We start from the raw sequence: 576716 nt of genomic DNA on the forward strand, positions 1-576716 counted from the left end.
GCCAAGGGACAAGTGTGACCAGGCACAGTACAGGTCTCCTGAGATCACCAAGCCACCCAAGCAAAGACTACTAATTATCGTCCTTCCAGGGGTTGTTTGAGCTACTAGGAGGGGAGTTTTTCCTAAGGTCACAAGCTTGAGAGCCTTTAAAGTTTACTGTTTCTGGAATTTTCTCAACTTACAGAAAAAGAGTTAGAGAAGAAATCCTCCAAGGAAAAGCAGATGAGAGATAGGGAAGATGAAGCATAGCCCTGGAAACATCTTTTTCAAGTTCCTTGAGCCTAGCCACTGCTCTTCAACTGGACATAGTTAGCAAGAATCCCCCTAGTGAAGCAGGCTAGAGGGAAGCTTTGGGGACAGAATTGGAAAGAGGGTTTTTATGTTGGTGTCCATGGAAGAAACAGAACCAACAATGTGGGCCAAATATCAGGCTAAATGGGTCAAATGATGCCAAACCCAGGACAACCCCAGGCAGGGAAAATCAAGAACAAGCCAGAAAACAATATCTAGTCGGGTGAGGTTCATGTAGTTCACCAACTACAGCTGACAGAGGGGTTGAGGACTCTCTAGTTATTCACTATAAAGAAACCAAGTCATCTCCACGCAGGAAATGTGGTGTGAGGGCAACCTGAGATGCAGGTGAAGGGTTAAAATGAAACCGAAGTCGCAGCTAGTGCCTCCGCTGAGATAACCATCATCAATGCTGAGGTATCCTCAATCGCTCCAGACCCCAGCTCCGGCCTCATCACCAAACGTCGTCTTCGTGTCATTTCAGCTGAGTGGAATCTCAGAGCCCTAAAGGAGAAGATGGGGGGAAAGAAGGAGGGAGGGGCTGGTGAGGGGTGCCATGCCCACAGCAATGACAGATGTCCAGAGAACAAGGACAGAAAGGATCTCCTTTGCCATCTATGGCTACTGATATCAGTGACCATGAGAGAAGAGTCACTGCAGCTGGGCCACAGGAATATGCCAGGACTGTGCAGACCCCAGTTGGTTCTGCCCACAGAAGATCCAATACCTCAGAGAATTAGCTGATTTCAACAGAGACTTTCCCAGCCATTGCTCCGTCCCAACCATAATTCTTATAAAAAGCCTCTAAACAGGACATTTAAGGCAACTCCCTTGGGTCCACTCCCAGGTTCACATCAGCAGGTAAATAATAAATACTTCATCTCCTCTGCAGCCACTGTGTCTGTGTTGCATCAATCGGCCTGTGTGCTTCTCACACCCGACCCTATGCCAGCTGTGCCATTCATTCTAGACAGACTTGTCCATTTCTACAGGGTCCCAAGAGATAGGGTGTCCTGGATAGGGTAAGGAGAGTCACCTGTTACTATAAAAAGATTCCTAAGATGTAGATCTTGGCAGGTGGCAGGGTCTTTCTGAGCTCAGGGGTGCATAACTCAAAGACCCAGGTATCAGACAAGAGATCGTCACCACTCACATCAATGATGATGATGATGTTGACGACGATGATGCATACGTGGGCAGCTGACTTCATTACGGGAAATTAACAGAAAGTAGGACATAAATGGGAGAGAAACTGACTAGAGTGGGAGTGGACCTGAGGGAGTTGCCTTAAGGTGTCCTGTTTAGAGGCTTTTTATAAGAATTATGGCTGGGACCAAACAATGGCTGAGGTAGGTTTCTGTTGAAATCAGCTAATTCTCTGAGGTATTGGAGCCTCTGCAGACAGAACCAACCAGGGTCTGCACAGTCTTGGCATATTCCCGTGACCCAGATGCGGACATGATCATGCACTACTCACAGGCTACTCAAGCAGTTAGGGAGTGGCGGTCACACGCTGGTGCCTGTCCTTCCTTTTTCTGACTTGTGCTCTGTTTCCTCTTGGTGTCGGCTGCAGGCTATGAATTAAACTGTGCTGGCTTGTTCTCCTGTTTATGAGGCCAGCTTCTACCTTTCACCATAGGCGCCTACGGAGGGAACTTCCTGCCTGAGCAAGTCAGCTGCATTCTAACCAGTAGATGCCCAATTATATCCTGAGGCTCAGATGGAGCAGGCCAGGTAGCCACTCTCTCCGACCCTCTTAAAATGGTAGAACAGTGGTTTGCCTGGGATGGCCTTCAGAGGTGGGTGGCACAGTCCCCTGAACATCATTGTCTAACTCTGGCCTTGCTCCTTGGTGCAGAGGAGTCTTGCGGGACCCCAAGAGCATCTTGCCTCCCTGTAGAAACCTCCTGAGGCCCCCAAATTAACCATCTTAGAACCCTGCCAGATCACCCATCCTGGTTGGATCTGCCTGCCACCCCAGCTGATCTGCCTGGGACAGCCTGCAGAGACAGGAACCTAGCATAACTGTCCTCTGAGAGTCTCCACCCAGCAGCCAATGGAAAGAGATGCAGAGATTCACACCCAAACATTAGGTGGAGGTTGGGGAGTCTTACAGAAGAGTTGGGAGAAAGATGGAGGGATCTGAAGAGGACAGGGACTCCACAGGAAGACCAACAGAGTCACCTAATCTGGAGCCTTTGGGGGCTCCCAGAGACTGAATCACCAACTAAAGAGTGAGCTCAGGCTAAACTTAGGCCCCTGCATATTAACTTAGGCCCCTGCATGTTAACTTAGGGCCCTGCATTTTAACTTAGGCCCCTGCATATTAACATGTATCAGATGAGCAACTTGTTCTTCCTGCGAGTCCCCCAAACAACTGGAGCAGGGTTGCCCCTAAGTCTGTTGCCTGCCTGTGGGGCCCATGCCCCTAAATGGACAGCCTTGTCTGGCCTAAGAGGAAGAGGATGTGCCTCATCCCACAGGGACTCGATGTGTGTGTGGATGGGTAGGGGGGACAGCCTTGTCTGGCCTAAGTGGAAGAGGATGTGCCTCATCCCACAGGGACTCGATGTGTGTGTGGGTGGGTAGGGGGGAGCTTGACATCCAGAGGGGGGGCTTTCCCTTCTCTTTTGAGGAGGAATGGGGGGGAGAGAACTTGTATGAGGGGGTACTGATAGAAGAAGAAGAGCTGATATTGGGTTGTAAAGGGAATAAATAATAAATAATTTAATTTAATGAATAGTACAACAAGCCAGAATGTTAGAGAACAAACCTGCACATGCCTCCTTGTTTTATAGGTGTCTCACAGAGTACAGAAGTTTATGGGTTTGTGAGAGAGATCTAAACTAAAAACTAGATAGGACATGAAGGGGCCTAAGAGGCAGCAATTGGTCAGCAAGACAGGAGGGAGCTGGAGAGGTGGCCAGTGTTTAAGGACACTTGCTGTTCTTGCAGAGGATCTGGGTTCAGTATTCAGTCCCGACTTGGCAGCTCACAAAGATCTGTAACTCGAGATCTAAAGGATCCAAATACCTCATCTGGCCTCAGTGGGCACCAGGTATGATGTGTGTGCATGCGTGTGTGTGTGTGTGTGTGTGTGTGTGTTGTGTGCTAAACATTCATACATACTAAATAAAATGAATAAATCTTAGGAAAAACAGGGGGTGGGGGTGGGGGGACAGCACCTGTAGCTCTCGTTAAACAAAAACAAAACAAAATGAAGTAAGCCCTGACCAGCAGGAGAACTTGCAGGCCTCTGGGCTGTTAAGTCAATAAGAACACATTGCTGGGAAATGCCAAGACTCTGCAAGATGAGCGAGCATGTTTCTCAAACTGCCTCTTCCCAAAAGTGTTAAGAGAGTGACAGCCACAGCCCCAGGCTCTTGGCAAAGAGGTGGAAGCCTAGGCAGAAGGGCTGCAAGGACACAGCCAGCCCCGCCCCCACCCCTCAGGACAGCTGTCACTCATCAGGGGTCCCTGCTGAGCCTGAGAGTGGTATAGGACCAGTCTGACCCATGCCAGCCCACTTCACTTTGAACTGGCTCAGAGGGAGTGCTGAGGCCCCACTGGGGTCTCCCCAGTCACAGATAAAGAAAATACTCAGAGGGGCTCAGCCCCTCTCTCTGTCCATCCTCAAAACGGACACATTTTGTCTCTCTCTGTTTTCGTGAGTAGGTTGCTATTTTTGTTTTTGGTTCTTTGCCGCAAGCCAAAGACATCAATAACCACAGAGAATCACAAAGGAAAGGAAATCATGATAAATAGTCATGTCCCAGGCTCCAGCCCAAACTCCCAGGGAGAATGTCTCTTAAAATCAGCTCTGAGCTTCAAAACACACATTTCAATTCTAACTGGGAGGGAGGGAAGAAAAAAGGCCTTCTCTACAGACACGGTACAAACGAAAACAGGAACTGAACTCTCTGTATACTTACACCACAGGCCATTCCTGTAGTCCTGAAATCCGTGGGCTTTTTCTCTCCAGCGAAGGAGTAATCAGCCCTGCAGCAGATGCTCACTAGAAACCTTCCCTCCCAAGACTGGCATCACCTACCTGCAGTCAATGTCACTCTAGCACCACTGAGATGCCACTCATGAGACTGGGCCTCTAAAACGTCTGTCTGCCTGGCTAAAGGCTGGAGGCTCCACAATCCCTTCCTTTGGTTCAACTAATTTGCTTGGGGCAGGAGTGTGGGTGAGGAACTTAGAGAACACGTCTCGTGTTCCTTTTATTACAAAAGACATGCTAACAAATCTGAAGGCAGCCTGGAGGTCTCCAGTGCTGGAGTTTCTGTGTGGACTCAGCCAGTGCTGGATCTTCAGCAGCAACCTCTCCTCCCAAGAACAAGACACCCCCTGAAGTAGGAATATATTGTAATTTGTCTTCACTGTCAATTTAATTGAATTTAGAATCACCATGGAAACGCACCCGTGGGTGTTTCTGGAATGGTTTAACTGGAAAGGCAAGACACACCTTGAGCATACTCAAGGTGGGGCCCACAACAGAATCAAAAGAACAGAAGAGAACACCAGCTGAACCCTGGATCCCCATTCTCTGATCCCTGGTCAGTACTGGGGACCAACCTACTCTTAGCGCCATGCCTCTCCACCATGCTGGACTGTGCTCCTCTGAGCTCTGCGCCCAAATTAACTGTCCCTTTCCTAAGGTGCCTCTGGTCAGACCACAGCAATAGGAAAATCAACTGGTGTAAGGTCTCATGGTTCATCAGACGAAGTAGGTGTGTGTGCTGGTTGGCTCTTAGCCACTCGATACAAGCATGGGTTATCTAGAAAGAATCAGTGGAGAAAACATCTTCATCAGAATGATGTGTCTGTAGGACATTTACCTGATTCGTGATTGATTGGTATGGACGGACCTAGTCCAGTGTGAGCGGTCCCACCCTGGGCAGGTGGTTCTGGATGGTATAAGAAAGCAGGGTGAGCAACCGTGGAGAGCAATCCAGGGAGCAGCATTCCTCCGTGGCTTCTGTTTCAGTTCCTGTCTCCAAGATCCTGCTTTTAGTTTCCTCCCCAGGTTGCTTTTGGTCCTGTTTGTTTGTTTGTTTGTTTGATCTCAGTGATGGAAACTGAAGCAGGGGAGTATGTCAGGGGAGGAGAAGAGGTCGGAAAGAACTTGATCTGTGAGGATCTGCTTGTGGGCGTGGCTTTCCTCAGCACTCCATTGAGACTGAAGGTGAAAACCATCAACATTCTGCATCCGGTCCTAAGATGCTTTACGAACCAGACCAAAGACCAAGTACTTTTACCTTACTGTTTTAGACAATTGGGGAATATTATGGGTTATGAGCCACTGGACAAAAACAAACCTAGGTGTATGGATGCGAGTGAGTGGGTGAAACACTATTACAACCTCTTCAACCTTTCCCCACGAAGGAAAACTGTGACACCTACCAGAACTCTCCTGCACAAAGGAGAGCTGGAAGCCAGTAGCATCAAGTCTCTCCTCTCTGGTCTCTCTGTCCCTCCGAGATGACTGGAGGGCTCTCAGCACAGCTGCACATGATGGAGCTGTCTGGTCATGTGGAAAATCACTCCCATTAGGTTGTAAAGAGTCATGGAAACTTACTGTGTTACAGTACAAGAACTGGACCTTTGGGGACTGAGGAATGGAGCAATACTTTTGCAGGACAGCACCTTTGTATGGTTACTGTAGCTGTCAGGCTCCCACCCACTGTCCAGCAAAGCCAGAGACTCACTTTGGAATGCCTTTTCTACCCACATCTCTAGGGACACTCTCTACTCCTGGACCCTATAGCCTACCTGCTCACTCATTCATATAGCACATATACATTTATTGAGCACCTACTGTATTCCAAATAGTGCATTAAGAAGAGACACAAAAAGTAAACAAAACAGACAAACCTTCTCTTCAGAGTTAGCTAGGGAGAAAGGTGTTTTGAGACAGGATCTCACGCAACCTAGGCTAGCTTCCCAATTGCTATGTAGCCAAAGGTTACCTTTGGACTTTTGATCCTCCTGCCTCAGTCTCAGAAGTGCTGAGATGCCAGAGTTAGTGTTTTAAAAGAGAGAGGTGGATGATGTACAAGCGAAGAAAGACATGAACAAGATAATTCTGGATGATTCTTACTAGGATTTTGTTGCTGTTTTGTGGTTTGTTTGTTTGTTTTGTGGTAATACTAAGAATCAAGCCCTGCATGTACCATGAAATGTTCTGCCTCTGAGCTGCATCTCTAGTCCTTATTTTCATGTTTCTTTGTTTGTTTGTGGGCATTTTTCATTTGTTTGTTTGCTTGCTTGCTTAACAAAGGGTCTCACTACATTATCTTGGCTGGCCTGGAACTCATAAAGAGCCACCTGCTTCCCCCTTCCAGATTGCGTTCATTTTGTTTGCTTTGCTCCCATGGATGCATGTAGTGCTCTTAGTGGCCAGAAGAGGGTGTCAGACCCCCGAGTTTGAGGTACAGATGCTTGCAGCCTCCCTATGAGAGCTAGGAACTAACCCTGGGTGCTCTGAAAGTAACAAATTCTCTTAACTACTGAGTCACCTCTCCAGCTCCAAGCTTCTCTTCTTTTTGAGACAAGATATTACTTTGTAGCTCAGACTGGCCTGAAATTCACTGTGCAGCCCAGGATAGTTTCAAACTTATGATCCTCCTGCCTCAACCTCACCGGTAACTAGAATTGCAGGCCTGCTCACTACATCCAGTGCCTCTGCTATGAATTTTCTGAGCAGAAGCAAAACAAACGATGCTCTAGAGAACGATTTGGGAGACATGGTTGCCTACTCTGACCGGGGCTGAGAAAACCTCTGAGGAAAATAGGAACTTCTCGCAGGAGTTAAGGCCTAGAATAAAATCAGGCTTGTGAGCCAGGGCAGGTAAAGGATGTCTCAGCAGAGAAGTGTGGCCTTGGCAAGGCCATCGGACTTTCTTTACAAGGAACAGAAAATCCGTTTCTAAACCTGGTAGGCATATTCAATGGACTTACTTTACTGCTGAGTGGAAAGGAGAGTCATGGAGTGTGAGGAACAAGCGGGATCAGGAGAGCCAATCAGGAGGCCGTTGGAGTACTCATACCAGGTAAGGCACAGCAGCTGCTTTCACAGGCAGTCAGCAGAGGCAACAAAGAATACAGAGTAGCCAGTGAAACAAGATCTTGATATCAAGCCAGTCTCTCAGAGACTGAGGCAGCGGAATGGGAAGTTCAAGACCAGACTGGACTGCAGACTTCAAGGCAAGCCTGAGCAACATAGTGTCTCAATAAGTAAACAATGTGTTTGGATGTTGTTCAGTGGGAGAGACTTGCCTCACACACCTGAGGGCCAGCCCTAGTACCACAGAAAGAAAATAGTATGACTGAAGAGATAGCTCAGAGTTTAAGAGCACTGACTGCTCTTCCAGAGGTTCTGAGTTCAATTCCCAGCAACCACTTGGTGGCTCATAACCACCTATAATGAAATCTGGTGCCCTCGTCTGGGGAGCAGGCATACGTGCATGTAGAATACTGGTGAGGCTGACAGGGAAGAGGAATATGTTAGCGTGAGGAACAGAAGACCAGTGGCCAGCTGCCTGGAATGCTGGGAGTGACTTTGAACCAAGAAGATGGTAAAGTGACAGTTTGATGGGGTGCTGTGTGGATTCTTAACAAGAACAGTTTTGAGGGATCAGTGGAGACAGGAGATTGTACCAAATATGATGAAGACTTCTCATTAAACAGGGAGGTGGAACACGGGCCGGAGTCCCACTCTGTAGTCAGGTACTGAGCATTGGAGAAACGATGTGAGACACAGCATTGGAGGAAGGGTCAAAACTGCTGACCTCTGGCTTTTAACTCTTTCTTACTGTTTTGGGGATCAGAAGCTTATGGCTTCTAGCAATTTAATGCTCTCTTGCTTTTCTGGGGCCAGAAGCTCATGGCTTCTCTTTTGCTCTCCTGAGGCTAAAAGCTGATGGCTTCTGGCAATTGACTCACTGACAGCAGCAGGAGCTTAAGAAAGAAACCGAGTCACTTGTACTATTTAGTCTTTGAGTCTCACTGATCAGGCAAGAGGCTCCAAGTTCATTAACTCTTCATGAGCCAGAGAGAATGGGAAAGAAAGAAAGAGAGAGAGAGAGAGAGAGAGAGAGAGAGAGAGAGAGAGAGAGAGAGAGAGAAAGAAAGAAAGAAAGAAAGAAAGAAAGAAAGAAAGAAAGAAAGAAAGAAAGAAAGAAAGAAAGAAAGAAAGAAAGAAAAGAAGTCAGGCACACACAGACACACACACTACACTGGAAGAAGCAGAAAAGGACTACACCAAACCTCTATTTTTGCTTTCAGCTTTTTTTCTTTTTTCTTTTGGTTTTTTGAGACAGGGCTTCTCTGTGTAGCCCTGGCTGTCCTGGAACTCACTCTGAGGACCAGGCTGGCCTTGAACTCAGAAATCTGCCTGACTCTGCCTCCCAAGTGCTGGGATTAAAGGCGTGCGCCACCACGCCTGGCGCTTTCAGCTTTTTATAGCTTTTTAGACAAAAAGTTCTCTATGAAAGAAAAAAAAAATTACCTCAGATAAAATGTTACACAAACGGGAGCTACAGCAGAATGTAGATTATAAATTTAAAACAGTGTTTCATTCTGTAAGCTCATTAGAAGTTCAAAGCAACAGTTTCATGTGGCCTTGCTTTATCATGGGTACACCTATAGCCTTATCCTTGGACCTGACTTAGAGTGAATATTTTTTTCCTTGATCACAAATCTGTCCCAAGCTTATTTCTCTTAGTGCTGTTTATGATAGCTCCTTATTGCACTCCATATTATGTAGCCTTTACTTGCTACTCTATGAGGAGGGGGTACTTTCTATTCTTGAGTCTAATTTTAATTATGTCTTTCTGGCAAGGCGACTAAAACCACCTCCTTAAACTTTCTTCTTAAAATTATTTGAATCAAATCAGGAATTCCATAAAGTCATTAATACATCTAAACAGCATTATTATATGAACATACATCTTTATATTGATCTGCAGGAAGTTTGCCCAGTAGGGTAGGCTGATGCCCAGGAATCATTAGGCTATGTAACAGTGGCAAGAGAGTCATCTCAGCAGCCAGAAGCAATCCTGGGACAAAGTCTCTGGGAGCTTTGCCTTTCAGAAAACACCTATTGCAGCCATGCAAAATGGTGGGGCCATCTCCAGAAAACTCGCTTGCTTTGCCGTAGCCTTTCCTAGCTGTTCAAACAACCATGGTACCCCATTCATTCCTGACACCCACTAAAGTAAGATAAATGATATTCAATGTGTAAGAGACAAATCGACATACAGATACAGAGGGAAACACAGAGAGAAATACAGAGAGAGACACACAGAGAGACAGACAGACAGACAGACAGACAGAGAGAGACAGAGAGAGAGAGAGACACACACACACACAGAGGGAGGGAGGGAGGGAGGGAGGGAGGGAGGGAAAGAGAGAGGGAGAGAGAGAGAGAGAGAGAGAGAGAGAGAGAGAGAGAGAGAGAGAGAACACCATGATAGTCAAGGAGAGACAGGCAAAGTCTATCTATCATTGTTGAAAGAGTGAGTGGCCAGACAGTGGTGGCTTGAAATCAAAGCAAAGTACAAAGAGACATGCTAACAAGAAATAAACTGGTTCTAACCAGGGCCTGTAAAAGCTGAGCCTCAATAAGAAATGGAACAAAAGGGTAGAAGGGTAGGACCAGAGTCCTCAGAAGGGTGCATAACCCTCCTGAGTCCCTCCCTGGCCTGTCCCTCTGGAGAACTATGCTAGAGGGCAGTAACTTCTTCTCCCACTAATCCAGGGACATTCCAAGATAATCCACACTTAGCACAAGGGAAGGAAAGGGGAGGCACTATGGAAAACAAGGATTAAGTCAAACTTAGAACTGTGTGGTGAGAGTCCATGTTCCCCTATGGGAGCCGACTACCCTCTGAATAGGAGGCTGAGAGGCCAGGGTGACGCTCTCTCACTCAGGGTAGTGATCAGGTTGGACAGTGCTAGCAAAGAAGCTAGTCAAAGAGAGAACGCAGCAGAAGTGGAGGCTGTTAGAGATAAAGCTGCCTTTGGGTCCTGACCTCCAGGCAAGATTGGGGGTTCTTCCCAACTAGGGGCTAAAGGTTGTCCATAGTACCCATCACACATGCACACACAGACACAGACACACATACACACAGACACACATACACACAGACACACATACACACACACACCCACACACATACACACACACACACACACACACACACACACACACACACACACACACATCCTACCTAGAGCAGCCTCTGCTCTCACAACCTGATGATCCCAATAAAGTCCTGTAGGAGCCTTCATTGAGGTCTTCTGCTATGCAGAAGTAGGTGGCTGGGCTACAGAATGTGCCTTTCTTAGAAACTCTAGGATGTTCTGGTAAAGCCCAACTGATCTAGAGGTCCTGAAAAGACAAACTATGGTCCCACCCATGTCACAGGAGCCAAGGGTTTAGAGCAGATCTAGTGTGACCACTACAGGTAGGGACAGTAAAACCCAGAGGTAGTAGGTCGTTTGCCTGAAGCTTCAGTGCTCTGTTCTCAAAAGAACCGGTTAAAGTCAGGCCCTTGATTCCTAGCCCCTAACTCTTCCCACTGCCCACATTTCCTGTTAGTAGCTGTGACTGGCTGGCTGGAAACATGGTGTAGTGTCCAAAAGATTGTTACTGCCAACCTCATTGTCTAAAAGCAAAAACTAAACCACCTGTGATGATTCATCTTTGTCAGTTTGACTCCCTACATTCAGGAGAATGGTCCCCAGAGGCTCGAGTATTTGAATTCTTGGTCCCTATGGAGTGGTACTGTTTAAAAGGATTAGGGCATGTGACATTGTTGGAGGAAGTCATTGGGGGAGAGTCTTAAGGTTTCAAAAAGCCCATCCGAGCCCAGGGTCTCTCTCTCTTCCTGCTGCCTACAGATTCATGTAACTCAGCTCTCGGCTACCTCTCCAGCACCATGTCTGCCTGCACGCCATGATTGCCACCATGACAATAACGGGCTAGACCTCTGAAATGGAAAGCAAGCACCGATTAAATGCTTTCTTTTTATAGAGTTGCTGCGGTCATGGTGCCTCCTCAGAGCACTTGCTGGCAGCAGGGTCTCTTGTCACTGACAGCTTCTAGGGTTTCTCCTCTCTCTGCCTCCTCACCTCTTCTCAAAGGCACACTGGGATTACAGATTGGCACTACTGAGTCCAGTCGACTGGGGACTGCCACAGGTCCTCATGCTTGCATGGCAAGCACTTTACCCACTGAGCCGTCGGCCGCTCCTTTCCCTCCTTAAGCTGCTCTTGTCAAGTATTTTACCACAGCAAAGAGAACAGTGTCTAACTTACTGCCTGCAACTTCAAATTCCTTCCTGGGTCATAAACAGCCTGCTGCCAGCCCAGCCCAGAAGTGTGAGCGCACCCTCACCTCTCCTTCAGAAGCCAGGCATGCCTCCTTCCCCCAAATCCATTTTGCTCATTTGCAAAGTGTGGAACATGGCATGAGAAAGAACGCCGAGGCCCAGGCTCTGGACACGCCTTAGATGTGCGGTTTCTGTAAGGGCTCGGAGTTTTCTTAAATGGATCTGTAAAAATAGCTTTTATTCCCAATTACACATTTGTTTTAATATACACATAAACGGAGGTAGCATTTTACTGCGGTGATCATGTCCCATTGATGCTCCAGGGACATGGCCTGTTCAGTCCTAAATACTCATCTGGCCATACCCAGCTACTAGCAGACCGCCTAATGTCCTTTGTGTGAGAGATGGAGGCTGCGGCATTAGCAGCTCAGGCCAGGGCCCCAGGGGTCCCTGCTGCAGAGTTCAGCTGCCAGCTGTCTGAAGCTCCACAGCAGGCGACAAAATCGTGGGCTCCAGAGAGGTCCCCTTCCTGGACCTCAAACGGTCCTTCCCCACAGTGCTTATCCTCTGGAGTCACAGTAGAGGAAACCTGAGAATTGAAACCCCCTGCTGTGAGGGCTCACAGAGGAACAGCCTGGCTGGCTGACCTCCATAAGTAGTCCCTGGCTGCTTTGAGAACTCAGCATGCTGTGATCATGGCTGTCCCCTGAGATAGGTTGCTGGTTTCTCTCCTTGTTCCCAGAGCAGAGGCCTGGACAGGTAGTCAGGGTCAAGACTGGGGCAGAGAGCCCACTCCCTTTGCTCTCTCTGCCTCCATCCTGGGCCAGAGTCCCTTTTTGTCTCCCTGACCTTGTCCCTGCCCTGGTCCTCATTACTCTCCGCCCTGTGGTGTTACAAGATTCCCTCCTTGGTTTCCATCCCCTTCCACCCTCTGGTTTCCTGTCAGTAAACACAATCTATTCTGGAGTGTAACAACAGGCCAGTATCCCAAATGGACAAGGGCCCCTGAGGACAGGCAGTGGAGCTGGCTATAGCTTTTAGTTTCCAGTCAGGCCTGGGTGGTCCCCCACTGAACTAAAGACACTATCAGCATCTAGTCTGGACTATGCCCTGTGTGAGATTCTAGGGGGTCAGCTTTGGGAAACACACAGCATGGCCCAGTCCCGGAGAGGAGGCAGGCCCAAGAAGCTGAAATGATCATGGTCAGCTGCACACTGAGGCACCTGGAGAATGGACAAGGGGAAGGGAAGGAAAGAAAGGAGAGAGGAAGAAATCAGGATGGCCACCCTGCTATGACCTTGACTCTCCAACATCTCTCTGTGGTATCAATTTCTTTTTTTTTTTTTTTTTTTTTTTTTTTGGTTTTTCGAGACAGGGTTTCTCTGTGTAGCCCTGGCTGTCCTGGCACTCACTTTGTAGACCAGGCTGGCCTCGAACTCAGAAATCCGCCTGCCTCTGCCTCCCGAGTGCTGGGATTAAAGGCGTGGGCCACCACGCCCAGCCTCAATTTCTGATTTGAAGAGAAACTCCCAGTCACAAGATCAACAGACTTCACTTGAGTTCTAGACAGGGAGAGGGATGGGAACAAGACAAGATGAATCCCAAAACTCAGGGACAGCAAGCCAAAGACAGAGATGTCTGTGGATATTTACAAGTGGGAACTGTTAACTGATGTGTAGAAACTCAGTACCATGCAATCTCAGAGACCCACCCAAGCATCCCACAAAGCAAGCTACTTCCCTAGCCTGTGCCCTTGATCCTAGGGGAAGTGATGTGTAAACTGCCTCCCTGGAGGCGGTGCCCGAAGAGCTCCTACTCTAAGTCTTAGATAGTTACCTAACAGATGTCTTTGTACAGACCTCATCCATAAGCAAATTTGATGGCTAGTGTGGTAGTGCACACCCGTGAACCCCAGCGCTGGAGAGGCAGAGGCAAGAGAATTGATGGTTTCAGGCTAGCTTGGAAAACAAAGCAACACTCTGTCTCAACAACAAAATAAAAGCACCACAGATTTTTGGCCTATGTCTATGGTCTTAGTCCTTAGGATGCTGAGGCAGCAAGATCATTTGACTCTAGGATCTCAGTACAAGAAGCCTGGGAAACACAGGGAAACTGTCTCAAACAAACAAGAGAGACAATAAAATCAGAGCTTAGTTAACTAAGACCCTTGGTGCCTATAGCCTGCTGTGCTTGCATGTGGTTCCAGTCTGTCTTCGAGGGCTCTTGTATTCAGTTGGGTCCAAAATATGCTAGGGCAGCTGAGAGGTCAGTCCTTTATGAGGTGGGACCTAGCAGGAGAGACTTAGGTCTCTGGGGGAGCTGCCCTTATAAGAGATTAAGGTAGGTCTTATGGGGCCCCTGGGGTCTCCAGAGAGTTATGAGAATGAGCCTGAGCCCGGCATGGTGGTTCACACCTGGATTCCTAGCACTCAAGAAGCAAAGCAGGAGGATTGCTGTGAGTCTGAGGCCAGCTCTAACTACACAGTGAGTTCCAGGCCATCCTGGGCTACCTTGTGAGACACTATCAAACAGAACAAAAAAGACAAATGAGCTTGGCTCTTAGCCAACCCACTTCTTAATTTAAGATCCAATCCCTTCCTTCCACATGCTCCTCCAGTTGATGCCATCCAATGGGCCCCTCAGTCTTGGACTTCCACCCCAGAATGTGAGCTAACTGCCTATCTTTCCTTTATAGAGTTAGCCTGTCACAGGAAAGCAAGCCTGACTAACACAGTTCCTGACACGATTTTATATCTATCTCTGGCCCTCTCTTACTGTTTTAGTTGTGCCTGGATCCTAATGGTTTCTGAAAGCTAATTTGAAAGTCAAATTCAGAAGACTGGAAGTGTAACAGTCCAACTGTGCTAAGAACAGTACTCAGCTTCTTCAAATGCTGAAAGGACAGCTGGGGTTCATTCAAAGCACATAGGAGCCGAGAGCCTGCAACAAAATGTAAAGGCTGTGGCTTTTTTACAATACTGAGAGCCAGGCATTCGAGATCCACTCCCTCTCCAGAGCCCGCCACCCTCAGAGTTCCTATACTGAATATACCTTTGTAAGACAGGAGTTGGCAAGCTACCCCTGCCAACCAAACCATGCCTGTCAATGGGCTAAAAAAAATGGTTTTTATAGTTTTTTTTTTTTAACAGTTGGAAGGGAGATCAAAAGAAAAGGAAGAGTTAGGGGCTGGGAATGTAGCTCAGTTGACAGACTGCTTACAGGACACTGTGGTTTGAGCCCCAGAACTGCATGAATCATTTAAACCCAGGGTGGTGAACCAATCCAGCTTGTGGGCGGTGGAGGCAGGAGGGTCAAGAGTTCAAGGTCAGGGCTGGAGAGTTGGCTCAGTGGTTAAGAGCACTTGCTGCTCTTCCAAAGGCGCCAGACTGGACTTCTAACACCAATATGGCGACTTACCAATGGTCTGGAACTGCAGTAGCAGGGGATCTGATGCCCTCTTCTGGCCACCTTGGTATGTTTATGGTACAGACAGACACATGCAGGCAAAACATCCATAGACGTAAAATTTTTTTAAAAAATTAAAGAATTCAAGATCATCCTCAATTGCACAAGTTTGAGGCCATGCTGAGCACATGGGATCCTCTCAGGAGGAAAAAAAAAAAAAGGAAAGAAGAAAGGAAATAAAAAAAGAATTTTGCGACCCATGGAAATTCCATGAATTGAAATCAGCCTTCAGGAAGAAGGCTGTTGTGTCCTCTCCGTGTACCCATGAGCCTCTCTGTAGTCACCTCTTCTCCCCCCTCCCCCATGCTTCTGACCCAGACAAATATTCATCTGCTTTCTATCAGTACAAATTTGTTATTCCTTTTCTAAAACTCCAAGTAAATGGAATCACACAGCCTGCACTTTTTGTGTCTGGCTTCCTTCAGTCAGGATAATGTTTTCTGAGATTCACCCATGGTGTATCAATACCAGACAGGACACGTCTGCTTTTGTTTGTGAGGGAAAGGCGGAGTCATGTCAGGTCTGAAGGCACAAATCAGAACTACTCATGACCAGCAGGATAAGAGTTCTTCTAGGTGCGGGCTGTGTGGTCTTCCCTCAGCTCAGGGGCACTTTTTGTCTTAAGGCAGATATTCTACAACCAAACATGTGTTCCACGAGTCAACACATAACCACCATGGTATGAATTTGAACAGGAAAGATTTGGTGGGCAAATATCCAATGCCTCTCACAAGAAATGTCAAGTGTGTGTGTGTGTGTGTGTGTGTTTGATGAAAAAAATGAGAAGAGAAAGTTCTAATAACCTTCAAATACAACTTCAACCACTATAGACTTTTGAGTGGTTATAAATGTATTTGTAGCACTGGGGAGGTAAAGGCAGGCAGATCTCTGTGAGTTCAAGGCCAGCCTTGTCTACATATTGAGCTCCAGGCAAATCATAGACATGCAGCAATACCTTGTCAAAAAAAGTTACTTGGCCGGGCGGTGGCGGTGCACGCCTTTAATCTCAGCACTTGGGAGGCAGGGGCAGGCGGATTTCTGAGTTCGAGGCTAGCCTGGTCTACAGAGTGAGTTCCAGGACAGCCAGGGCTACACAGAGAAACCCTGTCTTGAAAAACCAAAAAAAAAAAAAAAGTTACTTATAAATTTAAAAATTTTTTAAATTATGTGTATGTGTGAGGGTGTCCACGGAGGCCAAAGGTTCAGGGTCCCCCGAGAGCTAGAATTACAGATGTGAGTCGCCTGACAGAGTTACTAAGAACCAAATTCAGGTCCTCTTCAAGAACAGCATGAGCTCCTAACCACTGAGCCACCTCTCTAGCCCCTGCTTGTAAGTTTTGTTTCACCAATTTGTTCAAAGAAAATTCCGTGTCAGTGATGCTCCGGGATATTTTGAAGAATTCACATTGCCATTTCAAGCATGTAATAAGATACTAATAGGTTTGGATTGTAGCAGGCTCATGTTTAGTGGTAAAATAATTGTGATTCTTTCATTTTGACGTTTATACAAATTCAATACCTAAGATTTTCCTTTACTTTGTATTTTAATTATAAGCACAATGGAATCTTTTTCACTACGCCCCATACAGGTACCTCCAGATTCCCTTCAGCTGGCCCCATGTGCCATACCTATATTCTCTTACTCTCTGTGAGCTATGAACTGGAAGCAGTGAGGGTTTACAGGCCCTGAGACCAGGAGAGAAATTTCAGCTCTGACTAGCAAGCTGTCTTGCTAAAGAGGGCCCTCCTGCCCCCTAGTGGTCATTATTGTATATGCCTCTCAAGAGGAAAATGTGATACAGGCATTGTGTCTATCATCCTTGTTACTCGGCATTGTGCTTACCATGGGTCCTGGCTGGGATGAATACCTTCATAGGCATCCTCCCAACATAGCTATCCTGCAGTCCCTGGGGAAGTCGAGCCTACAGCTCCACTCCAGGAATTCCATCTGTCTCTCTCCCTTCATCTTCATTACTACATCATGAGCCAAGTTCCACCCGTGTTAGCCAGTGAGACCACCCTTGATCACTAAACCTCTTCCAAAACCTGAGAGACATTAGGTCCTCAGGAAGGAGAAAGGAGAGAAAACATGGAAAGAATACACCCATCTTTTCAGCAATTTGATGCAAAAAGGCAGACTCTAGGTCTCAGGCACTCAAGGAATTTGGGGTCCTCTTGAAACATAAAAAGGAAAGAGCTATGCTGGACCATAAGCACTTGCCGCACCCTCTTTGTCTAGGCAGAGACACTGCCTTTTCTTCACTAGCCACAAGACAGAACAAGTGGTCACAGAAAGAGAACAACAACAGCAACAACAACAAATACCATCCTGTCTTCAGGTCATAGATAGATAAAGCATTAGTTTCAAGGTATTTATGTATGCTGGGTAGTTTTTTGTCACCTTGACACAAACTAAGGTCACCTGATAAGAGGAAGCCTCAACCGAGAAAAATCCTCCATCAAATTGGACTATAGGCAAGTCTATAGGACACTGCCGGAGTTAATCATTGCTGTGGAAGGATCCAGCCCACTATGAGTAAGGAGACGCTCGGCAGGTGACCCTGGACTGTGTAAGAAGCAAGATGAGTGCATCATGGGAAGCAAGCTGGTAGGCCGCTTTCCTGGATGGTCCCTGCCTCTCCTCCTACTTGAGTTCCTGACCAGACTCCCTCAATGATAAGCTGTGATCAGATTTTGAGTCAAATAAACCCTTCTGGGGTTGATCACATCAACAGAAAACAGGTTAGGATGCTGAGTATTGTTACGAGAAAATTAACAAGTCAAAGTTGATGGTCATGAGTGCACACGGGAAAACTGGGGGACACCCGAATTGCATCTGAAATGAAGACAGTAGCTCCCACTCTGAAAAAAAAAAAAAACCTGAGCAAGCTGTAGAATCTATGGAATGTTCTGGTACTCCGGAACCTCTCATCTTTGCTCTGACACTCTTGGGAGCCTCGGCAGGCCAGAAGCCCCAGACTCCCTATCTCATTCTCCCTCCTCTCCCTGATAGAGCCCCATGTATCTATTGGAGAAGTGACGTCAGAGGTTATGTTAGAACGGGAAAAGGAAACTTGATGCTAGGATGGATGGCAAGGTGTTCAGGGTTTCTTGCTCAACCTTCGTTTCTGAGTGGGGCTCCAGAAGAAGCCCTCCTTGCAGCATCCTCAGCAAGTCCAAGTCTTGGTGTCTACCTAACCCCCCTTCCCTGAACTGTGAGCAGACTTACTTTGGGCCATGTGGTTGGCAACAGTTAGCCAATCTCTTCCTAGCCAGAGATCCCTGTATTAAAACAAGACAAGGGCACCAGTGTCCAGAGGAACTGGCTCTGGTCACATCCTGGAGTTGTGGAGCAGTTGTCGTGGGTCACCAGGATGTTAGTGTCAGGATCCATGAGTCCTATCCAATTGCACAGTGGGCACCTACAAGTGATCCCAGGGACCACTCCTCCATCCAAGGAGATCCGAAGGGGTCATATCCTTGTTACTTTGGTCTTTCAGGACATGAATATTATCCTGGGTTCTCTATCACATATTAAATTTCTGGTTATAAAAAGTCAACAAATGCTAAACTGGCTTATTAAAAAATAAGATGATAAAGGGCAAAAAGGTAGGTCCTGTGATAATTAGCTTCTGGCAAGCCTACATCCAAGGCCACAGAGATGGCTCTCTTCCCTTTCCATCCTTCTCAATTTCACATCTAAGGAAAATGGCTACCGGCAACTCTATGCTTCATCTCCTAGATGCAAGTCCAATGCTCAAATCTTGCAGTTCTCTTTGAGAGACCAGTGTTGATAGCTGGGGAAATAGCTCAATAGCTAAAGCTTTTGCCACACAAGCAGGACAACCTGAGTTCTGTCCCCAGCACCCCTTATGAAAAAGCCAGCCACACTGCTGCAGGCAGGAGAGCTGGCCTCACCCCTCACCTGGGCAAAGCAGGAGAGCTCTCCCTGGTGGTGTGGACTCAGAAGAGCTGGTGGGCTGACCAACTCAGCTACTACCCATGCCCAGATCCAGGGCTTAGAGTTGACCCACCCCAACATTTACCCCATCTAGGCTGCTGAAGAGCATGAAGAGACTGGTCCTTTGGAACCAAAGCAACAGGGTCTCAATGACATAGTGCAACAACAGGATATCCAGGAGGAATCTAGTGAAGATCCAGTATCGATGGTGCAGCAGAAGCCAGAGGCTTCAAACCAGACCAATGACTCATTGCAATGAACATTTGCAAGTGAAGCAAGTGGGAAAAAGGATGTACTATGTGCTACACTGTGACACACTGCACTGGGGATGTACTATGTGATACACTGTGACACACTAATGGGATTTTTTTCCTTTTGGAGGAGGTGGTTACAAGGGCAAAGGGCAGATATGGAGGGACAGGGAGATAACTAAAATTGGGTGAATGATGTGACATTCACAAAGAATCAATAAAAAAAGAAAAGAAAGCCAGCTATGATGCATGCATGTGTAATTTAGTACCATGGAGGTGAAGATGGGTGAATCCCTGAGGTTCCCTGGCCAGTTAGCCCAGCCTATGTGAGATCCGAGCTAATGGGAGATCTGTCTTAAAAACCAAGGAGTTGGGCTGGTGGGATGACCCAACAAGTCAAGGTGCTTGCTGCACAAACTTGGCAGCCTGCGTTTTGATTCCCAGGACCCGTGGAAAGGACGAAGGAGACAACGCCTCAAGTTGTCCTTTGACCTCCACATGTTACAGCATGGCGTATGCACACATGCACACCCCCGAGGGAGATTGAGTGAAGACCGATACTGGAACATGCATGAACCCATCGTCTCTGAACCCATCAATGCCCCCATCAACCAGAACCAGATATGGTCCAGAGCAGAGATCTGGATGCCAAGTAGTCTCTGTCGATATGAATCCAACCCCTGTCCGTGATCTCTCCCAGGTCTCCTTTGATCCCTCCTCTCCTCTTCTCTGGATGCCCCCCCCCAGAGGCCTCTCCACTAACCCTTGTGAAACCTGCTAGCCCTCCCCAGTTCTCAGTGCCACATGCTTGTCACTGTCTCTCACCTCTACTTCCAGAGTCACACTGGAATTCAGGAGTAGGGAGACTGCCTTCAAAAATCTTTGACCCTATAGCTCTAGGCAATCCCAACTCCAAGAGAACCCAAAAGAGTCTCTGGGTACTAGCTTTCCTGCTTGTATATATACCAGCTTGCAGGTGCTGGTGGGGCAGCTGCTGCAGGCTCCCGGTGTGGTATGGATTTAGAAGGCACAGGTCACGATAAAGAGGCATTGGGAAGACAAAATCTCTCTTGCAGTTCTAACCTAGTTGGCTTTGACTGTGGAGGCTGCACTGAGTCTGAGATTTCATTCAATAAGAGATTGAGAGTCGCCAGAAGGCTCCTGGGTAGATGGATAAGAGCCCAGAGATGTGAATGGCTTGGCTCACATCACACAGCGAACAAGGGGCAGGCCCAGAGCCCTCCTGCTCCACACCACCATCTGCCATCCTGGATCCAGAAGCCAGCCCAGGCAGCCATGGTCTCGGCAGGGCCATCTGGGAATCCTGGAGATTATCAACCTCAACTCCATGATGCAGTGGAGCCAAGCCTGCACTCCTGAGCTCTGAGCCAAAGCAGCGGACTGGGGATTAGAATCCTGGATGCAGTGAGACAGAGACAGAGCACCTGGGAAATCTCAGGAAGACTCACACTAGCGCCTGAAATTGAGGTTAGGGAGTTCATTGTTGGTGAATTCTTGCAGGGCAACGCAGAAGAGAAGCAGGCCAGCTCTGTGCTCAGCCACACTTGGCTCTGGGTGAACCCATCCCTGACAAAGCCCAGAGCCCAAAGTAGGGGGAGAGCCAACTAGAGGAAACGGGTGGATGTTGCTGGTTGCCACTAGCTATCTGGACTTGGACTTCCAGGTTCTTAGTATGTTATTGAAAGCACTGAAGAGCACATAACAGCAAAGCAGCAACACGTTTTGTTTGAAGAGACAGTACAGGACACACGACAAGGGAGCACAGGCCACTTTGGCTAGAATGTCCAAAAGAACAGCAAGTTACATTTATGTCCTTTATGAATCCTTTCTATAGGTTCAGGAGGAGATGTTGATTGATAGGGGATGACTGTTCTTTCTGTTTTGATTGGCAAGCACAGATTATGTAAGCCTTTGTTGCCTTGATCATATAGTGGCCAACACTCCATGACGTAAGCCTCTGTTCACTAGGTATGCCCTTTCCTATGATTTATCTGACTTTAATCATATGCAAGCACAATTATGCATAGGCATAAGATAATGAATAGTGGTTTTCCTTGTTTCCCTCAGAGAACCCAGTTTACTTTTCTGTGTATGCATCAAAAATGAGTTTAGGCAGGATGGGACCCTGCCTCCCATTCCCTGATACGTCTTGGTGCATGTCTGAATGAAAATCAGACATTTCCATAGGGTTGTCAAGGAAAAGTGACTCACTCCACTGTCTGCAGATCAATGTGTATGCAGCTCAGTGCAGGGGAGAGTCCCAGATTGCCAAATACATTGAAAGAAGGGTATGGGTATAGATAGCTCAATCCAAGCAGAGTCCCAAGGCTGCTAAGTTTTCCATCTTCCTACATCAGATGTGACCTGCGTCTGGTCTCCAGAGGCCTTGGCAGAGTTCCTGCTAAGCCTGGCCCTTCACTCAGAGCATGGAACTGAATTAAGGCCAGCAACATTGATGCTAGCATCCAAGATGGAGGGAGAGAAGCCATTTGTCTCCTGGTTTAGGCGATCTTGAAACTAGGTTCATGTAAGATAAGCCAGGACATCAGACGGAAGAGCCAGGGTTTCCATGAAAGCAAGAATCTATCTATCCAGATCACCACATATCCCCAGTGTCCACAACACACAGATATGCAACAGGTACCCAATAAACAGCCTAGTCAATTTGTCCCTGTGGGGCAGGGGAGCAATTTTTTTTATGACTCTCACAATGTGCTGCACCATCTTCATATAACAAATGTCAAGTCCACACCTAGTGGCTGATTAAGAACTTACTGTCCTCAGAGCTACTGCCCACCCCAATTAGAACATTTCATTCTTTGCCTCATCAAACATGTTGATGGATACCTTCCCCCGCTCCAAAATAAAATAAAGAACTGGATCAGAGACCAGGACATTTTGGTCTTAAAAACAGCCAACATCTATGAAGGACAGATGTTCACAAGTGCCGTTCAGAACATTCTCACATTGACCCTCCCGTGACTGTCCCCATCTATACATAGTAAGGTAGTTGTGATTGGTCACAGGTCATACAACCATGACTGACAGTGCAGGCATGTAGGTATCTCATGACTGGGATCTCTGAAGACAGTCCTGAGTCTCCTGCAATGTACACAGGAGGCAACATGGTAGAATATCCTGGGATCCTTGGACTCTGAGGTGTTCCTTGCTGACCCTTGAACCACAAATCTTTTTCTAGAACACAGCATTGAATTGCCAGGAAGAGCTTTTCAGTAGAAGTGAGGAGTTAGGAATGCCAAGATGGCAGAAGAGGAAAAAAAAGAGGGGGGTCTTATAAATGGCCAACAGGTGTGTGGGAAAGTGCTTGCCACCACTAATCATCAGGAGAATGTCAATCAAAATTTGAATAGGGTAGATGCTCATACCCTCCAGGGTGGCCAGTATCTAAAAGATTAAAGTCAGCACATGTCAGCATGGAACTGGGTAAAGGAGGGTTCCTTCGCACATAAAGAAAAACTGGTCCAAACACTGTGGGAAACAACAGGGAGAGACCTCCAAAGACTACAGCTAGAGCTGCCATAGCCTCCAGCTTGCCAGCCTCTAGGTACTTACCGAGAGGCGTGGGTCTCCCCATTCAAGAAGGCAGCGGGAGCAGAGACATCGAGGGTGGAGGTGGTAGGGGGTTCACACCTAGACAGCTTGTCAGCAGGCTGATCAACTTTGCTTAGGGTGAGTGAAGGCTTATAAAGATTTGGGAGGCTGAGGGTAGGGACATCCAGGATGGGCAAAGGTCACTGGCTGTGGTCTTCCAGTACCTGGCATACCTCATTAGCATGGGGAAACATTTCAAGAATCTCAGGTGCTGGTTGAACAGGTCTTTTCAGGGGAAAGGGAAGTGATCCTGTAAACTAGTTTATAGGATCAGATAGAGGCAAGCGTAGGGGCTAAGAATCTCCTGGACAAGGTCAGAGAAAGAGGAAAAACCCACTAACGAGGGCGTCTCCCTTTTGCACAGACCTCAGAGACTATCCGGTCATGGTGGACTTTGACCATGAAGGTGTCCAATGTGACATTTTGTTGTATCTCTATATCTAATATATCAATCACCTCACAGTTTACATATTCATTAACTAATTAACATATCCTCCATCTCCAGTCACTCTTTCTCCTCCTTGCAATTTTATTTTAATACCTAAATCCTACTTTCTCAACAAATTTACACTGTAGCATATTGTTATTAGATTTCCCTCTATTTGTCCCATAAAGCCACAACTCTGTACCCTTTGACCCCTCCCCCACTATTCTCACTCGCTTTTCTCCTGCTGCTGTATGTTCATTGATTACATTTGTTTATTCAGAATATGTGTTTATACCATGGGCTCAGTCTCCTCCTTCTACCATACAGGTCCTAGGAATAGAGCTCAGGCCACTAGTCTTGCTGAAAAGCACTCTTAACCAGTTCTATGTGTCCAATTAAAGAAAAGCCTGGGTCCCACATCTAACTGGTATCATGCAACATGTTTTCTTACTTCACTTGTTTGGCTCATTTCATTTAGTTCAATGTCTTCTAAGTTCACCCATGTCATTTCAAATGACAAGATCTCCTTTTAAAATGCTGAAGAATTCCATTCAACATTCACACATACGTGCACACGTGCACACGTTTCTTTATCCAGTCATCTGCGGATGGACACTCAAGTAGTGGTCACGGGCATGCAAGTGTCATTGTGAGGTGATGACTTCACTCCCTCCCTGTGGGAAATCTCTGCTAATTAAGTACCGTCAAGAGACAAGCCCAGGAGCAGAGGACAGCAGGGAGGAAGTGTTCTCTCTGGAAAGTCACGGAAGGTGAGAAGCCTGCAGGGCAACCCCAGTGTGTGTGGGCCCAGGACAAGGTCACCAAAAGGAACCAGCTGTGAGCAACTCTCTTTATGAGTGCAGCCTCCAGGCTACCCTCCTACTTCCCTGTTCCCACTTAGCCTGCCCTTGAGCTCTTGGTGACCTTCAGGTCCTGCTTGTCCCCAGGCCTCTGTGTACAGCACCCCGGCACTCTCTGACTTCCCTGACTTCCATTCCCTATGGGTAATGACTTTTACTCTGAAGGATGTAGGCTGGAAGTTGTTGATTGGGGCCATCCTAGGGGTTAAGCCGGAACCACATAGGAGTTCTTCATCCCTCCTGAAGACTGATGTCACTATCCCAAAAGGACCTCAGCAACAACTCCTAATTCAACACGCTGCACCTGCCACAGCACGGCTCACTCTTGCACTGCTGCCAGACTGGGCTCCAGGGAATCAAGTCCAGTAGGCTCAGATGCCAGCCTGGATATTGCTATAGAGGTAGATCAGTACTTAAATTAGTAGACTCAAGTCTGGGGAGATGGCTCAGCAGTTACGAACACTAGCTGAGTCTTCAGAGGACCCAGGCTCAGTTCCTAGCACCCACGTGACAGCTCACTCGTGTCTGTAACTCCAATTCCAGGGAACCTAGTGCCCTATCCTGATGCCCTCAGGTACCAGGCACACACATGGCTCACATAGGTACATACAGGCAAAATACTCATGCCCGTAACATAAATATATAACTCTTTACACTAGCAGACTTCTGAATAAGGCAGATCACATGCCATCGTGTGGTAGGCCTTGTCTGATGAGCCAACGTCTCTAAGAGCAAAGACTAAGCTTTTTAGAGCAGGAGTTTGGCCTTGAAACTACAACACAGAGACTCCATCTCTGTCCTACTAGCTTGCCCTGAAAACAAGAACTGTCAACTTCCACAGTGACATATGTCAACTCCCTGGAACACATCTCTCCTTGTGAAAATCCCTAGGAGATGTATATAGAGGCATTCTATCTCACCCAGAGATCTATCTGTGTGTGTGTGTGTGTGTGTGTGTGTGTGTGTGTGTCTGTCTGTCTGTCTGTCTGTCTGTCTGTCTGTATGTTTGTATCTGTGTCTGTGTCTCTGTGTGGTGTGTCTGTTTCTGTTTCTCTTTCTTTCTCTCTCTCTCTCTCTGGGTCTCTCTCTCTCTGGGTCTCTCTCTCTCTCTCTCTCACACACACACACACACACACACACACAGGTTCCCTCCCTCTGGATAACCTGAGTAATAATAATACACTCTTTTCTTCTGCTTCATCCATAAACAAGGGTGCAACCTTAGCATCCCTCAGTGGCACGGAGGACTTCGAGGACATCAAGGGCCCTGGGTACCAGGCTGAGCATCTGCTCCTTGCAACCCTTCCAGGAAGAGCCTGACTCATATCCAGTGCTGAGTCTCTTGCAGCCATCGGAGAATGCTACTAGAAAATGGATTTAATTAAAAAAAAAAAAAAAAACAAAGTTGACACTAAGGTCAAGCATCCACATCAAAGATTACATATCAGAACGAGACAGTCACCAAGACCTCGATTTCCATTGCACAGTGACTCACTTGCTCATTCAACAAATCTTTACCGAATGTGTGTATAGGCCAAGCTTTCTTCTAGGAGCTGAGAATGCAGCAACAAAGGAGACAACCGCACTCAAGCAGGAGAGACAGGGAACGTGCAGGCTGAGATCTAATATCTTCTGTGTTGAGAAAAGGCTCTGGAAAGAAACTGAGTCCAGGAGGAGAGTGGACCAAGAGAGGCAGGTGAAGAGGGTCTAGCTGCTGTAAGATGTACAGAGGCTACAGTTCAAGTGACATTTGAAAGGAGATCGGAGGTAGGCCAGGAAGCTCTGAGAGGAAAGCAGCTTCAGAGAGCAGCCAGCGATGGCAGAGCTCCCAAGGGGGCAACGGGGTAAGCGGCAGGAGCCGGCAGAGCCAGGGCAGACCTAGGAGAGAGAGAAGCAACAGAGGCAGGCCAAGCATGGACTGAAGAACAGACACTCAATGTAGGTTCAGGAGAGGTGTCCTAACTATAAAACTCCGAAGAGGAGGTAGTTCAGAGTGTGAGGACCTGAGTTTGAGATCCATCAACAAGAGACAGCTCACAAGAAAGAGAAGAAAGGGAAGGGGTAGGGGTCTCTAGATAGTGATTGAGGGCCCACCATTCCTGAGCTGCAATATGCCCAAAGAAACCCATGGTTAAACTTCCTGCCTCTTTTGTTTTGCCTCATCCCTAGAGGTAGGATTGGCTTTAACCCCAAGGTGAAGTAGTTGAGGATGGGAGGAAGGCCAATGAGGGAGAAGGCCACCAAGAGCCATCTCTGCAAGTTGATGCTGGTATTACTTTTGGTTTTGTTTGTTTGTTTGTTTGTTTGTTTGATTGGCTGATTGGTTGGTACTTTTTTGGTTTTTAAGACAGTTTCACTTTGTAGCCCAGGCTACCCTTGAACTTATTATATAGCCCAGGCTTGCACCCAAACTCTTAGTGACCCTCCTGTCTCCACATCTTACCATCTTTCTATCCCTCCAACAACATTCTATGGCTATTGCCAACACAATTGTCCCTTATCCACCACTGATTCCATATGGTGGGGAGAAGAAAGAGAGAGACCCTGTTCAAGTATCAGGATTACCCACAATCGGAAAGTGGAGCCTTCCTCCCTGAAGAAGTTGCTTGGGGATCTCTGTGTTTAGTAAACAGAGACAAGTAACTAGTCATAAAGGGCTCTGCCACATCCCAGTGTGTCCTCTAAAGCCCAGGATAGGGGCAGCAAGAACCCAGGTCCCTTGTGCTAAGCCCTGAAGCAAATTCAAAGCCCTCAGCAAGAAATTGTTCCTGAGCTGGAAGCCAGAGCTGCACGCTGTGTTCTCCTACCCCTCAAAGTGACGTGCCGCTTCCTTTTCCAATGTCCCCTTTCGGTCTGGAACATGGGGAGGACTATGAGTGCCCCCCCCCCCAACTAGAGCTGGTGACTCAGAGGCCACCTGCATCTATTTTCTAGCTCTGCCTGTGGCATATCCTCTCTTCCTGCTTCCAAGCCGCCAGTGAGCAGTGCCCTCTGCCTGGGCTACATCTGAACACTGAAGCATTCTTTCAGGATTCGTCACTTTCTGAGAGGGCTTACATAAAGAGGAACTGTTTCCAGGACTGAGCAAGGACTCACCAATGGAATTTAGAACAATCCTCGGAAAAGCTAGTCCCCTAGAGAAGGGAAAATTCCCTGCCCTAGCAGACTCATCACTTGCGAGCAGCCCTGAGCCTGCAGGGACCCTCCAAAGGAGAAGAACAGTAGAGAACCCAACCCCTGAACCCTGTGCTCTGGAAGTTTTACAGAGCCTGGATGCTAGGGCTGAGTTTATGGGGATGGAATGAGAAAGCTCTCAATACCCTGCCTCTTCTCGGTAAGCACACATCCCAGCCTGCAGCTCTTTGATACCAACTTCATGTTCCCCCACACTGCTCCCGTCTGCTGGAGATGCTCAGATGCTTCTCAAATGTCTCAAAGACAGCAGCCAAAGCTGATCTCTGAACACTTGGCCCCACTCTGCAAAGATACCCTGTTTGCTATCTCTATCTAATGACTTCAGGTTTGGGCAACCTGGGAGTCAGGCATGAAGCCCCTTGCCCACTAAACTGGACTGCCAGCTCTACACTCAGAAGTGTCTCCCGTGAGATGAGATCAAGCCACCGTCACTTCCCCATAGACTTTGGAGTAAGGACCTTTAGTGGAAACTTCCTGACTGGTACTCACCTCCCCTTAGATTTTACCTCAGCTGTGTCTCCTGCATTCAACCTTCACCCCACTTCATTCGACTCTCTCCCGTGCTATTCTTCAACTGGTCTTTCTATAACATATTTTCTTTACTCCCTCAGAGCCTTAGATTCTTTAAAGAGAGTGTTTCACTATGTAGCTCAGGTTGGTCACAAATACAATGCAGGCAAGGATGACTTTGAACTTCTGAGCCCCTAGCTTCAACCATCTAAGCACTGGGATTTTAGGTGTGGCCTTAACATTTTTTCCCTTCTTTGTGACTGTGTGTATGTTGTTGATTCTCTAGTACAGTTTTCAGATCTCAGGGTCTCCTCCCAGAGAGCTTATGCTGACACCCTCTTGCTCCCTTTTCTCTTCCCTTTATTTCCTACATAGCATTTAGCCAACATAAGGCATATTTTAACAATAATTATATGCTTGCCTGTTTCTTGTCAGTCTTCCCTGCTATCGCTTCTCATGAGCATAGATTGGAAATAGGCACTTCAGAGAGCCCTGGGAGACAGAACCCTGGGGTTCAGGGGAGAGAACAAGATTCCTTGAGGGAAGAGAGCATTTCTCACACAATGTTCCTACTGTCTATCTCAGATCCTGGCAGAGAATTTTCCTGGATGGATGGATGGATGGATGGATGGATGGATGGATGGATGGATGGACAGAAGGGTAGATGGATGGACAAATGGATGGATGGACAGATGGGTGGATAGATGGATGGATGGATGGATGGATGGATGGATGGATGCTGGCTGCCTAGATGGATAGATGATGATGTATAGGTAATGCATGGATGATGGGTGAATGGATAAATGATGGTTGGATGGGATAACTTTAGTTTTGAGCAAAGAGTAATGGAAACCATGCCTAAGAAATGGGGAGTCGTGAGAATAGACTCTACCTACAGGAACCTTGGAGACCCATTTCAGAAATGTGGACAATGTCATTTCAGCCCCTGGATGAGAAAACTCACCCATGAGTGCACTCAGGAAATACCTTCCTGAATGATGAGATGGAAAATGAAAACCAAATGGCTGAGGAATGTGGTCTGTTTCCCTCACTCTTCACTGAGGGCAGAGCTGCTTGTGCTCGGCTGGATCATGGACTGATGAGCTGATGAAGGAAGGATGACCCACAATACTCTGGGACGTGTTTACATGACAGGACTTGGTTTTGCAATATCAGCATACTTCCCTAGAACATCAGGGACAAATTCCAGAGGAGACGACTTGCTATATCCTATCAATTCCCAGTGACTCACACAACCAACCAAAGGAACACAAATGAAAGAGGCAGCTGACTGCTGGGTGCAGACCAACACAATGACAGCTCAACACAATGGAGCAGGCAAGTCATCCTGTATCAAATGATATTAGAATGAGCTCACATGGAACCTTCTAGAATAGTCGGTAAGAGGCAGAGGATGGTGGCTGCCTAAGCTCCACACTACTACACTCACTTAGCATGCCTAGCCCACTCACAAGCTGTAGAACATGGTGAAAGAAATGAGTTATTTTGATGTTTGGGAAATCAAACCCAACACCATCAAGAAAGAGTTGAGAAGGACCCCCCCCCAAGCTAAAATGTTGCTTCTGGTACCAAGAGAAGTGTGTATCAAAAGAGGCAGACAAGTAATTTAGAGGAAGAGATGGTGGTACTGGAGAGTCCCTTGAGGACATCTTTGATGTTTTCTGGAGGAGAGAAGGGATGATGCAGAGAGAAAAGAGAGGTAAACATTGTGTGTAAGCTTCAATAACCTTAGACTTACACAAGGATGCAACAAGATTGGCTTTGCAAAAGAATGTGATTTGTAACAGATGTGAATGCCTTGGTGGCAATAAAGGAGCTATAGCATGCTGGCCCAACTGCTAAGGCAGTGAAGTACAAATTTGGATTATCAGAGAGAATGGGGAATGGTTCCAGAAATTCAGTCTGTGTGCAGGAAGTTCCAGGACCATGGAGAAGATTGGTCCCTCTTAAAGATGGATGTAAAGGCTGCAATAGAAAGAAGACTGGGAGAAGATTCTAGAAGATTGTGTTGGTTGGGAATTTTTGTCAACACCAGCTAGAATCATCTGAGAAGAGAGAACTTCAATTGAGAAAATGCCAATTTTCTCAGATTGGCCTGTGGGTATTTCCTTTCTGAGGATCAATGTGGAAGGGCCAAGCTCACTCATCCAACCATTCCTAGGCACTGAGATGTATAAGAAGCAAACTGAGCAAGTCTGGAGGAGCAAGCTGTTATGTTTCTCCATGGTTTCTAATTCAATCCCTGCCATCAGGTTCCTGCCTTGAGTTTCTGCCCTAGGTTCCTGCCCTGACATCCCTTCATGATGGGCTTCAAACTATAAATTGAAATAAATTCTTTCCTCTTCAAGTTGTTTTCGGTCACGGTATTTTACCAAAACAGTAGAAATCAAACTAGGACACACAAATTGACAAAGAAGTATTAAAAATGGCCAGAAAGAGACCAAGAAGCTCCAAGACCAAGGAGTGGAGCCAGGAGATACTATCATGTTAGGTCAGGGCCATGCTGATCTCATCCAACAGGAAGACTGGGCCATGTGGGTAGACACACACAGCTGACTGGGGCAGTGTGTGTGTCCCTGTAGAGAGTGTCTACTCTTGATGATCAAACCTCAGCCATCATTTGCCCAGGTCTGATTGTCAAACATGGAAGCCTCAAGTCTGTGCCAAATGAAGGTGTGCCAGCATGGTATCTGCCCAGATGGAGCTACATAATCATCTAGTACCAAGTAAAGATCCCATGAGAGGTTCTCTTCTGAGATCCCACCTTTGTTAGAAAACCCCCTCCTCTGGAAAAGGAAGTAGAAGAGACTGGTGAGAGGGTAGGTGGAATCGATGGTCTTTGATCCAAACGGAGAAGAACAGGGACACACTATCGTGGAGGAGCATCTGGGAGCAATGCACATCTTCCTGGATTGGTGTGCTGGTCAGCTTTTGTCAACTTGACACAATCTAGAGACACCTGGAAAGAGGGAACCTTGGTTGAAGAATTGCCTCCATCAGATGGGTATGTCTGTGGGGCATTTTCTTGATTGCTAATCTGTGGAGGACAGCCTTGCCCACTATGGGTGGTGCCACTCTTGGGTGTGTGGTCTTAGAGCAGACAAGAAAGGTAACTGAATAGAAGCCTGGAAGCAAGCCGGTAAGTAGTGATCTTCTTTGACTTCTGCTTTACTTCTTGTCTCTAGAATCCTTCCTTGGCTTCCCTTAATGATGGACTGTAAAATGTAGAAAGAAAAATGCTTTTTTCCCCCAAGTTATTTTTGGTCATAGGTTTTCTCACAGCAACAGAAGACAAACTAAGACAAACGGTGTTCACTGTCCTAACGGAGGAACACCTTGGCCTTATGTGCACGAGTGAGCGAGCTAATCACTGTAACCATCACTTGCTAGTGTGTTGTTCTGCTACAATTACACAAATGTTCTAAAAGTGGAGTGAAGAATGAATGCAAGCATAGAAGCTTTGACTTTGTACAATGTTTTTACTGACTTCATTTATATAGACTTTCATTTCTCTGTGACAGGATACGGGACCGAAGCAGCTTAAAGGAGGAAATATATATTTTGGCTCACAGTTTCAGAGGGCTTCAGTCCACATAGTAGGAAAGGCATGGTAGCATGGCTCAGTTCATGACAATATGGAAACATGTGACAGAGACCATTCACACCAAGGTGGATTAGAAAGCACAGGGCAGCAGGAATCATGGGTAACCTTCAGAGGTTACAGGGCAGCAGGAATCATGGGTAACCTTCAGAGGTTACAATGGTTAATATTCGCTGTTAACGTAGCTGGGTTTCCTTTGTACATTTATTTATTCATATGTAAAAGTGTACGCACATGCATGCATGCCTGTCACCACATATATATGGAGGCCAAAGGACATCATGTGGCAGTCAGCTCTCTCCTTACACCATGTGGGTCCTAGAGACTGAACTCAAGTCCTCAGGCTTGGCAGCAAGCCCCTTTACCCACTAAGCCCTCTCACTGACCACTTAACTATACTTATAATCATCTTAGAAACACCCTTCTCAGTGTGTCTAGAAAGATGTTTCTAGAACAGTTTAACCAAAAAAGGGAAGACCTACCCTAACTATGGGCAGGCAGCACCATACCACGGTCTGCGGTGAGCACCACTGTTCATCTCTGCTTCCTGACTATGGACATGTGACCAGCCACCTCATGTTCCTGCTACTTCCCCTCTGCCATGGACTTCCTCTCAAAGTGTGATCCAAAATATACACTGCCTCCCTTAGCTTGTTTTTTTGTTTTTTTTTTGTTTTTTTTTTTTTGCCAGATATGTCATCACAGTGACAAAATAGTGCAGAGGCCCACCCTGAGTGACCCACGTCTGCCAGGTAGGCCTCAGCTCCTAAAGCTTTCATAGGCTCCAAAGTAGTGTGTGCATCTGGGGAGCAAGCACTCACACTGTGATCCTGTGGGGGAGCTGTTGGTGACTATCTTTTGAGCCAAGCAACCGCCATCTAAGGATTAGCCAAGCTGGGCTGGTGGAATGTTTACACCACCCACGAAAAGAGAGGTAGGAGGGGCCACAAAGTGTAGCCAGCCACTCCCTATTACCTATTGAGTGCACCTCTGCCTTAATTGTACACATCCTTGGGAGGGTCTAGAGTATATGGGGGCTGGAGGGACTCTAGGGGAGAAGGGCTCCACTTGTGCAGCTCTGGGAAAGCCCTCATCCCTACTGGGTAAGGCTTTTCAGGTGTGGTCCCTTGGGGAAGGAGCACCCACACCCCTGTAAGTAACCCCTTACCCGTGTTCTGTAAGGAAGCCAAATACACTCATTGGTTCCCCCAGAGTGAACTTCGGCAGAGGGGTGCCTCAGTTTGTTGTTTGGACCTTAGTTTTAGGAGAAGGTTGGACTTTGCTTACGTCTTCCCCTTGAAAGGAATTTTAGCAACAGAGGACATTTTAGAATCAAACCGTAGCATCAGTGTTCATGGTGAAGTTAAAAATAACAAAGTAAACAGAATGAACTCATGGGACAGGCATGTAGGACTGGATGGAGGGGAAGAGAGTGGAAGGAGCCTCACTGAACCTGAGCTACAAGTCCAGCCCAGCTGCAAACTGCGGGGGCAGACTCTTCAAAGCGCATGTCTGTTTGATATCAGTGCTGTGGTTTAAAACTGAAATGTCTCCCACAGGCTCATGGGTTTGAACACTTGGTTCCCAGCCGGTAGTGCTGTTTAGGGAGGTGATAAAATCTTTGGTACACATAGCCTAGCTGGTGGATATGAGCCTCTTGGGCCCTGCACTGTACATAAGATCTCTATTTCCTGATGTACCGAGATGTGAGCAAGCTGTGCTGTGAGTTCCTACCACCATGGCCTAGGTACTTCAGCCACCATGTTGCCCTTGCTGTGATGGACTGAACCCGGAACCAAGTCAAAGTAAACTTCTCCCATATGCTGCTTCTATCAGGGGATTGCTCACAGTGATAGCAAAGTGACTAATATTGACAGCCAGGCCAATTGGCAGAAGTGACAGAAAGAAACAGGGTCATAGAGCCAGGAGAAGCTACTCCCCTAAGAGGGAGCAGACATAAAGATTGCAGGTGGACATGGGGCCCCAAACTGACTGAATTCAGGAAGGTATAGCCAAGAGCAGGCTGGTGGATGCTTTTCACAGCAAGGTACGGAGGACTTGAGAGCACTCAGTCAGTGCTCCTTACAATGAGTCTTCCAGTGGAATACAGATGGAGCTATGGTCAAGATGGGCTCCAGACTGGAGGTAAGAGTAGCTCTAGCCACAAGGTGCTGGAGAAAGAAAGAAACCGATACAACAAGGTATGCATGCCTAAGACAAGTATCTGAGGGAAATGTTAGCTTTATACCCCACCCCAAGACAGAAAACTAAGAGCAATATCTTGTTCAATGGGTATGGTGGCTTGAATAAGAATGGCTCCCATAGGCTCATAGATTTGAAGGCTTCGTCACCAGGGAGTGGCACTGTTTGAAAGGATTAGGAGGTATGGCCTTTTTGGAGTTGTCTTGTTGGAGGAAGTGTGTCACTAGGAGTGGGCTTTGAGGTTTCTAAAGTCCAAGCCAGGCCCAGTCTCTTTCTCTGCCTGCAGCCTGTGGGCCCAGATGGAGAGTTCTCAGCTACCTCTCCAGCACCATGTCTGTCTGTGTGCTGCCGTGCTCCCACCATGAGGATAATGGACTAAGCCCAAGTTAAATGCTTTTTAAGTAAGTTGTCATGGTTGTGGTGTCTCTTCACAGCAAGAGAAAATGAAAACTTCCGGTTTCAGGATGACTGAAGAGACATGAAGTCCCTTTCCCCTTGGGTCCTTTAGAAGTGAATGTCCTGGCCTGCTTTGGGGATTCTTTTCTCTATCCCCAGAGGAGTAAAGGATTCTCTGCAAACCCCATTCCGTAACTCAAACTCCTTAGTTTGAGCTGAGACTTGGGTGAGGTACCTCCTCACTGCTGGCCCAGCTTTGCCAACAAGATTGAGGGTCCATTCTCACACATGCACCCCGTACCCTGTGAGAGACCACCCTGCCAGGGCCTATGACATATGCTTTCTGATAATTTCCCCAAGGGTCACACTGGCCACACCCTTGGGGTTTGGCTCCCAGCTCGAATTCCGCCAGCAAAATTATCTTTAATCAACGCTGCTCAGTCTACAGCTCCTCCCAGGGGACGGCTGCTAGGCAGCCTGTTTCACAATCACTGGCTCCACATCAGGACCAGAGGAACAGGGTGTAGTGGGAAGAGCACCAGGCTGAGAGGCAGGAGCCCCGAACCAGCCCTCTAGACCCTAACCAAGTAGTCTGTTTCCCTTCGTTATCCCCCTTTCAAAGGGTGAGGCTAGGTGAGAGTGAAGCTGTCTAGAATTGTGTTTTACTCACAAGCAGGTCCTATGAATGAGAACACCCACACCAGCGTGGCGCCTCGGGGTGAGCTCCCCTTAGCCATGTTTATGCATGAGATTCTGAACCTCTACCCACAGCCGATGATGCCTAGACTCTGTCCACACCTCAGATAGGGCCAATGAGCACGTTTCCTCAAGTAATTTGGGATTAAAGAGAGGAGGCTGGGGAGAGGACTCAAACACTGGAGCCATGTTCTCAACTGAACCCTCTGGAGACTTAGAAAACCCACTGCAAGGAATGGGGGTGGAGGGCGGGGAAGTTAACGGGAAAGCCTGGCAGAGGAGGAGGGGCAGAGGGAGTCTAGGAGTTTTCAGTTCTGCATTTCAAGTCTCCCTGAAACCTGGGACCTCTTGAGGGGGGGCACGGGGAGGCGGGGGCACGGGGAGGCATGTATATCCATGCAGAGGCTGAAGGACAATCTAGGCTGCCACTTCTCAGTTGCAGTCTATCTTCTTTTTGAGACGAGGTCTCTCATTGGCTTAGAGCTCACCAATTCATCCAGACCGGCTGGCCAATAGGTTCCAGCGATGTTCCTATCGCTGCAGCCCGCCCCAGTGTTGGACATAAGCTGTTTATGTGGGCACTCAGGATTGGTTCAGGTGCTTAACCTTCAGAGTAGTAACGACCATCTAAGTCATCCCTCCCCCAACCACCCGAGCTGGCTTTTAAAAATGGGTTTGAGGGCTCTGATCCTCCTGGCAACTTCAAGGGAGTGAATATTACCAAGCCTGTGTCATGCTGGTCCTTCTATCTTCCTAGTCCTGCCCCACCAAGCATCTCAGCCCACGTTCCGGTCCTCATTTGCACCCCCCTCCACCCCACACCTCAGCCCAGTGTTTTGGCCACAGTAAGTATTCTGTCAACTCGTGTCAGGTGGAGACAGAGAGAACCTAAAGCCATCATTCGTCTGTGAGGTGTGTTCTTCAGAGCTAGCTAACGACTCCTCCTTCCCTGGGCAAGGTTGTCCACAATGGATCCATGACCCCACGTAAGGCCAGGACTCAACCCCTGATGCAGCCAGCCCACAGCTTCCCAAGTTTTATTTTTATTAACCCAACTGGAAAATTGGACTCCACTCGGGGCTGTGCTGCAAAACAGATGCTGGATCTGGCCTCTGGTTTCCTAGATAAACACATTGCGATAATATGCATCTACCCGTGAAATGCTCTCTGCGGCGGCACGTGGCAGCTCTCCAGAAGAAAGAAAAACAGTGTCAACGCTACATTCGAAGCTTCTCACTCCCCTTCCTGGCCAGAGGCTCCACTGAAGGCTAACGCCCTCCCTGCTGGCTCTTCTTGTCCTCTCCTGCCTCTGGCCAGGAATTTAACAGCTTCTAGAAAGAACACTGGGCTTTACTCTATTCTTGTGTCTCGAACAGGACCTTCCTCTGCTCCCCCACCATGCCCTTTGTGAACTCCAGCCCAGCACAAGGGGACACTATGGACTTCAGTTTGCCAGGGGTGTCTGCCTCCTCCAGGGAAGCTCCCTAAAGTTAGGAACAGAGCCTGGTACATATTGTCATGCAGTGCCCAGAAATGGCCCTGGCACAAGAGAGTGGACAGAGTGGCTAATGTTGCTGAATGAGGGAATAAAAGTGAGTCATGTTAGCTGAAGCCAGTGAGGGAGACACGAGATTCAAGAATGTGCCCTGGGTGTCCTCCAACCTAAGCTGGGTGTGGGGACCAAGGGATTATCACACATCCCAGCCTCCAGAGTGCTATCATCTATACGAGGAAAGGGGATATATTTCCCCTCGTGTCACCCCACTATCCTTGTGAAGGACTCTCACTCGAGTCACCAGAGAGTGGAGGAAACTGTTAGCATAAAACCCCCAACCATGGAGGGCAACTGGTCAGGGAAAAAGAATGGGAGGGCTGTAGCTCAGTGATGGAGAGCTCTTGCCTGGTGTGCAAAGCCTTGGGAAGGTAGGAAAGGGGGCAGGGAAGCCATCACCCCTCACCAGATGCAGACCTTGGACCGGAGCACTAAGCTGGGGAAGGGGGCACGGGGAGAATTACTTGTCTTGTGGCTCCTTCTCTCTGTTTTGAAAGACATCAAGACCTGAGAACATCAGGTTAGGAGACCAAAGGGTCTTGAATGAAGTTGGGATTCAGAAGAAGCCAAGAGGCACACAGAGTAAACATGAGAGAGGTGACAAAGGCCATCTCTCCAAGGCAACTTGGATAGACACTGATGAATGATTGGGTGGGGACATTAAGTGACAGGCAGTGGTATATAGTGGTGCACAGGATGGTAGAAGGGTTACAGCCATTCTCCAGTTTGGCACATCTGAGGACATACAAGCACCTCCAGGAGCACAGAGAGTAGGGGAGAGCAATTGAGAGGAACCAAAGAATCATTCAGAGGCGTGTGCCCCCGACTTGGGTTCAGGTCTTGTCAGTGTTTCCCTGGCTAATGTTCTGGGCCTCTCTGGACCTCAGCTGCCACACCCACAGTGGGGAGTGAAAATCTTGTGCCCAGGGGTGAGGCTTGTGTTGGGAGCTTGAGTACAAGGACTCAAATAGCTGCCAAGGAAATGACAACCCTACCCGACACTGTTACCAGAAATGTCTCCCTTTCACCAACACAACTCAGAACGCGGTGTTGTGTTCTGAGGCCGGCAACATCAGAGAGAGGCATGTGACCACTGTCCCTCACCCAGAAGTATTTGGCCTGAAAAATATGTCGTTATATAGTGAGACAGAGCCCAGATCTCATTCAGGGAGCATAGGGAGGCAGAGCAGGCTCTTCAATAAAAACAAAGACCAGAAGAGGTCCTAGCCAATAAAATGTCATGTGCATACACACACTCAGGTTAAGTTGTGTCCTGTTTTGTGTGGAAGGAGAATTGAGTATTTTATAAATGAAGAAAATCTAGACTTTTGGTTTATATTTAAAAGACAGAAAGTTGACACAATTGTGGCTGCTACAAAGGTCATTTTCAGATGACACACTTTTAGTGAATTTCAGTGAATTTCTGAGTGCCTCCACGGAACAGCAGGATTTCCCTTTGTTCTGACTAAGGACACTTCCTTGAGAGTGATCTGCGGGTCCTGGAGAGCCCTGGGCTGCCCAGATTCTCTGAGAAGTGAGCCTCTTTCCCTGATACCCTTTTCCCTAAAATCCTGGGTCCACCAGAGTTCCCAGTCACTCTTATCCTTTTTCCTCTCTGACAGCAGCCTCGCCTCCTGAGGGCTTACGGCCACTGTGTGTTTATGAATCTTGACATTCTGATGTGCTTACACTTTCCTCCCCTCTGCCTTTCTTTTCCCTCAGCCGCCTCCATGCTTCTTTCCCCTTCGGCTATGCACCAAATTCACTTTGTCCAGGACCCGTCTACTCTTATGGAGACTAGACTGTGAGATGAACCTCGGAAGGAGACAGAGATGAGGTGGACAGAAAACCCCGAGACTCGGGGGCAGGAGCTGAGTCTCAGAAACAGGCTGACGTCGTTCAAGGACAGGAGTGACCTAGAAAGAGAAGCAGAATCCAGAGAAAGGGAGACTGAGACGCTGAGAATTTCCATGAGACTGCAATGCGATTACAATGCCTTAACCTACACAAGAGCTGTGCACATAGAGAATCAAGCCTGCCAGGCTTTTCCTCAAAATTTTAGAAATATAGATGGTCCTGTTCACCTTAAGACTTTTGTTCTGATTTATTTTAGTGTTTTGGGGGTTTTGTTAGTTTGTTTTGTTTTTGTTTTTTAGGTAAGGTCTCTCTGTGTAGTCCTGGATGTCCTAGAATTTGATATGTAGACCAGGCTGGCTCCAAACTCACACATATGTGCCTGCTACAGCACCTCAAGCGCTGGGGTTGGCCCCCACACCTGGCCAATAACATTCCCCTTCATGGGGTCACTCCGTATCTCTACCTCCTATGCTTTCAGATACCTTTGGTCAACCTTAGTCCCCAAACAGAAAATTTCAGAAATAAACAATTCAGAATTTCTAAACATTTTCACAGTATATTGTTCTAATCATTCTACTTTATTGCTGCTATTGTCAATTCACTGTGCCTTTATAAATTAGACTTTGTTGGAGGCATATATGCATGCACATAGAGAGGGGTTGAGTAATACTATCCTCCATTTAAAGCATCCTTGAAATGTCTTGAAATGTAACCCTCTGGGTAAGGGAGTGAGCCTACTAAGCTTTCTTCTAAACTTCTTTGGCTTTGTTCTTTAGTGTTATTTCCATAGTCTGTTTGAATGCTTGTTTTTCTATATGTGTGGAAAGGCATTTCAGCTTAATTCTTTTCTAAGTAGGCACCTATAATAACATCAAATATTGAATATGCCCCACCCATTCTCTACCCCTTGGTCTCTCATTTGAAATACCCACCATGGAGACCAACCTGCTTCTGTACCCTCTATTGTGTTCCATGAAAGTATCTATCTATTCCCATGCCAATCCTACAATGTTTTAAACACTGTTGCTTTATTGTGGATTTTGATACCAAATAGAGCAAATTATTCTTTTTTCAAAATGTTCTTGGCTGGGCTTGTCTACTTTCTATTCCAGATGAACTCCAGAAATCAGCGGTCATAAAAAGTTCAGAAGCCATCAAATACCTTGTTTTCTGAATGTTCCTCCTTTTCCAGTTACTAATCGGATTCTTCTCCTCCCCACCCCCATTTCCTCTGAGCAGCACAACGGGGCATCAGCAAGATCCTCCCTTCACACTGAGAACTGAACACTGACAACTTTCATTTGATAAAATTAGAATCATGCAGAGATGCTATTCTTAGGGTCAGGAATGGGAAGCACAAAGCACTATATTCTGATTAGATGCAATCATTTTTAAATATTTATTGTACTGTTAATTGTATAGATGTGGGTGGATATGTGCATGTGAGTAATAGTGCCTGCAGAAACCAAAGGTTTGGTTCCCCCTGGAGCTGCAGTTGGAAGCAGTTGCAAGCTGCCTGAAATGGGTGCTGGGAATTGAACCCACGTCTTCTAGAAGAGCAAGTGTACAGGCAGAACCACAGAGCCATCTCTCCGAGCTCAGTCATCTTTTTTTTTTCTTATCGAAAAAGAGGATAGCCTGACATGGGGGTTCCTGTCTTTAACAGGCCACTCCAGAGGGAGAGGTAGGCTGATCTCTGTCAGTTCAGAGCCAGCCTGGTCTATGTTGAGAGTCCCAGGTCAGCCAGGACTGTATAGTGAGACACTGTCTTAAAGAAAAAGAGAAGCTATTGACTAGAGGTAGCCAATGCGTCAGTCCCCATGCCCTTCTGCCTCCCATTACCAATGACTTATAGCCAACACACCAGGCACCTGTGAGCTTGGATGGGGCCACTTCAAGCATTGACAAAACTGTGTTTCTGAGGCATCCTGGCTGAGACCCAGGCTCCATCCAAGGACACTTCTCAAGGCGAAGACTGTTTTGTGAGCCATCTGCTAAAAGTGAACAAGCCTCCCCTGGCAGCAGCTGGCCTGGCCACATGCTTTCTTACAGGATGCTTTGCCAGCGTTCCTCTCCTAGTAAGCGAAACAATGGGTGGCTTCATGGGTTTCCTAACCTTTCTTTTCTTTGTCAGTAGGAAGTTTTCCATGCATCCTCACTTCCCGTGCACGTGTTTACAATGCCAGGACAGGGCTCCATTTCCTGTTGGATTTCTCTCTTTTACCTGAGTCACGCTAGACAGCTGGCCACGGACATGGTCATCCTAATTCTGGATTTTTCCGAAACAGCCCAGATTTCAAATATTCTGAACTTTAGCCTTAAGTTGTTAAATACTTGGAATTCTAAGGTTTCCATGCCCAGCTAACCCCTCCTGTATTGCATTAACACTGGGAAATAGCCCAAAACAATTTTGTAAGATGATGTGTCCTTAAAGTTGGTTTGAGTCTGAAAAAAAAATCTGTTATAAAACATTCCTGAACAATGACAAACACATCCCTTGACTGTTTCTAGCTAAGCACTCCAGCTCTTATATTTAGCCAAAGGAATTCTTTATTTGGACTGTGTATTCCTTTTTATACATCATGCCTGTTTAAAAAAAAAAAAAAAAACTTGAATTGAAACTTCCTTATATCAAAATGAATTAGAGAGGGAGGAGGAGGCAGGGGTGGGGGGAAAAAGAAGAAAGAAAGAGAGGGAAAGAGAGGGAGAAAGAATATCGTCTACATCCACAGCACACAAGGTGTCCCAATGGGGATGGTCCAGTCACTGCTGGGAAGTATGGCGCTGTCCACGAGGGAGGTGCTGACGATTAGCTGAAGTTGAACAGGGGCTGCCCTCCAGGGTCCTGAAAGAGTTCCTTCCACACCCCTAGCACCATCCTATCAGAGAAGTGTAAAGTACCACGAGAGCCTAAAACAACTTTCTGTAGCCCCCTTATGCAGCAAACAGGCCTCCAGAGTTCTCTGCAGCTTTCCATACCAGTCAAACCCGGTGTACAGTCAGCCCACATGGGATTCCTCTGAACACTGCAATACCTGCTGTAGATGCTTCTAGAGGGTCTAGAAGTCCCTATAGATGCTCATTCTGGTGAACCCAATAGAAGGCAGGGTCAGCCACTTGAGGATGGAAGGGATGTGTACCTAATCTCTCTCTCTACTTCCTGATGACTTCTTTATTGTTCTGTTTCCATGTCAAGTCTAAGGACATAACAGCCTACCTTTCTTTTCTTCTTACTCGCAGATGTGTAGAAAAAAGATTATTATTTAGAGGGGGAACATTAGCTTAGATGTTTGCAATATAGTGATTCTAAACAAGTTATTTTTCCCTCTAGGCTTGATATCCTCACAAGTGAGGCAAGAAATGCCAGGACTCGGAGTCTTTATGTCCTCCTGTCCTTGAGCCTTCTTTCCTTTGCCCCTCAGTCATATGCCTCCCACTAGTCCAGCAACAGTCTGTCACTCAAGGTCTCCATCACTGAGGACTGCTGTGTGATCTCAGCAGCAGGGTCTAGGGATTGGGTCATTATTTACTGAGATATTGGATGAGTCTAAGGGCCTTTGGCTATGGACAATGTGGAATGTACAAAAGGGAGACCCAAATGTTGTGGGAAATTCGGGAGCGTTGATATTCATTCTCTCTCTCTCTCTCTCTCTCTCTCTCTCTCTCTCTCTCTCTCTCTCTCCCTGCTTTTATAAAAGCATTATGTACCTACTATAAGAAATTCTAACAATATTAAAGTACACAAAGAAAAAGTCTTGAATCTTCAATATAATACCACCCCAAATTAACATAGCTGGCATAAGAAAACATTATTGTGTCTTTCTTTATGTGCATAGACAAGTAGATAGGTGAATAAGAAAGAAAAAGCAAATAATGCATTATGAATGGATGGATGGATATAGTATAAATTGATAGATGAATTAATTGATAAATGAATAGAAGAAATCATAAAGGGATCATACTTTAATTCAGTGGTTCTCAACCTTCCTAATGCTGCCACCCTTTAATACAGTTCCTCATGTTGTGGTGACCCTCAACCCTAAGATTATTTCATTGCTACATCATAACTGTAATTTTACTACTATTATGAATGGTAATGTAAATATCTGATATGAAAGCCCTGTGAAAGAATTGAGTCACTAGATGGATAGATAGATAGATAGATAGATAGATAGATAGATAGATAGATAGATAGATAGATATTGTATATATATATATCAATTGATCTTTATTTAACAGGATTAAAAACACTAAGGTAGCAGAATTTCTTGTCTTTATTTCTTTTCCACAATAAGTGTTTCTTAGCCATCTATGGTAGTGTTTACCTGTGATCCCAACATTCAAGAAGCTGAAGCAAAATTGGAAGTTTGAGACCAGCTTGAGCTACAAGGTAAGAACTTGTCTCAAAACAAAACAACAAGAACAAACTCTATTTAGAATACTAGTTTCAGACTAAAACCCCCTTTTATCTTATTATAATCCAGTTTTAGGCAATATCAATCAGGAAATTAGCACTTTTATACTGCAGCCCATCTCCCCTCCCCCATTTCCCAAGTGCCATGTCTAATATATTTCTTTCCTATTTTTGTCTCTCACTGTGAGTCACTGCCGAGGCATGCGATTGGAATTAAATGGTGCCTATAACAGAGATGCGATGGCATAGATGTGTTGTTATAAACACTAAAGAATACCAATTTTTTTTAAAAAAAAAAAAAGACCATCTTAAAATGTCTCTTGGTTACACAAACATAATAATAAATCAACTATTTATACGGATCACTGACCTAGTGTGCCTAATTACCATGAGTCATGGAGATGATTGCGTAGGATTATCTTCGAGTATTACTGTTTCTTAAATTAAGTTAAGTGAACAGGCAACCTGGGTCGTCTCAAAAGGTCATACGGCATGACGGCATTTGAAATCAACCTCCTCGTGATCTCCTGGGGGAATTCCCGTCGGAGAGGAGGGCAGACTGACCGCACACTATGCCAACCATACTAAGAACTCACTGCCCATCAGACGCATGGTTGAGAACTTTACATATAATGACGCATTTAATCAGCCACCGTTCTGATGAGAAACTTACTTGATTTCCAATTTTAAACATGAAGAAAAAAAGTGGCCGAAGGAACGATCAAGTTCTCATAACTATTGAAGCCTCAACTTCAGACCATAGCAGTGAGTAACAGAGACAGAAACCACATGCTTAATGGTGAGACTGGGCTGTTTTATCTGGGGCAGATGTAAGTATTTATGTGGGTGCATGTGTTTGTGGGTATACATATGCACCCGTGTGTGTGTGTGGCTAGAGCTGGCACTGGGTGGCTTGTTTCATTTATTGAAATAGGGTTTCTCAGTAGACATAAAATTCACAAATTCGGTGAGCCTGACTCAAGGATCCACCTCTCTTCTCTGCTTCCCCAGCACTGAGATCACAAGACATAGGGCACTGCACCCAATTAAAAAACAAAACAAAACAAAACAAAACAAAACAAAAAACATGGGTTCTAGGGAGCTGAACTCAGGATGTCATGCTTGTGTGCACTTCAGCAACTTCCCTGGCTGTGGTAACTTACTGGCTGTGTGGCCTTGAGTTAAGCACTCAACCTCTCTGGGACATAGTATCCTCAGTAAACAAGAGACTAATAAGGGCTTTCTTGCTGTCACCACAACTCCACTGAGTGTGCCTGGGAAGGAGCTTAGTAGATGGCGTCATTATCTTCTTCCCTCCAGAACTCTCAGGGCACAGCCGGTAGTGTTGGTTGGAACACAGTCAGGAATCAGCCCCCATTGATGAGAAAAACACCACCCAAAGCCACAAAAACAAAACAGTTTTCTTGCCAGAACACAGACGGGGAGGACAGCAGTTCCGACGGCCGTGAACCTTCACCAAGTTCAGATTCCGAGTGAAGTCTACCAGGATACTATTTGTTCACATGATGCATTCTCCAACTATGATTTGACAGTAGAAGTCATTTCCTCTGGGCACTACCAAGCGAGCCACTCACTATCATCTGCATTCCTTTGGCCAAGCTTTCTTCTACAGTTCTGGATCAGACATTCCGGGCAAAGCTGAGCCGATAACTTGCCTCTATGGATGTGACACCTGAAAGATCAAAGCCAAAAAAGGGTTCATTGGAAGCCTGAAGAAGGAGGCAGCAGTCCAGTACTAGAAAAGCAGAAAGCCGTGAAGACAGAAGAGTTTATTTCTGGCCCCAACTCAAAGTCAAGACCTTGGATGAGTCCCGTGTCCTCTAGGCAGAAGGGCTTGTTTTCTCATCTATAACACACAGGCTTCCTGGATGCTCTCCCAAGGCCTGGCTAACTCTGCCTCATGCTATTCTGGGAGAGGTGCAGGGTTGACATGATAGCTGTGATTTATCTGGGAGAGTTTTCAGAGAGAGGAATACAAGGAGAACCTAGAGACTACAGACTAAGACGAACTGGAATATGGGAAATCTTGGTGAAGGGCACGTGACAGAAGCAGGGTGATTCATTTACAGGACAAAGACAAGAAGACAGCTCTGGGGTTCATATGCCAACATACACCAAGAGCTGAAGAGGAGAGACAATGTATGAACTCTAACTCAGCAAGTCAGGGTCTTCCTTGATGCAAATGACAGTCTAGGAGGGTAATATGGAAGCCTGCCCTCTCTAAGAAAATGGAGGGGTGAAGGGAGTGAGCAAGTCTGTAAAAACAAAAAAATGGAGGAGGTCTATTATCTATCTATCTATCTATCTATCTATCTATCTATCTATCTATTTATTTATTTATTTATTTGGTGTGTTAGCATGTGCTTCTGTGCATGCATCTCTCTCTCTCTCTCTCTCTCTCTCTCTCTCTCTCTCTCTCACTGTGTGTGTGTTCTCATGTATGCAAATGTATGTGGAGGCTGGTGGTCAATATTGAGTGTCTTCCTTTAATTCCTTCCCTAAGATAGGGTGTGTTAATTACTTTTTGCTATGATAAAATACCATGACTAAAAGCAGCTTAGGGGAGGAAGAGGTCTATTTTTAGCTTCCAGTTATGGAAAGACAGACTCCCATAGCAGAAAAGGAATGAAAAATGTATCAGGAAGCCACACTTTCATCTACACAAAATGGAGTTGGGTAGGGCAATAAACTCTCCAGGTCTGCCCTCAGGGACACACTTCCTCCAGCAAGCACATCCTCATAGAGATACTTCGATCTCCCCCAAACAGCACTGCCATCTGGGAACCAAGCGTTCAAATAAATGAGACTATACAGGATATTTCTCATTCAGACCAGCATATAAGCTGTCTCAATGGATGGGTGGCTCACTACTGATTCAGTTAGTCCGGCTTGTCAGCAAGATCCAGAGATCCTCCCGTCTCTGCCTCCTCAGTGCTACCACACAGGAGAACTGTAAAGTTACACCGTGCATGGCTCTTTGTGTGGATGCTGGGAATGCCAGCTCAGGTCCTCCTGCACTTAGGTCCTGCAAGCTCAGGTCTTCCTGCACACAGGTCCTGCAAGCTCAGGTCCTCCTGCACACAGCAAATACTTTTCTGAATGAAACATTTTCCTAACCCAAGGGCTCACTTTTTAATCTTTGATGGGATAGCATGTCAAAAGGCATGTAGGGGACATGCCTCATGCCCTCTCTAGGGGTTTGGGAAATCCCATTAGCTACCCCATTAGCTAGACAGAAGAGGGACCGCTAAGTATATCTCAGAGTCTTGGAAAGGCATAAGAGCTCCCAAAGTTCTGGCAGTCACATGCTTTCAGAAGTAGGCGACTCCCACCTCATTCCCATACTATTGTCAAGCCTCACGGAGGAGCTTTCTCCGAGAGTCTGGGAGCCCACAGGTGAGCCCCAGGAGAAGAAAAGAGGCCGATGTTCTAAACTGTCAGGTCTTGGGCTGACATCCCTTGTTGGCTTCCTGAGGTTTGCTGCAGTTTTAAGTATAGCTCAGACAGACCAACAGACAGACTGACAGACAGGAGATAGTTCATTTGGAAATTCTCCTTGGCCAAGAAATGATGACCATGTGTGTCCACATGTTGCCAGAACAGTTGGGGTCAGAGCCTTGACTGGCAGCCCTAACAAGCTAGGATCAACTACTTGTCATCAATAGATCAAAAATGGCAGTGAAAAGTGGAGCTTCACTCACTATAACCACAATTGGGAAGATGACAAATAAAAGGATGCAGTGACCACCCCAGTCTTGCGGTCAGGGTTCTAGCATGTGGCTTACATTCTAATAGACAACTATGGGTATGCAGGGTACTAGCATGTGGCTTACATTCTAATAGACAGCTATGGGTGTGCAGACTCAGCAATCCTGGCCCAGGGGTCAGTCTGCCATTGTTTCAACTCCTGGCCATCCTGAAGGTGCTCTGACAAGACGTCACCCCTGTGTGAAATCTCTTCCTGGCAGGCAAGTTCCCCTTCTGGCTGGCACTAGGATTTGGCTCTTCCTTTCTCCAGCATGAGATTCCCGGGGGAAATTCCAGTTCCCTGTGGTCTACTGTTACACCAGTGTGATAGCCAAAGCAAGGGGCACACGTCCGTGGTTGCAGTACTTAGGAGAGAGGGCAGGGCACTCCAGAGTTCAAGGCTATCCTCAGCTACAGAGTGAGTACGAGGCCAGCATGGGCTACATGAGACAACCTAACAAGATAAATATGGGCTGGTTTAACCTCATTCTGATCTTTAGGATTTCCTTCTGTGAATGAAACTGTCAGACAGTTTTATGAAGAGCTGTGTTTAGATTTAGGGATGAGCAAGCAAAGCTAAGACTGTAAGACTCACCCTGGCCCCGAGTCAGCATGGCTCATTTGTTATTTGTAACATCCGTGTTTGACATGTCACTAGGAAAGCATGAATCTTGCAGGCACTTTTGGCTGTATCATTTGTGTTGAAGTTTCTCAGCTCTCTGGCACCATGGGAGAGGCCAATGAGAAGTCCCGCAGAGAATCTCTTTCTTTCCTGTGCCCCCCCCCCACTCCCAGTTTTCTACACTCCTATCCCTCCACAGTTTGAACAGGCACGTCCTTCCATGAATCCCTTGTCCTAGATGATGGTGATTCTCTGGGTCCCCCATATTTATTCTTTAATGTTTACTTGTACAATTCGCACATACACTATAGCATTTATCAATGTGGGGCTGGTGAGATGGTTCATCACGCAATGACTCCAGTCACCAAGCCTGATGACCGAGTTCCATCCCAAGGCCACATGATGGAAGGAGACTATCAGCTTTGTAAAGTTGTCCTCTGAACTACACAAACACACAGCTAAAGCACCTGCATTCCAACATGTATGCATACAATAAATAATGAGCAATGGTTTTTGTTCTGTTTTTTGTTTTATTATTATTATTTATTTATATTTATTTATTTATTTATTTATTTTGTCTTTTCGAGACAGGGTTTCTCTGTATAGCCCTGGCTGTCCTGGAACTCACTTTGTAGACCAGGCCGGCCTCGAACTCAGAAATCCGCCTGCCTCTGCCTCCCGAGTGCTGGGATTAAAGGCGTGCGCCACCACGCCCGGCTGTTTTATTATTTTTTAAGGCAAGTTCCAGGACAAGCCAGGGCTACACAGAGAAACCCTGTCTCAAAAATACAAGACAAAACACACACACAACAACAAATGCTGTAGTCACTTTTTAAAACAGTCTAATAGAATTAAGTATATTCATATTGTCCTTGTTCTAGCTGGTTTTGTGTGTCAACTTGACATAGGCTGGAGTTATCACAGAGAAAGGAGCTTCAGTTGAAGAAATGCCTCCATGAGATCCAGCTGTAAGGTGTTTTCTCAATTAGTGATCAAGAGGGAAGGGCCCCTTGTGGGTGGTACTATCTCTGGGCTGGTAGTCTTGGGTTCTATAAGAAAGCAAGCTGAGCAACCCAGGAGAAGCAAGCCAGTAAGTGACATCCCTCCATGGCTTCTGCATCAGCTCCTGCTTCCTGACCTGCTTGAGTTCCAGTCCTGACATCCTTTGGTGATGAACAGCAATGTGGAAAGTGTAAGATGAATAAACCCTTTCCTCCCCAACTTGTTTCTTGGTCATGGTGTTTGTGCAGGAATAGAAACCCTGACTAAGACAGTCAGTCCTTCACCATCTCTCCTTTCTGCAACTTCATTCAAGTCTTAAAGCGACAGGGTCACCTTCTGTGATTAGACTGACTCCAGGAATTCGACTCCTCTTTGCTCCTGCACAGAGCTGTGCAAAGCTGAAGTGCAAGAGGCTCACACTTGGCCTCAAATGCACCCCACTAATGGCTATTATTAATCACCCACATTTGCTGACTCTGTGGATAAAAGCAGATCAGTGCCCTCAGCCAAGAACCTTGGGCCCAGCCGTGGCAAGGGCTTCCTTCCAGGGGACAGGCCCAGCAAAGGCAAGCTCCAAGCTTCAGGAGTGCACAATATAACACAAGTTAGATGCTCCATGTCAGATGGGGGCACTAGAGTACTGTGCCTTCCAGGGTGGCTGTCACCTACCTGTGTGGACCTTGTTTCCACCTCAGAAGAAGCAAGTTATGTAATGCCTGGCTCTTCACCTGTGAAATTCAAATTAATATCCACTTTACAAAGTTTCCAAAATATCAGGTGCCCGTGTTAATTACTCCAGAGTCAGATGGACAGTAGATACGTTTTGTTAAGTTCAGTTTTAAATGTATTTTATTTATATTTGTGTTTATATTGTATTTATAATATGTTCTATTTATATTTCACAGGATTTGATATTTCATCATATGTTCACCTCTTTGTCATGAAACAAGTCAGCCAATAAAAAGTGTATGTATTCACAGTGTATAGCATGAGGTTTGATCTAAGAGTACACTGTGGAATGGCTACATCAAAGTGAGTTTCATATCAATTACTTTACATTTTCTTTATATTTATATTTACTTTTTTATGTGAAAACTGTCCTAGCGATTTGCAACAATATGTTAACTATAGTCACTGTGGGACTGTGAAAGGCAGCCTGTTTTCTGGTCGAGTGAGACTTGCTCTGGAGACCTGGTAGAAACTCTACAAGGGACAGAACAGTGAGCCATGCTCCCAGACAGACATGCTCCTAGCCTAATACCACAGAGCCCCCAGCTCTATAATCCTGTGACTATCAATCATGTCCCCAAACTCCTGGCACTCTGGCTAGACTTCACCCTCACAGTTACCTGACATAGCCTGGTATGCTCCTCCCCACAGCTACCCTGCAATTGCAAGATAGCCCAGCCCACTATAAAAGGAGCTGCTTGGCCCCTCCTCGCTCTCTTAAGCTCTTACCTCTCTTATTCTCATCTTTAGCTCTCTTTCTCCCCTTCCCTTCCCCCTTCTCTCCACGTGGCCATGGCTGGTTTCTCTCTTTCTCTCTGCCTTTCTACAATAAAGCTCTAAAACCATAGACTGTCCCTGTTCAACAAAACACCCATACTTGAATGATGGAATAGGCTTTCCTCTAAAGAGCCAAGTCTAATCTCCCGCTGTAAGGCCTTCCTGCGCTCCAGACATGGACCGGACCAAGGACTCTCGCCCACGTGGGAACCACTCAATGCCCCCTCTCCCCCTGCCCTCTTCTCTCTTTGGCCCCAGGGCTAACCAAGCTGCCCCCTGGGCCTCCACCTTGTTCTCAGCTCTTCTGCAACATACAGCCAAGACTGAGAACCTCTCATCTCTGGCCTCCATGAGGCCCAGAGACCTCAGGCTTCTCCCTCTCTATCCCCCAAGGACTGAGATTCTGTGGCTTTCTGCAGTCAGATGCCCACCCAGGGCCGCATGGAGAGTATGTAGCGGTCCCCAGAGTCCCCCTGCCCAGAGCACTGGAACTCCGGTGAAACACGGGATTCTCTCCCACCCCTTTATTTCCCCACACCGGGAGCCCCACATAGTCACTATGCAATATATTAGGCCTCTTGAACTTCCTGTGTAGCTGGAGGGAAAAAAAAGGAAACAGGGTCTCACTGTGCAGCCCTGGCTGACCTGACACTCTCTATGTAGAACAGGCTGACTTGCGCTCACAGAGATCCACTTGTCTCCTCCTCCAAAGTGCTGGGATGCGCCATCACACCCTGCTGCAACTGAACTCATACCTTTTGGCCCATATCTGTCTGTCCTTGACATGAAAAGTGCTTAAGCAGAAGGAGGCAGTGCTCACGGTTGTCTAGATGACGGTTTTCTCATGCTCTGCAAGCTACAAGCATAACTGGGGGGGGGGGGGTCTAAACAATAACTCCAGGTTCTCCAGCTTACACTCCGCCTTAACATGGTAAGCTGTCACTCCGGTGGGAGTATCCCACCAGCTGTCTTTGCTTATAATGGATGTATGTGGCTCTGTGGGGCTCTAGTTTCAGAGGCTGGTCTTTCCTGTCAGCCCCATCACTGTCACATGAGACACTGATGATGTCATATAGGCTTTGTCTCTGTGTGTCACACCCAAAGATACTCAGGGGATGTGGCTGTCGTGTCAATGTTTCTTTGTAAAAGAGCTTCGTCTTGTGCTTGAAAATCCTTGAAACACAGGACAGGCTTGAGCAAGTTTCTCGGCTCACCTTGAAGCTGCTGCAGCTGTTGCTCAGTTGGAGTTTTGATACACACACACACACACACACACACACACACACACACACACACAGGCCCTGGGTTCTATCCTCAGCATGGGATAAATTAGGTATGGTTGCAGAATGCTGAAATCCCGTCATTAAGGAGGTAGAGGCAGAAGAACAGAAGTTTGAGGAAATCCTTGGCTACATAGCAATTTCAAGGCCATCCTGGCTCCTGTGAGACATTAGCAAGAAACGAAGGTGTTTTTAAGGGCTAAGCACTAAAATGTGTTACTACTGGTTTTGTTCTCTCCTGAGAGAAGTACTAACCCTGGATAGCTCTTCACAAGGCCATCTGGGAAACCTGGCCTTTGGTACCACCAGCCATGCCAGGGTGGCTAAGTCTATCCCAGAACAAGAGATACATCTGGGCTAAGCAGAGACTTACCATCATTATCCTTCCACACTTTAATGTCCCAAACATAATCTCCCAGCCACGTTCTCTGTATCCTTTGTTTATTGTTATATGATGATTCCTTCTAAACTCAGTAACTTAAAATAACACACATTTATTATGGGGTCAGAAATTCAGGAGTGGCATAGCAGGGTTGTCTAGCACAAGGTCTCTCCTGAGATTGTCATCAAGGGTTAGTTAGACAATCATCAGAGGTTTGTTTGGGTCTGAAGCACCTATCTTAAGATGGTTCACATGGCTTCTTATGACCTGGCTTCCCACAAAGCAAATCATCCAACGTGACAAAGAATGACCAAAACCAACACAGATGTCATTCATCACCCAATCTTGGAAGCCACCACAGCTGTCACACTCCATCACAGCCATCACAGAGGCCAACCCTACCAAATGAAGAGCAGCATGCACAGGGTGTGGGTAAGGAAGAAGAGATGACATGAGCCGCCTTGGATGTCGGCCACTACACACTCTCTACCCTCTCTCCATCTCTACCCTCCAGTCTTGCTTGAGAGGAGCCCACCTTTCTCCATGGTCAAAGAAGAAAGAACTTTAAAGGTCTCAAAATGGGAACTAAGCCCAGGTATGCGTGCTTGAATGATGATAATCAGGTAAAGAAATGGGGAGTGGGAGTGGCGGGCGATAGCGATCAGTGGATAAAACACTTACCACACAAGCATGAGGAGCAGGGTGTCAGGGATCCCAACACCCACATAAAGTCAGGCAGGTACCCTGACCACCCATAACCCCAGCATTCAGGAGGTAGACACAGGATTCCCCCAGGGAAAGCCGAATAGCTAGATTAGTTAGAATTATGAGCTCCTGGTTCAGTGAGAGACTCTGTCTCCATTAATAAGGTGGAGACCAATTAAGGAAGAAACCTGACTTCAGTTTGGGGCACCCATGTGTATCTATACATGTACCTGCAAGAGAAAAAAAAAAAGAGGGAGGAAAGGAGTGAGGGACAGAAGAAGGAAGAGGGGAGGGAGAGAGGAAGAAATTCACTTAGAAGGCCCAGAACCTTTAAGAAAGAAAATCAGCATGATTGTGGGAATAGACAGGAGAGCCAGGTGTGCAGTGGCATTTTGTGAATAGAAATCTCATTATAACAGCAGAGTGGTGTTTTCCTCATCCCTGTCCATACTAGAGGTCAGTTTCACTTATTGTAGGGAGAGCAGCCACCATCTTGAACGACATCCACACCACTGGCAGGAAGAGAGTCCTGGAAGGCCCTGCACTAGCGATGAAATACTCTGGCCCAGGGATGATGCATGTCCCTCCCATGCACAATCCACCAGCCATAAATTGTCACTCTGTCTCCAGCTAGCCACAGGGAGCCAAGAAGAGCAATCCTGTCACGTTCCTGGAAGAGGAGAAAGCTGGAAATAGTTGGCAAACAAGATTCATGACTCGACTCTTCAGCCTAAGAGAGCAAAACAGCAGAGAGGCAAAGGACGGGGTGGAGCTTGGGATTTAAATCATGGGCAGGAGGAGACTTCTGCAAGGCTGTGCTAATTCATTAATAATTCATGAAAACTTTGCCAGTTACTCCCTCTCCCTGGTTATTCTTTACCGCCTTCTCATGCCAGCCCAAAGACTAAAGATCGCCTGAGTACTCTGCCTCAAGTTTGGGGGTCTCCTTTACTTCTTCTCACTCTTTACCCAACACCCCACCCTCAACTCTCCATGGTGAGGGTGACTTGAGGTCACATGCCCCACCAATTTCATCTTCAATGCCACCCAATCTCCCAGGATCCTTAAAGGCAGCCCCCAACCCACTTAACAGAGATGGGCTAACCTCTAAGCCTAGCCTGACTACTGACCCTGGTTCTTAGTAGGCCCAGTTAAGTCAAGCTCACATCAGCCTGAAGACCTGCTGACTCCAATTCTCTCCCTTTTGAGTAGATGCTCAACTCCTAGGAATCTCAAGTACTTACACACACTACTTGGCCCAGTCTCTTTTATCCAGGCCAAAGCATCTATCTCCCCAGAAGGCCTTCCCCAAGAGACCTGAGGGTGGTTGTGACATGGTGCCTTGTAACACAATCTTGTCTTGCTGTAGACTGCATAGGAGCATGCAGTTTTGTTCATGTTCTCATATGTCCTAGCTGCTGTGGTTAGAGCATATTTTGTTATTGTCCAGGCCTAAGGCCTCTATGTGCTCGCTCACACACTAGTAAACATCCATTGTCTATCAGGGGAACCAGGACCATCTAACCCCGATCTTTCATTTTCCAGCCTCCAAGTCAGTGTGACCAAAGTCGCACAGCTAGTGACACGTGAAGGATTCAGACCCCAAATCAGTCAGACTGTAGATGCTGTGGCCTTAGCTTTAGATGGCATCAAGAGAGATGGCAAGGAAAGTTTCCTAGAGTGCCAACGAAAGGATGCGAGGCTCAGGCCTCAGCATCCGGTTTTGTTCACTGAGAGCTGGACAGAAAGGCTGGATAATACAAATTGTTTCAAAAAGCAAGAAAAAGAATTGCAGAGCTGCACAGTCAGGCTACACCAGACCCTCAAACTCCGCGGGTAGACATCCAATTCCTATTTCCCTTGTAGGTGGGGTCCTGCTTTGAGTCTGCCCTGTGATCCTTCTCCTCCGAAGCAGCCATGGAAACAGCCAGAACAAGCCCAGTGCATCCTTGCAACAATCCCTTCAAATCGGCTGCTCTCGGGAACTTCTTGAATCTTCAATACATCCCTGAACGGCGAACCTCGGGAAGTGGGTCCTATTCTCATTGTTTGTAGCTTATGAGAAGCCACGACCAGGACACACATGGTGGCCAGGGGGCAGGCCAGGGCTGCAGAGAGCCAGAGGCGGAAGCCCAGCTGGGAGAACTCCTGCAGGAAGTAGGCGGGGCTTGGGGGAGAGCCTCCATCTGCAAGGAAATCCCCTCCCCTGGGTTCACTCAGAGGACAGTTCAGGTTGAAGCAAAGATGCCAGAGAGCAGGCAGCGAAGCCAGACCCAAAGTGAGGCATAAATGCCAGAGACAACACTGTGAGAGGCAAGAAGAAAGCCAGGAACCAACTGAAGGTCCTGGAGCGAGTCTGCACTCGCTCAGCTTCTCTAGTTCAGGAGAGCAGAGAGGAATTTAATGGGAAGGGAATAATGGGGGGAAAAAAAAAAGCTATTCCATTCATTTTATGAGCTCATCAAAACTCTGATAACAAGACCTGTCAGGAATAGCGCATACACAGGAAGCAACACAGGGAGAAAAAAAAAAAAAAACAACACTTACAAGGTCAATAAAACATGTGGAAAAGAAGCAGCCACAGTAGTGACGATGGGGCTTCCTCTGGTGACTAAAATTAACGGCTTGGGCTGGGGGTGTGGTTCAGTTGATGCAGTGGTCGCCTACCATGCACAAAGCCCTGGGTTTGATCCCCACCATCGCATGCACCCAACAATGTAGCACGCACGGGCCAACACTTGAGAGGTGGAGACAGGATGATCACAAGTTCAAGAGCATCTTCTACTACATAGAAAGTTCAAGGCCAGCCTGGGATCCATGAGATCTTATGTCAAAAGAGGGAGGAGATGCTGGATGGCTCAGCTGGTAAGTTCTTACTTCACAAATTTGAGGAGCAGAGTTTCCAACAACTATGCAAAAGAGCAGATTGATTTAAGCATACGGAGGGAGAGGGCAGTAGATGCAAACAGATCCCTGAACTCATAACCAGCTAGCTTAGCCTAATTGGCAAACTCTAGCTCTCAGGGAGAGACCCGTGTCAAAAACCAAGATGGGGGCTGGAGAGACGGCTCAGCAGTTAAAAGTACTGGCTATTCTTCCACAGGACCCAGTTATGATTCCCAGTACCCACATGGCAGCTCACAACAATTTCTAACTCAAGTGCCAGGAGATCTGATGCCCTCTTCTGGCCTCTCAGGCACCAGGCACACACATGGTACAGAGGAATACATGTAGGCAAAACACTCGTATACATAATATAATAATAATACAAAACATATTACAATGCAGATGGTGCCTAAGGAATGACACTGAAGGCTGGCCTCTGACCTTCATGTGTATTCACACACACATGCACACACATGACTGCACACATACATATACAGGTTTATACAGATCATCAGTATTCAAGCCATCAGATTCACTATCTATAAAATATTGGCTAAAAACCCACATCCATTTCTGTTTGTTTGTTTGTTTTAGATAGCCCAGTATCTCTTGGCATAATAAAGAGTGGTAGTATCTTATTTAAAATTAAAATACAATGAGAAAGAAATAAAAGAAACATTATAGTTTATTCATTAAAATCAGTAACTCAAAAGGATATTAGTTTTGGCGTTATTCCTTAATATTGCTCTGGAAATTAAGACCAACACAATAAAAGAAAACACAAAATAAATAAGATGTATTTTTTTTAAACATGGCATATTAAGGAAACAAAATTGTCAGCCAGATTTTAGTTATCAATGCTGTATATTAAAATCCCAATGTAACTTCTAGAAACAAAATACTCATTAAGGAGATCGTTAAAACTCACTAAGAATAGAACAAACATGAATTAAAACAACAGGATAAAAATGTTAACAATCAACAAGTTTGAGGCCATGGTGAAGATGTGGGTATCTCGGACACTACTAATGGTATCTTAGAGGAAAAGCCAGCTGTCTCTCTTATATTCCTCTAATCCTTTGCAGACACTAGCTGAGTGAGTCACCATTTAGCTCAATTCTGAGAGTTGCTGAACAGAGTTAATGCAGACCCCACAGGTTAAGAGCAAACAGCTTACCTGCACCTCTTCATCCATCAGCTATGGCTTGGGAATACCCACAATTCTCCACTTATTTTCAATAATTTATTACAGTGGCTCAAAAAACTCAAAGCAATAGATTTACTAGTTTATATATAATGACAGATATGACAACAGAGACAGGGAGAGAGGAGTGCTTGGAAGGATATCAGCATGGAGCAGGGCTCAAGGGTATTGGTCTCTACCAAGCTGGTGTGTGCCACCTCTCAGCCTATGGGTACAGTCACACACCCACACAGCCATGTCCATACCTGATGGGTGTTTGTGGGGATCTCCTCACAGAAGCCTGATCAATCTTTCAGTCTGCCTCCAGCTCCTCTTCTCTACCTGGGAAAAGAGGAGTTAGAGCAGAAAATGGCTGGGTCTTTCTGGTGGCCAGCCCTCCTCCAGGAATTCCCCCAAACAGTCATTTTGTTAGAACAAAGATACTTCCAGCACATTTCCAAGGGTCTTAGATCTGCGTTTGAGACTAAAGAACTGTAGATACACATTCCTTGCTACTCCACAGTATTGTGTATTTGTACAGCCAATAGAAAATGTGGCAATACTTTAAAATCATAAATATGCTCCTTTTTAATCTATTAATTTCTCTTTTAGATACTAAATTATGTAATGAATGTATGCAACATGCACAATATTATCCTACTGATAACCTTGGATCCATGTTTTATATGTCATGTACGTACAATGCTATTTCTATCTACTGTTCCTACATTTTAAAAAGTAGAGATGACCTAAACAACCATCAGTAAACGATCTCCATTCAGTGGTACACCATGCATCTGGGCATATATCCAGAAGAAGTTCCACATGCTCCACTATGTTCATAGCAGCCTTATTTATAATAGCCAGAAGCTGGAAAGAACCCAGATGCCCCTCAACAGAAGAATGGATACAAAAAATGTGGTACAGTTACACAATGGAGTACAACTCAGCTATTAAAAACAATGGATTTATGAAATTCTTGGACAAATGGATGTATCTGGAGGACATCATCCTTAGTGAGGTAACCCAATCACAAACGAAGTCTTTAGATATGCACTCACTGATAAGTGGATATTAGCTCAGAAACAGAACACCCAAGATACAATTTGCAAAACAAAGAAAATCAAGGAGAGGGAAGACCAATGGGTGGATATTTCATTCCTCCTTAGAATAGGGAACAAAATCCTCATGAAAGGAGTTACAGAGACAAAGTTTGGAGCTAAGACGAAAGGATGGACTATCCAGAGACTACCCCACCCGGGGATCCACCCATAATCAGCCACAAAAACCCAGACACCATTGCATATGCCAGAAAGATTTTGCTGAAGGGACCTATTATAGCTGTCTCGTATGAGGCTATGCCAGTGCCTGGCAAATACAGAAGTGGATGCTCACAGTCATCTATAAGATGGAACACAGGGCCCCCAATGGAGAAGCTAGAGAAAGCACCCAAGGAGCTGAAGGGGTCTGCAACCCTATAGGTGGAACAACAATATGAACTAACCAGTACCCCCAGAGCTCGTATCTCTAGCTGCATATGTAACAGAAGATGGCCTAGTCAGCCATCACTGGGAAGAGAGGCCCCTTGGAATTGCAAACTTTATATGCCCCCATACAGGGGAATGCCAGGACCAAGAAGTGGGAGTGGGTAGGTAGGGGAGCAGGGCGGGGGGGTGGGGGAGGGTATAGGGAACTTTTGGGATAGCATTTGAAATGTATATAAAGAAAATATCTAATAAGAAATAAATAAAAAAAACATTTTGTGTGTGTGTGTGTGTGTGTGTATGTATGTCCTAGCCTTTACTGGGATGCTGGGGATTTGAACTCAAGCCCTCATATTTGCAAAGCAAATACCCTTACCTACTGGGCTATCTCTCCATCTCTGGTGTTCAATTTTTTAAATATACAAAATTAAACTCAGCAATACTAGGTAAAATCTGTGAGTAATTAACTAACTTCTGCATACTGGTGGATTTTCTGTTTTGAATTATAAACCAACCTCTCATTCCTGGAATAGGCTCCATTTGGTCATAATTTGTGTTCCTTTTCAGATACTATTGCTTCCAATTTACTGGTATTTATTTTAAGAGCACATGAGGATGTTAGTCTTCATTTTTCTTGTAACATCTTTATCTAGCTGTGGGGTCAGGATAAAGCAGACCACTTAGAATAAATCAAGTGAAGACCCTTCTATATTGTTTTAGGTAAGTTTGTGGGTTAATCGTATTCCATTCTAATGCATCATAGACCACCCACTGAGCCGAAACTGTTCACAGTGTTTTCCTTTATAATCCTATAGGGTCTGTTATGATGGCCCTTTTTGCACTTCTAAAGCACCCCCTCCTTTCCTGCCAATGTTATCAGCCTCTTTTCAGTTTTGTTAATTTAGCTATTTTTCTGTTATCATCTATTGCTTTCCACTCTTTCTTTTTTAGATGTATTTATTTATGTAGATGGTTGTTTATCCCTGTGCATACCTATGTACCACACGCATGCTTCTTGCCCGCAGAAGCCAGAAAGGGCATTGGACTCCCTGACACTAGAGTTACAAATGGTTATGAGCCACCATGTGAGGGTTGAAAACCTGGGTCTGTAAGAGCAGCAAGGGCTCTTAACCCTCCAGCCACCTTCTGTGCATTTCACTGTTGGTGAAGATTTTCCATTTTTTTATTTCCAACTTAATCCATCTGCAAGTCCATGTCATTACAACTCCCAAGTTAATTGAGACATACTTATTAATGTGTTCTATTTGGAGACTGTTACACATGGGCTTGCAAAGAATGTGTGCTCTGCCGTAGCTGAGCACTGGTGTTCTGTAATTGTTAAATAGGTCAGTCAGCGATAGTGCTTAATCCTTTGTTTGGATCTTTTTGGTTGGTTGGTTGGTTTTTATTTGGGGGTGTTTTTGGTTTTGTTTGGTCTTTTGAGACAGGTTCTCATTTTGTCCTGGCTGGCCTAAAACTCACTGTGTAGACCAGGCTGGCTTTTAACTCCTAGACATCCATCTGCCTTGACCTCATTATCTGGGATTAAAGGCATTCGCCACCACACCCAGCCCTTTGTTTTAGTTTTAGAGCCCAGGTTGGACTCTAGTTTGGTTCCTTGCTGAGGATGACCTTGCTTCTGTTTTTCCTGCCTCCACCTGCCAAATTGCTGGGCTGCCATGCAGGCTGCAGTGGTAAGGATCAAACCAAGGACCTCCAGGTTTGCTGGCTCTACCAGCTGAGCTGCCCGCCCAGCCTAGGTTCTTAATTCTTCTGGCCCTGTGCTTGCTCTACCCATTCCTAAAAAGGAATGGTAGATCTCCAACTATATTTGTGGTTTGTCCATTTCTGCTTTTGCTTTTGAGCCATCTCCCTAGCTCTCTTTTGTCAGCTTTTGACAAATGTGTTTTGAAGCTCTGTTGGGTGTACGCATTTAAAGTTGTCACTAAGCAATCTGTTCAGTACAGGGCTAAATCCCTCAAAGCTTTCGTAGTTTTTCTTGGCTTGAAATCTATTTTGCTGTGTATTAATATAGCCTTTCCACTTTTCTAATATAATTTAGTGTTTTCAAGGTGTATCTTTTTTTTTTTTTTTTTTTTTAGTTTTAACCCATCTGGGTCTTTAAGTTTAATGTGAGCTTCCTTTTGTAAGTGACACAAAGTTGGTTCTCTGTGGTTTTTATTTTGTTTTGTTAATTCATTTTTAAAGTCAATATACAAAGGAATAGGCTTCACTATGACAATTTTGCATGTGTGTGTCATTGTCCTTGTTCTATTTGTACCTCTTCCCCACTGCCCTCCCCATATACCTCTCTCACTCATTCCCTCCTCTCCCTTCCTCCCAATAAACAGTCTTCTTGTCTGGTTCATATCTCATGTATTCCATTAATGTTTTCCCCTCCCCTTCTTAAAATCTCTTCTTCTCTTCATGTCTTACCCTTTCTGTTTCCATGTCCTACATAGCTACCTACAAGTCCTATCCTCTCAGTGTCTCTCTGTCTCTGTCTCTGTCTCTCTGTGTCTGTGTCTGACTCTATGTCTCTCTCTCTCTATGTCTCTCTCTCTATGTCTCTCTCTCTATGTCTCTCTCTCTCTATGTCTCTCTCTCTATGTCTCTCTCTCTCACTCACTCACTCACTCTGCTACTGCTCCAGAGCCATGCTCTCTGCCATGAAGATGGACTAAGCCTCTGAAACTGTAAGCAAGTCCCCAGTTAAATGCTTTCTATTTATTTATTTGTTTGTTTGTTTTTTACTAGAAATATACATTTATTTAAGTATATCAAATATTTAACATTTTATTTTTATTTTATTTTTATTAGGTATTTTCTTTATTTACATTTCAAATGTTATCCCCTTCCCTAGTTTCCCCTCCAAAAATCCCCTATCCTCTCCCTCCTACCCTTTTTCCCCAACCCACCCACTCCTGCTTCCTGGCCCTGGCATTCCCCTATACTGGGGCATAGAACCTTCACAGGGGTAAGGACCTCTCCTCCCATTTATGACCAACTAGGCCATCCTCAGCTATATATGCAGCTAGAGCCACAAGTCCCATCATGTGTTTTCTTTGATTGGTGGTTTAGTCCCAGGGAGCTCTGGGAGTGCTGGATAGTTCATATTGTTGTTCCTCCCAGGGGGCTGCAAACCCCTTCAGCTTTCTCTTTTTTGAGTAGCATTGGTCTTGGTGTCTTCTCACAGCAATGGAAAAATGATGAAGACATGCAGCAATAAACATGGATATGCAAGTATTCAAGGATGGCCTTGAACTTCTGATCTTTCTGCCATCACCTCCTGGGTGCTGGGATTCTAGCCAGTTTTCTGTGATGCTGGGGATTGAATCTGGGGCCCCATGCATGCTAGGCAAGCACTCTTCCAACTGAGCTACTACTGTCTCACCTTCATCCTTAAAGAATATTCTTTCTGGGTAGACAATTCTAAGTTGGCAGGTTTTCCTGTTAGCCCTTTAAAGATGTTTAAAAAACAAACAAAGAAAACAAAGACGTGTCCTATGGTCCCTCTTATCTTTGTCCCCTGTACATAATGTGTCTTTTGTTTGGCTGAGTTTCATTTTTTTTTCCTGTATCTTTGAGTTCTAGTAGTTTAGTTGTGCTGTTCCTTAGAATGGTTTACTTTATGTCCTTTTTTTTTTTTATCTTACTTGGGGGTTGTTGAACTCTCTGAGTCTGTGGAATTGTATTTTAATCAGATGTAGAAAATTCTCTACCGTGATTTATTCTGTGCCCTCCTTTGGGATTCCAATTATACATACATTATGCCCTTGTTAATGCCCTATATGTGACAGAGGTGGTCACATCTTTCCTGTTTTTTGGTTTTGGTTTTGGTTTTGGTTTTTTCCTCTGTAGTTCAATTTGAATGGCGTCTACTGCTTTATTTTCAAGTTCTACAGTGTCTGGTCTGTTAGTGATGCCCATCCAGAGAATTTGCTCTCTTCCATATTCTTCATGACCTGTTATCTTTGTATTTCCATGGCTCTATTTTTATGTTTCTCACCCCCTTCCTTGTTAAGTTCATTATCATTTAAATCCTCAGGTATTCCTTTCTGATAGTCACATTGTATTTTTAATATCTATGTCTGTTTCTATTAGTACTTTTTCCCTCTGATTATGAATTACACTCTTGCTTCTTCTTGTGAGTAGTAATTTTTTCCTTTTATTGAAACTGCTTTTTTGTCTCACATACTATATCCTGATTGTGGTTTTCCCTTCCTCTACTCCTCTCAGTTCTTCCCTGCCTCCCCTCCTGTTCAGATCCACTTCCTTTCTGCCTCTCCTTAGCAAACAAACAGGCTTCTATAGGATAACCATAAAATAGAATAATAAGATAAAACAAAAACTAGCACTTGAAAATTGAACAGGACAAACAAGCAAAATGAAAAGAGCCCAAGAGAAGACACAAAAAAGCAGAGACCCACTTGTTCATACACTCTGGAATCCCATAAAGGCACAAAAACTGGAAGCCATAATGCTGTAGACCTGTGCAGGCCCTTGTGCATGCTGCTTCAGTCTCTGTGGGTTCATATGAGTTTTGATCCTATTGATTTAGAGGACCTTGTTTCCTTGATCTCCTCCATGCCCCAGAATCTTATACTCTTTCTGCCTCCACTTCTGAAGGGTTCCCTGAGCCCTCAGAAGAGGGAATTGATGGAAACATCCCATTTATGGATGAGCATTTAAGACCTCTCCCTCTCTGCACACCGGTCTGTCTAGGTCTCCGAGTTTGTTCCCATCTGCTGCAGGAGGAAGCTTCTGCATGCTTTGCATGACTAAGCAAGCTGTGAGTGTAACAGAATGTCATTAGGAGTCTTTTTGTTGTTTTGTAAAGCAGTACTATTTGGTTTTACCTTCCATCCCTGGGCTATCTCAGGTTTTTGGTTACCCAAGCAGTGTTGGGTATGGGTTGCATATCCTAGAGTGGACCTTAATTAAGTCAAATCAGTTATTGGTTGGTTGTTCCCACAAGCTTTGTGCCACTGTTGCCCTAGCATATCTTGAAGGCAGAACACCATTATAGAGCAAAGGGTTTGTGGTTGGGTTGAGGGTCATGTCTCTTCGGCAGCGTGCAAAGTGCCTTTCTATACCAAGGATGTTTTTTGAGGGTAGGGATGAAGACTCTGTGTAGACACCAACTGAACCTCTCCATGTTCAGTGAGTTGTGTACCTGTTGTCTTTAGCTGTCAGTTTGTGGAGAGCAACCTATAGTCTTGGCAATAGCCTGGGTTCTAAGATCTGGGAGATTCCCGCTGGACCTCATATACTGAGAACTCAATTATATGTAACCCAGTCCTAGTACAAGAAGCTTCATTTGGTGATGAGAAATGTCCCGATGGAGCTCTGTGTCTCCCATTATTTGGTAATTTCATACAGATCCCCTACATATATGCATATATTTTAGAACGCTTTGAACAGTAATTCTTTTAATGCTGGGCCTTGTGAAGATTGTGTTGTCACATAGTTCCGTTGCTTTCCAATGTCAACAGCTTCAGATCTACAACAGAAAAGGGACATTGGCAAGGGAACTGGTGAAATTAAATAGAGTCTGTAGTTTAATGATAGCATTGCAATGTTGATTTCTTTTTTTTTTTTTTAAGATTTGGATTTGTGCATTTTGTTATGTAATATGCCTCTAAATAGCTTTTAAAATATTGTCTTGAATTGTAAATGTATTTTCGAGTGTTTTAAAATCTTTATATTAACCACAAGATTCTCATAAATACAATTTCACAAAATATTTTTTAAAAGCTCTACAAATGTACTTGGTGAGTGGCTGCAGGAGCCAAGACACAGGCAGGACTGTGGCAGGAGAGCCCAGGCTGGTGCTGGGCTGGGGTGCAGACCTTTAGTGTATGGACGGCAGCATCCTCTCCGAGCACTTCTGCCCTACGAGGTTTGCTGTACACACTGTGCCGTATACCCCGGCACAGTGGCCTCCTCACTTGGGTCTTCTTGGTGGTTCTTATGAACATCATAAGGCATGGTGAATGGTCTGTAAAGCAGTGTTGGCTTCTTAATCTGGAGAGATGCATCATGGTTATGTTTACCATGGATAAGCTAGGTAAAGGCTATATAGGAATTCTGTGTTCTGTCTTTGCAATTTTTCAATAAATCTAAAATTATTCCTGCAAAAGGTTTATGTTATGATTTGTAGGGAAATGGTATATGTGGCTTTGTGTGTGCTCCCCAATGTATGCACATGTGGGGGCCAGGTGGTGACATTGCATGTCTGTCTTTATTGCTCTCTCAATTGTTGTTGTTTGGGCTGTTTTTTTTTTTACAACAGGGTCTTACTGTCCCTTGCTGTCCCAGAAATCACTCTGTAGACCAGGCTGACCTCAAACTCAGAGAGATCTGATGGCCTCTGCCTCCCAGGTGCTGGGATTAAAGGCGTGCACCACTATTACATGGCTGTTGTTTTTAAACAAGGTCTCTAACTGAACCTTACTCTCAATGCTTCAGCTAGACCAGCAAGCCTCTGGGACCCGTGTAACCCCATGCTCCCAGCACTGGGGTAACAAGTGCAGGCCACCACACTTGGCTTTTCGTAAGGGTGCTGGGCATCCAGATTCAGGTCTCCATGCGTGTACAGAAAGCACACCAAGTAATCTCTCCCAGTCCCTCCACCTTATTTTTTTTGAGATAAATTCTCATATTGAACCAGCCCACAGAGGACAACTCTCTCTTGGGAGCCATTTCTGTCTTTCTAGCCTGGGATCTAGGGATGGAATTTAGGTCATCAAGCTTTTGCTTTGGCAGAAGCAGCTGCTTTTATCTCCTGGACCATTCGTTGGCTCTCCCCTGAGGTTTTCTAGTTCTAGTGTGTACTCTGCTCACTAGACATATGCTGTGATGTATTCTGATCTCTTGTTGAGTGGGCCTTCCTGGCACACATATTTGGATTGTCTGTAGGCATGTGATAATACTGTTTATTCCTTTTCTTTACAGGACCTTTCACCCTGATATTTTCTGTTGGTTACATTGATTATAGAAGAGCTAAATAACATTGCTGATTGGGGACGGGGTCAAATAGCCTTTGTAAGCTCACAGGGCTCTTCAGCTGTTTCAGTGTCATGTCAACAATGGCAGCTCACATTCTAAAATTAAAGGATTATTTTTTACAATCATTTTCTTCTGCTGGCTCTTTTCTCCTGCCCCGTGTTGACCTGAGCCTTCTCTTACTTTAGTTTCCTCCGCCTTATCCTATTAATGCTCAAGTCCTCTCCTAGACAGATACTTGACGGATAAGTCCTGTCTCAAACAGTACCCATGGGTCACTCCATCTTGGGAGTTCATGTACAAAGAGGCCGGAGTAGTGAATCCCTTCATGTCTCCTTGCAGCTCTTTGTTCCCATTAGTCCTTGACGTGTGACAAGCCATTCAGCTCTCCCTGCTGCTCTCAAATTGAGCATCTATGCCTTCTGCCTTTCCTCTCATCGTCTCTCAGGCCTGCCTGCTGCCTCCCAGGTGCTGGGATTAATTCTCGATGTCCCACACAGATGTCCATTACATGACTGAAGTTGTTGGTGCCCCCTAGTCTGTTCCCCGCCCCCCCCCAGGTTTGTTGTAAATGTTCCCAGGTGCCTAGTTTTATCAATCAGCTTCTCTGAGTCTTTTATCGTCATTCAAGAACAATCATACATGATGCAGCCCTGTGCCAACAGTACTAGAATTTGAGCATATGCTTGAGTGTGTGTGTGTGTGTGTGTGTGTGTTTGCATGTATGTCACCTTTTAAGTCACACCAGGAAAAGGAAACATTACACACTCTTAAGTAACTTTTATATATTTCATTTGGAATTTAACCGAAGTGATGAGAAAATTGAAAGAAACTGGTGAGTTTTTGAAGGTGGTGAGATGGCTTAGCAGAGAAAGCCCTTGCTGCCAGGTCTGATGACCTCAGCCCCATCCCCAGGACCCTTGTGGTGAAGAAAAGCCCCTACAGGTTATCCTTTGACTTCCATACATGCACAGATAAATAAATACATATGATTTTAACATATATTTTTTAATTGGTCATCTGTGGTTGAGCTGGAGAGATGGCTCAGTAGCTAAGAGCATGCACTTAGAGCTGAGAAGGACTCTAGCTCCCATGTCTCAGGACTCACAACTACCTATAACTCCAGCTCCAGGGGATCTGATACTTTTGGCTGACCCCTCTGCTTATGTGCACATACAATTAAAAATAATAAAATCAATATTTTAAAAATTAATCCATTGAAACAAGGGATTAAATATTGGCAAAATCACACTTTCACTAAATTACTTACTGCATATGTCCATGTTTGACACACTACCTTCACAGTGGCTGTTTTAACACCTCCAGGAGATTCTACTGAATAAAATGTACCAAAAATCAGGTAGCTTCTTATTGTTGAACATGTGCTGCCTCGGTTGATGATGTCATAAGGATCTCTGTGTGCTTGGCTGTTTGCTTAGTTGAATTATTTCCTTATGAGAGAATCCCATGGGTGGGATGACTGGGTCAGGGTAGGAGCATCTCCCTGACTCCAGCAGTTTATAATCTGAAAATGTGTTTTGAGAATTAGTTGTCTTATTACCGGGTAAAGGTCGAGGCTCAGTTGTCAGTGGTGAGGAGGCCACAGGGAAGCCCTGTTTCCCAGCATCACCGCTAATGTGTCCTGTCTCCCAGCTCTCCTTCTCCCCTACTCATTCCATTCAGCTTTCCTCTTTTGGAAACATTGGTGGAGTGCCTGCTGCTCTACAGCAGCCACTGGCATTTCTCTCTGCCTCACTGCAGTAAACCACAACTCTGTCCACTGTTCTGATCAATGACTGGTCCAGCATGTGTGATGCCAAGAGGGCCAGGTCAGAGGTGCACTGGCCTGTTCTTCCTGAGGAGCACGAGGGCACTGAGGCCTGCAGGAAGCTTCCTTGTTTTCCACAGTGTGTCTGATACTGTCTAGGGAGCCCTGGACTCTTCTGCTGGAGAGATCTGGTGTTAGCAATCCATCCCTCTCCATAGGTGGGTATCAGCCCATCCAGGCCTAGCCTTGCGGAGAAAGAGGAGACTCTACGCAATCCCAACTGCACCAGCGGACCCATAAGAGCATCTTACTACTGTTCATTCAATAAACTGCTGATCTAGAAATAACCGCATAGTGAGCCAGTCACAACCTTCTCATTATCTGAACTCAGCCCACACTTAGCCTTCACCCTGATTTCTTTTTTCCTCTGCCTAACTTCCCAAGATCCATAAAAACTAAATCTTGGTCTAAACCCAGACCTTTCAGGTTCAGGTTCTAGCTGTAGTTCCCAGTCTCTGCTTATCCTAGTAGGCATTTCCTCACTTGACAGTTAGATCCCCACTCTACAACCTGTTGAGTTTCTATGTTCGTCACCTAAGACTGAAAATTAAGACTTCGGGAATGTCTCTACTTTGTGCTCCATGGCCAGACCTCCCACTCAGTGAAGCCTGCAATCACAAGCTATCCCAACCTTCCTAGTGTCTGTATAGCCCCTGTCAAAACCAGGTAATTCCTGAGACTATCCATGTTGCCAGTGAGCCTGGATCTGCTTGCTGAGTTAGTAATCACACTGCTTGCAAGGTTAGCAATCCAAGGGCCAGAGAGTAGTAAATATGACTTTTCAGAAGTCAAAGAACAAGCCTACACTCATATCTATCTATTCATAGAGCCTGCAGTTCCTGACTCCTAGGAGGAAATGAGCAGGTGGAATATTAGAGAAGAAATGTAGGAAATTATTCTAAATCAGAAATTCAACAAGTCCTAAGACCTGCAGAACGGAGAAAGAAACTCCGTTTCTTTCTTTCTTTCTTTCTTTCTTTCTTTCTTTCTTTCTTTCTTTCTTTCTTTCTTTCTCTGTTCTTTCCAAAAGAAAGAAAGGCCTGAAACTCGGGAACAAGACAAGTCTTGCCTTCAATACCTGAATTTAAAGTCAGGAAAATAAAATCAGGGGCTGACTTGAGGTGGAGTCCCTAGATCATTGGGCTGAGTTTAGTTAAATAACTGCTTATATTGCCAAACTGTCCCAGTGTCCTGGAGTAGGGACTGGCCAACTGGTGCAGGTCAGGAGCAGGGGTCCAAGGGAAGAAAATATGTGCGAAGATGAGAAAAGATATAAGGGCCAGGTCTGGACTTCACTCTCATCCACTGCTGGGAGAGCCTCTGCATCACTCAAGGCCTCCCCGTATCACAGTGTATCACAGTGTATCACAATATATCACAATGTATCACAAGGGCTACATTATGGCGATGCTCAAAATCTGCATCACAATGGCCCATGGAAGTCTAACACTTCCTGCCATGTTTCTTTCTATAAGACCCAGGACACTTATCTTCTCCTAATGCCAGTTGTTAAGGTTCTTCAAACCTTCTTCCACTTCGGCACATATGAATACACAGAAAATGTTATGTCTTGAATGTGAGATGTCCCCCACAGGCACTGTGTTTGAACACTGAGTCTCCAGCTGGTAGCTCTTTGGAGAGACTGTAGAACCTTTGGACATAGTAGGTTCTATGTTCAACCATTGGCTGGCAGAGGTGGAGCCGCAGAAGCGGAGCTGGAAGGTTGAAGCCTAGACAGGTTGAGAGCTCTGCTTCCTGGATGTGTCATGTGACAAGCCATGGCCACACAATCATAATCTATTCCTGTCACCTTGCCTTCCCCACATGGTAGACTGTGTCTCCTCAAACAGTAAGGCAAAATATGCGCTCCCTCCTTTAAGCTCATTCAGTTGGATATCTGTCACAACAATGAGAAAATGTAACACAGAAAACAGACACTCCCGCTACAGAATGATCACCTTATTCAAAATGGACTACGGAAGACATTTAAAACAGCCTACCTCTTTCAAAAGCATGCCCCTCGCCATGTCAGCTCAGCTGAATCCCAGAACCAAACTAGGAAATCCTGATCTGCCCTGTGCCTTTAAAGGCATTTTATAGACTGCTATTAGAGGCAAGAGGCCCCAAGTTTGGCTTTTATTTGATGAGCCAAAATTGTGCCTGTGACAAGCAGAGAATCTCAATGTTTTCATTGTAAACTGTGTGAACTCCCGAAGCGTTCTCAGGCTGCAAACTGGCCCAACTTGTAACTTCAACCCGAGTGCTGAAGTCACTCAGCGAGCATTCCATGTGGTCCAACTAGGTTAAGCAGGTGAAGAGTGAAACTTCAAGACACATGGATTGTCTCAGACATGAGCTAGTAGGGCAAGACAACACGGGTTTGTTAGTCTCAAGAGTTATATGGGTCAGGAATTACAAAGGGCATGACAAGGACAGATGTTATTTGCTCCGCAGTATCTTGAGGCTCAGCAGCTGGGGATTACCGAATGGCGAATGGCGGGATACAGGAATTAACTGCTGATTCGTTTACTCATCTGTCTAGCATTTGTGCCCCTCCCCCTCTCTCATTTCTTCACAACCCAGTGCCTAGTTTCTATGGTAAGAAGCCTCTAAGATGGTTCCTGCTGGAACTTATGGCCTGTGTGATTCCCTCTCCTGAGTAACTTGCAGCCAACCAATAGAACATGGCCACGTTGAGAGAATTGTTTTTCCATCATTAAATTACAAAAGCTTGTGATGGATTATTTCTCTCCATCACTCTTGCTAGCTTTACCAAAGCAAGCTGCCATACGGGAAAGGCTCTGACAGCCAGTGGGAAATGAGGCCTTCAGTTTAACAAACCATAAAGAATTGAGTCTTCCCTTCAAAGCAAAGTGACCTCGGAAGGGTCTATTCTCCATCTGGACTTTCAGATGGGATTCCCTTCCCCCAGGCCCTTTCAAAATCCTCAGTCACAGTCTTGTAACAGGTCCTGGATCAGAGGATCCAGCGGAACCATGGAAAATTGTGAAAAGATGCTGATGTTTTGCAGTTCGTTCTTTTTATGGAGCAGCAGGTATCTAATACAGGCTCCAAGAATGAATATCCCATAGAAAGCAGGCAGAGGGTCTGGGGAGATAACTCAGTTGGCAAAGCGTTTGCTGTGCAAGTATGAGCACCTGGGTTTGATCCCCAGTACCCATATTATTCAAAAACAAAACAAAACAAAACAAAAAAAAAAGCAAGAGCGACAGAGACAGGAGGACTGAGAAACCGTGTTTCAAAACACAAGGTGGACAGAGCCTGGGGAGCACTAAGGATGACCTCTGGCCTCCACGTACACATGTGGATGCACACACATACAAACATGCACACAAACTTGATGAAGTAATTAATTTAATTTGAAGAACAGGCAGACACTATATCATCACATCACCACTGATGGCCTAGAGTCAGAAATCACATCCAGAGCTGGGCATGTAAGTCAATGGTAGGCATTTGCTAAGTCTACACAAAGTTCTGAGTTCAGTCCCCAGCATGACTGTGCACATACACACACACACACACACACACACATATTCCATAATATTACTTCTCTCAAAGTTACAAACTTGCTGATTCAAGACGATGGGTGGTAGACTCCACCTTTCAAACGTAGTGCACAACGTCAAAGTTTCATCTAAAGCAAGCATGAGGCAGAAGAGTCGCACTGATGATCTTTGGAAAATAACCTCTGTCACATAGTTCTGTGGCCAGTCCTCTAGCCTAGCCTTGTCTGTTCGATGTATACATTTCAAGAATGTTGTGTATTCTTTTGCTATTTTGAAACTGAAGTTTTGTTTATGTTCTTTCTGATTTGTCTCCCCTACATTAAAAAAAAAAAGTTCCAAAATTTCTCAGCATGTCACAACCTAATTGGGAGTTTCCCCTCCTGCAGTCAGAGAGACCTCAGAGCCGTAATTTCCAAGAATGACCATCTAAAATACAGGACTCTCCACTTAAGGAAGACTCTGAATAGATTACAGAATTGCCCTGACTATGTGTGCTGAAATATTCCAACATTGCCCCACAATTCATGCCGGAGGAAAGAAACACACCAGAGGGAGAGGTGGGGGAGACTGGTGGGAGTCAGACCAGACTGACTTTAGCGGGGCCTCTAGCACCCCATCAGCTCCTAGAACATCTGAGGCAGCAGGCACCTCAGAGATCCATCAGTTCACTTCCCATAGGTAACCACAGTGGCAATGTTTAATGAGGCCCAGTGGACAGCAGTCCCCTAACAGTGATAGAGTTGATCTCAGGGCCCTGCAGCAGCCTGAGTCAGACTTCACCACTATAAACTCATACACCTACTGGCTGCACATCACTGCAGCCTGAGTCTCCCCATATTTATTTTCAAAGTTCACAGGCTTTGCCCAAGCTCCCCTGGAGAATTCCTACAAACCCCAGATAGTTCTCCTGCTCTTTCCACCTCTGCCAGCTCTCTGGCTCCATGCTGTAGATTCTTATGTCCAAATACCTGCCTCTCTCAGAATCCAACTTGCCTGAACTTGCCTGCCTGCCCCAGCATGAAGCTGAACAGACTACACCACTTCCCTTTGTGATAACCCACCCTGGGCTGAGACTCAACAATTCGTTAGTAAACAATTGGAGAGGAGAGAATTACAACACAGAGAATCTCACAAGCAAATCCCTCTGTTCAGATTCCCTGGATCCTAGAGTAACCCCGCATTCCTTTCTGCTGTGACCAGACTTGAAGCAAGGGCCAACCACCTCCCAAAAATGGGAATTTTCTTGATTCCCCCAAATCCTGAGGTTCAGGGAAAGGAGATTGCAATTTTTCCACACTCCAACCTATAAGGCCCATCCATATCCCACATCTTTCTTTTTCTGCTTTAGGACTGATCTTGTTCCAGGTGGCCTGAGAACATAAGTGTCCATTTCATGGAAATATCCAACATCTAAAGGATACCAGAGCAGGCATCCAGACACAGAACACCACATTTGTGATACTAACAATCCCCATTAGAGTCAGAGAGGGTTTTTTTTTTTTTTTTTTTTTTTTGTATTCTCTTTCTAACAGGAGTCTGTGATCAGGGTTACCCTGTTCCCCAGTCATGTGCATTTCCTAGCTCCTGTGACTAAAGGATGACTTACCCATAAGAAGATTTCTAAGAACGGGTGATAATGGATTATTTAAATACATACTTGGAAAATAAACCCTGCTCCAAAAAGGAACCTGTCCTGTGTTAACCTGACACAGCCCTGAGTCTCCTGGGAAGAGGGAACCTCAGTTGTAAAATTACCAATTATGGACCCATGACCAAGTGACTGATGATTGACACGGGAGAGCCCAGTCCACTGTGGGTGGCACCATCCCTACGAGGTAGACCTGAGATGGTAAAGGAAGCTAGACAAGCTAGTAATAGCATTCCTCCATGGTTTCTGCTCCAGGTTCCTGTCTTGAGTTCCTGCCTCAATAACAGATTATGATCTGGAAGTGCAAGCTGAAATAACCCTGTCTCTTCCCTCGGATGCTTTTGGTCATAGTGTTTTATTACCGTAACAAAAGAAAACTAGGCCAGGGCCATTTGAAAAAGTCAGCTCTGTAATTCATGTCAACAACTAACCTCATTTTGCAAAGTGAAAAGTTCAGGTTCTTAGAACCAAGTTGTCAGATCATCCTCATTCCAAATTCAGGTTTGGTTTGTTTACTTGCTTTTTGTTTTTCTTATGGCTGAAACAGGAACACAGCCAGGATAGTGTTTGCCCAGCACAGAGTCCTGGATTCAACCCACAGCAGGAAAAACACTGGGTATAGGTTCGTTCACACCTGTAATCCCAGCACTTGGGAAGTAGAAGCAGGAAGGTTAGGAGTTCACGGGTTGCCTTTAAAAATCAAAACAAATCGAGGAGCACAGTGGGGTGTGCCTTTAATGCCAAACTCAGGAGGTAGAGGTAGGCATATCCCTGTGAATTCAAGGCCAGCCTGATCTACAAAACAAGTTCCAAGCCAACCAAGGCTAGACTGTGAGACCCTGCCTCAAGAAGAAGGAAATCAAAGGTTTTTAAATCTAATTTGCATGGACATTTTGGTTTGGATGGTGAATATGTGCATAAAATATATTTCATGCTAAAAGTGTAAAGTCTAATGCAGAGCTCCAGAGCTTCCTTTTGTAATGCCAACCATAACTGTATAAAAAAAGTTCATTAAGTTTATAGACTCGAGTATGGTTAATTTTGATATGTCATGCTTTTATTTACTCATGATTTTTAATAGTAAAGAATAGTATTCCTACAGGAAGCACTTCGTTAGACGCTTCCTCTTTTAGGAGACAAAACAGCTTACAAGTTATAAATAAAGGGGTTATTTTGTTTCACTTTCTCCATCAAGGGGATCCAAAAATCTTATTTTTAATTTATACTACTTTTAATGGGAGCGGGGTGGGGGGAAGGAATATGTGCAAGTTCATGCAGGTGTCTGGAGAGAGGTCTAGAAACCGACATTAAACCCCTTGGAGCAGTTATGGCCTTCTGACATGGAAGCTAGGAACTGAACAGAGATCCCCAGCAAAAGCAACACAGCACAGGCTCTTAACCACTGAACCATTTCTCTAGATCCAAATTCAAATATCTTCAGGTCCAGTCTCACCCACCTACACTTTGTTCCATGTGCTTTCTTTCTGGACAGAGAAAAGTGGGGTTCTGTGGACATCATAATGCAAACAACACCAGTAGAAAGTAGATCCTAGCTACTCTCAGTCTGCTGGCTCCTGCTGTCATGCCAGACCATACTTGATCTGAAAGGAAGTGTCACAGATCACAAAAACACGCGGTGAGCAGACTGGCCAAGTATGCAGTCACCTGCTCCCGTTCAGCTGGAGGCTAAAGCGGACAAACAATAGAGCCACTTTCAAAGTGAACTTCCGTTTCCAGGATGAGAAGGAAACACTGGGACATAAGCTCTTAGGAGACACCTGCGGTGAGCAGGCGCCTGTGCCAAGGAGTGTAAAGAATTAGGAAAGAGAGGACTTGGGAGTCATCACATGGACTTGTCTGTCTCCTAAGCTTTTGGCCTTGGGTCCTCTTGTGCCTGGCTTTGTGCTAAGAGGCAGGCAAATGACTCTCAGTAAGTCAGAGGCTCCTGCCTGCCTGAGCCTCACATTGTAGGGAAAGAGGAATTTGCATTCCTCTGATACAAACCAATTGGACATCCTAATTAAAACATCTATGACAACACTGAGGACATGTGTGCCACTGAGGACAGTGGACTCTGAACTGGCTGTCATTTCCTCGGTTTACTAACAGTAATGTCTGGAAGACCAGGACACCTAGTGTGACCCCTCCAGACCTCTTGTGTAGCTCACCGTCCTCAAGTCATTTTACCCTAGAACGGCTATGCCTTTGAGGCTCAGCCATTGTCAACAGGCAGTGACACAAAGCACCTGCCATTTTTGGCAAAGACCAACTGAGCAAATGCATAACTCAGAAGCCTGTTACAATTTCTGAAAAAAACAAATTACGTCAGCACTTACTCAGGAGTCTCCCAAGCAAGCTAAAGAGTGCTGTCTTTACTGTATGTGTGTGTGTGTGTGTGTGTGTGTGTGTGTGTGTGTGTGTGACGGCTGTGCTCGGGTCTCATGTAATGTGACAGAACTCAACAAAGAGCAAGCGAAGTGGTACAAACATCTCCACAGTGCTTTCCTAGGCTACCCAACACAGTCCTCAGGAAATGGTGTAGCGTGTATTTGGTTGTTTGAGACAGAGTTTCTCTGTGTAGCCCTGGCTGTCCTGGGATTTGGACTGTAGACCAGGCTAGCCTCAAACTCACAGAGATTCATCTGCCTCTGCCTCCTGAATGCTGGGATTAAAGTTTTGTGGCACCACTATCCAGCAAGAGTATACTTTTTAACCCTTTAAATGCTATAGAAAGTATATATATATATATATATATATACATATATATATATACATATACATATATATATAATATATACATACGTATATGATATATTTCACCTTATTTAGCCATTCCACAAAGTACACATATTCAAATACACCGTATTGTACATGATAAAGACAGTCTGCTCTCCATGTCCACATGTTTCATATCTTCAAAGTCAACTGAATACAGATGGGAAATACTGAGGGAAGACAACAAACAAACAAACAAAAAATGGGCGTGGTGGCTCATATCTGTAACGCCAGCTTGGGACGCTGGGGGTGGGGGTGGGGTTGAAGGCAGCCAGAGTTTCACAGTGAGTTCAAGTGAGAAGAGATTGGGCTTAGCAGAATCTGCATCCCCAAGAAAAGCAAAGAAAAAAGAAAAGAAGGGAGGGAGGGAAGGAGGGAGGGAGGGAAGGAGGAACAAATGGAAGAAAGAAAGAAAAATTTTAACTTCATGTATACTGAATATGTACAGACAATCTTGGTTTTATTCCCTAAGCAATAGAGTCTAGCAACTACCTGTGTAATATTTACATCCAACAATGACTTCAAATTAAAAGTCCATAAAGGGCTGTTTTACACAAGTGCTAAAGCGTTTTATGTAAAAGGCTGGGATATGTTTGAAGATGCCATGATGAAACCCATTACATTTTATGCCAGCCTAAACATTTAGTAAATAAATAGGTAAGGGCCATCCAAAGATTTACATCTGTCTGGGAGAATCTTGAACTAAACTCCTGTGGATACCAAGAGGGAGTTATATAATCAAAATTATTTCTCAGTTAAGTAAATCAGAAAAAATTGTTAATCTCCTGTCTCCATTCATTGCCTTCTCGTCCCCTTCCTTCTGCAGTCTTTCTAACTTTCCTGCAGCAGAGTGTCCTACACGCACCCACAGCTTCACCTCCACCTCTCTCTGCTTCTGCGTGGACAAAGCCTCCTTTTTAAAATCATACTTTACTGGGGCTGGAGACACTGCTCAGCAGTTCAGAGCACAAATTGCTCCAGAAAAGGATCCAAGTTAGTTCCTAGAACCCATTTTGGATGGCTACACACTCTGTAAGCTCCGGGGGCTATGGGTGTCTTCTCGGGACTCCACAGACATCTGCACTCATGGGCACAAACTCACAAACATATGCACACATAATTTAAAAATACATAAATATTTTCACATTGCTGTGGGCTGACTTGGTGCTGCTATGTATTCAGATGCTAATACTGGCCCTCAAGATCTGGTGGCAGTCCAGACAAGCACATTCTCACCTACCCCAATGATGTTTGCTTTGTTTCTGACTGGTTAAATAAATGGCTGACAGCCAATTACTGGGGAGAGTAGAGGTAGACAGGGCTTTAGTTCCTTGTAGGGACCACAAAGCGGGGAAGCAGGGAAGGTGGGGGGGGGGAGAATGGCCTGATGAAGTAAATCAGCAGAGACAGGACAACTATTGGCAAGTAACTTGGGGAACATAGCTGGGAAGTAGCCAATCAAGCATAGAAATAAAGTCTAGGGGTAAATTGCCCAGTAACTGTGCTAACGCTGATTAAATAAATCGATAGGACTCTGATTATTGCGGGGCTAGCCAGGTCACAATAACAACTAAGAGGGTTATTACATATCCAACAATGTTATATTACATTTTATTTATTTTGTGTGCATGGCAGGTCAGAGGATGAGCTGAGAGACTAGGTTCTCTCCTCCAACCATGTGGGTCACAGGGACTGGACTCAGGTATTCAGGCTTAGAGACAATTACCTTTACTCTCTGAGCCTTCCTGCTGGTCCAGTACAGTCTCCTCTGTAACTTTCTATATCTCTTGCCAAACCTCACAAACAAAAATATAACACATAGCCGAAACCAAGAATATCCAATTATCCCTCTGGTAGGACCCTTATGGGGCCAGTTTTTTAAAAACACATTCTTTAATAATTAATGGGCAAGAAATCAAATTTGGAGGCACAGGTCAGCAGGAGACACAATAGGCAAAACCATTTCCTTAGATGACTTTCCACGATCCTCAGAGCCACCTATCCTTACACATGGGAAACTGGGCCGAGGGTCAGAGGATCCCACAGAGACAGACACACCAACCCAGAGGCCACAGTCAGTAAGGTGAAGGCAGCTGACTCACTCTAACTAGACTTCAAGCAACTAGCTAACACCTGGAGTCTGAGCATCCCACACACCTGGAGAACCAGAGCAAGAGGCTGGTGGCAAGAGGCAGGCGTCACCTGACAAGATAGGCCTTGAAAGCTAGGCCTACTGACTCATATCCTTAGTCACAGCTGAGGCACGAGGGTGACTGACAATTCGAGGCTAACCTGGAGCTGCACAGTGAGTTCCAGGCCAGCTTAGTCACATATGTGAGACCCAGCCCCAAAAAGCAAAGGAAAAAAGAAGAAACAGAAGACGGTCCTTGGAAACAAGAAAATCTAGCTTCAAATTCCAAGTCAGCCATTTACATGAACCGATTACTTAATTTTCTCTTAGTCTCAGTTTCCTCATTAATAAACTACAGATAAAATTAAAGCTTCTGCCGGGCGTGGTGGCGCACGCCTTTAATCCCAGCACTCGTGAGGCAGAGGCAGGCGGATTTCTGAGTTCGAGGCCAGCCTGGTCTACAAAGTGAGTGCCAGGACAGCCAGGGCTACACAGAGAAACCCTGTCTCGAAAAACCAAAAAAAAAAAAAAAAATTAAAGCTTCTACCCATGGGTAAGCATAGAAACTACCCTTTGACAAAGAATTATCTCATTGCAATAGACATAGCCCGTTACAGAAAAACTACAGCTGATCAAAATGCAGAGTTGGGGAGCTGAGCCCCCACCAATAGATCTATAGCACACCTGCGCCTAAGGCTCAGGGATCAGAGCGGAAGATGTGGTGAGAAGAATGAAAGAACGGGAGGAGCAAGGAGTTTCCTAGAAATGCCAGAGATGTCACACCCATGAAGTCTTAGCAACATGGCTGCCTGACACGATCTGAACGAGGACAACACAAGTAAACATGCAAACATGGAAGAATTCACAAGGCCCCCAGTGCTAGACAAAGAACTACAGGCAACTGAGGAATGCTGAGAGCAAGAGAGAGAGTCTTCCTCAGGGAAGAGCCTCCAAACTGGTTATCCAAGGCCCAGTGGTCAGTCCTGAAAGTAACGTTAGAGACCGAGCAGGTGGCATTTATAAGGTTAGGACTACGTATACAAATATCTAACAACAATTAAAGAAACAAAGGCCAAGAATTTGCGAGAGGGCAGGGAGTGGGTATAAGGGAATGAGTAGAGAGAGAGAAAGGAATGAGGAAAAAAGAAAGAATTATATTATTTTAATTCCAAAACAATTTTTAAATTAAATTGTCCAGGAAGAGACTATGACCAAAGTGCATTACATGTAAGTATGAAAATGTCAAAATGGAACCAATTATTTTGTACAGTTAGTGTATGTAAATTAAAATATAAAGTTCAACCTACCTGACAGACTACAAATATAATACACGCCACGGACACAGGCACAATCCATAAACTGCTCACAGTCCTGTGCCAAACCCCACAGAACGTGGAGGTAGCACAGAGCAAGTAATGCCTTACTTAGTACCCGTTAGTTCATTTACAAGTGTTGTCTGTATTGTTAGGTGCAAAAACTGAAGCAAGGGTGAAGTGATCCCTCGGAAGATAAGTGCTTGCTATGTAAGTCTGCTGTAAAGAGTTTGAGCCTCAGAACCCACGAACGAATGGAAGGAGTCAATTTCACACACTCATGTTCTGACACACACGTGTGCTCACACATGTGTGCTCACACATGCACATGAACAACAAACAAAATAAATTTTAAGAAAAGAAACAAATTGAATCACTCTTGAGAAGAAAAACGACCGAGCAAATATTCAGCCCACTGCCCATCTGAGAATGCCGGAGCCAGGAGACGCAGAGCTGACCCTCAGAGCCTAGAGCTGGTGTAGACTTGTCCTTGAATTCCAGGAAAGAGTTCTGTCATTAAACTCCTTGCTGGCCTCAAGATGATTTGTCTCGGGATTCTAAACCTGCCTGTGCACATCCACCATAAATAAATAAATGTAAAGAAATAATTAATAATTAAACAGGCACATAACTGGATATGTGAAGAAATGTTTATTTTAAGGAGCTCAGTTAATTCCAGAAGTGTGTGTGTATGTGTATTCAAAACATTATGCTGTACATGATAGAGTGCCTGCCTACCCACATGCTCCATATGCAAAGAGTTAACTGGCTACAGATAGAAAATACTCAGGAGAGAAAGCCAGGCATAATAACACATATCTGTAATGGCAGCAGTTGGGAGGCTGAGGCAGGGTGATCTTGAGTTGAAGACTGCCTGGGTGATGGCGTTATCTCCATTTCCTGGCTATTGTGAATGAATATGGTTAAGCAGGGATCTGTGGGGAGGATGTTGATTCCTGTGGGCATACATCAAGGGGTAGCATAGATGACTCATACTGTAGATTTATATTTAGCTTTCTGGGGGTCTCCACACTGCTTTGCAGAGTGACTGGACCATTTTGCAATTTCAACAACAATGAATAAGGGTTCCCTTTTGCCTGTGTCCTCTCCATCACCACTGTTTATTGTTCTATTGATCTTAAACATTCTGACAGGGGTTAAGTGAAACCTCAAGTTATTTTGATTTGTATTTCTCTGATTACTAGACATGATGTATAATTTTTGAGATATTTCTTAGCCATTTTTTCCCTACTTTTGAGAAGTCTCTGTTCAGATACCAGGCCCATTCTTTAACTAAATACTTTGGTTTTGTTAATTTTTGCTTCTTCTTTTGTTGTTGCTTTTTTGAGTTCTTCATATATTCTTGATATTAATCCTGTCTGATGTTACAGCTGACAAGATCCCCATTCTGTGCATACTTCTTTAGCTGTGCAGAGGATTTTGAGTTTTTCGAGGTCCACTCATGAAACTGGTTGTTGGCCTTAATCTTGAGCAACTGGAATCCTATTGAGAACGTTCTTTTTTATGACTACACTGTGCAGGGTACCTTATTCCCAGGATTCTTTTTCTAGTCGTTTGAGTGTCTCGGGTTTGGCCAATTTGGAGTCTGGTTTTGTGCAAGGAGATAGAAACAATTCTAATTTCATTCAGTTTTCCCAGCACTGTCTGTTGAAGATGCTGTCTATGCTCCTGTGGCTTTTTCTTTGTTTGTTATTTGGCATTTTTGTCAAATATTAGATGGCTGCAGCTAAGTGTACATATGTTTGGGTCTTCAGTTTTGTTCCCTTGGTCTACATGTCTGTTCCTGTGTCGGCACCATACTGTTTTTATTACTTACTGTAGCTCTGTAATGTATTTTAAGATCTGGGATGGAAATCCCCCCAGCATGATTCTTCTGGCTATCCAGGGTCTTTTGTGGTTCCATATGAGTAGTTTTTTGTTTGTTTGTTTGTTTTCTGTTTTCATGAAGAATAAAATGGAGGCTTTGATTATAAATGGTTTTTGGTGGAATGGTAATTTTCACTATATTAATTTGCCAATCCATGAGCCATACTCTTTTAAAATTACATTTTATGGGAGTTGAAGAAGTGCTAAGCAGTTAAAAGCATATACTGCTCTTGCAGAGGACCCAAGTTTAGTTCCTAGCACCCACTAAGGGAGGCTCATAACCTATAACTCCAGCTCCAGGGCATCCCACAGCCTCTTCTGACCTCTTCCTAAACTCATATACACTAATCCACACACAGATACACATAGTTTAAAAATAAATAGATCTTGGGCTGGACAGATGGCTCAAGAGTTAAGAGTTCTGGGCTATTCTTCCAGAGTGCCAGGCTTCAATTCCTAGCACCCATATGGCAGCTCATAACTGCTGCTAACTCCAGTTACAGGGGATCTTATGCCTTTTTCTGGCCTCTACAGACACCAAGTACACACAAGGTATCCAGACATACATTCGGCAAAAACATCCATACACATAAAATAAGTAATAAAAAATTTAAAAATAGATCTTTTTATTAAAACTGCATTTCAATGACCTATTTTGTAGGTATGAGAGACAATACAAAGATACAAGAGTGTAACAGTGTATAAATGGAGCTGTGACACAAAAGGCACAGCTCGTACCTCAACAGGAAGAAGGCTTAAGTTTATTCTGGACCCAAATTTGAGTGACAGAGACCCAGAAAATATGCAGATAAGTCACCCCAGGTCTCATGTTGCACACAGATCCACGTTTGTGTTTTATAGTAGCAGAATAAAGAATACCCTAAGTAAGAACAATTTTAAAATACACCGTCAGGCTCATCAACTGGGCAGTGGGGAAGTCTCTAGATGGGGAAGTCTCTCCCTCAGGTCTCAGATGCCCTCTGATGACATCCTTAGCTTCAGGATTGGTGGAAGCTCATGGTCTGCTAAGATAACTGATTGCTTTTATCTGTTAATCACCGGATGCTACGTCCCACCACATAGGTGAACAAGGAAATGGCTAAGGAAATGGTGAGCAAAAGGCTACAGCTACCCCTGGGATAGGGCACAGTTCGGCTCTGGGCTGCAACATTTCCATCTCTCTATACCACTGCAGCTATAATCAGTCAAACTTTGCAGGCCCAGCTTCTTTCTGGAGACTCTCCTTCGTAGAGGTCCGAGGACAACTAGAGGGAATGGGTACCCTCCATCTACCATTGTGAGTCCCAGGGATTAAACTCTGTTTCTCAGGCCTGGCAGCAAGTGCCTTCACCCACTGAGTTATTTTGCTGGCCAGGCCAATGCCCACTGAGTAATCTTGCTAGCCTGGTAGACAGCCTCCTTGTCATTTCCTCCATATTGAAAGGTATGCTGGTAAGTTTACATCAAGTTGACTTAAACTTTAGTCATTTGGGAAGAACAAACCTGAATGGAGAAAATACTCCTACCAGATTGGCCTGTGGGCAAACCTGTGGTATGTTTTCTTAATTGATGATTCTTGTGGGTGTTCCTCCAGGTCACTGTGGACAGTGCCACCCTGGAATGGGATGATAATCTTGGGTGCTGTAAGAAAGCAGGCTCTGCAAGCCATGAGCATCAAGCCACTGTGCAGTACTCCTACATACCCCTGCTTCAGATCCTGCCAGGAGTTCTTGCCATGACTTTCTGGATGGTGGACGATAGGATGTAAGCAGAAATACCCTTTCCTCCCCAAGTGCTTTTGGTTATGGTGTTTCATCACAATAGAAACCCTAACAAAGACACAGAAACAGAGGAGAACAAGGAAAGGTAAATCAAGAGATGATGGCATCTTGTTCCCAGAACACATTGTTAGGAGAAAGAGTGGAAAGGCTCACAGTTTGGTTTCTAAACAGGATGAGCAGTAAAGAAAGGAGGATCATGTGGCCAATAAAATAGCTGCAGGGTCTGTTCAGTGGACTTCCAGCCTCTGGTCTCTCCCATCCAGCAGGGATAAAGCTGGCACTTACCCTTAATACTCAGCTAAAATCAAGACTGTCTGGTGACCCCTCAAGCACGACCCTCATGAGCCTTGGGTTTAAATTCATTATTTAACAGGTAGATGGCAACTCTCCAGATGTAGGGAATGTGGAAGAGCAGCAATGACTGTAGTACACAGTAGGGTGTGTTTCCTGTAGACTCTGCTGCTCTCAGAGGTGGCCATTTTTACTTGTGAGAAGTTAGGTTCGGGATCAGCGTATCCCGCAGAGACGAAGACGTGGAACACAGGAGAAAAAAGTCAGCCCAGGAGTAGCTGACATATCCCAGTTAGGCCTCAAGGAGCCATCCAGAACCCTAGGATCTGAGATAAAAGTATATACCCCAACTCTGGAAGAAGATGAGAGAGAGGCAGAGAGGTGGGGAGAGGGAGAGAGGAAGAGAGGAAGAGGAAGAGACAAAAAGACAGAGAAACAGACAGAGACAGACAGACAGACAGACAGACAGAGACAAAGAGACAGAGACAGACTGAGAGAAACAGAGAGGGAGGGAGACAGAGAGAGTCAGAGAGTCAGACACAGAGAGTCAGAGACAGAGAGAGAGAGACAGAGAGAGAGATACAGGGAGAGAGAGACAGAGTATATGTGGGCCAAGTGTCACATCACAAGAACAGCCCTTGGGAATCAGGTGCGATGGTTCACTAACAAAAGGACATCTGCAACCTCAACAGAGGCACCAGGAATGTTGAGAGACTAGCCTGTGGCTACATAGTGAGTGTGAGGTCACTAGCCTGTGGCTGCATAGTGAGTGTGAGGTCACTAGCCTGTGGCTACATTAGTGAGTAATGAGACCCACCTTTAGAAAGAAAAGTGAGAGCTCGGACAGCCCTGGAGAGCTGGAGAGAGTGTATGCTAAAGTTTAGGTCAGATGCTCACATGACTAAGTTACTTCATTTTCTGAGTCTTAGTTTCCTCATATATAAAATAGGTATGAGGCAGAGGCAGGCCGGTCTCTGAGTTTGAAGCCAGCCTGGTCTACATAGTGAGTTCCAGGACAGCCAGAGCAAATAGTGAGTTCCTGTCTCAAAAAAAATTAGTTTCCAAGAGAGTAATATAATCAAGGAATGTTTTATATGTGTATGAGTGTCTCATGATGAAGCTCACTATTCTGTAAAATTAATGTATGTCAGGTAAAATGTAAAATTGAGCTCACTTTATAAGACTGTAAAAATAACATATGCATATATACAACTCACAAAATCATCAAACCCAGAGTTGTGCCAAATTGCACAGTATATATGTCGTAGCACATAATAAGTGATAAGTAGATATTACTTGTTTATTAATTTATATTTCTTCTTATTATTATCAGAACATTGAAACAAAAGCCGGTGATGTGGCTTGGAAGACAAACTGATCGCTGTGCAGGACTGAGGGCCTGGGCAGGCCAGTATTTGAGCTGATTTGACTGGAATTCTGTTCCTTGACATTAATGAATCCTAACTCAACACAGTAGACCCCACCAGACTCAAGTCATACAGGCTGTCGATGATGCTCTTCTACAGAGATTTCTATAGGTGAGAGTGTTGCTCAGTTAGACGTATGAGGGTCTGGGTACCACCCTCAGCACCACGGGGACTGAACACCAGGAGGTATTGTTCCTGTTTCTAAGAGCTTGGAAGGTAGAGTCAGAGGGATCAGAAGTTCAATGCCATTCTCAGCCAACCTGGGCTCCATGAGACCTTGTCCCCCCAAAAAGAATAAAAGAACAGAGAACCATTGATATGCTTTAGCAGATAGAGACACTTAATGACCCAACTTTGATAACCTGAGTCCAGCACCTGGATCCCAAAGTGCAAGGAGAGAAACGAGTCTGAAAGCTGTTCTCTAATTTCCACTTTCCTATGACTCATACATATACATAAAGACTAAATAAACAATTCAAGATATGTAAGTCAAATAAACCCTTTTCTCCTGAAGTTGCTTTGGTCATCATAGCACCTGTTTCAAACTAGGACATCCTGTTTCAAAAAAAAAAAAAATGAAGAAAGAGAGCTCTTTGTTTCCTGTTGATTCACTGGTCTGAGGAGTCCCAAGAGGCTTCACATATGTGTCAATGTGCCACGTCTGAATTCCTGCCTTGTCACTAAGACCTTGAGAGCAGCAAAACCTAAAGTGGCGGCAACAAGAATCCAAAAAGAATGCCCAGTGGATTACTAAAAGCAATAGTTAAAAAAAAAAAAAACAAAAAAAACAACTCATCTCTCTGTCTTTGATTCTTGGACCCATAAAAACTGGTGATGGGAAATAGAGCAATGTGCAGGAGTCTAATTTAGAACATATGTTACATCCTAGAGGACAGTGCTCCAACACTGTAAGGTGCTCTCAGGAGTCGAGGAAACATAGCAAGCTCAATGAATTCCATGAGTGTGAGACCTTTGCCACACTCCACTCACCGTGAGTTCCCTCGTCAGAAGCAGGGTTCTGTCCATAACACCTATACATCCCTGAACAGGGTTCTGTCCATAACACCTATACATCCCTGAACAGGGTTCTGTCCATAACACCTATACATCCCTGAACAGTGGTTTTGGAGGAACTGCTCTGAACTGTAGCCAAAGTGCTTTGTCCAGTGGGAGTGACATCTGTCCCTCCATGATGGAAGACCATTTGTAAGCAGCTTCTCGCCAGTTAACTAAGCCGTGTGCCTCTGAGTGGATGTTCACTTCTGGCCTCCTGTTAATCAGCAGTGATTGGAAAATCCACGTAGCTGAGCCTCTGGACAACTTGTGGGACCTTCTGTTTATCGGCCCAAGACCAGGGTGGCCAGAGGAAAAGATAAGGAAACAGGTCACCCGATCTACCTGCTTATTGAGCCGCCCTTTTGAGAGGTTACTGTTTGATGACCATCCACATCTTCACGTTTCTTTTTTAACACAGAGATTTCTGCCCACAGACTGCTTTCTCGGATCTCCTAGTCATCTCCAATCATGAGCCATGACTGTCCAGCCAAGCCGTTATCTGCTACCCCTAATTCAATATAGATCCATACTGCAACTGAGAGGATTTCCGTCACCTGTGTCATTCAAAGCCACTTCTGGGTAATGCCACGAATATTACACACAACTGCCTTGAGACAGGCCCTAGGGTCTCTCCTCACCATCTAACCTGTTATACAAAACTAATAGACCACAGATGTAACCCCGAGGAAGAGGCATTGGTACCCTTTGCTTATGAAATTACTTATACATTCAGGACTTACATGAGCCTGATTCGGGTATAGCATTTCCATTTAATGATGGAATGCTGTTGTAAATGGCCAACTTTATGCCTTGAAGGACCAGACAGCACCCAGCTCACAATGGGGAATTTAGACCCTGTGATAACTTGGTGACTTATAATCAAGCATCAACAGTCGTCCTTCAAAACACTTCTGCCATAGAGAGCTGTTATCACTACAGGATGTACACATGAGAAGACAAGCCCACAAAGATGCCCACACACCATAAAGTGAACAACTTGGATACCTGGGGATTTGTTTGTTTGTTTGGAGGGGAGGGTGATTGGCTGGTTGGTTTCGTTTGGGTTGAGTTTTGATTTTTTTTTTTTTTTGAGGGTTGTGAACTTCATTGAGAGTGAGGATTTGAATCCACCATCCACTATAGTTAGTCATTATCTTACTATATTCCTTTATCATAATTGCTATGTAAAGACATACCAGCCTCTTTAGAAACTATGTGCAAATTAGTTACCAAAAAGATGCTGTTTCCAGATGTGAAGGAGCACTGTGCTAAACCAATAGGTATTGCCTACGCAGACCTTGCCCTTACCAAGCTATGTGCTTCCCTCTAGAGTGGGATGCAGATTAACAGATTTAATTATAATACAGTCTTATGAAAAGCAAGAAAAGAAAAAAGTCAAGTCCTATAACAATATATGGATGGAGCAGGGCATGGTGGCACATGGCTGTAAATCCCATCACTTTGGAGGCAGAGGCAGGCTAATATCTGTGAGTTTGCGGCTAGCCTGGTCTACAAACTGAGTTCCAGGACAGCCAAGGCTATAAACAGAGAAATCCTGTCTGAGGGAGGTCGGGAGGGGGATACAAACAACAACAAAATTAGAGTCTTCTCTCTGGGTATGGTGGAGAACACATTTAATCCCGCCACTCAGGAGGCAGAGACAGGCAGATCTGGATGAGTTCAAGGTCAGCCTGATCTACAGAAACAGATCTTTTCAAAAAATAAAAAGGGGAGCTTTCCTTTTTTGAGGAAATTATATTTGCATTGAGATTAGAAGGTTCAAGTAGGAAGCAGGCAGATAAAGTGGGCCAGGGTGAACAAAAGAGGCGAGAGGCATAAATGTGGTTAGAACAAAGAGCCAGTGCCAGGGCCCTGACGTGACTGTCTGCACCGAAAGTGCGGCCCTTAGAAGGTAAAAGAAGAGAGGGCCGGGGATGAGGTTAGGTGACTAAGCTGTGTTTGTCCAGAGAACAACGGTCACTGAAGTTTCAAGGACAAAGTCAGTGTCACAGTGTCATCTTTTATGATGTTTCTGTGGCTGGCAGGGTTGTAGCAAACGACATAGAGGAAAGTGGATGGCTTGATAGGTCACTGCTAAAATTGGCTACTGCCCACAGTGGCTCACATCTATAAAGCCAAGCACTTGGGAGGCTGAGAGGCGGGGAGCACTGTAAGTTCAAGGCCTGCCTGGTTTACACAGTGAGTTCCACGACAGCCAAGGCTATATAAGGAGACCTTAGTGCAATTAATTAATGAATTAATTAATTGACAAATAGCTATAAATTTAAAACACTTGAAGTAGACGATTAAATTCTATCAGTGAATTAATGTTATTGTGCTATTTTAGGGTGCAAAATACACCCTGGGAAATGGAGTCTGGTTGCTAAAACATTGGCATTTCCCAGGTATTCTTGAGGTTTATAGAGATAGAAAACTGAAGTCAGTCTTGTCCCAGTTTTTCCAAGCCAGGTGCCAATGACACTTCTCTGGTCTCACTTGAACAGCTCCTGGAAGGATTTTTGGAATAGAAAAAAAAAAATATATATATATATATATATGTATTTTTCTACAGTTTCTTAGAGTGTTCCTAGAAGTCGAAGCCAAGCTCTTTGGAAGTAGAAGAACCCATAGTCTTCAACTGTTTCAGCAGAGTTGTGAGCTGTATCCAGCCAGGAAAGGCAAGAAAACACTCAGAGCCACAAGCACTGGCTTAACCGACAGGTCCAGGAAAGAGTTACAGAGATAAAGTTTGGAGCTGTGAAGAAAGGATGGACCATCTAAAGACTGCCATATCCAGGGATCCATCCCATAATCAGCTTCCAAACGCTGACACCATTGCATACACTAGCAAGATTTTGCTGAAAGGACCCAGATAGAGCTGTTTCTTGTGAGACAATGCTGGGGCCTAGCAAACACAGACGTGGATGCTCACAGTCAGCTATTGGATGGATCACAGGGCCCCCAATGGAGGAGCTAGAGAAAGTACCCAAGGAGCTAAAGGGAACTGCAACCCCATAGGTGGATCATTATTATGAACTAACCAGTACCCCAGAGCTCTTGTCTCTAGCTGCATTTGTATCAAAAGATGGCCTAGTCGGCCATCACTGAAAAGAGAGGCCCATTGGACTTGCCAACTTTATATGCCCCAGTACAGGGGAATGCCAGGGCCAAGGGGTGGGGGTGGGTGGGTGGGGGACTGGGGGGGGAGTGTATTGGGGACTTTTTGGATAGCATTGGAAATGTAATTGAGGAAAATACATAATAAAAAAAAAAAAAAACGACAGGTCCTTGGTATGCGTTGTACGTTAGAATTGGCAGAGGTTTAGTTAGGTCTGGTCATCAGAAATTCCAGAGTGAGCTAAGCAACAGGGACTCATTTGAAAATTTCCACTGGCTGTTCTAGTGGGAAGCTCAGAGTGAGAGTCTGTTTACTAGCTTAAAAAGATAAAGACTCTATGGTGTGTGTGTGTGTGTGTGTGTGTGTGTGTGTACACTCGCACTCGCCCATGCACAGGTGTGCATATTCCCAAGTGTGTGCATTTATGTAAGTAGGTCATAGGTCAACATCAGGTGTCTTATTCAGTCATTCTTCAACCTTATTTTTTTAGGCAGAGTCTTTCACTGAACCTGGAGCTCTTTGATTCAACTAGACTGGCCAGCAAACTCCAGGAATCTTCTTCCTGTCTGTCTGCCCCTCCAGGGCTAGGATTATAGGTACACACAGTCTATTTAGCTATGTACGTGAGCAATAAGAATCCAAATTCAGATCCTTGTGCTTTGATAGCCAGCGCTTTGCCAATGGAACCATCTCCCCAGTCAAATGCTTTTCTCTTTGGAAAAACAAACAAACAAACAAAAAACAAAAAGGAATGAGTGACCTAGAACAGCGTAGTTGTTAACAGACATCACTGGGGCGTCAGGATCCCCTCTGTATGTGTTCCTCGCCACCCTGAGCTTTCAACTTTCCCCGATCTTGGTCACAGGACAGCTCCTGCTCCAAGCGCTGCGTTGAAATGAAGCTCCACGCTGGCAAAAGGTAGCAACAGCGACTTCTGCTCCTCGCTGACCTTTGCCACTCTGTGCAGAAGTGGAAACCTGCACGGATGGAGGCTACCAGCTTCCCCAGCTGTGCCACACAGCCATCTCCGCTGGAATGGAGTCTGGGCACTTGTCCATGCTGCAGCCCCTGTAGCAGGCAGGGGAGGAGGCAGTAGCTGTAAACGCTCTTCACTGAGCCAATATACAGTGTCAGCCAAGAGCAAGGGGATTACGTTTTAAAGAAAATGTAAAAATAATGCTGTAACTGTAAGACATATAATACCTGGGAGCACTTTCATCCCTACCTCACTCTGTACCACTTTATTTCCCATTTATATGACGCTATCCAAGCCCCAAATCCCGGCTACTTTTCCTGAGGTTGTATTATTTGGTTAATGCAGCTGCCTCTTCAAATCCCAATTTTTCATTTGAGTAGAAAAGCAGCAGTCATTAGCCTCAGCCTGGAGAATGGAATTACCACAAAATCCTCCCCACAAAGTCCTGGCCTCTTTCTGTCTCATGGTCTCCAAAATAAATTTTCATTTCTCTGCTGACCCGAAGTTCACATTCAATTATTTACTGCCAAGGGTTTGAATTACTGCAAATGCGCCCCTTGGGTCTAACCCAGTTGAATCCATTATCAGAGACCCCTGCATGATCTCTAGATTGGGAATTACTCCTCTCCCGATCTCCACTCAGAAATGAAGACTCATAGTTTCCAGCTTCGTCCTGGGCAAGAATACCTTGCTGCCCCCGGGTACCACTGTGACCTCATCAAGCTCCCTCCCAAACCCCTGTATCCATGTCTGTATCCATTACTTTCCTGGTCCTGTGATGAGACACAATGGCCAATGCAGCTTATACAAGAAAGTTTATTTGGGCTTGTGGTTCCAAAGGGACAATAGTCCATCGTGGTAGGGAGACATGACAGGGAACAGAGAGAGCACCCTGGGAATGTCATGAGGCTTCCAAACCTCAAAGCTGGCCCACAGTGACACACTTCCTTCAGCAAAGCCACACTTCCTAAGCATACCCAAACAGCGCCACCAACTGTGGACTGAATATTCAAACATCTGAATCTATAGGGAAAATTCTCATTTAAATTTTCTATACCTCCTCAAGTAAACAATAGGACTTACATGAGTCAAATAAATAAATAAGAAGAACTGGAAGCTAAGCACTATTTGCTCTGTTTCCTGTGCATCCACAAATCTCCTTTAATAAAGATAGAAGAGAATTGAGGCACAGATGTCCAGCGGAACATGAGGGTGTAAGAGCTGGGAGTTGGTGAGATGAGCGGTTAAGAGCACTGCTTGGGGATGACTCAGGTTCAATTCCCAACACCCACAAAGCAGCTCAAAACTGTCTGACGCAAGTCCCAGGAGATCCAACGCCCTCTTCCATCATCCTTGGGTGCTTCAAACACAGACATACATTTAAGCAACACATAAAGTACAAATAATAAAATATTTTTTTAAAAAAAAATGGGCTGGACAGATAGCTCAGAGGTTAAGAGCACTAACTGCTCTTTCAGAGGTCCTGAGTTCAATTCCCAGCAACCACATGATGGCTCACAACCATCTGTAATGGGATCCGATGCCCTCTTCTGGTGTGTCTGACAGGTGAGCGTACTCATATACATAAAATAAATAAATCCTAAAAAAATAATAAATAAATAAAAATTTAAAAAATAATTTAAGTCTTGTTTGATGGACACACATAAGTCCACTCCTCATTAACTGTGGCAATCTGAGAATAAAATAAAAATATGACTTAGGAACCAAGCATGGTGGTACATACCTTTAATTCCAGCATTGAAGAGACTTGCAGATCGCTGAGTTCAAGGCTAGCCTGGTCGATATATCAAGTTCCACATCAACCAGGGCTAGAGAAAAATATCAAAAGAGTAAAAAAGTCTTAAAAATAGTAATAAAGTGTGTAGAGCTTGCTTACAAGACTGGTGGCCTGAATTCAATGCCCAGACCTTCATGGTAGAAGAAGAAAACCAATACCCAAAGGTTGTCCTCTGACCTTCATGCATGTGTTCATACACACACACACACACACACACACACACACACACACTCCAAACTAACAAATAATTAAATTAAATAAAGTGAGGGCTAGAGAGCCAACTAAGAGGCTAAGAGCACAGACTGTTCTTCCTGAGGACATGGTTCAATTCTCAGCACCCACAGGACACTCACAGTCATCCATAACCTCCAGTCCCAGGGAGAGCCAACACCCTTGACTGCCTCTTCAGCATTGCATGTACATGGTACCTATTCAGGCAAACACACACACACACATAAATATAATTTTTAAAATGATAAAATAAAGTGTATACATTTTAAAAGCACCTACAACATAGAGCAAACTCTGAGGTTAGACTTGTTAAATCCATTCTTTCTCATTTTTAAAGCTTTATTTATTTATGTATGTATTTTATGTATATGAGTGCTCTGTCTTCAAGTATGCCTGTACTGTCAGAAGAGGGCACCAAATCCCATGGTGGTTGTGAGCCACCATGTGGTTTCTGGGATTTGAACTCAGGACTTCTGGAAGAACAGCTAGTGCTCTTGACTGCTGAGCCATCTCTAAGCCCGAATCCACTCTCTTGTCATGAGCTGATGAGAGTCTACTTGGCATTGTTCCTTAAACTAAGTAGAGATGAAATCAAAAGCACAGACTTTCCATAGAAATTCTCTGTATAAATGTCCTCTGGTTTTATTTTTCCCATCATAGGTAGTATTTTAACTTTGTCTCTGAAGCTGCTGACTTGTTTCTCCTCCTCTTCTGCCTCTCCCTCCTCCATCCCCCCTCCTCCTCTCCATCCTCCTTTCCCCCCTCCTCCTCTCCATCCTCCTCTTCCTCTTCCTCTTCTTTTAGTATTAAGAATCAAACCCAAGGCCCCTCACAAGCTAGGTAAACCATAACTACACCCCAGCCCCCGCTCCATTTTTACATTTTGATTGAAAGCAACAACAACAACAACAACAAGAGGTCAAGTACAATGACGCACGCCTTGTAACGCCTGTACTTGGGAGGCAGAGGAAGGAGGATCACTGAGAGTTCAAGACCAACCTGGACTATACTAAATGGTCCTCATCGAATCACAGGACAGTTTATGCTACAGGATGGACTACATCCTGTACTAGGGCTACATCCTGTGGCACAGGCTACAGGATAAGACTCTATCTCACCAATAAAGTAAAATGACTACGAAGAATACTAGGAAACCAAGGGAGTCTGGCTGGAATGAGTCTTGGCTCCCTTTTGTAAATATATGGTTGAGGTTGATGAGTCATGAGATTCAATTTAATTCAACAAAATTTTATTGAGCATCTACCATGTGCAAGGTATTGGGTCAGGGCCAAAATTCCAGCGGTAGAAACATCAAGGGCAGTGTAACTTGATCTCATTAAAGTACCACAATGCCTCGCTGGAGCCAGAGATGGCAGAGCTCCAGGGGACAAACGGCATAAGACTATTATGAGAAAGCTGGGCGTGGTGACACACACCTTTAATCCCAGCACTCGGGAGGCAGAGGCAGGTGGATTTCTGAGTTTGAGGCCAGCCTGGTCTACAGAGTGAGTTCCAGGACAGCCAGGGCTACACAGGAAACCCTGTCTCAAAAAACCAAAAAAGAAAAAAAAAAAGACTATTATGAAGTGGGTTTCCAGCTTCTTTCTGGATCTCTTTCCCCACAGAGGCTGATGCATTCTGTGTCCCTCACAGATGCCTGCCATGTGACAGTCACCTGTCTCACCCAGCCCCGGCTTACATTTTCATAGACTGGCTTGACTAAGGAAGGAAGGAAGGAAGGAAGGAAGGAAGGAAGGAAGAAAGAAAGAAAGAAAGAAAGAAAGAAAGAAAGAAAGAAAGAAAGAAAGAAAGGCCAGCACAAGGTTTGTCTTAGCTGCTAGATAAAGAAGCAAGATGTAAGCTGGCCTGTGATTCATTGAGGACCATTTGTAAAACGTCTGTCCTTAGCTAACAAAAAACCTCAAGAGCACAGATTCACAGGGATTCCTGGCTTGGTAGCTATTCATGTAAAAAATAAATAAATAAAATAAATAAAACAACCAGGCTTTTAATTGACCACAGATTCATTCTGAGGCATTAATGGAATGTGGCTGATAAAAACAAAAGCTAGGTCAATTCTTGAACACAGCCATAAATCTACTGTGCAGATAAGAGGGTGGCAGTTTGATCCTGTTCTAGGCAGACCACACTGGAGCTCCACTTCCACACTAAGGCATTCATCTCCCTGTTGGAACGTGGCACTCTTGACCCATATATTTCTATTTACAATGATCTGTTTTCCAGAAGTGTATGTGCACTCATAGACAAGTGCCATGGCGTGCACCAGAGGTCAGAGAACTTGTAAGAGTCATTTTCTCCTTCCACCACTGTGGATTAAATTCGAGTCATTAGACTTGGCTCAAAGCATCTTTACCCACTGTCCCATCTCACTGTCCCTCCACCGTCGCCCCACCCCCCACTAGACCCCATTTTTTGTGAAATGTTTTCTTACACACTTTTCCCATCTTCTAGCATATTCTTTAAAACACTATATGTGAGAAGACAAATGAGCTCTTTACTCCCCCATACAAAGGGGGATAACAAAGTTTCCCTATCAAGAAACCCGGTTCCTTCCTGAAAATTCCATCATGCTGGCTGAATTAACTTATTCTGTTATTGTAGTCTCCTCTCCTTGGGAACCTGGGCTTAAATCTCAAAGTCACACACTGACTGAAAATCTGATTTTCAACTGTTATGTGTACTCTAATTTCCCACTCCTTAATTTTAACTAAGTATGTTGTTCTTCTCAGATTCCTAGTCTGAGAAGAACTATTCCTGCAAAGGCATAAAAGACCGGTCGTACCAAACTCCTGTAGGAATCTAAACCTACCATTTCATCTGAGACCTATGAGCAAAGACGTTACCAGAGCAAAACTGTAGAAGTTTCTCTCTGCCCCTCCAGTAAATAGTTCTTTCCTGGCCAGGGATCCATCTCAACTCTCACTTCCCCTTCCATCCCAGTCCTGATGAGAAGGGAGGGTTGGGGGAACACTGAAGGGAGGGGGAGGAAAATGAAAACAGAAAGAGAGGAAGGAGCCAGGCCTGGGATCCTGCCCCTAATCTCAGCATCAAGAGATGGAAGCAGCAGATTACATAAGGAGGCCCTGTCAAAGACTAAAAACAAAAAGGGGGCAGGCTCAGATGGTTAAGAGCACCAGGTGCTCTTCCAGAGGACCTGGGGTGGGTTCCCAGCACCTATGTGGTAGCTCAAGACTATCTGTAACTCCAGCTTGAGGAGATCTGCTGCCCTCTTCTGGCCTCGGAGGGCATTCACATGGTGCTGATGTGTGTGGGCTAAACATCCACATGCATAAGATAAAAATAAATTTCACAAACACCTAAAATAGCCTAAGGAAGGAAGGGTCTATTTTTGCTCACAGTTCGAAAGTACAGTCCATTGTGGTGAGGAAGTGGATGGTGTCACAGCACAGAACAGCTGGTCACATTGCACCTAAGTCAGGAAGCAGAGAGAGGAGTGCCATGGCCGGGCTCAGCGGTTTTCCTCCTTATTAGTCAGTCTAGACCTGAGCCCAAAGGATGGTGCTGCTCAAATGCAGAGTGGAAGCCACCAAGTCAACCCTCTACAAAGCTGGGGTTAACTTTGAATTCACATATCACACTGTATCCTACAGGGCTCAGTAAATGTCTCTATTGCCTACAATGTTATGCCCAGAACACTTCATTATAAGTCGGTTCTGGGTCCGTTCAGTGGTATGGGATAGCCTGGGAATGTTGCCACAAAGTATAACATTGTTCCTCCTGAGGAATAGTCTTCCAGATACCAAAGGACAGATTTGCAAACAGCATTCTGGAGTGCAGCCCCGTGCACTGCTGGGAACTGCCTTTGCCCGACTTGTTTACTTGGGAAGAACTCCTCTGGACTTTGACCCCTGCAGCTGCCTGGAAGGAGGTAACCTGGCTTTAGCCAATCCAGGGTGCGGCCCGGCCAGGAGCAAAGTAAAGCTGGTAGCTACTGCTGCATACTAAGACTCCCGCAATGCCACAGCTTGAGGTTGGGGGGAGGGCAGACTGTTCAGAGGTCTGCAGCATTGAGGAACTCACAGGGAGGGCACCAGTTTCCTCCCCACACTTGAAGGTGGTGGAAGAGAGAGACAAAGTTGACTCACTTGAAGATGAGAGGCATCTGCAGTTTTCAAGGACTACTGAGGAAAACCCTTCCTCTAAGCAGCTGCCCCGTCTCACTGCTGCTGAATTCCTCCCACAGGCAGCAATGGGTTTGAGTGTCAATGGCCTGCCCGAGCCACACTGGCCTTGAAGATTCCTAAGAGCTATTTTGAGTGATTTCACTGCTCGTGGTCCTGGCAAACTTATCCATTTTCAGACAATATTTAGATTCTGAGGTAAGTGTGAACTAGATAATGACCTTTCAAGCCATGGCACGATGTTCTGTTTAAAGCTTTCGTTTCTTCCTCAGAGCAACTACAAAGTCCTCTGACCCTTCTGCATGGCCTCCTGGAGATTTCCCTAAGGTTCTGCGCACACTCCTGTGCTGCGCGTGTGCAGAAGGTGGGGGTGGGGTCGTAATGACTGAGGGAAAAATCTTCACGTGTCTTGGGACCTGAGGAACCAAATTGAACTTCTGAGATGCATAGTACCAAGGCATGGTCTGAGGCATTTCATGTTCTCTGGATGTTTTTAAGGCTGGCCTCAAAATACATGTGAGCATAGAGCAGCCGTCCCACAGTGAGTGTAACTAGTAGTTGGCTGGCTATGGCTGAAACAATGGGCTATCTGCAACTTTACTTTTAGGTGACTCATCAGAAAAGCTATTTTAGACAGTCTGTAGCGAGTAAGATTACATTTGTTCTAAGAGAAACAGACCTAAGGGACCAAAGGCTAATTGCAAAAGTGCTCTTTTTCAGCTCAGAGAAGCCTTGCTGTATTTTCTTGACAGCATCTTAGTTACCAGACACAACAGAAGGCATAAAAGCTGGTATCAAAAACAATGGGAGACAATCATGCCCTGACGCCACCTGGCACAAAGCGCACCACTTGCTCATCAAAAGGCAAGCTTGTTGAAGAAACAACGGCCTTGTCCTCATCATAGAGCCTACACATGCCCTTGTGTGGGAACTCAGGCTGAGGCTATGGTGGCCTTGTGACCTGCCAATTGGTTGTCCAACCTTCTGATCATCTGGAGTTCTCTCAGCAGTTGCTATCCCCTCTCTCTCCACCAACTCAGAGTGAAGGAGCGGGTAGGACTTTCTGGCAGGAACTTTGAGCATAGGCTGAGTCTTCTGGGGTGAGCAAGAGCACAGCAGACACAAGAGATGGTGGGTGGGCTCCCACAGTCCTCCAAGCAATCCCAGTAAGCATTTAGCTTATTATTCACTAAACAGTTGTTTCCCTGCCTGAAGATGAGAAGTGAAATGATCCAGGATCTTCTAGAACTAAGAGCTGTCAAGAGTATCCCAAGAGGAAGGAAAAGCTGAAACCATTACCCCAGACCTGCAAGGGTTTTCCTCTGTCTTGGGTCCCCTCACTTTCCATTGCTGAGATCACATCAGCCCCCGAGAGGAAATATTGCTTTAGTGACTGGCCTCTTGCCATGACTGAGCCAGGCTAGAACATTCCCAAAGCCTTTACACAACCCTAGAGAAGAACAACTGGACATAAACAAGAAAATGCATGAAACATAAACACAACACAGGCTTGTGAACCACAGTAACAGGGCAAGACTCGGGAGGAAGGAATTTTGCGTGTTAGGAGTTTTTGTGAATTTATCAAGAGCCATACTTACTCTTAAGCAGTGCATCTGTATTTTGAAGCCTCTACAGTGTACCTTTTGTCTCCTCGTCACACTCTAGTATGTACGCTTTGTATACCATGAGCTGTTCATCTGAGTAATTCTGAGAAGCCTTCCTCCTACTCCTTCCTCCCTTCCCCCACCCCCACCCCTACCTCCTCCAGGATTTCTGCAGATGAGTGCATAGGTGATCAGCTCAGTCATTCAATAAATGTGGGCCTAAGTGGGGCTGTGGCGCAAGACACTGAGTAATGAACCATCGCATACCTGGTCTTATCAGGCACAGTCTGATACGAGAAACTCTCAAGGGTCATTTCCTTAATACTTTATGTCATCTAAAAACTATCAGATTTGACTTTAAAAAACAAAAAACAAATTTAGCCGGGCATGGTGGAGCACGCCTTTAATCCCAGCACTCGGGAGGCAAAGGCAGGCAGATTTCTGAGTTCGAGGCCAGCCTGGTCTACAAAGTGAGTTCCAGGACAGCCAGCGCTATACAGAGAGACCCTGCCTCGAAAAAAAAAAAAAAAAAAAAAAAAAAAAACAGATTTATATGAAAATCCATCTAACAGGCTCGTTAATCTCTGCCAATAAAAAAAAAATCACTAAAGAATTCCCAAAGGCAATAATGATAACAGAAAGAAGTGTGCGTGTGAGTACATCTTCCCGAAGACAGCAAAGAGGAAAATCCCGCTTTCTAGAACTGTCAAGACAGGTGATGTCTGTCCTCTGTGCCTGCAATCAGATGACTAAGAGCCCCTGTCAGACCCATCCAAGCTTATGACTCTTAATTCTTTACCATTATCTCTACATCTAACCTGAGCTCAGAGTCTCTCACCTAACAGTATTATCTGCACTTCCTTGGGGATGCCACTTCCTCAATCTGCCTCAGCTTCCTCAAAGAAGACAAAGATAAGACATCTGATGACGTCACAAGTAAATGTGAGCTGAAGCCGGCTGGCCAGCTCTACTAGGAAGAGCATTTCCACTTCCGGGGCAGGGCAGGGGGTACTTACGAGGAATACTATCCATTGATACGTCCTTCAGAGAACAGTCTATGCAGGAACCAGCCTTCAATTATGCTCATATGACATCACTGTCCCATGAGGAAGATACTCAAATTCTTAAGGGTTGGATCTTGCTCAAGGGCCCTGTAGGTCCTCCCTGGGTTCAGGGAGTCTCACCAAACTTATTCTACTAGATGGGGCAGACAGCCATTGAACTAACTTAAAAGACAGCAAGCACCCATGGGACCCTACAATTTATTCTAGCACACAGCAGACCTGCTGGTACAGAACTATGTAAACATACATTTCACAGCCCCCAAATTCCTCAAGGCACTTGGCAAAGATCAACTGATACACATGCCTAGACTAATTCCAATAATGTATTCCAAAGGAAACAGCAGGTGGCAGCAGAGGGTTACAGTTTTTCACTCTTTGGCATGGCATGAGAACAGAGTGTCGGGGCATAATCACATCTGAGTCACCACACTGGCCTAGAGATGGCTCGCCACCATTTTGTCATGTGAGTAGTGTAGAGTCCTCTCCAGTGGGCTCTGTGCATTTTAAAAAGAGACTCTCCCAAAAGCCCCAGTCCAAAGCCAGAAGTTTTCCTGGTTTCTGTGAGCCGAGCAGGGCAGGGACTGCCGGCAGGATTGTCCAGATCACTCCAGCTCTAGCTATGCATCTTTCATAGCCTGTGACCCAATGTCAGGGCATTTTAGTTCATGGCTTCCTCACAAAGGAGAGGCCCTCAAAGAACGGTGAAGTAGCGGAGCGCCTGACAAGTGAGTTTCCACAGCAGTGTTTTTGCTCCATTATGTTATCCAAAGCTAGAACGTGGGGGCTGAGAAAGGGAATTAATAGAACCTAAAGCTGAGGTACCTGGCAAGTTAGAGACCTCAGAAAGTCCCATCACAGCCAGCAGCTGCTGTAGCACTGGGCTCATGGGCTGACAGAGTTATGATCACTCCCCCCCTTGGCCCCGTATCTTCCTTGCCTTACGTAGTGCTAGTGTGCATGTTGCATCTGGAAGGTTTGCATTTAGTGCTGTGCTGGATCTTGCAGGCCAATCCTTTGCTGAACTGCTTTGCAGGACAAGTAAGTGACTGGAGCCTGCCAGGTAGCTCAGTGGATAAGACTACTTGCTACCAAACTTGAGGACTTGAGTTTAATTAATCCCTGGGACCCACAGGATTAAAGAAGGAGAGAACCAACTTCCACCTATTGTGTTCTGACCTCTACATGCACACCGTGGCATGCACACATGCAGCACTCACATGTGAGCAGACAGACAGACAGACACACACACACACACACACACACATTCACTCACACATGAAATACAAGCATTGTGAGCGGTCAGTTTATTTCATTACAAAATGGTGCTCTAGTCGGGCTCCTTAGAAACGCTTGGATTTAGCTGCTCTGTTTCCATCAAAAAATAGACTGAAACACTTATCTTTTAGAGGAGGGTAGAGGGATGGAGGGGAAGATGAAGGAGGAGGGAGGGATGAAGGGGAAGATGGAGGAGGAGGGAGGGATGAAGGGGAAGATGGAGGATTTTGCTCTTTGGTAAAATGAACAAAAATTACTAAAGAAAAAAAAATTGGAAATCTGGTTCCTAAAATCCTAACAGATCTTGCAAACAGATGTACTTGTGGGTTTTCTTTCTGAAAGTTAACAGAAAACTGAGCCTTGGCCCTTTACAAGTTACATAACTGAACTTGCAGCATCCACCACTCCTGGGAGAGCCTCCGGAAAGGTGGTGTGGCAGATGGGGACAATATTCTGTGACTTAATGTGTGACTTCAACTGCAGATGTATGAGCTGGGTTTACTTTCCTACAGAAAACATAATCCTGGGACTGGCTGGGAGTGTGGCTCAGTGCCTGCCTAGGCTGTCAGTCACCAGCAATGTGCCCTGGTGTTACCGAAGTCGTGGCACATTCTTGCCATTCCAGTACCAGGGATGTGGAGGCAGAAAGATGAGAACTGGAAGGTCATCTTCCACTATATGGTGAGCTCAAGGCCAATCTGAACTACACAAGATCCTGTCAAGAAAGAGAATGAGAGCGGGACAGAGGAAGGAGGGGAGGGGAAAGCAGACAGGCAATGTTACCTTATTCTGCCGTCTTCAGGATGAACCTCTCAGCTTTCTTCATGGAAAGGGTCATGCCAATTTATCAGCTAAGGAAAACATTATACTAATCCTTTGAATGTAATAAACAATATCTTTTGGAGAAATACTCCAGAACTCATATCAACATTTAATTTCCCTCTGTGTGTATGTTCAACTACACAAACATGATGTTAAATCATTTAATGCAGGGAATTGACAGCACGGAGAAAACATTTGGGTGGACTGTCTGGAGTTGCCATCAGCAGCTTTAATTATGACCCACTGCTCTTGGGTCCTGAAAGAGCCAGAAAATGACATCTGTGTGCCAAAATATTCATTAGAATTCCCTTCTCGGTCATTGTTCAGAAAGAAAAGTTCCCTTCTGGCCCCCATCTTTGGTATTTTAAGAGGGATCGTTAAGATGCCAGATTTTTTTTTTTCAAGGATCTGTCAGAAAGCAAGATTGTGTGCATACCTTGTATTTCACATTAGGAAACATCTTGGAAGGGTCAAATGTCCCTTGCTCTCATTCTGTTACCAGGAGAAAGAATGGGTTTTGCAGCCTTGAAATTAACTGGTCTTCTCTGTCCAGGCCTCTTTTTCCAAGCTGTGCTGTCTTGAAATAACTGGGTCTTGTAAGCTTCAGAACTGGACGTTCTGGGGAGCACGTATCCAGAGGAACTGCTTAGAAAAGATGGCTGTGTTACTGGGCCTCTTTGATGTTCATCTTTCCCTGAATAAAATACCTTAGAATATTGGAGTTGGGGGTGGAACGTTAGAGATCCTCAAGTCTGGCTCCTTGTATAAATTATCTGAGCTAAACCAGTTTATCCACTGCTTCAGCTTTCTGTGCTGGGTTGGAGAAAGAGCAGGTATGGACTAGAAGGATGGCTCAGTGGGTTAAGAGCACTTGCTGAGTTCAGATTCCAGGAAGCTTGTGGAAAGTCTGTGCTGGGAAAGTGCGAGGTGACAGGATAGCAGTGGGGACGTGGGGACTTGCTGACTCCCAGCATAGCTCCTGGCTCAGAGAGAGACCCTGTCTCAAGAGACCAAGGAACATAAACACAACAAGGTACCTAAAGACTCCCTCTGGCTTCCATGTGTGTGCCAGGCACATGCACCTGCATACGTGTGGGCATATAACACACACACACTCTTACGCACAAACTCACAAACACACACACACTTACACACTCTCATACGTACCTAATCACATACACGTACTCACACACATGTACACTCACTCACTCACACACACATACTCTCTCACACATGCACACTCACACATACTCACATACTCTCTCACGCACTCACACACACACACTCACACACACACATACAAACGAACAGATGCTTTTTGTTTTACACGAGGACATCCTTAATTGTTCCTATTTTTAAAAGTTGCCAGTTAATGAGCATTGACTGTGCTGCCAGCCAGGGGTTGAAGCTTCCATTCACCTTGGATCATTCATCCTCACAAGCCTATAAGGTAAATATGATTACCCCAGCTTTATAGCTAATGAAATAGAGACTGAAGCTTAACAGATTGGCCCACAATTACAGGGCTGGGAGGAGGGAGAGTCGGTGTGCAAATTCAAGGTTGCCTAACTTCAAAGCCCAGGTCCTTTACTGTCCCCTCTCCTGCCTGCCAAATGAAACAAGACCAGAGTATAAATTGGCCAGACTCTCTTGGACTCTCACATCACTTCAATGCTTCAAATAATGAGGTGAGTGAAGAACCCTCCGTGGTGATAAGGCAGCGAGGGCTGCCTGTCTAAGCAGCAGGATCTTAGAGACCCGGCTCTGTCCCACTATCAGCTTGTCACGTCTGACCTGACAATTTATTTCTAAAGCTTCCCAGCTTTTAGCCAGAGGCTGCTGGCTCAGTGTTGATAATTTGTCTATCGTGTGATAAAGAACTGGTGGAGGGAATTTGGAATGGATACTTATTTGGAAGAAAAATAATAGTTTGGAGGACATTTTTGTTGTTGGCCTTTCCCCCCCCTCAATCAAGGTCATACAGGGCTGGAGAGCCAATGTGGTCTGAATTAGGGATTCTGGCTGTTGACTGCAGTGGCATAGAAGTCTACATGTGTCACGGGGGTCACTGCCTGGAAAGACCAGCCTCCCACTTTGAGGGGGGAAAAAACCTTTGACATTTCAGAAAAATTAACAAAGTTAATTTACAGTCAGGATGTTGTACATTAAATCAAAGAACAGAAATGGAGCCTTCAGGAAGGAACTCTGTTCACCGACTGTTAATGGAACGTATAGGTGCAAAAGCAAACCAGTTTCCGCCTCTAGGAAGAAATCGTATGCTTGAAGCAGCTGTGGATGGATAACCTGTTTGGTCCATCTCTCACATTCTCCTCTTTGCAGATAAGGCCTCCGAATCCCTCTGTGAGCAGGTATGTACAAGGCCAAGGTGACATAACAAAATGCATCTCCATGACTAGTTGTTTTGATGTCAGTAACTCATTCCCTATACACTCCAATCCACACCAACATCCTCTCTTGTCTGGACCATCCCAACAGCAATCATGCCCAGGACAAGACCCAGCACAAAGTAGATGCAAAAACTATAACGTTATTGAGTGAGTGAATGAAATCCAAAGGCTGGGGAGGTAGCTCAGTGGGTGAAATGCTCGTGATACAAGCATAGACCTGAGTTCAGATTCCCAGCTCTCATATAAATAGCACTGTGTGTGCCTGGAATCTCAGGGCTGAGAGAGTAGAGATGGGAGGGTCCCTGGGGCTTCCTGGTCAGCCAGGCCATGAACCCATGAATTCCAGGTTCAGTAAGAGACTCTGTTTCAGAAAATAAGGTAAAGACAATAGAGGAAGACACTGGACAGCAACAGGAGGAAGGGGGAGGCGGAGGGCTCGTGGTATACACACATGGACACAGGTATACATGGACACACACACACACAGATTCTTTTAAACCTGAATCAGTGACCCTGTCACATAACTGGCTGAGACCTGGCCACAGTACTATGTCTCTGAGGTGGTAGCCACGCCCTGTTCCTGCAAATACCTTCAACAAGTATTGGCTTGTTGGAACCACAAGGCAATACTCAAGACTGGTAGATAAAGCAGTGGAACTGTTTTCTTGTGGCTCTGCAGGCTGGATGTCCCTTCTTGGCTTACAGGTAGCCAACTTCTCTCTGTGTTCTTAGAGACCGGTCTTCTTGAGAAGACAGAAAATCCCAGCATGGTGGCCCACATCCGTAATCCCAGCACTCAGGAGTCCAAAACAAGTGAATCTTAAATTCAAGGCCCCAAAAAGAAATAAGAAGATATAAGTTAAATTGCCCATATCCACACTTATCCTATTTTTTATTCTTTATAAACATTCGTGTGTTTGTTTGTTTTAATTTTATGTGTATGAGTATTTACCTACATGTATGTATGTGCACCAGATTCACGCCTGGTGCCTCTAGGGGTGAGGCAGAAGAGGGCATCAGAGTCTCTGGCACTGGAGTTACAGCTATTTCTGAGCCATCCATCTGTAAATGGATGCTGGAGACTGAACCCTGGTTAGAAGAAGAAGAAGAAGAAGAAGAAGAAGAAGAAGAAGAAGAAGAAGAAGAAGAAGAAGAAGAAGAAGAAGAAGAAGAAGAAGAAGAAGAGGGGGAGGGGGAGGGGGAGGGGGAGGGGGAGGGGGAGGGGGAGGGGAAGGGGAAGGAGGTTTTAACTGCTGACTCATCGCTTTAGCCCTCTTCATTTTTCTGAGTTTCCCGTCAAAGTCCTGTCCTCAGATTCTGGGAGTTAAGAGCTGAATGAGCACAGCTCAGCCCACAATATGCAAGTAATTCTTTTTCTGAATTCCAAGCTGGATTTCTTTGGTGTGTGTTCTTCTAGAAGGCATTCTCTCATTCTTTTTATGTATTTTTTATTTATTTACTATTTGGGTTTTGATGTTTTGATTTTTGCAGTGGGTTCTCAGTAGCTATCCCAGGCTGGCCTTGAACCCACAATCTTCCAGCCTGAGGCTCAGAACTACCTTGCCCTGATAGTTGCCATTCTTGGTGCCCTGTTGAAGGCTGCAGCTCCTGGATGCCCACACGGGCCATCAGCACACCTGTCTTGTGTTACCTCCTTGCCAGCTGGCTTGCTTCCCCTTGCTACAGCTTGTCCTCACTCCAAGCACCTGCCCTTCTGGCCGCTATTAACCCTTCTATTTCGGGCTGTTCCATTGGATGCATCACTAAGCCTAAAACAAATAAACCAACCAACTCTTGTTCTACATCTGCCTGGGACCCATTTTTGGAACTGTGGAAGAACAACAATGTGTGAACTGAGCAATGTGGAGTGGCCTCGAGAGATAAATGATACGCACACAAGTAGTGGCACCGTGCCCCGCCCAGAGAGCATCTAGTTCAATTATCTTGGCATGGCGTTCCTATCAGGAGTTTCTGCAAAGCTCCTCATGTGTTTTTAATAGGTGTAAGAGGTTAAGGATCACTGCTCTAACTGGCGTCCATCAGATTGAGACAAAAGGTTACTCAGTAGGCTCACTGCAGAAGCAACGGAAGACTGGGGGTCCAGGACAATGTGTGACAGGTTAAGTGAACCTCCCCAAGCTCAGTGTTACCCTAACACAGAGGTAGGTGACCATCTCTTTGGTCTATGCTTTGTTATAACAAGTTGGGGTTATCTCATGAGTGTCGTTTGTAATGTGGAGCAATCTGAATGGGAGGTGGAGGGTTGGGCTCAGCAATAACTCTGGATCCGGGCAGGGATCATCTGCGCTGAAGCAGGACCTGCAAGAGGCTGTGGATGGCAGTCTTCCCACAGTCAAGGGAACACAGCTGACAGGATTCTGGGTCAGAACAGCTAGACCCATTTAGATGGCCAGAGTGACTGTGGGCATGTGACTGCCCTTCCCCTGCACTACCCCCTCACACTCCCCCCCCCCGCCCCGGCCCCCACAGGGAGCTGGACTGAGCTGCCATATCTATGCTCCTCACTCTAACCGCTGTTCCGTCTCTCCACCCCTCCACCTCCCACCACCCCCTAGGTCCGCAGAGGACTGGGTGAGGGGCCCAATGCACTTTCCCATCTGCCTCTTTTCCTCGTGGATGAAGCCTGAGCCCTGGTGCTTCCGGCTTCTCCTTTTGATTCTGAAGAGGCCTTTTCTACTCTCAACAAAACCCGCCTCTCTGCGAGTAAAAAGCTTTGACTTTCAAACTATTGCTTTTGATGTGGGCTTCAAGAGGCTGTTTAAAAAGCCAGAAAACTGAACGTTGACCGGTTCAGTTCAGGCTGACTCTTTCTCCTTGCATTCCGGTTGTACCAATCTTAATTCTCCTGGAGGCGATGCTGCTGACTTACTAGGGGAAAGGTCAAGTGGAAAAAGTGTAGCATGGAAAAGCAGGAGGAACGACATTGCAAGATTCTTTCTATGTAAGAAATACTGCAACACTGGTACAATGTGCCACCTGCCCCACCCATGCCCGGCAGGCCAGGCTGTCCCTGCCCAGGCCTCACTGTCGGAGTAGAGGCAACTCCAGAACTGTCTGTGTTCTAAACGCTCTGAATCATACTTATGAATACATTGTTTTCTTCTAGAAATCAGTGGCATGAAAACAAAGGGTTGGCTCTACATTAAGAAGCTGTCAGAGATTGAACAGTTTTGTTTGGTATCTGTTTGGAACAAATCAGTCAAATGCATTTTGGAGACAAATTTGATTATAGACTGACTATAAGATGGTAGCTCAGAATTACTGCTTAGGCTAAGTGGTGGTTATGTAAGAGGACTTTTTTCAGGAGGGATGTATAATGAGAGTCAGGGTAAAAGGATACAAAGTAGCAGAGGGAAGAATAGAGGAAGCAACAGAAGGGACCTCTGAAAAGAACAGGGGAGAAAGAACCAAGAATATATAAATCATAATAATTGTTAGATTGTTTTGATCCAGGATCACAACATGTAGCCCTGGCTAGCCATGAGCAAGCAGCCCTTCTGCCTCAGTCTCCCAAGTATGGGATGATAAACAGGCCAGTGTCACCACAACCAGCGTTACTTGCTGGGTCTTAATAATATACAAAAAAAAAATCTTCATTTTATCATCTCTATCTTTGTCACGAGTTTGAACAGTTTCAGAGTAAGCTTCCAAATATTGCTATGCTAGTGCAGGAAATGACAAACCGAGCAACAGAAAAGAACGAAAGGAAAAGAAAGATTCAAATATTTACTCTTTGAGACGTTATCCTGGTACTCATCTACAAGCCGATGAACTTTTTCCTCAAATAAAACCTGACACTGAAGCCCCAACATGTAAAACAGAAAATGAATTGGAGCTGTCCCCCTGGAAGCTGGAGAAAGAGGCTGGAGTGGTCTCCCATTGTCACCCCAGAGAACTTCCGACTTCACTCTGGAGGCCGTGCAAAACAGCTTTGCAAGCTGTGTCTTATTTCACATGCATGCTGAGCAACTGGCTGACAGTTGGGAGAAAGAATAAAGTTAAATCCCTGCCTCTCATCATAAACAAAACAAACTCCATTACATTCAAATGTTTAAGGAATGAAAAAAATCATGACATTATTAAAAGAGAAGTGGGTGCTCTAAAATATGTCGGCCGGCCATTGAAGATATAGATTATGAAGGTGGCAGGGGAGCACTATCAGGTACACACATGGATGCATGAGCCAGTCGGCGGTAGCACACAGTCTTTTCCCAGCCCTGGGGGGGGGGCAGTGGCAGGTAGATCTCTCAGAGTTCCAAGCAACCCAGTCCTGCCTGTCTATAAATAAATAAATAAATGATACATCATAATTATTCAATAACAAATTCATAGCTGTATCACTTTGCTTGGCTTTACATCACCAAGTATGGCTGCCATCACTTGGTAGACAAAGCCTTAAAGGACAAACACAGTTGTTTTATTCCAATCTCAGTTGTTAATCTTAACTCGAATTCCACAGTTATACTACACACACACACACACACACACACACACACACACACACACTTAATGTTACAGAACAGCAAATGAAGGGTTAAAGGGACAACAGGACTCTGATGACCTTAGTGAAACACCCCAGAGCCAATGTAAAGAGCTGTGTCACCCTGTCACAAAGCTGATTCAGCACAGAGCTGCAGCTCTGAGCCTGGCATTCAGGAGCTCCTTCTGGACACGTGCACTAATAGGTTAAAGACAGGCGATGGGTGTGGTTCCCCAGGTCTAGGTGTTCCTCTTGCTACAAGAACCAGGTGTGGGGATGCATCCTCAGTTGATCTAGTGTTTTTGGTAAGTTCACAAGTCTGTTTTGTTTTGGGGTTTTTTTTGTTTTTCTGGTAGGGATTTGACAGCTTCATTTCTTGGATTCACCTGAATAACTTCATAGGTGGCAGTATTTTCTGCATGTTAATGTTATTTATAAGCCTTTGCCTCATTCTTTGTGCCAGTTGTTTGCTTGCACAAACAAGATACAGAATCATTGTGTTTAACTCAAACTGCAGCTGACTGCTGTTTATAAATGGAGCCCTTTGAGGTAAGACACAACCTGAATGCTACTGTTCCATACAATAGAGGGTAGTTGGAGCAGGACATAGTCTCATCTCCATAGATGGAAAAAGTTATTTATGTTTTAAATACATACACATACACACACACACACACCCGTACCTGTCTCAAAAAGAAGCAAACAGGCTCTGTGGAGTGACTACCTCAGTCTAGTACACAGTCACCATAGATCAAACTTTAAGAAAATGAACCAGAAAGTTCACATTGTAATAGGAAATGAAGCGTGAAGAAGAGTCAGCTGACAGTAACTGTGCCATTAGAACAAGATTATAAATTAAGTATTTCTTAAAAATACTCACCAAATAAAGGGCAATATCGAAACCAAGAGGGTCCGTGACATGGATCAGTGGGTGAAAGCTCTGTACAAGCCTGGCCCCCTAAGCCCTCCCCACGAACCCCCAGTCTACAGTGAAAGGAGAGAACCAACTCCCAACAGTGCCCCTCTGCCCCCACCTGTGTGCCCACATCCACATGCAGGAATCATATACATTTTTTTTTTTAAATAGGGTCTCTATGTAACCCTGATTGGCTTGGGAACTCATAGAGATTGTCCCACCTCTGCCCCTCCCAACCCCCAATCATTTTGCTTCAAATTATTTATCCTAAAAAACCAAGTCACGAAATGATCCAAAAATAAATGTAAAAGGATGCCCATTAGGAGCGTTTTTAATAGCAAAAAAAAAAAAAAAATGTAGGGAGATTCTGTTGTGTAACAGCAGAGAGGAGCGGTTCAATGAATTCTGATGGTTTTTGTCTAATGAGGTGCCATGCAGGAAGTGAAAATGATGCTGTATAGAGATGTGTTTATTGGCACTGAGAGATGTCCAAGATACACAGATGGGGGAGGGGAGGGGGCAGCAAGCAATATGCAAACAGGATCCCACTGCTTTTTAAATTGCCTAGCTCATTAGGCAAAGTTCACATAACCAATAAATAAGTAAATGTGGGCACACTAAAACCCACTAGGAATGGGTTGTGGGAATGGAAGCAGTATTACATTTGGCTCTAGATCTTTATTTGCAGTGCTGAGGACCGACCCCTGAACCTCAAACATGCCAGGCAAGGGTGTTGTCAGTGTTCATCACATCTCCAGCTCTGAGCAAAAGCAGGAGAGAGGATTCATGCTGTGTCCGTAAGGGTCTCCAGGGAAACAGAGTTAGCACAGGATGATGGACGCATGGGTATTTGGTATAGGAATTGGCTCATATAATTATGGAAGCTGAGAAGTTCCAAGATCTGCTATCTGCAAGTGGAGGAACCTGGAAAGCCAAAGGTATAATTTATCCTGAGCCCAAAAACCCAGGAATCAGAAGCATTGAGGGTGTGCCTCCCAGTCTTCGGGGATGGTGTGCTAAGGCCTGGAGGCTGAAGGTCCAAGGCTAGGAGTCCAGTATCTTTGACTGGGAGGAAATGGGACACCCAGAAGAGAGAGGAATCCCCCCTCCCCTGCACTTTCTTGTCCTATTACCAGTCTCAACAGACCAGAAGATGGCTGCTGACTTTGGTGAGGGTGACTCTCCTTTGCTAAATCTGCTAATTCAAATGCTAATCTCCTCTAGGAACACCCTCAATGACACACCTAGAAATAATGTTTTACCAGCTAGCTGGGCATCCCATAACCCAGCCAAACTGACATATATAGTTAACCATCACATATACCAGGGTTAGTAAAATCATGGGGAGATGAGAAGCCTCACACACTCCTGTAAGATGAGAAACCGGTACAAGGCCACATCCAATGCAGTTCCTGCAATTTAGCATCATCTGCATGCCAAAGCCTCCTGACTCAGTGGTGAAAATTCTGGATACAGCTGAAGAAGAAGTCATGGAACTGGATGGATGCTCTTCTACAGGTTTCTGTGGCAGAGGCAAGGCAAGTATCCTTCACCAAGAGACAGGAACGGGCCCATGAGATGGTTCAAGCGGTAAAGACACTTGTCACTGGGACTGACTTCTTCAGTTTGAGGCTGGGACACATATAGTCCCAGGAAGAAGGGAAAGAGCCATCCACTGAAAGTTTTCTCCTGATCTCCACAAGTGTGTGTGTGGCTGTATGCCACACACACCTACACACACACACACACATCCCCAAATAATAATAGTAAGTAATAATAGTTAACAAATTTAGATAGTTAATATGTTTAAGCCATATGCAAAAAATAATAATAATAAGAGGGGGCTGGAGAGATGGCTCAGTGGTTAAGAGCTCTTGTTGCTCTTTCAGAGGACCCTGGTTCAGTTCCCAGCACCCACATCAGGTGGCTATGAGCCACCTGTCTCTCTAACTGCAGGGGATCAATTGCTTTCTGGCCTCAGTAGCCATCCGCATGGATATGACACACATAGACCAGGACATGTGACATTCATGCACAAAGACACAAGGAGTAAACTTAAAAACGTAGTTTTGTTAAAGAGAGGAAAAGCAAAATGTCATAGAATTTCTTATGCGTGTTGAGTGATAAAACCGGGAAACAACAAAAATGGAACACATTAGATCCATATGTTAAACATGTAGGTGTAAAATAGAACACAATAGATCCCATATGTTAAACACGTAGGTGTAACATGGTGCATTTTACAATCCCACTTGCACATGTATGTATATCAAACATTTTAAGGAAAGCTGTTGTGTAGGGGTTCACACCTGAAGTCCAGTGCTCAGGAGGTGGAGGCAGGAGGATCAGGAGTTCAAGGCCAGTCTTGGCTACATAGCAAGTTAGCATTCAAAAATAAAAGAGGGCTGCCATCAAGGGTTCAAGAAAGAGTATGAAAATTAATATATGTTATACATAACATAATGTATGCTATATATAATAACATATATATTACAAGAGAGAAGCGGTTACAAAGACTGGTAGTGACAACTTGCCTTAAACTGACAAGTGTGTTTAATCCAGGTCTCCCCACGTAGGAGTTGCATTCGTAAAAGAATGTGTCTGTGTATTAGATATATATGTCTATGTGTCTATAACATAGGTGTCTCTGATGTACTAACGTGTCTAAAAAAGTAGAGACTAAAATACTGATAATAATGGCTGGGGATGAAGATAAAGGTGAGCCTTTGCAATGCCGAATAAATACTACATAATAAGTCAAATACTTCTGCTGTTAGATAAATGTATAACAGTCTACTAAAGCTCAGCTGCCTGTGTGGCCAGTCATTTTATTGTTTTTCCAAAATGTTCCAAAATAGCTCTGGAACAAGACCAGTGGGACCACCAGATATCTATCTAGCCTCACCCTTCTTCCCATGCACATCAAGACGAACCCTCCAATCCAGCTTTGGCAAAACCTTCCCTGGAACTCAGGATAACAGGGCCTCCTGCTCCTCCGCTGGGGAAAGGAGGGGTGGCTCCCTGAGAGTCAGACTCGGAACCTCCTTTCAAAAGCTGCCTTGGATAGCAGATGCCAAAACAAAAGGTCCCACCTCAAGGGTGGAAATGCTATTTGCGGCTTTGTAGACACAGGTGTTCTTCCAGGCGACTGGAGAACTACAGTGCAGGACTGTGCACAGCCAGGAATAGCTTCTCAGAAGGCCCTTCTCTCAGAAGCCAGCTCCAGAGGCCTCAGTGTATGTTCTAACTATATTTGGCAATGCAAACCAAAGAGGCCAGTAGCCTAGCTCAGGATGAGGAAAGCCATTCCTGATTTATGATCCTTGCTTCCAAGGAAGACCAGGAATTCCAAACTCACTTTGTTTCTTTCCTTTGTGCTTATTGAGCTCAGCGCTGAAGCAATTCCCCTTCCCCATCCTCCTAGCCCCCATGGAAAGCTCTCGGAATCACAGGTGGGTGCAAATCACCTACTGACGCCATCCTCAGAGTTAGAGGACATCCGGAGACATCTGGCCTGAGAATCTAAAGGTTACAATGATCTCGTTTTACTCCCTATGTCTTCATAGCATCGAAATAGCCTGTAGCACTTGGGTGCATAGCCACGTTCCACTACTCACTGTGTGACCTTGCCTGGGTTACTTCACGTCTCTGAAGTTCAGCTTCCTTATCTAGTAATAGAGATAATAACACCTCCTTCAGAAAGCTACTGTAGGAACTTGGTGAGATAAGGTATATAAAGTGGCTAGAAGAATAGTTGACACCAAGCAAGAACTAAAAAAAGAACTGGTTTCTGTCTCACCCCATCTCTCCTTTCCACCCTTAGCTGTTCAGACAACCTGTTGGTGCTGAGCTTTGAAGAAACCGTCTGGTACCCTTGGTTGATTATAAATGGGTGATACCATTCCCACAGCCAGCAACAGTAGCTACAGATTAAAAAAAAAAAAAAAAAAGAACTGTGACTATTTCTTAGCTGTGGACAGGTTCAAATCAGCTCACAAAATGACTCAACACCGTTGATAAATGATGTGTTCTTGGCATCAGGAGGCCCTATCCCGATAACCTTCAGCACCTTATGAAAAAAAAAAAAAAATCCCGAAGGCCAGTTGAACAGCCTCCAGAGAAGGGCCCAAGGCTTTGTGGTGACCTTTAGTTAATCCCAAGTGCTCTAACAGGCTGGTCATAAGAGGGTCTCTGTCTGCTCAGAAATGTCTCAAGTCACAGGTTTAGCAATAGGAACGACTCCAGCAAAGCAGCTGTCTGGTTCCTCTCCGGGCTGAACCACCACAGTTCTATTTGCCTTGAATTCCCTGAGGTCATAAGACTCCCTCAGACGAAGGCTAGATGCCTGTTCCCAGCTGCCCCTAAGCCGGTGCCCAACCTGTCTTTGGCAGCTTTGTCTGGTAGGTTGAAGTTCTGCCAGAGTAAGGTTTTGGCTGGAGGACTCTGTGGCTACGGGGACAAACCTTGGCTTAAAGAAAGAACTCGAGTGAGTGGCTTTGAGCCTGTCGGTGAGGCCGAGGTGGTCTCTGCTCTTAGCAGTTTCCGCAACCCCTTCAGACCCCCCCCCCAACCCCCAACCCACGGACACAGCAGTTGCAACTTCTGATCATTTCCTCTTTCATGCATGCCCTGTGCCTCTTCAGTGCCTGGCAAAGTTCCATGTGAATACTTAGCAAGAAGTCCTTGTGGCCGGGATGGTCTGTGCTGCATTTATGATCTACTGGGGCTGGGCGCTCCAGGAAATTGTTAAGATCAAATAGGACATGGAACTAGATGGGACTGATACTTCCTACAGCCAGAGGCGAGTCTATGTGCTATAGGCGGTTTTCTTCTGAAGCAGGAGCCTCAGAAGAAAGCAGGTTGTGTGTAGACTCAGACCCAGGACCAGTGCATTTCATTGTGTATATAGGCTTCTGTAAGGAAGAAAACATCTAGCCCCACGGTCTGGGTCCTGAAATGCCCTCCCCAAACACTTCCATCCTCCAAACCAAACTGCTTCCAGAAACCCTAAACTAGCTGGAGGTACAGGCAATTCAGCATGTCCAAACGGCTAGCAAAACTTTCAGGAAAGCATAATAATTGGTCTTCAGGGATTGGCTGAGTGAGTCAATTGGCCGGGCCTCCTAGCTAGACAGGTACATGGCGTCACCTTAGCTTCCTAATCTAATAGTCCCTGTGCTCTGGGCCTTCAAGCTTAGAGTCTAGCATTCCTCACCGGATACGGAGGTGACTGAACGCACGGAGGAAGGAAAGAGGGAGAGAAGGCTAGATAGAAGTGAAGGCAGCATGAAAAAGGCTTGGGAAAGAGGAAGGAAGAGGAGAACTGGAAGGAGAGACGAACAATGAAGGTCTCAGGCCCTCGGAGGCGCACGGTTCCGGCTGCACGTCCATCCGCCCGCCTCCGGCCAGCAGCTGCTCTCTGCGCAGCGTGTGGGCGCTGAGTCACTGTCCCTGCACAGCAAGCCCGCGTGCAGGTCGGGGAAGGGGGGAGAAGACGGAGGGAGGGGAGCCCAGTTGGCATCTGCAAACTGCTTTTCCCCCCCTTTCTTTCCTCTTTCATTAAGACTATGTGCTGACTCCCACGTAGAAGAACTTATTAAACCGCACGTACTACTCTACCGCTCTTTGGGGGAAGCACGCATGGTGGCCAGCAGGGGGCGCTACAGCCCCGCTTATGGACGCCAGGGCCCTGTGAAGACTTGGGCTGCTAGCTGAGGGTTTCCCAGAGCTGCTGTGCGAACGTTTTGCGGGTCTCCCTACCCCCCTCCCCGGTAGCTTTTAACACCCACAGTTGGAGCATAAACTCTCTACTTACAAAGCCTTATATATCAGTTTAAGTCTCCAAAGAGCGCCTTAGCTCAGATCCGTGAGCAACCCTATAAAATTGGGAGTATATTGCGCAACTTAAGGAGCCCAGGCTCGCCTATTAGGGCTCACCCTACCCTACCCGGTCTGGTTGCCATGCAAGGAGGTGAACTCGGGTGTCTCAGAGAACTCTTGACTCCCTCCCAGGACACGCGCTTTGTGCATCCACATGGACACCAAGCCATGACAGAACTCAAGACAGGTAAGCCCTGCATAGAGAGGTTGCTTTGCACCCACAATGCAGTTCAATCTCCCCAAAACAAGAAACAGAATCTCAGCACTTCCAGGCCGACCCAAGCCCAGACCACCATCCTTCCCCAAATGCATGAACGGAGAATGAATCAGCATTGAGACAGTTTATTGGTTTGCTTTTTCCCAGATCACATATTTTATGTAAATAGATTATAGGAAACACAATGTTTTTTCTTCATCCACAGGCGATAATCAGGCGCTCTCCACCTTACACACACACACACACACACACACACACACACACGGAACCAAACAACCTTACACCTTGCTGAGACATTCACGTCTTAAAATAGGGGAAGGTGACAATATAATCACTTTAAAATGCCCTTAATACAATATATAACGTACAAAAATATCTCTATATATTTGAAGTTACAAAAAAAAAAAAAACCTTGACAGCAACAAACTTAAATACTATAGTTACCTTTGGCTGGACAACAAGCATTGCACGTTCCTCGCTAGGTTTTGGAAAGTTCAAGTAGTAATGAGGCTTATGCCCCGTGAGAAACCAGTTTATGAGCGGGCAAGGCAGTGGCTCAGACCCCTGCCCGGAGAGTATCAGCCTGTAAGTCTCGGTTTCTGGTATGAGCCTGGCTTGATCTTGGGTTCCTCTGCCTCCCCTAGGGGCAGCCAGGCAGATCTCTGCAGGATTGTCTCAGTCCGCCCCGGTGCGAAGTTCTCTGATTCCGCAGGCGCCAACGGGATACTCGCCCGACTGTTCAATGCTGTCACCCGCACCTATATCCTAAAGAGTCTGGAGATGTGCGCCCAGGGGCCTGAGGCTGTGTGTGTCTGCTCCTGGGAGGACTCCACAGTCCGGGACCGGAGGACCTCCAGCAGGGAACGCCGGCGCCGGCGGCCATAGCCTTGAGGGCTGATCTTGTTTCTGGGAGCCATGCCGTCCTTGTCTTTGTCTGTTAGCTGGTAGATCTGGTGGGCCAATTTCTGAAATGTGCAGGTCCCGAAGCGGCATCCATTGCTGCGGGAACCCTGGTTCATGCTCTGGCGGTAGCGTTTGACACGAATGCGGGCTTCGCTCTGATTGCTGCGAAGAAGGAAGGACACCTCATCAACCGGGGCTTTGGTCCCAACCACCTGGGACCGGAGCCATGCAGTACCCGAGGGACCTGGAACCTGTTCCCTCCGCCAGAGCCTCAGCTGCAGTGCAGCCAGGACAATCCCCGGGGTCAGAGTAGTGGAGAGGGCACATCCTCTGCAGAGAACATAATTACCTGGCTTGTAGGGGGCCAGTTGTGTTCTGCTCGTCCAGGAACGGATCAAGAGTCTGGGTAGGAACTGTGGTCTCATCAGCGAGCCCGGTAGGGTAGCTGCTGGATGCTTGTAGTTCCCTCTTCCCACGACTTAGCGCCCACTTATTCCACCTAGAAAACACAAGCAGATGCGTTTGGCCTAAGTTCAAGTGATGTCCCAGCCAGCTCCACTCCCTTTGTAACACCTCCAGACCATCTCTCAGTTTTCACTCATTGCCAGGTATTCAAAGTGAAGAAAGAAAGCACGGCCCAAACTCACTTCTTTCGGAACTGCGAGGGAGTGTCTGGCCCTGCGGTGTCCGCGCCTAGGAAAGCGAGTGAACCCAATAACATCAGGGTGATGGAAACCAGCTTCATTCTGTGGCGATGCTCTGATACCCTGGAAAGGAACAAGACGCCGAGTGTGAGCAACCGGGCCAGCAGCACGATCCCCTCAGCACGCGAAGGGTGGCGGCAGGACGGGGAGCCGCTTGGCAACGCTCTTCCTGGCTCAGCTGCTTATCTCCCCCCTGGCGCAGAGAAACACCGAAGATTTTTGCGCTGGCCGGGTGGGTGACAAGCAAGGCAAAGGAAGCCATTGCGAAGTGCCAGGCTTCCAGAGGTTTCCAACTAAAGTCCCAGGATCTCAGCCCAAGGAGGAGGGGGATCTCAGAAGAGCTCCAGCCCTGCGCATGAGCTAGACCTGGGATATGAGGTGTTCTCTACAGTGGATACCCTAAAGTGGGTTGTTCCCCCTTGTCCAGCGCTGCAAGTTTTGGGGCTTTGGCAAAGCCGTCCCCCTCCCTAACATGTTGGAGGCCAGCGGTTCCTACCTGGTGAAGGGGTGCGTTGTCAAGCACTTGAAGCAGAAAGAAGTCCTTCTGACAGTAGCAAAACCCCAAAGTCCAAGATTGACTGCGATGAGAAGCCGAGAAACCAGGAGCGGGATCGGTAACGCTGGAGTTGCTCTGTCTAGTGTCACCAAGAAACCACTGACTTGTGAGCACCAGCTCCAGCGTCTTATAAGCGCTCAGGGGCGGACGGTGGGCGTGGTCAGATTTGCCCTGGAGTCCTCCCTCTCCAGCGCGCTTGCTTCTAAAACCAGACCTGCCCTGCAGCTTGCCTGTGGGTATGGGGGTAGGGGTAAGAGGTCCCCTGTGGCCAGGCGTCTCAGAGATCCACTCTGAGCGATTAGACTGGAGCAGGACTTCCCTTGCCCTAATTTCCCAGCATAGAGTTCAAACAGTGAGAAGGGAAGGGGAACCAGAACAACTCGGGTTGAGGGAATCGTTTGCCCATAATGTCTACAACCCAGAGTGCTGATCTGAGCTTCCTGGACAGTGCTACAAGAACCGGGAGACGGGTGGGACACATGGATAACCAAAACTTGGGGAGCTGTGACCTCAAATGGACCGCGCCCCCTGCCGGCTTAGCACCTGACTGAGCCTCGACCCCCATCTGTGCCGGCAGGGTACACCTGGAAGGGAAAGGCTCAGTCTCCAGTGACTGGGACTGAGGGGTTTCTCGATAGACTAGCCAGTACGGATTTCGTAATACGGGCAGAACTGGGAACAGCTGAATTGGAAATTGGGGTTTGGAGAGGGTAGTTATCTCAAGATTCAGAACTCACATTCCTATTTGGAAATACAGGAATAGCCAAAATTAGGGAGAGAGATAGTTTTGTTTTCTTCCTTGTGATACTATTATCCCTTATAAGGCTATGACCTGCGAGTCGGCCTGACTGCCTTCATTCATCCATTATAAACGTGAGGATTGACTGGCTGGGAGCACACGAATGCCTCACATATGTTAATCACTTTACAGTTGACAAATCCCAGCCAGATCCCAGTCGCTTTTGATCTCTACACTCCTGAGCTGGTGTTCTCTTGAATTAAAGTGAAGTGCGGAGAGAGTAAGTATATTGCCCAGTCACACTAAAGGTTGGGAAGCTGTAGAGTCTGAACTCAAAAGACTGGGGCACAGCGGCTTGGTTTTCTAACTGGGGTCACCATTTTCATCAGGTGGGGGGAGGGGGGGAATGCCGGCCCCGGCCTAGCCCAGAGATATGTGCTAATTCACGATGAATCAGTTCGAACACGTTTGCCTCGGGCTGGTGCTCTTCACAGATCCTTGAGTTCACTTTCTTCCCTTCTAGGGCCAAACTGGGCGACAGGCGTAGCTCTGCATGCAGGTCTCCCGGAAGGTCCCGAAGCTAAAGACATGACCTACAGCCATCTCCTAGCCCCCAGCCCTGGTGATGTGGACACAGACAACTCACGTCCTCTTCCTGGCGACCTCGGCAGATCTCCCAGCGTCCTACCTTATCTGCCTTTAAGTGTTAGACCGGCTAGGCATTCCTGGCTCGCGGACCTTGCTCACAGTGCAGACTGTGCTGAGCACTGCTGGTTCAGCCCGCTTGTCACCCTCCAGACAGCCAAGGACATTGCACCTGGGGGAGAAATGGCCGCGCCGAGATTACTTATCCTCCTAAAACTGCAAAACTGAGTTCCCCCTTGGGCAGGGGACAGATTCCCAGGTTCTGCTTCTGGTAGGGGCTTGGGACACGGATGTTGAAAGGCCTGCAGTTAGGCGAACTGGCCCGCCTTAGGGCCTTCTGGGCCGTGGGACAGTCACCGCAGCAGCCCTGGCCAGTGGCTAGCCTGTCTGCACCAAGCAGCACAGGTAAGACAGAGCGCTGCGTGGGTTCCCAGGAACCCTAGAACTTGACCATAGTTTTTTCTCGCTTCTGTCCCTTTCTGTACCCTTCCTTTCATTTCATCCCCGGATTGTCGGTTGACACCGCGCGGCTGTCAGTCTCTTTGAAGATGCGACATACCAGTTGCCAACTTGTGGCCCGGACCACATCAGGTTTTACTTTCATTTCCCTGGCCCAGTCTGTCCAAGTCAAGGGCAGCCCAGCATTGGCCTGCAGACAGGGCAAGTCTCGTGAGCTGGACTCCTTGGCTCTAGTCTCTACCAGCCTTGGGGGTGGGGAGGTCTGTCTGAAGAAAATCCTGCCGCCTGGGCTGGACCTCGTTGCCTCCTCGCTTCCTCTTTGAGGAAACTCAGTGACCTGAGGTTAGCTCTAGCTTGGGACAGGATCGCCAAATATGTTCTTAGCCGACACTTTATTATTATTATTATTGTTGTTGTTGTTATTAAGATAGGGTCCCCTGTAGCCAGGCTGGCCTAAAACTAACTGGCTAGAAGATGACCTTGAACTTTTGATCTTTCTGTTTCACCTCTAATCAACTGAGCTATACCCCAAATCCCTCAAAATTCTTTTTAAGCCATAGGTGGCTTCAACAAGGAAGCCAACAGAACCCAAAGGTTGAAGGAGGGACTCCCTGGCTTTGGCTCCACCGAGCTCCTGTGTGGCGCCAGTAAAAGGTGCTGTGCCAAGAATCCCCACCTGAGAGCCTTGGCACGCGCCTTATCAGACTGGGTGCTCTTCGCCGTGGTGGCACTTAAGAGATTGTTGCCTGAGAACCAAGCCAATTCTTTTTTTAGGTGAGATCTCAGACTGGCAACTTGGAGAACGTGGTTAGAAAAATCTTAGAAAGCATGTGTATGATTGTGGTTTGCGTGGGTGGGGAACCTCTGCCAATGTGCTCCCCAAAGTGCTAAAGGGCGTAAACGGGGAAATAGATGAGGAATTCACCATGTCTGGGTATGTACTTCACCCTTCCTGTGAAAATGAGTGGCCTTGCTTAATCACCAGGACAGGAGGAAAGGAGATCACTAGAACAAATTTTGGATTCAAGGTCTAGAAACAAGGCAGCAGGGGTTCTTTCCACGATGCTTTTGCGCCCATTCAAGTTCAGTGATTATAAATTCACATTGAATGAGAAAGGAAGGAAGGCAGATGGAGGGAGGGAGCTGGGTGGGAGAGGAGATAGAGAGGGAATGGGGGGGGGGGATTCAGGATCAAGTGTGGGGAGGGGCAGGGGGATGGCCAGATGGCCATGAAAATGAAAGGAAGTCTGCAGCTGACAGGGGTGGGAAGTGGAGGACATCTCCAGGAAGAGACAGAGACCTGGGAGAAGGGAGACACCCAAGAATCAATGCGGGTGACCTTAGCTGTGACTTACAGCATTGGGGACATGAAACCTGAAGAGGGAGGCCACCTCCTGTGGCCAGGTAGGAACCCCAATGGAGGGATAGGGACAGCATTCCACCACAAAACTTTTGACCCCAAATTTATCCTGTCTAAAAGGACAGGGGATGGAGCAGAGACCGAGGGATGGCCAACCAATAACTGGCCATCTTTAGACCCATCCTGTGGACAAGCACCAATCCCTTGCACTAATAATGTTACCCTGTTTTACTTGCAGACGGGAGTCTAGCGTGGCTGTTTCTGAGAGGCTCCACCCAGCTGCTGACTCAGACAGTTGCAGACACCCACAGCCAAACAGTGGATGGAGCTTGGAGACTCTTATGGAAGAATAGGAGGAAGGATTGTGGCCCCTAAGGGGATAGGAACTCCACAGAAAGACCAACAGAATCATCTAACCTGAAAACCCTTGGAGCTCTCAGAGTCTGAATCATCAACAAAAGAGCATACATGGACTGGATCCAGGTCTCCCCTCACATATGTAACAGATGGGCAGCTTGGCCTTCATGTGGATCCCAAACAACTGGAGTGGGGACCATCCCAAAAGCTGTTGCCTGTATGTGGGATATGTTCTACTAGCTGGGCTGCCTTGTCTGGCCTCAGAAGGAGATGATGTGTCTAGTCTCACAAAGACTTGATATGCCTGGGTGGGGTGATACCCAGAGGGGTTCCTACCCACTCAGAGGAGAAGGGAAGGAAGGTGGGGGAAGGATTATAGGAGGGGATGACCTGGAGGGGGGACAGTGAGCAGACCGTAAAGTGAATAAGTAAGAAAAAGTAATAATAAATAAAATTTAAGAATTGTTGGGATTAAAAAAAGGAACGAAGGAAGGAAGGAAGGAAGGAAGGAAGGAAGGAAGGAAGGAAGGAAAGAAAGAAAGAAAGAGAAAGAAAGAAAGAAAGAAAGAAAGAAAGAAAGAAAGAGAAAGAAAGAAGGAAGGAAGGAAGGAAGAAAGAAAGGAGGAAGGAAGGAAGGAAGAAAGAAAGAAAGAAAGAAAGAAAGAAAGAAAGAAAGAGAAAGGAGGAAGGAAGGGAGGGAGGAAGAAAGAAAGAAAGAAAGAAAGAAAGAAAGAAAGAAAAGAAAGGAAGAAAAAGAAAGAAAGGAGGAAGGAAGGAAGGAAGGAAGAAAGAAAGAAAGAAAGAAAGAAAGAAAGGAAAGAAAGAAAGAAAGAAAAAGAAAGGAGGAAGGAAGGAAGGAAGGAAGGAAGAAAGAAAGAAAGAAAGAAAGAAAGAAAGAAAGAAAGAAAGAAAGAAAGAAAGAAAGATGTTTGAAAGATGTTTAAAACCTTTCTGGCAAGAAAACAGAAAGACAATCCTGGTTAATGAAGAGTCACTCTGTGTGTGTGTGTGTGCCCAAGAATTCTTAAGTTGTATTGGTGTGTACATCTTGTCCTCATATATATAATCATATATATACACTATATATATATTTCAAAAGCTTGCTGAATAATGGCATTTCAATGTCTTCCTCACATTCCAACTGAATTATTTTTAGGCCCTAAATCTGAACTTAATTCTTTGCAATATTTGGAGGTTTTGTTTTAAACTGTGGTTTTATTTTTTTTTTAATTACAGTATATACACAGTCCCTAACACTAGGGTCATTATACTCAGGTCTTTAGAAAAGTAATGAGAAACAATAAATAATACTAATGACGTTAGTGAGTAACACAAGAGCAACTGAGTGCACTGCACAGTGTTCTCAGATGCCTCTTTTCAGACAGGAAATTTTATGATGCACTTTTATTCATGAGGCACAAATGCCTGTTGAGCTTAGGGCTTGTTTACAACATTCTCTTGAAAACAAGGTTCAAGTTGCATCCTAAAGTCATAATACCAAGTGGTTTACAAAGAAGACACAATCAGCTTTGCAGACTTGGTCTCCTAGGAATAAGTAAGGCAGGATGCAAAGCCCAGGGCATTTTCCAGGAATCTGACTTCTCATAGGACCTAATGAAAATATAGATTCTTTCCAGAAAATGAATGTGCACATAAAACCAACTAAGTATAAAGTGGGTAAACAATGAATATCAGAAGATGGACCAGGTTAAAAACTAACACCACATAATAACTCTGTCTGTAATTTCTCTCTCATGTGCAGTGGCAGAAACAGGAAGCTTAGTATCCCCTGTCTCTAAGGCAGATCATAAAGAAAAGTAATGCGTTTGCTTCTCTTCCTCCTCCTCCTCCTCTTCCTCCTCCTCCTTTACTCCATGTATGTGAAGCAAATGCTCTACCACCAATCTGTATTCCTAACTTCTGTACAAAACAGGCAAATAGAGATAGCCTTTGCACATGATAGGGCCAGACGCTAAACGTCACTAAACTTTAAAGAAAGTAACTTGTTATGGGATAATTGCAAGAGAATACAGACAAGGCAACAGGCATAGAGAAGGCTATCCTACTAACACAGGCTAGAGAAGGCTAGCCTACTAACCTCAGGAACAGAACGAGATAAACAGACTCCAGGAGAAATTTATTACAGATGGGACAATGATTGGGATTTGCAAATAAAATGCCACCACCTCCTATCCTCTAGGTGGGAATTCTGTATTGCTATCAGATTGTGAAGACCTTGTTAAAGGCATGCAATGCTTAAAAGGCTATTTGCCCTTTCCTAGATGGGAACTGTTTGTGAATTAGGTACCCAATACTGTGCTGAGTCTTGAACACACAGTAGCGATACATGCAAGCAATTCTTTCTCTCTCTAAGCTTACAGTCTTGCGAGTAATCCACCATAAACAAACATATAGACCATGCATAAAAATGAATACATCAATATAAATCCCACTGAGTCACCTAAAGAAAAGCAAGAGGGACCTAACCGCGGCCCCCCCTACCCAGATGGAAGGAAGTACATACGTAAGCAATAGCCCAGGGGTGAGAACATTTCAGTTCAGTAGAGAAAGTGAAAAGAGGTGAATTGTCTGGATTATACTAGGGAAGAAGAGAGGAATAAAAAGAGATTAAGCAGAGGTGCTGAAGAGATGGCTCAGTTCATGCATTTTAGAGAGGACCTGGGGTCAGTTCCTAGCTTGTCCATGGTGGCTGACAATCTTCTGAGCTTCTGTTCCAGGTCATCTGTCTCCTTATGACATCCTGGGGTATAAACCACACATATGGTGCTCTTATATACACTCAAGTAAAACACTCATATCATTCATATACAGAAAGACAGAAATAAATAAACCTTTTTTTTTTTTTTTTAAACAGAGGTCATAAAGGAAGTGTGGCAACACATGTCTGTAGATGGAACATTTGGAAGGTCAAGAATTCAACAAGATGAAACTGAAACCCTGTCTCAAAACCCACCATCCCCCACAAGAATCCGGTACCTGGGATGCACTGGGACTCTGAGAGCTATGGACAAGTGTAGGTATAGAATGAAAATGACGCCCATAGGCTCATATGTTTGTAAACTGAGTCCCCACTTGGTGAGACTGCTTTGAAAAATTAGGAGGTGTGGCCTTGTGGAAGAAGATGCCTGTGTCACTATGGGTGAGCTTTGAGGTTTTAAAAGCCCACACCATTCCCAGTTAGCTTTTTGCCTCCTGCTTGTAGATCAGAATGTAAGCTCTCAGCTAGTGCTGTAGTGCTGTGCCTGCCTGCCTGCCCGCCTGCTGCCGTGGCCCCTGCCATCGTGGTCATGGGCTTTCCCTCTCAAACTCCAGCTACCCAAGCAACTGTGATTTCTATACGTTGCCTTGGTCATGATATCTTAGCACAGTGATAAAAGGTAACTAAGGGGCTGGTGAGATGGCTCAGTGGGTAAGAGCACCCGACTGCTCTTCCGAAGGTCCAGAGTTCTAATCCCAGCAACCACATGGTGGCTCACAACCATCCGTAACAAGATCTGGCGCCCTCTTCTGGAGTGTCTGAAGACAGCTACAGTGTACTTACATATAATAAATAAATTAAAAAAAAAAAAAAAAAGGTAACTAAGACAGGGAGTTTGAAAACGGGAGAAATGATTTGATACATACTTATCCCAAAGATCCTTTTGTCCTGAAAAACTAATAATAAGATTTCAGAAATTTAAAAAAAGAATCCATTTTACAAACAAAAATTTAAAAGATAGTTTTGAATGTTGGGCATGATCATACACTCCTGTAATTCTGACACTCAGGAGATTGAGGTAGGAGGATTGTGAGCTTGGGCTAAACAGTGAGATCATCTCAAGAATAATGACAACCACCACCAAAGGTTATTTGACGGCTGCAGCTCAGAGGCACAGCATGCACTGAAATGCACAAGGCTCTGGGTCCTATCATCAGCTCCAAAATACCAGCCGCAAAAGTGGAATATCAACTTGACAGTGAATGTGGTGGATGGGCTAGAGAACAGGAAGGGAAGAGGATGGTAGCCCCTGGGATACATTAGTGTGCACCTGACCTCCTCACGGTCCACAACCCCCACCCTCCTCCGGTGTGCGCACACACTGCACCAACACAGCCAGCTTTGTGGAAAGGCACCCTGCCCAGGTTCATGGGACTGTCTGTACTCAGAAGAGCCTGCCCTTCTTTTAATTTCCCCCTGAAGCTCTTTTTCAAAGTCTTAACTTTTGAAAGTCCTTCACTTTCGTTTTGCACTGGACTCTGAGAAATTATGTAGCCAAGGCTTGTTTAGCAAACATGCAATCTAAGTAAAAGCAGCCTGTAAAACCTCACAGTACCTATTTATACTGCAGCCACTGCAGTCACGGGTACTCCCAATGAAGGTCAAGATTCAATGCGCTAGGGCACACTCCGTCAGCCATCTCTGAACTTCTCTTCCCTGCACCCCAAACATAGTTCAAAGTGAAAACAGTGGGCTTAGTACACAAATTTAATTTTAAGACAGGGTCAATAGCCTGCTTTTACCTTTAGGTTTTATATATAGGGGCTTGGGATGTAGCTCAGTTGCTAAAGTGCTTGCCTTATATACATGAGACCTTGAGTTTAGTTCACACCTGTAATCCCACCAAAGAGGGATAACCAAGAGGATCAGAGGTTCAAGGTCATTGCTGAGTGCTTGGCAAGTTTGAGGCTAGCCTGGGATACACGAAACCTGATTTTTTTTTTTTTTTCCGAGACAGGGTTTCTCTGTGTAGCCCTGGCTGTCCTGGCACTCACTTTGTAGACCAGGCTGGCCTCGAACTCAGAAATCCGCCTGCCTCTGCCTCCCAAGTGCTGGGATTAAAGGCGTGCGCCACCACGCCCGGCTGAAACCTGATCTTTTTAAAAACATTATATATATATATATATATGTGTGTGTGTGTGTGTTTTCCATATATATTTTACACACATGGACTCAGTGAACAGAGAACCAGGTAAGGATGATATTATACCTATCAAGATGGGAGATGACAATGGTGTGCGGGTGAGGTGGATACGTGGAAGGAGGAGCAGGAAGACTGAATGATGAACTGAACATGAGGCTGAGAAAGACTGACTGGTATCAAGGCTAGCAGTCATTAAGACTCTTGCTGAGGCAACTGCGTGGTTAGAGATGTGGCAATGGATCAGGGAATTTTCCTCTGCTCGCTGCAGCTCTCAGTCTCCTTTTGTTATGGGTTACTAGAGGCAATTTGAAGGGGCCCCTGGTCGTGCCTGCAAGGACATATGGTCAAATTCAACTTTCATACTGCCTCCCTGAACTGTAGTGGCTAACCACCGGAAGCACTTGAAATGACTGTACAGTTAAACCACTCACCCCCACCACAACCCACTGGAGGTGTACCAGGGTGAGAAATCTTCCTCACTTGTAATCGGCTCCATTTTGTCCTCTAAGGCAAAGTGTGAGACTGTCATCTGTCTCACAGCTCTGCCTCTTCCACCCTTGCAGCTCCCAGCCTTCAGCCAAACAAATCTGGGCTTGCTTTGCTCTCTCTCTTGGTAGTGAAAGGTGGTGGTAGTTATCTTAGGGGATGGGATGGCCTTCAGCCAACCGCAGCAATCACGCTGCTGCCTTGTCCGGGCTTATCAGTTTCAGCAGCCTGGCAGCTGTTGGGTGAGAAAGCTAAGTAGCTTCAGTGACTGCTAACTGTGTTCACGTGTGGATAGGAACATGTTCACGTGTGGATAGGAACACGTTCACGTGTGGATAAACACATAGCATCTTCAGGCTTTTACCTCCGGATGGGGTGGGGGAACCTCATTTACAAAACAGCCATTTAAGTGTCCACCAGTCTACCTAAGACCTTTGTTTGTTTATCTGTTTGTTTGTTTTTCAAGGCAGGTTTTTTTCTGTGTAGCCCTGGCTGTCCTGGAACTCACTCTGTAGACCAGGTTGGCCTCGAACTCAGAAATCTGCCTGCTTCTGCCTCCCAAGTGCTGGGATTAAAGGTGTGCGCCAATACTGCCCAGCCACAACCTTAATTGAATTAATATACCTGGGAAGGTAGTGCTTGATTCTAGGTTTGGAAAAAAACTTTGATAAAAAAAAAAAAAGGATTAAACTTGCAGGGTGAGAATGTAGCTTTGTAGAAGGAACAGTGATACCTCAGGTTTTATGCCTGTTGTCAGAACAAAACCACCAATATTTGCAAATGGAATTTAAACAACACACATTTAAAAAGAAAAAAAGTAAATGGGGGCTGGGGATCTGGCTCAGTGGTTAGAAGAACTTGATTTTCATCCAGGGAACTAGGTCAGTTCCCAGAAGCCATGCTGGGTAGCTCTGACACCCTCTTCTGGTCAGCATAGGCACACATATACATATGTTCATACACAGAGAGACACAGAGACACACACACAGACACACACACACACAGATACACACACTAAACATAGATCTAAAAAAAGGGTAAAATAGGAACCCTACCATTACAAAGTCATATCAAAATGAATCAAAGGCCCAAATATAAGAGCTATAATTGTGGATTGCTTACATAGAAGTAGAACTTCATGATCTTAAATTCAATAATGGATTCTTAGATATGACACAAAAGTCATAGAAAACCAATGAAAAAGTTTGGACTTTATCAAAGTTGAATACTTTCGAAAGCCAAACAACAAGATCAAGGCTATGACATGACGGCCTTCAGAATATCTGTAGAATTACATTTGATAGGGATCTCACCCTTCGAGTATACAAACACAACAAAACCAAATAGGGCTGGGCCTGGGTCGTGGCTCAAAAGAACAGAGCTTGCCTAGCATTGGGGAAGCCAAGGGTTAGACCCTCAGTAGGGTGAGGTGAGGGTGTGGTTAGGCAAAGGACTTGAATAGACATTTCTCCAAAGAAGAGTCTGAAATGGCTGATGTACACAGGAAAATATGCTCAACATCATGAGTCACTAAAGAAATAAAAATCAAGAGGACAGGAAGACATTCACCCATCTAGGCCTGGTGGTTAATCCCATGCTGCTAACCCCAGTACTGGGGGGTGGGAGTTAGGCAGGAGGACCTAGAGTTCAAGGGCAATCAATCTAGGTCACAGATTAGTGAGGTCTCTAGTGAGACCTTGTCTCAAGAGCAACAACAAGGGTTAATAATTCATACCTATTTTTCCAAGTAGTGATGGCACACACACACCTTTAATCCTAGTACTCATGAGTGTGAGGCAGACAGATCTCTGAGTCTGAGGTCAGCCTGGTCTACAGAGTGAGATCCAGGACAGCCAGGGCTACACAGAGAAACCCTGCCTCAAAAAGCAAGCAAGCAAACAAACAAAAAACAAAACAAAACAACAAACAACACCCCAAACAAACAAATAATCCGTACCTATTAAGATGTTTATAATATTAAAAAAAAACAAAACAGGAAAACAAGTGTTGACAAAGATATAAAGTTAAAATCCTTGATCAGTGCTGAGAGGTAAGATCACAAAGCCATTGTGGAAAACAGTTGGTGGTTCCTCAAAATTAAACAGAGAATTAGCACATGTAATTCAGTACTGTCCAGTAGTGCTGTTCCTAAGGATATTTACCAATGGAATTGCAAATTGACATTCACATACTTTCTATACATGGTCATAGTGCCAGTACCCATAAAGTAGAAACAATGCCCCAACCTACCAGTGGATAGGTAAAACATGGGTCACACAGACAGTGGAGGGTTATTTAGCAGTAAGGGGAATGTAGGACTTATGCTCCAATGTAATACTAGGCAGTACTGACAATAAAGTAGGGTTGGAACAAGAAAACAATAAAGCAAACAGGATTCTTAGACACAAAATGGCATATACTTTATAATTCAAGTTATAGGAAGTATCTACAATGGGCAAACTTATAGAATCCGAAAGTAATGGGGTTATAGCCAGGACCTAGGGAGACAAATAGTTATGTCTGTTTAATGGATTTTGGGTGAAGAAAATGTTTGAAACTAGACAGATGTGGTCATTGTCCACAAGGTATTAAATATTTTTAATATTTTATGTGTATGGATGCTTGGATGTTTGTGTGCCACATGCATGCCTGCTGCTGGAGGAAGCCAGAAGAGGGTATGGGATCCTGTGCAAATGGAGTCACACATGGTTGTGAACTGTCCCTGTGGATGTTGGGAATCAAATCTGGTCCCCTGGAAGGGCAGGCAGCACAGGTCTCTCAACTGCCGAATCATCTTTCCAGACCTTATCCCAAATTAAAAAAAAAAAAAAAAAAGTAAAATTGAGGGAACAAATCCCCACAATAATAATTTATATGGAATCCATCCCCTACCCTACCAGCTGTAATCAAGGCAGTTCCAGGAGGACACCGCTGACAGAATAGGGAAGGACTTTCTACCATGGCTGTTAAGCAGTGGAATGGCAGCCTGTAGAGGAAGTGCGATTACTCTTTACTGAAAAAGTGGAGGAAGAGCTCCCAGGGAAGTTACCGGGAAAGTTTCTCTATGAGGTGTGGCAGGTTGTTTTGTTTGCTTTCATTATTTTGAAAGCTAACCTAGTTTTCATCACTGCAGGTATGCCGATTCCTTCTGACTAGAAGCTGATTACAAAGGAGGTCCCGAGTTAAAGTACCCCTTCCCTTTCAATTCTTCTAGCATAGCCCAACCCTCTCAGACACGTGCTGAAAGGTCTGGCCTTTTGCTGTCGATATAGCTTAACGGTAGCAGGCTGGCCCAGCATGTAAGAGGCCCTAAGTTCAATTTCCAACGCGGAAGCGGGAAAGGGGAACGCTGGCCCAGAAGAGAGAACTAGTCAGAGCAGCTGAGACTATGACCCTTTGGACTCTGAGTTCACAGCTCCAGGCACTAGCTTTCTACTGGTCTTTGGCAGAGGGCGTGTGTTGCACTAGGCACGTTAGAACCTACTACGTACAATCTATAGAAGGATCAAACCCTCAGTGAACGATGGCTTCACGATCACTTCTAAACCACAGGTTCTGAAAACTTCATAGTTCAAATACATACACTACTACTAAAATTTCATGATCATTAAGAAGTAACAAAGTTTTTTTAAAAAAAAGTGACAAAGTAAACTCATCCAAGTGTGCCAACCAAATTAGAAAACATCGGTAGGAGATATTTCTTAAAAACGCAATCGACTTGAATGCTCTAGTCTAGACTGGACAAAGAGCCCTATGAATTCATTCTGAGGAGTGTTTGCAGTAGAGCAACTTGAAGTTAACACCTGCTTCAGTCTGAAAAGTCCTGAGACAGTGAAAAAGGCAGTGAAAGTCAGGCGGGCGGGGCTCCCCGGGGAGAGACCGGCCCATTTTAGGAGGATCCCGGGGATGCCCCTGTTCCTAGGTGGAATAACTCCCTGGAGCACTCAGAGGAAAGCCCAAGCTGACCGCCCCCAGCCCAGGCAGCCCTGAAACCAGAGGCGCCTCTGAAGATTGCGCAAGTCTTTTCCTCCCCAGCCTGCTCGGTGGCATGTTTCTAAAATTCCCATCTGCACAACATAAACAGGAAACGTGCAGCAAAAAGCCTTGGCGGTGCAAATTCCAAGCTTCCAGCCGAGGGCGGGAGAATTTCATCCGTGCTGCCGGTGGCAGCAAGCAGCAGCAAAGAACAAACTTTCCAAGTGACCCCGCACCCCTCCATCCCCTTTTCCCCCAACTGCAAAAGGGAGATGGCGGAAGGAAGGACCCCTGCTCCAGGAAAATAAAGAACCGGGCGGGGGTGGGGGGCGTTGAGGCAGCAGCTGGGCCTCTAAGCGCCGGGCCTCGGTGGCGGCGCGTGGCCAGGCCGCGCCGGGCCGCCCACCTCGCGAGCCGCGTGTCCGAGCGGCCTCCGGGCGCCGCGTGGGTTCGCGGACGCCGGGCACCGGGTCGTCGAGCCCTCTCGGGTGGGGCGGGGGAGGGGCGGGCGCGAGGCGCGGCGCAGGCGCAGTGAGCGCCTCGGTTGTCAAACATGGCTGAAGCGCCGCTGCTACCGCTACAGCCGCCGAAGGGAAAATGCTGAGCTCGCCCGGGCCGGGTGGGCGGCGGCGGCGGCGAGGGCGGCGACGGGAACCCGCTTCCCGGGCGCGGCGGCGGCGGTCATGGCCCGGCTGGCCGACTACTTCATTGTGGTAGGCTACGACCACGAGAAGCCAGGTAAGGGTGTGGGGCGGGCGCCGCCCCCGGGCTTCGCCTCCGCCCCCGGCAGCCGTCCAGTGGGCTCGGCGGGGCCGGGCGTCGCGGCTGGGAGGCGGGGAGGCGGGAGGGCCGGGTCCCGCGGTGGAGGAGCTGCGGGTCGACTGGTGTCGGCCTTCGCGGCGCGGCCGAGCCTGGCTGCGGTGGGCGTGTGTGAGGGAACCGTCGGGCGGCGGTGGCGGGGCTAGGCCGCGGCGGTGCGGCCGGGGACTGGCGGGCCGGACCCGTGGCGAGCCTGCCCGCGCGCCGCCACGCGCTTCTGCGGAGGCGGCTGGCACCCGGGACCGCGCCCTCGTGCCGGTGGAGTTGGGAGGGCGGGAGCACACTGTACGAGGCTCCTAGGGATACACCGTGTCCTGCATCCTGAATAGGAGTGACGCTGGGGGCAGTCCTCCCGGAAAGGAAGTGCCGAGAGTCCAGCGCTGCCTCCCGCCGGCCCGGGGTGTGTGTGGGGGGAGGGGGAGGTTGGACATCCCGGCCGAACGCCGGTACTTGGATAGGCCAAAGGATCCGAGCACTTAGAAACATTTCTAGGAAAATTGTTTCAGGACGTATGTGTCGGCATTCCGGAATGAAAGGACTCTGCTAAGTAGAGAGCCGGGCGACCACTGCAGGTGCTCTCTCTCACTTAGCTCTCACGTGTTTTGATTGTTCTCTTTTTTTTTTTCGTCCGAGAATTTTTCACAAGGAACAGTTTGGCAGATAGGTTGCTTTTTACACTTGGGTGGACTAGCACAACCAGAAGTGTACAGGGTTCATGCACGTTTATTTTCGTAATTGTATCTCTTTGTGTTGCTGTTTATAGATAAGCGGGATGTGCTAATAAGGTTATTGTAGAGCAGGGGAAGCTCCAGTCTCGCACTTGCAAGGGATTTTAGAGACCAGCGCTCCATCCCCTTCCATGTCCCCGAGGTGCTTAGGTTGTGCTTTGCTGATGTTAGTCGTTGGTAGCACCAGCATACCATTGTTCTGCCCACCTCTTTTTATTATTTATCCCTAAGGATTTATTTCAGAGATGGGAGCCTTCACATTCTTTTCTCACCACTACCTAATTGAGGTCAATTAAGAGAAGCAGGCTCTTGCTGGGCAAGCCTGGAGACCTGAGCCATGAAAAGGTGCCAGGCAAGAACTGATTGCCCAGAGTTGTCCTCTGACCTTCCTGGGTGTGCCCTGGCATGCATGCCCACTCCCACCATGAAGATACACAATAAATAAAAGGAGAAGACGTTGGGCTGTATTTGGAGAATCTTCTGGCTGCTCCAAAATGCCCTGTCCTTTCTTAGAAAATTTTCAGTCTCTTACCAAGGTGACATAGTCTGTCAGTCTGCTAAGATTGCCAGTGTGCAGAATCAGTTTTGTTTTTCACCTTGTTCCATTTTTAGTTACATTGTTCTTCACCCACAATAATTTTATTTTATCTTTTTTTTTTTTTTTTCTGAGACAGGGTTTCTCTACAGAGCCCTGACTGTCCTGGAATTCCTATGTAGACCAGGCTGGCCTTGAACTCACAGATATTTGCCCTCCTCCCACACCCACAACAATTTTGAAACAGTAACAAACTTGAAAAAGTTGTAAGTATGATACATAATTATTGTTGTTTTATTTTATTTTTCTGACATTTTGAGAGGAAGCTGCTGCCCTTATGCTCCTTCACTCAGAATGGTTTATCGTGAATTTTATACAAACAGGAACATTGGTCTACACAATGGCAGTGCAGTTGTCAAAATAGGAAATTCAGGACTGGAGAGATGGCCCAGAGGTTAAGAGCCCTGGCTGCTCTTCAGAGGTCCTGAGTTCAATTCCCAGCAACCACATAGTGGCTCACAACCATCTGTAAAGGGCTCTGATACCCTCTTCTGGTGTGTCTGAAGACAGCTACAGTGTACTCACATACATAAAATAGATAAATAATTCTTTACAAAATAGGAAATTCATGCTGACCCAGTATTTTACTTAATTTGGGTTTTGTTGATCATGCTATTAATTTCATAGTTGGTGAAAGTAATACAGTTAAGTGCTGCAGCGTTTCATTATCTTTTTAGTCTCTCAGTATGGATCAGTCCCTTCACCTTCTTCATGGTCTTGTCACTTTTGATGGCCGTAGGTCAGTACTTTTGTTGTGCTGGGTACATATGCTTGGGCCAGTGTATGACGGCAGTGTGCTCACTGTGTCTTGTCAGGGAGTACATACTTCACCTTAGATTGTAATCAGCATCTGCCAGGCTTGCCTACTAACAGAGGTCGTGCTCTGAGCTCCCACTTAGAGTTACTCCTTTATGAGGTAACCTCCTCACTCTCATTTTTTTTTTTTTTGCATTTTTTATAAAGATTTATTTATTTCATGCATGTGAGTACACTGTGGCTCTCTTCAGACACACGAGAAGAGTGCATTGGATCCCCTTTACTGTGGTTACTGGGAGTTGAACTCAGGACCTCTGGAAGAGTAGTCAGTGCTCTTAACCACTGAGCCATCTCTCCAGCCCAGTTTCTTTGCATGTTAATGCTGCAGGCAAGTTTGCTCCTCCTGCTTTGACCCAGGGTCTCTGACAGGATGTGCTGGGCTTGGCCCTCAGTGAGCCCCACTTCTATCCTTTGGCTACTAAGACTACTGTTCTTCCCACACCGAGCAAAGGGAAGATTTCTTTCTTTCCTTTTAAAAATGAAACCCAGAATATGGCATAAGTTATAATCTCAAGTATGATACACTTTTTCTGTTATATTTTTGTATAATTTGTATTTTATTCAAGCGTATTTTTTTGTGCCAAAAATTTATGGTAACAGCTGAGTGGTTTTAAGCAACTATATACACTGGTGTAGTCACCGCCACAATCAAGATATAGAACATTTCCTTCTCTATAAAAAGTCTTCTTATGCCTTTTTGCAGTCTGTTTCCTCCCTAGCCTCGGGTGGTTGCAGATCTGCTTTCTGTCTGTATGTTTTTGTCTTTCTAGAGTGGCACATTAATAGAATCAGACAGTTTTTTTTTGAATGTTTGGCTTATTTTCTACTTAGATTCATCACTGAGATTTATCCATGTTGTAGTGATTAGTAATTGTCTCCTTTCACTGCTCCCCTTTCCCTTCGATGCTGAGTATCGAGCCCAGGATCTCAGCCATGCTAAGCATGTACTCTACCATTGACCTATACTCACTGATGAACTGTTCAGTTCCTTTCCTTTCTTCCCCTTTCCCTCTCTCCTTGTAGCTCAGACTCACCTCAAACTTATGATGTAGTTAAGGATGACCTTGAACTTCTCCTCCTCCTGCCTCTATCTCCAATGCTATGATTATAGGTGTGTACCCTCATGCCTTGTTTATGTGGTGCTAGAAATGGAGTCTGGGGCTTCCTACATGGTAAGCAAGCACTCTTATCAATCGAGCTATGTTCCCAGCCCCAGGCATACATTGCTTCTTTATATTGCTGTGTGTGTGTTCATTCATTCCTCAGTTGGAAGACTGAAAAATTCTTAAATCATGGGCAAGTATCTGCAAGTTTATATGAAATCGTCAGTGTGTTTTCCAAACTACCTGAGCTGTATAGGATAAAAATCTACAAAGTGGTTTTTTAAACTATAAGTGAAGAATCAATCTAATTTATTTTCTAACCTTTATTATACAACTACCTTTGGGAGTTAATATGGCTTTATTAATCCAACTCTCTCTAAAAGCTAATCAGATTATAATAATATGATGCTTATGTGTAGTGATATGAAATTTGTGTGTTTAATACCAGAGTGTTTCTTTTTTTTTTTAATATTTATTTATTTATTTAATGTATGTGAGTACACTGTTGCTGTTTTCAGACACACCAGAAGAGGTCATCCCATCCCATTACAGATGGTTGTGATCTGTAATGTGGTTGCTGGGAATTGAACTCAGGACCTCTGGAAGAGCAGTCAGTGCTCTTAACTACTGAGCCATCTCTCCAGCTCCAGAGTGTTTCTGGTATTATTCAACCAGTATATTACTATTATTTTTAAAGTGTCTTTGCCATTAAGAATAATTTTAGTTGAATTATTTTTAATTAAAATATTTTTCCTTTATTTATTTCACATGTGTACATGTGAAAATCAGAGGACAGTTTTCCAGAGTTCATTTTCTACTTCTAGCATGTGGGTTCCTGGGATGAAATTTAGGTCATTAGGCTTGCCAGCAAGAGCCTATACTTGCTGAGCCATATTGCTGACCTCAGATTTTTCCCTCCCTCCCTCCCTCCCTCCCTTCCTTCCTTCCTTCCTTCCTTCCTTCCTTCCTTCCTTCCTCTCTTCCTCTCTTCCTCTCTTTTCTTCTTTCTTTCTTTCTTTCTTTCTTTCTTTCTCCTTCCTTCCTTCCTTCCTTCCTTCCTTCCTTCCTTCCTTCCTTCCTTCCTTCTGAGACAGAGTCTCACTATGTAGCCCTAGATGTCCTGGAACTATCTATGTAGATGAAACTGACCTCAAAAACTCATAGAGACCCACTTGTTTCTGCCTCTTAAGTGCTGGGATTAAAGGACAGACAGACAGACAGACACACACACACACACACACACACACACACACACGCACACACGTAAAAATGGGGAAATCTGAGGAAGAATGGTGGTTTCTTATATGAGACCAGCATCCTAACAGTGATACTGTACTTACTGTAAGGATGCAACTTGTCTATTGAGGGAAATGAGGTAAAGGGGTCCATGGTGCTTGCTATTCCTTTAACTGTTGGTAAGTCTACAACTGTGTCAACCTAAAAAGTCCAGAAACTGTAAAGAAGATAAAATATACCTTTAGTATCTTTATTTTTTTAACATTGATGAGATAAAGAAGTTCTTAGTCTATACAATTTCAGAAAAACATAATTTTCAATAATAGAATTATATTCCTGAGGATCAACTTCATTGACTTTGTTATTATTGGACACTTGCTGTTTTCAGGACATGTGCTTTTTATGCTAATGCTACCATTTATAAGAACAGCTTAAAATCACTTTTTTATGACAGTTTGATTTTGATAATTCATTATTTAAGACTATATTTTTCAGGCATAGTGAGATGACTCAGTTGGTAACGTGCTTGTTGTACAATCATGAGAGCCTAATCCCTAGCACCACATAGAAATAGTGAGGCTCAGTGGTGTGATGCACAGCATCTGAATCCAGTGCTGCGGAGGCAGATACAGGAACATTCCTGGCACTTCCTGGCCAGATGGTTTAGCAGAATCAGTGTGCCTCAGGCTTAGTGAGAAGCCCTGTGTAAAGAAAGTCAGTGGATAGCAATTGAGGAAGACGCCATGTTCACCTCTGGACTCCACAATCACACACATTATTCTCCCCCCTCCCACACCTTCATTTTACAACTTTGTGTTTGGATGATGGTGGAATAATTAGGAAGTATAATTTGTCTGTACCCTTTTCTTACCATAAAAGTAAATTTGAGTTCTAAGTTAATTCTTCATATGCTCTTGTTTTGATTTTTTGTTCTACTGTTTTAGGAATAATCCATCTAGGGATGCAGTTTAGTGACAGAGCTTTGATCTGTATGCACAAGGTCCTAAAGCTTAAGAATTGGTACAGGCAGCCGGGTGTGGTGGCGCAGCCTTTAATCCCAGCACTTGGTAGGCAGGGGCAGGCATATTTCTGAGTTCAAGGCCAGCCTGGTCTACAAAGTGAGTTCCAGGACAGCCAGGGCTATGCAGAGAAACCCTGTCTCAAAAACACCAAAAAAAAAAAAAAAAAAAAGAATTGGTACAGGCAAAAATGAATTCAGAAATTATTTATCTAGATGCTATTAAACTAGATTAATTTTAGGTTTGATATTCATTTAAAAGTTATGTATATTTTTAAAAATCAATCTGCCTTAATGTATTAGAGAAAGTATTTGAAATGCTTTGTAAGTTAAACAATGTATTTCATGTGAAATAAACAAAAGATAAATTTTACATAAGTGAAATATATTTTGAGACTGACTGAATTTGTGTATGTGTGAATACCATGGTGTATGTCTAGAGGTCAGAGGACAGCTTCCTGGAATGTGCTCTCCCCTACAAAGAATGTTCTGGAGATTAAACTTAGATCATCAGACTTGGTGGCACCTTCTGGGCCATCTCACTGGCTTCAAAAATGTGATTTCTTGAGACGCAAGAAGTAACAGAAATGTGGCTCAAGAGGCAGTGAGCTGGAGCTGGAATGACCAGTGAGGGAACTCAGGAGCACTTGATGTGGAAAGAGGGTGTGGATGCTTGAGTCAGAAAGCTGAAATTAGTAAAACTTCATGAGAAATTATGGTGAGAGCTGATGTGACAATAGTAGTTGCGAATTACAGAGCTTCTAACCTGAGTAACTGGTGCATAGTGCAAGGGGGTAGAAATACTGAACTTAATTTTGGATATGCTAAATATGACTGTCTTTAATCAAGATAGAACTGTTATTTGGGTATTTAAATACGTGGGCCGGGAGTAAGACAAGTGAAGATTAGACATTTATCTGGCAGTTATCAATAGCCAGGTGTTTGTCAGGCAGGAAGAAAAGAATGCATAACTTTTGAGCAAAATTACATACAGGGTGTGGGGAAGTGGCTGTCATTTCAGTTGAGAATTTAACACTGCTCCCCTGACTCCTTATGAGAGTCTTGTCTTGGGTAATTACAGCTGCTTTCATTACGATTCTATAATACCGTCCAAGTGAAGTGTGAAAAGACAGAGCAAATAGAGGCTAAGCACAAAGGTCCAGGGGTCAGCTGCAGAGATGGCTCAGTGGTTAAGAGCACTGACTGTTCTTCTAGAGGTCCAGAGTTTAATTCCCAGCAACCACATGGTGGCTCACAACCATCTGTAACAGGATCTGATGCCTTCTTCTGGTGTTTCTGAAGATAGCGACAGTGTATTCACATACATACAATAAATAAATCTTAAAAAGGTAAAAAAGGTCCAGGAGTCATGAGAGCAGATAGAGCTGTGGCAATTGTATAGATGTGCTCAGAAGGTTGACACAGATGGGAATACATGACCAGGGACCAGGGGACAGGGGTCAGGCTTTGGGGAACACCATTGCTTAGGGGATGAAAAGAACAGGAGCAACAGAGGGCATGGTGTGTTTGGAAGAGATACCCAGCATTCCCTAATAGATGCTATTTTACTTGTAGGTGGTGCGAGCCCTCATTTTTGTCTGGTTACCTGACTGTGCAGAAGAGAAAGATTGTTTTAAATTTTTTTAAAAAGAGATTTATTTATGTTTCATGTGTACTTTTTTTTTTGGCGTGTGTGTGTGTGTGTGTGTGTGTGTGTGTGTGTGTGCGCTCGTGCGCGTGTGTGCGCAGTGTCTGTGGAGGCCAGAAGAGGGCATCAGATCTTCTAGAAGCTGTTAGTTGGGTGCTGGGCATGTCCTGTCTATGTCCTTTGGAAGAACAGTCTGTATTGTTTGTTTGTTTTTTAGAAACAGGGTTTCTCTGTGTATCCTTGGCTGTATTGGAACTCACTCTGTAGACCAAGCTGGCCTCAAACTCAGAGATCTGCCTGTTTCTGCCTCCAGAGTGCTGGGATTAGATCATTCACCACCACACCTGGCTTAATTCTGTTTCTTAATGATGTATTACATAATAGCTAGAAGTTAGTTTTCCACCACTGGTGCTGCTATAATAGTATAAGTTTGGTGGTTTAAAACAACAGGTGTTTATTCCTTTATAATTTTGGTGGGTGGCTCTGCAGTGGAGGTGTCGGAAGGTGCCTTCCTTTGAGGGCTTCTAGGGAAGAGTATCCATCTCGTCTGGTTTTTGATGACCCCCAGTGTTCTGCAGCTTATGGAACCATTCTATTTTTTACCCTCTCTTCACTTGGCTTTCTTTGTTTGAATCTTTTTCCTTTTTTTCATGAAAACAATTTCTTTGTTCAGCCTGGTGTACATGTCTGTAATCCCAACTACTCAGGAGGCAGAGGCAGGAGGAGGCAGGAGGAGGCAGGAGGAGGCAGGAGGAGGCAGGAGGAGGCAGGAGGAGGCAGGAGGAGGCAGGAGGAGGCAGGGAGGTGGCAAGTTCCAGGCTTTTATGAGTTAAGGAAAGAGTTCAAGGCCTGACCGGGCAACTTATTCTCAGAAAAACAAACAGACAGACAGACAGACAAGCAAACAGACAAACAAACAAATAGAAATAGAATAATGGCTGTGTCTGTCGCTGAACAGTGAAGCACCTGCCAAGCATGTTTGAGGCCCCAGGTTGGATTCTCAGTTCTGGGTGTTGGAAGGGATTAGGGGGCCTTGTTTGCTTCTTTTCCTCTCCTCTCCTCTCCTCTCCTCTCCTCTCCTCTCCTCTCCTCTCCTCTCCTCTCCTCTCCTCTCCTCTCCTCTCCTCTCCTCTCCCCTCCCTTCCCCTCTCCTCCTCTCCCATCCCTCCCTTCCTTCCCTCCCTTCCTTCCTTCCTTCCTTCCTTCCTTCCTTCCTTCTTTTTTCTTCCCTGAACTAGGGATCGAACCTAGGAAAACACATTCTCCACCCACCTCTTTCACCTCCCTCCCCTCCCTCCTTTGAGGGCTAAGTAAAGTTCTAACCCTGAGCTTTATGTCCAGCCCTGTTTTTTCTTTAGCCAAAGACGTATGATGGCTAATTCTGCTTGTCAGGTTGACTGGCCTGGGAAAAAGGAACCTTAACTGAAGACTTGCTTCCATCAGATCGGCCTGTGGGCATTGTGTATTGGGAGAGGGGCGCATTTTAGAATGCAAATTGATGTAGGAGGGCCCAGTCCATTGTGGATGGTAGCATTCTTGTGGCAGGTAGGCTTGGGCTGTATAAAACGAACAAGCTAGTGAGTGGTGTTCCTTCATGGTTTCTGCTTCAGTCCCTGCTTTGAGTTCTTGCCCTGGCTTCCATGGTTGTGATTGTAAGCCATATAAACCCTTTCCTAAATTACTTTTGGGCAGTGTTGTATCACAGCAACAGAGAAACACCCGGACAACATTAAAGTGTACATAGAAAAAGAGTGAAGTGACATGAGTAAAACAGGTCTGTTGTACAAGGTGTGCTCTGCCTTAGGAGAGAAAAGCACAAGACCTACCTAACCCAGTGTTTAGTATTTACCAAAACCAGAGTAGCTCTCTGTGTATTCTGTAAGTAGAAATCAGAAGTAGGTGCCATGTCCGCCAGGATGCTCAGAGAGTAAACACTATATTTAGAGTTGAAGTCTAGGGAATATGAGATCCAGAAAAGGGACCTTTGGTAGACCTGATAATGGAATGTTCTGCTGGCCCCATGTGGGGTCTAGATACTGTCAGACATGTTGAAATATATGATTTTTGCCATATGGTAACAGACAATAGAGTAAGTAGGCTAATATCCCCTTAAGAGACCCCATCCTGGAGAGGAGCAAAGCTAGACCTGATTTGTTTTGCATCTTATTTAAGTAGTGTATTGGCAAAACCTTAACAGAGAAAGTTGACGACTTATGCTGTGTACTTCTTTACAATGTGACAGGTACTTTCTGGTTCTTTGGATAACATGAAACACCAGGCCTCTAAAGTTGACAGTGTTAGGAAAGCCCCTGCTTGGAAAAGCCTGGCTTGACCTCAGGGCTTCAGTTCCATTTCTTCAGTGATCTTGTAGAGTAATACATTCTTTAATTCTGTCTCCCTGAGTCACATAATCTTCCCTATATTTTCTGAGGCAGTGCTGAAGCAAGGCTGGAACACTGAAATGCGATTTTCTAAATGGTAAAACAAGGGTAATGCCGCTCGAGAATACCTTTCAAGTAGTTTCCTAGTTTGCTAGGTCTAGCTTTGCTCCTTTCTAGGATGGGGTCTTTTAAGGGGATATTAGCCTACTTACTCTATTGTCTGTTACCATATGGCAAAAATCATATATTTCAACATGTCTGACGGTATCTAGACCCCACATGGGGCCAGCAGAACATTCCATTATTGTCAGGTCTATCTAAGGCCCCTTTTCTGGATCTCCTATTCTGGTCAAAGAACAGTCTGGTTTTTGGATAGTTGTTGTTAGACGTATTCCTGAAGAGAGATTTCATTCCCTACTCTTTCTGCAGTCCCTGGGATTGAACCAGGGCCTTGTGCATGCCAGGCAAGAGCTTTGTCACTGAGCTGTACCTCCAGCCCCGATTCCTTACTCTTAACAGTACCAGCTGGGATATCAGAAAGTTAACAGTAAAAGGGACTCACAAATACAGTGGGATGGGATGGGACATCTTTGTTTTTGTACCTGTTTGCCACCCATTGTCCCAACACTGAGAAAACCCTGGTGTTCTCTGGCAGCATGCTCACAACTTCCACGTGCAGATCGCAGTTCAGCTGAGCAATCATAATGGTTCCTATTTTAAAAGGAAAAATAAGCTTTATGAAACTATGAATTTACATTTGTTTTTAACTGATTTAATCTTTTCTGTTTTAATTTTAATCTGAAAAAATAATGATACCATTTTATTACTCTGTATGCATGAAATTAGTTGATGAAGTTTTATAAAACAGTAGCTTGAATCTAGAAGCATCTAGATGGTGGAATGATTGGTTTGTGTGGCTAAATTGCAATGTTTTTGGAAAGCTAACATATCTTTTCTGCTTTACTCCTGTAAAGCAGGGGGAAAAATGCATGTTGTTTTTTTTTTCTTCTCTTTTTTTGCTTAAAAAAGTTTAAGCAAAAATTAAGCAGAATAGTTAGGCCAAAACAAAGCATTCTCTTATTTTCATAGTGCATAGATTTATTGTAGGGGCTTTTTTTTTTTTTTTTAAAGATTTATTTATTTATTATATGTAAGTACACTGTAGCTGTCTTCAGACACTCCAGAAGAGGGCGCCAGATCTCGTTACGGATGGTTGTGAGCCACCATGTGGTTGCTGGGAGTTGAACTCTGGACCTTCGGAAGAGCAGTCGGGTGCTCTTACCCACTGAGCCATCTCACCAGCCCCTGTAGGGGCTATTTTAAATGTATAATTCTACACTTCATCTTATCCAAAAGGTTCAGAAGCAATGTTAAATATATAATTCTGATGAAATAGTGTGATAAAGTCACTGTTTACCAGGGATTGTTTGTACTTGTGGTCATGAGGTTTGAAACTATTGAAGACATTGTTAAGAGACTCAGAGAAGTTGGGTGAATAGTTGATAATGGTCGGTAAGTAAGCCTCAGCTGGAGCCTTGCTGTCCTTCTAAGGAGTTAAGATTGCACACTCTGGTTTTGCTAGAATCATTGCCTTTATTTATTTATTTATTTATTTATTTATTTTTCTTATGGTCATGGCTCTCCCAGTGGAGATTGAGAGCAGTATACATTGTACCGCTGACATTTTAAAAGATCTTTTTTGAGATTTTTGTGTGCATTCATATATATGTAAACCCAAATATATATGCTTGTAATATATACATTTGTATGCACATAAATGTGTATTTTTACTTCTTATAAAACAAGGTCATAGAATCTGCTCCTTTATGCAGTTCATACTAACTGCATACTTAATACCTACTTTTGACATTGTATATATTATACAACAGCATTAAGTTTTATTAGCTAAGTGTCTGATTATCATTTAAAAGCTAGAAAGTAGCTGGGCGGTGGTAGTGCATGCCTTTAATCCCAGCACTTGGTAGGCAGAGGCAGGTGGATTTCTGAGTTCGAGGCCAGCCTGGTCTACAAAGTGAGTTCCAGGACAGCCAGGGCTACACAGAGAAACCCTGTCTTGAAAAACCAAAAACCAACCAACCAACCAACCAAACAACAACAAAAAAGATAGAAAGTTTAGGTCTAATGAAGTTGAAAATGTGGGGTAAACCCGTGTGGTCTGAGTTTGATTTCTAGTTTTGTCTCTAAATACTGCTGGCCTTAGACAGGTTAGCTAATTGATTCTGTTTCTGCATCTACAAATGAGGTAATAGTGACTATTAGTATTTACGTCCTAGATTTGCTGTAAAGAATAGTGAGTTAATTTTTGTAAGTTCTTAAAACCATGTCTGTAGCGCAATTATAGTGTAAGTATTCATTCATAGAAATGGAACTGCTGGGTCAAATGATAAGTGTTTCACATGGAAATCAATGTTTATGCCTAGCATTGCTGGTTTAGGGAGCTTGTATGTGGCCTCAGGCAGTGTTAATCCTTGTTGTATAGTGCTGTCCTCTGACCACAACAGATAACTGTTTTTATCAGAGCAGATATGACTACTAAAACCCCCTAAGATGAGTCTTCTTGACTGTTGAGGTTCTCTCAGAGGACACGGAATATGGTGCGGGTCATTGGGGCCTTCCAGAGATTCTTGCTGTTCACTTCTGCATATTGCAGTAGTGATATGTGATTCTACCCTAATTGCATGGTATATTCTGAAGTGCAAGTGTGTATGTATATAAATATAGAGACCATGTAAGGTTAGCTGAAGGTGGAATTCCATCTGTGTAGCTATGGGGTAAGACTTTTGGCATTGTTGGCTGCTTTGGGGTCACCCATGCTTTCTGTAAGTCAGCTCAGTAAACCCACGCGCTCCTCAAGTTGGACTTTGGTGGAGTAGTCCTTCGGTTTGTCATTGGTGCTCTATAATGGGGGGTTGACATCTCTTTGCCTCCCCAGAGAAAGAATTCCTTGCAACAAATGCTAAGGATGGTTATTTCCATCCTTAGGTTTCTTCTTTTGGAACAAGCAAAGATTCTTTCTTTGTACTGGCATGACAGTAATACTAGGATGAGACTGCCAAGGAATATTCTCCCTGATACATTTCAGGACTCTGAATAATTACAGAACCTAAGTCAGAATGAAAATGGACACAGATTTTTGGAAATATCTTTTATACATTTAGTTCCAGTTGTGTCTGAAAACCAAAAGAATATTTTCAATAGTTTTTAGGTCTACTCTAAAATATCATCCAGAAAGATTATGCTAATTTAGCAGTATAGGAATATGCCTATTTTCTTTGTGGAGATTTTAATTAGGCAAACAAAACCTACCACTTAATAGGAGCTAGTGGGTAAGCAATAGCATAGAAAACTTGGATTTCATAAAGAGGAGGACAATAAGTTTTTGGTTCAAGATCAGACTTTATATTTAATTCATATTTATGTTGGAAACATTAAAAAAATCAGTATTTGCGGTCGGGTGGTGGTGGCGGCGGCACACACCTTCACATCCATCACTTGGCAGGGTAGAGGTGGACAGATCTCTATGAATTTGAGGCCAGCCTGGGCTACACAGAGAAACCCTGCCTCGAAAAAAATGTAAAAAAATAAACAAAAATTGGTTTTTGCCTTTGGTCTTCATTGTAATACAAAGGGCTTTTGTAAACAGAAATATGAATTATGAAAAAGTCAAAGTCTTGGCCTAATTTATTTAGATTGCCAAGAGAGGACATGGTCCAGATATATCCAGTATTTTCTGACTAAAGAAATTCGAGAAATTGGAAAAAAACAACCCCAATTCTTTCAACAGAGTTCCTGTTATTATTTTAGCAGACTGATTATTGAGTAGATAGCTGTAGACCTTTCTTTTCAGTGATTTGTTTAACAGATTAACAGGCAGAACTTTTATCTTTCCTGGTGAAGAAATGCGTGTTTCCACTGAAGAGACCATTACACACATGTCAGGTTCTCCTTTGACCTGAGCTTGGTTGCTCTTTGTGTACTTTATTAGTTGACTTAAAGAAAACATAGCTTGTTTGTAAACTTGAAATCTCAAGTAACTTCTCTGCCTGCCAAATATTCTATTATAATATTCACTTAAAATACATAGTTAAGATTTGTAATGAAAAATTATTTAAAGAAAATGATTAGTTTCAGAGAAATTTTTTAAGTGAAAAAAAACAAACCCCACCCTGCTTGTGGGCAGTGATGTCTCCTTGCAGGTGCAGTGCATCTTTTGTATTGTTCTCAGCCAGAGCTAAATGTTAGTAACATTCAGAGAGAACTCGAGTTTCAGAGCAAACTTGGAAAATAACAGTGAGGGTGGAAAGTAGCAGTTAGGACTGGAGTGGATTTTATGGATGCTTTATGTAATTGTCCCACATGGTCTGCCCTGGAATTTGAAAAGAATGTTACTTGTTTTCATCTTGAGACAGATGTTCCACCAAATGATTTTAGCTCAAGTCAACACAAACCCATAGCATGTTAGAGGTAGTAAAACTTTTTTCTCTTTTGAAATAAGAAGAAACAACAAAATTTGGTTTAAATAGTGAAAAACAGAGGAATTTTGGAAATACAAGTTAGTTATTGCCAAATACAACAGCAACAAAAACTGTATTCTCAGAATGCTGTCTCATATACCAATTGCATGTCTGAGAATTTGACTGCAGAAAACGGAAGGACATGTGAAGAGTAAATATAGCATTGGGTTAAGTTGTCACAATGTGAATTAGATTACAGAATATCCGTTTTTTTTTTTAGTCTTCTTTAAATGTGTGAAAGATGGACTGCATAGCTCCAACTAGAAATGCACAGTATCAAATACTGTATAGACTAACTGGTCTACGTTAGTTACAATTTTACAACCGCTATGTAGGTGAAGATAATGAGACTTGAAACCATTAAATAACTTGCTCAAGATTTTATAGCTGGTACTGGTGATATCAATAACAACTCCTGCAGCTCACCCCCACCAAGACTTGTGTTTACCACTCATCCCTGTTGCTATCTTCCCATGGGCAGTCAAGGTTTTGAATTTTTTTCTCCTTTTTAAATTATTTATTTATTTTTATTTATATTTGAGTACACTGTAGCTGTCTTCAGACATATAGCAGAAGAGTGCATCAGACCCCATTACAGATGGTTGTGAGCCATCATGTGGTTGCTGGGAATTGAACTCAGTACCTTTGGAAGAGCAGTCAGTGCTGTTAACCTCTGAACCATCTCTCCAGACCAAGGTTCTGAATTCCTGCCACATACTGATTTTACTCATCCTAGACTATCAAAGGATATATACTTGACATATACTTGACATATACTTGTTTTTTTTGCAAGATTTCTTTCACTCAACTTTCCCCCTTTTCGATATATCCATTTTTATTAGAATTTTGTCTTTGCTTCTTTTGTATTATTTTATTGTATGAATAAGTGAGTTTTGCTTATCCATTTTTTGACAGACAACTGAAATGCTATAGTGACTATTTTGGCATTTTGTTTTCTTTTAAAAAAACACAGGGGTCTGGAGAGAAGGCTCAGACTGCTGACTGCTCTTCCAGAGATCCTGAGTTCAATTCTCAGCAACCATCATCTATAATGGGATCCAATGCCCTCTATTGGTGTGTCTGAAAACAGCTACAGTGTACTCATATACATAAAATAAATAAATAAATTTTATAACACACAGAGTCGGGGGGCGGGGAGAGAAGAAAGAGGAGGAGGAAGAGGAGAAGGGGAGGAGGAGGAGGAAGAGGAGGAAAAGGAGAAGGAAGAGGAGGAGGCAGCAGAAGAAATTGTAAGAATATATTTTCATTTCAATTTCAGGCATGGGAGATGGGGCTGCTTTAGACTGTCCACAGCAGCTGACTATGATTTGCCTCATGCTTTAGCAGGGACATGATTTTGCCAGCTGCAGATAGTTTCTGCAACTGTGTGACATTTGGAATTCTGGTGGTTTTCAGAGGGTATTGTAACGCTAGGGCCCGGAGAGACTGTGTGAATTGTCGGTTAGTTGCTGTTGGTCACTGTTGGTTGCAGTTTGTTAAGTAGCTGTGAGCAAAGAAGAAAGAAGAAGAAATTAGATATCCTGACTGGGAAGATCAAACTTGGCCCAAGGAATTTGAGGCACCTAACCAGCAGGAAGTAGTCTAATGATAATGTCGCCCCCTTTCCTTTTTGTGTTAGGGGATTGATAGGGTGGGGAATGGTGAAAGAAAGAAAAGCCCTCAAAGTAGCAAAAAACTGGTTATAAACTGCTTTTAGTATTTGGCTAAAATGAATTTTAAAATCTTGCTTTTTTAAAAAAAGATTTATTTATTTATTATTATATGTAAGTACACTGTAGCTGTCTTCAGACACCCCAGAAGAGGATGTCAGATCTCAGTATGGATGGTTGTGAGCCACCATCTAGTTGCTGAAATTTGAACTCAGGACCTTCAGAAGAGCAGTCAGTGCTCTTAACCGCTGAACTCTCTCTCCAGCCCTAAAAATCTTGCTTTTAATATTTTTTCTGTGAAACAAAACGTTTTCGATTTCTCCTGAGTAACTTGTCCATTGAATTTCTGGTCTTAGCCACTGTAGGTTTCTTTTGATAAGAAATGGCCATGTCTTTCCCAGAGTAGTTAGTTATATGCCATTTTATACAGTATATAATAAGAGTTGTAGCAACAGTATCATCTCATCAGAATATGCTTGATAGGCTTTAGCAATTCTGAAATGCACACTAGCATCTCATTTGCTTTTAAATTTCTAGATTTCTCTTAGGGTTAATTGTGTTAGTAATTTGTAAGACTTGATTGCCACTTTATTACGGAATTGTTACTTTGTAAGTGGTACTCCCCAAATATTGGTTGTTTTCTCCCATATCAAAGTATTCCTTAGTGTTCAGAAAATTAACTTCTCAAAGATGCATAATAGTTTAGTCTTATTGAAACAACAACAATGTAGATTAACTTTATTAGCACATAATGGGTGATTGGGGGCATATTCGTTAAGAAATTGTGGACTTTAAAATTTTTATAAAATTTCTAAAGTTGAACTAATTTTTTTCTTTTTGCTGTCAAGTAGAATTTGAGTTATTCCAACGAAAAGAGGATAAAACATAATTTACAAAAATAATGTCTTTAATTCCAGTCCCGGGGGATCTGATGCCTTCTTGCCTCAGTGGAAATTGAACTTATAAGTACACATAAGCACACATCAGGCACACAAACACATAGTTAAAAATAAAATCAGTCTTTGAAAGATAATTATAAATTATCCTTATTAAGTAAATAGCTATTTGTATATATGGAGTAAATTTAGTATGAATTGGATATTTTTAGAGTTAAGAGCAGTGAGTGCTAATATGATTACTTGTCTGAGGTATTGAAATTATTATTAAAAGGCTTTTATAGAAGCTACCTGCTTTGTATTTCTTTTGTTTGTTTGTTTGTTTTTTGTTTTTTTGTTTTTTTTCGAGACAGGGTTCTCTGTGTAGTCCTGGCTGTCCTGGAACTTACTCTGTAGACCAGGCTGGCCTTGAACTCAGAAATCTAACTGCCTCTGCCTCCCAAGTGCTAGGATTAAAGGCGTATACCACTATGCCCGGCTGTATTTCTTGTTACTATAAAAGTCTGTATATACCAAATATAATCATCTTAGAATAAATAATTTCTTATTTTATAAAGGTTTAGTTTTTCTTTAAAATTATTTATGTTGTGTGAGCTCTAGTTACTTACTATATACTAAATATTCTACCATTGAGCTGTATCCCCAGCCCTAATGAGCTCATGATCACAGGTATTTCACTGATGACTGTTTTAAGAAACATTACATTAGTGTGTGGCATAAATGTTCTTCTGGGAAGGGAAGGGAGGTAGGATTAGTTAATGTTACAAAGTACATCTGGCTGTCATTGACAGTGTACTATGCTTGTTGAAACCTGGGCCCTCCCCTCATGCCTGTTTGGCTTGAATTCCACCTGTGTTGTTTATTAAGCGTGATAATGGGTGAGAACTTTTCCTTTCAAAGCTTCAGTTTGCAATCTGTGGACTTTTCTGTCAAGAGATTTAGCTCAGAGCCTGACATGACAAATAATTTTAAAACAGTATGAATTTCTGCTAGAAATTTGTTCCTACTGGAAAATGTTTGGGTGTAGCAGGGCATTATTCTGTAACAGGAAGTCTTCTCTTATGTGTCAGACTTTATCTTAAGATGAATATGGAATAAATATGAGGCCAAAGAAGAATCTGAGTTCAGAGTATGATTTGGTTGGTGGATGGGAGCCCATTATATTTTCTTTTGTTTCAAATTATAATTTAAATTATTTGTTAGAGCAAATGATATGCCATGAAAACATGCCAGAAACATATACCCTTATAATTATTATCTCTAATATATATTGTTTTTAATTAATACAATATCTTATTGTGATATTTTCATATATAATTTGTTTCTGTTAGTCTTCTCCCACTTTTCTCATTTGTCTCCCCTTTTATCCTTGTGCCTTCAATAGTCCCTTTTCTACTTTTAATTTATTTTTGAGAAACAGTCTCATTATATAACTCTGCCTTGCTGGGAACTTGCTATGTAGACCAAGCAGCTGGTCTCCAACTCATAGAGACCTGCCCACCACTGTCTCCTGAGTGGTGGAATTAAAGGCATTCTCCACCACACCTGGCTTCCTGTGCACTTTTATGTTGCATGTGTTCTGTCACCCTTCTCCCCTTTCCTTAAGGCTATTATGTTTTTTTATGCCCAGCATTAGAACTTAAGGGAGATATAAAGAATAAGTTTACTGTTTGGGATCTGTTAAGAGTTTACGGGTGTGGGGTGACAATAGAAGATTATGCTCTAGAGTGAGTTGGCTAGAGTTTTAAGCCTTTTATCTAATAATGTTTGTTTTATAATCCAAATGTATATGTGGATAAACTTTGAGACTGAGCTACAACCATAGTCCATCTCTGAAAAATGCAGTTACAAGATCTTGTATCAGTTGTTACGTTCTGCCAGTTCTTCATGCATTGTATGCTTTTTTTTTTTTTTTTTGACATGTTCTCTTGGTGGTCTTAAAATATGCCAAGAAGACTGTACTGGCTGTCTAGTATGTAAGTCCTAGGGCTTCTTTCTCTGCCTCCTCAGCACTGGATTATAAATGCATGCCACTTTGCCTGGCTTTAAAAAAAAGTACAGGTTCTGGGCATTGAACTCGGGCCCCTGGTATGTTTATTTTTTAGACAGGGTCTTACTGTGTATTCCTTGCTGATTTGGAACTCACCATGTGGACCAACCAGGCTGACCTTAAACTCTCAGAGATTTGCCTGCCTCTGAGCATTATGTCATGCTGGTTTTGATACCGTTAAGAGAAGCTCTTTACCTGGTAAGCAAGTTATCTCCCTAGTCCTTTGTTACACTTTTTATAGGTCCTCTCTGTTTAGTCCCGGGACCATGATAGGGACCACCACCAGTGATGTATAAGTAAGCCAGTTGCTTTTAAATTGGCCTGATTCGAGAACCCTTACAAAAATAAGTTAACTTTGATCATCTTTAGAGAAGTTGAATGCCAGCCTGCAGAGAAGGCAGTAAGCCAACACCACAGAACAGTAGAAACCCTGTAGTAGAGAGAGCAGTCGTGTTAGAAAGTCAAACATGACTGCTGTCAGGAAGCTGTGACAAGGATCAGCTAATGTTTCTATTGGAAGACTAGATTTCTTTTATCCTGACGAATTTTCCTATTCAGTGACACTTAGTTATGGCGACCATGTATGTCAGGATTTCTTTGCTGTGAAGGGGCAACATGATCAAGGCAACTATTGTAAAGGAAAACATTTAACTGGGGCTTACAGAGGTTCAGTCCATTATCATCATGGCGGGAAGCATGGCAGCATGCAGGCAGACTTGGTGCTGGAAGAGCTGATTCTACATCTTGGTCCACAGGCCGCAGAAGGGAACTGCCTCACTGGGTGGAGCTTGAGCTTAGGCGACCTCAAAGCCCACCTACACAGTGCCTGCTCCACACCTACTCCAATAAGGCCACACCTCCTAATAGTGCCACTCCATATGACCATGCATTGAAATGAAACACATGAATCTATGAGGGCCAAACCTATTCAAACCACCACACCATGACACTCCTTTACATATTCTTCACCGTGTGTGTGTGTGTGTGTGTGTGTGTGTGTGTGTGTGTGTGTGGGCAGGCTGGAACCCAGGCCAATGTATCTCATAGGCAAGTGCTCTAACCCTGACCTATAAACCCCACTGTCAGGTTTTTATACAGTAGCATGTGACTGTGCTTGTAGCTCTTAGCAAGTGGAAGTAACTCATCCTGCGTATTGCTAATAATTCATTTCTTTAATTTCAAAAAATCTCTTAGTTGACAAGATTGGGCTAACTGAATAGGCTATATGGGACTAGCTGGGACTTTGCTTTGTGGCATTGTTGACCTGGGCGTGTCTGAAGTCTGTCTGTCTGTCTTTCTTTCTTTCTTTCTTTCTTTCTTTCTTTCTTTCTTTCTTTCTAGTGTAATCACTTCATAATTGGAGTAAAGAGAGCTGTGTTGCTCTTACCCATTGAGCCATCTCACCAGCCCCAGATTTATTTTTTAATTCATTGTTTAAAAAAGATTTTATTTTTTTAAATGTATGAGTACACTGTCGCTGTCCTCAGACATACCAGAAGAGGGCATCAGATCCTATTACATATGTTTGTGAGTCACTATATGGTTGTTGGTAATTGAACTCAGGACCTCTGGAAGAGCAGTTAGTACTCTTAACCACTGAGCCATCTAGCCCTTTAATTCATTTTGAATTGACACATAAAAATTACATTTATCAAGTTCAATATGATATTCTGAAATGTGTCATGTAGAATGGCTAAGTTATGATGCTTAACATATATTACTTTACTTACCTTTTTTTTTTTTTTTGGTGGTGAGGACACTTAAAATCTATCATTTCAATGATATAATCAATTTTTATTTAAAGGAATAGAGAGATTGCTTAACGGTTAAGAATTCATTCTACTGTTTCAAAGATTCTCAGTGCCCATGTTCGTGGCTTACTGCCTCTTGTAACTCTAGTTCCAGAGGATCCAATGGCTTCATTAGGTACCCACACACACGTGCACAAACCTACACACACACACACACACTCTCTCTCTCTCTCTTAAAAATAAGATAAATCTTTAAATTTTTATTACATTTTTTCTTTGATAATTTTATTTATGTACATACCAAATTTGGGCATCTTAACCCTTCTGCTATCTTCTCTTATCTTCCAACTTCCTCTGAACCTTTGTTTTTAATAAGCCTCTTCCCATCTTGATGTCTTTTCTTGTTTTTGACCCACTGAGTTAATTATGGTTGCTTCCATAAACATAGATTAGAGTTATTTCCTGGAACATAGGCAAGTCATAAGTGACTGAAAAAAAAATGACACCCTTTCCCCAGCCCGAGTTAATGGCCATTGTCTCTCACTGAGGGGTGAAGAGATTTCTGGAGCCCCTTCCCAGTGCATGTTGAATGATGATACCGGTCTTGTGCAGGTAAGCACAGTAGCGGTGAGTTTCTGAGTATAATGGCTGCATCATGTCAGAAGGCACTGTTTCACAGCAGGCCTCCCCAGCTGCTGTCTCTATGACGTTCCTGAGACTTGAAAGCAGTGATCTACATACACTTTTTATTGTCAGGCACTCGACACTCAACTTATTCTCTGTACTTGGCACTAACAGCTGTGTGTGGGCACTAACAGCTGTCTACTGTAAAATGTTTCTATGATGAAGCTGAGAGCAAGTCTATGGATATAGACACATATTTCAGAGGCAGTTTCATACCATGTCCATTTAGCAAAATTACAGTAAGTAGGTTGTCCTTAGAGCCTGTGACTTCTCCAGCTATGGGCTTTTCACCAGATTCAAAGTATCAGAAATGAATTATTTTATGTGGAGGAGACCTCAGAAAGGAATCCCACCCACTTCAATAGTATTTTATTTTATTTTATTTTATTTTTATGGTAGGCTGGGCTTGAACTTTTTGTGTAGAATGATCTTGAACTCTTGATTCTCCCACCTTATCCTTCCAAATGTCAGGATTACAGGCATGTACCACCACACTTGGCCTCCTTTAGCGACTTTCAAATATACAATACATTGTTTCAACTCAAGAAGACACGATATACAATGAATCTGTTAAACGTTTTCTCTTTCATTTGACCAACATGTCAATACCTTCTACTTCTCAGTCGTCATTAATCATCCTTTCATTTTCTGCTTCTCTGAACTCATCCTTTTCTATGTGAGTACATTTATAGTATTTTTCGTTCTGGGCCTAGCTTATTTCATTTCACATAGCTACCAGATTGATCTCCATTGTTGCTCATGAGGATTTCCTTCTTTTTTAAAGCCAAATTTAATTCCAGCCCACCTCTCCCACCACTGCTGTCTTCTGCTCATTTGTTGGTGGACACTTAGGTTGGTCCCCTCCCGCCGCTGTGGTGAGTATGGCGAGGTGGAAATGAGAGTGAGATAGTCTTCATTTCCTTTAGATCCACACTCAGTGGCTGCATTGGTGAGTCATAGTGTATTTATTTTTATTTCTGGTTGCTTTTTGTATTGGCAGGGGTTGACCAGGGCTTCCTGTGTTCCAGGGCAAGTGATGTTCTCCAAAGTTGTATCCTCAGTCCTATTATTTTTTATTTTTTGAGAAACTGAAATTGTTTTTATTGTCTATCTATAAAAAGTTCCCAAATTATCTTGCTTCAATCCCATTTTTCAACTTAAAAATTTCTCTTGAAAACATAAAATGCCTGGTTTCAGGGCATTTCTTATATTGGATCCTGTTTCTCTGTGTCCAAAAGAGATGATTGTAGCTTATTTAGGAAAAAGAATCTCAAGTCATACATGTAAAATAATTATAGTTGTAAAACCAAAGTTAAAATAGAGTAAAGATAGACCACCAAAATAGATTTTTGTGTTCAGTGATTAAGTGGTAGGATCACTTTTTTTTCTATTTGACAAATTCTATGTAGGTTTTGTAATTCTAAATGTTATGTACTTCCATGTTTTATTTGTAAATTTAAAGATCTGATAGAAGCAGTGTTAGGATAACTTCAAAATGAAGCCTATGAGGTATTGAATTGTATTGAGTTTGTAGTAGTGTGTGTGTATATATATATATATATATATATATATATATATATATATATATATATATATATATGGGTTTATATTGCAAGGTCTGACAAGGCCCTTGGTTCAGTTCCCAGCATGACATGCACAAGCGAGATGTCTATTTTAGAAACGAAGAGTGTAGTTTTTTTGGAATTAATTTTTTGAAACTTTAAAAAATATTGAAGAAAATAACACCTAAAATATGACCAAGTATTATCTGTGAGCTGGTAAAGGTAGATATTGAAAGGATCTACAAATGGCCAGGGGCAGCCATAGAAACTTGTCAGAGAGAAGAGGCACACAAGAGAATAGGGTAGAGGAGACCAGAGTCTGGACTGAAGCTTGGTAGCAAAAATAACAGGAAAAAGGAAGGCACCTGTTTTTGGACAAACGTGCCCTGGAGGATGTTGGGAAAGTGGAGCCTTTCTACTTCTGTTTGCTTTGGTTTCTCTTTTATGAGAATTAGACTAAACGGAGTAAAAACTTACTCTTTTAGTTATTACATGTACTAGTTGCATATGTTTTTCTTATTCATTGCATAAAAATTTTATTAATGCAAATCAGTAAAAAACAGGACACTAATGGCCAGTTGCTTTGTCTTTTTCTTGGGACTGTGTTTGTTTTGGAAGTTCTGTGTAAATAAATGTAGATCTTTTAGAAACCTTTATTAAATGATAGCATGTATAGCGAAAAGTATACAAATTGCACAGCCCAGTAAATGATGCCAAAATGCAGACACTGTGCAGTCATCTCTTGGGTTAAGAAATAGATGATTATCAAGTATCCTACAAGCTTTCATTATGCTCCATTCCAATGGTAAACATTTAGCCTCTCTAAAGATACAGGGTGGAAAGTGATTTTACCACAACGACAGGATTAGCTATTCTATATTTATAAATAATGAATTATTAATAATGAATTCTTGAATACATTAATGAAATTCCAAGAATAGGCATGCACATCTCCTTAGATTTTGAATCAGTCTTAATGCTGCTTCAGCTCAGAGCAGTGTCAGAAAGTGATATGGAAGTGAATGTGTGATAAAGTAGTAGAGAGGAGCCAAGAGAAAGTTAAACTGATGGGTTGGCCTGTTTCTCCTTTCCAACAGAAATCTACTTCTGTAGAGCTTCCTTGTGACCAATTTTAAAGCCAGTGAAGTAAGAGAAAATTATGTTTTTGTTCTAGGCTGAGACATCTAAGAGATATTATCCCACCATATTCTTTCTTTCACTAGCCTGTAGCTACACATTTACTTTCTTCTCCAGCCAACACAGAGGTGGTTCCTTCTGTTTTACAGATGTAATGAGGGATAGAGGATGGTTCCTTTCAGATGACATTTGAATAAAATAAGTAGGGGACTTTGATTTCCAAGAATTTTGAAGATGGATACATAGTAACTGTACATATCCATGGGGTAAAATATGTTGTTTTCTTTTGTTTTTTTTGAGATGGGTTCTCTGTGAAACCCTGGCTGTCCTGGAACTGGCTCTGTAGACCAGGTTGGCCTCAAACTCAGAGACCTGCCTGCCTCTGCCTTCTGAGAACTGGGATTAAAGGTGTGAACCACCGTGCCTAGTTCAGTATGATGCTTTGGTAACTTATATACTTGTGTGATCATTGAATCAGGGTAATTAACATATTGTTAACTCAGAAATTTACCCTTATTTATTTATTTATTTGATCATTGATTTAGTGGACTACGGGGGGGAGGGGGGGGAGTTGGGTGGGAGATAATTTGTGTTCGGTTTTAGAGTCCTGTGTTTACAGCATCAAAATAAAGGGTAAAACTTAAGATCTAAAAAAAAAAGTAAAAAATTTTCTTTTTCTGTGTTTTTTAAAAATATAATCATACAGTATTTGCTAAATAACTTCTTCTCATGAGTACCTAAGGAAGAATCTAACAACTTGTAATTGGAAAAACAGATATTTATAGAAGTATTAGAGTTATTGTCCTTGGAGAGTAAAGCACTGAGGTGAGTTAGGAGTTTGAATTTTCTTTGAATAAAGCAGGGTAAGACACATCTTCTCAACACTATGGGACCTGAGAGTCTTAGGTAATCCAAGATGGTGCTCTGAAGGAAAGACTGTGGAATCCATGGGAAGAACTTACCACAGCAGTGTAATAAAGCTGTTCTTTGCCATTAGTTGGGAGATGGTTTGGAAGATTTTGCTTTGGGCCAGAAAGCTGAGGCTGAATACTAATTTTTCCTTCCTTGCAGTTAATCTTGAATTCTTTCGTGAAAAAGAAATCTAAGTGATTCATTTTTTAAAAAGTTTATTCATTTATTATATGTATATGAGTGCACTATATAGCTGTCTTCAGACACACTAGAAGAGGGCATCGGATCACATTACAGATAACTGTGAGCCATCATGTGCTTGCAGGGAATTGAATTTAGGACCTCTGGAAGAGCAGCCAGTGCTTTTAACTGCTGATCCATCTCCTCGCCCCCTAAATGATTCATTTTGTTGCCTGACATACTAATTATTATTTTTAAAGTACATTTATATATTTATTCATTTTAAAGATGTATTTGTGTATATGTGAACGTGTGTTATGTGTGTTTGTCAGTGCTCGTGGAGGTCATAAGAGTGTCAGATCTTCTGGGAGTTACAGGTGGTTGTGAGCCATTTAAAATGGATGCTGGTATCCAAACTCTGGTCTTAGAGAATATCTTACTCATTGAACTATCTTTTCAGCCCCTGTAAATTATTTTGGCTAGAAAAATTTCCAGGGACTAAGAAAATGTGAATTAAATAGACACTTTGTAGTTAGAGTTCCTAGTGTAAGATTATGAGAGGTGAGTTACTCAAGGCTCGGATAGCTCTTACACAATGTTTAGAACATAATACTTTAAAATGTAAATATAAATAGATCTGTCAACTATGATCAAAATGGACAGAGTTGATAAAAAATGTAAGGTTACTTTGTAAGCAAAATTTTAAAGAATTAAAATTGATGTATCAGCATTGACACATAGAAAGAAATAACATAATAGAGTAAGTTGAAAGAGGAAGAGAAGTTGTAAAAGCAGCTCTTCAGAGGTAGGTAGCTTCTTGGGTGAAATATCTGCTTAAAGGAGATTGCAGCAGTTAAGAGCACTTGCTGTTTCTGCATAGGACCTAATTTCAGTTCCCAAAACCTACCTGCTGGCTTTTTTTCTTTATTAAAGAATTTAATTTTATTTTTTATTAATATGTATTTTTTACTTATTCACTTTACATGCTGCTTACTGACCCCTGACACTCACAATCTTTCCCCAGTACTCCTGGACCCTTCTTCTCTGAGACCATGAGGGCCAGCTATCTTAGGACCTTCCTTCTACCAAAGCCAGGTTACCCTGTCCTGGGGAAATGTGCTGAGGTTGCTGGTAATGGATGCCTGCTGTTTGGCTTTCTTCTTGCTTCACTTTGCTAGCTTTGGGAAGTTCATGTAGAATTGTCCTTGAACTTGCTACTTCATCCAGATGGTCCAAAAGAATCACTGGTTTTGTTAACATTCTTTTTTTAAAAAAACTAGATATTTTCTTTATTTACATTTCAAATGGTATCCCCTTTCCTAGTTTTCTCTCTGAAAACCCCTATCCCTTTCCCCCTCCCCTGCTCACCAACCCACCCACTCCCTCTTCCTGGCCCTGGCTGCCCCCTATACTGGGACATATAACTTTCCCAGGGCCAAGGGCCTTTCCTCCTATTGATGACCGTAGGCCATCCTCTGCTACATATGCAGCTAGAGCCATGAGTCCCACCATGAGTTTTCTTTGGTTGGTGATTTAGTCCCCTCTCCCTACCTATTCAATACAGTACTTGAAGCCCTAGCCATAGCAATTAGACAACAAAAGGAGATCAAAGGGATACAAATTGGAAAAGGAAGAAGTCAAAATATCACTATTTTCAGATGATAATGATAGTATACATAAGTGACCCCAAAATTCCACCAGAGAACTCCTAAACCTGATAAACAACTTCAGTGAAATAGCTGGTTATAAAATTAACTCAAACAAATCAGTGGCCTTTCTCTAAACAAAGGATAAACAGACTGAGAAAGAAATTAGGGAAACAACACCCTTCACAGTAGTCACAAATAATATAAAACACCTTGGTGTGACTCTAACTAAGGAAGTAGAAGATCTGTATGACAAGAACTTCAAGTCTCTGAAGAAAGAATTCGAAGAAGATCTCAGAAGATGGAAAGATCTCCCATGCTCATGGATTGACAGGATTAATAAAGAAAAAAATGGCCTTCTTGCGGAAAGCAGTCTACAGATTCAATGCAATCCCCATCAAACTTCCAACTCAATTCTTTACAGAGTTAGAAAGGTCAATTTGCAAATTCATCTGGAATAACAAAAAACCTAGGATAGCAAAAACTATTCTCAACAATAAAAGAACCTTTGGTGGAATCACCAAGCCTGACCTCAAGCTGTACTACAGAGCGATTGTGATAAAAAACTGCATGGTACTGGTACAGTGACAGACAGGTAGATCAATGGAATAGAATTGAAGACCCAGAAATGAGCCTACACACCTATGGTCATTTGATATTTGACAAAGGAGCTAAAACCGTCCAGTGGAAAATAGACAGCATTTTCAACAAATGGTGTTGGCTCAACTAGTGTTCAGCATGTAGAAGAATGCAAATCTATCCATTCTTATCTCCCAGTACAAAGCTCAAGTTTAAGTAAATCAAGGACCTCCACATAAAACCAGAGACACTTATAGAGGAGAAAGTGGGGAAGAGCCTCGGACATGCTCGCTTAAAATCAACTGTTACTACAATTCCAAGGGATGTGATGCCCTCTTTTGGCCTCTTAGGGCTCCTGCTCAGTGCACATAAATTCAGGGCAGTACACACACACACACCCATGCTCACACAGAGAAATAAAATAGAAAATGCAGTTGTGTGGATTATTTATGTTTTCAGCATATGTTTTCTATACCACAGATAACACCTCTAATCCTGTACAACTGCGGTTTCCTAGATGAAAAGCATGTTCTCCCGGTCATTCTGGGGCTGCTTTTTTTTTTTTTTTTTTTTTTTTAATTCTTTTTGATCATGCAAATTTCTCTTCAGCCCTGAGAATCCTTGTCTGAATGGCATTAAACATTTTTGAAACATTACTAATTGACCCCTTTAAATTTTGCCAGTAAGTTTGTAGTAACAGGATATATGAGTGTTTCCTTGCTGCTGCTGTTTTTCGGTGGTCCTGGAGTTTGATTCCAAGGTGTTGCATATGCTACGCAAAGCACATGCTCTGCCGGTCTCGGTTAAAATCACAGTTGGCAGATGGTGTTATTCAGTTTGATATTTGCCAACTTTAATAAGTGGTATCATATCTTATTTTTATTATAAATGTTTCAGTCTAGAATGATGAAATGTTTCTGCAGGTCATGCAATAGTTTCCCTTGGGATGGTAGAAGTCATTTGCACACAGCATACACACTTTCATGATAAATGGATGTACTGCTGAGGGTTTTTTTATTTTAATGTGTATGTGTGTGCATTTCTGTGAATGTATACCACATGTGTGTGGGTACCTGCAGAGTCCAGAAGAAGGTTGCCTGATCCTTTGGCTGGAGTTAGGTGGGTGGTAAATCCCTTCCCCCCTAAGTACCTGGAATAAAACTCAGGTTCTCAGCAAGAGCAGCAGGCACCCTCAAATGCTGAGCCATCTTTCAAGCCTCTGAAGAGTGTTTTTATATAATTAGGTAACTGAAGCAAGAACCCCGCATCTCCCCCTCTTTCTTTCTCTCTATCCCAATAGTAAAGTCATTGTTATCTAGAACTCCCACAGAGATAATAAAAGAGTAAAAATAGAATACTTATTAGGAAATAAATTTCTATTTATAATAGCACAAATGCAAGCTGTGTGAGCAGTCTTTAGGAACAGAGAGTACTTTTGTTTTGGATTTCGATGTTTACTAGCTTCTCAGGAACACATTTCTGCTACTTAACTGCTTTTTTGATAGAAAGTTGGGTTTTCAAAATGTGATATCTATTAATAAATACAGCATAATTTCATGTTCCATTTGGGGATTTTATGAAATGGAGATGTTTTTATTTTATTAAATTATATATTGTTGATAATATTATCTTTCTTTCTCTTTTTTTCCCCTTGTATGCTAGGAATCAAATTCAGGTCTTGAATGTACTAAGCAAGTACTCTTCATTGAGCTGTATCCCTAGCCTTGATAATATTCTTGGACTAATTTGCCTTAAAATTTATTTTTGATTTGGTTCTTTTGGAAGAGTTCTAGTTATTAGTGTTTTTTTTTTAATTTTTGAGTTTAAAATTTTCACTTTTTTTCTGAGTAACATAATTTTCATCCTAAGTAACATAGATTTGCATAAGGAAATATTTTTATTTTCTCTCTTTTATCTATCTATCTATCTATCTACTTATTTATTTACTTACTTACTTATACTTTTTATTGATTCTTTGTGAGTTTTACATCATGCACCACTGTCCCACCATCTCCCCATCCCTTTGTATCTGCCCTCTGTCCTTACAACCTCTCCAGCAAAAGAAAATTAAAAAACAACAATAAAAACAAACTAAACAAAGCATAGAAAACATCTTGTTGTGGCAGTTGTAGTGTGTCACGGTGTGTTATACTGTATACACTTTCATTCACACATGTTTACTTGCAAATATTGCACTGAGTCATCAGTTTGGTTCTAAGCATCTGGTTTTTGCTATACTGTTAATACTGGATCCTCACTGGGATTCCTCTCAGGTATCTTGTTACCTGTGTCATGGAGATTCTGCAGCTTTGGATCTGTAGGACTGCCTCTTTTACACACTCCAGCAATTCATAGTTGAGGTAGATTTAGGAGTGGGCCAACTCAATGCCCTGGATGTAGGCCTGGGTGGTAGCTGAGCTGCTCAATACCCCAGCTCTCCCACACCAGCACCACCAGGGCAAGCTGTCCAGCACTGTCCCAGCTAGCTCACCCAATGTAGCAGTCTGCTAGGCTAGACTCTCCAGCTCCTTGGGGTCAGCTCTTTGGACTGCCTCAGGTGAGAGGGGTCAAGTGTATCCCTCCTCCCCTGCTCACACCCTGCACAGGCAGGTGGCAGGGCGAGTTTTTCTGAGATCACACCTTTGGGGCTGGCTTACTAATTATCATCCCCACCAGGCCAGCTCTACTGTGTTGCCCAGGTGAGGTACCAGGCCCACATTAGTACTGCAGCTGATGAGGGGCAGGGGCAGATCCAGTTCTCCTGTTCTCATGACCCTGATTCCATGTGCACGTGGCAAGGGACAAGGTAGGGGGAACATATCACTTCTCATCACAACACCTCACTAGATGAGTGGCAGGGCTGGCTCTCCGGAGCTCACGCCTCCTGGGGCAGTTCACCATTGAGTCCCAGCCACCAGAGTCAGCTCTGTTGTGCTGCCCAGGCCAGGTGTAGGGCCTGCTCTCCCAAGTGCTGTGTGTGAGAGGTGTGGTTAGCACACCCACTGAGGGGCAGGGCCAGCTCTGCACAGCCCTTGAACATCTATGTGATCCCAAGTGGCTGCCCAGGCCAGAGACACCTGCATGGTCTTCAGTGGTAATCTGAACCACAGGTACTAACACAGACCCTGGCTGCTTCATGGCCACGGACCCGGATATGGTCCTCAGTGGCGGCATGGACTTTACCATGGCATCAGGTGGCGGGCCAGGATACTTACAACAGGCTTTTTTCTCTCCACTTGGTGTCTCCAAGTCCTCCTCTCTTCATGATGATCAGCTGTCCCACTTCTCCTTCTCTTCCGTCTGTCCACCACATATCTTGGACATTGTAGTGCCCCTGCTTCAGGTAGCCCACATAACTGGTGGGCCTCTGGGTATCTTCCACCCATCTGTGCCTTGAGGCGTGGAGGTAGGCAGGCCTCTGGGTGTTGTTCTCTGGGTGTTGTTCTCTGTGTGGCATGGTGGCAGGTGGGTCTCCAGGTGCCCTCTGCCTGCCTGTGCTGAAAAAAAAAAATCTCCAGGCATTCGTTTATTAAATCAATTTGTTGTTGTTGTTTTGTTTTGTTTTGCTTTTTTGAGACAGGGTTTCTCTGTATAGCCTTGGCTGTCCTAGAACTCACTTTGTAGACCAGGCTGGCCTCAAACTTAGAAATCTGCCTGCCTCTGCCTCTCAAGTGCTGGGATTAAAGGCGTGGGCCACCACTGTCCAGGTAAATCAATTTTTTTAAATACCTTTCTTGTCCCAAGATGGTAAACTAAGTCACATAAACTCTTTTAAATGGAGCACTGTTTTTGAGATGCTGGAAAAACCCACTTGGGATTTCAGCTAAATAAAAGTTTTGTTTAGCACCGTCAGTGTTCTTGTTCTATTGGTTCTAAGGTATCCTGGTAAGCCATGCCAGTGTGGTCACTGTTCTTGCAGAGCTGTGTTACTATAGGGTTTCAGATGACAAAAGCAATGCAACCCAGAACAAAAGCACCATGATTCCAGCTTATGACATGTGCTATAATGTTGGAAAAACTGACTGTTGACAGTCTTCAGGATAGACACTGAGGAAGTAACATCGATATGTGAGTGTGTAAACTGGACCAGTTGCTTGGACAAAAAGAATAATGTGTTCCAGTGGAACAAATGAGTGCCGGATCACACTGATAGTGCTAGACTAGTAAGGGGATTTGTACTTTACTCAAAATGCAATAAGAAGCCAAGAAATGAGTTTATAGGGATTGGAGAGAGAGCTCAAGCTGCTTAAGAGCACTTGCTGCTCATAAAGAAGACAGATACCCAGCTTATGACTGCTAGTAACTTCAGCTCCAGAGTGATTCCTATCTTCTTGGCCCCCATGTGCATATACAGACATAGGCCTGTACATATAAATAAAAAATAAAATACATTTTAAGAAAGAAATGATAGTGTTATCATCTAATTTATTCTAAAAATCTAGATAAGAAAGGAAAGACTAGTAATGAGGTAAGAAATGTTGGAGACCTGACCTAGTGAGGATGGTAGAGACCAGAAGTCAATAGATTTGAAATATAGTTAGGAAAGAAATGTGAGGACTTGACAAGTGTAGTTCTGTAATTCTACCATTTAGGGAAGCTGATATGGAAGGACTATAGGTTTGAGGTTTGAGGACAGCCTGTCCTATAGGTGAGACCTTGTTTTTAAGGTAGTTGAGGAGACAACTCAGTGGGTAAGAGTTGTTTGCTGTGCATACATAAGGACTGACCTGAGTTTGAATCCTTAGCACCCAAGTCAAAAGTTAGGCACGACAATGCTGTGGCCCAGAATTAAGAGATGGGGTTGGGGAGGAGGATCCTGGGAGCTCCAGCCAGGTTAGCCAAAAGGATAAGCTTCAGGTTCAGCAAGAGACCCTGTCTAAGGCAATAAGGGAGAGGGTGCTAGAAGAAGGTACCCAGTGTTCTGCTTGTGGGCACATAGAGGCACATATCTGTATATTTACATGTGGGCACCCCTCCCTGCCACATGACCACACAGTTGGGATTGATTATTAAATAACTGGAAGGAAGCAAACATCATTGATGTCTGTATTATACTTTGTTAATTTTATACTCAGTAAATAAAAATATTCAATGAACACTGTATATCTACTAACTTGGTTTTTATTTTCTTTGGTTTCATAGTGAAGATTTTAAAATGCAGTTTTAGAGGTAAAATTATTGTGGCTGGAATGGACATACAGGAACACTGATAAAGAAGACATCCCCGAAAATACAGCATTAATGAATAAAATTAAAATTATGGAAACCATTCATTGCTAAAAGACCCTGTCTTGAACACTTAATACATAAATGACTTAAAGAATATGTGCTCAAACATTTTTTATATTTTCTATTTTCCTGAGAATCTGAATTTCTATCTGATATCATTTTCTTTCAATTTAAGACTCTGTTAACAATTTTGTGTAGGTCTGCAACTTGTTGGAGGTCTACCCTCAGACTTTTTTTTTTTTAACTTTCTCTCTTCTTCATATTTAACAATTTTATCAATTTACTTATTGACTATTGGCAGTGACTTTTTGGTGTTGTTGGTTTTTCAATACAGGCTTGTTGTTGTTTTGTAGCTTTGATTGTCTTAGGACTAGTTCTGTAGATCAGGCTGGCCTTGAACTCAGAGAGATCCATGCTGGGATTAAAAGTGTGCATCACGACCACCTGGCAGTTTAGTCTCTCTTAAACTAAGCTCACCAGTGAATCTTAAAATTTTAGACAGCGTCATGTTTTGGTTCTATTTTTCTATTTTCTTATGTTTTGCTTTCATTCAAGTTTTCATTTTATTATTTTGGTAGCAGTGTATAGAATATGGATAAATGGGACACAGGAAAACCAAATCAGGCAAGAAATCATGAAGTTCTAATAGGCGATACATGTATGTATGTACGTATATGTATGTATATCTATATATATTATTTATTATGTGAGTGCACGTACATATAAGTATAGGTGCCTATGGATTTCAGAAGGAGCGTGTCAGAGCTCCTGGAGCTAGAGTCATACATAGTTGTAAGCTACCCAGTATGGGTGCTGGGAACTGAACTGAACATGTATCTTTTCAAGATCTATTCTTGCCATATAGTCTATAAGAGCCTCAAACTTAGTGCATAGCTAACATGGTCTTGAATTTGCTATTTCCCTGCCCAAGCCTCCTGGGTGATAATGCATCTGATATTCTTTTCTACTTCTTTTTTTTTTTTTTTTAATACGAAAAGGGTGTGTTTATTATAACTGTATTGACTCCATGGGCCGCCTGAGTAGCTTCAAACATTGCAAATTCATGATTTTATCTTAAGAAAAGAACACAAAAGAAAACACAGAAGCTCCTGGTTCTCCAGCAAGCTCAGAGGAGAATATCTGTCCATGACATTTCCAGCTTCTAGGAGGTAACTGGGTCTTTTCAAATTCCATTTTTATGACCTCCCTTTTCTAGGATCAAAGCCCCCAGTGTGACATTTTTTACATCTCTCTCTCTCTCTCTCTCTCTCTCTCTCTCTCTCTCTCTCTCCTTTCTTCTGAGGCTCTGGTGTCATGTGGCCACCGGCTGATGCTGACTCCTCCTGCACAACTTTTATAATGAGCTGTGGCTCCATGGGACTCACCAGGCTACCCAGGATCTCAAGCTTGTTAACCGGGTCCAGAGCCAGGGCCCTTTGCCATAGAAAACCACATTCATATCTAACTTCCATCAGGCAGTAGGCATGATTTGGAAGCCTATTTTAGCCAACTACAATACTTTGTGTTTGCTTACTTTTGTTTGTTTATTTATTTATTTATTTACTTCTTAATCCCTTTAAATGTTCTGATTCTGAGCTATTTTTTTCTACTGTTATTTTTATCACCTCTGGTTAGACACTGTATTACGGACTAATTCTATGACTAGAAAAAAATCACTCAATTCTTTTCTAGAGGATATATCATACAGGAATAGGAAATTTTAAATTACGGTCTTGTTTGTTTGTTTGTTTGTTCTGTTTTTTTTTTTTTCAAGATAAGACTTTTCTAGGTTGCTCTGGCAGTTCTGGAATTTGCTTTGTAGACAAGACTGGCCTCAAACTCAGTGATTTGAACACCCCCCTCTGCCGCCAGAGTGCTGGGACTAAAGGCATGCACCACCATGCCCCATAATTACAGTCTTTAAAAGTTGAAAATCAGCGAGGTTAAAGAAGGAATAGACGTTTTATTTGTTATTCCCCTTGTCCCAAATTCACATGTTTTAGAGCTTTCTAGGTTTTGTTAGAGATAATATAACTGATTTTTTCCTGCCTTGTCGATTTTGAGGAAGGTATTATTGCAGCATAAGAAAGTTCTTGACTTCAGGGCACAAGGTGATAGGAAATCTATCTATCTATCTTTCTGTCTTTCTTTCTAAGATTTATTTATTATTATACATAAGTACACTGTAGCTGTCTTCAGACACCAGAAGAGGATGTAAGATCTCATCATGGGTGGTTGAGAGCCACCATGTGGTTGCTGGGATTTGAACTCTGTACCTTTGGAAGAGCAGTCAGTGCTCTTACCCACTGAGCCATCTCACCAGGCCCAGGAAACATTTCTAAAAGAAGTTGACACTTGAATTGACTCTTGTAAAATCTCTAAGAGTTAACTTGGTGTTGGGAAGCTAGGATATGGGTAAAGAGGAAAGTTTATAAAAGGGACAATATATTCAAAGGTGAATTAATGACAGATTGGGGGAGCTGTAAACATGGTTTTGAATGTAGAGCTTTGAAGCATGCAAGATAATTAGGTTCACATTATTAGGAAGTCTATCTTGAATATGATGAGAAATTAGTTAACTGAAATAACATGAATTACAAATTATAGTAGTGTTTGGGGAAAATAATTGGGAAGGGTTGACAGGGAAGTCCAGAAGAGTACAATAGGGAGACATTGTAATTCATGCAAGAAATGGTAAGGAAATTTTATAGTTCAAAATGATAATGCATTTATAGTCGCTGCTGGTTCCTGAAGGCCAGAAGGTCATGCTAGTATGGACCGAGAGACCAGTGGAATGGTTGTGAGTTAACAGCTTGTGTGGTGCTGTCCTGATGGTGGTGGTTCTCAGTCATATGCTCACAGCAGCTTCCTTTTCAGCAGCTTCCAGTATTGGTGGTGGTAGTTTTTATGATTTTGGCAGAGACAAGTGGTTCTGTGGAGTTGTTTCTCAGAAGTTACTCACTCTGGGGCCCTCCTCTTCGCTTTTCCTAGTGAACTTGTGAGCTTGTAAGGTTTTTGTAGTAAGTTCACTTTTGCTTAGGTTATTTACACTGGATCTGATCCTGTGTTAATACTCTTTTTTAAATTTTTTTATTAGATATTTTCTTCATTTACATTTCAAATGTTATCCCAAAAGTCCCCTATACCCTACCCACGCCCTGCTCCCCAACCCACCCACTCCCACTTCTTGGTCCTGGTGTTCCCCTATACTGGGGCATATAAAGTTTGCAAGACCAAGGGCCTCTCCTCCCATTGATGGCTGACTAGGCCATCTTCTGCTACATATACAGCTAGAGACACGAGCTCCGGGGGGTACTGGTTAGTTCATATTGTTGTTCCTCCTATAGGGTTGCAGACCCCTTCAGCTCCTTGGGTACTTTTTCTAGCTCCTCCATTGGGGGCCCTGTGTTCCATCCTATAGATGACTGTGAGCATCCACTTCTGTAGCAAGATTTTGCTGAAAGGACCCTGATATAGCTGTCTCCTGTGAGGCTTTGCCAGTGTTAATACTCTAAATTGATCTTAACCAGCGCTGATTTATGGGCTACAGATGGGTCACTGGTAATTCGCCTTTGGCTCTTAGTGGTAAATGTTACTTAAGTTTTCATCTGTGGTCACCTGAAATAAAGTACTGGCTAAAGCAAAGCTTCGGTGGACTGAGTAGTGATATATTTTGGGAGATACAGGATTATAAGGATCATGTGAGGATTGTGGTTTTTAACTCTACAGCAGAGTTTAAAAGTGATTTTTTTCTCTAAGATATTTAGAAATCTTTGGTGACATTTTTGGTTATCATCATGGAGGGGAGAGAGTATAATTGGATCTGGTGTATAGAGAACCAGGATGTTGCTGAGTAATCCTGTTTCCTTTTCTCTCTCACAGCAGTTATCTGACCCAGACTGTCAGTAGTACTGAGTCTGAGAAACTCTGGTTTCAAGAAAACCAGTTTCTTTAAAAGGGTCACAGTTTTTAAATCATGACTGGCTATTGTTAGAGAACTAAGGAATTCTGTCTTTAGCCTAAAACTATCTTTTATATCATATAAGTCTTGTAACTATCAGAGTTAGACTGAAGTTACTCAACTAGAATATAGAATGAGCTCAGAAATTTGTCAGACTCTTTAGATTTATAAGGTGGGTCACCTTATAAATAAAAAAAGAGTGAGATTTCAAGAATTGGATTGCTAGGAATTTGGAATATTTGGATGACTTTAGGTTTCTTTTGAGACAGTGTCTTATAGTAGCCTAAGCTATCCTCAGGCTCATTATATAAATCAATGTTGGGCTTGAATTCTTGACACTCCCTACGTCCTGCCTCCACCTTCCAAGTGCTAAGGTTATAGGTGAATACTACACCTGGCTAACTAGGTATTCTGAATCTGTAATTTTTTTTTTTTATTACTCCTTGCCTGCTTTTCTTACTTGATTCTGTTGCTGTGGCAAATGTCATGGACAAAAGCCACTTAGGAGAGGAAAGGTTCATTTCAGTTTACACTTCGCAGTAATAGTTCCTCACTAAGGGAAATTGGGATGGGAACCATGAAGGATGGCTACTTAATGGCTTATTTGTTGACTCTTGCTTAGCTAGTTTTTTTCCAGAACCACCTGCATAGGAATGATGCTGCCCATAGTGGACTAGTCTCTCTCATATCAATCATAAATCAAGACAATCTCTCACAGACTCTGTCATAGGCTGGTATGATCAAGACAGTTCTTTAATTGAGGTTCCCTCCTTCTAGGTGACACTAAATTGTGTCAGGGGACCAGCAGAAGAAACATCCTATCTTCCATAACTGAAAGAGTGGGTTCGCTTAGCCTAAAGGTGCCATAGTGGCCTCACTCCCCCCACCCCCCTTTCTTCACAATATGGTCTTGATATGTATACAGCCCAACTTGGCCTCAGAGTCACTGTGTAGCTCAGCCTGGCTTTGAACTTGTGATTCTCTTGTTTTAGTTTGCCAAGTACTGAAATTATAGATGTCTACCATCACATTTGGCATGGCCTTGCTTTTTAAAATCACAGCCATTTCATTGTCACTTCACCTCTTGGCTTTCAGAACAGCTAAAGTCAGTCTCATTGATGAAAGACAAGTTTTATGTATTGCAGTATAATTTTACTAATTTATATTAGCAGACCCCCCCAGGAAATATATATAAAAGGAGGAATCTGATCTTATTGGGTGAATTTATTAATACAAGCTACCCTATACAGTTTCAGATTTAGTACTTATTCAAACAGTTCAAACTGTTTCAAATTGTCTGCTTGTTTGTTTGACAGACAATTTCATTCTTGATCTACACTGAATAAAATTGAGATACCACCTGGGTATGGTGGTACATGCCAATAATACTGGGTATGGTGGTACATGCCAATAATACTGGGTATGGTGGTACATGCCAATAATACTGGGTATGGTGGTACATGCCAATAATACTGGGTATGGTGGTACATGCCAATAATACTGGGTATGATGGTACATGCCAATAATACTGGGTATGGTGGTACATGCCAATAATCTCAGCATACAGGAAACTAAGACAGAAGGGTCACATGTTTGAGGCCAGCCTAGGTTACATAGCATGACTGTTGTCTCAGGAAACAAATGGGGAGTTGAATAGATAGACTGCTTCTAGCATGGCTGGTACCCGAGACTTGATCCCCAGTGCCACATGCGCCACACATAGTGGCACATATATGCAGTCTCGGCACTTTGGAGGCATAGGAGGATTATAAATCCAAGTTTATCCTAGGTGACATACTATGTCGGAGGTTAGTTTGGAGTGCATGAGATCCTGTCTCAAAGCACAAGGAAACGGCGAATACTGAAGTGGGAGATTTGTTAGGTTAGGAAGGCCGTAGGCTGGAATTATGTGAAACCGGCTTCCTTGGTTTCTGGCCATACTGAATGAATGATGCTTAGTGTAATTCTGTCATCTATCACAAATGTTCTCTGCTACTTTTAAGAAGGTACAGTTGTGAGGGAACTACTGTCATCCTTAAAAAGTGCTGTTGGGATTGTCTTCTCTGGCCTTGGGGTGAGTGTGAAAAATTCTGCTGTATTCAATTGAATCCTGCAATATAAGCAAGGCAGGAATAAGTTACCTGGTGCACAAATGGTCAGAGTTCTGAGAACTGACATGAAAGGAAGCTCTCTAAGGCCTTATTTGGTTGGATAACAGAGTACAAATACAACCAGAACATCTCAAGTTTGAAGACTATAGGCTTTCTGTCACTGTGATGGAATTACCCAGCTTTGTGTCTTGTTATTACTTCACAGATCTAGAACTCCTTGAAGAAAGGAGACAAAGTATTTTAAGGAGAGACTGTTAAGATATTACAATTAAGTAAATCAATCTTCTTTATCACTTTGTGTGAACAGAAGGGACTTTTGGTCATATACAAGAAAAATACTTAAACCTCTCAAAGATTATTAGAATTGGAACTAATCCTATTTCCAGTGACTAAGGATCAATGTATTCCAGCAATAGGCTGAGAGCTTGCAGTAGTCAGATTCAGACTGCAGCTTGGCCTTGGCCTTCGCAGTAGCCTAATGGAGCCATAAATTCATTGTGTAATGAAAGATTCTTAGTGCATACTTAGAATAGATAGATTTAAAGCCGAGAGAATCTCAGTTGTCCTCTAACTTCCGGATTAAGAGTCACTGTGGTCTGAAGAGTAAAGTGTTAACAGTCTGGTGTTTCATTTTACACCCTTAATCACAGAAATCAATCCTGTGTTGAAGATGTGAAAGGTTTAAATTTCATTTAACTTCTGCTTTGCTAATACAGAAAATACATTTCTTTACCCGCCCCGATCTGCCCCCTATCTTCTCACCCCCCCCCAAGTCTGGCCCCCACTCCAAGCCCCACCCACTCCTGACTTATTTATTTATTTTATGTATATGAGTACAACATTGCTCTCTTCAGACACTAGAAGAAGGAATCCGATCTCATTATAGATGGTTGCTGGGAATTGAACTCAGGACCTCTGGAAGAGCAGCCAGTGCTCTTAACTGCTGAACCATCTCTCCAACCCTAGAAGATACATTTTTGTAGAGACTTTTAAACTTGTACTACTCCTGTTGCTTGTTCCACATATAACCTCTTGGCTAGAAATAGATTCTAGTACCTGGTAATCGGATCAAGCATATTAATTAACAGAGTCTCAGAAATAGCCAACAGTGTACTACATCAACACTATATTGTCTCCATGGCTAGAGTAGCTTTTTGGTTCTTTGCCATAATTTAATCTACAGGAATTTTGTTTGTTCACCATCCAGTAGTTTACTACAGTGGTTCCCTATAGAATGACATCATGTTGATGCATAAGACTTTCTGACAGAAAATCAATAAGCACTTAGATCTTTTGTAAAGACATAGCTGATAGTAGGACATACATTCCATAAAAAAATGTAAGAACATTACACCTTAGTGATTTTTTTTGAGGTTACAATGTTTTGGGTTATGATAAGATATATTTCTGAAGTATAAACTACTTTATCTTACTTGTATTTCCTAATGTCCAGATATAGTAATTGGCTGGTTTTGTTAGCTTCAGAGTTAGCATATTAAAGTATATCACCTTAACCACTTTACTGATAATCCACAAAGCTACCATTGGGTTGCTCTGATAGGAGAGTAGCAGTTTTGAGCTTATTCATTTTAGAGATAATTTCTTTGAAAAGAATTATTAGCTTGATGTTATACCTAATACAGAACAAAAGTCCAAATACTACATATGAGTGATAGGAACTACCCATGCAGGACAAAGTTGACAGTTTCTGCTGTCACATAGAAATGATACACATGGGACTGAGCAAAATGTGAGGGTTTGAGAGCTCACGTACATTGAATAAGCAAGAAGGCCTGTCAGCACTGCCAGTCCTCTCGCACCCCACCTCCCATGGCTTTATGTCTGAAGAGTTCACTATGTACTTGGCTAATGGTTCTGTATGCTGTGTTGACACTTGCCAACTTAAGATTCTGATAGAAATTGCCGAGTGCCTCCTAATAATCTATTCTTTTATCTTTAGACCCAAAACTTTTTACCCCTCCAACACAGCTGTTAGTCAACCAATAGACTTCCTTGGAAGTGACTGTGATCATATGACTGGGTTTAGATCTGTGATATCTGTAAGCAATTTGCTTTTCCAGAAATTTCTTAAGTAATAATTGTCTTCTCAGTTTCTACGTGAAACAAAGCTAGGCCTGGACATGTTGTAGCGGTTACAGGAGGGGGGGATTGTAAATTCTAGGCTAGCCTGGGCAACTTGTGAAATCCTTGGTTAAGCCACTTCCAAACCTCCTAACACACTCCCCTTTGATATTCCTGAGTTATTATTTACTAAAACCCATATTCCATCTTGGCTGCCCTGGACCCAGACCTGCAGCCCTCTCTGGCTGAGTTCCCCAACACCTACATGGTTACTATGTTCTCTTTTCGGCATACCTCAGGCCTGGCTTCTACTCTTTTCCTGCCATGGTGGCTACCTCTCTTCCTGCTCCTTCCTCAGTCCCTTGCCTGGGAATCCTAAAGTGCGAACTCTGTCTCCCTACCCAGCCATTGGCTGCCAACAACCTTATTAACCAATCAAAACCAAGTAGGGGCAGGGTCCCTCAGCATCTTATGCTCGGGATGTGCAGATTCTTGTGCAATTTTGGGGACCTAATTAACATAATACATACAGCGTGAGACCAAATACGTACCAGTAGAGGATTAGAAGTGCAAGGTCATCTTAGACTACATAGGGAGGTTGGAGGCAAGCCTGGCTACTTGGGCCTCTTGTGGAGGAGGAGGAACAGGAAGAGGAGGAGGACAAAGAGGAGGAGGAGGAGGAGAAAAGAGAAATAAAAAGAAAAAAAGAACAGGGATTAGTTTTGAGACAAGATTTTTGTTGGCTCTATTTAAATATTTGTTGCTGAATCCACATTCTGTGGATTAATGGCCAGATTTATCCAATATGGCTCTGGAGGGAAGATTGTGACCAGAAGATAGATATTAGTTTAAAAGAATTTTCCTCCCATGAAATGAAATTAATGCCTACTACTCATAAAACATGAGTCTGGAAGTTGGGGGTAGTAGTGGCAGCAGTGACACACACCATTAATTCCAGCTCTTGGGCAACAGAAGCAGGTGGATCTCTGAGTTCAAGGCCAGCTTGGTCTACAGAGTGAGTTCTAGGATAGTCAGAGCTACACAAGAGAAACCCTGTGTCGAAAAACCAAAAAGGAAAAAACGAAAGTCTGGAAAGGTAATGGTTCCATGGTTAAGAACACTGGCTGCTCTTCCAGATTCCCCAGGTTCAATTCCCAGCACCCACATGGTGGCTTACAACCATCTGTGACCTCAGTTTCAGGATATCCACTGTCTTCTTCTAGACTCCACTGGTACTGGCACCAGGTTTGTGTGTAGTACATAGACATATATGTAGGAAAAACACCCATACACATAAAATTAGAAAACAGTATTAACAAATAATCTTCTCAAGAAGCTGTATCAAATTACTATAAATATAAACCTCACATATATTGTAAATTTAATATTGTAAAATTGGGAATTTTAAAACAACAGGGATTCAGTTTCTTAGGGTTTTAAAGGCTTGGGTATCAAAGTTAAGATCTAAGTAAGGTTAGATTTTTCCAGAGAACTGAGGGGAGGGTCAGTTCCATGTGCAAATCCTGCCTTGGAACATGGCTACTGGGAGGCCTTGGCATTTTTTGGCTTGTAGTTTTATTATTCCAGTCTTTGCTTTTCATCTTCATGTGGCATTTCCCCCATGTTTGTATGTGTTTCTGATTTTTCTTCTTATGACACCAGTCATTGGAGTTGGGTCCACTCTAATCCAGCATGACATCATCTTAACTAATTATATCTGCAAAGACATTGTTTTCAAATAAAGTTTGATGTCAGTATTTAGGTAATTGTGGATAGATAATTCAACCTAGTATACCAAACAACAAAATACATGCTATGTATATTCTGGGAGTCTAAAGTTATTCAAATTAATCTAAACATAACTACCTTGTAATTATAATACAGAAGGTACATATGGAAAAACACTAGGGGTTGGGGGAGAGAAATATGCTCCTTAAGCTTTAATGGCCAGGGTTCTCTTTCTGGTTTATATTCACCTATATTCAGTGCCACTTACTGAACTACTGTGGTCTTTTGCAATTTGGAACTATCATAATAAAGCCTACTATGAGTGTGTATCTTTGTTTTTTCATTTCTTTTGAGTGATATGGCTGTATCACACAGTATATCTATGATTAGCTTAAAAATTCTTCTTCGAAGTATGACAGACATACTGGACAATACCATATCACAATACTTGGTGAATTTTGCTAAGTGAACATACTTATGTAATCAGAGTACAGATATAGAAACACAACACTGACCAACACATTAGAAACCTCTTACCCCTTCCAATCATTAGCATCCACTGACGGATTCTTTTAGCATTTTTTTCTAGTAGAATATAATAATTTTTCTTCTTTAACATAGGGGTGGGAGCATATTCTCCTTTGTCTTGTGCAAGGATATCATTATTTAAATTTATTGTCTAGGAGATAAGAAACTTCTGTTTAGCCAGCTGAACAAATTGATGACCTAACAGATTCAGCTTCTAGTACACAGAACAGACAACCAATTGAAAGAAGTGATGGTTTCATTTAAAAAAAATTGTCTAATGAAAGTATAGTTTTACCAAACATCATTTACCAAATATAAAACACTGTTTATGGCTGGTGTGTGTGTGTGTGTGTGTGTGTGTTAAGTGGTAGAATATGCACTTATATCTGTAAAGTACCAGGTTCTTTCTGTATCACCTATCCCTGGAAAACACAATGAAATACTGCATTAGTAAATTTTTGTTGCTTTGATAAAACTTTGATAAAAGCAACTTGAAGGAAGAAAGGGTTTATTTGAGCTTGTGGATCTATAGGGATTGTGCCCCTCATTTTGGCAATGGCATAGCAACAGGAGCAAGCTGGCTGATAACATTTTACCAGACACAGGAAGCAGAGAGAATAAGTGGGTCCAGGTTTCAAAGCTAGCCGCCTCAGTAACTCACTTCCTCCAGCAATGCTCTTTCTCCTTAAAGGATTCTATAACCTTCTTAAATCAAGTGTTCAGATGCGTGAGACTATGGAGGACAGCTCTCAGTCAAACGCTAGGGGACATCTTTGAATATTGATTTTGTTTTGTTTGAGACAGGATCTCACTGTGTAGCCTTGGCTGTCCTGGAGCATGCTATGTAGACCAGGCTGGCCTCGACTCACAGAAATCTGTCTGTCTGGCTTAGCCTCCTGAGTGCTGGGATTAGAGGCCTGCTGCTTTATTGTTAAGAAGAAACACAGAAGTCATTTTAGTTTTGTGTTATTGCTTTGTTATTTACAATATTTTAATTTTGAACAATTTGGATACAAAGAAGAGATATAAATAGAATTTTCACATTTTTCTTGTCAAAACTGATAAATTAAGATTAGTTGATTATTAGGAATGGTATTAATTATAGATTGTATTTAGATTTTTAACAGTTTTTGATATCTTTTAGTTTAGGATGCAAGTCAAGACTAGATTTTCAATTATCTTTATGCCTTCTTAGTGTCTACTGACCTATGAGTGTGACAGCCTTAGTATGGGCTTTGTTTTGCAGTTCTGAAGAATATGCACTGGTTGTGTGTGTGTGTGTGCATGCATGTGTGTGTGCGCGCGCGCGCACATGCATCTTAGTCACTATTCTATTGCTGTGAAGAGCCACCATGATCAAGTTAGCTCTTATAAAAGAAAGCATTTAATTGGACTCTTGCTTACAGTTTTAGAGGTTTAGTTCATTATTATCATGGAAGGGCACATGGTGACATGCAGGGAGACACTGAGAGCTACTACATCCTGATCCATAAGCAGAGAAAGTGAGACTAGACCTGCCATAGACTTTTGAAACCTCAAAGCCCATCCCCACTTAATGCATTTCCTCCAACAAGGCCATGCCTCTTAATCCTTCTAATCTTTTCAAGTAGTGCCACTCCCTTGTGACTAAGCATTTAAGTCTATGACCCTCTGGGGTTATTCTTACTCAAACCACTACAGTTGGTGTGTGCGCAGGTGTTGGGGGTACTTGTGGAGACTAGAGTTCCACATCAGGAGGTTCTTGAATTACTTTCCACCTTATCTTTTGAGACAGGATGATGTCTTAATGAATCTGGAGTTTACTAATTTGCTGGACAGGCTGGTCAGCAAGCCGCAGGGATCCTCCCGTCTCAGCTTCCCCAATCTTGTGGTTACAGAAGCAGCAACATGCTTCGGGGGATCGGGCTCTGGGGATTGTACTCAGGTTGTTATGTTTACACAGCGAGGACTTTACCCGGGAGCCATCTCTTCAGCACCTAGTTAAGCATTTTTAAGACTATCTCTCAGTTTAGTTTGTTTGATATTTTCTAGTGATTAGATCAGGGCTATGGTTTGGGGATTGTTATTAGATGTTTCATTTGCTTTTCATTGCCTCAGAGGCTACACAGTCAGTGACATCACTGAAAAGGTTGGTCTTTTTCACTAGGTTAAGATTAGTGTGTGTAAGGTTTCTCAGCTGTTGCTACTGTTTTCCTCCTCTTAGGGCTTATTATTTGGAAACAAGTCTTTAAATTCAGCCTTTTCTCAAGGGAGGAACATTAAAATTATGGTTGATATCCTGAAGGGCAAATATATATGCATGAATTCTGTGCGGAACATTTATGCTCTCTTTGTCCATATTTGTTCATCTAATTATTTACTTACATACCTATGTATGTATGTATGTATGTATATTCGTATGTATGTTCTTTCTGCCTCGGCCTTCTGTGTATTTGGGTATCAGCACCTACCACTGTGCTGGCTTCCATATTAAAATTAATGCTTTAGTTTTTGACACTATAAGATTCTCCGATACTTGGACTTAGTTCTGGAATCACCTGTTTCTCCAAGTCTTATCTTTCACTGGAGAGAAACGCTTAGAAATCATGATCTAGCTATTCAGTATATACTTAATTTTATTCTTTTCTTCTCTGTTCTTTTTTTGAGACAGGATTTTATGTAGCTAAGAGTAGGCCACAGTCACTACATTGCTGAGCGATGACCTTAAACTACTGATCCTCTTTCTGCTACCTTTCAGATGCTGGTATTACAGGTATATGCTATCATTCCCAGTTTATTTGGTGCTAGGGATTGAAGTCAGGGGTATGTGCACATCAGGCAATAGTTCTTCCGGTTACCGATAGAGTAATTTTCCCTTCCCTAAGTGAGCTGGGCTTCCACTGTCAACATTTGTCTTGACCTTCTGGGCTTCTGAACTCTAAAGAAAATGGCCAGTTAAATTCTCCTCAGCATCCATGGGCTTTTGTAAAGTTTCAGAATCTTCCATATTCCTCCACAAACTAGATGTAAAGGTCTAAAAACCACCTGGTCACGTTTGTCACAGCAACACTTCTGCTTTTGATAACAGTTTTCTGTATTATTTACCTTTCCTGTTGATTGTGTCAGGCAGTTTTATGTGTCACAGATTGTGTCACACAGCAGCTGTATTAGTGAGGGTGTAGCAGGATATTTGATGACACTTTGAACCCCGGTTGGCTGAGGCAGAAAGGAACCATGAACCTGCCAACGTTAAGGTGGACAGTGTAGGGAGAATTGTCATTAATAATGAAAGAGCTAGCAATCTCAAAGAGCATTTAAAAGTTCTAATAAGTGATAATGTCTCTGTTGTGACAAAGTGTAAGTATAAATATATGTAATTTATAGAGAAATATTGTTCATATTGTTTTATTTACTAGACAAACCTGTTTCTAGTTGTGGTGTGGTTCAGCCCTTAGCACAGATTTTTAATCCTTTTGGCTGGAATACAGACACACCTTTAGTACACACCTTTAATCCCAAATGATAAAGGTAAAATTAGTTTGTTGAAGAAAGCACCCATGTTTGAAAGTGATGCCTAATTGAGTGGCAGACAAAGTGATGAATCAGAGACAGATTTGACAGAATAGGGTATGCTCAACTCGCACGAGAAGAGAGAGGAAGGGGAAGAGGGGAAAGGAAGGAGATGAGAGAGGAGGAGGTGCAGGGTGTGTGCTAGTTTTACTGGGAGAGTTTTACAGAGACAGGTTGAAGAGAGAACAAGCGAGACACAGGTGAAGACAGAAGAAGCCAGAGAATGAGAAGGAGCCAGAAGATTAGAACATATTGCTAAAGTTAGTAATAAGTCAAGCAGAGCAGTTCAGGAGAGGCTGAGAGAGAAGCCAGATTGAGTCAGTTTGGAGTCAGTTTGGAGAGGAGTTTGAGCCAGAACAGCTGAATTGATTGAGCCAGCCAGAGTTCAGAAATAACAAGGTGAGCTTATTCAGCAGTAAGTCTCAGAGGCTGAAAACATTCTAGGCCTATATAAGATTGCATGGAGGCTAGGAGCTTCCAGGAGTTGGCCTAGGTTAGCAAATGGAGCCAGTGAGCCTCAGAGACAATTAATTCAAATAAAAGATATTCAAATAAAAGCCTTTGGAGGTCACTCTCCTTTAACCACCATAGTCAACCAAGAACATTGAACTCTTACTGGTCATGCAGACATGCATAAAAAATAGTAGTAATTTTGTTGAAATAAAAAGTAAAAACGCAGACTAACAAGATAACTCATCCGGTAAAGGTGCTTGCTGTCAACCCTGCTGACCTGAAGAAAGTCTCAATGAGGGATGTGTGCATGTCAGGTTGGCCTTTAGCGTGTCAGTTATCTTGAGATGGGAAAGCCCACCCACTGTTGGTGGTACCATTCCCAAGGCAGTGGATTCTGAACTGTATAAGGACTGAAAAACGTGAGCTGAGCACAAGCATGTATGCATTCATTGCTTTCTGTTCCTGATGATGGATGTAATATGACCAACTCCCTGAAGCCGACTTCTCTGCTGTGATGGACTGTAACCTGGAGCTGTGGGCGAAAAGAAATCTGTTCTTCCTGAAACAGCTTTGGTCAGGGTATTTTATCACATCAACACAAATGGAGCCAAGACGGCTATCATAACTTCCGAATCCATGGTTGCAAATTCTGATCATTAAGAATTTCATTGAGCTCTTCCGGTCAGAAAAGCACCGGGGCAGCTGGGGCGCAGGGTCTGCTGACACTCGCCAGCTACCCACAACACCCGCCACAGGATCTTAAGACTTCTGGTGAGTGGAGCACAGCTTCTGCTCCAATCCAATTGCGCAGGACCTGAGACTGCATTAGTTAGGGAAGCAGAAACCGGCCTGAGTAGGACCACAGGCCTCATCCGGCTGGATCAGCGCCGGGGTAGCGGGAGCGCAGGGTTGCCTGACACCCACCAGCTAGCCACGACCCCCGCCGCAGGATTTTGGGACTGCTGGTGAGTGGAACACAGCTTCTGCTCCAATCCAATTGCCCGGGACCTGAGACTGCATTAGTTAGGGAAGCAGAAACCGGCCTGAGTAGGGCCACAGGCCTCATCCGGCTGGCGCCTGGGTAGCGGTAGCGCAGGGTTGCCTGACACCCGCCAGCTACCCACGACCCCCGCCACAGGATTTTGGGACTGCTGGTGAGTGGAACACAGCTTCTGTTCCAGTCCAATCACGCGGGACCTGAGACTGCGCTGGTTGGGGAGAGAGAAATCCAGCCTACATAGGGCCACAACCCTCTTCCGGTCAGAAAAGCACCGGGGCAGCTGGGGCACAGGGTCTGCTGACACTCGCCAGCTACCCACAACACCCGCCACAGGATCTTAAAACTTCTGGTGAGTGGAGCACAGCTTCTGCTCCAATCCAAGTGCTCGGGACCTGAGACTGCTCTGGTTGGGGAGAGAGAAATCCGGCCTGAGTAGGGCCACAGGCCTCATCCGGCCAGATCAGCGCCGGGGTAGCGGGAGAGCAGGGTTGCCTGACACCCGCCAGCTACCCACGACCCCCGCCGCAGGATTTTGGGACTGCTGGTGAGTGGAACACAGCTTCTGCTCCAATCTTTAAACAGTGACAACGACAACAACTAACCCCAGAGATTACCAGATGGCGAAAGGTAAACGTAATAATCTTACTAACAGAAACCAAGACCACTCACCATCATCAGAACCCAGCACCCCCACTTTGCCCAGTCCAGGGCACCCCAACACACCGGAAAAGCTAGACACGGATTTAAAAGCATATCTCCTGATGATGATAGAGGACTTCAAGAAGGACTTTAATAACACACTTAAAGAAATGCAGGAGAACACTGCTAAACAGGCAGAAGACAATAAAGAGGAAGCACAAAAATCCCTTAAAGAATTGCAGGAGAACACTGCTAAAGAGTTACAAATCCTTAAAGAAAAACAGGATAACATAATCAAACAGGTAGAAGTCCTTACAGAAAAACAGGAAAACACATCCAAACAGATGATGGAAATGAACAAAACCATACTAGACCTAAAAAGGGAAGTAGACACAATAAAGAAAACCCAAAATGAGGCAACACTGGAGATAGAAACCCTAGGAAAGAAATCTGGAACCATAGATACGAGCATCAGCAATAGAATACAAGAGATGGAAGAGAGAATCTCAGGTGCAGAAGATTCCATAGAGAACATCGGCACAACAATCAAGGAAAATGAAAAATGCAAAAAGATCCTAACTCAAAACATCCAAGAAATACAGGACGCAATGAGAAGACCAAACCTACGGATAATAGGAGTGGATGAGAATGAAGATTTTCAACTCAAAGGACCAGCAAACATCTTCAACAAAATTATAGAAGAAAACTTCCCAAATCTAAAGAAAGAGATGCCCATGAACATACAAGAAGCCTACAGAACTCCAAATAGACTGGACCAGAAAAGAAATACCTCCCGACACATTATAATCAGAACAACAAATGCTCTAAATAAAGATAGAATACTAAAAGCAGTAAGAGAAAAAGGCCAAGTAACATATAAAGGCAAGCCTATCAGAATTACACCAGATTTTTCACCAGAGACTATGAAAGCCAGAAGATCCTGGACGGATGTTATACAGACACTAAAAGAACACAAATTCCAGCCCAGGCTACTATACCCAGCCAAACTCTCAATTAACATAGATGGAGAAACCAAAGTATTCCACGACAAAACCAAATTCACACATTATCTCTCCACGAATCCAGCCCTTCAAAGGATAATAACAGAAAAAAACCAATACAAGGACAGGAACCACGCCCTAGAAACAACAAGAAGGTAATCCCTCAACAAGCCTAAAAGAAGACAGCCACAAGAACAAAATGCCAACTTTAACAACAATAATAACAGGAAACAACAATTACTTTTCCTTAATATCTCTTAATATCAATGGACTCAACTCCCCGATAAAAAGACATAGACTAACAAACTGGCTACACAAACAAGACCCAACATTTTGCTGCTTACAGGAAACTCATCTCAGAGAAAAGGATAGACACTACCTCAGAATGAAAGGCTGGAAAACAATTTTCCAAGCAAATGGCATGAAGAAACAAGCTGGAGTAGCCATTCTAATATCTGATAAGATTGACTTCCAACCCAAAGTCATTAAAAAAGACAGGGAGGGACACTTCATACTCATCAAAGGTAAAATCCTCCAAGAGGAACTATCAATCCTGAATATCTATGCTCCAAATACAAAGGCAGCCACATTCATTAAAGAAACTTTAGTAAAGCTCAAAGCACACATTGCACCTCATACAATAATAGTGGGAGACTTCAACACACCACTTTCACCAATGGACAGATCATGGAAACAGAAACTAAACAGGGACACAGTGAAACTAACAGAAATTATGAATCAAATGGATCTGGCAGATATCTACAGAACATTCTATCCTAAAACAAAAGGATATACCTTCTTCTCAGCACCTCATGGTACCTTCTCCAAAATTGACCACATAATTGGTCACAAAGCAGGCCTCAACAGATATAAAAATATTGAAATTGTCCCATGCATCCTATCAGATCACCATGGACTAAGGCTGATCTTCAATAACAAAATAAATAATAGAAAGCCAACCTTCACGTGGAAACTGAACAACACTCTTCTCAATGATACCTTGGTCAAGGAAGGAATAAAGAAAGAAATTAAGGACTTTTTAGAGTTCAATGAAAATGAAGCCACAACATACCCAAACTTATGGGACGCAATGAAAGCATTTCTAAGAGGAAAACTCATAGCTCTGAGTGCCTCCAAAAGGAAACTAGAGAGAGCACACATTAGCAGCTTGACAACACACCTAAAAGCACTAGAACAAAAGGAAGCAAATTCACCCAAGAGGAGTAGACGGCAGGAAATAATCAAACTCAGGGGTGAAATCAACCAAGTGGAAACAAGAAAAACTATTCAAAGAATCAACCAATCAAGGAGCTGGTTCTTTGAGAAAATCAACAAGATAGATAAACCCTTAGCCAGACTCACTAGAGGGCACAGGGAAAGCATCCTAATTAACAAAATCAGAAATGAAAAAGGAGACATAACAACAGATCCTGAAGACATCCAAAACACCATCAGATCCTTCTGCCAAAGGCTATACTCAACAAAACTGGAGAACCTGGATGAAATGGAGAAGTTCCTAGACAGATACCAGGTATCAAAGTTGAATCAAGATCAGGTTAATGATCTAAACAGCCCTATATCCCCCAAAGAAATAGAAGCAGTCATTAATAGTCTCCCAACTAAAAAAAGCCCAGGACCAGATGGGTTTAGTGCAGAGTTCTATCAGACCTTCAAAGAAGATCTAATCCCAGTTCTTCACAAACTATTCCACAAAATAGAAACAGAAGGTACTCTACCCAACTCATTCTATGAAGCCACAATTACTCTGATACCTAAACCACAAAAAGACCCAACAAAGATAGAAAACTTCAGACCAATATCCCTTATGAATATTGATGCAAAAATCCTCAATAAAGTTCTTGCTAACCGAATCCAAGAACACATCAAAACAATCATCCATCCTGACCAAGTAGGTTTCATCCCAGGGATGCAGGGATGGTTCAATATACGGAAATCCATCAACGTAATCCAGTATATAAACAAACTCAAAGACAAAAACCACATGGTCATCTCGTTAGATGCGGAAAAAGCATTTGACAAGATCCAACACCCATTCATGATAAAAGTCTTGGAAAGATCAGGAATTCAAGGCCCATACCTAAACATGATAAAAGCAATCTACAGCAAACCAGTAGCCAACATCAAAGTAAATGGTCAGAAGCTTGAAGCAATCCCTCTAAAATCAGGGACTAGACAAGGCTGTCCACTTTCTCCATACCTATTCAACATTGTACTTGAAGTCCTAGCCAGAGCAATTTGACAACAAAAGGAGATCAAAGGGATACAAATTGGAAAAGATGAAGTCAAAATATCACTTTTTGCAGATGATATGATAGTATATATAAGTGACCCTAAAAATTCCACCAGAGAACTCCTAAGCCTGATAAACAGCTTCGGTGAAGTAGCTGGATATAAAATTAACTCAAACAAATCAATGGCCTTTCTCTACACAAAGAATAAACAGGCTGAGAAAGAAATTAGGGAAACAACACCCTTCTCAATAGTCACAAATAATATAAAATATCTTGGCGTGACTCTAACTAAGGAAGTGAAAGATCTGTATAATAAAAACTTCAAGTCTCTGAAGAAAGAAATTCTAGAAGATCTCAGAAGATGGAAAGATCTCCCATGCTCATGGATTGGCAGGATCAACATTGTAAAAATGGCTATCTTGCCAAAAGCAATCTACAGATTCAATGCAATCCCCATCAAAATTCCAAATCAATTCTTCAACGAATTAGAAAGTGCAATCTGCAAATTCATCTGGAATAACAAAAAACCTAGGATAGCAAAAACTCTTCTCAAGGATAAAAGAACCTCTCGTGGAATCACCATGCAGGACCTAAAGCTCTACTACAGAGCAATTGTGATAAAAACTGCATGGTACTGGTATAGTGACAGACAAACAGACCAATGGAATAGAATTGAAGACCCAGAAATGAACCCACACACCTACGGTCACTTGATCTTCGACAAGGGAGCTAAAAACATCCAGTGGAAGAAAGACAGCATTTTCAACAAATGGTGCTGGCACAACTGGTTGTTAACATGTAGAAGAATGCGAATCGATCCATTCCTATCTCCTTGTACTAAGGTCAAGTCTAAGTGGATCAAGGAACTTCACATAAAACCAGAGACACTGAAACTTATAGAGGAGAAAGTGGGGAAAAGCCTTGAAGATATGGGCACAGGGGAAAAATTCTTGAATAGAACAGTAATTACTTGTGCTGTAAGATCGAGAATTGACAAGTGGGACCTCATGAAACTACAAAGCTTCTGCAAGGCTAAAGACACCATCAATAAGACAAAAAAACCACCAACAGATTGGGAAAGGATCTTCACCTATCCTAAATCAGATAAGGGACTAATATCCAATATATATAAAGAACTCAAGAAGGTGGACTCCAGAAAGTCAAATAACCCCATTAAAAAATGGGGCTCAGAACTGAACAAAGAATTCTCACCTGAGGAATACCGAATGGCAGAGAAACACCTGAAAAAATGTTCAACATCCTTAATCATCAGGGAAATGCAAATCAAAACAACCCTGAGATTCCACCTCACACCAGTAAGAATGGCTAAGATCAAAAATTCAGGTGACAGCAGATGCTGGCGAGGATGTGGAGAAAGAGGAACACTCCTCCATTGTTGGTGGGATTGCAAGCTTGTGCAACCACTCTGGAAATCAGTCTGGCAGTTCCTCAGAAAATTGGACATAGTACTACCGGAGGATCCAGCAATACCTCTCCTGGGCATATATCCAGAAGATGTCCCAACCGGTAAAAAGGACACATGCTTCACTATGTTCATAGCAGCCCTATTTATAATAGCCAGAAGCTGGAAAGAACCCAGATGTCCCTCAACAGAGGAATGGATACAGAAATTATGGTACATTTACACAATGGAGTACTACTCAGGTATTAAAAAGAATGAATTTATGAAATTCCTAGCCAAATGGATGGACCTGGAGGGCATCATTTTGAGTGAAGTAACACAATCACAAAAGAACTCACACAATATGTATTCACTGATAAGTGGATATTAGCCCAAAACTTAGGATACCCAAGATATAAGATACAATTTGCTAAACGCATGAAACTCAAGAAGAATGAAGACCAAAGTGTGGACACTGTGCACCTTCTTAGAATTGGGAACAAAACACCCAGGGAAGGAGTTACAGAGACAAAGTTCGTAGCTGTGAGGAAAGGATGGACCATTTAGAGACTGCCGTATCCAGGGTTCCATCCCATAATCAGCTTCTAAACGCTGACACCATTGCATACACTAGCAAGATTTTGCTGAAAGGACCCAAATATAGCTGTCTCTTGTGAGACGATGCCGGGGCCTAGCAAACACAGGAGTGGATGTTCACAGTCAGCTATTGGATGTATCACAGGGCTCCCAATGGAGAAGCTAGAGAAAGTACCCAAGGAGCTAAAGGGATCTGCAACCCTATTGTTGGAACAACATGATGTACTAACCAGAACCCCGGAGCTCTTGTCTCTAGCTGCATATGTATCGAAAGATGGCCTAGTCGGCCATCAATGGAAAGAGAGGCCCATTGGACTTGCAAACTTTATATGCCCCAATATAGGGGAATGCCAGGGCCAAAAGAATGGGAATGGGTGGGTAGGGAAGTGGGGGGCGCTATGGGGGACTTTTGGGATAGTATTGGAAATGTAATTGAGGAAAATATGTAATAAAAATATTAAAAAAAAAAAAAGAATTTCATTGAGTCCAGGCATTCTTGCCATTGTAAGCATGCTCTCTCCCATTCCAGGCATTCCTCCAAGAAAATTACCAGGCTTTCCCATCAGGAAGGCCACCTGGAAAGGAGCCATACTGACCTCCTGATCACCATCTGCTGCTTCCTGCCCTTGAGCTTTTTAATGCTCTTCTTTAGTTCTGTTTCTTTATTCTCTCACTTCATGTTTTCATTCTCACTATTTTCATGGTCAGCATGCATTTGAAATTATTTCAGCTTTGTACTGGCGTCTCACCTTTAACCTAGTTTATAAGCAAAGTGAAAAACATAGGTTTCTTCTTCCCAGTGGCCAGGAGTGTGTAGCTGGGATGAATTGGAGTTTTATTTCAGTGGCTCCATCAAAATATCAAATGGTAGTGTTTGGCTTCTGTAATTTGATGAAGATAGTAGCTCTCTAATCATATGGAATAGCTGGGTGAAGATTTAGCTTGGTAGCATCTGTAAACAATCTATTCCTACCTGTTGGTGACTTCTTGTTTTTATCATCACTTAGGGTTTCCGTAATAGCTCCTCTTCCTTTTTAAAGTATTTGCTTGATCCATCATCTTGGTTGCCTCTGCATTTTTATCTCCCATTTTTTTTTGAGGACTCAATATGTTTGGCTCAATTATTATTGACAATCAATTATGGTTGAAAATCATGATTGCTGGTTTCTAAATACCATTCCTGTCTTTGTAGTTTCTTCTTTTCAGTATCTTTTTCTCTTAATATTTTGTTAGCTTTATGAAGAACAGGGCAGTACTTTACCTCGCATACTCTGCACTTCCTCACGAAATGCATTTTATTTGTGTGCACAGCACACTCAGATTGTGCATACACATTTACATGAAAGCTGTATTAGTTGGGGTTCTGTAGAGGAACAGATGCAATTGGATATATATATTTAAAAGAGTATTTATTAGATGCCTTGCGCTATACAGTCAGTGTAGTCTAACCATCACTGTCTCACACCAGAAAGTGTGAGAATTCACTAGTTACTCAGTCTATGAGGCTGGGTGTCTCTGGAGTCTCAATCTGGTGATGGTCTGAAGGCTTTCTGGAGAGAGACTGTCTTCAATCGACAATGGGAGCTTGAAGCAGCTGACTTTAATATTGTCAGAGGAATCAGCGGCGACACGTACAGGTTAAATGAACTCTCCGGAAAGAGTTACGAGCAAACAAGAAACAAGAATCCTGAGCTAGAGATGCCTCAGTGGTCAGGAGTGCTTGCTGTTCTTCTGGAATTTGAATCTCACGTCCATGTCTCACAATTGCCTGTAACTGCCTCTAGGGGATCTGATGCTCTCCACTGGACTCCACAGGCTCCTGCACACACATGGTATGCACACATGCACACACAAAAACCTCAAAAGAAAAAAGAGACAGCAAAAAATAACTTACCCTTTTCATCCTTATTATCTGAGCCACTCCCCAGAAGGTGCTGTCCACAGTTAGGGTTGTTCTTGCACTCAAAACAATCGGACAGACGTGCTCAAATGGAGGCTCTCCGATGCTAGGTTTTTCCAAGTTGATAATTAGAACTAACCATCACAGGCTGGTAACAGCTCACCAGCTGAACATTCATGATTGGAGGCAATAGCTATGGGCCCTCCTCAGAGGGTTGCCATTAGGTCCTGGCTCAGCATGATCACTGAGAAAAGGCCACTGCTAAGGTGAATAGATAAGAATCTCTGCCACAGCTCCCTCCTCTAATTATATATATATATCAATACCACATTATCTTTATTGTAGTAACATTATAGTAAGTCTTGTAATTGTCCTGATGTAGTTTTTAAAAGTATTTTTGACTATTTAAACCTTTTGCAATTTCATAAAATATTATAATCACCTTCTCAGTAAAAAACAAGTTTATTTCAATTTAATTACTTCATTCATATATGCTGGCAATTGAATCTATGTCCTTGCATATTCTAAACAAGCATTCACCACTGAGCTATGTCTCATGCCTCCTACTGAAAGTTTGATTAGGAATCCATTGAATCATTGTTTTGGATGGGATAAATTGTCATGTGGGTAATGGGAATTGAACCCAGGTCCTCTGTAAGAAATGTAAGTGCTCCTTAACCACCGAGTCATTGCTTCAGCCTCTAAAGCTGATAGTTTTACTGAAACTCCATTTATGATAATTGCTTTCTGTGGCAATTCATTCTGTTGTGTGTGTGTACACATACACAAGGAGGTCAGAGGTTCACATCGTGCATTATCTCAATTATCCTTCACTCTGTGTGTGTGTGTGTGTGTGTGTGTGTGTGTGTGTGTTGTTTTGGATCGAGTCTCTTACTCAACCTTAATGTTACCAGTTAAGGTTAGTCAGGAAGCTCCAAGGATGTCCTCTGTTTTTACCTTTCCAGTGCTAGAATTACAGGCATCGACTGATTTGGATTTTTATATGGATGCTGGATATTTGAACTTTGTCCTTTCTTTGTATTAACTCAAAAACATACACTTTGCCTTGGTTCTTCCCCAGTATATCTTCTCTATATCAACTATTTGAACAAAGTTATCATGTATTTCTCACCTTTCTTTTTATGATTTTCTTAAAGAGATCATCATTTTATTTAGTTGTTCCCAGATTAACAGATTGAGAGAGTTTGATCAAGCAAGGTGCCTCTTAGTGTGTGGTTTGGTTTGTACTCCAATGACAAAAATCCAGACCCATACTGTGTTAAGGAATGGAGGAGTATATTAAGTAGAGCTTAGCTGTTTGCTGTGAGGTGCCATTGTGCTTCCAGAAGTTAGTGGAGGAGATAGAGCCTGGAGAGCTAGGCAGTCTCTGATGGCATTTGTTCTCTTCCTACATGTCTGGTTTGCTCCCGTGACAAACCTCTGTGTAGACTACTGCTTCTGCCTTTACTTTCACATGTAAACTCCTGTAGTTGCCTGAAGTCTTGTTTTGTTTTGTTTTGTTTTTCTTTTTTCTTTTCTTTAGTGCTGGAGATTGAAGCCAATGACTTACTTGTACATATTAAGCAAGCACTCTCCTGAATTACATCACCAGCTCATATATGAGCTTTATTGAATAGATCCTTTCCTTTTCCTTTTCCTTTTCCTTTTTCCTTTCCTTTCCTTTCCTTCCTCTTTCTTTCTTTCTTTCTTTCTTTCTTTCTTTCTTTCTTTCTTTCTTTCTACTTATTTATTTAAACAGAACAACAACAAAACAGGGGTTTGCTGTGTAGCCCTGGCTGGCCTGGAATTTGTGGTATAGACTAGGCTAGTTTTGAATTCACAAAAATCTGCCTACCTATGCCTCTAACAAAGATTAAAGGTGTGATACACCTAGCCCCCAAAAATTGTTCATGAAACCCATGTTTATAAAATTTCCACTCCTTTCTTTCCCACAACTCCTCCTGTCTCTCCACTCCCTTTTATATATCTTTTTAGCTATACATCTTCTTTAAGGTGTTTTCTTCTGTTAAAAAATTGCTAGAATAGGAATTTGATTATATAAGCTATCTTTTAAATCCAGGTAATTCTAGTAATACATTTCTTGACAGTTTATAGGTACCCTACACATATAATAATTCTATTAATTTATTCAACAAATATCTTACTAAGTACCTAATACATTATAGAAACTATGAGTAGTATCTGAGCAAAGCCGCTCAAATTATTGATCTCATTTTCATAAAGTGAGACAGACAAGAAACAGTAACCATAGTTACATGTTAGTGATTACTCAGGATGAGAGATGAACGGTATAAACTGTGTTACTGAACACAACTACTGCCCTGTGTAGATGTGGACAGATGGATATTATAGGTATTTAGATAACCACTGATTTAATTGTTTAGATAACTATATCACAAAAGAATATAATTTTGTGAATTATATATTAGAATAGCATTTCTCAGTTTAAGATTTTGTAATCAAGCAGAATATGTATGCATTGCAAGCATATAGAAAGCACTCACATCAGGTGGTAAAATCAATGAATACTAAATATAGTTTTTCTTTTTCCATTAATTTATTTATTTGCTTTACATCCTGATTGCAACCCCCACCCCTTCCCAGCCTCCCTTCTCAGGGCTCCCCTATCACTCCTCTGCCTTACCTCTGAGAACCAGCCCGTCCTGGCACATCAAGTCACTGTAGGACGAGGCACATCCTCACCCACTGAGGCCAGACACCAGAGCCCTGTTAGGGGAGCAGGATCCACAGGCAGGCAACAGAGTCGGCACAAGCCACTGCTCCATTTGTTTGGGGACCCACATGAAGACCAAGCTGCACATCTGCTACATATGTGTGGAGGCCTAGGTCCAGCCCTTATATGCTTTTGGTTGGTGGTAGCCATATGTATATGGAGGGAGGGAAGGAGAGAGAAGAGTATTAATTTTTCAACCCAGTTAACCCGTATTTATTGCTCAGTTCTTTAAAGATGTTCATCTTCCTCATAGCCATTAGCACCGTAGTATTTAGTAGCCGTAGTGTGTTTGGCACCTTAAAGGTAATTTGTTAAGGCTAGAATGGCTACTTTGCCAAGGGTTGAGGGCTGTTTGGTTTATCTTCTGATACTTGGTAATCTTTGTGGCTGGCCTACACATCCCCACAGCTCTACCATGAAAGAGGCTTACCAAATGTAAGAGAAAGAAAACAGTCTGTCTGAGCCATATTGTGTCACTTCTAAATTCGTTTGGCTCGTTTGTCTTGTATCCAGTTGTAGTCTTTTCATAGAAGACCATTTGAAACATTCCATTGTCTTTATGAGCTTCTTGTCCCTCAGTTCTTTTAAAAGAGATACAGACTCCTTGTTGTCATAGTTTTGCACTTTTTGTTAGGTTAGGAGAGTAGGAACTGGAAAGGAAAGCAGAGACCTGGATAAATGACAACTTCCTCCCTTTTCCGTTTTGTGTGGGTACAGTATTTGTCTGCTAAGCACTGCTTCACTGAAGGAGTTGGTAGTCTTCTCTTGAGGAATTTTTCCCTTTCTCTGTCTTGTTATCCTGACTCATTTAATAGGTAGTCAAAATAAGAGTAACTTCTGCAGTTACTTTAATTGACATGACCTACTTCTCTTGTGGACATAAAATCTGTCAATCAATCTTCCCTTCTCTATAAAAAATGGCATGTCAGCATTTTTCAATACAATCAACACTACCCATGTGATGGTTATCACAACTTAAATTTACACTTGGTTAGTAAGTTTAAACATTCAGAAGAACTCACAAATCAAACAAATCAGAAGGTATTTATTTACTTTTTAAAGGTGAATTCTTACGTTCTTCAAATGTCACTAATGACAGCACAATTTACACATTTGATACTTGGAAAGCAAGTCATTACAGCTCTTTCTTGGGGGGGGGGCAGCAAAGTTCTTTGTGTAGTTCTGGTTAGCCTTGAATTTGTATTCTTCCTGCTTCCATTTCAGCAATGCTGCAGTTGAAGGCATTTACTACTTACTTGGCTTCTTTGTATATTTTGCTTATCATAAAAGATTTACCCACTGTGATTTTATATTTTCTAACCAAATTTTTGTCTTCAAATAATAACAAGTCTTAACACTCATAGTTCACATTTTCATGTGCATTAATATCTGTGTCAGCATGTCAGACTAAGCCAGCATGTTATTGAAACACTATATATTATGAAATCAGTAAATGATATGTTGCTTTTGGAGAGATTTTGAAAGTCACACTCTATCAAGGAGGAACTTTTCTCTTTCAAACTGTACATAATTAAAACAAATTCATATTAATTAACCAGCTAATTATTCCAATGCTGGGGATTGAAAAGCAGGGTTTAGGGATATGGGTCAGTGGGATAGTATTTGACTGGTATGTGAGAGGCAACCAGGTTCAATCACCCAGGACTTTGGGGGAGGATATAAAAATCAACTTAGATCTAGCATGGATTTTAATCTCCAGTTGTCTTATAGATTATATCCCTAAAGTTCATTTCTTTGATGTCACAGGCTAATTTTATAACAACTGATTTATAGATTGTGGTTTTAACCTTGAGATATTTGGCAATGTCTGGAAACATTCCATTCTTGGTTGTAACGATTTCCTTGTTCCTGGGGAGATGGTGAGTGCTTGTTCCAGTGAATTGGAGCTGAGGGTGCTGCTAAACATACCACAGTACTCCAGGTGGCACTCTTCTTACCTCACACACCAAATTACCCCGCCCAAGATGTCACTGTACTGTACTGAGAAGCTCTGCCTAGACTGTGGTAAGGTTTCAGGCTAGACTAAAAAATGAACATGTGCTTCTAACCAATAGTTGAAATTTGGTGCTAACAGTACCTTTCCATTTATCATTTAAAACTACTTTTGTTGGGACATAGGTGGCCACCATGATATGTAAATGCCTAGCTTTTCATGTGTCAGCGCTTCTCTGACAGTCCATGCTAGTTTCGGGGTTGTCTGCTATTTCAAGTATTATGTTTAGAAGCACACATCTATTTTTCTTAAAACTTGAAATATTTACTCTGTCAATTTACTCAAGTCTTTTGGAAAAAGTAGTAGTATACTAAGTATTCACTCAGGTTTTATATATCTAATAAGTGATTCATTTTGCTCTCTCTCTCTCAGCAGGGCCAGGAGAAGGTCTGGGGAAAATAATTCAGAGATTCCCACAGCAGGACTGGGATGACACGCCTTTCCCACAGGGAATTGAATTGGTAAGTTGGTGCCTTTATCCTGATGTCTTTTTTTTAATTGCTACTTTTTAGCTTTTACTATAATATTTTTCCTATGTAATAATTTTATTTCATTCTATTGTTAGGAATAATTTATTGCATGAATTATGGACTGTCTGCTATGCTGTTCTTTTCCCCATTCAGTGTGCTTGCCGGCATTACAGATTAGTGATCCTGATGTATCCAAAAGCACAAGTCCTCTTACTCTTTAAAAATGTTGGGTTTTTAAAAGATTTTTGTTTTGTTGTGTGTGTTTTGCCTGCATGTGTGTATGGGTACCACATGTGTGCCTGGTGCCCACAGAAGTCAGAAGAAGGTAGAAGATCCCTTGAAACTGGAGTTATGGCTAGTGTGATCTACCATGTGGATGCTCTACTGAACTGCTGAGTGATCTCTCCAGGTCCTCTGATTCTTTTTTTTAAGATTTATTTATTTATTATATGTAAGCACATTGTAGTTGTTTTCAGACACCACAGAAGAGGGCATCAGATCTCATTACGGATGGTTGTGAGCCACCATGTGGTTGCTGGGATTTGAACTCACGACCTTCAGAAGAGCAGTCGATGCTCTTAACCGCTGAGCCATCTCTCCAGCCCCCGGTCCTCTGATTCTTTAAGAGAAACCTTAGTACAGTAACTTTTGCTTCAACCAGAAAAGTATCTTTGCTTTTCAACTTTCCACCTTACTGTTTGTCTTAGTTTACTGCTGTGATGAGGCACCTTGACCAAGACAACTTTGATAAAGGATAACATTTAATTGGGACTGGCTTATAGTTTCAGTTCAGTCCATTATAATCATGGTGGGAAGCATGGCAGCATCCAGGCAAACATTGTGCTAGAGAAGGAGCTGAGAGTTCTATGTCTTGACAGAAAAGCAGCCTGGAGGGGGACTCTCATTCACAGTGGGCAGAGCTTAAGCTTCAGAGCCCTCCCCCACAGTGTCACACCTACTCTAACAAGACCACACCTTGAAATAGTGCTACTTTCCTTGGGCCAAGCATATTCAAATCGTCACACTCTTTCAATCCTAGAACTCATGAAGGAGAGGCAGGTGAATCACTGTGAGTTTGAGGCCAGACTGATTTACATGGACAGTTCCAGCATAGGCAGGTCTTCCGGGTAAAGAATATGTCTCAAAAGGTAAAGTCACACACACACACACACACACACACACACACACCATTCTTTAAATGATATGGTAGTCAAGAATACAGACTCTTGAACATAAGCCTGAGCTTAAGGCCTACCTGCATGGTATGACTTTTGACTAGTTAATTTTTTTAACCTCAGATTCTTCATCTGTGAAATGGGGTTAATAGATATGCTTATATCATAGTCCTATTATAGAGATGAAATAGGAAAAATAGGAAAAAGGCTTCTGGCCTTCTGGCTAGACTCCTCCTCACAGTTACCTAGCAACAGCAAGATAACAAGCCCACTTATAAGAGGGGCTGCTTGGCCCATCCTCACTCTCTTAAGCTTTTACTTTTCTTACTCTCTCTCTAAGCTTTTACCTCTCTAAGCCTTCACCTTTATTTCTCTCTTTCACTCTTTCCCTTCCCTCTTCTCTCCTCTTGGCCATGGCTGGTCTCTCTCTCTCTCTCTCTCTCTCTCTCTCTCTCTCTCTCTTTCTAACTTTCCCCTGCCTTTCTACAATAAAGCCCTAAAACCATAGACCGTCTCTGTTCATCAAGGCCCTCTGTGTTTGGACGATGGGATAGGCTTTCTTCTAACGAGCTGCTTCTAACCTCCCATCAGAAGGCCTTCCTGTGCTCCAGCCTCAGACCAGACTAAGGACGCTCACCTGTGTGGGAACCATCCAGCTCCCCTTCTCCCCCTGACCTCTCTTCCTTTCCCCTCTGGGCTGGGTGTTGTCCAGGGGCCTCTATTCTGTTCTCAGCTCCTCTGACATATCCATCGTGGAATGCCAGAGACTGAGAACCTGGTACCAGGAGCTGTCCCTTGTCCACACCCCTGCCATGTGGGGTCAGTGGCTTCACATAGCCAGATGCCTACCCGGGGTCTCGTGGAAAGTGTCTGCCAGTCCTCCCGCATCCTCCTGCCCAGAGCACAGGAACTCTGGCTGGACGTGGGCTCTCTACCCCTCCATCCCCATTCCCCTACACCCACAGCCCCACACCCTCACACCCAGCCTACATAGTTGTTTTCATTGTTTATAATTGCTGTTTGTTTCATATATCTTAGCACCTCTTTCAGAGGAAAAATAGTTATTTTTTCATATTTTTATTTTATATGTATAAGTGTTTTGCCTGCCTGTATGTATATGCACCATATGCATTCCTGGTACTTAGGAAAACTGAGAGAGGGCATCATATTACCTGGAACTGGAGTTACAGAGGATTGTAACTGAATTCAGTTGTAATTGAATCACCACGTGGGTGCTAGGAGTTGTACTTAGGTCCTTTGCAAAAGGAGCCAGTGCTCCGTAACCACTGTTCTCTCTCTAGTCCCTGAATTGATTCTCTCCTCATTAGCATGGTTTAGAAATGTCCATTAGGAATAAAACAGGTTGCAAATGTTGTTTTCTTACTGCAGCTGAGGTAATGAGGACTTTTAAGCTCACCCTATAATGAAGGACGGTGCTTTTGTAGTGGGTAGAAAGGAGAGGTTTAAATTTTGGCTTTGAAGATGGGGAAGGATGTGAGTGACCAAGGAAAGTAACTTCTTGGAGTGCCCCTTGCATTTCTTCCTCTTCTGTCCCATGTGCTTCCTCAAGTGGGCTTACTATCTGAATAAGCAGGCATTTGTACCACAAATGTTTTAGACTGTTTCAGCATGCCTTTTAGTGTTGACTAAAAGGGGAAATTTTGGGGTCTTGATAAATTTCCTTTGAATTTTTGTCTTTGTTCACATGAAAATATGTGTATAGATTGCTGCCTTTTTGTAGTATGAATGATGAAACCTTCACAAGTTTCTAGAGCAACATATATTGGTAGGCCAAAGAGATTGTGGATTGGGGTAGAGAGTTTTCTAGGACCAAGAAAGGATACTTTTATATTTTATAAATCAAGGGGACAGATAAATATGTGATACATCTGGTATTTTTTTCTAGCAGTAAGGGAGAGACAAACTGATTTTACTATTTAGTAAATGTATTGTGTGTGTGTGTGTGTATGTGTGTGTATGTATGTGTGTGTGTGAGAGAGAGAGAGAGAGAGAGAGAGACAGACAGACAGACAGACAGACAGAGAGGGAGGGTGAGGGAGGGAGGGAGGGAGGGAGAGAAACCCAAAGAAAAGCACAGTTCTGTGTTGAAATGTCAGTACAATGGCAGATGGAGGTGTATACTACTGATTTAGTGGAATGGAGGTCCACACTACAGGTAAACAGAAGTCACCACCCAAGACCTTTCTATGTGACTTCTTGGCTGAGTCCTGCCATAGCATTTCAGAACTTTGGAGAGCAGCTAATACTTTAGGAATGTTTAGTGTGTTGCACGTGTGTGCCTCAGTGCTCATGTGGAGGTCAGAGGGCAACTTTTCAGGAGGAAGTTCTCGCCTACCCTGATCTGGAGGCAGGGTTTCCCTTCTTGTGGCTGCAGCCCTGCATACTCCAAGCTTTTTAGCCCTTGACCTTCCTGCCATTTCTCCTATCTCAGTCTCCAGTTCACAGTCATAGTAAATTGTGCTGTAATTGTAAGTGTGTGCTACCACATCTGGCTTTTTATCTAGGTGCTAGGGATCAAATTCAGATCATCAGGTTCACATGGCATGCACTTTTACCCACTGAGCCATCCCCACAACCCCACTGGTTTCTTATTCTTTAACATTTTTTTTTATACTTAAGAGTAACTTTGATTTGTTAGTGTCTGTACTTACAAAGTAAATTTAACTTACAAATATTGAAGCTCATTTTAAAAACTGAATAAACTTCTGTTAATCTTTGATAAAAGTGTTGAACTATTATTAATTATTGTCTTATGCTATCCTTGCATAAATTAGATATATGATTCTGTACATGAACAGCAGTAACTTGTGTTGCAGAATATTTGATCTCATTGTGAACCCTGAAATTGTGTTATTTACTGGAAAACCCTGTTTCTAATTGTGGTGTGACTCTGCCCTTAGCACATACCTTTAATCCCTCTGGTTGGAATAGAGACACACCCATAGTATATACCTTTAATTCCCAACAATGAAGGTAAAGTTAGTTTGTAGGAGGAAGCTCCCATGTTTGAAAGTGATGTCTAATTGAGTGGCAGGCAAAGTGACAAATCAGAGAAAATTTTGACAGAATAGGATATTCCAAACTTCCAGGAGAAGAGACAGGAAAGAGAGTCTACTTCAGAGTAGTGCAGAAAGAAAGGAGGTGGCAGCTTTACTGGGACAATCGTACAGAGACAGATTGCAGAGAGAAAACAAGCTAGACACAGGTGAAGACAGAATGAGAAGGAACCAGAAGATTAGAACAGATTGCTAGAGTTAATGTGAATGATTCAGCAGAATCTGAGAGAAGTTAGATTGAATCATTTTTAAGTTTGTAGAGTTTGAGCCAGAACACCCGAGTTGAACCAGCCAGTCAGAGCTCAGAAAGAATTAGAAAGGGTGAACTTATTCAGCAGTAAGTCTCAGAGGCTGAAAACATTCTAGGCCTAGATTGTACAGAGGCAGGAAGGTTCCAAGACTAGGCCTAGGTTGGCAGACTGAGGCAGTAAGCTTTGGAGATGACAATAACTTCAGGTGAATAAAAGTTAAATTTCACAAACTTGTGTAACTGATATACTGTATGATTGTAACTCTTAATAGTAAAAAGAAAGATATATGTCAAAAGTAGTCTATCTCAGTTTCTAAGTTTGTTTGTCCAGGGTGATAGTCCCTTTCCTGATGATACATATGAAAAAAACCTTCATAGCATTTCTAAGTTAGAGTGACATTGAGCATGTAGCTTTAAGGTTACTATCTAGCAGTTATAAATTCTTGGGGAACTCATGAAAACTAGATGATTGGTGCTAGTGTATTAATTTACAAATTAGTAAGATGAGGCTTAGGAAGTTTACATCATTTCAACAAAGTCTATCAGGTAGGATGCAACAAAGCTAGTATTTAATGCCAGTCTTGTTAATTAGTTTCAGTCAAGGCATAGTGTTTTGGAAGTGACATTTTTAAACTATGGTTGTATTTGTGTTCTAGTGGAAATGCTGGATCTGAAAGAAAGATAATGTTGAAGAAGAAAAGGAGGTTTATTTAACTCATAGCTTTGGAAATTGAAAGTCCAAACAGAGTAGTGTGAAGTGCTGTGGTGGACATACATGCAGGAGCGAGCAGTAGGCACAGAGGGAATCAGAGATACTGGGCAATCTGTTTTTTATAACAACTCCTTCATAAGAACTACAAGGGAGTCTTCTGGGAAATACATCTTCCCTCCATTGACCTTTATAAACACTGTTCTGCCCTACTGTGAAAGTCTTACTACTGCCTTCCAGACAAGGTCTTACTCACAGTGAGCCCTTGGGAGACAGCTGGATTATATCCAAAACATAGCTCTTGCTATTGAATAGATACCAGCTTCTTACCTTATTTAAGGACAAATATAGGATCAGAGCACATTATTTAATTTTTTTGTTGCTATCTCTACTTCTCATGTAGCACATACATGATGTATTTAAATTCTAAATGAAAGATTGCATGTTCAACCTGAATGCTAAACTTTCATAATTCCCAAAGGGTTTTACACATTTACTCACTATTAATTAAATTTCCAATGTAGAGGATGCTGAATTTATTCTTTCCATTTTTTTTTTTCATAAAGAATTTGTCTTCTGTGTAGAGATGATGAGTTTTAATTTGGATAGATTTAAAAATAAAAAATATGAAAATAAGCTAAACCGAACATAATAACTGCTTTTCCACTTCTGGGATATTTTTGTCTTTTCTTGTGCTTTTTAGGTATGCACAAAGCCACAGACGGTCATATAAATAAAGTTGAAAGTTAAATTTAGTGACTGTATTTCAAAGAACATTAGAGAATTGTTTTTTCAGAGGAATTCTATGGCTAACAATCTATTTAAAATTATAGGGACAAATATTTTTATTGGCTGGGTCTTGAGCATCAGAAAAATAGCATTGTTTTGGCACTAGCTCCCTTTTAAGATGCCTTGCTTGTGAATTGAATCTTTTTATATTGTAATTCAGAAAATTCACTATAATAGTTACAGAAACTTTTACTCGGTATTGTAGTGTATCTCATTTTCTTTGAGGAGTAAAGGGTTTGAAAAATTGTGGCTTGAAAAGTAAGCAACCAAAATTTCTAAATTTGAACCTTTGGAGAAATTAATTCAGTTATTAAAATTATTCCCCAGTGATTTGACTAATATAAATTTTGTGTTCTATAAGTATACACTGGAGAAAGAGAGAAATAAAATCCATATTCAACATTCTGCAGCTGTAACATAGAAGTAATCAGTGTGCAATGCTCCTGGAGGGCAGAAGAGCAAGTAAATTCTGAGTGAATATCTGAGTATTGATGTTGTTGGCCAGGGAATATAAAAAGGAATATAAGCCAATTTTAATGTTCTCTTCTTCTTGTGAAGAAATAAGCATGATGGAAGAATGAGACCTTACAGTATCTCGGAGTTAGAGTTTACCAAGATTTGGAGTTATAACTTCTTCATCAAAGAAAATATAGTGTAGTAGGCAAACATATGTAGGTTCTTGCTTGTAGGTATAAAGAGCTAGCTGTGCAAATCATTATTTAGAATAAAAATAGGTGGATAATATGACTGAAAGGAGATTTGAAAAATACAGGAAACAACTTTAAAGAATTATAAAATACAGTCTGGTTTCATGTAAACCATGTGTGTTAAGGGTGGATGTTGGGTGATAAATGTGATGTCAGAAGTGGTTCAGATTTTGATGTGAACTATGTGTAGCAGGACAGGATACTTGATTTGTTTAGAATCAGGTGCAGAAAGAGGAAGACATGGCTTCCTTTTACATGTCTTAACATGTAAAAGGCATGTTAAGACATGTAAAAGGCCTACAGAAATAATTTAAGAGTTTACGGCAAATACATATGGAGTGTAAGCGGGTAGGAAGAAGTGGTAGTAGCTCATTTTGTTTTGTTTTCCACTCCCCTTTTTTCTTTGAAGTAATAAAAAACATGACAGGGAACCTAATGATGTCTAGGTGGTGCATCTAGGTAGTTCATCCTTTCTGTAAGAATCTCTTAAGAAAAGATTATAACCCCTCTTTGTGATCAGCGTCTCCCATGTCTACAGATTTCTAAAGCCATTTGCTTATCCTGTACTAGAATTTCAGTTCTTCTCAGTTCTGCTTAAGGAGTACTGTTAATCATTTGTGCCAGAGGATATCTTTTCCTGTTGTCAGCTGTTTCAGTATTGCTCTCAGACCTCCTTTTGGCAGAGCTTTGTTGTCATGTTGGATCCAACTGAACCTGATGCTTTGAAGCCGTAGAGTAGTTGCTGAGAAAGATGCAGAACTACATAGGCCGGGCCCACTATCACTTCGTGTTGTTTTTAATCAGCCTTCTCATTTGTTGTGGGACCACGTCGCTGAGTCTCTCACGCAGTTGCCATCATTTCATCTTTGTGGCCATTCTGCACTTGGACACTCTCAGTTCTTTTCTTTACTTTTCCATTGATCTGAACTCTGTGACCAGAGTCTGACCTAAAAGTAAAATCTGGACATTGTAATGGCTTGCCATGGTGATTTTTTTTCCTTTTACATATATTAGGGATAATAACAGGATAGCTAGGAACAGATTTTTCCATTTTCAGAATGAAGTTCTTGGGTCATTTTGGCCATCAACAGTTCATCTCATGGGAGTCTAAAAGAAAGCATGGGGTAAGGGTGGGCTCAGGGTTATACCCGAAGGCAGTGTATCTATCACTTATTCTTTTGGTCAGAAGTCAGTCATACCTTTAGCTGTAGTAAAGGATAACAGATAAAACCTAGATATATGCTTTGAACTAATTTAATTTAGTCCTTGTGGTATGAGGCTCTTGAGTTATATTTTGTATAATAAACCATTAAATGTATTCAAACTATTTTTATGAGTTCTGTGAATTACCCCAACAGATTATTAAGTGTGAGGCAGTGTATTGCAGGACCTTGAATTTGTGGGTAGATGTGAGGGTAGCCTTGATGCCCTGTTTGTGGCTGGCCTTTAAAATGGGTCTTTTGGGCCCGAGCCCTTGACTTTTGAGTCTGTGCTAACTCTGGATAATAAAGTATTAAGTTAAATGATTGGGTACATTATTGGTGTCAGAATTGGTATTGGTAAACACACGTTGGACATCAGAGAAAGCATAGTACAGTCTTCATCCTATTACATATAGTCTGTTTGAGTTTTCTTTTTCTATGTGTTTTGAAAGAGGCTCATGTAACACAAATTGGCCTCAAAGTTGCCCCATAGCTAAGGATAACGTTACACTCCTGATCCTCTTGCCACTATCCCAAGTGTTGGGATTCTAGATATATCCACTCTGCGCGGCTGTGTATTTTCTTACTCTTAGCTCCATTGACGTGTCATCTTCGCTCTGCGAGTCCTGTATGCTTGATTCCTAGTTGTGCTTTTCTCCTTTCTGCATGTCACCATACCCGAAACCCAGTCATATTGGTTACATGTCTCAGTGAGAGTTCATTCATATTTTAGTCTCGCTAGTAGTAGGTTTCCAGTGCAGATGAGTTCTGATAATAGTCTGAAAATGTGAATCAAAGGTAACTCCTGCCTAATTTTACTTAAAGCACCTTTCCCTAATTTTAAAACTAAAATTAGAGTAATTATTTAATTAAACTGGAATGTTTTTTAATTAAACCGGAATGTTTTCCGAGAGTAAGTGGAATTGGGAGGAATGCTTGAACTGGGACTATTCTGAACAAATAGATTATGGCTACTTGTATACACAGTTGTACATATATATGTGTGTGTGTGTGTCATTCATGGTAAAGATTGGAAATTACACAAATCCATTAGTAGAGACTTGTTTAATTAGGATTGCCAACTGTTAATTGTCAGATTATAACACCACTGTTATGAAGAAGAAACTATGGCATAAAATCTATAGAGGGCTACAAATCTAGGACAAGATTTACTATTTCATTAGTGAAATGAAATAAAAACCATTGTATGTAGTAGCCATGCCTACCATTAAAATTATTATTATTATTACTATTGACAATGATGATGTTTCAATGTCTGTGTGTGTGTTTGTGTATGGCTATGTATACATGAGTGCAACTCTAACACTTGGAGGTTAGAGTTGTTAGATCTCCTGGAGCTGGAATTATAGGCAATTGTGCTAGGAACTGAACTCGTCTTTGAAAGAGCACTCTTAACTGAGCCATCTTTCCAGCCCCCATGGCTACTGTCAAAACTTCAAAAATTAGAAATGCCAGCTGGGCAGGCGAGGTGGCGCACGCCTTTAATCCCAGCACTTGGGAGGCAGAAGCAGGTGGATTTCTAAGTTCGAGGCCAGCTTGGTCTACAAAGTGAGTTCCAGGATAGCCAGGGCTATACAGAGAAACCTTGTCTCAAAAAACCAATAAACAAACAAACAAACAAATAAGAAATAAAAAAGAAATGTCAGCTTGGGGGAAATTGAAATCTGGTGCACTGTTGGTGGGAATGTTAGACAATGCCACCATTGTGGGAACAGTTTAGCAGCTCTTCAGTAAAGTGAGATCACTTTGTGAGCCAGCAGTTCCATTTCTGGGTGTGTTCAAAAGAACTGAAACCAAGGAATCAGATGTTTGTACTTATAAGTCCCGTAACAGTGGTGCTCACAGTATCCCCAAAGTGAAAGGAGCACAAAAGTGTCCAGAGGCAGATGGATAAATGAACACTTAGTAGGACAGTGGAATATTATTCAGTCACAAATATGAAAGTTTGATAAAAGCATCAGTGGACCCTGAAAACATTGTGCAGTGGGAAACAAGTGAGTCACTAAAAGACAAATACTATATAATTTCCATTTATAGGTGGCATTTAGAGTAGCCAAATTTATACAAACAGTAAGTAAAATGAAGGTTTCCATGGGTAGGAAAAGATGAAAAGAAAAAGTAAATTGTTTTCAGTCAGAGATTTTCAGCATTGCAAGATTGAAAAGAGTTGTAGAAATTGCTGTCCAGTAATGTGTATGTGCCACCACTACAAAACTGTACCTGTAAAAATGGGTTAGATGGTTGGTTTCATGTTCCATGTTTTACTAGTTACTTTTAAAAGTGTGTGATGTAGAGTTTATGTATAGACCTAAGATAGTGTCTAACACAGTGTAAGGCACTGGAGACGTGTGTCTTCAGACAGTATGGCAGACGGGCAAGACAGTTTGTAACTGTTTTGAGAGAACAAACCTGTGTTTATACTACCTTGTTTCAAGATACACAATAAAGCTTCATAGTCAACAGGGTTTGGCAATGGCTTGGAGATAGACGTGTGTTAATAGATCAGGGAACAGCGCAAATCAGTTTCCACGGTTTCCAGGAGTGATGTGGTTGTGGAGGAGACAGGATAGATAAACAGGAGTACAACTGAGTATCCATCTGAACAAGTGATCTTGATCTGCTTTTAAACTGTATAGAGAAATAGATTTATAACCCATTATAGACTCAGTGTAAAAGCCAAAGTTATAACTTTAAAAATAAAACTATAAGCATTTTATGACCTTCTAAAATTAGGTCAGGATTTTAAAAAGTACATCTAAGACATGACAATGCTGTTTCTCTGGTGTATTTGAAAACTTTTGAAAATATTATATACAGAATGGTGGTTAATCAGATAAGATGAAGCCTTATTTTGTTTTGTAAGTTTCTCTTGGTCCCGTAAGTTCTTTGGAGGCTAATTGGACCTTCTGTAGTTGGTCATCTACTTTTAGTGAGCAGGAGGGTATCAAAAGTAGGTGGACTCAGAACACTTGATCAGCAGCCCACTAAGAACTTAGAGCTGAGTTTTCTAAGGAACTTAATATCATCTGCCCAATACTGGATCTTCTGCAATCTGGGATTTTGTGTGTATCACTATTGTAGATGGTGGCAACTTAGACATTAAAAACATATGTGAAATACCTTACAATATGAAACAAAGGACTCTGGTAGTTTACATATCAATTATAATGTGTTCATGTATATACACATAGATAGCAATCACTTGCTTACAGGAGACACTATTCAGAGATAGTCTGAGCTCTCTAGTTCACATATACTATTTCCAAAGGCATCTACCTAGTGATATTTGTATACTGACATCCTGTGCACCGTGTGAAACATGCTTCCTTATTTGTTGGGGTTTGTACTGTTATTTAGAGATTCATGTGTGCCATTTTTAGTTATTGGGTATTACAGTTCATAGTAATATAATGTGAACTAATTTAAGGACTTAGAATGACTTACAAATGTGTTGGTTTAAGAAAAAGAAGTATTTGGTGGCCTCTAGTGGTGACACCTATGTGTCTGTGAAAAGTCAGTGATCTCGATATACAAGATTTTATAGGGAGGATCACTAAAGTGGCAGGAGAAACACATATGTACATTTATTGGAACAATTTTTTGTTTTTGAGAACTTAAAATTTATGAGTCAGTTATAAATTTATCAGTGATATGGCTATATCAGTTACAATGATTATCAATTAATGATCATTACTTTTCATTTTTTTCAAGAAAAGACTTGAAATTTCCTTCCTTCCCTTCTCCTCCCCCTTACTTTCTTTCCATTCAATAAAATTTTGCTTTGCGTTCTAGACAGGCCTTAGTTTGAAGTCTTCCTGCTTCAGCTTGCTCAGTGGTGGGATTGCAGATGTGTACCACCCTGCTGGGCTTCATAATGCATCTTAATCAGGAAGTATTTCTCTGTATATTTACTTCATGTTTAGTTTTGCATTGCATTGTAATGTGCCAGTGATGGGAGTAACAGGGATACTTTCTGAGACCTTAGAAATAATGTAAGCTACAAAGAGGCATGTATCTTATATATTAATCATGAACATAAATAGGCCTTGGTAGAGTTTATGCCCTTGGATGGGTAATTGTGACTAGCTTAAAGGTAATCTAAGTTTGTTTAAGACTATCTATAATCTGGGCCATATATGGGAATTTAGATATATCATGTCAAAAGTGAGAAATTTATATAAAGTCAATATTTGGAAAGCCAAGGAGAACATAGACACTTTTAGGACAATTAAATGTGAAATTAATTTCTGTTTATTCTAAGTATTATCCATTGAAATCTAGAGAGATTTAATAGCTTGTCCCTGTGCCATATAGCTATTTGCTAGTTGCTAAGATAATAAAACTGTGATCTTTTGACCTCATTAAAAGTAAAATATTTTCCATGTGCCCAGCATACACACATTGCTGAGGTTGGCCTATGTGTGTTGGACACTCACTAATAGATGGAGCAAGCTGACTTTTAATTACTTTTGTTAAAAGCAAAACTAATCTTAAATTCTTCTTCTTTTTTTTTTTTTTTTTTTTTTTTTGGTTTTTCGAGACAGGGTTTCTCAGTGTAGCCTTGGCTGTCCTGGGACTCACTTTGTAGACCAGGCTGGCCTTGAACTCAGAAATTCACCTGCCTCTGCCTCCCAAGTGGCTGCTTACTCTTCAGAGGACCGAGTTTGGTCCCTAGTACCACATGGTGGCTCACAGCTACCGGAACTTTAGTTTCTGAGCATCTGACACCCTCTTCCAGATTCTGTGGGCACCAGATAGGTACATAATACATAGACATACATTTAGATAGTACACCCATACACATAAAATAATAAATAATAATAAGAACAGTAGTGGGAAAGCATTTTATTATTAAATTTTGAAGACCAATGAGATATTTACAGAGTTGGTGGTTCCAAGTTAGTTTTATTTTCCAAGATAGACCTCATTTACAAACGCTATCCATAGGGTTTGTGGACTGGGGAATTATGGCACCAATAGGGCTCTAAATAAACAAGTTAGATTTTACAATTGAGATTATAACTGACTGAAAGACTTCACTAAGGGTAGTACAACCTTAGTATTTCCTTCAGTTTAGAGCTATGTACTTAGTTTAGAACCAGAAATAACCTGTCAAAAAATCTGAGTGGTTAATGCTATTCATTTTTTAATCAAGTGTGGTTTCCATTATTTGAATTTCACTGGACATTGATGGCTTTTCCACATATTTCTGAGCTCTGATAATCAAAATGAGTTGGAATTCTGGGTTCTTAAAGTCTTTATATGTTTTTTAATTAAACATTTTTATATAATGTATTTTGATCATATTTTCCCTTCCTCTAATTCCTCCCAGATTCCACCCACCTTCCCTTTCACCTGAGAGACAAAGAGAGAGAGATAGATGAGAATCAAAACAAAAACCCAATAAGACCCCCGGAAAAAGTCAAGGTAGCAAAAAGCAACCTCCAAAAGGCCATTGAGTTTGTTTTGTGTTGGCCAACTACTCCTAGTCATGGGGCTGCCCCTGGAGTGTGATTGATATGTTCAATGATACTCTATTGGTGAAAACTAATTTTCCCTTTGCCTGCAGGTTTCAGGTGAAAATAGCTTCATGGTTAGTAGGAGTGGGACTTGTTCTGTTTCTTTTTGGGGGAACTTGTTTCTTTTCTTTTTTCTTTTTTTTAAGTTTTATTACATTATGATGAGAAATAATACATATTTCAATTTATCTGAATTTGTTAACATTTAAAAACATATTGAGTGAAGTAACACAATCACAAAAGAACTCACACAATATGTATTCACTGATAAGTGGATATTAGCCCAAAACTTAGGATACCCAAGATATGAGATACAATTTGCTAAACGCATGAAACTCAAGAAGAATGAAGACCAAAGTGTGGACACTGTGCCCCTTCTTAGAATTAGGAACAAAACACCTAGGGAAGGAGTTACAGAGACAAAGTTCGTAGCTGTGATGAAAGGATGGACCATTTAGAGACTGCCGTATCCAGGGATCCATCCCATAAGCAGCTTCTAAACGCTGACACCATTGCATACACTAGCAAGATTTTGCTGAAAGGACCCAAATATAGCTGTCTCTTGTGAGACGATGCCGGGGCCTAGCAAACACAGGAGTGGATGTTCACAGTCAGCTATTGGATGTATCACAGGGCTCCCTATGGAGAAGCTAGAGAAAGTACCCAAGGAGCTAAAGGGATCTGCAACCCTATTGTTGGAACAACATGATGTACTAACCAGAACCCCGGAGCTCTTGTCTCTAGCTGCATATGTATCGAAAGATGGTCTAGTCGGCCATCAATGGAAAGAGAGGCCCATTGGACTTGCAAACTTTATATGCCCCAATATAGGGGAATGCCAGGGCCAAAAGAATGGGAATGGGTGGGTAGGGAAGTGGGGGGCGCTATGGGGGACTTTTGGGATAACATTGGAAATGTAATTGAGGAAAATATGTAATAAAAATATTAAAAATTAAAAAAAAAATAAAAACATATTTTGAGTAAATAGATTTGCATCACATTCTTCTTTCCCTTTTGTACCCCAACTCCTCTCAGAGACCCCCTTCAATACCTGCCATACCTTTCGTTTATCATATTCTTTAAAATTTATAAAATATTATAACAATAAAAATGAGTATTATAAAAGTTGTTTGATATAAGACAATCAATTGAACAGTCTTATGTAGATGCTTGTCTATAGCAATACTGAAAATACATACGTTTTTCTCTATAAATTTTAAATAACTCCAAATGTATTAACTATGATATTTTAAAATAAATATATCACCATTAGTTTTTTTTAGTGAATATAACTAGATAAAGTTTGTTTGTTTTATTTTTAGTAGAGCTTAAAATCTTGGCTCTTACTGGGGTACAAACTCAAATTAAGAACAATTTTTGGACATTGGAGTTCATTGTAATAAGGCTGTACTTCAATGTCCCTCACATCACCAAAGAATTTTACCTCCATGGTAGCTAAGCTAAGAGTTGACAGTTCTGCCTCACCAAGGAATGAATTGTAGGCACCATTTTTGGATACAGATTTTCTGCTATGGTCAAAGCTATTTGACTTGAGTCTTCATTCTCAGCCCACAAGGAACAGGTTACATTTGTTTAAGAAATGGTGTGAGTATTGAGATGGTCTATCCATGAAGTCATTCATCAACTGTTTCAATGAATAATGGTTCTGCTTGGAGGGTGGCACAGACGATAGGTGAGGGTGAGATTCTAATTCGTTGGCTGTGATGATTTTGAAAAGCACTCATCTCGGAGTAAGAGTAACTTATAAAGTCCTCTTTTTCAAAATTGATACAATAATTATAAATATCAAGCAAAGCATTCAGTTTCACTCTTTGCTGTTCTCTTACAAGCTACCTCCCAAATTAATTGTCTACGTTTCTTTTGACTATGTAAATAATTTTGAAATAAGCTCTTCTGAAAACCACAGTATAGTGTAAAAACATCAAATAAACAATCCTACTAATAGAGAGGCAGAGATAGGAGAAGCATGATTTCAAGACCATTATGTGGCACACAGCAAGACCCTGTCATGTACAAACAAGCAGAAAGTGTATATGGATTGTACAATACTGGACATATTTCTCCAATTACCATATTAGAGAGACCACTGGATGACAGCCAACAAATTTCCGATTCCTCATATTTTTGAATTTCAGTCGATTAGGATATGTTGGTAATATTAATTTTCATATTAAGAGATATTAAGGAAAAGTGATTGTTACTTCCTGTTATTTTTGTTGTTAGAGGTGGAATTATGTTTGTGTGGGTTTGCTGAAAGATTACTTTCTTGCTTTTTCTAGGGTGTAGATTCACTCCTTGTGTTGGTATTTTCCATCTATTTTCCTTTGTAGGGCTGGATTTGTGGAAAGATATTGTGTAAATTTGGTTTTGTCATGGAATATCTTGTTTTCTCCGTCTATGGTAATTGAGAGTTTTTCTGGGTATAGTAGCCTGGGCTGGTATTTCTGTTCTCTTAGGGTCTGTATGACATCTGCCCAGGATCCTCTGGCTTTCATAGTCTCTGGTGAGAAGTCTGGTGTAATTCTGATAGGTCTGCCTTTATATGTTTGTTACTTGATACTTTTCCCTTACTGCTTTTAAAATTCTTTCTTTGTTTAGAGCATTTGGTGTTTTGATTATTATGTGATGGGAGGAATTTTTTTTCTGGTCCAATCTATTTGGAGTTCTATATGCTTCTTTTATGTTCATGGGCATCTCTTTCTTTAGGTTACGGAAGTTTTCTTCTATAATTTTGTTGAAGATATTTATTGGGCCTTTAAGTTGGAAATCTTTGCTCTCTTCTATACCTATTATCCTTAGGTTTGGTCTTCTCATTGTGTCCTGGATTTCCTGTATGTTTTGGGTTAGGAGCTTTTTGCTTTTTTTGTTTTCTTTTACTGTTTTTTCCTGGTGTGACCAAGGTTCTTTGATCCTGTGATCCTGGGCGTGTTAAACTGCCAGGAGTGGAGCTGCCTCTGGGTGATGTGGGACTGGCTAAGGAGTTTGCACCCAAGGTCTGCTCAGGGCATCGGCCCAGACAGACCAAAAGGAACCTGTGCCACTGGTCTGGTGGAGTTCCTGTGTGCCTGGGTTCCGCTGGTCACAGTTACTCCAGGTGTTGGGACAGATGTTGTGCCCTCCTCACCTCTGTTCCTATGATCCTGGGCCTGTTCAACGTGTTTCTTTATACAGCCAGTTTGCATGCTTTTTGTTCTTTTGTTTTGGTTTGGTTTTTGTTGTTTCATGGATGTGGGATACTGATATTTGCTGTGTAAATGTTTACATTTGTTTAAAAAAAATCTTTTTTGGATTGTTTCATTCAAGGGTCAGTTGCTCTCCTTATCTCTTCTGACTAGTTTTGGCTTGACGTCTACTTTGCCAGATATAAGCTACAGTTATAGAGCTATATCTATGTCGCTACAATTGTCTGTTTATGGCTTCTGTTTGCTTAGTAAGTTGGTTTTCCTCCATCAACAGTCAGATTTTGGGGGCGTCTTTGGTAGCTAAATTTGTTTCTTAAAGACAGTACAGTACATAGTTGGTTCTTATTTCTTTAAAAAATTTTTAAAAAGTTAAAAATTTCATTTTGATAATATTCATCTCAATTCTTCCCCCCTCCTTCTGGGGGGTGGTGTTTGAGACAGGGTTTCTCTGTGTAGCCCTGGCTGTCCTGGAACTCACTTAGGATGAGACCAGGATGGCCTCGAACTCAGAAATCCGCCTGCCTCTGCCTCCCAAGTGCTGGGATTAAAGGCATGCGCCACCACTGCCCGGCCCACCTCTTCCCCTTAATGCTTTCTATATCTACCTCAACTTTCTGTCTGCTCCAATTTGGTGTACTTAAAAAACAAAACAAAACAATAACCCACTGGCAATACTTCTAGATGTGGGGCCATCCAGTGGAGCATGGTTAACTTACCAGGAACTGTCCCTCAAAGAAAACTGATTCTTCCTCTTCCAGAAGCCGTTAGCTCTAGCTTCCCAGTTAGGGATAGGAGCCCATGAGCCCCTTCCCTCTCCATGGTAGAGTGTTGACTGACTTAATCTTCTTCAGGTCTTTTGTAGGCACCTACAGATGGTTTGAGTTTATGAGTGAAGCAGCTCTACATCTCCAGAAGATAGTATTTCACTGTGGTCTTTCCCTCAACCTCTTGCTTTTAGTTTTTCTGCACTGGCTTCTGTCATGACTGCTGACCCTGGGGGTGGGTGTGATATAGATGTCCCACATCCGATTGAGCACTCACTCACTCACTCTCTGTACTTTTACCAGTCATGAGTTTCTGTGTCCATTGCTATCCACTGCCCAGAGAAGCTTCTCTGAGGAAGTCTAGGAGTTATACTGATCCACTGGTAGAGATAAATGCTTTTAGAGGGTATTTTAATACTTTGTCCATTTAGCAAAATAATAAATAATAGGTTTATGCTTGGGACCTGTGATATCCTCAGCCATGGATGGGTTCTCACCCAGGTTTATGGTATTAGATAAGTGTTTCTTCCTGTGGAGCAGCCTTAAATATAGTATGGTTACCTCCATAACATTCATGCCCCCTATTGTAACTATGATTATATTTTGGCAAGCTAGTCATTATACAATTTACAGCTGGGATAGTCTGTTGATGTTTCTTTTCTTTTAACTAAAGAATAAAAAGGTGACTGGTAAGTTATGATGCGGCTACTTATTTTTGATAGACATTTTTCTGAAGGTCCTTTTTATAATAGAGTGTGCTTAGCCTAGAGGGATGGAAAAACAAAAACAAAAACAAAACAGATGTGTCAGGGCTGGGGAGGTGACTCAACAGTTAAGAGTACTGGCTGCTCTTCCAGAGGACCTGGTTCAATTCCCAGCACCTACATATTGGTTAGTAGCCATCTGTAACTCCAATTCCAGGGCATCTGATGCTCTCTTCTGGGCTTCTGTGGGATTCAGGCGTGCACAGACACACATGCAAGAAAACACCATGTTTTCTTTCTGCTTCTGTTTGCTTAATAAGTTGATTTTCATCCATCAACAGTCAGTTTTTTGGGTAGCTAAATTTGTTACTTGAAGACACCCAGGTGACTTTCCTGCCTTTGCCTACCATTTTGATGTATGAGTGCTGACATGACACATGTTCACCATTGCATCTGGCTTTTTTTTTTTAATCCAACTTGGGTTCCAAGCATATAATTCAGGTTATCAAGCCTTTGAAGCATGGCTTTTACCTAAGACATCTATCGCTCTGCCCCTATAAATATTTATTACTAAGAACTGCAGGTCCTAAATGTTGTATGTAGCATTAGCTTTTCTGAAACTTACTAAGGCAGAGAGTAGAATACGGACATTTCTCTTAAGTATGTATGGTGGTTTGAATGAGAATGGCCCCATAGGCTTCTGTGTTTGAATGTTTGCTCCCCAATTGGTGGAACTATGGGGACGGTATCTTAGTGTTTCTGTTGCTGTGATGAAACACCATGACCAAAGCAACTTGGGGAGAAAAGGGTTTATTTGGCTTATATATCGTGACTCTTAGTCTGAGAGAAGCCAGAGCAGGAACTCCCACTGTGTGGAAACCTGGAGTTGATGTGAAAGCCATGGACCAGTGCTTATTGGCTTGCTCCCCATGGCCTGCTCAGCTGATTTCTTTAGCACCTGCATGCAACCTCTAGCCTGGGCTAGCATCATCCACAGTGGGCTCCGCTTTCCACATCAATCAATAATTTTAAAAATGCCCTTGTCTATAGTCTGATCTTAGTGGTAATTTCTCAATCGAGATTCCTTCTTCTAAGATGACTCCAGAGCTTCTACCACTCTTTTTGATTCTATAATCTCTATATTATTTCTCTTAATGGTGTTAAATACATTCCATACACTTTTGGGTTTTTTGTTCATATATATTTTTTTCTCTTCTTACTCAAATGTTCTGTTTTGAAGTTCACAGTTTGTTTTAGTCGATCTAGTTGGGTGTTACATTTTTACACTTTTATTCATTTTTTATTCATTGTATTCCTTTTTCTTATTTTTTATTTTTTGGTTTTTCGAGACAGGGTTTCTCTGTGTAGCCCTGGCTGCCCTGGAACTCATTCTGTAGACCAGGCTGGCCTCAAACTCAGAAATCCATCTGCCTCTGCCTCCCAAGTGCTGGGATTAAAGGCATGTACCACCACTGCCTGGCTTTCATTGTATTGTTTAATTGTAAATTTTTGGGGTGTGAGAGACAGTCTCCTCAGGAATCCCACTGTGGTTTAGATTTAGATTTTCCCAGTAGCTAAGGATGTTGCAGAGTGTTTCCTTTAGAGTGTCTAGTTCATTTGCCTGTTAGTTGATTGGATTATTTTCCTTTGTTTCTAAAGTTCTTTGTTAATAGCTGACAAGGTTTCCTCCATTCTGTTTTCTCATCCCTCTTGTAACAGTGGATCATAGGCTTAAATGAGAATCCAAAAGTATACTTTATGTTTTCCTCTTTGGGTGTTTTAGCTATTTTTTCAATAAGCCGTGCTGTTCTTACTGATTTTTCTCTTCTGTCTTAATAATCATTTTATTCATTTCTAATCTCTGTTTCTCTACTCCTGGTTATGTTAGAGTTAATTTGTTGGTCATTTTCCAGCTTTTTTATAAGGGTGGAAGCTGAAGTTATTATCTTGAGACCTTTATTATAAATAATATAAGCTAATCTTCAAGTACAGTTTTAATTCAGTCTTTCAAGCTTTAATAAGTTGTTTTTATTCCACTAAAATGTTTATAAATCTGCAGTTTGAATTTTCTTTTCTTCCATGTATTATTTAGAGTTATTTTCAAGGGTCTTAAAATTATTTTTTAGAGCCCTTTCTTTCATAGTTTTTTTAATTTAATTCCATTGTGGTCAGAGAATGCAGTATGTGACCTAAATTATTTCCTTGTTTCTTTACTGGGCTTCTGGGATAAAACATTTTTTTCTAGCTTTTTTTTTTTTTTTTTTTTTGTGGCCTAGAATATGGTCTACCTTGGCTTCTATTGTGTTTCTCTTGGTGATTACAACACCTATCAAGTATTGTACTTGTTTGTTTTTGTCTCTTTTCTGGTTAGCTTTATTTTGACTACCTTAGGTAGAATTTATTATTTTAATACATTTTTCTTATTAGTTTTTCATTTCATTTTTTATTATTTTCTTCATTTACATTTCAAATGCTATCCTGAAAGTCCCCTATACCCTCCCCCCGCCCTGCTCCCCAACCCACCCACTCCCACTTCCTGGCCCTGGCATTCCCCTGTACTGGGGCATATGATCTTCGCAAGACCAAGGGCCTCTCCTCCACTGATGGTCGACTAGGCCATCCTCTGGAACATCTTCTGGATATATGCCCAGGAGAGGTATTGCTGGATCTTCCGGTAGTACTTTGTCCAATTTTCTGAGGAACCACCAGACTGATATCCAGAGTGGTTGTGTTTTACAAATTGTATCTTATATCTTGGGTATTCTAAGTTTCTGGGCTAATATCCACTTATCAGTGAGTACATATCATGTGAGTTCTTTTGTGATTGGGTTACCTCACTCAGGATGATGCCCTCCAAGTCCAACCATTTGCCTAGGAATTTCATAAATTCATTGTTTTTAATAGCTGAGTAGTACTCCCTTGTGTAAATGTACCACATTTTCTGTATCCATTCCTCTGTTGAGGGGCATCTGGGTTCTTTCCAGCTTCTGGCTATTATAAATAAGGCTGCTATGAACATAGTGGAGCATGTGTCCTTCTTACCATTTGGAACATCTTCTGGATATATGCCCAGGAGAGGTATTGCGGGATCCTCCGTCAGTACTATGTCCAATTTTCTGAGGAACCGCCAGACTGATTTCCAGAGTGGTTGTACAAGCTTGCAATCCCACCAACAATGGAGGAGTGTTCCTCTTTCTCCACATCCTTGCCAGCATCTGCTGCCACCTGAATTTTTGATCTTAGCCATTCTGACTGTTGTGAGGTGGAATCTCAGGGTTGTTTTGATTTGCATTTCTCTGATGATTAAGGATGCTGAACATTTTTTCGGGTGCTTCTCAGCCATTTGGTATTCCTCAGGTGAGAATTCTTTGTTTAGCTCTGAGCCCCATTTTTAATGGGGTTATTTGATTTTCTGGAGTCCACCTTCTTGAGTTCTTTATATATATTAGATATTAGTCCCCTATCTGATTTAGGATAGGTAAAGATCCTTTCCCAATCTGTTGGTGGCCTTTTTGTCTTATTGATGGTGTCTTTTACCTTACAGAAGCTTTGCAGTTTCATGAGGTCCCATTTGTCAATTCTCGATCGTACAGCACAAGCCATTGCTGTTCTATTCAGGAATTTTTCCCCTGTGCCTATATCTTGAAGGCTTTTCCCCACTTTCTCCTCTATAAGTTTCAGTGTCTCTGGTTTTATGTGGAGTTCCTTGATCCACTTAGATTTGACCTAGTACAAGGAGATAGGAATGGATCAATTCGCATTCTTCTACATGATAACCGCCAGTTGTACCAGCACCATTTGTTGAAAATGCTGTCTTTTTTCCACTGGATGGTTTTTTCTCCCTTGTCAAAGATCAAGTGACCATAGGTGTGTGGGTTCATTTCTGGGTCTTCAATCCTATTCCATTGGTCTACTTGTCTGTCGCTATACCAGTACCATGCAGTTTTTATCACAATTGCTCTGTAGTACAGCTTTAGGTCAGGCATGGTGATTCCTCCAGAGGTTCTTTTATCCTTGAGAAGAGTTTTTGCTATCCTAGGTTTTTTGTTATTCCAGATGAATTTTAATTAAAATATAATGATATCACTTTCCCCTTTTTTGTTTTTTCCTTACCTCCAACTTCGTTGAGAACCCCCACCCAACTCTCAAATGATAGCCTCTTTCTGTGATTATTATCGTTATATATACATATATAAATAGTAAAACATATAAAAATACAACTTCTGAGTTTCTTTTTGTTGTTTCAATTTACTGTTTTAGATCTAACCATTTGTTTTGGATAACCAATTATGGGGCTCATTCCTGGGAGAGGGTAATTCGCCCTGTCTGAGTGCCAAGGGGCAGGAACAAGTGAGATTTTCTCCCTGTATAGCAGCATATCTAATGATACTGTCTTTATTCATGCTTTGTTTATGCAGTCGTTTTTCAGAGAAACAGTCTTATAGCAGACTTTCTAGTGTTCTGAGTTTTATTCCCTCCCCCGCCCACCATGAAATCTTCTTTTCCTTTAGCATTGCTTCCCTTTCACTGATAGCAGACTTGCCATTCTTAAACCAGTTACATTCTACCACCCCTCCCCTTTTCCCTAAAGCTCAAGTGAAGTTCCATTCTCTACCATGGCATCAAAGTCTGTCATTACTGGCATCCAAATTCTTCTCTCAAACACCAGCTTGTGGTATTTAAACAGTCTGTTTTCCACCATGAAGACCTTGGTAGTCTCCCCCTTCTGGCTTCTGTCTCCTATGAAACAATTCCTTTCTCTTGCAGTTTCTTTTGTGTCCCTTTCTCGCTTTTAAAAATAATCAAGCAAACAAAATTGGCCCACATTGGCCAATTTTCATATCTGTGGAACTCTTTTTTTCATTCCATCACTTAGAATCTACTTCATTGTTCATTGTTCATATTTCTCCTGTTTTTGGTTTTGGTATCATTCTTGTCACTGAGTGTTTTTCTGTTAAACATTTTATTACATAACAGACACTATTTTTTCATTTCTCAGTTGTGAGAAATTAAGGTAATATATTTTCTAACTAATAAATTCATCTGTAATCTAGCAATGCAGTGCATGGATTAAGCTAGTGATACTGAAATTATCAAAATTTTTTATGTTTTAAATTGCATGTTAAGATACACACACAGCCACTAGTATGCATGCAGAAGTCATAATGACTCGTAGAAGTTTGTGCTTTTCTACTATGTGGGTTCCAGAGGTTAAACTTAGGACACCAGGCCTGGTGACACATTCCTTTACCCACAAAGCCATCTTGCTGATCCTTAAGTTATATTTTAGATTAGAATACATTTAAGATTATAGATTCTGTACAGCATTATGGATTATTCTTACCAATAGAATACCTAGCTTGCTCAGTTTTACTAAGATTGAAGAATTAATCAAGGACTGAATTTGACCTATCTATAAAAGTAATGAACTGTAGAAATGACACTAAAAATAGTTTGAATGATTTTATAAAACTATGTACTCCCAGTGAAGGCAGATGTGTAGTAGTCACTTAGTATTGCTTAGTTGAAATGACATTATGATTTAGGAGCATGCACATAGTGACAGTAGCGAACCTTAATATGAAGAGGAGTGCAGACTTCCTCTAAAGTTAGAAGTTTCTTCTGTGATACCCACAGCTGTCTTGCCCATGATTTTATTTTTAAGCCTTCAAGTTAAATTAAGAAGCAGCATCAAGTATCTAGCAGATAATCATACTTCTTTTAAATAACCTAAAAACTTCTCATTGTTGCAAAATTATGTTTCTTTATACTTTTTGATAAAAATGGGAAATGTATTTTACATGATTTTTATGCTTTGTCCACCTTGTTGATTGGCAGTTCCCCGTTCTGTACTCTGTTATCTAGATAGAATTGTTAATGGGTGTTGCTGTGTGTGTAGCAGTGTTTGGATAAAAACTTACTGTTTGAAAAGATTTTTTGGAGTGTGGTATTCTTTTGAGTTTTATTGAACTTTCAAGGAAGGGAATCCCTGTCAGAGATAGCAGTGAATATATGGAATCACGGCTTTTCTCCCAGTAGAAAAGAAGGATCCAAGGAAGGAGTGTCCGAGTGAGCAGAGAAGTGCAGGGTGTCCATGGATGCTCAGCCTTTGCATAGCTGGGTTACTTGTACCATATTACAGGCATTTAGAGCACTCACAGAAATAGTTATATTCTTTTGGCTCCTTGAAAGTTAGGACAATGTATTTAAGAATGTGAGGTTGGTGATAACATGTAAATGTGTTTTCCTCTAAGGAAAATAAGTGTCAACCTTTAGCATGGAGAGTTGGGAGGAACCCTTTAGCTATGTAGGAGTGTTACAAGAAATGCTGACTGGTGTTTCTGTAATGATTTCACCCCAATTCCAGGAGGTTTAAGTCATGTGTGATTATTAGGTAATTGCTCCAGTCCTGCCTTTGCCCTTACTTGGCCATGCAGCCTCCCATTGCATGCCTGTTCTTGCTTGTATTTGTCAGTTGACCTTCTCACACAGACTGGGGAGGGGGACCCCAAACCCCACACACAAGGAAATGCCTTCATCTCATGTCTGCCATACTCTAGGAAAGCCTTTTAGAGACTTCTTTGAAGTGCTTAAATCTGTGCTAGTCCTTGAGTTGCACAGCAGGGCATTTCCTTTAAGGAAGAGCTAAAGCAGGTGAAGATTGGTTTCTAGGTGGAGCATTGCTAGCAGAACAGCTTAAAAACTAGCTGGAGTTCCATTCCGTAAAGTAGACTGAATGACCGAAGAAAGAAAGATATATTGAAAAATGTATGACAGACATGAGATGAAGACATTTTGTTGTGTGTGGGATTTGTGGAGGTTCCCTTCTACCCCCACCCCTGGTCTATGTGAAAAGGTCAATTGGCAAATGTTTCACAAACCAGTCAGCTTTTCTGTTTGTTTTCTAGGGCATATAAATGTATATGTTGCATTTATGTATGTATTAGGTTCCCCTAATCTGGAAGATGATCATATGATTTTTTTCTTGTCAGTAGACTATGAACAGAAGTCAAAGATAAAGTATGGTTTTGATTTTTGTTTTTCTTGTCCTGATATTTTCAATGCTAGGTCTGATAGGATTTTTGGACCTTGATTCCGCCAAATGACCAAATAAAAAGTATTTGCAATAATTGTTCCCTACCCAGTGTGAATTACTGACTGGTTTAAGGAAGGAAAGTGAGAGTTGCATTATTCGTCAGACTAGTGAACTTCATACTATTTTATATAGCAAAGTAATACTGTGTTTTATATCAATATATAAACTGGTGTTGCAGTTTAATAATGCTGTTGGTGCTTATTGGAAATAGCACTTCTCATTTACTTGTGGTATATTAGGTACTTTTACCATCTTCTTTCACCCTTTATGGTTAGTTACTTATTGGAAGTAAATGTTGTTATCTGTATTTCGGAGAATTGGAATCCAAAGTTCAGGAGATTAATAATTATAATTAACTTGGCCTAGTAATGCTATTTATTGCATTATTTTATTATAACTACTTGTTCAATTTCATTTTTTTTTTTTTTTTTTTTTTTTATTTTTTTTTTTTGGTTTTTCAAGACAGGGTTTCTCTGTGTAGTTCTGGCTGTCCTGGAACTCACTTTGTAGACCAGGCTGGCCTCGAACTCAGAAATCCACCTGCCTCTGCCTCCCGAGTGCTGGGATTAAAGGCGTGCGCCACCACGCCCGGCTCAATTTCATTTTTCTAGACTGTAGTATTTTAGGAAGCAACATCATCTGTAATTCACTGTTGTATATTATTAGTGGCTATAATAGCCTGCAGTAGTTCCAGAATAAATATTGAACAGATGGATCAGTGACATTAGCACAGAGGAGGCTATAAAGGAATGCATCAGTTAGTAAGTTTACTAGGGAATCTCAATCAAATCAAAGATTTTATTAAGTAATAATGACAAATACTGAATAAATCAGAACTTAATTCTGCTTAGGAATCATTTGTGAAGACTTTTTCCTAGATATAAGGTTTATTTAATTAAGGTAACATGTAGTATTTTAAAACAATGGCCTTGCTGGATATGGTGGCGCACGCCTTTAATCCCAGCACTCGGGAGGCAGAGACAGGTGGATTTCTGAGTTTGAGGCTAGCCTGGTCTACAAAGTGAGTTCCAGGACAGCCAGGGCTATACAGAGAAACCCTGTGTCAACCCCCCCCCCAAAAAAAAAAAACCAATGGCCTTGAAGTTCTTTGACTTTTTTTTTCCCAAGATATACCTTTTTTTTCTTTCTTTATCTGCCTGTGGCAAAAGAACATAAACTTTTGAGGCTAATTCATAAATAGTGATACAGATGTCTCTTGTCCTTGGAGTAGTTACATTGGAATCCTTTAACCACATGTTTATCAGTTTAGTTTCTTATCAGCCACTTCAAAAGAAAGGTCTGTTATGGCTCATGGTTTCAGGGGACATAGTCCATCTCCCCTGACCTCAGTACAGCAATTTGAAGAGAATTAAAATACTTTTAATGATTTATTTTAATTATGTGTTCTTGAGTGCATCTCTGTGTAGGTAGTGCATGAGAATGTATATACCCACAGGCCCACAGAAGCACAAGATTTCTGCCCCGACCCCCCTTTCATTTGTTTTTCGAGATAGGGTCTGTCTGTCTTTGCAGTCCTGGAACTCAGTTTATAGACCAGGCTGACCTCGAGCTCAGAGATCCACCTCCTCTGCCTCTCAAGTGCTGGGACTAAAGGTGTGTGCCACCACCCAACTGGCACAAGATTTCTTGAAGCTGGAGTTACAAGTGGATATGAGCTGTCTGATGTGAATGCTGGGAACTGAACTTACATCCTCTATAATAGAACTGTATTTGCTCTTAACCCTGAGCCATCTTTCCAGTCCTGAGAATTAAAATGTTACTAATATTGATGTATCAGTGCATGAACTCAAAGCTTTCTGTTCATTTAGATCTCCAATAATTGTTTTGTTGATATTCTGCAACCTTGTTAATGTCACTTATCAGTTCTAGTAACTTATTTTTGTTGTTCTTTTTAAATTTTTATTTGATAACTTCCATTCATATTTAGAAAATACTTGAGCTTTTCAAATAATAATATCACATTTGTGACTATGCAAACATACCCTTTGTGTATATAAAATTATTGTTTTGTGCAGAAGCAGTATTTTAAGGTATCTCTATGATTAAATAATAATGTTTGTTTTACTATTATATAAATATGACTTGGTGCTTTTAGTACTTTTATGGGTTATTTCATAGCAGTGTAGTAACTAGTGCTACTTTTGGGGGGAGTTATGTTTCATGAAGGTTATATTTCAAGGGATCTCTCTGCTGTACTTTGCCTTTTATGGCATAAATCAACATACTTGATTGACATTGACAATTCCTAATTAATAACAGAAAATTATCACCAAATAATATTTTATGAATACTTCTTAAAAATTAGGGATGCTTTACATCAAGCCTCCTGACTTTGTTGATAGGATATTTCATGTTTGGATATATGTTTGTTGTATACTTTATATAATAGTTACTACCTTTGTGAAGCCTCAATGTGCAGTAACCCCTAAGCATACTGGTTATTACACATGCTGTCTTTACAGTGTAAGGTAGCACCTTTCTTTTATTTATTTATTTATTTATTTATTTATTTATTTATTTATTATATGTAAGTACACTGAAGGTGTCTTCAGACACACCAGTCAGATCTTCTTATGGATGGTTGTGAGCCACCATGTGGTTGCTGGGACTTGAACTCAGGACCTTCAGAAGAGCAGTCGGGTGGTCTTACCTGCTGAGCCATCTCACCAGCCCCGCACCTTTCTTTAGACTATGATTCCTATTATTCTTTTGGAGTCATCATTGCTTATGAGCAGTTTGAAGAGAAATTCTGAGTATGAATCTTCCTCAAACTTTCACTAATGTATTATATTGGTTATTATAATCAGTCTACAAGTTTAATACATTTTGTGGGAACATGTTGATAATCTGGTTTTATAGGATTATGACTAGTGATTTGTATTTATAAATCACCAAAAATAATACCTATAAAGAACAGTGATTTCATATCCACTACATTAGGTCCTACTTTTTTTTGAGAAATAACAAAGCATAACTTTTGGTATTTGGGTAGATAGAGAATATTTTGGGTCAATAATACTAACTTTGAAGTGTAAGGATGTTCTTAGAATTTGTGACTTCTGTGTTATATGGGAGACTTTTCTTTTTTTTAAAGATTTGTTTATTAATTATATGTAAGTATACTGTAGCTGTTTCAGACACTCCAGAAGAGGGCTCCAGATCTCGTTACGGATGGTTGTGAGCCACCATGTGGTTGCTGGGATTTGAACTCAGGACCTCTGGAAGAGCAGTCAGTGCTCTTAACCACTGAGCCATCTCTCCAGCCCCCACAGGGGACTTTTCTACTTCGATCTTGATCATTTGTTAAGCTTTGCATTTGTTTCACATTGTAGGAAGATTTCATAGCATAGTTCCTTTAAATTCTGAAAAAGCCAAAGGTAAACAGAAATTTGTGTATAAATGGCGGGTGTCAGTAAGTAGTTAATTAAGTTCTGTCATTTTATGTTTTAGAATTGTTTATCTAGATCAAGTTGTTTTGCTAAGAGAAATGTCGAAAGTGTTCAGAGATAGTCTTGTTTATACGTGTGACATATGTTACTCTTTTACAACTAATGATTCCCACATTTGCTTTTCCAGACTTCACTGTTAGTAGTAAGAGGAGTTGAGGCTGAAATCGTGAAGGACTTATATTTCTAAGAGCAGGTGCAGAGTTGGCAAAGTTTAAAAATTAAAGAGGATGGTTCATACTTCCTAGCTGAGTGTCACATCTAATGTTCCAAGAAGTGATATTTGGGCGTAGAAACTTAATGGCATAGTTTCTTGGTGAATGTAAGTTTTGTATAAGGGTGATGGGAACTGCTTTTAAGGTTATACTTGAAATGACACATCTGTCAGAAATCTTGTTGGAGAGCTGGATAGGTGTGTCACTGTGATTTCATTTTTCTCGTCTGTGTGTATGTGTGTGTGTGTGTGTGTGTACGTGTGTGCATGTGGCATGTAGAGGCCAGACAACAATCTTGAGTCCCATCCTCAGGAATGCCACATACCTTTTTGAGACAGGGTCTATTTTGTCCTGGAGCTCACCAAATAGGCTAAACTGAGCTGGCCACCAAGTCCCAGGATCCTCCTACTGCTTGTGCTAGATATGGAATTAAGTATATTAAGTGTATATTTCATATGCCATTGACACACACACTAAATATATGTGTGTGTATATACACATATGCACACCCACATTATACATTCATTCATTCATTCTACTGACACAAGTATGTACAGGTATAGCTCTCTGACTTATGACAAAGGTGCAAATGCAGTGTTCCTAGGAACAGGAGCCAAGAGCAATTGGACATCAGTAGACACCCCTACTCCCTCCAAGGCTTACTCCTAAAATACATGATTTGTACAAAAATAACTCAAAATGGACCTTAGATTGATTTTCAAAATGTAAAACTATTTAACATTTAGGAGAATCAGAATATCTTTGGGAACTAAAACTTCGAGAATTCTTTGATATACAAAACACATAGTCTGTAAAAGTAAAAAATGGTTAAATTTCAACTTACCTAAATAAGTAAGTAAGTAAGTAAATAAATAAATAAGCAACCTTTGTCCTAAAATATCCTATGATGAGGAAAAAACAGCTAGGATAAAATAGTGCAAATCATATACCTAACAAAAGACTTAGAAATACATTAAAAACTAAACATTAACTTTAAACAATAATAATAGAACATTCTATTTAGAAAATGAATATTTCTGTCTCCCCATTCATTTATTTTTTCTTTGTGGTAAAAGCATCCAGTCTTTCCTGAGGCGAGCACTCTTTGGAGTCCAGCTGAGATCACAAATCATGTGACAGAGGCTTGAACAGAATCTCTTTTTGATTGGTTACTGAGTTTCAGTAGCAGTATTTGGGCAGCTAGCAGGTATACCCAGTGTAGAGATTGATCTTGTGAGAGACTGGGGCTCATCATGATGGACGATGTCCCAAAGAATTTCCCCATAAGAAGTTAGCAAATGTTGAAGGGCCCCACACATCGCTTTGTTAGACAAGAAGGGGTAACTGTTAGAAAGCTCCCAATGATAAAGGTCTGGAGCAGGCTTTGAGACATGGCATCAGCCCTAATCCCTGCCTGCCCTCAGACCATGCCATTCCTCCTTCCCTGTTCCTTCAACTGAGACCTGGCTTGTTACTTCCTTTTGCCCTTTCAACAGATCAAGGGAGCAAAATATTCTCTACCAGTCTGGAAGGTTAAACTGAGATGAGCTCTACTGTGGCATACTATTTAGCAACAAGAAGTAATGTGAAGTCTTGATATACTCAACAATTTGTGTGGATCTCAGGACATTCTTAAAATCTCAAAGAAATATTGTGTATGCATCTATTTATTAAGCTTTTTCAAAACAATATAGAGGCTGTCAGCAAAATAATAGTTGCCAAGCAACCATAAATGTATAGCACAAGGCAGAGCTGCCGGGTAATGAAATAGTCATATTTTTTCATTGTGGTGATCATTATACAAATATATGCATGTAATAAAATGACATTCAAGTGTATGCACACATTACATTAGTATCCTTTTTCTGATTATGATGGTAAAAATTAACCACCGGGGAGAACACAGTATCTATCTCATTGTTATCTTTGTTAGCTTGCTAAGACTCTGTAGTTATTTCAATTATATTGAAATTTAACCATATTAATTTTTTCTAACTCCTTACTTTAGTATACTTGATTAAAGAAGCTATCTTTAATCAAGATAGCAGTAGGCATGGTTACTGTTAATAAGGTATTTTTTGAAAAGCTATTTTGGTATACTTCCCAGAAAATTAGAAACTAAATAATTTTTAGTCTGAGTTCAAATCCTTTTGGAAGTCAAATGGTTTACAATTAATTAATCAAGAAATCAACTTAATCAAGAAAATTAAGGAGGATCAAATTAGATTTTGAACTTCTGTTTTATGCATAATTTAAATTCTTAGTTTTCTGCAGTGTGTGAGTGTAGTGAATGATTATGTGGTTAATTAAAAGTTGCTGGATCTATGGGAGAAAGGAGAGCCATTACAAAGAAACAACCCATTTTCTCATGATATTTTACTTCTAAGAAAATTGTAGGAAAGGAGTAGAACAAAGTACTTCATGGTGAATAAGAATGCTTGGTCTGTAGTCAGCTTGTTTGGGCACTGTCTGTTTAGTTCAGGTAGTGAGGAATTCCTCTCTTCACAGCTAAATTAGATTAGGTAAGAAAGAAGAAACATTTATTCATATGATATGATTAGCAATTATAGTTTAAAAATATTTCCTCTACCTTTTAAACTGATAAAATGTTTATAACTTTCTAAATTCATTATCTTTATTTTCATTTCTTTATTTTTCTTCAGTTGTTGTTTTGTTTTTCAAAGCAGGGTTTCACTGTGTAGCCCTGGCTGTCCTGGCTTTCCTGCTCTGTAGACCAGGCTAGTCTCCAACTCACAGAGATCCCTCTACCTCTGCATTCTGAGTGTTGGGATTAAAGTGTGCACCACCAGCACCTAGCACTAAGTTCACTATCTTGTTGAGCATGGTTTTCATACAATGTATAAGTTAATCTTATTAACGTAAGATTCTATAGTCATTTCAATTTTTTATTAAAATTAAAATAAACAAAAGCTATTTCTGATTTTCATTCTAAAATCAGTTTAGGAGTTTGAGTTTAAAACTGTAGTTATATCTTGTGCACAGTTATTAAAGTTTTTAACCAGAATGTGATTTCTTAACATGTGTTCCTGGGATTAGAATGTGGTATAAAATAGGCACGTGGTGAAGCAGATGTGCTTTCTGTAGTAAGCTTTGTTTAAAAAAAAGAAAAAAGGTTCAATCTCTGCTTTTCACTTTCTGGATTGCAGAATCAACTTTAAAAACATCTGGGCCAGTTCTTTAACATGAACTACTTTTACTTTGTTAATTTATTGAGTCGGTCTTTGAATAGTGGGTTTGTGCAGTTATGTCTCTGCCACAGTCTGGGATATATGCTCTCTGTGTGGCCATAGGAAAACTAGATAGACACAGTCCCCGAATTCCTAGGTAGGAAGGGTCTCTTAGGGAAGGTAGCTGGAGAACTGGCAAACAAGCAAGTGATGTTTAAATCATGCCATTTTGGAAAATTTCTTACCAGTGTGCTATATATTTATCAAAATTACAAGTTTTATTTGTAGTTTAACTTACTAGAAACGTGCTCAGCACTACTTATACTAGAGAGTATCAGATGTCACTGTAGCAACACTGAGAAACTGCGCTCTTTAGTTCCCTTTTGCAGTAGAGAGAGTGAGGTTCTTGTTATCCGCACTCATGTTATGATGGAGCAGGACTGTTACTTTGTTTGTTTTGTTTTTGTACTGAATTACTGATTGTGGAGCTTGAACTCTTGGTTATTTTGTATCTCTTACATATTACATATTAATGTACTGACTTAGACACATGCACCCAATATGTAAAATAATGTATAAATGAGAGGCAGCTAGATGACAGATATCTGGAAAACCCTGTCCTATAAGAGCAACACTTTTAGGAAAAAAAAAAAAAGGTAAATAAGAAAGTGATACACACTGAGGCCAAAATCTTGAACAGACCCTGGGCTTATTTCTCAGCACCCACCTGGTGGCTCACTACCAACCTTTCCTATCTCCAGTTCCAAGGGATTCAATACCCTCTTCTCTCTTTCATGGCCATTGCACACATGCAGTATACATATGTACATGCAAGCACTTACGTGTAGACATAAAATTAAAGAAAAACACTGAAAAAGGGAGCAGGACATGGACAGGGCTGTCTCTTTTAGAATTAAATAATTCTTTGGTGGCTTTGAGTTCCCAAGTTTGATAAAGTGTAATCTCTTTTCATTTATTTTATTTTTTTAAATTGGAAGACCTTTTAAAAAATAATTATTTATTATATATATATATGAGTACACCGTAGCTATCTTCAGACACATAAGAAGAGGGCTTCAGATCCTGTTATAGATGGTTGTGAGCCACCATGTGGTTGCTGAGAATTGAACTCAGGACCTCTGGAAGAGCAATCAGTGCTCTTAACTACTGAACCATCTTTTCAGTTCCCTCTTTTCATTTATAAGTTGTATGAGTGTGTGCTGAGTATGTGTGTGTGTGTGTGTTTGTGTGCATACATGAGATTTTACTGGGGATTAAACCCAAAGCCTTATATAGCTAAACAAACACTGCCACTGGGGCATAAATCCCACCCATTAAAGTCCCAATTTTTAGAAAGCACAGTAAAATAATAATATGTGAAGATTTTGGCCATCAAAGTGGTCATGCTATAAAATTTCTATAACTAAATGTTGGTATCTGCTTTAATGATGAGGTTTTAAATTAATAACAAGTGTATTTATTGGTGTTTCTTATAATAACAAACTACCTAAAACTTTCTCAGTAGTCTTAATTTATATGCTCAGATCTGTGAAAAAAAAATGAAATAAATTTATCTAGAAAGCTCTCCGAGAATATGTTAATGGAAGAAAGCAAGATGCAAACAGATCAATCCCTGCACTCCGGACGCAGGGACAGGCAGATCTCAGTGAGTTTGAGGCCAGCCAGGTCTGCACACAGAGTTCTAGGACAACTGGAGTTCCACAATGAGACCCTGTCTCAACACAGAACACAACTTTGTTTGTATTTGTGAATAGTTTAGAAGAATCTGGGAACTATGTTTTTGCTTTTACTTTGCTTTTTGTGTGAGGTTTTTGTTTTGTTTTTAGTTTTTCAAGTAAGGATAAATTATTACAATTTCTGTGGGTTTTTTCCCCATATAACTTCAAATAAGTATCATAATCTCTTCAAAGTGTCTAACTATGAGAAACTATGAATCTACCCGGGTAAGGCGCAGTCTTTCAGTTTTTCTCAACTGCTATAATTTGCTTCTGAAATGACTGCCCAAAGCCCGTGTGTTAAGTAAGGGTTTTCTCTATAGTAGGGTAACACTGGGAGGTGGTAGGACCTTTAAGAAAGTAGGCTGGTATGGTGGCTTCTAATCACTGACAGCGTGCCCTTGCAGGAGACTGTCGGGCCCTGGTCTCTTCCTCTGCCTCCCTTTTGCTTCCTGCTCATGAAACGAGACTTTTGCCCTGCCATGTACGTCCTGCTGTGAGTTGTTTGACCGTGGGCCCAAAAGAATTATGGACTGAAGATTCTAAATTTTTGAGTCAAAACAAACTATAGGTTGGTGGTGTAGGGTATCTGGCATAGTAACAGAAAGCTATCACACCTACTAATCTTAAGGAGAAAATACAAGTAATTATAATGTAACTACTACTACTTAGTAAACTACTTAGAAAGCAGGAAAGAAGTTTTACTCAACTCTATTGCATATATGTATGAGCTGGTCCCCATGTTTCCATTCTTACTCTCATTTCTTTTCATCAGACTCTTCGTTGAGTGTCTCTTTAGAAGATACTCTGATTCATCTTGAATTTCAGTAGGTAAAATAACAGGAGAATCCAGCTATTGAATAGTGAGACTATCTGGGAGGGATAAAGCAATAGTAATGTGCTGAGTCACGAAAGAGTTGCTATGGCAGAAAACAGAAAAAAAGGCGTAGACAGGGTAGAGGTGTATGTGTGTAACTGCAAAAGCACACACCTTATAAGTCATGTACATTCCTAAGACTGCATATTACAGTGTTTCACCATTAGTAGCTAAAGTATTCCTCAGGAGTATTAGGACTCATCATCTGCTTTAACAATTGATGCTTACAATAAGTTGTGAGTGTGTAGCTATGAAGGTCGGGCCTAACCTACTTTGTTTGCTAAGACTTCATGTCTTTGTTCTTAGCCTTTACCTAAATGCGTTTGTTGTGAACTCTGGTGTCATTTGCATTTGCTATAATTTAATGTAAGATAATAGTATCTATTGATTTAGAGGCAGCCACAGTTTCTCCTCTGAAGGAAACCAAGTCCCCTTTAAAAAAGAATTGTGATACTTAATTTTACTCTTTTTGGTTTGCTTATTTGATCTAATTTTAGAACTTGGGCTCTTTGCCACATAGTTAAGAGTGGTGAATAAGTGATAGGTTGGAAAATTCTTTTTTTTTTTGATTTTTAATATTTTTATTACATATTTTCCTCAATTACATTTCCAATGCTATACCAAAAGTCTCCCATAGCGCCCCCCACTTCCCTACCCACCCATTCCCATTCTTTTGGCCCTGGCATTCCTCTATATTGGGGCATATAAAGTTTGCAAGTCCAATGGGCCTCTCTTTACATTGATGGCCGACTAGGCCATCTTTCGATACATATGCAGCTAGAGACAAGAGCTCCGGGGTTCTGGTTAGTACATCATGTTGTTCCAACAATAGGGTTGCAGATCCCTTTAGCTCCTTGGGTACTTTCTCTAGCTTCTCCATTGGGAGCCCTGTGATACATCCAATAGCTGACTGTGAACATCCACTCCTGTGTTTGCTAGGCCCCGGCATCTTCTCACAAGAGACGGCTATATTTGGGTCCTTTCAGCAAAATCTTGCTAGTGTATGCAATGGTGTCAGCGTTTAGAAGCTGATTATGGGATGGATCCCTGGATACGGCAGTCTCTAAATGGTCCATCCTTTCATCACAGCTACGAACTTTGTCTCTGTAACTCCTTCCCTGGGTATTTTGTTCCCAATTCCAAGAAGGTGCACAGTGTCCACACTTTGGTCTTCATTCTTCTTGAGTTTCATGCGTTTAGCAAATTGTATCTTATATCTTGGGTATCCTAAGTTTTGGGCTAATATCCACTTATCAGTGAATACATATTGTGTGAGTTCTTTTGTGATTGTGTTACTTCACTCAAGATGATGCCTTCCAGGTCCATCCATTTGGCTATGAATTTCATAAATTCATTCTTTTTAATAGCTGAGTAGTACTCCATTGTGTAAATGTACCATAATTTCTGTATCCATTCCTCTGCTGAGGGACATCTCGGTTCTTTCCAGCTTCTGGCTATTATAAATAGGGCTGCTATGAACATAGTGGAGCATGTGTCCTTTTTACCGGTTGGGACATCTTCTGGATATATGCCCAGGAGAGGTATTGCTGGATCCTCCGGTAGTACTATGTCCAATTTTCTGAGGAACCGCCAGACTGATTTCCAGAGTGGTTGTACAAGCTTGCAATCCCACCAACAATGGAGGAGTGTTCCTCTTTCTCCACATCCTCGCCAGCATCTGCTGTCACCTGAATTTTTTATCTTAGCCATTCTGACTGGTGTGAGGTGGAATCTCAGGGTTGTTTTGATTTGCATTTCCCTGATGATTAAGGATGTTGAACATTTTTTCAGGTGTTTCTCTGCCATTCGGTATTCCTCAGGTGAGAATTCTTTGTTCAGTTCTGAGCCCCATTTTTTAATGGGGTTATTTGACTTTCTGGAGTCCACCTTCTTGAGTTCTTTATATATATTGGATATTAGTCCCTTATCTGATTTAGGATAGGTGAAGATCCTTTCCCAATCTGTTGGTGGTTTTTTTGTCTTATTGATGGTGTCTTTAGCCTTGCAGAAGCTTTGTAGTTTCATGAGGTCCCACTTGTCAATTCTCGATCTTACAGCACAAGCCATTACTGTTCTATTCAGGAATTTTTCCCCTGTGCCCATATCTTCAAGGCTTTTTCCCACTTTCTCCTCTATAAGTTTCAGTGTCTCTGGTTTTATGTGAAGTTCCTTGATCCACTTAGACTTGACCTTAGTACAAGGAGATAGGAATGGATCGATTCGCATTCTTCTACATGTTAACAACCAGTTGTGCCAGCACCATTTGTTGAAAATGCTGTCTTTCTTCCACTGGATGTTTTTAGCTCCCTTGTCGAAGATCAAGTGACCATAGGTGTGTGGGTTCATTTCTGGGTCTTCAATTCTATTCCATTGGTCTATTTGTCTGTCACTATACCAGTACCATGCAGTTTTTATCACAATTGCTCAGTAGTAAAGCTTTAGGTCCGGCATGGTGATTCCACGAGAGGTTCTTTTATCCTTGAGAAGAGTTTTTGCTATCCTAGGTTTTTTGTTATTCCAGATGAATTTGCAGATTGCACTTTCTAATTCGTTGAAGAATTGATTTGGAATTTTGATGGGGATTGCATTGAATCTGTAGATTGCTTTTGGCAAGATAGCCATTTTTACAATGTTGATCCTGCCAATCCATGAGCATGGGAGATCTTTCCATCTTCTGAGATCTTCTATAATTTCTTTCTTCAGAGACTTGAAGTTTTTATTATACAGATCTTTCACTTCCTTAGTTAGAGTCACGCCAAGATATTTTATATTATTTGTGACTATTGAGAAGGGTGTTGTTTCCCTAATTTCTTTCTCAGCCTGTTTATTCTTTGTGTAGAGAAAGGCCATTGATTTGTTTGAGTTAATTTTATATCCAGCTACTTCACCGAAGCTGTTTATCAGGCTTAGGAGTTCTCTGGTGGAATTTTTAGGGTCACTTATATATACTATCATATCATCTGCAAAAAGTGATATTTTGACTTCATCTTTTCCAATTTGTATCCCTTTGATCTCCTTTTGTTGTCAAATTGCTCTGGCTAGGACTTCAAGTACAATGTTGAATAGGTATGGAGAAAGTGGACAGCCTTGTCTAGTCCCTGATTTTAGAGGGATTGTTTCAAGCTTCTGACCATTTACTTTGATGTTGGCTACTGGTTTGCTGTAGATTGCTTTTATCATGTTTAGGTATGGGCCTTGAATTCCTGATCTTTCCAAGACTTTTATCATGAATGGGTGTTGGATCTTGTCAAATGCTTTTTCCGCATCTAACGAGATGACCATGTGGTTTTTGTCTTTGAGTTTGTTTATATACTGGATTACGTTGATGGATTTCCGTATATTGAACCATCCCTGCATCCCTGGGATGAAACCTACTTGGTCAGGATGGATGATTGTTTTGATGTGTTCTTTGATTCGGTTAGCAAGAACTTTATTGAGGATTTTTGCATCAATATTCATAAGAGATATTGGTCTGAAGTTTTCTATCTTTGTTGGGTCTTTTTGTGGTTTAGGTATCAGAGTAATTGTGGCTTCATAGAATGAGTTGGGTAGAGTACCTTCTGTTTCTATTTTGTGGAATAGTTTGTGAAGAACTGGGATTAGATCTTCTTTGAAGGTCTGATAGAACTCTGCACTAAACCCATCTGGTCCTGGGCTTTTTTTAGTTGGGAGACTATTAATGACTGCTTCTATTTCTTTGGGGGATATAGGGCTGTTTAGATCATTAACCTGATCTTGATTCAACTTTGGTACCTGGTATCTGTCTAGGAACTTCTCCATTTCATCCAGGTTCTCCAGTTTTGTTGAGTATAGCCTTTGGTAGAAGGATCTGATGGTGTTTTGGATGTCTTCAGGATCTGTTGTTATGTCTCCTTTTTCATTTCCGATTTTGTTAATTAGGATGCTTTCCCTGTGCCCTCTAGTGAGTCTGGCTAAGGGTTTATCTATCTTGTTGATTTTCTCAAAGAACCAGCTCCTTGATTGGTTGATTCTTTGAATAGTTTTTCTTGTTTCCACTTGGTTGATTTCACCCCTGAGTTTGATTATTTCCTGCCATCTACTCCTCTTGGGTGAATTTGCTTCCTTTTGTTCTAGTGCTTTTAGGTGTGTTGTCAAGCTGCTAATGTGTGCTCTCTCTAGTTTCCTTTTGGAGGCACTCAGAGCTATGAGTTTTCCTCTTAGAAATGCTTTCATTGCGTCCCATAAGTTTGGGTATGATGTGGCTTCATTTTCATTGATCTCTAAAAAGTCCTTAATTTCTTTCTTTATTCCTTCCTTGACCAAGCTATCATTGAGAAGAGTGTTGTTCAGTTTCCACGTGAAGGTTGGCTTTCTATTATTTATTTTGTTATTGAAGATCAGCTTTAGTCCATGGTGGTCTGATAGGATGCATGGGACAATTTCAATATTTTTGTATCTGTTGAGGCCTGTTTTGTGACCAATTATGTGGTCAATTTTGGAGAAGGTGCCATGAGGTGCTGACAAGAAGGTATATCCTTTTGTTTTAGGATAGAATGTTCTGTAGATATCTGCCAGATCCATTTGATTCATAATTTCTCTTAGTTTCTCTGTGTCCCTGTTTAGTTTCTGTTTCCATGATCTGTCCATTGGTGAAAGTGGTGTGTTGAAGTCTCCCACTATTATTGTATGAGGTGCAATGTGTGCTTTGAGATTTACTAAAGTTTCTTTAATGAATGTGGCTGCCTTTGTATTTGGAGCATAGATATTCAGGATTGATAGTTCCTCTTGGAGGATTTTACCTTTGATGAGTATGAAGTGTCCCTCCCTGTCTTTTTTAATGACTTTGGGTTGGAAGTCAATCTTATCAGATATTAGAATGGCTACTCCAGCTTGTTTCTTCATACCATTTGCTTGGAAAATTGTTTTCCAGCCTTTCATTCTGAGGTAGTGTCTATCTTTTTCTCTGAGATGAGTTTCCTGTAAGCAGCAAAATGTTGGGTCTTGTTTGTGTAGCCAGTTTGTTAGTCTATGTCTTTTTATCGGGGAGTTGAGTCCATTGATATTAAGAGATATTAAGAAAAAGTAATTGTTTCCTGTTATTTTTGTTGTTAAAGTTGGCATTCTGTTCTTGTGGCTGTCTTCTTTTAGGTTTGTTGAGGGATTACCTTCTTGTTGTTTCTAGGGCGTGGTTCCTGTCCTTGTATTGGTTTTTTTCTGTTATTATCCTTTGAAGGGCTGGATTCGTGGAGAGATAATGTGTGAATTTGGTTTTGTCGTGGAATACTTTGGTTTCTCCATCTATGTTAATTGAGAGTTTGGCTGGGTATAGTAGCCTGGGCTGGAATTTGTGTTCTTTTAGTGTCTGTATAACATCCGTCCAGGATCTTCTGGATTTCATAGTCTCTGGTGAAAAATCTGGTGTAATTCTGATAGGCTTGCCTTTATATGTTACTTGGCCTTTTTCTCTTACTGCTTTTAGTATTCTATCTTTATTTAGAGCATTTGTTGTTCTGATTATTATGTGTCAGGAGGTATTTCTTTTCTGGTCCAGTCTATTTGGAGTTCTGTAGGCTTCTTGTATGTTCATGGGCATCTCTTTCTTTAGATTTGGGAAGTTTTCTTCTATAATTTTGTTGAAGATGTTTGCTGGTCCTTTGAGTTGAAAATCTTCATTCTCATCCACTCCTATTATCCATAGGTTTGGTCTTCTCATTGTGTCCTGTATTTCTTGGATGTTTTGAGTTAGGATCTTTTTGCGTTTTACATTTTCCTTGATTGTTGTGCCGATGTTCTCTATGGAATCTTCTGCACCTGAGATTCTCTCTTCCATCTCTTGTATTCTGTTGCTGATACTCGTATCTATGGTTCCAGATTTCTTTCCTAGGGTTTCTATCTCCAGTGTTGCCTCATTTTGGGTTTTCTTTATTGTGTCTACTTCCCTTTTTAGGTCTAGTATGGTTTTGTTCATTTCCATCATCTGTTTGGATGTGTTCTCCTGTTTTTCATTAAGGACTTCTACCTGTTTGATTAGGTTATCCTGTTTTTCTTTAAGGATTTGTAACTCTTTAGCAGTGTTCTCCTGCAATTCTTTAAGGGATTTTTGTGCTTCCTCTTTATTGTCTTCTACCTGTTTACCAGTGTTCCTTTGTATTTCTTTAAGTGTGTTATTAAAGTCCTTCTTGAAGTCCTCTATCATCATCAGGAGATATGCTTTTAAATCCGTGTCTAGCTTTTCCGGTGTGTTGGGGTGCCCTGGACTGGGCGAAGTGGGAGTGCTGGGTTCTGATGATGGTGAGTGGTCTTGGTTTCTGTTAGTAAGATTATTACGTTTATTTTTCGCCATCTGGTAATCTCTGGGGTTAGTTGTTGTCGTTGTCACTGTTTAAAGATTGGAGCAGAAGCTGTGTTCCACTCACCAGCAGTCTCAAAATCCTGTGGCGGGGGTTGTGGGTAGCTGGCGGTACCCCGGTGTAGGTCCAGCCGGAAGAGTCCTGTGGTCCTACTCAGGCTGGTTTTCTGCTTCCCTAACTAATGCAGTCTCAGGTCCCGCGTGCAATTGGATTGGAGCAGAAGCTGTGCTCCACTCACCAGAAGTCTTAAGATCCTGTGGTGGGTGTTGTGGGTAGCTGGCGAGTGTCAGCCGACCCTGCGCCCTAGCTACCCCTGTGCTTTTCTGACCGGAAGAGGCTTGTGGCCCTACCGGAAAATTCTCATGATTCAAATACTGAGCGGCTTTCAGTGCTTTTTTTTGAGTTGTAACTTTATATTCTAAAATATCAGAGAAATAGAGCTTATTCTTCAGACCTGCAAGAAAGCTCTTGGTTTATGAAAATACATAGTCTTGGAGCATTGTTGGATGCTTTATGATTATTTTTTAATTAAGTAGTCAAAGTCTGGTAAAAGGTCAGCTACTAATCATGCTTAAAATTGACTGTGAGGTAGCCAGGACAGTCTGATGTATAGCCAAGGCTTAATGCTTTTCCTCCCCTTCTCATTACCTTTTGGTGGGAGGAAAGGAAAAAAAAAAACCTTTCCTAATCGAAACAGAGTTGGCATGTGTATGTGTGTGTGTCTGTGTGTGTGTGGTGTGTGTCAAAATGTTTCCATATTTGTGTTAAATCTTTCCATAAGGACAAGTTGGCTGAATGAATACTGGTAATAAAAGGGGAAACTAAGAGATTTCAGAGAAGGAAGTATGCAGTCTGAGCAAACCAGGTCAACTTGAAAACTGTCTGTTCCACATGTATTTCACCCATTGGCTCTCTGTGTATGTATTTCATTTCTGTGAGCCAGTTCCATATCAGCTGCTGGATGATACCATCTGTCAGTTGGTGAATGATACTTATTGATGTTGCTTATTAGCATTATGAAAACAATTTCATTGCATTGCAAGAAATTAAATATCTATAGTTTACTTGTTGTTTCCAGTTTAGACATTAGATTTGAAGTCAGTGAATCTTTTAAATAAAACAAAAGAAAAAAAACCCTCAAGAAACCTAAGCTGCATTGTTGGGGGTCTTTAAGGATGTACAACAGTGTGCATACTTATACTTTGTGGCCATTAATTATAAATATACTCACTGCAAAAGACAAGGGGAAGAGATATGCTCAGTCTTTGTCATATAAAGTTTAGAAAACATCTCAAATCAGAGAATTAGGCAGAGACCACAGATTTATGTAGTTAAGTATATTATTAATACAGCCACTTTAATTTTGAGCCTAGGATTTCCCTCTTAAGCATGTAACATTATTCCCTTATGACAGTGTACATCCCTGACCATTGCAGAGTATCTGCTGGCAGGATATGAACTTGAAAGAGCTGGTTGTTCTTTTTTAGTAGCCTTTGCCCCCCTGCAGATGTGACTTTAACAGAGGAAGGAGTATGTGCGTGCGTGTGTGCGTGCGTGCGTGTGTGTGTGTGTGTGTGTGTGTGTGTGTGTGTTTGTGTGTGTGTCTTGCTCCCAGGAGTAGCAGAAATAAAAAACAGTCATTTGTTAAAGTAATTTACATATAGAACTTGAATAACTGCTTAAAAGTATAATGGCTTGGGAAGCCAAGGCAGGAGAATTGTGAGTTTAAAATCATTCTGAGCAGTTATAAAACCACCTTTAAAATTTTTATTATTTCTATTCTAGAAATTAAAAGTAACTTGTTCAAGCATCATTTCCGACTTTATAGGAAACAGACTTTTAGTTTGGTTAAAACTGGAGGATGAAGATTGGTGGTGATGGTCTTACCCGCATGGCATTAGTCACTGGACGCATGGTCTAAGCAACTATTTCCTATAGAGTGGGAAACAGTTTTGTAAATACTTTCTTCTAAAGCACAGATCAGAAACATACATTTTCTGATTACATTTCAAGGTTTGATATTAAACCAGAACTTAGTTTCATTGTGCTAAGATTTTTTAAAGATTAGTATTTTGTTGAAGAATTTGAGTCCTGTCCTGCCTACTGCTTGACTTACGTATGCATGTTGTTGATGTTGTTATACTTGAGTCCCTATTGTAATCTGGAATGCAAAAAGAACTTCCAGGAAGGACATAATCTTACTTTAAAAATGTACAAATAGGAATAGAGTCATCAGTCAGTGACTAAGGATAGCTGAATTCAGTTTACTGATGTTAAAGTTGTCTAATGTCCTGTGCTTCAGTGTAACTAACATTTGGCACTCAGTATCTGTAACTGTGTTGAAGGGAAAGGAAAGGTGAATTCTAACAGTGAGTCAGAGCAGCAATTGAAAGAGGCTTTGTTTGTTTCTTTAATTGTTTTGTAATAAGATCAGTTGTTTCAGTGAATAACAGTTGTAGAGGAACTGCACGTTGCACATTGCTTTTCAAGATGAAAATTCTTCTCATTCATCATGAATTCCAGAAAGAGGACTTTTGACCAGAAGTATTATATTCCTTCCTTCCTTCCTTCCTTCCCTTTTTTTGTTTGTTAGTGTAAACTAAATACTTTTCATTCTTTAGACATTCTGTAGCATCACAGCTTCCCTTTCATCCTGAGAGGAGTCCTGGTGTGTGGTTATTGTTAGGGCAAGCTGTCTTGTAAGGCTGTTTCACCAAGTTCAAATAGATCTTTGTAGTTCTGTCTAAGAGGTAGTAGGTCACCAGTCCTTGTCCACTCTTCCCCTCTCAATAATCTTGAATTGCTTGTTCATGTGTCAATACTGTGAAAACAAAACTCTCCCCAACTGAGCTTTGAACTCGCTGAACTGCTTTGTCACTCTTTGTTTGAGGATTTTATTTAATTTCTCTAAGATTGAGTTTCCTGTCTTTAAAGCCTCCCTTCCCCTCCTCTGCTGCTCTCCTCCTCTTTGCTGCCTTTCCCCTGCCCCTCCCATCTAGTCTCTCCTCCTTTACCATCACCTCTCCAACCCTTTTCATTCTTTCATGCAGTATATTGAACCTACGACCTCTTGTCAGCCAGCTAGCTTTTTCTCATTAAGCCATACTCAAGCCCTAAAAACTCCTCCACTTGTAATTCAGTTTCTCTCCTCTGATGGAGAAAAGATGGACACTTTCTACATTCCTAAGGCTTTTAAAATCTATTAGGGAAAAGTTGTTTAGAAAGGGATAGGTGCATGCCGTTGTGTAACTGTGTAATAGTGTCTCTGCTCTGCTAAGAACTCAAAACGTATTTGAATGAATTAAGTCTGAAGGCTGATTAGGATTTTTTCCACTATGGAGACACAGACACTGGTAGTGAGCAGACCAAAGCAAAGTAGTAGGAAAGATGGAAACTTGCTCAAAGAGGCAAGAGCTGACTGGATCAGGGAGCTCAGGCAGGGACTCGGGGGTAGTTGCGATGGAAATTGCCATTTTCTAAATTTATGAAGCCAGGTAGTGGAGGCTTTAAAGTTGTGAGGTATCTGTATTTTAAGTAGGAGGCAATAAGAAACAATTGTAATTAAAAAAAAATTACTCTTAACCACTGAGTCATCTCTCCAGCCTGAAACCATTGTAATTTATTTGCTTGTTTTCTTAAAGGAAGACTGGGTTCAACTATGATACCCTTGAACTACTGCTCCTCTTGTCTCTACTTTCCACGTGCTAAGATTATAGGCATGTATTATACCCAGACACAAGAAAGTAACACACTGTGTTGAAACTTTTTGGGGATAGGTTTGGAAAATACATTTTGGGTTTTTTAAAATTGATTTGTAATCATCTCCCGGCATTGTTAATCAGTAACCAGTTATTAAAGATTTCACACTTTCTACTGCATTTATCTGCCTTACATAGTATATGGCCAGCTACTTTATATGTGTAGTAGTATTTTATGTTTGAGTCTGTTTAATACATTTTATATATTATAAAATATAAATTATTTTAGATATAAATTATAAAATATATACTGTATAATATAATAATTATTTTCTGTATGACTGTGTAATGTATTTTTAATAAATATAAATATTTTTATTCAAAGTTATGTACAAATGAATATTTTGTGTGTAGTTGTGTTTGCTGTGATGTATTGTTGTCTATCTAATGTCAGTTTGTTTATCATAAATTGGAAAAACAATGTGACTGTAGAAATATCAGAGTGAAAAATATGTCTTAGAATCAAAGCTATATGGTATTTTTGTAAATAACTTCAACAGCATCAGGGTCTAGAATAGTCGGAGTCTCAATTAACATTACTTGTGAATAGTTGAAGCAATAAAAAAGGTAGGAAGAGTTTTAGGCTTTAATACTTAAAATTAGCCAGAAACAACAAGAATAGTTACTAAGAGAAAATCAAATCTGTGTATTCCTAATAATCATTTAGTGAAATGTAGTTTTTTTTTTTAATTTCATTTCATCCATTTATTTGTTTGTGCGTGAGTGTGTGTGTGTGTGTGTGTGTGTGTGTGTGACTTGATAGTTTCTTACCTCAGATTGTATGTCTTAAACTGGGGTATAAACCATGCTTATCCTCCTCCCCCACCCCCATTCCCAGGGTAGTTGTAAGAAACAAGTGAAAGACACTGTATTTTAAGTTGACTTAAAGGATTATATAAATTTGTATTTCTCAAATGCATTTTTCCATTATTTCCTCTGCTATGTTTTGAATGTGTACTCTGAAGTCCTGAGGACCCAGACCCTCTGGAATGAATTGGCTCTGTTATCAAGGGAGACTCTGTGGGAGTGGACATGGGCCCACTTTCTGTCTGTCCTAACCCTTTGCTCCTGTACTTTGCCATGCACCTTTGTGAGACGTGTTGCTTCTAATTCTTAATCCTTTGCCTTTGAGAAGTAAATTTCTCAAGCAATCAGGAAAATAAACACAAGAAGTAGAACTAATAATAATAAAATAATAAATAACAACAAATAAGTAGAGCACAAATTCATTTAGAATGATTGTAGATAAATATTACAGAGACATAAGATAAAAAGTAAGAGTTATTAAGGACAATGAAGGCAGAATGAGAAGAGAGGGGTCAGTTTATGTCTTATAGTTCTGTTCTTCAAAGAAAAATAAACACCTTATTACATGAGCTATGGAGGACAGCTTATTACATGAGCTATGGAGGACAGCTTATTTGCCTTTCCAGGCTCTGATCTTGCTCAGAAAGATGCTACGCTAGCTCCTTGCCCTCAGGCACGTAGCCCTCTGCACTGCCACACTGGCCCAGACTTGCTGCAGTGCAGGACAGAGGCTGGCCCTGTTGGAACTTCCTCACCAGATCCACTGACCTTGACATTCTTTTCCTTTCCATCATATTTCTTGTTAATTTTGGTTGTTTTCTTGTTTAAAAGCCCTTCCTCCTCAAGCATTAGCACCATCTCTCCTTAGCCCAAGGGCAGTGTATATAATGGGACTCTACCACTATTAGCAGGGTGTCCTGTCAATGAGCATAATATGGTTCTTCACCAGGTGTTGATGCAGGCCAGCTTGTCACTGAATACATTGTACACTGTGATCCTTGGGTTGTTTGGTTTTTAGCTCAACACACAGAGCCCTAGGAGAAGTTTCCCGCATCCAATCTCAGGGCATGATATTTTTTGTCTCCTCAAACTCAGACTGTATGTGTGATACAGGCCAGTCTTAGTAGTGTTGGCAGCTCGAGCTCACACTGCTGGTTCTTGTGGTGTGGAGGTGCTTTCTTTTGTTCCCAGTTTGTGGTGCTGGTGTTGTCCCAAGAGATGTCCATTGCTTGACACTGGCTGGAAAGGGAAAGAGCAGAGCTTCCCAGTCTTGTTTTTAGAACACAGCCTTTTTTTCTTATAGGAATTCTTGATCCACAAATGAAAGGATCTAAAAAAGATACACACGATATTTTTCCAAAGGTGAAGAAAAACAAAGAGTTGTCAGGTAGAATCCCCCCAAAAGATAAATAATTATACATTATAATTTGTTATAGCTAATATTTATTTATAGGTAATTATGTTCCAAGTACCCTAACATGTATTACCTCATTTAATTTTCTTCTGTAATTTTCTTTATAGAGAGCAGATAGGTATCTGCTGCTTTGTTCTTTTTTAAGCATTTATCTTATGTATATAAATACACTATTGCTCTCTTCATGCACACTAGAAGACAGTGTCAGATCCCATTACAGATGGTTGTGAGCTACCATGTGGTTGCTGGGAATTGAATTTGGGGGACCTCTGGAAGAGCAGTTAGTGCTCATAACCATTGAGACATCTCTCCAGCCCATTCTGTAACCTTTTAGATAAAGCACTGCCTTTCTTCCTATTTCAAAATTGAGTGGACTGAAGTTCACATAAACTAAATAATTTACGTAAGGCCTCACAACTAGGATTTAAAGTATATATTTTCTCCCAGTACTAGGAATTCAGAGCAAGACTGTACACTTGCTAGACAAGCAGGCTATGATTAGCTGTATCTCTAAGGTCATTTAAAAAAACAAACAAACAAACAAAAGCCCTACAAACAAACCAACAAACCAAACCAAACCAAACCAACCAAACTCACCACTACCAATAAAAAGTTCTACTTTGAGACAGTGTCTCACTAAGTTACCTGAGTGCTCTTGAACTCACTCTGAATTTATAGCCTTACTCCCTAAGTAGCTGGGATTGCAAGCTACGTTACTAGGCTTGATTTAACACTTTTAGAGTTGGGCAGTTTTCTTCATCAAAGGGATTAAACATGAAGAGAAATACATTAGTATTGTGAAGAAAGTTTTAAAAATTATGATAGTGGCTTCTTTGAACAGATTTAGTTTAAGAATATGAAAAATTCATGTGGCATTTAAGATTCTTTTTTAGAAATAAAAGGAAGTGGGAAAGAACTAGAACCATGAATGAGGGAGAGGCATTAGTACGGAAACCCAGAGTAAGAGAAGCACTAGGAGACATTTGACTTGGCAACTTCACAAAAATTTTAATTGGTAATTCACCAGCATTTCACACCAAATGTTGCTGAAAGTGAAAAGTGAAATAAGTTTTCAAGCAGTGCTTGTCATGACTACTACTGACTCCAAGGAGAGCGGCCTTCACAGAGTCAGTCGGCTCACTCACTCACTCAGTTCTGCATCTTTGCCATATTTGAATCTCATTAAATATTTGACCAAGAAATGAATCAAGTAATACTTTAACTTATGTTTTTAAAATATTTATTAGTTATAGTCTTTATTATTTAACTTAACAAAATTTTAGTAGTGATATAATAAATGAAAAAACTTTTAATATTTGTTTTAAGGTTTGGTTTCTGGAAATACTTATAAGACTGAAATAAAATATACTTGATTATAAAAGTGTAATACTGAAAACATGCTTTAGAGAGCGCTCTCACAAAAACAGCAGTGCTTTGTAAGATTAAAGAGAGTTTAGAAGTGGCTGGTGATAGAGTTCACACAGCAGAGCGCTTGGCTTGCATATGGGAAGCTCTTGGTTCAAGCCCAGCACTAATATAAAAGCAATAATAATTAAAAAAGAGGAAAACTCTCTCCATTTCTGTTTTTTCTTAATAGTTACAAATTTAATGGTTTTTTAATTTTGTTTTCAACATCCTTAATAGGCATTTTTATAAGGAACAATCTCATAATTTTTGAAAAATTGTAGTTTTATAGCAGATTAAAATAATTTTGCTTTCCTGATTTTACCTTTCTTTTTTTCTTTTCACTTTTTTGTTCTATTTTTTGAGCACTACAGATTTTATTTTCCCCAGAGATGTTTTTGCTAATGGATATAGGTTAGTTAGCCTGTAGCTCTTCTCCTCTGTTGTTGAATGGGTGGTTTTCACTTAGCTGTATTTTTTTTCATGAATATAAATCATGGAAAAGCTAGATGTGTTTGAGAAATTAGGATTTAATCTTTTTTTTTTTTTAATTTATTTATTTATTATATGTAAGTACACTGTAGCTGTCTTCAGATACACCATAAGAGGGAGTCAGATGGTTGTGAGCCACCATGTGGTTGGCTGGGATTTGAACTCTGGACCTTCGGAAGAGCAGTCGGGTGCTCTTACCCACTGAGCCATCTCACCAGCCCCTAGGATTTAATCTTAACATATATGAAATGTGACACTTTAGTTCATGGCTAGTCTCATTCAGGTTTAGCTTCTTAAAATTAGAAGCTTTATGCAATTCAGAGTAAGTTTTGTCATTCAAATTCAAAGTAAACTTTAGTAAAATTTGTAATTGGTTTCTTTTAAATAAGTAGATTTTTTTTTTTGGCCCTGGATAAAAATTTTCATTTCTTTTAAAGTATTTAAAAACATTTAATTATATACCTGTGTGTATGTTCAGGTATCTGCCAATGGAAGAAGAAGACCTTGACTCTCCTAAAGCTAGATTTACAGGAAGTTTCAGCTGATGGACACAGGTGCTGGGAACCAGAGTTGGGTCTTCTGCACGAGAGAGATGTTCTTTTAACTGCTGAGCCATCTCTCCAGTCTCTAGAATTTCTTTTCAATTAATTAAAAAAAATTATTATGGTGTGTTTATGTGGTATATGAATGTGATTACCTAGTGTGGTATATGCATTCTCTTTTGCTCTCATGGGTTCTGGGGGCTGAACACGCATCATCAGGCTTACATAAAAGCTCTTACTCCTGGGCCACTCAATGGACCCTCGGCAGCGTAATTCCTCATTCTCCTCTTCTGCGTTTTTCCTTTGTATTTTTAATCGTGAAAAGAAAACATCTGAAATAGATCTCTTTAACTAAATTTTGTTCTTTCTTTGTATAAAATCTAATCACAATTATATCTTTCAACAGAATTATTCCTAGCAAACCTATTATAACAGGACCAAGGAACTCAGTGTATCCACTTTCATTCTCATTTACCAAGAAAAAATTTTACTTCATAATTACTATGAGGGAAGGAAAAGGAAAGGAGAGAGAAGTATGAATTCCCACAGAACTCTCACAGCTCTCAGGGTCTTCCCAGACGCTTAATATTAGGATTTAATTATGCACTGGAAAATCTGCTCCAACACAAAATATTATATATTATATTATTATTGTTGTTTTTATTGGTACAACCGAAAAAAGTTATGCATTCAGTACATATGGTGTGAAAGAAATAAATTCTTATTCATTATGGTATGGGGAAAAATCCACTGTATTGTGATTTGAGTACTATACAGTTTTACAAAAGCCCAAGACCTGAATTCTTGCTTATTACTCTACAGTTATTGTAATAACTGGTTCTTAGCATCCATGTCCACCAAGGAATCATCCTCCCTCTTTAAATTAAACACATGATCACTTCTAAAATACCTCCTTCCTGGGGAAGTCTTTACCCTTAATTTAGAATTTGAATAATTTGTTTTACTAAATTAGGTATTACTGAAAAATCATTTAAAATAATTTTGGATTAAAGTTAAAATAAGCTGTTAAATTTAAAACAATCATTTTATGCCAAGATAAGTTAAATTTAAAGTCCTTATTAAATAATTGAGAACAATTGTACAGAAATAAAGCCAGTGTAATATGCTTGTAAAGATCTTAATGCCTTAATAATTTACAGTGGCACATGGGTTGCCAGTCTTTCTTAGTGGAATAGGTAATTTTCATTTAAAATAGGAATTAAGGTTAAATTTACCTGTTCACAGTTCTTATAACTAAATTTATTTATGTATCACTTCAGGATAAAACAACATCTCAAGAAGCTCATCTGCTTTCTTGACTTTTGTTAAATATTTAAGAGGATCTATTAAATATTCGAAAGATTTCTGATGGAAGCAGCAAATATAAATGTCCAAGGCCCGGAGAGAGAACTCTGTGGTTAAGAGAGCTTGCTGCTCTTTCAGAGGACCATGGTTTGATTCCCTGCAGCTCAAAACAGTCTCAGTTTCAGGGGATCTGATGCTTTCCTCTGACCTTTGGGTACACCAGGCACACAGTCATCCAGGCAGGCAAAACACCCATACATATAAAGTAATACCTATATATGTACGTACACACACACACTACACATACGTACTATGTTCCTAAAGATCACTATTGTTGTTGAGTCCTTAATATGTTGGAAATTGGATTTTGTGATACTAAATTTTAATTTTAGGACTTGTGCCATTGGCATTTTAAAGTATTATAAAACTTTAGGATCATGAAATTATATTTTCTTAAATTTTATTGTGGTCATTAATTTACCACTGTGGATTCATTTTTCTTTGTACATAAGAATTTACCTTGAATCCTCAAGTCATGGCATCTAATTAAAACTGAAGGTATATATTTCTCCTTAATTTCTAGTAAAGGTAAGCGTTATTTAAAACAATTTCTGTTGTGATTAAAATAGCTACTGAACACAGAAATGATAAATTGTGTAAAGTTGATGAAGTTATATTCACTGTTAATATAGTGACTGTAAGTATTTCTCCTTTAGTGTCTAGTAAGTGTCACCTTAGAGTGGTGGAAGACTGAAGATCTGTAGGATTTCCTCTTTGCCAGTGTATTTTTAAGTAGAGAGATGTTTTATTTATCTTCATATTTATAAAATACATCTGGAGAATAAAATCACATCTGGCTCATGGATTTCCTCCATGGAGATGTTCCAAATTCAGTGTCAAGATTAGAGCTTATACTCATGGGTTTGCAGAATCTCGTGTGGAATTTGAAGTATTTTGTTTGGAAGTAGTTGGGGGAAACAATTGATTCAAATGTTTTTGTTGAGTTCTAATTTTAGATGTATTTCTCCCTCATTAAAATTAAAAACACTTTGTGCTTTACAGTATAATCAAGGCACATTCATAGTATAAACACTGTTTACATTTGACAAGCTGTTTTAGATGATAATTCTCAACCTTGTTTTATGACAGAGAGAGAAATTAAATTGTTAAACTTACCAGAATGTGATCATTGGTAACCATAAACACGATTAGAGGTTTATTCCTCATGCATAGTGTGTAGTCTCAATTATTCTGTTACACTTCCTTGATGCTCTCTTCCAAAGCAGCAACAGTCGCTTTTTAATTGTTGTGTTCTAAATGTCTTCCCAAATGACATGAATAATTTGAATTCTCAGAATATGATGATTGCACATAGTGTTTTAGTCTCTTACAATGGCTGACAAACATCTTTGTGCTGAACAGAATCAGTCCCCGGAGTAGCATAAAGTAGAAGCATTTATGGGCTCAGTCCAAGAAGCATGCGATCTAAAAATAATATTGTCAAACTTTTATGAATTATTTGTCTTATGCATTGAGATTGCCAGATCCAACTGCTAGTCATGGGAGTTAAACTTGATACACTGGAACAAATGGGTGTTGCTTAGTAAATCTCCTCATCAAAGATGCTTGATCTTTCTCAAAGATTGTTTTTTGGTCCTTTAAAGTGATATATTTTTAACATGAAACAGCACCATAAAGTTTATTAATAAATTACACTTATTTGCTTTACTGTGTTTAACTTAGCTTTCAATGGAATAGGAGACATGCATTTTTCACATGTGTTTAATTTAGCAGTTTCTAAACAATACAGCAGGAATTTTTGTGTTTTAGCAGATTTTCCAGTGCATTATTAAATCCTAATTATTAAGCGTCTGGGAAGAGACCCTGAGAGCTGTGAGAGTTCTGTGGGAGTTCATACTTCTCTCTCCTTTCCTTTTCCTTCCCTCATAGTAATTATGAGGCAAAAATTTTTCTTGGTAAATGAGAATGAAAGTGGATACACTGAGTTCCTTGGTCCTGTGTGTGCTTGTTTTAAAGTCTGATTTGGTGTTCTCTTTTAAAAGTTTTCTATTTGCCTTGGCAACTTTGCTGGATGTTCTGTCACTTCTTGGTTTTGCTTAGCCAACCTTCCCTGTCTACAAGCATCATGTGGTAGTTAGCACAGGCAGTTGTGTGAGTTCGTGCTTCTGGGGTTCACTGACTGCACAAGCATTCACCAAGAATCCATGTATGTCACTTTGGGGACAGACATTAAGCTTTCTAATTTAAATTGCCTTCCTTTTTGGGGTAGCCACTGTCAGTCTGTCACTCATTGAATTTATAACTATATTGTTCTCTTGTTTCTCAACTCCAACCCTTTGTGGTGGGGAGGGGTATTGCTTGTAGCCCAGGCTATCATCCTGAAATTCATACTCCTACTAACTCAGTGTCCTGAGTGCTGGGGTCATAGATTCCTCTGTTTCTACATGTTAAAAAAAAAAGAAGTTATTTATTTATTTTGGGTTTGGTTTGGTTTGGTTTTGAGTTTAAATTGCTTGCTTAGTGTTAGCATCACTCATGGTTGCATTTTAAAATTTCAATATGAGAAATGATGGTGTTCTTATTGCAAAGAATACACTTTAGTAACGTGTATTTCGTTCCATTTTGTTTTTGAGATAGGGTCTCTCTTCATAGGTCTAGCTGTCTTGAAACTCTCTAAACTGGTCTCAAACTCACAGAGATCCATCTGCCACTGCTTCACAAGTGCTGGGGATTAAAGGTACCAAACTCACTTTAGCAACTTCTAATGTGTTTATATCCATGAAGCTGTTACTATAATCATGATAATGGACCAAAAATTTACTCATGCCTTTCTATGATCCTTTCTTCTAATCACTTCCTGACCCTGACGACCACCAGTAAGTCTGATGTATCTCCCCATAACCTTAACATGAGCCATATTTGGAAAATAGAGTGTGCAAATGTCATTAAGTGTAAAGACAGATAATCCTTGATTAGCATGTGTCTTTGTCCATGTTCGATTGCTGTGAAAAGACACCACGACCAAGGCAATGCTTATTAAAGAAAGCATTTAATTGAGGGGGTTTGATTACAATTTCAGAGGTTAGTCCATTACCATCCTGACAGGGAGCATGGTGGCAGACAGGCAGGCAGGGTGCTTGAGAAGTAGCTGAGAGCTTTACATCCTGGTCCACAGGTCAGGTGGGGTGGGGTTGGGGAGGGGTAGTAGGGAGGCCCTCACTGGGCCTGGCATAGGCTTTTGAAGCTTCAAAGCCCACCCCTATTGGTATATTTTCTTCATCAAGGCCACATCTACTAATCTTTCTAATCCTTTCAAAGAGTTCCACTCCCTGGTGACTAAGCATGCAAGTATATGAGCCTATGGCGGGGGTTGGGAAGGGGCATTCTCCTTCAAACCACCAGTAAGAGACTTAAATACAGTTAAAAATATCTTTTGAAGAGGAGAGATAATGAGATTGATGGAGGTAGAGATTAAAGTAAGACATCACAAGCCAGAAAATCTCAAGAATTATTGGCAACCATACAAGTGAGTGGCAGAAAGCCTCCAGAATGTATGCCAGCAACCTTTTTTTGGACTTTGGGCCATTAGAAAAATAACAGAATAATTGTCTATTGTGGCAAACCACTGAATTTGTCTAAATTGTCACAATAGCCCTGTGAGCTAATGCAAGATCAATTTGTAGCCAGGTATGATGGTATACACCTTTAATCCCATCACCTAGGAGGCATAAAGCAGATATCTCTGAATTTCAGGACACATTGGTTTGCAGAGAGAGTTCCAGGCCAGTCAGGACTATAACAGTGAGACCCTGTCTCAAAACATTTTTTTTTTAATTTTTATATTTGGGCCAGTAGGATATTTCAGCAAGAAAAGGTGTCTGCTGCCAAGCATGACAGATTTTGAGACCCATATGGAAGAATGAAAGAAACAACTTCAAAAGTTTTTCTCTGACCTATACATATGCAATATGGAATGTTATACTACAAACACAGCCTAAATAAATAAATAAGTAAAATGAAAAACCTTGACGTCTAGGGAGCTGGCATACCAGTTAAGAGCTCTTCCAAAGGGCCTGAGTTCAGTTCCCAGTTCTCATTACTGTTGCTTACATTTGTTTATAACTCTAGTTCCAGGAAACCAGTGCTGTCTCTGGCTTTGTCTTGTGCCAGGTATACATGTGGTACACAAACATACATGCTGGTACTCAAGTGTATACATAAAATAAAAATAAATCTAAAAACATAAAAACTAATGTTATTGTAAGTATTCTACAGTTCTTTTTGTTTTCTGTTAAGGACTAATAAATATTAAAACAATTAGTTAAAAAAATCAGTAACTCCAGTTTATTTTATACAGCATTTAAATAAAAGACTAGGTAGTGATCAGAAAGGTGACTCAGTAAATACATTTGCTTACTATACAAGCTTGATGATTGGAGTTTGATCCCTGAAACTCATATAAAGTCGAGAGAACCAATTCTATAGGGTTGTCTACTGATCTCCACTCATGTGAGTTAGCATGTGCATGATTCCCCCATAATATACTTACACAGACACACAATAATAATTTTTTAAAGGCTAATGTATTGAAATTAATTATTTGTATGTTGGGCATGTAATCTATTGTGTTGCCAGGGAAGTGTTAGTGATCCCCCAAACACACACAGAACCCAATCTGATGCAACTCACAGCAGAGTCTTTATTCTATTAAAGCTAGCTCGCCACCCCTCCCCCCATGCACCACCATCACGCAGGACAGTTTTGGGGGTGGGGGAAGCCCAAATGTCTGTGGGGCATGGCTTTATAGTAAGCAGCAAGCAGGGAATACATGTGCAAGCATCTAATTGGAAAGCTCCTGTGGTCTTGAACATAATTGGCTGTTGCTGGGAGTGGTATCACAAACTTAATTTCTGCTCTCCTCTGCATTGGTGGTCATTAGGTAGAAGGTAGGCTTGTAACTTGGGGTGCAGGTTTATTGGGAGAATAACCTGGAGACACTGGTCTTGTTGAGGGTGTAACCTGGAAACTCAGCTCTTGTTGGGGATTAGCTTAGAGACTGGAGCTAGGCTCAGGTTCTGTTGGCAGACAACTTGGAATCTAATGCTAGATACCAGCCTGTTAGTCTACCTGAGTTCAAACGTAGGTCAGGTTCTCTAAAATGAAGTCTGAACTTAAAAGCTTTGACATCTCACTATAAGGATTAATTTTATGATATCAATAACCCAAAGAATTGGAACAGAAATCTAAAAGAGTAGAGACTTTGTACATTATTTAGGTTAAGCTTGTATAAATTAAAATTAGAATGTAAATATTTATGCTATTGTAATGTCTCCAACAACCAATTTTAAGCGCCCCTTAAAGGCGCCACTTGCTAATGTTATTACTAGTGATTAAAGTTTAGCACATAAATTTGGGGGTTATCATCACAGTTAGAATAGTGGGGTCTGGAGAGAGCAGAAACAACCAAATGCTGCATGTGTGCTGGTCCTTTTTTATTTTTTCTTCCTCAAGGCATCTTTATAGTACATATCCAGTCTCCCTCCCTCCCCAGTTTTAGGTAGTACTTCCTATATTCATGTTAGAATTTATTGAGTTTTTTATAAAATAGTTTTCTTAGGTGTAAGAGATGGTGAAGTTGGTACAAGGACTTGAAGTTCGAATCTTAATGACCTGACTTTGATCTGTGGATCTCATGGTGTTAGGGAAAATAGCTGGCTTCCATAGATGTCCTCTGATCTCCACATGGACATGCCCAAGCTCCCCCCTTGGTCATAAAAATAATTGCTATTATAAAGATAATAACATTTTTAGGAAGTTTAAAATAATGACTAGGTGAATCAGAAGCTCAGCATTCCTTTGCATGATACACTGTTGAGCTGCCTGCCATTTGAGCAGGAAGGCAGGACATTTCATGACTTGCCTTGTGTGTGTGTGTGTGTGTGTGTGTGTGTGTGTGTGTGGACTGCAAATACTTTGTTCTCAGCCTTGAACAGTTCATCTTATGTGACCCTTTCTTCACAAGGCTTGTGAGAAACAATGTAATAATAGTATTACAAATGCATTATGGGATACATAACCAGTGATTTAAATTTAAATAACTGACTCTTGATACATTAATAGATATAACTAAGAGCTTTATGCTTATTTTCTTCTTTCTTTCTTTCTTTCTTTCTTTCTTTCTTTCTTTCTTTTTTTTTGGAAATCAGAACCTTGACTTATAAGAACAGTGTAGTTCAACAACTGAACATATATATTTCTATCAAAAGAAGAAAATTCAGACTCACCTGAAGTTTTTATTAAATTATAGTTTTAATCTTAAACCTATGCTGATATGTAAGATTGGTGATAAATTAGCTGACATTTAGAAAAATGTAATTCATCTGGATGAAAAATATTAGCATTTATTTAAAATACTTATATTAACAGGGGAATTATCTTCATTGTTGAATCAGTGCAGCATAGTTTATAACTCCTGGTTCAGTTTACTTTTGAAATAGTTCACTGTTTAAAGTAATTTAAGCAGTGGTAGCTTAAAGTAAAGGTAACACTTACTTGTTGAGGTGCCTGCCTCTGCTCTTAGCCTGATACTTTACTTCTCAGATTTTGCATGTGTTTTTTTTTTTTTTTTTAAACTGGGGACATTTTGTTCAACTGTGAAATATTGTTCTTTAAGCCTAGAATTAGATAACAGTAAGTAGATTTTCAGTCTTTGTGACTGTTGATATAATTCCTTAAGATAAAAATTTGTGTCTTTTAAAGGAATCATGCAACCAGCTTTTAAACTTTTTTTTTCTTTATCTTGAAGTGGCACATTTCTTTTTTTTATTTTTTATTACGTATTTTCTTCATTTACATTTCCAGTGCTATCCCACAAGTCCCCCATACCCTCACCCCCACTCCCCTACCCACCCACTCCCACTTCTTGGCCCTGGCGTTCCCCTGTACTGGGGCATATAAAGTTTGCACGACCAATGGGCCTCTCTTTCCACTGATGGCTGACTAGGCCATCTTCTGATACATAAGCAGCTAGAGACACGAGCTGCGGGGGGTACTGGTTACTTCATATTGTTGTTCCACCTATAGGGTTGCAGATCTCTTTAGCTCCTTGGGTATTTTCTCTAGCTCCTCCACTGGGGGCCCTGTGATCCATCTAATAGCTAACTGTGAGCATCCACTTCTGTGTTTGCTAGGCCCCAGCATAGTCTCACAAGAGACAGCAATATCAGGGTCCTTTCAGCAAAATTTTGCTAGTGTATGCAATGGTGTCAGCGTTTGGAAGCTGATTATGGGATGGATCCCCGGATATGGCACCCTCTAGATGGTTCGTCCTTTCGTCTCAGCTCCAAACTATGTCTCTGTAACTCCTTCCATGGGTGTTTTGTTCCCAATTCTAAGAAGGGGCACAGTATCCACACTTTGGTATTCTTCATTCTTCTCGAGTTTCATGTGTTTTGCAAATTGTATCTTATATCTTGGGTATTCTAAGTTTCTGGGCTAATATCCACTTATCAGTGAGTACGTATCATGTGAGTTCTTTTGTGATTGGGTTACCTCACTCAGGATGATGCCCTCCAGGTCCATCCATTTGCCTAGGAATTTCATAAATTCATTCTCTTTAATAGCTGAGTAGTGCTCCCATGTGTAAATGTACCACATTTTCTGTATTCATTCCTCTGTTGAGGGGCATCTGGGTTCTTTCCAGCTTCTGGCTATTATAAATAAGGCTGCTATGAACATAGTGGAGCATGTGTCCTTATTACCAGTTGGAAATCTTCTGGATATATGCCCAGAAGAGGAATTGCGGGATCCTCCGGTAGTACTATGTCCAATTTTCTGAGGAACTGCCAGATTGATTTCCAGAGTGTACAAGCTTGCAATCCCACCAACAGTGGAGGAGTGTTCCTCTTTCCCCACATCCTTGCCAGCATCTGCTGTAACCTGAATTTTTGATCTTAGCCGTTCTGACTGGTGTGAGGTGGAATCTCAGGGTTGTTTTGATTTGTATTTCCCTTATGATTAAGGATATTGAACATTTTTTTCAGGTGCTTCTCAGCCATTAGGTATTCCTCAGGTGAGAATTCTTTGTTTAGCTCCGAGCCCCATTTTTTAATGAGGTTATTTGATTTTCTGGAGTCCACCTTCTTGAGTTCTTTATATATATTGAATATTAGTCCCCTATCTGATTTAGGATAGGTAAAGATCCTTTCCCAATCTGTTGGTGGCCTTTTTGTCTTAATGATGGTGTCTTTTGCCTTACAGAAGCTTTGCAACTTTATGAGGTCCCATTTGTCAATTCTCAATCTTACAGCACAAGCCATTGCTGTTCTATTCAGGAATTTTCCCCCTGTGCCCATATCTTGAAGGCTTTTCCCCACTTTCTCCTCTAAGTTTCACTGTCTCTGGTTTTATGTGGAGTTCCTTGATCCACTTAGATTTGACCTTAGTACAAGGAGATAGGAATGGATCAATTCACATTCTTCTACATGATAACCACCAGTTCTGCCAGCACCATTTGTTGAAAATGCTGTCTTCTTTCCACTGGATGGTTTTTTCTCCCTTGTCAAAGATCAAGTGACCATAGGTGTGTGGGTTTATTTCTGGGTCTTCAATTCTATTCCATTGGTCTACTTGTCTGTAGCTATACCAGTACCATGCAGTTTTTATCACAATTGCTCTGTAGTACAGCTTTAGGTCAGGCATGGTGATTCCACCAGAGGTTCTTTTATCCTTGAGAAGAGTTTTTGCTATCCTAGGTTTTTTGTTATTTCAGATGAATTTGCAGATTGCCCTTTCTAATTCGTTGAAGAATTGAGTTGGAATTTTGATGGGGATTGCATTGAATCTGTAGATTGCTTTTGGCAAGATAGCTATTTTTACTATATTGATCCTGCCAATCCATGAGCATGGGGGATCTTTCCATCTTCTGAGATCTTCTTTAATTTCTTTCTTCAGAGACTTGAAGTTCTTATCATACAGATCTTCTTTCACTTCCTTAGTTAGAGTCATGCCAAGGTATATTATTTGTGACTATTGAGAAGGGTGTTGTTTCCCTAATTTCTTTCTCAGCCTGTTTATTCTTTGGGTAGAGAAAGGCCGTTGACTTGTTTGAGTTAATTTTATATCCAAATACTTCACCAAAGCTGTTTATCAGGTGTAGGAGTTCTCTGGTGGAATTTTTAGGGTCACTTATATATACTATCATATCATCTGCAAAAAGTGATATTTTGACCTCTTCCTTTCCAATTTGTATTCCCTTGAACTCCTTTTGTTGTCGAATTGCTCTGGCCAGGACTTTAAATAAAATGTTGAATAGGTAGGGAGAGAGTGGGCAGCCTTGTCTAGTCCCTGATTTTAGTGGAAATGCTTCCAGCTTCTCACCATTTACTTTGATGTTGGCTAGTGGTTTGCTTAGGTATGGGCCTTGAATTCCTGATCTTAGGTATGGGCCTTGAATTCCTGATCTTTCCAAGACTTTTATCATGAATGGGTGTTGGATTTTGTCAAATGCTTTCTCTGCTTCTAACGAGATGATCATGTGGTTTTTGTCTTTGAGTTTGTTTATATAGCTGATTACGTTGATGGATTTCCATATATTAAACCATCCCTGCATCCCTGGAATGAAATATACTTGGTCAGGATGGATGATTGTTTTGATGTGTTCTTGGATTCGGTTAGCGAGAATTTTTATTGAGTATTTTTGCATCTATATTCATAAGGTAAATTGGTCTGAAATTCTCTATCTTTGTTGAGTCTTTCTGTGGTTTAGGTATCAGAGTAATTGTGGCTTCATAGAATGAATTGGGTAGAGTACCTTCTGCTTCTATTTTGTGGAATAGTTTGTGAAGAAGTGGAATTAGATCTTCTTTGAAGGTCTGATAGAACTCTGCACTAAACCCATCTGGTCCTGGGCTTTTTTTGTTTGGGAGACTATTAATGACTGCTTCTATTTCTTTAGGGGATATAGGACTGTTTAGATCATTAATCTGATCCTGATTTAACTTTAGTACCTGGTATCTTTCTAGAAAATTGTACATTTCATCCAGGTGTTCCAGTTTAGTTGAGTATAGCCTTTTGTAGAAGGATCTGATGGTGTTTTGTATTTCTTCAGGATCTGTTGTTATGTCTCCCTTTTCAGTACTGATTTTGTTAATTAGGATGCTGTCCCTGTGCCCTCTAGTGAATTAGGGTGCTAAGGGTTTATCTATCTTGTTGATTTTCTCAAAGAACCAGCTCCTCGTTTCAATTGAACCAGCTCCTTGGTTGATTCTTTGAATAGTTCTTCTTGTTTCCACTTGGTTGATTTCGCCCCTGAGTTTGATTATTTCCTGCTGTCTACTCCTCTTGGGTGAATTTGCTTCCTTTTGTTCTATACCTTTTAGGTATGTTGTCAAGCTGCTTGTGTGTGCTCTCTCTAGTTTCTTTTTGGAGGCACTCTGAGCTATGAGTTTTCCTCTTAGAAATGCTTTCATTGTGTCCCATAAGTTTGGGTATTTTGTGGCTTAATTTTCATTAAACTCTAAAAAGTCTTTAATTTCTTTCTTTATTCCTTCCTTGGCCAAGATATCATTGAGAAGAGTGTTGTTCAGTTTCCACGTGAATGTTGGCTTTTTATTATTTATGTTGTTATTGAAGATCAGCCTTAGTCTGTGGTGATCTGATAGGATGCATGGGACAATTTCAGTATTTTTGTATATGTTGAGGCCTGTTTTGTGACCAATTATATGGTCAATTTTGGAGAAGGTACTATGAGGTGCTGAGAAGAAGGAATATCCTTTTGTTTTAGGATAAAATGTTCTGTAGATATCTGTTAAATCCATTTGTTTCATAACTTCTGTTAGTTTCACTGTGTCCCTGTTTAGTTTCTGTTTCCACGATCTGTCCATTGATGAAAGTGGTGTGTTGAAGTCTCCCACTATTATTGTGTGAGGTGCAATGTGTGCTTTGAGCTTTACTAAAGTATCTTTAATGAATGTGGCTGCCCTTGCATTTGGAGCATAGATATTCAGAATTGAGAGTTCCTCTTGGAGGATTTTACCTTTGATGGGTATGAAGTGTCCCTCCTTGTCTTTTTTTATAACTTTGGGTTGGAAGTTGATTTTATTCGATATTAGAATGGCTACTCCAGCTTGTTTCTTCAGACCATTTGCTTGGAAAATTGTTTTCCAGCCTTTCATTCTGAGGTAGTATCTGTCTTTTTCCCTGAGATGGGTTTCCTGTAAGCAGCAAAATGTTGGGTCCTGTTGTGTAGCCAGTCTGTTAGTCTATGTCCTTTTATTGGGGAATTGAATCCATTGATATTAAGAGGTATTAAGGAGAAGTAATTGTTGCTTCCTGTTATTTTTGTTGTTAGAGTTGGCATTCTGTTCTTGGCTGTCTTCTTTTAGGTTTGTTGAAGGATTACTTTCTTTTTTTTTTTCTAGGGCATGGTTTCCGTCCTTGTATTTTTTTTTTCAGTTATTATCCTTTGAAGGGCTGGATTCGTGGAAAGATAATGTGTGAATTTGGTTTTGTTGTGGAATACTTTTGTTTCTTCTATGGTATTTGAAAATTTGGCTGGGTATAGTAGCTTGGGCTGGTATTTGTGTTCTCTTAGTGTCTGTATAACATCTGTCCAGGATCTTCTTGCTTTCATAGTCTCTGGTGAAAAGTCTGGCGTAATTCTGATAGGTCTGCCTTTATATGTTACTTGACCCTTTTCCCTTACTGCTTTTTATATTCTATCATTATTTAGTGCAGTTGTTGTTCTGATTATTATGGGTCGGGAGGAATTTCTTTTCTGGTCCAGTCTATTTGGAGTTCTGTAGGCTTCTTGTATGTTCATGGGCATATCTTTCTTTAGGTTTGGGAAGTTTTCTTCTATAATTTTGTTGAAGATGTTTGCTGGCCCTTTGAGTTGAAAATCTTCATTATTATTATCCCTAGGGACTTGTGACCCTGGTCAGGCCGGGTTTCCTGTTTCCCTAATTCTGTCTCAGGTCCCCCGAGATTTTATTGGAACAGAAGTTGTGTTCCACTCACCAGTGGTCCTAAGATCGAGTAGAGAGTCCTCTCTCGGACCTTGGAGGTGTCCGCCTACTCTGCGTCCAAGCTGACCCAGTGCTGGCGCCACCCGAAAGGGACTTGTCCATTTTTTAAACTTTAAAAAAATGTTTTTGCTATGGAATATGGCTCATCAAATATAGAATGTGCTTTGATTTTCTTACTCTGTGCCATTTGATTGAATGTAACAGCTATTGATTTTTTTGATAATAAATTTGCGATACTCCTTTTATTTGTGGTACAAATTTTTAGTCCCATCATAGTTTTCTGAAAATGGCAAATTAGGTGTTGTTCACCTTTCTTAAAACATTAGACCACTTCTGTGTTTATTTCATGTTGTCTCATATTCACACTTAACATCTGATCATTTTTTAAGGACTGGCATAGACTATAAATTCTGTTACTTTTTTCATTTTTAGTACTTCTCGACATTTTAATGCATACAGTATCTTGAAGATGCATTTATGCCACTAAAAATCTAACCTTGTTGATGATGCTGTTATCCCACACACGAGTTCCTATCCTTACCTCTGAAGAATCATGTGATAATGACATCAATAACCTTATGAATTTTAGGTATATAAAAATTGATAGATGAAGTCAATGCCTAGAGACCTATAAACAGCTATCATAGGAAATTAGGTTTAATTGCTAAAAGTGCATAGCTGTGTATTGAAAATGATTTCTAAGTACAATGATATATGTCATGTCTAGTTTTCAATAAGAAGTTAAAATATTTACAAAAATTTTAAGACTTTTATTACATGTCATGTGGAGTGCGGAGGACAACTTATAGATTGGTTCTCTTCCCATGTGAGTTGCCTTTACCCAGTGAACCATCTGACTGATGGTTACAAGAAGTCTTTAGAGAAATGCTAAGGAACACTTTTAAGAGGCATGGTCTAGACACTCTTGTTGTTGTTGTTGTTGTTGGTGGTGGTGGTGGTGGTGGTGGTGGTGGTGGTGGTGGTGGTTGTTTTTTTGTTTTCTGGTTTTTTCCCCAGATATGGTTTCTTTGTGTAGCCTTGGCTGTCCTAGAATTCTGTATATAGATGAGGCTAGCCACAAACTCTGGGGTGCTGAGATTAAAGGAGTACACCACTACTGCCTGGCTACAGACTCTTACTTGTGCTTTCTAATACTTTTTAACTTTTGTGCTATGTGATCATAACTGAATAAGAGTTTTCCTACTTTGTGCATATATTCAATAATGCCTGTAATTTGAAACTCATATGCAATAACAATATTAATATTTTTTTCTCCCATGGTGTATTAACATTTCACAGTATTATAAAATAGCACATTCAACATGGTAGTACATACCTCTGATTTATCACCTGAAAGGCTGAGGAAGGAGAAGTGCCAGTTTGAGAACAGCCATGGCTACATATGGAGACCCTCTTCCCCAAACAAATCCCCCAAAGTCACCAATTATACCTTTCTAGTTTTAAGGAATATTCAATAGTACTTTCAGATAAAGCTTGAACCTAAGATATTCATAGAATATTTTTACTCAAACACACATACAGAAATATTTACTTCTCAGTAGTTCATGGAACTTTCTCCAAAATTGACCACATACTCAAATCAAATATAAACCAAGTCTCAACAGATATAAGAAAATTGAAATAACACCTTGCATCCTCTCCACCACTTATTAAAACTGGATATCTCCAAGTATAGAAAGCTTACAAACCAAACTCACTACCTGACACTGCTTGGGTGACAGAGAACCTAAGACTAGATAGCTCATGAACCGAGGGTAAAACCAAATATTTCTGTCCTTTAAAAAAAAAAAAAGTAGCAATAAAAGGATATCCTGTTGTACTCTTAGATGAGAGTCTTGCTCAGTCAATGATCAAAGAAGCTTCCTCCTGCAGCGGGTGGGAGTAAATACAAAGAACATGGTCAGACATTATGCAGAGAGTGAGACTTTGGACACTTAGTCCTAAATGGGATGTCTTCTTCAAATCCTTCCTCTCACGGTTCAGGGAACAATTTAGAAGAGGAGGCAGCAAAAGTATTAGAGCCCAGAGAGTATAGAGAACACCAAGAAAACAAGTCTGTCCAAATCAACACGACAAATGCACATATCACCTCACAGAGACTGGGCACACAGGTGTGTACCAGATGAGGTCATAGGACTGAAATGAGAAGTAGACAGAGTTCTTGATCTCTAAGTCAGAAGCTATTGCCAATTGATAGCCACTTGCAAATGAATATTTAGTTTTCCCCAAGTGAAATAAACTATTCTCAAGACTCTTAAGAGTTGGCCTCATGCCCAGCAGCAGACAAACCAACAGAAAATGAACTCAATGGCATCTTTGACGATTCTTTATTTCATAATGCCATGTCAGGGCTTTTCTTTTTCTATTTGTTTGTTTGTTTGTTTGTTTATTCTACAGGTTCCTTGCGTATATATTATGGCTTCTTATTTTGTGTTTTTATGGGATTTCTAAGTATGCAAATGAGTATGTTTTTGTGTCTACATCTGATTTTTGTGCCTTTTCTTGGGCTCTTTGTTTTTGTTTTGTCCTATTCTGATTTTTTTTATCTTACTGTATTTTACTTGATTTCATTTTTATTCCATAGGTGCCTGTTTGTTTTTTAAAGAAAAGACAGAAAGGGGTGTATTCAGGAGGGGAGTGGAGGTGGGGAAGAACTGAGATGAGTAGAGGGAGGGGAAACTGTAATCAGAATATATTGTAGTGAAAATCTATTTTCAATAAAAGAAAAACACGTATTTCTTAAACGTTTTTTTCTAATTAAAAATACTAAAACTGTTGCTGTTTTGAAATACTTTGATGAGAGAACAGATGCGATTACGTAGCCACTGCTTAATTGGCTTTAGGAATAAGTAGTTGGGTTGGAGAAAGCTCAGTGGCCAAGAGTTCCCAGTGAGAATCAGGCAGCTTGCAATAGCCTGTAGTTCTAGCTCCAGGGATCCTGTTGTGGCTCCCACAGCCATCAATCAGCATGCCTGGCACACTTTCTCACAAGACATAAATACACATAAATAAAAATTAAAATAAGTTTAGTATTTTAATTCCTCTTTTCACTTTATATCATGCTTTTATTACTTAATTATCAATACTTTTAAAACAGTTTTTGAACTCCCAGTTGATCTCCTTTCATTATATAGTCATTCGGAGTGTAGATATTTCCACTTGCATTTCCCTAAGTTTAAATGTCTGACTTGGTGCAAAGGTTGTCTTAACAAATTTGGTTAAGTGTAAATTATTGTGTTTTCTATATAAGTATTATTAAAAGTTAAATCTTGTTTTTAAATTTTTGTTTGGTTGGTTGATCTGTTTATGTTTGTGTGCACATGAAAGTGGAGATCAGAGGACAGTTTGTTGAAATTAGGTCTTTCCTTCTACCATGTGGGTTGTGGATCAAATGTGCTCATTTACCAGCCGAGCATCTCACCAGCCCTTCAAATACTAATTTTTTTAAGGCATCTAGTTCTTCTATTAAGGAGCTCACAGTTGTTGGAGGAACAAGGCTGTTTGTAGGAAATTGTATTCATATTATGGCTTATAATGCTATAGAGACTAAAATAGTTAGGAAGAATTCATGAGAAAGGAAATAGTTACCAAGCAAAGGAGGGCACTTCTTGAAATCTGTTAACAAGTATATAGTAAAGTTTCCATTAAGTTTTTTAGTAACTTTATTTTTTTATACATTTCCTTGTTAGGTGGTCAAGCTTGTGAAGCTAGCATTGTTATCCTCATAGCCGTCCATCCCTACAGCACCAAGTCAGACATTTCAATGTAGGGAAATACAATATGGATACACTTCATGAACTCACAGATGTTGGAGTAACAAGCCTGTTTATAAGAAATTGAATTCATAATATGGCTTATAGTGATGTGGAGATCAAAGTAGTTGGGAAAAATTCTTTGAGGAAGGAAATAGCATCCAAGGAGAGGAGAGTAGTTCTTGAAATTTACGGGCAAGCATATAGACAAGTTTGTGATGTGTTTTTAAGTAAGTTTATTCTTTCTCTTATCTCCTAAAATCTTCTGGTTTGGTCACTAATTTACACATAGTGTATGCTGTTTTGTATTGTATCTATGTTTTAGTAGTTTTTTGTCCAGCCCCAAATCAGATTTATTCCCAGAGAGTACAGGTTACACTTGAGTATAGTGAGTGGTCAGTGATATTTAGTGATTATCTCACTAAAAGTGTGCTGATGATGTTACACTAATTATTTTTTGACATACCATTTCTTTTTTTGATGTGTCAGAATCCCATCAATGCTCCTTTTTCATAGGTTCTAGATCTGAGAATCCAGGTGGAGAAAAGTTGCATTTGATTCAGCATTTATGCCTAATTCTCAGACTTTATGTACAAGGGAGTTTTCTTTCAACTATTTTATTATATTAATTTTAATGGTTTGAGGTACTTTTTCTTTATCTTCTTTTTCTTTTCTTCCTCTTTTGAAATAGGTTCACTATGTCACCATGGTTAGCCTGCATCTTACTGTATAGATCCGGGTGTCCTTGAGCCTTTGTTTAGCTTTTTTCCTCCTTTTCTCTGAGTGCTGGGATTTCAGTCATGCCCTACAGTGCCTGTTTCAGTTCTGATAGTTTTATTTTTAAATAACACCGCATATTTCTCCTGTTGATAAGTGGTTTGGGCTCACAGACTCTTCTTTCACTATGTATATGTATAATTTAGTTGACTATGAACAATGTAAGATTCATTATTTTAAGAGTATTGTTATGTGACTTTAAGTGAGTAAATGGAATGAGAGACTACCTGCTTCTTATTTTCTTTTTCATTGGTTATGCATTAAATCCTGGTTTCTCTGGGTTCTGATGTCTGACTTGAGACATGCTTATATTATAGCAGTCTATCCTTGTCATCTGTGAACACTGATTATGATGTTGCTGTTTCAGTGGACCTTTTTCCCTTGTGTTTGATAATGTAACATTGAAAAGTGTCTTCTTCTAGACTCCTTTTCAAATGTTGTTACCTCTGAAGTTCCAAGGAAACACCCATTTGCTGTCATCCTGATACATTTGGACTGAGCTTTTGGAGTAGAACATTTTGTTCTGTTTGTTCTAATTTTTTTCAAGGGAATAAAGACAAACAGCTTAACTAGATAGTCATCTCTGGTTGTTGCTTTTAACAATAATATTTAGCAGGGAGCATGTATTCTGCAAATGCCTTTCTCAGAAGGTCTGCATTAAGTGAACAAGCAGTAAACACTGTGACTGACAAATGATAGGTTCTAAAGTTAGCCAACCATCCAGATCAAGCTAAGACAATGTTTTTGTTTTGGTAAATAAAACTCATCTTGTTTAGACAGGTCTCATCAAAAACAGTGTTAACGCTTCATACCAAACATCGTTATGAAGCTCATGAGAACTAAAACTAACAAATTTGAACTGCTTGAATCATATTTCATTAGTTCTCTTTAGCTGTATGTTTTGATTCATTTCCAAATCACAGATTCTACAGTGTCCTGTGCTTTGAAGTGACATCTATTGTGCAGTGTTCCATCCAGTCAGCATTTATAGCAATGTTTAGTTCATTTTTGCACTGAAATATCATCTGTAACTTGAATTGTACCTTGAAACTTACTTTATTATTATTATTTTTGATATATGAAGGATAATTTTGATGCAGGTGTTTTCTGAGGTTTATGTACTTTGTATATGAGTAAATTCTTATCAGGTACCAAGAAAGAAAACAGATTCAAAGAGTTGTAGCCATTTCTAATCTTTTGTATGAGTCCATAGAATAGAAAATTGCTATTCATATATTTTTAAGTCCAGACATTTTCTTGAATTATTTTTATGTTTAAGTTAATAACCATGTGTTAATGAAATCACCAATCATACCAAACAGTGAGTGAAGAGGAAGACTTTATCTGTCTTACTGTGGTTCTAGTTATGAAGACTGAGGGTGGCATATGGTAATTTCTCAATAGATTAATTGGATTAGTTGCTTTCAGCATGAGGGTCCCCATCATATATGTATATATATTTATCACATATACATACAAACACACATCTTGAATCATCCTTTGAAAAACTGTCCCTCTGTTCCCTCTACTATCCACCTGGTTGTGATTCAGGTTCCGTGTTTGGTAGGTTTCATGTGTCAACCCCCTCCTGTTCTTTTTTGCAGTAGTAACAGTGAAAATGATACTGGTTATCGGTAAGCTTCAATACTACTGCTGTGATTGGCCACAGCTATAACATGTTTACTATTTCAGCACTAGGCAATGTGCTAATCATTTACATGCATATTATTTAATCCTGATTGTTTTATGAGAGACATTTTGTGTTCAAAACTCTCTCTGTAGCTTATCTTGAGTTTGTCATCTTCTTTTCTCAAAATCATTTTGAATAATTCAATTAATTCATTGTTATCCGTTAGTGTTTCTGAATGCATTACTGTATGCTGTGACTTTTGGTGGGGAGATGGGGAGATGTGATCTCACAATGTAGCCTAGACTGACCTGGCCTTGAACTCATGGATTCTTTTGCCTATACCTCCTGAGTGCTTTGATTACATATGTATACCACCAAACCTCACCATCACTATGTATTTCTGAAACACAAAACACTTAAAAAAAAAAAAAAAGGAAAAGAACCAAAAACCCCAGAGGATCAGAGGTGAGGAGGACACAACATCTGTCCCCAACACTGGGAGTAACTGTGACTGGAGGGACCCAGGCATGCAGGAACTCCACCAGACCAGTGGCAGGGGTTCCTCTATTTGGGCAGGTGCCCTGAGCAGACCTTGGGCATAAACTCCACAGGCAGCTCCACTCCCAGCACTCTAATACACTCAGGATCAGAGGGTCCCAGGATCCCAGAAGCTTATCACACCAGGATCTCAAGGTCCGAAAGGCAGCTTGACTCCCAGGAGCTCGGATCTAAAAATGGAACTAGAAACAATAAAGAAATCATGAAGGGAGACAACCCTGCAGTTAGAAAACCTAGTAAAGCAATCAGGAGTCATAGATGCAAACACCACCAACAGAATACAGAAGATAGAGAGAATCTCAAGTGCAGAAGATACCATATAAAACATTGACACAACAGCTCCACAACATCCAGGAAATCCAGGACTGGATTTGTGGAAAGATATTGTGTAAATTTGTTTTGTCATGGAATATGTTGGTTTCTCTATCTATGGTAATTGAGAATTTTGCTGGGTATAGTAGCCTGGACTGGCATTTGTGTTCTCTTAGGATCTGTATAACATCTGTCCAGGATCTTCTAGCTTTCATAGTTTCTGGTGAGAAGTCTGGTGTAATTCTGATAGGTCTGCCTTTATATGTTACTTGACCTTTTCCCCTTACTGCTTTTAATATTCTTTATTTGTTTTGTGCATTTCTTTTCTGGTCCAGTCTATTTGGAGTTCTGTAGGCCTCTTGTATGTTCATGGGCATCTCTTTCTTTAGGTTAGGGAAGTTTTCTTCTATAATTTGTTGAAGATATTTACTGAAGATATTTAAGTTGGAAATCTTCGCTCTCTTCTATACCTATAATCCTTAGGTTTGGTCTTCTCATTGTATCCTGGATTTCCTGGATGTTTTGGGTTAGAGCTTTTTGCTTTTTGCTTTTTGTATTTTCTCTGACTGTTGTGTCAGTGTTTTCTATGGTATCTTCTGCCCCTGAGATTCTCTCTTCCATCTCTTGTATTCTGTTGGTGATGCTTGTGTCTATGCCTCCTGATCCCTTTCCTAGGTTTCTTAATTTCATGGTTATCTCCCTTTGTGATTTCTATCCTGAATGGTTTTGTTCAATTCCTTCACCTATTTTGTTGTGTTTTCCTGCAATTCTTTAAGGGATTTTTGTGTTTCCTCTTTAAGGGCTTCTAGCTGTTTACCTGTGTTCTTCTGTATTTCTTTAAGGGAATTATTTATATTCTTCTTAAAGTCCTCTATCATCATTATGAGATGTGATTTTAAGTCTCAATTCCGAATATTTATGCTCCAAATGCAAGGGCAGCCACATTCATTAAGGAAACTTTAGTAAAGCTCAAAGCACACATTGCACCTCACACAATAATAGTGGGAGACTTCAACACCCCACTCTCATCATTGGACAGATCCTAAAAACAGAAACTAAAGAGACACATTGAAAGTAACAGAAGTTATGAAACAAATGGATTTAACAGATATCTACAGAACATTTTACCCTAAAACAAAAGGATATACCTTCTCAGCACCTTCTCCAAAATTGACCATATAATTGGTCACAAAACAGGCCTCAACGTATACAAAAATATTGAAATTATCCCATCCATCCTATCAGATCACCACAGACTAAGGCTGATCTTCAATAACAACATAAATAATAGAAAGCCAACATTCATGTGGAAGCTGAATAACACTCTACTCAATGATACCTTGGTCAAGGAAGAAATATAGAGATTAGACTTTTTAGAGTTTAATGAAAATGAAGCCACAGCATACCCAAACTTATGGGGCACAATGAAAGCAGTTCTAAGAGGTAAACTCATAGCTATGAGTGCTGCCAAAAAACCTAGACAGAACATATACTAGCAGCTTGACAGCACACCTAGAAGCTCTAGAAAGAAAGGAAGCAAATTCACCCAAGAGGAGTAGACGGCAGGAAATAATCAAACTTAGAGCTCAAATCAATCAAGTGAAAACGAAAAGAACTATTCAAAGAATCAACCAAACCAGGAGCTGGTTCTTTGAGAAAATCAACAAGATAGATAAACCGTTACCCAGACTAACTAGAGGGCACAGTGACAGTATCCTAATTAACAAAATCAGAAATGAAAAGGGAGACACAACAACAGAACCTGAGGAAATCTAAAACATCATCAGATCCTACTATCAAAGGCTATACTCAACAAAACTAGAAAACCTGGATGAAATGGACAACTTCCTATACAGATACCAGGTACCAAAGTTAAATCAGGATCAGATTAATGATCTAAACAGTCCCCTATCCCCTAAAGAAATAGAAGCAGTCATTAATAGTCTCCAACCAAAAAAAGCCCAGGACCAGATAGATGGGTTTAGTGCAGAGTTCTATCAGACCTTCAAAGAAGATCTAATTCCTGTTCTTCACAAACTATTCCACAAAATAGACACAGAAGGTACTCTATCCAATTCATTCTATGAAGCCACAATTACTTTGATACCTAAATCACATAAAGACCCAACAAAGAAAGAGTACTTCAGACCAATTTCCCTTATGAATATAGATGCAAAAATACTCAATAAAATCCTCACAAACTGAATCCAAGAAGACATCAAAATGATCATCCATCATGATCAAGTAGGCTTTATTCCAGGGATGCAGGGATGGTTTAATATATGGTAATCCATCAACATAATCTACTATATAAATAAACTCAAGGAGAAAAACCACATGATCATCTCATTAGATGCTGAGAAAGCATTTGACAAAATTAACACCCCTTCATGATAAAAGTCCTGGAAAGTTCAGGAATTAAAGACTTCTTAATGACTGCATGTTACCTTATGATCACAGTTGCTCAGATATATTTTTCCTTAAGTGGTTCTAGGGTTTGACCCTAGGGCCTTGCACATACTGGAAAAATGTTCTGCCACTAAGCTGCTATGCTATATTTGTAGCTCTTAGACCGTACTATATATACTCTTTGGAAGGAGTCAATTGGCAATATTATTCTGATTTCTCTTTTGTTTGAGAACATGGTAACGGGATTATTTGTGGAAAAGCCCCAAGTAATAGCATACTTTCTGTTTGTTATCCAGGAAATTAGTAAAATTCCAGTGTTTATACTTTACCAGAAAAGAAGAAGTATTTAACGTTGGACTCACCTTGTTTCCTCTATTTAAGTGAGAAATTTAAATTTTTTAAAAAATCATTTTTATTAAAAGTTCTTTCCTGAGACATTATGCACATGTGTTTCTGGCTCTTAAAAGAGTACATTTCAAGTAGTGATCAGATATTTGGTTTTAGAAGTCTGTAAAATGTTAACTTTCTAGACCTCAAAACTCCCTGGGGCCTCCAGTCTCTTGAGGGTCACTTGCATCATCCCTGATTGAACCCAGACCTGGGGCAGTCCTCTGCTGTACATGTGTTGGCATCCTCATAGTAGGTGGTGTATGCTGCCTGGTTGGTGGTCCAGTGTTTGAGAGATCTCAGGGGTCCAGGTTAATTGAGACTGCTGGTCCTCCTCCAGGGTAACCCTTCTTCAGGTCGCTTCTTTCAGCCTTTCCCTAATTCAGTCACAAGGGTCAGCAGCTTCTGTCCATTGGTGGGTGAAAATATCTGCATCTGACTCTTTCTTCTGCTTGTTGGGTCTTTCAGAGTGCAGTCATGCTAGGTCCATTTTTGTGAGCACCCCATAGCCTTAGTAATAGTGTCAGACCTTGGGGCCTCTTCTTGAGTTGGATCCCACTTTGGGTCTGTCACTGGACTGTTTTACTGAACAGTTTTACTGATCTACTTCTAATGTTTGGGTAATGAAACAAAATTAGTGTTTGTAATTAATTGCTATGCAGAGTCCTGCAGTACTGAGCAATGAGCACTCCTAAGTTTGCACTTTTGAGTACCAGTCTCCAAGCTATGCCAAAGTCACTATACGAAGGTCTTAATGAAAACTTTAGATTAAGAAGGAATCCTGTGCTTGCCCAGATACATGGTAACATCTTCATGGACTCTTCATGGACCAGATGTGTGAAATGGTGAGGTCAAGACCAAGGGAGATGAAGAGACATACTTTGTTGTGTCTACCCATGAATATGTGTGGGAAATAACAGTGTTAGTCAGTTTATGTGATATGCTCGTTGATAACATCATTTCAAATACACGTGCTTTCTCAGTTATTTGAAGGCAGCCAAAATCTAAGTGTATCAGTGTTGACAGTCAGTGCTGTTTAGGTCTGCACCTGTGATAGCAATTGTTTCTCCCGTTTGCCAGTAAAAGACACTAGGGACCACAAAACCCTGAATTTCTTCTGTTTGTTTAACGCTTATCATTCTGTTACCATTCTGTTCATTGTCTTTTAGTGACTACCCTGCTCCCAGCTGTCTAAATATTCTCTCACATTCCTGTCAGAGTGTGACTGGATCCTAGGTTTAAACATTGTAATTTCAACTCCCATTAATTGGTTCATCAGCATTCTTAATGAAGAATTGAAACGGCTGAGCCATTTAACATTATTGCCTTTTAAATCCAGATCCTAAGGGAACTACTTTTCATTAGCTACTGGGGTCATAGCTTGATCCCCAAATCTTGTTACTGCTTCTCTGTTGTACAGTGGATTTGGACTTTTAACCACAGTATAAAGCTGTTTAATCGTTGAGACATCATTTTGTACTTTCAGTTGTATATACTTTATTACCTGGATATTTGCATACTCATTCATTTCATGTGAGAATTCAGATCCAGAGTTCCTGTAAAGTTTGACTCTGATGTTATTTTTCAATGTATACTTTAATTCCTTTGTATAATTATAGTTTTATATTTGAAATAAGGGATATCACAAATAAGGCCACTATGAACATAGTGGAACATGTTCCCCTGTGGCATGGTGGGGCATCTTTTGGGTATATGCCCAAGAGTGATATAGCTGGGTCTTCAGGATCTTTTTCCAATTTTCTGAGGAACCTCCAGATTGATTTCCAGAGTGGTTGTACCAGTTTGCAATCCCACCAGCAATGGAGGAGTGCTCCTCTTTCTCCACATCCTCGCCAACATGTGTTGTTACCTGAGGATTTGATCCTAGCCATTCTGATGGGTGTAAGGTGGAATCTCAGGATCATTTTAGTTTGTATTTCCCTGATCACATTTCTTTAAGTGTTTCATAGCCCTTTAAGATTCCTCTGTTGTAAGTTTTGTTTAGTTTTATACCCCATTTTTAGTTGGGTTACTTGGCTTTTTAGTGAGGAGCTTCTTGAGTTCCTCTATAGTTTGGATATTAGCCCTCTGTCGAATGTGGGCTTAGTGAAGACTTTTTCCCAGGCTGTTGGTTGTCTGTTTGTTTTACATTCTTCTTCTTTTGGAAGTTTTATGTTTGCTGTTTTCTATTACAAGAAAGAATTTTCTTGTAGACTTTTTAAAATGGCACATTTAATTTTTTAGTTTAAATATGACATATGCCCCCTTACTACAAGTCAGTAAAGTACGATTTCAAAAATGTGGATGAAGGCATCTAGAGATGCTAAATGTGACCATTCTTCAGAGAACTCCTACAGGATGCAATCTCTTTAAGGTCATTTAGTTCAAATAAACCATAAAGCATTTCATCCTGTTAATTTTATCTTCACCATGTATACAGAACATCGAGGAACACGTACAGTTGCCTTTTCTAGTTTCAGGTAGTGAAAACCATCCAAGTGTCCCCTCAGTAGGTCTGTCTGCTCTAAAAAGTCACTTGCTTATCTCTGAACTCTTCTCTGACAGGGAACTGATAAGGGAAACATATTTGATAGAACTGAAATACAGGTTTTCCTTTTGAAACCTTAGTTCCATGTAAAGTTTTGATGACAGTAACAGTTACTCTCCTGGGTATGAAAGTGTTTCCAAACCCATCAGTCCCCTGATGAACAAGAACAACACCCTGTAAGAAGGTATGCCTCTCAGATCAATCCACAGAATGGTTTTGCTTTATAGTAAAGAAGTGGTTTGTCAAAAGTAGGCCATGGTGAATGTACAAGTCTTGTTATGCTTCTAGCCAGTACCTGTCAGCTTCGTTACCTTGGCTCTGACTGAGTCGGCTTAGAGAATGAGGCTTGATGGGAAGAAGAGCCTCACTGGGAGAGAGACGGTCAGAGAAGAACGAGTGCATGCATGTATGTATGTATGTATGTATGTATGTAACAACTAACACTCAGCATATGTATCTATGAAACCATCAAAGAACAAAAAAAACCTAATAAAAATAATGTACTACATTCAGATTAAAAAATCATTGAAAGAGAGTAAGATTTTAAGAAACATTTTGGGCTTGTTATAATCGGTTTAAACTTCCTGGTTGTACCCCAGATCTATCCTCCTTCTGCCCTGGAGTATAACAAGGTTAGTTACATGCCAATACCCACTTGCCATAAAACTTCAGTTCTCAAGATTTTTTGGCTCATCAATTGTGTGTGCTCATCAATTGTAAGGACTACAAAAGAGTATTATTCATATTGCTTACTCGCAGATAAGGATTTACAACAATTTTTAATGAATATTTATTGTTTTAATGTGTGTGAGTATGCCGTGTACAGGTATGTGGTGATAGGTGCAGAGGCAGAGGAGGGTGTGGGGGCCCTTGTCTATCATTCTCTCTAATATTCCCTTGAGGCAAGGTCTCTCCCTGAATCTGGAACCTGTTTGTTGTTGTTGTTGTTTGCTTGTTTGTTTGTTTGTTTGTTTGTTGTGTATGTTTTTTGTTTTTGCTAGATCACCCCAGAAATCTTATCTCTACTTCTAGCAACCTTGGTGTCACAGGCACATGGCAAATGACACTTTGTTTGTTACAAGGGTTCTGGGGTGAACTTTGGTGATGTGGTTAAACCGCATCAGTCTCTGTAGGCCCTCATTTTACTTTTAAAATTATTTTTTGTTTAGTACACTTACACATACCCAGCATTTCACCTCATCCCTACCTGTTCCCTGCTCTCACTTCTCTTAACTTTGCAATCCTGTTGCTGGTTGCCTTCCTCCTCCCAAGTAGAATCCCTTTCTGCACTCCCTCTCAGCTCCTACCATGACGTTTCCAGTATTTGGAAGAAGAGTCTTTCACCGGATGCTGTGTTCCTACAGATGCCAAAGATAGATTGGCATCTCAGAATGGTAGGCCAATATCATTGCCTATGGACAACTTTGCTGAACTTTTTTGAACTCTTATAGCATACCATATCAAATAAATAAATTTGTGTGATATATATATGTATGTATATGGACATGTGAGCACAGGTATGTACTTACACATGCATGGATGGTAGCCAGAGGTCAGCATCCTGTACCTTTATTGATTCCTACCTTATTTTTTGAAACGCAGCCTCTTGCTGAATCAGTAGTTGGCTAGATTGACTGATCAGTGAGCTTCTATGGTCTTCCTTGTATCTCTGCTTCATTGTGCTAAGATGTCAGGCACACACCATCACTCTTGACCCTGGTTTTTTTTTGTTTTTTTTTTTTTTAAACATAAGTACGAGAGTTGGAGCTCTAGTCTTCCTGTGTATGAAGCAAGCACTTTACCCTGTGAACCAATTTTGTAGCCTCTCAGGTATATAGTTTTAATGACAATGTTATATTGAACATTTTATATATTAACAAATAGTAAATTTTTATTTTTAATGACTTTCCCCCCTTATCCTTTTAGTTTTGTCAACCTGGTGGATGGCACCTGTCCAGAGAGCGGAAACAGCCAACATTCTTTGTGGTGGTCCTAACAGATATTGACTCAGATCGACATTACTGCTCATGTCTAACTTTCTATGAGGCGGAGATCAATCTCCAGGTACAGAAACTTTCTTAACCAAGGATGGGGACACATTACAGAATATTTTAAGTTCCATGTTTTTGTTTTTTCCATGGACTCCTTTGAAAAGCAGGTTTCAAAGACTAGAACTCATATTGCATTTTTAAATGAATTGTATAGATTTAGTGCCTTAAGTAAGATAGAAACATTTTATATGTGTGTGTATGTATGTGTATATGTATGTGTATATGTATGTGTGTGTGTGTATGTGTATATATATATATATATATATATATATATATATATATAGAGAGAGAGAGAGAGAGAGAGAGAGTATAGATAGCATGGAATATATGGATATATATATATATATAGTATAGATAGCATGGAAACTGGATAGATATATAGAGAGATATAAAATGTTATAATAAAATATAGCCTTAATTTTGTATTAATAGTATTTGAAATCTTGATATGTTCTTTAATGTTCAGAATCTAAATTTTCTGGGTACAAATTCTGATTTTTTAATTACAGAGGAGACAAGTTACCTATCATGAAGCAGACTTACACTATTATTCTTTTATGGTAGAAGTTCAAAAGTTCATGTAGAACAAAGTACTTATCTGCATCCCGGAACAACAACAAATACATGTTATCTTCATTTCAGCTTGCTTCTCGTTGTCAGGTCTTTGTAGGAAGCCATACCAACATTTCAAGGCTTTAGTTGGGACCAAACGAAGAATTATTTGCTGTGAAATATTTAATGACCTGTCAGAATATCGCTTCTGGGTAAATTTGGAAGTTATGTTGCCAGTGAGGTGACATAATTTACAAGTCTGTGCCTGTAGCTCATCTTGTACCAGATCATGTCTTTCATAGTGAGGGAAATTGCTGGTAAAAGGCTGATCACATTTCTGTCTTGTTTTAGTCAAAAACTTGCCAGTGTGTTCTGTAATCCATGTACCACTCTGTGTTCTTAGTTGACCTTTCATTTTAATGATGGTGTTGAGACCTTACGCTGACCCGGAGAGTACACTCTTCTTTATATCCACGTTCTTAATAGCTCCCTTTAGTTGTCTAATGAAAACTAACTGCTAATTTGACTTTTCCTTTCTCTCTTCTTCACATGATTCAGCGTCAGACAAGCTGACAGGAAGACAGTTATTAAGACATTGTTGGAGGTATTAGAGGTATTTTAGAAAGATGTCTAGGAATTCTTGGCCACATCAGTCTCCTTTTTATTTGGATGTTGTTTCCATATATAATGATAAATTGCTGACATTACTCAAACATTCAAATATCCTTTACCGTATTTATCTGGGGTTAATTTTTTGGCTCATTAGTCTATTACATGAGCTCTTTATTCCTTTCTTTCCCTCTCTCCTCTCTTTCCTGCTCACTCTTTCCCTTTTTTGCACCTTTTTCCCTTATACACAGATACATTTTCTTTCTCTGTCTCTCTTTCTCTATCTCCCTCCCTCCCTCCCACCCACCTTCCCTCCACTAATCCCCCTAACATCCCCCCCCAAATCATTTGACAGAAAATCCCATATTTATATACCTTCCCTCTGAAGTTTTTGGTTCCTAGGCTGGACCTGATGCACTGGGCTGAAGTGATTCTCTTCTGCACTTTAAACTGGACATTACTATAATCATATTAATAATATTCTTCACTACCCATTCCACAGTCCCAACCCAGTACATAACTGCATTTATTATGTTTTTTTATTTCTCTTTTCATCTTGAACTTTTTCTTTGTCTTTATCCTATAATATTGAAAAATTTAAGTAATAATTTTTCCTCATCCATTTTTAATAGAATAGTTCTTATTTTATATTCTTGGTTTCTCTCACTTAGTTCATATTGTACATTAACAGAATACTGAGTCGTTTGTTTGTTTGTTTGTTTTGTTTTGTTTTTGTTTGGTCTGGTTTCCTGTTGCAACTAGTAAGTATTCCATAGGAAGGTATTTTTAAGTCTATATATGTGTCCTGTTATGTGTCACTCATGCTCCCCTTGATTTAGTATTTACTCTTGATTCCTTTGATAATATTAATTGATTAGCATATATCAATACTGATAGTATTTGGCTGATTATGATGTTTAGAACGTGATTATCTACCAGTCACATACTCCCACCTCCTTTTAGTCAGCAATTGACTTCTTGTGTTCTGTTTATTTGTTTGTTTGGGGCAGGGTCTGTCTAACTGTGTAACTTTGGTAGTTCTGGTAGTTCTAAAAACCAAGTTTTTTTGGTTTTTAGAGACAGGGTTTCTCTGTATAGCCCTGACTGTCCTGGAACTCACTTTGTAGACCAGGCTGACCTCGAACTCAGACATTTGAGTACTTAACTCCAACTCTGTAAACCAGGCCAGCCTCACAGAAATCCACTTGCCTTGGCCTCCCAAGCACTGGAATTAAAGGTGTGTGCCACCATGCCCCACTAGTAGTTGACGTTTTATTTATATATATAATTTTTATTTTTTACAGTCCAGTTGTTATCCTTTTCCTGGTCCACCCTCCCACAGTTCACCCTCTCACAGTTCCTCATCCCATTCCTCTGTCCCCTTGTCTCCAAGAAGATGTCTCCATCCCCTCCACCCCTGCCAGGCCTCCTCACTCCCTGGGGCCTCAAGTCTCTTGTGGGTTAGGCACATCTTCTCCTCCCACTGAGGCCAGACCAGGCAGTCCTCTGCTGTATACGTGTTTTTAAAATATTTTTTCATATATTTTGGTCATGTTCTTTCCTCTTACCCAACTTCTCCTGGTTTCCCTTACTCACCCAACTTCATGTTCTTTCTTTCTCTACATCTCTCTGTGTCTGTGACTCTCTTTCTGTCACACACACACACACACACACACACACACACACGAGCACACGCACACATGCACACACACAGTTGTTTTGGTTTTTTTTGTTGTTTTTTTTTGTTTGTTTGTTTTGTTTTTTTTTTGGTTTTTAGAGACAGGGTTTCTCTGTATAGCCCTGACTGTCCTGGAACTCACTTTGTAGACCAGGCTGACCTCGAACTCAGACATTTGAGTACTTAACTCCAAATGAATCAGATACCTCAGTATAAGGCCCAAAGAGAAGAGAAAGTGGGTAATAGGCTTGAATTTATTGACATAAGGAATGACTTTCTGGACAGAACACCATTAGCACAGGCACTATCTTCAAGCAGAGAAGCAGCTTATAGAATGAGAGAAAAAACTTTACCAATTATACATCTAATAGAAGATTAGTACCTAGAATAAGGAACTAAAAAAACCTGAGCATTAAGAAAACAGATAACCCAATTTAAAAATGGGGATATAGAACCAAACAGTTCTCAAAACCTGAAACACAAGTGACTGGGAAATACTTAAAGGAATGTTCAACACCCTTACCATAGGGAAATGCAAATAAAAGTACCTTGAGAATTCATTTTACCCTAATCAGAATGCCAAAATAGTAAAGCAAATTATGGCACATGCCGGTGAGTACGTGAGGAAAGGGGAACGCTTATTCATTGCTGGTGGGACTGAGACATATTGCAGCCACTGTGAAAATCTGAGTGGATTTTTTCCCAACAAAAGCTGGAAATTTAGCTACTGCAAGATACCATCTTGGCATATAACCAAAAAGCACTACATCTTACGTGCTCATCCATTTCACTGCTTCTCTATTCACAATAGCCAGAAATTAGAAACAGCCTACTCATGAGTGGATAATGAAAATGTGATAGCTTTACATAATGAAATATTATTAATCTGTTAAGAAAAAATGAAATTTGTAGGTAAATGGATGGAATTAGACAGCACTTCTGAGGGTGGTAATACAGGCCCCCCAAAACTATTTACTTCTTCTCTTCTTCCCCTTCCCCTTCCCCTTCCCCTTCCCCTTCTTCCCCTTCCCCTTCTTCCCCTTCTTCCCCTTCTTCCCCTTCTTCCCCTTCTTCCCCTTCTTCCCCTTCTTCCCCTTCTTCCCCTTCTTCCCCTTCTTCCCCTTCTTCTTCCCCTTCTTCCCCTTCTTCCCCTTCTTCTTCCCCTTCTTCCCCTTCTTCCCCTTCTTCCCCTTCTTCCCCTTCTTCCCCTTCTTCCCCTTCTTCCCCTTCCCCTTCCCCTTCCCCTTCTTCCCCTTCCCCTTCTTCCCCTTCCCCTTCACCTTCCCTTTCACCTTCCCCTTCCCCTTCCCCTTCCCCTTCCCCTTCCCCTTCCCCTTCCCCTTCCCCTTCCCTTTCACCTTCCCCTTCCCCTTCCCCTTCTTCCCCTTCTTCCCCTTCTTCCCCTTCTTCCCCTTCTTCCCCTTCCCCTTCCCTTTCTTTCTCCTTTTCTTTTCTTCCTTCCTTCCTTCCTTCCTTCCTTCCTTCCTTCCTTCTTTCCTTCTTAGCTTTCTTTCTTAGCTCCTTCCTTCCTTCCTTCCTTCCTTCCTTCCTTCCTTCCTTCCTTCCTTCCTTCCTTTGACAGTCTCACGGGGTTGCCTTGGCTGGTCTGGAACTTGCTATGTAAATCAGACTGGCCTCAGAGCTACAGAGATTATGTTCTGTGGTTCTCCAGGTCTGGTATTAAAGCTGTGTGCTACCATGCCAGCCAGCAGTTGACATTTCCTGTAAGCAAAGCTCTCTCTTCCTCTGGGCGAACCGTGGGTTCACGGATTCATGCTTTCCCCACTTCTGTTCAGAAGCATATAATTCATTAATGGCTTTCATGAATTTCATGCTTGTGTTCTCCCATATGTGGCTAGTACCGCTTTCTTAGTTAGGTCTCCTTTGGTTTGTGGTTTGCTTTTTATGTAAACACCGTAAAACTCTACCATAACAGGCTCTAATCCAAGCTTTAGCCTTTTCTAGCACCAGTCCTGAAATGAGACATTTCATTAAACAGTCTCCTCTGAGGAGGGCAATACTGGAAGCAGTAGTCTGGGTTCATTGTATTCTGCTCAGTGTCTTACAGCTTCCCTTTCAGTTACTCAGGTCGCTTTGCCCATTTGCCATTTTAAGAAAGTCAAAAATGATACTTTATTTTTTAAAACCAACTTCAAACCCATTTGAAGCCTCTTTCCTCTGATGTTTTTCAACCCTGAAAATAGAAATAAGTTGTCAGATCTCTGTCTTTGTGTGATGGGCGACGCTTAGGTGCTAGGTGCCAGATGAATTTGTAAGCCTCCATTTCTGTGTTAAAAACAAATTATTGTCATTTTAAGTTTCTTCTAAGTGAGGGTATAAACTCTGAGGTAGAATCTGGGAGGGGAAATAAATTAAAAGATGTTCCTTTCTAGGTCGTCAGTAAGATTGATCTCACTTTTGGCAATTTTTTAACAAATGTGTTTTTCTTTTATTTTTGGATTGTATTATCAGTATCAGTTCAAAATAGATCTTAACTCATTTGGCATGAATTACTTCATATGAAATGTACTATGATACTCTGCTTGGAACACTAAAGAGAAAGAACTTCAGAATGTACAGCATCCAAAGTAAAATTGTGCAACTTAAAAAATATTAGCTCTTTTATCTTTTCTCTGATACAGTAACAGGCTCAGTAATCACAAGCAAAACTTTGGCATCAAACTTTTGATAACATGTTTCCAAAATTATCCAGCTAGATAATATGAGCCTTGACTTTTTCTTAATGATTAAAAATATGACTGATATATTTTTACTGCTTACATGAAATATATGTATCTTAAGTTTTATTTATGTTTATATCTTTTTAAGTTTTTAAAAAACGTTTTGTGTTTCTAAATCAATAAAGTCATTTTGTGTATCAGCAAATTAATTACCATTAAAGGATGGAGTAGGGATTAATGAGGGTGATTTGGGGAGATGAGATAAAGAAAGAAAAAGAAAAAGACATAGAAACCATCAGCTACTGTTTTGTGTTGTTTCTATCACATACATACAGTTGGATTGTAGAGGCAAACCCAAAATTCAGGTACATAAGTGCCCCAAAATGCTGCTTAAACACTATTCAATAAAATAGATACTGACTGAATACTGAGCAGCAAGTGTATTATCGAGTTTAAGAGCCAAGAAAGGGCAATCTGGGCAAAATTTTGGGGACAAGAAACAAAGATATGAGGGGTTTTTGATCAGTTATGGCTTGTCATGTTCTAGATATTATGCCAAAAGTTTGGTAGTGCTTTCTCTCATTCCATTATATATATCAGTTCATCTCATTTTAGTCTCTCTCTTATATTTCTATTTTACAGACGATACTAAAAGCCTAACCCAGGACAGTTAAAAGGCTTGACTTTGTCTGTCTTAAAGAATGAGATACTAAACATCGCTATAGCACTACAAAAGTTACACTAGTGTGGGATCGGCCTGAGTGTAGAAGAAATGATGGACATAAAAGTGTAGTTGAGGATTGAGAAGCACAGTCGAACGTGTTATCAGGATCTTAGAGTGAAAGAAACCATGAAGTTGGTGGGATCTATACATTTCCTTTGTTTCTGTTGTTGTTTTGTGGGTGAGCTTGTTTGTTTGTTTTGCAATAGGGTCCAATTATTCTGGCTTTGTACTGGCCTTGTTTTTCAACCTTCTGAGACTAGGGATTAAGGCTGTGCTATCATACCTGATGAGTCTGTACATTTCAATAAATGATAATGAAGCACTTGGGAGGCCAATTGGAGGAAACACAAAATTCATTCATAATATCATAGAACAGCTCCTCAGTGACTAAGGACCCACCTGGGGAACTGAAGAAATAATAGGTTTCTGAACTGTCTCTAGACAAGAACATGTGGGACACAGGAGAAAATTACACTGTCACGTACTTGGTGCTAATTCTGGAAAATCTGAAATATGTAGGGAAAGACAGTAAGAGGAATAAAAAGTAAGCCTTCTTGGAATCAAGATTTTTTTTTTTAAGATTTATTTTATGTATGTGAGTACAGTGTCACTGTCTTCAGACACACCAGAAGAGGGCATCAGATCTCATTACAAATGGTTGTGAGCCACCATGTGGTTGCTGGGAATGAAACTGAGGAAGAAGAGTCAGTGCCTTTAAACACTGAGCCATCTCTCTAGCCCAAGAATTTTTTAATTACAAGAATTTTTATGTCTATCTGCCACATAATTCTATGTAAATAAATTATTGATAGATGTCTATTTTTTGTTGTGTAGATATTATAAATAACACTGAGATGAATGTCTTTTGAGGAAGGCATCACAAGTATTGGGTCCTTCAAGAAGCAGCCAATGCTGTTCTATCTTTCTCTAAGAAATGAGGAATAGCCAACTATGGCAACTGGTTTGCTGATTGTGTGATGAACATCATGCATTCTCAACCCAGAGACGACTTCTTAGACCTTAATCAAGTGACATGATAAAGACATGAAAGAAAATTTGGCCTATTTATAAATTCTGTATTTATTTATTTTGTTTGTTTGATAATTTGTAGCACATGTAAATATCCATATGCGTTCTTATAATGGTGAACATTGTTTTATTGTGGCTAGCCATCTGTGCCTTCCAGTTTCAAATGAGAATAAGCAAATTGTCAGGATAGTGAATTTTAAGTCACCCTGATAAACTCCTTATAAATACATCTTACAGGGGAAACTATCGCTGAATAAATGTCACATACTTTATAGGAGATATTTAAATTTAAAATGACTTTTGAGAACAAGCTCCTAAACTTCTAGAACATCAAATGTCTTTTCTTAAATATTGACTATTGAAGGCTAACAAGAACTACAGTAAAAACTGTGTGTCAGTAGGTTGTATTTATATATTTGTATATCTACACACATATATTTAACAATTGGGAAGGAAAACTTAGCAAAATGAGACAGGGTAGGATTTGGAAAGGGACTTTGGAGAGGGGCTGGGGAGGAAGGGGAAGGGAGAAAGTGATGCAATTATATTTTCACTAAAATGTGTAAGAACAAAAAATTTAAAAATACAAAAACCCCTTTAAACACAAGAAAGATTTATTATCAAGGAAGAAAGCATGTCTGATCTTATTTTCAACTGATAGCTTTACTTCTGTGATACTGTCTTCCTCAAACAATTGTACCTTATATCTTACAAAGGTTGCATGTAAGAGTATAAAGGAGGAGTAAGAGGGTTAACCAGAATGAAACCCTGAAGTCCTAGAGATTGCCATTGGTGAGCTTTGTAACCTTAGCAGGCCATTTGGTCTCTCGAGGCATGATTGTTCATTTGCACAATGAAGTAGACGTATAGGTTTATTGTACCTTCTACTGAATTACTTTTATTATGCCATGATAATTATATCCAATTTTAAATGTATTAAAATTTTAATTATGTATTTAAATTTTAAGTGTATATTTAATTATGTATTTAAATTTTAAGTATATATGAATTCCCACCCAAGCAACTATTCAGTGAATACTATTCCAAGTGCTGTCATATGCATACATCATATTAATTGGAACCATGTACATTGTAAAATTTATTGCATGATATGTATCATAGGCAGATATACTATCTCTTTAAGGAATGTGTGAATAAGGCATATTTAATTGTAAATAAATGCTAGTTTCTTTGGTGTATATTTATAACTAAAGTAAAGTTGAAATCTTGACCTTTGAGGTTAGTTTGCTATAGCTTTCCCATCAGGAATTCTAGGAAAATTTAATTTATTTAATGTAAGAACTAGAGATCTGGGTGCAGTGATGCACACCTTTAATTTTAGCAGTAGGGAGACAGAATCAGAGAGAGGCCAGTGTGGAGCAGCTGCTCTATCTACATAGTGAGTTCCATGCCAGCCAGACATCTCATGGTTCCTTTAAAGTATTAGTACACCGTTTTGCATTAGAAAAATAATCACATATTATTAATTTTTTACACTAATCTTAGCAGACAGTGAAAAGAAGCATAAAAAATTATCATTGACTCTAGTGGCTCACAAAATAACATTCTTAACTTTATGAGGAACTAATTTTAAACTGATTTGTTGTGCTTGAAAAGGAGCAGGCACGAAGCTTGTGTGCGCTCCTGAAGGGCTGCTCTGCTTCCTCGAAAGTCAGAGGCTGTCCTAATAGTCCTTCTCTTAGTTCTCACATCTTACTGTCATCCCTAGGTTTCTTTTTTTGTTTTGTTTTGTTTTTTTGTTTTTCGATTTTTCGAGACAGGGTTTCTCTGTGTAGCCTTGGCTGTCCTGGAACTCACTTTGTAGAACAGGCTGGCCTCGAACTCAGAAATCCACCTGCCTCTGCCTCCTGAGTGCTGGGATTAAACTCTTAAGCCAATGAATTCTCAAAGTATAATCTAACAGATGAAGCATGAATCACTTGAGTTTTGAGCATAAATGATGAGCAGAAACGCGGTGCTGTGCCAGTCACCACATATGTTAGTTTATGCTGGCGGATTGGTTAGTTCTGACTTGCAAGCTTTAGTTGATGAGCAAAAGTTGCTTTAAACGGTGGATTTAGTAAACCTTCTGGAAAGAAACGGTGCCAAAACACCAATAAATCATTATACTCCAGTATTAAAACTAACGTTCAGATTTAGTCTTTCTTTAATTACAATGATAAAATAGGCAACAAATTTTAGTTCAGAGTGTGTAACAAAATTTTAGGTTACTATTTTTTAAGAATATATGGATTAAAAATAGTAAATCTAAGTGACAGGTGTGCAGGGATACATTACAGTTCAAGTCAGGCAAGCTTCCAAATGGGCTCCATTTTTAAAGCATAATCTCTGAGCTTCCCTTGTCGTTGTTGGATTTCTCTCTTTCCCTTTGCCTCCTTACTGTTCTGATTCTCTTTATGTTTTGATGATCTGTTTATCTTTTTAGATCGCAGTTTACTGCCGTGGGCTTCAGAGTCCCTTCACAGCCGGGTGCTGAACACTAGCTAGGACATTTTTTTGACTGCTGCTGTTGGTTCACCTGTGCTTCACTTAATATTTACGTGACTCTGCGTTTCCTGCCATGGAGGCTGTACCCTACCCTTTGTGGCAGCTGCTTTGTGGCTAACAAGCTATAAATGTTTAATAAATAAACATGCATGAATACATTGCTATTTACTTAAAACAATTTAGCTCTTTGTTTTAAAAATAATACAAATGTAAACATCTAAGAAAATTGTTTTGCTCTGAGTGTGCATATGTTTTCATTTGATCCATATCAGCTGTACAACCCCATGGTCTAAAGGCACTTGAAATACAGTGTTCTGAACACTTTCCATATTACAAGTACAAGCAAGCGTAATACAAATGCACATGCTTTCCATGTAGATAGGCCTTTAGAAGCTTGCGTTTCTGTATGATATATTCTGATCGTCCTGCACTTATTGTTACCTTTAAATTGTTTTATAGCCACTATTTCTAGTGGCTTCTTGCTATCTTCTTATTCCATAAGAGAGAGAGAAAAAAAAAACACAAATTGAAAAGGAGTAGAACTCACATGTATTGTCTCTGACGAATGCAAGATACATTGCTTCCTTTATAGTGTTCTTTTCTTCTACCTACACCCTATATGTATGCATGCATGTATGTATATATGTACATACATATAGAGAGCTAGTTTCTCACTTATAAATTTATAAATACTTATTACTTAATACATAGTATTCTATATAACATCATAAAATATGCAAGTCAAGCTCTGGGTCCTTTTCTATCCTTTGACATTGGCTTCCCTCTCATCGTAAATAATCGTCATAGTGATAGGCAAAAAATCCTGAAGAGCTCAAATGTTTGAACTATTTTTCTCCTAGCATTATATTTATTTACAATTATAGTCTACATGAATATGTATAAAATACAGCCATAATGTCAATGTCTTTATACATTTTATTCTCATAGGTTGTAATGTCAAATACTACTGTTCAAATTTGAGAAAAAAGTTATTTTGACCTTCTAGTAAAATATAAAAATTTAAATAAAATGTTTGTGGCAACAAATTTGAATATTGATATACTAGTTTATTATTGATATTTTAGTCTAAATGGTTTCTAAATCATATTTAGTATACATTTTGAAAGTGTTAAAATGTTTAATATATTACTAGTGTTTTATCAAACTGATTCCCATATCATTCTTGTGTGTTCACTTAATACTGTAAATACAGTAACAAATAGTAAAGGTTTTCATTTTAGAGTTTATTTACTTATGTATATGAGCACACTCTAGCTGTACGGATGGTTGTGAGCCTTCATGAGGTTGTTGGGATTGAATTTCAGACCTCTGCTCATTCCGGGCAACCCTGCTCCCTCTGGCCCAAAGATTTATTTATTATTACATAGTTGTCTTCAGACACACCAGAAGAGGGCATCAGATTTCATTATGGGTGGTTGTGAACCACCAACACTACAAACCATGTTTAAACAGAGATCTGAAGAACGTAAGGGATGAGCCCTGAAGACACCTAGGAGAAGAATGTTCAAAGAAGAGGGAATGTAGGTGTGCTTGGACAGCTGTGCAGTGTCCTAGCATCCTGTCTACAGAGATCTTACCTTTGTGAAACGGGAGAATTAACGTAACAGATGGCAACAAGATCACTCTATTTAAGAACAATAAGCATTATACCCACTAGCCTTTTAAAGACATAGGATATATATACAGAGATTTTGTCTGCAAGTGTGTTTTATGACAGCCTTTTTAAGATGTGTGTTCTAACAGGATATTGGGGGAACTGGACCTAATAAAATGGAGGGGGGCTCTATGCTTTGCTTCCTCTGCTTGAGGCTGCATAGCAAAGCCAGAAATCATGCTGTAAATATACACCCTTCTTAACTTGGCTTAATTTATTATTTCTAAAAATTTTTGGTTAGAAGACCCTTAGCTAAGTAACATCTGTCAAATTCTAGAGGTGACACTAAAAGTAATGACTTGTAAGAAGACGTTTTTAGTTTTATTTTAATGTTATAATGATTTACAGCAACAGCAGCTTTCTCAGTAAATAAGCAACCTCTCCTATTGGATTTCCATGCCTTGCTAGTCCTGTAGAATCAGGAGCCATGCTATTGTTGCACAGATTAGACTGCAGCATACTGCTGTTCCCCGACGTAGCAGCGTGTACTTGTTATGGAGCTGGGATTTTCCAGACCATTGCCAGGATGGACTAGGTTTTATCATGTGAACACGCCATTGTGATTAAACAATCATTTGGCCAAAAATGAGGAAGCTTTTCGGGGAATTTTATGGCAGAAATATTTTTTTGCAACTATTTAGATTCCACTATTTCTATTTCTGGAATGTCTGAAGTCCTTGTTTATTAAGGAAACTCAGTGTCAATAGGATAGGATAAGAAAGTCTGTTTCAGAAGGAAATTTAGAACTAACTTTTATACTTGCACTTTCTTTTTATCCTTTTCTAAAAAACTGAATGTTTAAAGAAATGTGGGAAGAATTTTAAGTTAATGTGGTATTAGTAGAAATGTACATAATAGATGTTGAATATATCATTTACTATGATATGAAAACCAAGCACCAGGATACAACAGACTTGCGGCTGGAGTGTACAACCTGAACACCAGGATGAACTTTCTGAAGCCAGACCCCCTCTGCTGTCTAGAGTCACCATATGAAATTAGAGTACCTTTTGGCATTGCATTTAGGATGTGTTTGAAGAGCAGTAGCATTTTTGTATTTGGGTATATGCATTTATATAACATGTTAATTTAGCCTATACTACTATTTATTGTAATAATAAGAGGACACAAGTACCTACTAATAGATAAGGTATGCTAAGTGATTCCAATATACATAAAAGATGAGGTGGGGTCTGACAAGATGGCTCTATGGTTTAGAGCACTCACTGCTCTTCCAGAGGACCAGGGTTCAATTCCCAGGACTTACAAGGAAACTCACAGTCTCCCTTTTCTTGACTCTGTGGTCACCAGGCATGTAGCCTTAATGAGGCATGCTGAAAATAGAAAATCATTTTAGGTTAGAAGGCTTATAATATTGAGATAGATAATGCAACAGCATTTCTAAATATTAAATTTCAAAACATCATAAGATCTCTCAAGTTCATTTAATTTTCTTCTTCAACTTCATCATCATCCTCTTCTTCTTTGTAAAAATTTGTCCTTGTTAAATATACAAACCAAGCTTGGCATGATTATTGTTCATGTCTGTAATCCTAACACTCAGGAATCTGAGGCAAGAAGATTGACCTGAGCTCTAGGCTACCTTGGACTACATAAGAAGATTCAAGCTATTCTAGGCTTCAGTAAAACCCTGCCTTAGAACAAAACTTATAAAACTAATGTCACAAATAATTATTGCATAATGGATAATTTGGCCACAAAATATAAGCAGCATTATTTCTATGGCCTGATAAATTATTTCTAGAAAAAAATATTGAAAATTTACATTAGGAAAAATACTTTATCAAATAACTATCTGCATACTTTTTTCTTCAAAGAGGAATTATGACTGTTCCCTTAAACCTGGGGTACTATGTGCATATGTGTGCCAGGGGATGCATGGACAAACACACCACCTTAGTTGTTGGGGGTTGAGCACATCCTGGAGCACGCTGTGCAAGTGCTCACTAATAAAATTCAACACCAGCCTTTGGTGCATTGTTTCTTAGAAGGTAGCTACTGGGATTAAGAATAACAGCATTCTAGGATTTATAAAGTAAAACTCAACATCTATTAAGAAAAATCAGTGTAATTAGGTCTTCTTTGAAGGTCTGATAGAACTCTGCACTGAACCCATCTGGTCCTGGAATGGATACAGAAAATGTGGTACACAATGGAGTACTGCTCCACTATTAAAAACAATGAATTTATGAAATTCGTAGACAAATGGATGGATCTGGAGGATATCATCATGAGTGAGGTAACCCAATCACAAAAGAACACACATGATATGCACTCACTGATAAGTGGATATTATCCCAGAAACTTAGAATGCCAAAGATACAATTTGTAAAACACATGAAACTCAAGAAGGAGGATGACCAAAGTGTGAATACTTTGTTCCTTCTTAGAATGGGGAACAAAATACCCATGGAAGGAGTTACAGAGACAAAGTTCAGAGCCGAGATGGAAGGAAAGACCATCCAGAGACTGCCACACCTGGGGATCCATCCCATAAACAACCACCAAACCCAGACACTATTGCATATGCCAGAAAGATTTTGCTGACAGGACCGTGATATAGCTCTCTCTTGTGAGGCTATGCCAGTGCCTGGCAAATACAGAAGTGGATGCTCACATCTATTGGATGGAACACAGGGCCCCCAATGGAGGAGCTAGAGAAAGTACCCAAGGAGCTAAAGGGATCTGCAACCCTATAGGTGGAACAACAATATGAACTAACCAGTACTCCCAGAGCTCGTGTCTCTAGCTGCATATGTAGCAGAGGATGGCCTAGTGGGCCATCACTGGGAGGAAAGGCCCTTGGTCTTGCGAAGATTATACGCCCTAGTACAGGGGAATGCCAGGGCCAGGAAGCAGGAGTGGGTGGGTAGGGTAGCAGGGTTGGGGGAGGGTCTAGGGGAATTTCAGAGAGGAAACTAGGAAAGGGGATAGCATTTGAAATGTAAATGAAGAAAATATCTAATAAGAAAAAAAGAAAAATCAGTGTAGAAATGTAAAACATGATTATTTAATACTGATTTACATTTACTGTCCCTTTTCTTTCTTCTTAATAATTAGTGGAGCCGGGCGTGGTGGTGCACGCCTTTAATCCCAGCACTTGGGAGGCAGAGGCAGGTGGATTTCTGAGTTGGAGGCCAGCCTGGTCTACAAAGTGAGTTCCAGGACAGCCAGGGCTATACAGAGAAATCCCTGTCTAGAAAAAAAAAAAAATTAGTTGAGAGCTTTGTATAATGGCTACACATTCTGTTTTGTGTTCTGGTTAAAATAGTGTAGTGGTCATTTATTTGAAATAGCTATCTGCTTACTCAAGTTGTCTTTCAATAATACTCTAGGGCAATTATCACACTCTCATAAAAATGTGGATGGCTTTATCTGTTCCAGGAATTTCAATCATTTTTGCCATTTTAAATCTTTAGTAATCCATGAAGACCATGATTCATTAGGTGTGGAAATTTTGGTAAATTAATAATCATAACTTTCCTATTATTTTTAGACATTCCAGAAACCAACCAGACTCATTTTGATTTGTGCACAAATTAAAATCTTTCTTTTTCAAGATCCTCTGGACCTTTTCTATACATTTAGATGTGTACATTCCTCAGACAATTCATTTTCAGTTACATGCACTATACTAGAAACCAAATGAGCTCTAAAGGAAAGTAAAAATAGAGTTCCGGGCCTCAGTGTGAGGGAAAACCTCTCGGTTAAATACCCAGAAAAACATTTTAAGAAATTGATTCCTGGGCTGGCAAGATGGCTCAGTGATTAAGAGCACTGACTGCTCTTCTGAAGGTCCAGAGTTCAAATCCCAGAAACCACGTGGATACCATCTTCTGGGGTGTCTGAAGACAGCTACAGTGTACTTACATAAAATAAATAATCTTTTAAAAAAAAGAAGAAGAAATTGATTCCTGCATTTATAGACTGAGCAGATGGCAGGTAGCCCACCAGGTCATAAGGCTGACCTGCCGAGCGCTTACTTCATGGGCTCACTAATCACTGAACAAACAGAAGTCCTGGCCTTCACTTAATCCAGTGGGAGAAACAGAAAAGGAAAGGAAAGAAAAGAAAAGAAGAAAGAAAAGCCTAAGATTACTAAAACTGTTAATGAGTTAGATGATGCTGGCATGGAGAAAGAGAAAGAAAAAGAAAGAAAGAAAGAAAGAAAGAAAGAAAGAAAGAAAGAAAGAAAGAAAGAAAGAAAGAAAGAAAGAAAGAAAGAGAAAGAAAGAAAGAAAGAAAGAAAGAAAGAAAGAAAGAAAGAAAGAAAGGAAGGAAGGAAGGAAGAAAGGAAAGAAAGAAAGGAAAGAAAGAAAGGAAAGAAAAGAAAGGAAGGAAGGAAGGAAGGAAGGAAGGAAGGAAGGAAGGCAGGCAGGCAGGCAGGCAGGCAGGCAGGCAGGCAGGCAAAGGACAAGGGAGTGTAGATTCTGCAGTTCCCAGTAGAGTGGTCAGCAGTGGGTCAGAGCAGAAAGGGCAGGAGATCCAGGAGCACAGACATCAGCTTCTCTGTAGGAAGTATTCCAGGTAAAGAAACAATAAGCAGGTCCCAGTAGATGGTCCCATTCCTAGTGTGTCTGAGAGCAGCAAGGAAGAGTAAAACTTCAAAAGAATAAAGGGAATGAAAGCTGGCTATATTAACAATCCAGAGTAGATATAGGCTCACTCTTCTGTGGTAGCAGTAGGAAAATTTGGAGGTCAGGATATTCTGATAGGTGGATATTAGCTATACATGATAAAAGAATGAGAATTTGAGATTTGCCACACCAATAGGGTTGCTATTAGCCTTGCTATAAGAGAATAGACCTTAGGCAGAAAGATTAAATCTTACATTTTGACTATTTTTGAGATGTCAAGTAGGCAACTGGCATTTCATGACATTTTAGGAGAGTGTGAAGTTACAAGCCTAAAGTTTTGGTAAACCATACTGGGAAGCAAGAGAGTAAAGGTCAGGAAAGGAAGATTTTAGGAGGAAGTGAGTTTAAGCTGGAATATAGATACTGGAAAAGGAGAGGAAGGGGGTTCTATTAGAGGAAATAACCTATATTCTCAGACTATCTACTGACAAATCTCAGTGTTTCATTAATTTGTTCTCTCCACTCCCTTCTTAAAACTTTATGAATGTTAGAGTCTTGCCAAATAGTAAGTGCACAGACTTATTTGTGGACTAAAAAGATTTTTTAAAAGATTAATTTTACTCTTTGGTGGAGTTTATTTGGAAGTTCTCTCCATCTAGAAAAGTAGTTGGGCTTCTTGACTGTGAAAGTACGGCTTCTGCTGGCATGACCTGAGTCAGGGAGAACTTCATCTTGAAGCCCTGGACAGCTTGACAGAAGCCACTGGCACTTGTCATCTTGCCCACCTCGATGGACACGTGGCTCATGTATAGGTGTTCCTGTCCCCATACTACTGCATGCTAGTGATGGTTAGCTGGAGTGCCCCTGCAGCAGAAGCACTGCATCATGTCTCCCTCTGTGCTTGGGTCGTGGCACTGGCAATATACGTGTGTGCTACTGCGAGAGTCTTAGTACAACCAGATTCCGAAGTTCAGGCTTGGTGACTTCTACCCAAGTTCACAGTCTCCCCTGGGACCTCGTTAGCTGTGATATGGATGCCAGAAATGGGACTTGCCACCATGAGTTTGGGTGTGAAAATGCACATACCAATGGCAGTATGTGGTTCTTGGGGTGGGCACCAGGCAGCACCACCCCACCTCATGCTTTGCCTCCCAACCTTGTGCTCACAATTTATGTATAAGGCCTTCATGGAACTCGGTCTTGCTTTCACCATCATCCAAGTATTTATGTTTTGTTTTATGTATGTGAGCATTTTGACTACATTTATATTTATGTACCACCTGTGCGCAATACCACAAGACCAGAAGAGGGCTTCGAATTCCCTGGAACTAGAGTTATAGACAGTTGTAAGCCACCATGTGGATGCTGAGAATCTAACTGGGGTCCTTTGGAAGACCAGCCAGTGCTCTTAACCCTTAGCACTCCAAATAATATGTCACAGGTTTATTGACTAATAGTTGTTGAAACTTAGAGTTTCTTAAACTTTGTTTTTTTGTGTGTGGTTTGTTTGTTTGTTTGTTTGTTTGTTTTTACATTGAAAAGTGATAATTTACTGTGCTGCCAAGAAAATTAAAATATTTCTATATAACCTCATGAATGAATGGGAAACTTTGTTTTTTTTTAAAATTGTGGTTTATTGTGGTATAAAGCAGATTATATTTCAACCTGCTTTAAATATACATTTTAGCCATTTATAAGCATACATTTTCAATATACTAATTACAAAACTTTACTTCTTGTACAAAAATGTTCTCTTTTTAAAACAACTGCCATTGTTCTAAATGTGCAGAAGCACTTGACATTTTACTAAGAGAGCTCTGAGCTTTCTGCAGGCCTTAGAATCCCCACGAGAGAAAGATTGGGTCCAGTAGAAAAACAGAAATGAAAATAATTACCTTATTTCTAGAATAAACTTTTCCCTATTTTTTGAAGACTGATTTTGTACTTGAATAAGTGATATTTTTAATTGTTTGGGTTAGTACTTAAGACTAACTTAAACATGTCTTCATAACCTTGATTCCTGAGAAATGAAACACTCAAAGTTGGTGTTCATACCTGTAGTCTATAGAGCTTTGAAAACACATGAAACAAATACTCCTTACTTTGTCATTTCTTGCCTACTATTTGTAATTAATTTGGATTCTTCTAAGTTATCTGTAAGGTGTGCGGTTTGACTATCTTGTGTGAACTATGAACCTAGGAAACTTTGTACATTGGTTGTAATTTCTCCTTTTCCAGGGAACGAAGAAGGAAGAGATTGAAGGTGAAGAAGTATCTGGTTTAATTCAACCCGCAGAAGTATTTGCCCCCAAAAGCCTGGTGTTGGTATCCAGATTAGACTATCCAGAAATCTTTAGGGTAAAGAGTTCATAATCATCTTATCAATTTATGATATTGATAAATCTATTTTAAATAAACTAAGATGACTAGAGATTTTTTTAATTGAAAACATTGTTAGATTGAATTAGTGATTCACCAATAAGATAAAATAAAATGTATGACATGAAGAAGCAGATTTGTGTTGGATGAAAGAAATTCCTAAATAAGTTACCATGATTATTCACACTTCTAAGAGTATAATGTTTGTTTAAAAATAAATTTCATGTTAATTAAATAAAAATTGTAAACCATAAAAAATAATTTGATTAGCTTCAAAACCTTCAAAAAGTCTCAGTGTAACAACTATGAATATGTTTACTGAATTTTTGGTGTTAAATTACACTAAATATGATTAAGTGAGATTTTAGATAATTCTGATGATGTCTTTAAAATACTTTTTATTGCCAGGCCTGATGACCCAGGCTAGTAATTGTAGCATTTAAGAGATAGAGACAAGAAGACCGTAAGTCCTGGGCAAGCCTGGCCTACATAGTGAGATACCACTTGTTTCTTTCAGATTTTTTACCCCTTTTTTTAATATTCAGAATTTTCAAATATAAAGATGTATGGAAGAATAAATATTTGTACTAATATATAAGTATAAAACTAGAAAGTAGGATTATACATTATAGAATAAATAACAACCTCATTATTACAATGACAATTATGACTCCTTTAGTGTGTTTTGTGACATACTATTTAGTATATGTAATTTCTACAAATTAATGACAGTTACAATTTTTTAGACACAATTTCAGTAAGTGAAAAGATTGAGATTAGATGTTAGGATCAAGAAAGAATCAGTCAGAAAAGAGCTTGCTGCACCAGTAAGAGAGTTTGGCCTTGGCTCCTCGGCACTGCTGTAAAAGCCAAGCACATGACTAACTTCAGTGCTGGGGTAAAGCTAACAGGACAGGGAGACAAGCGTCCCAGAGCTCACAGGCCAGCCAGTCGACTGAATCCATGATTTTCAGATTCAGTGAGATCCTGTCTTCAAAACATAAGGTAGAAAGCTACTGAGGACAACTGTGGGCATCCTTCTCCAGCATCCGTGTATACACATGCTCACATGCTCACCCCGAAAGAGAAGTAAGATAAAGAAAATAAAGAATGCATTTCATCTTCTTTTATCACTTACTGTCTTGTACACTCAGCATGTTAATCTTGCTGTCTTACCTGTTTGCTGTCCTTTGTTCGTTTCTATCAGACAGTCTAGATTTGTAAGAACCATATAACAACTTCTCTTAATTTTTATCTTGAAATATGGAGTTTCCTAAAATAAGTTTAAAAACAACCAGGCAAACAGTATGGAGAAAAACAATTCAGCCTTACAAATTAGCTGTAGTGGTTATCTAAACAGAGGTACCTGTTTTACAAATTATGGCTTTCTGCTTTCTATAAACTTATCTTGGAAGTTCATTTGAGTGTTCTGGTCCTAGAGGAAAATTTAATAAACCTGTTTTGTTGCTTAAGATTTATTTCATGTTCAGTGTAGAATATAATTGACGTGGTTCAAAGAGAAATTTTCCTCGCAGAGATGTCACAATCTATTTTTATTGACACTGCCATGAAATGACCGCATGCACGACTCTCTGCAGGCTTGCCTGGGTTTGATCTATACTGTGTATGTGGACAGCATGAGTGTCTCCTTGGAAAGTCTCATCGCAAATCTTTGTGCTTGCCTTGTCCCAGCTGCTGGAGGGTCTCAGGTAAATAGAACACATTTATTCTGGGTGATTTAATTTATGACAAAAAAGAAAGAATTCTTCAAATATTTTTTGTTTTAGGTAGGATCCTATTTTAGGTAAACCTTGTCCCTATGATGTACCTTCTAGACACCTAAGATTCCATTCTTTTCATAGTCAAGAGGCTGATTTCAAGGGCTTGAGACATGGCTCAGTGGCTAAGAGAACATCTAGCATCTACACCACATAGCTTACAACTGTCTATAAGCCCAACTCCAGGGACACCTGACCTTAGTAGCCATTTGTATTCATGTCCATGGACTCACCTCACACACATATACATAATTAAAATAATAAAAAGAAATCTTTTTAAAAAAAGGACCCGATTTTCAGACTGAGTTCTCCTTTAGGTGGCATAATTAGCAGACATATTTGATGTACCTTCAAACCTACTTTTGAACTTTTTGGACATATCTTTCTTTTTTTAAAGTATTTTTTATTACATCTTTTCCCCAATTACATTTCCAATGCTATCCCAAAAGTCCCCAATACCCTCCCCCCAACTTCCCTACACACCCATTCCCAGTTTTTTGGCCCTGGTGTTCCCCTGTACTGGGGCATATAAAGTTTGCATGTCCAATGGGCCTCTCTTTCCAGTGATGGCTTACTAGGCCATCTTTTGATACATCTGCAGCTAGAGTCAAGAGCTCCGGGGTACTGGTTAGTTCATAATGTTGTTCCACCCATAGGGTTTCGGATCCCTTCAGCTCCGTGGGTACTTTCTCCAGCTCCTCCATTGGGGGCCCTGTGATCCATCCACTAGCTGACTGTGAGCATCCACTCCTGTGTTTGCCAGGCCCCGGCATAGTCTCACAAGAGACTGGACATATCTTTCTTTAGAAAGAAATTTTCAATATGATTCTGCTGCTTTTTTATTTTTGTATATAGTTACACTTCAATTATATTAAGTAAAAAAAAAAAAAAGACCAAAATTAGAAGACAAAATTGAGTAAACTCTTTTTGTAACATTGTAACTTTTAAAAAATAGATTCCTTTTTGTCTGTACCTCGATGTTTAAAAAATATTGTCTTAGAAGCAGAAAAATAAGAATCTTTGCTACCATGGTTTATTTATTGTTTCTTAGGTCAACCATCTTTAAAAGCACTGGAGCTAGAAATGCAGCCCTGGTGAAAGAGAGCACGTGCTCACCATGTGCAAGGCCTTCCTATCAATTCTAGTGCCAGCCAGAGCAGAAGGCTTGTCTTCTTAGACCTTAAAGACATCTAGTTGGCCATGTATTTTGCTTTTTATATATCGAGTAAGAGAGACCACACTCTAAAAAGTCACACCACTTGTCCTTTAGTCTCTCAAAATGGTAAAGTGTGTGTGCGCGTGCGCATGCATGCATCCATGCATGATGCTGTTGTCCAAGAAATTCAGAGGCAGCAGATCCTTACTGTTAGAGTTCAAAATGGTTGCAAGCCTCCTGACATGGATGCTAGGAACTAGGCTCAGATCCTCAGAAAGAGTTGCAAGTCCTCTTACCTGAGCCATCTCTCCAGCCCCTGCAAAACGTTAAATTTGAAAAAGAAAAGATGCTACTTATAGGGTAATTAGCATTTTAACTCTCTTCTTTCTCAACTTCTTTTGTCTTAAATTACCTCCTCTCTTCTTTTTTCCTTCTTCTTCCTCCTCTTCTTTTTCTTCCTTTTCTCCTCTTCCTCTATGGTTTTCTAAAGACAGAATCTTAAAGGTAGCCTTGGCCTCTCATGCCTTTCCATTGCAGAAGCAGCTGGTTCTGTTAACACAAGTTAACATAGTTTTGATCAGTTATAATTGTTAGTGATATTTGCTCTTATCTACTGAGGTTTCAACTTCCATGGAATGAATTTTCTGATATCATTTTGATTTGTACACAGCATAACTTGTATGTTTTAGGTTATATGTTTCTGTTTCTTGTCTCTTATGACTTTATATGTGTTTCTCTCATTCTGCAGAAGCTATTTTCCTTGGGTGCAGGAGACAGACAACTGATCCAGACACCTTTGCATGACAGCCTTCCTGTGACAGGCACTAGTGTGGCTCTTTTATTTCAACAATTAGGTATGTCTTATCCTGGATTTTAAAATATCTTCTTATAGAAGCCTGTGGCTGGAAAAAATGACTTAAGTTTGTATCACCTGACATGATAAAGGAAATATAAAGAAACCGTTTAATGTCTATTGTAGCTTATCTGAATCAGAAAGAAAGAACAATAGACCAAGCTTCCATAAGGACTTGATTTTGATCACCCCATGGCATAGTTTGGATATTTGGAAGCAAGTTGCATCAAAGAAAGGGGCTAGATGAAGGACACTTTGTATTTACTGCTTGATATGATTAAGGATGGAGAGAGGTGCATCAGGTGTTCCAGCTTGTCAGAACACTGTGACTACATATTTGAAGATATATAGAGGAACTGAAACAGTTGTTCTTTGCTAGTTAGACTGTGAAAAGCTTACCTCGGTTATAGTTTGGGTCACTTGTAATGTTCAGTTTATTCCTAGGCATTTACCCATGGCAAATGATAATGTGAATTCATAAAAATATCCATAGCCATTTTATGCTAGTAAAAAATTAAAAGCAGTATTAGTGTTCATCAAAGGTGGTAGGGAATTAATAATGCACATATATGAAATTCTGTGGTCTATCCTCATGATGGGGTATACAATGAAAAAGAATACATCCTACATAGATTAACATAAAAATAATTCTGATGACTGAAAAACATCACATAAAAATGCATACTTTATGATTTGGTTTCTTAAACTGCAGTCTAGTCTGGTGGCAAAAACAGGTCTCCAACTACATTGTTGGCAGAAAGATTAAGATTAGAAAAGTCATGAGGAAACCTTTTGTGGTAATGATTTTTATAAATTAATATATCAAATTCTTAACTGAAAACTTCTTGAAAAGTGTGTGAATCTGTAGCATCCTTAAACAAAATAGAAATAAGTAGACACAAATGTCTGTTATGAGTGGATTTATTAATATACCTTATATTTTATTCACTCAGTGGCAAATTATTGAGGCATACAAAGGAACATAGTATTGATACATGGCATATCATGGATGTACTTTGAAACTATGCTATAAAAGAAGCCAGACAAAAAAGCCATATATAGCCAGGTGTGGTGGCGCACACCTTTAATTCCAGCACTCGGGAGGCAGAGGCAGGTGGATTTCTGAGTTCGAGGCCAGCCTGGTCTACAAAGTGTATAGTCCAGGACAGCCAGGACTATACAGAGAAACCCTGCCTGGAAAAAAAAACAAAACAAAACAAAACAAAAGCCATATATAGTATGATTCTGCTTATATGAAAAGTCCAGGATACGCAAATCCATATAGACAGAATCTAAAATAGTAGTTTCCAGAGGCCAGTGTAGAATACAAAGAGGTCCAAGATTTCTCTTGGATGACAGAACTGTTTTGGTTTATATATGAATAGTAGTATATGGTACTAAAACTACTGAATTGTACACTTCTAAACAGTGAATTTTGTAATCCCAATACACTCAAGAAGCTAAGACAAAAAGATTGCCACAAGTTTAATGCCAGCTTGGAAATACAAATTGGAATTACTCTGCTTAAAAAAGGGGAGTGGGAGGAACACATTTCATAATACGTGAACCATATGTATCTCAGTAAATACAAAATTACTGTGGTTTTTGTAAAGCAGCTACAGAAACAACTTGTAACTGCTTGAACTGAAGGTTGATAGAATTGGAGTTTTGAAATTTTAATTACAGTTAATCAAAAGCCAGCATTTAAAAACAAGTTACCTTTGAAAACTTCAAACCTGTACACAATGCATCTTAGACATATCCACCCTCTACTCCCTCTCCTGAATCCCCAGAACCCACCATTCTATCTCCCTCCTAACGTCATGCCGCCTCCTACAACTTGTACTTTTAGCTCACAGATCAATTAGTGTTGCTCATATGCTCATGGGTTGGGGTCATCATTGGAGCATAGGAAGCCTGTCAGTGGCCACACTCGTAAAGAAAGTGACTGGTCTCCCTCCAAGTGTCATCAGATAGCCATAGATGTTGAGCAGGGCTTGTGTCCTCACCAGGAGACAGCTATCTCAGGCTCCTGTCGCCATGCACTTCTTGGCATCCACAGTAGTTTCTGCGTTTGGTGACTGTATATGGGATGGATCCCCAGGTGGGGCAGTCTCTGGATGGCCTTTCCTTCAGTCTCTGCTCCACACTTTGTCTCTATATTTGCTCCGGTGAGTATTTTGTTCCCCCTTCTGAGAAGGACCGAGCACCCACACTTTGGTCTTCCTTCTTCTTGAGCTTCATGTGGTCTGTGAATTGTATCTTGTGTATTCTGAGCTTCTGGGCTAATATCTACTTATCAGTGAGTGCCTATCATGTGTGTTCTTTTGTGATTGGGTTACCTCACTCAGGATGATATCCTCCAGATCCATCCATTTGTCTTAAAAATTTCATAAATTCATTGTTTTTAATAGCTGAGTAGTACTCCATTGTGTAAATGTACCATAATTTCTGTATCCATTCTGTATCCATGTTGAGGGACATCTGGGTTCTTTCCAGCTTCTGGCTATTATAAATAGGGCTGCTATGAACATAGTGGAGCATGTGTCCTTATTACAACTTGGAACATATTCTGAGTATATGCCCAGGAGAGGTATTGGCCTTGAATTCCTGATCTTTCCAAGACTTCTACCATGAATGGGTGTTGAATTTTGTCAAATGCTTTCTCAGCATCTAATGAGATGATTGTGTGGGTTTTTTTTTCTTTGAGTTTGTTTATATAATGGATTACATTGATAGATTTCCATATATTGAACCATCCCTGCATTCCTGGGATAAAGTATACTTGGTCATAATGATTGTTTTGATGTGTTCTTGGATTCAGTTTTTGAGAATTTTATTGAGTATTTTTGCATCGACATTCATAAAGGAAATTGGTCTGAAGTTCTCTTCCTTTGTTGGGTCTTTGTGCGGTTTAAGATTCATGAATTCACATTATTCACAGGATTTATAGAGATTTAATTTATTAATTTGAAATTTTTCAATAAGGAATAATAGTAAGAAGAAAAAGAAAGGAGTCACCCCTTTTAGAAATATTCTAATTTATAAATGAATGCAAATGTCATCTATTTACAAACATCTAAGCATTAACAGTTCTTATCTAAATATTACAAAAAAAGCATAATATGTGCTTCCCTTATTTTAAATTACCTGTGGTTTTAACAGAATCTCAAGTCAGTAAATGGAGAAGATAGAACTGTATGCATCAAAGATATAATTCTCAAAATGCAAATGCTTGAGGCCAGGACCATGGTACAATTGTCAAAGGCTCCTGCTGCTGAACCTGCAACCTTCTGTCAGTGCTGGCATCCTACATGGTGGGATTAACGGACAGATGCTTTTATCCATTGTCTTCATACCTCAACTGTATGCCATGGCTTTCCTGTATACATGCATCCCTGTGCCCACCCCATGAACTAAACAGTATAATTATTTTAAATTTAAAGTCATGCTTTCAGAAACTATCATTCAAGTCTTAAGTTTGTTAACAACTCCCACAGCCTCTCCTCACAGCCCTCCAAGAAAACATCTTGTTTTAACACAGCAAGATGTCTATGTCTATAATACTTTGGGCTAAAAACATACTAATTACAGAAACATTAAAAAATTAGTTAAGATAAAAATCTAGACAGCTGCGTTGGGCTATATGATACAGCAATTACATATGTTTTTATGTGTGAGCCCAGAAAGCAAAGCACACTAGTCAACAAGGATCAAATGGGCACTGATAGTCTTTGGTATTTGTAAAACAGTTCTTTTAAAGAACTGACCTAAATGTTCTTTATCTGGAAATTTAAAAATGCTATTAGTTTCTTAATAACATTCTTGTTCTTACAGCTTCTACTTTTCTAGCTCCTAAAAGTATATGCTTATGAACTGCTATTACTATACCAATTGTTATTGTGATTCTCCCCCCAAAAAACTTTATCTTCCCCTAAGGCTAAAAATAGGTATGGGAGGGGCTATGGTTTGTTCAACTTCATATCCCTGGTAACTGCCATGAACCTGGCACATAGGGATGATTTTTAATTTGGTTCATGGGTTGGAGAGAAGGCTCTGTAGTATAGCTTGATGAAAGATCAAAAGCATCCTGATGTAAAACTGTCTTCTCTATTAACTTTAGTTTTTGAGACAGTTATCTTTGTACATAGCCCATGTTGGCCCTAATTTGCTGTCCTCCTGCCTTAGCTTCCTGATATTGCGATTACAAACATTCACCATCATGCTTGGTGCTCTCTGTCTCTCTCTCACCTGAGTGTGTGTGTGTGTGTGTGTGTGTGTGTGTGTGTGTGTGTGTGTGTGTTGGGGGAAGGGCAGTGTACACATGCATGCTTGTGTATTCACCATCATGCTTGGTGCTCTCTGTCTCTCTCTCACCTGAGTGTGTGTGTGTGTGTGTGTGTGTGTGTGTTGGGGGAAGGGCAGTGTACACATGCATGCTTGTGTATGTAGTGACCAGAGGTTAATGCTGAGTGTTTTTCACTACCTTCTCACCTGAGACAGGATCTTTCAGTAAACAGAGGTCACAGACTGGGTTTGAGTCTGGCTGGCCAGTGTGTTCTGGAGGTCTACCTGTGTCTTCACCACCGTTCCACAACAGAGCCAAAGCTGCAAAAGTGTGTGGCCAGGTCTGGCTTTTACTGAGTGCTGGGGTTCTATGATCTCAGAGCTTTTACTGACTGAGCTATCTCCCAGGCCCCTCCCCTTATGTCTGATGTCATTTGAATGCTACTATTAAATAAATCTGTTTAGTTGTCTTTTATTGAACATCAGTGACCTGTGGCAAGATAGCTATAATTAAGTTGAGTTGATCTTCTGTGTTACAAAGTTCTCTTGAGTAAACTGTCAGTTGTCTCTTTTAGCACCTCCGAGATTAGTTTTTCTATAAAATATGCCTGCTCAACATGCAAACATGCAGCTTCAAATGACAGACAGGAGGTTAAATCGCCCTTTTCTGTGCTATCTTATATATTGTATATGTCTATAGTTTGGTTTGTTTTTTCCATCCTTACTGAACTGTGAACTTGCAAGAGTCTGCATTATATTTATCTCCATCTCAAAAATTTAGCATTTTGTATAATATCTCAGAAGTCTAATAAGTCTTTTTTATAATCTATCATGTAGAAAAAGTAGGCACTTAATAAATATTGGTCAATTAAATGATAAATCCCCCCCGCCCCCCATGAATTGACCAGGAAAGAGATCACGGCTTTCTAGAATGTATACTTCTTCAAGGTATGGGCTTTGGGGGTTGTGGGATGGTACAGGTGAACATGCTTTTTGTGCGTGCTTGCTGCCTGCTGTCTACACCCAAACCCACATAAAGGTGGAAGGAGAGAACCAGCTCTACAAGGTTTGCTCTAACCTCCACACGTACATCATGGCATGTATATGCACACTCCATACACATAATAAAGTATAATTTGAAAAAGGATAATCTTTGTTCCTTAATTTACCCTTTTGATATCTGAGACATAGTATTCTGTTGAATATAACATGTGTTCACTATTCAGTGGAGAATCCTGGAATAAAGGCTTTGTTGTTATTCATTTAAAATAAAGAACAAATCCATTTAATCCTCTAGGCACTGAGTTTTAAAACTTGACTCTCCAAGAAAATTGAGATCAGGAAGTAATTTTAAGCTTGCTTTAGTATTTGGGCAATTGGCAGGATGTGTATGTGTGAGTGTAGTAAGTTCAGTAGAAGTTATCACCGGAGTATTTACCATTCCATCAGCTTTGTTGTTACTGTGATGTATTAGATGGAAATAGATAACAGCAGACTAAGAAACTATTTTGGGTCAAGCAGGCTTCTTGTCATAGCTATAGCATTTGCTTTCTAAGTAAGTGAAGCTATGAACACAGCAACAAACATTGCTTCTTGGGAATACACAGCAGCGTAATGCCTTAAAATCCGAGATTACTAGTTATATACAATGTAAACACTTAATACTAGAAATAGGGAACTCGTTATGAAAAGGTTAGTTTTGTTTGTTTGGTTTTTACTACATTTTTGGGGGGTATAGAAAATTTTACCCATTAGAATATCACAATATGTAATTCCTTAATTGCTCAACTGTGCTGTGCAGAATATGTCTGGCTAACTCCCCCTGAGAAGGTAAACTGGGTTTTCTTGTTTCACCAGTCCAGGGTACAGTCTCTCATAACTGAATATAGTTCAGTCCACACTCTGTGTGATATCATATCAATCTTATTTTCTTATGAAATGTGAAAATGGGTCATTATTATATTGTTGTGAGAGAATGAAGTTCAGGAAGGGACAAGTTCTTCCCTAATTCTTCTTGAAAAAGTCTTACTGCCCTGATAATGTTCATTTTTAAAAGTCCTGCTCAAGGTCACTTCTTGAGAAGCTGCCACCTTAGGTAGGCGCAGTGTGATGACACGATTTACAAGATGAAGATGAGAGACAGGAGATTGGTGTCAAAATGATATAACTAGGTAAGACTATCAAGTGGTCATTGTCATCTTTGAAGATAAAAGGTAACCATCAAGCCGAAGGATATGGGGGGAAAAATAGAAATATAACAGTAGGACTTTGGATTCAGAAGTTAATCCATTTATGGTCACTAAGTTTGTGCTAGTGTGCTACTACAGCTGCAAGAAATTAATGCATCCATAGTATTTGTGTATTTTGCTGTATTAAGAACTGAACTCAGAGCCTCTTCTTGTGCACACATGCTAGACTAGTCCTTTACTACAGAACTATACCCCTATCTTCCTCCCCTGTCTTGTTTGAGACAGGGTCTAATTAAGTATTAAGTTGTCCAGGATAGAGCAGGGCGTGGTGGTGCACGCCTTTAATCCCAGCACTTGGGAGGCAGAGGCAGGCAGATTTCTGAGTTCGAGGACAGCCTGGTCTTACAGAGTGAGTCCAGGGCTACACAGAGAAACCCTGTCTTGAAAAACAAAAAAAAAAAAAAAAAGATGTCCGGGATAAATAGCCTTGAGTTTCTAATCTTCCTGATTGGACCCCAATTAACTAGGATTACAGGAGTACATTACTGTGTTTGTGGCCACAGACACTCAGATAGATAGATCTTTTTTAGAAATAATTTGATTCAAAAAAAAATAACCACATTAATAGAACTAGTCCTTATGCATGCACAGTTACCTTCCCCCAATTATAATATGACTATATACATACATAGTCATAGAACCTTACACAAAATAGATTGTGGAGACAGCTTATTTGTTAAAAAAGTGCTTTCAGTTCCTGAACTCCACATGAGAAAAGCTGACTGGTGGTATGTTCCTATAATCCCAGCGCTGGGAATGCAGAGACAGGTAGATAGATTGCCGGGACTCAGTGGCTAGCCAGCCTGGCCTACTGGTCTAACTACAGGTCAGTTAGTGACCCTGTCTCAAAACACCATGTAGCTGGCTCATAAGGAATGACATCCGAGGCTTATGGCTTCCATGTACACACACATACACACACACACGCACACACACACACACACACTCAAATCAGAATTGACATTGGCAACATACTACTAAGGGACAAGCGATGCTTCTTTAAATACACCATCATAGAGTTTGACTTCTAGAAGCCTGTCAATGTCTTACATATTCAGGTCACAAAACTAGATCAGTCTAATTGTTAGAAAGACAAGAAAATCAAAGTAATGTGTTTATAAAGGCATCAGTTTTAGTGATGGTTTACTGAAAAATGCCCCCTTAGGCTATGTGTTGGAATCCTTAGTGTCCGGCTGGCAGTACTGAGAAGGCTGTGGGGCTGTGGGGGAAGTGGCTTGTTGAATGAAGGGTCATTTGGGCCTACTTCTTGTTCACAGTGTTTCCTAATTGTAAATGCAGTAGATCAGTCGGCTCCCTGATACTGCTGTCGTGCCTTCTCCCTCGTGACAGAATTATCCTTTGACACTAACTGTAACCCAGAAATAACCCTTTTCCCTTTATAAGAAAGATTGCTTGTCAGGTATTTGACTGCAATCAGTGAGGGGGAAATGCCTTTGAGGTATTAAAATTAAGTACCTGAAGCAACTAATCTAATAGGAAAAGTTTACTTAGCTCACAGTATCACCCCATGGCACCAAAGATGGACCAGCTGTATGTGGGAGAAGCAAGTGGTGACACCTTGAACTAGAAGCCAAGACAGAGAGGGAAAGCAGAGGACAAACAAGGCCCCACAGCCTCTTTTAAGGACTTGTTCCTAAGGTTCTCCCAATATGCCCCACTTCCAAAATGTTCTACCACCTCTCCCTAGAGTCACTCTCACACCAAGCTTCATTTATATACCTTGAATCAATACCCAAACCATTTTCTAAACTGGAACACTCAAAAGTTTGGCTATGTGAGTTTAATATGGGAGAGGTTTGGGTAGAGAATTGGAAATAGTAAACTTCTTTATAATGTGTGATTTGTTTGTTTGTTTGTTTGTTTGTTTGTTTTGGTTCTTTTGAGTTGTAGTTGCTAAGACAATTCCGGAACTATAATGCAGATAATAGAATGAAATTAGCAAACAAAGAAATGCTTCGATGTTATTAGGATGCAGTGTTTTCAGTGCAGAAAGGGATACTCACATATGAGTTGAAGGAATAGAGGAAACAACTAATGAATAGTTGAAATTGAAATTATGTAGATCCATTCTCAAAAGTATGCCTTTATGTGTATGCTAATGTTATATGTATTTTTGTATATCTGTGCATATTTCCTATAGGTAGAAATGGGCTATAAGGAAAGACATTTACATTGAAATTATCCAATATACACCCTGGCAGTTTGAAGCTTGGTCTTTAGTATTAGTTCCTTCCAAAAGTTGCCAGGGCTCTGGACTCCATCAGTTTTCATTCTGGAGCAGGGTAAGAATATTATGAGTCTGGATTGTAGTATTAAGCAAGAAGCAAGAACTTGGAAGAGGAAGGGAAAGAAAAAGAGTTATGCTGTAAGGACAAGGAAATAAGTCAAAAAGATCCCTGTTGTCTAACTCTAGGATAGATTTAGTGTCAAACTAAGGCAGTAATGATCTACAGACTCTCAAGAAAAGAGAAAACCATGTGTGTAAGCCAGCATTTGGTTAGTGTGACAGAACACTCTCAGCCACAACAGGTTAAAGAAGAATGGTGATTTTAGAGATTTCATTCTGTGGTTGGCTGGTTCCATTATTATGGTCCTCTGGTGAGGCGACAGGATAGCAAATTAGCTGCTCATCTCACAGTCATGTGTCAATAGGAAGAATAAATTTTTGAAGTGGGACATTAGACAGACATCTTCAAGCTTATGTCCTTCCATGTCTTAGGTAGTATAGCCCACTATATATCTAGGCTATATAGTGAAAACAGATAGATAGCATGGATGTGATACTGAGAACCATGTGTGCAAAATTGCATGAGATTAAATCAAGCATAAGAAAAATGATGCAATCAAGAATCACAGATGAATATAGAATGTAGGAAAATACTAAATGTGTGAGGCTGCCCCTGACATAACACAACAATTTTTCTTTATTAATAGAAAGGAATACAGAATGCAAACAAAATTGTGGTGTTAGAAACACATGAACTAATTATATAGTCATTAATTCCATTTTTCATTGTACCTAATTATGTTATGCTTTCATATGAGTAAAGATAGTTTTGTCATGCCTACATTATTACAAGTATTCATTATACAATGATACTAGGGCAGCTGTTGTTACTAGAGGGTAGGAATTTGTCACCTCTGTTATGAACGTAGAATACCACTGTTTGTATGTGATCCATAGTTCACTGAAATGTCATCTTGAAATACATGACTGTTTTAACATCAGAAAAACTAGACTCAGCTGGGCATGGAGGCGCATGCCTTTAATCCCAGCACTTGGGAGGCAGAGGCAGGTGAATTTCTGAGTTCAAGGCCAGCCTGGTCTACAGAGTGAGTTCCAGGACAACCAGGGCTACACAGAGAGAAACCCTGTCTCACCTCCCCCCAAAAAAAAGAAAGAAAAAAGAAAAAAAAAAACTAGACTCTAAAGATGAACAAATACCAATGTTAAGTTCTTTTAATTGGAACTTAAATGCAGACCTTGGAGATAAAGTACAGAAAAAGGTAATTGTAAATTTCCAAACAACTCATAGGATCAGTGACTATCATAGTGGTGTAAATAAAGACATGTAGGAAGACAGATGTGTGCCTATAGATTGTGTAGGTTAGATTCATCAAGTATTTTGGTGATCCTCAGAATATTACTTTTTGTTTCTTTGTCATTACAATCTGATTGGTGGCAACTCAATACAATTTGTTGCGTAAAGTAAACCTCTGCTCTTTGTTTTTAGGCATTCAAAACGTCCTCAACCTCTTCTGTGCAGTCCTTACAGAAAACAAGGTTCTCTTCCACTCCGCAAGCTTCCAGAGACTCAGTGATGCCTGTAGAGCCCTGGAATCTCTAATGTTTCCTCTGAAATACAGGTGACGTTTTCACTTGATAATATTAGTTATTCCCACATTATGTATTACTTGTTGATAATTCAAAATGGCATGGCCCAATTGCTTTGATCCACAGAGGTTTGTGAAGTTAGAGTCATGATTCTAATAAAGTCTAGTCTAAAATTTGGGACTTTTCCAAGTTGTACATCACTGAGTGTTGATTAATTTAGTGAAACATATTTAATTTACTTTGAATAGTACTGTCAGCAGTATTTAATTATCTTTCAATACTGATAACATTCTTTGGTTAATGTTGATAGTAGTATATTAATTTTTAGAAGTTATTAGGATTCTGTTAATTAAGAATCCTTATCTGTTTTAGATAACTCTTAAATTATCTGTATATAAATGATGTGATGTTTCTTCACAAGAACATAGAGAATAGAACATACATTGGTAGACACACATGGTTATGCATTGGTAATTGTGAAACCCAGATTGACCAGATCTTCATTATAATTTTCTCATTTCTTTTTAAGGGGTATATTAAATATTTTTCATAATAAAAATTGAAAAACAGTTTTTAAAAATGTAAACCATGATGTCAGGTCATACCACATGTAGAATATTTCATTCAGGTTGAATTTGTTAATCATAATGTCCCAGAAACTTAAGTTCATGAACACTAGATAAAATTTTAGATTGCCTCTAGAATTTTCATAAAAATTTTTAATGTTTCTTGAATGTAAGCATCAAGCAGAGCATTCTTGTTTTGTTTTCGAGACAAAGTTTCTCTGTATAGTTTCTCTGGCTGTTCTGGAACTCACTCTGTAGACCAGGCTGTCCTCGAACTCAGAAATCCACTTGTCTCTGCCTCCCAAGTGCTGGGATTAAAGGTGTGTGAGCCATCACTGCCAGACTTTTGTGACCAGATTTTAAACAGTGGCATTTTGAAAATCATTCTTTTCAGAACTCTGTTAATAGTCTTGCCAATAAAATTGATAATTTCTTTCTTTTCTTTTGTTCTTTTTTTTTCTTCAGTGCTTAAAAAATTATCAGTTCTTTGAGAGTTTCATTCATGTTTTGATTATATCCCCACCCCACCCCACCCTGCCCATCCAATTTTGTGTTCTTTAAAATTAATTTATTAATTAAAGACCAATTTGTGTTGCCCAAATAATCTTGGATGTCCGGTCTTCCACTAGAGGATGGTGGACTTACCAGGGCTACACTTAACACAGAAAACTGTCTCTTTCTCAGCAGCTAACAGTTACCAGTAGCTTCATAGCTAGAAGTAGGATTGAATGCCTATCTTCATGCAACGATTTGGTCTGACTTGAGCTTGCTCAGCCCACTGCTGTGAACTCAAAAGTGCACTTAACTCTGATTGCACTAGAACTTAGTGTATAGACCAGGCCATGTGATACTGAGATACTGTGATACTGAGAGCCATGTGAATTCATAGAAGCCCACCCACATCTGCCTCCTTAATACTAGGCTTAAAAGCTGACACACCATATCAGGCCTACTTGATAATTTCTAAATATAAATATTTAAATTCAGACTGAAAAAAAACATCACAGAGTTGGAGCGTAAGGAGGTGGGGTAGATCTGAGAGAAATGATTGTAACTATGAAAGAAAGATATTGTATCAAATTCAAAGAATTAATAAAAAATAATTTTTTAAAAAGAAGTCACAAATCTGGGGTGGAGTAGGATGGTGAGGGTATATTCAGGAGGAGTTGGGGAGGAGTCGGTAAATATGATCAAATGCATGGTATGAAATTCTCAAAAAAAATTAATAAATATATTTTTATGGTTCAGAGTGCACAGAAATAAAATGTGTTCATATTGTGTAAAAATAACATACATGAACTTTTAAAAATTATTTCCAGTTACCCGTATATCCCCATTCTTCCGGCTCAGCTCCTAGAAGTTTTGAGTTCTCCAACTCCATTCATTATTGGCGTACACTCCATCTTCAAAACTGATGTCCATGAGCTTGTAAGTACCCAGATGTCTAGATCTTGAGTCTTTTGTTTCAGTCTTGCAAGGTTTCCACATCATTATTATTTTCATATAAGGTGAATTTCCCATAGAAAAGAAAGACTAGAAGGAAAACAACTGTAAGCAATCTAAATATATTTAATTTTGCAAGTATGGGAGTTTAAAGAAGAATTTATGTATTCGTTTATATATTTATTTATGAATAAGATGGCTTTAGACAGAGAAGATGGCTCAGTGGGTAAAAATGCTTAGTTGGGTTTATTGAATTTTTTGTACTTCCAACACTCCTGCTAGAAATAGAGGAATCAGCTTGAAGGTTACAGGTCAGCCAGGCTGATGTGAACAGAAGCAGAAGTAAGAGAAACCCTGCTTCAAACAAAGTAGAAGGCCAGAATCAGCTCCCGAAAGTTATCTTCTGACCTCTGCATGTACATCACGGCCCGTGTCTGTCTGTCTGTCTGTCTGTCTGTCTGTCTGTCTGTCTCTCTTACAAACTAATTAATCAACCAACCAATAAAACAAAAAGCAGAGTTTTTCTATGTGGCCTACGCTAACTTAAAGCTCCTGAGCTCACAACAGTCCATCCATTTCAGCCTCTGAGTATGTCCTGGCATGGGCTACCGTGTCTCACTTTTAAACAACCTTTGTGTACCAGATCAGATTTATTACCATATTTCTCATATGAGAAATTCTGTATTTCTGTAGATCAGTGCTTGTTAACCTTCCTAATGCTATGACCAATTAATACAGTTCCTCATGTTGTGGTGACCCCAACTATAAAATTATTTTTGGTGCTACTTTATAACTGTAATGTTGCCACTGTTATGAATTGTAATGTAAATACCTATGTGTTCTGATGGTCTTCGGTGAGCCCTGTGAAAGGGTTGATCTACCACTAAGGGGTTGTCACAACCTACAGGGTGAGAACAGCTGCTATAGATGATAATAAATGATTAATAATCCATTGTTTTATTCATACTTTTCTTACTAGCACTTAACTTATTAATATTTTAAAATGAGATCTGCCAATATAGAATGCCTGAAAACTAACAGGAATAAAGTAGTTTGCAAATAGTTTAAATTCAGTAAAACTCAAGTTCACTGTGAGCTCCCACCAAATTTCTAGTCCATGTGACATTAGAGACGTTAAAGCTAGTTCAAGAATAATTTGTTTACAGATATCATGCTTCCACTGGCACTATAAAAGTGTGCATCAGAAAACTTCAGAATCAAAAGTTTAGGAAACTACTGTTCTCTGAGGAAATTGTCTCAGGTAATAATTTAATGCTATTTAATAACTAAAGGTTAATAGTTACAGACTAGCATAGGGAGGAAGGAGAAGGTGGTCGTTTGGAGATATACAAACTAAAAAATAACATCAGTGGGTGTAGTATACAGAAACAAATTCCACTGGGTGTATTGTCAGACTTAAGATCTGTCAGCTAATGGAGTGGGTGGGGCTCCTAGTGTGAGATGGTGGAGTGGGTGGGGCTCCTGGTGTGAGATGGTGGAGTGGGTGGGGCTCCTGGTGTGAGATGGTGGAGGGGATGGGGCTCCTGGTGTGAGATGGTGGAGGGGTGGGGCTCCTGGTGTGAAATGGTGGAGTGGGTGGGGTTCCTGGTGTGAGATGGTGGAGTGGGTAGGGCTCCTGGTGTGAGATGGTGGAGTGGGTGGGGCTCCTGGTGTGAGATGGTGGAGGGGGTGGGGCTCCTGGTGCGAGATGGTGGGGTGGGTGGGTTCCTGGTGTGAGATGGTGGAGGGGGTGGGGTTCCTGGTGTGAGATGGTGGAGTGGGTAGGGCTCCTGGTGTGAGATGGTGGAGTGGGTGGGGCTCCTGGTGTGAGATGGTGGAGTGGGTGGGGCTCCTGGTGTGAGATGGTGGAGGGGGTGGGGTTCCTGGTGTGAGATGGTGGAGTGGGTGGGGCTCCTGGTGTGAGATGGTGGAGTGGGTGGGTTCCTGGTGTGAGATGGTGGAGGGTGTGGGTTTCCTGGTGTGAGATGGTGGAGGGGGTGGGTCCTGGTGTGAGATGAGGTGTTGTGTTCAGAAGCTCTGTGCCTCAAGTGCAGGGAGCACACCACATGGCACTTTTCATGGAGTATAAGAAAAGTTCTTTACCAAAAGAATTTTGTTGCATGATATCTGTGATCCACAAGACTTTGTAAGGCTGCTGCTGGCCTAAACGTCAGTAAAAAGGAAGCTTCAGTGTGCCTCACAGAGCAACTGCAGCTGGAACCACATCAGAGATGTCATTGACACTACTGAGGGATCAAAGAAGACCTCCACATGTATACCAATCTGTTCTCCTAACATTGTGTTTCAGATCTATCTAGTGCTTTTTAACTCCAGTATCATCATATTAAAATATGTAAGCTAATAAGCATGTTTATTAAAAAGTAGGCCCCATACAATTTGTAAATTATTTTAGTAGTACTAAAGATAGAGATAGGACAAACCAAATGTTGACAGTTGTAGGTTTCTTCACATTTTAATGAAAAGATTAGAATGAATTATAATCACATTACCAAAATCTTCTGTTATTTATGTAAGTTATTTTTAGATATGACCTTTTAGAATGCCACAAATCAGGCTTGGGGTGTTGTTTTTGTTTGTTTTAGTCTTGGTTTTTTGAGACAGAATCTAACGTATCACAGGTTTATCACAAACTTGTACTCGTCACATAGCTAAGAGTGGCCTAGAACTCATCCTTCTGCCTCCCAAGTCCTAGAATTAAAGATGTGCATCACCACTCCCAAGCTAGGCTTTACATCTCAACAGTAATTGTTTCACACGTATTGCTCTGTGTTTTGATTCATATGGAATGCAAATGCACTAGCTCAGTTAACATGGAATTGTACCATTAACACACAGCACCTTGTAGAAATTCCTCAATGTGTCGGCGTCGTTTGCTCCATGGCATCCTTTACCATCCAGGCCTCCTTCCTTATGTTTTCTCTATTACAGTCCCCTCAAGTAGTGTCATCATTGGGATGACTAATGCTAGGCTGCTGCCAGTTCATAGTTCCTTCCTATGGAAAGACAGAAGAAGACATAGAAGAACCTTACAGCTCTCCTCTTCTGAAGCACAGGAGTGCCCATATCATTTTTTCATCTCCCACTGGCAGAAGGGTACTCTTGTACAATACCCAAATTCCAAGGGAGTTGGGACATGTTGTGTAATTAAGAACTCTTACTGTGAACCTCTTTCTCAATTTGCTTAAAAACAAATGTATTTTATGAATTGTGGTTAATTTTAAAATTCTTTTTTAGTTAGATGTAATCATAGCAGATTTGGATGGAGGCACTATTAAAATTCCTGAATGCATTCACCTCTCATCCCTCCCGGAGCCTCTTCTTCATCAGACTCAATCAGCACTTTCTCTGGTATGACTCTTTGTTCATGGTAATTCTTCTTGATTTAAACCTGAAATTAAGATAACTGGAATTAAAAAAAAAAACATTGTCTATAACTGTGTGTGTGTGTAACATGTAAACATGTATACATGTTTACACATAGACACTCACACATTATGTTGAGAAGTGCTGTCTCTGTGTAGGTTTGGCACTTACTACGTAGACCAGGCTGACCTTGGTCTCACCTACCTCTGCCCTCCAGGTGTTGGGATTAAAGTTATATACCACCATACCCCATTAGAGTGTAATTATTTTTAGAGTCCTATGTTTGAAACAAATTCTTATGTAGTCTTTAGAGGAAGATCCTTCATTTAGTAGATAGTTATATAAAGAATATTTGTTTCTCATTCAGTATATTTATACAGTAGATATTATATACCAAATATTGTGAAAATAAAACTCTGCCTTTAATCTCAGCACTAAGGAGGCAGAGGCAAGAGGATCTCTTGAGTTCTGGAGGCCAGCCTGGTTTACAAAGCGAGTTCCAAAGAATTCTACATTCTTTTTGAGGATGTTAGTAGAATTAAGGTCTTTATAAAATTAATGCTCTAGTCTAGGCTGTTGAAAATTTTTTGTTTTCTTCCTTAAATAGAAGCTTAAAGTATACAGTTACAGGAAAGATTTTATTCTCAGCAAACATTCTACTTTATGTTAGTCCATATGTTTTTTGTCATGGTTATCTATAAAAGGGAGATTTTTTAGAAAATCCCAATGTTTCCTAACACATTTTGTAATCTGAAATACAAAATGTGTCAGAATGGGAAAGAAACCAATATAGGACTCAGTTTCCATTCTGCAACTTGATGCCATTGAGCAAATCATATCACTTCAAAAGGGCTATACTCTAGACTTCATAGGATGTTTTATTTCGTAGAGAGATGAACGCGTGCCTTTAAAGCATGGCAAATTAAGGCATGGCAAGGATAGTTATTGGTTTCTTATAATGCATATTTTAAATTATGGAAAGACTTGAGATTCCAAATATAGTATCTCAGATAATACTACATTTCAAAAGGTGAATAATTTTACAGAAATACGTTAACTATATAATTGGGTTGATTGCATATGGATATATCAGTAGCTGAAAAAGTCATATTTGAGTCATTGAAGAAATTTAATGTTTCTAGAATTCTTATAGTATTTAAACTCCTTTGTAGTCATTTAGCAACTATATAAATAATTATTCATTTGTAATTATTTAGCAAATATATAAATAATCTGGATTACACTTATGAGAAGAATATATGCCATTTGTCTGTCTGCATTTTACTTACTATACTTTAGCATGGAGATATCCAGTTCTATTCATTTTTCCTTAAAATAAAATGATTCAACTCTTCTTTACAGTCATTAAACTGCATACTGCAGAACACATTTTTTGTTGTTCATTCATTGGTAGGCATCAGGACTGATTGCATATCTTTGTTATTGTGCCTAGTGCTGAACTAAACATAGGTGTTCAAGTATTTCTGTGGTTTGCTGATTTAGATTCTTGTGTGTGGATAGTACCAAGAGTGGTGTAGATAAGTCAGATGGTGGCTTTCTGTTTGCTTTGTTATTTCATTTTTCTGATGAACTTCATGGAGACTGCGCCGGTTTGCACTCTTTGCAGTAGTGTTTGAAGCTCTTCCTTACCCACATCCTTGCCAGCATTTGCTGCCATTTCTTGTCTTGCTGGCAGTCACTTTGCCATTGAGGGAGATGGGATCTCAATATGGCTTTAATTTGTGTTTCTCCGATTGCTAGGCATGGTGCTGATTCTTTTTCAAACATTTATTAGCTGTTTGAATTTTTCACTAACCCATTTGTTGATTGGATGATTTGGTTTATTGGCGTTTAACATTTTGAGTTATTTTTATATTTGAGATATGACCTCCTAATTTGACATGTAGTTGGCAAAAGTTTTCTCTAATTCTATTGGCTAACTCTTCTTTCTGCTCATGGTTTTGTTTTCTGTAGTATCATTAATCAGTTCTCCTGAACCATTAGAGCCCTTTTCAGAAGAACTTTGTGCCTGTGAATAGATCTTGAAGTTTTTTTCATGTTTTCTTCTACCAGTTCACTTTAGGGTCTTATGTTAAGATTTTTAGTTCATTTTTATTTTTTTTATAGGATGGGGGGAGCATCTAGACTCATTCCCTGACATTTGTATATCATTTTTCTAGAACCATTTGTTAAGGAGGTTGTCTTTTCTATACTACATGTTTTTGACACTTCTGTCTAAACTGAGGTGGTTGAGGTTGTGTGGGCTTACTTCTCAGTTCTCTGTTTTATGTCATCTGTTTAGTGTTTATATTACAAGATGTAAACTAAACCTCTTTTAAGAAGTAGCACCATAGATGTATAGCACTGCTCCCAACAGGCTGGTACCCAGGGTGACTCATCTTTTATGATTTGGTATATGACCTTTGAGAACTCTTCTCACTTAGATGCATGTTTATCTGTGTGTACATTTATTTGTTTGTTCAAGGTTTGCTTTCTTTTATATTCAAATATGTGAGGCAATATTACATGAATTTTTCTAGTTGGCATTTTTTGTAATGCTTATTTTATTTCATATGTATGGGTATTTTATCTACATGTCACATATGTGCCAATCAGAATAAGGTGTAAAAGCCCCTGGAACTGGAGTTACAAATAGTTATGAACTATCATGTGGTTGCTACGAACTGAATCTTAGTTATCTGCAAAAGTTAGCAAGTGCTCTTAACCCTTGAGTGCCCAAGCTTTTAGGAGGTCTTTCTATTTTTTTTAAAATCTAGTATTTTATCTTAAAGATTGTTCCATAACATTTTATGTGAAACTGTATCAATTTTTATCTCATAGTGGAAATATAATCTAATTCATATTTCATAGTGGAAATATAATCTAATTCATACACAGATCATTCACTTAATGTCCCAAAGAAACTAAGAAGTAGGTCTTATTAATCCTAGATATCTTATATAATAAACTTGTATACTTTAGATCTTGCACCCGGATTTGGAAGTAGCAGATCATGCCTTCCCTCCTCCACGAACAGCTTTATCCCACTCAAAAATGCTGGTAAGAAATTTAATGTTCAAATTTGGTGCTTTTAAAGAGTACTGTACTTTTAAGTCTAGGTTTGCTGGAATAGCTGGGTTAGAAGTGCCTTTAGAAGGTTTAGGGCAATGTTCTGTCCTAGGAGAGGGGATTTGATTTTTTTTTTTCTTTAGGGGGTGAAAGTAAGGACAGCAAAGACATCAGAGCCTTAGTTATAGCCCGGAACACTCCCTAGCATAAGAATTTGGATTCTTCTCTTCTTATTGTGCTATATATCAAACCAGAGCCTTATTCCTGCTGTGCATGTAATCATATTTCATTAGAATAAGAACAGATTTTTATAATTTGGATAAATGTTGAAAGAATTTCATAAGCCTTTAAAATGTAATCTTTTGAGAGTTTTTCCCTTTTATTATATTCATAAAACCAATTTTTTTTTTGCAGTTATAAAATAAAGGCCTTGGCATGTATTTCTTTCTATGACATAGTAAAATAGGAGACTATGCTACTCATTTTTCCTCTGGAAGAAAAGTGTATGCTCTGGAATCCAATTCTCTTCAGTTCAGTAGAAAGAACAAACCCATTTCACCGCAACGTAGGCTCTCAGGGGACCTGTGCCTGCTGCCTGGGAAGACGAGCGACAAGCTGGGCAGCGTGGCACACTTGCCCACTCAGACTTTCTTCCTTCCATCTCCTTTAATTTGGTTTTTAAATTGAGTCACTTGTATGTTTTGCTTTGCATTTTCAGGATAAAGAAGTTCGAGCAGTTTTCCTTAGGTTATTTGCACAACTGTTCCAAGGATACAGGTCATGCCTCCAGCTTATCCGGATCCATGCCGAGCCTGTGATACACTTTCACAAGGTAAGGCACAGAGCCAGGCTGTCTGTCAAGTGGACTCATTTCATAGGACCGCACTATTAGCCATGTGTATTGAATTAATTTTTGAATGTCCTTAAAGTCTCTGTGTTATGTGACAAATAGAGCTGGTATAATATTTTCCTTCAGAATATATAAGCTCAAAATTGATTTTTCTCATATTAAAGTATTAATCAAGCATTAGTTAAAAATTAATACTTGATTTTTTTTCCTCTTGTCCTTTTGGGAGAAATATATTTCATGACAGTGTTTAGTTACACGTAAAGTCATTCAACCAATCTTCAACCTTTCTATTTTTAATTCTCACAACTTGGCTATCTCCGAGTGATAAGTTATCATTTCGCATTTTTTTCTTCACAGACAGCTTTCTTGGGGCAGCGTGGCTTGGTTGAGAATGATTTCCTCACTAAAGTGCTCAATGGAATGGCATTTGCAGGTTTTGTTTCAGAAAGAGGACCTCCCTATAGAGCCTGTGATCTCTTTGATGAGGTATAGTTCTTATCAATGACTAAGAGTTTAAAGGAAAAACAAGTTTTTTAACATTTACTCAAATTTTTAAACATTAATTTAAATATTATGTATATCAAATGTTGATAATTATAGTGTTAATTAGAAAAATTAGAAAACTATAGAATGTTTTAGAAATACATAAAAAACTTTTAAGAACTAAGATTAATAGTTAGATCTTTTTCAAAATTGGATAGCACTTCTATAAATAAAACGTGTTCAAATACAGTTGTTTAGTGCTTCTCAGTCTGCAGCTCACTGTAACTTTATGCACAGATTTGTGTAACTCTAAATTGCAGTTACATTTAGTCCATCAATGTCATAAAGCCATAATTTAAATTTATAGCACTCCTACTAGTCAATAATTACCATTTTCTAGCTACCTTAGTAGAAATATGTGAGATACATAGGTAGTCTTTATCTTTTTAAGGATTTGGTCACATAAAGGGAGAAATAGACTATATGATGAGGATACTATTTTACAATTATTGTGTTTTCTCTTTTTTTAAATACACATTTTCATTTATCATTTAGTTGTATATCTACAGCAGTACATTATGGGGATCAGGAAAGTGGATGGAATTTATATTTTAGTTTTTGAAACATTAGTTTTGAAACATCTATTGAACCCAATAGATTTTAAAGTTCCTCATGTCCACCCAAAAAAGTCACCCCTGGAACGTAAAGGAAGACTTTGTTACCTTTTACCACTGATGGCTTATCCTATAGGAAGAAAGATCTTTTTTTTCAGAGATGGATCTTTTATTCTTTGTAAAGATAGTTACTCACAGGTAAGGAAAGGGAAGCAGAGCGTCTGTTCTGAAGATGAAGACTAAATGCGTCACTTAGTAACCAGCACATGTGGGTGTGCGGCGCACTACCCTGATTCATACAGTTCTTCATAGTCACTTCCCTAAATAATAGTGTAACCGGCCTTTGATCATACGAACATCAACCATTATGTTCCCAATTAAGTTCTCACTGGTTGATGGCTTATATAGTTAAACTAAGGTGCTTGCTAAAGACCTTTGCTAACTCATCTGCTGGTCTCTACAACTTTATTAATAGCAACGATAGTTTATGTGCATTTTTGTTTTTTACCCACATTTTCCTTGCTAACCTCTGGCAAGAAAGTTGGGTTGATTGCTTTCAACATGAGACTTAATGATTTCTCTTCTCTCTTTGTCTGCTTACATGAGAACATACTTTTATAGGGAAATAACATTTGCTACTTGGAAAACTCTGTTTCCTGTATCACTTGGGTTCTACAGAGCTTTAATAGGCAGATCCACTGTGCTTGTCTGAGGCTGACACGGTCATCAAATAGGTGCCTTAGGAATGAAAGGCAAATCTGCCTTTCTTGGTATGACAGTCTTCCGAATACTGGCACAGGGCGGTAACCCATAGTCCTGCCACCTTTGATTCATCTGTTGGTTTCTAGAAGGAAGAAACTTTTCCTTCCCTTTTCACCTGTTTACTTTCCTAAACTTCTTTTCATGCCTGTCCTCTTTAGGAAGTATACACGGCCACATGATTGCCTTAGCAAATTACTTAATAGAGACAGACTCCATATGTAGCAGTGGAGAACTAAATGGAGTCTAAAGGTCATCGTGCTCTTCCGCCTTGATTTAGAGGTGAAGAATATGAACCCCGGTCATACCGTCCATAGAGTCCAGGCAGCACAACATGAATTGTTTGTTCATATTTCTAAGTTAAGGAAACATCTAGAGACTTTCACACCTTCTGAAATTTCCAAGTAAATTATCATGAGTGAGGCCTGTAGGCCTCTGCACTACATAGATGATTGTTCCCCAAGAGTTACTTAGTAGGGGCCACCTGGAATCCATGGGTAGAGGTGAAACCCAGTACAAATCTAAATAAATTACTTTGAAATAACATAGTTTATATGGCTCTTAGTTTGCATATTGTATGAAAATACCAGTTTTTAAATTCAACATATTTCGGTACTGATTATTGCCATCTGATTCTTTTTCCAAGTTGGTAGCTTTTGAAGTAGAAAGAATTAAAGTTGAAGAAAATAATCCACTGAAGATGACAAAGCACATCAGAGAACTTGCTGAGCAACTATTCAGAAATGTAAGTGTATTTAGTCTATTTAAAAGCATTAATGAAACATTTCGTTTTCAGAACTGAGACACTCCAGCATTCTCGCAGTAATACCTGTGCTCTGGATAACCAGTGCCAAGATGTCACACTTGCTTCTGTGGGTCAGAATGCATCACATTTTTTTATCGGTCACTGTATCATGAAAATGTCTTGGCCACATTTTTTTTCTCCATGAATCTTTTTCCTCATCGTGAGTTTTCTTCTGGGTGTCATGTTTAATAGAGAAAGTGTAAATACACTGGTAATCAGAAGTACTTAGACAGCACTGAGGGTGTGCTCTGCCTCAGCAGAGTTCATCTGAGCTCCTCGTGCCTGTCGTCTGAGCTCTGTTGTTTTGAATTAATGAGGTAATGAAGTAAGCTGAAGAAGGAAAGAAAACCGGCAAGTGAACCACAGAAACTCAAAAGATGAAAATGCACTCTGGACAGAAGAAGTGTTGTAATTTAAAAGATCAGGATGAAGTGAACTAACCACCTGAGTTCTTAGGCTGGCAGGGAGGCTACATGCTTAAGGAATAGTGGTTTTGTGCTCAGTGAGTGCTGGCCACTCCTTCTTGAGAAGTTTGTGGTTCCTCTGTTAAACATAAATCAAGTGGGGAATGTGGCACCTCTGAAGAAACGCAGAGGGAAGTTGTTTTAAGGAATTAGAGTGAAGAAGAACTTGATATTAGTGCCCTGGCCCCAATGCGTATTGTTTAATCTAGCTCTTTGACAAGGCCAGTGACCTAACAGTGAGACATTAGTCACTGCTTTGTCACATTCATTTGAAATCTGAGGACCAGTAAGTTAAAAGCAGAAATACTAAATACCTTATTACATATTACTGAATTATTTTCTTTGCTTGTATGTAAATGCTTGTGTGCATGTGTTGAGGACTGAACCCAGAGCCTTGTGCATGCTCTGTATCCACTATACTTCCAAGGTATTCCCCATATTCCACTCAGTTATGCTCAAGTTCTACATTTGAGGTCAGACCTTCCTTTAAGAGAGAGAATTCTTTTAGAAAGATTCATATTAAAACAAATGGTCTCTCTTTTCTGAACTGTCCCCATATAAGTTAGGCAATATAATTAAATATTCTTGGTTTGTTTCTGTAATTACTTTTATTATCAAATTTGACAGTATATTTTGCCTAATAACAAAAGAACAGAAATTAACACAGGAAGAAATTAGGCACAGCATGCTTGGTCCTGGAAAAACATAATTTTCTAGTTTAATTATTCAACACAGTAATACTTCACTAGACTGTCCTTTATAATTAGTTCCTTTCCCAAGAAGCAATATGTCATAGTCCTAAACGTATCTCATTTTTCAGTCATAATTGATTTTTCAAGAGTTTAAATAAACGGCATAGCATAAACCACTTAGCATACATTATCTGTCATCCTGTAGCACCCACTTAAGGAGACTCAGAATACCCATTTCCTGAGGTTATAGTGGACTCAGAATCATGTAGCTATTAAATGAAAGAATCCAGAGTTTAAATTTATGAACTCTGTCGAATTCCTAAATGTACTCGATCATATTGATTCCATTTAGTCCAAGAAAAGTAATAATCAACCAGACAGTGCTGGTGACATCTTTAGTCCCAGCACTCAGGAGGCAGAGGCCCTAGATGGATCTACAAAGTGAGTTCCAGGACAGCCAGAAAAATTCTGTCTCAGAAAAACAACAACAAAAAAAGTAGCAATGTTTCTATCACACTTTACGACAGTGTTTTAACAGACTTTCTCACTTGGCAGTGACCCTGTGCTTGACAATGTCCCTGTGCTATAAGAGATGGCTGGTGTTAAATGAATGAGGAAATTGAAGATTAAGAAGTAGTTTATTCTCTAGGTAGAAATGATTTATTGATGCATTTCAAAGATATACAGAATGCCAGGTAGGTATCAATTTAATCAAACAAGTCCAATAGGACTGATAACTTTTTAAAGAAGAAATAGCTGTTTACTTCTTTGATCTTTTTTTAAAGACTATATAAGGACAAATGTTATAGCTAGTAAGATGAGCGAGATTAGGGTTCTGATAATTAGTTTGTTTGTGAGGATCAACTGTCTACAAGGATTGCGCCAAGATACTTTAATGCAAAAAAAACAAAATAAATAGTTGCTTCTTACTATCTCATAACTTAAATGTTATGATACATACTTTATATTTACCATTTTATAAAGAAAAGAACAATAAAATTAATAGCTAGTAATTATACATACATAAAAGTGAATGTAAATCAAAACTGTCAGTTTTTAAAGTGATCATAATGAAACATTGCATTATTATGTAAAATAAAAATTTCCTTCTTTGTTAAGACTTTTCAAAATGCACTTTACATTTCATGAGTCTTTATTAAGCTTTTTTTAAAAATCTAATTCAATTCCATTTAATTTAATTGAATCCCCCCATCCATTGTGTATTTATGAAGTATTTACTAATGATGTGCATATTTTAGGCACATGATTCTCCTAATATCTTCCAGAAAAGATACACAAACATGATGATTGAAAATCTGAGAATATCATGATTTATTGTCACCATTCCTTCTAGTTGTAATATTTTGAAGTTTGTGACAACCCCAACATTTCTTTTTTTTTTAAGGTGGACAAATAATTTTATTTTGTGCATGCAAATACATGTCAAATACTGCAAACTTTTTCCGTCAATTTTCTCTCAAACACTGAAAATCATGTATAAATTTTTTTAGTAAATTAAAAAAAAACAAGACCATGTGATAAAGTTACTTTTTTGGGTCATGAAGGAAATTGAAAATATAAAGAGGAATCCTGTCAATGTGTGGAAAGTAATCCACATATTTTTATTTTTACATGAAAGCCAGTTTCACTACTATGTCAAAGTCACACTTCTGAAATTCCCCTGTGGTACGCAGGAGCCAACCATATAATTTTAGTTTGATTATTCTTGTTTTAGAATTGAAAAATGGTGATTCTATTCAAATGTTTGTAAATACTCGGCTACATTTAAGTGTGGTATATGTCTAGCCTGTCTTCACATCCCAGTTCAGGATTTCAAAGAGATGTTCACTTTCCAGTTTCTTCACATCGCTCCTATAATTTGTCCTTTAGTGAGGTTTCAGGAATGGGGGTTCTATGAATTGAACTAGATTTAGCTGCTTTTCTTGATTCCTGGAACTTCTTAAATACCTAAGAAAATTATTGGTGACTTCAGAACCTTGGAAATACGGAATAGAGGAGAAAACAAAGCCTTTGAGATGACTCACACCAGCTCTGGCAGGGTTTCTGCCACAGAGATAATGTGTTCACCTCTACACAACTTCTCCTGTGTGCCCAGCTGGCACTACTGAAGGCTGCCCTCTGCCTTTCAGTATTTGCATGAGCTGTTTTCCTACGTAGGCACCCTGTCCTAAGGTATTGTGATTGCAGACTTCATACAAGACCGTATACAAGACCTCATAATTAAATGCCAGAATAATCAAGATACGAATTTTAGGAAATTTCATTTTAAAGAACTAGAAAACCAGTTAAAGTAAGACCCTTTAACTCAAAGCATAAACTCCTCTCACTGATTTGCTTATTCATGATAAGTCAATTTTTGCAATTGGCTTTACATGGAGCAGAATCTTGAGTGCACCCATCTACAGATTTTGACAAGTGCATGATGCCCCCAGCATCATATTAAGTGATAGTGGAGTCACATCTTTCTACCACCTCAAGCCCTTGGTAACCAGTGAGTGATCTGTTTTCTATCTCTATAGCTTTGTCTTTCAAGAATTCACTTGTTTTGAATTTGCCTTCATCCTCTTAATATAGTGAATTTCGAGTTTATCCATGGTTACATAGAGATGGAGATGGTACCTCTCACAAGTGAGTAGCGTTCCACTTGCATAGATTGCCTAAGTTTTATTTCTCTGACTTGCTGAATAACAGTTTTGGCAATAATGAATATCCTAAACATTTATACAGGTATTTACATAAATGCAAACTTTATTTCTCTTAGGTAAATCCTTAGGACTCAGATACCAGGGTATATGGTAACACAACATTTAACTTTATTTAAAACCTGCTGATTGTTTTCCTATGTGTCTGTATTATTTTGTATTCCCACCTGTAGTGTATGAGAGTTCCATTTGCTTTCTGTCTTAAACAACACTCAGGATCTTAACTTATTTTTTGCTTCTTTGTTTTTCTTGCAGTCGTTCTCAAAAGTGTGCAGTACTTTTTGTAAAATAGTCTTTGTGACTATTTTAATTTCAGCAGGCAAGTGAATGTATATAATGTTATATAATCATTATATGCAAATGCTGCCTTAATATCTATAATAAAAGTAATTAGGTAATAATAGAGACTCTTTCTTTGGAGTCATTAAAGTATTGATTCTCCAAACACTAAACCTTCCCTACTCTACTTAGAGACATTATCATATTGGGCAATATCAAAAAACACTTTTCGTTATCACAGCTAGAGAGGCTGTGCTATCACGCTAGTAAATACAGGTCAGTGATGCTTCCAAATATTTCACAGTGCATGAAAGCACCCACATCTGCCCTAAACAAAGAAGTGTCAAGTTTAAATGCCAGTAGTGTCAACATGAATAATCACATCTAATAAAAGTGACACCGTTCAGCACATTAGCTGGGAAAAGCCTCCACACAAAGGCGTTAATGTTAGGAGACCATGATGCATCTCAGTGGCCTCTAAAAAGTTAATAAAGCTAGAAAATTGAGACTATCACATTCCATCAGTGTCATCTACTGTCAGGCAGCTCAAGAGTGATTTACATAAGTGATAATAATGTCTTCAGCTACATTTGGGGAGATTTGTGCTATTCCTCAGAGTAGTAGCTATGAGTGGTGGATATTAAAACAATCTTAAATATCCGAACTAATCTAGAATATTTAGTAACCTCTAACAAAGAATATTTATTGTTTCATTGTTATTGTTAGTGTAGAATATTTATTGTTTCATTGTTATTGTTAGTGTAGAATATTTATTGTTTCATTGTTATTGTTAGTGTAGAATATTTATTGTTTCATTGTTATTGTTAGTGTGGCTATGGGCTACTTTAGATTTCCAGTAAGTCTTAAGATTTTTGTTTTGTTTTCTTTTGCCTTTATTTGACATGTATGTTTGACCTTCTTTTCTATAAATCCTGAGCACACCCTCATTTAGTCTGACAAAGAAAGAAAAAAAATTGATGTTTCCTGACCACATGTATATAAGTTGGTAATTTTTTTTAAATCTGAGAAAAACAGTGAGCCTCTCCATATGTGAGTTATAGCAGGATTACAGAGACAACCCCTGAAAAGCAGCATCAAAACTTAAAATTTACTCCCAGGGAAAGGGCTGAACTTAGCCAGACTTTCTTAGCTGTTCATCCTGGTGGACTTGCACAAAATTGTTTTTATGTCACTGTGTTAAGTTGTCTGAGTCTTTGGTTATTACTTTATATTTAAATTTACATTTCTCTGATGTCAAGTAAAAATTTGTTTGTTGGCTTGGACTGTTAGAAAGTAACAGATTTCCTTGTTTCAGAAATAAAACTGGATTACAATTTTTAATGAAATCAGGAACCTAAGGAACCAGTCGAAACCCATTGATATGAGAAGTCAGAGTAGATATGTCTAAGACCCTTGTGAACGCAGCAAGTCCTAGCTTGAGCTTCCTTTCCTTGCTGCTTGTTTCACACAAGTTCTACTGGCATGCAGCAGTTTCAGGTGAAACATACAGTCTTCTACACTTAACGTGCTGCCCATTAGAGGGCAGTAGTGCACAGACACAGCAGCTAGGAAACCAAATAGATTTGCATCAGATAAACACAGTGTGTCATAAATTAGCAAATCTATCTAAGGTCTACATTTTACTGTAGAATGTATCTGCAACTACAGGTAGGCTCACCTTTGAACTTTTAACATGGGGTTTTCAAATGCTTATTATATAGATTTGGTTCACAGGTTTTCTGATTTGTTTATAGGAACACTGTTAATGCGCAATATCTTTTAAGAAGTGATGTATGTGTAAACATGCTGCTTCTTTTACTGCAAGTGCAATCGCTATTACTAACATATACATTGTCAGTATTGCAATATTAGAAAGGAAAGGAGTGCATTTCATTTTAAGCATACGGTATCATACAAAAAAACATGTAATAGAGAACTGTTTTTAAAATAGATGTTTTTTAGACTTTTAGAAAATAGCCTTAGATTGATCCTGGCATGTGTATAGTGGTAACAGCAATCACAAGACGTCTGTGATAAGTTCTGTATTATCGTCAGTACATATGAGGGTGAGCGAGTCATCCTGTCCCAGATCACACCTACTGATGAAATGCTCAGGCTTGGATGTGAGCACCAAGCATTCTGAAACCAGAGAACATAAACTAAAAGTACCTCAATGTACTCACTGGATTACCTAAATTTGCTGCTGAATTGTAATGCTACCTAGTTTTATCATGTTTTCATGTCTAATCTTGTTTCTGGGCTGTATATTCAGCTTGTCCATTTAATCCTTGTCCATTTAGTCATAGGCTATATAAGGTTACATACATCTGAAACCTTGACTCAGCCATTTTCTCTCCGTTAGTCTGTATAGTACTAGAAAAAAAAAAAATGCCTGAAACAATTAACTTACAAGGATGAAAGATTAATGTTGACTCTATGGTTCAGAGACTTTAAGGAAAAGCTGCTGAACCCTGATATTTTGGACTTGGTGACATAGCTCATTATGATGAGTGTACTTAATAGAAGAGGCCGTTCATCTCAATGTGGCTAAGAAACAGAGACAGGAAGGGGCCAATATCCCCATTCAGGGTACATACTTTGCGGTACAACTTCTTTCCACCAGGCCTTAACTCCTAAGGATTTTAGCATTCCCAACAGCACCGATGGCTGATGACGAAACCTAGCATATGGATCACTGGGGGGCATGTAAGATCCAAGCTATAATGTTCTTCTGGGCTCCCTTGACTTTTTATGGGTCTTTGTTTTTCACTGTAAGGATAAACATGCCACATTACAGATTTTGACTAGAAGTACTGCATGTAACCTTTATTTTCCTAAATGACCTTAGTCATTGCTAGAACAGCAGGTAACAGAGATGCTAAGTAGTTTCTACTTTAAATGTTTTTATGTTTTAGAAGTTGTTAAAATGAGGAGGCCCTATATGGCCCAGTGGATAAAGCCATGTGAACCTGACATCCTGAGTTCAGATCCCCAGAGTTCATGTTAAAACAAGACCCAGTAGTGTCCATGTCCATAATTTATTTCAGTGTACTCAGTGGGGAGGTGGAATGTAGAGATGGGAGAAATGCCAGAAGCTTGCAAGCAAACTAGCCTAACCTACACAGTAGAGAACAAAATAGAGCTTATCTGAAACAAGATAGAAAGTGAGGACCAACACCCCAAACTTTCCTCAGACCTTCACACACACTTCACTTGACACACATATGAACATATATATGTATACATATATACAAAAAGTCTTAAAACCTTGTCATGGTGACTATTTACTTCATTTAAAATAAAGTACAAAGAAGGGTTTTTTTTTTAATTGCTACAAAAATCAGTCTAAATAGAAATAATATTTACTTTAGAGGATTTGAGATTCAAGGTCCATATGAATTATCTCTCCACTCTGGAGAAAGTATATCCACTATATTTTAGAAAATTGATAATTAAGATATGGATTTTAAGAATGTGGATAGGCCGGGCGTGGTGGCGCACGCCTTTAATCCCAGCACTTGGGAGGCAGAGGCAGGCGGATTTCTGAGTTCGAGGCCAGCCTGGTCTACAAAGTGAGTGCCAGGACAGCCAGGGCTACACAGAGAAACCCTGTCTCGAAAAACCAAAAAAAAAAAAAAAAAAAAAAAAAGAATGTGGATAGAAGTCATACCTAATGATGAAAGCATCTTAAAGAAGTGAATCCCAGGGACCACAGATGCTGATGTCTGTGTTCATTCTAGGCATAAACATAAGCTGATTATTTATCTTAGGTAAGTTATTTGTCTAGCATCTCATATGGAACAGTATATGAATCAAAATCTAGTGTTTTGACACTTCAAACGGTCTCATTTCCATTGTGTCCCGAGAAATGCTAACTGTATCCTCTGCCCTAATCCACCTTTTTTTTTCCTGGATTTGAGCCATATAGCCAGAAAGAATTTTGGGGGACAGTTCTAATAGATGGTGACAGTTGACCAGTTTTAACTAACAAGAGCATGTTATAGGATACAAATGAGTTTAGTCTACACCATGAATAGCATAGGTTCAGTGGAAATAAGGAATTTTCTGGTGGCAGAAGGATAATAAATGCTAGAAGTGGTCTAAGAACAGTTGTAAAGCAGCCTTCCCTAGAGAACTTTATAGAATACATGAATTCCACTCTGCTCAGGATTTGAAATAGAATCCTCCTTAAACTGATGGTAGATAAAGTTTCACACAGGCCCTAAGAGTATTTAAAAATATTAGCTGATGGGGTTAGGGTATAGCTCAGCGGAAGCATATAGAAAGCCCTGCGTTCAATCTCCTACCCCAGAAACTTTCAATTAACTAAATTATTACATTTTGATGTATGTCAAACATATCATACTTGATAGAGTGTGTAGAAAGTAGTTTAGTGCCTTCTGCATGCCTATTTTTTTCCTGCAATAGGTATAAGACAAATAAAGCAAAAACACAAAATAAAACACTAACTTTTTAAAATGGGGCTGGAGAGACGGCCCAGAGGTTCGATTTTCAGGATCCATCAGACAACTCATTAACACCTAGAAGTGCAGCTCCAGAATAGTCAGTGCCCTCCTCTGCCTCCGCCGGCTGGCCGGCAGCTCTAACAAGTGTGTGTATGCACACAGGCACACATATGCATAGTTATGAAGAAAAATTAAATGTTTAAAATTGTTAATTTAAAAATACCTTTTAAACCAAGCAAAACATCTGCTTTTTTTTAAACGATTTTATTTATTTATTTATTTATTTATTTACTTATTTAATGTATGTAAGTTCACTGTAGCTGTCCTCAGACACTCCAGAAGAGGGCGTCAGATCTCATTACAGATGGTTGTGAGCCACCATGTGGTTGCTGGGATTTGAACTCCTGACCTTCGGAAGAGCGGTCGGGTGCTCTTACCCACTGAGCCATCTCACCAGCCCAAAACATCTGCTTTTGTGGTGCTTCATTTTAGAGAGACGAGGCTGGACAATAGATAAATCATAGTATGTAGAAAGGTTTCACATATTAAAGAGAAAAAATATAAAGAAAATAAGGGATGTATCAAGGGAGACAGTATAATTTTGGTAAAGTGTCCATAAAAGATGTATATAAGAACTGCAACTCCAGAGGAAGCAGAGAAGCATATCAGACCAAGGGAACAGCTGTGTGCCAAGGTCTTAAGGCAGCAACAGGAGAGCCTGTGAGCTTCGAATCGATGCATGTAAATTATAGTTGAATAGAAATGCTACATCTTGCAGTCTCATTACTAACTTTGGGTTTTACTCTGGTGAAGGGGCTACTTGAATGAACAAGATTGTGTGGTGATTTGTCATATTTTAATGAGATCACTGACTTTACTGTTGAGAGATGGAAAAGGGCAGAGTCAGGGAGACCAGTTGTACTGGATGGTCTGAGAGCTGTTAACTTGAACTAAAAGGAGATGTAGGCAGATTATAAATCTACTCTTGACAGTGAAGTCCACAAGGTTTATAGAAAAATGGATAATTGTATGTTAGAAAGAGGGGTTAGAGATGACCAAAATATGTATTCAGTGATCAACTAAGTAAAATAGATTTCTAAATAGATGGCATTGTTATTTTAAAATCTTAGTGGAAATACTTTGTTGTACATAGTTAAATAGAGAACTATAGAATTGGAGAGAACATTCAGATTGAGAGCATTGAATCATTGATGTCTTTTTGATAAAGAGCTAACAAACTGGAAGTAATCTCTAAAGGAGTTACGTGTCAGTAGAATAGAGGCCCAAGGATCAAGCATTGGGGTATTTGCATAATTAAAAGGTGAGGAGATGCAACCAGATCTAAAACCAAAGCAAGGTGCCTATCTATCCACAGAAGAAGACAACCAACTGTCTGAGATGCTGCTGGAGAGCTTGGAGAAAGAACCTGGTATTCTGTATACTTTGGCATGTATATGAATGTACACACCTGTTTGATTTTAGTGTGTCCCTCTGTGCTCTTGTTTCTTCCTATTTTAACAAAGTTATGTTAAATATGTTAACTTGGATAATTTTTTTTCTGTCTGATGTTACAGGAGAATCCAAACCCTCATATGGCATTCCAGAAAGTTCCACGTCCAACAGAAGGATCCCACTTGAGAGTTCATATTCTTCCTTTCCCAAAGATTAATGAAGCCCGGGTTCAAGAACTAATACAGGAAAATCTTGCTAAGAACCAGAATGCACCTCCTGCTACACGAATAGAAAAGAAATGTGTAGTGCCAGCAGGTCCACCCGTTGGTATGTATGTGCATGTGTGCATGCATCCATGTGTGCATGTGTGTCCTCCTCTCTGTGTATATGCGTGTATGTGTGCATGCGCGCGCACACATTGCTTGTTTTAAAAGTGAACCTTTTATGAGTCAGGAAGTGACATATTCCTATAATCCCAACACTTGGGAGGCTAAGGCAGGAAGATTGACTCAAGCTTTAGGCCAGACTGAGCTACCTAGGGAACACAACACCCACCTAGAATCTCTCTCTCTCAAAATGAGATTCTATCTGAAAACCAACCATGTGTCCTAATTAAATACAAGACATATCAATGAAAAGCATCTAATTTTATAAAATGAACAAGCTCATAAACTACAATCAAAGTATTATCAACAGAAACTACTTCATCCACCCTTCCTCTCATAAAACGTGATAATTATCTGACCACTGGAACTGTAAAACCTGTTTCTTTCTTAAAACAATTTATTGAGCTTAAAGTATTGTTTTTGTACTTCACATACTGAAAGTCCTGCTATGGGTATACAGTGCAGCAACTTTGCAGTAACTTACAGTTTACTCTAGCATCACGCTTTAGTTGAAGAACATTTTCTTAAGCCATTGCTCTTTTGTACCTGTTCTCAATGATTTCCTTCTTCCGTCTAGAACTACCTTCTCTCCGGGTTGGAGAGGAATCTCCTTCCTGGTTTTATGAGTTTGCCTATTGTGGACATTTGTATAAATGCAGTTATGTACCATGTGTGCCTCTGTGACAGGCCTGTTCATCTAGAATAATGTTTTCAAAGTTTTTATGGTAGCATATGTAATTATGCCATTGGTTTTTGTGAATGAATAATGTTCAACAGTAAGGGGAAATGCATGTACATTTGACCTTTTTAAAATTATTCATGAGGAGATGGACATTTGAGTTGGTTTTGTTTCAGGAGTTTTATTAATAATGTTGCTATGAACATTGATATGTAACTTTTGTGTAAATATACTTTCATTTCTCTTGAGTACATTCCTAAGAATACTCTGTTTTAAGGAGCTGGCTCTCTTTTCCATAGAAGGTGCCCTACATTACACTCTAATACCAATGTCACACGAGGGTGTGACATCTCCCAGCACCAGAGTACTAAGCAGCTCTTTGTTGCCTTGTCTGCATCTTCTGTTAATGTCTATAATGCTGGCTACTGTGGCATCACCTTTAGCCTCAGCAGCCAGGGAACGAAGACTGGTAATTCTCTGAGTTTGAGGCCAGCCTGGTCTACGTAGAAAGTTTTAGGGCATCCAGGGCTACATCATGAGTTCTTTCTTCAAATAAATAGTCTTTGTCAAGTTTTAATTTGAGCTATTTATTATTGAATTACTAGAATTTTCAATAGTTTTTAGGTGATTCCCTTACCAGATATCCTATTTGTAAATGCATTCTCCTCTTTTTTCGGACTGTCTTTCTTCCTTTTTTTAAATTAAAAATTTCTTTATTATTTATTCCCAGTGCCACTATCACAGTTTACTGGGTAATATGCCTGATTGTAATGAAAAGAAAAGGCTACAATAGACAAAAGTCCTCAGGAATGTACATCTAATTGACACTATATTGCATCAATCAATAGCTGCACTTTTTTCAAACTGTAGCCATGACAGTCTTTTATGCTGTGTTTTAAAACCTTCTGCTACCATATCCACCACTTCTACCACCAGATCCATAGCCACTCCCATTGATACTGCCTCAAGACTCCCATCAAAACTGCCCCTCTTAATGGGTCCATAATTTGATTGCTTTACCCACTGTAATTTCCAAAGTCATTATAGTTCCCACCAGCACCTCCTTCATTGTAACCATCATAGCCTCCTCTACCACCACCACATCCACCAGCTTGGTTCTCATGACCCGGCCTACCACCTCCATAACCTCCTCTACTCCTGTAACCAGGAACACCACCCTAGTTGCCACCATCACCTCCAAATCCATTATATCTACCATCGCCACCACCTCCACCACCATAGCCGCCTCTTCCACCAGAGTTTCCTCCACGACCCATGAAGTTGTCAGATCTACCTCTATAATGTCTCTGTGACTCAGCTGACTGCATCTCTTGTTTAGAAAGGGCCATTTTATCAGCCTCCAAACGCTGACACCATTGCATACACTAGCAAGATTTTGCTGAAAGGACCCTGATATAGCTGTCTCTTGTGAGACTATGCCAGGGCCTAGCAAACACAGAAGTGGATACTCACAGTCAGCTAGTGGATGGATCACAGGGCCCCCATGGAGGAGCTGGAAGAAGTACCCAGGGAGCTGGGGGGATCTGCAACCCTATAGGTGGAACAACATTATGAACTAACCAGTACCCCGCCCCCCAGAGCTCATGTCTCTAGCTGCATATGTATCAGAAGATGGCCTGGTCGGGCATCAGTGGAAAGAGAGGCCCATTGGTCGTCCAGACCTTATATGCCTCAGTACAGGGGAACGCCAGGGCCAAGAGGTGGGAGTGGGTAGGTGGAGGAGTGGGTGTGGGAGGGTGTGTGGGACTTTTGGGATAGCATTGGAAATGTAAATGAAATAAATACCTAATTTACAAAAAAAAAAAGAAGAAAGGGCCTTTTTCACTTCACAGTTCTGCCCTCAAATAGTGTGATGTTTCTGAACAACAATTTTATCTATCATATCATAATCATCAAAAGTTACAAAAGCAAATCCTCTTTTCCCACTCTGCCTGTCTCCATAACCTCTATGGTTTCAATCTTGCCACACGTTTCAAAGAAGAGAGATTCTTCTTTGAAATTTTGTTCTGTATCTATTAACCACCATTTTTTTCTTCACTGTTAAATGGATACTCAGCTTTACAGAATCCTCCCTAGAAACAGCTCTCTGGTTCTCCACATCCCCATCAACCTTGTGTGTGGCTGAGCACACATTGCAGCATCCATCTCTTCAACACAAAAGTTGGTCATAAAACCAAAGCCCTTAGAATGTTTTGTTTAGGGATCACTCATTACTGCAAACTTTAGTGAGTGTGCCTCATTCCTCAAAATGTTCTCTTAAGCTATCATCCGTAGTTTCAAAGCTCAGACCACCAATAAAAGGCTTCCTCAACTGTTCTGAGTCCCTTGGCTCATGACGCTCCATTTTGAGACTTCACCTCTTCCAACTCATGTTCAGTGAGACCAAGAAAAAGAGGCAAGTCTGGAGGTTAGTTCATAATGTTGTTCCTCCTATAGGGTTGCAGACCCCTTCAGCTCCTTGGGTACTTTCTCTAGCTCCTCCATTGGGGGCCCTGTGATACATCCAATAGCTGACTATGAGCATCCACTCCTGTGTTTGCCAGGCACTGGCATAACTTCATACGAGACAGCTATAACAGGATCCCTTCAGCAAAATCTTTCTGGCATATGCAATAGTGTCTGGGTTTGGTGTCTGATTATGCGATGTATCCCCAGGTTGGGTAGTCTCTAGATAGTCCATCCTTTAATCTTATCGCCAAACTTTGTCTCTGTAACTCCTTTCATGGGTATTTTGTTCCCTATTCTAAGGAGGAATGAAGTATCCACCCATTGGTCTTGCCTCTTCTTGATTTTCTTGTGTTTTGCAAATTGTATCTTGGATGTTCTATGTTTCTGGGTTAATATCCACTTATTAGTGAGTGCATATCTCTAGCTGCATTTGTAGCAGAAGATGGCCTAGTCGGCGATCTCAGGGAAAAGAGGCCCCTTGGTATTGCAAACTTTATATGTCCCAGTACAGGGGAATGCCAGGGCCAAGAAGTGGGAGTGGGTGGGTAGAGGAGCAAGGCGGAGGGAGGGTATAGGGAACTTTGGGGATAGCATTTGAAATGTATATAAAGAAAATATCTAATAAAAAAGAAATGTATATAAAGAAAATATCTAATAAAAAAAGAGGCAGGTCTAAGGACTGTCTTTCTTTTTCTTTTTTTTTCTTTTAATTAGGTATTTTCTTCATTTACATTTCCAATGCTATCCCAAAAGTTCCCCATGTCCCCCCCCCCATTCCCACTTCTTGACCCTGGTGTTCCGCTGTACTTAGGCATATAAAGCTTGCAAGACCAGTGGGCCTCTCTTTCCACTGATGGCCAACTAGGTCATCTTCTGATACATATGCAGCTAGAGACACGAGCTCCGGGAGGTACTGGTTAGTTCATATTGTTGTTCCACCTATAGGGTTGCAGATCCCTTTAGCTCCTTGGGTACTTTCTCTAGCTCCTCCATTGGGGGCCCTGTGTTCCATCCAATAGCTGACTGTGAGCAACCACTTCTGTGTTTGTTAGACCCAAGAATAGCCTCACAAGAGAGCTATATCAGGGTCCTTTCAGCAAAATCTTGCTAGTTTATGCAATGGTGTCAGCATTTGGAGGCTGATTATGGGATGGATCCCGGATATGGCAGTCTCTAGATGGTCCGTCCTTTCGTCTCAGCTCCAAACGTTGTCTCTGTAACTCCTTCCATGGGTGTTTTGTTCCCAGTTCTAAGAAGGGGCAAAGTATCCACACTTTGGTCTTCTTCATTCTTCTTGAGTTTCATGTGTTTCACAAATTGTATCTTATATCTTGAGTATTCTAAGTTTCTGGGCTAATATCCACTTATCAGTGAAAACATATTGTGTGAGTTATTTTGGAATTGGGTTCCTCACTCAGGATGATGCCTTCCAGGTCCATCCATTTGCCTAGGAATTTCATAAATTCATTCTTTTTGATAGCTGAGTAGTACTCCATTATGTAAATGTACCACATTTTCTGTATCCATCCTTCTGTTGAGGGACATCTGGGTTCTTTCCAGCTTCTGGCTATTATAAATAAGGCTTCTATGAACATAGTGGAGCATGTGTCCTTCTTACCAGTTGGAACATCTTCTGGATATATGCCCAGGAGAGGTATTGTGGGATCCTCTAGTAGTACTATGTCCAGTTTTCTGAGGAACCGCCAGACTGATTTCCAGAGTGGTTGTACAAGCTTGCAATCCCACCAACACTGGAGGAGTGTTCCTCTTTCCCCACATCCTCGCCAGCATCTGCTGTCACCTGAATTTTTGATCTTAGCCATTCTGACTAGTGTGAGGTGGAATCTCATGGTTGCTTTGATTTGCATTTCCCTGATGATTAAGGATGCTGAACATTTTTTCAGGTGCTTCTCAGCCATTAGGTATTCCTCAGGTGAGAATTCTTTGTTCCCGACCAGTTTCTCTGCCCTTCTTTCCTCCTAGTCCCTACCCCCCATCCCTATCCACTCCTCTCCTTCTCTTCAGAATATCAGCCAGCCTTGGCATATCAAGTTACAATAAGACTAGATCTTTGAGGCTAGTCAAGGCAGCCTAGTTAGGGGAAAGAGTCACAAAGGCAGGGAATGTAGTCAGAGACAGCAACCCTGCACCTGCTGTTATGAATCCTACATGAAGACCAAGCTTACAACTGTTACATCTGTACAGAGGGCCTGAGTCAGTCCTGTGCATGCTCTCAGGAGGTTCATGGACTGTCTGTCTGTCTTTAGTGATACTTGTCTCTTCTTCCCTAGCAATTGAGGGGGATGTGGCAAAGTCTCATGATAGTGGAGCTTTTTCCTGTTTTAGCTCTAGTTTAGTATTCTGGGTGTATCTTGAAGTTGATTTCTTAGATATGTACATATTTGCAAGTGTTATACTAGTAACTTACCTCTCCATTATTAGAAAATGTGAACTAAATTGTATATACTCCAAAGGAAAAAATGAATTACTTTAAAACTATTAGCATGACCAATTATACTATTTTTTCACTTGTTACATTTGTACTTGTTACACTTGTTACATTTTCAGGTTTTTTTCCCAAGGATTTGAAAGATTAGCCTAGTCAGTGCATAATGTATGTAGTTCTAATTTATTTGTGTTCTCTTTATATTCCTCTACTAGTTTCAATAATGGAAAAAGTGATAACAGTTTTTAACAGTGCACAGAGACTGGAAGTTGTTAGAAACTGCATCTCGTTCATATTTGAAAATAAAACTTTGGAGACTGAGAAGGTAATGAACCGTTTTTCCTATTTATCATTTCCCTTTTAGGCTACATTTGAAGTTACCAAGTGGTGTCTTCTCCAGTTCTCTTCTGTCTCTCAGTCACTTTAATGACTTAGGTGAACAGTGTCTAAAATTTAGACTATAGTTTAAATACATGCCTACAAGAAAAATTTTGTAGTCATTTTCTACAAATTTTTGTTACAGAGATTTCATATTATCTTGTGTGTGTGTGTGTGTGTGTGTGTGTGTGTGTGTGTGTGTGTGTGTGTGTGTGTTATGTGTGTGGGGTGTGTGCTGGTGTCAGCAGATGCCATGCCACCAGAGCCCCTGAAAAGCGGGAGTTATACCGTAAAGAGTCACTTGATGTGGGTGCTGGGAACTGAACTTGTGAAAGCAGTACACAGTCTCACCAGCTGAGCTGTCTCTCCAGCCACTTTCTCTCCAATTTAAAAGCTTGGTTCCTTAAAACTTTTTTCACATACTTAATTTTATATATAATTTCATCTTTTGCAAGGAATCTAGTTAAATTGTATAATGAATACTAGAAACTGATAATAAAATTTAAATGTGCCTTTGGGTTTTCTTGCCTTCTTCAATGGATCATGCTGAACATGACATAGCCTTTTCTTGGTGACTCATGGTCACAGTTCTCAACATCTGCTACAAGGGGTTGGTAAATATGTACAGTTGCTTGCTACTTACTACATGATAACTAACCCATCATCCCTCACTTTTTCATGTTGAGCGTTTTGTTGTTTATTTGTTGGTTGGTTTTTGCCTTCAGCTTCTGCATGCTGTTTTCTTCTGATTTGGGTTTGTTTTGGTTCGGAGTTTTGGAGACAAGGTCTCACTCTGTAGTATTCTACATTGATGTTGTGTTACTGATCCTTCTGCCTCAGCTCCTTGGAATACAGGTGTATGCCGCCATACCAGGCTTTGCATGCTGACTTTATACCTGCTTCTATTGTTGTTGTGCCCCATTGCTCTGACAATTTTCCTTAATTGCTTATTTGTACCTTTGTTCTATACTTTTAGGATTTTCAAATTAAATAAGCTCTCTATTACAAAATGCAAATGAGCAGGTTTATATAGTAAATTAGGGAGCCATTTCTGAATGTTCTTACAATGAAAGCAATGCTCTCATTAAAGATAACATCCAAAGATGTCTAAATGTCTATAGCTTTGTGTCATGGTCTAAGCAGCAGTCTATTTGGTCACTGAAGTTCTGTCAACTCCGGGGAAGGAGGGGCAAATTTAACGTTTTCTCAGTCTGCATTACAAGCTACTTGTACTTGTTTTTCTTCCTGTCTTATAAATGAACATATAATTACAATTCTGTTTTACAATTGGTCTTAATAGTGAGTCACCCATTCCCTAGGAATTCAATTCTGGTGACTTTGTTAAATACTTGACAGGACATATTTGAATTTTCAGTGTGGTTGCTTGAAGGTACTTTTGGTCACATGGAATTCTCTTGTTCTCAGACCCTTCCTGCTGCCTTGAGAGCCCTTAAAGGAAAAGCAGCAAGACAGTGTCTCACTGATGAACTGGGCTTGCACGTTCAGCAGAACCGGGCAATACTGGACCATCAACAGTTTGACTACATAATAAGGATGATGAACTGTACTCTACAGGTAATCTGGAGTGATTTTGGATTATTCCCATTTTGCAAATAACTTTTTTTCCCAAAAGATATATTAATTACTGAAATATCAGTGTCTTAAGGCTGCTATGGCTAAAGAAGAGCTGAAATCTATTGAGTCACTTGCTCCTTAGCTGATGTAAATTCTCACTTCTTTGTTCTTCCCTTGTTTTCTATTGACAAGTACTTTGTTACTTTACTGATTTTATAATATGACCAATATATTAAAGGCCTATAGTTGTATATTACCAAATTTTATACTTACGTCTGTTAATGTAGTTTTTGGCTATTTTATTGGGTTTTAATGTTTTATTACACCCTAATCAAACCTTCAACACTAGGTAGGAGAGAAAGCAGGTTAGAGGGGAAAGGGAACACACATCTCTTTGGACTACTTCCTCCTGATGAGGATGTTGAGTCCCTTGGGGCAAGTCCAATCTTCATCATCAGAATACCTCCACTTTCTTCTCATGAAACCACAATAACAACAACCAGGAACAGCACTGGGGCAGCAGCCTCCACAGGCTCTCTCAGGGCCTGGCTGTGCATGAAGCAAATCATGACACCTGCTGTTAAGTGGCCTCTTATCCCACATCTGGGATTAAAACAAAAACCTATTCACATAACATAACTGGGTTTTTTAAGAAACCAAAATTCTCACTATATACGTCACTCCCTAGTCAGTTTTTAGATGTTATTGAAGCAGAGAGGAATTAATAATGAGCAATCCAATAATAACTGAATGAATTGAAAGAAACAATTTTCTATAGGCTTCAGAATAAGTATATGTTCTTACAGAGACGACATTCCTATAAAATAATGAGAACCCAAATTAGAAGAAACAATTTGGGTTCCTTGTTCTTTGCCATCCTGTTCTCTTTGAGTATTGAGAATTATGCTCTTCTGTATTCTGTGGGCACTTATACTCGCATATACATGTAGCCTCCCACCAGACATATAATTAAAAATAAAACAGATCTTAATAGGAAAACCAGACACATCAGTGATAGAATGGATATGTCAAATTTGGTATTTTCTTTCTATAGATTATTATTTTAAAGAGAACATGAACAAATTACAGCTTCAGGTAACGATATGGTTGTATCTTAAGATATTTTATATAAGACAGCTCAGTTATAGTATGGTTCCACATAAAAAATAAAAGCATAGTATTAAAATAGTATCCAGAAATGTTCAACGTAGTGGATATTAACATAAGTATGATTAAAGCCACAAAGAAAATCAAAGTCAAGATATGGCTGAAGGGATGGGGATCAAGCTACGTGCTAGAAAGCCACTAGCTTGTAGGAGGCCCTGTGGCATCTCAAAACCCCTAAATAGTTACCATTTTGATACTGATTTATTTAATAGTGGTTTCTTTGAAAGACTGTTCAACTCTCAAGTAGAAACATGCCAATCTATATATGTACTGGTATACAAACACATGTTATATATTAAATCTATATATGTACTGGTATACAAACACATGTTATATATTAAATCTATATATGTACTGGTATACAAACACATGTTATATATTAAATCTATATATGTACTGGTATACAAACACATGTTATATATTAAATCTATATATGTACTGGTATACAAACACATGTTATATATTAAAAGTAGGCATAAGGTTGTTACATAGAGTAGACATGATATGATTCCTTTTTTATTTGTAATTCCATATTCATGTACATATAGGTGACTATAAATCTGAAAAGATATTTACACTAAGCCCATTTTTACATAAGAGCATTTCTTTTATAATTAAAAATTATTTTGTAGAAAACATCTCAGTGTATGCTTATATACTGAATTTTCCCTTCCCCCCCAAAAAAACCCCACATTTTTTGTTAATTTTTATAGTAATTTTTTTCTATTGAATTTTTTCTATTTTTGTATTTTACAAAGAAGCAGGATTGACAGGTCAAGATGTTCAAAAGCTCTAAAGCTAGACAGTTCCACAGCTTCCAAATAACTGATGTTAAAGCACAAAAGCTGTGTTGAAAGGTTTTTTTTATTAGTATTTTATGCTATTTATGAACTTAAGTTTCAAAGCTTTAAGTTTCACACTTTAAAATTATGTTTTAAAGTCTTATCTAAATTTAATCTTAACACATCTAGTTAAGTATTTTACTTACAGACCTGTAGGAAGCTGGGCTACAATATTTTTTTTCATTGAATACTCATCTTTCTGGGAAGTAAGTTCAGTCATAACTTTGTTTCTTTCAAACACAACTTACTTATATAACTGCTTACATAAATCAGCATTTCAGATACACTTAAGCAGAGCTCCTGTTCCTGTTAAGGTTTCCATTGCTGTGAAGAGACACCATGACTAAGGCGTATTTTCTTTCTTTCTTTTTTTTTTGGGGGGGGGGGTGGTGACCTCCAGAGGGCAGTCATGCTAGGTCCCCTTCCATGAGTGCTCCACAGCCTCAGCAATAGTGCCAGACTTGGGGATCTCCCCTTGAGCTGGATCCCACCCCAGGCCCATCACTAGACCTTCTTTTCCTCAGACTCCTCTCCATTTCCATCCTGTAATTCTTTCAGACAGGAACAATTATGGGTCAGAGTTGTGACTGTAGGATGACAACCCCATCCCTCAATTGATGTCCTGTCTTCCTGCTGGAGGTGGGCTCTTTAAGTTCCCTCTCTCTACTGTTGGGCGTTTCATCTAAGGTCTTTGAGTCCTAAGTGTCTCTTACCTCCCAGGTCTCTGGTGCATTCTGGAGAAATGGTCAAAGTCCCTAGTGAACAGAGAAATGCAAATTAAAATGACCCTAAGATTCCACCTTACACCCATCAGAATGGCTAAGATCAAATCCTCAGGTGACAACACATGTTGGAGAGGATGTGGAGAAAGAGGAGCACTCCTCCATTGGTGGTGGGATTGCAAACTGGTACAACCACTCTGGAAATCAATCTGAAGGTTCCTCAGAAAATTGGAAATAGATCTACCTGAAGACCCAGTTATACCACTCTTGGGCATGTTTTCTTATAAAGGAAAACATTTAATTTGGACTGGCTTATAGTTTCAGAGGTTTGATCCATTATCATCAAGGTGGAAGGCATGCCAATGTGCAGGCAGACATGGTGCTAAAGGAGCTGAGAGTTCTACATCTTACTCCACATGCATCAGGGAATGACACTGAACATAGCATGAGCTTATATAAGAACTCAAAGGCTATTTCCACAATGACACACTTCTTCCAACAAGACCACACCCATGCCAACAAGGCCACACCTCCTAAAAGTGTTAGTCCCTATGGGATAAGCATTCAAACACATGAGTCTATAAGGTCCATACCTATTCAAACCACTGTATCTCACTCCCTGGCCACCATAGGCTTGTAGCCGTAGCATTATCAAAATATATTTAGTCCTTACTTCAAAAGCCCCCATAGTCTATCACAGTCTAAGTCCAAAGTTCACAAGTCTCTTCTGAGATTCATGCAATCTCTTAACTGTAATCACCTATAAAATAAAAAACAGACCACATACTTCCAACATGAAATGGCACAGGGTATACATTATCATTCCAAAACATAGGGAAAGGACCAAAGTGCAGAAATACAGCACCAAAGCAAGACTGAAAACTAGCTGAGCAAATTTCAAGCTCTGTGTCTGATGTCAAAAAGCTCTTAAGCTCTCCAACTCCTTTCAGCTTTGTTGACTGCCACACACTTTTTCTTTTAGGCTGGTTCTACTCCCTGATAGCAGCTTTCCTTGGCAGGTATCCCATGGCTCTGGCATCTCTAACATCCAGGAATGTCACAGCTTCACACTGAGACCTTTCACAGACTCATACAATGACCCCTCCATGCAGGGACACCCCTGCCATATGCCTGGCTTCAGTGACATTCCTTACTCTTGAAAGGAAAGTCCATAACCCCTTTTATTTCTAGGCCTCCATCCAGGAATATCCCTGCCACACACTTGGCCTCATCGACTTTCCTTAGGCTCTGATGGAGATTCCATAAACCCCTTTTTCTGTCCTTGCCTCTAAAGGCAGAACCACATGGCCAAAGCTGCCAAGTTCTGCTACTTGCTGGGGCTGGAATATGGCCCTCTTGTTCAATTATATCTTTACCAGCTTCCTGTTTTCAATGGTTTCCTTCACTGCCTAAGCTTGGCTATTCTGGAACTTGCTCTTTAATATTAATAATTAATATCTTTAATTTGTTTATCTCTTTGAACACAGGATTTATATCCATTCCACTTCCTGTGCCCCTTTAGTCCTTAAAACCATACATACATTTTGTATTTTTGCTTGCTCTGTTTGCAAAATGCTCTCTTCCTAACAGTGAACCACAGGACAGAGTCTATACTAGGTTGCTTTGAGATGTCTTTTGCTGATGCAGTTAATATAAATCTCTTTATCTTAGCCTTAGTCAAACTCTTTGGACAAAAGCAAAAGCCAGCCACATTCATCACCGAAATATCACAAGAACAACTGTATGTGTAGGCAACATACTAAAATTCTTCTCCTCTGAAATGTCTTGAGTCAGGCCCCCAGAGTCTAAGTCACCTTCAGCACTACTGTATTCTATGTTCCTACTAATATGGTCTCTTAAGCTCCACTTAAAGCATTCCACTGCTCGCCTAATCCAAAATCCCAAAAAGCACATTTCTCCAAACTAAAACAGGTGAGGCTTATCACAGCAATACCCCAGTCCCTGGTATGAATTTCTCTCTTAGTTAGGATTTCCATTGCTATGAAGAGACACTGTGACCAGGGAACTCTTACAAAGCACAACATTTAATTAAGCTGGCTTCCAGTTTCAGGGTTTAGTCCATTATCATCATGGCAGGAAGCATGGCAATATGCAGGCAGGCAGTGTGTTAAAGGAGCCAAGAGTTGTACATCTTGATTAGCTGGCAGCGGGGAGAGACTGCGTGTCACACTGCATATAACTTAAGCATGTATAGCATGTATGTGACCATAAATCCCACCTCCTTAGTGACACACTTCCTCCAACTAGGCCACTCCTATTATAGTAAGGCCATACCTCCTAAGAGTGTCATTCCCTATGGGCCAAGCATTCAAACTCATGAGTCTGTAGGGGCCATATCTATTCAAACACCACAGTCTCTGTGTTCATCATGCTCCCACCATTGTTTGCCATTATAGAAGTATTATTTTGGGTTATTAGTGGGCCTACATGTACTGTCCTTACTTGAATAGTTCTTTATTACACCGTGGGTTTAATGGTGTTTCTTCTTGTTGAAACAGCAGGCATAAAGGGGCTGGACATGACATTCAGAGTGCCCTTTACAAACACATAGAATTCAATAGCAGGCTAGACATCTGTGTTGGTTTTTTAAGAAAGAAACAAAAAGTAAATGAACTAAATTTTAGTTAGTGATTCAAACACTTAGTAATGTTTCTTTTCATGACCTAGAAATTAGTCTCTTTCTTGCCCTCAAGGGAAAACCAAAGGGAACATGAGTACTGCCAAACAATTGCTTTGTTTATTAGGCTCTTTCAAAGCCAAGATAATTTTGTCACAGCACTGTTTTATACAGGGTATAATTACTTCCTACATAACATCTCATTTCAAAAGATGGATCATATTTTTCAAAACAAGGGTTACAAAAAATCATGACTTGAACCTCTATTTAACATTTTTATTATGTCCAGAATCTAACTACTGTGTTTCAACAATAAATTTTGATTTGAAAACCCACTGAAGTTCTCTACTTCTCTCATTATGTTAAACTTCATTCTATGAGGAGCCCACTCATCAACACAGAAAAGGACCTTAGGAAATTCCAAATAAACATAAATGACAATTTTGATACACAGTTCCTCTTATGAAGTAGAGATCTCCAAATACATTTCCCCTGTATGCTTAAAAAAGAACAAGTAGACAAGCCAAACACTAAATATCAGCAGGTTTTAAAGTCTTTTTTTTTTAAGATTTATTATTATGTTCATTAGCGTTTTGCCTCCATGTATGTCTGTGTGAAGGTGCCAGATCCCCTGGAACTGGCATTACAGACAGTAAGCTGCCAAATGGACACAGGGAATTGAACCATGTCCTCTGCAAGAAGTCCTCTTACTGACTAAGCCATCTCTCCAGGGCCTGCATCAGCAGGTTTTGTGACTATACTTACACATTGGTCTCTATAAGCTTGGAGAGCTGGTTAAAGCTGGAAATTTTATATTGCAATAGAAACACTGAGAATGCGAGGTCATCCGTACTTAGGAGCATGCTTACACTCTGCCTTATGGCCTTAAGGAGAAGCAATTATACATCCCTTAAAATACACACATACACACCAATTATACATCCTTTAAAACACACACATGCACACATGTGCGCACGTTTAAACAATCAGGATTCCACAGATCAAGTTCATTAAAAAAATGAACTCACAGTTTTAAACTGTTCCAATACCATGGATATGATCCAGTATAAATTAATTTCAGCATAAACCAGTGACAAATTTAGACCTCCCCTATGACTAAGACTATATTTACTTATCTAACATATGTATGTAATAGTTGAGCTATGAAGTAAAATATCAACTATAAGAAAGTAACAAGAAACTAACAAGAACTACTAGGTAAGCTTATATAATCATTTAGTAAAGACACAAGGGATGTGGAAGAATTAGTGTTATTAAGGTGTTAGGTATCACTCTGTAAATGAACTGTATTTTAAATGCAGTTAGCCAACTGGTTCTTGAATTTCTGTGGAAGTACTACAGATTTAGGATGGCACCTTCAATAAAAGAACAAAATCAGAGGATTTAAAAACATCAACATAGGTTAATGAAGATGTGCTGACATAAAGCATCAACAACTAGGTCGGTGGGAAAGAACAGTCAGAAGTAGACCCATTTATGTCACTTTTCACAAAAGTATTGAAAAGCATGCAATATAGAAATAACGGGTTTTATTTCTTTACAAATAGTATTGGAATAACTACATATCAATATGAATACTAACTATATATCAGAAAATAAGGATTAATTTGAGTAGAGCATTGACAAAAAAATGGAGATATAAAATTTTTATTGGTAGCTTGATTTTATTCTTTTACATAAATTCTTTTTAAAATTGGCCACCTCACTTCAAACTTACAATCTTTCTGAACATGTGAGACAGCCAGTGTGTACCACTGCTTGTACTTCAGTAAGGCAGGGGTGTTGGGGGCAGGATAAAAGCTCCCTAGGGCAACCCAAGCAAAACCAGCTATGCATGGGGGTGGACATCTATAGGCTCAGCACGTGGGAGGGCGAGCAGAGGAATCCAAAATCAAGGTTATCTAGTCAGCTTGACACCAACTCAAGTCATCTGAGGAGGGAACTTCCCTCAGTTAAGAAAACTCCTCTATAAGATCAAGCTATAGACACGCCTTTAGGTAGCGACCCCTTTGGAGGCTAAACCACCCTTCCACAGGGATTGCATTTCAGATAGTAACATTATGATCTATAATAGTAACAAAATTACAGTTCTGAAATAGCAACAAAAATAATTTTATGGCTGGGGGCAGGGGTCACCATAACATGAGGAACTGTATTAAAGGGTGACGGCATTAGGAAGGTTGAGAACTACTGTGGTGGGGCATTTTCTTAATGATTCATTGATGAGGGAGGGCCCAGCCTATTGTGAGTGGTGCTGTCCCTAGGCTGGTGCTCCTGGATTCTATAAGAAAGCAGGTTGAGTAAGCCATGAGGAGCAAGCCTGTATGCATCATTTCTCCATAGCTCTGCATCAGCTCCTGCCTCCAGGTTCCTGCTCTGTTTGAGTTCCTGTCCTGGCTTCCTTTGATGATGAACAGCAAAGTGAAAGTGTAAACTAAATAAGCATTTTCCTCCCCAAGCTGTTTTGGGTCATGGGGTGCGGGGGGTGTTGTTTGTTTGTTTTTCGAGGCAGGGTTTCTCTGTGTAGCTCTGGCTGTCCTGGAACTCACTCTGTAGACCAGGATGGCCTCGAACTCAGAAATCCTCCTGCCTCTGCCTCCCAAGTGCTGGGATTAAAGGCGTGCGCTAACACTGCCCGGCATAGGTGTTTTATCACTGTAATAGTAGCCCTAACTATGACAGTTACATAGTCAGTTTGAGGCCAGCCTGGGCTCAATGAAACTGTATCCAGACTTCCTTGCTCCACTATCCATACCCTTTGGTTGTGGAGCAGACAACACAACATAACATAGGAATTTCTCATATGTTCTTCACTCATTGGAAGATACCTCTGTTAACCCAAATATTCAAAGATAGGAATCCAAGACAGAATAAAGAATGTACTTTCTTCCACAAAGGTAACCACGTTGAGACAGGCTACAGCATGGGGGCAGAGTGCAACATTACACAGAGACACTCTGTAACACTTCCCATTTCAATTTTGTGGACCAGCTTTGTCCTGCCCTGTTCTGGGTGTTCTGGGTGTTGACATAGGCTTTTCCTCAGAGCATAAGGTTACCTTGAGGTTGACATCTCCCTGCCCCAGCCTGTCAAGTGCTGGCATTGTTAAAAGCTGTCTTACTAAATTCCTTTACCTCTTTCACATTTCGTTGCCCCTTTAGTTCTAGCTGCCCTATCTCTGCCCTCGGTCTCTATTGTCCTCACTTTCCACTTGGATTTTATCTCTGTCTGTCCTCTATAACTAATACTAATTGTTCCTCGTAACTGTTCAGCTTATCTTCCTTACATTCTTTCCCTTAGCAGTTGGCATTTCAGTGCACACTGTAGTATTCTTATTCCTCTTCTCCCTGGCATGTATTGGAGTTGAGGGCTCATTGTTTCTAAGCATCTATTCCTGTGCTGTCTCCTTGGGCCTATCTATCCCCTGTGTTTGCTTCTGAGTTACTATTCTACTCTCCCAGTTGTACGGGAGGGTGAGTATAAGCTCTGAACCTGTGGCACAAAGGCTCATTTACCTAGCTACAGACCCCCAGCCCTGTAAGAAAGAGTAGTGTCTAGTCGCTATTGCAACCTAGCCACATTTAAAACATTACAAATACTTCGACTTAAAGAAAATGGATGTTTTTTTAATCCCAACCATACACCAAATCCCACATTTTCAGGTTTCAGTGCATGAAACACAAGAAATTGATTTCTGTGAGAATAAACTAGATAAAGTCTTAGACAAACAATTCAAAAGGATTATTGTAAGAATAACTACAAAGTGAACACAAATAAATTCTTACACAAATTTTACAAAATATGCAAACAACTGAAGGAAATGAAGATAATACAGAATATAGAATAAGAATTCAGTAAAAAGAGAAACACTGAAAAATTAAGTTTTGGAAATGAAAAGTTCAAACATTAAATAATGCAGTGGAAATACCAGTAAAATGAAACAAATAGAAGGCAGACTATCAGAGTTTGAAGTCAAGTATGATGATAAAATCATCTCTGCTAACTCTAAGATGTAGAATTACCTGATAGAGGAGACTCTGAGCACGCCTGTGGAGAGTTACTGTGCTTAGGTTAATTGAGAAAGGGAAAATTAACCTGCTGTGTGCAGCATCATTTCCGGAGCTGGGATTCTGGGGTTCTGGGATGTATAAAGAGGAGAGAGTAAGGTGAGCACAGACATTCATTCTTTTCTTCCTGACAGAGGATGCAGTGGGAGCAGTTGTATCAACCTCTTCCTACCTCACCTTCTCCACCATGATAGAAAATATCTTAAAGTATGAAACAAAGTAAATATGTCCTTCCTCCCTCCTTCCCCCTTCCTTTCCTTCCTTCCTTAAGTTGCTTTTAGAGTATATTTTATCATAGCAACTGATAGCTCACAATGACAACAAGGTAAATGACTTAGAACATTCAAACAACAATAAAGATAAAATAATAAGCGCAAACAGACATATGAGAACTATGGCACACCATTAAAAAAGCAAACTTACAAATCATAGGCATAGAAGAAGGAACAGCATAAGCTAAAGGCATAAAAAAATATGTTCAACAAAATCATATCCAAATTTACAGATAGAAAGTACCATTCACATACAAGAGGCATTTAGAATGCCAAGCAATCAAGGCTGGAACAGAACCTACCCATGTCTCATCCTAGTTAAAACACTAAGTGTACACAACAAAGAAAAATACAGACACACATGACAGGGAGCACAGAGTCTCACATACAAGCAAACCAATCAGAATAACTGTTGATACCTTAGAAGCGACTCTGAATTCCAGGAAGGTGCCACATAATCTGGTTAAGCTCTGAAAGATAAGAACTACCAACCCAAAGTACTGTATCAAGAAAAGAGGTCCTCGTGGCTGAAGGGGAAAGACCCTGTGTGATAAACAAAAACTCAAGGGATTCACAATCAGCATGGTAGTGCTACTGAAGACACTTGAAGGAAACCAGAATGCTGAAGAAAAAGGTAGGCTCATAGAGATGTAGGAAATAATAAGCTGTACTAAAACTAAGCAAATAGGTATTAGGGAACTTCCAAACATTACATAAAGAACAAAATGACATGAATTGTGGTGGCTTGAATAGGTTCGGCCCCATAGATTCATGTGTTTAAATGGTTGACCATAGGGAGTGGCCTTGTTGGAGGCAGTGTGGCCTTGTTGAAGGGAATGTCACTGTGCATAGGTGGGCTTTGAAGTCCCCTATGCTCAAGCTCCTCCCAGTGTGGAAGATAGTCTCCTTGTTGCCTTTGGATCGAGATACAGAAATCTCAGCTCCTCCAGCATCAAGTTCACCTGCACACTGCCATGCTTCCCACCATGATGATAATAGACTGAACCTCTGAAACTGTAAGCCAGCCCCAATTAAATGTTTGCCTTTGTAAGAGTTGCTTTGGTCATGGTGTCTCTTCACAACAATGGAAACCAAAACTAAGACATTAATATGTAATCTTCAATAAGAACTCATAATGTTAATATATCAATTTTTCAATAAAAAACACTGACTAGCGTATTGGATTTAAAACCAGGATTATGTATTTGTTGCTTACAAGAAAAGCAGTTAACTGATAAAATTAAGATGAAGGAGAAGAAGCAGAAGTAACATAGCTTGGAGGTGAAAGGACCAGAGAGGCATTCTAAGCAAGTAGAACTAGAAAGTAGGCTTTTTTCTATTCATTCAACCAAAAACCAGAAGAAACCTTGACAGGAGATTAAAGTCTATAGCCTGTTTATTACACAAACATTTTATTTATATTAGTATTCTATGTGTATAAGTGTGTACCCAAGCGTATGTATGTGTACCACATGCATGTATGGTCCATGGAATCGAGAGGGCATTGTATCCTTTGGAACTGGAGTTAGAGGTAGATGTAAGCTTCCATATGGGTATTGGGAATTAAACCAGGTCCTCTGCAAAGGCAACAACTCTTTAGCTACTGGGCTGTCTCTCCAGCCCTGACAACCTATTTTAGTCAAGGAAACATGTTCATTTTTATAAAACTTTTTAAAAGAAGTTATGTGTCTGGGTATTTTGTTTGCACATATGTCTGCATATTGCATGGGTGCTTAGTGTTTGAGGCCAGAGGAGGACATTGGATTCCCTGAAACTGGAGTTAGAGATTGTCATGAGCCACATGAAGGTGCTGAGAACTGAGCCTGGGTTCTCCAGAAGACTAGCCAGTACCCTTAACTACCAAGCCACCTATCTCTCCTGCCCCTTAACTACCGAGCCATCTCTCCTGCCACTATAACTTGTGTGTGTGCGTGTGTCTGTGTCTGTGTGTTGTCTGCATGCATGTTTATGCAGCACAGGCATGTAATGCTCTTGGTGGCCAGAAGAGGAGACATTGATCTCCCAGAACTGGAGTGATAGATGGTCCTGAGCCACACAATGTGAGTGCTGAAAATTGTTCCCGGGTCCTTTGGAACGGCAGTGCTCTTAACTACTGAGTCATTTCTCAAGCACCTGTAACTTCATATTTTAAATTACAAATAAAATTTTGGTAGGCTCAAAATTATTAAAACACTGTAAGCAGTGCCTGTTTTTGTGCACACAAGGCTTACATTTAGACTGAAATTCTTTAGCTGTGTTTTTAGAGTGGCTTCATTTTCCCCTACTGTCTATTCACAGTAACCCCAAAGTCTTCTACTGGAGTTGATTTGCTCAGACTCTTTACTCTGGAACTCAGCCCTATTAACAAGCATATGTGTAAAAGTAGGTTTTGCAGTTTGAGGGATGATTTTTCTATCAATAATGCATCAAAAATTTTGATCATTGCCATAACCTCTTGAAACATATCTCTGTAGAGATGAATTCATTTATTTTAAGGGCACTCTTTCCTAATGTGGACTGTCATGAGTACATATTGAGCCTAACATTGTGTTCTATAAATTTCATGGAACTGGCTTCTAGAATCCACGCTGGTAGCCAGAATGTTTGCAGGAGATACCTGTCTGAGTTCCATTCTGGACAATCTTTTCATTGAGCCAGTTGAAATCAGAAATGGATTTGACAAAGGATTCAGGAAATTATGAAACAAAGGTTATTAGAGATAATTGATTAAACTCTTCTAGTTAAAGAATGGGTCCACCAAGGGGAGGAGGTTGGGTAAGGCTAGCAGTACCATAGTAACCTGCCAGGGATAAGGATGGAGATCATAATGGCCAGACCTGTGCTTTTTCCAATATTCTAGACAGAATGCCTTTATTTGGTAATAATGTTTGATCTTTGAATGATTCTATATTAATCATACTCTATTACTGTGGCAAAGTACTTGAGGAAAAAAAACTTAAAGGATAAAAGATATATTTGTCTCCCAGTTTCAAAGTTTGAGTCTTTGGTTAGCTGGTTCCATTGTTGCTGCACTTTACTGGGGTAGAACATCCTGAGACAGCCAAGAGCAGAACAGAGATGCTCATCTCACTCATTGTGGCCAAAAAACAGAGCAAGAGGAAGGAGCCAGACAATACACTTAGCTAATACACTTAGAAGTCATACCCCTCATAGAGCTTCCTCCAGCCAGACCCGCCAGTCTATTCAGCTGTAAGTGAAGTTCAAGCCCTCCTGGTCCGATTGTTTTCAAAGCTGGTATCCAGGCTGTTATCCTGTGAGCCTTTGTGGATAATTTTAGGCTCAACCCATTCTATCAAACAGTTCTATTTCTTTAGATTTAAAGAAAAAATTGTCCAAGTAGATAATCTTAATTTTATAGTCTTTATTGATACAAAACAGTGCTTTTATTAAAATTTAGTGTCACTTCTAATGAGAAATATATATATATATATAAACAGTACACTATAACAATAGCTTAAAATATTAATGTGTGCCTAGGAATATTATCTTTATATATTTATCCACATATAAATATTAGATAATATATTTGCTTATCATTTATAAACATTCTATATTTTTAAAACATGGCAAAGCAAAAACCCCAAGGAAATGATATTTAGATCACTGTAAATTTTTATTGATACAGTAAATATTTCGGAAAGGTTTAAAGAGGTTAGAAAAATTCTTATTGGGAAGCACAGTCCATCTACCTATTAGCATATACCATAAATGATGTTCTGCTGCTCTCGGTGTCTGGTGCAGACATATAGGATCTGTACTGCTCTGCTGTGTGAACATTGGGAATGCTAACTTAGGTGCTAACAAGTGGTGGTTTGTGGGGACCAAATCCCAGGAATTCTTCCACTCACTGGTACCGAGTGCTACCATGCTATTTAATTACAGGAAGTAGGTTTTTTTCCTAATATCAGTTGTTTTGAATCATTAGTTAGATGAGTTATCTTTGAAACTAAGTTTGTAAATTGATGTGTATATCTTAGGTAGTATGACATACTAATGTTCATTGTAGTTTTAGCAGATCAAATTAATAAAACTATGTAAATATTTTAAGATTAATTTATATTGGTAAATTATAACATATTTCAGGGGGAAAACTGATAAGTCATGGCCAAGTAGCATTTTTCTCAGATTGCAAGCCTACTTTAACAATTAGGAATCATATCACCACATTGGGTATCCCAATGCTTGCAATCTGTCCCTCAGGAGGCTGAGGCAGGATAAGTACAATACCAGACTAACCAACATACTAAGCTACAGGCCAGCGTGGGCTACATAGCAAGCCCTTTTCTAAAAATATCCAAAATAATAATTTATGGTCGTCATCATCATCATTATTGATGTTAAAGACAAGTTTTCTCTGTGTAGCCTTGGCTGTCCTGGGACTCACTCTGTAGACCAGGCTGGCTGAATTCACCAGCCTTTGTCTCTTAAGGGCTGGGACTAAAGGTGTGGACCACCATGCCCAGGCCAAAATTAATTTTAAAAGGAGAAAATAAATGGAAGCAATATCACTTTAATAGCAGACTGGGGGTATGTGAACAAAAACTTTTTATTCTGTTCGTGGATTTAGAAAATGGTTACTATAATAAAATTAAAACAAATCTTTCTAATGTGTAATATGTGTATATGTAAATATGTGTGTATGTATGTACACACACGCACATACATTAGTAATATTGCACACAATGGAGAATGGTTCACAGCTATTTAGAACATCTCTACCTGCACTAAAAGACTATTTAACAACAAAAATAATATCACCGTATGTTGTTCCAAAATATAAAATAAGTTCAGTAGTATTTTCCTCAGAACTCTGAAAATGTGGAATCGTCCTACACTTTTGAATTTTTTATTCTTGTAAATTGTAGATAATACACTTTTTTGGTAAACAACTTCTATAGCTGATTTAGTGTTTTAAATTTCACCAAGCCACAGTAGTGGGTCTTTTTCATTTGTTCTGCACAACCTTCCCTGGGCTCGTTGTGTCTCATCTCTGACCTTGCCCAGTGACCTTGTTTACTTCCTCCCATCTGCCTTCTCCACTCTGCTTCTAGATTCTTGTAAGTGTACTGTAGAAGCTTTAATTTCATTATCTATATTTATTTTTAAATCCCTCAATATAGAGATAAAAGAATGTCATAATAAAATAGATATAGCTTATAATCACCCATTTTTATTTTAATTTTCAATTACCATTTCATAGATAAGATGTAATCTGAAGCTCTCTTGAATAGACTTGTACTGGAATGTTTTACCTGGATTGTATGTGTTCTCGTATGCCATTTTTAGATTCCATTTAAATACTTGATTGAATTTAAGGAACAAAAGAATGCAGAAACACAGATATAAAGCAAAAATTACATTAAGAAAGGCTACTTAGCATCAAGTCTTAGCTCTACCCTTCATAGCTGTGTAGATCTCAGCAAAATAATCATTAGAGGTTCCATTCTTTCACCAACAAAGTAGACATAATTACAGCATATATAAAGAAGAAATATTGGGCTGGAGAGATGGCTCAGCAGTTAAGAGCACTGACTGTTCTTCTAGAGGTCCTGAGTTCAATTCCCAGCACCCACATGGCAGCTCGTAACCATCTGTAATGGGATCTGATGCCCTCTTCTGGTGTGTCTGAAGACAGCTACATTTTACTCGTATACAATAAATAAATAAGTCTTTAAAAAAATAAAATTATTATCAGTATTAATGAAATACATTTCAGTTAGAGTATCTGTGGTACCTAGTGACACTCACTAGACGTTAGCTATTATTTCCATGTGCTAGGTATAGTGCTCTATTTTCCAGGCAACTAAAACCAAAGCAGACTTGATCCACTCACTCAAAGATCTTAAACCTTGATATATTTGTTAAGCCTAGCATTCATCTTCTGTTTCTAATTAGTGTCAGGGTACACATAAGTATATGTAGCATTAAAACTGTGATACATCCTGTATGGTTTTATAAGCTTATTTAGCATTAAATATAATGAAGGTCCAGTGTGATGGCTCTGAGGAAAAGATGCCTGCCACTCAGGCCTGATACCCTGGTTTCCATACCTATATTCCACATAAACCTAGGTGAGAACCAACTCCAAAGTCATCCTTGATCCTCACGTGCACATCAGAGTACACACTAGAAGCACTCATACCCTGATTAAATACATGTGCAGTGGGAACTGATGGGGTCTTTGTTGGATAGTGTTTTGCTGGGGCACGCACATGAAGGAGTGCTTTCCTGAAGTGGACGCAGGTGAAAGGATATTTTGCTAAACAAGCACATGAAAGAACGCATGATGAAAAATTATTTGCTAACAACACACATGTAGTGGTTTACCTTACATTGCGTAGCTGAGATCCGTTTGCCATGACTCCATAGAGAAAGAACACAAGTAACTTCTGGTGGTGTTCTGGCAGCTTCTTGTTGAATCTGTGGACTTGGGTGAACTGGCTGAGTGATGTTAGCTGATATAGACTCACGTGCTGAGGCAAGACCTGTGGAAGACATGTGATGTTTGGAGGGAGTATAAATAGCACTCAACGGACAGTGACAGGGGCTTGTGCATAGCTAAGTTTGCAACACTTTGTTGGTCTTGAGTCTTCACTAAGAGGGGCATGGCAGAGAACTTCTGATGTCCAAGCTGGTCCTAGTCCCCCCAGCTGACTCATGCCTAGTAGGCTGAGGCCTAGCTGTTTCTTCTGGATCATGCTGATTCACGTTTGCTGTCCCAACACTACTGAACTGGACTGCTGGTATTTTTGTGAAGTGTTTTTGAATGGATAGACTTGCCACTGCTGACTTCTGTTAACTGAACTGCTAACATAGATGGTATTTGCTCCAAAGAAGAATTTCTAAACAGGTCCACTTCCTCCGTGTCCAAATAATAACCTTTCTTTTCCACTACCTCTTGTGAGTGGTGGGCTAGAAGGGAGGTTAAAACATTTAAGAACCATTATTAAAATTAGGGTTGAGAAGAATTTAAGACTCTGTGTGTGTGTGTGTGTGTGTGTGTGTGTGTGTGTGTGTGTGACTGAAGCTGAAACTATAGTAAAATGTATTTGTCACCTTTTTTTTTCTTAACATTGTACTTCAAGAGCTGTAAGGATAGGCATATAAAAGTGCTACAGGGTTGAGGGTAGCATGGGTAAATGACAGAGAAAATAATGAATCCTTTCCCTAGGGATGTTGTTATGATAGGAATGAGTACAGTGTACAATAGAGTGAATAAAGCTGACTCCCTGGGGCTACAGCTTAGCAGGGGAGCTGGAGTGATTGTTGAGACAGTCCACATCACCTCATGAGTCTACCATGACAAGTTTACAAGCCTGGCAGGAGAGTCTAGTTATAATTCTGTAATAGTCAGATCATAGCTGAGACTTTAGAATATTGTAATATAAAGAGGTGGTTTGGTTTTAGTTCCTGTGTAGAAGATGCAAATATTTTCAAGACTTTGGACAATTCACAGCTATTTTTTCCTTTTATTTATTTTAATTTTTAATTTTTTACAATTCAGTCGTTGCCCCCCTCCTGGCCTGCTCTCCCACAGTTCTTCATTCCATTCCTCCTCCCCTCCACCCTACCACCCCACCATCCCACCCCATCTCTAAGAGTATGTTCCCACCCCCCACCCTGCCAGGCCTCCCCCACTCCGTGGGGCCTCAAGTCTCTCCAGAATGAGGCACATCTCCCACCGAGGACAAACCAGGCAGTCTTCTGCCATATATGTGTCGGGGGGCCTCATATCATCTACTATATGCTGCTGATCTTCCTATGGGGGTTACCCTCCTCCTCAACTTCTTCCAGCCTTTCTCTAATTCAACCACAGGGGTCCCCAACTTCAGTCCAATGGTCGGGTGTAAGTATCTGCATCTGTCTCAGCTGCTTGTTGGGCCTCTCAGAGGGCAGCCATGCCAGGCTCCTGTCTGTAAGACACATCAGTAATAGTGGAACCTCCACTTGAGAAGATGATCCCAAGTTGGGCTGGCCCGGGCACCACCTTTCTTTCCCTCAGTCTCTTCTCCATTTTTGGCCCTGCAGTTCTTTTAAACAGGAACAATTCTGGATCAGAGTTTTTGACTGTGGGATGGCAACCCCATCACCACTTGATGCTCTGTCTTTCTACCAGAGGTGGACTCTAAAATAAGTTCCCTCTCCCCACTGTCAGCATTTCATCTAAGGTCCCTCCCTTTGCATCCTGAGAGTCTCTCACCTCCCAGGTCTCTGGTACTTTCTAGAGAGTCCCCCTACTTTCACCCCCTGAGGTTACACATTTTCATTCATTCTGCTAGCCTTCAAACCTTCTCTCTTGCCCCCCCCCATACCTGATCAGATAATTCACAGCTATTTTATATTTCATTTTTCCTAAGCTACCTAGTCTAAGTTCTATAGTTAGCTCCATTAATGTACAATACCTTTGATTCTCAATTTTAAATGTTTAAATGTAACGATTTTAAGAGATTCCAACATTTTATGAAATAGGACAGCTGGCCAAAACAGTTAAAAAGTATGCAGAATAAGAGTACTTACAGATAAATGGCAATTAAGATTACAGGGCTCACTTTCCAATTGTAGCAGAATAATTAAAGGTAAATTACATATTGAAGTTGAGAGTAAAGCATGTATAAGTGTTCTAGTCCTTGCAAGTTCATAAATTGCCTGGTACATTTGTAACTGCAAGGCTATTATGTTGCCACAGCACAGGGGACTCCAGAATGTGCTTTTGGGAACTGATCCCCAATAGATAACTGCACTGTTCTGGAATGCAATCGCTGTGTCAATAGCTGTAGCCTTATTGTTTTAGAAGTTTTCCATCTTTACCCTAATTAATGTCTCTAACGTGATTTGCGAGGAATTTTATATTTATATTTTGCAATCAGTGTTTGACTGACAAAAAGTTTTTAGACATTCACTACAATGTGTAAACATTTTGTAAAATAATAAATAGTTCTTCCTAATCTAAATGTTTTATGGTTGCTGGGCCTCTGCTAATTGGTCATGGATTGAAATCCCCTGTTCTTTAATTTTTTAATTTGTGGGAAGTTTTTATAAATGAACGTGTAGAGCTTCATATCACAGCTGTTGTCACTTAAAGTTTGGACAGCATCATTACAAATGAAGCCCTGCTGTGAAGTCAAAGTCAAAAGGCATCTTGGCATTCCAACCATTTCCTTGGGAGAAGATTACAGCTCAAGTCTGTTGAACTTTATTGCCTTGGGCCTCATGACAGTCTTCAGAAACATGCAAAGCATTTCTGTTAAAGAAATTCAGATGTGCTGGGACATAGATGACATTCTTGAACATAGCAGTGTCCTAAGGGGGTAAAGAATAGTCAAGTGGGAAAAGATAAACAGTTTTTGCTCTGTTCCTGGATTATTGTATAAGATTTATGGAAATGATGAAGGCCTACATGATACCATAGAGGAAAAAGGCGCAGGGTTCTCTATGTGGCCTGACCATATCTTAAGATAAAATCTAAATGTGATTCCAGCATAATGACTTAGCTTCGAAATCATCTTCCTATTTGTGTGGGGTAGATGCTAGGGTACAAGGCCCTGTGGATGCAAGGCAAGCACTGAAGTCATCTTTCATTCAGTTGGTTTTATTATTCACAGTGATTGTCTCTCTACTTCTCCCCTCCTGTCTCCTGGCACGTGTGTGCCTGAAAGAAAGACATAACTAAAATAGTTCCAGCACTTAACCCCATTTATAGCTGAAACTCTTTTTTAATCTAAAGCCAAAGATCATTTGGTCCAATTTAATATCTATACAACAGGTATCCAGATTCCAGCACAAATCCTCATAGAGCTAGCATAAACAACATGACTGCCCTCATGTCTTTGCCTTTTTATTTCTGGATCTTTGTGTGTGGAGGGGAGGGGGTGTATGTGGGGATGGGCTGAAGCTAGGATCCATGTCTGAGAGAAAACATGTGCTATTTGTTTCTCTGCATCTGTGTCATCTCACTTAATATTTTTCAGTTCCATCAATTTTCTTGCAAATTTCACAATTTTATTTTTCCTCATGCCCAAATTGTGTGTGTGTGTGTGTGTGTGTGTTAGACCATTTTAGGCTGATTACTTTTCTTTATTGTTGAGAACAGAGTAGTGATAAATTTGCAAGTGTCTTTGGGTATGGAATACTTTGGGTATAAAGCTAGGATTATAGCTAAGTCGTAATGGTAGTTCTATTCTTTGTTTTGTTTTATTTTGTTTTGAGAAACCTCTAGGCTGATTTCCATAGTGGTTTACTAGTTTACATTTAATAATGGTGTCTCTTTCCCTGCATCCTTTCCAGGATCCTTTCTAGCATTTGTTATTTACTTGGTAATAACCATTTTAACTAGGATGAGATGGAATCTCAAGTTTTAATTTGCATTTTCCTAATGGCTGTGGATGTTGAATACTTTTTAAAATACTTCATAGGTTTGTTTCTTTTATCTATGTGTATGTCTGAACATCAGAAGAGGGTATTGAGTCCCATGGCACTACAGTTATAGCCAATTGTAAGCCTCCATGTGGTTGCTGGGAATTGAACTCAGAACCTCTGGAAGAGCAGCTAGTGCTCTTAACTGCTGAGCCATCTCTCCAGCACCTACCCCCCAATGTCTTAACCCATCTTTTGTAAACTGTCTCTTCTGATCCTTGCTCTATTTGAGAGTTTGATTTTGGTATTTTAATTATTCTGGTTATCTATACAGTCTAAATATGAACTTCCTGTCCAAAATAAGGCTGGCAAAAGTTTTCTACTGTTCTATGGACGGTTCATTTTTCTGATAGTTTTCTTTCCTATTAAAACTTCTAAATTTCATGTAATCCATTTTTCAGTTCTTGTAGTTACTTTCTTTGCTACTTTTCTATTAAACTGTACCTATATCTTGTTGTTGTTGTTGTTCTTGTTTTTACTTTATGTGAATAACTGTTTTGCCAGCATGTATGCATGTGTACCATGTGGGTACCTGTACCCACAGAGGCCATAATAGGGCTTCAGATGCCCTGTAGCCCTGTAACTGTACTAGTAAGTATAACTCTACAAACGTCCATTTATATGATGACTCAAGGTCTATCCATGTTACAGCGTATGTCAGAAATACCTTCCTTTTTAAGGCAGAATAATATTCTATTGTGTGTGTGTATATACATATATATATATGCCACATGTACATATCATATACGCATATATATTTTACATATGTGGATATAAACATACCAGTGCTATCTATCTTCTTTTTTCTAAAAGATGTACTTATTTTTATTTGCTGTGTTTGACCTGAATGTATCTTGAGTGTACCAGATCTATTCAGTGGTGGAGGAGGTCAGACGATGGGGTTGGATTGGCTGTAACTAGACTTACAGAGAGCTGTGAGCCACATGTGGGTGCTGGGAACCAAACCCAGGACTGTTAACCACTGAGCCAGCTCTCCAGCTCCAGTTCTTATCTTTGGTTCTTTGAGTTCCTGTCATGATGTAAATAAGCTGGAACATACAGCAATTGCATATACATACATACATACATACATACATACATACATACATTCATACATTTTTATCTATGTGCTATGCTCTCAAGTCCAACCAGTACAGTAGCTCTGTCCTCCTTCCTTTTACCTGCCATATTGTTCTTCAGCAGTGTCACCATTTTATCTTTCCAGTCAGAGTTTTCTATTCTGTTCCCCAACAACCCAGGTTCAGCTTCTTATATAGCACTGAGGAAGGAAATGGCACTGTTAACCAGTTGTAAAATACACTGCAGTATAAGAAATAGTAAAGCACATAGGGAAAATAGACTCAGTGAGATATACTGGTTATATTGAAAATCCCCTCTAAAAGTCTCTGTGTATGAAAACCCCTTTTAACACAGACTCTAAGGTAAAGTAGCTGCGCCTCAGTAAAACATAACAGTAGCGGCCTCCCCAGGGGGTGTATACTGTGTTTTTAAATGAGTGTACTTCAGAAACCATATTTTCCCCTGGGTTTACCCAACTATGCCCTAATGACAACTTGGAGTAAAATGAAAAATATTCACAGGACAGTAACGCAAACCTTTTGTGATTCTGATATGTATCCTAATGAGGTCCATTTGCCTTTGTTTCCTTTAAGGACTGTTCAAGTTTAGAAGAATATAACATCGCTGCAGCATTACTCCCCCTGACCAGTGCTTTCTATAGGGTAAGTTTGTTTGATCTGTATATAAACGTATAATTTACATATGTGTATTCTGTTTGATTTTTCGTGGCGTTATGTGACTCTGCCCGTAATTATATTTACTGTGGCATTTGTCACATTCCATGCATAGGAAGTGTAGCACCAGACACCAAGTCACCACCATCAAGTCCAGTTCCGACCGGTCTAGCCAGCGTTACTCTCCTTACAGAGCCTGAAACTCTAGTCCAGATCAGTTTATGGCTGGGTTCACTCTGGTACAGAAAGCCCACCTATGTTACTAGTAGACACTTAATGGATCCATAGTGACAGAACATAGGATTTACTGGAAACTTTCTGGACTGTTCAACGTGAAGTTTATACTTCATTATAGATGTTGTTCATGCCATCGTATAAGATATTAGCACTTTCTATGACACGTTATTTTGCATGCTCATGTATGTTTAGGGTTAGGTGAGTGAGCAGGTGAATTTCTGCCATGGTATGCAGAGGAAAGTTTGCAGGGATTGAATCTCTATTCTTCCACCATGTCAGTTCTGAGGGTTGGACTCAGGTTGTAAGGCTTGGGGGCAAGCCACTGAGCCATCTTGCCAGCAAGCAAATCTTACAAACATCTTACAGCAAACAAATCTATCATGTTGTCTTTATTATTTCTTTTAGGTAAAGATCCACATTCTGAATAATACAATTAGTACTTCTTTCTAAAATAAGCAAAAGGACTAGACTGTGGCAACATCTGACTTAATACTGAGCTATCTGCACAGTAAGCTTCAGGAGGCAGCAAGCTAACAAGATCACTGTCATACTTAATAGTAAATACTTAACACTGTGGGTTACATTTATGGATTTGCTTTGGTAGGGTTAGTTAGTTTTCAAGCTTTCAGTAGGAAACTGAAGCTATATCAGTCATTTGAAAAGGAAAAGTTATGTGGTTTTAGTTTTGTTTGGGGGTTAGCTGAGGCAAGATCTATGTATTATGTAACCCTACCTGATCCTCTCTGACCTTGAACTAACTATGTAGACCAGACTAGTCTCAAACTCACGAGATCTGCTTGCTTCTTCCTACCAAGTGCTGGTATTAAAGGCGTACAGTACTACACCTAGCTCAAGGGAGTTATGATGCAAGGAACTATTAATAATTACTAAAATAAAGAGAATTCTAAAGAATAAAGAGAATGATGTAGGAATAGAATACAAGGAGCAGCTACTACCTCTAGGGCTAAATCTTAATACCCTATAAAGAAGTAAACTTAGAAGAGGACTTCTCCTTAGACAGTCTTGTTAGGGAGATACAGCTGTGGTCACTGGCAGCATAAGATGCAGCCAGCAAGCTGACAAGTGGAAACTACCCGCTGAGGTGCTGGCAAGACTTGCTTGGATTACTCTGCACCTTGGCTAGTAGCTCTCTATATTAATCACGATCTGCTGCAAGTAGCAGCAGGTGAGAGATGCATTGATTACATCTCAGGTGAGGGGTGAGAGATGCATTGATTTATGATACAGCAATGTCATTAGGAGTCTGTTAATACCATTTCCGTTTCGTATAATAATGACAGTAGGTCCCCCCCCATATGGCCTATGACTTGTCTAGCCACAGGTTATTGGTCCCATAATGTTGCCGGTTACGGCTTTCATCTAGTGCGACAGTAACTCTAGTCAGAACGTAGTTACTTTCTTTCTTTTTAAACCTATTTTTAATAAGTCCTTTTTCCCTCTTAATGTAATAAAACTTTCCTAGAGGGTCTGGAGAGATGGCTCCACTGATCTTCCAAGGGGCCTGAGTTCGAATCCCAGCACCTACATAGCAATTCACAACTGTCTTTTAACTCCAGTTCCAGGGGATCTGACATCCTCTCACACACAACAGACATGCAAGCAAAACACCAAATGCACATTAAAAAATAAATAAATAAATTATTTAAAAAAAAAAAACTTACTCCTTTAATTTCAACACTTGGAAGGCAGAGGCAGGCAGATCTCTGTGAACTCCAAACTAGCCTGGTTTACAGAGCAAGTTCTGGGACAGCCAAGGCTACACAAAGAAACCCTGTCTCAAAAAACAACAACAGCAACAACAAAAATTACTCCTTGAAAACAAACTTTATTGAGCATCTCAACATATAAAATTACTATATCAAACAATGTGCATGCTGCATCATTGATAGTATGATAGCATAGCCTCAAGAAACTTGATAGTCTTACTAATACAATCGTGATTTAAAGTAGTCTGCTACACAATACCAACAAGCCATCAGAATTTTTTAAATAAATATATTATATATGCATGGTTAGAACATTCAAATAGGGGAGCTTGTGAGATAGCTCAGTTGTAAAGGTGGTTGCCTCCAAGCCAGATGACCTGAGTCCAATCCCTGACAACTACATGGAGAAGGACAGAACCTACTCTTGCAAGTAGTCCTTTGACTAACATAAATAGACCCTTACACACACGTATACATACATGAACACACACCAACCAAATAAATAAATGTAAAAAATTACCAAGAAAGTAAAAAACTGTAAAATTGTACAGAAACACACCTAAGGCTGCCAGGGTACTCAGACCCCTGTTATGTATAGCAGAGATGTCTGTTTTGTCATGTGTTTCAGATGTCATCATTGAGCTCGTGCTTTCAATAAACCCACTTGCCTACTGTCCCTGATATAGTCCAGTGTGTCTGTGCCCTGATTTAATTTGATAAGTTTGTAAATGGCCGTGTTTTATTAGCATAAATAAGTTATCTATCATTTTATGCCTTGTGATTGTGTGGTGCGGATGGTATTTGTTACCCTAATGAGTTCAGAGTGTCTAGCCTCTGGTCGTTAACGCCTGGAACAAAGAGTAAAGTTGCTGCTCTGTATATAGTGACAAATCAGGCAGACGACAGCCTGCTGGCTACCATCTGGAGTTAGGACTCTCCTCTCGCCCCAAGAGGAAGCCTCATACCCAAGCCCAGACAGCGGTGCATCTACGTTCTGTTCAGTATGCTTTGGGAAGACAGTTCACATGAGGGAAATCATATAATATGTATTCTTGTATGTGTGTATGTGTACATGTGTATGTTGGGTCCATGTGCATACAAGTGTACTCGATCGTTGAGACTAGATGACAGTCTCAGGTATTTTTACCTGTCACTCCCATTCTAGTTTTTGAGAAAAGAGTATCACACTGGACCTGAAAATTGCATATTTTGCTTGACTAGCTGCCCATCAAGCTCCAGGCATGCCAACCAGATCCTTATGCTTGTACAGTGAGTGATTTATCAACTGAGTTGTCTCCCCTGCCTTTCAATATGTTCTTTTGTGTCTGGCTTCCTTCACTAAAACCCATGCTATTAACTGGCTATCTTTAGATCTCTTAATTTTGAAATAAAAATATTTTCAGGTGAGTTTTATCATATATACAGTGCCTGCCAAGAGCTGAGATTAGAAGTATCATTCACATATGTGTGTGTGTGTGTGTGTGTGTGTGCGCGCGCGCGCGCGCGCGCGCGTATATATATGTGTGTATATATACATGTGTATATGTATGTATGTAAGTTCTACTGTGTTTTCATGCCAAGTACTGTTATCCCTTACAAAAGTCTGTTTACTAATACAACAGTGTGAAGAGAAGCCCAGAGGAAGGTGATAGGAAGGAGGGCTGGCGTTTAATGAATTGTACTGCACTTGGCCTTTCGGTACCTGGCCCACTGCAGTGGAGTATCATTCTAGGTTGACAGAAGAGTGTATGGATCAGAAAGACTGCCTTGCCCATGCTGTGTGATTCCAAAGCTCAAGTGTTGTTTTTATTGTTTTTGTTGTATTGATTTTAACTCTAATAGTGTTTTGCAAATGAATCACAATTTGTGCAGGCATAATTCTGAGAATCTTTTGGGGGTTTTGACTGAGTTGGCATCACTCTTAACCCCACACCCCCCAGCCATTTTCATGGTCATGTCCAGCAAGGATATTTCATTAAACTTCGAACAAGGTCAGGAAATGCTGTTATAATTTCAACAACTGTTATATAATATTATTTATAAGTCTCTAATCTATGAATATTTTTAACAAAAAGTGTACTAAGTGTTCAGAACATGAAATACTTTGTGTGTTTCTGCTTGAATCCTGACTGACCTTGACTCTGGTTAATACAGACAGTAGTTGTCCTACTGTAAAATTATAGTATGTAAGTAACTCTGCTGAAATCCAAATAAACCTTTTTTCATAGTATTAAGATTGTTTCTATAAATAATATAAATTGTTTCTACAGTATTGTAAAGAATAGACATTTCATCAGTCATTAATTTTAATTGGTAAGAGACTACAACATAGGAAAAGAATTTTTTTCTCCCAACTTCACAGTCCAGATATACCTCATTCCCTGTAACAGATCTCAAAGGATCTGTTTTTGGAAGAAATAAAAAAGGATAAGGAGGGTGTGATTGAAGGTCTTCTTGTATCATTTTTCTACTACAAAATAAATTCCTTAAAAATAGCTGGGAATGGTTGAGAGTGAAAAGAGCCATCAACACTTGCTGAGTCGCTTTGGTCCAGACCCAATCTATCTTTATTACAGCAAATACACTTCTGGCAGCACAGAAATTTAGAACGCCTGGGAAGTTGATTCCCTCCTTCATTTCCCCTTGCTCTTTGTACTGGCTACAAAATAAAGTCATCTGAGAGAAGGGACTCTCAACTGTGAAAGTGCCTCCATGAATTCTGACTGTAGGCAAGCCTGTAGGGCATTTTCTTAACTAGTGATTGATAGGGGAGGGCCAAGTCCATTGTGGGTGGCACCATCCCTAGGCTTGGTCTATTAGAAAGCAGACTGAACAAGCCCTGAGGAACAAGCCAGTGAGCAGCACCCCTCCATGGCCTCGGCATCAGTTCCTGCCTCCAGGTTCCTGACCAGTTTAAATTCCTGTCTTGACTTTCTTTGATGATGAACTATAGATGTGGAAGTACAAGCCAAATAAACCCTTACCCAAGATGCTTTGGTCATGGTGTTTCATCACAGTAATAGTAACCCTAACTATGACATTATTTAAGGCAGTTAGAATACCTCTCTTCTCTTATAGCACCAACCCCTACCCCCTGTGTCTTACTTCCTCTTTCAAGTTTTGAAGGACTTCTGTTTTTCTTAGTACTCCTAAGAAACTATGAATTATAATTAACTCAGAACTAACATTTTTAAGGTTAGTTTATGTCCACTATTTAAACTAATGATTTAAAATGTTATGGAGTAATTTATATAAAGTAAAAATGATACCCATGATTGTGTTTTCTAGTGGATAGTTAACAGAATTTTAATATTCTTGAATTTATATATTTTAATTAATGATCTTTTTTTAAGTTGGATTATGTCTTGGTTACTTTCTCATTACTATGATCAAATACCCTGACAAAAGCAATTTGAGGGAAAGAGGACTTATTTGGGCTTATAGTTGCATAGGAATATAGTTCGTGGTGGTGGGGGAGGTATGGTAGCAGAAACTGAAGGGTGGCTTCACAGGAAGTACAGCAGGAGCAGGATGTAGAGTCAGGCTATAAAGTGAGAAAGCCTGCCTCCAACAACCCACTTTCTCCAGCAAGGCTCTTCTTCCTAAGGGTTCCCCAGCCTTTCCAATTTGACCACCAGCTGGGGACTCAGTATTCAAACATATGAGCCTACGGTAGACATTTCAACTCTCAGCAAAGTGTTTTTATGAACTGTTTCACTTTTCTGTTCTTTCCTATAATAGCCAAAGGTTCAGAAAACAAAACAAAACAACTAAAACCATGGTAGTACCTATCAACTCAGTAGAACTGCTACCACATCTGAGTGTTGGACTCCAACAGTTCTTACTGACTCTGTGCTGAGCTTTGCTGCTGATGACAAACCAATAATGAACAAGGATTGTAAACAACTGCCAAGACTGCAGAGAAGGGCAGGCATGGCTCAGCAAGAGAGTGCTTGCCTCCCATGCCTAAAATCTGGAATTTTAGCCCCATTGCAAGGGTGGAAATGTAAAAAGGGGAAGGCAAGATGTATGTATCGAGATCTTCGCAGTCCTCTGAGTGCTCCTGAAAAAGTCTCCTCCCCTCTCATTTATTCTCACTCTTTCTCACATTCATATTCTCCATTCTCCCCTCCCATTTTCGCTTGTAAAAGTATTTTTTATTCACCCAATCTAAGTACAATCTTGGAGGCTTATTGCCTCCATTCGCTAACCCAGGCCTAGTCCTAGAAGCTTCTAGCCTCCATACAATCTTATCTAGGCCTAGAATGTTTGCAGCCTCTGAGATTTGTTGCTGAATAAGCTCACCCTTCCTAGTTCTCTCTGAGCTCTGGCTGGCTGGATCAGTTCAGCTGTTCTAGCTCAAGCTCCTCTCCAAGCTGACTGATCCAAGCTGGCGTCTCTCTCTTGTCCTCTCCTGAAATGCTCTGCTTGGCCTCATACTAACTTCGGCAATATGTTCTAATATTCTGGCTCCTTCTCATTCTCTGGCTCATTCTCTCTTCAACCTGTCCCTGTAAAACTCTCCCAGTAAAACTGCCTCTTTCCCCTTTTCCTTCTCTTTGCTGTTCTTTCTTCAGTAGCCTCTCTTTTCTTCCTCTTCCTACGAGAGTTGGGCATATCCTATTCTGTCCAATCTTTCTCTGATTCTCACTTTGTTCACCATTCAATTAGATGTCACTTTCAAACATGGTTCCTTCCTTCTACAAACTAACTTTACCTTCATTGTTTGGGACTAAAGATGTGTACTAAGGGTGTGTCTGTAATCCAGCCAGAGAGATTAAAGGTGTGTGTTAAGGGCTGAGCTACACCACAACTAGAAACAGGTATTTTCAGTAAATAACACAATCTCAGAATTCACAGTGTAATCAAATATCCTGTAACATTTTCTCTCTCTCCCTCCCTCCCTGGTTCTCCCTTTCTCCTCCTCTCTCATCTCTCCTCCTACCTTCTTCCCTCTCTCCCTCCCACTCCCCAACTTCCCTATCCAACTCCCCATCCTATTGACTCACTACTGAAAGGTCATCTGTTGATTGTTTGAACTAAAAACAAACAAAATATTTAATTAACTCCCTGAAAGGTAAATGTGAAATATTTGTGTTTAAAAATGGAAGGTCACTAAATGTTTGACACTTAGGGACAGAAAGAATCTGTAGTCAGTCTTCTCTGTTCTTCTTGTATTCTTCAACATAATTGAAAACTCAAATGCTTAAAGGAACCAGAAAAGTAATATCAGTAATTGAAGAAACTATACCCAACTAGAGAATATTCATTGTTAAAGGAACAGCTACTGTTTATAAAGTTCTAGTCACATAGTTAGGAAAAAAAAAAAAAGTGAGCACAGGGCCAACAAACTGCTTGGTAGATAGAGGTGTCTGCTGCTAATTCTAAAGACCTGCATTTAATTCCCAGTACCCACAAGGTAGAAGGAAAAAACTGACACAGGCAAATTGCCCTCTGACCTCCAAAGGGCGCTACCATAAGAGGAACAATGTGAACACAATGTTGGCAGATTATCAGCTTTTCAGAGGACCAAAGACTCTGAGCATAGTGCCTTAGTTAGGGTTTCTATTGCTGAGATAAAATGGCATGGCCAAAATCAACTTGGGGAGGAAAGGGTTATATTTCCATTTACAGTTCCACATCATAATCTATCACTGAGGAGAGTCAGGCAGGGCCCCGAGGTCACACAGAACAGAAACCTGGAGACAAGAACGTTGATGCAGAGGCCATAAAAGACCACCTGCCCAGGGGAGCCACCATCCACAATGGGTTGGACCTTCTCAAAGCAATCAGATTAAGCCTTATTTATAATAGCCAGAAGCTGGAAAGAACCCAGATGCCCCTCAACAGAGGAATGGATAAAGAAAATGTGGTACATTTACACAATGGAGTACTACTCAGCTATTAAAAACAATGAATTTATGAAATTCTTAGGCAAATGGATGGATCTTGTGGATATCGTCCTGAGTGAGGTAACCCAATCACAAAAGAACTCACTTGATATGTACTCACTGATAAGTGGATATTAGCCCAGAAACTTCAAATACTCAAGATACATTTGCAAAACACAAGAAAATCAAAAAGAAGGAAGACCGTGTGGATACTTCATTCCTCCTTAGAATAGGGATCAAAATACCCATGAAAGGAGTCACAGAGACAAAGTTTGGAGCTGAGACGAAAGGATGGATCATCCAGAGACTGCCCCACCTGGGGATCCATCCCATAATCAGCCACCAAACGCAGACACTATTGCATATGCCAGCAAGATTTTGCTGAAAGAGCCCTGATGTAGCTGTCTCTTGTGAGGCTATGCCAGTGCCTGGCAAATACAGAAGTGGATGCTCACAGTCATCTGTAGGATGGAACACAGGGCCCCCAATGGAGGAGCTAGAGAAAGTACCCAAGGAGCTGAAGGGGTCTGCAACCCTATAGGTGGAACAACAATATGAACCAACCAGTACCCCCAGAGCTCGTGTCTCTAGCTACATACGTAGCAGAAGATGGCCTAGTCAGCCATCATTGGGAAGAGAGGCCCCTTGGTCGTGCAAACTTTATATGCCCCTGTACCGGGGAACGCCAGGGCCAAGAAGGGGGAGTGGGTGGGTAGGGTAGCAGGGTTGGGGGAGGGTATAGGGGACTTTTGGGATAGCATTTGAAATGTAAATTCAGAAAATATCTAATAAAAAAATTGAAAAAAAATAATTGATTTAAAACAAAATAAGAAAAGAAAAGGTACCACAGACTTGCAAACAGGCAAATCCTATGAAGGCATTTCCTTAGTTGAGTGTCCCTCTCCCCATACATCTCTAGCTTACGTCAAGTTGATAGTCAGCTAGCCAATGCAGTTGTGCATACTTGCAGTACTCAGGAAGTAGGGGTAGGAGAATCAAGTTATAGTCTGTTGTGGGCTAAATATGAGCAAGACTATCTCAAAAGAAAATCTATTGCCAGAGATTTTCTAATTGGTTAATAATAAAATTCAAAACAAAATACCTATAAGCTACCAACTTACAGCTTGGGCTTCATGGACCTATAGAGAAAAAAAATAGAATTTGCATTTTTTTTAAAAGATTTATTTATTTATTATATGTAAGTACACTGTCGACGTCTTCAGACACACCAGAAGAGGGCATCAGATCTCATTACAGATGGTTGTGAGCCACCATGTGGTTGCTGGGATTTGAACTCAGGACCTCTGGAAGAACAGTCAATGTTCTTAACCACTGAGCCATCTCTCCAACCGAATTTGCATTTTTAAAATTTATATTATGTATGTGTGTACACTGTCGCTGTCTTCAGACACACCAGAGGAGGGCATTGGATCCCATTATATATGGCTGTGAGCTACCATGTGGTTGCTGGGAATTGAACTCAGGACCTTGGGAAGAGCAGCCAGTGCTCTTAACCGCTGAGCTATCTCTCCAGCTCAATTTGCATACTTATAACATTAGAGAGAGAAAGAGATCTAATTTAAAATATAAGTTTAAGAAACTTCTATAGGCATACCTGGGACAGAAAAGAGAGGGATACAGGCCAGAAACGTGGAGAACTCTGTAGAAAAACATGTAGGAAAGCCAAATAGTGATGCAGCGTACAGGAGAGCCAAGTTGTTGAGGGTCAGGCAGCACAGTGCCTACTTGTAATAGCAGTCAAACAAAAGTTATTAATTTGATTGCTTTTTAATATATTATGTGGCACAATTAAAAATCCACTGAAAATGGTGAAAAAGAAAGTACAGTTCTGTGTCAAAATCACATACTAATTTATTCCACAATAGCATGGAATTTGATTTATTCTGTTGGTTTCTCCAAGTATCTCTTCTTTTTAGAAGACTATGGCAGATTAAAGGAGTGTTTGACAATAAGAACAGTGCAGAGGTACTGGAGAGATGGCTCAGCGGTTAACAGCATTGACTGCTCTTCCAGAGGTCCTGAGTTCAGCAACCACATGGTGGCTCACAACCATCTGTAATGGGGTCTGATGCCCTCTTCTGGTGTGTCTGAAGACAGCTACAGTGTCCTCACATACATAAAACAAATCTTTAAAAAAGAACAACAACAACAGCAACAGTGCAGTCTTCTTCCTGATTCTGAGTTGGGGGAGGGGAGTTATGGAGGAGTTGAAGTCTGCCCTTCCCCCTTGCAGAGAACTTCCTAACCCAACCCACTTCTTTGTTTCTCTTACAGATATTGATCTTAATCATGAGGTTTTGTTTTCAGCAAAGCTAGATTATGAAATCCCTAGGGGTCTGCCATTCATGTTTGTTTGAATGTTGACAATATTGGACAGGCTTCATCTTTAGAAAGCATCCCCTCTACAGTATGGGGAAGGGGGTACTGAGATTTTAGAATTCAAAAAGTAACTTACAACAGTTTACTTTCCAAATATAAGTTTAAGTTCTTAAAGATAGGTTAATGACTGCTAGGAACTAAGCAAATTGTTGATTTTTTTAAGCCACCAAGTCTTGGCAGTTTTTTCATGCAACAGTAGATAAATATAAATACTAGTACATAGTAAATGGGATGGAAACACTAGGCAATACTGTTAACTGGCATTGTGTGTAAGTCTTTGAAACCAGGTTGTGCTACCCAGGTTGCATCGTGGGTATTCTTGGGGAAAGGATCTAGTATGAGTCTAATGGTATTGTTAGCCTCTCACTGAAGTGCAACTTAAGAAACCCTGTAATCTTAAGACTGCCATCGAGGGGACTGGAGTGAGGCTTTGCAGGTGAAGAGCACTTGCTGCCTTTGCAGAGGCCCCAAGCTCAGTTCGCAGCACCTACATGGCTACTCACGGATTAACTCAGGTTTCAGGGGACCTTAGACCCTCTTCAGACCGCTGGAGGCACTGTACACACATGGTAAAAATGCATACATCCAGGCAAAACTCATAAACACATAAAAAATATGAATCGTAAAAAACAATACCATCAATCCCAAATCTTTTTTGTTAACCACAGTTAGTAGTTGTCAGTGGCATCTGTAAGAGGCAGGTACATTAGGGCACATCTCTGAGAGACAGTTACAGATAAGTTGTAGATTCCTGTTTCTTTGAATTAATTTTGAAAATCATACTTGTAATCTAATCCATTGTTTAAAATGTAATTTAAAAAGTGGAATTCTACAGCAAAACACTTGGATATGTCCTTTTAAGGTAACAGCAGTCTACTCACTCATCAGATGCGGAAATGTGTGATGGCAAAGGTGATTTGAAACCATGCCTAGAATGCCAGAATGCCATGGAGAGGAGTTCAGACTAATATTATCCTCTAGTCTCTAAGGAGTATGCAGTACTCAGCTGTCAGGAACTTACAGCAAGGAGCTAAGGAGGCTTGAGAGATTGACAGGCCCTTAGTGAGCTAGCACAAAAGGCAGTTTAGAGAGAAATGCTGGAAGGCACTAAGAACTGCTAACTGAATGCTTGAGACCAGAGAATGCAAATGAGTGAAGCAAAGGGAAGGAAGAATAGGCTTTCTGTGTGCAGGACAGCCACTGGTCAGTCCTAGCAGCTGCAGCCATGCAAGAATAGTGTCAGCACATCTTTTGTTTTGTTTTCAAGAAAATTATAAATTTGAACAGTACATAAAATTTCTTCTTTTGATTTAACTAAAAAAATTTTAAATCGTGGACAAGGAGATTCAGTAGGTAAAATGCCTGATGGGTTAAAAACAAGGAACAAATTTCAAATTCTCAACAGCCATATGAGAGCCAGGCTTGGAGATGTAGGCCTATTACCCCAGCCCTGTAGGTGTAGAGACTTGTGGGTCCTGGAGGATTACTAGTTAGCTAGCCTAAAGGAAACAATGAGTCCCAGGTTCAGTGTGAGACCCTGTTTCAAAATATGAAGTAGAAAAAGATAGCAAAAGAAGGCGTCCAAAGTCATCCTCTGGTTTCTACATAAATGTTAAGAGTCAATTTCTGCTTTCCTCTCTGACATGAACACACACTCTCTCATCAACCCCTTAAATAACCAGAACAAAATGTGCAAGCTACATTCAGCTGATACGATGTTAGTTTCACAACCTCTCACTTTTAACTCTGACTATAAATTCTTATGGTGTTCTACAGTAGGTCTGGTGGCTTGAATTAAGAATGTTACCATAGGCTCATATATTTCAATACTTAGTCCCCAGTGTGGCCTTGTTGGATTAGTGTCATCACTGAGGTGGGTTTCAAAACGTCATACAATTTCCAGTTGGATCTATCTCTCTGACTTGTGGTTGTTCTCTTAACATGTAAGCTGTCAGCTACTGTTCCAAGGTTATGCCTGCTGCCATGCTTCCTGCCATGATGATCATAGACTAACCCTCCAAAATTGTAAGCAAGCCCCTAATAAGCCCTTATCTTTTGTAAGTTGCCTTAGTCATGGTGTCTCTTCACAGAAATAGCAATGGAATGAAGATATAAGAGGAAAGCCCTAAAATGGGAACTAGATGTGAATTTGAATTCCAGCTTATTCTGAAATCTTAAACAAATGTCTGGGATTGTGATAAGTAAAGACCGAAGCGGGTGGTGAACGGAAAGCACCTGTTAGAGTGGCAGGCACGTAGTAAGTGAACAGTGAATTCTGGGGGGGATGAAGAACAGGATGGAATTCAGCTGCAAACTGAATGTCTACTTCAGCAGTCTCTGCATATGCGTGCAAGTACAGAAGAGATGCAGTTCCTAGGCTCATAGAGCTTAGTCAAATTTCCACAATCAGGCCAGCATTCACAGTTACTATCCTGTACTACCTGTTATGGATCTATAGTCTCCATTGCTATCTATAATTCTAGCTAGAGCAAGAAGCAAGTCTTCCATTTACTGACTTTCACTCCACGAAACATGTAAGCAAAATAAACATGCTCATCTAAAGATACATACATACATGTATACACATAAACACGTGTGTATTTAGTGCTGTTGGATGAACCTTTGCCAAGCATTCTGAGCAAAATACCTTTACAGATCTCTGTAACTGGGTTTTATATTGCATCTAATCAATACTAATTACTGCCCTTCACAATGCTAAAACGCCTTTTCACCCAGATTAACAATGAGAATGAATGTTCTCTGTGAATTAGCTCAATTCTCCCAATAGAATTTTTTTTCTGTATTTTTCTGTGCCCTTCCACCTCCTTGGAGCCCCTCAGTAGTTCTGGTCACCACTTGACTGCTTGATACTTACATTGATTTTTCAGTGGACTATAATATATTCATTAGGGCATGGACTATTGGCCGTATGATGGAAATTAGAAGGTTTTGAGGTCCTTGCAGCATGCTATAATTAGAAAATTCAGAGCTCAGGACTACCTTTGTAAGTAACAAAAACTGATTTTATCAACTGCTTGTCCCTAAAACAAACTTTGTAAATAGATTATTCTTCTAGTTTAGTTTTGCTTAGGCAGCACTCTTTCCTTTATACTAGTCAGCATTGTTGACATTTTTGAGAAGTCATAGACTTCATGGGGCTCTGTGGAGGAGCTGCTGAATTACAGAAGAAATTATTGCAACAGGAAGTGAATTATGTGCTATTATAAACACTCAGTGACTCAACAGATTCCCTTTCTATCTGAAGTACAAGTGTTTTGTTTTTAATTTCTCTAGCTTTATAGTTGTCCTTGTGGTCACAGATAGATTTTTCAGTGATTTTTGAAGAGATGTAAAGAAAAACCACATTCAAAGAAGGTTTTGAGTATGGGGGTAAATGAAAGCAGTCAACAGAATGCTGTAGTGTTGATGGTGAAGGATTGCAATGAAGAAGCCAGAGAACATCTGCAGTGCCTGGGAGAAACTGGTCTGTTTTGTTATACTCTTGGATGATATTTCCAGCTAAAAAAACTAGATTTAGAATTGTAATCTTAGGAAGAAACCTGAAAATATGGTACTAATATTGGAGTTTTGTCTGTTGCTAAATTATGTACCTGAAGGTCTAGACCTACAAGTGAATTCTCACATTTACCAGCTTTTGTTGTGCAAACTTTGTTCCTTAATTTAAAACTATTGCTTAAATAAAATTAGCTGCAGCCATTTATAGAAGGAATTAGAGGTAGGTGGGTTTTGAGTTACCTGGTTGGGGTGAAGGAGAAGTGAGAGGAGAACCATGAGGAGGGAGAAAAAGGTGGAAAGAGGAGGAAGCCACCATAGGGGAAGGAATCATGGAAACATAGCCATGAGGGCTAGCTAGCTGGAGTAAGAGCTGCCCAGATGGAGCATGGCAAATTATAACTCAGGGTTATTGATGGGAAAGAGTATTCTAATAGCCTAGAGGGTAGATATCTGCCCAGCTCTGGTGCTGACTAAGGCTTATTATAAATATAAAATTTGTGTGTTTTATCTGTGAGCCGAATGATGAAAGCAGGGAGAAGCTCCAGACTGACATTCAATATTCACACAACTAGTCCCTTAGACGTTGGGAAGCTGTCTGTGTTTCTCTGTATGTGCAGGCGGCAATAGAATTGAGATAGGCATTTCTGAAGATGGATATTATCTGTAAATGATAAAATGTTCAGGGCTTGATAGTGTAGCTCATTAGTATGGTACAAGTTTCAAATTAATGACATCCCAACACCCACATCAGGCAGCTCAGAGCCACCCATAACTCCCAACTCCAGGTGTTCCAGCACCCTCTTGTGGCCTCAACAGGCATCTGCACTCACATGCTTATACCCATACTCAGACACTCATTGGATGGGTAAGGAAGTATAGAATAAAGCATTGAAAATTTTGAAGAAGACAGAATCAATATTATAAAAATAACTATATTAGCAAAAGCAGTCTACAGATTTAGTATAATCACCATCAAAATTCTACTGACATTCTTCACAGAATTAGCAGAAAAAAAAAATCTGTAAATTCGTCTGTAAGCATAAAAGACCAGGAATAGCCAAAGCAATCCTAAGGAGAAAGAGCCATGCTAGTGATACCACAATATCTGATCTCAAAATATACTAGGAGCCATAGTAGCAAAGACAGTAACTGGCACGAGTCGGACACATAGACCTGCGAAGTAGGATAGAGGACCCAGAAGTAAACACAGACAACTACAGTCACCTAGTTTTAAACAAAGCTATAAAGAATTATATTGATAAAAGATTCTTTAACATTGAGTACTGTAAGAACTGGGTATCTGCTTATCAAAGAATGAAACTATCCCTATCCTGATGCACAGAATCAATTCAAAATAGGATGCAAGACTTGGAAACGTAGAAGATGCTAAAGGAAAACTTACCTTAAAAAAGATATTCCCAAAAATCACTTAGTGTCATTCCCCCCTTTCCTCCTGATCTTCTCCATGTCCTTTCAGCTTAAAAGATATTAAATTCAATGCAGTACCAGGGAAAGTGTTGAATTGTACTTTGTTTTTTATGTGTGTGTGTGTGTGTGGTTTAAAAAAAAAAAAAGATATTCCCAAGATACAGGCATAAGTGGGGAGTCCATTAGGAAATAATCCCAAGAAATGAGAAATGAAATTTAAATGAAGTTCAGAAGCCTCTTTACAATAAAGAAAACATCAAGAGAATGAAAGATGCCTGTAGAGGTAGGGAAAGGCCTTGCCAGCTAGCTAAACATCAGACAGAGACTTTACATCTAATATAGAGAGAGAGAATTTCTAAAATTAAATACCAAGAAAAGTAAATCATCTAATCAGTAACTGAACTAATGAACTTCAGACACTTCTGAAAAGAATACAAATAATCAAGTATTTGAGAATGTTGCAACATCTGTATCCATTAAAGAAATGCAAAATATAATTGCTTTAAGATTCCATCTCACCCATTCATAATGGCTGTCACAAAGAAAACACGACAGCAGAAATTGACATGAATGTAGGGAAAAAGAAGTCCTTAGTCACTGTGGGTAGAAGTATAAGCTTCTCAGGGCTGGAGAGATGGCTTCATAGTTAAGTCTCTTTCTTCTATAGAAACCTGGGCTCCCAATGGAGGAGCTAGAGAAAGTACCCAAGGAGCTGAAGGGTCTGCAACCCTATAGGAGGAAAAACAATATGAACTAACCAGTAACCCCAGAGCTCGTGTCTCTAGCTGCATATGTAGCAGAAGATGGCCTAGTCGGCCATCATTGAGAAGAGAGGCCCCTTGGTCTTGCAAACTTTATATGCCCCAGTACAGGGGAACACCAGGGCCAAGAAGGGGGAGTGAGTAGGTAGGGTAGCAGGGCAGGGGGAGGGTATAGGGGACTTTTGGGATAGCATTTGAAATGTAAATGAAGAAAATATCTAATAAAAAAATAAAAAAATAAAAAGAAACCTGGGCTCAGTTCCCTTCATCTGTATGGTGGTAGTTCACAACCATAACTCAAGTTCCTTGAGATCTGATGACCTCTACAAGTACCAGGCACATACATACAGCAATCAGACACTCACACACATAAACAAAATTAAGTGGGCATACTTTAGAGATACTTGAACATCCAGTATTTATTACAGAACTACTCACAATAGCTTGAAGTGGAACCAGTCTCAATGAAGAAAATGTGATATATATGATGGACATTTTCAGCCATAAAGAAAATAAATTCAAAAAGGCTCTTTCCTATTTAATCCAATTTTGTTCACTCATTCGCTCTCTCTCCCTCTTTCTCTCTCTCCCTTCCCCCATCCATCCCCCCTCTCTCCATCTTTCTCTTCCTCTTCTGTATCTACAGACACTCCCTTCCTCTTTCTTTCTCTCTCTCTCTCTTTCTCTTTCTCTTTCTTTCTCTTTCCCCTCCCCATCCCCATGGTGACTCCCCTGGCCTTAGTCCTTGGAGCCAGTGAACTCACCTGAGAGCATCTTCTCAGTAAACCTACCTGCCTTTAACATTTGGGAGGGAGGAGGGAGGGATGGAGGGAGGAACGAAGGAACAAAGGAAGGAATGAAGGAAGAAGTTAGACTCAACGACAAATACATTTTTCCATATGTATGTGTCTGTAGGTCATGAAATCAGAAAGAGGATCATGAGGGGATGGAAGAGCTATTAAGGGAAGAAGTAGGAAACAGCAATGGGGGAGAGAGAGAGAGAGAGAGAGAGAGAGAGAGAGAGAGAGAGAGAGAGAGAGAGAGAGAGAGAGAGAGAGAGAGAGAGAATGAATGAATGAGAATTGCCAGCCTACTGTACATAGTGAGTTCCAGGACATCCAGAACCACATAGAGAGATGCTGCCTTACACTACGGCTTCCATGGTGAGATTTGTTTTCTTTGCAGGGAGGTTGCAAGGGTGAAGGGATGGGAAAATGAGTGGGATTTGGATGCATTATGTGAAATTCACAAAGAATCAATAAAAAATGAGAGAGGGGGAGGGAGAGGGACAGAGGAGAAAGGAAAGAGGGAGCCCAGCTCTAGTTCAGTGCCTCGGTTTTCTCATGTTCCTGAAATAAGAAGTAGTGCCCTGTGTCGTGAGACTGCTTTGAGGACTGAATGAATAAATATAGAAAGGCGATCCTCAGCACCTAGATCGTTCTACCTCATTCTCAAAGATCACTACCTGTCTATGGCACTGGACCTGCCAGCTAGCCTCTTCCCTGGAACGGGCTTCCTTTAGACTGCCCTATGTGGAGCTGTGATCCAATTCCAGCCACACAGGCTTTAGACAGTTCTGCACACTCACATAGCTCCAGGTCATCTCCTCAGATGATTCGTGTCCATGTGAGTTTGAGTTGGGCCTGCTGTCTGAGTACCACAAGTCTATTCTCCACATCCTGTCTCATGCTGGGTCTACAAAGCTCTTTTGAATGCTTTGTAGAAAATGAATGGCATTGCTTAAGCTAGTAACTTTGGGGCTGTTTTTTCTAGATAAGGAAGGAAGTCAACACGTTCTTAAATATCTTACAAAATTGGATGGCAAATATAATTTGTATAATTATAAGAAGTATTATGAAATGTAAATATTTGTCCCAAAGTTGAAGGGTAAAAGAGATGTCATTTGACAAGTATTCTCTATCACCACCCTGTCACCTCAGGAAAGCCACTAAGACCAGTTTGGGAAACTTTCCTGGAAAACATTTGCTTCAAACCGAAGATGTGACTAGAGTAAGAAACAGTTTTGTCCATGGCCACTCATTTTCTCAGTTCACTAAACTTAGGCCGCTGTCATTACTTACACTGAACCTGAAACCCTAAAAAGTCTCACTACATCTCTCCCTATAGTTATATTAAAGTTCCATCTTGCAGAATATGATAATTTTTGTGTCTCAAGGAAAGCGTAGTCAGATGTGATAGAGCAGACCTCCGCTCCTCCGCAGACACACCTTTATGTGAAGCAGGAGGCTCGTGAGTTTGAAGCCTGCCTGGCAAGGTTATAGTAAATTCAGAACATCTGAGACCCTGTTGTTTAGTTGATAGCCAGGTAGGTAGGTGGGTTGGTCAGTCGGTCCACATCATTTCTGTGTTACTTGGACAAATATGTACTCACTGAGTCTCAGATGGACAATGAAAGCATCCAGTATTCCTTCGACCCAATTTCAGCCAAGTTCTTTTTTTTTTTTTAAACGGGCCTGGATAATCTCTGTATAATCTCAATGAACATGTTTACTTTGTTTTTTTTTTAATTAGGTATTTTCCTCATTTACATTTCCAATGCTATCCCAAAAGTCCCCCATACCCTCCCCCCAACCCCCTACCCATCAACTCCCACTTTTTGGCCCTGGCGTTCCCCTGTACTGGGGCATATAAAGTTTGCACGACCAATGGGCCTCTCTTTCCACTGATGGCTGACTAGGCCATCTTTTGATACATACGCAGCTAGAGTCAAGAGCTCCGGGGTACTGGTTAGTTTATATTGTTGTTCCACCTATAGGGTTGCAGATCCCTTTAGCTCCTTGGGTACTTTCTCTAGCTCCTCCATTGGGGGCCCTGTGATCCATCCAATAGCTGACTGTGAGCATCCACTTCTGTGTTTGCTAGGCCCCGGCATAGTCTCACAAGAGACAGCAATATCAGGGTCCTTTCAGCACAATCTTGCTAGCGTATGCAATGGTGTCAGCGTTTGGAGGCTGGATATGGCAGTCTCTAGATGGTTCATCCTTTTGTCTCAGCTCCAAACTTTGTCTCTGTAACTCCTTCCATGGGTGTTTTGTTCCCAAAGTTCTTTTATGGTCGCTAGTTGAAGCAATGACAATATGTAGGCAGAAAAGTTTCCACTGCCCTCTGCTGGTTCTATGAGCATGCCTGTCCATCAATGAAGTGTCCAAACTAACAAAGACACATACCCCTCCTCACAATTGAACATAGCATGAAATCACCAAGAAAAAAGGTATAGTTCATGCTCAGAAAATGTGCTTGGGAATTAGTGGGTTTTGTTTGCTTGTTTGTTTTTCAAGTCAGGGTTTCTCCATGCAACAGTCCTGACTGTCCTGGAATTCGCTACATAGACCATAGACCTCAAACTCACAGAGATCTTCCTGTCCCTGCCTCCTGAGTACTGGGATTAAAATCATGTGCCACCCCACTGAATTAATGATTTCTTAATGTATAGCTTAATTGGCTGCTACAGCTATATGTTGACTATCTTGTGACCACAAACCTTCCCTTAAGAATGCCTCAGTTGTCACTAGTGAGCAGGCTCTGGCTCTGCCCCTGGGCCCTTCTCATTCTTCTTTGCACTATTCTTCTGCCTTTGAATATATAATGTCATTTTGTTACAAAGATTTTTAAAATTTTTACATATTTATTTAGTTTATAAATAAACAGGGAAATTATTCCAGTGGATATGTGATCAGGAAAAGAACTGTGTAGCATGACTGAGCGTAGTGCTTAAGGGGAAAGGCAAGGCTTCTTTAGACTGTCAGAGTCAGGAAGAACCTCCCTAACCTCTCTAAGAGACTGGCAAAGACAGCTCGGTTTTTAAACTCATCTATATTAATATCATGTTAAGACTCTAGACCATTTATAGCTGCTGTGGCTTACATTGTGCTACCTTTGTAAGAACTGGTTCTACCTTGGGTTATACTCAAGGGAAGAGCAACTTCGATTCTGTTTTGGGGGAGGGAGGTAAGGCAGGTTATCTCTACATATTTCTAGCTGTTCTGAAGTTCACTCTGTAGACCAAGCTGACTGAACTCACAGAAATCCACCTGCCTCTGCCTCCCAAGTGCTGAAATTAAAGGTGTGCCCCATTACACTCAGCTCAGAATTATGCTTTATCTTATTTGAATTTTATGCTTTTACAATCTCTTTCAGACACATACAGCATGTTTCACCCATACAAAATCTAAAAAGATCATATATTTATATATGGAAGCCGAGGGGGGCCATTTGGGGAGAGGAAGGGGCAGGGAGTAACAAGTAAGTATGATGAGCAAGCTGCAGTGGTATAAAAATAACCACTCTCACTCAGAATAGGACTCTGAGCTGTTACTGAAATGAAGATCTATACTATGGAGGAGATAATGTATAATCCAGTCATTGGATAGCTATAGGCAAAGAATAGAAAAACCCATGATTCAGTGTTGTTCTGGCTGACACAACACACATTCCGGCTGAACCACCACATTTTGTCCATCATTTCCTATGGAAGACAGCATCTGAAGTGAGCAAATGAGGCATCGTGAAAACCAAACATGACCTTCCCCTCTTTCTGCCTCATAGCCAGCATCTATTTATAGCCACCTTAGAGAAGGACCCATAGTGATAGCTAGTCACCCCCAAGGCAGTTCACAACCCTGTCTCGAAAGGAACTTTCATCATCTATGACACAGAGATTCTTGCAGGCAAAATCACAGTCACCCTGCTTGTAAGTGTGTAAGGCTGAATTTCACGGTATCCTGGTGCTTGCTCCAGCTTTAGGGTTGGTATGCCCTAGATCAAGAGGGATCTTGATCAAGCATAGCATCCTACTGCTAGCTTACCTAGAACACAGCCCTAAAAATGAACTTGTACTGCATAATTATATATATATAAAACCTTAACAGTAATAATCTTTAGTATTGAACATTTCAGAACATAACTCAGCTTACTAAATTGCTTAAAAAGAAAACTTATCAGAAACTGTACTTCTAATCACAAAAAAACCAGATTAATTCAATTACAGAAGGTTAAATGGACCACTTTTTTTTTCTCTTTTCTGTAATGTTAGCCAGTATTTGCTAAGAGGTGGCGAATTATACAACACCCTAGCCAGAAATAGTTGTGTGCATGTCTGTAATCTCAGTACTCATAGGCTAAGGCAAGAAGATTCTGGGTTAACCTGGGCAGGATAAGAAGACCCTGTCCAAAAACTTAAAATTCTCACACCAGTAAGATGGATCGATAAATAAAGATGTTTGCCAGCAAGCCTGAAAACTTAAATTTGATCCTCAGAATCCACATGGTAGAAGGAGAGAACCTATTCTGTAGGTTGTCCTCCGGTTTCTGAAAACACACACACACACACACACACACACGTACATAGACAAAACAAATGTAAAAAATATAAATCAAAATAAGAGAAATTTTATATTATTAGAATTTTTATTTTATTTTATTTATTTATTTTTGGTTTTTCAAGACAGGGTTTCTCTGTGTAGCCCTGGCTGTCCTGGAACTCACTCCGTAGACCAGGCTGCCCTTGAACTCAGAAATTCGCCTGCCTCTGCCTCCCAAATGCTGGGATTAAAGGCGTGCGCCACCACTGCCTGGCCATATTATTAGAATTTTATGTTTAGATTATATTGCGTTTTAGCATGCATTCCACTTATAACTGTATCCCAACTGTATATTCTGTAATTCATAGAACTATATTAATTCTACAAGTAATATTCTAAGCACTGTTAAAATGCTCACTTGGGTAGGGGGTAACTAAAACTTGAAAGAATGTAATACAGAGACTGCAGTTGACAATTGAACATGAATACAGTGCTCATTACTAAGCCTTTAAATAAATCTTTTTATCACCTCTGCAATTAACTATAGCACCTGTGACCTTCTGAAGTGTCGTAATCTGCCGTCATTGTGCTGATAAATATTACGTGCTCTCGTAGAAACTTGCCCCTGGAGTCAGCCAGTTTGCCTACACCTGTGTACAGGACCACCCCATTTGGACAAATCAGCAGTTTTGGGAGACAACTTTTTACAATGCAGTACAGGAGCAGGTTCGCTCCCTGTATCTCTCAGCAAAGGACGACAATCATGTCCCACATCTGAAGCAGAAGGTAAGAGAAGAACAGACAGTACACGTGTGTGCTTAGGATTGACTTGAAGGAAAGCTCAGGCAGATGTTCCGAGGCCAAAGGGATTCTACCCTCTTGATTGCTGAGTGCTAGGGCGGACATCCCATGGTGAGCATCTTTCTTCCTTTGATTCTGGCACTATATTTTTCCATAATGACTCATACTATAGTTCTTTAGCACTAGAATTGCTAAATGTTAATGAGAAATTCTTGCAGACAATTGGAGAAAGTTGAATAGAAAAAGACATACCTAAAATAATCCCAGGTAGAAGTCTCTAACTGCTTACTTCCTTGAAGAAATGCCAACTTTAGCTCAGATTAGATTGTTTTTACCTACCATGCACAAGGCCCTGAGTTCAGTTCCCAGCATTAGAAGAAAGAAAGAAAGAAAAAGTGAAGTCAGCTGACTGTAAAGACAAATGTAAAGTTTAGTAGTCCTGTTCAAAAACGCATCAGCAATAATGTGCATCTTCCTTTAGGATCATTCTGTATGCTGTATATAATATACATACAGCATTTGCTTTGTATACACACATTTAAATATCAGGAAAATTAAAATTAAAATACTCTAAATCTTAAGTGTATTTACTAGCTCTCTGTTCTTAGACTAACTAGGCACATTACCCCATTTCCTCATTTGTAAAATGTGTAGATGTCATTACTGTAAGATTTTCCTATCTGATATGTATAAGGCTTATAAAGAGTTCTTGGCAATATTAAGTAGTAAGCATTAAAATCATTCTCATGAAGTGAACTTAAAGCAGCCTAAAAGACTCAGTGTTGACTCACTTGAGAGTGAACTGCTGATTTGGGGAGTTCATCACTGCAGATTCTGTCCATCATCTTCTACTTGAACTTATTTCTAAAGTGTGGATTATCCTAGGCATCTGAGGAAAGCTACATAGTCATAACTGCATCATCTTAAACATATTCTGGTTTATTATTAAGGAGAAGAATAAAAATTTTGATAGCAAATAACATTAACATGTTTGATCATTATTGCTCAAATTTAATTAATTTTGAGAGTTGTTGTTGTTGTTGTTGTTGTTGTTGTTGTTGTAACACTAAATGTACCACTTAAGGTATAACTTGTAACTAATGCAGAGACTGCTGGACTGGGGCCTCACTCAGACTGTTACTGTGCCTTTGCTAATTTTAACCAGCTGTGATTGCTGGTATTGATATAGCTACAAAGCATTCATACAGCAAGTGTGTCACAGCTGCTGTGTCCTCATCTCTGAGCCCTGGATTAGATACAATATGTTTTAGAGCTCCATGGCTAGATAAAATACTATGCAGATGTGTGTTGCTATTACCAGTTATCTCTTCTGTCTTCCCGCAGTTACCTACATATTTCTGTATATTATGTTTTACAAGGAGATTTATCAATACTTTTTGTATCCTTGGTCATTCCATTTCCTCTCAAGAGCAGGAGAAAAAAAACCAATACTTTTAGCAGGTGCTACTGAAGTGTCCTACAAGGGCATTTATGGGGAGTCTTTTAATTTTTATAACTAGCAGCTTCAAAGAGGGTCGACTAAGTGTGAACTTGGTGAGATGCTAGAGAGAGAAACCTGCATCTGTATTTTGCTGTTTCTTTGGGTTTGCCATGTGGTGCCAATGAAGGTGTGCGGGCCAGGGAAACAACTCCAGTGTGCTGTATGGTTGTTACGCTGAGTTTCACCTCTGCTGATACAGGTACTTAACAGATGTTTCCCATCATTTCCAAGAGAGTCAGCCTGACATGCTGACGCACACTGGTAATCCCTGTGCTTGGGAGGTAAGGGCAGGATCAAGAGTTCACAGTCATTTCAGCTATACAGCAAATTCAAGATGAGGCCCTTTATCACAATAAAAAAAGAAAGCCATTTTCCTGATCTTTACATGTTTTCTTGATATTTTCCTTTAAAATGGTATATACTGATAAAATATACTAAAAGATACTGAATATGCCCAGAGAAACCCTACATTTAAGACATGGACAGCTTTCAGCCCCTTCCATGTCTGTGGAGCAAACATAAGGTGATGGTTAGTCACCCTTGGTTTGTTTGGCTTTACTTTCTGGGATAAGCTTCCCGATGGCCAGCATCAGGAGAAGACAGCCATGGACTTGGCAGCTGAGCAGCTTCGCCTATGGCCTACTCTGAGCAAGTCAACTCAGCAGGAGCTGGTGCAGCACGAGGAGAGCACCGTCTTCAGCCAGGCCATTCACTTTGCAAACCTCATGGTTAACCTGCTCGTTCCACTAGACACGAGTAAAAACAAGCTTCTTCGAGCATCAGCTCCAGGAGACTGGGAAAGTGGGAGCAACAGTATTGTCACAAACAGGTACTGAGATGGAGCACACAGCTACTCCTCTTATATCTCCACAGCAGCATAGCAAATGGTGCTGTACTGTTTCCCCATTTCTAACTGCTCAGCCCTTCTGTTTAAAAAAAAAAAAAAAAAAAACAGCCAACTTACCTTCATCCTATTTAATCTGCCTCCCACACCTACACCTCTACACCTCTGCCCCTCTGCGCCTCTGCACATCTATACCTCTGCACCTCTGTACCTCTGCACCTCTGCACCTCTGTACCTGTGCACCTCTGCACCTCTCCACCTCTGCACCTCTGCACCTCTCTGCACCTCTGCACCTCTGCACCTCTGCACCTCTCTGCACCTCTGCACCTCTGCACCTCTGCGCCTCTGCACCTCTGCGCCTCTGCACCTCTGCACCTCTATACCTCTGCACCTCTGCACCTCTACACCTCTGCACCTCTGCACCTCTATACCTCTGCACCTCTGTACCTCTGCACCTCTGCACCTCTGCACCTCTACACCTCTGCACCTCTGCACCTCTGCACCTCTGCACCTCTACACCTCTGCACCTCTGCACCTCTGCACATCTATCTTTCGTCTCAAGACCTAATCTCTCCAAAGTCTATACACTAATGTGGCTCACTGGTTTCATTCTGCTAATAAAAAAAAATGCTCTGAAAATGCTGGTGAGCAACTTCTTGTCAAATGATTATTCTTGGCCCTCTTGTTTCTCAGTTTATATATAGAATTTGTCTAATTATGTTGTATCAATCATTTTTCACTGCTATGACCAAAATATCTGAGAGAGTTAAGAGAGGTGCTTATTTTCGAGGTTTTCAGTCAGTTCAGTCTATTATAGTTTGTCCCCATGAGCTTGGGCAGAACATCATGGTAGCAAGAGTTTACGGCAAGAAAAACTTCACCCCATTTCACACAAGAAGCAGAGAGAAGAGCCTACAGGAAGGGCTAGAGCAAGGCACTGGCACAAGGATACACTCCCACCCCATTCCTCCCCATTCCTCTTCTTTGCTACCTCCCAAGAGAGCCATCTTATTATAAATATTCAGAGGCATCCAGAGCTGTCCATGACTATAGGTGTATTTCATATTCAAACCCTAAGGTAATGTTCTCAGCCTTACCTTCTTCCCTGTCCCAAGAATAAAACACAGAGCCTTTGATATGAGCTGAACATGAGCCTTATACCAGTAGGCTGTGATTCTAACCTTGCTCCCTTAATTCTTTTGTCAGCTAGCCACTCATCCTCAGGCACAGTGCCGCTTGTTACTCCCTCTGTCTAGACTACCCACCTGTCTGCAGCAGTCCCAAGGATCTCTCTCTTGCTTTATGTTGTTGACCAAGTGTCACCCTTCACATAGGCTTGGCCCTTTTTTAAGTGTACAGATTTTTTTTTCACTTCGATTGGTTGGTCCCCCCACCCCATGATGTTTTCTATAACATTGATTTCTTCCCGTTTTCTTTTCTTTTCTTTTGATTTTGTTTTATTAGGGGATGGTTTGGGGTTGGAGTTTGGGTTTTTTTTAAGACAAGCTCTTGCTAGGGTAGCCTCAAGCTTATACTGGAGCTGTCCACCTCCCAAGCTATACTACCGCATCACAATGGGACATATTTCACATGTGCATATTATCTGTGTCCTTGCTTGTGGTGTTCATTGTTCAATTCTCTACATCTTTACAGACAGTGGGTGCTAGGTAACAATATTTACCTGGATAGATGATGGAGGGTGGGAAGGAAGGAGGGAGGGAGGGAGGGAGGGAGGGAGGAATGGAGGGAGGAGGGAGGGAGGCGCAGCAGCAGCAACGGCAGCAGCTTTGCTCCTCAGCAGCAGATGCTGCAAGGCCTTACTAGTTCTGTGGTTCTCATAAGCTGCTGTCAGACTCCTTCAGGTTGCTCTGCGTTTTCTTTTTGTTCTCAGCCCTTCTGCTTCATTTTATATCAAGTGTGTTACCTTGTCTTACGTGAGTTTATCACTTACAGAAAAATATGGCTTCACAGTGGCTCTAAGGGTTATGTATGATTCACCCAGGGATTGGGGTGCAGGGGAGCAGGGAGAGAGACAGTCCCGTTTCTGCATCCCAAAAGGGTTCATTTGCCTGCCTGCCATGGTCCATGTCCCCCAGTCACTTTCCCCCTGCTTCTCTGCATTGGGTGACTGGGAAGGACAAGGGTTCAGAAGGTTCTGGAGCAGGTCTAAGTGGCACAGGCCTCCTTGGCTTTATTTTCTGTGGCTTCTAAGTTCCTTTTGGGAGAGTAATAGAAGATATTGTTTATAATAATAAATCTTACTTCAGTAGTAATATTTACATGTAGGCATATAGAACATAGCATTCCGTGCCTGACACTTATAGAAAAACTCTGGAGTTATACTGTCTGTCCCACTGATCATACAGCTATTCTAGAAAGTTTCACTTCCTCTGGAAAGTGACTACCATGATGTCTTTTTTTTCCCCCTCCTTCTCTTAATTTGAGACCTGGCCATGATTTCTTTCCTTGGCTCTCTTAGTATTGCAGGAAGTGTAGCTGAGAGCTATGATACAGAGAGTGGGTTTGAAGATTCGGAAAACAGTGATGTGGCCAACTCTGTTGTAAGGTTCATTGCCCGATTTATTGACAAGGTTTGTACAGAGAGTGGAGTGACTCAGGACCACATCAGGAGCCTCCACTGCATGATACCAGGTAAGCAATTACTTGGGGCGGCTAACGCTAACGGGTCAGAGTGTTGCAGCAGTCAAGACCCAGCACAGTGAGCTGCCGCTCACTTTTCTCTGATTTGCTTTTTATTTCTTTTACTGGGGTACTGTTTTCTAAGACGAGGTCTTGCGTGGTCCAAGCTACCCTCACATTTGCAGTATGCCCAGGGTGGCCTTGCTCTCCTGATCCTTAACCTCTCCTTCCCTAGTGCTGGGATTATAGGCATGTAGCACTATGGCAAGTTCCAAAGTTTTACTAAATTGTGGCAAAATTAACATAAGAGTTGCATTAATAATAGTCACAATGTTCAATCCCTCCAAATAGATATTTGATAACCATTATTAGGTAATAAACTCTGTTTTACTTGCTGGCCCTGGAAATATCTAACCTGCTTTCTGTCTCCATGAGCTTTTCTGTTCTAGAGATTTTACATATGTAGAATCATATAATATTCCAACTTTTTTCAGTTAGCATAATGTTTTCAAGGTTCATCCATGTATTACATCACTCCTTTTTTATGATTAAATAGTATTCCATTAAATGGATGGATCTTATTTGTTCAGCCATTCATTTGTTGATGGAGACCTGGGTTTTCCACTTTTAGAGATTTGAGAAAGATGGTTCTGTGAATATTTGCATACAGGTATCTGAGTGCTTGTTTTCAATTCTTTGGGGGTATATGCCTAGGAGTAAAATGTTATAGATTACATAGTTACTATATTTTAACTTTTGGAGATCCTGCCAAACTTTAGTTTTTCATTGTGAAATATCTGGAATTTGCTTTTGTTCTCCCTGATTTGTTTTCTCTCTTTTTGAATACTCTACTCATCCTAGGAATCGTAGCTATGCACATTGAGACCCTAGAGGCAGTACATCGAGAGAGTAGAAGACTTCCACCTATCCAGAAGGTAAGTACTGCACACTGTGTGCTTCCAGGGTGCAAGGGTCCCTTCAGAAACTCAGCAGCAATGGGCTACGGTGCTCTAGACAGGGCCTTCTCAGCTATTTACAGACAGTTTAATGATGCATGGAAGGGTCTGAGGAATTTGCCCTACAGGAGTTTCTAAGCTGCTGAATAGGAATGTTATCCTTTTTGTTATTCAGCAAAAGAACAATGATAACCTCATGCTAACTCCTTTTGTACAGAGTTAAATCATGAATAATTCTCATTCCCAAGCCCAGTCTCAGGGTTTATATACCCACCACCACCTCCACCACCACACACCGGAAAGAAAGGAAGGAGGGAGGGAAGGAGGGAGGGAGGGAGGAAAAAGAGGAAAGATAGAGAAGGAAAGGAAACGAAAGGAAAAAGAAGAAAATATTTCAGTTACCATAAAAGCATTTGGTTCTTGATTCTGACTGTCCATGAAAAGCAGCTGGAAATTTAGTAAGGATTTGGGGTCTCCTGAATTAGGAAACCCTGAGACGTCTGTGTTTGAAGAAGGCATTCAGATAGTTACTTTGCTGCTGGCCTCACACCTATTACAGACTAGAATTTGGACCCTCAGCTCTCTGACAGAACTATTAAAAATACAGCTAAAAGAGCACTCAGAAGCCACCTAGGTAGGAGCAGCAGTTCTACCTGAAGCTTAAGATAGAGTGGTCATTACACTTTGATTTCTAAACTTAGTTCTAAGATTTCTAGAGCCTGAAAAAAGAATAATGCTGACTTAGGCTGTGTTTGTTTTTTATTGTTGTTTGGGTTTTGGTGTGGGTTGGGTTTTGGGGTTTTTTTTTTTTTGTTTGTTTTGTTTGTTTGGTTTTGGATTTTGTTGTTTGAAGATAATATATAGTTCTCACTATGACTGTCCTGGAGCTCACTATGTAGATCAGGCTGGCCTTCAGATTACAGAGATCCACCTGCCTCTGCCTCCCCACTGCTTGGATTAAAGGCGTGCACCGCTATGTCCAGCTGATTTAGATATTAAAAACAGATTTTTCAGGGGGAATGATCTTTTTTTTACCCACCTCTCCCAAGAGGAATCCTATTATAGTGTTCCTCATATACTGAATGCTAAGCTAAATTTCTCATGTATGAAGTTAAGTACTTGGAGGAAAAAAAAAGGGATGACGCTTTTTAAAAAACAAATCCACAGCCAGCCATTAGTCCCAGCACTGAGAAAAGAGGCAGGTGGATATCTGTGAGTTCAGTGCCAGCTTGGTCAACACAGTGTACACCAGGCCAGCAAGTACTACATAGTGAGACTCTTTAAAACACAACAGCAAAAGCTAACTATGGAGCCAAGTGTGGCAGCTCTCTCTCCCCTGTAATCTCAGCACTTGGGAAGTGGAGGCAATAGAATGAGGAATTCACAGCCAGTCTTCAGTATATGAGAGTCTATATTAAATAAATAAATTAAAATTATTATGCTGGATGGTGGTGGTGCACCTTTAATCCCACCATTTAGGAGGCAGAGAATGGCTTATGAGTTCCAGAGCAGCCTGGTCTACAGATTGAGTTCCAAGTCAGGCAGAGATACACAGAGAAATCCTATCTCAAAAAAATCAAAACACCCAAAATCCATTTAGGAGTTTGTTTCTTCTACAGCATAGTGTTATTTATGTAAAGTTTAAGTGTACAAGAAATAAGCAATGTAGTTTCTTCCCTTCCCACGCTTGTCTCTGCCATGGCCACCTTTATTAGTTGTTCATATTCTAAATGGTTTTTTCTTTTACATTTCATTTAAGTTACACAATGATGATTTGAATGGACATTTCAGACTTTCAAGTTATTCTCCTATTTTTGAACCATTAACAAGCAGTGCAGCAAAGAACCTTTTCATACTTGGACTTAGAAACTCCATTTCTGCTTCTTTGCAAGTCAGGCTCAGGGTTGGCTCAGGGTGTCCAAACTGTACACGAGAAGGTAACCTGGAGCTACATGATGGAACCCCTGCAAGAGTTGCTTCAAAAACAGTTATCTGTTCTTAGCCCAAGATTCTTCGACCAGCTCTACTGCCAGGAGAAGAAATTGTATGTGAAGGTCTTCGAGTCCTACTAGATCCTGATGGTCGCGAAGAAGCCACCGGAGGTCTCCTCGGAGGTCCTCAGCTCCTGCCTGCAGAAGGCGCCTTGTTCCTCACCACATACAGAATTCTCTTTAGAGGGACGCCGCATGACCAGCTAGGTATGACCTTGCACACTGCATCAGAGCAGGCGTCTCTGTGTGGCACAAGAGGTTCAGGTTAGGCCATGGACAATGACTTACACATTTCAAACCCAGGAAAGAAAAGGATAGACTTGGGCTCGAAATCTCACTTTGTTCTCTTTTCTTTGCAATTTTAATGTGTGTTTTAGGGAAAAGGTTTTGTCAGAGAAAGCTTTTTTCTTACTATTTCTTTCTCCATTAGTAACATAGAAATCTAAGGGTTTCCCATGCATTATATAGTCATAGATTGTTTGACATGTATTGAAACCTAAATCTAATGTATATACTAGCTTTGCTTAGTCTCTGGATATGAACTTAATAAGTTGAGAAATCCAGGAACTGAGGAATGAACAAATATGTAAGCCTCAAAATCCAGTATCCCTAGCCCAGATCTTCCTTGCTCGGGCTCAGCTGTGAGGTGCCGTCACTGCTTCTGACTCGTTCTCTAGCATGTTACCTAAAGGCCTTCCTCTTTCCTCTGCAGATTCAAGCCCCACTCTTTCTTCAAAGCTTACTTTCCTGCCCCACTCCCACCCCCACTCCATGTCTTGCAGAAATTATTCTCTATCCTTCTAGCATACAGAGATTGTCTCCTTCTCTGTAATACTCCGATCCTTGAATTACCTGTTCACTTGTTACTTATATGTTGTAGTAGTGTTGTGTAACATTCCCCCAATGGAGACTGGGAAACTCCAAGGAAGGCCACGATACTTCTTTTCTAGACATGTCTTCTTAACCACAGGTTGCGTGTACTTTTACATTCGTGTTTTATGCATTGTTTAAATTTCTAAACCTCTTAGACACACATCTAGTCTTATCTTTCAAAGGCTTTCTGCTTATGGAAACGGATTTTAGAAATCTGCTATCTTCTTGCACATGATAGCTCAAGCCTATAAGCCCAGCAGGAAGCACGATGTAAGGGAATCATGAGTTTGTGACCGACCTGGGGTAGCAAACTATCTCCCCCTCCCCCGCCCCCACCCAAAAATGCTCTTTTTGCTTTACCACTATATTAACTATCTTGGTTTTCTCTGCAGTATTAGAGGCTACTTCTTTATTTCTGAATAAAACCTATTCCTGTGTGACTGACTTAAGCTGGATTTTATATGTATACAATGGGTAAAGGAGATAGAAGCAATGAGGATGTGCAGGTAGCCCAGTTCCTGTACTCTGGGAAAATTAGTATGTTTTAGGAGTGAATTACATTGGATCGTAGGTAGGGTTTCTCTCGTTGTGAAGAGACACCGGGTTTAGTCCATTATTATCATGGTGGGAAACAGCAGCGTGCAGGCAGACATGGTACTGGACAAGGAGCTGAGAGTTCTACATCTTGATCCTCAGTCAGGAGAAGTGAATGCCATGTTAGGCCTAGCTTGAGGATATGAGACCTCAAAGCCTGTCCCCACAGTGACACATTTCCTTTAACAAGGCCACACCTCCTGATAGTGCCACTCCCTATGGGCCAAACATTCGAATAGTTTAAGTCTCTAGAGGCCAAACCTATCCAACGCACAGTGCAATAAAACTAATTAATGACCTGGATATGGTGGTACACACATTTAATCTGTGCATTTAGAGGCAGAGACAGTCAGAATTTCTGTGAGTTCAGCACCAGCCTGGTCTACTACATAGTCAAAGGACAGCCAGGACTACATAGAGAGACCTTGTCTTTTTGGTTTTGGTTTTGTTTTTTTTTTTTTTTCCTTTGGTTTTTTGAAATAAAATTTCTCTGTGTAGCCCTGGCTTTCCTGGAATTCATTCTGTAGATAAGGCTGGCCTCAAATTCAGAGATCTTCCTGCCTCTGCCTCCTGAGTGCTAGGATGAAAGACCTACACCACCATGCCCAGCATAAGAGACCTTGTCTTAAAATTACACACACACACACACACACACACTGTGAGATCCTAGAATCTGGCACTTTTTCTCACTACACTCCTGGCATTGTCCTCGGCTGATGAATTACTGCAGAAGGTACTCTTGCCCCTAGCTGTGAAGTGGTATTGCTGAGTCTACGTCCTGTCTTCCTTCAGTTGGTGAACAAACAGTTGTGCGGAGCTTTCCCATTGCCTCAGTCACCAAGGAGAAGAAGATTACCATGCAGAACCAGCTCCAGCAGAACATGCAGGAAGGGTTGCAGATTACATCAGCGTCTTTCCAGGTACACCGTAGTGTTTCAGATTTTACAATACTTGCATGGGCCTTTTCCACTTGATGTCCCTAGTTCCAAACCTCATGTTTTCTGAGTACTTTCAACTTCATATTTCCACATACACAATACTCAACACGTAGCAAGGAAGGAAGGTCCTTCTAATAAAGAAATTCTTGTACAAGTCTAGTAATGTAGCTATTTTCTATGGTTGTGAGGTCAGAAGCTAGAGGCTGAGCATAAGAAGGAGAGTGTCTTGGAGTGTCTTTGGCTTTGGACTCTACTTCAGGGAGCCTTTGGCCAACAAATTGTCAATCAGAAACACAGTGGCTCTTGTTCACTGACAACTTATTTCTTAACTCCTCCTGGATAAAACTTTCAGTAAAAATAACTCTGTTTCAGAAAGAAATTCTCTATTGCTTTTGTGTGTGTGTGAGAAAGTAAAACTCTTACGGAGTTTAGAGCTAAGACACTGTTGTCAGGAATAACTGAGCGACCCCTGATTGAACCGTGGCTTCCCAAACCTGTGGAAACAGTGATGCAGGGGAGAAGTCTGCGTAGGAGGAGTGACCTCCCTCCATTGTTCCTTTTTCAAAGTTCATGTTCATGGTAGTTTGGTTTTCCTATCCTTTGCTCCTTGTTGCTGACTTCTCAGACTCCCAAGAAGCTCAAGGCTTGCCTCTCTCCTCCTTGTGGAGCGGCCTTCTCTCTTGTGTAGACCAGGCTGGCCTCAGGGCTGTGCTTCCTGTGTAGACCAGGCTGGCCTCAGGAGCTGTGCTTCCTGTGTAGACCAGGCTGGCCTCAGGGCTGTGCTTCCTATGTAGACCAGGCTGGCCTCAGGGCTGTGCTTCCTGTGTAGACCAGGCTGGCCTCAGGGCTGTGCTTCCTGTCCTCTCTCACACAGCAGCTGCTGCCTTAGATCTGGAACCAGCTCACAGCTATAACTACTAGGGATTTTCTTACTGTTCCATTTAAATATTGCCTGTCTACACTTGTGAAGGTGACTTTTCTATTCCTAGATTTGTATTTTATGATGACTTGAAGTCAGTTCTCTCTGCCCACCGTTACATGGGTTCTAGGAATCAAACTCAAGTTACAAACACCTTTAGCTGCTGAGCCATCTGACCAGTCACACTTTTTTCTTTTAAAATTTTAAAATTGTGTTTCATATTACCCAAAGTCTCTACAACTTTCAAAATCCTATAACTTCAAGTTATAATATTGTTACTAATATTTTTTATTTAATATTGCTATTTTTCTGTTCACTTTCATTTGTTTGTTTTTGTTGTTTTCAGTGATATGAGTAAAAGTTGTCAAGAAATCCTTAATGCTTCTGATAGGTCAATCTCTTTTATTTTTAGTTGATTAAAGTAGCATTTGATGAAGAAGTCAGTCCAGAAGTGGTCGACATCTTTAAGAAGCAGCTAATGAAGTCCCGTTACCCTCAGTCCATTTTCAGCACCTTTGCTTTTGCTGCTGGACAAACTACCCCACAAATCATTTTACCCAAGCAGAAAGAAAAGAACACCTCCTTCCGGTAAGAGGAACAGTGGGTCTCTAGAGCATCTTCACCCCTTCCATAGCTAATGGAAAGGAAGTAACCTTTTATTAATGATGGCTTTTCTCATACCGTGTGTGTGTGTGTGTGTGTGTGTGTGTGTGTGTGTGTGTGTGTGTTCACGACCGCACACATGCCATTCGTGTGTGGAGGCCAAAGGACACCTTGTGGGACTCATTTCTCTCCTTTCTCCATGTGGGCCCCAGGGTTAGACTCAGATCATCAGTATCAAGCATCTTTTCTGCACTGAGCCATTTTGCCCTTTGAACTCCTAATGTATATCTTATTGTCTCATCAATTAAAACTCATTTTCAAAAGTATTTTTAAATACCTTGAGTTGTTATTTTTGCCTCTTAAAAAGAATTATTCTTTTTCTATGCTTGAACAGGTTTATAGCCAATTAGAGATAAAACATTATGCATACCTAAAACTTATGAAAAATAAGTGTTGCCAACCATTATTGTCATGTGACCTCAGAGAAAGTTTGAGGTGAAGGAAGGGATCTTTTGGTGATAGACTGAAGACTTGCTAATGTGATTTATGGGGCCACAGTGGAGGCCACGGCATAGACAGGGAATGAGCTTGGGAATGCCAAAAAAAACAAACCCAAAAGTTTAAGATTTGAGTGATCAACTGGGCGTGGTGGTACACTCTAATTCCAGCACTTGGGAGGCAAGGCAGGTGGATTTCTGTGAGTTCAAGACAAGACTGATTTACATAGCAAATTCCAGGACAGCTGGGCTACATTGGAGATTCTGTGTCAGGTGGAGGTGGGAGGGACATTTGAGTGATCAATAGTTTATGTCAGACTTTAAGGGTTTTTTTGCACTTTTTACCTAATGGCACAGTCATTTATAGGAAAATCATTCTACACCATGAGGAAAGTGCTATGAAGAAGCTTAGCAAAGCCATGCACTGCAGTTGTACAATACATAGGATGTGGGTATGCACAACAGAGATGTCAAAATATTAGTGGTGCCCTTGTAGTAAATTGATTTTATCTTTGGTTCTGTGACTTCTAGAACTTTCTCAAAAACAATTGTGAAAGGTGCCAAGAAGGCAGGAAAAATGACAATTGGGAGGCAGTATTTATTAAAGAAGAGAACAGGAACAATTGTGGAAGAGAGAGTAAATCGTCCTGGCTGGAATGAAGAAGATGATATTTCTGGTATGTGAGAATTATTTTCCATAATTCAATTTTCTTCTTTCTTTCCTTCTTTCTTTTCTTTTTCTTTCTTTTTTCTTGGGACAGGGTCTCACTGTGTAGACCTAACTGGCCTTAAACTCATAGAAATTTACTTTCCTCTACCTCACAAGTGCTGAGATTAAAAGTGAGTGTGGCCATGCCTACTTATTCTTACATGAATAACAGGAGACTAAGTTGTACTTGGATGTAAACTCAGCCGTTTCTCAGGACTGGTAAGATAAGTTTTTTCTAATATTCTCTTGTTTTGGCAGAATTTTGGTTGACTTTTTTTTTAAAGGCAGGGTCTCAAGTATTGCAGACTGGCCTTAAACTCACCATATATCTAAGGATGAGTCTCATCCTCTTATCTTTACCTCCTGGGTGCTTAGGTCACAGATGTATGTACCACCACACCTGTTCTTGTAGAGCTACAACCACTGTAGCAACTGAGTTACATCCTCAGCCAGATTGTGTGACCTTATACTGCTCCTTTGCTAAGTCCAGCTTTGTCTTAGTAAATGGAGAAAGAAGGAAATCCTATGTATAAAGTAAGAATGAGGGTATAAGGCAGATATCTGTGACCCTTAGGCCAGTCTGCTCTACAGAGCTAGTTCCAGGACAGCCAGGGCTACACAGAGAAACCCTGTCTCGAAAACAGACCAAAAAAGAAAAAAAGAGTGAGGGACTAGGATAGTGAATGTTCTACACTGAAGATCAGGGCGACCTAGGATGGAGAAAAACTGAAGAACAATTTAAAAAAACAAACAACAAATATATATATATAGTTAGTTAGCCAAGATATTTTTCAGCTGGAAAAAATAGAAGAAAACAAGATATCATGTTGAGTGATCTTTTTTTTCTTTCCAACTTTTAACTAAGTATTGAGTATGCTATGGACATAATACTACATAAAAAATGATCTAATGGAACGGGAAATAATATATTCTTTTTCCATCTCAAGATCTTAGATTTCCTCACCAGTAATTGTACAATTAGTACCTGTAAGATTGTTTAAAAAGAAACCTCATTTTTAGTGAGAGTATTACGTAAAATATATTCATCCAGTTTGCTAAGATTAAAAAAAACCTGTTAGATTGTATCTGTATGTATATATACGTATGTATAAGAAGGAATACATACAGGCTTACCCCATGTGGGCAATAAGAAGACCTATTATTCCACTGCTAAAATGAAAACTTATTGGAACTCTGGCCTACTCAAAATCATATACAAAGCATTGCTACTGATCACTATTGACTGTTTTAATTCAAAATATTTCATGGAACAAACAAACAAAAACAGTCCATAACTTTGCATAATAGTATATGCTTATAGTCTCAGTTACTGACTAGCCAAAGCAATAGGGTCACTTCAGCTCAAATTCAAGGCCAGCTTGGGGACCATAGGAAAACCCCTTCTCTAAAATCAAACCAGAATAATTACTCCACCAAAAGACCGAGGTACAGAATGTTCTTTGCTCCTCTAGAGCTAAAAGGACAGCGTGAAACTGACACCTGAGTGTGAGGCTGCATTGGGAAATTCTCAAGCTGGAACTCCAAGTCTCAGTTTTTTTAAGATAATTGTTATTGGTGTTCATCATTTTGATTTGTTTTGTCTTGCTTTTGAGACATAGGTTCACTATGCCCAGGCTAGCTTCATACACAAGATCTTCCTGCCTCCACTTCCAAAGTAGTCGGATTGCAGTCATGTGCTATCTTAACTAGCTCTTTTGCTTTGTTGGGGTTTTGTTTTTTGTTTGGTTTTGAAGAAAGCCATCTCTTTTTCTTTTCTTTCTTTTTTTAAATTTTTTTAATTTAATTTTATTTGTAATTCATTTTTTACACTCCATATTCCGTTCCCCACCCCACCCCTCCCCTCCCACCCTCAACTGCTCCACATCCTACACCTCCTCCCCACCACACCCTGTCTCCACGTGGATGCCCCCACCCTCCACCCCATCTGACCTCTAAACTCCCTGGGGCCTCCAGTCTCTTTATCATCTCTGAATGAACACAGACCTGGCAGTCCTCTACTGTATGTGTGTTGGGGGCCTCATATCAGCTGGTGTATGTTGTGTGTTTGGTGGTCCAGTGTTTGAAAGATCTCAGGGGTCCAGATTAATTAAGATTGCTGGTCCTCCTATAGGATCGCCCTTCACAAATTCTTACAGCCTTTCCTAATTCAACAACAGAAAAGGACTGAAGCCCTGAGGGCCTGCAGAAAGAATGTAAACAGACAACCTCAGGAAATAGGAGGTTAGGGGACCCCCCCCTCCCAGAGTGCACCAGAGACCTGAGAGATGAGAGAAATGCCCAACAGTAGGGAGAGGGAACCTATAGAGCCCACTCCAGCAGGAAGACAGGGCATCATCAAGTGAGGGAGGGTTACCATCCTCACAACTCTGGCCCATAATTGTTTAAAAAAAAATCCTCTCTAAAGAGCTTGGTATTGAATAAATTCTTTCACATTTAAATCATGGCGGACTCTGAATCTGTGATAACAAAGTGGTGACAGAGTTTTCCATAGACATTATATCCTCTGCTGAAAGGATTTCCAGGAACCAAGTTTAACTTTGCATAGCTTTCCCACTGTGCTTCTAGTTAACTTGGAAGTTTCAATGTGAATGTATTCTTTTAAAGGAAGACAAAATCTTAGATGATGAGTTTATATAGTGATTAATTTTAGTTAACAGACTTAAAGATAAATTTTACTAATAGATTATCTTCTGTGTTATATACAAATTACTGTAGTTTAGTATCAATGACATGCCTGACTGAAACAGAAAAATGTAGCCAATGAATTTAAAATGACATTATCTTTAGTTGTTTTGTTGTTGTTTTGGTTTTTTTTTTTTTTTTAGAAATGAGTTCATAGGATGCATTCCAGGCTATCCTGGAACTCACTCTTTGGAACAGGCTGGCCTTGAACTTCTAGTATTCCTGCCTTTACTTCCCAAATGCTGGGGTTTGGGGAATGAACCTACAATGCCTAACTTTGTTTTTAGAAGTTATTTAAATGATAGTACTTCCCTAGTTTTTTTTGGTTTTGGTTTTGGTTTTGTTTTCAGTTGAGTCCTGGCAACCCTAACATAAAGACCTTCAAAAGGAAGTTTTGACCCATGCATGGCATTGTATGCCTTGAATATCAGCATTGGGGAGGTAGAGGCAGGCAAATCTCTGAATTCCAGACCATCCTTGTCTACATAGCAAGTTCCAGGTCAACCCAAGCTGTATAGTGAGACCCTGCCTCCAAAAAGAAGTAGAAGTAGCAGTTGTCGTCATTCTCGTTGCTGTTGTTCTGAGGTTTTCACTCTGAGCCGATCATTTTGACAAAACATATTTCTGTCTGTCAGTTTCAGATGATAGTGAACTTCCCACAAGTACAACCCTGAAGGCCTCAGAGAAGTCGACAATGGAACAGTTGGTGGAAAAAGCGTGTTTCAGAGATTATCAGCGGTTAGGTTTGGGAACCATAAGTGGCAACTCCTCTCGTTCAAAACCAGAGTATTTCCGAGTCACTGCCTCCAACAGGCTGTATTCGCTATGCCGGAGGTAAGGACCGGTGGGCTGCAGAAAGAGGCCTTTCTTTATTTCCCATTTGAATTACTCCAGAAACATGATTCTGGAGATATGTAAACTTAAGAGAGATGTTTTGTGCAATAGGAATTGGCATCCTGTTGGAATCTCAGAATAGGTAGATCACTGAAAGTACCTCTGCTTGTCCTCTCTATAGGTCGTTTTCCTTATTCATCTTTCATTGTGTAGTTTGTTTCCTGGCATGTGTGAAGATGAGCTAGAGTAAGAATAGCATTTGCCCAGGCAGATGGAAGAGAAGAGTGTTTGCCGTAGGCTGAGCTCCACAGGCAGTTCCCAGGGCCAAAGAGTAAGATTGCCACTTTGTAAACCATTTGCATGTGCTTAGCTCTGCCACCAAAGCAGCCATAGACTAAGGAGTGAGTAGGTTTGGCATGTTTTGGCATTAAGATATAGTTTGTGACTCAGACATAGACAAAGGCTCTTGGGTATTATCTACTTAGAGTATTTTTCAAAGAAACAAGGAATGAAAATGAACACATCTTTTCTGCATTCTTGGCACTTATTGCTGTTTTCCAGAATGGTAAACTCTCTTTTATGCTTTACTGCATACAAAAATATATTGTCTCTAAAACTATATTCCACCCTCCACAAGTTTAATACTTTGATTTCAAGGTAGGTGATTTGTATTTATAAATTTCTAATTTCATTAAATAGTACTAAAAGTAATCTGTAAATGGCAAGCCTTGTATATCTTACAAAGTTGCCTTAACGCTACCAGCAGTCTCAAGTCTACTTACTGAAGAGCTATAGGTGCATTGCTTTAAATGGTAATTCAGTTTACATGAATTTATAAAATGATTACATGATTTTATAAACTTGAAAAACAAGTTGGGAATATATTTTGAGACTGTGGCCAAGGAAAATATTTGTATGAAAAGTAAAAATTTGGGATCCTATTCAGAATATGCTGTCATTTTTCTGGACTTTTCTGTCCCTCATACTAACTCCTCTGTGTAAATAAGTACACGTGCAATTGTAAGTGTAATGTCAGGCTAAGGAAAACGTTCTATCAGAATTATGTTTGCTAGTGAGAGAATAGATGTCATCATTTATCATTCCAATCTTTCTGAAACAGTTAAATCTCTTTGTTATAAGCTTATAACTATTGTCCTGGTTACCTTTTTGGTCATTAAAATATAATTACCTAATTCCCCCCTTTTATCCCCTCTTGCAACCCCTCCCATGCATCACCACCCCCGTTTCTCTCATTTAAATCAATAGCATGTATGTGTGTATGTATGCATGTATGTATGTATGTATGTATGCATGTATGAATGTATGTATGTATGTAGTATGTATGTATGTATGTATGTATGTATGTATGTATAAATACAGCCTTCTCAGTCCATAGAAATGGTACTTGTCTTAGTTGGGGTTTCTATTGCTGTGATGAAACACCATGACCAAGTTTGGGAGGAAAAGGTTTATTCCATACATACTTCCCTGTCACAGTTCATCAAAAATAATGAGAATAGGAGCTCACACAGGGCAGAAACAGGGTCACAAGAACTGATGCAGAAGCCATAGATAGGTGCTGCTTACTGTCTTGCTTCCCAGGACTTGCTCAGACTGCTTCCTTACAAACCCAGGACCACCACCCATGGATGGCACTACTCCCAATCTGGGCTCTCTTACAACAATCACAATTAAGAAAATGCCCTACAGGCTTGCCTACAGCCTGATCTTATGAAGACATTTTCTCAATTGAGATTTTCTCCTCTGATGACTCTAGCTTGTATCAAGTTGTCATAAAACTATCCTGTGTGTGTGTACACAATATATGTCTGTATGTTTTTGTGTATTATTTCAGGGCTAACCAGTTGGTATTAGATAACCATTGTAGGGGCCCTTCCCTAGGTAAAACTATTATGTCTCCGTTCTCAACATTCTTGAGTTGCCTATCGTTTTTTATGTATGATTGAGGCCTGGTGGTCTTTCCCCACCCACTTTACATGTCTATTGTTGTCCTAATAGAGGACTGTCAGAACACTTCTTATTAGAAGGCATTTATGGTGGTGGATGAAAAGAAACTACTAGCAGGAAATACAGTAACAGTCTAGAAAGAGAAAAGAGGGGGGAAAGCATGTAAAGATTTAAGTTGATGTTCTGATATATTAATTAGTGCTGGAAATTAATATGGTGGCAATTATTAATTGACCAGCTAATTCCCCAACTACTCACACTGAGTGAGACCTTTTAGTATTTCAAAGCTTAGGCCTTAGCTGGGCAGACTCTTAACTAAAGCTCATCTAAGTTAACCGACCCACCTAGCCCCATCCAGCCACATGGTTAGCTATAACTTCCAGGCCTATGATCACATCTGTCTCCCCTCATATCTCCTATCAAACACTTTTCTTTCTTCCCAGAGTTCCTCTCTCCCTCCCAGGAAGTCCCGCCTGTGTCTCTCTACTGGCCAATCACAGGCTTTAGCCTTTTATTGACCAGTTAATTTGGGGGCAAGGTTTGCACAACAAAAGCTGGTATATGTGAGAATTTGCTTGTCTTGGAGCAACCAGGGGTACAGAATTTAACATTGGTATGCATAGCAGCATCAGTCCAACCCCACCAGAAGGAAGAAAAGTAAGACAGAAAATGCAGGTATGAGATTGAAGACTTAAAAATCACACAAATCAATAAGTAATTATAAATTGAGTGAATCTCCAATTTAAAAAAATAGGGAGGCTCTCTCTCTCTCTCTCTCTCTCTCTCTCTCTCTCTCTCTCTCTCTCTCTCTCTCTCTCTTTTTTAAAGTATTTTGTTGCTATTACAGGACCTAATTGGGGGCCTGGAGAGATAGCTGAGTTTGGTTAAGAGCATTGAGCTTGCAAACAGGAAGCCTGGTATGGCTGTCCTCTGAAAGGCTATACCAGCAACTGACTGAGACAAATGCAGATACTTGCAACCAACCATTAGACTGAGGTCAGGGACACGTGTGGAAGAGTTAGAGGAAAGACTGAAGGAGCTGAAGGGGGATTGCAACCCCATAGGAAGAACAACAGGGTCAACTAACCCAGACCCCTCAGAGCTCCCAGAGAGCTCTAAGCCCTGTGGTATGTTTTAAATCATGCTTTTCAAGAGATCCTGATCAATTTCCAGCATTCACAAGATGGTTCATGACCATCTATAAACAGATCTGATGCCTTCTTCTGGCATGCAGCAGAGCACTCATACATAAAATAAAAAATAAAAGATAATAATACAAACTTTAAAAAAATAAGTACTGTAGAGAGAGAGAGAGATTAAGATAGTCTTGAAGCAGAACAAGCAAACTAAGGAAAAAAAGAAACATTGTAGCAGCCTAGAGCATGGACATTGGTTTTAGACAAAAGCAGTGGATGGAAGTTTTTTTGTATTTTTTAATAAATAGTCCTGAAGATACACATATATGAGGAAAATTAATCTTGACTCCTAGCTTATACATAAAAATCTCAATTCCCATTGATTTATAGACTTAACATATAAAATATTTTTAAAGTAAAGCTTCTATAAAAATTAGAAAATGGCCAGGTGATGGTGACACACATCTTTAATATCAGAAGGCAGAGGCAGACAGATCTCTTGAGTTTGAGGCCAGCCTGATCTACAGAACAGATTTTAGGAGAGCCAGGCTACACAGAGAAACCCTGTCTTGAAAATACCGATACATATATTTTTTTCAAGAACTTGAGATAGATTCCTTGAGACAGGATTACCCACAATGTAAAACAATAAATTATAACACCTCCACATGAGGGCTAGCATTAAGAGAGCAAAAAAGAGCACTTTTTTGAGGCACTGTTCACACCTATAATGACAGCACTCTAGATGCTGAAACGGGACAATCTCTAAAATTCAAGGACTACATGGACTACAGTGAGAACATGTCTCAAAAACAAAAGGAAGAAAGAAGAGAGGAAGGAAGGAAGGAAGGAAGGAAGGAGGGAAGGAAGGATAAGGTGAAGTTAAAATGATAGCAAGAGAATTTAATAATAAACATTTCATAAGAAAATGATTATTTAGGCAGGAAAAAATTAAACACAAAATCATCCATTCAATTTTCTACATTCTTTTTGGTCCCAAATAACTGCAGGGTGTTTCTTTTTTTTTAATTTCTGGGGGTTTTTTAATTAGATATGTTCTTTATTTACATTTCCTAGTTTCCCCTCTGAAAACCCCCTATCCCCTCCCCCCTCTCCCCTTGCTCACCAACTCACCCATTCCTGCTTCCTGGCCCTGGCATCCCCTATACTGGGGCAAAGAACCTTCACAGGACCAAGGGCCTCTCCTCCCATTGATGACTGACTAGGCCATCCTCTGCTGCATATGCAGCTAGAGCCACAAGTTCCACCATGTGTTTTCTTTGATTGGTGGTATAGTTCCAAGGAGCTCTGTGGGTACTGGTTAGTTCATATTGATGGTCCTCCTATGGGGCTTCAGACCCCTTCAATTCCTTGGGTACTTTCTCTGGCTCCTTCATTGGGGACCCTGTGCTCTGTCCAATGGATGGCTGTGAGCATCCACTTCTGTATATGTCAGGCACTGGCAGAGCCTCTCAGGAGACAGCTATATCAGGCTCCTGTCAGCAAGCTCTTGCTGGCATCCACAATAGTGTCTGGTTTGGGTGGTCTCTGTAACTTCTTCCATAGATATTTTGTTTCCCCCTCTAAGAAGGATTGAAGTATCCACACTTTGGTCTTCCTTCTTCTTGAGTTTCATGTGTTTTGCAAATTGTATGTTGGGTATTCAGAGATTCTGGGCTAATATCCACTTATCAGTGAGTGCATACCATGTGTGTTCTTTTGTGATTGGGTTACCTCACTTAGGATGATATCCTCCAGATACATCCATTTGACTAAGAATTTCATAAATTCATTGTTTTTAATAGCTGTATAGTACTCCATTGTCTAGATGTGCCACATTTTCTGTATCCATTCCTCTGTTGAGGGACATCTGGGTTCTTTCCAGCTTCTGGCTATTATAAATAAGGCTGCGATCAGCGCCGGGTAGCGGGAGCGCAGGGTTGCCTGACACCCGCCAGCTACCCACGACCCCCGCCACAGGATTTTGGGACTGCTGGTGAGTGGAACACAGCTTCTGCTCCAGTCCAATCACGCGGGACCTGAGACTGCTCTGGTTGGGGAGAGAGAAATCCGGCCTACATAGGGCCACAACCCTCTTCCGGTCAGAAAAGCACCGGGGCAGCTGGGGCGCAGGGTCTGCTGACACTCGCCAGCTACTCACAACACCCGCCACAGGATCTTAAGACTTCTGGTGAGTGGAGCACAGCTTCTGCTCCAATCCAATTGCGCGGGACCTGAGACTGCATTAGTTAGGGAAGCAGAAACCGGCCTGAGTAGGGCCACAGGCCTCATCCGGCCGGATCAGCGCCAGGGTAGCGGGAGCGCAGGGTTGCCTGACACCCGCCAGCTACCCACGACCCCCGCAGCAGGATTTTGGGACTGCTGGTGAGTGGAACACAGCTTCTGCTCCAATCCAATTGCGCGGGACCTGAGACTGCATTAGTTAGGGAAGCAGAAACCGGCCTGAGTAGGGCCACAGGCCTCATCCGGCCGGATCAGCGCCGGGGTAGCGGGAGCGCAGGGTTGCCTGACACCCGCCAGCTACCCACGACCCCCGCCGCAGGATTTTGGGACTGCTGGTGAGTGGAACACAGCTTCTGCTCCAATCCAATTGCGCGGGACCTGAGACTGCATTAGTTAGGGAAGCAGAAACCGGCCTGAGTAGGGCCACAGGCCTCATCCGGCCGGATCAGCGCCGGGGTAGCGGGAGCGCAGGGTTGCCTGACACCCGCCAGCTACCCACGACCTCCGCAGCAGGATTTTGGGACTGCTGGTGAGTGGAACACAGCTTCTGCTCCAGTCCAATCACGAGGGACCTGAGACTGCTCTGGTTGGGGAGAGAGAAATCCGGCCTACATAGGGCCACAACCCTCTTCCGGTCAGAAAAGCACCGGGGCAGCTGGGGCGCAGGGTCGGCTGACACTCACCAGCTACCCACAACACTGGGGCGCAGGGTCGGCTGACACTCACCAGCTACCCACAACACTCACCACAGGATCTTAAGACTTCTGGAGAGTGGAACACAGCTTCTGCTCCAATCCAATTGCGCGCGGGACCAGAGACTGCATTAGTTAGGGAAGCAGAAAAACGGCCTGAGTAGGACCACAGGCCTCTTCCGGCTGGACCAGCACCGGGGTACCATCAGCTACCCACGACCCCCGCCGCAGGATTTAGAGACTGCTGGTGAGTGGAACACAGCTTCTGCTCCAATCTTTAAACAGTGACAACGATAACAACTAACCCCAGAGATTACCAGATGGCGAAAGGTAAACGTAATAATCTTACTAACAGAAACCAAGACCACTCACCATCATCAGAACCCAGCACCCCCACTTCGCCCAGTCCAGGGCACCCCAACACACCGGAAAAGCTAGACACGGATTTAAAAGCATATCTCCTGATGATGATAGAGGACTTCAAGAAGGACTTTAATAACACACTTAAAGAAATGCAGGAGAACACTGCTAAACAGGCAGAAGACAATAAAGAGGAAGCACAAAAATCCCTTAAAGAATTACAGGAGAACACTGCTAAAGAGTTACAAATCCTTAAAGAAAAACACGATAACATAATCAAACAGGTAGAAGTCCTTACAGAAAAACAGGAAAACACATCCAAACAGATGATGGAAATGAACAAAACCATACTAGACCTAAAAAGGGAAGTAGACACAATAAAGAAAACCCAAAATGAGGCAACACTGGAGATAGAAACCCTAGGAAAGAAATCTGGAACCATAGATACGAGCATCAGCAACAGAATACAAGAGATGGAAGAGAGAATCTCAGGTGCAGAAGATTCCATAGAGAACATCGGCACAACAATCAAGGAAAATGTAAAATGCAAAAAGATCCTAACTCAAAACATCCAAGAAATACAGGACACAATGAGAAGACCAAACCTACGGATAATAGGAGTGGATGAGAATGAAGATTTTCAACTCAAAGGACCAGCAAACATCTTCAACAAAATTATAGAAGAAAACTTCCCAAATCTAAAGAAAGAGATGCCCATGAACATACAAGAAGCCTACAGAACTCCAAATAGACTGGACCAGAAAAGAAATACCTCCCGACACATAATAATCAGAGCAACAAATGCTCTAAATAAAGATAGAATACTAAAAGCAGTAAGAGAAAAAGGCCAAGTAACATATAAAGGCAAGCCTATCAGAATTACACCAGATTTTTCACCAGAGACTATGAAAGCCAGAAGATCCTGGACGGATGTTATACAGACACTAAAAGAACACAAATTCCAGCCCAGGCTACTATACCCAGCCAAACTCTCAATTAACATAGATGGAGAAACCAAAGTATTCCACGACAAAACCAAATTCACACATTATCTCTCCACGAATCCAGCCCTTCAAAGGATAATAACAGAAAAAAACCAATACAAGGACAGGAACCACGCCCTAGAAACAACAAGAAGGTAATCCCTCAACAAACCTAAAAGAAGACAGCCACAAGAACAAAATGCCAACTTTAACAACAAAAATAACAGGAAACAACAATTACTTTTCCTTAATATCTCTTAATATCAATGGACTCAACTCCCCGATAAAAAGACATAGACTAACAAACTGGCTACACAAACAAGACCCAACATTTTGCTGCTTACAGGAAACTCATCTCAGAGAAAAGGATAGACACTACCTCAGAATGAAAGGCTGGAAAACAATTTTCCAAGCAAATGGCATGAAGAAACAAGCTGGAGTAGCCATTCTAATATCTGATAAGATTGACTTCCAACCCAAAGTCATTAAAAAAGACAGGGAGGGACACTTCATACTCATCAAAGGTAAAATCCTCCAAGAGGAACTATCAATCCTGAATATCTATGCTCCAAATACAAAGGCAGCCACATTCATTAAAGAAACTTTAGTAAAGCTCAAAGCACACATTGCATCTCATACAATAATAGTGGGAGACTTCAACACACCACTTTCACCAATGGACAGATCATGGAAACAGAAACTAAACAGGGACACAGTGAAACTAAGAGAAATTATGAATCAAATGGATCTGGCAGATATCTACAGAACATTCTATCCTAAAACAAAAGGATATACCTTCTTCTCAGCACCTCATGGTACCTTCTCCAAAATTGACCACATAATTGGTCACAAAGCAGGCCTCAACAGATATAAAAATATTGAAATTGTCCCATGCATCCTATCAGATCACCATGGACTAAGGCTGATCTTCAATAACAAAATAAATAATAGAAAGCCAACCTTCACGTGGAAACTGAACAACACTCTTCTCAATGATACCTTGGTCAAGGAAGGAATAAAGAAAGAAATTAAGGACTTTTTAGAGTTCAATGAAAATGAAGCCACAACATACCCAAACTTATGGGACGCAATGAAAGCATTTCTAAGAGGAAAACTCATAGCTCTGAGTGCCTCCAAAAGGAAACTAGAGAGAGCACACATTAGCAGCTTGACAACACACCTAAAAGCACTAGAACAAAAGGAAGCAAATTCACCCAAGAGGAGTAGACGGCAGGAAATAATCAAACTCAGGGGTGAAATCAACCAAGTGGAAACAAGAAAAACTATTCAAAGAATCAACCAATCAAGGAGCTGGTTCTTTGAGAAAATCAACAAGATAGATAAACCCTTAGCCAGACTCACTAGAGGGCACAGGGAAAGCATCCTAATTAACAAAATCAGAAATGAAAAAGGAGACATAACAACAGATCCTGAAGACATCCAAAACACCATCAGATCCTTCTACCAAAGGCTATACTCAACAAAACTGGAGAACCTGGATGAAATGGAGAAGTTCCTAGACAGATACCAGGTACCAAAGTTGAATCAAGATCAGGTTAATGATCTAAACAGCCCTATATCCCCCAAAGAAATAGAAGCAGTCATTAATAGTCTCCCAACTAAAAAAAGCCCAGGACCAGATGGGTTTAGTGCAGAGTTCTATCAGACCTTCAAAGAAGATCTAATCCCAGTTCTTCACAAACTATTCCACAAAATAGAAACAGAAGGTACTCTACCCAACTCATTCTATGAAGCCACAATTACTCTGATACCTAAACCACAAAAAGACCCAACAAAGATAGAAAACTTCAGACCAATATCCCTTATGAATATTGATGCAAAAATCCTCAATAAAATTCTTGCTAACCGAATCCAAGAACACATCAAAACAATCATCCATCCTGACCAAGTAGGTTTCATCCCAGGGATGCAGGGATGGTTCAATATACGGAAATCCATCAACGTAATCCAGTATATAAACAAACTCAAAGACAAAAACCACATGGTCATCTCGTTAGATGCGGAAAAAGCATTTGACAAGATCCAACACCCATTCATGATAAAAGTCTTGGAAAGATCAGGAATTCAAGGCCCATACCTAAACATGATAAAAGCAATCTACAGCAAACCAGTAGCCAACATCAAAGTAAATGGTGAGAAGCTTGAAGCAATCCCTTTAAAATCAGGGACTAGACAAGGCTGTCCACTTTCTCCATACCTATTCAACATTGTACTTGAAGTCCTAGCCAGAACAATTCGACAACAAAAGGAGATCAAAGGGATACAAATTGGAAAAGATGAAGTCAAAATATCACTTTTTGCAGATGATATGATAGTATATATAAGTGACCCTAAAAATTCCACCAGAGAACTCCTAAGCCTGATAAACAGCTTCGGTGAAGTAGCTGGATATAAAATTAACTCAAACAAATCAATGGCCTTTCTCTACACAAAGAATAAACAGGCTGAGAAAGAAATTAGGGAAACAACACCCTTCTCAATAGTCACAAATAATATAAAATATCTTGGCGTGACTCTAACTAAGGAAGTGAAAGATCTGTATAATAAAAACTTCAAGTCTCTGAAGAAAGAAATTCTAGAAGATCTCAGAAGATGGAAAGATCTCCCATGCTCATGGATTGGCAGGATCAACATTGTAAACATGGCTATCTTGCCAAAAGCAATCTACAGATTCAATGCAATCCCCATCAAAATTCCAAATCAATTCTTCAACGAATTAGAAAGTGCAATCTGCAAATTCATCTGGAATAACAAAAAACCTAGGATAGCAAAAACTCTTCTCAAGGATAAAAGAACCTCTGGTGGAATCACCATGCCGGACCTAAAGCTCTACTACAGAGCAATTGTGATAAAAACTGCATGGTACTGGTATAGTGACAGACAAATAGACCAATGGAATAGAATTGAAGACCCAGAAATGAACCCACACACCTATGGTCACTTGATCTTCGACAAGGGAGCTAAAAACATCCAGTGGAAGAAAGACAGCATTTTCAACAAATGGTGCTGGCACAACTGGTTGTTAACATGTAGAAGAATGCGAATCGATCCATTCCTATCTCCTTGTACTAAGGTCAAGTCTAAGTGGATCAAGGAACTTCACATAAAACCAGAGACACTGAAACTTATAGAGGAGAAAGTGGGGAAAAGCCTTGAAGACATGGGCACAGGGGAAAAATTCCTGAATAGGACAGTAATGGCTTGTGCTGTAAGATCAAGAATTGACAAGTGGGACCTCATGAAACTACAAAGCTTCTGCAAGGCTAAAGACACCATCAATAAGACAAAAAAACCACCAACAGATTGGGAAAGGATCTTCACCTATCCTAAATCAGATAAGGGACTAATATCCAATATATATAAAGAACTCAAGAAGGTGGACTCCAGAAAGTCAAATAACCCCATTAAAAAATGGGGCTCAGAACTGAACAAAGAATTCTCACCTGAGGAATACCGAATGGCAGAGAAGCACCTGAAAAAATGTTCAACATCCTTAATCATCAGGGAAATGCAAATCAAAACAACCCTGAGATTCCACCTCACACCAGTCAGAATGGCTAAGATCAAAAATTCAGGTGACAGCAGATGCTGGCGAGGATGTGGAGAAAGAGGAACACTCCTCCATTGTTGGTGGGATTGCAAGCTTGTACAACCACTCTGGAAATCAGTCTGGCGGTTCCTCAGAAAATTGGACATAGTACTACCGGAGGATCCAGCAATACCTCTCCTGGGCATATATCCAGAAGATGTCCCAACCGGTAAAAAGGACACATGCTCCACTATGTTCATAGCAGCCCTATTTATAATAGCCAGAAGCTGGAAAGAACCCAGATGTCCCTCAACAGAGGAATGGATACAGAAAATGTGGTACATTTACACAATGGAGTACTACTCAGCTATTAAAAAGAATGAATTTATGAAATTCCTAGCCAAATGGATGGACCTGGAGGGCATCATCTTGAGTGAAGTAACACAATCACAAAAGAACTCACACAATATGTATTCATTGATAAGTGGATATTAGCCCAAAACTTAGGATACCCAAGATATAAGATACAATTTGATAAACGCATGAAACTCAAGAAGAATGAAGACCAAAGTGTGGACACTGTGCACCTTCTTAGAATTGGGAACAAAACACCCAGGGAAGGAGTTACAGAGACAAAGTTCGTAGCTGTGATGAAAGGATGGACCATTTAGAGACTGCTGTATCCAGGGATCCGTCCCATAATCAGCTTCTAAATGCTGACACCATTGCATACACTAGCAAGATTTTGCTGAAAGGACCCAAATATAGCTGTCTCTTGTGAGACGATGCCGGGGCCTAGCAAACACAGGAGTGGATGTTCACAGTCAGCTATTGGATGTATCACAGGGCTCCCAATGGAGAAGCTAGAGAAAGTACCCAAGGAGCTAAAGGGATCTGCAACCCTATTGTTGGAACAACATGATGTACTAACCAGAACCCTGGAGCTCTTGTCTCTAGCTGCATATGTATCGAAAGATGGCCTAGTCGGCCATCAATGGAAAGAGAGGCCCATTGGACTTGCAAACTTTATATGCCCCAATATAGGGGAATGCCAGGGCCAAAAGAATGGGAATGGGTGGGTAGGGAAGTGGGGGGCGCTATGGGGGACTTTTGGGATAGTATTGGAAATGTAATTGAGGAAAATATGTAATAAAAATAATAAAAAAAACATAAATAAGGCTGCTATGAACATAGTGGAGCACGTGTCCTTCTATGTACACTCTAGCCCATTTTAGCTCCTGGATAAAGAAAGGCACATAGATATCATATTTTTATTAACAAGCCACAAGCACTAATAGCTGGGCAGATTCTGATCTATTCTAACCTGACTAGGCTGCTACTACCCAGTTACATGCCCTCTTTCTTGCTTCTGGTCTTGCCCTGTTCTCTCTGGTCCATGTGTGTCTTCATAGCTGCTTTCTCATTGACCTCTCATGGTGAATCCTCCTTATGGGGTCTGGAAGTCATCTCACAAACCACTCAGACACCAATCTCAGTCAAATAGGGATGGTTTATTGAATGCCATACCCCAAGACTGTTCTATCAGGGCCACAGGACAGATTTGGGAGCTGACTGTGACATTGAGTTAAGATCCTACAGGGCTTTTTAAGCCTGATATCTACAAACATCTGTGCCACATTATTCCACCAATCAGGATTTAGGAATAAGGGATTTCCTTAAGAACATGACTTTGTTGTACACTTACCCTGCTCCCATCGGTTGGGGTGTTCAACTGTGGCGGGGGACTTGTCGAACTTTCATGTCTTGACTTGCCAACCAGATGTCAGTTACATATACATGGCTCTTTCTCTCAAGTGGGATGTCAGTTCTCAGGAGGTCTTGGGAACTTAAACTTTATTCCACCCCTACTCAAAATGGAAGTCTTTATTGTAAATAGATGCAGGTGTCTCTCTTATGTTGGGACCCATCCCAGCAGCAGCTTATAAAGCCAAATGCCATAAAAGCTCACACACGGGTGCAGGAAGTGCTTCTGGGTGGTTGATTTGGGTCCAAGTTTATTGTGGCTAACTAGAACAAAGCAGTTCTAACTGACTTCTGTAGTGGTTGGTTTCCAAGAACACCAAAGCACAGAACATAACAGAATATGCAATCAACTTGAGCATGAAAAAGTTTCCTAGTCTAGTAACAGCAGAAACAACATATGAGAGAGTCTCCTTATAACATTAGTAACAGCACAAAATGGCAGAGTAGCCAGGTAGCAGTTACCTAGGCCTTAACACTTTCCCTAGGCTTTAACATTCCATCTGGGCCTTAACACTCCTGCCCTCTCCAGTTGGTTTCTCCTTGTGTTCTTCTCTACCTCTAGGGACCCCCTGACTGGAATCAGAAGTCTCCCCCTATCACTTCTGCTCAGCTAACTGGCTGATCAGCTCTTTATTACCAATCATAACATAGAAACCAGAGATGCGTGACCATGTCAGCATCTGGGCTGCAACCAGTTGTCTGAATACACAGTGCACAAAACCATCCCCCAGTAATTCTGACCCCAAAAGAAGAAATAGAAGTGTCTAGTAAATATATGAAAAAATGATAATCTTTAGTCCTTAGAAAAATGGGCCAAAGTGGGATTCAGCTCCAGAGGAGGCCCCCATGGCCTGACACTATTACTGAGGCTATGGAGTGCTCAAAAAAGGGATCTATCATGACTCCCCTCCGAAAGACCCAGCAAGCAGCTGAAAGAATCAGATGCAGATATTTGTACCCAACCAGTGGACAGAAGCAGCTGACCGCTGTTGTTGAATTAGGGAAGGCTGAAAGAGACTGAGGAGAAGGGTGACCCTGTAGAAGGCCCCCCGGGATCTCTCAAACACTGGACCACCAAACAGACAGCATACACCACCTGATATGAGGCCCCCAACACACATACAGTAGAGGAGTTCTGGGTCTGTGCTCATTCAGAGATGATGCACCTAACCCTCATAAGACTGGAGGCCCCAGAGAGTTTAGAGGTCAGGTAGTGAGTTGGGGAGGAGGTGTGAGATGTGGAGCAGTGGGATGGTGAATGGGGAGCAGGGGGCAGGGAATGGAATATGGAGTGTAAAAGATAAATTAAAAATAAATAACATTTTTAAAAAAGATATATGAAATTCCCTGAGAATTAATTGTAAGGTTTTTTTTTAACTTAAAAATTCTTTTTTTTTTTCTTTTATTGAATTTTTTTTCTTTTTTTTTTTTCTGTATAGCCCTGACTGTCCTGGAACTCCCTTTGTAGACCAGGCTGGCCTTGAACTCAGAAATACGCCTGCCTCTGCCTCCCAAGTGTTGGGATTAAAGGCGTATGCCACCAATGCCTGGCTGAATATTTTCTTTATTTACATTTCAAATGTTATCCCCTTCCCTGGCTTCCCCCCACTCCCGGAAACTCCCTATCCCATCCGCCCTCCCCCTGCTTCTATGAGGGTGCTCACCCACCCACTCTCACCTTCCTGCACTGGCATTCCCCTACACTGGGGCCCACCCACTCTCACCTTCCTGCACTGGCATTCCCCTACACTGGGGCCTCAAGCCTTCACAGGACCAAGGGCCTCTCCTCCCATTGATGCCCATAAGGCCATCCTCTCCTACATACATATGCATCTGGAGCCATGGGTCGCTCCATGTGTACTCTTTGGTTGGTGGGAGCTCAGGGGGGGGGGCTTGGGGGGGGGCTGGTTGGTTGGTATTGTTGTTCTTCCTATGGGTTGCAAACCCCTTCAGCTCCTTCAGTCCTTTCTCTAACTCCTCTATTGGAGACTTCATGCTCAGTTCAATGGTTGACTGTGAGCATCCACTTCTGTATTTGTCAGGCACTGGCAGAGCCTCTCAGGAGACAGCTATATCAGGCTCTTGTCAGCAACTACTTGTTGGCACCCTCAGTAGTGTCTGGGTTTGGTGACTGTATATGGGATGGATCCCCAGGTGGGGCAGTCTCTGGATGGCCTTTCCTTCAGTCTCTGATATAACATAAACTTAGTTGTACACACCTTTAATCCAAACCTTTGGGTCTCTGTGAGTTCAAAGACAGGTTGATCTCCATCAAATTCCAGGCTAGTATTTAATAAGCCCATGACTGTAAATAAACAAACATCACTATATGGTGTTAATGAAATGGTTAAACTTGGTTTGACATTTGCACATACCAAACCATTTGGTTTTGATTTTCAATCCTTTTACTTTTCTAGCAATCCCAGTAGCAGCAGGTGGGTCTCTGTGAGTTCAAGGCCTTCTTCCTGTGTGTGACAAGCTCCAGGCCAAACAGAGCTACATGATAAGACCCTAGCGCAAAAAAAAAAAAAAAAAAAAAAAAAAAATTAAATGAACTTCCAAATTTTATGATATATCTCAGCCAATGTGTTTCTGCATGTTTAAAATTCAGTAATATTATGCTATTTATACTTTTACATTATCTCCTCCCCCCTCCCCCCCCCCGCCCTTGTTTCTTACCCTTCTTCTCCCCAAACACTCTTATTCCCTCTGCCATTCCTGAAGCTATCCTGGCCTTTTAGTCATACCTCAAGCTGTACAAGACAGTAGTTTACCAAGAGTAGCCCGCTGCTATCGACACAATCGCCTGCCCGTCGTATGTTGGAAGAACTCGAGAAGTGGTACTCTGCTCCTTCGATCTGGAGGATTCCATGGGAAGGGAGTTGCTGGTCTGTTCAAATCACAGAACTCCCCTCAAGCCGGTAAGAATTTCTGTACAGCATAACTCTCACAGGAGTATTCCTAAAACTCAGCCAGGCATAGTGGTCCAGGCCTGTGGACTCAATTCCTTGGGAGACTGAGGCAGGACCACTTGATCACAGGAGTTTAGATGCCATTGTAAGACCAGAGAGACAGTCTCCCCAAAATTAAAGGGACTAAAACCTGGGCTCCAGCTGCCACTCCCCACACTTTTGTCACTGTCCACATGCAGAGTGCACAACGCTGGACTTAAGTGAAGACAGCGGCAGGCCTGTGGGACGTCACATTGCACTGCCATCTTACTACCATAGCTCATCTTCTCTTTGGATTTTGATCAATAACAGTTTTGGTTCTAGGCTGCTTTCATTCTGACAATCAGAATATCTGTCCATTGTTGGAAACTAGATTGTACCAGTCTTTGGTATTTTTTCTGAAAAGTAATCTAGATAATTTAACAGCTGTAGAGATAAAAGGGGGTTTTGTCTTGTGTGGCATGGGCATACACATGAACCGCAACAGTAAACTTGACTAGAATGCAGCTTTCAAGAGGTTTCAGACAAGGAATCTTTTCGAAAACTAGGGAAATAGGAAGTGACATTGTCCCTTGTCCTGGGGATGTTTTTGAGTACCGTAACCAAAGGTCTTGAGCTGTAGTTTGCTGACTCTTTTCAGAGTTTCTGGTTAAACTTTGGCCCACCACAGTATTAGATATGATTTGGGGAGTAGCACTCTTTCCTCTTTAGAATGCAGAGTCTCTGGTCTAGAAGAGCCATGTGTTTTTTGAGATCTCTATTTTCATCCACTTCCCTCCAGTGTGCCCCCCTCATAATGTGCTTGATTGAGGGCACCGTGCAGTGCTGTATTTGCCTGGGTTGGCTTTTCTGCAGTACTGCAATTAAAGGAAGTTGATTTTACCACTTTCTGTTTTGGGGGAGGTCTTCCAAGCCAGAGTGTGCCGGTCTAAGGGCAGAAAGCCTGTGAGCTCAAGAGCATTTGCAAGCATATTCTGGTACCGTAGGAAAATTATTCCACTGTGCCCTGATGAATATGATAGGAATTTAATTTTTATATCCTAGTATGTATTTTATATTTCTAAATAAATATATCTGTTTATGTTTTGACGTTTTTCAAATTGGGATGTGCCTCCTAATTGATGTGATCAGAAAGGATAGTGTCATAGTTAAACAACACATGACCCTTATAATTGATGTTGTTGTAGAGCAAATAAAAATAATGCTAATTATTTTCTGTTTCAGGTATAAGAAAATATATAATTCTATTGTCCTTTTAGTACACCTCTTTTTGGGGCCTGAGCTTGACAAGGCTATAATAACACCTGTAACCCCAGTACTTGGGAGAGGTGGAGGCGGGAGGAGCAGTATTAAAGGGTCAGCCTCAACAATATGACTTTGTTCTGTATCCAACCTGGAGAGACAGCTCAGTGACTGAGAGCACTGACTGCTCTTCCAGAGGCCCTGAGTCAATTCCTAGCAACCACATGGTGACTCACTACCATCTGTGATGGGATCCAATGCTGCCTTCTGGTGTGTCTGAAGACAGCTGCAGTGTACTCATATACATAAAATAAATAAATATAGTTTTAAAATGAAGAATACACACATAATTCTTTTAAAAACTGAAGAATACACACACACACACAGAGGGCCTAAACCCATTTCAGTGATTCAGTTTTATTTCATACAACTAGGCTCATATTTCTGCCAACTGTTTGCTTTATACTTGTTTGTATTGTGCCCATATTCTGCCCTCCTTTAGAAGGACCAGAGAATGTGGCAAAAGTGGCTCCAATATTGCTCCTGTCTTCCTCTATTCTTCCAGCAGCAGGGCCCCACAAGCTCATGTCATCTGTTAAGCCAATCAGGAATCCTCACATTTGCCTACTCTGAAATACCACTCTTCCCTCCCTGCTCCCACACAGTAGCCTGGGCAGGATGGGAGAAGGTTATCAAGGAGATGTTTGTTAGTGTTCATTTTGATTATCAGTACACCTACCTGTGATTAGAAGACTAGTCCTGCCCTGGCTTTTCAGACTTGGGCCCTTTATGGGAGAATGATGAGCACCTGAGAAGTAGGTGTATTGAAACCAGCATCAAAAGACAAGCCACAGAATACACTTAACGTCTAACGGGCTTATATTTGGGTGTGGTAGCATGAAGTTATACGTGTTTCCTTTTGTATTACAGTTTCTACCTCCTCTTTAGAATCTTCCAGTAGCATAGAGCAAGAAAAGTACTTGCAAGCCTTAGTGACTGCAGTCATTGTCCATCAGAAACTCAGAGGCAGCAGCACTCTCACTGTCAGACCAGCGCTTGCTCTGTCCCCAGGTAAGGGCTGATGATGCTTTCCTTGACAACGCCTCTGAAAAGGCAGTGTCTGTTTCCGAGGTTAATCCCTTTAGAATCGTACTTTTAGTTCATTCAACATGACTGTAACATTTTTACCATGAAAGACCATAACTTTAGCTTCTTTTACTAAGAAGTCAAAGCACCACTGTTAATGTCTAGTAATTAGTAGCTATGTGTAGAGATTCAATTATTTTCTTTTAAAAAGAGTAATAATGTAAGAGATATCAAACATAAAGTAATCCCTAAGGTCTATAAAGTTATACTATAAAGATGAATGTATAACTTGAAAATCTGGTTATTAAATGTGTAATTTATTAAAATTATCATATAAACTTGAAATTCCCCAAATTCCTTTAGCCTTTTATGGTTTTTGCATTAGTTTGTTTTCTGTAGATTTGGATGAAGCATTAAGACTTGTACTAATATTCTGTTTCAGTTATCATGTGATGGAACCCCAAAGGGTTCATGTAGAGGTAACCCTAATTGTTAGACAGGCGCATGTGACTTGAGAAGTTGGTCTCTTTGGCTTAATCAGCTATCTGAATTACCTCAACATAAGCAGAAAGTGGCTTTTCTTGCAAAGTAACACCATGCATGCCTTTCTTCATTTATCATTGGATTCTCTGATTGCACTTGCCAAACCTAACTCTATAATCTTTCAAATATGTGTTATCTCTGCTAAAATACTAACATTGCCATGTTATCTCTAATAAAGCTTTTGGGATTTAAACAGTACAATGTTTGGCAGCAATTAGACATGCTACTTGTGAAGATAACTTTTTGTCATTTGAGTAATGTTAACCTGAACACCATGGGTTTTTTTTGTTCTTTTTTTTTTTTTTTTTTTTTGGCTGACTTTAGGGACTGAAAGGAGGTCTTCAAGAATGTCCACTGTGCTTAAGCAGGTAGTGCCAGGACATTTGGATGTAAACCCATCCAATAGCTTTGCTCGAGGAGGTTAGTAAGACCAATTTTATAACTGAGCACCAATAGAAGTTTAATAGCTGAGAACATTCTTCTAGATAGTGGATGTTTTAAAAATCAACTAATCCTGCTTTTGAGTTATTCTTAATTACCCTTCTCCAATGAATGATCAAATTTATTTCTAGTATGATAACAAATATATTATGCCTTTTGGAACAATTAGTATAATTATTAATGGTGTCTTAAATACTGATAAGTTTGAGAGAATTAGGAGGTGGGAGAATCATGTTTAAATGGTGATGATCCACCAAGTTTACAGGGTAAAAAACTACTTACAAACTTAGAATAGATACCAGCCTGAGCTGTGCCTCCAGAACCTTTAATTATACTAGTCTTTGAGGGTAAGCTAAAATGATAGCTAAATTTCTCTTCCTGACTCCGTCTGAATATAGCAACTGGCATGAGGAGCTAGAGAAGAAGGAGTTACTCCACTCTGGTCATGCAAGTTTCTATGAGCTGCTTTTACTCTGCAAAGATGATTCTAAATCAGGCATCTTGACTGCAAAGTTCTGTTGCTTCACAGTGGAGTCACAATCATAGGTTCTTCCTCTCACTCCCATAAAAAGGCAGACTCCTTGTAAACAAGTCAGCTACACGATCTGGGTTCTGCATGGACATTGTCAGTTACAAGTAATTCCTTTCTTCCCAAAAAATAGTACTTGGCATATGTAAGCAGCTCTTTGTTAAGAGGCCTTTCTCATATTTCTGAAACTCTACTGCCACATAATTTTCACATGTTAACCCTTGCTCAGGTGGTGCATACCTGTAATCAGATAGTAACACTCAGGAGCTGAGACAGACCGATAATAAGTTAAGGCCAGGCTAAGCATCAGTAGTTAGAAACTAAATCTACTTTAAAACCTGCTCTCCTATTTCCTGTGTTTTGACTAGCTTTGAGTTTTCCCAGGTTATTGGGCTGTAGTCTGCTCATTTTCCTCTTAACGGTGTGGGTTCTACAGAATCCCACAGCAGCACTCTGGGTGTTCAGTGACTTCAGATTACCTCGTGGGGAAAGCCTCATCCTGATGCAAGCCAGTGCTGAGGTGAATGCCATTTAGAGTCCCTTACACGTGCTTCACCTGGGCTGGTGTCCTTAGCATACTGGCCTGGAGAGCTGCTCTCAGTGGTACCTATAAGATGTCACCCTTTTGGGTGTTTTCTAATGTGGACTACCGATTGTGTTAGACTTGGGTATCAGTTTTGTCCACCAGGATAGGAACTATTTTTATAGTACCTTTTCATCTGTAGAGTCAATTACTGTTCTCATATTTGAAAATAAAAAAGAACAGGTAATAGCTAAAGCAAAGGTGAGTCTTATAAGCTCTGAAGAACAAGATTGGTCCTTATAGGCTATGTTCTTACTAAAATCCACGTGGTCCTTATTTCTAAATTTATGCCATTGTTTTAAATTCAGAACTATTATCTCCATCACCTGGTATTTTATGATTATTTTGACATCACTTATGAAACTCAGTGCTTTTTTCCTAATAGTCTTTGAATCCTTCATTGAAGAATTTGATTCAGAGTCAACATATAATTTATGTTTTGCAAAATTCACCTTTCCCCCTTTTTGAGAACCATACACATGTTCTGGTAGTCAGCAAATGCATCATCAATGCTTTCTGAAGTCACAGAAACCCCAAGAGCTTTCAGCTTTCTTGGGTCATGTTTCCAGGTAATTTGTTAGGCCTTGATACTATGGTGTTCTGTTTCCTTATACTACCATAGCAAAGCACCGTGATGGTGTCTGAACAGGAGGTCAAAGCCAAGGCCAGTAGGGGATTTCTCCTGAGGCCTGGGAGGAAAAGGTTTGATGACTGCCTTCTAGGGGCTGAAGATTGTCTAGAAATGAATGACAGTCATTTGCTTATAGAGCCATCACTCAGATCTCTCTTCTCTGTGACACTCTATATCTGCCTTCAAAAGTTTTTTTTTCCTTTTTATAAGGACTCAGTCATATAGTAGTGGGGCCTACTCTATTCCAGTATGGCCTTATATTAGCTAATTGCATCTGCACCCCACTGTTTCCACACGCAGTCACTTCTGAGGTACCAGGGGCAGGATTCCAATACATGAGTTTGGAAGAACACCGAGCCCCTATAACAAGTCATGTGTAGGGTTTTTTTTTTTCCTGGATTTTTAAAATATGAGATACAAACTTCATTCTTCTCATTTTTTCTTCAAAGGATTTGAAGCAAAAAGCAACATAATATATTTCTCCTTAGAGTCCTGGGATTTGTCTTGTCACAAAATATTCCAAGACTTTTTTATAAATGGTTATCACTTATCCTCTCTGAGGGTATATAGTACTGGGAGGAGGTGAGATTAAGCCACCTATGTGCTAGGCAAGCACTCTACAGCTGAATTGTTCCCCATCCCAGCTTGCTACTGAAAGTTTATACAAGTTGGATATCTTTTATCGAAAATGCCATGGATCAGATGTTTTTGACATTTTAGAGTGTTGTTTTATTTTTAGATTTTGGAAGATTTACACAGACTTTAACTGCTAAGCATCCTTCATCCAGTAATACAGAATCCAAAATCAGAAAGTTTTTGATACATCATGTTAACATTTAAATGTTTCAGACTTTAGAGCACTTGAGGTTAACTCGGGGATGCTTAATCTGTATTGCCAGGAAAAGTAAGTCAATGGTTTTTTTTTTTTTTCATTTAACCTTTAATAGAATACAACTTCCAGCAGATGCGTACGTACTATAAATTGTCCCACCAACACCCCACCCTGTAGTTTGTTTTAATAAACTTCTTCCTTCAAGAACATTATCTATTTCCATGTTTGGCTAGGTGGCCTGTAAGATAAATTTTAGATTTAAAAATTTGCCTTTCTAGCTTACAGCCCATTTTATTCATATGTGAAGATGTAACTATTATTTCTTATCCCTTATGCAAGTATTTCCCTGCTATAATTTTCTGTGAACTTAGTGTGTATACTTCTGGCAGCCTTTTGCTCCCAACCAGTTGCCTGTCAGATGCCTTTAGCAGGTCTCATTTCTTTACTCCGTCTCTTAATTCCCAAAGCCTCCCCTATCCTCCAGAAGCCCGTTTACTCACATCCTGCACATCCTCTATGATCCCAGTTGCTTTATGTGTCTCTTATGTGCACGTCCTCCGTGTAAAGTCACAGTGATAGACTGTAGGGCAGTAAGTTTGCAAGTCAGAAGATCCCCTATTAAGTGACTATGGCAGGCAGATGCGATGCACACAGATCAGATAGAGCACGGCTGGCAGGCAGATGCGATGCACACAGATCAGATAGAGCACGGCTAGGTAAGTCCTCGCACAGCCTGCAAGAGTTCTCCCGTTGGACACTGCGTCTTCAGCAGTCCCTTCGTTAGCCTGTGTGAGAAGAGCCCGGTTTCCATTTTCATTTCAGCCTCCTTTTTGCTCTTCTCTTTTCATATTCCTTCCTTTGACATGCAGTCTTAGTGATGGTTTACTTCTTGTATCCATTATGCACGTTTCCTGATCTAATGACAGGAGTTGAGATGGCCATCAGATCACTTTATATTGATCACTTTATATTGATCTGCAAGGTGATGGATTATAAAGAGAGTATATATCCTTTTTTTTTTTTTTGTATAAAAGCCACTTAAGAAAATGTGAAGATATATGAATAACAGTTTTTGACTTGAAAGTTTATCCTTGAAGTAACTATTTCCAGGATAAATATTTCAGATATTTAAGATTAACTTTGCCAAGTTTACATAGCAAGCAGTCTATTTAACATTGAACCACTTCAGTGCAACATTGGTTGACTCTGTATCTGTATCTCATACACTAAGCTGGGTGTAAGGCTACCTTGAAAATAAGCTATGCCATCCCCAGACCCAACTTAAGCATCTCTTTCCCGTCCCTCTGTCGTTTGGTGTGAACAGACTAACTTTGTGTCTCATGAGAGTAGTGAGTCACATCACTCCTTCACTAGCACGGTTCTCTTGACCACTTCTTGACGGGTCCAGGGTCACATGGTCGGACAGGTCACTATATATTGAAGGTTTATTCTATTTGGGAGATTGAGGCAAGAGGATTACTCTAAGACAGTAATCAGATTCTAAGTCGCTTGGTTATAGCCTAAGACCCTGTCTAAAAAGTGTATTTTAGTTATATTTAAATTAAAATTGCAGTCCTACTTTGTGATATTGAATAAACCAACAAACCTTATTTCTTAGTGTTCTCATCTTTAAAATAGAGATTACTAGATATTACTTAGGATAATTGTGAGAAATACATAAAATAATAAATGTAAAATACCTAGTAATTAGATCTTCATAAGAGTTCAATAAATTATTATATTAGTGCTTAGTAATTATTTAAAAGGAAAGAAAATGCTTTTACAGTGCAGTGATTCTCATTGACTGTCTTACTTCTCTATTGCCTTGACAAAGCACCATGGCCAGGGCAAGAGTTTATGTGAGGCTTAGAGTTCCAGAGAGTGAGTCCATGGCCACCATGGCAGGGAACATGGCAGCAGGCAGGCATGCAGACATGGCACCGCAGCAGTAACTGAGAAAGCTAACTGAGAATCAGAGCCCACCCTCAGTGACACTCCTCCTTCAACAAGGCCACACTGTGATCCTTCCTTCCTTCACCAAGTAGAGACTAAATATTCAAACATAGGAGTTTGCTCTTTGTAAGGGGTACAAGTGGGGCATCCTCATTCAAACCACTACACTGACCTAAGGTTAGAAGCCATCTGCTGTCTGGGCCAGTGCCTTTCAAACTTTTCTAATCATAATTCATAACAAAACCTGTAAACCCACTATATATATATACATACATATATACATATATATCTACATACACACACATATGTACATATACATACATATACACACACATATTCCTATAATCTTAAGCTACAATGCAAAATGTATCTGTTCTAAGATTTTTTTTTCAAAACCAATATTCATCTATACCACATGCAGCAAGCATAAAACTTTTAATTATAAAATGTTTTTAAAGACACATTAAGCCAGGCGTGGTGGCGCACGCCTTTAATCCCAGCACTCAGGAGGCAGAGGCAGGTGGATTTCTGAGTTCGAGGCCAGCCTGGTCTACAGAGTGAGTTCCAGGACAGCCAGGGCTATACAGAGAAACCCTGTCTCCAAAAACCAAAAACAAAAAAAAAAAAACAAACAAACAAAAAAGACACATTAATTTGACATAGTGAAGTTATTCAGAAACCATGAAGGGGATCCTGCAGTTTGCAGAAATTTGCTACTATAAACCCTTTGTTGGTACTAAATATCCAAGGTGTCTAAAAATCACTTGGGAAATCTAAGTAGCCCTTATTAGCACTAATGCAGTAAGACCTTTGGTAAAATGACTTAAAGTTGGGACTCCAGTTCTCAAAGCTGTCCCTGGCCCCATGACAGTAGCAGACCATTTTATCATTACTGACTTTCTTCCAAGTGCTTTTTTGCTAATAACTGTATTTGGAGATATGCCTAATACCTTTGTTTAATACTATTCTTTTCACTTTTTGAGTGCAAAAGCTCACAGTGTATTGGTTTGTTAAAAAAAAAAAAAAAAATCAACAAATACTTCGAATGCCTGCAAGTCGAGCTCTCAGCATAGGACAGAACAGACATGATTAGGTCACTACTGTTGCCAGAACTTGATCCTTTAGAGAAAAGACTATCCAAGTAATCACAGTGCAATGTTAAATTAACAGAGTTCAGATAGAGCTTCCTACAGCTCTTGATGGTCTGAATGCCTTTGGAGAAGTTAGTAGAGTATCTGGATCTTACAGGGTAAATAGATAGTTTTCAAGTAAAGAGATGGGAGAAAACAGCCTCAGCAGAGAGCCCAGCACACAGAAGTGAAGTACCCCGAGGGAGTAGCTCCACTGCTCAAGCCTTACTAGAGTCATTTGAGTGTCACAGTCCCAACAGCAAAGCACAAAACTGTGGCAGAGCAAAAACCCTTAGCAATACACTGCTGGCCTCCAGCCTTTGCCATAGTCCTAGGTCCTTGCAGAGGTGCTGCCTGTCTGCAGGGAGCCAGAGCTTGTGCAGCCCTTACTTCGGTGTCCTTTGGCTACTAAGGCCATGAATGTCTATTGTTGCTTCCAAGGGTGCGAGATAGGAATGAAATCACCTCCAGTGATTTTTCTTTTATCATATTATGAGATCTTGTTATGCAACTTTGCTTTGTAAAGCTAACAATGTTATTAGTGATTCTGAACACATAATTATTTCCCTTAATTAACTGGAATAGTTCCTTTGTTGGGGAAATGACGTAACTACTCACCATGTTTGTTATGACCAGGTAAAGTTTGCCATAGTCACAAAACACTTTCTGTAGAATGAAAAAGATATTACTCAAATTACAAAAGTATTATCTCAAATACTGCCTCTCATTTTGGTGCAAATAAGAATTTTAAGAGAAGCCATTTACTTCAGCCATCACAAACTTGTATTGGTGGTATTATGTATTGTCACAGGATCATGAATTTTTACTGCTTGTAACTTATTTATGAAAAATAAATGTAATTTCTGAATGCACAGAAGAAAAGGAAGAGGTGTGGCAATGCCTAATGCTCTCCTGCAGAAACACGCTCAGTTATCCCAAATGGTTGCTAGAGCTTCGCTGTTCCCTAATGCTCTCCTGCAAAAATGCCCTCAGTTATCCCAAATGGTTGCTAGAGCTTCACTGTTCCCTTGGTTGAGGGCCTTGCTCAGAAAACAAATGTATGGGACAATACATGGTGCTTGTTACTCTCTGCAACATGAGGGCCAGTGTACTCCTAATATTGACACATGCCCCAAAGTCCTTACTTTTGCTATATAGACTTACTTCTGACCGGCAGTCTTCAAAAGCTTGTTCCATTTGGTATAATGTTTTAGTGGCCCCGTCTGCTGTGCTGTCCATTTCATTGCGCTTACAGTGTTTCTAAACAGGTGCTGAGGATTCGTCCAGTAGGCACTCAGTTCATCTTTTGTTACTGTGAAGCTTTCTGTGTATTAATTAAGTCTACTTGTATGCACATTTACCTCCTATGTTAACTTAACCTTAAGAACTAAACATTCTTCTCTTACTCGATTGCTACATTTGCTGCTGTATACATTTCATCTCTCCTGTCTTTAACTTACCTACCAGTGCATGGGTACAGAGACAAGAGTTTCACTCAGTCAAATCCCAAATCTTCAGCTAAGGAACCAGTTCATAATCAAGGTACTGTATTGTATTATGTGTGCTAGTGTGTCACTTTTTAAAATCACCTTCTCATAAAAGTGAATGCTACAAGTAAATTTTCATGTTGTCAAATTCTATCCTTTCTTCTCATTTGTATTATGCCAGTCCTGTGATTGCATTTAAAAACCATTCTTTGCCATACTGCCTGAGATTACGTGTCTTCCATGTTAGGCAGAGCTCGCCTGCCCTTTCCTTGCACACTGGCCTGTTAAGCTGCACAAATGCTGATGGAGAAGCAGCATCACAAATGCTGATAGAGACGGCAGCATGGCGCTGTTGAGGCAGAGTCAGGCATCTAGAAACAATGAGATATTATCACTGGGGAAGATTCTGAAATGGCCTTTCCAGGTTTACACAAGAAAACCCAACTTTGGGGAGGTCTTCACCCCTTAACCCATCTCTGCAGCCATGTGTGAAAGGTTCTGTTACTTTAAAGATGCTGCTCTTGGAATAAGTATAGGCCTGTTTGGATGTTTGATATTTTAATCACCTCACACACAGAAGTCCTTGATTTTTTTTCCTAATTAATATAAATTAGGTTGGCTTATACAACATGACTCTTTGGTCTTCTTACTATGGGTGGACTCACTCTTAAAAGATATCTGCTTCTGACCATATATTTTAACTCCTAAATTAAGTGAAATGCACATTAGTAAATTTGTATATTTTTTCTAGTTTTTATGGAGACTCTATAAAAGAATTTTAGTTGTTTAAAATTAGGCCATTTTTTACCTAACCAGATTTGCATTCTATACCCAGCCTCTGACTTTAGAAGAATTCTTACATTTTTAATTTACCTCATGATATGGTTTCCTGTTAAACTGAATATATAGTCAGAAGAGCATTCCTCCTGTGACTCCCGAGAGCTGCAGAGACCCCGTGCTCCTCCCACCCTTCCCTGTCCTGCCTGCACTCTGCTCCCTGCGGCACGCACTCTGCTTGTCTCTCAGATTTGCTTTAAATGCCACATTTACAATGACATGAAATGAGACACAAATGATTTCTTAAGTTCTTCTAAACTTAAGACAAAGTGATTTTTAAACTACTATATCAAGTAGTGTTTATATTGAAAAACAGATGCCAAATGAGTGTTATGATCTGTGGCTTAGATTTATCACCCCTTAAGATTAAATTATGTTACACTAAGACTGTCCCCAGAGCATGTGTCTTACTCAGCCACATCTCACATCATCTCATTGTGTTTTCTTGGCTTTTGTGAAGGCGTATGGGCAAGTCTTCGTTCCAGCACCCGTTTGATCAGCTCCCCGACATCCTTCATTGATGTTGGTGCCAGGCTGGCAGGCAAGGATCACTCAGCCTCCTTCAGTAACAGTACCTACCTACAAAACCAACTCTTGAAACGACAAGCCGCCCTTTATATATTTGGTGAAAAGTCACAGCTACGGGTAAGCTTTTTCTCTCGCTTAGAAAACATGGGAAAAACCAAAGGCAGCTTATGAATCCTATCACAAACTAACTTTACCATAAGTTTTTATAGCATAATTCCTAACCTAAATGTAATAATCGCAAAAAGACCCCACCTTAATTCTAAGCCACACGTGATGGTACCGACACACCTGTAATCTCAGCACTTGGGAGGATTAGGAATTCAAAGCCAGCCTCCACTTATGAAAACCCAGCAGAGGCTAGAGAGATAGCTCAGTCAGGAAAGCGGTTCTGTGCAAGCCTGAGGACGGGAGCTCAGTTCCCAGTGCCCATGGTCAGAACTGGACGGCCACACATTCCTACAGTCTTAGCACTGCAGAGGTAAACCAAGAAAATCCCCGGGGCTCACGAGCTGGCCAACAAGGTTCAGGTTCCATTGAGAGACCCTGTTTGAAAAAAAAACAAGGTGGATTGGGGAGGAGAGATAGGTCAACAGTTAAAGTGCTTAACATGCCAAGTGAGGCCCCAGAAACCCACCTAAATGCTGGGTGGGCATGGCAGCCTGCCTATGATTTCAGCCTGCCAAGACAGAAGCAGGATTCCCAGGACAAGCTGGCTAGCAAGACTAGCCATATTGGGAGCTCTGGTTTGATTGGGAGACTCTGCCTCAATGAATTAGGTAGAGGAGCAATTGAGAGTGAATCCTGATACCATCCTGAACCTCCATGTGCTCATACACATACACATAAATGAAAAACATGGAAAAAGAGAAAAGGAAAAAAAGGTACTTGGCTTCTGAGGAACTGCTCCCAAGCTTGACCTGTGTGTGGCCTCCACACAACCTGCATACACGGGCTCGTTCACTCTGCATACACACATATTCCCATGCACAGGAGTATGCTGCACACCATAAAAGAGCCAATAAAGGTTTTACTTTTTAAATTAGCTCTGTTTATTTTTATACATACATACATATACATATATATATATATGTGTGTGTGTGTGTGTGTGAATAGATAGTGTGCATTTTATTAGCTGTGAGAATGAATATTCATAGTCTTTGTTTTAAAAAACATAAAGGATATCAGGAAGTCTAAATACAGAAGGGAAATAAGGCTTATTTAGGTTGCATTTCCCACCATCATCCTCTAGTTCCCACAGACATCTGTACATGTAAAACAAACGACCTTTATCCTTTGACCTGTTAATACAGAAGACTGCAAAGTGGCAGAGATTACAGGACCAAATTTGGAGGCAAGGGGAGATAAGGCCTTGGTTTTTTTAAGGAACATTTTCTTCAAACTTTTCAGAACTGTATACACAGAGATACGGGTTTTAAGATTAGATAATTCAAAAATATCAGCTGCTAAGGAGCTTTACTCTGTAAGCTCTCGTAAACTGTAAAAATAGCACGAGTAATTTCTTAAATTTAATGTTTTCTAAGTCATGCGTTAAAAAAGTAAATATTGAGCTGGCCCAGTGTGTAAAGGTACTTCTTGCTACAAAGACCTGAAGTCGACCCCCAGAACTCACATAACTGGAAAGCACTGACAGCTTTAACCTCCAAACAAGAGTTGTAGTGTACGCCCATCCTGCCCTACACACACACACACACACATGTACACAATCAGTCAATCAGTGTGGGTGTTGCGCTTTGTTTTGTTTGTTTCTTTTGTTGTTGTTTGTTTGTGGAAGTTGTTTGCTTTTTGGTTGTTTTGGGGTGTGCTTTTTGAGACAGGGTTTCTGCATGTTGCCCTGGCTATCCAGGAACTCAGGCTATAGACAAGGCTAGCCTCAACTCAGAGATCCACCTGCCTCTGCCTCTAAGCGCTAGGGTTAAAGGCATGTGCCACCAAGCAAATAAACGTGATTTTTTTTTTCAGCTAAAATAATATTTCTGTCAACATAGAGGAAATAGAAGCATCTGTTAATTCAGAAATCTCAAAGTCTAACTCTGAGCCGTCTAGACAGACCTTTGGCTGAACCATAGAGCAGAGTCTGTGTGCAAGCTACTCGCAGCAGCAGGAACCCACTTGTTCACCTTGTAATGCCATTGACTGAGTCATCTCTGCTGTAACAAGCTGGCATGGCTAACTCTTTCCCCACTACCTAGACAGTTGCAACCAATTAGTCACCAGCCTGAAGGGTAGAAACCATGAAACCTTTAGGTCATGCTCAGTTTTAAAATTTGTATACATGTCCTTTGACACAGAAGTTAATTGTATATCTAGAAAATAGAAATTGAACTTTGTTCAACAGCAATTGTAGAGCGCCTGCACAGCATTCATGGCACCAGGACAGGCTTATTTTTGTACACTTACTTGATTTGAGTTTCCTCCCAAGGTTAGGCTATGTGAAGACTGGCCTCTGGTATTCCCTTTCTGTATGGGATCTCACGGTAGCTTTGTGATTGTGGATATTCAATAAGAAAGGCAAACCACTTAATCTTTGCTTCCCTCCTCCCGTTTCTCCTCCTTTTTCTTACAGTAAGTCTTATATGTGCTATATCCCAGCTATCATTTGGGATTTTCAGTTGCCACTACTTTGAATACTTCATATCCCAACAAAGGAAGTAGAAAAGAAATTGAACCCAGGTCCTCATGCCTACTTAAAAGGCAAGCACTTTACCAACTGAGCCATTCCTGCAATCCTCTTTTTTAAAAAAAAAATTGTTTTGTTTTTTGAGTTAGGGTCTCTATTATGTATCCCTGGCTATCCTGGAACTCACAGAGATCTACCTACCTGCCTCTAAGTGCTGGGATTAAAGATCTGCACCACCACACCCAGCCCCTTGTTTAAAATTTTAATTGGACTTTAACTAAATAAATAAATAAATAAACATCTAATGGGTCAAATATATATATGTCCTTTGCAACAGTTTTTTAACTCTTTAATAATTTATTTTTTATGCCCATTGAACTCAAGTCCTCTGGAAGAGCAGTCAGTCTCTTAACTGCTGTACCACTTTTAACTTTTTAAATTGTAGTCAAAAGAACATTTAGTATCCTAACCATTTTTTAAGTTCATAGTATTAAGTACATTCACATTGTTATACAACCTGTTTCAAGAATACAGTTTTGCTCTTTGAAAAATGGGTGACCCAGTAGATATCAAAGAGAAAAGAGGCTAAAAGAATGATTTGTTCTTCACAGGAGAAGTTAGAGGTCTTTTTAAGTCTCTACCCCTAGACAGCTAGATTATCAACCTGAAACTGCATCCCTATGTCTGTGTCATTCTTTATGGATAAATATGAAGCTAAGGATGTAGCTCTGTTAGTAGACTGCTTGCCTTGCATGCATACAGCCCTGGTTTGATCCCCAGTCCCACATAAACCACGTATGGTAGCGCATTCCTGTAACCCCAGCACTTGGGAGCTGGAAGCAGGAGGGACGTGCAAGGTCATCCTCAGCTCAGCTTGCAAATGTGAAGCTAACCTGGAAACCATGAGATCCTGTCTGTCAGAGTGTATGTGTGTTTGTGTCCGTCTGTCTGTCCTTGAATGCACATGTACGAGCAAAAGCTCACACCTCACAGTATAAATTACACATGAAATGAAAACAAAAGAAAGGGCATGCAAGTAAACATAGGTGATGTATGTTTTATGAAAAAAAACAAAAATCAAGAAATATTCATTTTATTGTAGGAAAAATCTTAATGACTTAAAAAGTAACCGTAATGCAATAAGATCATAATTTTTCTTTCTTTCTAAATATTTATCTTTTATACTTTTTCAATTTTTTTTCAATTTTTTAGATTTATTTATTATATGTAAGTACACTGTAGCTGTCTTCAGACACTCCAGAAGAGGGCGTTATGGATAGTTGTGAGCCACCATGTGGTTGCTGGGATTTGAACTCTGGACCTTCGGAAGAGCAGTCGGGTGCTCTTACCCACTGAGCCATCTCACCAGCCCCTTTTATACTTTTATAATGAGTATTTGCATAATAAGAAATGTTTGTATCTATAGAATTGTACTGTATTGCTCAGTTCTGGAGCCCCAACCGTGTATATTACCCTCCAGTTAGCAGTGCATATCCTGGGAAATGATGTCCATGCCGTGGAGTTAACCATGCTGCCCTTTTGTCGCTGCTTCTCCTTTGGCTTGTTTGGGGGTTTGTGGGGGTTTTGCTTTGTTTTGCTTTGTTCATTTTCCCTGAGACAGGGTTTCTCTGTGTAGCCCTAGCTAAACTGGAACTCACTCTGTAGACCAGTCTGGCCTTGAACTCAGAAATCTGCCTGCCTCTGCCTCCCTCGCACTGGGATTAAGGGAGTGTGCCACCACGCCTGGTGGTTCTTAAAACCGTAGGTTCATGACCTTAGAATTGCCTTGTATTTGGTGTTAGATACCACATCAACTTCAGCCTAACAGTCTCTCAAGTTCTCAGAATGACAGCCTTCCTGAGCTAAGCCATCTACCCCCTAGAGAGCACTCACCTGCCCTTCAAGACAGCTGCTAGAGCCAGCTGCACAGGAGAGCCACACACACTGGCCTCTGCCTCCACTGCTGCTTTTACAGCTCTTAGGCATCAAATGAGTGTCGATTACTAAGCATTTCCCTGGGGAAAGTTTCATTCTTTTATCTTAACACATTATCTGCCTAATTCTCTGTATCTTCATGTTCAGAGCTCAAAGGTAGAATTCGCTTTCAACTGTGAGTTTGTTCCTGTTGAGTTCCATGAAATCCGACAAGTGAAAGCCAGTTTTAAGAAGCTGATGAGAGCTTGTATCCCAAGTACCATCCCTGCAGACTCGGAAGTGACATTCCTGAAGGCCCTGGGAGATTCTGAGTGGTTCCCACAGGTAACATCAGAGAAAAATTGTTGTGTAACTCAGAGAACACCCAGAGTGAATACCCCATCTGAGAAGCCTATTTTCTCCCCTGTCTTCCTCATTCTCCTTCGTCACGTGCCCTCTGTACAGGCCTCTCGGTTCTGAGGCACTAGGGCCGATGTTACGTGTGAAGAGGGGAATTCTGGATCGCCTGGGCTTTCTCTGTATGATAGAATGTGGCACGCCAGGTTCTTTTGATGCTCGAGAAAATCAGTCATATGTTTTCATAGATCTGCTGTGCTGTCCCCAGGTCCACACGGATCCGGGACAGGTGATCTCTGCTTGACTGCACACGCCTTTCCCTAACTCTCTCACCTCCTGCCCTTTTCTCACTTCTGCCTTTTCTTTGTCTCTAGATTTTAGATTCACCCACACACTAGCCGTCAAATACTAGATACTTCAAACCTACCTCAGGTCTAGGAAAACTAGATATCCATCTTCACTAGCGAAATCACCCTGAAGATATTTCTAATTGAACTTTTATTGAGAAATTAAGTGAAATGTGGTTTGCCAACACACATATGCCTACATTCCTTCAGACCACAGGAAGGAAGATAGATATTACATGCACATTGTAGACAGCAATGCCAGTTTGCAGAGAGCATCATCACGTCAGTGTAACCTGCTGTATGTGTGCTCCTGTTCCCTTCTACACAGTGGGAAACTCTAGCTCCTCTGATGTCTAGTTTCAGTGTGTCTCCAAGCACCCTTCCTGCCTGACCCTCCCAGCGCTGGAGATCAAACTCACAGCTCCATGCACAGTAGCAGACATTTGTCTCTGAGTTACAGCTCTAGCTCCTCCAGCTCCCTACCTAGTCCTGCTATGTCATAGTCAGTGAAGTAAATAGTAAAGACGCCAAGAAGTGATGTCAGTACCCAGGGTAGTGATTCTATCAAGGCACTTACTACAGAGAAACATATCCGCACGTGCACTGATTATAAGCATGTACCAGCATGTGCTCACTACCCTGAGGCAGTGCAGGATACTCTTGAGTGCCCATGGAAGTTCACCGGTGCTTTGCTCTGTCCCTAAGCTATGAGTCCCAGCTCCCATATACATTTCTGATTCACTCTGTTCCTTGATAGACAGTGGACCTGGGCCAGAAATTAAATGCTAGGTAGTACTGCTCTTTTAATTGTGTTAGTAGCATGTTCCCCCAGAACACTCGGGCTAATAGCTGTGTGGGAGGAGAGAAATGAGGACCCTTCTCTATACCTTGCTCCTGTCTTTAAAGTAGCCCAAGTCTGTTTGAAATGTGAGTTTTACGTCAAAGATGGTTTTTTACTGCATGTTATATCATATCCTGCTCAAAAGTATTTTTTAAAACCCAAATTTGAGACATTTGGTTTTGAACTCTGTACTGTTTATACTCCCTAATGAATTATTCAGTGTGGGTTTTTGAGTCAGTTGGCCTGGAGTTAGAAGTTAAACTGAAGCGCCAGGTACAATGGTGCATGCCTTTCATCTCAGCACTTGGGAGACAGGGCAGGCAGATCTCTGAATTCAAGGCCAGCCTGGGCTACACAGAGAAACTTTATCTTGGGGGAAAAAGAAGGAGGAAGAAGAGGAAAAGTAGAAGTAGTGGCTGTGGTAGTGGTTGTGGTTGTGGTTGTGGTTGTGGTAGTAGAACTTGTTAAGCTGTGGAGATAGCTCAGCCATTAAAGACTAGACTCACAACCAAAAAGCTGAGCACAAACAGAAGTCTCTTCCTGTGCAATACACAATATAAACAAATATAAGTGTCTTTTTAACATAATTTGCTTACTCTAAAGTCCAGCCTTGAAAAAGTGTAAGCGGAGCGTTTATAGCATATTCCCAGTGTTACACGGCCATCACACTAGCATGAGAAAACACTGAATCTCTAAAACAGAAATTATCGGCATGGAAAAATAAACCTTAAGTTCTATAACAAAGACCAATTAGAAACTCTGCCTTTTCCACTTCAAGGAAATTGTAGCCGGCCATTTTATTTGTATTATATCTCATTTAATACCTTAGGTTTTTGTTTATTAGCACTTATTACCCCTAATATGACATTCATTGTAAATATGGTATATTTTTATTATATCCACTTTTACTCTCATTGTTTCTCTCCTGCTCTGCTGAGTCTGTCCTTCTTCCCTTCTATTGTCGTGGTTGTGGTTTTGCCTTTGGTAATCCAGTGAATTTCATTGGGGTTGTAAGGTAAGGGCTTGTTTACACGGCCATGGGAACCTAACCAGTGACTACTCACTCCACTGAGGAAAATGTCTCTTTCTTCCCCGCACCCATTAATCACCTAAAGCTCTTGAGTGAGGGGTGTGGCCTCGTGAGATCTTCCTCCCTCTGGGATAATAGGTTGATAGGCTCAGTCATGGGCAAAGCTCATGTAGATAAGCACAGCTGCTGTGAATTCACAAGTACAGCAGCCATGTTGTTTCCAGAAGACAGGATTCCATAACTTTTCGTCTCTTCCTTCAGGATCTTACATTCTTTCTGTCTCCACTTCCATGATGTTCCCAGTGCTTGGAGGTACAATACAGATGGTCCATTTAGAGCTGAACATTAAACAGTCAATTCTCATCACTTTTGCCAATTACGTCCCAAGAGTTAACACTGCCAACTACAAAAAAAAAAAAAAAGCATCCTTAAATAAAATATCTAATTAAAAAAAAAAGAAAATATCCAATAAAAAAATTTTGAAGAAAGAGGAGGAGGAGGAAAGAAGAAGAGAAAGAAGAGGAAAAGAAGGAGAAGGAGAAGAAGGAAGAAGGAAGAAGAAGAGGAGGAGGAGGAGGAGAAGCAGCAGTAGCATCAGCAGCATCCTGGCCAGAGCTGATGGCAGCACAATTATTTAGAAGGCAGTTTGGCAGATATGTCATGGCTACTTAAAAAAACAACAGTAGTAGCCCTCCCACTAAGACCTATGACCTCTCCAGCCATGGGCACTTACCCAGGTTTATGGGACCAGCCATGAATTCCCTCCTGTGGAGCAGGCCTCAAATCCAGTCAGGGGCAGTTGGTTAACACTCTAATGGAATTGCCACTATTGTGCCAAGAGGCATATCTTGCCTGTCCAGTTGGTCGTGTTACACACAGAAACCACAACGGACTGAGACTATAAAGGATAACACTCCCCAACCTGCATAACACTTTCAAGTACTAGGAGTGCTAGCCAGGAGGAACGACGTTGCCCACTCAGTCCTGCTTAATTTCTCAGTGTTCCAGAACCAGAGAAGTTAATGTCTTCAGCAGCAGGATCCGACACATTTTTTAATATATCTGGGCTGGAGAAATGGCTTAGTAGTTAAAAGCATGTCCTGTTCTTGCAGAGGGCCCTGGCACCCCCTTTGCATGATTTACAGCTGTCCATGAATCCAACTCCAAGAGATGGGACACCTTTGTCCTGCACAGATACCTGGCAGACACACATGCAGCATATAAATGTATTTACAAATAGTAAAATAATATTTTGCGAATAAAGAGTTATAGAGATGGTAGTTAAGAATACTCATGACTCTTACAGAGGCCCAACATGGTCTTACAGCATTTGTGAGACTTTTAATGCTATCAGAAATAAACTATCCAATGTATTAAAATATGTAAGTCTGAACCATTCAGAATACAAGAGAAGGTTGTAAGGATAACATTGTCAAGCTGTCCCTTGAAAATAGGAATGTTTGGGGAAGATAGAAATCATTAATAATACAAAGGAGCTTTGTTTAGTCAGTGGTCATAGCTCATAATACAGAATAAACAAAATAATAAAGAAGCAACAGTATGGAGCTGGAGAAAAAACTCAGTGCCTAAAATTACTGGCTGTTCTTTCAGAGGACCTGAGTTCAAATCCCAGCACCCACATGACAGCTAAATTCCATCTGTAATTCCAGTTCCAAAGAATCCAACAGCCTCTTCTGGCCTCCACAGACACCAGGCACTCAAGTGGTATACAGACATAAAATAAAATGAAATAATAGAAAGATGTGATCAGTAGCCTCACTGGCCATGACTCTTCCTTCGGGCTAACTGAAACATGAGAATTAGGACTCTGCCCTGGCTTCATAACTTGAGTTATTATTTCCATCTATCAGTTATTTGAAAAGCAGCTAGGGGAATTGCTGTCCCTTTGGTGCCCATGAAGTGGATTAATTGGTGCTAAGAAGTAAGAAATATATTTCCATTCTTATATCTCTCCACTCCCCTGAAAAATGTAAACCAGAAACTACTGTTTTGCCTTGGGAATTGTGATATTTGTAAGACTTTAAAGTACTTTGAAAGAACAGCAAAAGTGTTAGAGCAGACACTGTAAATCTAAAGTTATTTTGAGGATGTTAATGAATAGAGGCACTTGTGCACAGGCCTAATGACCTGAATGTAGCCTGACTCTGCAAGGTAACAAGAACTGGCTCCCAAAAATTGTCCTCTGACACATGCCACAGCGTAGAACACACATGCCTGCACTTACACACACATGCCTGCACTTATACACACACACTTGTAAAATAAATAAGTGAATGAATAAGTCTCACCCCCATTTTATATTATGGAAATTTTAATTAGTCTAAAAAGTAAAATTCCCAAATTGAAAAAAAAAAAAGACAAAGTGCTTGCTCTAATTGTAGCCTTCTTTTCTCTCTCAGCTTCACAGGATAATGCAGCTGGCTGTGGTTGTGTCAGAAGTACTTGAGAATGGGTCTTCAGTGTGGGTGTGTTTAGAAGAAGGCTGGGACATCACTACACAAGTAAAGCGTTCCACATGGTTTTCATTATTTTATATTTGTATTTCAATGTAGCTTTTACCTTTGGGGTTGTTTTATTTGATGACTAATATGTTTATAGACAGAGAAAGACCCACTGCTACCCAGCACCTGGCAAGCTGTTCAATAGCACTGCCCTCTCATAGCTCTGGGTCAGCTGTTAGACCTTTCCCCCGTTCAGGTGCACCATACCAGCTTGCAGCCCTGACCTACAGGACGAAACGTGAGCCTCCCCTCCTGGCTTTCCCCAGCCTTTCTCTAAGCCCATGTTTACTCCAGTGTGAAAAAGGAAATCTGTGTTAATATCAACAACATTAAGACATTAACCTACCCCCGCCAAAGAGTAGGATAGGTTTGAACTGATGGCCTAGTATCATAGTCAACAAAATAGCCGGCTAAGGATTAAAATCTTAATTCTCTGAAAGAAAGTATGTAACAAAAGTAAATTTGGGGGGGTTGTTTTTACTGAAAAGTTTTTAAACATACCTGATTGGCCATCCTGAAGCAGCTAGTCAGAATATTTGCCCGTCAGGCAACATTGCCTGTGAATTAGCTGTCATCAAAAGGAAGTGCAACAGGACTCTGCTAGGTCTGACATTAATGAGGTGTCCGTCTGCTCTTACCCTAGGTGACATCCCTGGCACAGCTACTCAGTGATCCCTTTTACAGGACAATCGAAGGCTTCCGGATGCTAGTGGAAAAGGAATGGCTCTCTTTTGGTCATAAGTTCAGCCAGCGCAGCAGCTTGGCCCTTAACTCTCAGGGCGGTGGCTTTGCTCCCATCTTCTTGCAGTTCTTAGACTGTGTGCACCAGGTAAGTGCATCGAGTTTAGAGTGATTGCACATGAAGAACACGCTGTGCTGGGTACCTGCTGCCACAGCTCAGTCATAGGACATGCTGGGAATAGAGAAGAAATCTGCCCAGTTTCTGAAATTAGGAGTATTGTGCTGGCTGTTGAGCTAGTAAGGAAATGAGCACTCTAAATTGCCATCTCCAAAGAAGGGAAGCACACATGGGCACGGCCCCCAAAGTATGGACTAAACAGAAATGCCACACATGGTCTTCCCAGGTTGGGTGGGCTCTTCTACATGCATAGGCACAAGCGTTAGAGCTTTGAGAAACAAATAGGGCCAGCCAGCCAGGGATTGGGAGCAGGGCTTAGTTCAGTGAAGTAACCAAATACAGCTGATAGAGAGGCTGCACTGTATGTAAGCCATCAGATGCAGTGAGGGATGGTGAGCACACAGTCCCCAGCTCTCCCATCTTCCTAAGTGTAGCCATTAGCTCCCTTGCTGAGGCCTTGCTTAGGATTGGAAGGAAGAGGAGGTGACACAAAGCTTTCACCATGAAAACAAAGTCAGCCTAGAAAAGTGGCATCGACACTGCAGCCCTATTTGGTCTGCATCATCACCGGGAGATGAAGGCACTCCCATGTCACAGATGCAGTGAGCCTCTGAATGCCTACAGGGAGGAAAGGTGGAAATGGTTTCAGAATTGAAAGGAGGCCTTCTGAAAGAGGCCAGATCGGCATATGATTATATTTTGTTGTTTTTGTTTTTGTTCTATTAATTATTTACTTTTTAAAATAAGAGCTTTATTGAACTATCATTTATATACAGGTCACAAATTTAAATGTAAAGGTTTTCTTAGGATATTCTCAGAGTTGTAAGACTATTAGCACAGTTTTAGACAGTGTTAACACCCAGCAGACACTTAGTAGCCATTAGCAGGGACTTTGTATCCCCCTGCCCTGCCACACACACTTGGAGGCTGTGTCTGTGATATCTCTCTTCTCTTTTTGGAAAAAAGCCCTGTACCTACCAAGCAACACATGAACCAATTGTAACAGGAGAGAGCTTACACTTTGAAACTCTTTGCAAGAAATAGCATGTGGTTTTTGTTTGAGTATTAGCCTTTTTATTTTTATTCCTTTTAGCAAATAGATGAGGGAAATATTTGGGAACAGTCATGATTGCCTGAGACCAGGAGAGAAAAGCAAACCTCTTAGTTCTTCCTTAGGTCGCCTTAAAGATTGCTTTATTTTTTTTTATGATTTTTTTTTAATTTTATGTATGTGAGTACACTGTAGCTGTCTTCAGACACACCAGAAGAGGGCATCAGATCCCATTACAGATGGTTGTGAGCCAACATGTGGTTGCTGGGAATTGAACTCAGGACCTCTGGAAGAGCAGTCAGTGCTCTTAACCACTGAGCCATCTTTCCAGTCCCTGTATCCTATCCAATGATTGTGACTCATGTGTATCATGACTAAGACTTACCAAATTAATGTTTACACTGAAAAACTTAAAGGAACTTTACATAGTGTTTACTCAAATATGAAAATAAGTGTAGCAGATCAGTACACAGGCATTCCAGAGAAAGAAAACAGCAGCTTCGGGAAGACTTGCAAAGCTGGTGAGCAGATGATGCCAGACAGCTTGGCTGTCACTAGCATTCGGGCAGGAGATGGACCCACAGACACTTCAGGTCAAGAGGTGGACTGTCAGGCGAGTCCCTTCACTAACCCCGCGTGTCTGGTATTATCAAGTTTGAGATGATGATTTTCCCAGAAACTAACTCCAGTCTCTTACTCTGAAAAGGGTTTCATGACAGTTAAGGCAAGAAGGACTCTAGGGTCTAAGTGCAGGCTCCCAGCTGTCTCCGCTTAGCCCCAGGCTTACCTGTATGCACGCTGCTGGGCTCTGCTCCGTTAGATTCTGCACTCTGCTGCCCCCAGTGCCACTCTCCCTCCAGTCTCCTCCCCAGCCCTCTGCTGGATTGGCTTGGGCTTGGAGCTGTGTCCTTTGTTCTCCCTGTTCCTTTTTGGGGTTTGCTTTGGTTCTTTACCTTTAACCTTCTTTACTAGCTAGGCATGTGATGTACCATCTGTAATCCCAGCACTCAGAGGGTAGAGGCAGGAGGATTCCCACAAGTTATTCTAAGCCAGCCTGGTTTACACAGCAAGTTCCAGGACAGCCATGGCTATATAGTGAAACTATAATTTTAAGGGGAGAAAATTCATTATATTCCTTTAGCAGAGGAATATTTCAGAAGAATAACTTTTTGCAGTTAAGATTAAATTAAATAAACTGATAAATGTATTAAATCTCTGTGTTCACCTTACCAAATTCGGTATAGCTAATCAATGTCTGTACAAATGTCATTCATAATTGATGAATATATAAAGCACACTGTCCTCCCATAGGACTATCATTGAACTCCACATACTATATTCCTTTCTTAGAATGCAGCTCTTCAGTTTTACTATTGGCAGTGAGGCATAAGGATGCCGTCTGTAGGAGGTAACGTGCAGTCTCTGAGTTCCTTAAGCAAAATTAATCAGTGTGATTTGAGTAAAATTGGCCCCCATAGGCTCATAGGGAGTGGCACTATTAGGAGGTATGGCCTTGTTGGAGGAGGTAGGCTTTGTCAAATACTCAGGCGAGGTCTAGTGTGACATTCATTTCCTGATGCCTGCCAATCTGGATGTAGACCTCTCAACTCCTTCTCCAGCACCATGTCTGCTTGTGTTCCACCATGCTTCCCACCATGACCATAATAAACCATGACCTCTGAAACTGTAAGCTAGCCCCAATTAGATGTTTTCCTTTATAAGAGTTGTCATGGTCTTGATGTCTCTTCACAGCAATGACACCCTCAGACAATCAGTTTAACATAAACTACAATGAGACATATGTTATATGCCTGCTAGCTTTAGAATAAACTATAATAACCTGGCATAAAAGTTTAACTTTTTGAGACAGGGTTTCTTCTCTTCCTAGTCCTGTCTGTCCTGGAACTCACTCTGTAGACCAGGTTGCCATCGAACCCACAGAGATTCTCTTGCCTCTGCCTCTGCAGTGCACCATCCTCCTGGCCGAAATCAGCTTTTAATGGAAGCTCAGTTGTTTGCAGGTGAGAGCTTCATGACCAATACAGTGTGGCATTCAGAGTCTAAAGACTGGGCTGCTGTATCAGTCCTAGCTGTGTCATGCTAAAAAAAAAAAAAAAACCTTAAGTGATTTTTTTTTTTAATTTGTCTGAACCTGCCTTTGACATAATACCTCATACGTAGTCATCTGAGTGTAGACAAGCCAAAGGTCATGTGTTGCCTTAACTGTGATACTTTAGGGACTTGACCGCAACAGGTATCAACTTGGATGAAACAAATTCTTTTATCTCACAGAGAGATTGTTTATAATTTTGAAAACAGAGGAATCTAAGTAGTCTATAGTTGACGACTGGCTTCTGACTCTTTCTGACTTAATGATGCAGTAGTGTTTCACCCTCTCCTGCACATTGGTGTGAGGCAGTAGCAAGTGCCTTCTCTGCTTGTCTTTCAAGTGAATGCTCCTGACTGTTATTAAATCATTTTAATTAGTGCTATCTTTAGACTTTTGGGTACACAAAACAGAGACAGACCCAACAACACTACAAAAAATAAGTTCAAAATTTCACAGCAGCAAGCAAAACTTTCCTTCCCTAGATAGAGTGTGCTCCCTGCTCATTCTAGAATTTATAACACTGAATACAAAAGGCAATTCATGGACATGTTCCAAGATATGTCTATTAGTATTAACAAAGTTACAAAGAAAACAGATGAAGCACCATTCTTAAATTAGAAATTCCTCATCATATAAAAAGCCGTTGTTTATGCCAGTATACCCAGGTGTCAGATGAAAAGTACATCACTGTTTCGTAACAGCAACATCTGCAGATTTCGTTACTTGTAATAGGAATTGGCCTAACCAAATGATATTATGACAGGATGCTTCCTTTCTCTGAAATAATTGAGCCAAGTCTTTCAAAGGAAAATATATCCAAAACATAAAAATGACATTTTTACCTGTTTATTTTTAAAACACAATACCAGGGCCAACAAAATGGCTCAGAGGCTAAAAGTGTTTCCCACCAAGCCTGAGAACCTGGGTGTGGTCCCAAGGACCCATATGGTAAGTAAGTACCCACTCCTCTATGATGGCTTCGGACTCCACACACAAACACTAGCACAAGCACAACTGTTTTATGAGAGCCCAACAGAGATGACCACTCAAACAACACTTTGTAGCCAATTGAAAGTCTTTATTCCAGCCTGCTGGGACTACACTCAGTCGTTCAGAACCTAAGCATAGCCCGGAACACTTAGAGCAAGGCAAAAACAACATTCTGGTATCTCATTCAGCAGCTGCAGGGGAGATTTTATGCAAGCAAGCAATTTAACAGAAGCTAAGATAACCATTTAGCTGGAGGAAGAGGTTTACTCAAGCAGGAAGTTTAACAGAACCTAAATTTGGTTAGCTGTGGCATCTTGACCTCAGATTCCTAGAATAGAGTTGGTTAATTTTGATCTCCACTAGGAGATCAGATTCTAATTAAACCTAAAATGGCCTCATCAAGAATACAAGATGAGAGCTGGAGAGATGGCTCAATGGTTAAGAGCACTGACTGCTCTTCCGGAGATCCTGAGTTCAAATCCCAGCAACCACATGGTGGCTCACAACCATCTGTAATGGGGTCTGATGCCCTCTTCTGGTGTGTATGAAGAGAGCAATGGTGAATACGTAAAATAAATCTTTAAAAAAAAAAAGAAAAAGAATACAAGATGAAGGAACCTCTGCAGTGTTCCTGTCCTGTCACACCTGCAAAAACATACACACTAAACAGATAACTGTTTTTTAAAAATGGCAAATTGAAAAAAGCTATAGTACCAAAGGGGAAAACCGTATTTTCATTATGTCTCACTTTGAGAAGCTAACAGTGCTGACTGTGCCTTCAGCGTTTGTTCACATTGTGACTGGGCTCACCTCCGGCCTGAGGTAGTGGTGGTCCTCCTCACAGTTACTGTGTGCCAACACTGAAGGTCCTAACCCAAATGCAAACGCTGTTTTCCCCCTTTAAGACCAGTTCCTTCCTTGTAACTTTATGTGGGGATCAGTACGGCTGCCCTCAGACATTGGTTATGCTAAAATTCATATATGTATATTGGTAAATAGCTGTAACTGATTGCTGCATGGTAGATTCAAGAATGTTGCCTGCTTCCTATACAACTGAAAACTGCTAAACTCCACATAAATCAAATGGCTTTGAAACAAAGCAATTTTCCATTGTCTTTTAATATCATGAGGTTTAAAGCTTTATGTGAAGGGCTAGTACAGTGCAAAATACACTGTTAGGCCTTCCTAAATCTTACTTTGTACAGTCACAAGTTATTGTCAGCTACTTACACTGTTAGGCCTTCCTAAATCTTACTTTGTACAGTCACAAGTTATTGTCAGCTACTTACTGGTGACTAGTGTAACTTAGCCATAGATCTCACATAGTGCCTCTGCACATAGAACTCTAGTTTGATATCTGTTAATACCTGAAACCAGAATCCAGGTTTGCTGCAGCTTTTTTCCGTGGGGCTGATACTGTCTATGATTTGGATTGTAGATTCTAGTGGGTCTTTTTAATCTTTACAAAGAACTTAGTGGTACATGGACAAAAAATATGACTATAAATTCATATTTCTCTAAATTCTATTTCAGATTCAATTCTTACTTATAAGTAAAGCTGGCAGGTTCTAATTCAGATGGAAAGTAAAACTCAAATGCCTAATGTTCAATCCTTTAACTCTGTACTTTGAATCTTTAGCAATATAAACACAAAAATACTGTTTAAAGAATTCAGATGATACCTCAGAGAAACCTACAATTCAGTATAGTTAGTTTTCTGACTGACATTCTTATCATTCCAAACATGACATAAAACAGGGTTAAATTGTTTGATGCACATGTGCCTTGATGCCCTGAAAGTCTTGTGATCAATAATAAAAAATATTGATGAAGCCCAAAGATGCTTTTCAAGAGCAATAAAAATTGGTGACCCCCTAGCTAGGCTGACCACAGGGCAAGGAAGGGGGCATTAATTGATTACCCGTGATAGACGTGAACATCATGCATGATAGTTGTGATGTCAGTAACCAACCAGCAGTGCACATATGTGACTCGGTCGCTTCATCCTCAGCAGTTTATAAGAGAGATGAAAGCTTCAGTCTACGCACACACTTGTAACATACGCCTTCGTAACTTGTTTACATACAATAGCTAAAACCATGGAAAGGCTCCCTATCTGTCAACAGGTGAATGCGTAAGTTGTGGAGTATTGATCCAGTGGGATACTGTCTGTAATAAGAGAATGAGGAGATAACGAAGCAGCATGGATTATTATCAGATAATTGTGCCTAGATTCCATCCATATCAATAACTGAAATAAGACACAGTCTCTCCTTAGAAAGCTCTGATGCCTGCAACTTCATTTGTAGTAACAAGGGGCAAGTGAGTGGTTTCTTGGGGAGTTTTCAAAGTTCTATTCTTCAGCATATTAAGTACCAGAATAGTTAGGAAAGACTTCATACAGGTGTGTGTGTGTGTGGCACAGGTGGGTTCTAGAGAGAATAGTCATTGAGAGAAGTGTTAAAATGTCCTTTAAGCATTTCTGTGGAGTGAATTCTCTAATAGAGAACTGGACCTTTCTTCCTCTGGAAATGGTGACTTGGGGTGGCCTATGACTACCGAATGTTTGTTCCCATGTTTGCTGGACTAGTTTGTCCTTGCAGGCTGCTCCATCTGAGCATACTGCAGTTTCTGCCTCCCCAAGATTCAGGAAGCCAGGGTCCATCCTCAGCTCATCCCCTTCACTGGCTACACAACTCTATGAATCACCAGGTCTCGGCATGTACACTAATTCCACCCAGAATCTTGAGCTAGAAAGCTTTGCTTGACATCAGAGGACAGGTCAGGGAGGAAGCCTAAAGTCTGAACACTGCCTGAGAGAGGAACCAGAAGAGCTGGGTGCAGAGCTGGCTGTAGCTCTATGGTCCCGTGCCTGCCCATTATGTGCAGGGCCCTGCATTCAATTGCCGGCACCACCAGAAGAGGAAACAGAGGCCATGCAGGGTGGTACACACCTCCATCTCATAGTCGAGAGCCAGAGGCAGGTGGAGCTATGAGTTAGATGTGTTCTACATAGTGACTGGGACAGCCAGAGCTACAAAGTGAGGCCCTGTCTACTCGACCGAAAAAAAAGGAGAGGGGCAAGCATTTGAGGAAGAATTACTGTTATTACAACATAGTCAGCAGGCACCTAACAAAGCAAGAGGGGACATTTTATTTTCCATTACAGGAATGAGGAAAGTATTACCAAATCTAATATCTTGTTTTCTTAAGACATGGCCTCAGGCTGGAGAGGGGCTCAGTGGTTAAGAGCACATACTGCTCTGCCTTAGAAACCTGACTTCTGCCCCCAGAACCCACGTCAGGCGGCTCACTGTGAGCCTGTAATCCTAGCTCCAGGGGAATCACACGCCTCTGACCTCTGTGGGCACTTGCTTTCCTGTGTAAAACCCTCCCACACACACATACATATGATTAAAATAATAGAATTTTTAAAACATAGGGTCTCACTATGTAGCCCTGACTAGCCAGAAACCTCCAAGAGTTCCACCTGCCTCCACCTCCCGAGGACTGGGATTAAAGACGTGCAACCTGCAAACCAGGCCAAGGAACTAATTCTAATGTACAGTGATAATGCTATAAAATACTGTTGTCTGACTTGAGTTGTATTTAGTTACAACTGTAAACTGCCCAACTCTTCTTAGTCTTTCTAATTAGTTGCTTTTATACTATAATCACAGGAAACCCATAGGGTCTAATTCCTGTATTTTCATTAACGAGAAAATCCATACTAGAGATGGATACAGTTCTAAGGGCTACACTCCCCAGGATTCAGAACATGTCAAGAAAGAGGCCCCATTATGTGCAGGCCCACTGTGTATACTTCAGAAGCTTTTATTTAGCATTACTTAATACGGTAAAAATGTAGTTCAATCAAAAAAATCAGTAAGAAAGTATCCTCTGTGTGTGTGTGTGTGTGTGTGTGAGAGAGAGAGAGAGAGAGAGAGAGAGAGAGAGAGAGAGAGAGAGAGAGAAAGAGAAAGAGAGAAGAAAAGAAAAGAGAGAATACCACAGAAAACTAGGTGTCTAACCAGATGATAAACTTTTCAAGTGTTTATTTTTAATAGATGTTTTTGATAGCTTCATACCTAAACACTGCATCTCCATCCCCCACCCCACCCCTCCAACCCTACCTTGTCTTTCCCTCCCAGGCTCATGATCTCTTATTGTTACACATATACACCTGTGTGTGTATGCATACATGCATATGTAAAGCTTACTGTGTTCCTCTAACCCTGTTTATATATACGCATGTCAAGAGCTGACACCTTGTGAGCCAACGACCTCTGGAGGAGCTCATTCCTGGATGAGACTGCCTCTGCCTCTGCCTCTCTGCCTCTCTGCCTCTCTGCCTCTCTGCCTCTCTGCCTCTCTGCCTCTCTGCCTCTCTGCCTCTCTGCCTCTCTGCCTCTCTGCCTCTCTGCCTCTCTGCCTCTCTGCCTCTCTGCCTCTCTGCCTCTCTGCCTCTCTGCCTCTCTGCCTCTCTGCCTCTCTGCCTCTGCCTCTGCCTCTCCCTCTGCCTCTCCCCCTCTCCCCCTCTCCCCCTCTCCCCCTCTCCCTCTCCCTCTTCTTCTCCCCCCCTCTTCTTCTCCCCCCTCTCCCTCTCCCCCCTCTCCCTCTCCCCCTCTCCCCCTCTCCCCCTCTCCCTCTCCCTCTCCCTCTCTCCCTCTCCCTCTCCTCCCTCTCCCTCTCCTCCCTCTCCCTCCCCCTCTCCCAGCAGCCACTGTGCTCCTGTAGCTGTGCATCCAGGGTCCAGCATGTGGAGTTCCCATCTGCAGGAGCTTGTCAGCTGGTGGTGTCAGCTGGTCTCGTTCAGGCAACCTTATTCATAGTTCATTTCTCCTGAATATCTAGAGGACACTATATAACATAAAGCATCCAGACCTGGCTCATACAGTCTCATGAGTCCATTTGTTTCTGTTTTTACACTGTTTGCCACACAACAAAAGCCACATGCTATGTTAATTTATATTTGTCAATTTTTTGGCACATTATAGTGTTTTGAATGGAGCTAAACAACATAGTATTAAAATTTGGGCCTAAAAGTTTCTGTTGAATGGTGTTACATGTAAATGGAGAACAACAAGGCCTGTCTTGTAATGTTGTAGAAATTACATAAGCAGCCCTAGTCTAGTGTCATACATAGTAGGGACTAAAAAACCCTGCCCCTTCTCATCTCTGTAGTGGTGGGGGTTCAGCATTTGTCAGATGATGAGCAGAGGTCTTCTGCGTATTTCAGCTAAGCACTCCGTGGCATGGCTTTTACTTTTCTGTTGGATTCTCACTCTTTCTTTTTTGTATATTTCAGGTTCACAACCAGTATCCAACTGAGTTTGAATTCAATCTCTATTACCTAAAGTTCTTGGCTTTCCATTATGTGTCTAATCGCTTTAAAACATTTCTCCTGGATTCAGACTATGAAAGACTAGAACATGGTATGTATTTATATGGCCCTGTCCTATCTTTTTTGTTAGTTTTGCGTGTTTTTAGTGGAAACATCAATGGTGTAACTGATCCCAAGCAACTGAGTGTAGAGTGGTGGGAGCTCCTGCCCAGTTCCAGGGAGATCTGCTCTCCTCGCCACCAGCTACAGCAAGTGCTCATTCTTGTCCTCCCTTTACAGGGTGAAACGTGCTTACTATTAACTCCTAAGCAGTCCCAGGGTGTAGGAGACATGTTTAATTCACAGTACTTCCATTCTTGTCCCTCTGGCAGGAAGGATCTGTCCATGGTTGTAGTTTGGGTAGCAGTTCATGCAAAAGGCTCCAAACCAAACACACACCAAGTGAAAGGCTAGCACCACCACTCACAGGCTTTACTTTGGGAAAGTGAAGGCCCTCGCGGAGCCTCGGCCTCCTCATCTGTAAGATGGGGACAGTGGTAAGGTACAGTAAGGCCACAGGAAGCAGCCGTGAGCAGTATTTGCTGTCATGTAATAAGCACTTGAGGAGTTGCAGACAGCATTGTAATCATTACAGTTTCTAATAGCTATGTTTGTAAAAAGAAGATTCTGAATGTCTATTAAAGCACTTCCTGGGGGGTGTTGTTAGGAAAACAGGAATATGCATGGCAGTTTTTGTTAACATGTCAAGAAGGAAGGAAGGAAGGAAGGAAGGGGAAAGGGGGAAAAAGGGAAAAGGAAAGGAAAGGAAAGGAAAGGAAAGGAAAGGAAAGGAAAGGAAAGGAAAGGAAAGGAAAGGAAAGGAAAGGAGGCGGGAGAAAGAAAAAGCAGCAGCAGTCAGCACTTGTTCCAGGTGGCTTGGTCAGAAGAATGCTTGCCTAGTATATCCAAAGCCCTGAGTCCCCTCATGTACATCATGTAAACCAAACGTAGTGCTACGTGCCTGTAATTCTAGAACTCAGGAGATGGGGGATTAAAGTAAAACAAAGTTGGTATTCTCTGTGCATCACATGTAAGTGTTTAGAAAGAGGGCCTTTCATAATTAGAGCTTTACCAGTGGTCTCTGTTTAAACACTGAAGTCAAGAAGTACAACTTCGAGGACATGTTGTTAAAATTGTCTATAATATTTCACTTTGGGTAAAGAAAAGAACACTGGCCAACCATTCATCCTAGGCTTTTGTCACACATTATGTCACAGTCAGAAACAGTCTCTTAAGTAGCATGTGGTGGCGAAGTAGTGAGCAGAGCTGGTGACAGCTCTGGATCTGGCCTTCAGCCAGCCTGGGTGTGACAGGCTCAGTCGATGTTATCACTAAAAGGTGTATCATAGGCATGTATGGCTGTCAGTGAAATACTAAGCTAGTCAGAAAATTACCTTCACCCCATGCAGATGTGGCCAGCGACCAAGATGCCTGCTGTGCCAGATGACGTCTCTAGTTACAGAAACACCAAACCCTGGTACAGCTGTTCTCTGACCTGACTAGAGATAGCTGGGCACATGCAGCAGTGCCTCCAGCCAGCTGAGTCAGAACATGAGGGCAGCCAGAGCCTCTTAAAGCTTCTGAGTGGTTCCACCATGTTAACAAGGCTGAGTGCTCCTCTGACCCAGTAGGGATAGTGTCAGAACTAAGATACATGTGAGAGAGTGTCCAAGCAGCTTCGTCCCCCAGCCGAGGGCAGCTGGCCTGGAAGCTGTCCAGGGCCCTGTTCTGTCTGTGATCTAAAAAAGATGAAAGGGAAGACAAAAGGAATGGGATTAGGAGAATGTTGTACCAAGCATGTTGACAGGTTGTGTGATTATTTAAAAGTGAAATTATTTTCAAGCCCAGGGATGGTGGCAACACATCTTTAATATCAGCACTCAGGAGGCAGAGGCAAGCAGACTCAGTGAAATTTCCAGACCAGGCTTGTCTACAAAGTGAATTCTAGAACAGCCAACGCTATACACAGAGAACCCCTGTCTCAGAGGGAAAAAGGAAGGAAGGAAAGAAGGAAGAATGAATGATTTTCATCCTGTGTCTCACATGTTTTTTATAAACTGCCTAACCTACTTAGAATCCTAGAATGCCATTACCAACGGGTTCTCTTCCTATCCAAACTGGCTTATAAGCCAGACCAGTCTTGGTTGCCTAGTTGGAGTCTGTCCTTGCTCAGTAGACATAGCAGTCATGCAGCCTACTCAGTCCAACTAATTAATACTAGTTACCAACAGCTGTGAGAACCTTCCTCCTCTGCCCGCCAAGGTCAGCAAGTGGAGCCTTGGACTCTCAGGCAGCACTGTTGTACTTCATCAGTCCTAGCTCGGGGCTCATCACAAAAGCCTCATCACCGTGTCCACTGTCTTGAAAGAATAGTGTATTACTGCCTTGGAATTGGACCTTGATAGGGCTTGAGAATCGTGTCTGGTGGTGCAAACATTTTTTAATGTGTTCCCTACATTTGTATATTACTCTGAGACAGTCATCTGAATACTGTAAAACAGAGTCCATTGTCCATGGTTCCAGTCACCAGGTAGCACCAAAATGGAAGAGGAGAGCAGAGGAGTGTCCTGAGAAACACAGGCTACCTCTTGCTCCTTCTGTCTTTCTCCTGTCTAGAACCTATCTCAGCCTCCAGCGTGCCTCCTCCCCTAGTGAAACCGTGAGATGCCTTTAACAGTTCAATGTTAAATCTTAAATGACTTACCTCTGAGGCTCATCCCCAGAGATTCTGATACAATTGCTCTGAAGCAAGACATGAGTGTTGAGATTTTTGTAAATCTTGGCTTTTCTAATGTGGTCAAGGTTGAGAACTGCTGAGCAGGACTCTGCAGTTAAGAGGTAAGGGGAGAAGAACAGAGAAGAAGCAGACAGGCATCAGTTTTGGGGCCCACAGTTACAGGGAGTTGGCATAGCCTAGGGCCTGAGGCAGTCTCTTGTGGTAAAAAGTTACCTTCTCACAGTATTCTTTCCTGCATACAAAGTAGCACTGCCTCTCCAGGAATTCTTGCCTCACCCTGGCCTATGTATGTCCTTCCCTCCCCATTAAAATAAAGAATACTCAGCCAGGCTTAGCAGCACACGCCCACTGTAACACCACACACACACACACACACACACACACACACACACACACTCAGGAGCAGAGGCAAGCCATCTCACGAGTTACAGAGCAAGTTTCCGATCAGCCAGGGCTACAGAGAGACCATGGGGAGGGAGGAAGATACAAGAATCTAAGTTTGGTCACCTGAGACAGAGCACACCCTCTGCCGTCCAGATCATTGACTATCATTTGAGTACAAGTAAACTTTTATCCAAGAATATGCTTTAAATTGCTTCATAATAAACAAGGTTTTTAAAGTATAGAATTATGTTTTCAACTGAGCATCCTCAGTTAACTAAGTCCATTTTCTACTAAGAAATGTGTAGCCTGTGTCCTGACTCCTCTGTGGCTCTACATTCTGAAGCAGCCGTGAGTGGGAAAGCCTGCTATCCCATGCTTTGCCCAGGCTCGGCTAGCTTCTCCCTGGTTTTTGTTAGCAGGTCTGGCTTTTAAGATTTTTGTACATTTGTTGCTACTTTCAGGAATGTAAGAAATATTTCACTTTTCTCCTCCGTGTTCTATACTTTTAGAAAATTTTCTTTTTTTTTTTCCATTTTGGTTCTTTTTTTGTTTTTGTTTTTGTTTTTTTAACTTACAGGAACTTTATTTGATGATAAAGGTGACAAACATGCCAAGAAAGGAGTTTGTATCTGGGAGTGTATTGACAAGATGCACACACGGAGTCCCATTTTCTTCAATTACTTATACTCACCGGTGGAAGTAGAGGTAGAGTTAAGAAATCATTTGTCTTTTCTAAATATTCTGTATAAGATTTTCCCTTTGTTTTAGTATATGTAAGCATTTGAGTAGGTTTTATCCCAAAGGTATTTAAAAGTTTGAAGCAGTATAAGTTTGGGTTGTAACAGGAATGAGAAACTATTCGCTGAACACTTAATGAGAGTCTAGGAGCTAGTTCTTTAGACCTTAAAAGGGATAATGTTAGCACACTCAAAGAAAAGAGCCTTACTGGTGTAAGATTAAAGGTGTACCACTATGCCAGGCCAGAGTTGAAATTTTTAAGTGCTTTAATATATAATAAACCTGAGGAAGGGCACTGACATTTGGACCCCAGCCAAGAGGACGGCATATCTAAGGGGCAGCAAGGCTTGGTCATATATGCATCTGCATGACCTAGTCCCAAACCTGCAACAGGCAGCTTTGACTGCGTGAAGCTGGGGCTGATAACTCAGATCTCTAAAAGAACAGCAAATATTCATAATAGTTGAACCATCTCTCCAACCCATAATTTCATCTTTTACTTTTTCATACGGCTCAGTGTGGAGCACATGCCTCTGATGCTAGCACTTAAGTGATAGGAGCAGGAGGAGTCACATGTTTACAAAGAAATGCCAGCCTCTTCTATATTGTGAGTTCTAGGCCAACCTGAGCTGCATAGCAAGACTTTGTCTCAAAAACATCAATTTTTGTCCCAAAAATTATTACTGGATGGGAACAGTTTTATACAATACATAAAATCCTTGGGGTCTGGGCCGGTGTGATAAACAGAACTCGGTGCTTAGGGGATGCAGAGATGCTGCCCTAACCCAAGTATTTAGAACTCTGTCTGGCCTTTCTCAGTGGGACCTTCAACAAGAAACCAAATGCTCATTTTTAAATGGTGTCTTAGTTTAGATATCAATACTAAAAAGAGACACCATGACCAATACAACTCTTAAAAAGAGAAGCATTTAATTGGGGCTGGCTTACAGTTTCAGAGGTTCAGTCCATTATCAGCATGGTAGCATGCAGGCTGGAGAAGGAGCTAAGAGTTCTACATCTTGATCCAAAGGCAGCCAGGAGGCGGCTCTCCTCCCCAGACTGCCAGAAGGAGGGTCTTTTCCCTACTGGACAGAGCTTGAACACAGGACCTCAAAGCCCACCCCCCACAGTGACTCACTTTCTCCAACCAAGGACACACCTCCTAATACTGCCACTTTCCCTGGGCCAAGTGCATTCAAACCACCACAAGTTACTTCTCCTCATTCAATCCTTGCTCTGTGTACCTCCACATTCCTGGCCTAAATCCAAGCCTCTCATCAGGCTACTTCCCAAGTCAGCCTGCCTTGCCAGTGCATGAGTACCAAGGTCCAGAGGAGCCAAGTAGCTGCTTGGCAAGGGCTGAACAGTTTAGCTTTGTGGCCTAGGGTTCACAAATGTTCATGCAGGGCCAGGCTGGGAGGAGAAGGTTAAGCTGAGGCCGGAAAGCTGAAGGGATCATCTTCCCCTGTGCCACTGCTCCTATGAGTAACACAAGAACCAACATGTTTTATTTGATGATTTATCAAATGTGTAAGTTTTAAGTATTTAGATGAATTTATGCACTTGCCCCACACTCTGGAAATGTCAGGGGCTGCCTAGTAGTGAGTACCAAGTACTTCAGGGATGAGATGAAATTACATTGCAACATTTTCTTTAAACAGGCCCTGAAGCCTAATGTAAGTGTCTCCAGCCTAAAGAAGTGGGATTACTACACAGAAGAGACCCTGTCTGCAGGTCCTTCATACGACTGGATGATGCTGACCCCCAAGCAGTTTCCCTATGAGGAGTCAGATGTAGCCGGAGGAGCTGGGCCCCAGAGTCAGAGGAAGACAGTGTGGCCATGCTATGATGATGTGACCTGCAGCCAGCCAGATGCCCTCACGAGACTTTTCAGTGTAAGTCAGCCATGGGTAGACATACCTACAAGTACTTTGAGCTCCAGGTGGGCAGCCTGGGCTAACTTGCATACTTGCATCTGTGATGGCTCCCTTAACCCTGGGCTGTGTCATAGATAGCATTCTGAATCTGAAAAACCAGCCCTAATCCCATGCTGCAGTGGACACCACACTTAAATGTTGCCAAAGGCACCCATAAAAGTGACTGTGCAGTGCTACAGGGAAGCAGCGGAGAAAACAGCCATTTGCCTGGGCTGCTGGGCTGCTTGAGTTAGCTCTAGATAATAGCTTTCGCAGATGCTTTCCTCCCCTTAGTTAGGAATATGGAGAAACAACTGATGGCCCGGCAGGACGCTTTATGCAAGGCATATTCTGGAGCCGAGCCATCCTGGCAGTAGCCATCTAGGAACAGCTTTGTGCTCCGATGTGGGTCAGACAGTTCCTGAAGAGCCCTCTCTGTTTTCAAGCCAGGAAGAGTACGCTGCAGTGATGGCTGTCTCAGACCCCTGTCAGAGGAAAATCATTTTCATGAGAATCTCTTGGTTCATTCTTTGCACATCTGGTTTGAGTCTCCAAAGTTGAGGGGCTCCTCTCTCTCAAGAAAAACTTGTAACTGCCCTGTCATTAGGGTTGGGACATGGGCCCACAGTTGGCCTTAGCTTTGGTCATCAGATTTCTTACAGGCTGTCTAAGAGTGAAGGTGTTTGAGACACATACTACATTTCTTACTATTTAAATCAACCTATTCAGAAAATTCTGCTGAGTCCTAATAAACCTGGAAACCCATCTACACCCTAGCCACGCTGCTCAGCTGGGCCTGGAACAAAGGAGACCTGTGCCTCTAGGTACATCCTGACCTTCCGTGAAATATTGCTCTGTCAAAACCATCTTTTTAATTTCTTTGCAGGAAATTGAAAAATTGGAGCATAAATTGAATCAAACTCCTGAGAGATGGCACCAGCTGTGGGAAAAAGTCACCACGGACCTCAAGGAAGAGCCGAGAACAGCCCATGTGAGCTTACGAAGGACCTGGGCCTGGGAGGGCGCTCAGTCAGATGCAGCCCACAGCCCGCAACCTAGCCATGCTTGTGGCCAGAGAAGATGGTGAAAAAGAGGGGTCATGCCCTGGGGGTCCAGATGACCAAATGCTTCCTGAATGTCTCATTCCCCACAGTGACATAATGCACATGTTTCAGGCACTGAGTCCAGAGGAAATTACTGGGTTCTCTATCTCGGTGCCACTGTGGTCTCTGTTGACCTACCACAAGGGACAGGGAATGCCAAGCCTATGGCTGCTCCAGAGAAACAAGCAAAGAGGAACTAGTCTAAGATGACACCCTATGTTACTTTCTGTCCCTGCACTTCCCTTTCTGTTTGCTTTCTGTTTCTTGTACCCCATTTCCTATTTCTGCTATTAGAAATGTTTATCAAGCACATATGTCCAAGGGACTGAGCCCTATGCTGTCCTCAGTGAGTGCGGTTTGTACCTCACGCATGAGGAGGAAGGCAGAGAAATCTCTCAGTTACTAACTGGCAGGGCCACCACTCAGACCCACAGCAGACCGGCCGACTCCCAGCTCAGCACAGGGAAGTGAGGACTCACAAATGTTCTGAGGAGCACATCGGGTAGGAGGGAGAAGACAGCCCTTGAGCAGGGCCTGGGCTGCAGCCTCACCGTCAACCTCACCTCCCAGCCAGAAATAATATACTGTTTCTAGATTTTTTTTATTGTGAAAGTAAGATGTATTTTTAAAGTAACAGTACACAGAAGGTTATCAAAAGCTATATAAACTACATGGTAGTTTAAAGCCTGCCTTCTTGTTGGTAGACATGCCATTCATTTGCATCATTTTGGTAGCTGTCTATAACTTCATTATAAAGGGACAATGGTTGTGGAGTTTATTTACCAGTCCCCAAATAATCCTTAGTTTATTTCTGCTTTCCATACCAAAACAGACAAACACAGGATAAATGTCTTTGTACACATGCTGGCTCACTAGTAAGTTTTTACCCTGAGATCATGTATATGAATAAAATTATCAGGCCAGTCTCTTAAGCCACTGGGAAACTTTCCTAGCTCCTATTCTGTCTTTTCAGTCCCTAAGACACTCGGCGGGGTCCCCAGGAATTGCATCTACCAACGTGCCTTCCTATCAGAAGAGGCCTGCGCTGCACCCGCTACACCGTGGCCTGGGTGAGGATCAGAGAGCCACCACCGCCCCGTCCAATGGCGTAGAGCACAGGGCGGCCACACTTTACAGCCAGTACACATCCAAGAACGACGAGAACAGGTGACAGAGCTGGAACCCCATGGTGTTACCCTAAGCAAGCCCTGTGCAAAGCAGCCTTTGCGGACTCAGGATGGATTTGCTTTTGTTCCTTGGGTTTTCGTTTTCTTAAATGCTTCGTGTAGAATGTTCTGCAGGGGACCAGTATTTGAGAGAATGTGTGTCAGGAAATACCTTTTCAGTAGTACACATCACACAGCCTACTCATCTTGGCTGAGAGAAAAGATGTGACTCATGGAAACTAGGAATGCCAAGGGCATGCTAGTGTTTCTCAGGCGTGTTCAGACTTCTGTTTCCAACCTGGTTTCCCTCAGTAATGCAGCATTCCTAACAAAGCAGAAAGCATGGAGACCAAGAATTCCTAACCAGGGGAATGCTAACCCCAGCCTCCCAAAGGGCTAGGGCCTGACTCCAAGGAGAGCCCTGACTTGGGAGACAGAGGCCTGGCAGACAAAAGCCAGTGTTCTTGTTTGTTAATAAAGGTCAGAATAAACTGTTTTGTTGGGTTTTCTTCTAGATCCTTTGAAGGAACATTATACAAACGAGGAGCATTGCTGAAGGGTTGGAAACCCCGCTGGTTTGTTTTAGATGTCACAAAACACCAGGTAAGACCTAAAGATACTGCTCGGCCTGGGCTGGCCCCAGCCCTGCTTACCTCTCACACAGCCTGCTCACCCCGGCCTCACCTATGCACATGGTGGCTCTTCTAGGCCCCAAACGCCCCTGAGCCCTGGGAGTAATCTTTGGAAGGAAATTTTAAAGCAGCCTCTACCTGGAGCACAGCTAAGGCAGGACAGTTGAACCAGTGTGCTCAGAGCACTGGAACTCTGATAAATAAATGTCATCTTAACATACAGGTCTGGAAGCATCCGGGAGCTTAAACCTGGTGCATGAATGTGGGAGCTTGTGTCTGCCCCCTCCCTTCCAGGGCACAGCTGTCCTTCATCCTTGCTGCAGAAAACATCCATTTATGACTGCACCCCACCTCATTGCACTGCATATTAAGCAAGGGACTGCTATTCTTAAAAGATGGGAGCACAGGGAAGGAATGTGCCCACCCAGCCCTGGGATTCACAGCAGTCAGGGCAAGACCTTCCTTAAGTCATCTCTGCCAGACTTTAACTCTTGCCCTAACTGCTACAGGTGAGACTTCCCATCATGCTCTCTGCTCCTGCACTCTCCATCTGCCCCATAGCACCTTCCTTACCAGGGCAGTGACACCTCTGCTTCAGGCTGACTTGTAGAAGGCAGCGTCAGGAAGGACCTCAACTGTGGGACAGCGTCAGGAGGACCCCGTCCTGGTCAAGGCTGGTCTGGGGCCATCTTTTCCTCTGATTGAAATGCTTTCTTGGTTTTGTGTCTGTTGATCCATATGAAGACTATTGAGATTATTTTCAAATATACAAATGGAAGCCTTTGTAAAGCTCCATTTAAAATAGCAGTGTCCCCTGGAATCACAGAACCGTCACTGTGTAGAAAAGTTCCATTAAACCACTAAATATAACATAGGAAAAATCATGATTTTTACTATAATTTAAAATTACATCAAATTATACTTGCATTCTTACCAATCTTCTGACTTTCTTTAGCGTGGAAAGTGTACGGTTTTTCCATTTAGCCCTGCTGACACTGCCTGGGGGTGGGGGTGGGGGGTGTCGAGGCCCGAGACACAGTGATGGAAACACCAGTCGTATCACTGGAATCCTGCCTGGGCCAGGAAGGCTTTCACCAGCAAGCTCTTAAAATACTTCATTTCTTCTTATTCCAAAGTAATGCATGGTTATTGTGCCAAACTTAAACATCTCCAAGAGCTGGCAGCTGGGAGCTCTCTGTGATGTCCCTCAGTGCCATTTTAGACTGCTTTCTCCTTCCAACTTCCTGTTGCTTGGGAAACCTTCCTTGTCCTTTGTCCATCCCAGTGCCATGCTGTCACTTAGCCAGTGCTCAGTAGCGGAGTAAAGACTGCACTCCTGTCACTTCCTTGGTTGGGCCAGGCTGGGGAGACTCCAGCCGTCTAGCTCAGTGGCGTTTCAAGTCCTCTGTGACTTGCTGGTGAGTCCTTTGAGCTTTTCAACTAGATTGAAAGCAGCATCCAGGAATTCCTTTTTGTTGTTTGTTTTGTTTTTTGAGATGGTTTCTCTGTGTAACACTTTGAGTTTCAGGCTGGCCTTGAACTCACAGAGATCTGCTGCCTCTCCTTCCAGGTACTGGGATTAAAGGTGTGTACAAGAGGCAGCCGGCATTGTTAATGCTGGAGTATTCTTCCATGCAGAGGCAGCCCCAACAAGCAAGGTGCAGAGGATGTGGTCAGGTGTGTCTGGAAAGCTGGGTCATTTCCCCTTACTGTGTCCTGTCTGTCTCTTTTTGGTCCTAGCTGCGATACTATGATTCGGGGGAAGACACGAGCTGTAAAGGCCACATTGATCTGGCTGAAGTAGAAATGGTTATCCCTGCCGGCCCCAGCATGGGAGCCCCAAAGTATACAAGTGACAAGGCTTTCTTTGATGTAAGTTCCTCTTTCCTGTTCTTTCTGCATGTCTCTCCATGACCTCCAAACATTATAGGGCCCCCAAGGAGTTGGTAGTCACTAAAAAGGAGTGTTTAATTAAAGCTGTGGGTGAGTGGCTAATGAATCCCCATGGCTACCTTTCACACTGAGCAGCACTGTCACTGCCCATAGTCACTGGAGTGGGGAAAGGACATCTTCCCGGAATTGACTTTAATAAAGGAGATGGGGATGGATGGCATGGGGTCCCAGGACCAGCTGGTGCCTCTGGCCTCTCTTACACAGCACCAAAGCAAGAACAGTATGCCAGAGCTCTCAGGGGAACTGTGCCACCCCCTTTTTTTCAAATGGAGCCATAGTAGAAACCCAGAGCCAGGGAACAGCATCGTAGCCTGTAGAGGGATGGAGAGTGTAATCTACTTTATGAAACTGTCTTCATTTTAAGGACTACTCAAATTATTAGTCAGGGACTAATTATAAGTCATCTGTTTGCATGGCCCTTAAAATACCCCCAAACCCACTCATGATGTTAGAACCAGCCGTTGTGTCTGTCCAGGATGTTAGAACCGGCCGTTCTGTCTGTCCAGGATGTTAGAACCGGCCGTTCTGTCTGTCCAGGATGGGATTAGTTTGTCACTCACCCAAAGCCAAAAGAACAGTCCTGCTTTATGTCTACCCTTCCGTCGCTTGTTTCTGTAGCTCAAGACCAGCAAGCGAGTGTATAACTTCTGTGCCCAGGATGGGCAGAGCGCCCAGCAATGGATGGACAGGATCCAGAGCTGCATCTCTGATGCCTGATGCCCAGGATCAGACAAGCACGAAAGGTAGAGGAACTAACTCATCTCCTGACAGGGCGATGACGGTCATCCCAGGGCCTGAGGTTCTGCTTACCCTGTCCCCTCTTGAAGCAGTTAGCATGTCACACAGGTCTGGGTGGGAGCCCTGGCCCTCCTCTCCCTGCAGCATTCCAACAGGATTGAAGTAGAGAGGATGCCTCTGGACCTGCTGCTGTCATGTAGGCAAGGTGGCTCCCACCTGAGTCCTCCTCCATGAAGACTGTTCTCCAAAGCCATAACTTCAAGAACTTTGACCACAGAAATCCAAACCTTCAAAGGTCGCTGTACACCGACCACATAGGTGTCCCGTCAGACACACCTCCTCCTACTGTCTGATCCTTGAGATGTGGATTCCCTGGTGCTGGGAAGGTGCTTTCAAGGTTCCTGCCCCGGAGCTTCACAGCAGGAGACGTCACTACTCAGTGGCAGGCAGAGGGGGTTAACAATGGCACAGAATGACCTGGGCCAGTGCAGAAAACACTGCTTCAAACCACGAGTCTCTGAGGACACAGTGCCTGGGTCCTGCGTTCTCTCCTGTTCCCCACAGCTTTTTGTGAAGTAACAAGTGTGCGAGCCCACAGAACACTAGCACTGAACTAACCAGGGAACCATTGGACAAACTGAGACACATGGGACAGGCCAGCACACAGGGGACAGGCCAGCTAACCAGACAGCACTGCTTGTGAGAAGAACTGCTCCTAAGGTCTCCCAGTTACGATAACCTTGTTTTCTTCAGCCTCAAACTCAAGGATGCTTCTCATCTGTGGTGGACCTGAGCAGCCACCACTGCCACCAGGCCCTAGCAACTTGGTCAGTGTGTGTGTTTTGAAATGTTAATATGTTAAATACCAAACTAATATTTCAAAATATGTATATATGATTTCTATATCCTGATTTTTCAGATAGCCTGCTTATAATTTAAAATAAAAATAACTAAACTGATTCATAAGATTTTAGTAATAAAAGGTTGTTTCCTTTTTAAATAATAAAAGCTACTTTGTAGATTAAAAATAAATCAAATTTTCAAATTAAAAATTATCAACACACTAGAAAATAGAACTGTACTAATATATAAGAAATTGGGAAATAAAAATGAAGGAGTTTTTTATCATATTCATTTTATAAATTTGCCACCTGTGAAATGGTTTTTGCACATTACTTGTATTTTCTTTGTATATGAAATAACTTTTTGTACTTTGTAGACTCTGGAGCCCACTGTCCTCTCGGCTCTTTGAAGCTGTGCCCACTACTGCTTTTGTAACTGGAGTCTTTTAACTTCCATGATGGCACCGCGTGCCGTATGTTCACTAACCATCCAGAATTAAATTTATTTCTTAAGAAAAAGAACCTCTGAGTGCTGTGAAGTCAGGTTGGCTCTGCACTGTGCAGTACTCGGGAGCAGCATGGGGCCAAGGCTCCATCTAAACTGTGACCATTTGGGCCTTGGAAGCACAGAGATGCTGGGGTGTGGCCATGAGCTTCTGGGTTCTGACCCAGCCCTGCGGCATCTGGGGAAAGTCTTAGGTGTCCTCTCTGCTCCCCTAGTAAGCTGTTCCAGGTGCCAAGCTCCTGCCTCTCCTGGGTCACAGTTTCCCCTGGCGAGTGGCAGATTATATTGATTTCAGGCAGAAGACACTGAAGTCTTGGCTGGGTCACAAACTTTTTGGGTTGAGGAGTTGGTTTCTGCAGGGGACATTGTCCATCATCTTTGGAGTTTACCTCACACTGCTTTAAGGAATGCTGGTCCTTATGTCAGCCAGGAGCTTCAGCTGGGGGCTCACAGGCCTCCTCAGTGGCCAGCCTGGGGGCTGAGCGGGTCTGCTCATAGCATTGAGCCGCTCTCCATAGCTGCAGTCCGAACTGGAGGGGGTGGGGAGAGAAAAGCCAAGGCTGTCACTGGTCCTACTTGTGGCTCTGGAATGATGCAGTTGTGGGGCTTGTCCCATTGTGGCCAAGCCTTGTGTCCTCCCAGTCCTTACCCACTGTCCCTGCTCCAGAACCAGTGCTCACACAGCTAACGACAGGGTCCTTCCATGGAAACTGGCATCTTTCGTTATTTTGTCCTGACTCAGGAGTTATTGAATAATACCATCATAGGATGAGATCATGAGAGCCTAGGGTGATAAGCAGGCAATGCCTTCTCAGGATTGTGGGTGTGTGCCATCACATGCAGCCTGGAATGCAGCCTCTTTATATACCCCACATATTCAAAGGCTATTTCAAACTCATCATACAAAACTCATCATGAGGTGGTTCATTTGTTCACACTAAGTCCTCAGAAGCCAGGGTATACTTTGAACATACATCTTGGCTCTGACTGATGCGGTCTTTTCTTAGATATGCAAATTGCATGTCATTTTTTCCACACAATCCTATACCAAGTGGCTTGTCCAAAAATTCAGTTCGGTTTTGATACTAACTCCCCAGAGACGGCACAGTCTGCATGGGCACACAAGACCATCCTCCGGCGACATAGCTGTATGCTCCCAAGCCTTCTCCTTAGACTCAAGAACTTGCTAGAGCAAATCACTGAAAGGCACATCTGCCAGTTTATCCTAGGAGACATAAACCTGGGCAGTTAAATGGAAATCACATAGGACTTAAGGTAGGAGGGCCATAGCTCAGCAGCCTGACAGCCAGGCAACCCTGACCTCCCCTAATCTGACTGTTGAAGGGTTTCAATAATTCAGCCACATGACCACCTCACCCCTGAGACAAGAAGAAGGACTGAAAATTCCCACCCCCTCTTTTCCTGTCAAACCTTTTAGGTGAGGGGCCCCCATCCCAAAGCTACCTACCAGTTCTACCCTGCGTGAGTGCAGGCATGATTGAAAGAGGCTCGTTATAGATACAGATGCTCCTGTGGCTCAGGATAGCAGCCATGTGGCTTCTGTGTGCAGCCCTGTGTATTAATTGAACCCGGTACACTTCCACAAAGCCCTGTTCCTGCTGCTCCTATTCTAGATGACACAGTCGACCCAGTAGCCTGCTTGTAGCAGCTGCCAGCTGCCATCAGGAAGGGCTGGCAGCAAGTTGCCATCTTTTAATTAATTGTGTGACCTTGAACCAATCCCTTAATTAGGCTGGGCTTTGACCTATGACATAAAAAAAAATGCATGGGGCCAAAGAGGTTTGATCATTTGTAGAGCATGGGGCACTGGGTTTTGTCTACACATATTGGTCTACTTTACCTTATCAACGACTTACATTTTAAACTGAGCTACTGAAAAGAAAATTGAAATGAAGATTCCAAAGATAAAAATGAAGATTCCAAAGGTCAGGGGTGTGCTTAGTAGCACAGCATGTGCTTATCATGTACCACACCCTGGTTCCCATCCCCAACACCAAAGCAAATTAAAAAGATTCTAAATGAATAGGCCTGGGGTGGGGCTGCCATCACAAGAGGGTAGCAGGCATGCTGTCTCCATCCTCAGAAGCAGGTACCAATGAGAGGATATACAGAAAGCCAAAAACCATGCTACAGACCAGACCGTTGGCTCATCTTCCAGGGATACTGGCCTATTCTGAGCACAGCTTGTTCTTCCTAACTGCACAGTCTAAGTTAATCAGACATCTCATGACCAAGTTCCCAAGACCTACTGAAAGCCCAGTCCAAAGGTACAGGTTCCTCCCAGTGCAGCTGACTCGGTTACAGTGGTCATCACGCTCTGAATGGCTCATGTCCAAAGACCAGTAGACAGGAGGAACTACTGCATGCCCAATGGGACTGAGCTTTGACACATTGGGGTGTTCAGCAGTGGCAGATCTTGCTGCTATATTGGACATTCAAGGGAAGGGAACATCTATTTTTATCGGTAAGAGTCCTGGCAGTGGGCCCTCCCATCATATGTGAGCCATAGTGCTGAGTCCTTTGAAGGCAGTGACAAGGACAGGCACCTGTGAGCTGTACAAGTCATCTCCACTTGCTTATTCAATGCCTGTTCTATACTGGGTGCTTTCTGAAGGTATTAATATGTAGTACAAAACCCACATGCTAGCCAGGTGGTAGTGGCGCACGCCTTTGATCCCAGCACTAGGGAGGCAGAGGGAGGCTGATCTTTGAGTTTGAGGCCAGCCTGGTCTACAGAGCTAGTTCCAGTTAGCCAAGGCTACACAAAGGAAACCTGTTGGGGGCAAGGGAAGGCCACATATGCTGCCACATTGATACCCAGCCACATATGTCTCTCCACCCTATCTCACCTCTCGTTCCTTTACTGACCAAATACCCAGGCTTTAGCGCTTCCCAAGTACACGTAGGTGTGCTCTGTGCCCTGGACCACCTTTTCTTATACACAACAGACAGCCAAGCTCTCCTCACAACTCTGTCCACATGGATTTTTCTCGTGGTGAGGCAGGCACCCATGTGTATTGAGGTCAGATGACAACCCTGTAAGAGTTGGGTCTCACTCCACCATGCAGGCTCAGGTCATTGGTTGCAGACACTCTACATGCTAAAGCGTCTCACCAGTCCTCCCTGCCTTTTCTCTACAGTCAAGGGGGCAGTTGTCCACCTTTACATGTGGTCCCATTAGCCAAGTCATCATCTGGCTTTTCTGTCTCAATCACGCTGGAGTGACTCTAAATGTCCATGTGTCCAGGCAAGAGAACAGGCTCCAACTTGCTGGTTCCCTCTGTCCCCGCCCGGACTCACCCCCAGATGGAAGCTTTCTCTGTTCCAATGGACTGCCTCGCCCAACTCTCTTTAGGGCTTTGTGCGTCTGTCAGATGCCCACTCAGGAATAGCAGCTTCACAGAGTCACCCATGTGCAGACCTCTGTGGCTGGGATGACCTGAATGTAGGAGCCACAAATCCTATACTGCAATTTCTGCACAAGGTTTGCCACAGTCACCCAGTCTGGCAAATCAGTTTGCCTGAAACTTTGGCTGAGTTCTTTCCTTTTGTGGGGCCTTTCATGCCACCCAGAATTAACACGTTGCCTCCGATCTCCAAAAAGGTCACTTGGCACAATGTTTTCTTTATTGTGGCATTTCTTTAGCCTGTACAGGGATATCCCAGCATTTTACTAACTAGTGGATCCCTTAAAACAGTGGCTCTCAGCAGAGCATGGTGGTATATTCCTTTAATCTCACCATCTGGGAGGCAGAGGCAGACCTGGTCTGCAAAATAAGTCCAGGATAGCCAGGGCTTTGTTACACAGAGTAAGTGTGTCTTGAAAACAAAAACAAAAACCAGTGGTTCGCAAGCTTTCTAATGCTTCACCCCTTCAATACAATTCCTCATGTTGTGCTGACCCCAATCATAAATTACCTTGTTGCTTCTTCATAAGTATAATTTTGCAATTATCATGAGTTGTAGTGTAAATATATGATATGCAGTATACCTGATAAGTGACCCCTGTGAAGAGATTGTTCAATCCCAAAAGGGGACACAACCAACAGTTTGAGAGCCACTGCCTTGCAACCTTCACTGGAGCTGATCACTTTGTTGTCGTGGGCCCCACATGCCTGTGAGACAGCTTTTTATACAAGGCACTCCTCGTGTCTCCCATTGACACACATGATATCATTGACATGTGAATGGATCAGAAATGTGGAGACCCGTTCCAGATGGTCCTGGTCTTCAGACTGTAACAAGCAGCAGGAGAGTTCACACAGCCCATGGCAACACCACAGATGGATAACAGTTATCTCAAGTGAATGTGAAATACATCCAAGCCCGGTTTCTAATTCAAAGGGAAAGGACACATTTGCCAAATGAGACCATACCCCACAACCTTCTCCTGTGGCCACCTAGAACCTGCTGTTTTATTAACCCTTATTGGGTCTTTATTAATCTGTGCTATGAACTATCTCATATCTGCACAGCTGCCAAGCAGACTGACCACTGAGCAAGTCTGAGGTGGTCTACAGTCGCCCTCAGGGCTCATTGTGTATCTACAGGAATCAGGCTAGTAACACAAGTGAAGAAATAATAGGGGTCAGCACCCCCAAATCCTTTGGATTGACAGAGGTGGCATAGCCTCTGACAACCATTGCAGAGAGGCGCTGTCTTTCTCTATAGCCATCGTAGCTAAGGCAGCAGACTGACAACTCCGAAGTTGGTTTCTCGGTCTGACAACAGATGGACCATGATAAGGCTTTGAGTGTAGGTGTTAATGTCGACTCAAGCTCCCTTTACTAGTCTTTGACCTTTGTCATTGCCTGCTGCCCTTCCCTGTAAACACACAAGTAAATGGCAACGTTTAAGGTCCCTGCCTTAGTTACACTGACGAAAGCAACTTAAGGGAGGAGGGGTTTCCCTTGGCTCACTGATGGTACTGTCTGCTATGTGGAGAGAACATGACAACTTTCAGATGGCTGGTCACTGTGCACTGAGCCTGGGAGCAGGGAAGGACACTGGTGGTCAGCCCTCTCCCCCGACCCCCCCACCCCATCTCCTGCTTTTTTTTTTAACAGACTTAATCCTTTTGTGTGTGTGTGTGTGTGTGTGTGTGTGTGTAAAAACTTTATGTGGTAGCCACAGCTGGAGCCTGGGTCCTCTGACAGAGACTCTGGTGTGGGTTTTCACAAGATGATCAGTGAATTCCTGACAAGGAGACTTGGTGAACATAGTCTCTTTCCAGAGGTCAGGGTTAGGTAGCTGTAGGTCTTGGAGGTGGCATCAAAGGTGGCCTTGGCAGTGTTGCCCAGGATGGCAGTGCAGTCTCTGGCTGAAGTGTAGCAGTCATCTATCCCGGCCATCATCAGTAGCTTCTTGGGCACAGGAGCAGAGACAATGCCAGTGCCTCTGGGAGCAGGGATGAGACACACCAGCACAGAGCCACAGTGGCCTGTCACCTTGCATGGAACAGTGTGGGGCTTGCCAATCTTGTTCCCCCAGTAGCCTCTCCGCACAGGGACAATGGAAAGCTTGGCCAAGATGATGGCCCTCGGATGGCAGTGGCGACCTCCTTGGAGCACTTAATGCCAAGACCAATGTGACCATTGTAGTCCCCAATGGTGACGAATGCCTTGAACCTGGTCCACTGCCAGCTTCTGCACTGGCATGGTTTTCAGAACCTCATCCTTTTAGGGACGCACCCAGGAAGAAGTCAATGATCTCAGACTCCTTAATGGGCAGGGTGAACAGGTAGCTCTCCTCCAAGGACTTGATCTTCATGTCCTTAATCAGGCAGCCCAGCTTGGTGACAGGGATCCAGTCCTTGTCTTCAGCTTTACCTCCAAGAGCCCCAAGATCTCGACCTCTGCGGCCCCTAAAACTGCTGCTGAATTCCCCGATGGAAGACGGAAGCCGCTGTAGCCTCCTAATCCTGGGCCCCAGGTCCTCCCGCTGCACCAGCGTCATCCACCATTTGGTGTTTTCCCAAAGAAGCAGCAGCCTGCCCTCCCCTTTTATTCATCCTGGGACTCTAGCCACGGGCTGGGGTTGCCACATTCAGAATGGACCTTTGAGCCTTAGTTGAATCGCTGTGGACACACCACACAGACACACCCAGTAGCCTGTTTCCATGATTAACCCCATCAAGTTGTCTGTGGACATGAGCAGACCATCATAGCCCATTATGGTTTGTGTATGAAGTGTCCCAAAAGCTTGCGCACTGAAGGCTTGTTCCTCAGTCACATGCCAGGGGCACTAGGTCTGTCTGCTCCTTTGAGTGATGCTCACATCGGTTCAGACTTCTGAGGGCTACCTCAGCAACAACTGAGCCATCTCTGGCTCCCCACAAGGAGTACCCTCGTCAGGATGCCGCTTTTCAGCCCGTCTAACTGAGCACCTCAACACATAAACTCAGGCGGGCCAGGCTTGGCCCCAGCCAGTCAATTCTCACTATTCTCTCAGAATGTAGTCTTTTTCGTTTATCAGACCTAGCATGTGTCCAGAATATTCTAGAATTCAACATCTAATCCTTGGCAAGCTAACGGATAAATGGAGATGTCTTCTGCCTTATGAGTTGAGGCCTTGGTTACCCTCAGCACAGGACACAGCTCTCAGCAGAAAGGCTGCTGCCTGTAGCTTAGGCCAGAGAGACCATGGTGCCAGTGTCCTCATGGACATAAACCCCTAATTCTCACTGGTGACAGTGCCATAGAACCACCCCACCCCCACCCCAAGCTCTTCAGCTGCTGCTCAGTGGCCCCTGGACTTGCAGGAGACATGGTTTCTTAATAATATGCCACCCCAGGGGCCTCCTTCATGACCAGCCTGTTATTGACTGACCCCATCTACCCGCTTAGATTGCTTGGACCATTTTAGATCCTCCAAGAAGCAGACACAAAACTGGGATCTGATATGCAAGAGATTTATTTCTAGAGAAACACTGTGAGGGCCAAGGGCCAAGGGCCAAGGGAGGCTATGTGACCAGGATGCAGGTACGGCCCCACGAGGGACACAGGGAGGGCAGGAAAGTTATATACAGAGCCATCAGGCTCCGGAAATATATCTTACATAGCCATTTGCAAGCTGTGACAAAACTATGTGGACTTGGGACATAGCTCAGGTACCCGTTCCACAGGTATAATGCCCTGGGTCCGACCCCAGCACTGGGAGGTGGTAGTGGGAGAATCAGAAATTTTAAGTCATCCTCAGTTATATTTGGGACCAGCCTGGACTAACTACATAAGACCCATTAAAAAAAAAATCAAAATTGTCGTGAAGTTTTGTATCATCCAAGAATGGACATCCTTAGTAACCAGCAAGAGTAGCCCATGGCCACAGTGTTGCACCTCAGAGCGCCTGGGCCACTGAGGCCACTCACAGCCCTGTCCTAGAGGGAACCGCCAGTAACATGGAACATTAGCTCTCTTGGAGCTCTCTGCTCAGAGGAAAAAGTGCCAGCGCCCGGATACACAGATGCTTCTCGCCGTGGGCAGTTAACCTCTCATTTCTCAGCCTTCTGAGAGAAAGGCTTCACCTACAAGAAAGGAATAAAAACTGAAAAGGTGGCAGGAGGAACCCACCATGAAGCTTGAGTACCTGAGTTCAATCCCTAAGGGAACTGACTCCTCCTTAAATGGTCCTCTGACCTCCACATGTGTGCTGTGGGACTCAGGTGTTCATGTACCACACACACACACACACACACACACACACAGAATAAATGCAGTAAAAATTGCATTTTAAAAACTGAAAGAGGGCTGGTGAGATGGCTCAGTGGGTAAGAGCACCCGACTGCTCTTCCGAAGGTCCAGAGTTCAAATCCCAGCAACCACATGGTGGCTCACAACCATCCGCAACGATATCTGGCGCCCTCTTCTGGAATGTCTGAAGACAGCTACAGTGTACTTACATATAATAAATAAATAAATCTTTAAAAATAAAATAAAAAAATAAAAAATAAAAACTGAAAGAGCCAAGAGGTGGTGCACTCCCTTGACCCCAGCAATCGGGAGGCAGAAGCAGGCAAGATCTCTGTGAGTTCAAGGCCAGCCTGGTCTATAGATCAAGCTCCAGGACAGCCAGGACTGTTACACAAAGACACCTTATTTAAACTAAACAAACAAACAAAAAAAGATCCCCAGAATATATAGATGGCCCATCTCTTAACAATGGTTTGACTGGGTATATTCGTTTGTTTGTTTTTTACAATAGTGCAGAATACAAATTCAGTAAAACATAGTTCAAATTTTGACCTCATATCTTTTCCCAGAATGAAGACATATGGCATATCAGATCCTTATCCTGTAGGGAAGAACCTCCTTCAGTGAGTAAAGGCACCAAAGCCAGTGTATTGTCTGCCCATCACCCAACAGCAGGCATTTACCAGTGCTATCAGGCCACTTAGTGGCTACAATGGGCCCTGGAGAGAGATTATAGGCCAACCAGGCTCACCATCTCTTGCTGAAGTCCCCAGGTAGCCCCCATTCCCAAGGAGATGTCACTGATGTTCAACAAGGATGCTAAAAAGGGCTTAAAAGTTCACACATCTTCATCTTACACTAGTCTCTACTTAGGGTGGATTAAACAGAACAATCCCCACAGGCCAAGGGATGTCCATATATGCAAAGACTATACCAAATAAGGTCTCAAACTGTGAGCTCAGTGGGGTTTAGCCAGCTGCATGGTGACATTAGGACATGCTGGTCCCCAGCTCTCCTCAGGGATCTACAGTTTAGGATTCAAGAAACTCACACTGTAAAGTCAAAGTCAACCATTTGTGCAACAGCACAAAAATGGCCTCCACAGTCTAATCCCTGGGACGTGGGATGCTGTTGTACCCATGGTAGAGGATGAAGTAAGGTTGCAGGTAAACTGGCCTCAAGAGGTTATTCTGGACAGACGGGCCCAGGGCCGCACCAACGAGGCTTATCATATGGAGCGATGCCAGCAGAAAGACTCGGGCAGCCACTGAGAGCCCTGAAGATGGAAGGAAACCACGACACACCCTCCGGAAGCGCACAGTAAGCATGTAACATGCTGCCTCCAGTCACTCGCCATAGCATCACAAAGCTCCTCTTGCAGCATCAGAGGGGAGGGGAGGAGCCCTGGACGAGGAATCGAGTGAGAATGGCACGGGGTTAAGAGTCAGACACAGGGCAAAGGTACCTCAGAGAGTACAGGCTGGTGTCTGTGGAGGGGGAGGTGACATGCATGAGACAATGCAGTCATGTGCACACACCAGAGTACTGTAAAAAGCCTGTGCATTCACACACACACAAACCACACCCTGGTGACATTAGCACTTACAGCCTTTCAGACATGTACACACCCTCACCTGGTGCTGCCAGGTTCTGGTGGCCTCTTACCACTGGCTGGGTTAGTCGATGGGGGCATGGGGCTTCCTGCCATGCCCACCTCTAACCTGGCTGTGGGCAGGGCAACTGGGAGCCTAACCAGTAAACAGCAAAAACATCTCCCTTCTCAGGACCCCAGTATGTGAGGATCCTCCAGCCTCCAGCCTTTTACCTACCCCAAGCATAGGATGGCACCTACCCTGAATAAACTGGTCACACAAACCCCTGACCACTGTTTATGTATTCAACACGCGTCCCTTGATGCCCCGTGTTGATGCCTGCGCAGATACGCTGGACCCTAAGTAAAGCCTGCAAGTGTTGTGCCCAGGGTAGCCAGAGCTGGTTAGTTAAGGGCAGGCAGGAGCCAAGGCACAAGAAACACACAGCCTGCTGTGGGGCAGAGTCTCCCTGACCCGTGGCGTTTATGTTGACTCTTAGATGTAGTGATGGCTGGGCAGAGGGGAAGTGGGGGAAGGCAAGGAAAGGCAGCCAGCCCGTCTCAGGATCTCCAGGGCGAGGCGTGCCCAGGGCAGGCAGACTGGGAGCTGTTAAGTCTGTTCAGACTTGAGGAGGCAGAAGGTCTGGGTAGGTCTAGGCCCTATCTAGTGGGACTATTGAATGGATTCCCAGGAAGTCAAGAATGGCCTAGTGAGGGGAGAGCTGGCCAGGCAGGGAGAAGCCAGGCTCTGATAGGACATGTGTACTAGGGAGACTTTGCAGGGGGTTAAATGACCTTGTCTGAGGTCACACAGCAGAGCCTAAGGAAGCTAGGATGTGAGCCCAGAATTGTCCAATTTTATCCCATGTACCCTTCTTCCAGCTAGGCCAGAGAGGGAGGGAACCTGTCAGCCCTGCCTGGCCAGGCTTCTGGACAGCTGTTCAAGGCTAGGAGTCCCCTCCTGGGGACCAGAAAGGACATAAAGTTCCTTCTCTAGGAGGGAACTTGAGCCTCCTAGTAGAGAACAGCACCCCAGCTGATTTAGCCACACACCACCAGAACACTGTAGAGGAGCATTCAGCCATTCGACATGTGGGGGCCTTGACTCCCTTCCAAGAGGCACCTAGGCCAGCTTGGCCCCCACTGCCACACAGCCCAACCATAGCTGAGCCTTCTAGGAAATCCAGGCCTCGGCAAGAAGCAATTGGATTTGCTCGGGAGGTGGTGCCTTGCGACCCTATGTGGGCCAGGCTTTTTTCTCTCCAGGTCCCTGTAGCCTCACTCTTCACTTCCGGCTTCCACTCTGCAAGCTTCGGCCTCAGTCAGCCAAGGTTGCAACAACAGATGCCTGGGCTGCCCCCCCCCCCCCCCCCTCTGGCCACAGCAGATCCATCTCCTCATTCCCTGAGGTCCCCTGAGGTTCGCCGGGTCTGTACAGCCCCAGCCAGAGGAATGTGAGCCATTCCCGGCATCTCCTCCCCTGCGGCCGGCCTGGAGAGAGGCTGGGGCCTCTGGGCCCTGCTGACAGGAAATTAGCTGGGCCTGGCCTTCCCCGCTGCCAGCTGCTCTGCTGACCCTGACCTGTGTTTTCTGAAACTTGATCCTGTGAATTTCAGAACCTCTTCCAGGTCCCCAGGAGACCTGTGGATCTCTGCATGTCTAGCAAACCCGTACCCCCACATTCAGGTTGGCCCCTCCTGCCCTGTAGAGAGGGCTGGACCTGAGACTGGGCTGGATAGAAGTCTGGAACTCTGTCCTGAGCAGACCCTACTCCTCTAGGCCATCAACCCCTGATCTCCCGCAAGGCACAGCCTAGAGACAGTGACTACAATATGGAGGACTGGGGAGCATCCCCAAGACCACTTGTGAGACTAACTGTGGGCTGAGGTACAAGAGTTCAGGCTTAGCTTCGCAGACTGATGTGTCAAGAGACACTCAGGTGGGACAGCAACATGTGTGTGACAACTCTGCAAAGTCAAGACGGAGAAAGATGCACACTAGTCACTATAGGTCTGGCCAGGAAGCATGAATGACAGCCGTTTCAAAAGTGACCTCCGAGTCTCCCAAGCCACACACCTGGTTGCGTGATAGCCCCTCTCACTGAGCTGCTGGACACTGAGGAGTGACCAGAGCTCAGGCTGGGAGAGGGGGGACAGCAAAATCTCTGCAACCCAAGGCACCAAGAGCAGAAGGTGGGCTTTCAGAGACCCTCACAGGAGTGTAGGAGGGAAACTGAGCCCTGGCTGGCAGCGTCGGACGAGAGCATGACCACCCTTCAGTACACTAAGGGGTTTGGCTGGGTCGTGGGAAGTGAGCCTGCAGAGGGGACAGAGGGTGGTCCCCAGGGAGGGGGGGTGTAGGGGCCAACAAAAGGCAGAGAACATCAAAGAAAAGATAGGCTTCAAGCCAGGCTGTGGTGGCATGCCTTAAGTCCCAGCACTCAGGAGGCAGAGGCAGATGGGTCTCTGTGAGTTTGAGATCAGCCTGGTCTACATAGGAAGGAGGAGGAGGAGGCCCCAGAGGGAAGACTAGCCAGCTCGGCAGCCTGAGCTGCGAGAGAAAACAGTCTAAAGAGGAAAAGGCTGAGGGTAGGGTCAATGGTAGAGCACTTGCCTAGGAGGTTTAAGGCCACGGGTTTCATGTCCAGCATCTGAATAATTAAATAAACAAGCAAGCTGTGATGAGGGATCTGGTGTCCTGGGGTTACCAGTGACTTGGGTGCCATTGGTGGAGTGGAGGGGGTAGAAGCCAGGCTACAGAGTGTAGGGAGAGATGTGAGCGGTGAGGAAACAGGCTAGATGTGCGAGAGCTAGCCGGGGTGACTTCCAGGAGAACGGGAGGAGGATGAAGAAAGAGGCCTTGGTTTGCAGACTACGAGTACGGCCACGGGTAGCAAAGGTTGCTGTTGAAGAGGTTGACACTATCTGCGCTGGCTGGCAGAAGGACATGCCAAGGCCACTCGCTCGGCAGTGACTGAGCTAGAGAAATATACAACCCTTAATTACCCAAAGAGGCAGGGACAGCTCTAGGCCACCCCCATCCCCATCTGAGCTGAGACACTGATACGGATCCTGGGGTTAAAAGAAAGTGGGAGCAGCTTCCTGCCCCCCTAGAGGGTATCTCCAAAGTGCAGCAGGCACCCAGGACTGTCTCTAACCCTGCAAAGGGGGTTTCTGGCACCGAGTTGGCATTGGCTCCACCGTGACTGTCCTCCATGTCCCCACAACTCAGGCCTTGTGACCTCACTGCCTCTGGGGGCTTTCAACCCTGACTGAGGTCAAGAGTTAATGCGCTGATCCCTGATGCCCTAAGTAAGTGCCATCTCTATCCTGTGGGCATGCTGTAGCCATTAGCCATTGCCTGGGAATCTGCTAGGTGGCCTCCCTGAGGCCAGAAGCTACCGGTCCTTACTTGTCAAGGGCCTGTGAACCAAGAAACTGATGTCTTCTGTCAAGCTACTCCTGTCCCCACTGGAGTCCTCTCTGCTTCTCTTTAATCTCAGGGCCTGCTCCCCCTAGGTGGCCTTCAGTTCGTTCTTCCCAGAAGTCACCTCACACCTTGACTCAGACGAGTTGCAAACTTTATGTCCAGTTCAGACCTTTCCAGACCCCCACCCCTCCACACACACACACACACACACACACACACACGCACACACACACGCACACACACACGCACGCACGCACGCACGCACGCACACACACACACGCACGCACACACACACACACGTACACATACATACACACACACACACACACGCACGCACACACACACACACGTACACACACATACACACACACACACACATACAACTACCTTCAATATCTCAACTGGTAGGCACCCTAACTTGAAATGCCGGAGAGTAAACCCTGCCCACAAAGGAAACCCACTTTACAAATGGAAACCCTCACCTTTCCTGTCACTGTGGCCAGTTTGAGGAGCGCCATTTGGCTGAATCTGCCTCTTCTCACGCTGGCATTTCAACTGGCAGTCTATCAGAATGCACCCTAAGCCACGCCTCTCTCCCTGCCTCCAGCAAAGCAAGCGCTATCAAAGGGCCAGGGAGTCGGATCCACCGCTTCCCTGCCTGCCACTCTCTCCTCTCTACCTTTGTCTGGAGCAAAGTCAGGAGTGAGGCATTGAGCAGGGTGAAGTGGAGTGACCTGGGGCTCTTCTGAGCTTGGGTCATGCGCATCCGTCTTCTAAGGCTTGTCTGCAGACACTATGCATGTACACCCCACCCGGAACAAATGTCTCCCCACTTTAACATCAAACTTGGACAGCTTTTATTCAGACGTCTTCCCAGGATAGCCTAGTCCAAGCGAAGGAGAGCTGCTCCCTCCAGGGTGAATGCAGAGAGAGGCCAGACCATGTCCTAAGTGAACCTTTAGGGGGAAGCCCTATTTACGATCTCATGCCTATGTACAGTTAGAGATGCATATGATTGAAATCAGAAGCACTGTGGGAAGGGACTTATGTAGTAGAAAAATGACATGGCCTGTCAAAAAAAAAAAAAAAAAAAAAAGAACCACCCTTATTAAGTTTCTTAGTAGTCAAACAACTCCTTCTCTTGAACCCCATAAAAGGAGCCCCAACAATATCTGGGGCCTAGAGCATCTTCACTCTCAGGGCAGCTACTCCCTAGCTGTCCTGTTCCATAGCTCCCCTTTGAAGGACATTTTCTTGCTACTTTTATAAAGCTGTGGGGGCTTTTATTTCAATTTCTTGAATAAGAAGCCAAAAACCTGGCAACAGCTGACTCAGACCCCACCAGCAGCAACGGGCATCCTTCCAACAGCTTCATGCTCTGTCTTCGCTTGCCCTGTGACCCCAGCTCGCACTCCACTAGCTGCACTGGCCTCCAGGCTCCATGTCACCACCACAGAGTAACTACAGGTGCCGCTCCCTCTTCCTAGAAAGTTCTTCTCCCAGGTGACTTCAGGGCTCATCCCTCAAGTTCTTCGGATCTCTGTTTAAACACGGGTTGTCAGAGACACCCCAAGCACCCACATCGACCCCACTCTCCAGCACCCTTGCTCACCTTTCTCCACAGCTCACTGTCTGGCCCCTTGAAGAAGCCTGCTTGTGGGATAGTGGGGCTCAGGCCTTTAATCCCAGTACACAGGAAGCAGAGGCAGGAGGATCCCTGAGTTTGAGGCCAGCCTGGTATACAGATCAAGTTCCAGGATTTGCTGTGCATTTTTTATAGAGTCTGGCATGGTAGAGCAGGGTGGTAATACCAGTACTTGCAAGATAGAGATAGAAGGGTTAAGAGTTCAAGGTTAACCTCAGCTACATGGCCAATCTCAGTTACATAACCAACTTGAGGCCAGCCTGGGCTACATAAAACCTTATCTGAAGAAAGTGGGAGTGATCCTTGTATAGGTACAAACAGATACACAAACACTGGGTATAAACCCTCTGGGAGGGATGAGCAAGAGTGTCGGAGAAGGCAGCTGCCATGCCACAGAACACCTGGGCAGAAAAGAATGTCACTGAAGGGAACAGAGAACACAGGGAAACCGGAGGGCTCAACGTTCCTGACTTCCCTTGTTTTCATCTCTACGAGGCATGCATGCTGTTGGCAGACTAGCTCACATGTTTCCGGGTAGTCCCCTCTTTCCTTTCTGGTCTTTTGATTCCTTGCACTGGAAACAGTCTTGACTTAAACAGCTTCCTTCCACCTCTCTGCCTACCCATCTCTCCATCTCTCCACCTGCCCTCCCTTCATCCACACACCCAGTCCTCTGTTTGAAATCAGACAGCTCATTAGTCCACCCATATGAGCCAGCCCATCACCCATCCATCTCTGTACCCTTCTGTCTTAGTTGGAGTTTCCATGACCAAAGCAATGTGGGGAGGAAAGAGTTTATTTGGCTTACACTTCCACATCACTGTTCATCATCGAAAGAAGTAAAACAGAAACTCACACAAGGCAGGAACCTGGAGGCAGAAGCTGATGCAGAGGTCACGGAGGGATGCTGCTTACTGGCTTGCTCCCCATGACTTACTCAGCCTGTTTTCTTATAGAACCCAGGACCAGCAGCCAGGTGATGGCACCGCCCACAATGGACTGGACCCTCCCCATTGATCACTAATTAAAAAATGCCTTACAGGTTTGTGTAAACCTGATCTTATGGAGGGATTTTCTCAATTGAGGTTCCCTCCTCTAAGATGACTCTAGCTTGTGTCTAGATGACATAAGCTAGCTAGCAAAACTGACCCCTTGTCAGCTTGACGAATACACTTATCACTTTTCAACTAGAAAAGGGCCTCAGCTGGGCGTGGTGGCGCACGCCTTTAATCCCAGCACTCTGGAGGCAGAGGCGGGCGGATTTCTGAGTTCGAGGCCAGCCTGGTCTACAGAGTGAGTTCCAGGACAGCCTACAAGGTTTCTACACAGAGAAACCTTGTCTCGAAAAACCAGAAAAAAAAAAAAAGTTTAAAAGTCTCTCAACTGTGGAGTCCTATAAAACCAAAATAAGTTAGATACTTCCTTACTTCAAGAGGAAAGAACCAGGCCACACTCACAGTCTGGAAAAAGCAAAAGTAAATTCCAGCAGTGTAAATATCCCAGGGTCCAATCTCTGCAATCCACTCACCGTTTTCTGGGCTCCTCAGGCTAACTTCTCCGGCTCCACCCTCTGCAGCGCACTCTCCACGCTGCTGCTGTCCTCAGCGGTCATCCCACAGTACTGGCATCTCCAATGTGCCAGCGTCTTCTGCTGCCATGGGGCTGCACTTTCACCAATAACCACTCCTGAACTCCACTCACACCTCAGCTTCTCTCTATGACCCCTTCAATGTTGGGGTTTCAACTGCTATGAGGCTGCACGCTAACCTGTGGCCTCCCCGGCCTCTCACTGTATCAAGCCTTAGCGCCTCTCCATGACCCCTTGATGCCTTCGACACCAGTGCCACCTGGGAGACCAAAGTGGAGCAGCCTTGGCCACTGCTGGTACAGCCTCTGTCTGCTGACTCTGAGGAAACACTTCCCAGAAGATTCCACCTCAGCAATGCTGGTGTCTTCTTAATCACCGCTAATTTCTCGGCTCCAGCTAACCACCATCAATTGTCCCGGCAAAGCAGAGGTTTTACCTCAGTGGTTCTGGCCTCTTGTTAATCACAGCCTATTCTTTAAGCCCAGCTGACCATAACCACAGATTCACATTTAAAAATATGCAATGGCCCCAAAATAAGGGATTCTCAATCTTCCCTCTGGAAGTTCATTCACAAGCCAGGCCTCTATCACCCCCATTCCTCTCAACTCTTATCTTCTAAGCTCCCACAGAGCAGCTCACTGAGCTTTGAACACTCGGTGGCTCTTCTAACCCAAATCTTCCTAAAAATAACAGAGTTAGTCTATCACAGCAGTACTCTGAAACCCTGGTACCAATTTCTGCCCAAGTTAGGGTTACTGTTGCTGTGATGAGACCCCATGCCATAGCCTACAGTCTCATAGCACAGTCCCTTGTGGAAGGCAGGTAGAAACAGAACCGGAACCTGGAGGCAGGAGCTGATGCAGAGGCCATGGAGGGCACTGCTTACTGACTTGTTCCCCATGGCTTACTCAGCCTGCTTTCTTAGAACCCAGCACCATAAACCCAGGGATGGCACCACCCACAATGGGCTGGGCCCTCTCATCAATGTTAATTAAGACAATGCCCCACAGGCTTGCCTACAGCCTGCTCTTATGGAGGTATTTTCTCAACTGAGGCTCCCTCCTCTCTCTCTGATGACTAGCTAGTGTCAAGTTGACCTAAAACTAGCCAGCACATTGTCCATGTGACAGCCTTTCGAAACACCCAGGTAGGGTGGACCCAGGAAAGATGGTTTGAGCACCAGGGGAGGCATCCAACCTGCTTGCTCACCCTGGGGAAGCCACAGGGAGCCTTTCCAACAGAAAAGGCTGAGTCAGATCTTTATTTTAGAAAAATGCCTGACAGCTGTGAGCAGGGCAGAGCAGAAGGGACAGGTCTAAAGGCAGGATGCCAACTCCAGTAATACTACAACTGCCAAGCTGAATCAAGGCTTTTTTTTTGAGGGGGGGTTGCCAAGGAAAGAGGATCCTACTGAGTCCCAGTGGATACATCTTCAAAACATGCCACACCTAAGGCTCAGGGAAGAGAAAGATTGTAGGAGCCAGAGGACCAGAGATGGCTGTGAGACCCTGACTCCTAGTCATTCAGGTGCTACTGCACCCATGAAGTCTCACCAACGTGGCAGCCTGAACATAAGCTGAAAGCAGACACCAACTATAGCCAAAGTGGACAGGGAGCCCACGAGGCCCCAACCCTCCATAAAGAACTACAGGCAACTAAGGAATGCTCAAAGTCTTCCCCAAGGAAAAGCACACCAGCTGATTATCAAATTCACGTGGTCAGGCCTGAAAACATACAAACAAGTAACATTATCTACACTGAGCAGGTTATAGTTAGGAAAACATATGTGTACACACACACACATGCGCACACATAGACACACATGTAGGTAACAACAATTAATGGGGAAAAAGGAAGCCATGAATTTGGAAGAGAGCGAGGGGGTCATTAGGGAGGGCTTGCAGGGAGGAAGGAGAAGGGGAAAATGATGTAATTACATTATAATCTCAAAAAATAAAAGAAATAATAAAAAAGAAAAGATTCCAGAAACAAAGGAGTGGCCTGGGAGCAAGCCCAGGCCAGAGGGCTGTCCCTGGCAGATGAAGGACAGCCCAGCAGGGGGTCTGTGTTATGCAATCAGCAGGCAGGCCTCTGCCTTCCCCAAGAAGTGCCAGCCCAGAAGCTCTCCGTACCCATCTGCACCACCCCTGTGCCACAGTTCAAGCCTGGCTATGGGAAGCTGGGCCTCTGTTCATTTTCTCCAAGTCCACAGAGGCTGGGCCCTGGGCCCAGTGAAGTCACTGCCTGAGAAGCATCCCTGGCTCCCCGCCCACCCATGGAGGCTATATTTGGAGCAAGACAACTCCCTGCAGACACAGAGCATTGGACCCACCCTGAGGAGCTGCCCTGACCAATTTTACCAAGCAGGGAGGGGGGTGTCACCCGTCTCTTCGTTTGTCTGTCCATTCATTCTGCTCATATGTTCATTCAACAAGTATTTCTGACACACAAACACACACACACACACACACCCCAGTACGAAGAAGCCGTGCTTTAGGCATACATTCTTATGTAGGCATGTGAGTTTTTGCTTTTAAACAGGGATGGCAGGACAGACTCTCAGTGCCCTCCCTCAGAGCTGGCTGGCACCAGTGACTCACAGTCAGGTGCACCCTGTCTCTATGTACCTGTGTACACATGCGAGCCAGCACGCGCTCCCCAAGGAGTGACAGTGACTCAGCTGCACAAGGCATATGGGTACCTGTGTGGATGTGTCTGTGGGCACAGCCCTGAGTACAGGCTCTTGTTCCCTGAGGGTTGTGACTCAACTGCACATGGTGACCCAGGAGCCCACAGGCCAGCTGTGTCTTTTCAGCTTCCACTAACCTGACAAGCCAAATAGACAGTGTTGGGTGCAAATATTCTCTCACAGGCCATGCCTGGAAGACTGAGAGGTCAGGTGACCTTGGAAGGCCACAAAGCAGTAGCAGTTCCTATCCAACAGCGGTGGCCATGGAGCCCTACCCTTGGCCCAGCTCTTTGCTGGCCAAGGCCCCTCAACCTCTTTGCTGATGCTTCCTGGAACCTCGGAGGTAACACCCCCTGACTCCATCAACACAGGGAAACACCAGCCTCAAGAGTCACACACTAGGACCCAGGCCCAGGCATTAGAGTTGCGCTCTTCAGGCTGGCGGCACAGCCAATGTTCCTGCTATATCCCCCAAGTCTCTCTGTGGCAGCCCTGACAATCAACCAGCTTTTAGCAAGCTGAGACAGAGGCCGGGTGCTGACCCCTGGGGTTCCCCACAGGCAGCTGCCCCATCTTCACCTCTATGCTCCATCTGTCCCTGGCTGTCTCTGTCCTTATCTGTCCCCAGTCTATCTTTGTCTCTTCTCCCCGTCAGGCTGTCTACCACAGAGGCCTCACTAGAGCCGAGGTGCTGACAGAGAGGGGGTGTGGGGTGGACACTCAGTGTCCCTTTTTCTGCCTTATCAAGAAAACTGAAGTCATTGCTCAGGGGGCTCAAGCTGGAATTTCGCCCTAGATGACCTTCCTGGGTTTGGGGCCTCCACAGAGACAGCCCGGGTCAGAGAGTCAGGAAACAGGCCCCTTCTCTGTGGCTGCTGATCCTCCACCCTCCACCCTCCCCCATCCCCAAGGCGCCTCCAGCCAAAACTCCAAGCTTGCTGGCTTGCTCCCAGAAGGCATTGTAAAGGATGGTCAGACAGAAAGCTGTGGTGACCACACTGGACCAAGGATGCAATTCAGGGTCTCCTCAGCTCCCAAGGGAAAGTGCCAGGAGCCTCAGAGACAGAGAGACTATAGAACTCCCACCCCATGCCTGAGGTCTGCCTGCATTATGGGAGTGGTGGGGCCCTCTGGCATAGAGGACCCCTCATTTGGGCTTTCTGGTCCACAGAGCCTTCGACTCCTTGGGGTGACTGACTGCCTGCCTTCCTGAGCCCAATTTTTCACATCTGTAAAACAGGTAAGTCACATCAACACTATGGGTTGGGGAGATTCGGTAAAATTAGGTGGGGTCTGGCTCCCAGCAGTGCTCAGAGTTTGGACTGTCCCCACTGACAGACAGGATCCTGGTCAGCAGAACACAGGCATCGCAGTCTTAACCCGTGGACGTGGTGCACGGCTGCCACCTGGCGGCCGCCTGGCCAGAAACACACGAGCAGCACCGAGGTCCCAGATCCAATCCCTGCTGACTGTCCCAGGTGAGTTCACACCTGCTTTCCCATTTCCCACACTGGGTATCACACCACCTTGTGATAGAAAAAAAAAACAAAAAAAAAAAAACAAAAAACTACAGAGCTGTTTGTTAGGAGAAAGAATTCAAACGAGCCTGTCTATCAAGAGTCTGGGAAGTCCCCTCAAAGGCATGTGGGGTGTTTTCCACTTAGCATCTGCTTTCCTGAAGATTCCTGGGAGAAATGGAGCTGGTCAACCCTGAAGAATCTCTGACCATGGCATAAAACTTCAGTAGCCACCCAAGAAGTCACAAGGTGCAGGAGCAGAGATGTGGATCCTGGGGACCCGCTGGGGTATAGCAGTCCTGGCCCCTTGAGATCCCCTCGACCACCGCTTGCTTAGAGGTAAAGAGGTAGGCTAGGAGCTGACAGGAATTAGGTATTTCTGAGCCCCATTCTGGGGCTGTTTGGTTCATTCCTCCTTGGACGCCTCAGAAGTTGCACACCTGCCTCTAAGCATCTCGGATATTCCCCCAACTCTCCAGAAGCCTCGCATGAGCAACTTAATACAGACACCTGCCAGCCGACCAGCAGAAATCCCCACCACGTGGCCTGGCCTAGCTCAAACGGAAAGTCCCTCACCACGTGACTTCCCCAACAGCATTGTGGGGTGTGGGGTGTGGGGAGTGTCCCCACCAGCCTTTAAGGGGCAGATGGCCATCTTGTGCTCCAGGGGTGACACGCTGGGGACATCATCTGTGCAGTGCCATTCTGAGGGCAGACTGCCTAGCCTAACCCTTTTAGTTGACTCAGTGACTGTCTCCAGCAGCCCCAGGCAATCCCCTTAGAGCCTTGGGGGTTGGGGGTTCAGCTTGGTTGCAGGTGGGTTTTGACCTAATTGCAGAAAAGAACTTTGCCCAGTAGTTGTTCCAGCACACTGTGATGAGTGGACAGCCATCTGAGAACGTCACCTTTCAATTCAGTGCAGCTGTGCCAGCAATCTTCTCCACGGAGTGCTGTCCTCAACCTTGTCCAGAGAAGCTTCTCTGCAGTGAGCAGCAGTAATGCAGAGACTCCTAGCTGGTCAGAGTGCTGACAGAAGTGACTGTGGAGTGATCAGCCCCAACTGGAGCATCTGTATCAAGCCCATCCGGTGGCCCAGGGAACGTCAAGGCAGAACAAGTGCAGGAGTTGGGGATGGGGAGGTGTGTTACAGAGCGCTGAGATCTTTTTTTTTTTTAATTAGGTATTTTCCTCATTTACATTTCCAATGCTATCCCAAAAGTCCCCCATACTCTCCCCCCCACACTCCCCTACCCACCCACTCCCACTTTTTGGCCCTGGTGTTCCCCTGTACTGGGGCATATAAAGTTTGCGTGTCCAATGGGCCTCTCTTTCCAGTGATGGCCGACTAGGCCATCTTTTGATACATATGCAGCTAGAGTCAAGAGCTCCAGGGTACTGGTTAGTTCATAATGTTGTTCCACCTATAGGGTTGCAGATCCCTTTAGCTCCTTGGGTACTTTCTCTAGCTCCTCCATTGGGGGCCCTGTGATCCATCCAATAGCTGACTGTGAGCATCCACTTATGTGTTTGCTAGGCCCCGGCGTAGTCTCACTAGAGAGAGCTATATCTGGGTCCTATCAGCACAATCTTGCTGGTGTATGCAATGGTGGAGCGCTGCGTTCTTGACCAGACACAGCCACTGTGCTCAGGGAGTCTCAGGGAGTCACGGCAGCCGTTACCTGCCCATGACCAAGCCAGTAAGATCCGTCAACATTCCGAAAGGCAGCACTGACTGGACTCAGTTACAAAAATGAAAGGAAAAAAAAAAAAGTGGAGGAGGGGCATGGTGCAGGGCAGGGGGTGGGGGTGGGTATAACTGAGATACACTACAGACATATGAGATTGTAAAGAATAAATAAAAGTCCAAAATAGTAAACTTCAAGTCAGGCAACTTACTGAGTTTACTGTTTCAGCAGAAAGACACTCTTGAAGATCACATTCAGGGAAGGGGCACACCTGCCTCCACAGTGGCTCTCCACAGACCCGGGGGCTCTGTCAGCAGGTTCAGGGATTGAAGAAGGCATGAGCTGCTGCACCCTCTTTGCTGGTCCACATGAAGTTGTCCTTGAGGAGGCTTTCTGTCGGCACACTGTGTGTGTGCGCTGGAAGAAGTGGTAAAACAGGTCCCCCCAGAGGATGGACAGAAGGCCGGTTCAACACACCACGGTAATCTGCAGGAGGTGTTTCTCAGAAAGGGAGCACTGTCCTAATGCAGGATACATCAGTCGTCAAAAACTCCTGGGTCAGCCCTGGAGTAAAGCTCAGAACTAGGTATGTGTGGAAGGGGAGATGTAGCCATCCTGCCTCAGAGTCACAACTAAGCCTAGATCTAAATGATCGATGTCCGGACTCCTTCCCAGATAAGTACTCTGATGCAAGCAGGGGTGGGAAGCACAGAACGCTGGAAAAAGCCCTTTCCTGCCATCACCAGCTTCCAGCTCAGAACCAGGGCTGCAGGCCTTGGGCCTCCGAGATGAAGTCTTTTCCCTAGTTCACATTCTCTGTAATCACTCATTGTATCTTTGTTTTCATAACCAGGAGTGTGCTGGCTGTAGTGGGTGCTTCGAACCTGCCTCGCTTGGAGGAGAGTACTGTCAATTCCTGTTAAGTCTTGCTGACCCTTCTGAGGCTTCCAAGTCACTGGTCTTAGGTAGTGGGTATGTTTGTGGTGGGCACTCAATTCCAATCCTGGAATGCTCTCCCCTGATATAAAACACCTGCTCTGGCAGCCTAGGACAGCCTCATTCCCATTGGACAGACTTTGAGGGTGACATGGAGGTAGCAGCTGGTCTGAACCCCCAGTCTGTGATGGACCCTGTCCCTGGGTTGCTCCTGGCTAAAGAGCAGAGAGGAAACACAGGAAGTGAGTCTCCCGGATACCACCTTCAGAAATCCAGGTTAGGCTACTGATTGTGTTTGGGGGAGAACTGGGGTGAAGTGGGACTTCAAGTGGGGAGGTGGGATCTGGCAGAATGAGGGTAGCTGGACAGAACTCTCCTTTGCTTGCTTACTCTAACAATCTCTCTGGCCCTCTCAACTGCCATACAGGAGGCAGACATAGAGAAAGGACCACATTCCTGTGGGTGTCTGGCCCTGACAGACTGTTTCTGCTCTAGTAGAAAATGGACAGGGAGGTTGAGTCTAGACTAGAGTTGGAATTTAGTGTCCGCCACAAATGTGCCCACTACCCAAGACCAATGACTTAGAAACCTCAGAAGGGTCAATGAGGCTTAACAGGAATTAACAGCAACTGCCCCCAAGCGGGGATGATGCAAGGCACCCACCACAGCCAGCACACTCCTTCCAGTTATGAAAACCACAGATGTTTCCAGATACTGCCCAGTGTCCCCTCAGGAGCAAGTGTCTATACTTGAGAGCATTGCACTAGAGAAAGATAGGATGGCTTGACAAACACCTTCCTCTCCCTGCTCTCCTCCATGAGGGAAGACCAGCTTGCCAATACACAGTCAAGCTAGAACAAGGGTCTGCTTCATCCACAGTACGAAGTTTTAATCTTGGTGACCATGTAAAACCAAATAGAAAACCACAATGTTTATTCTAGTCAAAGATATTTTTAAAAAATTGAGAGAACAGAGACAAGAAGAAAAGACTTCAGAGGTAACAGCAACGATAAAGAGTTGGGTTCCTGAGCTGACAAATCCACCAAGGCTTCCCACAGCTGTGACTCACACACCAAACATGAGGTCACAGCTAACTTCTTGAGGTCTTAACTCCCAAACCCAGTGTTTTCAGGAGTATCCTTAAACCACATCCATCCACATGACTGTATGAAAATGAAGATTAGCAAAAGCACACATGCAGGCAGGCACGCGCGTGCATGTGCACACACACATACACACACTACTCCATTTTATTAATGTAACCAGTTTAAAATGTATGATATTCTGGTATGTTTAATTTTGTTATTGAGTCCACTTTACTAAAAAAATAGAAACCAAAAATCCCATAGAAAACATTTTAATACCTTAGAAAAATTAGCAAAACAAAACAAAACCAAGAAGTAGAGCATATTACATTGTATGTGTAGATAAAATGCTTTAAAATTATAAATATTTTGTTCATTCTCAATATAGTAGATCCCAAAACATTTTCAAATGCTTTTCATTCATAATTCCTGCAAATAATCTCCTCTCTCGTTGGAGGAAAGGGCTGATTACAAGGAACACACAGACAGACACCTCCAACGTTTCCTGTAGTTATTACAGAGATGAGGCACGGTCTATAGACACTTAGCTGAAACCACCTTGAGTATCAGGAGAGACCCACAAGTATCAGCACATCGGCCCAAATGGGAGTCACACAGTTCACATCTGTGCGGTCTTCCCACCCACTGTTTACAAAGGACTTTCACATCCCAGTAGTCACAGTGCTACTGAAGCCAGTGAGGCAAGCAGTAACAAACACTACAGACTGCAGACGCCTTCTGCACAGCCCATACAGTGCTGCAGAGGGAGCATGCAGTATTTAGGCTCGAGACCAGACAAGGAGGGCTGTGGCAGCTGCGGGCCATGCCTCTGGCTGTGCTGTAAGACAGTCCAGGTTTAAGGAGGGAGGCTCTGTCAGCCTGGACCCGGCGATCGCTTTACCCCAGTCTCCCCTGGACCCCCCAGGCCCTTGCCTCCGTCCAGACATTTCACACCAGCCAGTACCTTCTTGGAGTTTCTTTTTCTCTTCTCTCCAAGGACACTGAGGTCTCTAGGAGACATCATCAAGCCACAGGGGAGACCCTGGTCCCCTTGTTCTGATTCCCGGCTGCACTGACGAGGAAACAAGGTGAGTGAATGGCCAGGTCCAAACCTACACCCAAGTTATCTACTAAGAAGGTTCGTGACACAGGGATACTTTGCATACAAATCTAAACTGTATGAAGGCAACTATAAACATTAAATAAAATTACTTTTATTAAGCAGTCCAAAATCTTAAGAAAAATTGATAAGACTTCCATTGGCAAATGTTTTCCAGTCATAAAAGGTAGAGATTAATGGAACTCTATCCAGACCTTATGTAGACGCCAGGACTGCTGGAATCTATCTGTAGACTTGCACATGTCTGGAATGGCCTCCTTCCTGCTCTGAGGCAAGGCTGGACCAGGACCGTGGGGATCCCTGCTCTCTTCTGAATCCCACCTCTTCTGTAACACATGGGTCACCTTCTTGTTTATAATGTAAAGCATCTTGGCTGTGCATGGAGTTACTGCTGGTTAGAGATTCCAACTAGTGTGGTAAGGCTTACTTTCCAACCACTCATCTCAGTCTCAGACCAGATTAGGGCTGAAATCATTCCTCAAACAAGAAGCACAGAAACCACCATCTGTGTCATCCTCGGAGGGAAAAGCAGAGAGACATAGTCCTAGTGAAAGCCACAAGGCTGGCCATTATCCTGTGACCCTTTACATCTTACCAGCCCACATTCTGTCAGCTTCCACTGTGCCCATGTAACCCCCAAACTATCTAATCACCATTGATTTCAACAGACTAGCAGCTGGGGACAGAACACCCAAAGAACTAAGTTGAGACGCTGGGCCAGGATAAGTCTTGCTTTGAGGTGAGGAGAAAGAAAATGCAAACAAAGCATGCCATGTGTGTGATGGTCAGGGAGGGAAGTATCTTAGCTGAAGCTGGGAAGAGTCACCAACCAGATCCCATCCACAAGGGCAGTGACTAGTGACTTGTCCATCAGAGCACCAACAGCGGAGGCTTGCCATGACACCTGACACAAAGAGGCCAGCAGACCAGGCAATCGGCAGAGGGAATGCGCTGCCGGAGGAGACAGCTGACCTCCCATCCAAGGGGGGGCTGAGACCAGGGGCTGCAAGGGCTGCAGAAGGCAACAGTGAAGTGGCTCCAGCCACACCTGTGCCTATGTTCTCGCCAGGAGAGCTGAGACATCGCTAGAAGGTAAACATGGCGTCCTCAGCACAGGACCCTGCTGGAGCCCTGAGGGGAGACTAGAAGCAGCAAAGCCAATGTCCTTGTCCCAGGTATGAAGCTCTTGACTCCTCACTGATATGACTGACTGGGTGACAGCTGGGACAGCTGTCACTCTGTGGTCTTCTTCTCTTTCCAGCTCTTCTCTCTCTCCTCGAGCTCTGCCTGGGTGAACGCTGCGGGTCCCCAGTTGGTGATCAGGTGAGGGTTCTTGGAACCTAAGTGACAAGCATGCTTTCAATGCAGGAAGGCTGGCTCTCGCCGCACCTGTCATCGCATCAGAGGGGACAACACTCCTACTTCTTCTCTGAGGAATACCCAAAAAGGTCCACCAACCAAAAGAGCAGCAACGATGCACGCAGGGAGGTTACCCAGGAGCACTTACTAAGGAGGACAAGCTTAAGAGAATCCACAGAAGCATCTTGGCTTCAGCAGGCTCTCTGCTCCCATCTCCCTGTAGGAGCCCTGGGATTGAAAATGTACATTCCCCCCTCCAGGGATTGGTAAGGGTTCCGAGGACTTGAACTTAAGCCGTCAGGCCTACATAGTGCTTTAACCCTTGAGCCACCTCAAGGATGAGCTCACACTTCAGACCCCAAGTGCTAGCAGTACAGGTAGCTGCTCCTATGCCCAGTTTTATGTGGTGCTATGTATAGAAGCAAGAGCTTTGTGCCCCTAAGAAAGTTACTGTTTGTTCACATAAATTAAATTGCATAAATACAACAGAAAATAAGTTAAAATATATTACCTGGCTCTATCAATCGTATTAATCCCTCATGATGGGCCACTTTGTCCTTCCAGCTCTTGGTCATATGTGTTGCCATCTCTAGCTTCTTTTTAACTCCCTAGGACAAAAGTGGCAGATTAAGATCTAAGTAGCGTGGACTGGCACCTACCGTACACCCGTGAACTCCCTCATTAAATGACCAGGGTCACTGTGAGGAGGAAAGGCTATCGTTATCTACTGCACACTAGCAAAAACTCAGGCTCAGAGAGCTAAGCATCTGCCCAAGGTGGAGGAAGCAGGGTGGAGGCCAAGCCTTGTGACTCAAGGCTCGCCTCACCTCATGCATGTGACAGTAGGCCCCTCTGTGTCAGCTTTCTGCCTCTGCCCAACACCTGCCCTTCCTGGCCTGTCTTGTTGCTAGCTCAGCTCTCTCACAATAACTGCCAGTCTTAGCTTCAATAGGAACAGGTTCTGAAGGACATGAAAAGGAAGGGCTGGTCTGCTGGCACACAGTCAGGACAGCCATGGCCACGATGTCCTTGAATGAGTGGCCCTAGTAGGTTCATATGTTTGAATACTTGGTCCCCAGTCGGTGGAGCTGTTTGGGAAGGATTAGTGGCCTTGTTGGAGGAGCTATGTCACTGGGCTAGACTCTGAGGTTCCAAAAGGGCCATTCCAGTGTTTCTCTGCCTCATGCTTTCAGAAGACGTGGGTGCTCAGCTGTCCCTGCCTTTGTCTTCATTCCCCCATCATGGAGTCTAACCACTGAAACCATAAGTCCAATTGAATACTATTTTATAAGCTGCCTTGGTCACAGTGTTTTCTCACAGCAACAGAACAGTAACTAAGACATTGGTGTTGAGGAGGTAGCTTCTCGGTGACTTCCTCTGGTCTCGAATGTCAGCACCTCTCTGCCACCATGGGCCCCTCCAATAAGGTCTGAGTGAGGGGCTGGGAGTAAGTGACCTCCCTAGGTGCTCACCCTCAGGGTAGGGCAATGGGTACTGCCTACACCTGCATGCTATCCCTGTGTCCTTGGAGTCAATTCTGCAGCGTGGAGACCCTCTGTCACAGCGTGTAACTGTTCTTCCTCATCACACTCCTGCATGGTCCCTGAGTGGACAGACACCTCTGTAGAAAACAAAATAAAACTTCTTCTTTCTTCTCTTTGCTAAGCAAGATTCTGCCAAATGAATGCTGGAGTTTGTTTATACTGGTTGTGCAGGGTTAGGTGCAGAGCCCCACCCCTACCCCAGCTGATCTCAGGTGCCAGTTACAGGTGTGTGAGGGCTAAGTCCAGCCACCTCATACTGCTCCAGGGCCTGCTTCCGCTCCAACTCCAACTGTTCCAGCTGTGCCATGGCCTCCTGCAATGCCTGCTCCTTCATGACACGCTGCTGTTCCAGCTCCTGCTTCTCCGCCTCTGTTGTCTGAATGGCCTGCTGCTGCGCCAGGTGCCACTTTTCCAGCTCTGCCCTCTTAGAAGACTCTTCCTCCAGCAACCTGTAACACAGAGGACACTCAGGGTCACACCCTGCTGGGGACCCTGGCCAAGATGGACAAGTATTTCAGAGACAAGCACCTCAGTCATCCGAGGCCTCCCATCTTAAAGGAGGCTGGGAGCCAAGGAGTGTCTATCACAAAGCCTGCGAGCAGCAGCCCGCATGTCCTGCTCCAAGTGTCCTCAATCTTACATGAAGGAAAACGAAAACTAGCATTTAGACAGTGGCAAGTGTATGCCAAGAACAGTCGAGTGTGTTTTCTCCGCCGCTTTGCAGAGTGCACATACGTTCAATTAGTAGTCACATCTGAGATGAGGAAGCAAGGCCCAGAGCTTAAGTCATCTACCTGTCAGCTGCCGGAGCCAAGCTCTGCAACCTGCCTGGCTGCTACAACACTGAAACATTTATTCATCTAATAAAGACCTATTACCAACAATCCTGGAGGTACCAGTCCCTCATCACAGATGAAGGAATGTGTCCACAAGTGTACCACAGAGGACACAATGGACTTCAATGCAGGTGTTTGACACCAAAGTGCTAGCCGAAAGAACAAGCTGGCTTGGACTAGTCAACTACATTTCTGTTTAAATAAATAAACCAATACACCGCCCAAGCCTGCACTCAAGATGCAGATAGTGTAGCCAAACGCCAACAGTGTCAAGGCACAAGTCTAACAAGGAGCCACAGAGTCAAGTCATCTGGCAGGGCAACCACTGTCACCTGCAGCATCTGCTCTCTACAATAGCAGCAAGGAAAGAGGCAAGGACCACAACACCACTTCCAGATCCCAAATCCCCCTACAGGCACACTTGAGCTCCTTGGAAGTCTCCGGAATACAGTGTCCACCACTGAGCCCAGCACTGCAGACAGCCCTGACATGCACTCCTCGTTCACAGCTATCCATTATGCATCTGTGTTCTTTGCCAATGCTCTTCTATGGTCAGTGAGAGTGCTGAAGTACGGAGGAAGAGCAGGCTTTCAGAGGGCTAGGCTGCTTCATGCAGCTAGAGAATAGCACAGTGGGGTCTTGTGGGAGGTGGAGCCCCATCTCCCAGTACAGACTCCACCATACAGAACTTGCCACCTGTCCTTGGCAGCGGAGCATGGTGGAACAAGAAATGAGCTTGGCAAAGCAATTGTTCCCTGGAACTCTGACTCAAAAGCACCTGGCACAGAACCAGAGACGATAGGTAATTGCTCTTACTGATGGCAGGGGCAACAGCAGAGCTGACACTCAGTACCTGTGTGTGTCTGTGGCATCCGCCCCAGGCCTATACCCCTTGGTTCCTGCCACTGTTCAAGACCAGGCCACCTGCCCTCCATGGAACTGGAGAACTATTTAAGAATCCCATAAATCACCTTCTTGCCTTCCCTCATCCAAGTTGGTTTCTGTGGTTTGCAAACTGACCTCTGACTAAAGGTTTCAGCACTTCTGCCCTTCCCGTGCCTAAGCGTCCTCCTTTACAGAGAAGGAATAAGCCCAGTGTGTGCACACGTCTGTCCTCCTAGCAACTCAGGAGGCGAAGACAGGAGAATCCATTGTGACCTGCCATATGGGTACTGGGACCTGGACCCTAGCCCACCACAAGAGCAGCAGCAAGTGTTCTTAGCTGCTGAGCCATCTCTAGTCCCTCTGTCTTTCTGATGTTCTCTTGGCCTAACGCTATCATTCAACATCCTTCTTAATTCTGTACATGACGTATCTTCCCCATCCATTAATGAGATAAAAAAACAGAAAACTAAACACTGGCATGCTAAACACTGTACCTGCTACATCTAACTTCATCCTCACAGCCCTGAAACCGGCAATCACCATTATTTTATGTGAATAAAAAACTAAAAGTTTGACATACTAAAATACTACTTTAAATTCAAGTACCATGAGAATTAAGTACCCATCCATACCTCACTTAAGAACCTGGGCCCCGGCTGCCTTCAAACACATGAAAAACATCCCAGCAGCTGGCAGAGAGGCAGCAGTGCACACTACTGTGCCAGGTACATCGTGGACCCTTTCAGGCATTCAAAAGCTACCCCCTGGGCCTGGGGTGTAGCTCAGGTGGAAGAGTGCTTGTCCAACTTGTACAGAGCTCTGGGCTCAATAGCTATCTAGCAACAGATAGGATACATGTCTGTAGGCAGCACTCCAGGGATGGAGTCCTGGAGATCAGGAGTTCAAGGCCATCCTCAACTACATAGCATCTTCCTCCTGAGGTCAGCCTTTCTCAATCCCATCACTCAGGAGTCAGAGGCAGGCGGACCTGGTCTACAGAGCCAGTTCCAGGCCATCTGGGGCCACCTAGTGAGACTGTGTCTTAAAAATAAAAATCAACTTTAGTTTGGTGACATAAAAACTTACAGACCCATATGGCCTTTCAGCCGACCCTTCTAGCCCATTTCCATTCTTCTGTGTCACAGAGTGCAGGCTTTATAAGCCTCACCTCATTTCCTGCTCCTTTCTTGGATGGCGAGGGGATGAGCCACTTCCTGCTCCTGCCACCACGCCATGCCTTCCCAGCAATTACAGACTCCCCTCTGGAACCGCAAGCCAAAGCAAACCCTCCTTTCCCTAGTTGCTTTTATCATTATCAAAGCCAGAGAAAAGTCACCACTGCAGAAAGCATCATCTACCCCACACACAGGAGAGCTGACACTTCTGTAAACTTCTGAGTTACCTGGTCGTCTGAGGCTTAATCTCTGCTGTGTTATATCCTATTTCCCTCAAAACTACTGAAACATGCCTTCCCCATAGATTTTTGTGCATGAGAGTAATCTATAAACTCCCAGCAAGAACAAATCTGTAGCTCAAAATATGTCTAGTATCACTCAGAGTGCCACTCTCTGGAAGTGACATGGGATTTGCACCTTCTCCTGAATGACCTGCTAATGCCACTGTCAACAGCACCACTGATAGCTCCAAGTAGCTGGCGAGGGCAGAGGACAACCCTGTGCAGTGGCTTCTCTCCTTCCCCCTTCCTGTGGGTTCCATGGATTGGACCTGGGCTGCCAGGCTCATGCAGCAAGCAGCTTTACCCACCAAGTCACCTTGATGGCCCCAAATCAGTTTTTTCTAAGGGAAACATTGGATGCCTTTTTGTTATGTTGTTTGGGTGTGGCTGCATGCAGAGGTGCACGCGTGGAGATTAGACAGGTTTGTTCTCCTTACACCATGTGGATCTCAGAGATCAAGCTGACCTCTACCCCTGAGCCATCTCACCAGCCCCATCACTTTTGGCTAAGTATACAACTAGAGGAGATGCCTTTTCCAGCTTATTTTCCATTTTTAATATTTTAAAGTTATTATCATGTGTATGTGTGTGCTGTGTGAGGTCAGAGGGCAACCCGGTGAGTCAGTTTCCTCGTTCCTCCTTTACATGGGTGGCAGCGATAGAACTAGAGGCATCAGGCTTGCACAGTGTCGAGCATCTTTTACCTGCTGAGCCATCTCAGGTCCTCTCCTTTTCTTCCCAGGTTTAAACAGCATCTTTCGATTCTCACATGAGGACTGGCAGCTGTATAAATTCTACCAGCTTACCTTCTAACTGTTCCCCAACATGGGGTGGGGAGCTACAGCTCAAGGCCCAGGTACATCTGTACGCCTCCCACAAGCCCTCATGGAGAAGTAAACGAGACAATGGTTAAACCAGGACAGGTCCTTATCCTCCCTGATGTTACAAGGACCCAAAGCAGGGGCTGGGGAGATGGCTCAGCGGTTAGCACAGGTGGCTCTTCCAGACAACCTGGGTTCAATTCACAGCACCCACATGGTGGCTCACACCTGCCTGTGACTCTAGTTCCAGTGCTTCTAATACCCTCACACAGATGTACACGCAGTCAAAAAGAAAAAAATTCAAATCAAAAATTTTCTCTGAGAATATAAACATCATAAATTGTAAATCAGAATTTAAAAGTTCAGGGGTGGGCTAGTGAGATGGCTCAGTGGGTAAGAGCACCCGACTGCTCTTCCGAAGGTCCAGAGTTCAAATCCCAGCAACCACATGGTGGCTCACAACCATCCGTAACGAGATCTGGCGCCCTCTTCTGGAGTGTCTGAAGACAGCTACAGTGTACTTACATATAATAAATAAATAAATCTTTAAAAAAAATAAAAGTTCAGGGGTGGGGCAAAATCTAGTTTCAACTTTAAAACTTGGACTACATGTGAAGAAATGGTGGCAATCCCACACTACCAAACAGACAGTATATATTCCCTCCCCATCCACCAAAACTCTGTTGCAGCCTGGCCCAAAGCAGTCCTTCCTCTGCAGCAAGGGCCACTCAAGTTTCCACTACAGCTGATCTGGCGGATAGATGTTCTGGAGTAGAATGAAGTGCATCCCGGCAAACAGGGCCACCAGACTGCTCTTGGTACAAGGCCCTTAGACCCCCAAGCAAAGGATTCTGTACCCTACAATCAGAAGAAACACCCCTGCCAGCCCAATGTGCAGGGTCTCCCAGGCTAAACAACAGTGTTAGAATCCTGAGCAAGCAAAGCCCCCGAGGGAGAGGGCTGCAAAGCATCTGCACCTGGCCTGAAGCTTGCGCACAGTCTCTTCATCCTGCCGGGCCTGTCTCTCGTCCTCAAGAGCCTCCTGCAGCTTTAGGTACATGTCTTCCAGCTCCCGAACTCGCTGCAGATACTGCTCCAGTTCGGAGGACTTCTGGGCAACCTGCTCCTCCATCTGCTGTCTGATCTGGAGGGATGAGAGGATGGTGGTCTTGCTTAAATTTGGTGAACAGCCTATGAGCTGCAGGTCCTACTGCCTATAATTCCTTCCCCATCCCTGGGGCGCTAACAAGTGCATGGCTTTCCCCTCTGGATTGAAGAAGAGTTAATCCCTGTTTTTAAAACATAAAGACAAGCCGGGCATGGTGGCACACGCCTTTAATCCCAGCACTCGGGAGGCAGAGGCAGGCGGATTTCTGAGTTCGAGGCCAGCCTGGTCTACAAAGTGAGTTCCAGGACAGCCAGGGCTATACAGAGAAACCCTGTCTCGAAAAACCAAAAAAAACCAAAAAACAAAAAACATAAAAACAGGGCTGGGGGACCGCGTGCTGGTAGTGTTTACTTCACATGTGTGAGTCACGGAGTTCCATACCCAGTACCCTGACACACATACTTTCAAACATGCTGGTGTACTTCTCTGCAGTTTATGAATTATGTCACCAACATTAGCTCCCAGTGTTCTCATGAGAGTCCCGGGAGCTCACAGAATGACCTGTGCAGGGAGCACACACCAATCACAATCACACTAGGGCTCAGAGAGACAGAGCAGGGAGGCAAGGCAGCTGCACATCTCCACATCCATCACAGGCACCTTCCTGAACACAAACAGGAATCTCGCCTTAGTCTAAGCAGACCCTGTTCAGGCACAGGGCTCAGCACAGCAGCATCCCATGAGAGACGAGTGTTCCAGTAACCAGCTGGCTCCACAGAGCAACTGGACCTTGGCGTGGTCAGAGCAGCAACCTGAGCTCAGACGTCTGTGTTCACTTTCCTCACTACAGAGGAGAAATGCTGTGGGTTTAGGCTTACTCTTTCACAGCTAGTCACTGTCCATACCACAAGCCTTTTGAGAATGAAAAGGATCCTGGCTGCCTCAGGATGACAGGGACACCTCAAAGCAAATGAAGGCATGTAACTACACTAACTAAGCATTTATCACCCCCACAGCATACAATTCTGCTGAGGGGTGTGGAAAACAAGGCACCCATCTTTTCCCTCTACCTCTCTGGTACACAGAAAATGCTTAATAAAGGATAACGCACAAACAAGCACACAACACCCCCAGCAGCCACCCAAGGCACAGCAAAGCCAGGATGAAATAGCAGCCAGGCCTTCCAGAGCTGAGGCAGCGGTTCTCAGACTTACCAGCTTCTCCCGCTCCAGCTCCGTGCTGAACCTGGTCTGTAGCTCTACCTGAGTCTGCAAGCGTTTCTTTTCCTCGTCTGCCGCACGAGATGCTGCTTCCTCCAGTTTCTAATCAATCAGTCAGAAGCCCATCCCCAGAAAAGCAAGATTGTTAGTAAGAGAAAGTCTTGCTTAAGCATATAACAAAAATTAATAAAATTAATAAATTAATAAAAATTAAACAAAAGCTGTGAGACCAGTCTGCCCAGTCAGCATATAAAACAAATCCAGTACGAATGACTCCATTCTAAACACTGTACACAGAGAATCCGAGGAGACCACTGGATCATTATCACTTGCAACTATACTCACAGTCTGACCTAGTTCTGGAGCTTTCTATACAGTGCTGTCTCCCACCACACTATTCCTTACACGTTACAGCTTCCAGGCAGGTGACACCCCCACCCCCACCCATCCTCAACCCCCTCCAAGAACAACTGGTTTAAAAAAACAAAACACATTAAAGCTTGCAGATTATCCTAGCGTGTTGAAGCTGTACCTGAGCAGTGGAGTGCTTGCCCAGCATACACAAGGCCCCAAAGTTGATCCATTCCACCCTCAAAGGACAAAAGGCAAAACACAAACAAACAAATACACAGGAAACAAAAAGGCTGTGGTGTTTCAGGCACCCCCTCCCCTCCCCCAGGCAAGAAGGAAGTGCCACTCCTGGCAGAAGAAAGCTGAGACAAGGGCGCCCTCTGTCCTCTGCTCACAGCCCAGGCTGGGTAAGGGAAGAGCTGCTGCTGGGTTTTCACTGGGGTCAAGGCTGGCAGGCAGAGAAGACAGATCTGATCACCCTGGTCTAAACTCACTTGGGCAAAAGCTCCACGGGGGGGGGGGGGGGGGGGGGGGAGAAGGAAACAGAGGTGAAAGCAGGCTGTGCCCTCTGCTCTTAAAGCAGGACTGTGGATGGCTCCAAGTATGCGCTGCTGTCTCCACACAAGCTCATACAACTTGCAATCCTCCTGCTTCAGCCTTCCAAGTGCTGAGGTTATAGGTCCCTGCCACCACATGCACCCAGCCTTCCAGGGAAGTTTTGCACAAGGAGAAAAGCAAGCACTGCAGCGCTCACCAAACATAACTTTGCTATGTAAGGCATACAAAGGAGATTTGGGCAGTGATTAAGAGCAGTTCCACCCGGAAGCAAACCAACCAGATTAGTTAAGCCTGACAGAAGCAGGAAGGTCTGGCTAGGCAGAGCCCTCTCTAAGACTGGCCTTAAGAGGACATGGGTCTAAACTTAACCTCAGACTGAGGCTACTTCATTCCCAGGCACTGCGGAAATCATAGCAAACATCCAGAACTCAGTGAACTCTAGCGGTCAGTCAGGGGTGACGGGAAGGAAAGTATACAGGGAGAAGAGGAGAGCCATGTGGAGGGTCATTCCAGGTGACTGTGGCTGCGCACACCCCAGCTTGTTGCCCTGAGGAGCAGACTGAAGGCCTCGGGGGTCCAGGAAATAGTCCAGCCAAGTCACTACTAAATAAATAACCACACAATGACAAGCTTTGGGTAGGGGTGTCAGGATCAGTATCCATAGTTCCCACACCACCTTATCTTCTAAAACATCCAGTTTTCAACTAAAAGAAAAAGTATGAGAAACAGGAAAGTGTAACCCCTATGTAGGAAAACAGTCAACAGGCACAGCCTTTGAAGCAGCACAGGAGCATATCTACAAAGCCATTACAGTAAATATACTATAAAAGAATGACAGGAAGTCACAGTTAGAGACATAATAGAAGGAATAACAATATTCGGTCAAGTGGAGAAAGCATATCAATAAAGAGGCTAATTAATTTTTTCCATTTCAGTTTTTTCTATTAGATATTTTCTTCATTTACATTTCAAATGCTTTCCCGAAAGTCCCCTATACCCTCCCCCTGCCCTACTCCCCAACCCACCCACTCCCGCTTCCTGGCCCTGGCGTTCCCCTGTACTGGGCATATAATCTTCCCAAGACCAAGGGCCAAAGAGGCTAATTTAAAAGAACCAAAGGGAGAATGATGCGCTGTAATGTTCAAGAACCGACTGAAAAGTAAGTCCTCTAGAGGACGGTGTGCACAGCGTGCACAGCGTTAGGAAGCCAGGGCGTGGTGTGCTGGAGCACACCTATGACTCCTGAACTGGAAGCTGCAAGCAGGAAGATCAGACATTCAAGGCCAACTTCCCTATGTAGAGAGTTGAAGGCTAGCCAGGGCTTCAAGATCTTATTTCAAAAAGAGAATCAACTAGAGGGGCTCAACAATCTCTTTGGGCTACTAAAGAGATACACAGAAATTATACAGTCAGAAGGACAGAAAAACAAGAAAAATAAACAGCATCAGAGAATCTGGTGACTGTTACACACAATATTCTGTTCAACAGCATATGGAACAAGTAAAAAGGGAGCAAAAATACTTGAAGAAATACATGGAAATTTTACCCAACATAATGGAAAACCTTGGTCCACATTCTATAAATTCTAAACAGATAAAAAAAAAAAAAAAAAAACAAAGACAGTGCCAGACATGGTAGCCTCATCAGTCCTCCCAGGCAGAGCTGATTTCTGAGTTAGAGGTCAGTGTGGTCTACACAGGAAGCTTTGGGCCAGCCAAAGCTGCATACTGAGGCCCTGCCGTAAAACAAGGACAGCAGCAGTCGCAACACCACAGTAAAACCACAAAGAGACGTTGAGAGCAGCAAGACATAAGAACCTTCAGCAAACACCACAGCAAGTTAGTTCCCCTCAGAAACGCATGACTAGTCATTGTCACAAACTGGAATGCGCCATGTCTGGCTGCAGCAGGTGACTACAGAGCCTCCTACAGCACTGTCCAAGACAGCGGCTCTTCCATCAGCCCAGCCTTCCTGCCTATAGACCTGGGTCACCTCCTACTTCTCAGTTCTACTTCTGTGTGTGTATCCCACAGAGCTGTCAGAGCATGTGTGAACACACAAAACAACGGTTCAAGTCTAAGCCCTTTAGCACCATCTCTAAGAGGGACAGCTCAGAGCTTTACCCTTATAGACACACAGCTTGCTAGCCCTAGGGCTGGACACCTTCTGAGAACTCAGCTCACCAAACCACTCCTAACTTTTGTGCAGGAAGCAAAGCTCCTGAGGCTGTGTGTGGCTTGGGTACCAAGCGGGACAGCGCTTCCCTTGCTGTTTCCCTTGCCATCTCTGTCCTGCGCCTAACCTTCCTCACGCTTTCCAGCTCCTGCTGCTTGTTTTCATTGGCGGCTTGGAGTTCCTTCATCTGCCGCTCCAGCTCCTCCTGCTCGGCTAGCAGCTTCCTTCGCAGCTCTTTCCGACGCTGGCGGGCTTCCTTGTGTGGTGGGGGGCTGCCCAGCTTCAACAGATGGATGGTGGAGTGGATGGCTATAAGGAAAAGGAGAAAGAACAGGAATTATAATCATATATCTAAACTCGAATAATATGTAACAGCAGTCGGGATGCGATGGTGCCAGTGAGCTCAGCCTGAGCAGTATCAACTTCTCCAGCTCCTACATGAGGAATCTGTGCATTCAAGTCTCTTCTGAGTCCAGGCCCACAGCTGTGCACCTGTGCTTACAGACACTTCACTGGAAACACACCACACACACATACACACACACTTTCTAAGACAGAGCTTCATTAGATAGCCCAGTTTGGTCTGTCCTCAAACTCAGAGCAACCCTGCTGTCTTTGGTTACCAAGTGCTGATACCACATACCTGGCCCTTTCCTACTCCCCAAAATGCTAGATAAGGACAGGCAAGATGACTCAGCATGCAGACACTAGCTGTGAAAGCCTGGACCAGTTTAATCCTTGGGATCCACACATGAGATGTGGCATGGATGCCCATGCACACACATCAGCAGCACACATACACATAACAACAGTTTTTAAAGTCAAGAAAAATTAAGGCACACTAAGGGCAGAGAATCAAAGTTCTTAGCATCTGATGTGCAGTCTATTACACAGACTCTGCCCTCAGCTATGTCTATGAAATCACTTCCCTCCCTATATGTAAATACATATCTGAGTAGTTACCATTTATTGAAAATCTACATATACCATAGCACACAAAGGACTTCCTAAGACACATATTTGCAGATGAACACTGTCTGCATACATATATCACATTTCATATAAAAATCTCATTTCTTTTCTGTTTTTTTTTTAAATTAATCTTATGTTTATGAGTAGTTTGCCTGCCTGTATGTTTGTGCGCCATGCGTGTATCTGATCCCCGAGAAGGTAGAGGAAGGGTGTCAGACGCCCTGGGACCTGTAGGTACTGAGCATCATTTAGGGGACCAGCCAGTGCTGTTAATCACTGAGCCATCCATCTCTCTAGCCCCTTTTCTGGTTTGACTCTGTAAGTGAACCTATTATGTAGTGCAGACTGGCTCTGAACCAACAGCAATCTACTGCCTCTGCCTCCTGGTGGCATCACTGGCACAACCTACCACACCTGGCTCTTGGTGTTTTCAACTACTTAAATTTAATGTCCTCTTAACTAATAGCTATTGTTCAAATTCGAGCAGCATGAACAGACATCCAGGAAAAGTTTCTGCCTACTCTTACCTGGGCTTCCTGTCCATCAGCAACCAACGCTAACAGTTTCTTGTGTTCCTTCTGAGATCATTTAAGCAGATGAGTAAGGCTACATCATCCACTTCTTTTTAAATGCTAACACGATGCTCTCTCCTCAAGCTATCAGTTTCTTGAGTTACAAAACCACTCCATAAATTCCTTTTCCATCTTGTGCATGACCAAAATCTCAACATTCACTAACATTTTTCATATGCCTAGAGGAAAATTCCATACTCTTTCAAGAATTAGGGCAGTAAAACCTAAAATATAGTTTAGTCCCCACAAAGTCAAACAAACTGGCCAAAAAAATTTAAAAAGGGAACTTATGCCAGGCAGTGGTGGCGCACGCCTGTAATCCTGGCACTTGGGAGGCAGAGACAAGCAGATCTCTGAGTTCGAGGCCAGCCTGGTCTACAGAGTGAGTTCCAGGACAGTCAGGGCTACACAGAGAAACCCTGTCTCGAACCCCTGCCCCCTAAAAAGGGGAACTTATGTTTCCTTGGTTTTCTTTCTCATGTGGCAATCGCTATGACATAACGAAACAAACTATGCCAGTGTCTAGGCAAGGTTTGAAAACACAAAGTTGGAGCACTCACGGTTTTGGTTTTTTGGGCTTTTTAAGTTTTGTTTTGTTTTTCCCTGTCAGGGTCTCTAGAAGCACAGGCTGGCGTGGCACTCCGTGTAGAGAGCTCCTACCCCTCCCTGTCTACCTCCCAGTGCTGGGACTAAAAGCCTGTACCATGCCCACCTTCTGCTCCCTGTTGTGGAAAATAATAAAAAATGTCCTACCCTGAATCCATTCTTGTTTCTTCTTCTTATCTGAGGCACTGATTTCAAAGGTCTTATCAAAGCATTTTATTAGAAAAAGACATTTCTTTCCATCTTTGTCAGGCAGAGACTAAAACAGAAACCATGATTAGTTCTTTAAAATTTTATTCTTTTTTGTGTGTATTAGATTCTTTTCAAAGCAGCTGAGGGGAGAGAAAAGGAAGAAAGAAAGAGACTTGGTCTGACCTTAGGTGGGACCATGCTTATTCATGGCAAGGTGGCATCTTTGTCACCCACATATGTGGATGCCAAAATGTTCAGAGGAAGATAGGATGTGGCCTCTTGTTGAGGTGGAAATGACTTCCATAGTTCCAAGGAAGCTGGGAAGTGTAGTCCATGAGCAGGAAACTACCATTTTATTTATGGAGACAGGGTCTCACAACGTAGACTAGGAGGATCTTGAACTCACGACCCTTCAGCCCCAGCCTCCTAAATGCTGGGATTACAGGCATGTGTCACACCACACCTGGCTTAGTTTTCTTCTGATGTATTTCAATTAATTTCTTAACATGTAAGTCTAACTGAAACTCAGTGCCAAAAGAAAAACACCTAAAAATGCAAATGTCTGACTACTAAAGCTGTTCCCAGGCAGCCTCCTGAGTGGTCACAGTGACCTCTGACTGAGATGCCACATCTACATAAGACAAAGACAATACCCAGTAAGGACAAGGAGACCCATGCTCTTTGCTTGCACTCTAGCAGTTGAGAGTGTGCCCTGCAGGAACCCAAGAAGGGACAGCACATATTATAGGAGACCTCTGACTGCTATGGCTTTTTCTTACACCTGAGTTGTTACTGCTGGTGCCCTATGGTTCTTGACCTCTCTCAAGAGAGTGAGTGAAACGGCAGCACCTATGAAAATCCTTAGGTCTCAGTTTAGCGGAGTTATGAGCACGCCACAAAGTATTAACAGAGCTTTATACCATTTCTATAGTTTGCGTGTGAAGTCCCGATTTTAAATGTTATTCAACAATACCAAAACACTAGTGGTGGCTAATATACAAATCAAGTCTAAAAAACAAAAAAGTAATTTTTTTGACACAATGTCTTGCCATGTAGCCCTGGCCAGGTGGAGTAGGAAATCCTCCAGCCTCCTGATTGCTGGGTTTACAGATATGTGTCACTTTGCCCCCACAAAATTTCTGTTCTTTAGGACTTTACATCGCTACAGAATTAACAGCTATAAAATATATCACTCAAGGAAGACATGGAGGCCCACACTTGCAATCTTAGTACTGTGTAGAAAGAGGCAAAAGGATGAAGAGTTCAAAGCTACAGCAAGTTTAAAGCCACTCAGACTAGACGAGAGCCTGTCCTCATAAATACATCATATCTTTAAAAAAATAAAATAAAATGAAGAGTGGTAGCACATGCCTATAGTCCCTAGACCTGGGGTAGAAGAGGCAGGAAGATAAGGAATCCACACCCATCCTTGACTACATGGTTACTTCAAGCTACACGAGACCCTCCCTATCTTACCAAAATGGTCAGTTTTCTTCTATTTGCTTTATTTTAAAAGCTCCAGATCTTTAGTCTATTGATAACTTACAAAATCATCTTACTGCATTTTTTTTTGCCTTTTTAATGGCTTGATTTTACTCAATGATTCCTTACATACAAATCTCTCAGATTTGATCCTTATACTTTACTCAAACCATAAAACAGAAAATATATTCATATTAGGTACACATTTTGTCAGCTGTCTTTAAGATTTAGTTTAGAAGTCACAGTGACTATACTTTATTTTGGAAATGTCCACTTGGGGATTATTTGAAGGTTTAGTCGGTAAAAGTGAGGCTGGAAAGCCCATGGACAGCAGGGGGCAGCAGAGGGCAGCTGAGGGCAAGCATGCAGAGGCCACGCCCACTCACCTCCACACAGCAGTTTTCGTCCAGCAGGATGTCTCCTTTCTTATCTTTCAGATCCTCGCTCACATAGTAGGAAATTATGTTGGGTTTTAATACAAACCAGCGCTCAGTCCAGTTTTTCCGTTTGTGACCTTTCTTCATCATGTAACCCTATGACACATTAAACCAAATGTAACATGTGTGCTTTCATGTGACACAATCCTCTGACTGTCTTATTTACTCTATTATCTGACACCTGGTCCAAAATATACACGTCAGTGGTTCTCACCTGTGTGGACAATGGACAGGCGTCTCTGAGAATCCAGAGACGTGATCCCCAGTGAAATCCACACGACCACACACAAAAGCTTGACATGTAAATCTAGACATTTCAGAGTCTCTGCAAGTGACATACAGATAACAGAACCTTTGCTATTAATAAACAGTGAATTTTCCTACACTGCCTCACCTTTTAAGACATTTATCGAAATATTTATAGGTAAAGAGACATGTTTGGGAGGCACAGCGAAAGGAGACAAAATGGCATGTGGACAGAGACACAGCCATACATCCTTGTAATATCAGATCCCTAATTCAAGTTAAGCCTTAATCAGTGCTTACTGATGGAAGAAAGAACAAGGAAAATAATAATCACCTACTTAACAAGCAAAGCACTAAGTATGGAAAACGGAAAGCAGGTTATTTGATATAATACAGATGCCCGATGCCCTCTTTTGGTATGTCTGAAGACAACTATAGTGTACTCATATATATATAATAAATAAATATTTTTTAAAATGTTTGTTTTTTTAAAAAATATATATGCAGCTGGTACGCATCTTAATCCCAGGAGGTAGACTGAGGCCAGCCTGATCCATACAGTGAGTTCCTGGTCAGCCACAGCTAAGGTGAAATCCTGTCTCAGACAAACAGATGTTCTATTTAGTAAGTATTTAGTTTCCTACATGTATATTAGCCACTGTTGAATGCTGAGGGAAAAAAATATAGCCGTTAAGATAAATACACCTTTGCTATATGAAAGTATCACTTTCTAAAGGTAAAGGTATTTTTCTAATTCTATAAAAATATTGGAAAATCATGTACTTTCTAAAAATATAGAAAAAAATTCACCAAAATCACACATTCCGGAGGTGATCACTAGATAACATTAGTGAGCATCCTTCTAGACATCTCTACACGTGTGTCATGTTACAAGAGCAGGAGTTACAAGAGCCCACTGTTCTATGGCCTGTTGTTTCCACCGAACAATACACCATGGGCATCTTTCCACATTAGTGGGTACAGAATTACATATGACATGAGGGTACTTTTAAAAAATCATTTGGAAACTTGATTGAACAGTCCCTTCAAAAATAGTAACTTCTCAATTCTTAACTGTACTTCAAAACTGTGACAATCATTCTTTAAAACAAGAGCCTGGGACGAGAGATATAGCTCAACTGTGAAGCACTTGTCTAGAATGCATAATACCTTGGTTTAATCCTCAATATCCCAGCAGGGTGGGCGAATCCTAAAAGTCTAATAACAAAGAAAACAGAAAACTTTATTTTTGTTCTAAATCATTTAAAGAGTATAAGTGCCTTATGGAGAGGGAAGGAAGCTATTTGGTCTCAAACACCAGAGTCTAAAGATGAGACAGAGAGAGTGCTATGGCCCTCTTACCTGCTTCAATACATCTAAAATAAGCTCATTGAAGACCTCGTTAATGGCCATAGACACCGTCTGACGGTCCATGCCCTTGCTAAACTGTCCATTCCCAATTAGCTCAATAAGTTCCCATGCAGAAAGGCCATCTTTATTGTCATCAAAGTTTATTTTGTAATGTTCAAATTGTTCTTGTTGCCAACCTCCTCCCATAGCTTCTGTAAGCTTCTTAAGCAGGTATTCAATCTGTAGGGAAACAAAAAATTAATTATTTCTTTTTTTCTTCTCTTTTTCTTTTCTTTTCTTTCTTTTCTTTTTTTTTTTTTTTTTTTTTTTTTAGTGTTTTTGAGACAAGGTTTCTCTGTGTAGCCTTAGCTGTCCAACTTACTCTTTAGACCAGGCTGGCCTTGAGCCTTGAACCTTTACAAAGATCCCCAAGCCTCTGACTCTGAGCACTGGATTAAGGGAGTGTGCCACCATGCTATATATAAATACACCATACACAAACAAACTACTAACACCTCATTACTCTCTTTAGATAAATACTTCAATATACCAAGAACGTTAATCTTTTCCTCCTTCTGTTTTGATTTGTTTATTTTGAGACAGAATCTCATCATATAGTCTAGACTGGCCTCAAACTTACTCTATGTAGCCAAGTATGACCTTGAACTGATTCTCCAGACCCCACCTCCCTTGTACTGAATTACTGGAGCATTTGCAACCAGCACCCAGCTCTGCACACAAATCTCACTAAATATTAGTGTTAAATCAAATAAACATCTCAAATGCACAAGTTATCCCCTAATTTACAAATTTCCTATGTAAACCAGTTACCTCTTTCCTGTTGTCCCCATCCACCAGAACACTGATGATGTGATAAATAAGATTGGATTCCTAGCCTGAGCCAGAAAGGCTTACCAAACCCTGAAACATCAGACATCATACAGAAAAATATTGGAGGGCGGGGCAGAGGCAGTGACACTGAACAAGGAGATGGCATTGCTTGTCTTCAACAACCCCGTATGATGACTCTCAAACACTATCATTCATCTCTACCTTCCCAATTTTTCCTCTCTATCTGATGTATTTCTAGAGCATATTCACAGTACACACTGATGGGTGTGACCATGGTAATTCCATACGTGCACATCAGATACTTTGCACATATTTACCACACCTCCTGTCCTCTCTGATCTCCTCCCCTCATTACTGACTTCAGTTGGTGCAAAATCACCCACAAACCCCACACCAGTACTCTATGTCCTCACCGCTTACATCAAACCAGTAACAAAGTGCTGTTGACATTCCTGGGATCAGCGGTTCTCACTATGAATTAAGCCAGGATTTTTGTGATGGAATGAAAATATGCTAGTTCAATCACAACAGAGCCAGATACAGTTTTACAAGTTTTTTGTGTACACATATTTGTTTGTGTTGGATCAGGATATAAAATGCTTATCTTCCTAAAAGGTTGAAATGGAAAATAAATATTTAGCTGCATGCCATGGCATACTTAATGGCAGCACTTGGGAGACTAAAGCACAGCTATTTCAGGCCAGCCAGGGCTACAGAGGGAAACTCTGTCTCAAAGAATAAAAGAAAGAGGGGTGGGGGAGGATGAGAGAGAGAGAGAGAGAGAGAGAGAGAGAGAGAGAGAGAGAGAGAGAGAGAGAGAGAGAATAAAATAAAACCTCCCAGGAGAAAGAGAAAGTACTGTTTTTCCAGACAGTTCACAAACGTGATCCTTCTCCATGTGCTTGCTTCAGGCCTCATACTGGGCATCTCACCCTCTCCGAAGGCCACACTGCATTTTTAACAAGACCCCAGGTTCCCTCACACTGCTTCAACCAACCCTACAGCAGGCGCTGCATTCCCTACATCCCCTTCTGTGTCCCGCACTCAGTGTGCTGGGTTCCATTCTCTAATCCTCATTTGCTTTTCCACCCCTTTCTGAATTCTTCACAGGTGCCCCATCTATCTTTGAATTCCCAGAGTTCAGCAGGGGACCTCAGCTGACATCTAAAATGAACAAGCTAAGCTCCAATCTCCTCATCTGTGAATGGGGATAACAATACTCATCACACAGAGGACAGTCAGCACAGAGCCACCCAGCAGCCACACCACCGAGGTCGCTTCCCCTCCACACTGGGTGACATTACACAAACACTTAAAATTACACTTGAGAAAACGTTTCCCAAGTATGAGAACAAAGAATGCAAAGTTAAGCTGACCCATGGTTTCACCTGCATAAACAGAAATGCAGACTTTCTGGCAAACATTTGTCAAAACCACAGAAAATATTTAGTTACAAATAAGACTTGGGGTTCATTTTTCTTTTTTATTCTTTGTACCCCCGCTAATGTGATTATAATGCTGTTTGTGAAATAATAAAATGCAACAGGAAATGGAAAGAACTTCCATTTACAAAGTACTGCAAGTTCAAAACCATCACAAGTTTAGTGATAGAAGCTCCGTTGGGATAAACATTCATTAAGCAAGGCCTTGAAAAAGCATGAGCAGTGTCAGCAAATGCTCTGAGTGGAAGGGAAGCACACTCAGGCCCCGCTCTCCTCTTGGTGAAGAGGTGTCACTTACAGCCTAGCCTTTCGTGCTTCTAAGGGGGTGGAGGGTAGTAACCGAAGAGGAAAAAGGATAATGAGAAAAACAATTAAAGTCAAGAAGAGGCTAAAACAAAATAAGTTTTTTAAAAGAAAGGGGAGAGAGAGAGAGAGAGAGAGAGAGAGAGAGAGAGAGAGAGAGAGAGAGAGAGAGAGAACACGTACGCAAGCAGTAATCAAAACTATCCTCAGCTAAATAATGAATTCAAGGCCAGCCTGGGCTACAAGAGAGTCTGTTTACTCCTATTTTCAGGTAATAAAAGATAGTTAGCTCCTCTCATGGGTATTTTGTTCCCCCTTCTAAGAAGGACAGAAGTAGCCATATTTTGGTATTCCTTCTTCTTGAGCTTCATTTGGTCTGGTCAAAGTGTGGAGCAGAGACTGAAGGAAAGACCATCCAGAGACTGCCCCACCTGGGGATCCATATATAGTCACCAAACCCAGACACTATTGGGGATGCCGACAAGTGATTGCTGACAGGAGTCTGATACAGCTGTCTTCTGAGAGGCCCTGCCAGTGCCTGACAAATACAGAGGCGGATGTTCACAGCCAACCATTGGACTGAGCAGGGAGTCTCCAATGGAAGAGTTAGAGAAAGGACTGAAGGATCTGAAAGGGTTTGCAACCCCATAGGAAGAATAACAATATCAACTAACCAGATCCTACCCACCTCAGAGCTCCCAGGGACTAAACCAAAGAGTACACATGTAGGGACTCATGGCTCTAGCTGCATATGTAGCAGAAGATGGCCTTATGGGCATCAATGGGAGGAGAGGCCCTTGGTCCTGAGAAGGCTCGATGCCCCAGTGTAGGGGAATGCCAGGACAGGGAAGCAGGAGTGGGTAGGTTAGTAAGCAGGGGAGCGGGGATGGGATAAGGGGTTTTGGGAGAGGAAACCAGGAAAGGGGATAACATCTAAAATGTAAATACATATCTAATAAAAAATATAAAAATAAAAGATAGTTAGATAAGCAATTATCCAAGGTAGTGAGTGATAACATACATAGAAGTTCTAACTCCCTAAGGGTGCCCAAAACGAGGCACTGGGCTGCTGGTTGAGACTTAGCTCATCAAGGGAATACTATGAGGAAGCACATGTGTATGGCATGTGTGTATACAGGATGAAGGACCATTGTGGATTTGACAGGATGCTGTAGCCCATGACACTACACAAGTCAGGAGACAGCCTTTGCTTACCCACCACCTCCCAGCTCCAGGTGACCCTTTGTTTGCAACTTAGATTCTCAATTCAGTTCTCAAAGCAGCTTCCCAAGTTCTTCTGGAACCTTCCTAGAATGGTAAACTCTCAAGCCCTGGAAGGCTGACCTTAAGCCCCAACACCATCAAGCCATCACTCCCAGCAACTGTGTCCTTCCTGTTGACTTGGAACACAGTCATATACACTCCAAGGAGCAGAAGGACCTTTTGACTGTGCTGGCCAGAGAGACACATTCTCACTCCACTATTCAAGTGAACTAAATAATGAGTCACGTGTGCCAGGGTTGCTTTACAGGAGCGCCTGTGCAAATTCTAAGGCTCATTCAGTTCAGGAAGCAGCCTGCTTCCTCCTTCCAAGCAGATTTCACCAAAAATAACAAGAAGAAACTTCAAGCTGAATGTGATTTTTCTAGGTCTTTGGCTTGGATTTTTATTCTGTCAAAAGTTCTCTCTGAGATTAAAGGAGCAACCTACATTTTACCTCACCTAAGATGTCTTTACAATATACATTTCAAGTTTGAGTTTTCACTGCAAGGCACTTCTTCCAAATACGTGTGTGACACACACATCCTGTTTTCTTCTTGGTTCTGTGGGAAATGACACTAGTAAAAACTATACTTTATGCTTTGTGGGCACACATTTCCAAGAATTATCACCAGAAGAAAATGTGGAACCAACTCAAAGGGGCTCACCATCTCTTTACAAACGTGCCGATAGAAAACACTTTGACTTGACCATGTAATTTAAATATTTATTTAACATTCTTGACATTCGTTCTAGGTGATGGAAACCACAGAATATTGTGGATGCATTATTCACACAACTTCCGTTGTGAGACAGTATTGGCTGAAGTAGAGAACAAAGCCTGGACTTCACTGGGTATGGTACAGCATATCTATGATCTCAGTGCTCAGGGTGGAGACAGGAGAATAGCCACAAGTTTGAGGTCAGCCCAGGCTCCACTGTGAAGCCATGTCTCAAAAACTAAACAAGTAACAACAACAAAAACTGTAAACTTTAAACACAAGTGATCGTTATGATAAGATGGATTACTAGAAACATAAAAATTATGCAGGAGTGGAGGAACAGGAGCACGCCTCTAACCCAGCACTCCGGAGGCAGAGGCAGGTGGATCTCGGAGTTCAAGGCCAGCCAGGAAGAGAGATCCTGTCTCAAACAAACAAACAAACAAACAAACAAACAAAGGAGCAGGAGCGCGCATGTGCGTGCGTGCGTGAGTGCGTGTGTGCGTGTGTGTGTGTGTGTGTGTGTGTGTGTGTGTGTGTGTGTGTGTGTGTGTTCAAGGTAAATACATTCTATTTAGGCTCTATGTAACGGGCAGTAAGCGTCTCTTATGTACATGAGACACTCTGAACTTGCAAGACTTTAAAATTACCAACAGATAAGTTAAACCCACAAAGACATTGCATTTTAAATTTTATTTTTTTAAAATGTATGTTTTTATGTTACATTTTCTAAAACCCTGCATTTCAAAAACAGTTCAAATATATAGTTTTTATATTGTTAAATATTTAGAAAGGAAACAAAATTTAATAGGCACTATTTTTCACATCCTAGTGTGACCTTGAGGGTGCAGTGCTTGGTCAAAGGGCAGATGGCTTGCTAAAGCCCAGTGTGCCAAGGCCACGGTGAAACTTCAAGAGGCTGACTCCGCAACTGAAACAAGTTCATATTAATCTCTCCAGTGATCCCTTCTCTACCCTGCAGGAATATTCCTGCTCACTCACAGAAGAATAATCTCTAAGTCTATCCCTATTTCTACTTAGTGGCTAGAAACAGACCTAGTCATGTAAACCAGGCAGGCCTCAATCTCTTGATCCTCCTGCCTCAAACTTCTCTGGTGCTGGAACTGTAGCACATGTTCCTATTCTGAGAGGAATTTCCCCGTCTGAGAGGAGACGCAGAGGCACTCAAGGAGGCAAAGCACTGAGTAAGCCCACACGAGACACGACAAGGTCTGCTGCACCAGAGAGGTCACTCTCCTCCCAAACAGGGTGGACATGCTTGAAGGAGGACAGAATGTTCGAGTCAGCCTGCAATGATAAAGGCAAGCATTCAGAAACCCAGGCTGGGCTGCAGCAAAGATAGCACCAGGCCCCTCAAGGCCCGTGTGGGTCATGCTCTTCAGGATCATCAAGAAGCTGACCACAGCAGTGGCTCAGTGGTAACGAAGCCCCTAAATCAAGAAAGCTTTCACCATGTCTACAATAAAGTACACACACATCCTTGCTGCTTAATTGTTAATTCTGAAAGCAAGACAAAGTGGCTTGCAGGTCCACCATGGATATTTTCGTGACAGAAAAATCCAAAAGGTCAAGGATAAGAGACCCATCCACTTCTAGTTCCAACGCACATATAAACTTGGAATTCTGAATGGTAGCTGCAAAATATCTTCAAAGACCATATTGGAAGACCAGGAATGGTGGCATACACCTTTAGACCCAGCACTCAGGAAGGCAGGGGCAGATAGACCTCTGTGAGTTTGAGGCCAGCCTGGTCTACATAGTCAGTTCCAAAATAGCAAAGGCTCTGTAGAGAGACATGTTAGAAACCTTACATGAGCTGGAGAGATGGCTCAGCAGCTAAGACCACTGCCCATACCCACCTGGTGGCACACAACTTTCCATAACTCCAGTTCAAGGGAATCCAATGCCCTCTTCTGACCTTTAAGGCCACCAGCACCAGGCACACATATGGTGCACAGACACATAACACAAACAAAACACTGATAAACAGTAGTAGTAGTAGCAGCAGCAGCAGCAGCAGCAGGAATACAATTATTTTCTAAGAATATGTGCATATCCCTGAGCAGCAGCGTGTCTGTCAGAGGCCTTGCAGGGCACCATTACCCACTCTGGATTATGCTGGGCAGTGCCTTAGGATGTTACGCTCCATGTCCCCTTTAACAGTCATGTACACTTAATACTTAAACATTACCATACTTAACTCCAAGACTACCAAAGAGAAACTGCCTCTCCCTTGCTACCAAAGGCTACCTATTGTTATCCAGAGGCCCCTTCTTACTCCTATCTGATTTTTCTGCAATTTACATTCTCATGTGCCTCTTCTTATCTGCTTCCTTTACCAAATCCACTTCCTCCTGCTGCTATAGAATCCGCCCCAAGGTTCTCCTTGGCCCTCACAACTCCATCTATGGTCGCTCCCTCCCTGCCCTAACCCACTCCTGTGGTTTCTCCATGTCTCTTTCCAGCCCTAGCTTCTCAAAAGCTCTAGCTGTGTATTCCCACAAGGATATACTCTATCTACAACATGAAATATGCCATACATGTTATCATGGCCCACTTGGTGAGCACGTATCACGCATGGGTTCAGACAATGCATCAAGTGTTTCACATACTTCAACTGTTTTATCCTCACAGGGTACATTGTAGAAAACAGCTATCTCCATTCTAAAGGTGGAGACACAGATCGGAAGATTACTCTGCTTCTCTGTGAAGAAGTGGTAAAGTCTGGTTTCAAAATCAGTCTGTTTCAAAGACCACACTTTATACAAAACAAACCACTGTGCTACCTCTAGGTGCCCAGGACTGAAATGTGCCACAACCAGGCACTATCAACAAAAGTAGACAAGGAACATGAGGGTACAAATTTAATCTACTGCTTATGGCCTTATGTAGCACAGACCAGTTAGCTGTGTTCTGCAGAGGACTCAGACCCTAAAGTTCAGCCGCAGGAGTCAATAACATCATAATCATGTATCATACAGGGAACTGTCATCTTAATTCAGAAAGACCCCTGTCTGGTCAAACCTCTCCTGCATGTCTGGTTTCCAGAAAGCTGCATAGGAGCCTTACTCCTAATCCCTCCCAATGCCCTTGCCTGGGACATGCAGGGAGAAAGACACAGAACAAGGTCAGCAGAGGGGCTCTCCTTTGCTTTGAGCGGTCTAGAAAAAAGCCATCATCCTAGACTTTGAAACTTGAAACGAGAAAAGCTGCACCTACTCCTAACACAGTGAGAGAACAGTACTCTGGACCCTACATACTTCCCATGGAGCATCAGCCAGTTCTTCTGCAAGCAGACAACTATGTTGTCCCTTGTACTGAACAAATACTCTTTATATACTATGAGGATGGATTCACCTGCAACCACAGCAATTCCAAGAGGAAGGGTCTCACTGTCCCTGCAAATCTCCAAGGAAAATTTTTTTATTTGCCCCTAAGATTGGGCTTTTCTGGATTCAACCTGTTTTGCCTCTGATCTAAAGAACAAAACAAAACAGTAACAAAGAAGCAAAAATAAAAACAAATATCAAAACTGAATCAACACAAATTTTGCAAATCAGGTCTTCTCAGTGCTTAGACATCTAAAAAGTCCCCAAAGCCACACTTACCTCTTCTGGCACAATAATTAATGGATACTTGTCCTCTGACAAAAAGTTGAAAATGACCCACACTTTAAATGCATCATCTTCTGTAATGAGTAGAGGACTCTTTGTGAGGTTTTTCTTGACACAAAGTGTCCAACACATTCTATTGAATTCAATCTTGTCAAAGTTGTCTTGGACCTAGAAAGGAAAGAGGAAACTCACAAGCCAGTCCAAAATAAGGTGACACATATGCACACGCACAGGCGCATATCAGAGAAAATACATGCAAAGAGACAGTTGAAATATTCGTATGTAATGAATACTTTCTCATTCCTCAACAACAAAAATGTATGCTGTAATTATTACTTTCCAGAGACTGATATCCAATCAATCTCACCAAGAAACATAAAGACAATTATTGTAACCAAGATTCCATGGGAATGCTGAGTAGCTAATCCGACCTGAATGTGGGGCTACTGATATTTGAACTGAGGTGTGGCTCGGTGGTGGAATGCTTATGTAACATGTTCACGGCCTGGGTTTGATCCTCATACTGAAAAAAAAAAGTTAAACAGAATAAGAATGGGTAAAGCATGTTCCAGATTGTAGAATAGAACGTCAGAACATCCAGAGATGGCAGCAACCATGGCCAGTTGAGAAAGAATGTGGGTGGTTAAATGTAAGTGGGAAACCCATGCGACGGTGGTCTCAGGTGGACAGAATCTACCTTGTGTTCATTTAAACAAAAAGGAAGTTTATTAGGAGAACAATGAATAACCCCACAGATCCAACACGAGCAAGAAAAAGGAGGCAATGCACCTGTGCCAGTGACAGTAGGAGTCAGAGCTTCAGTCAGAGGAATAGACTAGTGGGGACCCCACAGCCAGTACACCATGAGACAACACCACTGCGCCTGTGCTGTGGCCTCTATGCCACTCACTACAGTGGGTCCCCCCTGAGCCTGGGGCACATTCTCATGTTCAGGTGTCATGAAGCAAAGAAAATAAGGACGTATACTTTTCTGTCTCCATGTGAGAGCCATCAAGAGCCTGTGCAGTGTCTCACATTAGAGTTCAACTCGAGCCAGACCAAACCTGGCAAAGGAGAGTTGAGGCTCTAAGGAAGAGGTTGGTCACTCATGGTAAAGAGTCAGGACTTTATCTGTACTAACAGCTGAAGGCTCCGTGGTCTTCATTTTTACAGCCATACTCTGGGACAATATGGAAGGCAGCGTGGAGGAGCTGGAGAGCAGGACAAGAGCAAATCATGTTCTATTTGTCTTTGGAGAAGCACTGTGTTGTGTATAATGTGAAGCCCCTGCTGGCTTCACGGAGATCTCTTGATCTTTAACCAGAGTCTGTGGTTGGCAAGCCAGCCTCTGAAAAACCGAGAGATGCTCTCTGTACTCTGTCTTTACCCCATCACTTCCCATGATTCACACAAAGTGTCCAACACACTTGTGCAGATCATGTGTCCCTGCCTGACTTGTTTATTTATTTAGCTCCAACACCATTTATTGAAGACTTATTTAAATGTGAAGGGCAGGAGATATCTTCCAGGAGTCAGTTCTTTCCTTCCACCACGTGGATCCTGGGAACCAAACTTGGGTTGCCAGATCTGGTGGCACACACATTTACCAAGTGCACCATTGACACCCCCAGTAGGGACGAAACCCAGAGCATCGTGAACGTTAGACAGGCATTTGAACTTATAAATCCAATTCCTCACCCCTAGCCCTCACTTAGACTAACTTGATATAATTTTATAATTTGAACAGCATCCCTGTTTTATAGATCAGGAAATAGGTTCAGAAAACTGAGGTACTTTACTCAAGTTTACATGACTGGTACACATCAAAACTAAGGCTTAAAGGCCAACTCTTTCCACTCTGTCAAAGATAAAGGTCCCTGTGTGACGCAGGTTATCTGTGCAGAACTACTTCTAACAGCCACTGACACCAGCTCTGCCTGCACCTTGGGAACAAAGCACTAAGTGAAAGACAGGCCGTATGGACAGGGCACGTGCACAAAAGCATGAACTTCATGTTCCTGCTCTGAGGAACAAGAAGTGATTCCCTGAGTGTCTGGTAATTCACAGGATTCCCCCAGGGAGTGGCTTGATAGCTAACTGGAGAGTGAACAGAGGTCAAATCACAAAGGACTTACAATTTTAAGAAATAATACACAAGCCAGTTTAGTACTTTGTAGAAAAGAGCATTTGAAGTGGACCATAAAGTATGCTGAAGGCCAGCTAGGTGGCTCAGTGGGCAAAGGCACTTGCTGGTAAGCCTGATGACATGAGTTTGATACCTGGATGCCACACAGTGGAAACAGAGAACTGACCATTAAGTGGTCCTCAGTCTGTCTGTCATGGCAAGTGGTGTGTATGCACACTAAATAAATGTTTTGTTTGGCTTTTTAAACCAGGGGCATTGACAAAGACAAGGAAAGGTATTCAAGAGCAGGAGAGGAAAAGGCACAGGAGCAGCAGCACTCATGCAGAGCAACTTGGGCTGATCGGCAGGAAGATGGAAGATCAAATGCCAGAAGTAAGCTGAAGCCAAATGTATGCTATGTCTGAGCACAAGAGAAACAAGCAAGGTTTTTAAAGGTAGGACGTGTGTAGAGAGCACACCAAACACACTGACATGTTGTGCAGGGGTTTTCAGGAGGTAGAAGGAAGGTACATGTGATGGTTTGTATGTGTGCTTGGCCCAGGGAGTGGCACTGTTGGGAGGTGTAGCCCTGTTGGAGTAGGTGTGTCACTGTGGGTATGGGCTGTAAGACCCTCATCCTAGCTGCCTGGAAGTCAGTGTTCCACTAGCAGCCTTCAGATGAAGATGTCAAACCCTCAGCTCCGCCTACAACATGCCTGCCTGGATGCTGCCATGCTCCCATCTTGATGATGATGGACTGAACCTCTGAAACTCTTAAGTCATCTCCAAGTAAATGCTGTCCTTATAAGAGCTGCCTTGGTCATGGTATCTGTTCACAGCAGTTAAACCCTAACAAGGACAGTGTACAAACCAAGGGAGAAGCGAGGGAGGTATTCAGCTGTGAGCATCTTCAAGTTGATAGTCTAGAAAAACAGATATTCAAAAACAAAGAAGGGGAAAGCAAGCCACAAGAAGTCAACTTGTGAGACACCAGACAATGGCGCCATGATAACCACAGACAGAAGACTGAAAGCAAAAGCAAATGAACCAGAAAAAGAACTTCAAGTTGGGCACAACACATCAGCACTTGGGAGGTAGAGGCAGGAGGATCAACAGGTTAACATTCTCCTCTCTACTTGGTAAGTTCAAGGCCATCCTGGGTTAAGAACAAAACCAAAACTGGAAGCCATCCAAGGGTGGCAGGGTACTACACCTGTAATCCCAGCACCTGGGAAGCGTGGGCTGCAGAGTGAAACTTTGTCAGGAAAAATAGTAACAGTAACTTCATATCCAGTGTGAGACACTGAAAGCCTTCCCTCAGAGAGGAGGAGTAAGGCAGGGGCATCCACCTTGTTACTTCTTGACATAGTACTAGAAGGACTGGCCAAAGCAATGAGGCAAGAAAAATAAGTAAAAAGCACACAGACTGGAAGTCCCTAAGTGGATGACCGAATCTTATATACTATATATCTTATCTTCAAGAAGAGGAAAGACTCGCAATAAAAACCTTAATATACAATACTGCTGAAAAAAAAGATATAAAGAGGTAGCAAAGCATCTCATTACGTTCATGAATTAGAAGACCTAAGATGTTCATAATGTCTAGAGTAATCTACAGATTCTATGAAATCCCTACCAAAATGTCAATATGGTTTTTTGCAGAACTAGACACAGGGGAAAAAAATTCTAACATTCATATGGAATCTCAAGGGATCCTAAATAGTCAAAAACAATCTTACAAAGAAAAGAAAAACAAAGCTGGAGGCCTCACATTTCCTAAAATGTGGCACAAAGCTAAAATAACTAAAACATTATATAATGAGGATGTCAAAACAAGCATGGAAACAGAACAGAATCAGTGATCTGTTCAAGCACATACGCAGTGACCTCCAATAAAGGGCCAAGAACACACAGCGAAAGGACAGCCTCCTTAATAGAGCGTTTCAGAGACTAGACATTAACATGCAGTAGAATGCTCTTCACCTAACACTGTGTACAAAAAGTAACTCAAAATGTTTGGAGCTAACTCAGTGGGCAGAGTGCTTACCTAACACACACAAGTCCCTGAGTTCTATCCTTAACACCATAGCTGGGCAAGGTGCTGACAGCTGCCATCCCAGCACTGGGTGGGTGGTGAAAGCAAGGGAATCAAAAGCTCAAGAACATCTGTAGCTACACTGTAAGTCAAAGGCCAGCCTGGACTACATGAGGTCCTGCCTAAAAAGGGAGGGAGGGAGGGAGGGAGGGAGGGAGGGAGGGAGGGAGGGAGGGAGAAGGAGGGAGGGAGGGAGGGAGGGAGAGAGAGAAATAAGAAAAGAATGAATTATTAAAGACCTAAAACTACACTTATACAACTTTTCCAAGAAAACTTGGAACGCTTCGGGACATTTTAACAACAAGGGTATCTTGTTTTTAGTAACCATGCATTTATAAGGGATTAATTATTAGAAAACAACAGATTCCTCCAACTCACTGACAACACTACCCACTTAACAACAGCCAAAGGAAAAAATTTAAATGAGCAAAAGGCTTGACTAGACAAGCATGTGTGTGTGTGTGTATGTGTGTATATGTATGTATATGTATATATATGTATGTGTGTATGTATACATATACATACATACATACAACATGTGTGTATGTGTGTATATATATACATACATATACATATATATATATATATATATATATATATATATATATATCCAGAGAATGTCTACAAATGGCCAATAAGCCTTTGAAAAGATGTTCAAAATCACTTATCACAGGGAAATGCAAATCAAACACAATGAGCTATGAGCTCACACCTGTCAGATGGCCACCATCAAAAGCAAATCAGTGAAGTGAGGATTTAGAGAGACCGAGCACCATGACACACAGGGCTCAGTTTCTGTGCATCCCTCTTTGTGTACTGTTGCTAAAACTGAAAAATGGCACAGCCTCTGAGAAAAGCAGTACAGACATTCCTCAAAAATTAAAAAGGAAACTACCACATGATCCAGCAATATCATTACTGGGTAAATATCCAAAAGAACTGAAAACAGGACCTTGAAGACATATTGTACCCCTATATCCATTGCAGCACTGTTAAACAACAGCTAAGAAGAAGAAATGTTCAGAATAGGCAAACCCATGAAGCAGAAAGTAGGTTACTAGTTTCCTGGGGACTGGGAAAAGGGAGAACTGAGAGTGATATAAACAAGAACAAGGTTTCTCTGAGGGATGATGGGATAGTGAATGTCCCGACAACTACTGTAACTATACAATTACTAAGTGTACACTTTAAGATGGTAAATGTGAGCTAAGCATGGTGGTACAGACCTGTAATCTTAGCATTCACAGGCTAAAACAAGCAGACTGCTGTGTGTGTGTGTGTGTGTGTGCGCGCGCGCGCGTGTGTGCGCGTGCGCGCGTGTGCGTGTGTGTAGAGTCTATTATTTCTATAATGTAAGTCCCAGGAATTGAGCTCAGGTTGTCAGACTTGGTGGCAAGTGTCTTTACCATCACACACACACACACCTGTATATTTGCTATGCAGGCCAACATGGACTGCACAGCAAATATACAGAGGCCAACCAAAGCTACATGGAAAAATAGTATCTCAAAAAGACAAAAACAGCCGGGCGTGGTGGCGCACGCCTTTGATCCCAGCACTTGGGAGGCAGAGGCAGGTGGATTTCTGAGTTCGAGGCCAGCCTGGTCTACAAAGTGAGTTCCAGGACAGCCAGGGCTATATAGAGAAACCCTGTCTCAAAAAAAAAAAAAAAAAAAAAAAAACCAACTGGGTATCATAGCACATGTCTTTTATCAGAACACTTGTAAAACAGGCAGGCAGATTTTTTCAAGTTCAAGGACAGTTTGGTCTATTATAACAAGATCTGGGCTAACCAGCAAAATTTTGTTTAAAAAAAGCAACAAAGGTAGGGAGTAGGCAGTGGGGCGGTAGTTCAGTGATTCAGTGGGTAGTGTGCTTGTCACACAAGCAGAGAACCAGAGTTCAAATCCCCTGAAATTAACATAAAGCTAGGTGTGGTCCTGTGTCTGTAATCACAGCACCCCTATATCAGAGAGATGGGAGGCAAAGGCACTCAGAAGGTAGTTAGCCTAGCATAAGCAGTGAATAAAGAACAAAAAGAGCCTTACTCAAGAAAAGTGGAGGGGCCGGGCGTGGTGGCGCACGCCTTTAATCCCAGCACTCGGGAGGCAGAGGCAGGCGAATTTCTGAGTTCGAGGCCAGCCTGGTCTACAAAGTGAGTGCCAGGACAGCCAGGGCTACACAGAGAAACCCTGTCTCAAAAAAAAAAAAAAAGCCAAAAAAAAAAAAAAAAAAAGAAAAGTGGAGGGAAAGAACCCACAGCCAAGGCAGTCCTTCACACACACTCATAAAAGAGGATGATGTACAGCATGTCAGAAAACAAACAAAAGAACAGGTTTTATATGGTGAGAATTATACCATAATGGAAAAAAATAATCGTTTTATGAAACATAAAACCAGAGAAAAGGTGTAGAGCCAGGAAAATGCAGACGGACAAGGAGAGGCTCTTGCTGTGGCCACACACATTTCTACCTTCAAATTCCTCCCTGAATCTAAGCTCTTTGTTATTCTAGCCCAGTGGTCCTCACCCTGCCTAATGCTGCGACCCTTTAATACAGTTCCTCATATTGTGGTGACCCCCAACCATAGAATTGTTTTGTTGCTACTTTATAACTGTAACTTTGCTGTTATAAATTGTAATGTAAACATCTCATATGCAGGATATCTGATATGTGACCCCAAGTGGGTCACAACCCACAAGCTGCTCTGGTTCATAGCAACAAACAAACCACAAATCCTTTCCAATATAAGGCCATATTGTATTCACATCTGAATCCCCAGTGTCTAGTATGCAGGGTTCATTTGCTCATTTGCTTAACTATTTGTAAAGGAGCCAAGTATGATGTTTTATGCCTATAATACCAGCATAACACTTGGGAGGACGGATGCAGGAGGACCGCCATGAATTCAAGGCCAAACTAGGCCTGCCTGGTCTACCTGGCTACAGAGCTTTTTTTTTAAGTGGTAAGCATTCACCAGGTATCAGTCACTGTATTCAAATTAGACAGCAGTGAACTGACCATGCGGGCACAGAATGCACATTCCAGAGGCTGAACCAGCTCCCTATCACTGCTGTCTTAACAGAGAAGCACAGAATGCTGAGAGAATTCCAGCTCACTCTGAAAGGGTGGGGCACTACCTAAGGAAGTGACTAGAGGATGAACAAGACAGGCTCTTTCTAAAGTGAAGGCCTGACCGGAGGGGGAAGCAGGAAGACTCTTGGCAATGAAGAGGAACAGAGAAAAGGCCAAAAACAGTCACACTGAAGCACAGCTCAAATGTCCACCAACTGATGAAGGTGTGAACAAAACACGGTATGTCCATGAGAGAATGGGAAGAGTGGAACTGAAGGAAGGGAATCTTTTTTTTTTTTTAAAAAAAGAATGCTTGTTGCTCTTACTTCTTGCTAGGAACCCAAATTTAGTTCCCAGTCCCATGTCAGGTGGCTCATTATTGGTAACACCAAAGCCAGGGTTAATCTGATGCTCTCTGCTGGACTAAAGCACATGCATGTATAAATACAGGTGGGTGCGTACGTGTGCGCACACACACAAATAAAACTAAAATAAATCTTTTTTTAAAAAATTTTAAGGCAGTGGTGCCACACACCTTTAATCCCAGCACTTGAGAGGCAGAGGCAGGAGGATTTCTGAGTTCGAGGCCAGCCTGGTCTACAGAGTGAGTTCCAGGACAGCCAGGGTTACACAGAGAAACCCTGTCTCAAAAAACCAAAAAAAAAAAGGAAACAAGAGAAACCTGCAAGGTGACAGATGTCGGATACAAAAGCTGAACATGGGATGGTTCCATTCACAATGGACAGACTAGTGCTTGCCTAGAACTGTGGGGGAAGATACTATGAATGCTACTTGAGTGAGATTTTCGTTTTGGAAGGGAGTAACCAAAACATTCTAAAATTGGTTATGGTGATGGTTATACAAAACCAGCCATACTAAAAACCACCAAAATGTAAGGTTAAATAGGCAAATTGCATGGAATGTGAATTTTCTGCCAAAAACCCTGCTATTTTTAAACACATCATTTCTTTAAACCACATTGCTATTGCATTTACTGACCATGGTATTTAGGAGCATAAAGTCATTGGTGGCTCTCAGCATGAAATGCCTTATTCCCTCAAAAGTACACAGTCTTCAGCAAGGCATAGATAGAGGTGAGAGCCTATGAGTCTCTAGAGAGGTGCACATAGGACAATGGTCATCCTGAACAACTGAGTAAATCTGAGGTCAGACTGGGCTACATAAATTGTTTCAAACCACCTCCTCTCCCTCCAAAAAAAAGGGATTTAAAAATTTGATGAAAGGTAATTTAGCCATTATGGTCAATTAAAACTACTTAATTTTTCAGGCTGCAGAAACAGCTTAGGAGTTAAGAGCGCTGGCTGCTCTCCCAGAGGGCCTAGGTTTGATTGCCAGCACACACTTGGTGGTTCACAATCACCTATAACTCGAGTTCCAGGAGATCTGACCCCCTTCTGCTCTGCAGGGACACACACAGTATGCATACATACATACAGGAAAAACACCCATACATATAAAATAAAATTTTAAAACTTTAAAGTTTCTTTTTTTAACCTACTTTTAGAACAACATAGGTAGATGCAGTGGGAAAGAACATGGACAAGTCTGGGCTAAGGACAAATGAGAACGCTAGAGAGATGAGTGTAGCCATTAACAGAAGAGACCAAGGAACAGATGTTTATGGGGTTCAAGATGACTCTCTGGTTAAGAGCCCTTGCTACTCCTCGAGGAAACCCCAGTCCCCTCCCATCTGTAACTCGAGGTTTGGCGGAGCTGCTTCTGGTGTCCTCTGGCACGGCACGAATGTGGTGCACAAGCATGCATGCAGGCAAAATGCTCATGCACATAAAATAAATAAATCTTTTGAAAAGTTTTTAGCAACTTTGAAAAAGAACAGGTTTTATGTAGGAACTGTAACTACCACATGAGCAACAATCATGGCAAGAAAACATAGAAAAGGAAAACTGCAGAAATGTGAGGCCAGAAGAGCAGACAGGAGCTATGAGGCCCAGAGGAAACACCACTGAGCTGAGACGCTATGGTCTCTCTCTCTGTGCTCCTAAAGCACAGATGACAACAAACCAAAGCAGATTCTGCTGGAAAGCACGGGCATCCCCAACGTGAACTTGGCACATGGCTGGCCACTGGTTTACTGGTTTTAGTCGGACAGCCCAGATGAACCTTTAATACTCAAGGAGAAGAGTTGGCAACAGTGAGGGCCAACAAGCCCTGGATCTCATGGGAAAACGAGACTGTCTCAAACTCTGTGTAACTAATGAGACATAGTTTTTAAAAAGTAATATCCGAGCCAGGCAGTGGGGGCATGCCTTTAAACCCAGCACTCAGGAGGCAGAGGCAGGCGGATCTCTGTGAATTTCAGGCCAACCTAGTCTACACAGCAAGTTCCAGGGCTACACAGAGAAATCTTGTCTCAGAAAAAATAATAATAACTGACCAACATCTTCAATTATTTACCATCAAGTAATCCAAGTATAATGTTTTCAAAAATAGGAGGAGGGTGAGAGGGAAAGAGAAAGGAAAAAGAAGGCCTTTAAAACTAACAAACAAACAAAAAAAACTACAAAATTAATACCCAGGCAAAATATTTGGTAAATAACAACAGACTAGCTAACCATCTGAAGTCGCAGAAAAACTGAAAGTAAATTCTGTCAGTGTGACTAACATCAGGAATGTGTATCTGGCAGTAAATCCAGATGCCAAACACAAAAGCTACTTTAAGAAAGCAGGTTTCAATGTAATGCATTTCAGGGCCCAGACTACCCAGAGTAAAACTCCCAGGCAACAGCAGACGGTGTAGGGAAAGCAACCAGTGGACACAAAGAAACACTAAAGAGATCTTGAAGCACCTGAGACAACTGGGTGGGAGCCGAGATGGTCTGAGATTATTAGGTTTTCAAAGTAACTCCATCCCTGCTTTCAACCATCACATCCCCTATGTAGAAAATAATAATAAGAGTAGTAATAATAACAGTTCTGAAAAAGAGGATTTAGTCTTTAAGAATACAGTTTAAAAAAAAAAAAAACTGGGAGAAGTTAAATGGTTTAAGTTCAAATTCTGCTTACAGGACAGCAAACGGGCTCAGTGAATAAAGGTGCTTGCCACCAAGCCTGAAAACTGAGTTCAATCACCAGAGCCCACAGTGGAAGAAGCGCACGTCTACAAGTTGACCCCTAACCTCCACAAGCGCACGTACCCTCTTCCTCTTCATACAGACAATAAACACATAAAATGTAACTTTAAAAGTTGATCTAATCTATTTGCCCTTTATTGACTAAGCTACTTAGTCAGGGTCACCATGGGATCCAGCAAAGCTGTATGAACTGGAATAGCTCCTATTCCCATGCAGAAGGAGCAGCAATCCTCCTCCTCTTACCATTCCTCACACCACTGGATTTTTTCCTCCCCAACACAAATTTCAAAACAAGATGCTGATCTTTGCTGACCTGACCCCACTACATGGAAACCCTGCTGCTTTCCTTGGATGGGGTCAGCTTCAGCTCCAGGTGGCCAGACACACTATCCTCTCACAGCCTCACTGGCCGCATGGCAAGGCTCTGCTCCAATTCTGTTGTCTGCTGGGGAATGTTTTCTCCCCAGTTATAGGACTTTAAAGTATCAGACTATGAAAGTGTCTTAAAACGCAAATCTAAAACTATACTCCAGCAAGGGGACAAAGTTCTGTATCAGAGCACAGAATTCCAGAATATGAGGCCGGCAGACCATGCCCCGGCCACTGACTCTGCCCACGCTGATCCTGGTGCTGGAAAACAAAGCAATTTCCACAGACTTCTGAGAATTCCGTAATGTCTCATAACATTAATAACACAAATAATTCTCCTTACTGCCTACAATTTCTGTTTATTTTGATTTTAGAAATAGGGTCTTATGTAGCCCAGGCTGGCCTTGATTCCTAATCCTCATATATCTACCTCACAAATGATAGAATTAGAGACATTTGCAGCCACTCCCAAATGCTATCTATAATTTTTAAGATTATGCCTGGGCATGGTCGTACATACCTTTAATGCCAGCACTCTAAGAGGCAGAGGCAGGTGGATCACGTGAGTCTTGGACCAGCCTGGTCTACGTAGCAAGTTCTAGGACAGACAGGGCAACGTAGAGGGACCTTGTCTCAAAAAAACAAAAAACAAAAACACAAAAACAAAAACAAAAACAAAAAAAAAGGTATAGAGGGTTGGTTCAAACGTACCTTAGGGCATGCAACCTCAACCTGATGCTGCATCCCTTTAATACAGTTAGTTCCACACACTATAGTGACCCCCCCCACACACACACACACACCATGAAATTCTTTTGTTGCTACTTTATAACTGTAATTTTGCTACTCTTATGAATCGTGATGTAAATATCTGATATACAGGATACCTGATGTGGGACCTCAAAGGGATCAAGACACAAGGGTTGAAAAACCACTGCTTTAGGGTGTGTCTGTGACACCACTCCCAGAGAGGATTAATTTAGGAGAAATGGCCCATCCTGATGCGGGTAGCACCATTCCACTGGCTTTAGGCTTAGCAAAAAGGGGAAGAGGGAAAATGAGCTGAGCTCTAGCAGTCATCCTTCCCTCTAATCTGCTTCCTGGTCTACACAGATGCAAGCGAGCAGCTTCATACACCTCTGCTGCCACAGCTGCGAGCCCCTCATACTGCTAAGCTGTAGGTCATGATGAACTATACCACAATAAACCAGGAGCCAAAGTATCTCCCTCCTTAAGTTGCTTCTTGTCAGGCACTTGCACACAGTAACAGGACAGGAACTAGTGCTCACCTTAGAATAAGTCCACCATGCAGTTTGCTGTGTGATATCGACCCAGTAACAATAATTATCCCTTTACTATCCTGTTTGACTCCAGCACACTCGCTCTCTAACAACCACTGTCCACACTGAGGAACCCTACTTTCTAGGATAGGTAAAGCATCCTGAGAGAAGACAGACACAGAGTAACACAGACACATTTTTAATTTCAAAAAAGGAACCAACCTGGAGGAATCAGCTCAGCCTCCTTTCTCCCTATCTCCTGAGGCCTCAGCACCCAGCTTCTTTTTTGTTTGTTTGTGTTTGTTTTTCAAGATAGGGTTTCCCTGTGTTGCCCTGGCTGTTCTGAAATCCAGAGATCCACCTACCCCTCTCTCTGCCTCCCAGAGTTCTGGCACTAAAGTCATACACCACCACGTCTGGCTTCATACCTGGCTTCTTAATGTGCTCACCAACACACCAACAAGGGCTGCCCTGGCCCCACTTGATGCAAAAAAACAAAAAAAAAAGGAAAAAAAAAAAAAAAGCTGTGGGTAAAAACGGTTAGCATCATACCTTTTCCAAAATGAACTTGTTTAAATATGGCATGTAGCCCTGATTGGAGACAGGCCCCTCATCGTCATCCCTAAAGTGCTCCTCAAGGGCAACGGGGTCATGTGGAACCTTCAGCACCGTGCACAGGTTATGGGAAAGGACCTAAGAGGAGGGAAAAAAAAAACACTGTAAAGACACCTGCTTACCACCACGTAACACCTTACCCACGTGAACAACATGCTGCCCCTGCTCTAAGTAAAAGATGAGAAGAATCTACCCAACACAGGGTATGGCTCAAGTCTTTTCATTCCTTTTTTCCAAGATCTGTTTCACTTCAATCAAGTTTATATATTGCCTGCTCACCATGAGCCAGACCTCATGAAGGTCTGAGAACAAATACTCCTTGTCAATTTGTATTAACTAGTCCACATTATGGAGGAAAGGGGAGCAGGCACACTAGAATGCATTCAAAATTAAACTCTTCCCCTCGTCAACCTGCTTGGCCATGAGAATTTGTTTACAGAAACTAACAAATGCTGTAAAGCCTTTTGGAGAAGGTATCTGACCTAGACAAGACACAGCTGCTCTGGACTCAACATTTCCCATTTATTAGAAAGAACCACGGTAACATAGCCTTTGGGAAGCTCCAGCAGAAGACTGTGAGTCTGGAGTCAAATGGCCTGAGCCAGAGCACACACACAGGACTACTGCTGTGGTACAGTACCTAAGTGGACACTTAAGCACTCATGAGAGACTCAGCAAACTCACCTGTCTCAAGCTTTAAATTACATGAAGACCCAAGCAACTTCCATTTCGTTTGAACACTGAACAGATCGTATTATAAGGTTAAGGCTGTGCTAACTAACTACTCTTTGCCACATTCGCTGGACATAGCTGTGAATTCTAGTCCTTTAGCCCCAGAAGGAGGTGGATCTGAATTCAAGGTCAGCCAGGGCTATACAGAGAAACCCTGGCGGGGAGGGAGGGCGCCACATTCATCTACATAAGCACCTTCAATTTCATTAAGGAAGTCAACTTCTGCATACACCTATTTCAGTTAGGCCTTTTTAAGATTAAAAGTTTTAATCTATAAAAAGAGCATTTGCATATCTCCTTTCTATACTGGTTTTGTTTCTCAAAGCTTCATCTGTGTGGAGATCCTTTGTGCACGCTCTATCAATTTTAAGGAAGTCAATTTACTAATTGTCGTGGGTGCAGCAGTGCAGACGTTTACCAGCCCTACCGAGCAGGCTGAGTGGCTGTGTTCCTCAGACCCTGTATTCGCCAGTGGAGCCTCTAAGAGAAACACAATAGAGATGTCATGAAGCCTTGCACACCACAGTCAGCAAAATCCTAAATATGTTATTTCTTCTATCTATCCCAAAGAGATTTGTAAGGATTGATTTCAAGACCATAAAATGCTTAAAATGACAAAGAAAAATTCCTATATCAGGCTCAAAGACCATCCAAACATAAAAATCTTGGGACTTTACCAAGTAAAAATCCCCAACCAGTGGTTAAATTATGGTATGTCTATAAAACGTCAAAATCATGATGAAACTCACTGTGTACTGACAAGAAAATAACTCCACAATAAACTACGTGTTTTTAAGGGTATATAATATTCAAGTGTCACAAGATAAATGAAAAGAGAGAAAAAATAAGGAATTCCAAAGGAATACACAGGAAACTATTAACAGTGAGGGAAAGGATTTGGTTGGTGGAAGGTCGGGGACAGAAGACAGGACTCATAGCAGCTCCTTAAAAAAAAAAAATTCTTTGATTTTGTTGTCTAGGTTATTGTCTCCTGTTATTGGATTTGAACCCAGGGCTTTATGCATGACTAAGCAAGCACTCTACCTCTGAACTACACCCTACTCTGCACCTCTCATTTTGCTTAAGTACAAAAGAAAAGAAGGGGAGGGGAGGGGAGGGGAGGGGAGGGGAGGGGAGGGGAGGGGAGGGGAGGGGAGGGGAGGGGAGGGGAGGGGAGGGGAGAAAAAAAAGAAAAAGGGCCATGGCCTGGGAGATGGCTCGGAGAGCTTGCTGTTCACACATGAGCAATCCTGACACCCGGGATCTAAGGCAACTGTGGGCACATGAGCTTGTAACACCTGCCCCATGGACAGCAGGGATGGCAGCGGCTTGTAATCCCAGTGCTCTGGAGGAAGGTTAGGAGGGGAGCGTCAGGATAGACTAGCTGGAATTGGTTCTGGATTCAGAGTACAGAGCAGTTAAGGAAGATAACCTAGCATTAACTTTGAGCCACCAAAGCATATGCACCCATGTGTACACAAACCACACATACACACACACACACACACACTTTAGGATACGTGGGTGGGGGATCTGGGGATACAGCTCAGTTGGCGGAATACTTTGCTAACATGCACAAGGCCCTCTGTTTGATGTCCATCATGGCATACACTATGCACAGTGGCACAAGCTTATAATCCCAGCACTTAGACAGGACAATCAATTCACGTCATCCACAGCCAACTTCTGAGTTCAAAGCCAGCCTGGGATATCTGAGACTTGAGACCCCACCTTCTCAAAAAAAAAAAAAAAAAAAAAAAAAAGGATAAATAAAGGTGACAAGGTAAATAGAAACATAAAATAAGATGTGAAAATAGCTGATTAAAGCAAAGCTCTGCACTTCTGAACACTTGGAGAAGCAGCTCAGAAGTTAAGAGTACTCACTGCTCTTGTAGACCTGGGTTAGATTCCCAACACCCATGCGGTGGTTCACAATCATCTCTAACTCCAGTTCCTCTCTGGCCTCCTTTGGCACCAAGCACACATATGCTACACAGACATTTATGCAGGTAAGTCATTCACACACAAAATAAAATGAATAAACCTAATAATTTTTTCTTAAATATTTTTAAAAATAAGATTAAATTTTTAAAAATTAAGCAAAGCCCTCAGAAAACGCATGCCTGCTCTATTCCCTGCATCTGAGTTTCACAGATTCTCCACTGAAAGTTCTGCCTTAGGCCCTGAACACCATCCTTCTCATCTTATAAATAGAAAGAAAGTACTAACTCAAAGAGTTTTGAGTTTTCTCGACTAACACTAACACACAGAACTGAGACCAGAACTCGGGTTTCATAATCTCTTGTCTAGCACTGTCTAGTAATAAACTTAGTTTTTCAGTTCTCTGAAAAGAATGCTGTTCCTGGGTATTTCTCCCATAGAACCCCTCCCACACTCAGGAGTTCTTATTTTCCCTAATAAATCTGTCTGCCCTACTTTCAAGAAAAGAAAAAGGAAAGAAAAAGAAAAAGAAAAAGAAAAAGAAAAAGAAAAAGAAAAAGAAAAAGAAAAAGAAAAAGAAAAAGAAAAAGAAAAAGAAAAAGAAAAAAAATGGGCTGTTTGTATGTGGAGATGCATGGTTTGGCCCAACGACCCTGAAGATTGGTGAGAATGTCTAAAGTTCTCTTTGAACGGCTGAACAGCAAGGATGGCTGTTTACCTCCCACTACCATGAGGGCTTTCTTTCTTTCTTTCCTTCCTTCCTTCTTTCCTTTTTCTCCCCTCCCACTCACTCCAGCCCCGCTTTCTCTGGCCCCACTCACTCTGGCCCATAGGTTTGGATTTTTTGTTTGTTTATTTGTTTCTCATTAAGGATGGTTGTGAGCCACCATGTGGTTGCTGGGATTTGAACTCATGACCTTCGGAAGAGCAGTCAGTGCTCTTAACCGCTGAGCCATCTCACCAGTCCCCCCCATGGGAGTTTTCTTAACAACCTTTCCATACTTACTCACGCTATAGTAACAGCGCTGTGGAGGAGACCCGGGTCTCAGGACCCACAATATAAAATGAGGAGATGGGCTCAGTCTAAACTTTGGAAGAAAAAAAACCACAATGATTGTTAACCCAAACTCATTTCAATTCTACAAAAAAAGCTATAATTTAGATCAATGGGTCAGCTTTGTTATTGTTTCTTTTTTTAATTATATAATAAGGCTGAGAAAACACAGTATTCAGAAAGATTAACAAAACAATGCAAAGTAAGTGAAAAACTTTCTAAAGGGATATTATCTCTAAAACTTTCATCAACAATTTTTTAAAGACCTAGACAACATCTCCTTTTTCTTTGATTTAAAAAAGTATAAAGAAATCAAAATTCAGGCTTAGGAAGTTCCTCTGTCAATAAACTGGCTTGCTTCTCAAGACCTGAGCTCCATGGCCAGCCCCATGCAAGTGTCATGGTGCCACTTGTAACCTCAGCACTGGGGGGCAGACATGCAGAAATCCCTCAGGCCGGTTAGCCTACTAGTCAGGCCTAATCTGTGAGCGCTAGAACAATGAGGGACCCTGTCTCAAAAGAGGTAAACAATAAAAAAAAAGAAAAAGAAAAAAGGAAACATTCTGATGTCCAAAATACAAGCTGGTAAAAAAGATTGGAAAATTAGCCCAGTGGTGGCATTCACCTTTAATCCCAGAACTCAGAAGGCAGAGACAGGTGTATCTCTGTGAGTTCCAGGCAGCCTGGTCTACAGAATGAGTTCCAAGACAGCCAGGGATACACAGAGAAACCCTGTCTTGGTAAAAAACAAAAAACAAACAAACAAACAAACAAAAAACGGTGGGGGTTGGGGGAAGTAGCTACTTTTACAGATGAAGATGTTGAATATGAAGATTAGGAGATGTGCCCCAAATCAATCTTGCATGTCAGGAACTGGGATTAGAACCCAAGCTGCTCACTCTGGATTCTTTCCTTGGTGTGCCACCTTCTCTCTGCTGGCAGACTGCCTTGCCTATGAATGGTAACTCCAAAGACATGTGTGCATGTTGTGCCTAGGCTGCAGGGTGGGTAGTGACCCAGATGACTGGGACTAACCCTGTGGTGAAGAACTACTGCAAACCCAGAACCATTCCTCCCAGCACAGGCCTGCGAGGAAACCACGCCCAGAGGCATTAGCCCTTTCTCCACAAGGAAAAGCACAAAAACAGATCAAACAAAAGCAACCAGAAGCAAAAAAGACTACAAGTCCCTAATTTGTAAAAGGATTGCCATGAGCTGTTCCTATTAGAGTCTTTACAAGTTGCTTGGGAAAGCTGAATTTATCCCACTTCAAATACTTGCTCCTCCAAAGCCCATTCTTTTAGCACCCACACGATTGCTAAGCAACTTTGCTCCCAGTCCCCTAGTAGGAAGAATAAATCATTGTTACACAAGAAAATATCCACATCCATGCCAGAAACTCATCTCTCTAAGCCCTTCGTGGCAGCCTGCTGCTGGCCCTGTAGAGAGAGCCTCTGCTCTGAGGCACTGATTCCGTGTGTGAGTGGCTGCTGTGCAGGGCTTGCAGTTATCCTTTTGAGTATTTTCCCCAGTTATCATAAAAACAAAATCACGGATGGTGAGCAACTAAACAGTGTTTTAACACACACACACACAGAGAGAGAGAGAGAGAGAGAGAGAGAGAGAGAGAGAGAGAGAGAGAGAGAACTACTCAAAGTTTACCCTCCTCCCTCCCAAAGATGTAGAGATTCTAAAGAGTTCTTTGAAATTACCCGGAGTCACACACAGCTTCCCTTTACAGGATGTGCGTAATGGGCAAGATTCAGCACTGAGAAAAAGGGGTGGGGATCTCTATTCCAAACACTTGTCTGAGTTGGCACAATTATAGAACTGTAATTCATAATGAGTGATCTTTTTTAAACCATGAAAATCCCTGTCTCATTTATAAAGTTTCAAGCTAATGGCAAGTTACCAGAAATTCCTCCTAACAAAGAGTCAGAATGACCAACTTCCTACCTCAACTATGCCCTGCCTTAAAGGCATTGTCTACTAAAAGTTCTGCCCCCTTTCCACATGGAGTCATGTTCCCTTTCTGCCAACAACCTTTCCCCCTGCTTATCCCTGCTGTGTCTTACCTGATTTTTTTCAATTATCTTCATTCTATTAGCCTCAACACACACACACACACACACACACACACACACACACGCACACACGCAAAAAAAAAAAAAAAAACCTCACCTCAGTTCAAGTACAATCAATCACCATCCTAGACACTTTTACCATTTTACCAGATAAATCTTCAGGTGCTACTTATATTGTCTGAAGGTCACCAACAGCTAACAGATTTAGAAGCCAGTGAAATACCAGAGCTCCACACATAAGTCTTCCCACAAGCCAGCTCAGTTTAGCTGTCCGGCCTTAGCTTTTCCTGTGACACTGCACAAACACTACAAACCCAGCCAAGCAAGTTCACTCACTAGATCTCAGGCAAACGCTGCAGCTCCCCTTTCCTGAGTGAGGTCCACTCACCTCCATTTCTACCTGAGAACTAGCTCTTCCTAAATGCCCAAAGTCTCTTCTCAAGCTGGGTATCCCAAGCCATCTATAACTCTTGCACTACACAGTTTCATAAGCTTTTCTCACACAAGATCAGACAGACATTCTGAGAACAGTGCCAATATTTCACCCTCACTACATACCCACAGTACATGCTGACCAATATCTGCAATGCTTTCAATAACAGCCGAATGAGTTCTTAATAGTAAAACTCTTTTTTTTTTTTTCTTTTTTCTTTTTTGGTTTTTTTCGAGACAGGGTTTCTCTGTGTAGCCCTGGCTGTCCTGGAACTCACTTTGTAGACCAGGCTGGCCTCGAACTCAGAAATCCGCCTGCCTCTGCCTCCCAAGCGCTGGGATTAAAGGCATGTGCCACCATCACCCAGCAACTCTTAATATTTTAATAATGACAATCATTTTAAAGTCCACTCTTTCTGGTTTGGTTTGGTTTGAGTTTGAGTTTGAATTTGAGTCTGGGTCTTGCTGTGCAGACCTTAAACTCATAGCAATCCTGCTGCCTCCACCTCTGGCATTACAGGTGTAAGCCACCTCATTCAGCATTCTATTTCTTTACTTCACAGATAAAAAGACTGAGGCCCAAGACTTGACCTAAGTCACCCAGTCATATGCAACAAAGAAGGGACTAGAATCCAAGTCTCCCAATTGTTCCACAGTTGACCTAGACTAGAAACAAGCCTTCAACCCACCCACCTCCTTCAGCACTGGTCATTCTTCATAAATCTGAGGAAGTATCCACCAACACACCCTGCTTAACGAGGCACAGCACAGCAATTATTCTGTTCCCAGTGCCAGTGGGGTCTCAGATCACTATCTGAGGTCAAGGAAGAAAGCTCAGCATGCAACTGCTTTCTTCTGCATGGCAGAGAACAAGAACGATAGAGCCAAGGGAAAGCATAACCCGGAGGGTGTCTCACTTACTCTAACTAAAAGCATGTCTTGATGCCGTCCACAGGATATGCAACACTGAATTATGAATGTGCCCCTGGATCACACACTAAATGAAAAGCCCTTAATTTTTTGGTAAATTCGTCAACTTCACCAACAATTTACCAGAAAGCACTAGTAAATTTCATCTCGTAAGTTTTAAAATTTCCCTTTCAGAAAAATAGATACCCAAGCAAACAAAAAGCTTAATGCCACAATATCCAAACCACTCTCAGAAATAAAAAATAGAAACAGGAACATATAATAGGAAAATGAGCCATGAACAGGGATAGGAAGCTGATAAAGGAAACTGAAGACTAAAAACATAAGACATTTTGCAAGTTTAGTTCAAGACTGGACAACTGAAGCCTAAAGCTGATTGTTGTGTGTGATTTTTCTGGTATGTCCTACTATCTCTCTACATTTTAAATTTTTTATTATGTTATTTATGTATGTGTTGGGGTGGGGACTAGGCAGAGGGTATGCATGTCACAGCACACATGCAAGTCAAGGATAAGTTGGTTCTCTCTTTCACCATGTGGGTCCCAGAGATCAAGCCGGTTGTCAGGCTTGGCAACACCCCCACTGTGTCATCGTACTGCTCTCTACATTGTATGATGTACTTGTAGGAGGAGAGGCACACATGTACCACGGTGGAAGAATGGAGGTCAGAGGACAGCTTTCAGGAGTAAGTTCTCTCCTTTCCATCATGTGTTTTCCAGAGAGCATTCCAGAGATTGAACTAAAGTCATCAGGGTGGGCAGCAAGTGTCCCCCATCTCCCACTGAGCCATTCACCAGCCCTCATCTGTCTGTATTTAAGTGAATTTTTAAACACAGTTTGTTAGGGTAGCAGCTTTACAAGGAAACTCCACTTAAGGAGTTGTAGCTGAGTGTGGTGTGGCATGCCCCTTTAATCCCAGCACTCAGTCGGCAGAGGCAGATGTCTGAGTTCCAGGCTATCCAGGGCAACCTGGTGAGACCCTGACTCATAAAGAAGCCCTAAACTATATATATTGCATGAAGATCATCCTCTGAATTGCTTCTTGTTTTGTTGTTTGTTGTTTTTGGAGGGGTTGTTGTTGCTGTTCTTATTCTTGTTGGGTTTTTGGATGGTTGCTTTGGTTTTTGTTTTGTTTGTGAGACAAGGTCTTTTAAAGCCCAGGCTTGCCAAGGATGAGTGTGAACTCTAGATCCTTCTACCTCTACCACCAAACACTGTGATTACAGGAATGTGCCAGCCACCTTGCCCAGCCACGGTTCCTATTTCTGTGATTTCATGTCTTGTAGTATATTACAAAGATTAACTTCTACCCTATTCTTCACTTGAAAAATTGAATCAGTAAACAAATAAAAGATAGGAGAAGACACCTAACCTTACTAATGTAGACTAAAATAAGCTTCCTTTTTGCTGAATAGCACAGATACTTAAGCAGCTACCATAGTATCTACTGCTTACAGACTCAGTCAATGCCCAGTGCTGGAGAAAGCAGAGCCACTCTCCTGACTCCAGCATGACTGACAGGTGGGAATAGATGATCATTTGTGTAAGCAGAGACAACAGGGAAGTGACCTATGCATTGTAGCATGTTTGGCAATGTGTTTGAAGGAAAACAAAAACATCTAAAAATCCTATGCATGAAAAACAGTAAAATAAAACTTAACACATCAACACTATGGATCAGTTCACCAGTGTTATAAAGAATGACATAGGTTTAATATTGAAGGATATAATCCCAACACAACGCTATAAAGGGAGATCACAAAAGCACATGAAACATGATCCTGCTTACATCAAAGCATATATGTTTGTCCCAAATTACACATCACACACGTACACACACCCCTGCATATCGGCACACACATTATGTATTCAAAGATAGGAGTATTAGGAAAGATAATCACTGAAGCCTGTCGAGCAGTGTACACCTGTAATTCTGGCACTGAGGAGGCTGAGGCAGGAGGACTGCCAAGAGTTTAAGATCAGTCTTGATCCCATAATGAGCTCCAGGTGAAAGAGTGACTTCCTGTCTCAAAAAAGGAATCATCGGTGAAAGCAAAATTCCAGTAAGCTTCTAGTCTGTGACTTGAACCCCTGTGCACACTCCTTGTGCACAGGGTCTTTTATCCATGTGTGCAAACCTACCCCCCACAAACAAACAATAAAGTACCTCATGAGAGACGTAGCCAACACACATTGCTAAGTCAAGAACACTTGACATTTTTCCAGGTTTTTTTCTTTTCTTCTCCACCATTCTTACATGTATGTGCGCCTTTCATTTCACTATAGTTCCAGAAAGAACTTCAACTGCAGTCTCTCCTTCAGATAACTTGCAGGGCTATTAGTTATTGACAGTGCTAGAGCCAGGCAAGCACAACTCATCAGGCTTGAGATCTAGTGTGGCAGCCTCACTCCTTACACAAGTACAGCACCTGCCTGGTATGCATGATGCCCTGGGTTGAACCCCACATGGGGATGGGAGAGACCTCAAATACAGACTTCTAATGAAAGGGAGGGGTCTATAGTAGGAAAGAGTTGTGAGGTAGCCCAAATTATTACCCTGTTCTCCAGGGAAAAAATCTAAAGCCATAGTGTATAGTCAACTAATAACCAAGATCTCGAGTCTGAGGTTTACCTCTGCTGTTTTCTCTTCTGGCCTCCTGCCTCCATGTGTTGCCTACAATATGATTTCTGTCCCTAACAGTCTCCCAGCTAATCTGTGCAGAGACAATTCCAATATCTCCCCAAAAAATGCATGAAACTGCAAACAGTCCCAGATCCCAAATATACATGTTTTCTTCATGTATCAGTGATAAAATTCAATTTACGAATTAAGCCCAGCAAAAGATTAACAATAACTTTGATGATGATGATGATGATAAATAAACAACTAGAGCAACACACTATAATAACTTATTTGAAACTTGTGAACTGGGGCTGGAGAGATGCTCAGTGGCTAAGAGCACTGACTGCTCTTTCAGAGGTCCTGAGTTCAATTCCCAGCAACCACATGGTGACTCACAACCATCTGTAACAGGATCTGAAGCCCTCTTCTGGTGTGTCTGAAGACAGTGACAGTGTACTCACATATGTAAAATAAATGAATCTTTTTTTTCTTGGTTTTTCAAAACAGGGTTGCTCTGTATAGCCTGGCTGTCCTGGAACTCACTCTGTTAAGACCAGGCTGGCCTCAAACTCAGAAATCTGCCTGCCTCGCCTCCAGAGTGCTGGGATTAAAGGCGTGTGCCACCACCACCTAGCGTAAATAAATCTTTTTTTTTTTTTTTTTTTTTTGGTTTTTCGAGACAGGGTTTCTCTCTGTGTAGCCCTGGCTGTCCTGGCACTCACTTTGTAGACCAGGTTGGCCTCGAACTCAGAAATCCGCCTGCCTCTGCCTCCCGAGTGCTGGGATCAAAGGCGTGCGCCACCACGCCCGGCTGCGTAAATAAATCTTAAAAAAAAAAAAAAAGGTCCTGGAGAAAATATGAACCTTAAAAAAAAAATACTTGTGAACTGTTTATTTCTGGATTTTTCCACTTGATATTTTGGGCTCACAAGTAACTGAAGCAGTAGAAAGTAAAAAACAAGGATAAGGGACAGGAAAAGGAGAAGTACCCTACATCTTTTTTCAATTTTTTTTTTTTTTTTTTTTTTTGGTTTTTCGAGACAGGGTTTCTCTGTGTAGCCCTGGCTGTCCTGGCACTCACTTTGTAGACCAGGCTGGCCTCGAACTCAGAAATCCGCCTGCCTCTGCCTCCCGAGTGCTGGGATTAAAGGCGTGCGCCACCACGCCCGGCAGTACCCTACATCTTAATCTTCCCATTTAACAGAAAAATATAGAAGTAGAGGGGTAAGGAGATGGCTCCCTGGCTAAGACCGTTGAAACTTCACCACCTTGGTTCCATCCCAGAACCCACACAGCAGAAGAGTCACCTCGTGCAAGCTGTGCCCCGACCTCCACAGACAAGACATGCCAATACATGCGCATACTCTCTCTATTGACAAAGTAAATAAATGAAGATGCAACTAACAGAAAATTCCCAAAGCTGCCCAAGTAAAGGACCTCAGAATTTTAATCCAGTGCAATCTACCCAAGTCTGTATAAAACAGTTCTTAGTCTGTCACCGAGATGTCTCTCAACCCGTGTAACAGCTACCTCACTGAGCATGCCTCATCCTATGGTCGGGAAGAACTGCTGGGGCTGTACTCCCTGAGGGCAGGCTGTAGCTTTCCTTCCACAATTCAGTGAAATGTAATACCTTCTTCCAATGCTGTCTCTACAATCAATGAGAACTCTTTTGGTTTTGCCGGTGGTGGTGTTTTGGTTTTTTGCTTGGGGGTTGGGGGGTAGGAGTTCTGGAACCAAGAGCCTTCTGTATACCAGACAAGTACTCTACCACTAGGTCATACATGCCCTGGCTCCAGAATAGCTTTTTTTACTATCTAGTGTCATTTCTGGCTGGCCCACCGTGCACACATTTATTAGTCTTCTAATTCAAAGCAAATGTAACAAAGCTAATTATTCCTAAAGAGACAACAGACACTGAAGGCTAGAAATGTTCCATCTTTCTTCTTCCTGTAAGAAAGTTAGCATATATGGAGTTCCTAACCAGTGCTTTTCCTCTCAATTGCTGAGAGCTGCAGTGTCAAGTAGACTTGGAGCACAGAAAGGACTGTGAATAAGTGACAGAACTCGGAGTGAGGGCATCCTGGGAGTCCGTGAGTTTTAGGCCAGGCTGGGCATAACAGTGAGAACCCCATTTCAGGAGGAAAAGTCAGGCATAATGGCTCACTACTATAATCCCAGTACTGGGAGGCTGAGGAAAGAGGGTCGCCTTGAGTTTGTGCCAGTGTAGGGTACACAGTAAGTAAGTTCCAGGCCACAGTGGACTTTGTCCAAAGAGACTTTGTCTCAAAAAAGAAAAGAGTGGGATGAGAAGAACTAAAGGATGCTGAGACACAGGCTGCGTTACTGTTGTGAGGAGACATGAGAGAACTCGGCTGTTCTGATCTACTACTCTACTCGCCACTCACAGAAGGAAGGTTCTGAACACCCCTCAGCAGGACAGGAATGGGAAACACCTATCCAGAGGAAGGAAGCTTAGAAAGCAGGTAACTCTACTTCATTACTGCATCCCTGTGAAACTGTGGTGAGACCCAAAAGACACAGGAAGTGAGGCTCATGAAAGTTGTAAACTCGGAGGTTTTTGTGTTGTTGTGGAACTCTGTAGACTAGGTTGGCCTTGAACTCACAGAGATCCACCTGCCTCTGCCTCCAAAGTGCTAAGATTAAAGGCCTGTGTCACCACTGCCTTGTAAACTCTCAAGTTTTTTTTTTTGTTTTTTTGTTTTTTGGTTTTTCGAGACAGGGTTTCTCTTTATAGCTCTGGCTGTCCTGGAGCTCACTTTGTAGACCAGGCTGGCCTCGAACTCAGAAATCCGCCTGCCTCTGCCTCCCGAGTGCTGGGATTAAAGGCGTGCGCCACCACGCCCAGCTCAAACTCTCAAGTTTTAAGACCGGAAATGCCAGGTTAAAGTGGACAGACAAAACCAAAAATGGTGCCCTGAGATTCAAGTATTATCTTCAATAAGACAAGAGTTTACATTTTTTAAATTTTATTTATTTTTGGTCTACAGATCAAATTCCAGGAGAGCCAGGACTACAAAGAGAACTCCTGTCTCAAAACAAAACAAAAATAAAAACAAACAAAAAAGATGTATTGTATTGCATCAGGGTCTTACACGTATGTATATATGTACACCATGTACGTACCTGGTGCCCATAGAGGCAAAAGAAAGCATCAGAGCCTCCCTAGTTAGCCCCGCCCACTTGTATATTTTTAAGCACCAAATTTCCAAGTTATCACACTGAAAGTTTTCTAGCAAAGCATGAAAAACAGAAATAATTCATAACTCACTCCTATCACTTTAAGATTTGGAAATATCTGATGTTCTTTTTATTTAGAAAGCTATCTTTATTCTTGTGTTTTGGTAAAATATTAAAACTATTTTCAGAGACTTATCGTCTCACTGTGTAATCCAAACCAGGCTTTCTCATTCTCAGGCCTGTCTCAAGCCTGTGGAGTCCTGCGATTACAGGCAGGGGCCACCACCTTTTAGTAGGCTCACTCACAATTCCAATCCCCCAACTTTGCTTCTGAAAATGAGAATTTTTGGTTTCCCACTATAGCTTTTACCTTAGTGGTTAGCAGAAATAGCCAGTAGGGTTAGAGATTCAGTACTATTCACAGCAAGAACATGAGAATTAACCACGGCTTTGTGTGCTGGGCGTCACAAAGGCCTTTACAGCTATTTCCTTCCTTTAAGTTTTCAACTGATTACTCTTGCCTGGCTCAATTACTCTAAAATCCATGTTAAAATTTCTGAAGCTAGATGCCTATTTGGAAACAAAACACAAAGTATTATTCAAAAGATATGCAAACCAGTACCAAGGTGAAGAATAAAAAAAAAAAAAAAAACAATTGATTCAAAACTTCTTCAAGCCTAATGGTTCAGTCCTGTAATCTGACCTCTTGGGAGGCTAACAGATGCATTGCTGTGAATTTGAGGCCAACCTGGGCTACAGGATGAAAGCCTATTGGGGGAGAATATGAATGAATATCTATCATTGAGAAAATAAGATGCAAACTACCCATATTGTCCCTCTAAACGTGATCTGTATTTAAATCTTCACTATACTTGTAAGCTCTTCAACTTCAAAAACATACCAAAAAAAAAAAAAAAAAGTGTTTCTAAAAACAACAGGATCAGAACAGGGCCAGTACACTTATTTTAAGACATTCACAGCACTAACGTGTAATTCACACTGAAGCCATAATTGTAAACTAAACTTTATAATAGAGGTTGCAAAAATATCACCAGAGTTATATTTAAGAGAGAAACCCTCACTATATAACAGTAAGAGTATTAAATTAAGGCACATTGTGAACTCTGGAAGGAGAATAAAGGCAGAGATCTAGTGTGGGCTGGGAGAGACTTCATGCCATAAATGCCCTTTTTTTTAAGTCTTATGAATTTTATAGCATGTGTATATATGATCTATGACAGTTCCTCTTAAATAGTTAAGTAATTGCCTTTATTATTGTGTTGGCATTATATATAATTCTTAGCAAAAACAACCAGTGAAATGCTAAATAATATGATTCATAGTTTTTTTTTTTTTTTTTTTTTTTTTGGTTTTTCAAGACAGGGTTTCTCTGTATAGCTCTGGCTGTCCTGGAACTCACTTTGTAGACCAGGCTGGCCTCGAACTCAGAAATCCGCCTGCCTCTGCCTCCCGAGTGCTGGGATTAAAGGTGTGCGCCACCACGCCCGGCTGATTCATAGTTTTTAAATAACCACAGAATAAAGAACAATCAGAGGCTAATAAAATGGCATTTGCTGCCAATCCTGACCACCTGAGTTTGATCCCTGGGACCCACATCTAGAAGGAAAGAGCCAAGTCTCCCAAGTTGTCCTCTGACCTGTGTGTGCACAGTGTGACATGCTCACACCTCACCTAAATGGACAAATAAAACATAATAGAAGAAGAATCATTTCCTCCATTTCAAAGAATACACCCAAACTTATTTCCATTATGACTTGTGCAAACTTATACCATGACCTAAAAGTAAAGTCTATTTCAAGTGACAGATCGCTAAGGTCTCCTAAACTATACAATCTACATGCAACTGTCTCTCATTTAAAAATAATAATAAGGGTACTGGAAGGCAGAGGCAGGTGAGCTACAGGCCAGCCAAAGCTACATACTGAGACCCTGTCTCAAAAAACTAACACATGACCCACCCCACCCCCAACACTCAAAAGGCAGGCAGAACACTGAGTTGAAGGCCAGCCTGCTCTACAGAGTGAGTCCCAGGATGGCCAAAAACACACAGAGAAACCCTGTCTCAAAAACAAAACGAGAACAAACAAAAACCATGAAATGAATAGAAATAATAATGAAAGCTGGGCATGGTGATAGGTGCTCATAGTCCTAGGGCCGGGGATGCTGAGACAAACGACCCCCGAGCTCCAGCCAGCCTATCCTGGGGAGCCCCAGAGCAGCACGAGATTGGGTCTCAAAAAACAATCAAAAATCACACCGAGCGGTGGTGGCGGTGGCACACGCCTTTAATCCCAGCACTTGGGAGGCAGAGGCAGACAGATTTCTGAGTTTGAGGCCAGCCTGGTCTACAGAATGATTTCCAGGACTATACAAAGCCAGGGCTATACAAAGAAACCCTGTCTCGAAAAAACAAAACAAAACAAACAAACAAACAAACCAATGTAGATCTTACTTAAAGAATAAAAGCCAAGGTTGTCCTCTGGCTTCTACATGAAAGCACACATGTGACCTGCATGTATTCACATTCACACACACACATGCTCGCTCACTCTTGCTCGCTCGCTCTCTCTCTCTCTCTCTCTCTGTCGCACACATACATAATATATACATACATACATTCATACATACATACAAGAGTCTAAAAAGTTGGCTCAGAGAGTAAAAAGGATTTGCTGTAAAACTATGAGAACCAAAGTTCAGATTCCCAGAACCCAAATGAGAGCCTGATGCAGCAACTTGTGCACTGTATCCCAGCACCCCTACCAGGAGATGGAATGTAGCTGGTCTTTGCTGCTCTGTGGGTTCTTCTTTTTCCCACCCTTTATCCTCCCAGTTGCACCCCCATCACTAAATAGGAGAGAAAGAAGGATGGATGGATAGATGGATGGATGGATGGATGGATGGATGGATGGATGGATGGATGGGAGTAAGGGAAGAATGGAAGGAAGGTGAGGGAAAGAGGGAATAAAGGAAGGAAAGAGCAATACAGACAGACAGATATCTTGAATCTAATTTCTTTCTTGCTTCTTCTTTGACCACAGCTACTAACAAACCACAACCAACCTCCCTAAACAACCAACAACCCACTTCACCTCTCAGGGCCCTAGCATCTATGTACCCTCTGAAAACTTCCCAGAATTCTAAATGCCACGTCACCACAGAAAGTATCTGCAGCTGGCAAAACCATGCTTCTCCTGGAGCGTGAGGCAAACCAAAGGAAGACGCTGTGGGCGGTCCGGAGCAGCCCCATATCTCTGTATCTGGGACTAAAATGAAAGCATATTATAATATTTCCTTATTTTTTAGAGAAACCAATATTCCAGAATTCTCAAAAATGTCACAATGGAAGGCAGAGAAGGACTGCAGGATATGTACAGGTCAACTAGTTTGGTTTTGGCCACAATGAATGAGCAAAGACTGTTTCCAACAAGGTGGAAGGCTAAGACTGACTCCGGAGGTTGTCCTCTGTCTCTGTGGGGCACACACACAAATAAGAACAAATATCCAAAACCAAGCCAAACCAGGGGAAAACATTATTTTATGTATATAAAAACTTCAACCATATTTATTCAGTTTCCTATGAATAGCCCTTTCCTACAAAAGGGGCCAGGGTCTCTTCATGGTTGACAGTCTTTTAATAACTATCAGAAAACACAAGAGAATTGCATCCAAGATGAATGATGTAATCGATTTGTTCTAAGGAATATTCTTGAAAACAAGTTTGAAAGCTTCTTTCCTGTTAGTCTAATGGTATCTACTCCCGCTGATGAACACATCTCTACCCAATTAGAAAAGGCTGAACTTGGCAGCCAGGAGCGGTGCTGCTTTCCTGTAATCCCAGCATTTGGGATGAAGAGGCAGCAGGATCAGGTCAAGGGTAACCTTGGCTACAAGAGTCCTTATCAATCAATCAATCAATCAATCAATAAATAAATAAATAAATAAATAAAATGGAGGTGAGAAGTGGGCTAGAGAGATGTCTCTGTGGTTAAGATTGAAACTGCTCTTGCAGAGAACCCAAGTTCAGTTCCCAGCAGTCACATTAGGCGGCTTGGAACCATGTGTAACTCCAGCACTGTGGGATCTGATGTCTCTTGTCTCTATGGATACCTAAACTCCTGTGCACATACCTACTCTCAGACACACACACACACCACAGACCTAAAAATCTTCTTTAAATTATTATAATTTTAAGGTTTTTAATTTTATGTATGTGAACGTTTTGCCTATGTATATACAGCAAGTGCCTGTCTAGACATCAAAACCCCTGAAACTAGAGTTGAAAATGTCTGTGAGCCACCCTGTGGGTGCCGGGATCCACCTCTGGTCCTGTGCAAGAACGAGTGTAGTTGGGTGCAGTGATGCAACCTTTAACCCAGCTCTTGAGAGGCAAAGGCAGGCGGATCTCTTTGAGTCTGAGGACGGTGTAGTCTACACAGTGAGTCCCAGGATAACCAGAGCCACACAGTGAGACCCTTAGGGGTTCGGGAGTTGGGGGACGGGAGGAGAGACCAGAACAAGAGCACCAAGTGCTCTTCCTAAACTATTTCTACAGCAACATGATTAAATTTTTTTAAAAGGAACTGAACATAATCTCTTACGTGTCTCTGTATTTTCTAACCTATGAAACAGTAATACCAAATCAATATTTAATAAAATAATGAGTTGCCTTTTAACAATACATTAGAAATTGGACTAAAAAAGCTGATGGTTTCTACAGTGGGCAGAAATGGTTCCCTTCTTTGTGAGGAGGAGGGAACTTTTTGAAAACTTCCAGGAAAAAAAAAAAATCAGTGACCTGCTGTGACCTTATACCCACTTGCTCTAACAAGGAAGCATCTCTGTGTCTATGCTGAACTGCTCCTATCCTAACTTTGTAAGTCACACACACAGGGCTTTTACAATGTGTTCCATATTTCAGTATTTACTTGCTTGTTTTCACATGCAGATAGATGTGTGTGCCTGGATGCACATATGTGTACTGTGAGTAAGCAGGAAGCCCTGAGGTCAGAAGAGAGTACTGGATCCCTAGCGCTGGAACTGCAAATGGTTGTGCGTAGCAGTACCTGCTCTTTGAGTGCCCTTTGACTGGTGAGCACATACTGATCTTGCAAAGGACCAGAGTTTGGTTCCCAGCACCCACCCACAACTACCTGTCACTCCAATTTCAAGGGGATTTGATGTCTCTGGCCTCCTTAGGCATGTGCAGTCATGTGCACCTACCTACAAAGACATAAACACACACATAATTTAAAAATAATAAAAATAAATCTTTTAACACTAAAATTTTTAATTACAAAGTAGACAAGCAAAACAGCTCAGTGGGAAGTCTTTTGCACCTAGCCTGACCTGAGTTCAATCTCCTGAGTCCACAGGGTAAAAGGAGGGAACTGACTCATTTTCACATGCATGTCACAGCACACACATGCTCATGATTGTGCACACACAGAAGTATACACTATAAAGAAAATAATTAATGGATATAAACAAATAAAAAGATAAACAGAAAGATTGAGGCTATTCTGGTCTACAGAGTGAATTCCAGGACAGTCAGGGCTACACAAAGAAACCTTCTTTCAGGAGAAAAAAAAAAAAAAAGATAAACAAAACATGGTTTCCACCTACAGTCTGAGTATCTGACAAGGAGAGACAGGAAGATGGCTGTAAGTTTAAAGTCTGCCTGATCTACTACACAGCAAGTTCTAGCCCATTCAGAGATATACAGAAAGATTCTGTCTGAAAAATAAAATATATACATTGTAAATGGAAGTATAGCTCAGTGATAAAGAGCTTGCTTAGAATGTAGTAAGCCCTGGGCTCAATTTCCAGTACTACAAAAGTAGGAAAGGCCGGGCGTGGTGGCGCACGCCTTTAATCCCAGCACTCGGGAGGCAGAGGCAGGCGGATTTCCGAGTTCGAGGCCAGCCTGGTCTACAAAGTGAGCTCCAGGACAGCCAGGGCTATACAGAGAAACCCTGTCTCAAAAAAAAAAAAAAAAAAAAGTAGGAGCCGTGTGTGTCTGTGTGTCTGTGTGTGTGTGTGTGTGTGTGTGGTGTGTGTGTGTGTGTGTGTGAAGTGTTTGGGGGCCTGAATTCAATCCCTAGCTCCTATGTGAAAATACCCAACATGGTGGTATGTGCTTATAATTTGAGCACTGGGAAGGTGAAGACAGGAGTATTTCCTGGGGCTCAGCAGCCAACCAGTCTAGTCTAGTCTATTGTAGTCTAATTTGTAAACTTAAGCCAGTGAAAGACCTTGTCTAAGGGAGGGAGGTACATGGCTTTCCTAAGGATGGCACCTGAGGCGTTTCTGTCTTCCATAACTACCATGAACCCATGTGCACCCACACACAAGAACACATGCATACACAGATACATACACTTTTTTATTTTTTCAGTAAAACGAGGGCTAGTGGTATAGCTTAGGGTAGAGTGTTCGCCTAGTATGCTGGGTCCCATCGCCAATACAGAGAAGAAAAAAATCCTAACAGCCTACAACTACTAACCTTTTATTAAATTAAATATAGTACCTTATACACAAATCAATACATGAGTTCCAAAACACACCTTTCCCCCAATGAAATGGAGTTAGACACCAAGAAAAAAAATTTAAGTTAAAATATTTTCAGTTCCAAAAACACTGGCAGGAGGCAGAGGCAGGCGGATTTCTGAGTTTGAGGCCAGCCTGGTCTACAAAGTGAGTTCCAGGACAGCCAGGGCTATACAGAGAAACCCTGTCTCGGGGGAAAAAAAAAAAAAAAAACACTGGCAAGATGTATACATTAATCCAAACTCTCTTATGTTGTCCCAGGAGAGATCAAATACAACTTCACAGATGTGCTACCAACATGTGGTTTTAAACTATGAACTAAGAGTTTATACTTCCAGCCTAGCTGTCAAAAATCCCCTAAGGGACCAGCAAGATGGCTCGGTGGCTAAAAGGTGCTTGCTGCCAAGCCAGATGACTTGAGTTTGACCCTAGGAATCCACACAAATGGAAGGACAAAACTGACTCCTGAAAGTGATCTTCTGATCTCCATATCCGCACTGCGACAGGACAACCACAGAAATGATCTGCACATATAGACACACACAAAGACATTAAAGAAATCTAAGTTCTCTAGGACCAGAAGAGGTTTCATTGAAAGAAAGAAAGAAAGAAAGAAAGAAAGAAAGAAAGAAAGAAAGAAAGAAAGAAGGAAGGAAGGAAGGAAGGAAGTCCCCTAGGTTCTTTTCCTCAAATTTTTATTGGAGTGCAATGAAAGTAATAGAATGTTAAGTCATCAACTGGAAAGGGGAGGGCAGATTAAAAAACACTGGCTGTGTTTGTGAAAATCTTGCCAGGCATGGTGTCACACCCTTTAATCCCAGATCTAGGGAGGCAAAAGCAAGTGTATCTCTGTGAGTTCCAGGCCAGCCTGGTCTATATAGTGAGTTCCAAGACAGCCAGGGCTATGTAGAGAGATCCTGTCTCAAAACAGATAGATGGATAGATAGATAGACAGACAGACAGACAGATAGATAGACAGACAGACAGAGAAAATCTTGGTTCTAAACTAGCTACTGCTTACAATGTAACTTGGGACAAATCACATCTCTGAAGCTTCAATTTCCATATCAACAAAATGGAGAGATACCCTGAACTATCTGGAGGAAAGAGGAGCTATTTTCTAAAGTTCTTTAAAAGTTAGGGTTGAAGGAATGAGGATGATGATATTTTCAATGTATGTAGAGTAATAAGCATGATAATTACAACATAACACAGGAAGAGTAATGGATCTTCCATGGCATAAGATTTCTACATTCCCCTTTAAGTGGCAAAATGGTCATTCTAAGTACACAGAGAGAGAGAGAGAGAGAGAGAGAGAGAGAGAGAAAACAGAAGCCAATCATAATAAAATGGCAACCCTAAATCTATCAATATCAATCATTACATTGTACATACATGGCCTAAATACTCTGATACCTCAGAATGGTTAAAAGAAAACCTGGCTACACTCTATCTAAAAATTATAATAGGTAAAAGTAAAAACAAAGTTCCTACAGCTCTATTCAGAATCACGACGAATAAACTAGAAATAACACATCTTCAAGAGTGAATGGATAACTATGGCACACCTATAAGATGTACTAGCCTAGCAATAACAATACACACACTATAGGTTAACTTCTAAGGCATTCATCTGAGTAAAGGAAGCCGGTTTCAGAAGATCCAGTTCCTATCACACTTGAAAAAGGAAGACTAGAACAGATCAGTGGTTACCACCTGTTGGAGAGGGGGCAGTATGACAAAGCTTTGTGGGACAGAACTGATGAAATCCTAGTTAGTGATAGTGACTTCCTACATGTGCTAAAACTCATTGAACTGTACACCAGAAAAACCTATTATTAGCTTTTTAAAATATTTTTTTTTAATTATGAGCGTGCATGTGAAAATGTGTGTGCTGCTGCCCAGAGACTCGAGAGGCAGCCCCTGGAGCTGGAACTATAGGCTACCCCTATAGCTATGTGAGTTACCCCACGTGGGTGCTGGGAACAGAATTCTGGACCTCTGGAAGAGCAGTCGCCCCTAACCACGGAGCATCCATCTCTCCAAGACCCCGTATATTACTTTTTTTAAAGTAAAAGTATGTGGCTAATTTCCATCGGTCCTTCCAGACTATGATTTAATGAATATGATCAAAAGGAAAACAAGTGAGCCCGCCAGATCCTGCTGGCAATAAAAGTCACCACTGAAAAGAACTTCCTCATTTACTACACAAAATATACAAAGCAAACCCAAACTTCGGAATTTTTTTTTTCTTAGAAGAGGCTAAGAAAACCCAGTCATTCAGATCCAAAATGTGTATATTTAAAAATGCCTGTTGAATGGCTCCTCTTGTCTGTTTCTATATTTCAGGCTTTTCAAGACGCTGCCAATTTCTCCTGGCTGGGTGCCACTTTGAGGTTTACTCGACTTACAAGTATCCCTTTATGCGTACCTCAGACTCTGGAGTCTTTAGGCAGCCCTGAGGAGGACTCTGCAAAAGCAATGGCCTTTGCAGGGAGCCGGTAAGACCCAGGGCCGCTCGGCAGACGCGCGCTCTCACTGGCCCCGAGGTCTGCGGACGCCGGGGCGAGGAGGCTCTGCTCAGCGTCCGGGAGGCGAGCCTGAGGCTCCCGGGCCCCCATACAGCCCGTCGCGGGGGGACGCTCTGCGGGTCCCGCGGCGCCTCTTGGAGCGCACCTCGGCCGTCGCGGGAACCACAGGAGCGCGTCCGCCCCCGCGCACCGCCCCGAGGCCTGAGGAAGAGTGAGGACCGCCGCCCCGCCACATTCCCAAGCAGCCCTCCCTGCGGACACCGCCGCGGGTCCCGTGCCCTACAGGAAGAGCGCCGGCAGGGGGCTCACCTTGAGTTGCGACTTGGAGACCTTGCCGCTGCGGTCCAGGTCGAGCGCGGTGAAGGCGTGCCAGATGGCTTTGAGCAGTTCGTCTTTCAAGCCCCCCATGGCCGCGGCCGTTCTGCCCCAACAGACCTGGTCAGCCCACTCGGCAACTCAGCGCCTCTGCCTCCTGCAGGATCCCCACAGACGACGCGGCCCGCCGCGCGGTCACCTGACCGCTTCAGGCCCCGCCCTCCAAAGGGACACGCCCCTCTGGTCCCGCCCCTCCGTCTTACCAACCAGCCCCTGGGATACCCTCTGCCCACTACGGGAATGTAAACAACACGCAAAGTCCTTGTAGTGGGTTTCCACACCAACTCGGGCCATTTTCAAAGCTCGCATGTGCTCCCAAAGGAATGTCCACCAGCCCGAGGAACACTCAAGACTGGAGTGATCAGCCACTGCGGCTTTTGCAGGAGTCTCACAGTTATTAAAGGAGTCTTGGTTCAGTCCTGGGATGGAGTCACGGTCTTAAGAGGCCAGACAAGACCCCGAAAAATGTCCAGGCAGAGTCTGGAATGCTCAGTCCCAAATCAGGAAGGATGAAGAAGGAGAAAGAAACAAAAATAGAAATCTAAGAGAGTTGCTTCGTGCACTTTGCAAATATGCATTGATGGCCCTCTGTAGTGGCCTCTAGGGGCAGAGCAACAAGTTTTAAGAAGAGTTAAGAAGTCAATGATAGGCTGATAAAGGCTCCATAGATAAAGGCTCTTGATGCCAAACCTAACGACTTTGAGTTCTGTCTCCTAAACCCACATAGGGGAATGAGAATCGCAAGTCGTCTCCTGACTTCCACCGCATGCCCACACACCTACACTAAATAAATAAATGAGTAAAATAGAAGTTAATAAGCCCAGCAACATTTTCTAGCTAACCCCTGCCGCTTAGGATCAGTTCACATCCTAGGAAGAGCTTTACGGAGGTAAGGTTACTGTCGCTGGTGGATTGTGCTCCCATTATTGGAAATCATGCAAATCACTCCATCCATTTTACTAATGAGAGTGGTTGACCACTTAAAAGAATCCATCCAGACCTAGAGAAGTACCCGGATGGCATCTCTTACACTTGAACTCTTCTGACTTCAAATTCTCCACAAATAAAGAGCATAGCACCATTGCATACACTAGCAAGATTTTGCTGAAAGGACCCAAATATAGCTGTCTCTTGTGAGACTATGCAGGGGCCTAGCAAACACAGGAGTGGATGCTCACAGTCAGCTATTGGATGTATCACAGGGCTCCCAATGGAGAAGCTAGAGAAAGTACCCAAGGAGCTAAAGGGATCTGCAACCCTATAGTTGGAACAACATGATGAACTAACCAGTACCCCGGAGCTCTTGACTCTAGCTGCATATGTATCGAAAGATGGCCTAGTCGGCCATCACTGGGAAGAGAGGCCCATTGGACTTGCAAACTTTATATGCCCCAATATAGGGGAATGCCAGGGCCAAAAGAATGGGAATGGGTGGGTAGGGAAGTGGGGGGCGCTATGGGGGACTTTTGGGATAGCATTAGAAATGTAATTGAGGAAAATATGTAATAAAAAATATTAAAAAAAAAAAAAAAGAGCATAGATACCAGATGGTCCAGAAGGCTCTTTCCCACTGCCTGGGGTAGTGACTGTGACTGGGTAACTTGAATCTCATCACAATAGCACAATTAGACACTATGGAAAGGGTAACTATCAAAAGTCAAAAGCAGGGGATTCCCAGATCAAAGTGTAGTTTATTTTTCCTCTTTAAAGTTCCTTTGGGCCTATGGTGTAGCTCAGTTGGTAGAGCTCATATCTAACATGTACAAAGCCCTGAATTTATCCTTAGCACTACACGGTACTAGACCAGGCATGGTGGTGCGTGTCTGTAATCCCAGCGCTTGGAATTCAGAAGTCCAATGACATCCTTAGCTACATATGGAGGTTGAAGTTAGCCAGGACTAAATGAAACCCTGCCTGTAAATAAATTAATAAACTTCTTGATGTCCACATTTGTCTTATTTTAAAGGGGACAGGAGAGATAAACTAATTTGGAAAGAGCCAAAAAATAATAATAATAATAATAAGCTGCATCAATGAGTTTAAGGGCAGAGGGAATATTGTGATCATAAAAAGAGAAAGAGCTATAAGAATATGTTCTAGGGGCTGGTGAGATGGCTCAGTGGGTAAGAGCTCCCTACTGCTCTTCCAAAGGTCCGGAGTTCAAATCCCAGCAACCACATGGTGGCTCACAACCACCCATAATGAGATCTGACTCCCTCTTCTGGAGTGTCTGAAGACAACTACAGTGTACTTACATATAATCAATAAATAAATCTTTAAAAAAAAAAAAAAGAACACATTTAAAAAAAAAAAAAAAAGAATATGTTCTATCTGGGTGTGGGAGAAGAGGGTGCCTCTGCGGGCTCATGCCAAGGCATCCCTTCCCCCTGAGAGACCAGCCACACAGCATGGTATAGTGTAGAATAGAGTTTATTCAGGGCATGGGGAGGGGAGTTAAGAGAGTCGTAGAGGCAGAGAAAGGCAGAGAGAAGGAGAAAGTAGAGAAATGGAGGCCAACCATGACCATGTGGGGGGGGGGGGAATGGAGAGAGGGGGAGCAAGGGGGCAAGAGGCAAGAGAGAGGCAAGAGCAAATGAGAGCAAGAGAGGGAGGAGGGGCCAAGCGGCCCCTTTTATAGTGGGCCATGCCTACCTGGCTGTTGCCAGGTAACTATGGAAGGAGCATACCTGGCTGTATGGGGGTAGAGTCCAGACAGAATACCAACAGAGAATCGCATAGAGCAGAAGGTGGGAACAAAACAAAGGGATCATGATGTCATCTCTTGCTCACTTTAACAGCCTTGAGGGTGCCACGCTATTTCATTGCCACTGGTCAAGATTACTCTTGCCCTCCCAGAATGTGGTTTCTATTGTTTATCTTCTTTAGCTCCAGCCCAAGTCTTCAGTCAGCAAAAAACACGGTTTAACCTCTAATTTATTTATGCCAACTCAGCTTGCCCTAAGTAGTGGCAAAACCAACCAAACAAACAAAAACAAAAACAAGAAAAGAAAAAAACTAAACCAAGCATGGCAATATGCAGCTGTACTCAGTAAGGAGGCGTAGGGAATGGCTACATGTTTGAGGCCACTCTGGTCTGCACAGTGCATTCCAAGACTACAGAGCAAAACTCTGCCTCAGGAGGGAAAGAAAGAGAAAGAGGAGGAGGGGAGGTGAAGAGAAAGAGAGTGGGAGGGAAAGGAAGGAAGGAAGGAAGGAAGGAAGGAAGGGAGGGAGGGAGGGAGGGAGGGAGGGAGGGAGGGAGGGAGGGAGGAAGGGAGGAAGGGAGGAAGGGAGGAAGGGAGGAAGGGAGGAAGGGAGGAAGGGAGGAAGGGAGGAAGGGAGGAAGGGAGGAAGGGAGGAAGGGAGGAAGGGAGGAAGGGAGGAAGGGAGGAAGGGAGGAAGGGAGGAAGGGAGGAAGGGAGAAACCCTAATACTGAAGGTTCGGTTTAACCACTGGATGACACTGAGAATCCAGACACTAAGCATATTTCAAAGCCTTTACTCTGGGCTTCTCTGTTATTTCCAAGTGCCTACTTGTATCATCCTCTTTTTCCTTTAGGTTGCATAGTTGGTTAGTTAGTTTATTTGCTAGTGTTACAAATAAGAACCACCACACCTTGCTCCTACAATGTCTTTTTGTTTTTTAACCCTGCCCTGAGTGTCATTCATCATCACTTGTTCAATGTCTTACTAATTTCTCAGCTCCATTCTATTTAGTTGGGAGTGAAACTATTAAATGAAGATCAGTAGGCACAAGTCATCTGGGGTCAGTTGGGAATATGGGATGGTTACTACATAGATGGGGGCAGAATCTTAGCTTTCCCATTTACTCATCTATGAATAAATATGAAGTTTCATTTCTTTGTTTGTAAAATGGAGTGGAGTACTATTATTTATCTGGAGTTCTTTTAAATACCATGATAGTTAAATGATTAGCATGATTAAATAAACATGATAGTAGAGTGCTATTAAAATAATGTGAGGCCCAGCACTCGGGAGGCAGAGGCAGGTGGATTTCTGAGTTCGAGGCCAGCCTGGTCTACAAAGTGAGTGCCAGGACAGCCAGGGCTACACAGAGAAACCCTGTCTCGAAAAAAACCAAAAAAAAAAAAAATAATAATGTGAGGCTTAAATGAAAACCTAGTGTGGCACACACTATCACAATATGGCTCATATAAAGGATTTGTCCTATGGCAATTTAGCCAAACTACATTTAGTTCCCTAAAATTCCACCCACCCCCTTTTTTGACAGTTTTTCACTCTGTAGCTTTAGCTAGGGTTGGGGGAACTTCCTAGATGGACAAGGGTCTGGCTGGTCTCCAACTCATAGCCCTTTTGCCTGCCTCTGCCCCTGCCCCTGCCCCTGCCCCTGCCCCTGCCCCTGCCCCTGCCCCTGCCCCTGCCCCTGCCCCTGCCCCTGCCCCTGCCCCTGCCCCTGCCCCTGCCCCTGCCCCTGCCCCTGCCCCTGCCCCTGCCTCTGCCTCGAGTGGTAAAATTAAAAGTATACATCACCACACCTAGCCTCCTCCTGAAAATTAAAAAAAAAATTCTTTATATTTACATATGTGTGTGTGTGTGTGCTTTATGTGTGCAGGTATCCAAGGAGACCATAAGAGGGTGTGATATCTCCCTGAAGCTGGAGCTACAGGCAGATGTGAGCTGCCACCATGGTACTGGGAACCAAACGCAGATCATCTACAAGCACAGTACACACTCTTAACCAGCACCGCCGCCGAGCCGTCTGGCCAGGCCTCACAGAGAACACACTTCAAGTTCTAGCACTCAGGAGACTGAAACAAGAAGATCAGCAAATACAGGGATAACTTGAGCTGCATTGTGAGGTCAGGGCCTGTCTGAGCTATATAGAAAGACCTCAAAACATGGAGGGAGAGAGGGGGTGGGGAAGTTAAGCCTGTCTCTTCCTCCCAGCCCCATGCTCAAAAAAATAAGACTCAGATTCAAACATATTTACAGCCTTTAATCCCAACACTTGGGAGGCAGAGGCAGGCAGATTTCTGAGTTTGAGGCCAGCCTGGTCTACAAAGTGAGTTCCAAGACAGCCAGGGCTATACAGAGAAACCCTGTCTCGAAGAACCAAAAAAAAAAAAAAAAAAAAAAAAAAAAAAAAACATATTTACAAATATCTTGGCCATATCACTAGGCTCTGGAATCATAATTTACATTATCCCACTTATTTTAATCTACTTTCTGCCGTATGGCTGGTTATCTGTGCTCAGGTACTGAGCGTTAGACTATCCACATCTTCTCAGGCAATGCCTAGCTCCGCCGCAGAGTTCTTTCTACTTCCCAGATGTCTCACCTTCTGTTCTACCCTTTCCTATAGGCCACAGGTTTTTTAATGGACAGGTGATGCATCCGTGCAATACACAGTCTTTCTACAGAGGTGAAAGAAGACGGTAAGGGAAAGAAAGAATAAAGCTGGTGATAGTGTCATCCCCAAAATTCACATGCTGAAGTCCTAGCCCCCAATACTTCAAAGGAAGATCATATTTGGAGATGGGGTCTTTTTAGAGATAATTCTGATCTGATATGATTGGTGTCCACATAAACAGGACGAATTTGGACATAAACATGCACATGGGAAGAGCACCATGCAAACAGGAAGGCAGGCGACAGAGTCACATGCTTCTACATGCTAAGGAACACTAAGGAGTTGAGCAAACAGCCAGTAGCTGAAAGAGAGACATGGAATACATCCTTCCTCATGGTCTTTAGCTAGAACCAAGCCTGCCAACAACCTGGTATTAGACACTTCCCACCACCTACACCCACCACCCACTTCCATTCCCCCAGCCCCCACCCTTATTCTCCCAAGGCCTAACACTAAATCCCTCTTGCTTAATGCTGCACTAATATGGTTTAAGGTACTCATTCTGGGATACTTCATTACAATACTTCTAGAAGCAAACTAATATGGTCTTATATAAAGACAACACCGGTTACATAGTGACAGAAAGCTCTACAACACTGTTGCCTGGAGTTACAAAACTTAGAATAAGAGGCTGGCCAGGGGCTGGTGAGATGGCTCAGTGGGTAAGAGCACCCGACTGCTCTTCTAAAGGTCCAGAGTTCAAATCCCAGCAACCACATGGTGGCTAACAACCATCCGTAACAAGATCTGGCGCCCTCTTCTGGAGTGTCTGAAGACAGCTGCATGTACTTACATATAATAAATAAATAAATCTTAAAAAAAAAAAAAAAAGAGGTTGGCCAGATGGCTCAGTGGGTAAGCATTAGCCACCAAGTCTGAATCCTGGAAGGCACATTGAAAGGAATGAGTCAACTCCAGAAAGTTGTCCTCTGTTGGTCCAAATATTCACCATGGTATATGTGTGCCCTCACACATACATACTAGTAGTGTACACACATGCACCAAATAAATATGTGTCTTTTTCTTTTTTTTTTTTTTTTTTTTTTTTTTTGGTTTTCGAGACAGGATTTCTCTGTATAGCCCTGGCTGGCCTGGAACTCACTTTGTAGACCAGGCTGACCTGGAACTCAGAAATCCACCTGCCTCTGCCTCCAGAGTGCTGGGATTAAAGGCGTACGCCACAACGCTCGGCTATATGTGTAATTTTTAAAAGTTTAAAAATAGAAAGGAAGCTGGGAGACTTTGTTATACACCTTTAATCCCAGCATTGGGGAGGAAGATCCCTGTGAGTCTGAGGCCAGCCTGGTCTACAAAGCTAGTTCCAGAACAACCAAGACTACCCAAAGAAACTCCATCTTGAAAAAACAAAATTAACTAAATAATTAATTTGATTATGATTAAGATTAATTTTAGTTAAATAATTGATTGAATAAAATAGAATATGCTCATTTAAAAATACTTTAAGAGGGGGCTGGAGAGATGGCTCAGCGGTTAAGAGCTCCGACTGCTCTTCTGAAGGTCGTGAGTTCAAATCCCAGCAACCACATGATGGCTCACAACCATCTGTAATGAGATCTGATGCCCTCTTCTGGGGTGTCTGAAGACAGCTACAGTGTACTTACATATAATAAGTAAATAAATCTTTAAAAAGAAATACTTTAAGAGGATTTGAGCACAGACAGGAACCCTGCATGAGTGGATAGTGCCAGGCATAGGGTATGTTCCTGTGACTTATTGGCCAGGAAAGACGCAGAGTACCTTCTCCACAAACAGGATAGACTATGGCTATTACTCCTAGTTGCCCACTAGAAGTAGACTGCAAAATCCTATTACTGCAGTTCTGTTGCTGCAGAACAGAGAAATCAAGCTGGAACTAATCTGAGAGTTTCCTCCCTGTAGACTTGATAGTGCCAGAAGGTATGCGGACCTCTGGGGAACAAAGCCACAAAGGAAAGTACTCAGCAGCAAATCTTGCATCTTAGTTACTGTTTTATTGAAAAGACCCCACAACCAAGACAATTCATACAAGAAAGCACTTAACTCAAGGCTTGCTTACAGTTGCTAAGGGTTAGTTCATGCTCTTCATAGCAGGAAACATGGTGACAAACAGTCAGGCATGGCTTTGGAGCAATAGCTGAAAGCTCACATCAGATCTGTAAGTTGCAGGCAAAGACTGGATCTGGCATGGGCTTTTGAAATCTCCAAGCCCACCTCCAGTGACACACCTCTTCCTACAAGGCCACACCTCTTAATCCTTCCCAAACAGTTCCACTAACTGGAAACTACACCACACCCTGTATTTTCCAATACTGACTTCTCAGGTAAGAGGAACAATGTTGTAGGTTCAGTGAGAGACCTTGCCTCAGTACATAAAGTGGAGAGTGATCAAGAAAGACAGCTAACATCAACTTCTGGGCTGCACACACACATAGACACTCTCTCTCTTTCTCTCTCTCTCTCTCTCTCTCTTTCTCTCTCTCTCTCTCTCACACACACACACACACACACACACACACAACTGGCAAGTTCAGAAATAAAGCTGCCTCTAATCCTTAGTCTTTGCCAGCAAAAGACAAAAGCCTCTCCAAGCAGGAAATGGTCAAATACTGAAGACTGGGTGTGCTGGGACATTTCACGGAAAGCACAGCCTCTGGGTAAAAATAGTTTCTGAGTTTTCTCAACACAGGGAACAGTTCTAAGATTGAAGAGCACTCTTCTAATTAGAAAACAAAGCTCCGAGAAATCCTAAGAGTTTCATCTCAGAACTGAACTCCAAATCCAAGAAAGAGAAAAGAATTTTTTTTTTTAGAGACTTTAAGGTATGGCTTTTTGTCTGATAGAGTGAACTTCAACACTATTACTTGAAAACTCACTGAGGTATTTTTGGTTTTGCGTTTGTCTTAAAGTTTATTTATTTCGTGTGCATGGGTGTTTTGTGTGCATGTCTGTATGTCCGTTACGTGCCCAAGGATGTCAGAATAGAGTGTTGAATTCTGTAGAATTCTGGACTAAACCGCTTTATGCTCCCAGGGGATCACACTCCCAGACACCCACCAGAGCCCTCTAGATTCACAAATACACACACACAAATACACACACATACACACACACACACATACACACACACACACGTACACACACATACACACACACACACACACACACACACACACGTGCGCGCGCACGCACCAGTTAATTTTTGACATGCCATGACTAACTCAAAGTATGGGCACTCCTAAACCTTCCCCTGCTAGCGAACGCTCCCCTCTGGTGCTCCTGAAGCTGCTAAACCTTCCCCTACTACCCCATGCCCAGGGGAAGTGGACAGTGGCCACTTACTCAAATTCTTACATGGCTGGTTGACTTTCTCTTCTGCAGCTCTTACGCCCTCTACTTCTCCCCCGAGTCATGGTCATCCCCTCTCTTCCTTTCTCCCAGTTCCTAACTCATACAAATCTAAAGGTCCTGCCTCAGTCTACCTGCCCAGCCATTGGTTGTTTATTGATCAATCAAAAAACAACTGGAGATGAGGACCCTTCAGCATTTGGAAAGCAGATTCCCAGTCTGGGGGAGCTGGATTAATTCAAAGCATTGGAGCCAACCACCAACAGAATCCCTGGAACTGGAGTTATAGATGGATGTGAAACACCATCTGGGAACATCTGGGAACCGAACCTGGTTCCTCTAGCTCCAAAAGCAGCAAATTCTCTTAACCACCGAGCCATCTCTCTAGCCCCTTTCATTGTGCTTTTAATTTACTTTTATAGGTAGAAGCACCATCAATTTGGACTGAAAACAACAGATATGTTACTCAAAATAAAAAGAGGCCCCAGAGCACTCACTATATAAAGAGGGAGGGTGGGCAGGCTGAGAAAGCAAACACAGACTATCTCCTTGGAAAATATCTCCTTAGATATTCTTCATGCCTAAAGGTAGTGCCAACAGGCTGAAGAACAGAGCCAAAAATCTCCTGTAGCAAGATTGGACATTAATTAAAGACCTAGAAATGAGTCTGGATGAGTTTCAGAATTCCTCTGGACAAATGACTACTGTATGTCTCATGTCCTTTTTACCTCCTTCCTGTTCTGAATGGAATTGTTTACTGTTATTTCATTCTTATATCATCATTATATGTCTGCCAGTGTTCAAAACAGAGTGTACAGGCTTTACTGCTTATCCTTAGAAAAATATACTTTTAGGCTGGAGAGATGGCTCAGTGGTTAAGAGAACTGACTGCTCTTCCGAAGGTACTGAGTTCAAATCCCAGCAACTACAGGGTGGCTCACAACCATCTGTAATGATATCTGACACCCTCTTCTGGTACATCTGAAGATAGCTACAGTGTACTTAGATATAATAATAAATCTTTTTTAAAAAAGAAAAATATACCTTTTAAAATTTGTAATTATGCTATGGGAGGAGGGAGCACATGCATGTATGTGCAAGTAACCATGGAAACCAGAAGTCTGTGTTCCTTGGAGCTAGAGTTACAGGCAGTGTGAGCCACCCCAGTGTGAGTACTAGAAGCTAAACTCTAGTCCTCTGTAAGAGCAGCGAGGGCTCTTAACAACTGAACCACTCTCCAGCCCCTAGAAAGACCTATTAGCCGGGCGTGGTGGCGCACACCTTTAATCCCAGCACTCAGGAGGTAGAGGCAGGCGGATTTCTGAGTTCTAGGCTAGTTTGGTCTACAAAGTGAGTTCCAGGCCAGCCAGGGCTATACAGAGAAACCCTGTCTCGAAAACCAAAAAAAAAAAAAAAAAAAAAAAAAAAGACCTATTAATAGAGCTAGTGAGATCTCTCAACAGATAAAAGTGCTTGCTGCCAAACTTGAAACTTCAGCTCAATTCCTGGATCCGTATGGTGGACGGAGAGAACCAACTCCTGAAGGTTATCCTCCAACCTCCACATAATGCCATGGCCCACTTGTGCCCACCGACATAAATGCTCATGTGCATACACTAAATAAACGCAATATAAGATCTCTTTAAAACACTGGCCTTTGGCTAGCAACTGGGAACTTTGTCAACTACATTATTTACTTTTCTCCTTGTTGCTTCCACTGCTGGTCTGCCTTTTCGCTTCCTGGTCCCTCAAGCTGTGAGCAACTCATAAATGTTGCCTCCTGCTGCTGTACCTTCCCCTTCCTGCCATAGTAGTCTATAAACTACAGCCAAAATAAATCCTTCCTGCATTAAGTCGCTTCTTGTTCGTTATTGGGTTTCAGCAACCAACACATCCATCTCTCTCTCTCTCTCTCTGTCTCTCTCTCCATATATATATACACACATATATATATGTATATATATATATGTGTGTGTATATGTGTGTGTGTGTGTATATGTGTGTGTGTGTGTGTGTGTGTGTGTGTGTGTGTGTGTGTGTGTATAAATATCGGAGCTGTTCCTCTCAGAATCACGTTGCCAGGCTATAAGAAACTTAGTCATACAGAAAGGCTACATGGAGGTAAGGGATATAAGCCAATCTCCATATTTCAGCCACACTAGCCCAGACATCACATGTATGTGGAAAGAGGTCTAGGAAGCCCCAGACATGACAACTACAGTCAGTCAGACAAGTTGTCCCTGCCATCTCCAGATCTCGGAGCCAACCCAGGTTAACCCTCAGACTCTGGGAAGCAAAGGCAGCCACCACACTCTAATGTGCCCGGTCTTCTGAGTTGCTCTGTGATGACTTGGGTTTGCCACTGTTTGGGGCTGAGTGATTAAATTGCATTAGATAACCCAGCGGTGGTGACAAGATGTTTCCAAAATGGAGTTTCCTTCTCCTGCTCCCCAGAGAAGATTGTGTCTTGACCTACTCATATTCTCCCCCGCCACTCCCCTGGAAGGAAGGGCCGCCCTTCTCAGACCAACACTTAAACTGCTTTCTATAATGCAGAATTAAAAAGAAGCAGAGGAGGAAAAAAAAAAAAGCCGGGTGTGGTGACGCACGCCTTTAATCCCAGCACTCGGGAGGCAGAGGCAGGCAGATTTCTGAGTTCAAGGCCAGCCTGGTCTACAAAGTGAGTTCCAGGACAGCCAGGGCTACAGAGAAACCCTGTCTCGAAAAACCAAAAAACAAAAAACAAATAAAAAAAAAAAAAAAAGAAGAAGCAGAGAACTGAAAATCACCAGGCAGAGGTGAATTGTATTTGTTTTAGAGGAGAGTGGGGAGGAGGGAGGGTTTTTTTGAAGAAAGAAAATAGCTGTCGCCTGTGGAAGCAGTGACGTGGGAAGGGCTGAAAACTGAACTAAAGAGATTTCAGACGACCATGTGCTTCCATAGTGATCAAGAGCTACAGAGAATTTCCAACTGGGAAGGGAGCTATGGAAGAGTGTTTTCATTTTTCTTTTCAAATTTTCTATTTGTAGATTGCAAAAAGGTCCTTGGGCATGCAGATAAGCATTGGAGAAGGCAGGAAAAGTTAAACACAAAGTGGATCTCTCTCCCCAAAGGGGGAAGATAATCAACTCTCCTCCTGGAATGCTGGGGGAAATGGAGTTTACAACCTGGTAGTTCTTTGCTACCTGTTGAGCCAGGCTCCACCCACATGCCCAGAATATTATGTTTATTTATCCCAGCCCCCTTTTCCCCTAAAACCTTGAGCTATACTTCTAGGCCATAAAACTAATCCTTGTGAGAAAGGTCATTTGTGCTTTACAACAGCCCGATTGATATCTATGCTATCTTAGGGCCAGGCCAGTCCTGACTCCCAAGGCCTATCCCAGCCATTCTCCCTAGACCCTTGTCTTGAGCACTGTTTCTAAGTCAACAAGATCCCATCTGACAGATGAAGCCACATGCACTTTGTAAAGAGCTTCAATGTAAACCCGTCTTAACCTTTGTTGTACTCATGGGGTTGAGTTGTTACCTGAATCTTTTTTTTTCCAAAATTGTGGTTTGCTTGAATATGGCAAAAATACACGAGCTGATGTCAGACTCTCAAAGTATTGGTCCAACGCTCAGTGCCAAAAAAATGGCCTGAACTGGGTTATATTCTTGTCTTTTCAAGGATCATTTCAGCTGGCAGGACCTTCCACATTTGTGTGTGTGTGTGTGCGCGAATATGACATGTATACATGGGTATTGACAGAAACATGAAGAGCATGTTGGCTCCCCTGGAGTTGGAGTTACAGGCAGTTATGAAGTAGTAACATGGGCGCAGGGAAAGGAACTTGAGTCCAGCCTTTATCTTTGAGGTAAGGCATCACTCTGTCATCCAGACTGACCCCAAACTTATAGGTTCAAGTGACCCTTCTCCTTCAGCCTCTAAAGTAATGAGTCCACAAACGCCTGCCATTGCACCTAACTTTGAATTTTGGTGGTAATGAGAAGGTTGAGATAGGGTCTCATTAACCCAGGCTGGCCTCAAACTTACTATGTAGCCAAAGATGACCTCAAATTCTTTTTTTTTTTTTTCCCTTTTTTTTCTTTTTTTTTTTTTTTTTTTTGGTTTTTCGAGACAGGGTTTCTCTGTATAGCTCTGGCTGTCCTGGAGCTCACTTTGTAGACCAGGCTGGCCTTGAACTCAGAAATCCACCTGCCTCTGCCTCCCAAGTGCTGGGATTAAAGGCGTGCGCCACCACGCCCGGCGGACCTCAAATTCTTGATCTAACTGCCTCTATCTCTCAAGTGTTAGGATCACAAGCATGTGCCCCTACACTCAGCTTTTTGGTTTTGCTCTTGGTTTTATTTTGTTTGTTTTGTTTTTGAGGATCTTGAGTAGCCCAGGCTAACCCCAAACTCATTGTGTATAAGAGGATGACCTCCTCCTGCTTCCACTTGTGTGAACATGCTGGGGTTATAGACATCACCATGTGGGGTTCAAGCACTGCTGAGGATGGAGCCCAGGGCTTGCTGCAGGCTAGGTGAACACTCTACCCACTGCGCCACACCCTTGGCCTGACTTAGTTGGGTCTGCATGGTCTTCAGTCTTTTTTTTTTAGGACTAGCTTAGTCTTTCTTAGTGTCATAGATTAGTAGCATTCCATCTTCTGGGTCCCTGTCCCATGAAATTCTGTCTTTCCTGATACCTGCTACAGTGTCAAGGTTAATAAGACAGTATACGCCTATTGCGAGCTGCCAGAGAGAGAGAGATGGCCAGAGAGAGAGAGAGATTGATAGAGAGATCCTCTGAATGGCGAAAACCCGTCCCTTTTATGGAGGACTGTCCTCCGCCTCGGACGTGTCGCTCCCTGATTGGCTGCAGCCCATCGGCCGGAGTTGTCGTCACGGGGAAGGCAGAGCACATGGGGTGGGAAACTACCCCAGCGCATGCGCAGATGGTTTGTTTACACAGGTGCCAGTGCCATCAGCGCCATCTTGTAATGGCCAATGTGAGGGCGGCTCCTTACATACGCCTGAGCATGATAGTCTGTTGGAGACAAGGAATTGATCAAGCGTTTGCATAGCAAAGAATGAGCCACAGTTAACTGGGCCAAAAATGGGAGCTGAGCCTTCTAAGCAGAAAAAACCATCTGAAAAGAGGATGGTTTAGTGAAGAACCATAGTGAGAGGCAGTGTGGCCAGAGCAGGGCAAATGATGAGCAGAAAGGAGAGGAGAGGGGAAAGTTGGGAGACTGACATCAAAGCCCAATAAGCCAGGAGTACCAGGCCTGTTGTTAGTGCTGTAGAACGCTTATCTCACACCAAAGGCCCAAAATATCTTGTAATCAGTGGGCACAATCTGGCTGCCGGAAACAGAAATGCTGAGTGTCTATGACGGAAGTTGGCAGATGTGGACTGACATCCTGCCCCTGACACTGGGATCCCCGACTGATAACACCCTCATCCTGCCATTAACTGGAAACTTTCCTGGGGAAGCAAGGAGACTTCTGGTCCTAGAGGAAGGTTCATCGCCCTTCTTGGGATTTAGGATAAGCCTCAGGGAACTCTGCAAGCCTCCATGTTCAGCCAGTGGAAACGGTGTCCTCTGCCTCGTAGGGTTATTTTACGGTGATGAATGAATACGATAGTAACAGTTGGACCACTGAGATGGCTCAGTGAGCAAAGATCCGCTCCTAAGCCTGATGACCAGAGTTCAACTCCTGGATCCCACGTGGTAGAAGGAGACAAGCAACTCCCAAAGTTGTTCTCTGACCTTCAAATGCAGCCACAGCACAAAGTGAGCCCTCATACACATTTAAAATATAACTTTTTACAAAGGTAGCAGCTGTCATTCAGTTGACGAGCATATCTGTAATCCCAGCCAAGGGAATTGCTCGAGAAGCCAAGGCAAGAGGATTGAGAGTCCAAGGCCAATATGGGCTATCTAGATATAGATAGTTCTTTCCTTAAAACAAACAGCTGTGAAAGCAAAGACACCATCTATGAGGAAGGGGCCAGAATGAGAGGAGGGAAGAGGGTGGCCTCAGGTTTGTAGTGATCCTCCTGTCTCAGCCTCCCAAGTCTGGGATAATCGTTCTGATAACAAATATACAGCCTCTATAGCAAGTACACAAACTTCTATAACAAAAACTCAAGCCTTGGGGTTGGCTCTTTCATTTAAGATGGAGATGAGTCTAAGTCACACCTTTAAATAATGGGAACGTGAAGCAGGACAGGCCAACAAAGACTTGTTGGGCGTTGCCTGGCATTCTATGCAAAGTTTTAGTGTAATGGTTGTCCCCTGAGACCAAGGCCAGGTGTATATCGCTCTGAACGCTTGAAGGAAGAACACAGGCCAGCTCAGCCCTCTGAGGACAGAAATAAGGGCAGTCAGCAAAAGCTTATCAGAGGTGAGAGCTGAGCTTTGAGAGTCTGTGAAAGGTCACAGATGGCTGCAGGGAAGAAGGAGGGACAATTCTGTAAGAGGGACCAAGCTGCATGTGCAGAGGTATGGAAGAAAAAACAGCAACAACAACAACCAAAAAAAAGTGAGAGAAGAAAGAGGGAATGGTGTTCAGACTGAGGGGGTTTTGTTTCGGTTTTGGTTGGTTGGTTGGTTGGTGTCTTAGTCAGGGTTTCTATTCCTGCACAAACATCATAACTAAGAAACAGTTTGGGGAGGAAAGGGTTTATTCGGCTTACACTTCCATACTGCTGTTCATCACCAAAGGAAGTCAGGACTGGAACTCAAGCAGGTCAGGAAGCAGGAGCTGATGCAGAGGCCATGGAGGGATGTTCTTTACTGGCTTGCCTCCCCTGGCTTGCTCAGCCTGCTCTCTTATAGAACCCAAGACTACCAGCCCAGGAATGGTCCCACCCACAAGGGGCCTTTCCCCCTTGATCACTAATTGAGAAAATGACTTACAGTTGGATCTCATGGAGGCATTTCCTCAACTGAAGCTCCTTTCTCTGTGATAACTCCAGCTGTGTCAAGTTGACACAAAAATAGCCAGTACAGTTGGTTAGTTGGTTGGTTAGTTCGTTGGTTGGTTGGCTTTTGTTTTGTTTGCTTTTGCTTTTACAGGCAGAATGACATTTTCAGCAGACACTCAGTCTATACCCAGGCAAACCTACAACAAACATCTTACCTAATGGTGTGAAAATGAAAACTTTTACTGTAAGGTCAGGGCCAAGGCAGGGTTGCCTGCCATTGTCAACTTTACTAGGGATAGTAGTAGACAAAGATAATGCAGTCAAAACTAACCTAGTGGGACTGAAGAAATAGCTCAGTAGTTAGGAGCACTTGTTGCAGAAGACCCAAGTTCTGTTCCCAGCACCCACATAGTGGCTCACAATCATAAGGAACTCCAATTTCAAGAGATCTGATGCCCTCTTCTGACTTCCATAGGCACCAGGAATACATGTGGTATTCACAACATATATGCAGACAAAGCATTTGTAGACATAAAAAATAATCATTAAGAAAATGTTAGCTCAGAGAGGCTGAGGAAATAGCTGAGTGCTTGTGTAGCATGCAGAAGGCCCTGGGTTCCATGCCAGCACTGCCCTAACCCAGCGTGGTGATACACGTCTGTAATGCCAGCATCTTCACACAAGGAAGCAGAAAGATACAAAGTTTGAGGACCTACTCAGATACTCAACCAGTTTAAGGTCAGCCTTGAGACCCTGTCTCAAGGAAAAACAGAAGCAAAGGGAAAAAGAAACCAATTTATGCCAAGGACCAGCCTTGACTTGGTTGGGGGTACTAAGGAAGGGGTATTTGGGAGCAGCAGAAGAAACAACCCCAAGTTAGTGATGGAGTGAAAGCTGACAGCTCTACAGTCTGCTTGAGATGGTCCTCTAGACAGCTCTCTGCTGGAGATAGCTCTCTGCTTGAGACAGCTCTGTGCTCTAGATAGATCTTTCGATAGCTCTTGGGTTTTCCCACCAAAGTCAGAAAACCTGATAGAAAAATTCTGACTTTGGTCAGAAAACCCACAAGACAAATTCCAAAAGAACTGCAATAGCTCTCTAGACAGCTAGCTCATCTCTTGTTCAGTCTTTTATTTACATATCAATTCAACCATTTACCCAAATTCCCTTTTGATAATCCCACAAATCAGCATTTTATGACATAAGCCTCTTGATTCTTTGAAAAAGACTGCAAATACATTTTCTTAACATAGCAAATGAATTCAGAGATCTGCCTGCCTTTGTAAACACAAACAATAAGCTAGCTGAGTGGGATCCCATCCTGAGACCACCATTCCCAAAATCTCTTTATCTCCTTCCCTATCTTTTAGGTCTGTGAAGCCCTTCATACAACTTATATTGCACCTTTATATGTTGCATAGTTGATAAATTATTCTTGAACTCATGTTTTCAGAGTTCTTTCCCATAGCCTTAAGGGCCATCCTGAAGGTCACAGAATTACCATTTTGCTGGGGAACACATTCTTGCCTCCCAGACTCATTGCCAGAGAAAACATTCCCCCTGAAAGAAAAGAAGAACATAAAGTATATATATTTATTAATTTTTATTATTATACAAACAAGCCTTCCACCTACAACAAGCATCACACTCATGAAGGTTCATGCTCTGCTGGGGTGGGAACCTTGACACATTGTCCCTTCTGTAGCCATGCAGGACTCCAGGACTTGGCAAATTCAGAAGCTGGGCAATGGTAACACATGTCTTTAATCCCAGCACTCAGGAAGTAGAGGCAGGAAGACCTCTGTGAGTTCGAGGCCAGTGTGGTCTATAGAACCTTTCCAGGACAGCCAAGGCTACACAAAGAAACCCTGTCTTGAATAACCCCTCCAAAAAATTAATTTAGAAATATATTTGATGGCACATGCCTGCCATCTCAGTACTTGGGAGGTAGAGGCAGGAATCTCACACATACACACACAATGGAAATAAATTATAGAAACTTAATTTAAATTTTTCTTGTATCAAGTTGGGCAGTGCTGGCACACACATTTAATCCCAGCCCTCAGCGGGGAAAAGCAGTTGGATCTTTAGGAGTTGAAGGCCAGCCTAGTCTACAAAGTAAGTTCCAAGACAGCCAAGGCTCCATAGTGAAACCCTATCTCAAAAACAAAAACAAAACAAAAATTGTATCAAAGCAAAGCATCAGGACAGTAAAACTTAAGGGTACACCCCATGAAGCCTGAGGACCCAAGTTCAATCCTACTATAGACATGGCAAGAGGAGAGAATTGGCTCTTGCAAATTGTGCTTGGACTTCCACACTCACACTGTGGCATGAATGACTTACATACACAAAATAAATCAATAAGTACTTCTTAAAGTCAGTATTGGGCCTGGAAAGTTGGTTCCGTGGCTAAGAGTACTTCCCGATCTTGCTGGGGACCTGAGTTCTGTTCCCAGCTCCCAAGTCAGGTGGCTCACAGCTGCTCCTGACTCCAGATCCAGCAGTTCTAGTGCCCTCTTCTGGCCTCCACAGGTTCCCTTACACAGATGTAGACACACACACACAAACACACACAGAAATAAAATTAATTGATTTTTTTTTAAGGCAGCATCAGTTGGATGTGGTCTATATAGCAAATTTAGGGCAGCCAGGTAGGGATACCCTGTGTCAAAAACAAACAGAAAGTCTGCATTGACATAAGTCTATAAGTTTTACATCTCTGATTAGGCTTTAATATTCACAATATGTTTTTACATTCCTAAATCTTTTGTTTTTTATGTTTGTTTGTTTGTTTGTTTTTTGTTTTTTTTTTTTTTTTGAGACAGGGTTTCTCTGTATAGCCCTGGCTATCCTGGCACTCACTTTGTAGACCAGGCTGGCCTCGAACTCAGAAATCCGCCTGCCTCTGCCTCCCGAGTGCTGGGATTAAAGGCGTGCGCCACCAAGCCCGGCACATTCCTAAATCTTAACAACAGAAAAGCTAGACAACTCAATTCAAAGATCCAAAGGGCACAAGCATGGATTTCTCCATCAATAGGAAAAATAGCACTAATCCTTAGGAAATGAATTTGGAAACTGGGTCATATCCCTGTACCATTAAGTTGCCAATGACCAGGAGAGGGAAAGAAGACAGAAACTAAAAGTGTTTCAGGAGAAACTGTAATTTTTGTGCAGTGTTGTTAAGAGTATTACATGGCACAGATACTTTGGAGAACTGTATGGTGGTTCCTCAAAAAGTTAAAAATAGATTACCATAAGCTAGCAATTCCACTTCTGTATACAAGCCCAAAAGAATTGAAAATGGCCACACACACACACACAGAATTAAAGGAATTAAAAACAAGATATAGTTTTGTAAACTCATATTTCTTATTATTTTTCAGTCATGTTAGTACACTAATTCGAGTTCAGATGCCTGAGCAGTCAGAAGTATCAGGATCCCCTGGAGCTGTAGTGACAGGTGGCTCTGAGCTGCCCTACATGAAAGCTGAAAACTGAACTTGGACTCTCTGCAAGAGCAGCATATGTTCCTAGTCACTAAACCATCTTCCATGTCCTTTATTTGTTTATTGGAGACAGAATCTCATTATATAACCAAGGCTAGCCTTGAACTCACTTTGTGGCTCAGGTTGGTCTTGAACTCATGGCAATCCTCCTGCCTCAACCTCTGAATTCCTGGGAAGATAGGCATATGCCAACATGCCCATTTCTTGTTATTCACAGTAATTGAGAGATAGAAGCAGCCTGGGTTTGCATCAGTTTATGGACGGAGAAGTACAATTTGATCCACACACACCGTGGAGTACATTCAGTTAGTCAGGTACACCAATTGAAGAAGGTAAAGTTTATGCTGTATGCATTTTATATCACAATAAATGATACTGGGAGTAAGGGAACCCATGAAGGCCTCAAATGGAGTACTGGACATAGAGGAAGGGAGTCTAGTATAAACCAGAGGTACTGAAATCAGGAGAGCAGACCACATACCACAGAGGGCGGAGGCAAAGCCTGAGGAAGTGCCTGTGGTCAGAGGCAAGGGTGTGGCATGAGGGATTATGGGTAAGGCCAGCTCAGGTATGATGTCCATGTGGATGAGTGAATGAGATCAGGCAGAGAAAGTGGACAGATGAGACAAGCGTCATAGGGAAGAAGCCCAGGGAACACCAGACTGCAAGGTGCGGCTTAAAGAAAGAACCCTGGCAGATCTCAGTGAGTTCCAGGCCAGCCTGGTCTACATAGTAAGCTCCTGGCCAGCCTAGTCTACATAGTGAGTTCCAAGCCAGCCAGGGATATGCAGTGAGACCTGTTTCAAAAAAAAATTTTTTTTAAAGAAAGAAAGGATGAATCAAAAGCCATGAAAGAGTCTAAGAAAAGATATCCAGAAAGACCCAAAGTCTTCCTGGCCACTAGCAGCCTGGCCCCACGTTCCTTTCAAACTATTGGGTTGTTTGCTTGCTTTTGCTGTTGGTTTGGTTTTGATTGGTTGGTTGGCTTGGTTTTGCTTTGAGACAGGGTCTTGATATGTATGTAGCCCTTTTTCTCTTCTAATCTATTGGAAAAGCTATACCAGGAAACACAGGCATGGGTCTGTGCAGTCAGCCCTTCTGTGTGCAGAGCATCAAACCACTTGTCACCCGTTACCACACCCTCTTTCCCCTGGTCTCTATGTGGCCATTAGGATTATTCAGTGTTTCCTGTCTTTGCTTCAGCTCCTATTTTGTTTTATCTTGTTTTTGAGATAGCTCTTTGACTTAATCATAGGCTTCGGTAAACATTCTTTTCTCAAAGAAGTTGAATGTGCCCTTCTTTTTGAAGAGTGGGGATATCGTTCAGCTGGTATAGTGCTCAGCTAGGGTTAGGCTTGATCCCCAGTGCCATGTACTCCAGGCATGGGGGCACATGCCTGTTACCCCAATACTCTGGAGGTGAAAGTAGGAAAACAGTTAGAAGTCACTCTGCACTGTAAGTTTGAGGCCAGCTTGGGTGACATAAGAACCTGTCCCCAAAACAAAACAAAGCCATGCCATGTTGAAATGTTATTGTGAGATGAGGCAGTAAGAGGGAATCCTTACTCAACTGTGTCACTGGGGATGGGGCCCTCACACAGCAATGAAAGTTAGATGAGGCTGTACGGGTGGGGTGCTCACACACTGGGACTGGGCTTCTTTTGTTTTAAGATTTATTTATTATATTTATATGAGTACACTGTAGCTGTTTTCAGACACACCAGAAGAGGGCATCAGATCCCATTACAGATGGTTGTGACCCACCATGTGGAATTGGACTCGAAACCTCTGGAAGAGCAGTCAGAGCTCTTAACCGCTGAGCCATCCCTCCAGCTGTTGGTCTGGGGTTTTTGTTGTTGTTCTTTTGTTTGCTTGCTGGTTGGTTGGTTGGTTGGTTTGTTAGACAGAATCTTGCTATGTTGCTCTGGCTGATCTAGGGTAGCCTCAAATTTGCAGCAAATCTCTTTCTCTGCCTTCTGTAATACTGGAGTTGCGGGTGTGGCCCACTACACCCTGCTCAGATATTTTTTCCTTAGCACCCTTTTCTCAGGTCACTAGCCATACCTGCCTCTCCCTCCCTCCAGGCTATGCTTCAAACAGCCTTCATTTCTTCTTTTTTTCCCCCTCTCTGCCTCATAGGTTGTTTTGTTGCTGTCAGGTTTTTTGGGTTGTTTGTAGGTTTTGCTTCTGTTGATGTCAAGTCTTCCTAGCTTCAAACCTGTGTTCTTCCTGCCTCAGCATTCCAAATGCTGGGGTTGCTGCTGTGAGCCACCACAGCCAGCTTCAAAACCCTTGATGTTCCACCACTGCTTGCTTCTTCTGAGGTACAGTAGACTGTGAAGTCGAGCTGATGGGTGAGCAAGACAACGCAAGGGCAAGAGCTTCCAACAGAACACGGTGTCTGGGTAATGCATACTTTTTCTTCTTTTATTTTAAAGATTTTTAAAATTGTTTTTAATTACATGTATGTATGTGTGTGACCCTGAAGCTGCCAGGGTCACTGGATTCTCCTGGAGCTTGGCTTACATACAAGAGGGTGTGAGCCTCCCAGTGTGGGTGTCCGGCATGGAAGAGCAGTATGTGCACTTAGCCACTGAGCCATCTCTCCTGTCCCTACTTCTTCTTTTAAAGCCACTGCTTTGCATTAAAAGTTCACTTTTACCTGATTCTATTATTTTGGGTCTAATATAAAATTGTAACTTCTACTGAATGCGTCCTTAGCGTTAACCCTTCCTCAAATCTATTACTGTAACCTCTTCTTTATCAGGGTTCTGATTTGAGTCACTAGTGTCATTCAGAAGAACCTCGTTGATGCAAATTTGTTTGTGTTCATTTTTGGTCCAAAATAAACTGCATCAACTGTAAGGCTCACTTTCCAGCCAGCTGCACACGTCTATACCCTGACTATTTATGAATGATCTGTGTTATAAACCAATGTAAAGCCTTTTTTGGAAGCCCCTATTTAAGTATGAAATAAATGAACAGCTTAATATTCAAATCAGACTTGAGGGGCTGGAGAGATGGCTCCGCAGTTAAGAGCACTGACTGCTCTTCCAGAGGTCCTGAGTTCAATTCCCAGCAACCACGTGGTGGCTCACAACCATTTGTAATGGGATCCGATGCCCTCTTCTGGTGTGTCTGAAGACAGTGACAGTGTATTCACATACATAAAATAAATAAATAATTTTTTTAAAAAGGAAAGTCCTCAGACTTGATCAGGAAACTGATAAAGCACACATTGACCTTGAGTTATTACTGTGTTGAGACTATTAAGTATGGACATATAGAAGAGTCTGCCTAGTGGCTAGGGGGATCTTTATTACCAGCCAGGAAGCTACAATAATGGATTTGAGGAAGGGTTAGAACTAAAAAGGCATTTCATAGAGATTACTTACAATTTTATATTACAACTGAAATAATAGAGCTGGACAAAAATGAAGTTTTTATGCAAATCAGTGGCTTTGAAAGAAAGTACACACAGCCCTAAATGTGAGCCTCAAAGCTGTGTAAAACCCAAGCATGGCTCACACTGAGAGACTGAGGTAAGAGAATAAAACATTTAGTCATGCGAATCTAGAGAGATGGCTCAGGGGCAAAGAGCTCTGTGGCTCATATACAAGACCTAGCTTGGACTCTCAGCTCCTATATGGTAGGTAGCTCATAACCATCTGTAATGTCATTTCCAGGAGACCCAGTACCTTCTTCTGGCCTTCTCAGCTACCAGGCACATACATGATACACATACATAACATACATACAGGCAAAACACTTACACACATACAAATAAAATAGATAGAATAAATAGGTCTTCTGAAAACATTTTTTAAGTCTGTCATACATTTAGGCAGCATCCAGGAATGCACTAATATGGAAGATGGGAAAGCCAGATGTGGTGGAGCAAACCTATAATCCCAGTATTCTGGAGGCCAAACAAAAGGAGTGTGAATCTGAAGCCAGCCTGGCCTTACAGTAAAGACCATGTCAAAAAAAAAAAAAAGCCAACCTAAATAGGAAGTTAAATGGGGTTGAAAACAGAGGGGGTGGGGAGGTGCCAGGAATGTAATGACAATTTTGAAATTTTGATTTGTTTTAAAAACACAGAAATATTATAAGAACATGGTTTCATTTTAATCCCAGGTGTGGGGAGATGGAGCTGCTTTGAACTGACCACAGCAGCTGACTATGATTTGCCTCATGCTCTAGCAGAGGCGTGGTTTTGCTAGCTGCAGATAGTTTTGCCAGCTGCAGACAATTTCTACAATTGTGTGACATTTGGAATTCTGGGAACTTTTCAGAGGGTATATAAAGGCTAGGGCCCCAAGAGGCAGTTTGTAAGTTGTCAGTGGGTTATTGGTAAGTTGTTTATAGTTGGCTGGTGATTGCTTGTTGGTTATGGTGTGTTAGGTAATTGTCCACAAAGAAGAAACAACAAGAAGACATTAGATATCCTGATTTCAAGATCAAACTTGCCCCAAGGAACTCAAATGTCCCTAATCAGCAGGAGGTAGTCTAACTATAAGTTGTTCCCTTTCCAGCTCCTGACTTTATTCTGGGAACACTTTCCTTTCCCCTCTACCCCTTTTTCTCTCTTATCTAGTGATAAGAGGTGAATTAAAGGGGAGGGAATAAAGGTGGGAGAAAGAAGAATCCACAAAGTAGTAAAAGACCGACTACAAGGTAAAGTATACAGATCAGGAAAAATTAGAAGATCACTCTGGGTGATAGGGAAGAGATGTGGGGGAATTTTTCAATTAAGAATAGAGAAAAATAGCCAGGTGTTTGCAGTGCACACCTTGCACACCCGTAATCCCGACCCTCGGGAGGCCCATACTGCTTTTCCAGAGAACTTCAATGCAATTTCCAACACCCACACCATCTCAACTACCAACTACTGCAGCTCCAAGAGATGCAGTGCCTGTGGTCTCCCAGATCACCTACACACTCGTGTGCACATAGACACACACATACATACATATAAATTCTTTTAAAAATATATGAAAACGAACCCTCTCAACACGAAGGTCCTGGAAACCTAGAAAAACACTCATGCCAGTGATGTCATGGTTATTGGAAGAGAACCTACAACCACTGTTTTACTAAACCAGCACAATCCCTAACAACAACCTAAGCATTTGTCCTTATACCAACAAATGAGTATAGTATTCGGCCCTCAGCAAGGAAACTTCTCTTGGTAGCAGACCGAAATCAATATAGGAAAAGCACAACCAATCAAAATGCAGAGTTGTAGAGCCCAGTCCCAATGGATACATCTACAAAACATTCCCACACATATGGCCCAGGGAACATTTGGGGAGAAGGATCAGAAAGATTGTAAGAGCCAGAGGAACCAAGAGTTTGCTGTGAGGTTGTGTTCCTAGTGATGGCAGAAGCCACATCCAATAACTGAACAAGGACGCCATCAATGGACATGCCGACATGGATAGGAACAACCCATGTAGCTTCAACTCACACAAAGTACTACAGGCAATTGATAAAGCCCAGAGCCAGAGAGGTGGTCCTCCCTAGGAAAAAGCACTCACATGGTTTTCCAGTGTCAAATGGTCAGCCCTGAAAACACACATATAAGTAACTTAAATACTGAGCAGGTCATATATAGAAATATATGTATGTATGTATATATATACATATATATATATACATACATATATATATGTATATATATATACATATATATATGTGTGTATGTATACATACATATATACATTCAATATATATATGTATGTATATATATATGTATATATATATATATGTATATATGTATACATACATATATACATTCAATTAGTGAGAAAAAGGACATGAATTTGAAATAGAGTAAAATGGGTTTATGAGAGGGTTTGGAGGGAGAAAAAGGAAGGGAGAAATTGTGTAATTAAGTTATAATCTCAAAAAAAAATACATTTTTTAGAATGTAGAAAAAGCTGCTGGGCAGTGGTGGCATATGCCTTTAATTCCAGTACTCGGGAAGCAAAGGCAGATACGTGTATCTCTGAGTCTGAGGCCAGCCTGGTCTACACAGAGAAGATAGATAGATAGATAGATAGATAGATAGATAGATAGATAGATAGATAGAAAGAAAAGGTAAAGGGCAAAGTGTGGTGGGATGTGCCTATAATCCCAGCACAAAGGGAATAAGTTTGGTTGAGTTAGTACGGTATGTTTATGATACTCTCAACACTTGATTCACTGTGTAATGGTAAAAGCCACACACACACACACACACACACACCCAGCTCCCTGCCAATGGCTGAGTTAGAAATGGACACGTGACACAGTCCCAGCTAATAAGCTGTGAGTAAAGTCAGCCTGGGGCTTTCAAAAGATCTTTCTAAAGGCTCCCTGGAAGGGAGACAAGGCTCACACGATATCCTCTGAACTATTGTCAGTGATATGGCACTATAGCAGCCACATCTTTGGGCCTGAACACGGGCTTCTGAGAAGGGCAGAGCCAGGAGACTCGCAGGAGCAGCCCCGGGCTGAGCACTGTGTGGGAGCTCCTCATCCTGAATTGAATTGTTTTAAGTTGTTCTAAATCAGAATTTTTGATTTGGTCTTGTTTTTTGTTTTGTTTTTTAAGTTCAATTGATTCATTTATTTATGTATATGAGCACACTGTAGCTGTACAGATGGTTGTGAGCCACCATGTGGTTGCTGGGATTCGAACTCAGGACCTTCGGAAGTGCTCTTAACTATTGAGCCATCTCTCCAGCCCTTGTTTTTTTTTTTTCTTTTTTCTTTTTTTGGTTTTTCGAGACAGGGTTTCTCTGTGTAGCCCTGGCTGTCCTGGCACTCACTTTGTAGACCAGGCTGGCCTTGAACTCAGAAATCCGCCTGCCTCTGCCTCCCGAGTGCTGGGATTAAAGGCGTGCACCACCACGCCCGGCTTGGTTTTTGTTTTTTGTTTTTTGTTTTGTTTTGTTTTTTGAGACAGGGTTTCTCTGTGTAGCTCTGGCTGTCCTAGAACTCACTCTGTAGACCAGGCTAGCCTCAAACTCAGTGATTTGCCTGCCTCTGCCTCCTGAGTGCTGAGAATAAAGTTATTCACCACCACTACCCAGCTGAATCAGGATTTCTATTACTTCATCCAAACTTATAATTCATAATTGGAACTTAGATGGAGAAATGGGGGTGTTATTTGTTTTGTTTTCAGAGATAGGGGCTCACATAGCCCAGACTGGCTTCCAACTCAGTATGTATGGAGCACGACTTTGGATTTCTGATCCTGCCTCTACTACCTCCTAAGTGCTAAAATCATAGGCTTGTTGTGCCTTATGGTGTGTGTGGTGCTGGGAACCCCCAGAGTCCTGTGCAAGCTGAACAAGCACTTTATCAATTGAACTTCCAAGCCCAGAAACATGGTTCAAACATTTTAAAAACATATTTCTAAGTTCTATTCACAAAGTGTATGAATTTGATAAGTTGAACATTATTCTCTTGGGAGCTGGAGATTGTTTCTTTGCTCACACAGAACCATCTTGGACTTTAAATAACCATGAAACAAGACTGGCTATGGGATCCTGAGGGCTGGGATTACAGACGTGGGCCACCATGCCTGGGTTTTCCAGTGCCAGGGATTAAGCCTTAATGCCTTACACACGTAGGCAACTCTCCCAACTGAGCCACTTCCTCAGCTCCTCAATTCAACCTTAAAAAATGAAAACCTAACTCTATAATAGAGTCAAACAAAACGCATTTACGGGCTGTCTGTGGTCTAAGGAGCCATGTAGCCTCAGGTTCGTAGCCAGAAAACTTCAAAGTGGACGTGTGAGTGCTGCAGTTGCCCTGTGCAGCCAGGCAGAGCCAATGCCGTCCTCCTGCAGGAGCGAATAGATTCTAAGTCACGGGGCTCGAAAGTTACATTGCAGGGGGGGAAGGGTTGTTTGTTTGTTTGTTTCATATGTACAATTATTGTTTTATTTTGTTTTGATGGTTTTGTTTTTATTTTATTTCTTTGAGATAGGGTCTCACTATGTAGCCCTGGCTGTCCTGGAACTCACTGTGTAGACCAGGTTGGCCTCAAACTCACAGAGATCCACTTGCCTCTGTGTCCTGAGTGCTGGGATGAAAGGCACATGCCACCAGACCTGGCATGTTGTTGGGTTTGCTTGTTTGTTTGTTTGTTTGTTTTACGATTGGTTTTTGCTTGTTTATATGTGGATATAACTGCGTGTGCTCACCATGTGTGCAAGTTCCAGTGGAGACAAGAGGAAGGCAGTGGAGACCCTGAAACTGGAGTTATAGGTGGTTTTGAGCTGTCAGACATGGGTGTTGGGATCTAAGGTCAAGTCCTCTATAAGAGCAGCAAGCACTCTTGACTTCTGAGCCATTTCTCCAGCCCCAAAAGATAGATTTATACAAACATGGCAACAAGACATATCAACTACAAATGTATACAAGTAACAAGAAAATGGTACACAGGTGCATGGTACCTGTGACCTGAAGCTGTTTTTTTTTTTTTTTAATTTTCCCATGCATATGTATTTTGCCTACATGTACCATGTACAAGCCTGGCACCCTAAGGGCCAAAAGAGGGTCTCAGGTTCAATGCAACTGGAGTTACAGGTGGTTGTGAGTCACCATGCAGATACTGGGAACTGAACCCAGGTTCTCTCGAAGAGCAGCAGTCCTCTTAACCACTGAAATATCTCTCCAGCCTGCCTGAGACCATCTAATGCCATCTGTTTACGGTGGTCACTGATAGGCCACCCGTGTGGCTGGTCCTGCTATAGTGTCCTCCTTGCTTCCTAAGTTGTCAAAGTCACTCACCTGCAACTGAAAAAGGAGTGAGCTGAGTGACAGAGGGATGACGGTGAGCTTCAAGGAAATGGGGGTTTTATCACAACTCTCTGCAGCTTCCCAGTCTGGCCACTGGGTGAGTAGTACTCACCCAGTGAATAGTCACTGGCTTCTTGAACACAAGAGCAACCCAAGGCCAGTGAGTGCTTCTGACTCATAGAAACTGTGCCTCATTTTCATAGGTCTGGTTGTTACATTAAAAATAAAGGTGCTGTGTGACAGACACCGTAGCAGGAGGAACTTCTGTTAGAACTCAGAACTCCCTCCTCACCTTGCAGACTGTGAAACTATAGGGCAGGTTACAGGTGAGGAAATGGAGGCCACGTTCACGCAGGACTTCTGAAAGGCAGGAGGGCAAACGTCTGATGTGTTGGTCAGATGTTATCACTGTAAGGCAGGAAGGAGGCAAGCATGTGTGTCTGCTCCAGTCTGCCCATCGCCTCCATTCACAACCTGCTCCCCTTCTAAGTCCCTCACACTATAGGACTTTCACATCTGAAAGGCAGGGCCCTGAACTCATCATTTGAACTGCTGAAACCCCAAAAGATCAAACCTCTACACTCAAGACATAGTGATGGCATCCCCAGAATTCAGGAGATAGAAGGAAGGAGACGTCTGTGAGTTCAAGACCGATCTGGACTACATAGTGAAGTCCAAGTCAGGGCTATATAGTGAGACTATCTCGAAATAAAAACAATAAACAAAAAACAAATCTTTACATTGCTTGCTTTTTTTAAGATTAAGTGTGTGTGTGTGTGTGTATGCGCGCACGCGAGAGAGCGCATGCACTCGAGTGGGCATACGCATGCCTATACATGCCATAGCACACATTTAGATCTCACAGACGTGGACAACTTTGAGGACTGTGCTCTCTTTTTCTACTATGTGGGTCCCAGAGATCTAAATCAGTCCTCAATCTTAGAGGAAGAGCTTTTCTGCTTTTGTTTTAAGGTCTGAAGCTTGAACCCCAGGCCTCACATATGCCAAGTGCCTGCTCTACCACTGAGCTGCACTCTGTCTACTTTCTTTTTGACTTTCTTTTTGCTTTCTTTCTTTATATGCTTTGATTTTTTTGTTTGTTTGTTTGCTTGCTTTTATTTTGTTTTATTGAGACAGTGTAGAGGGCACAGGATCCAATTACAGATCGAGAGAGAGAGAGAGAGAGAGAGAGAGAGAGAAACCAGAATTGTTAAGTACACAGGTTTTTTGTCTTCAATGGAAGAAATTGACACCTGTTGGCCTGGAAGGCTGCAGTGGATATTGTTTAATAGTCTGGTAATCCTTGCTTTTCTGTACAGCCAGGCCTCAGCCGAATCTCCTTGTCTTGAGCTGTGTTTCTCAGTCGATGGAACCCATCCTCGTGTAAAACTTTCCTGTGCTTTGTTTGCAAAAGAGTTTTCTATTATGCTTGTTACAACCCTTCCTCCACAGGCCCTGGTCCCGAGCATTGTTTCTTGGTCAATAGAACCAATTCTTCAGGGAGAGGCTACAGGTGCTTTGCAATGAGTTCATTGTAGTCATGCCTCAAGCTTTGTTAGGATAATTGTCCCAAAGAAATGTTTTTTCCAAAGTTTTACTGTTTAAATATGTAAAAAACAAAACAAAACAAAACAAAAAAACAAAAACAAAAAACTGGCCAAGTGGTGGTGACACGGGCCTTTAGTCCCAGCACTTCAGATCTAGCCAGATGGATCTCTGTGAGTACAAGGCCAGTCTGCCAGCCTGATCTACGGAGTGAATTCCAGGACACCTAGGGCTGTTACACAGAGAATCCCTGTCCAAACAAACTGCTCCAAGAATCTTGACCCAACACTGGTTATGTCATGCTATACTGAGTTTCCCTCTTGCCTCTCAGTTCATTGCTCTGCTGGCAGTAGAACAGGCAGAGAGGGTTCTCTATGTAGACCGCACAATACAGGGTCTCACTATGTACCCCTGGCTAACTTGAAACTCACTTATATAGATCCTGCTAGCCTTGAGCTAATGGCAATCCTCCTGCCTCTGCGTCCCAAGTACTGGAATAACAGATGCCCACCTTTACATGTTCAAATGGAGATTTATTTGAGAAACATAAAGAACAGACCACTGCATGGGTCATTTTACACATTAAGATAGGCAATAATACCAGGGCAGTGCCTTAAATCCCAACATTTGGGAGGTAAAAGTTGGCAAATCTCAGTGAGTTCAAGATCACCCTGGTCTACAGAGCTAGTTCCAGAACAGCCAAGACTACACAAAGAAACCCTGTCTAGAAAAAAACAAGCAGACAAACAAAAGGTCAGCAATAGTAAGATATGTACTTTTGTCAACACAAACACCTGGATCTACTAACAACAATTGCACAGGTAATTCAATTACAAGCAAATTATGTTCATATAGAAATAGATCAAAACTTGAAATGCAGACCAGGCATGGTGACAAATGCCTTTAATCCCAACACTAGAGAGGCAGGTAGATTTCTGTGAGTTCAAAGCCAGCCTACAAAGGGAGCTCCAGGACAGCCAGGGCTACATAATAAGACCCTATCACAATAAAAAAAAATTTTTTTTTTAAATAAAATACCTAATGTGATAAGTTATTTCTCCGATGATGAAATGAGCCAATTCAAGTCAGACTAGACCATATCAAATGCAGATTTATTAGAAAGCTGCTCTTGGGCAAATTCTCTGGCCCCAAGGAAAGAGGACAGGGAAGTCACCATGGGGAGAGGCTGGGGAGGGGGAAGAGAAAGAGAGAGAGGGTGCACACGCAGAGAGAGAAAAGGAGAAGAAGGGGAAAGGAGAGAGCAAAATGTCTGGATTATATAGGGAAGAGCCTCTGGGAGAAGGGAAGCCCAGCCCTGGGCTGGAGAGTTCACCCTTGGGGGCAGGGTATGGTGGGTAGAGACTGAAGGAAGCTGGGAGAAGCTAGAGGCTAGCTCTGCTTTGGTATATAAGATATACCTCAGTCCCTAATTCTGGGGTCTGAAACTAAACATAATGCATATCTCTAAAGCTGGTAAGTATCTGGCACTCATATGAAACACTGCGACAGACACCCAAGTCTGTAGACGACAAGGTGGATATGAAAACACAGGTGGGTCACCACCATCTATGTAGCCATCCAAAGTCTTTCACAAACAGATGTACAAAAAGGACATCTTGCATTTACTGAGGAAGTGTCAATGTCTTTGTGCACACAATGCTCACAAGCAAATGCAGCACTTAGAGAACGCACCTTCACTGAGTCAAAAAATGCAGTATGTTAGAACACTCTCCAGTCTCTACAGGACATGTGTAGAAAATAGTGGGAAGATAACTTTATCTTTCCATAACATAGCAAATTATAATAATAATGCCACAGAATGCTCTCTCTCTGATGCTCTGGACATCACTATTTCTCTGAAACTCAACCTGTTCCTCCCAGTCCTGCCATGCAGGCCCTAACTCAAAGAGCATGGCTGTCTCTTCTTCATCTCCCTCTTCAGCACTCAGCTTTCTATCCCTTTTACATAACTATGTATATATGTTTATACACACATATACAAATTCCTCATTTTGTGAGCATGTGTATGTGTGTGATTCCACGCTCACGTGTATGTGACCATCAGAAGACAACTTCAGTAGTCGTTTTTTTCCCTTTTTCTTTCTCTTTCTTTTTGCTCTTTCTTTCGTTCTTTCTTTCTTTTTTTCTTTCTTTCTTTCTTTCTTTTTTAAGTCTTTGGATGTTTGTCTGCATGTGTGTCTAAGCTTGGTGACCTTAGAGGCCAGAAGATCCCCAAAGACTAGAATTACGGAATTGGAGACTGAAGGGCCATATGGGTGCTATGAATTGAACCCAGCTGCTCTGGAAGAGCAGGCGGTGCTGTGAACTGAGCCACCATCTCTCCAGCCCCCAGCAGGCAGTTCTTGCCTTCCACCTTGTGGAGTCCGGGTCTCTTGCTGTTTCTGCTGAAGAGCAGGGTTCCAGGATGGTTGGCCTGTAGCTTCCAGCCAATTCTCTGGTCATCTTGCCATAGGAATTCTGGGATTATTGATCTATGCCACTGCATCTGGCTTTTTACCTGGATTCTGGGATGGGAGCTCAGGTCAGCAAACTTGCCTGACAAGCAGCTTTGTTCTGCTGAGGCATCTCGACAGCCTTACATAACCTTTTGTAATTGTTGGTCCATAGGACTTCATCATTCTGCATATTAATCGTTCATTTGAGATTTTCAGACTGGGCAGTGGTAGTGCATGCCTTTAGTCCCAGCACTTAGAAGGTAGAGGCAGGCAGATTTCTGAGTTCAAGGCCAGCCTGGTCTACAGAGTGAGTTCCTGGACAGCCAGGGCTACACAGAGAAACCCTGTCTCGAAACACACACACACACACACACACAATATTTATCTTTAGGATTTTCAACATCAGAGAAATCCTCACAAAAACACAGTACAATCAATTAATTATTCCCATTTACAATGACAGAAATGAAACTTTCACTCAATTTTCAAATTCAGCTTGAAGTATTCTGTTCACAGAAGGAAGAGCTAGGATTAGAACCCACGTCTGATCCTCCACAAGCCAGGGCTCATCTGAAGGTTGTGGTGCAGAGCCCCTGTGTCTTCCAGTAGGATGCAGACTCAGAGAGATTGCAAGGGCTCCAAGAAGCCACTAATGAGATGGAGCACCCCGGGGAAATGCAAGCTGGGCAGAACCTTCCAGAAATGAGTGTGGAATGAGGCTGAGATGGCAGGGAACAGGAAATACCTTTAAAACAAGACCCAGAGCTGCCAAGAGTCAGACCTGAGCCGCTGCATTGCCCAGCTCAGATTTTCCTCTGGTGGCCCAGGGCCTGCTCACAGGGGTTTGGATCACTCTCGTTCCCCTTCCCCGTCTTTGTTGTACAGGAGCTGAAGCATTGCTTCAGTATACTCTGCAGTTTAATTAGATGCTTATGTCCTTTCTCAGGATACCAGGAATCATGAAACTTTCCTCCACTTGAAAGAAAGAAAAAGGAAGGAAGGGAGGGAGGGAGGGAGGGAGGGAGGGAGGGAGGGAGGAAGGGAGGGAGGAGGGAGGGAGAAAGGGAGGGAGGGAGGGAGGGAGGGAGGGAGGGAGGGAGGGAGGGAGAAGGGAGGAAGGAAGGGAGGGAGGGAGGGAGGGAAGATAGAGAGAAAAAGCCAGTTAATGGCAGCTCTCACCTTTAATCCCAGCACTTGAAGGCAGAGACAGACAGATCTCTTTGAGTTTGAGGCCAGCCGATCTACAGATGGAGTTCTAGAACAGCCAAGGCTACAAAGGAACCCCATTTCAAACACACACACACACACCAAAAACAAAACAAAACAAAACCAAAAGCGGGTAAGGAAGATGGCTTATCAGGGAAAGACACCTGCCGCCAAACCTGACAACCTGACTTCAGTTCCTGGGATCCACATAGTAGAGAGTGAGAACTGATTTCTCACAGACTGTCCTCTGACGTCTACACATGTACTGTGGTATTCCCATGTTCACATACATACTTACATATGTATGTACAATGAAATAGAAAGATGATACAATTTTTTAAAGTATTATTTAAAGCCAGTCATGGTGGCATATACCTTAATGCCAGAACTTGGGAGGCACAGTCAGGAAGACATCTGATTTTAAGGCTATCCTGATCTACATAGTGAGGTCCAAGCCCACCGAAGCTACACGGTGAGATTCTATTTTAAACACAACAAAACAAAATATACATTTTTAAAAGCTATATAAATATAAGCGATACTAACAGACTCAACAGTTTATATTTATGTATTTGTGCATATGCATATTATAATAATAATTAAAGAAAAGAGATCATGAGTTTGAGAGGGTAAAGGAAAGAATGGAGGGAAGAAAGTCAAGGGGAAACAATGTAATTATATTTCAATTTAAAAATAAAATGAGCCAGGTGTGGTGGCCCGGGAGGCAGAGGCAGGCAGATTTCTGAGTTTGAGGCTAGCCTGGTCTACAAAATGAGTTCCAGGACAGCCAGGGCTATACAGAGAAACCCTGTCTCAAAAAACAAAAACATAAATAAATGAAATAAAATAAAATAAAGTCAGGCATAGTGGCCTATGCCTTTAATCTCAGCTCTCCAGAGACAGAGGCAGGCAGATCTCTCTTAATTAAAATCCAACTTGGACTACATAATGAGTTCCAGGCCAGTCAGAGCTACATAGCCAGACCCTGTCTCAAACAAACAAACAAACAAACCATGAGGCTAGCCTGGACTATAGAGTGACAGCCAGGGCTACATAGAGATACCTTGTCTCAGAAAAACAAAATAAATAAATGCTAAAAATAAATTTAAAAATAAAAGAAGCATAAGCCAGCATGCCCCCACCAGAAGATGGGTGTCAGAGACAGAATCACAAGATCTGGTGGGCGAGCTGGCGTGGTGGCTACAACAGCCAACAAGAGAAACTGTCTCAAACAAAATGGAACCAACCCCTGAGATTATCCACAGACTCTGCATTCAGGTACAAGAGCCTGTCCTCCATCTCTCTCTCTCTCTCTCTCTCTCTCTCTCTCTCTCTCTCTCTCTCTCACACACACACACACACACACACACACACACACACACGTTAGAAAGCACAGACGCACATGCCCACGCATAAAAGGAAAGGTAACTTGAAACCTAGTAGGTTGGCAGTGTAAATCAAATCACATGACTTGCCTTCCTCCCTCCCTGCCCCCTCTCTCTCTTTTTTTTTTTTTTCAAGACCTTGAATCCCAGACCTATAATATAACTTGCTAAGACTGGGCAAGAGCACTACCACAGAGCCACACACCCATAGCCGTTCTACTTAACACCTGAAAAGAATAAGCAAAAAAAAAAAAAGTTTCCATAAAGCAAAATTAACCAAAAGTCATCTGTCCCAGGCCCACTTTGGGATAGGGGCTTTTCAGAGGGACTATTTTAAAATGACCTGGAAAAAAAAAAAAAAAAGATCTGAGCTTTTTATTATCATCAGAGAACTTAATTCTTAAAGGCCAGTGATTTCAGTTATTGCAGCCTTCATGTTCAGTTAGAGACGAGGGACAACAGAAACAAGGCTGAGCCAGACATGGTGACACATACCTCTTAACCCAGGCACTGGGAAGGCTAAGGCAAGAGGATTGTACATTTGAGATCAACCTGAGCTACACAGCAAGATCCTTTCTTAAAAAACAAAACAGCAGAAACCCAAGGCTTGAAGTGTTTCATTAAGACAGATCTGATTCCCTTAAACTCAAAACTTTCTGGAAAGTTGATCTCTAACAGGAGGGGAAGCCACAGGCCTGTGCTGCCTGTGAGTAATGAAGGAAATTATGTCATTCAGGCTGTGCCTTACAGGGGCAGGAAGAGGGAAATAACCCAAAGAGCAAATAAACAAGCAACCAGAAAGTCTTTTCAGGCTGTAAAGCGCCTGAAAAGCCTACTCTGGTACCAAGCAGACAGCATCTTGAATTGTTAATTTACTCCACCCACCACGGGGATGGGAGGGTGGGGGAGCCAGAGCAACCTTTTATCTAGCTCTCCTAGGAAACATTAAAGTTCAACCACGCTTTCTGAGACTTTGGCCTTCGGATTAACAGTACTCTGGGGAAATGCTTTGAATTTTAGATTCGTTGAGTTACTTCATAATCATTTATTAAGCACCTTCTATTTTCTAAGGGCTGAGTTAGAAGTAGTGGGAACATCCAAAAGATGACTTGGTATAGAACTGGCTCTTCAGCTGCTTGAGGTAATGTAAGGACACAAGATGCAGAACTACATGGCTCTGTAGAGGAGGGCCAAGTTCTGGGGCTGGAGTTGCTGTCCGTTAAGAAAAGGCTATGGCACTACCGGAGGATCCAGCAACTACCGGAGGATCCAGCAATACCTCTCCTGGGCATATATCCAGAAGATGTCCCAACCGGTAAAAAGGACACATGCTCCACTATGTTCATAGCAGCCCTATTTATAATAGCCAGAAGCTGGAAAGAACCCAGATGTCCCTCAACAGAGGAATGGATACAGAAATTATGGTACATTTACACAATGGAGTACTACTCAGCTATTAAAAAGAATGAATTTATGAAATTCCTAGCCAAATGGATGGACCTGGAGGGCATCATCTTGAGTGAAGTAACACAATCACAAAAGAACTCACACAATATGTATTCACTGATAAGTGGATATTAGCCCAAAACTTAGGATACCCAAGATATAAGATACAATTTGCTAAACGCATGAAACTCAAGAAGAATGAAGACCAAAGTGTGGACACTGTGCACCTTCTTAGAATTGGGAACAAAACACCTAGGGAAGGAGTTACAGAGACAAAGTTCGTAGCTGTGATGAAAGGATGGACCATTTAGAGACTGCCGTATCCAGGGATCCATCCCATAATCAGCTTCTAAACGCTGACACCATTGCATATACTAGCAAGATTTTGCTGAAAGGACCCAAATATAGCTGTCTCTTGTGAGACGATGCCGGGGCCTAGCAAACACAGGAGTGGATGTTCACAGTCAGCTATTGGATGTATCACAGGGCTCCCAATGGAGAAGCTAGAGAAAGTACCCAAGGAGCTAAAGGGATCTGCAACCCTATTGTTGGAACAACATGATGTACTAACCAGAACCCCGGAGCTCTTGTCTCTAGCTGCATATGTATCGAAAGATGGCCTAGTCGGCCATCAATGGAAAGAGAGGCCCATTGGACTTGCAAACTTTATATGTTTACTTGCAAACAATATAGGGGAATGCCAGGGCCAAAAGAATGGGAATGGGTGGGTAGGGAAGTGGGGGGCGCTATGGGGGACTTTTGGGATAGCATTGGAAATGTAATTGAGGAAAATATGTAATAAAAATATTAAAAAAAAAAAAGAAAAAAAAAGAAAAGGCTATGGCTTCCTAACCAAGAGAATGGTATCTACCTCTGTGTAGAGACTTGCCTGAACTGCCATCAGTTTAGTCAGGTCAAGCTCCTGGCCAAGGAGCCACCCCTCACTCATAAAGGCAGGCTCACCTTAAACCACCTTAAAGAATGGGAGGAATAATTAGCCCACCAAGGAGATAACATTCTCTTCCTTCCCAGAACCCTCACTGCTAACCTTTTCTTTCCCAGAATTCCCACTCTCCTCTTTTCTTTCCCAGAATCCTCACTCCTCCCTTTTCTTCTCCAGAATCCCCATCCCTTACTTAGCACAGTAGTTACAGACCCGCAGTTATGCTTTCCTAAAACAACATAGCCTTTTCTTTTTGTCTTCCTGTCCCTTTTCTTTTTTTTTTTTTTTAAGATTTATTTATTTATTATATGTAAGTACACTGTAGCTGTCTTCAGACACTCCAGAAGAGGGCGCCAGATCTCGTTAAGGATGGTTGTGAGCCACCATGTGGTTGCTGGGATTTGAACTCTGGACCTTCGGAAGAGCAGTCGGGTGCTCTTACCCACTGAGCCATCTCACCAGCCCCCTGTCCCTTTTCTAAGCAGAGTTTCTGTGACACTTGAGACACTTGTTGTCTTTCTCTGAAGTTCCCCTCCCACCATGCGGCTGCTTGTCTGACATGGGTCTGACCTCCATGGCAGCTTAACTCTGCTGCCGGTATATACAGTTGCCCGGCCCAGAGGTTTTCTTTAACCTCTTTGAGGTTCTCTTTGAGTTAGTCCTTAAATATTTTACTAAGGATAACGAGATTAAGAACTCCAAGAAGGAGCCCGATATCCCCGGCATCACAGGAAGATGACACATGAACGACATGACTCTACATAAGAGGGAGAAGGCGCTGAGGTGAGGGGCTGGAAAGATGTCTCAGTGGTTATGAGCCCTTGTATTTGTAGACGACCTAGGTTTGATTCCCGGCTCCCACAAAGCAGCTCACAACTGTCTATAACTCCAGCTCCAGGGAACCAGTGCCCTCTTCTTACCTCCACAAGTACCAGGCACATAGATAGTGCACAGACATACATGCATGTGAACACTCATATACATAAAATGAATAAATATGAAAAATCAAAACAAAAAATACCACAAAAAGGAATTGATTTGAAGGAAATCCCAGAGTTCAGGTCTTAGCCAGTCCTAGGACAGCCTAGAGTACATAAATAATCAATCAATTAATTAATTGGAAAAAAGGAAGAATTAAGTACACCAAGACTTATAAAACAAAATAACATCATTTATATTTGAATGGTCATGTGTGTGTGTGTGTGTTGCACCTGTGTTCCTCTGCGGGGAGCACAAACACACACAGGTGTACATATGTGTTCATGAGTGGAAAGGTTAGTGTTCTTTCTTAAACCACTCCACCTTATTTACTGAGAGGGGTCTTCACTGAGCCTGGACTTCACCAGTTCAGCTAGGCTGGTTGGCCAACAAGTTCTAGGGATCTCTCTCTCTCTCTGCCACCACCCATCCTTTTACTTGCTTTGCTGAGGGATCCCGCATGAGGTCCTTGTACCTACACATTACCAGGTAAGCCATCTCCCCCAACCCCATGAGTGGCAGTGCCTGAAGTCAGTCTTCTTGACTAGTCCTGGCTCTCAACTCTTGGGCAGCAGGCCTCTGGGCTGATTCTTTTCACTACATCCATCCCTTTCTTCTTCTTCCCCCCCCCCACGCCCCCGAGACAGGGTTTCTCTGGCTCTGACAGCCCTGGTTGTCCTGGAACTCACTTTGTAGACCAGGCTGGCCTCGAACTCAGAAATCCGCATGCCTCTGCCTCCCAAGTGCTGGGATTAAAGGCGTGCGCCACCACCACCCAGCCAGCCATCCGTTTCTTAATCTGGAAAATGTACTGAACTCTCACTGAAGAAACTCCACTTGTGGGGGCTGGTGAGATGGCTCAGTGGTTAAGAGCGCCGACTGCTCTTCCAAAGGTTGAGAGTTCAAATCCCAGCAACCACATGGTGGCTCACAACCATCCATAACGAAATCTGATGCCCTATTCTGGAGTGTCTGAAGACAGCTACAGTGTACTTACATATAATAAATAAATAAAGTAAAAAAAAAAAAAAGAAAGAAACTCCACTTGAGGCCGGACAGGAAGAAAATCAAGGAACAGTCGGGGAGGCGAAGAGGCCCTTCATCTAGGGATCTGGTCTCTTTCCTCTGGCAGAGTCTGGATGTTTCAACACCACTGACAAAGGCCTACAACTTCCTAGAGAGGTCAAAGAGGATCAATAAGCTGTGATTACTTAGGCCCAAAAGGATCTAGAAACTGAGTTTTTATCTTTTTTTTTCATTCCTAAATCTAAATGGCACCTGCCTTACAACTTTGTTTATCAAAAGAAATTCTTAACCTTTTAAACCTTGATGTAAGTTATTGGACCACAGGTCACAATACAGCCACTATGAAGATGTCTACAGCTTTAAGAAGCCCAGCCCACACCTGGATATTTATCATCTTTCTTGAGTGCCTCTTTCTTATTTCTTTATTTTTTCCTTCTTCCTTTTTTTTTAATGCTTAAAATCTATACCATAAGGTCTTTATTTAAAAATAGTTGCCAAGCAATGGTGACACATGCTTAATCCCAGCACTTGGGAGGCAGAGGTAGACAGAACTCTGAGTTTGAAGTCAGCCTGGTCTACAGAGTAAATTCCAGAACAGCCAGGGTTACACGGAGAAACCCTGTCTTGAGGAGGGAAAAAATAAAAGCAAGAAGAAAGAACTAGTCAAGAGGATTTCTGACGAAGAAAACCAGAGATGAGGAACAGGGTCCACCAAACAGAAGACACGAGTCTACACTGATTAGA

General features: G+C 42.0%; 3 protein-coding genes, 2 long non-coding RNA genes and 2 pseudogenes across 13 annotated transcripts; 3 read left to right on the forward strand and 4 right to left on the reverse strand.

Annotated features, from left to right (window-relative positions):
* Positions 1 to 43232: 43232 nt before the first annotated feature.
* Positions 43233 to 115432, reverse strand: Adm (adrenomedullin). 2 transcript variants are annotated; one of them, XR_015047830.1, is made up of 8 exons: positions 115244 to 115432; positions 114691 to 114810; positions 114393 to 114542; positions 113585 to 114205; positions 90006 to 90090; positions 56275 to 56350; positions 48736 to 48794; positions 43233 to 44367 (listed from the first exon to the last, which is right to left on the reverse strand). XR_015047830.1 is itself a non-coding variant. In XM_021168270.2 (4 exons), exons 2-4 carry the CDS (start codon positions 114786 to 114788, stop codon positions 113899 to 113901), a joined length of 555 nt encoding a protein of 184 aa, XP_021023929.1. In that variant the 5' UTR covers positions 114789 to 114810; positions 115244 to 115432; the 3' UTR covers positions 113257 to 113898. The 2 variants fall into 2 exon arrangements, 1 of the variants encoding a protein (XP_021023929.1); XM_021168270.2 differs by lacking the exons at positions 43233 to 44367; positions 48736 to 48794; positions 56275 to 56350; positions 90006 to 90090 and having other exon boundaries at positions 113257 to 114205.
* On the forward strand, positions 98936 to 101576 carry LOC147002880 (uncharacterized). Its single transcript, XR_015048077.1, has 3 exons — positions 98936 to 99077; positions 100581 to 100668; positions 101559 to 101576. It is a non-coding gene; the product is annotated as an uncharacterized LOC147002880 (long non-coding RNA).
* A 1067-nt stretch (positions 115433 to 116499) lies between the features above and the next one.
* Positions 116500 to 123626, forward strand: LOC147002881 (uncharacterized). 2 transcript variants are annotated; one of them, XR_015047832.1, is made up of 4 exons: positions 116500 to 117092; positions 118745 to 119080; positions 121739 to 122261; positions 122460 to 123626. It is a non-coding gene; the product is annotated as an uncharacterized LOC147002881 (long non-coding RNA). The 2 variants fall into 2 exon arrangements; XR_015047831.1 differs by lacking the exon at positions 122460 to 123626 and having other exon boundaries at positions 121739 to 122378.
* A 5146-nt stretch (positions 123627 to 128772) lies between these two features.
* Positions 128773 to 450519, forward strand: Sbf2 (SET binding factor 2). 7 transcript variants are annotated; one of them, XM_085841401.1, is made up of 42 exons: positions 128785 to 128984; positions 189769 to 189854; positions 266963 to 267100; positions 285380 to 285499; positions 287119 to 287229; positions 289203 to 289308; positions 299599 to 299731; positions 301585 to 301693; positions 304964 to 305077; positions 308075 to 308152; positions 308880 to 308993; positions 309369 to 309497; positions 311514 to 311612; positions 321871 to 322075; positions 327944 to 328053; positions 329532 to 329681; positions 351518 to 351586; positions 373495 to 373665; positions 375754 to 376010; positions 378505 to 378677; positions 379527 to 379600; positions 381624 to 381819; positions 383872 to 383999; positions 385349 to 385524; positions 386568 to 386713; positions 390084 to 390282; positions 405704 to 405900; positions 408103 to 408243; positions 409126 to 409221; positions 416368 to 416442; positions 417685 to 417869; positions 422473 to 422649; positions 427300 to 427401; positions 428045 to 428230; positions 437720 to 437846; positions 441493 to 441620; positions 443315 to 443548; positions 444456 to 444560; positions 445646 to 445839; positions 446354 to 446441; positions 448211 to 448342; positions 449042 to 450519. In XM_085841401.1, exons 1-42 carry the CDS (start codon positions 128930 to 128932, stop codon positions 449138 to 449140), a joined length of 5712 nt encoding a protein of 1903 aa, XP_085697527.1. In that variant the 5' UTR covers positions 128785 to 128929; the 3' UTR covers positions 449141 to 450519. The 7 variants fall into 7 exon arrangements, with proteins under 7 accessions (XP_021021955.1, XP_029335450.1, XP_029335449.1 ...); XM_021166296.2 differs by lacking the exon at positions 409126 to 409221 and having other exon boundaries at positions 128773 to 128984; positions 189766 to 189854; XM_029479590.2 differs by lacking the exon at positions 409126 to 409221 and having other exon boundaries at positions 128773 to 128984; positions 189766 to 189854; positions 441514 to 441620.
* Positions 450520 to 455645: 5126 nt separating this feature from the next.
* Positions 455646 to 456491, reverse strand: LOC110298043 (small ribosomal subunit protein uS5-like; annotated as a pseudogene).
* A 19085-nt stretch (positions 456492 to 475576) lies between these two features.
* On the reverse strand, positions 475577 to 537141 carry Swap70 (switching B cell complex subunit SWAP70). The gene is made up of 12 exons (XM_085841402.1): positions 536962 to 537141; positions 514492 to 514632; positions 501878 to 502051; positions 493682 to 493909; positions 492023 to 492169; positions 490113 to 490221; positions 487943 to 488124; positions 484726 to 484833; positions 483381 to 483547; positions 478656 to 478854; positions 477373 to 477469; positions 475577 to 476842 (listed from the first exon to the last, which is right to left on the reverse strand). Exons 1-12 carry the CDS (start codon positions 537058 to 537060, stop codon positions 476736 to 476738), a joined length of 1758 nt encoding a protein of 585 aa, XP_085697528.1. The 5' UTR covers positions 537061 to 537141; the 3' UTR covers positions 475577 to 476735.
* A 16542-nt stretch (positions 537142 to 553683) lies between these two features.
* Positions 553684 to 553778, reverse strand: LOC115031585 (U7 small nuclear RNA; annotated as a pseudogene).
* Positions 553779 to 576716: the final 22938 nt, after the last annotated feature.

Source organism: Mus caroli, unplaced genomic scaffold, assembly GCF_978045245.1.
Source record: "Mus caroli unplaced genomic scaffold, Mus_caroli_1 scaffold_8, whole genome shotgun sequence".
In the NCBI taxonomy this organism is placed as follows: Eukaryota; Metazoa; Chordata; class Mammalia; order Rodentia; family Muridae; genus Mus; species Mus caroli.

Excerpts from the sequence above, each read along its gene's own strand:
- Swap70 (XM_085841402.1), bottom strand. The coding sequence starts at position 537,060 with ATGGGGGGCTTGAAAGACGAACTGCTCAAAGCCATCTGGCACGCCTTC. Across the intron at positions 484,834-487,942 it reads AGCTGGAAAGCGTGAGGAAG|AAACTGGAGGAAGCAGCATC; the intron begins GTTAGGCGCAGG and ends CTGATTGATTAG. Across the intron at positions 483,548-484,725 it reads AGCTGGAGCGGGAGAAGCTG|ATCAGACAGCAGATGGAGGA; the intron begins GTAAGTCTGAGA and ends TCATCCCTCCAG.
- Adm (XM_021168270.2), bottom strand. The coding sequence starts at position 114,788 with ATGAAGCTGGTTTCCATCACCCTGATGTTATTGGGTTCACTCGCTTTC. Across the intron at positions 114,543-114,690 it reads CCCTCGCAGTTCCGAAAGAA|GTGGAATAAGTGGGCGCTAA; the intron begins GTGAGTTTGGGC and ends TGTGTTTTCTAG. Across the intron at positions 114,206-114,392 it reads ACTGGCCCCCTACAAGCCAG|CAATCAGAGCGAAGCCCGCA; the intron begins GTAATTATGTTC and ends CCTTCTTCGCAG.
- Sbf2 (XM_085841401.1), top strand. The coding sequence starts at position 128,930 with ATGGCCCGGCTGGCCGACTACTTCATTGTGGTAGGCTACGACCACGAG. Across the intron at positions 289,309-299,598 it reads TCTTTTATTTCAACAATTAG|GCATTCAAAACGTCCTCAAC; the intron begins GTATGTCTTATC and ends CTTTGTTTTTAG. Across the intron at positions 308,153-308,879 it reads TATCCCACTCAAAAATGCTG|GATAAAGAAGTTCGAGCAGT; the intron begins GTAAGAAATTTA and ends TTGCATTTTCAG.